We start from the raw sequence: 418,713 nt of genomic DNA on the forward strand, positions 1-418,713 counted from the left end.
CCTGGGCAACAAAAGCAAAAAAAACTCCGTCTCAAAAAAAAAAAAAAAATAGAATATGGCAACAGCAGAGCATTGTACACCTGCCCCACTTCTCCCCACTCTCCATTGCTTTTTCCTAGGCAACCACCTTCAAACTTAACACTGTTAGCTTTTTCTTGTATTTATTTTCCTATTTCCAAAAAGCATTGCTAGACTCTCATTTATTGATTTTCCAGTTTAGATATTATCTGGAAGGTTGGGATTTAGCACCCTTGCATCACTTCCTGTATGTGCATTTGTCCCCTCACCTTTCATCCCAATTTTGTGTTAACATATTTGGATTAAGTCCACATTCCACGTTTTCATTATTATGGCTGTAAATCTTGATGGCTGAACTAAGTGTTGTAATAAGATGGCATTTCTGTTTTTTGTTTGTTTTTTGAGAGTCTCATTCTGTTGCCCCAGCTGGAGTACAGTGGTGCAGTCTCAGCTCACTGCAGCCTCCGCCTCCTGGGTTCAAGTGATTCTCATGCCTCAGCCTCCCAAGTAGCTGGGATTACAGGCACCTGCCGCCCCCACTCAGCTAATTTTGTATTTTTAGTAGAGACGGGGTTTCCATGTTGGCCAGGCTGGTCTCGAACTCCTGACCTCGAGTGATTTGCCACCTTGGCCTCCAAAAGTGCTGGGATTATAGGCATGAGCTACCGTGCCCCATCTAGATGGCATTTCTTTTTAAGAACAGTTTTTTTTGTGCTTTGTTTTCCTTGCTTCTCCAGGCCTTCCAGATCCTTTAATAGTTTTATAAGATGTCTCTTAATCCAGTTTTCCCAAAGGTAATCCCTACCAGATAATCCAGCAGTTCCCTTCTTTCCTGGACCCTCCTCCCAACTTCCCTCGGTCCTCTAGTTTAGACTAGATGCTTTCTAGGCCTGCCCCAAAATATTTATGGAGGGTCTTCCTGTTTCTTGGATCCCATGCTACTTTTTTTATGGGGAGGTACCTTTTTTTTTTTTTAATTTGTTTTGGTGGAGCACATCCTCAAGTAGCTTTCTGAGAAAGAGTGCATGGAGGTAAATGGTTTGCCCATCTCAAAGTGTCTTTATTCTTTGCTCACATCTGATTGATATTTTGATTTGATATCAACCTCTGAGTTGAAAGTGACTCTTCTTCAGAATGTTGAAGGCATTTTTCTGTTGTCTTCTAGCTTCCAACATTGCTCTGAAGAGGTCCCATACCATTCTGATTTGAATGTGACCTTTTACAAAATCTGGAAGCTTTTAGGACTCTCTCTCTTTCTCTCTTTTTGGTGATTTTAAATTTTACAATATATGCCTTGGCCTATTTTAATTTGAGGGAGCACTCATTGGACTGTTTTAATCTAGAAACTTGTGCCCTTCGGTTCTTGAACTGTTGTTGTATTATTTATTTGATAACTTTCTTACATTTTCTCTTTTTGGAACCCTTAATATTCACCTATTTTCTCACTTTCTTATTTTTAAATGTTTTATATTTTTCATCTTTGTTTTCCTTTCTCCTTCCTTCCTTCCTTCTTTCTTCTTTCTTTCCTTTCCTTTCCTTTCCTTTTCTTTTCTTTGTTTCCTTTCTTTCTTTCTTTTGAGACAGGGTCTTGCTTTGTTGCCCAGGCTGGAGTGCAGTGCCACAATCATGGCTCACTGCAGCTCGAGCTGCCAGGCACAAGAGATCCTCCTGCCTCAGCATCCCAAGTAGCTGGGGCTACAGGTGTGTGCCACCACACCCAGCTAATTTTTTCAATTTTTTGTAGAGATGGGGTTTTGCCATGTTGCTCAGGCTGGGCTTGAACTCCTGGACTCCTCCCTCATCCTCCCAAAGTTCTGGGATTACGGGCGTGAGCCAGCATGCCCAGCCATCTCTTTCTGTCTTCTAGGAGGTATCTGATTCATCTTTACTTTACAATCCTATTAAATTTTTGAATTTTTTCATCGTACTTTTAATTTCTTAAACTTTCTCATTCACTAAATACACATTGAGTTCACATCTGAAATACTTGGGACCAGAAGTGTTTTAGATTTTGGATTTTTTTTTTTATTTTGGAGTATTTGCATTATACTTAGCAGTTCAGAATCCCCAGTCTGAAAGTCCAAAATCTGAAGTGCTCCAAAGAGCATTTCCTCTGAGCATCATGTTAGTGCTCAAAAGTTTTGGATTTTGGAGCATTTGGATTTTGGGATTGGAGATGCTCAATCTGTGCACCTTTTGATCCTATTCTTGTTTCATGGGTACAGTATGTTCTCTTATCTCTGTGAGGTTATTACTTACATGGATTTGACTTTTTTCTTCTGTTCCCTGAAATGTTTTTCTTTCCTTTGGGTTATTTTAAAAATACATATTTGTTTCATGTTAACAGTTTTCTTGTCCAGGTGCAGTGGCTCATGCCTGTAATCCCAGCACTTAGGGAGGCCGAGGCAGGCTAGCCCGGCCAACATGGTGAAACCCTATCTCTACTAAACAAAAATACAAAAAAAATTAGCCAAGCACGGTTGCTGGTGCCTGTAATCGCAGCTACTCAGGAGGCTGAGGCAGGAGAATCGCTTGAACCCGGGAGGCAGAGGCTGCAGTGAACCGAGATTGCGCCACTGTACTCCAGCCTGGGCAAAAGAGAGAAACTGTCTCAAAAAAAAGTTTTCTTAAAATGCATTGGCTGTATTTCATATATAGCAAGGAGATGCAGAGACACTAATTGGGCAGTTTGTGGACTTGGGCAGGACTTTTCCAAGTCTCTGCTGAAAGACTGGTTCAGATGGGGCTATTTTGGGAAGATCCTCTAATGTCAGTCACTGAGGTCATTTTTCTGAGTGAACCAGTTTCCCCAGAGAACAATCCTCTCGACTTTTCCTGGGAGAGTGTATGTCTGGCTGCAGCATCCAAGTGGGGAAGGGGCTTGGCATGTTTCTTACCCTTCAATGTATAGACTTTTGCTTGTCCCCTTTTCTCTGTAGGTCCTTCTGCCTTGGGCCTTCATGTATGTCTACCATTCCTGGGCCAGAGCCTCCTGGTTCACCCTCCCCAGGGAGTGATCCCCGGCCCTCTGCTGGGTGGCAGGTGGCCATCACTTGGCTACTCAGGGTTGGGGAGGGGATCTAGGGTCTGATCGGTTCTTACAGACTTTCAGCCCTACTGTCTTCAGCCCTCCTGGCACTAAGGCCCTGAGGGGTCCCTGGAAACTCCATTCCTGAGCCTTTCCGGGCTTCTCCTTCTGGGTGGTTCCTCCCTGCAGGCAATTGGCTCTCAGCTTTTATCACTCTACCAAGTCAGCTACTACCTGGCCATCTGCTTCCCAGCTTCCAGAATCTTGTTGACATCCTTCATTACCCATCATCACCCCTTATGGATTTATGCCTTGTTTATTTCCTCCACTGTCATCATAGTGGAGTTTTGGAAGGGAGCAGCAATAAATCTGTCTGCTCAACGTGCCATGTTTTTCTAGAAGTCCACTCACTATGGGGCTTAAGCAGGGATGTGACTAGGTCCATTAGCGATGTAAGAGCAAGGATGCTGGCCTCCAGTGGAAGAGGGAGTACTGGGGTGGGGGGATTGGAAGCAGAGAAGAGTTTTGTTTGGTGGTTAGACTGGCCATGCATGGTGGCTCATGCCTGTAATCCCAGCACCTTGGGAGACTGAGGCAGGCGGATCCCTTGAGGTCAGGAGTTCGAGACCAGCCTGGCCAACATGGTGAAACCCCGTCTCTACTAAAAATACAAAAATCACCTGGGTGTGGTGGTGCATGCCTATAATCCCAGCTACTCGGGAGGCTGAGGCAGGAGAATTGCTTGAACCTGGGAGGCAGAGGTTGCAGTGAGCCAAGATCATGCCACTGCAGTTCAGCTTGGACGACAGAGCAAGACTGTCTTGGGGAAAAAAAAGAACCTAGACTGTGGCCCAGGCTTCTACCTGTGTTGGCAGACAAGTTATATTAGCTCTTAAGCCTCAAAAAATGGACATGATGATGGGCCTGCCTTGTGCATGTGATATGAGGAATAAGTGAGAAAACGCATGCAGTGCTTAGCACAGTGCCTGCCACACAGTAAGCATTTCACGCACACTCATTACTATTCCTTCCACTGTTACCAAGTGATAGATAGGATGGACTTGAACCAGGGAAGTGGCCTGAAGGTGGGGAGGAGGGTGTGTCTCCTTCCCCAGAGAGAGGCAGAGAATGAGAGAATGGCTTCAGAAAATCAGAATAGTAGCTGCCCCCACAGCACCCCCAGGGCTTGTTCCCAGCTGCCCCGACCCAGGGTGCCGCCCAACAGCCTGGTTCTAGGACAGACAGACAGACAAGTCTGTCCTCATTCAGCTGCTGGAATGCTTGAGGGACTTGGCTCGGGGCCTGGGGTGAGGGTGAGAGGACAGGGTGAGAGTCAGAGCCAGCCGGGGCCTCCCAGAGCCTTGGCACCAGGGAGAGCCAGACAGAAGCAGAGCAATACGTGCCTCCCCAGGGGAGCGGGCCCCTCCCCAATGGAGGGGCGTTTGGGAGGAAGAATAACCCCTTCTTCCCAAGGTCCTTTTGCACTTTCACCTTTGCATCCTGGGAGTCAGGTAGCAGGGCCCTCCCAAGGCCCAGGAGGTGGAAGGAAGAGGGTGTGCGGAGGTGGGGAGGGTGGCAGCAGCCTGTCTTCCAGCCTGCAGCCTTTGGTCTCCTTGATGGGGGTGGGACAGGAGAGACAGGATGGGCCCCACCCAAGCAGGTTGGGGGACAGAATGAGTGAGATTCACCGAAAGTGCCAAACAGTCAGGCAGTGTTTCTAGGACTTGGGGGCGTCGCAGAGGCACTCACAGACCACCCTCTCATCCTAGCTGGTCCTGAAGCCCTTTGGCTTCCTGCATATAGATGCTTATCCAGCCAGGTAGACCCACAGGGCTGAATCCAAACTCGTTCTTGCTGTGTCCACAGACTCCATGTCCATCAGGCCCTGTGTGTGGGGACCGTGGTAAAGGAGACAGACCTCCAGGTGCCTGTCCTCCAGGCCCTCACACCATGGGGAGATGGACAGATGACAGTTGGGGATGATTGGCACTGAGGCATGCAGTCCTCGTGGGTCTGTAGGAATGGGGAGAGGGGCACCAAGCCCTCCTGGGTTCAGGAACAGTGACTCGGAGAAGGAGCCTGCCTTCTAAAGGCCAGCTTCCACGCCGAGGAAGAAGGGTGCTGCTGTAAGTGGAGGGCAGGCTGGGCAGAGGCCAGGGCCATGCGAGTATAGGGTGGGGCAGAAGAACCCTCAGGAGGTGGTGGGGGGGCACTGGAGGGTAGCTTCTGGAGCTTGTCCAAGAGGGTTGACCTGAAGAACTCTAAGAACCTTTCCGGACTGACAGGTGCTTTAAGGGACCCTGGGGAGAGGTCACAGCATTTCACCAGTGTCAACTTGGACCTGGGTGGGGAGGAGGGGAGGCCCTGGTCCCTGCTTTCCTCAAAGCCAGCATTTCTACAGGGAGAGAGGCAGGCTGGGTCACATGTGGGGTCCTTCACTTCACCCCGTGGACCCCCCATTCAGTGACTTCATGACCAGATCCCAGGGGTGGCCAGGGGAGCGGGCCCCCAGGTCTCTCCTGTCAGTGGCAGGCAGCTCTTTGCAGTCTCAAAGTGAGAGTGAGGCTTCTGACCGGAGTCACCTACTGTCTCCTTTGACCTCTTGTGGGACTGCCCAGCCCCGCTATAATTAGCTTAAGGAGGGGCGTGGAGGGGAAGGGCTGACGGGTTTGGGGATCCGGGTGTGTCGGCAGCGCAGAGGACCTGGCAGTGAGCCTGCCAGAGGAAGGAAGGGCTGGCTGCCGGCCGCCTGTGTGATTTTTCCCAAGAAGACACTGCTATTTATACCCCTGTAGCTTGGGATCAGCCTCTTGTAGATGAGGACGTGAAGGCCCAAGGCCACACAGCATCTATAGCCAGGCAAAGAGTAGAACTTGGGTTTCTGACTCCCAAGACAGCACCTCGGCCTGATTCTCACAGTGGATTCTGTGAGGGTCGCCTCATGCTCCCGACTTCTCCCACACACCCAGGGTGGGCTGAGAGGTTGTTGTGGCTTCAGCTGCCCAACAGCAGGCCCGCAGGAGCCACATGTGCAGCGAGTCAGCACTGGGGCAGCCAGGAAGCAGAAGGGCTGGGCTGCAGCCCAGGGACTGTTGGTGCCGGGATGAGGTGCATTGGACCCCTCAGCCCCTGGGTCAGAGGACCCCCTGGCTGGGATGGGTGAGCCCCCAGTCTACCTCCTCGAGCCACGGAATGCTAGCGGGAAGGAGGGAGCCCAGGGCCAGCTGACCCCACCACCCGCTGCTGACACTCTGCCCCGGGTGCAGGCCCAGGAAGGCTCAAGGAGCCCCAAGCCCCAGGAGCACTTGGGGACACTCCTTTCTCCCCGCCAGGCCTCACTGCCATGGTTTTGAACTTGTATCTGGGGTGAAGTATTTGAGGCCAGGCTCGCGGTTGAATGGGAGGAGCCTGGCACTGCAGGCAGCCCAGTGAGTAGACACAGCCTGGTGCAGGCAGCCTGGGCATGGCTCCAGATCCTGGCCATCACATCTCTCTTGCGCGACCCAGGGCAAGTGACATATGGGCCCTGAGTGCATGAGGGGAGATGATGGTAGAGTCTGCCCAGGATGTTGTGAGGAGCAAATGAGAGGGTATGCACCCGGGACCAGCCTGGCACGTGGTCATCTTGGGCACTAGGACTGCATCCAGCAGCTGCTCATCTGCCAACGCCCATGTTAGAGGATCTGTTTCCAGCCAGCATGGGCAGTCTGAGTGATTCCAGGAGGATTCCAGGGTTCTCAGTAGAAGTCTGGTCACCTTGGCTTTCTTCTCCGCAGCTCTGGGCAGGGCCAGGGGCCTGTCACTGGTCGGGGGACTTAGGAGACCACGCAAACACCCACTCCACCCTGGGTCTCCAAGCTGCCAGGCCCCCTCTGAAATCTGGGCTTCGGGATTCCATGGTCTGATCCACCCTCCCAGCCCCTCTCCACACCTGCCTTCAGTAGTCTTGGCCCTGTTTCCTGAACCTTTTGTGTTCTCCCAGCCTCTCTACATCTCAGAGTGTCTCTTTCTCTCCCTGCTGGACTCCAGAATCCATCACCTTTGCCCTTCTTCCCTGTGCAACCCCCCCACCCCCATCCCAATCAGGACTGTATGCTCATCCTGGCCCTCTGGCCTGGCGCCACCTGCCCTAAGGCCACCCAGACTGGAGAACTGGAGGGTTGGTGCCTCCCCATCTCCCCTGCCTGGCTAGAGGCCCCAGGTCCCACGGGTCCTGCCTCCCTCCATTGCTTCTGCCCAAGTCGTGGCTGCCTGGGTCATCCCCAGCCCTGCAAGTCTGCGTGGCTCAATTCTCCCCAGCCACTGCTGCCCCCAGAGGGCCCCAAACCTTCCTCCAGTTCCTCCAGGACAGCAATGAGCCGTGGGTGGGGTGGTCAGCATGCCAGGGCACTCCTACTAAGCTGTAGTGGTACCCACCTAAGGTCCAGCAGGGGCAGCAGGCTGGTCACTGGTCCCAGAAGCAACAGCATGCCCGAGGGCTGTAAAGAGTGAGGCAGGGGCAGAAGCATGTGCCAGCCGGGCCTGGGCCGCCCTCCCCAGGGCCCCCGCCTCCATGCTCACTGCCTCGTGGTGTTGGGGCTGGGCAGCCTTGTCTTCGCCACACCGCAGCAGCAGGAGTATGTGGTGGATACAGATGGCACCTGCTCATGTCTGCCAGTTTCCCCGCCATCGCTGCCAGGGAATGCCAGCTGGAAGAAGGCAGGAGTAGATAGGGTATGACAGAGGCCGGAGGCCAGCCCTGTTGGGGAGTGGGGGAAACAGGACAGGCATGCCTGCCCTGGGCTCTCTCCCAGGGGAGGGGCTGCTTTCCAGACCTCGCCTTTCCACAGATGACCTGAGGTCTTCTGCCTGGGTGGGGCCGTCGGAGGCTCTGTTGTGTCAACTGTGATGTGATGTTCTCCAGATCCTTGTCGGGCCTGGCTTCCAGGATCTGGGCTCAGACACGGAGGTTGCAGGGTCGGAGAGCAGGGCCACATGACGGCTTGGCGGTCCTTCCGAGGGAAGGGCCCTGACAACGTGTGCAGAGGCCTGGGGTTGGGGTTGGGGTTGTTTAGCCAGCTGGAGTGCCCAGGAGGTGAGATGACAGAGGCCGGGAGGGCCTGTGCTGCTGGCTGCGGGTGGAGGATCGGCTGAGCCGAGCAGGGAGGCTGGAGTTTCCTACAGTTGCAGGGCTCTGTGCCCCCTCCCGCCTCTCCTCCTCTCCCGGCCCCACCAAGCCTTCTCCGATGGGTCTCACAGGCTGCGCCCCCTGCATCCTCCCATCCCATCTCTAGCCATGGATGGGGCCTGTGCCTGGACGACCCTCCTGCCAAGGACATCATCGACTTCCCCTTGGTGCTGCCTGGCATCCCCTATGCTGTGAGCCACCAGTGCCGCCTCCAGTACGGGGCCTACTCTGCCTTCTGCGAGGACATGGATGTGAGTGGGGCCGGTGTGGGTGTGGGGGTGTGGGGACCTGGCAGGAGGGCTCAGGGGGCAGCTCTCACCAGCCCGTGGATGCCAGCCTGGGAGCAACCTCTCCTGGCCTGGGCTGCGCCCCCGAGTGACACTGTGAGACGTCAAGTGGCCTGTGGGAGAGGCCAGGGATAGGTGGCCACAGACCCAGCTCTGAATTCTGGGTCAACCATGGACCGACTGTGACCCTTCGGACAAGTCCCTTCGCCTCTCTGGAGCTGGCTCATAAGAGGGAAAAGGAACCCCTGTGGAGAGGGTCTATTTATCCTGGCGAAGATCGCCTGAAGTGATCTTCTAACAGGAGTGTTTCCAGAGGAGGCGCTGGGCCGGGAGAGGTGTGGACAGCTGGGGACCGCTCTGAGCAGCGCAGCCCCGGGCGCCCCACACCACCACATGGTCCGGGGAGGAAGGTGGGAGCAGGCACACAAGAAGGAACCTCTGGGGGTCTGTGGGCCCCTGCCATGTGGAGGGGTGCCCAGGGGACCCTTGGGGACAGGGAGGGGGGCAGGGTGGGTGGCAGCACTGGGTAGGGTGTGAGGGTATGGCCCATGCCCTCCTTCTCGCGGAATGTCTGCCACACACTCTGGTGCTCTGTGGGGACCACCTGTCACTCCAAGCTGGATGCAGCCATGGACGGCACCCGGTTGGGGGTGTCCCCAGTCCCGGCGGTGGGTGTGTGAGAGACTAGACCTCCTGCTGTGGCCGGGCCCTGGGGTCAGCCTCGGCTCACAGTCTTGCCTGTGCTTGTAGCAGAGCCCCAAGCTCTCTGCAGCCCAAGCCCCCGTCTGCAAAGTGGAGGCATTGGGGCCAGGGTTTGATTCCATGATTCCCCAGGGTGTCTTCAGCTGAGTCAGCATGTGGGCTGTTTTACTCCCCGCTCAGCTCCTCCATGTGGCCTGGGTCACAAATGATTGTGATGATTGTGAGGAGGCCTCTCTCACCTTCCATCCTTCCCCTCTGTGCCTTTCGCAGCCTTCCCACCCACCTTGTTCTCACTAGGGTGAGGATGACTGATAGGCTTGGGGGTGGGGTGGCTCTACCTCCGTCTGTCTCGGTAGTGGTGTCTCAATGGGGAGTGCGTACCCGTGGGCTTCCGGCCCGAGGCCGTGGATGGTGGCTGGTCCAGCTGGAGCGCCTGGTCCATCTGCTCATGGAGCTGTGGCATGGGCGTACAGAGCGCCGAGCGGCAGTGCACGCAGCCTACGTGAGTGTGGGGCCCAGGGTGCCCTTGGGCAGTGGGACAGAGGGACCCAAACAGTCAGCCGATTGCAGGAGCTTGGCTCTGTCCCAGCCCCTGGCTCTTAGAAGTGTCCTCATAATGGTCAGTCCGAGTGTCCAGGCCACCTTGAGTCACTTTCAAGGAGTGTTCTGGGGGCTGACAGGGTCCCCACTGCTGACCCCTTTGCAGAGACTGCTGACCCCTTTGCAGAGAGGGGACACTGAGGCCCAGAGACTGGAGAGACTCATCAGAGGCCACATGGCAAAGCAGTTGCTGGCTGGAAGGAGGCAGGAGAGGGCAGTGGGGAAGAGCATGGGCCCTGGACCTTAGATGGCTCAGGATTTGAATCCCCTCTTCACCCCTTCTCTGGGCCTTCGTTTCCCCATCTGTATAATAGCAGTGCCCATCCAGTAAAGTTGTAGTCAGGGGCAAATGCGGTTTACGCAGGCCAGGTCCTCAGCCCTGCAGCTCATCTGTAGTGGGCACTCAGCGGGAGGGGCTTCTTGGCCTCAGGGACACAGCGAGAGTCTGAGATGAGACTGGGGGCAGCTGGGAGGATGGGACAGCACTGAAGGGGTGGCCTGAGGTGAGTGACTTCACTTCTCTGGGCCTCTGTTTCCCCATCTAAACGGGGGTGCGCAGGGGGTGTGAAGATCTGGTGAGACGTACAGGCCAGTGGTACTGTAGACCGAGGCACTACCCGGCTGATCTTCACTTCAGGAGGCCACCCGGGGCAGGCATGGGGTTCACAGCCAGCCCCACCCAGGGCCCTGCGCTTACCCAAGACTGGCCTGTGCCCCTCCCTGCCTCCTGGCCTCCAGGTCTGAGCTGGGTGGGGGCCAGCGACCCTGGCCTAGATGCAGAGGATTTTAGGAGCTGTGCTAGGTCAGACCTTTCAGCTGGCTGGGGCGCTGGGCGCTTCCTTTAGACCCGGGCTGGGGGTACTGCCACCAGGAGGAAGGCTGAGGACTCAAGGGCTCGTTAGGATGCTGGTATCATGGGCTGAAGACTCAGAGCAGTCCCTCCAGCCAGTGCCAGTCATGCCTGCAGCTTGTCCCAGCTTCTCAACAGCCCTCTGCAGAAGCAGCCCCAAACCCCACTTTATACATGAGGAAACTGAGGCCCAGAGGGTGGCCGAAGACTTGCCCACGGTCACACAGCAGGTTGGGGGCAGAGCTCAGGCTTCCTGCTGCCACCTCCCCGCAGGTCCTTACAAACAGGGAGGGTGTGTCTGGGCCAGAGGGTGGGCAACCCAAGGGAGGGGAGCAGCGTGCACAAAGCTGGGTGGCAGGGATCTCACGGTGTGGATGCAGGAGGAAGCTGCTTGCTCTGGGCTGTGGCCATGCAGTAGCACTCACTGGGCCCTCACTGGGGCCCACCCCGGTTCTCCCCACAGGCCCAAATACAAAGGCAGATACTGTGTGGGTGAGCGGAAGCGCTTCCGCCTCTGCAACCTGCAGGCCTGCTCCGCTGGCCGCCCCTCCTTCCGCCACGTCCAGTGCAGCCACTTTGACGCTATGCTCTACAAGGGCCAGCTGCACACATGGGTGCCCGTGGTCAATGACGGTGAGTGCTGCCTCCCATGGAGACACTGAGGCTCAGAGGGCTGGTGGGGGTGTGTGGGTCCAAGGTTACCCTGTGATGCGAGCAGGAAGGCCCAGTCTCCACCCCAAGCCTGGGCCGCTCCCACTGTCCCCTGGGGCTGCTGCTCGCCCCTAGCTCCCCAGTCTGCAGCCTTGCAGATAGCTATCAGCCCAGCCGGAGCCTCCAGCATGTTGGTGCTACTTGGGAGCCTCCAGCCTGCCATGGATGTGTGTCACTCCTGGCACTGGGGACCCTCCCAGTCAGGCCTCGCCCCCCTGCGTCTCCTTGGATGCCTCCACCAGTACCGCCCCAGCCAGGAAACCAGAGCCCAGGCAGTGGCTTGACCTCTTGCTGGCTGGCTGACCCCAGGCAGTGGTTTGCTCCCTGATAGAAGGGATTAAATGAGGTGGCACAGATGACACAGAGGGCTCTGAGCCGCGAAGAGTAGCCCTCAGTGTGTGGTAACAATTTCTATTCTTATTTTTAATAACAATGACGGCCTCTCCTCTTTGCCCATGTCCCCAGCGACCTACTTGTCCCTGCTTCTTGCCCTCTAAGCCTCTGGGGTATCAAGGCCTGGGCTCCGAGGAGGACCAGGAGGGAGGTGCCAATCCCCAGTGCCTTTGACGTTGAAATTCCCTGCACGCGCTGCTCAGGAGCCCGTGGCGTGTCAGATCCCCTGCCTGCCCGCAGCCTCTGCAGAACTCTTCCCTTCTCTTGTCTCATGTGATGCTCATGACATGCCTTTAAGGGAGGGGTGGGTCTCCTCGTCTCACATCTGAGGAAACTGAGGCTTAGGGAAGTAGAGAGGTTCACCTGGGTCAGAGGCACAGCTGAGGTGGGGCAGGGCCAGAGAGAGGCCTCCCGACCCCAACTCCCAGCTTTCTCCTCCTGACCCTGGCTGGCCCCCGGGGCTGGGGCCACAGAGGGCTGGCCGCCAGCACCAGGGCCCTCCCCTCCTCGTGTGTTGCAGAACGTGGGCTGTGACTTCGAGATTGACTCCGGTGCTATGGAGGACCGCTGTGGTGTGTGCCACGGCAACGGCTCCACCTGCCACACCGTGAGCGGGACCTTCGAGGAGGCCGAGGGCCTGGGTATGGGGTGGGACCGCTGTGGGGAGGGGTGTGCTCTTCATCTGGTGGCCCCTTCCCCATCTCCCCTGGGCCCATGTCCTTGGCCCATGTCCTTGGCCTCGTGGTCCCCACCCAGCCTAGAGACGGCTAAGCAGGGAAGCCTTGCTGGGGTGGATTCTTGCAGGAGTCAGGGGACCCCTGGCCCACGTGCAGAGACCTGCCCCCATGGGGAGTCCTCCTGTCCCAGAGACCCAGCTTGTGTGTGGCCCCTGGGCCTTTCCAGTCATGGTAGTCTCCTCCTGAAGCTTCTGAGACCCCAGCTCTGTGCCCTCACCTCCGGTCTATTTTGCACACGTTGATCAAGTACTGACTGTGTGCTAGGTGATGGGGATATGCAGGTGAAGCACTTAGTCCTGCAGGGGGACAGAACCTTCTGGTGTGACCATTACAGTGGAGGGAGGCCCAGAGGGCTGTGGGAGCACTGAGGAAGAAGGTCCTGGCCTGGGGAAGTCAGGGAAGGTTTCCTGTAGGAGGCGGAAGTCGAGCTGAATCATAAAACTCAGAAGAGATGGAAAGGGCATTCCAAATGGAGGAAAGAGCTTGTGCCAGAGCCTGGAGGCAAGAAGGGAAGGCAGGGCCAGCTATGGGGCCTTGAGTGCCAGGCTGAGAAGCTTAGATTTCATCCCAGAGATGCAGTGCAGTGTGGTGGATAAAGCACTGGCCGTGGAGGCTGCTCATACCGCAGCAGGATGTTCATGTACGTTACTATCCCCTTCTGCCTCACTTTGCTCATCTGTAAAATGGGGATAACAATAGTACCTATGCTATAGGGCCATTACCCATGAGCTTACACATGTGAGGTGCTGAGAGTAGTGCCTGGCACGTGATGGGTGTGATGGAAGTGAATGAATAAAAGCAGGCCGCATGGGGATGAGGAGGGTGTCCCAGGAGAAAGGCCTGGGCACTTTGGCCTTTTTAGAAAGAAGATGCCAGCCGGCCCTTAGAGTAGGGGATGGATCCAGCCTTGTGATGAGACCAGTTTAGGTCCCCAAGAGAGGGGTGATGGGGCATGGCCACGGGGTCAGGATTTTGTGGCACCTCTGCGAGGTTTTGGTGACCCATGACAGATCCGAGCAATTTAGGGAGCTCAGACTTTAAAGCTAATGGCGAAATCTTTGGCATCAGCAGGCGGAGGCAAGTGGGGAGAGACATGAGGGGAGCAGGTAGGGATAAGCAACCTTCTCACCCTGGGCACAACCTATGCACAACCCTTGGCTGACAGGGTATGTGGACGTGGGGCTGATCCCAGCCGGCGCACGCGAGATCCGCCTCCAGGAGGTTGCCGAAGCTGCCAACTTCCTGGCACTGCGGAGCGAGGACCCGGAGAAGTACTTCCTCAATGATGGCTGGACCATCCAGTGGAACGGGGGCTACCAGGTGGCAGGGACCACCTTCACATACGCACGCAGGGGCAACTGGGAGAACCTCACGTCCCCGGGTCCCACCAAGGAGCCTGTCTGGATCCAGGTGCCTGCCTCCCGTGGCCCAGGCTGGGGGAGCAGAGGCGGAGTCCCTAGGCCCAGCACCCTCCATGGCAGGTCTCGTCCTGGAGGAGTGAGCCCTGGTTCAGTCACAGAGCTTGGCTCTGAGCCCAGCCCTCCTGCTGCGGCCTCTACCTCGGTTTCCCCATCTTTAAAATGGCCCAGTCGTGTAGCTGCAGTTCACAGAGGTGGCTGGCATCGGCTCCTTTAGGACTGGGTGGATGGAGAAGACACCTCATGCTAGTGGGCCCCCGCCTGCCAACCCAGCTGCTGTTCTAGGAAAGCAACCCCGGGGTACACTACGAGCACACCATCCACAGGGAGGCAGGTGGCCACAGCGAGGTCCCGCTGCCCAAGTTCTCCTGGCACTGTGGGCCCTGGACCAAGTGCACAGTCACCTGCGGCAGAGGTGAGAAGTGGGGCAGGCACAGCCCCACCAGCACGGGCTTTGTCTCTAGACAGGGACACTGGCTTCAGCTCCCAGCTCACTGCTGGGCTACCATGGGTTTGGAAGTTTGCTTCTCTGAGCCTCAGTTCCCCATCTGTGAGATGAGGCTAGCGATTGCCCTGTGTCCCAGGCCCGCTGGGAGGGTACATGGATGAGGCAGGTGGGTGCTGGCTTGCGGTGCGTGCTCAGTGTGCTCCAGCTCTTGGTGTTCTCCTTCCAGGGGACACAGCTCCCCCTCGATTTTGTCCTTGCTCAGTTCTGGCAGGTCTTGTACCTGCATTTCTGCAGCGTCCCGGAGACCAGCCCAGGCCCCTCACCACACTGACTTATTTCCCTGAACTGTTTATAAAAAGTAGGGCAATTTCATTAACTCCGACTCTTCCTTCCCGTATTTCCCGTCTCCCCCCATGCTCCTCAGTCTCCCCTCTCTCTGTCTCTTTGTCTCCTCTCCACTGTTCCTCAGTCTCTCCTCTGCCCCTCCGTCTACCCCCATGCCTCTCAGTCTCCCCCCCGCCCCCCAGTACCCCCCCGCCCCTTGGTCTTCCTCCCCCAACTCAGTCTCCCCTGCCGTTCCTTGGTCTCCCCACATCTCAGTCTCCCCCTTTGTCTCTTAGTCTTCCCCTTTTCCCCTCAGTCTTCCCATGGTTGACACTCAGTGTCCTCAGGGTCTCAGAATCGGGAATCTGAGATACATTTCAGCATTCCTTCAAATGCTATTATGATGACAAAGTGAAACTGGAGAACTGGGCAGTTACCTTCCAAAGCTAGGAAACCCATTTTATCTAATACAGCTGTCTTTATTTATTTATTTGATTTTATTTGAGATGGAGTCTTGCTCTGTTGCCCAGGCTGCAGTGCAATGGCGTGATCTCAGCTCACTGCAGCCTCCGCCTCCCAGGTTCCAGCAGTTCTCCTGCCTCAGCCTCCCGAGTAGCTGGGATTTACAGGCACACGCCACCATGCCTGGCTTATTTTTTATTATTAGTAGAGACAGGGTTTCACCATGTTGGCCGGGCTGGTCTCGAACTCCTGATGTCAGGTGATTCGCCAGCCTTGGCCTCCCATAGTGTTGGGATTACAGGCGTGAGCCACTGCGCCTGGCCTAATACGGGTGTCTTTAAATGGACAAACTTGAAAACCAACAAATAGACTTGCAGCACTAGACATTTGGGGAATTGTCTTTCAGCAAATTGGCTGCTTCGCAGGTGGACCACTTGGGAGCCTCTGCAGAGGCAAGTGCCCTGTGGTGGCTGGAACAGACAGGGGTTCTTTGTCTCAGGCAGGAAGTTCCAGGTGCACAGTCCAAGCTGGCGGGACCTGGAACTGACTGGACCTCAGCCACATCGTCCTTGCCACAGCAGCCTCCCCTTCACTCCTGCTTGCCACAGATGGTGTCCTCCCTTCCAGGGCTCTTGCAGTGTTCTGGGCAGGAAGAAGGAGAGGGGAAAGGGCTGAATCCCAGCAAGGGACTTGTGCCTTTTTCTCCCAAGCCAGGACTGTCCCAGACCCCCCTAGTTGCAAGGGAGCGTCAGTGGGGTGTGTTTTCAGCAGGTCCCATTGCTGCCTTGAGCAAAATTGGAATCTGTTGGTGAGGAAAGAGGGGAATGAGTGTGGGACTGGCAGCTCGGGGGAGGGACAACTTACTCTCGGGACCACGGGGCAGGGGGTGGAGCAGAGAAGGCAGAGCCACCAGCAGAGGGGGTCCTGCAGCTGGGCTTCAACAGGCAGTATGGAAGTGAGTGTCCAAGGTGAGGAGCGTGGCTGTGCAAAGTCCCCAGGGTGGGCGGTGGCAGAGGGTGTGAAGGACAGGAGCAGTGCCAAGGCTGGTGTGGGGGTGGGGAGCAGGGGCTGTCCCTTCATGCCCCATTTCTTGTCCAGACGTTCTCTGAGCCATTGGGAAGGGTGTGGATGGTGGGACGGCCTTGACGCCACGGCTGGGTTTGCATGCTAGCAGCAGCTGGCATGGATCGAGCTCTTAGGATGTGCCGGGCAAGGGCCGAGCCTACACATGCAAGAACACATGCAGTCCTCCCTCCAGGGCTTGGAGGAGGCAGGATTGTTGCTCCCACTTCACAGAGGAGGACACTGAGGTTCAGAGAGGCCAAATGAGCTGCCCATGGTTTCAGCTAGGAAGCAGAGGGTCTGGGCACCCAACCCACTAAAACTCCACACTCTGCCACCCCTCCAGGCACAGCCAGAGGGGAGGCTACATAGGAGAAAAGGGGGTGTATGAGAACCAGGAGGACAGCGAGGAGGTGACGGTGGAGGTCTGCCTTCATCCTGACACAGGCAGTAAGGTGCTGTTCTGGCAGAGAGAGTGTCTTTGGGTCTTGGGCGGTGGGCACCTGGGTGCCAGTCCCAGGCTGAGCCCCATGGCCCCTAGGTGTGCAGAGGCAGAGTGTGTACTGCTCAGAGCGGCAGGCAGGACCTGTGGACGAGGAGCACTGTCATCCCCTGGGCCGGCCTGATGACCGCCAGAGGAAGTGCAGCGAGCAGCCCTGCCCTGCCAGGTGAGCCCACCCCCATCGCCTGCCAACTCCCCACCCCCAGGTGTCCTGGGTCTGCCACAGGCCCCTACATCTGGGTCCCTGGAGACCCCGGGGGGGAGCAGAGGGAGCTGGGCTTTCATTCTCTTCCCAAGGCTGAAGCCCTAACCCCAGGTCACCCCTCACCCCAGGTCACCCCTCACCCCAGCCTAGGCCAGCCTGGGCCAGCCTGGACACCTGTGGTCCTCTTCTTTGGATCCCTGGATGTGGAAATAGGCCTCAGGTCATGCTCAGTTTCCCTGAGGGGAGGGTGGCAGGAGCAGAGGGGCTGTGCTATGTCACCAGGCTTTGAGGTCAAGAAACTTACCTGGGCTTGGATCTCTGGAGAATCAACCACTGGCCTCAGTCCCAGCTCTACCCAAACCCTGAAGGCCTGGAAGCCCATTCCCTGCTGGTGAGCCTGCTGAAGAGCCTGCTGATGCCACCCGTCTGATGCCATGCTGATGCCACCCATGTGCCCCCGCCAGGTGGTGGGCAGGTGAGTGGCAGCCGTGCTCCAGCTCCTGCGGGGCCTGGGGGCCTCTCCTGCCGGGCCATGCTCTGCATCCGCAGCATGGGGCTGGATGAGCAGAGTGCCTTGGGGCCACCCGCCTGTGAACACTTCCCTGGCCCCCTACTGAAACCCCTTGCAACTGCCATGTGCCCTGTCTGGCTACCTGGGCTGTGGGGAACTGGTTTCAGTTGAGCGTGGGATGGGAGAGGGCCCACCTCCAGCTCCACCCTTGGTCTTCGGCTATCGGGAGGCAGACAGCCTTCCTGGAGCCCTCGTGGGTGGGAGGGAGTCTGGGCATTCCAGGGTCCAGCCCCTGACTAAAGCCTCAGGGATCAGGAAGCCCCTGGCAAGCATGGCCATAGTCATGGCCTTGAGCTGGGCAGGGCCAGAGAGGGCTGGCTGGGGTCTCTGCCACTCCTAAGCCCCCTCACCCTGGCTTCCCCTGCAGTGCTCAGTGACATGTGGGGAGGGCACTCAGCGCCGAAATGTCCTCTGCACCAATGACATCGGTGTCCCCTGTGACGAGGCCCAGCAGCCAGCTAGCAAAGTCACCTGCTCTCTGCCACTCTGTTAATGGCCCCTGGGCACACTGGGCCCTGAAGGCTCAGGCAGCGGCTCCTCCAGCCACGAGCTCTTCAATGAGGCTGACTTCATCCCGCGCCACCTGGCCCCACGCCCTTCACCTGCCTCATCACCCAAGCCAGGCACCATGGGCAACGCCATTGAGGAGGAGGCTCCAGAGCTGGACCTGCCGGGGCCCATGTTGGTGGACGACTTCTACTATGACTACAATTGCATCAACTTCCACGAGGATCTGTCCTATGGGCCCTCTGAGGAACCCGATCTAGACCTGGTGGGGACAGGGGACCGGACACCCCCACCACACAGCCATCCTGCACCCTCCACGGGTAGCCCCGTGCCTGCCACAGAGCCTCCTGCAGCCAAGGAGGAGGGGGCACCGGGACCTTGGTCCCTTAGCCCTTGGCCCAGCCAGGCCGGCTGCTTCCCATCCCCGCCCTCAGAGCAGACCCCTGGGAACCCTTTGATCAATTTCCTGCCTGAGGAAGATGCCCCCATAGGGGCCCCAGATCTTGGGCTCTCCAGCCTGCCCTGGCCCAGGGTTTCTACCGATGGCCTGCAGACACTTGCTGCCCCTGATAGCCAAAATGATTTCCCAGTTAGCAAGGACAGCCAGAGCCAGCTGCCCCCTCCATGGCGGGGCAGGACCAATGAGGTTTTCAAGGATGATGAACCCGAGGGCCGTGGAGCACCCCACCTGCCCCCGAGACCCAGCCCCACGCTGCCCCCTTTGTCCTGTCGGCAGCACCCACTCCTCTCCTAGTCCCGACGCGGCGGAGCTGTGGACAGGAGGGATAGTGGCCTGGGAGCCAGCTCTGGAGGGTGGTCTGGGGCCTGTGGACAGTGAACTGTGGCCCACTGTTGGGGTGGCTTCTCTCCTTCCTCCTCCCATAGCCCCTCTGCCAGAGATGAAGGTCAGGGACAGTTCCCTGGAGCCGGGGACTCCCTCCTTCCCAACCCCAGGACCAGGCTCATGGGACCTGCAGACTGTGGCAGTGTGGGGGACCTTCCTCCCCACAACCCTGACTGGCCTCGGGCACATGCCTGAGCCTGCCCTGAACCCAGGACCCAAGGGTCAGCCTGAGTCCCTCAGCCCTGAGGTGCCCCTGAGCTCTAGGCTGCTGTCCACACCAGCTTGGGACAGCCCCGCCAACAGCCACAGAGCCCCTGAGACCCAGCCACTGCCTCCCAGCCTGGCTGAAGCGGGGCCCCCCGCGGACCCGTTGGTTGTCAGGAACGCCAGCTGGCAAGCGGGAAACTGGAGCGAGGCAAGTGGTGTGGGCTGGGCGGGCAGGGAGTTTGCGGGGGACCTTGGTGACTGTTTCTTCACTGAAAATGAGCAGAGTGGGACACGGGCCGTCTGTCTCGCCTCCCTCGGGGAAGGGGTTCCCAGGATTTAGGGGGGTGAGGGGACCCCGGGGCCCATTCCTGGGCAGCACAGCGGGCCTCAGGGAAGGCAGGGGCAGGCACACTCTGGCAGCACAGCACGCCCCAGGATGGAGCTGGCTCAGACAGCTGTGCAGTGGGGAGGGTCCCCGCGTGGCCGCCGGCCCCGCAGCTTCCCTGAGGTTCTGCCTGGCTCCTCCAGGCTGGGCTCAGCCCACTGCCACCTGGCTCCGCCCTCCTCTAGCAGTGACCTGCAGGGGTCTGAGCTGCAAGAAAGAAGCTGGCTAGTGCCCCTCCCTGGGTCCCCAGATGGTCACTGCAGGAGAAGAAGCTTCTGTTCAGATCCCTAATTTGGAGGTGGGATGGGGTAGGCTGAAGCTTTACTCAGCGATTTGGCTGCTGGCACCAGGACCCAGCCTTCCTTCCCTGGTGCCTCTGGGAAGCCATGAGGATGGTCAGGATAGCTGGTCAGGGGTGCCCACAGGGTCCCCTCCCCCCACCTCTGCACCAATGACGCTGGAACACAGGCCCTTTGTCCCATGTGAGCAGGGATGGTTGGTTGCTGGGGGGATTTGACTTCTCATCCTCACAGTCTTCCTGGGAGGTGGGTGGAGGAGCCTATTTTGCAAATAAGGAAACTGAGGCCCAGAAGAGGGCCCCTGTCCTGCTGAGGTCTCCTGTCTTGCTGAGGTCTCGCTAGCCTAGGTGGGTAGTTTCCTGGCTGTGGAGGCCTGGTGGGGATGGGATCTGCCTGGCTTTCACGGGTCTGTTCCCCGCAGTGCTCTACCACCTGCGGCCTGGGTGTGGTCTGGAGGCCGGTGCGCTGTAGCTCTGGCCGGGATGAGGACTGTACCCCCGCTGGCCGGCCCCAGCCTGCCCGCCACTGCCACCTGCAGCCCTGTGCCACCTGGCACTCAGGCAACTGGAGTAAGGTGCGTGAGGATGGAGCCAGGACAGGCATTCCCAGGGCATGGGGTGGAGCCCTGGTTCCCCACGGCCTGTGTTCCGAGAGCGGCAGGGAAGGGGAGGGCTCCAGGCTGCACGTCTGTGTGCCCGATCTCACTGGATTCTGAATCTCTTGGGAGTCTTCTCATCTTTGTCTGGCTTGGCCTGTCTCCTTTTCTCTGTATCTTTGACCCCATCTGGACTTGTCTTTCACTAGCTTGCCTTTGTTCTTCCCTTTCTCTGTCTGTCCCAGCCCATGGCAGTCTCTGGCCATGCCACCTTTTGCCTGGGGCCTGCCAGCCTTGGCCTCTCGCTGGGGTTCTTCAGATATTTCCCCGGGCTGGGGCGTGGGTCTGATGCCTTTCCCGCCACATGCCTCACAGGGTCACACCCGTGGGCCTGCACGTGGGTGTCTTGGTCCCCAGTGCTCGCGCAGCTGCGGTGGAGGTTCCTCAGTGCAGGACGTGCAGTGTGTGGATACACGGGACCTCTGGACACTGCAGCCCTTCCATTGTCAGCCCGGGCCTGCCAAACCGCCTGCACACCGGCCCTGCGGGGCCCAGCCCTGCCTCAGCTGTTACACATCTTCCTGGAGGGAGGTGAGGCCTGGGGGTTCAGATCGGGGGAGGGGATGCCCTCAGACCCTGGCTGTGCCCTGACTCCTTCCCTGCCCACCCAGTGCTCCGAGGCCTGTGGCGGTGGTGAGCAGCAGCATCTGGTGACTTGCCCGGAGCCAGGCCTCTGCGAGGAGGCGCTGAGACCCAACACCACCTGGCCCTGCAACACCCACCCCTGCACGCAGTGGGTGGTGGGGCCCTGGGGCCAGGTGAGCCGGGCTGTGGCGGGGAGCAGGGAGCAAGTGCTTGGTAGCACCTGGTCAGTCCTGGGTTGGGTGAAGGAGCTGTGGAGTGTGTGCTGTGAGCCAGGCTCTCTGTGGCCCCTGCACATGCAGCAGTGACTGGACAGCCCTGCCATGCTGGCGCTCACACCTGCCAGGGAAAAACGGACAAGGAAAGGGCACATGTGTTATGATGTCAGGGAAGGCCTTCTGAGGAGGGGCCTGGGGTTGAGACCCGAGGGGAGGAGTCAGTGATGCCAAGGACACGGAATCGAGGGGACAGCAGGTGTGAAGTCTGAGGCAGGAATGTCGAGCTTGGGGCGATCAGGGAGCCCAGCAAAGGCCAGCGGCAGAAGGGGGCGTTAAGAGGGGCCTCGGATGGGCAGGATACCTTCTGCTGGGCCTGTTTGGAACTGAGGGGTTCAGAAATCTCAGGTTTGGGCCCTGAGCTGGGTCCTGGAGTCAGCTGGGCCAGCGTTTGAGTCTTTGTCCCACTGGCTGCTGAGTGACTGGGCAGGTTGCTTTGCTTTGCTGGGTCACTGTTTTCTCATCTGTAAAATTGGAACAGCTTAGGAGAGGAGGGTCAGAAGGATTAAATGAAGGAACGTAATGAAGCACAGGGCTGGGCACAGCACGACACTGGCAGAGACTCAGCGCATGTTCAGGGCTGATAACAACGAAGCCTGGCGGGCTGGGCCCCGGCTGTGAAACTGTCTCCTGCCCTCCTGCCCATGGGCTGCGGCAGGTCCTCTGCCCTGTCCCTCGGGCACAGTGGTGTCTCGCCCACATCTCTGCCCACTGCTGCATCAGGGCTCCATCCCGGGGCCCCTGCCCAGGCTTCTCAGGCATGTCCTGTGTGAGGGGCTCACTGCCCTGCAGCCCCGAGGGCTGTCCCACGGTTCTCATGCCCCTTCCCTCTGCAGGAGCCAATCCCACAAGTGAGAGTGGGGTTCCGGCACCAAGTGGGCTCTAGGAATGGGACCAGGTCCTCCAGGAAGCACTGAGAGGGCGGCTGGGAGCAAGGCCAGGCCAGTCAGGCACAGGGCACAGGGACGGCTTCCCAGAGGAGGTGTCCCTGCCCCCACTGCTAGGGCTGGCCCTGGAGACAGTCATTCCTCCCCTGCTCCCCCCAGTGCTCAGCCCCCTGTGGCAGTGGCGTCCAGCGGCGCCTAGTCAAGTGTGTCAACACCCAGACAGGGCTGCCCGAGGAAGACAGTGACCAGTGTGGCCATGAGGCCTGGCCTGAGAGCTCCCGGCCGTGTGGCACCGAGGATTGTGAGCCCATCGAGTCTCCCCGTGAGTCCCCTGACCCCAGGCTCCCTGCTGAAGTGAGGTAGGGTGGGGAGGGTGATGGGGAAATGGTGTCGTCAAACCATTGTGCCCACGGCACTGGCTGGTTCCATCTGTAGTCTGGGCTCAGGAGCCACATGGCCACTGAAAATCCTGATGCCACAGGATGCCTTGCCGGAGGCTGGGCTGTGCTGGGAGTCAGTCAAGGGGTGTCCCAGCCACACAACATCCTGCAGGCAGCTGTCTGGCCTCAGGGGAGAAGAGGGAGTGGCCCTGGCCCCTGAGTTGCTGTGTGAACCTGGGTAAGCTCTTTCTCCTCTAGGTCTCAGTCTTCCCACAGTGAAGCCAGGGATGGCCCTGAGGCTGTGTGAAAACAGCCTGGGTGAGACCCTGTCCTTAACCCTGATCTTAACCCTGACCTATCTATTCCCTGGCTAGAGGACTGCCTAGAGTGAGCAATAGAACCACATGAAGGGCCTCCCTCCCCTGCCCCCAACATGCGCGCGCACACACACACACACACACACACACACACACACACTTCCTCCAGCTGCAGCTGCTCCCAGCAGTGCTGAGGGCAGGAAACGGGGTGGCCCTGGAGTGTCACCTGGGATCCCCTCACCAGCTGTGTGGCCTTGGGCTCCCATTTCCCTCTCAGGGCCTTCATGTGCTGAATAAAGGGGCTGCCAAGCCCCATCCTTGCATAAATGAGGTCTGGGCATGAAGGGCACAGCACTGCGTGGGCATCCAGGTGGTGCTCAGGGAAGGCAGCTTTCTCCCCTCCCCCACAGCCACTGTCATCCCCAATTGCAAGGTCAGGGAGAGGGCCTGGGGCTGACCCTGCCAGTCCAAGGAATCCAGAAACTGTGGCATGAACAGCTGCGTCCCCTGTGCTATTGGCTGGCTGCTCCCTGACCCTAGAAAAGAGTCCTCAGCCAGGGCACTCACGCTGACATTCGGGGCCTCCTGCGATCTCCCCGGTCTGCCTTCTCCGCTTGTCCAACGCAGCCTTCTTTACCTGCACCGGCTCCTGGGCAGCCCTCATTCGGGCTCAGAGTGGCCCCTGCCATGCCTCGCTGCCCTGCCTCTGGCAGGGGTGGCCTTCCTGCCTCAAACCCCATTACCTCAAGGTCCAGTGGCAGTGCCCCCACCCTGTCCTGCCTGCCCTCAGCACGCACCCAGCCAGCATCTCAGAGCACTCCTATGTGCTGCCTGAGCTGGGTGCTGGCACCACGTCTCTCACCTTTATGGCTAGGGCTGGCCACAGGGAGCGGGGTGGTTATGATCCCAGTGGGGGAGGACCAGATGGGGCAGAGAACAGAAACTGAGGCCCCTGGGGGCCTAGAACCAAGGACGGATGGCCCAGGAGGCTCTGGGCTTGCAAGGTCTCCCAGGGGCGGGTGTGAGTGGGCTGCAGGGAGTGGGCTATGGGGGCTGGTTAGGTGGCTGAACTAGAAGCTGTCCTAAGTGAGTTTTCTGCCATCAGTGAACAGTGGAGGGGGGCTGGGAAGGTGTCCTGGACTTTGAGATCTGGAATTCCCAGATGTTCTGCTGGTCTGTGGGACAGTTGGTGGGACATGTGGAAAGCTGGGAAACGCGTGTGTGTGTGCTCACTGCAGTGACACAGCATGGCCATATCCGTTTGCTGTGGAGGTGGGGTTGACAGAGGAGAGAACCGAGGCCCAAGAGGTGAAGCAGCTTGTCTGAGGTCACCCCGGGCGACCAGGATGCAGGCCTGCAGATGTGCACTTTGGAGCTCTGCCTGGAGCTGGGGTGGAGGAGCCTGCCTGCTGCCTCGTGCCCTCTGCCGGGCCTGGGGGATGTCCCAGGCCCAGGGCTGGCTGCTGTCCTCCTGCTCCTCTTGCTGGAGTAAGCAGGGCCTGGGGTTTGTTAGCAGCAGCGGCAGCAGCAGGAGCAAGGCTAGGAGGCTGGAAACAAGCCACATCCCAAAATAGCTCTGATAACCATGGGGCAGGAGGGCCCAGCCAAGCCTCAGCCCTGACAAGCACAGCCTGCAGCTGGCCTCCCTCCCCACTGGGCCTGGGCTCAGTCCCTGGTTTCCACTGATGGCCTGTAAGGCCCACTCACTCTAGGCTTTGTGGCCCACCTGAGAAGTGGGAGGCTGGCCTGGGAGATGGGACCCTGTGACTCAGAACCCGAGGCTGTGTACAGCCCCCGTGGCTGGAGGTGGTCACAGAGGCCTGGCAGGATAGGTGCACTGGAGCAGGGGGAGGTGGCGGGAGTGGACGGCAGAGGTTGCTGCAGGCTGGCAGGAGGCCCCTGGGACCTCAGTTCTGTGCCAGGATCTGTCGGGGAATACCAGGGGTGAGCAAGTATGGAGATGGGGTGGCAGGGTGTCACCCTGGGCAGGCTCTTTTATGGGCATGTGAGGGGGTCAGGGTGGGGTCTCAAGACCTTTCCTCCAGAAACTTCAGCCCAGCAGCGCCCGTTCTTGAATCCTGGGGTTGGCCATGAGCAGGTGGGACAGAAATAGCAACAGCTGGAGACGTGTGACCTTGAAACCGGGGCACTCTGCTTGGTGGGGAGCTGCTGGAGCCTCCTTAAGGTGGTTGGGGTGGGGAGCCAGGTTCTGATGCCCCCCCCGCCCCCCCACCCCCCCCAATCCCCCGCCCCCCCACTCCCCCCACTCCCCCCCACTCCCCCCCCACTCCACTCCCCCCCACTCCCCCCCCACTCCCCCCCACTCCCCCCACTCCCCCCACTCCCCCCACTCCAGGCTATAAGCGGGACCACCTGTCCTTCAGGTTCTGCGAGACGCTGCACCTAGTGGGCTGCTGCCAGCTGCCCACTGTCCGCACCCACTGCTGCCGCTCGTGCTCTCCGCCCAGCCACGGCGCCCGCTCCCGAGGCCATCAGCGGGTTGCCTGCCACTGACCGTGCCAGGATGCACAGACCGACCAACAGACCTCAGTGCCCACCATGGGCTGTGGCGGAGCTCCTGCCCCCTACGCCCTACGCCCTACGCCCTAATGGTGCTAACCCCCTCTCACTATCCAGCGGCAGGCTGGGGACCTCCTCCCCCCTCAAAAAAAGTATTTTTTTATTCTAACAGTTTGTGTAACATTTATTATGATTTTACATAAATGAGCATCTACCATTCCAAAGCACAGCATGACTTCATCTTGGATTTGGAGAATCTTAAAAGTGAGAAACTCTTCCCCCCACTCCTCTGCCCAAAACTCCACCGCCACAGCACCTCGGCAGGCGCGGCTTTTCACCTGCTCCTCTGGGGCAGATCTGCAGGGTACAGAGCAGCAAACAAGTCCGTGAGAGCATGGCGTCTGGTGAGGCACGGGCCTTGGAAGCTGGGGGGCTGCTGCCCAGGGAGGGCTATCTGCGGAGGGTCGGGTTCTGGGGGCAGGAAGGTCTTCCGGGCAGGGGCACAGCTTGGCCCTTACTTGCTGCCTGCCTCTAGCTCGGCTCCCAGCTTTCCCTGGGGCCCCACTCTGTGGTCCTCAGAGACCTGTTCCACAGGGATTGGGCCCACCTTGTCACTTGCAGGACTGCCCCTTGGAGTGATGGGGACTGGGGCCCCCAGGGGCACCTCCCTGGGCCTGTTGTATCTGTTGACTCTTCTGCAAAAAGTAGACAGAGAAGAGAGCAGGCTGGCCCGCTGTGCTCTACTGTGTCTGTCCCAGGACTCGGAAGGTAGGGAGGGAGCGTGGCCAGGGCGGCTGCCTGCAGGTGCGTGTCCTGCTGCTCCCCAACTCAACATGCTCACCTCATTTCACACCAACAAGCCCCATCCTCAGAGGAGGAGCCCAAGGCTCTGAGAGGAAGTAACTGGCCCAAGGGCACATGCCCTGGTGACACAGGCCCATCCTAGGCCCTGACTGCCCACCTCCAAGTTCCAGGCCACCCTGAGCAGGCCCCAGTGGCAGCTTTGCACAGAGAGGGCAGCCTGCCAGAGTTCACACAGGAAAGCAAGTTGCTGGGCAAGCTAGAGTGAGTCCCAGCCCCGCTGTGCTGCCCGAGGGTAGAGGAGCGTCAGGCGTGCTTCCTGTCTGTCTGCAGCAGCCCGGCTGGCCCAAAGAGACTCTAGGGACCCAAGCTCTGAGTCATGGCTTCCCAGGCCTTAGTCAGAACGGCCCCTGGTGGCACTCCCTTCCAAGGGGTGGGGAGCAGGGCCTGTCGACTTGCTCCTGACCCACACACGGAGCCAGTCCCTGTCCCAGCTCTGCCCCAGCTCTGCCGCCGCCGCTCTGCTGCGTGACTCCAGGAACCCCCAGCCTCGCTGAATCCATGTCCGCAGAAGAGAAAAGCCTGCCAGGCCTTGGCCTGCCCTGTCTGGGAATCCTTGCTGGAGCCACCCCGAAACACCCCTATGGGAACCCCTTTGGTCTTTATCATTCTTGGGTGTTTTCCACTGATGACTGCGGGTGTGCCCAGTGGCAGCTGGGCCTGAGCTGTCAGCCCAGGCAGGAGACAAACAAGCCTGTGACTCAGGCAGGGCATGGCACAGCTGGCGGAAGGAGGCATGCCTGTTCTTTGTGGCTGGGCGGGGGGTTATCCGGACACAGGGAGTCTCCAGCTTCCGGCTTTCCCACCTCGGTGCCCCCAGCCCACACCTGCAGCTTGGCCATGGTTCTTGGGGCCTCCCAAGGCTGCCCCTGCTGGCAAAGGCATCCTGATGCACCCGCCCCAGGGTGAGCCAAGGGCAGAGACACCCAGAAACGCCAGGCTGGAAGGTTGGAGAGCCCCTCCTCGCCCCCCGCAACACCAATAAGCCCTGCCCCACCCTCCAAGCCCTTGGGGTGAGCCCCATCACCAGTGACTATAACTGAATTTCAATGCAGAATATTATACAAATTAGTAGTTTATTTCTTCCTTTAGTATTACAGTTCCAAAACGTAACTTGAAGGTCAGCACAGGAGCTGCTGTGATATAAAAGGAGAGAGTCACCTGGCGCCCCCTGCAGTCCTCCAGTTGCCCAGCAGCAGTGGGACGTTCAGTGGCACACAGTGGGTCTCTGTATGGCCTCCCACCTGCAAGGACTTCCCCGGGCAGGCCCAGCTGCCCAGAAGCCCCGGAACACACAGGAAGACAACACTATAGGATGGCAGGTGGGGATCTGTGCAATACAAACATGTAGCTAGAAAACCCAACCGAGGATCTGTCTAGAATACTTCCGATATCAATATACCGTAGTTGAAACCAGAACCGTCTCCAGCTGTCAGCAGTCTTGGCGGCTACTGTACAGCTGTCAGCATGACTACAGGCAGCGCCCGAGGCTATCTGGGGTAAGAAGTGGGCCTGCACATCACATCGGTGAGTCAGTGAGAGTCAGGGCCAGAGGGAAAAGCAACTCGGAGGCTGAGGCTGGCACAGATACACACAAGGGAGTCACACACATAACATAATAACTTGTTATATAAAATAGATATGTGGAATCTAGAAACACCTTGAGAAAATAGCCTATAAAAATATAAACTGTAGTGAGAGTGTACAAAAGTATTAACAGAGGTTCAACCCATAAAAAACCCCATCCATTTAAAAGTTGGCAATTCCTAGCAGGTGTTGGGAGGGAGCTCCCCTCGGTCCTGGTGCGCACGTTTGGACAGGCCTTTGGGTTTCCCAGCTGGCAGGGTCCCCCTTGCAGGGGCCACGGGCTGGGTGTTGGGGTGAAGGTTCAGAGGAGGAACAGCAGCTTGGGGCAGCCCCTGTCAGAAGGGCCCCCTGCCATGGCAGCCAGTGGAGGCCAGGGACCTTCAGGGCACTGGAGGGGACAGAGCAGCTCTTTCCTCAGTGACCCGAGGGAGGGGAAGTGTTAGCGCAAAAGAGTGGGGCCCACAGTCCTGGAAGGAGGAGTTGGCTCCGTCCCGTTCCCAAACTTTAACCAGGCGGAGCCGCCCTCTCTTGCCTTCTGGACACGCATCACTTGATTCCAGGCAGGAGAACCTCTGAGAAAGTGTCCCCAGTCCCTTTCCTCCAGGAACTCTCCTGCTGTCGCACACACACACTGCCCGGCAGCTGCTGACAACTGCCTGGAAACACTAACATACCACCGTGGGTTGCAGCCACGACGGGCCCCTGGTCAGGTGCATCTCTCAGGGCAAACTGGACAACACGAGCCTGTCCCTAAAGGCAGCTCTTAGCCCCAGGACATGGCAGTGTGTGCTGGCATGTTCCAGGGGCCATTGGCTCGGAAAGTAAAACCTCAGGGCCCAGCCCCATTCCTGCTGCACCTCCTCAGCAGCCGCCCCCCAGGCTGACAGCTGTCGTTTCACGATGGGCTGAGGGGTGGGGGGGGTTCCAACACTTGATTCGAGCAGACTGCAACGCCCAGCTCACAGGACAACTGAAGGAGTCAGACCTCAAACTGCTGCTCTCAAAGACAAAGACAATGACAAAACCCATTTTTGATGCCTGAAAAGAGGCAAAGGCTTCTGGCTAAATATAGAGGCCAGCTCCGTCTACCCAGTGAAACATTAGTGGAGTTGGTTAAAGACACGAAGCCGGAGCTCACTCTAGCATGTGCTGAAACACCAACTTTGCCGTGGCATTGCCAAAAAGTTGACAGCAAAAAATAGGAAAAATACTTCTTAAAACTGCATTGCTTCAATTCTTAGTCTCAGTGTGTTCACAACAAAGGATGATTTCCAGTTTTTTTCGGGTAATATGAAACATTCCACTGAGATCATTTATCTTGTATTTTCATAACACTGTGCCAGAAAACATCCTCTCACATCTACGCATCAGGGATGGTCTAGAGCGATTAAGCAAAAACAAGCTCCTTGCTCAAAGCCTCTCCCCAGCCTTCAGAAAGGCAGTCCTCTGAGTTCCCAGAAACTGCTGTGTCAGAGGCAACAGTGCCCCTGCATCCTGGCAGAGAACAAGGATGTTCCAGGCAGTGGTGGGGTGGGCACACATCTGGGAGAGCTCACCCAAGCCTGCCCCAAGCAAAAAAGTTTCCCAGCCCCAGGCACTGGCAGCCGGCCTCCTGCACAACCCAGGCAGGTGGAGACACCAGGAGCACTGGCCATCCCCAAGGAGGCCATGGTTTTCAGCTGTCCAAGAGCGTTCACGCTGCGGCTGCACCACTGCCCTGCAAAGCACCCCCGAAAACATTCCTCCATCCCCTCAACCAAGGCCAGCCCAGGCGTGGGCCTGCTTTGCAATATGACGGTCCACTGTTTACTTGGAATCCCATCCCATCGTACTTGGTGAATGATTTCCACAAGTCAAGAAGGGCATTCCACAGAATCTCACAGAGCCATGCCTGGCACGGGGCAAGCTGGGGACAGAGCAGCCCAGTGATCTGCAAACACAGGCTGGCCATGAGAAGTGAGGGTGGGTGTCTGGGCAGCCAGGCCCTCCCCATGCAGGCTGGAAGACACTGATGGAAGGGTTGCGTGTGGAAGAGCAAAGGCTATTCTAGAAATGGGGCATGGCTGGCAGCTTAAAGCCACTGGTGGGAGGTTCACAGGCTTTCCTACAGTGGCCATTTCTGAACAAGGGATGTGCCTGCTTTTCTAAGGCAGCCCCTTTTCATACCAACCTTATGCCTGAGGCAGCAACCCTCTGGCCTACAGGTGCCTAAAGCACAGCTGGCATCCTTTATAGCACTGCCATTCAAAACCACACACCACTGCCCACTATGTACAGGAGAGAGAATATGGGGAGATGCCCAGCAAAGCAAGGTTTCAGAGGGTCAGAGCACCGACAGGCTGACGGAGGCTGGAAACAGGCTCTTGCAAATAGCCACTGGTAAGCCTGAGGATCCACCAACCAGGCAGAAAGCGTGACTGAGATACGTGTAACCAAAAGCATGGCACGGAAATGGTTGTAAACAGATTAGACCTCCCACCCCTGCCCCCCGCACAGTGGGAAATGAGGAAGGGCAGCCTGGCTTGGGACATCTGCCCAGCAGATCCCCAGAGGACACACACGTTACATTCTGGCTTTTAAGTGCACTTTCACCCTTTGGGCACACTTTGGTTGTGAAGGAAGGAAGAGCAGCATCCCGAGCCCACTCAGGTATCCTCCTCCTCGTCACTGACCAGCTCACCCTTGTCAGGGCTGGTGTCCCGCTCACGCAGGAAGTCCTCACGGATGGCCTCCAGCTCGGTCAGCTCCAGCCGGACTTTCTCCAAGTGGTAGGCGCGTCGGTTCCGGATCTGGCGTAGGGGGAAAGGGTTCAGGTCCCCAAAGGAGATACTGATCAGCTTCCTGGCAGGACGCAGGGGAGAGACAAGAGAATCAGCGGCGCTCCAGAGAGTGCTCACACACAGCCCTCACAGGCATAGCAGGTGGCCTGGGGCAGGGTGGGAAGAGCGCTGGCCAGGCTTGGGGCCTGATGTAGGGGATGAGGCCCACCTTCTGTAGAGAGGTGACAAAGCACAATGGCCCAGCCAGGGGCAGGCTCAGAATGACGACCTGGACTCCAGCTCTGCCACATGCTTGCTGTGTGACTGAAGTCACCCCCCTTTTCTGGCCTCTGATCTTCATCTGCACACTGGGGTAAGAGTAGTGCCACCTCCTAGGGTGTGGGATTACTCGTGTTCCCACACATAAGCCCTGAGAAGAGCTCCCGGCACTTGCATGGTGATGGCAGGTATGTCTTCATCCTTGGGCGGGCATGAGGCCTGGCACCGGGCACGAGTCCGGGACGTCTGTGTCCCAGGACTCATTGACTGGGAATGAACACAGGCCCAGGCAGTCCTGGCGATGACTGTCAGACCCAGTTGGCAATGTGACAAGTGTCCAGATGCAGTCTACAGAGAAATGTGCAGCTTGTGGGTTTCACATCCCCAGGTCAAGGCTCCAATTTTCAATAAAAATGTTAAGGTTATGATCCACTTGCTCCTAACCACTGGTCAGTGGCTTAATAAAAACAAGACCAAAAGCTGTCCTGAGGCCTGGCTATGGATTTGTAGCACTAATGGGTCAGCCACACTGGTCTCTGGGGATCACAAAATAGGCCAGTTCCTAGGGCCACCTTCTTCCCCTCTCTGGATTCTGCCAGGCCCCAAATGCTTTGTATCCACCAACATGGGCTCATGCGCTTCCCTGTCAACCAAAGGCCCAACAGACTCACCAGCCCCAGGAAAAGCTGTGATGAAACAGAAATGCCCCGAAGGACTTCCTGCCTGTCCCCATCAGAGCAGGCCATTTGCTCCTGCTGCCGTCGGCTGCGTGGGCTCCTTTTAACACAAGGCACACACGAGGGTGCAACCTTTTATGTTTCAAAACACCCACTACTACCTGGACATGCTTAACTCTCGTCCAGAGGCTTAAGGTCAGAAAGGCCAGCTTTATTTAAATTCTGAATTCCCCAGTGTGTGTTCTGGAACACGGGAGCACCAGAGAACAGAGAACGCCCAAGCACAGGGGTCCCCGCGTGTGGATTTCTCGGGTTCCGCCTCCTGCCTGGCTCTGCAGACCAGGCTGCCAGCCCCAGCAGGCGGGAGGAGGCTCCGTGTGAATGGGGCACAGGGTCCCCACCACCAGTCCTTTCTCCCCAACAGCTGTCAGCTCACAGCCCCCACAAACCCCAAACCTACGGCGCCCAACCCTCCTGTGCTGCAGAACACGAGCCCGAAGTATAATTCTTCATTTGTTCCTCAGTCAGGAGCTGACAGAGGCCCCTCGGCCCAGGCTGGCACCCGGGACGCCAGACCCCACCTCTGCCTCAGGCCTGGAAGGTTCCTCTGGGAAATGAGAAGGTGCCCCATGGTCAGCTAAATTTGGGAGACGATGCTCAGCGCCTTAAAAGGCTCCTAGAAGTCCTGCTGCAGAACATGGTTCAATCCTGTGTAACTCCCGTCTCCTGAATGCAGCTGACCACACAACTCCCTCCCTGTGTTTCTGAAGGCCGATCGCTGTGCTGCAGGACTGGCCTCCTTGCAACCACTAGTCTGGGGAGCTCATTAAAACACTGAGGCTCTAGCCCAGAGGCGGATTATGGGCCCTTGCAGTCTTGATAACAGCGGGGAGCCTGCCGCCGCCTTGGCACTCCTTAAAGCACCTGTTGGTGTGGCGACCCTGCTTTCTAAAGCAAGCTGCAGGGGAGACCGTACCGCGAGCCACTCAGAAGGAGGCGCTGCAGGACCATGCAAGGCCCAGCAGTGTGGGAGGGGCCAGGTTGGCCTGCGGTGCCAGGGAAGGGCGGGCACTCACCAGAGCCACGCCCACTCACCTCCGCTCCTCCTGGCAGCGCCTGGGACCCAGTACAGAACTGAGGGCAGCGGCGCTCCCAACACAGCCCTAGCTGTTGGCATGGGCGAGCTCACTCCCTGTCACTCTCGGCAATCCTGACCCAACACGAGATGAACAGAAACCCTCCAGGCTCACCGCAGGACTCAGAATCAAACTTTCCCCAGCAAATATGATTCCCATATCCCTCCTCATTTGGCAGAAATCAGGGCACTGTTGTTGGTGCTATTAGTAAGCCTGAAACTATTACAAACCCACTCCCCAATAAAAGACTCTAAAAATAGCGACGACCTCCAGGAAGCCTGGCATGGCCTCAGCCAGCACCTCAGCTCCCATTGTCCAAATCGGCTCTCAGGGTCAGAGCAGCCAACAGCTGCAGTCCAGGGGACATACAGACGAGGATGGCCCAGAACAGGCAATGACTGTGTGGTCAGGGAGGGTTCCCGAACACCTGGCCTCCCAGGCCAGAAACTCAGGGGTCCTCCAAGTCAAATTCCTCCCTCCCTCTCTTCAATCTACCCCCCTTCTCCATCTGTGGGACCACCTACCTCCAGGCCACCACCTCTCCCCCTAGAGCCCTCTAACAGCCACCAGTCCTGCCCCAATCTGACCTGTCTGTCTCTTGCCTAACCCTGCAGGACTTCCCAGCACTCAGGATGAAGCCTCAAGTCCTGAGAGAAGTCTGCAATCACCCTGACAGCCCAGCTCTGCTATGGCCCAGCCACACTGGCACCAGCCGGGCTGAGCTGCCTCCACACTTCCCCAAACACACGTGCCCCACAGCTCTGCGCCACCACTCCTGAAGGACCCCCTGTCCCCATACTGTTTCCTTGCTGCCCCTTGCCCAGCTTATTTGGCCTTTCTCCGGCCTGGGATCCCTCTACCACAGCATGGATCAAACGATGCGCAACAGTGTCCCCAGCAAGGTCTTCCAGGACAGGCCTTACTCTCCATCTGTCATCCTCAGTGCCCAGCACAGACCCTACCACAAAGCAGGTACTCAGTAAATGCTTTCTAGACAAATGAAACTATTGCTGTTCGTTGTTGGGATTTATGTTTGTAGGATAAAGGACAGAATCCTCATCTCAGTTCCTCCTAGGTAAGGCTACTTGGGGCTCACACCCCTTGCTCTCTTTTCCCTGGAAAGCAATGCCCTCTCCAACACTGTACACCGGGGATGGCTCTGAGTTGGAAGACAGCAAGGACAGGCTGCTCTCAAGGAGGCAGGGGTCAGGCTTCCTGCTCTCCTTGACATCTGAGAACTCCCCAGGACTCACCTAGCATCAAGGATAGTGCGAGTGAAGTAGCGGAGATACTTAAATATAGACATCGAATCTTGCAATTTCAAAATCTCCTCTTCCTTGTACTTAAAAAGTGCCAGAGCAAAACGGAAAATAACCTGTGGAATAAACAGGGAAATCTGTTAGTGGAAAAACCCTGTGGGTCCAGGCACAAGGCTGGACTCCAGGGGGGTGCTGGCCCTACTGGGGACAGGGGGACATGGCTTGCACGGTCCCCGCCCTGGGGAAAGACTATTGACCTGAGGGGCAATTTTCACTGGCTAGGCCAAGACTCCTTTATTACAGGAAAATAAACCCTGCTGGTTTTCAACAACACATCAGCCCAAACCAAAAATCTCCTTATAGGAGATCTTTGTGGAATCCTTTCATACTCAGAAAACACTTCTAGTCAATAAAGCATAAAGAACAAACATAAGGAATCATTTTAAAATAAAACCAAAATCAAGGTTTTCTGATTCTGAAACTCTTAGAAAGTCCCACCTACAGAGGCTGTTTCCATCTCAACTGGTGCACTTTTGAAGATAGCGAAGGAGTTTTTTTTAAATTTTATTTTTATTTTTGAGATACAGTCTTGCTCTGCCACCCAGGCTGGAATGCAGCAGTGCAATCTTGGCTCACTGCAACCTCTGCCTCCCAGGTTCAAGTGATTCTCCTGCCTCAGCCTCCTGAGTAGCTGGGACTACAGGCGCCCGCCACCACACCCAGCTATTTGTGTATTTTGAGTACAGATGGGGTTTCACCATGTTAGCCACGATGGTCTCCATCTCCTGACCTCATGATCCACCCACCTCGGCCTCCCAAAGTGCTAGGATTACAAGTGTCAGCCACTGTGCCTGGCCTTTCTTTTTTTTTTTTTTAATTTGTGTTTGGGGTACATTAGAGGTTAGAGGGAATGGACTCCTGGTAGTCTTGCAAGTTCAAGCAGCTTTGGAACAAACTGCTTTCCCCATATCTAAGGGCCTGTACTTTCTCTAATTTAGTTTGTTTTCTGGGTCTTGCTGTGTTGCCCAGGCTATATTTTAACTCCTCAGCTCAAATGATCCTCCTACCTCAGCCTCCCAAGTAGCTGAGACAATTGGCACATGCCACTGTGCCCGGCTAAGGTAAAGAATAAATTGAGAAGAGTAACTAGAAGACTAGGGAGGGGCCTCCACTCCATTACAAACACCTGTTTATACAATTAGGGTTTAATATGTAAATATATTCCTTATTCAAAAACTGATTTTTAAAAAACATACAACAGAGCGGGTGGGAGGCTCATGGGCAGTAAGGCTCTGAAGTTGGCTCCCCCAAGTTAGTCCCCCTCATTAGCCCCCCTAATCCCCTGCTTATTAGATCTCTGGGCCTCCATCTCCTCCTCCATATGATGGGGTAACACCACCAGCCATTTGACAGATGGTGAGGCTCAGGCTCAAACTGTAAGCCATAGCTCCCAGCGCCTATCACAGGGCTTGATGTGGGTTGAATGTTTCTGATACATGAACAAATGACTGTGGTTTCCTGATACCCTGGACCCAGATCTAGTGCAGGCCGTGCTGAGATCCCTTGGGCACCATGGTAACCCTCATAAGTTCCAGGTGAGCCAGCCGCTCTACCGCCACCAACGCTGCTGACGGTTGTCAAGTGTGTATATCTGAAAATAGCTGAGCTGAGCTAACTCACCTTTGGTCCTTCATAAAGGAAAGAGTCCCATATTTTAAAGAGGATGTCACTAACGACACTATCCACAAATACCACCAGAAACCAGTTGAAAGTGATGAGAGTGTAGTCGACTTTGTACTGTTCAAAGTGGCCATGCAACCGAGGCAGCTTCTCACTCATAAGGTCTCTGAACACCCGCTGGTCCACCTGGAGAGGGAACAAAGGGGAGAAGTGTATCAGGCCTGCCAGGTCACCGGGTAAGCAGACGAGCAGACGCGCAACCTGAGAGCCTGGGGGTGGAGCCCAAGTGACAGCAGCACAACTGTTCCAAATGCACCGTGGGGCCCATCACGGAGCCAGACTACTATGTTCCAGCAGCGCTGACCTCGTGCACTGCAGGTACACACCGAGTGTCCGCTGAACAGCATGCTTTCCACAGGGCATGGGAGTAGGGGAGTCTGTAACCTGAAACCAACTCCTGCACTCAAAATGCCCTGGGAAATAGGCCACTGCAAGCAGCAGGTAGGACAGTCAGCCTTGCCAATCCACAAGTAAATACGTGAGATGTTGACACAAAGGGCCACAAACTAGAATCCTGGGCAGATGGGGATTCTGCTTCCAAAAAGGAAGCAGCATCACCACATCCATTCAACAAACATTTGCTGGGCTGCATGTGCAGTGGGGGTGGCGAGGACTCCGGCGTCACATGAACCTGAGTCTGAATCTCAGCTCTACCACTTACTAGCTGGGTGGCTTTTAGCAAATTATGCTCTAAACGGCTCTGTGCCTCATCTGGAAAATAGTTAATTACCTCTCTCTTACTGGACTACTGTGAGGATTAAATGAGGCTTATATAAACTACCTGCGCACGACAGACGAGCAATACCTGGTTACTGCCACTCTGTGTCAGGCACGGGGCCAGTGCTGGGCAGAGCGTTGAATAAAGTTCAACCCTGACCTCAAGGAGTTAAAAGATGAGAAGGGAAGGCCAGACACGTGGACCATCCTAACCATGGCCAGGCCCTGGTAACGATGTGTTCATACAGCCCTGTGGAACCATGGACAGGTCCCCGCCAAGCACTGAGGAGAAACCGCTCCTACAGCTAGAGCTCAGGCTTCCAGGCAGGAGGGCTGGGAGGTGAGGCAGCACAGCCAGGCAGAAGCTGGCCACAGACACCCCTGCGTCACACTGAGGAGTCAAGACGCTATCCTGTCAGCCAGGGGCTTTCCTAGCCAGGGGCTTTCCTCACAAAAAAACATGCATCTTCAACCATCACCCACTCCACGTGAACCGGTATGCACGTGTACAAAACAGAAACAAATGTTTCACAAAACAATACTTAATCTCACACAGTGGACTACACTTTGATGCTTTTAATTCTAATCAATTGGACAATTGGATTTTATGGGAAAAAAATAAAAATAAAAACCTAGTACCAACCTACTAAACCAATTTCTCTATCCATAGTGTAAAAAACAACTATAGTCATCCCTTGGTGTATACACAAAAAGCTGGCCCTCCGTATAAGAGGGTTTCACATCCTGTGAATACTGTATTTTCAATCTGTGTGTAGTTGAAAAAATCCACATGTAAGTGGACCCATGCAGTTCAAACCCACGTTGTTCAAGGGTTAACTGTACATATTTTCCTATACTTCATGCCCAGCCAGGAGCTGCCTTTCAGGAGCTGTAAAGTGGCAAGGGAGATGGACGGCTCACTGTAAGACCAGCTAATGATGATGTAATTCATTCAGCCTGGAGTATCCAGCTGCAGACGTCCAAGAGGGAGGGGCATATCAGCTGGCCCTGACATGGGAGAAGATCCTTGTACACATCTCTTCTCCCAACTAGGAGGCAGACTGTGCCTCACTCTTAAGGCTGCTCGGGTGCTTGGCGGAGGGCTGGTGTGGAGCAGGCTGCCAGGAAACGCTTGCTCTGGCCTCTGTTCAAGCTCCCTCCTCCACTGAGCTCTGGAGGACATGGAATGACTGTGTCATTCATCTCTGTGTCCTCAGCACCTAGCAAGGTCCTGGCACAGAACATGCACTCAAAGCATGGAATGAATGGAAAAGCTGACAAGCATGTGGACTGCAGTAGCAGTGGGCACGGGGCTCGGGCACTTGGTTCTGGCAGGAGGCAGTTTGACAGTGATTGGCAAAGCCCAGTGCTCAGGGTTGACAGCACACTCAAAGCTATCCGCATTTTAAGAGCCACCTTACGCAATGGCCATCGATAAGTGGGAGGATAATTAAACACATTCTAGCACCCACCTGATGGAATATTAGGCCACCAAATAGGATGGGTACACAGTATAAAATGACATGGGAAAATGCTCATGCTATAATGTGAACAAGCCAGGATACACTGTGCTCTCAATTTGGATACCTATGTGAACTAGGGGGAGAAAAGCAAAAGGAAATACATCAAAATGCTAACCACGGTTCTCCAGTTGGTAGAATAACAGGCAATTTTCATTTTCTTCTTAACATCTTTCTATACTGCCTGACTTCTGTTTAGTGATCATCTATTACTTGTATAGTCAGGGGGGAAAAAGTCTCCTTAGATTTTACATTTATGTTTATGTGACAATGTGATGCAAATTTTATCTTAAATCCAGACATTTAAAATAGGTCTTCCCCTATAACAATACTACCAACTTTTATTGAGTTTTTACAATGTTCTAAGCATTACATTCAACTTTTTTTAATGCATCATCTCAATTCAACCTCAAAAGTCTATGTGAGGGGGGTATTACTCTCATCTTACATATGGGGAAACTGAGGCACAGAGATGTTAAATGATGTGTCCAAGCTCCACAGCTCACAGGAGGTAGGGCCTGGGTTGTGATCTACTACATGTGACCCTCCCCCCAAGTTCCTAACCAATGTGCTTGACCACACCTCAATGGAATTAAGAAAGATCAATGCTTCATTTTTCTTATTCTGAAACATTGAGTCATTTGATATTTTAAATTTGAGTCTTTGAAAGCTATTAGCTTTCAGGTGCCCATGAACACACAAAACTTTCTTTACTGACCCTCTAATCCCACCCGACTGACTGCTGCCTCTTCCTGTTGCTGTTCATTTCCTACACACCAACGCAACAGAACAATACATTTCTTGGGTAATTAGCAAGTGAAGCAATCACAGGGAGACCAGATGAGCTTCTCCTGGGATCCACTGACATCTGAGAAACTGGGACAGGGACCTGAAGGGGGCAGCTGTGGCGAAAGCCCACCCTCTGGGAAGGTGAGAGCTCCAGCTCTCTTGCCATCCTCCTGTGATGTTCTAGGAGGCCGTGGGCACAGACAGGCAAGTTTAGGCCCAGAGTTGCAGAGGCCTGAGTTCAAACCCCAGCTCAGCCCCTCATCGGTGGCACCTCAGGCAAATTGCTTATTAGTGTCTTCGGCTCCCAGTTTTCTCCCAAGTCAAATAGGGATACTGATGGCTCAAGCGTGCAGGCTCTGTGCAGTTGTACAGCTGCTGGCACGGGGCCAGGGCTCAGTAAATGCCAACTCTCTTTCCCTGGTCAAAGAGTAGCTCATGTAAGTTCAAACATTTACTGTGTGGGGTGCCAGGCATACAGGAAAAGGAAAAAGAAAGAAAAAGGAAAGACAGGGCCGTGGCCCTCAGGTACCACTGACTAGCTGGAGGACAAGCAGGCACACAAGGATGATCCAATCAGGTGGCCACTGTCCTGGAGGCCTGCACCCGAGCAGCGGGAACAGCAGCAGGGGCCCGTGCCTGCCTTGGGGCGGGAAGGACCACTCACAAAGGAGATGGCCTGTGTGCTAAGGCTGCACAGGAGCTTCCCAGGGAGATGAGCGATGGGATGTTGTTCCAGTAGAGGGATTATGTAGGAGAGTACCCAGAGGATGGGCATGCCCAGAGAACACACGCCCCATCAGCGGGCAGGAAGGAGGGCCCTGGCAGCGTTCGAAGGCATCTTTACCCTGAGGAGCCCCAGACAACAGCAGCAGAGGGATGAGACTGAATACCTGAGTGAGACAGAGGTTAAACTGGAGCTGTGGGTGAGTGGCAGCAGGAAGAAAGGAGAGAGGCAACTGCAGTGATGGAGACAGGCCGGTGGCCCCACTGTGGTGAAAGGGACAAAAAGGGGACACAGATGTAAGCTTCCAGGCAGGCGGCAGCACTAGAAATGGTGACGACAGGGATACAGGGGAAGGAGGCAGGAGTCCAGGATGGCTTGAGTTTCCAGCCTGGGGAGCTAGAGATGTGAGGAGCACAGGCGGGAACAGGAGGCAATAATGAGGACCCTCCCTCCAAAGGCAGAAATGCGAATGCAAAGAACACTTGCTCAGGGTCCAGCCAGGAAAACAGAAATCCCTCTAAATATGTGTCACAGAGTGAATGTCATCCAGGGGCTGGCCACACTGGTGAGAGAAAAGCTGAGAAGCCAAACAGCTGACAGTGAGGCAGCCCAGAGTTATAGCAAGGGCAGAAAGCCACCCTGCAGGGGAGCAATGAAGGGAGCCGGTGGGGTCAGCTGTTGGCACAGAGGACCCACCGGACAGGAGCTGGGCACAGAGGAGACAAAGCCACCTTCAGAGGCAGTGCCCGAGATGGGGAGAGGGAAAACCCCTTCAGTCCCTCCTGTCACCCTTCAGTCTCCTGCCAGCACCTCCCGCTGGCCTGCAGGGCCAGGCCTTGCAACACCAAGTGGTGCAGGAGAAGGGCAAGGAGAGGCTGTGAGCAGGCAGGCCAGGCGGGGGCACAGACCTGGAGAAGAGACACGAGACAGGGCAGGCACACACGGGGACAGCTGTGGCTAAGAGAGAAGCTGCCTGAGTCTGGGCCACATGCGAAGGGCCGGCTTACGGGGAAGCCAGTGCTGGCAGCAGCCCCAGCCCAGCCTAGGGATGATTCAAGGGCCAAGGATCTGGTCCAGGGCCAGGACTGTCCCAAGCAAAGGCAGAAACACTGGGCTCTCCCAGCCCTTATCACTCTGCCCTGGCCCCTGGCGTCAGACTCCAGGTGTGGATGGCATGAAATGCGCCACTCAGACTCCCACTGCAGGAGGTGACTGCAGGCCCCACTGCTGCCCCTCTGGTGCATCACCACGTTCATTCCCAGCAGCAGGGCATGGGTGCGGCAGCGGCAGGAATGCAGCCCATCTGTGGAGGCAGGTGCCTTGGTCACTGCCCTTGGCTTGAGGGCTCCCCACTGGCCCTGCCCAGACTTCCTCAGGACTGCATGGTGGTCACTGCACAGGGTCTGGGACTCTCCTCCCCATCCTCCTCCCTTCCTGGGGCTGGAACTTCTCTGTCCCTTGTCCTCCACAGGGGCTTCCCCCCGCCGAAGTCTCTGGTTTGTCTCATTCCAGCCTGACATTGCTTCTTGAGAGCCTGAGCTAACACACCAGTCACCCAAGCACACCTGGATTATGACTCAGCCCACTGGTAGGCCTGTGTCCGGGGAAGACAGTGCAGAGCAGTGAACACAATGTTAGGCCTGCAGGACGGGTCTGTCTCTGCTGGTTCGCAGGGGGCTGAATGAGCCCAACTCGGCCTCAGTCACAAACAGCAGGCCATGACTGGGGACAGCCTCTGAGATGTGGCCTGCTGTCTTCAGGAATCAGTCTCTGAAGTCACATACACAAAGCAACCCCTCACCCTGACCGCAGGTTTAATTCAGGTCACATTTCAGCTGCAATTCTAAAAGTGGTGACTAAAACACAGAATTTTCAGAACTACCTGGGATCCTAAAAGAGTCTTTGTATAATAGTCTCGAGGCATGAAAACTTCCACTATGGTAACGAGACACCAGAAAGCATCTTCTTGTTCCAGGTACAGGAGGGCCACTGCCACCAACCTACAAGCAAAGGGAGGACAAGATGAGAGCCCAGGCACAGACAGCTGCTACTACAGTCTCCACAGAGACCATCTGCTTTAAGCCACTTTTTCTCTCATGGCCAAAATTATTTCTAGTTCTCCAATAAAGAATAATAAGGACCTGGCTTAATGGCTCACGCCTATTATACTAGCACTCTGGGAGGCCAAGACAGGAAGATCACTTGAGGCTAGGAGTTTAAGACCAGCCTGGGCAACATAGCAAGACTCCATCTCTAAAAAAACAAAAAACCAAAAATCAGCCAGGAGTAGCGACGCACACCTGTAGTCCTAGCTACCCAGTAGGCTGAGGCAGGAGGATCACTTGAGCCCAGGAGGTGGAGGCTACAGTGAATGATAATCGCACTACTGCACTCCAGCCTGTGCAACAGAACAAGACCTTGTCTCATTAAAAAAAAAAAAGGAGGGGGTGCATTTCCTAAAATTTGAGAAGCAAAGCTACTTTTCCCCACTTTCATTTGGTTTTTGTTCAAAGATGAAATTGTTTCCCAATGATCAGCCAGCCTCATTAAAAAAAAGTTTTCATTATAAGATTTTTGCGGCTGGGCGCAATGGCTCACGCCTGTAATCCCAGCACTTTGGGAGGCCGAGGCGGGCAGATCACGAGGTCAGGAGATTGAGACCATCCTGGCTGACACGGTGAAACCCTGTCTCTACTAAAGATACAAAAAAATTAGCCAGGCGCGGTGGCGGGCGCCTGTAGTCCAAGCTACCTGGGAGGCTGAGGCAGGAGAATGGCGTGAACCCGGGAGGCAGAGCTTGCAGTGAGCCGAGATAGCTCCACTGCACTCCGGCCTGGGCGAGAGAGCCAGACTCCGTCTCAAAAAAAAAAAAAAAAAAAGATTTTTGCAAATGCAGCTGATTCTTTGAGTTCATCAAGAAGTTCCAAATAACCCTTTTATGCACAAAAATTCCAGATGTGAATGTAAGTAACAAAGAATACAGAATGGTTTAAAACAGCTTTCCCAACACCATCCTGCTTCCAGGCTGAAGGAATAAAATGGGCTGCAGATGAGGGCACCCCAAAGGAGCTAACAGCGCTGTGCCCACTGCATGCACAGCAGGGGAAGAGGACCATGTGTCTCACTTGCTTTGTTGTTCATAACGGAAACTGGGGTCAGCTATTTACATGCTGTCACTAATCAATAGCCCTGGTATGGCTCCAAGCGGGAATCTGGAGCAGCAGGATGGAAAGGAAGAGGTGAGAGAAAGGCCTCCCTCTACTCAGCTGAAATCCAAAACTTCTGCCCATCACACGAAGCTTATAAGCAACACTCATGGGAAAATCCCTGAAGCCATTTCTCAGAATATTTTTCTTAGATAAAACTATAATGAACTCATCTCAAATTAAATGGAAAAAAAGTCCAGGAAGGGGATGTCTCAAGTATGCAGGGATGGGATGGAAAGGAGAATGGTGACCACTGGCAGAGACAGAGGAGAGAAAAACAAGACACGCAAGCAGAGACACCAAATTGAGAGACAGGACTCGATGGCGCCAGGAGAAGGGGTAGAGAGTCTGAAAGCGACAGAGCCTTTGAGGACATCACTTAAATTCACCAATATTCCAGATGACAGGTCTGAATCACCATCATCTAGACAAGGCTACAGTTGTCCTTCTAAAGTTCTGGGTGCTCAGAAGCCATGAACATGTACCAAATACTGTGAAGAAAAAAATCCCAAAGAATTACAATTCAGAGGTTTTAACGGTGGTGAGGGCGGAAGTGTAGACAGAAAGCTTCAATTATCTGGAAGTGTCATTTATGTAGGAAAAAACTGATTCCATGACAATGCCAGATAAATGGAGCATTACTGTACCCCAAACAGGCATACTCAAGTCCTCACCAGGACCCTGAGTTTCACGGGTTTCCAGCTTCCAGGAATTTTTAGATTGAGTATGCAATGTGAATGGTGGCTTTAAGCAAAACAAAACTGCTTTATTAGGCAGGATCCTACTTACAGGCTTTTTAAAAGTGGAGACTGTCTAGGAGTAGCTATAGTCCCTTTCACCTTCTGAGGGCACATAGAGAGGCTGCCCTATCCTCACCACCACAGAGACAATGACTTACTGAAAACCATTTGGTTTCAGGTCTTAACCAAATAACATTCCAGCTTAAAATCCTTTCTTCCTGCAGTACTCTCATTTCAGACACAAATAGAAAACCCTTACCTGGAGGTCAATACCTGGCATGGAGCAGGAGCAAAAAAGGCCTGTGGGCAGCCATAACAAACGTCAGCACTCAGAACTCCAGCTCATGCATGGCTTACAGAATTCCTAAGGTACACATGCAGAACTTTTTCATTCTTACTTTATCCATATCTTTTTTTTTTTTTTTTTTGAGACAGGGTCTCACTGTGTTGCCCAGGCTGGAGTGTAGTGGTGTGATCACAGCTCACCGCAGCCTCAACCTCCTGGGCTCAAGCGATCCTCCCACCTCAACCTCCCAAGTAGCTGGGATTAGAGGCACATGCCACCATGCCCAGCTAATTTTTTGGTTTTTTTTTTTTTTTTTTTTTTAGACAGAGTCTCGCTCTGTTGTTCAGGCTGGAGTGCAGTGGTGCAATGCTGGCTCACTGCAACATCTGCCTCCCGGGTTCAAGTGATTCTCTTACCTCAGCCTCCCGAGTAGCTGGGATTACAGGCATGTGCCACCGTCTGGCAAATTTTTGTATTTTTAGTAGAGACAGGGTCTCACCATATTGGCCAGGCTGGTCTTGAACTCCTGACCTCAGGTGATCCGCCTGCCTCGACCTCCCAAAGTGCCAGGATTACAGGTGTGACCCACCGCACACAGCCAATTTTTTTGTAGGGACGGGGTTTCACCATGTTGCCCAGGCTGGTTTCAAACTCCCGGGCTCAAGCGATCCTTCCACCTTGGCCTCCCAAAGTGTTGGGATTACAGGTGTGAGCCACTGCACTGGACCTTTATCCATATTTTTAACAAGCCTGCTTACCTACTTTCATTACACAGAAATATAAATGGACAACTGCAAGGACAGCAGTAAGCAGAAAGCGCGCCAGCCAGGTAAGAAGCAGTCACAGCAAAGTCCAGTGACAGGAAGAGCTTTGTGGGGAGCAAACCTCAGTCCTCCTGAGGTCTTGTCCCATCCCTGCACAGCTCAGGAGGATGAGCCTACATCACCCAGAAAACATGAGAGGCTTTTCGGCATCCTCTGCCTATGGAAGTAGGGAAGTAGGCAAGACCTGTTAAAAGTTCTAGTTTAAAAGGAAACAAGTTTAAGTCCATGAAGGGCTAAGTTTCAGTCAGCTGAATAATTGTTTGGGGCAACCTCTTGATTCACAAAAAGATCCTGTATACTGCATAAACAACGGGTGACCACCAATTTCCACTCCATGCATTACAAACTAATAAAATCAAACTTCTGATCAAAACCCGAGTGCGATGAGAACAAACAGGAAAAAATGAGACTCCAAGTAGTTTCAAATGAATTTAACTCTTGTGTTCTTAATACTTTCTAAAAGCATGCTTTTTCTCTCAGTTCTTCTAGAACTGGGGATATTGTGTAATGAAAACTGGCTTGCTGCAACTACTTTTTTCTCTTAAAATATTGACTTTTCTTGGCCAACCAGGAAGGGAGGGAGCTGCCAGGCAGCACCGGTGCCTACAAGTTGCCTAATGGCAAATGGGAACATTTTGTGCTGTGCACCCACCTGTTTAGGCCTTGACAGTAGCCGATATCTGGATTCCGCCAGGAGAAGGCGAGGAGGACATTGCGTAACTTCTGTATGCCTTCTGAGGTGGGGCAGGAGTAATGTTTGTTGTTGGGCAGAGTTCGCAGCAAGTCCAGCTCAATCTGCTTGGAGGCTGGGTTCTGTTTCTCCAGCGCCTTCTGCAGCAAGGTCTGGAAGTGGCCAGGCTCAGTGTTGTCCTTGAACTTCCTGGTGTGACGGTCCACACACCACTTCCACACCTTGGAACGGTGCTCGTGGGGAATGCCCGCACGGATGAGGTTTTTTAACTCTGGAGAGCACATCATCTCCCTGTTCACTGTACTTGCAAAATAGTTTTCCCACTTGACCCCAGTGGAGACTTCCTGGTTTTCTGTGAGGTAGAGAGTCTTCAGATCCAACGCGCGGACCTTGGCAACCAATTTCTCTTCCTCATCATCCTCAGGTACAGTCCTGAACCCATAAATATCATATTCACTGTTGATAAAAACAAAAGGAAAAATTAAAATGACAAAGTTTTAGCAACAAAGACCAATGCAACAGAAATAGAGAGTCTAGAAACCAAATCAGGCACACGTGGTACTTTGAACTATGAGAAGCATTTCAAATCAGTGAGGATATAATCGACTTCTCAGTATATAAAGCTAGGAGGACTGGCTATCTATATGCAAAAATTAAATTAGATATCTACTTGACACTATACAGGGAAAAAAAACAATCCCAAACAGTTTAACACTGAAAATATGAAACGCATGGAAGAAAACGCAGGCAACAGCACAAAAACAAGATTGATAAATTTGGCTACATTAATATATGTGTATGTTTCTTTATCATATATATACACTACATATGTATAACTTTATGCTTAAAAATATCATTTTAAAAGATTAAAAAAAAACAAAGAATGTATTTATAAGCTATTAGGGATAAGGATGTTCACGTCCCAGTTATTGGAACCTGTGGCTGTTTTACATTACATGGCAATAGGAATGTTGTTAATGGAACGTTAATGCAGTTAAGACTACAGAACTTAAAACAAGGAGATTATTTGGGATATCTGGGTGGGCCCAAATATCCTCATGAGCCCTTCAAAGTGGAAGAGTCAGTCAGAGAAATGTCAGGCAGGAGAGACGGGAGGTGTGAGAGGGGCTGGACCTGCTGCTGCTGCCCCGAAGATGGGAAAAGGGGCCACAGGCCAAAGAATGCAGGGGGCTCTAGAAGACGCCAACCACAGCTGACAGCCAGCAAGGAAATAGCGACCTAGTCCTACGAATGACTGCAAGGAACTATATTCCACCAACAACTTAAATTATCCCAGAACCTTCAGAAAAAAATGCAGCCCTTAATTAAACTTGGATTTTAATCCAATGAGACCCATGTTGGGCTACTGACCTACAGAACTATTAAGTGACAAATTTGTGTTGTTTTAAGCCACTATGTTTATGATAATTTGTTGTACCAGTAAAAGAAAACTACTACAAAGGCCTTTCACACACTGCTGCTGAGCGTAAACTTACTCAAGCACTTTGGAAATCAGATCTAGCAAGCAGAGTTAAAGGTATGTATTTTCTATACACTAGGAATTCCACTTCCAGTCTGCACCCTAGAGAAACTCTCTCACGTGGGCACATGGGAATATGGACCATGATGGTCCTTGCATCACTGTAACAAGGAAAAATGGAAAGAACCTAAATGTCCTCCATGAGGGGAAGGAATAAAGACACCATGGTAGATTCATACAATGATGTTCTACAAAGAAGGTAAACATGCTCAGTCGTGTGCATTTGTAGTACCAGCTATTTGGGAGGCTGATGTAGGAGAACTGCTTGAGCCCACCAGGAGGTCGAGGCCAGCCAGGGCAACAGACTGAGAGACCTCATCTCTTAAAAAAAATAGCTCAGGAGTAACTTGTATCAACCTGGATAATTTCAGAAAATAATGTTGAAGGAAATAAGTTCAAAATGATATGTATCTGGGATTAGTATGTAAAAAGGTATCATCAGTCAGAAATACACACTGAAGTATTTTACAGGTGGAATGACGTGACGTCTGGCATTTGCTTTAAAATATTCCAGAAAAGGCTGGGTGCGGTGGCTGACACCGGTAATCCCAGCACTTTGGGAGGCCGAGGCAGGCAGATCACAAGGTCAGGAGATCGAGACCATCCTGGCTAACACGGTGAAACCCTGTCTCTGCTAAAAATACAAAAAATTAGCCGGGCGTGGTGGTGGGCGCCTGTAGTCCCAGCCACTCAGGAGGCTGAGGCAGGAGAATGGCGTGAACCCGGGAGGCGGAGCTTGCAGTGAGCTAAGATTGTGCCACTGTACTCCAGCCTGGGCAACAGCGCGAGACTCTGTCTCAAAAAAACAAAATAAAACAAAACAAAACAATAAAATAAAATAAAATATTCCAGAAAAAAACTGTGGGGAGTGAGGAGGTAAAATGAAACTATATTGGCAAAACATTAACAATTGCTCAAGTTAGTTGCACACAGGGGTATATGTTACATAATTCTGTCTACTTCTTTGTATGTTTTAAATTTTCCATAAGAAAAAGTTGAAAATAAACCAATATATATGGTTATTTCACTTATATATAAAATTTGAACACACAATATAAATAGTAAGAGCACAAAACGCTTTTGCATGGGAAGAACACACAGCACGTTTAGAAGCGCTCCAAGAGCTCACAGAAGTTAACAGCCACCACGATGAGCAAAGCAGCAATGCCCAGCGTACTGGTGGAGCTACTGCACCTGGGAACCCGACTATCCAGGCTGAGGGCCTGTCCTCACCACTCACAGGCTGGGTGACTCTGGGCAAGTTATATCACTTCCATACTCCGCTTCTTCACTTGTAAAGTGAGGATAAAAACACTCACCTCACTGAACATTAAGTACAACTCTGCACATAAAACCCTTAGCACAGCTCCTGGCACATGGCAAACATCCATAAAAGTGTTTAGTAAAGATGGTGTTGGGTACTTTCTGAGCATATTTCTGTCATCTGAGTAGCCCAAACAATGCAGGCTGGTGCTGTAAGCTCAGAGAAGGGAAAGGTCATGTCAAACTGAAGCAAGGCTTCACCTGGGCCTACAGGGGTGGGGCAGGAGAAGCAAGGAGACTGCAGTAAGCAAGGCCTAGACACAGGGCTGGTCCTGAGTCGTGGAAACAAGAGGCTGAACTGCGTGAATCTGTAGATTTCTCCTGGTTCAAGTATTTCATGAGTCTCATATTTTTTAGAAGACAGGTTATGAGAGGGTTCTTAATCCAAGATCCATCATTGGCTTCCAGATTTAGTGCTTTCCCCAAAAATATATGGGGGGTGTGTGTGTGTGTAAGCTCAGTTCCCCACTTAAGGGTCCCTTTGTTTTGAACCACCTGTGGGTAGGGCTATGTTTTAGGAGAAGGTTCCTATTCCTTGGAAGACTGGCTCCTCCTGAAGTAAGGAAGGATCAGAAGGAAGGCTCCCTTACTTACACGAAAAATAGGTCTTGCAATCAGAAGACCTGTGGTAAGTCCCCGCTCTATGACTTGATTACTAGGGGAGAATGAAGACATTACCGTTCTGCTGACCTGACAGCATTTGTCATGAGCACCAAATGAGACACACAGTTGTGTACGGCTCTCTGCGAATGGTTCCTGCTGTTGAAAAAGGGACTTCAGAAATGGGGTGCACTACCCTCAACAGTCACTAGCACATTTACCTGACAAGATGAGGTTTAACAAATGCTTGCTCCGGCTGCTCTTGGCTCTCAACCTGCAGAGCATCCTCCAGCAACTGGGCTATGACCTCCCGGGTGGGCCCCTGGTCTTCTGAGCACACTGGTGTCTTCATTTCTTGGAGCAATATCAGGTATTTACTTTCTATCTGGCAGAGCTTGGCTTCCAGGCTAGAATACTGCAGAGAATGTGGTGGTTACCTCCATTCAGACAGAGACACAGGAAGAGCAATCTTTAGGTACGCAAATGACCAGTGAACAACAAACCCAAAACTATTAGGAAGTGAGCCAGAGACAGACTGTAGCAAAGACAAGAAATTAATTTATGCCACAGACCACCTTTCATGTTTAAAATGGCCTGCAGTGGGTTCCTCTCTTCCTTATAGAAGGAGTGCTGATAATCAGACCTCTGGATGCCAACAAATGCATCACCTCTGGACAGAGGTGGAGAGAGCAGCAGGAACCAGGCTACATGCCAATTACTGAGGTCCAGCTCGGTGCCATCTGGCACATGGCCCATGAGTGGCCACTCCATGCTATACCCATTCTTTCTTAGGACACTGTGGTCCAGGACTAGCTCCCATCTGCCACCTTATCAGACAAATCAAATATACCCTAGAAAACATGCAGGAATAAGGTCTGGGAAGATGCTTCAAGTTCTGTTCAAAAAAGTATATCAGGTATATAACAGCTGTTGACAAGTATCATTTGATTACAGCTCATTTGATGACAGCTGAAATGTTTGTGGTCCCATTACACTTTGTGCAAAGCCCCTTCCAGCCATAATCATATCTGACTTTCACACCAACCCTATTGGGTTCACAGAGGAGGCATTTACCTCACCATCTCCATAAATACAAAACTGAACAGCATAAATCAAAACCCAAATAATCTTAATTTAGGTGACCTTATAATTATGTACTTACTTTGTTTTCTTCAAAATCTATTAAAAATGCTTATGAACAAAGGTACACAAAGAAAGCAATACCTTATGTTCTTTTTTTAACTAGAGAAACTGAACACATTTTCTGTAGCTTCTCATTCTTACTTATCCAGTTTATGTGAAAAACTCACATCTCACGGCATTTATCTGTCTTCATCAGAGATAATAAAATGAGACTAACTATACAGCTCTATGTATTATATGTATTTTAAATATATTTTGTTATCAGTAACCACATCTCTCCAAGCCTGGGAGTTGAACCGCTTTGTAAAGCATGCTTATTTTTAATGGTTTCCTAACCTTACCTCCCACCAGGTAATAGAATCCACCTATCCTGACCCACCTTTGCCATCAGATCCCTCTCTCTCCTTTCTGCATTTCTTCGTAGAGCTGAGAGTTCCAAAATCTCCTTATTTAGAAATTTGTTTTGGGTTTTGTACCCCTGTAGATTATCCTGTTAGAAAAAAAAAAAATCCCTGAATTCACATTGGTTGAATATTGACTAATTAATTACCCTATGTAGTCAGTAGCTTGCTGCTTCACCAATCAAATAGCCCTGCTAAGTTAGAGTAAGTTCTAAAGAACTAGAAGTTGTTAAAAGGCACTTCCTAATTAATCTTTTTGGCCATTTACAGTAGTAGAAGGCAGGCAGGCATGACTGCCGTAACGGAGATGGAGAAGATATTTTTATTTAATTGTGGTAGTTTTTCTCAACTGATGACAGGAGAAATAAATATGACATATTCCTAAATCTATGCAAATATTTTATCTATCCATATTCCATATTCATTGAGGTGGTTAAAAAAAAGCAATACCTTACTTTTTTTTAAACTAGAGAAACTGAACATATTTTCTGAAGGTTCTCATCTTCACTTATCCAGTTTACGTAAAAAAAGTCTACATACATATACAGCCCATAACTAAAAATCACTCTTAATAACAAATCCTATGACCTAAAACGTATAAGGCACGTAAGAGAACATATTCTTCAACACTGAAAAATTTCAAACTTACAGAAAAGTTGAAAGAAAAGTACAATGAACACAATATAGCCTTCACCTAAATTAGCCAATTGTTAACCTTTGCCTATTTGCTTTCTGTCTATAAAAGAACATAACAAGCTGGTGACAAGTTCTGCCGAGTCCAACTTTGAGAGCAGGTCGGGGCAGGACACATGTCATATTGGCTTCAGCCCTTGAAACTCCAAGCAAGAAAGCTGAAAGGATCCAACAGCAACAAAAAGCAAACCAAAAAGGGGGTGAAGTGTTTTCATGTAAAACACTGAAAATGAAGCTCAGAAAACTTCCTTAGACTTTCCTAATAATAAAAACAATGAACTGAAGAAGCTGCTAAGGATACTAAACCGAATCACCTCTGAGCAGTGACTTCTAAATGTTCTTTACAAATTTAGTCTTTTATAAATGTGTCTCTTCTCCCCCAGCTTCTGTTTCTCTTTTATAATCTGACAGGCTGGTGTGTGAGGTTCCTAATCTCCCAGTCACAGAAGAAATTATGTTCAAGACAGCTCAAACGGCAGGCCAGGGTAGTCAAGACAGACTCTGGTGATATCACAAGCAGGAGACTGCTGCCGCTCCCCAGAGATGCGGCTACAGAAACTCCCCATCGCCAAACAAGAAACCACCACGGGATTATACCACTTCCCCCATAAAATGCAGAAGAACTGAAAATGGTTCAATGTTCCCTTTAATCACTAACATTTACGGAGCACTTGCGATGGGTTACAGGTGCCCCGTGCTAGGCATGTGAGATTCCTAATCTTGTTTAAAACTCCAACTCTTAGGCAGCCATTCTCACCATCTTTATTTTTGAGGTGAAGAATTGAGCCATAGAAAGCTGCCCAGTTACTGTCTAGCCTGCAAATCAGACTTCTGAGAGCCAGACCAGTGGGCTCTTAGCTCCATGGTCTCAGGCCCGACTCCCACTAGAACTTCGATAGGCATCATACTCAGCCTGAGCACATTCAAGTACTTGTCACGTCATGACAAGTACTTGAAATGTTGAATGTTGGACTTCCTTTTCTCACCTGAATCTCCTTTCTACTGGTGTCTTAAAAGCTTTTTTTTTTTTAAAGAAACAAGGTTGGCTGGGAATGGTGACTCATGCCTGTAATCCCAGCACTTTGGGAGGCCAAGGCAAGAGGATCACTTGAGGCCAGGAGTTTGAGACCAGCCTGGCTAACATGGCGAAACCCTGTCTCTACTAAAAATACAAAAAAAATTTAGCCAGACGTGATAGCGCACACCTATAGTCCCAGCTACCCTTTCTGAGGCATGAGAATCACTTGACCCCAGGAGGTGGAGGCTGCAGTGAGCCAAGATCATGCCACTGCACTCCAAACTGGGTGAAATAGTGAGACTCTGTATCAAAAAAAAAAAAAGGGGGGGGGAGACAGGGTCTCACTCTTGCCCAGGCTGGAGTGCAGTAGCATGGTCATAGCTCACTGCAGCCTCGAACTCCTGGGCATAAGTGATCCTCCCACCTCAACCTCCTGAGTAGCTAGGACCAAAGGCATGGCCACCACACCCAGCTAATGTTTTTTGTAGAGATGAGATCTCACTATGTTGCCCAGGCTGGTCTCAAACTCTTGGCCTTAAGTGATCCTCTTGCCTCGGCCTCCCAAAGCACTGGGATTACAGGTATGAGCTATTGCACCTGGCCAAAGGTCTCATATTTGGAAACATTAAGCAAACATATTACTAAAAGGCAGGTCAGCCAAAGGAAAGCTGGCTGGAGGGCAACTGAAGAAAGCACTCAACAGTGATGGATAGAGACTGAGTGATACAAGGTGGGGTCAGTGAAAGCAAGTAACATCAGCCGCCATGTATGTCTTTAACTTAAAACTTGTGTTACAGTCTAAGTAAGTCCTGATCATTTATATTACAGATACTTTCTCTAGAACGATGATGATCACAGCAACAACACCTAACAGTGAAGACCTTATGAGGAGCCAGGCACTGTGTGAGGGAGGGCTTTACATGGATTACCGCCTGTAACCCTCACAATACCTATGAGGAAAATAAGCACTATTTCACAGACAAATACACTGAGGCAGAGACATGAATTCACCTGGCCAAGTCAGAGGTCCTAAGTGGTGATCTGGGTTTGAATCCAACCTGGGCTGGCTCCAGAGGCCATGCTCAATGTAAAGCATCACCCCACGCTGTTCCACATCCCCTTCCCTCCTGGTGCTTGCTCCAGTTGTCATTTTGCTTTTCTGTTTGTGCCTCTAAACTAAACTGTGAGGCCCAGGAGTGCAGTGCCTGTGTACCCGTGCAGAGTAAAAGGGTGGGCACACAGCTGGATGCATAGATGAGCTGGAAGAAGGAGAAGCTGTAGGCACGGAGGTATTCATGGAACAGCAAACGCAGGAAGAAAGACAAGGATGAAGTAAATGATAACACAAAGGATGGACAACACTGAAATCGCTAATGAAAGCAATATGGAAGTGCTGGGGCCACAGTGTTGAATGGAACAATCCGAAAGTCCATACACTTCAAAAATGGAAGAATTACGGAAACACAGAAAAGGATTGGAAGGAAACATGGAGAAATAATGACTTAAATCACTAGGGTGGCAAAATCCTAGGACCAATGTTTATTCCTGCCTCGGAATACTATAGAAACAAAAAGCATTAGACCACACCAAAAAAAGTTAACAAATTCCAAATGGCAGAAATCTTTACAGGCAGCATCCACTGACAATAAAGCATGAAAACTGGTCAAGAACAGCAATAGCAAAAAAGATATATAAACATATCTTTAAAATTAAAAATATATAAAATATACTTTAAATAAATATATCTTAAATATATATATTTTTCCACTTAGACATTTAAATTTGGAATCAGAAGTAGGAATCAATATTTCTTCCTCAACCATACCCTGTCTAGAGCTGAAGGGCTATGAGGGAACACACACGAGAACACCCACTTCTGTCAGTGCGCTCCCTCTTTCTCCCTGGAGCCTTTCCAGTTCTCCCAGTGCCACTGCAGAGGAGACCTGCATGAGGTGTGAACACCTTCTGCATTGCAGAGGGACCCCCAGCACTGGCAATAACAGAGCAATGTCAGAAAGCATGAGGTCATGGACCCAGGCAGGCCTCAACTGTCTCACCTGGAATCCACCTAACAACCACTTTGCCTCTTCATCGTCTGTCGCCACATCACCTCACAATTGTGATATGTTGGGGCCACAGGCTTGTTAAGTTGTTAAAAATTGCTAAACTTGTTAAGTTGAGAAATGTTGGAGGAAAAAAACTTCATGGCTCAAAACCACTCCACCCATTATGCTGCAAAAAGAAAAGAGGAGGGAATGTCCTGTTCTGACAGCGCTGTATCCCGATCAGCTCCGTTAGCTGTCTACAGAAGGAGCTGCATAGTCGCCACAGCCACGAAGCATAACCTCCACGCACACCCTGGCTCGCTCCCCGGGAAAACCTGCTCCACACGTCTCCCCCACTGCCAAGTGTCACGCACGCCCTGGAAACCCACCACTATAGTATTGTTCTACGCACTACAGAAATAGACACACTTGCAAAATAAAAATTTCACCTGTCTGCTGGATGCAATGGCTCATGCCTGTAATCTCAGCATTCTGAGGCCAAGGCAGGCAGATCACTTGAGCTCAGGAGTTCAAGACTAGCCCAGGCAACACGGCGAAACTCTGTCTCTACTAAAAATATAAAAATGAGCTGGGTGTGGTGACATATGCCTCTAGTCCCAGCTACTCAGGAGGCTGAGGCTGGAGGATTTCTTGAGCCAGGGAGGTTAAGGCTGCAGTGAGCTGAGATTGCACTACTGCATTCCAGCCTGGGCAAAAGAGCAAGACACTGTCTCAAAAAAAATAAATACATAAAAATAAAAATTTCTGTTTTCATTAAGTAATCCCAAAATGTGTATTATTGATGGGTATATATTTAGGGTCATGTATATTCAATGTTGTGTACATTAAAAAACCCAACTTCCATTGGCAATGCTAACCAAGACCTCTTATTAAAAAAACAAACAAACAAAAACCACAAAGCCTATTTTTTTTTTCTTGCAACGGGGTCTCACTTTGTCATCCAGGCTGGAGTGTGGTGTGAGGATCTCCGCTCACTGCAGCCTTGCTCTGCTTTCCAGGGCTCAAGCAATCCTCCCACTTCAGCCTCTTGAGTAGTTGGGACCACAAGTGCAAGCCACCATGCCTGGCCATTTTTTTTTTTGTATAGAGACGGGGGTTTCACTATGTTGCCTACACTGGTCTCAAATTCCTGGGCTCAAGCAATGTGCCCACCTCAGTCACCCAAAGTGCTGCTATCACAGGCGTGAGCCACTATGCACAGCCAACTTTTTTTTTTTTAAATAGTAGATATAAGTGTAAAGTATTGAGACCAGAGGTTTTCTTGTTGTTTTGGATTTTCTCATTCATAAATCCTCTGGGCCTCACATATCCAATGGGTGTTGTCAGTGAGAAGTGGTCACTATGGGGACCATGTACATATTCCAGCCATGCTGCCATGATTCCGGTGTTTTTACTTCTGTTTTGGAATTATCTTCAGGGTCCCTAGCATGCCTATCATTCCCTCACTCAATGCATCGCCTGAAAGGTACTGCTAGGCATGAAGCAAATACTCAGTAACAACCTGGACAGCAGCAAACCTCTGCCCTCCAAGGACAAGCTCCATCCAGAGCCAAACACCCTCGGAGACACATTATTTGCAAGATGAGGGTGGCCAGGTGAGGGACGCCTTGGGGCTAGGTGAGACCAGTAGCTACAGACATGTCTGGGGTCTGCTGGGGTCAAACAGGCTATACTTGATGCCCCATGTCCTGGGGGCCACTTGTCCACCTAAAACCTCTCCCACAAAGTCTCAAGAACCGGTGGCAGCAAGAATGTTATGATCCTCCCTGTGGCCTCCCCTCTGAATCATTAGGCTTCTCTACAGGCAAGAAGAGAAATGCAGGCTGCCCCCACCTCTCACAAATGCTGTGTGTTCCTCCTACCGCATCAGCTGGTCACCACCCCAGGCATGACTAGGAGGGTCACTTCTGTTCAGGCAATAGCCTCCCAGCCTAAGGGCTAGCCCAGAGAAGGACACGGGGAGGAAAGCTGTCCTTCCTACTGAGTGTCAGGACCCTCCCATCTTGGGTGCTGGGGGCACTGACTCTGAACAGGCCCTCTTCCCAGGCCTACTTGGAAGCTGGAGTCCGCTTCCCCAGCTAACCCCATACTAGCTGTTAGGAGCAATGCTCCCAAACCAGGCATCCACTAGGTCCTGCAGCAAGCTGTGCAAATTAAGTTTGTGTGTGATTTCATGCACACAGGAGAGGCAAGAAACAGCCTCCATATGATACAAGGGATAATGAAGTACTAAGGGTGGTATATATAGAAAGAGAAGTCTTAGTTGCCTGAAAACAAGGGAGGGGAAGGATTTGAAACTGTTCAAAGCAACAGCAAGAGTTTCCTTTTCCAAGGAAGCTCCACAGAAGATTAATGATTATTTGATGGTAAGTCCTGTTACACTTGTGGGGAAAAAAAATAAGTGTGCAGCTGTTCTGCCGTCACACCAAATCAGCTCACGGAGGCCAGGCCTCTGGGGTGACATCGGTGGTCTCTCATGCCAATCACCAGAGCCCCTGCCCCACTCTTACTTTCAGCCTGTCCAGTTCCAGCTGGTCCCTGGCAACAGGCACAACCGAAGGGGAGCTGGGCGCCACGGTGGGAGGAGGCCCGTTGCCCTCGCCCTCGCTGAGCTTGATGATGACCTCGTCCTTGGCTTGGATGGTCTCCATGAGCATTCCCAGCTGCTCGTTGAGCTCGCCCACTTTGCTCTTCAGCGTCCTTACTTCCTGCTGAAGACTCTCCTTCTCCAAGCTGAACCTCTCCAGCTGGCTGGTAAGGCCCAGAATCTGATCATCCTTTTGGTGCAGAAGCTCGAGCGTGTCCTTTGGGACCCCCTCACAGAGCCGGCTGCTTGTGAAATACTTGTCATACTGGGATGACCGGACTGTCTGCTGGAGCAGTCGAACAAGCTCCTGGGAGCCAAAAGGAGAATGGAGTGAAGGGTGAAAAGAGCAAGGAGAGGAGGAAAAGCAGAAATCATGACATTACATGGAGTAATCGACAGAGTTTGAGGAAATGTAGAAACTTTACTGGAAACATTTTAATACTGAACTTCCTCTTGAAGGATCTCAAAAATAGAGGAAAAAAATATTTACTCCATAAAGACTGTCTGTAGAGAACAGTAATAGGAAACAGGAAATAATGGACATGTCCACTATAATTAGCAATGGTATCCAGTAAATGTCATGGGTATTAAAAAACCTGTGCTCTAAGAGTCACTGAACTGCTGAACAATTAAATGTAATTAGATCTGATTAGTTCAAGAAACCATTGTTGAATAGGATGCAGAAACTCTTTTTAATGACTGTTAAAGAACTCTGGGCTGAAACTGTGTTTAGGGAGATTCAACCTCAGGGGCAGGACTGGGCTGTGGTGCAGACAGCAACCTCCTCTGTCCTCCTTTGAGAGATCTTCACTCTCCTTGCAAATGCAAACACCTCTGAACCAATGATCAAGCACAGCAGCTGTGCCTAGATGACCGCCATGGCAATATGAAACCTCCAGGGGAAAAGCAACTCCTGGGAAACAAAGCTGTCCCCAGAAAGACTCAGGGAAACATAAATTGGGCTTTACTCCTCCCGTCCTTGGCCTGCTGAGGTGGGGTAAGACAGAAGCCAGAAGAAGAAGTTACCTTCTGACTGGACAGGTCTTTCTTTAACTGTTCCAGCTCTTCCTGCTGGCTCTGGACCTGCAGTTGCATTTCGGAGGCCGGCTTCCTGATGCTGACGCTGCCACTGCCTGATGTGCCTTCACTTGAAGGGTCACCACTGCTGTGACGATTTTTGTACGACCCAATTATGTCTTTCAAAGGGCGCTTTCCTTTGTAGGGGTTACGTCCAAAATCAAAGGGGAATCCTGAGCCAGTTACTCCTACATAAAAATAAAACTTGTATTTTATTATTATTATTATTATTTTTGAGACGGAGTGTCGGTCTGTCGCCCAGGCTGGAGTGCAGTGGCGCAATGTCGGCTCACTGTAAGCTCCGCCTCCCAGGTTCATGCCATTCTCCTGCCTCAGCCTCCCGAGTAGCTGGGACTACAAGCACCCGCCACCATGCCTGGCTAATTTTTTGTATTTTCAGTAGAGATGAGGTTTCACTGTGTTAGCCAGGATGGTCTTGATCTCCTGACGTTGTGATCCTTCCTCCTCGGCCTCCCGAAGTGTTGGGATTACAGGCGTGAGCCACCGTGCCCGGCCAAAACTTGTATTTTAAACAAAAACCACATCTTCCTTTTGGAAACTATAACAAAATAAAGCATCCCCACAAATCATCCTCCAGGGAGTTTGGCATTCACCACCTTAAGAACTACAGGAGATTGATGACTCTGCCCCCACTGCATTCTAGATAGTAACCAACATGCTTCAGCCAGAGATGATTGATTCCCCCCACTGGATCCTTCCTTGGAAGACTGTATCACAGGATCATTTTTCATGGAAAACTAAGACATACTAAGCATCCTATTTTTGCTAATTTGTCCTTAGCAAAAAAGCAAAAACACTCAAATGTATGTTGGTTTTTGTTGTTTTTTTTTTTTTAACATACAAACATTGCTATACTTTGAATGTGTCCCCCAAAGTTTATGTGTTAGAAATTTAATCCTCAATGTAACAGTATTGGCAAGTGAGGCCTAATAACAGGTGATTAGGTCATGAGGACTCTGCCCCTGTGAATGGATTAATGTTGTTATCACCAGGGTGGGTTAGTTATCACCAGAGCAGGTTTGCAATAAAAACAAGTTTGGTCCCCTGGCTCTCCCTCACCCTTGCCCTCTCTTGCTCTCTTTCTCTCTTGCCTTCCACCAAGGGACTATACAAAACAAAGGCTCTCCCCAGATGCCAGTGCCATGCTTTTGGACTTCTAGCCCCAGAACCATGAGCCAAATAAATTTCTGTTCATTATAAATTACTCAGCCTATGGTATTCTGTTTTAACAGTATAAAACAAACTAAGACATGCATGTTTTAAAGCATAACTAGATTCCCCTTCTTAAAAAATGGGTATTTGGGGACAGGCATGGTGGCTCACGCCTGTAATCCCAGCACTTTGCGAGGCCGAGGCAGGTGGATCACCTGAGGTCGGGAGTTCGAGACCAGCCTGACCAACATGGAGAAACCCTGTCTCTACTAAATATGCGTGGTGGTGCATGCCTGTAATCCCAGCTACTCAGGAGGCTGAGGCAGGAGAATCACTTGAACCCGGGAGGCAAAGTTTGCAGTGAGCCAAGATCACGTCATTGCACTCCAGCCTAGGCAACAAGAGCGAATCTCCATCTCAAAAAAAAAAAAAAAAGAGTATTCGGGAATACCGTCAGGCCAGGCACAGTGGTATGTACCTGTGGTCCCAGCTATTGGAGGCTAAGGCAGGAGGATAGCTTAGGCCTAGAAGTTCAAGGCCAGCCTAGGCAACACAGATACTCCATCACTAAAAAAGAAAAAAAAAATACTATGGGATCTAAATAAATTTTAGTGTAGATAGATTGAAATATATATACTCACATTATAAAGAGGAGACACAAGGGAGCATATAAGTGTGATTTATATAAAGTTAGGAAACAGGCAGAACCAACCTGCACTGTTAGGAATCAGTACAGTGGTTCCCTGGGGCGGGGTAGTGACTGGAAAGGGCACGGGGATGGCAGCTGGTTCCTAGGGTGCTGGCATCGTCCTCCTTCTTGAAGTGAGTGCTGGTTTCATGGGTGTATTCAATTTGTGACAATTCACTGAGCTATACATTTCTGATTTGGGGACTTTTCTGTATGTTATACATCAATAAAAAGTTTACTTAAAGATACGGGAAAATACAAGGAAGGGTAGTTCACTTTCTGTGAATAACATGGACAAGTTGGAGGGCTGATTATCGGAGCCATTTCAGGAAATACCCATGAAGAGAGTAAGATCAAAGTCTAGTGACATCTTTGTCTCTCCCTCTCTATCACATAAACTCCCCTCAAAGGGGATGAAGGGTTAGGCAGAGGGCTAAGAAGGCTGTCATCCGTCAAGAAAACAGTCTCCAAGGTGCAGGGAGTTTCTCCTCCCGTCCCAACTCACTAAGCACTCCCGATTCTTCCTCCCCAGTCCTGCTCACATTCATCCTTCTATTTCACCCTCAGTCTCTACTGGAAGTCACAGCCAACAGTACTTATTTTCAATAACCCAAATCCCCAGTTTTAATCTCTTTTTTTCCAGGTAGCATTATCAGCTCGTACTGAGCCCCTCTTCTGGGCACTCTCACTGGCCTTGCCATGCATTAGGTAATTCAGCACATTCAGTGTGGCCACATTCTACACCATGTCACACTGGGCCAGTGGGTTCTACACCAGGATCCTATGGAGCACAGGTAAGCTCCCTCTCACAGCAAATCATGACAGTCCTTTTCCAGGAGACAGAAAAAATATTTCCTTTCCTAAGTGCTTACTCTCGCAATAAAGGTTTCCTCAAATCCTGCACCCTATTCCTGCTGGCCCATGCTAGAATCAGGCATAAGGTGGAATTTCAAAATTACTTATTGTTATTTTATGTTTAAAACATCAATATTCTCCTAATGAATTAATAAATCTAGGACTGTGGCCAGGCACGGTGGCTCATGGCTGTAATCTCAGTACTTTGGGAGACCGAGGTGGACAAATCACCTGAGGTCAAGAGTTCAAGACCAGCCTGGCCAACATGATGAAACCCTGTCTCTACTAAAAATAAAAAAATTAGCCAGGCATTGTGGTGGGCACCTGTAATACCAGTTACTCAGGAGGCTGAGGCAGAATCGCTTAACCCGGAAGGCGGAGGTTGCAATGAGCCGAGATCGCGCCACTGCACTCCACCCTGGGTGACAGAGCGAGACTCCGTCTCAATAAATAAAATAAATAAATCTAGGATTGTAAATGAATGTTAAAAGCATCAGGCAAAAAGGCTGATGGAGAATTTTATGAATGAATCAAGATGACAACGCTAAATCCTGATCAATCTTAATATCAAAAGAGAGAAACCAGACATGATGTGGCTTCAGATGCGATACGATAGGAAGCACGCAGCATCTCCCCACCAAAACAGCATTCCTGTCGAATCAGAAGTCAACCCTGAATCTGGGCAGGCCTCCGGCTCTAACTGCCCGTATACAGGAATTACATGGGACAGAGAAGCATGTTAAATGACCCCACAGAAATACAATCAGCAAACCCAGATGTGGGAGACTCCTCAGCACGAAGACCTGGTTTCTTCAACAAATGTGGCAAAGGAGGGGGAAGGGAAAAAAAGCCAGGGAGCTGTTTAGATTAAAAGAGACCTAAGAAGACATCAATTAAATACAATGTGTGGGTCTTGTTTGAATCCTCATTTGAACAAACTGGCTGTAAACAGACACTTAGGGAACAATTAAGGAATTAAATAATACTAAGGATTTATTGTAACTGTAAATATAATAAAGAAGTTGTGGTTATAATTTTTTTTTTTTTTTGAGACAGAGTCTCGGTCTGTCACCCAGGCTAGAGTGCAGTGGCGCGATCTCCACTCACTGCAAGCTCTACCTCCCAGGTTCACGCCATTCTCCTGCCTCAGCCTCCCAAGTAGCTGGGACTACAGGCGCCCCCCACCACGCCCAGCTAATTTTTTTGTATTTTTAGTAGAGATGGAGTTTCACCATGTTAGCCAGGATGGTCTCGATCTCCTGACCTCGTGATCTGCCCACCCTCAGCCTCCCAAAGTGCTGGGATTACAGGCGTAAGCCACCACGCCTGGCCAGTTATAATTTTTCTAAAAGAGTCATTATCTCTTAGAGGTACATACTATAGCATTTGCAGATGCAGTTGCAGATTGCAATTAAATAATATTAAGGATTTATTGTAACTATAAATATAATAAAGAAGTTGTAGTTATAATTTTTTTAAAGAGTCATTATCTCTTAGAGATACATACTGAAGTATTTGCAGATGCAATGGATTAATGCCTACAATAATAATCCAGCTGACAGTGGGTGCAGGGAGGTGCAGGAGCTTAGAGACGGAGAAGGAAGAAGAGAGACCATAGTTCACATTGTAGAAGCTGGATGATGTGTGTACACCAGAATTCATGAGACTATATTCTCTTTTGTGTACATTTCAAATTTCTATAAAGTTTTTTAAAATCAGTATTTCCATAAAGAGGATCATGACTTCCAAGTCTGCTATCTCCCTCAAAAAACTGAGCCATTGGACTAGACAGTCATTTATTTCTTATAACGTTTATTAAATAATTTTTTAAGCCTTTATGTTTTAAGTCCGACAAAGAGAATGCAAGCCCCCATTGGTCCTTATGCTTCTCGAAATACCTGCTAATAATGTGTCTCCACATCACTGGTGGTTAACAGATGGCAGTACAGAGAATGACAGACAACAGGAAGTACATTGATACCTTTGTTTCCTTCAGGGGTCAGCTTCTTCTTTTCTTCCTGTACTATGGACTCCTCTAGGTCCTTAGGGGTTGGGTCTAAAAGTTCCCACTCTTCATTGGTATAAAACACAGTCCTCCGACTATCATTATGTCCTCTCCCAGGACGGAAAGAAGACATCGAATTCCTGTTGGGAAAAACAATATGTGTTATTAACAAAAACAAAAGTAAAACAAAACGTAATCTCATGTATATAGGATTGGCAAAAATTTAAATATCTAATGATACCAAATGTTGGTGAGGATACGGAGAAATGGGGATTCCCTTTTTTTTTTTGAAATGGAGTCCCCCTCTGTCACCCAGGCTGGAGTACAGTGGTGCAATCTTGGCTCACTGCAACCTCTGCCTCCTGGGTTCAAGCAATTCGCCTGCCTCAGCCTCCCTGAGTAGCTGGGATTACAGGCTGCACCACCATGCCCAGCTAATTTTTTTTTTAATTATTTTTAGTAGAGATGGGGTTTCACCATGTTGGCCAGGCTGGGCTCGAACTCTTGACCTCAAGGTGATCTGCCCACCTCGGCCTCCCAAAGTGCTGGGATTACAGGCGTGAGCCACCTCACCCAATCGAAATGGGGATTCTTATACACTGCTGGTGGGATTATAAATTGATACTATTACCATGCAGAGGAACTCAGCAAGGTACTGTTAAGTTGAAGAGGTGCCTACCCCTAACACCCAGTATTTGCTAAAAGAAATTCTTACATATGTGCACAAGGAGACACAAGCAAAAACATTCACTGCAGCATTGTTCATATTAGAAAAAAATAAAAAGGTACAACAACCTAAACATTCATGAACAGGAGAATAAACTGTGGCATATTCATATAGTCAAGTACTATACAGCACTTAAAATTAACTCATTCATCCACCAATTATTGATTGAGCCTACAACATGCCAGGCAATATTCTAGATGCTTGGAATATCCCAGTGAACAAAACACAGCAAGATTATTATTCTTGTGGAATGTACATTTCAGCCAAAGCTATACGTATCATAGGGATAAACATTTTTTAAACACTGAAAGAAAAAGAAAATGGAAGAATTATAGGTACAGCATGATACTGTTTTACACCTTCAGATTATACTATTAACAGAGACTACTTATGGATACATATATATGTAGCAAAACTATTTTTTTAAGTCCACACATAAATTACAATTATCAAATACAGAATATTGGCCACCTCTGTAAAGGTAAAGAAGAATAGGATCAAGAAGAGAGGATTTAGCCAGGTGCCATGGCTAATGCCTGTAATCCCAGTACTTTGGGAGACTGAGGTGGGCATATCACCTGAGGTCAGGAGTTTAAGACCAGCCTGGCCAACATGGCGAAACTCTGTCTCTACTAAAAACACAAAAATTAGCTGGGTGTGGTGGTGCACACCTGTAGTCCCAGCTACTCGGGAGGCTGAGGCACAAGAATCACTTGAACCTGGGAGGCGGAGGTTACAGTGAGAAGAGATCACCCCACTGCACTCCAGCCTGGGCGATAGAGCAAGACTCTGTCTCCAAAAAAAAAAAAAAAAAAAAAGAGAGAGAGAGAGGATTTTAGTAAAGTTCTGTTTTTAAAAATGCAGTGGAAATATGACAAAACTATAAAAATGAGTCATGGCTATCTGAGTAATCAATATACTTGTCTGTGTGCTAAAAATATTTCATTAAAAGTTTTAAAAAGTAGGTTAAGATTTCTGCTTCCAGTGAAGATGGAATAACAAGGACTAGATTTACCCTCCCCGGTGAAAACTAAAGAACTGAAAAAAAAATTAAAAATACAGGAAACCATGGTTTTTGGATATTGGCCATCAGGCAGCACAGGACACTGATCCTGAGAGAGGGAAAGCCAATGAGGTAAGCCCACCTTACTGCCTGGAGACAGTTTCCAGGCCAGGCTGCAGGCAGGGAAAACCCAGGAGGAGCCCAGCATCTCTCTGAGATGAGAAGATAGAGTGGAGACTCTCAAGGCAGTTGCAGCTCATAGAGCAGAGTACTAGAGAGAAGAGAGCTGCACAGAGGGAGTGTCACAGAGATCTTAGATGGTATCCCCAAGTCTTCAACCGAGTACTGATTGTGGCTTCGATGTAAGAAAGCTATCCGAGGACAGGGAGAGAACCAACTGAGAGAAGCAAAGGAAACCATCCCTGAGCCTCACACGGGACCGGGAATAGTGCCTAGTCTCACCAGTCAGAGTGGAAAACCTCATAATTCACAGGGCATCAGAAAGATTACTGAGAAAGGCTACTGATGGTATCCCTAAAGCCTGTGCTCATCCTACCAAGCAAAGCTTAAAAGCAAACTTCAAAAGGATCAAACTGTTCCAGAGTCATTTAATACATCCGAGAACAAAGCCCAATAATATTTATAGCAATAAAAAAAATATATATATATATATCCAGCACACAAAAAGGTAAAATTCACAACATCTGGTATTCAATTTTAAAAATGACCAGGCATGCACGAAGTGGGAAGTACAAGTCACAATGAGGAAAAAAAATCAATCAACAGAAACAGACCAGAAACAACAAAAGATAAAATTAGCAGACAGGGACTCTAAAAGTTATAACTGTATTCTTTATGTTCTAAAAGCTAGAAAAAAAAGAATAAACATCTTAGAGACATAGAAAATTAAAAAAAAAAGATTTAAATAAAATTTCCAAAGATAAAACTACAATGCCTACGATGAAAAACATGCTAAATGGGAACAAGAGCAGAGTAGGTATTGTGGAAGGAAAGACTAGAAAATTGGATGACCCTGCAATAGAAACAACCTAAAACGAAACAGAAATATGACCTAAAATGAAACAGAAAAACAACAAATGAAAAAAAGGAAGGATGGATGGACCAATGAGTCGGTCACTGAAGGGGACGAGAAGGGGAAGAGATGGAATAAAAGTATGTGAAGAAATAATGACCAAAAATTTTTCTAAATCTGATGTAAACCATCAATCCACAGACAAAAGAAGCTCAACAAACTTCAAGCACAAAAATCATGAAGAAAACTGTATCAAGGCATATCATAATCAAATTGCCTAATACAAATAATATTTAAAGTTTTAAGTATAACCCTAATTTGCAAAAGAAATAAAGGAAGTCAAATTTTTATAGTTAAACTGTCAAAAGGTAAGAGGCATGTGTTCATTATGAAGAGACATCTTAATTCATTTGAGCAGTCGGTAAGTGGAGTGCTGAGGAGAGGACATGCTCACATGAACCACCTTACTTATACGCACACACATACATACTTATATTCTCTTACTTAATAGACCCATCCTTATCCCTAAAGCAATAAAAGGAATAAAATACGAAAACACCAAACAATATAGGTAAGTCTCCAAAAACGTTAAGTGAAAGAAGACACACAGGAGACTATAAGGAGTATGATTCCATTTATATAAAAATTTTTAAAACTCAAAGCTATAGTGACGGAAAGCGGATCAGAGGTTGCCCAGGGCCGGGTATTAAGGGAAGGGATCAACCGCAAAGGAACGTGAAGGAATTTTTAAAGGTGTAGAAATGTTCTATTTTTCTTTATTATGGAGGTGTTTACATCGCTGTGTATAATTTCTTAAATTCATCAGCCTATTCACCTAAAATAGGTGAACTTATTGGAGGTAAATTATAACTCAATGAAGTTATTAAAATAAACATGCAAATAAATAAGGAAGAGGAAGAAATGTATCATTTGGTGTTTTCTGAGGTGGATTAAAGGAAAGGGGGGAAAAGGTGGCTTTACCTCTAGTTTGAATCAGACAGATGATATTCTCATGTAAAACAGTCATTTCTCAATGTGTTTTTTAAAGCATATCATTTTTCCTTTTTACTTGTACTTTAAACATTCAGAAGAATACAGAGAAATTATATAACACGCTTATGTTCTCATCACGCTATCACAGTATATGGATGTATGGCCTTTGGCTAACTGCTTTAACAAAGAGTCACCAGAAACCAGCAATTATGCCTGTTTAGAACTGACACTCACTTTCTCATAGTTTATTTACTTAGGACCAACACGGAGCTGGTAAACGACGTATAGCATCTTGCACGTGCTATTTATTTCCTGTCTCTTCTAGAGCCTGGCACTGTGCCACACATCTTCACAGACAACTGCATAGAAGGATTCTAGTCAATTCCCCATGGTAACCCAATGAGCAAGATACTGTATAAAGTCTGATTTTATAAAAATTATAAAATTGTAGAGAAAACTATTTCAAAATAGCTGCTCAAAAAGAAAACTCTCACAAATGCTGGCTATACTTCTGTTCATTTTTTTGACATGACTGGTTCATCACTTCACAGGGCACTGGGACACCGCTGGACCCACTGCACCATGACTTTTCAGTGGCCCTGCCTACAGCAAGGATCTCACAGGAGCCTTCCCTCAGGTGGCATGTGACTACCACCACCGTCAATTTTAGGAGTTAAATTCTCCTTACCATTTGCCCTAGCTGTCAAACTGTGCTCCTCAGCTCTGGTTCCTAAAGGGTGAATGCAGGAAAGAGAAATAAGAGCAGGGACACCCCCACACGGCCTGGGGAGAGAGAACAGTAATTTCAGTGACTTAGAACTGCCACACACCCTCCTTCCTCCCACCGCGGTTTTGGGTTTCCAGCCTGTTGCAAGCCTGAGTCGTACGCTGCCGTGCTCTCACCTGCAGCTGAGGGACAGCCTTGCTGGAGGTGCGGTGCTACTTGTCAAGTCCTGGATAAGAGAGAAATGGAATCAGGCTCAAAGTGAAAGCCTCTTGAAGCTGAAACAGTATATAGCCAATTCCTGTTTTTGCTCTTATGTGGCAAAACCCAATTCTAGGACTGTGCAACAAGGGGGTCATTACAGTGCAGACTTCTCAGACACACTCACCCTGTCTGCTCTGGCCCACAGAGGCCTCGGTGGCAACTACGTGTCCTGCCTGTGTACTCCATGAGGAGTTCACAGCTGGTTTAAATGGAGGCGTTTTTTTAGCTGGTGTTAGAGGCTGTTCTATGACAGTATTTGCTGTTTAAAGACCGCAGTCTCATTTGACAGATCTTTGAGAGGCCTACTGTGTTCTCCCAGGCAGCGTGCCAGGTGCCCACCTATAAACACTCAGCTGCTCTGATCTGAAATAGAAAGTGAGGCACCACGAAGCAGCAAAACAGCACCTTGTCAGGGGCAGTGGTCAGCCTGAGCTTTTTAAAACAAACACCAGCAATCTGTATCATCGTTAAGAAAACCTCTTTCCGGTGGAGGTCTGCACAGTTTAAAATGTCTAACTAAAACAGTAATAACTCGTTCGACATTCGTTTGGATTCTGATAACAAGCTAGAATTTACAAGTTGACAGAATTGTTGGGAAATGTTCCATCAAATTTCTTCCAAGTTAACCCCTCCACAAACCGCCTGCACAGCCAGGTTTCAGGCAAAACCACAACCTCTTCAGCAGGTGGACGACACTGCCAAGGCAGAGGTTTGCACTTGCCAGGACTTTGTGCACAGGAGGGAAGCAGGCTACCACTGCTTCCAGCTCCTTCCCTCCCTCCAGACTACAGGCCCTGTTAAGGGAAACAAAGGTGGCGGGGCAGGGAGGAGGTTGTGTGGGGGGGTTTCCTCTGACTGGCAACAGCCATCTCAATAAAGCTGACTCAGTATTTCCTCCTCTACAAATTAATTCCTCAAATATATTCTCACAAGGGCACAGAGACGTATGTACAAGAATATCAGAACAATGCTATTTGAAATGACAGAAAAGTAGAAACAAGCAGATGTCCATGGCTAGGAAACTGCTTAAATAACTTAGGGCACATTCCTATAACCGAATTCTGTTAGAACAAGAGCTCTAGTAAGGGCTAACAAGTTTGGACATTCCAGATAAGTGCCTATATAATGTGTCAGCTCAAAGGGGCATGGCAGGTGGCCCTACACTCTCCACCACTGCTGACCCCTCCTGACCCATCTGCTGGTGAGAGCACAGCTTTGGTGCAAGTGGGCCTCATGACATGGTAAATACAGATAAGCCATGTCTGAGCGAAGAGTGAGCATTCTAAGTCCCTGAAGTAGCTATGCACTGACATAGTGGATACTGTACAATCCCTCTAAGTCACATACACACAGAGCGAAGTTCAGGGTGCAGACATAAGTACCTTCAGTTCTAGTGGTGACTTCTGGGAAGTGGACTTAAAAGGACTTTCATTTTTAACTGTGTACCCCTCAGCAATGATTGATTTTTCTTTTTATACGCATGCACGCTTATTGCAATGAAGTACAAACACACAACTAAGAAGGCAGGCCAAATGGGGAAGCTGTCAGGTGGCAGGCCTGCAAGCCAGGTCACTTGCTATGGTTTGAATATCTCCTCCAAAACTCATGTTGAAATGTAATAATCATTGTGACGGTATTAAGAGGTGGGACCATTAAGAGGTGATTAGGCCATGAAGGCTCAGTCTTCACGAATGGATTAACACCGTTATCTGGGGAGTGGGCCTAGATTCAACTACAGAAGAGGAGACAGCAATGTGGCCAAGGAAGCAGTGATTTAGAGCAAGGCAGCCACAGGCCAAGGAATACCAGCAGCCACCAGAAGCTGAAGGAGGCCAGGAACTAACTCTGCCCTGGAGCCTCTGAAGAAAGCAGTCCTGCCAACACCTTAACTTAGGCCTAGTGAAGCTGAGTTTGAATTTCTGGCCTCCCAAACTATCAAACAATAAATAGGTGCTGTTTTAAGCCACCAGTGTTATGGTCACTTGTTATAGCAGCCAGAGCAAATTAACACAATTACTCTCTAGTAAGCTATCGTCCTTCAAACCAAGGACTTCGAGAGGCTGCTTTCTGTTGTGGTCCAGGCTTCAGCTGGCATTCAAGTTTGGAGCATTAACGTCCAAAGTCAGAATATATTTACTTCTGATATGATGTCTTTTGGTCTTGAGGACCTGGAAAGGTGTCATCAGAAAGACAGTTTCCAAAATACTCTAGACATTTACCTGGACAGATGAGTACATCACCCTTCCAATTTTAAGACATCAGAGCAAACACCTAATAAACATGCACAGCCTCAAAGAAACCAAACATCTAAGAAACAATATTCTTACTGTAGAACTTTCAGACAGGTACAGCTCCACAGGTTCCCTACTGTCCAAAGGGCAGACACCCCCACCCCTTCACCCTGGGAGTCCCTGGCCTCCTCAGCTCCTCTTCTATCCTCACCCCCTTAGCACCCTACGCACCTGGCACCAGAACCCATGCCACTCTTGAGACACACCCTGTTCTGACTTCCTTGCCTCTGCATGGGTGTCCTTGCACTTGCATTCCCCTTTGGACAGTCCCTCTCCATCTCTCAAGCCCTTTAAGCCAAAACTCATCTTCACAGCAAAACCATCACCGGCCTCTCCCACAACCCACACTGCAAAGAATAAGCACTTCTTCCTGGTGTGCCCAGGTAGGCCGTGACATACTGGGTTCAGCCTTGAACCGCACCCTACAGCCCCTGTGGCAGGACTCACGGGCTCGCCTGCCTGTCTTCCTGAAGAACCTTAAACAGCTGACAGCGGGGAGGGACAGCCTCTTACCCAAGGGAACATCCTCAGCCCCATCCCATAGTGGAGGGGAGAGGAAGATGCAGCAGGGTGGGAGGGAGGGCCAGCTGCCCAGCCAGGCAGTCCTGCAGAACGGGCTTCTCAAATGCAGGTGATGACCCACTGGGGGCCAGGACATCAATTAAGGAGTGAGGAAATCAATTTTGAGGGTCATGACAAGCATTTTTTTAGTATTAGAAGAGAAAATACTACTTAGCTTTACTACATGTAGCAGTGGAATTTTTCTTTCAGTTTTATTTACATAACAACAGTATACATTTACATACAAAGATGTGTATTTTCTGCTGTCAGTTCCCAGTCAAAAAAGTGAACAATGCTGTGTCAGAAGGTAACATCCTGCCCAGGAAGCCAAACAGAAAGAAAAGTGCTGAGAGGAACTGTCGTCCTGCTAGGGAAGGGAGTGTGGCACAAGGGCAGGTGGGTGTGGGCAGACCCCCCCACGAGTATAAAGGGCAGAGGATGAGAAGCCCCCAAGCAGCGGGAGCAAGAGCAGCAGAGCAACTCTGCCCCTGGAAGGGTCTGGAGCCTTCCCTCATCACTCTTCCTCAAGTCGGTGCTGGACACCCACCATGAGCCAGGCAGTGTGAGGTGCTGGGGTAAACCAGAGACAAGACAGATAGGGTCCCTGCCCCATGGAGCTCCCAGCCTTGCAAGAGAGCTGGACCACAGACAAGTACACAAAGAAATACAGAAACTACAGGGCTATGAAGGAGAAGCACGGCAGTGAGGAGTGGGAGGAACAGAGAAGGCTTCTCTGAAGAATGAGCAGAAGTAACCAGAGAAGACAGAGCCCTCCCTGCAATGGGACAGCCTGAGGCAGGGCCTGTTGGGAAGACATACACCTGAAGAACTGAAAGAAGTCAAGTGGGCCTGCAACAGAGGAAATGACAGGGGTCAGACCCCACGGGACCCTGAAGGCCATGTTCAGCAGCACAGCCTTCAGCCTAAGGCAATGAGAAGCCTCTGAAAGGCTGAGGCAGTCGATTGAATTGATTCAGGTCCCTTAGAATTGGGTCCCTGCAACAGGTGGACCCAGCACAGGCACAGGATGCAGACAGGTGCCCTTCCTCAGCCCCCAACTCTAAATACAACCGGAGACATGGCCCAATTGCTCCCTTGGTGGCCCTGGACAAGACATTAAAGTTCTCTGAGCCTCAGCTTGCCATGCTGAGTCATGGTGAAAGGTCTCCGAGTCTACAGGCCAAAGCCACTGGTCCTCTCATGACCGCAGTGATTTCCATGGAACAGTGTCATACACCGATGGCCCTTCTGATATGTGGGCCCCTGGGAGCATGTGAATGGATCAAGACCAAGAGGACTACTGGGACATAATTGCTAAGCACGACTTCATGCTCCTGGGGGCTATCAGAAAAGACCAGGTGCCATTGCACCACTGCAGAAACACACACACACCCCAGCCAACTTCCTGCAACTGCTGAAACTCCATGGGCCAAAGAGCAAGTTGCCTTCCTTTCTGCTTCCTTCTCCAGAAGTCCTGGCTTAAAAAATGTCTGTGTGAGGCAGCAGCATGGTGACTACATGCCTTGTCTTTCTTGGCAGACATAGCTGTGCCTTCCAACAAGGAAAATCACAAGTACCACATTACGGCTCCGGGACAGGAAAAACTTCCCCTAATTCACCAAACATCCGGGTGCCTGCTTTGGGCTGCGCCGGGCCCTCTGCTACGAACTGGGGCTGAAGAGAGGAGTCACTGTCATGACTTTACGGTCCTAGACACTAAAACCATAATAGATTCTTGGGAACCCCCGCCATGCTCACAAATAACTCTTTCTACCAGGCCTGAGGGAGTCAAGAGAGAAGCAAAAACAAAGGATCAGAGCGGGGCCAACTGCAGGGCCCGCAGAAGACCTATGGGAGGCAGGCCTGGAAGGATGAGCACACCTTCCCGGCTAGCTCAGCCCTTACACCTGCATTGAGAAAGGCACCCCATCCACCTGACTCAAGGAAGTGGAGACTCACTTCACCTACTGGCTCAAAAGAGACAGGGTAACAACAGTGGCAGCAATACCAGCAGGCCTGGGTTGTGTAGCCACCATTTACTGAGCACTTACAATGACACTGTGCTAGGCAGTTCTTATTTATAACCTTAACACTCACTCCCACCCATCCAGTAGAGAGGCTTACTACACACACACACACACACACACACACACACACACGCAATTTACTGATGGAGAAAATAAAGCTCAGAGAAGTTAAGTCACTAGCTCAACATCACACACCCAATAAGTAGCAGGACTGGGATTCCAAAACCTGGGCTGACTACAATATCCACAATGTGACCCCACTCTTGAACAGAACTAGAGCTGGACCCCAGGAGCCAGAGGTCCACATCAGGCCCAGCCTAGCACCCAGAGATGGGCGCACAGTCCAGGCCACAAAGCCACAGAACTTTGCTGACTGCTGTCAGCGCTGCTGCAGCCTAAGCACACCTCCTACATACACTGAAAATACACGCTCAACCGCCACACAGGCTTCCAATGCACGCTCACACGTGTGCTCAGGCATGCGCTTTCTCACTCTTGCTTGCGCACTCCCACCCCTGAGTATGCACATACACACATGGACTGGCCAGAATTTCAGCAGAGACCTAGTTCCTTCACCTGGTGTGATTTGGACTGTTGAAAAGTTAAATGAAAAATGTGGTTAAAGCAGGAATCCATATAAAAGGAACTTAAAACAAACACATGCACCTGTAAAGGTGTATGTAAATGTGCACTCATCTGCCAGTCTACTGATACACACCAGCCAAAGCCTCTTCTTGGAATCTGGGGATACTGGGCATGGTGACACGTGCCTAAATTTCCAGCTACTCGGGGGGCTGAGGTGTGAGGATCACTTGAGCCCAGAAGTTCAAGGGTTCAGTAAGCCAAGATCATGCCACTACACTCCAGCCTGGGTGACAAAGTAGAGACCCTGTCTCAAAAAATGAAAAAAGAAAAGAAAGGAAAGGAAAGGGGAGAAAGAAAGAGAGAAAGTGAGAGAGAAAGAAAGAGAGAGAGAAAGAAAAAGAAAGAAAGGAAGAGAAAGAAAGAAAGAGAAAGAAAAAGAAAAGAAAGAAAGAAAGGGGGGGAGGGAGGGAGGAAGGAAGGAGAGAGAAAAGGAAGGAAGGAAGGAAAGAAGGGAGGGAGGGAGAGAGGAAGAGAGAAAGAAAGAAAGAAGGAAGGAAGGAAAGAAAGAAAGAAAAAGCAAGAAAGAAGGAAAGAAAGAAAAAAGAAAGAAAGAAAGGAAGAAAGAAAGAAAGAAAGAAAGAAAGAGAGAGAGAGAGAAAGAAAGAAAGAAAGAAAAGGGAGGCAGGGAGGGAGGAAGGAAGAGATCAATCTGGGGATACTAACTGCAGTTCTCTGTTATCTTTCTTGGGCAAATCACATCCATTAAGACATCAGCTAACTTTCCCAATTTTGTTTGTTTCTTATTAAAAAGTGGAACAAGGCCTAACAGTTGTGAAACAATCTAAGCATAAAATCTTACAGGGTTTTAAGTTTTTTTTCTTTGATTTTTCACGATCATGTCACCCACATCCTCACAGCAATTTTTTCAGTGACTCACCTTTATCAAATTTTCCCTAAGCATTCAACTTATTTTTCCTAGAAACAACAATTCCTTTTTTATATTTCACGGGTTTAGTAAATATCTCATTGAATTACATAATTACAATAATAAGTACAACGGGCATTAACCAGTGAGGAACAAACCCAGCTGATTCTTGGTAGGTCTGTAGCTCAGCTGGTGGGGGCAGCAGGGACACAGGTGCCCTGAAGTGGCCCATTTGGTCTCATGCAGTCAGTCAGTGAGGACCATGGCTCTACTGAGGAACCTTAAAATGTCAGTTCATCAGGGGAGCTAGTTAAGAGAGTTTCAACTATACTGATAAATAGAATAAAAGAATAAACCTTCATTTATCTTTTAAGCCTTGACCATAATGTTGACAGCATTTTGAGTGCATTAAAAAATACAATTTTTGAGCCATTCATTTATAATACAGTAATCTATTTTAGGGTCACTAAAGTCTGTCTGTGCACCTAAGGCATTTTATTTAAAACTTCATAAAGCATGCCATAAGTAAAAACAAACAAAAGAAAAACAAAAAACCATAAACACTTAAGATTCATATGCCAGTCAATAAGCATTAGTGTCTACAGAAAGTGGTCCCAAAAACCTCTGTGAAGAATGGCTTTGTCATGAGCTGTGCCTCCACCAGCAACAGCAACAACTAACACTCGCCTAGTACTTCCTAAGTGCCAGGGACTGTTCTAAGCAGTTTACACATATGAATTCATCATCATGCTATCAATCTCATGATGTATGATTATTATCTTCATATTACAAATGAGAAACGGAGGCACAGAATATTAAGTAACTTGCCCAAGTTATCCAGCTACTAAGTGGCATAGCTGGGAGTTGAACTCAGGCAGCCTGGTTCTTAATCACTGTGTTACACGGCAAAGGCACAGCTGATAGAAGATAACTCCTACACTAGATTTTTCACCCTGAATGTGATCTGTCAGCTGTGACAGGCAGAAGTGACAGGCGTTCACTTTCCTAGGCAGGAGGCACTCAATCATCATCCATGTTCCTATGCTCAAGGACATGGAAAACACCCAGCATTACAGGTCTATTTCCACCTCATTCCATTATCTCACTTTGAGGGCAGATGACACAGCTTAGGTATGAAAATCTGGCAAATCAATAGTCCCCCAAATGTGTTCTTATGATGAAAGGGGGAAGGAGCACTGGGTCCCCAATTAGGAGACCTGGGTGTGTGTTCAGCTCGGCCACACACTTGCTATGTGATCTTGAGCAAGTCACTTTACCTCTCTAAGCCTCAACCTTTTAACATGTGGAATGAAGGGAGGCTCTCAGTGGTTTTCTGACACTTTTAGGAGCACAGATCCCTTTCTTTACTGAGAAGCCCAATACTTTGAAACAGAGGAAATCAGTGGTTCTCAAGCTGCAGGTACCTAGGGAAGGCAGCCCCACTGTGCCTCCCGGATGACCCCTCCCCATCCCCTGGGTGCTGGGAGATGACTGGACTTAATCAGATGGCACAGGGCAGACAGGCACATGGTGAGCAGAGGTTCTGGGATGAAGAGGAAGGCACAGAATGGCCGGAACACAGAGGCTCACAAAGTGCTAATACTGGGAACAGCTGCCCAAGGAAGAGACTAATGTCGTATCGTTGAGAACCTCAAATATCAGACCAAAGAGTTTGGAGCTGCACTTGCAGGCTGAGGGCTATCAGCGTAGGGAGATGACATGATCAGAGCTGACTCAAGAGAGAAAACAGCAAAAAGCCGATGAATGGGAGCAGAGCAGGACCAAGAAGGTGGGACTGCAGCCACAAGCCAGGATGAGGAAGGAAGGCAGGGCCCACTACAGTGATCACCCTCACAAGTGCTGGTCTTCTGAGGTCTGAGTACCCCTGACATTCAGCTCCAATATAACCTATATATATCCTATATATCCCACTCAGCTTCAATATAAACCTATGCCTTAAAAACTAAAAACACACAGAAAATAACTTTATCATACTGAATTCAACCACGAAGGTACAAAAAAGAAAGCAGTTACAGCAAAGAGGCTACTTTTTAAAACAGTGTGTCCTTGGATGGTAGCTTCTAAGAACACCCCAGCCCCATCCTGAAAAACCAGTGGGACCCCTTATGGAGCTCAGCTGGCCAACTGCATAGTGACCACTGGCTTGGACTCTACAGGACAGCAAGAAACTTCCAAGTCTCCCACAACGCACTGCCACTACAACCTTTCTCTTTTTTCATTTTTTCTTTTTTTTGAGACAGGGTTTCACCACGTTGCCCAGGCTGGAGTGCAGTGATGCGAACTCAGCTCACTGCAGCCTCGACCTCTTGGCCTCAAGTGATTTTCCCACCTCAGCCTCCAAGTAATTGGGACCGCAGGCATGCATCACCACCCCCAGCTAATGGATAAACAAAATATGGCACATTCATATATGGGAATATTATTTGGCCATAAAAGGAAATGAAGCACTGATAGTTGCTACAGCATGGATGAATCTTGAAAATATTATGCTAACGGAAAGAAGCCAGACACAAAGGTATGCACGGTGCCATTTATATGAAATGTCCACAATAAACAAATTCATAAGCCAGGGGCAGTGGCTCATGTAATCCCAGCACTTTGGGAGGCCAAGGTAGGATTGCTTGAGCCCAGAAGTTGAGACCAGCCCGTGCAAGATAGAGGGAACCCTGTCTCTACAAAATAAATAAATAAATAAAATATTAGCCGGGCATGGTGGTGCACACCTGTAGTCCCAGCTACTCTGGAAGCTGAGGTAGGAGGATTGCTTCGTTCAAGGCTGCAGTCAGCCATGAACCACGCAACTGCATGCCAGCCTGGGTAACAGAACAAGACCTTATCTTAAAAAAAAAAAAAAAACCCACCAAAAAACAAATTCATAGAGATAGAAAGTTGATTAGGAGTTGCCTACGGCTGAGGGTTGACAGAGGAGAAGGGGTTGGGGGAAATGAGAAGGAACTGCTAATGTAATGAGTTTCTTTTTGGATCGATGAAAACATTTAAAAATTGATTGTGGTGATGGAAGCACAACTCTGTGAATATACCAAAAATCATTGAATTGTACATTTTAAATGGGTGAATTGTACAGTGTGTGAATTGTATATCAATAAAGTTCTTCTTTAAAAAACAAGTCAACCATAGTGGCACATGCCTGTAGTCCCAACTACTCAAGAGGCTGAGGCAGGAGGATCACTTGAGCCCAGGACTTGAGACCAGCCTGGGCAACACAGCAAGACCTCATCTCATAAAAACCAACCAAACGAACAAAAACCAACCCACCTCTACTCTCACTAGCCCATGCACAAACAGAGAATGGAAATCCAGAGCACAGGACGTGGCCAGCCTAGTGTCTTGGAGAGGGGACTAGGCCCTAGGCACAAGAAGCCCCAGCTCTGCAGCCTGGAAGAATTGTGACCTCAGACACATACTCTCCTTCAGCCAGTTTCAGTCTCTGTAAAATGTCAGCCATATGACCTACTTCACAGAGTTGAGCAATTAAATTAAACCGTTTAAGTGTGAAACTGTTTGGCATAGTGTCAGACACAGAATAAGCATGTAATACAAGCTAAAACCACAATGATCTATGGGAAAGTATGATGTAAACAACAAAGGCCTTTGTAAGTGTAAGATAGTTTTATAACTTCATTTATAAAATTATAACATACATTATCAGAAACAACCCATTTTCAATTTCATATGCTGCTTTCTAAAGACTCACTTGAGCTCATTGCCCCACTGTTTCAAAGAGTAAAAATTAATGGAATTTGGATGCCCTGGGGCGGGCTGATTTGCAGCTTGTTCTCCCACCAGCTCTCCAGGCACAGTCTCCACAGCTAGGACATTTCTGGCTTTTTCTGCAGAAGCATTTGGGTGTGGGTAAATTAAATCTGAAAAAAAAGGTAAACAAATGTCAGTTACTCAAAGCTTCCACACGAAACTTGACATCCCACATAAAACACTGACTTGACATACTATATAAAAATCTAAACTATGTAATAGTATATTTTTAATGTATACTACATAAAAACATAATCTGTGGGTAACTCTGATGTTCTGAAACCATCTTCATCTAAACAGATCCATGTTTCTCAAAGGAAGGTTGTGACATGCCTCAAACCACCAAGTATTAACAGTGTTGGCCCAGAGAAAGCAAAGGCTAGAATTTTCCTCCAGTACTGCAGACCAATAACCCTCACCATAAACCCGTCATCAAAGTCCAATCACCTGTACTGATAAGAAACAATTTCCAGGATAAACTGTTATATAAGAAAAGCAAGGTGCAGATCAGATTATACAAGGGTCCCTTTTCTCTAAGAAAGTGGGAGAAATACAAATATAAATGTATTTGCTTGTAAAGAGTGACAGTGAAAAAATAAAGTTTGCACATCACAGAATAGCAGTTCAGTAAATTCACAAGCAAACATACTGATGCTAAAGCATGATGAAACTTCACAACACATCTTTAAAATGTAAACTTTTGAAATAGTTAAGGTGGAAATGATATGATGGTCAGGATTTACTTCAAAATAGCAACATTTTGTTACTTAACAAATACATAGTAATATTTGCTTCAGGTAACATGTTATTTGCTTGAAAATAACAAAGCAGGGTATCAATGAAACGAGGGGTAATTACTGTTCCAACTACCTAATAAACCTAGAGGTAATATTATGTTATTCTTCGTATATGTTTAAAATTTCCCATAATAAAAAGTTACTTAAAATTTTTTTGTTTTTGATAAAAACATTTTTCTTTTTTTTTCCCCCATAGACGGAGTTTTGCTCTTGTTGCCCAGGACAGAATGCAATGGCGCGGTCTCGGCTCACTGCAACCTCCTCCTCCTGGGTTCAAGCGATTCTTCTGCCTCAGCCTCCCAAGTAGCTGGGATTACAGGCACCCAGCACCACACCTGGCTAATTTTTGTATTTTTAGTACAGACGAGGTTTCACCATGTTGGCCAGGCTGGTCGCGAACTCCTGACCTCAGGTGATCCACCCGTCTCGGCCTCCCAAAGTGCTGGGATTACAGGCATGAGCCACTGTGCCCGGCTGATAAAAACATTTCTAACTACAAATACTTTGTATTCTTCCAAATAACATAATCTGCACTGGTATTTCAGTGGTAGAATTATCCCATGCCGAATGGCATAATCTCTCTGAGAATAGGACATGCTTATAAACAGAATTCAATATTACTTTACAATAATCAATTTGATCTACACTTCTTTTTAAAATATCTCTATATCAACAAAATCAACCATCTCTTTCTGTGAAATCAGAATTGACTGCTGACCACTGATATTCAAGAAAAATTATTTTCTCTTTTTTTTTTTGAGATAGGGTCTCAGTGAACACGACTCACTGCAGCCTCAACCTCCCAGGCTCATGCAATCCTCTTGCTTCAGCCTACCAAGTAGCTGGGACTACAGGCACGCACGATGCCCAGCTAATTTTTGTATTTTTTTTTTCTTTTGTAGAGACAGGGTTTGCCATATTGCCCAAACTAGTCTTGAATGCCTGGGTTCAAGCAATTCTTCCACCTTGGCGTCCCAAAGTGCTGGGAATACAGGCATAAGCCACTGTACCCAGCCAAGAAAAATTCGTTTCTAATCAGAGAAGCACACAATCAGAGTCAGCAAGAACAGGTCTCTGGTAAAGGTCACTGAGCACTGGTAAAGGAAACAGAGAGCAGGCATTCCTGTGCTGCGCAGGCTTGGAGAGCAACGTCCTGAATGCCACATGATGGGCCTGCACTGTGTAGGCAGGTTCTGACTTGACCACAATCAGTGTAGGAAGGGCTTCAAGAACACACTGGGGAAGTATCTTGGGCATGGCATGAGTAAACAAGTGCTGTGTATCTATCAGGGTAATTTGGCTCTGGCCAGGAGAGTCAATGCATGGCTTACAGTAGGGTTCTGACTAAGAAAAGCAAGACGGTGTGCTGGGAACAGAAGAATTACAGACTTGGTAACAGAGTATACACTTTTTTTTTTTTTTTTTTGAGACTGGGTCTCACTCTGTCACTAAGGCCTGGAGTGCAGTGGTGTGATCACGGCTCACTGCAGCCTCTTGAGTCAAGAGGCAAGAAGTTACAAATAACCACAGATTGCCAGTTCTTGGTTTTACTATCATGTATTAAGCACTAGGCACCGAGGGCACAACAACCAATGAGACAGAGCTTTCCCCGTAAAGGAGAACACATCCAGGAGAGAGACATAAGTAAAACAGTAACATGTCAAGCTCCAAGTCACTACAGAATAAATACATTGAGTCGTTGGGATCCAGACCCTTCCTGTGAGTCTTAGGGTTCCAGGAGATGCCTGGGGGACTTCTAGAGGGAAAAGAGGATGGGGGCCCCATGCTCAGCTTCATCCTCAGCAGTTCCTCCTTCACTCTTTTATATACTAGGGTTGCCTTTAAGATTTCATTTGGAAAAGAGGTTCCAGTAAACAAAAGAAAAAAAAGTTCAAACACCACTAATCCAGTCCAGTCTCCCTACCTACTTTCTCCATCAGGACACTAGAGTCCAGAGCCAGGGCCAGAACCCAGACACCTGCCCCTGCAGTATACAAATATTGCAAGGCAGGTAGAGATGAGTGTACCTACTAGAGAGCACAGTGTCTGGAGTGGGGGGCAGGGGGTGCTCAATGTTGGTGACACCATGTGTCAGTCTACAGGCACATGGGGTAAAGGTGCAGCTCAAACTCCTTTACTTCAAAGGCTGGTCTTACAATCATCATCACAATTCTAAGCCAAGTCAGGAAATAAACACAACAAACTGTACAGATTTCTGTTACAGGCTGAGTCCAGCCTCTTCTTCCTGTGTGGGCTAGTAGCAAGGTGATGAACGGCCCCTCTGCGAGACTGGACTGTCAAATGCTCATGTGGCAAAGTGCCTATTACCAAGAAAACCCCAGGCCTTGCAGCAACCCACAGCCCATACTGGAAATACTTCCTGAGGAACTCAGAGGCCCCAAGGAGGGGTGGAGAAAAGGGACCAGAGACCAGGGAGGAACACGTTGGAGGAAAATTTCTAAAAGTAATTATCTGACTTGAAAAAGAAGCTCTTTTCCAGCTTAATACATTTTTGCTGTTACTGTTATTTTTGTCTGGTTTTTGGTTTTTAAGAGACCACGTGAGATTTACTTAATGAAAAGCAGAGCTGCTGGCTTCTCCTCAATACATGTCCTAACATTAGCATGCAGGAAACCGCCTCAAGGAGGACACTAAGGGAAAACACAAACTAGGACATGGCAACATTTCCTCGAAGATTTTAAGAGGCTGGACTAGTGTTCATGAACATGTCTTTTGTCTTACAGCTTCAGTGGGGAAAGAAAGTCTGTGCCTGACGGTTTTTGGTGTTTAGACCTCTGTCTTTTTTAAACATTTTCAAATGCCTAAATGAAAACTCTGAGGGAGTTTCCGACTGCATTGTTCCCATTTCCTAGGTTCTGATTCCAGCACTGCCTCTAAATCCAGTGTGAACCCGGGCAGTCTCAGCCTCCCTGGTCTCCAAGAGCCCTTCCCACTTACTGCATTCTAACACATGATGCTCAAAGTCTCCTCCTAATGGGACTCCCCGCACAGGGGCGGCTCCTGCCTACAACCGGACTGCCTCAGTGAGTCTTCCCTCTCCTCTCCTGCTGTCTCAGTCAGGCCTAGGTGCTCCGCCAGCAACCTCTGCAGAGCACAGAACTGTGTACAGTGGGAGAATTCTCATAAAACTCAACCCAGGCTTGCAGCTGCATCCAAGAAAGGAGAAAAGAACACTGGGAAAGGGTTGTACCCATATGCATCAAAGCACACAGCAAACGAAAGTCTGGGTGTCAACACTGGGAGTTGGAGGAAGACAGGGTGGGTTTAATCTGAAAAAAATTTTTTTATTTATCAATGTGAGTTTTAATACAGATTGTGAAGGACCCAGTCAGGAGGAATAGAAATATCTTCCAAGTGAGGACATAGCATACATCTAAGTACCAGAAAAAAGGGGCAGCCAACCACCAGGTCCTGAGAGGCCCCAGGATGGGCCAGTCCATATGTCTGGTTAATTGCTCATTTGCCTGTCCCCTACCCCCATCAAGGACACAACTCTGTGAGAACTGAACCTCTATCTGATTTGCTAACAGCTGCATATCCAACACCTAGCATAGAGGAGTGACTTAATAAATATTGGTTAAATGACCAAATTAATCCATAAAAGACAAGAACTTGCTAACATGGCATGGGACAAAAGGCCAATTGGGCAGAAGGCAGCAAAGGCCCCTGCAGTTCTTGAGTGGGTTTATACTCATCATACTTCCTGACTTTCCTCTCTCCTGCCACCTTGCCTCTGACAGATGCCCTGAATTGGGGTGGGGGTTTCCCTGGGGTGGGGGTTTCCCTCTTTTCCTTTCCCATTCCTCCCTGTTCTCCTGCAATCTGGCTCAGCCACCACCCCACCCCCATTCACAGCCACATCAATCCCTGTATTCACCTGCACCAAGTCCCACCAAATCTAGGCTGAGGATGTCTCTGCTGACACCAAATTGCAAGCCTGTTCCACATAGACTCCTTTCCAACCCTCTCTAGCAGGCTCCTCCGAGACAGAACTGCAATCTAACCCCACTCAGCATCTCCCTCACATCCTCCCTCCCACAGTCACATTCTTTCACAACCTGACTTTCACAGACTGGTTCAGAGAGCATCTTGCTTTACAGATGGGGAAATTATGATGTGCTCAAGGTCCCATAAGCTCTCCCCATGCTGCCTCTCAGATACAACACTGGTAACTACCATGACTGATACTTCACAAGAACGCATGGTATTTTGCAGCATTTTACAAGGATTACACAAAAGCACAGCTTCCTTGATCTCTGTATGGAATCACGACATTAAAGGATGATGTGTAATTCCTGTGGCACTGCCAACGCGGGGCCTGCATTCCACCTGATGGCTTTCCTTCTGGCAGCTCTCTACACCCTGCATCCTGCACCGAGAGCACTGCTCAGGCTGCCTGAGGACTGAAAGTTACAGCTACTCCTCCCACGCCATCCCCTTGCACACAAGCTGTTAAAAGTGTAACAGTTCAACTAACCAATGCAGCTGCTTCAGGGGAGGAAATGTGTGGTCATCCTTCAAACTGTCTTCACAATACAATTTTCTGCAAGAAATACCATCCATATTCAAACAGGCACTTGGGCATTTGAGCCTGCTATGACCATGAGTGCTTTAGTACTCATGAACTTTCAAGAAGTTTTTTAAAAAAGCAGGGTGTTGTTATCCCTGGCTTGTTTTCTTATTAGTTTATGTGGGGAATGAAGTAAACGGAATGTGCTAGACATACATCCTGTAATGAGGCTATTAGCCATTTATGGGCACCTCCTTTGGGTTCTAGCTACCTCATTCTCAACAGCTATAAAGGTTTATAGACACCTGATTGTATCTTTATGCAAATTACTCTTTTATGTTGAAACTAGGTCTTTATCTATCCAGACACAGAAGACAATGTAGAATGGTATTTGAGGCATGGCATGCCTTCAGAGGGCAGGCTACAAAATAGAGGGCAGACAGAACAGATACTGACTAATAATAAAGCTGCAAGTTCCAATCACACAGGAAAGTCTCTTACTCAACACAGATTCTAGAAAAAAAATTAATGTAAGCAACTATGTGACAGTGCTGGCTCCTTAATGAATATTCAATCCAGCTTTTCCTTACTTATAGACCTTGGTTTTGATCGTGGCCATATGCTCAGCTAAAATACTTGGCTTCCCAGACTCCTTCCAGCTAGGAATGGCCATATGACAGTTCCAGCCAATGATGCATAAGCCACAGGTTTCTGGGAAAGCATTCTCCTTTTGATGTAAGTGCCACCCCCAGGGGCAGCTAGCATGAGCAGGAAAGCTAATACACTCTAGCAATGGAAAATACAGAGTCAGAGACAGCTTGGGCCCTTCAGTGGCACTAGTGAGTAGCTATGCCAGCCACAAACTGCTTATCATGTGAGACAAATTACTCCCTATGTGTAAGTCCTTATTAGTAAGGTTTCCTGTTAATTACAACTAAACATAATGCTAACCCTTTCAAAATGATATCATCTCATATATATGTATACAATATATATGTGTATATACACATACATATGGCTCTTTACACTTAACAATGCAGTTTCCCATTTGATCTTTATAACAACTATGAAGAGGGGTGAACAAACTTCAATTCCCAGAGCCACAGTTTCCTAACCCTGTACTACAGGATACGTGACTTACTTAGAGTCTGACAACTAGTAAATATCCCCAAGACTCACAGGCCCACAGGGCTTCTTCCACCAGGTAGAGCTGCCTTCTAAGATATACAACTAGCTATCAGTGCAAAACGTTAATCCCCTATATCTTTCTCCATATTGACTTTAGGTGCTAGGAGGGTCCTGATGGGTGATGCCCACTAGACTACAAATCAAAATGTTCCAAACAACTGGGTGACTACGAGACAATACTAGGAAAAGTTTTATTTTTAATGCAAATCAGTTATAAAAACATTCTTCTTTAATTCTTACTAGAGTAGGCTAAGCTGAGCAGATAACAACAAGCATGGCTTTAGAAACTTCACAGAGCACTGCCATATAACACATCACAATTTATCTTTGAACCAGATTTTATCTCTGACGATAAAACAAAAGGGGCTAAAATACAGCCTTTTCTTCTTGACTTCCTGCTTTAGATTTTTTGACTTCCTGAACCATTATAGCCTCACATACTGCTCTGGGGCCCAAAGTTTCATTCCTTGTTCTTCGAAGCTATCTAAAAATTAATAGAAGTCTAATGTTACAGTCATTTCTATCTATAAAATCTTCAAAGGCACTCCACTGCTCTTAGGTTAAAGTCCAAAATCCCAAGACCAGCAGTCTAGGCTCTCCCCCAGCTCTGGCTCTGGGTCCCAGGTGTGCCCCCAGGTTCAGCTCACTCCCCACAACTGCTTCCAGCCAGTAGCCATCCTGACTGCAGCTCTGGGAAGGCACTGCAGTTCAGCCCTGTCATCTGACTCCCCTCCTCTCTACCTAGCTAGTTCCTGGCCATCCTCCAGGCCTTGGCTTAGATGCACTTCCTCAGAGAGGCCCTAACTGCCAGAAACTATGCACAGCCCACTTACAGCCCATGGTACCAGCATGCACCCTTCCCTCACATTTCTCTCATTTTTTCTCTGCACAACCACCCTGCTTGACTAGAAATTCTGTGAGGAGAGGGACAAAGCTCATCTTGAGTGCCGACTTTGCTGAATGAATGAGTAAATGTCAGGTGGCATTTACTCAAATGCTAAATTCCATACCTGGAGTCCCCATATCAAAGGAGGAGAAACAAATATGGGCTTCAGATGTTTTCTCTGGCTCTCCAATCACAGCATTTTGGCTTAGAAGGAGGAAGGACAGCTGTTATAAAGAGACTATAGGGCTAGGCACTACTTCTTTGTCCTCCTTTCGGTTTAATATCCCTGAGTCTTTGCTAGAAAGAAGCACTTGGTGCCCTCAGAACAAAGGAACTGAGGCAAATCAAGCACCTCCTGTGCCAAAGGCACTGGCTATGCTCATGAACCCTGCCTGTTCCCACAGGGTTTCCAAATGTTCCAAGTGACTGAGACACTCAGTTAGGAGCTCCTTTTGAGTGAAAAGCACTATAAGAGTGGCTTTCAAAACAACTCAGTTAACAGTGACTCGACTCTGAACGAAACATAAGGGCGCATAAAGTTGAAAATAAAGGCATGATCTCAGAACCTGGAATAGTCAGAGCGCTAAGACAGTCGTGAAAGTGACTCAAAAACTCTCACAGAAAACATATTAATAGGTACAAAGCATATATAGTAATTTATCACTGATAAGAGGGTTAACCTGCTGAAAAATACTGGGACAAGTAAAAACAAGACTGACAAATTTGGAGACGAAAAATTCATCTAAGAATGCCTTTGTTTCTGGAGTAAATCAGCCACACGTGCCAACACCATCCTTGGTGGGACAGGCAACTCGGATGCAGCCCTGTGTTCTGCTGAGCAGAGGGTCCCACGGGTTTTAGGAAGTGAAGAAATCTCTTTATGAAACTGTTAGAACTAGTCCTTACTGTTGTCTACTCCTTTTAATGTACGCTCCGTGTGTCTTCCAAAAATACTAATACAATGGCCTGGGCTTTTTAGACCTTACTTCAGAGCTCAGGAGGCTGTTTTGTTTGTTTGTTTGTTTTTCTGGATGTGTTATTTTCCCTGTATGAAGAGTGGGGGCCAAAAAACAGTCCCATCTCCACAGTCTTTGCAATGGGGTAGGATGGGCAGCAAATAATTGTTGTTCTGTTCTTTCTAGAGGTTATCTCCATGCTGCAAATGGCCAGGGATTACCCTGAGTTACAGAAATGCCATGAATCCAGGATAGAATGAAATCAATGTTTGAAGGTTAAAGTCTTCCTAAGAAACACTAGAGAATTACAAGTGGAATGATCTGAGAATACCTTCCTAGTGTATACAAACACCTGTCAATCTTGGCAAGTCTGCCCAAGCATGACTATCTAGGCATGAGTGCTTCATCATTAGGTGTAGTAGAAAGGCTGGCCCTGCAGTCAGAACTAGACTTACAGCACCACAACTTACCACATGCTGACCTTAGTCGTATCTTCCATATGCTTGGCACTGGCCTTGCCTGATTCCAAGGCTGTCACTGGGCTTGCATAAGCTTTGTACATGGAGGCGCTGGGTAACTGTGGAATGCTGTCCACTCATAAGGTAGCATCATTATTATTTTCTTTCTAAATTCATTTTCATTCACTGCTAAGTTCATATGTGGTATCGAATGGCTTACACAAAGAACTGACCCAGCTCCCCTTTATTTCTGCCTTACCAGTGTTATCTCTGGCTACAAGACCCTTAGGAAAATCCCCGGGAGTTGGAGAGGTCCTGCTGTCCCACTTGACCATGTCAAGACTGTTACAATATTCCCATCTCTTCTGCTGAAGCTCCTGTAACCAGTAAGTCATGAGTTGACGATTGGGAGCCTAGAAAGAGGGAGGGGAAAAACATGTTATGGCCACCAGTAATATGAAGAGCTTAAAAAATATTATGTCTCATGAGTAGACTGTTCAGCTTGCCATGTGAGAGTTAAGATGAACAGATCAAGGAAACTTCAGTTACAAGATTAGTAGCTTTTGCTCATGATGAGTTGGTCAAGCAAATAGCAATTGTAACATGAAGAACTGAACCCAATTAACAAGAAGTCTTTTTAAATTCTGAAATTAAAGAATAATGCAGTATAACATTTTCCTCAAAACCGTTTAGGAAGATGTGATAATACTGCTGCTCTTTTACTCTGAGCAACTACAAATTCCATCTTCAAAAATAAAATCTGACATAGGTATGAAAGACGGCCTTGCCAAATCACATCAAATAATGATATTTAAACTCCATCAGCATCTGAGAGTATACAAAGAAAACTGCAGATTAAAAACGAGCTGGCACTCCTATTAAAATGGCTAATATTTCAAAAAGTTGACAATGCCAAGTGCTGACAAGGGTGCAGGGCAGCTAGTACTTTCATAAGCTGCAGGTGGAATGCAACATGGTGCAGCTACTTTAGAAAACAGTTTAGCAATTCCTTATAAAGTTAAACATACACTTACCAAGTAACCTGGCAAGCCCATCCCTACATATCCACCCAAGAGGAATGAAAACATATTCACACAAAGACCTGTATGTGAATGTTTATAGAGGTTTTATTCATAATTGCCAAAAAAAATGAGAACTTTGTCTGGAGAAAGGATTAAAAAAAACTGGTACATCTATACAATAATATACTATTTAGCAATAAAAAGGAGCACACTATTGATTCCTACTACATGGATAAATATTAAATGCATATTGCCAAGTGAAAGAAGCCTGACCCAAATGGTTATATACTGTATGATGCCACTTATGTAACACCCTGAGAAGGCAAAATTGTCAGGACAGAAAACAAATATGTGGTTGCCAGGGCTTGGCAGGGAGGGGAGCAGCTGACTACAAAGCGGCAGCACAAGAATTTGTGGGTGACAGAACTGCTATGTATCATGGTTCTGGGTAAAGTCATGATTCTACACATTTGTCCAAAATCACAGAATTATATACACAAAGAGTGAATATCATTAAAAAAAAAATCAACCAAGATGGGGGAGAGGACCCAGAACAATGAACCTAAATATAAATAAACTAGACTGCAGGTATGGGTCAAGGTCTCCAGGCTGCCCCCAGCAAAGGAGTCCCAAGAAGAAGGAAAGCTGCCATGACACGATTATGGGAACTTCATCAACACTGGCATCCAGTGACATGTGCAGACATCAGACACAGTGGTTGCCAAGATCAGAGGCAGTGAAGAAAATGGCTCTGCAGGCCTGACAGCAAGAGATAGCCCTAGACCAAACTACTACTACCTCCAAGCAAAGGATAACCTGTGGGTGCTGTGACCACAACCTGGGTCTTTTTAGTGATACTTGCACACCTGGCCCCAGTTAAAGAAAAGGATCTTTGGGTATTTTCATTACAGGATCTTTGGGTATTTTACAGAAAGTTCTTCCAACTATACCAGCCAAGTTGCCATTTCATCCATTCATTTAACCAACATTTGCTGAGCACCTATCAGGTACCCAGACCTGGGGCCTGGCCTAGTGAGAAAGACAGGAAAAAACAACCAGTAGTTTCCATGTTGCATTAAGTGCTATGACAGAAAGCAGAGCAGGCGACGCGGGGCTGGCGTGACTGGAGAGCACTGGGGAAGGACACATAGCCAAAGAGGGGAGGTGCAGCAAAGGACAAGGTACTCAAAGTTCAGGACACCTGCCATAGGCAGGTTCAAAAGCTTCAAAGTATAGGTTTAATGTCTATCTTCTCCAAGAAACAAACTCCAAGTTGTCTCCATTTCTCTAGCATCTAGCTCAGTGTCAGGCACATAGTAGGTCAGTATTTACTGAATACATATATGAAGGAATAAGTGAATGAATGAATAATCAGAAAATGATACAGGAGAACTTGGTCTTAAAGGGGAAGCAGGCAGTGGCCAGAGGAAAAGAGATTCCAGGGAGAGAGAGAAGTGTCTACAAAAGAACAAAGGTCAGAGAGCAGGAGTGAGGTGAGGTCAGTGAGTGGCAAGGACCTGGCCCTGAAGGGACTTGTGTGCCTTCCTAAAGAGATGGAATGGGGAACTTAGCAGGGCACTGACATTATTAGACAAAGGTACTGCTGGTGAAAATGGTGGTGAGGGAAAGGCAGGTGCACAGTTTGCATAGGAGGAGATTAGTTCAGGCCAGAGGCCGTGAGCCCACTTGGGAGATCCATGAATTGCAGCCTGGAGTTTGGGAGGCAGGCTGGTTGCAGTGCAGACACAGGAGCTCAGCCTGGCCCTGGGGCGGGGCAAAGAGCACACAAGCATTTCCACAGGAAGGGAGAGAAGAGTCACTAGGCAAGTCAGGAACTGAGAGACACAACCAGAGCCAAATTCAGAGCCCAAAGCCCACCCAGTCCTCCTCTTTTTTTTTTTTTTTTTTTTTTTTTTTTTTTGCAGATGAGGGGACAGAGGCCCAGAAAGGGAAGTGACTTGTCTAGGTCATACAGGGAGTCAATACTGTGAGCCCAGTCTGCCAAACCCCCAACCCTTAGAGGCAAGTGTGTGTTTGGGTGGGGGAATGTGCGTGTGTGGTCCTCCCACCAGCTCCCTGACTACCTGGCCCCTCCATCCCCATGCCACAGGTGAGCTAAGCACCCTGGGAGCCTTCTGCTCCAGCCAGGGAGGTGCCCAGACACTTCCTCTTGTTCAGCCTGCATATGCAGCTGTGTTTCTATTTATGCTCGGGAGCCACAGGCTGCTAGAGAAGCTGGCACATACTCACTAGGGCATATCTGAACCAACCTCTCCAGCTGCCTCTGACAATGCAGGCACCATGAAAAATCTGCTTTTTACAAGAAATCCTTTTCACTTTAAATCTTTGAGTATTAAATGTAACTGGGAAACAATCAGTAACCTCTGAGTCATCTCTCACTAAATTCCTGAGGCAAAACTTTTAGATCACATGCTTTCAATGACTGATATTTTATCATATTGTAGAAATTTGGTCAATAAGATGGGCAAAATCTGGTTAACAAGTCAGTTAATCAAGACACTGATTAACTGGGTTTGTTTCCTTTCAAAAAAAAAACCTAAACAGGCTGCTATGGCGGCTCACACCTGTAATCTCAGCACTTTGGGAGGCCGAGGCAGGCGGATCACCTGAGGTCAGGAGTTCGAGACCAGCCTAGCCAACATGGTGAAACCCCGTCTCTACTAAAAGTATTTTTAAAAATTAGCCAGGCGTGGTGGTGGGTGCCCGTAATCCCAGCTACTTGGGAGGCTGAGGCAGGAGAACTGCTTGAACCCAGGAAACGGAGGTTGCAGTGAGCCGACACGGTGCCACTGCACTCCAGCCTGGGCGACAGTGAGACTCTGTCTCAAAGAAAAAAAAAAATCTAGAGATCACTAGAAGACTTTTGACTTCAATCCCCAATTAGCTAGTAAAAGGCTGGGGGCCAGACTGTCTGAAATGGCTCTGGGGCATGTGCTTTGACAGAAAAGCCCCAAAGGGCCTTTTCTGAAGACAGCTGAAACCCAAAGACAGAAACACACACAGGTTCTAAGACTGAGCACCACTAAAAGTACAACACAGCAAAATCAGCAGAAATCCAAAAAGCCTCTGCGTTTTTTATCTGGTATCTTTTAGCAAAGGACTAAATGGAGATTCGGCTCAGGCCTAATTAAATGTATAATCACAAACCAGCCTCTTTATCGCCCCAGTCCCAGGAAATTGGTTCAGATCTGCCCTGTACCAACACAGTAGCCCTAGCCAGACGTGACTACTGAGCACATGAGAGATGGCCAGTGCCACATAAAATCTTTTGGATACACTGAATAAATACGATAGTATTAAAATTAATTTTACTGGTTTAATGTGGCTCATTGAAAATTTAAAAGTATATTATGTGGCTCACATCTTATCTTTACTGAACAGTGCTGGTCTACACTACAATGGCAAATATATTCCATTTTGAGAGCCAAGGTTGGTGGGAGATCTGGCTTGGCAGGAAACAGTACCTCAGGATTATAACATAAGCCAAGGGCATGGGGTCCACGGGGGTGTGGGGCAGCCAACACCATTGCCCTTCTACAGCACTTTACAACTCAAGATAACTTCTCTCTTTAAACAGGCGCCTCCATATCTCCAACCACCCCATGGTCCATTAATGTCCAAGGAGAGGCCAACATTCTTTAGGAACCCAGGCATCTGCTGGTCTGGCCCCAGCTATAGTGCCTTTATTCAGTGCTCCAAAAGTGGGGCGAGTAGGACCTTTGAGTGATCTGGCTGCACAGACAACGCCTTGCTAGGTCTATCACCAGGAGTTCCCTCCGCTGAGCCTCAGCTCAGCTGGTGACAATGAGCCAGTCAGCGCAGAAGCTAACGGCCAGGACCACACAGCATTCACCAAAGACACGCCCGCCGGAGGAGTGAGGACCGGGAAGGATCACCATCTGCCCCCCACCCCTCAGAATGACCAAAATGCTGTGGTCCCAAGTTCTGGAGAGCCAGACAGGCATTCCACTCATGCTAGAAGAAACAGTGACAAGGCAGAGCTCCACAGATCAGCAGAGAATTGGGAGCCGATGCCAGGCAAGCACCCAGCAAGAAGCCAGGTGCTGGTGTGTGCTGTCTGATGCCTTACCTAGGCCAGCTCCTGAGTCTCCCCTAACACCCGTCTCTCCAGCTCCTTCCTCCTCACCCTTCAAGGTCCAATGCAAAGGCCACCTCTTCAGAGCAGGTTTCCCTGACCTGGGTGTGCATTTTGTCTCCCCTAACACCAGTCTCCTCAGCTCCTTCCTACTCACCCTTCAAGATCCAATGCAAAGGCCACCTCTTCAGAGCAGGTTTCCCTGATCTGGGTGTACATTTTGTCTCCATTCTCTGAATAGGGAGCTCAGAGAATCTTGTAGCCCAGGTAACCCTCCCATGGAGGTGAGGGCACTCCCTGTGTGTTCCTCACTAACCCAAGTTCCTTAAAGGCAGAGACCAGACCTGCTGGTCTCAATACGATCCAAGATGTCTTGCACAGTGTCCTGAATATAAACACTCAAATATCTGACTCATCCTCTCATGTTCAATTGTTGCTACTTCCTCAATACTGCTGAAATCCCAGGTCAAATATGGCACCAATCCCAATATGAGACCAAGCTGAACATCTTGGAAAGCCATTGTAGTTGTCTCCTACATGGCTGCATGAACGTCCTGGGTGAGGGAGAGGGGCAGACAAGGATTGGGTGGGCACAATTCTACAGGACAGCCATCTGCTGCCTTTGGGGGCCAAGACATGAGGCACCAGCTCGGAGAATAAAAGCAAGCCATCCACATTCTGCTTGAGGTGGGAATGCAGTCCTTGACAGCTGGCTGAGAAGTACCATGTGATGCCCCAGCTGCTCCCACAAGCTGCTGTCCCCAGGTCTCCAGTAGCTCAAAACCCAGAAGCCCACTCTTGTGTGAGACAGGCCCTGGCCACCTGTTCCTCCTCTTGGGCCCCAGAGACTCCCCTCAGCCTCCCACCAGCTCTCAACTTGATGCTTAGACAAGTCCCACAATAAAGTTGTTTGATTACAAGTTAACTGATTTCAATACACGTATATTATGGGCCCACTCTCAGCAGGAAGTACATGATTGTGAGGACAGGGGCTGGAGTAGCAACCCAGCAGCATCTACAGGGAGTCGGGCCTCATCATCTCCACTAAACAACAAGTTTATCTAAGCTTTTATTCCCTTTAGTAAACAATGTCCACCTATCAAAATTTACCACATTTTAGAAGCTATACTAATGTTCACATTCTTTGACCCACAATTCTATTCCTGGGAATGTAGCTAAAGTAGTCCAAAAGAGGAAAAAGGGACAACACCATGTACATAAAGTGTTCATTTGCTTAACAAATGTTTATTAAGAGCCTAACTTGGGCCAAGTCCAGTAGTTAGCACTAAGAATACAGAACTGGATGAGATCTGGTTAATTCCTACCTCTGAGATATTCACCGCAAGCAAACATTTTCCTTTATGCCAACAATAAACAGTGGGAAACAAGTTTATAATTACAATCAACATAAAATGCCTAGGTATCCAATTAAGAAATCCAGAGGCCAGGCGCAGTGGCTCATGCCAGTAATCTTAGCCCTTTGGGAGGCCCAGGTGGGTGAATCACTTGGGCTCAGGAGTTTGAGACCAGCCTGAGCAACATGGTGAAACCACATCACTACAAAAAAAAAAAAAAAAAATTAGCCAGGCATGGTGGCGTGTGCTTGTAGTACCAGCTACTCAGGAGGCTGAAGTTAGATGATCCCTTGAGCCCAGGAGACAGAGTTTGCAGTGAGCCGAGATCTGTACCCAGCCTGGGCGACAGAGCAAGACCTATCTCTTGGTTGGGCACTGTGGCTCACTCCTGTAATCCCAGCACTTTGGGAGGCCGAGACAGGCAGATCACCTGAAGTCAGAAGTTCGAGACCAGCCTGGCCAACATGGTGAAACCTCGTCTCTATTAAAAATACCAAAATTAGCCAGGTGTGGTGGCACACTCCTGTAATCCCAGCTACTCGGGAGGCCGAGACAGGAGAATCGTTTACACCCAGGAAGCGGAGGTTGCAGTGAGCCGAGATCGCGCCACTGCACTCCAGCCTGGGCAACAACAGTGAAACTCTGTCTCAAAATGAAATCAGAAGACCCTGTCTCTTTAAAATATAATAATAATAGGCCAGGCACAGTGGCTCATGCCTGTAATCCCAGCACTACGGGAGACAGAGGCAGGCAGATTGCTTGAGCCCCGGAGTTCAAGATCAGCCTGGGCAATATGGTAAAACCTCGTCTCTATTAGAAATATAAATTTACCAGGTGTGGTGGCACACTCCTGTAATCCCAGCTACTTGGGAGGCTGAGGCAGGAGAATCATTTAAACCTGGGAGGCAGAGATTACAGTGAGCCAAGATTGTGCCATTGCACTCCAACCTAGGCAACAAGAGCAAAACTCCATATCAAAAACAAAACAAAAGACCCTGTCTCTTAAAAATATAATAATAATAGGCCAGGCACAGTGGCTGACACCTATAATCCCAGCACTTTGGGAGGCAGAGGCAGGCAGATCGCTTGAACCGAGGAGTTCAAGACCAGCCTGGCCAACATGGTGAAATCCCCTCTCTACAAAAAGTACAAAAATTAGCCAGGTGTGGTGGTGCATGCCTGTAGTCCCAGCTACTCAGAAGGCTGACGTGGGAGAATTTCTTGAGCCCAGGAGGTTGAAGCTGCAGTGAGCCATAACTGTACCACTGTACTCCAGGCTGGGTGACAGAGCGAGACCCTGTCTCCAAAAATATATATATAATTTATATATATATTATATATAATAGCATTAGGACAACTGGTCAAATACCTGGAAAAAAAATAAGTGATGCCCTGGGTGAGAAACCTATCATCAGAGAAAATAATTTCAAATTCAATTCATGATTTAATAAACTAATGAATTTAATAAAAACCATTAAATGAATGAATTTAATAAATTTAATAAAAACCATTAAATTAGAAAAAAAAAGCCTGTATAATTAAAATTAAGTTCCTGTCTCTTTCTGCCTCTTACAACAACAGTTGTATAGATTTCCACCAAATTATAAAGGTATGGAAGGGATGACAGGACTTAAATCAAGCAATGTGGCACAGCAGAAATTCACACGGGAAGGTTTAGCTAAAACTGAAGTATAAACAGCAGCCACAAGACTCTATGCAGAAAATGAATGCCATGTGCACCATGATGCACTAGACGAGGAAAACAAAACACTCTGTCAAGACCGAGCCCAAAACTGAAAGCTAGAAGGACAGACACTTCAAACTGTAAGCCCCGGAGCTGCTTCTCCCACGGGCAACCCTGCAAGCCGTCTCCAGGCAGCAGGGAGTCACTGATTATAAGAGGGCTGATTAGTCTCCCCAGCAGCACAAGAAACTGCTGTCCTAACATTTCTATTCTCTTGGAAGGTAAAGGGCTTTCTAAACCCACAAAGAAAGCAAAGCAAAGAAAATATGTGTCTAAAACACTACAAATAAATTAATAGACAATGACGAACTGAAAAAAGACCAAACAACTTCAAAGTCACTAAGCATGGTGTAGAGTTTCACACCACTATAGCTTTGCAGGGCTCTTCACTCTTCCTGGACTGTGGGAAGTCCTGTTTGTCTGGTGAGATCCCATTAATCTTTAGTTTTAAAAAACAACAACATATTTTAGACTTATATTTCAAATAATAACAATCTACATCTGCTGAGGAGAATTTGGAAAACACAGGAAAGCAAAGAAGAAAATAAAATGAACATAGCTGCATCACCAGAAATAACCTCCATCAATACTTTGGTATTTCCAAACATCTTTCTACCCATAAATGTATAGAAAATTCTCTACCCATATATTTTCTACCAATTTTCTAGCCAATTGGTAGAAAACCAATTTTCTTTATAAAACTGTATTAAAATTATATAGACTCTTCCATAATATATATTTGCATATTATATTAGACACCATCAATTAAACAATTACTGTGTGCCAGACACTATGCTTTCGCTTTATACACACTGTCATTTAACCCTCGTAACTAACTCTCCCCAAACAGTATCATCTGCTTGCCCATGGACCCTGGAGCCTAACTACCAAGGTTCAAATCCCAGCTCTGCTACTGGCTGGCTATGTTAGGTATGTTACATAAATTGTCTGGGCCTCGGATTCCTTGCTGGTAAAATTGAAATAATAATAATAGGAACCTACTTCATGGTATTGAAAATTAATTAGTTAACATGTGTTAAGCTCAAAAGGGTGTTTGGCACAAAGTACTCATTAGGTATCAACTATCTATATTATCATGTTTACCGATAACCCACTTAACATGTGTTAAGCTCAGAAGAGTATTTGGCACAAAGTACTCGTGTATCAACTGTCTATATTATCATGTTTACCCATGATAACCCACTTAACATCTGTTAAGCTCAGAAGAGTATTTGGCACAAAGTACTCACTGTGTATCAACTACCTATATTATCATGTTTACCCAAAATCTCATAGCCACTTGGCACAGTCAAAACTCAAACCTGAGTCTGCATTACTTGCTATCAAGGGGAAGGATGAGAGAGCATGTCCAAGACAAAATCAATCCTCTCAGCATTTTAGCAGAAATCACAAGTTCCTCTATGGTTTTTCTCAAATATTGAAATGCTGATGGCCTCAATCAATAGCAAAGTTCAAATAAAAGCCTCTAGGTTGGCTTCAGGGACAAATAAAACTATATCAGATGCTGGTCCCCACATCAGTAGAGAAGGTCCTCTGGACATTAAATCTAGAGGGGTCAGCATAGTGTCACTGGGAGAGGGCATGACCATCAGTCTATGATGGCCAACATGGTTCCACTCTTAATCACAACTCTGCTCTAAGGGTGTTTCTCAAAAATAGACTGCTGTGAGCAATAACAACACCACACACAAGCAAATATGGAGAGGACAGAAACTTCTCCAGTCTGATATAATAGAATCGCCAGGTCTCCTATTCCTAAGGACTCCCTTGTCAGTCTCTCAGATTCATGCATCCTGACAGTCTCAGAGTCATCTACCCCTGGGCCTCTGGGTCTCCAGATTCATCTACCCCTGGGCCTCTGGGTCTCCAGATTCATCTACCCCTGGGCCTCTGCAACAGCTTCCTAACTGGACTTGCTGTCTCAGTCTCTCCTCTCCAAACTCTCTTCTGACACCAAGCCAATGAAGTCATATATGTCGCATGCTTAAAACTCTCTCATGGCTTCCAAGTGTCAAGAAATCTGGCCCACACTGCCCCACACTCCACAGAACTATAACCTTTCTCCCACACAAAAGGCCCACAAAAGCCTTCACAATCTCTGCTCCTACTGCACTAACACCTCCCTAACAAATTCCCACTCACTCAAGACCCAGTTCAAACATCTCATCTGTAAGGCCAGCCAACATCCCTTATACAACCAAACGATCATTCCTCCAACACGCTCTATGTGACGCACACCATCTCAATCACCCACTTAGGGTTATGAACTCTGGGTTCCTTCCCAAAGGGTCAGGTCCTACCATGTTTATTAGCCAAAAGAACAACATAACCAACAATCACGAAGGAGCCACAGGAAGGAAAATATATATACAGAATAGGTCAAGTCTGCATACCTTCTAGAAAGCAATTTAAATTACATGGATAATTTTGGGTATCCATTTCTGAAAAGAATGCGATGGCTGCTCATAATGAAGGAATTTTTGTTTCTTAAACTCAAGGAAGATATTTGGATCTCTAAGAAATGTCTAAAGTAATTTCTTCCATAAGCAATAAAAAGCACAAGAATATTGTAAGCAGCCTGGTAATACAAAACAAAATTCAAATGGAAAACAGACTCTAACCCCGAATCTGATAAATAACTCTAGGTTCCAAATTTTTTCCTGAGTGTTTCAAAATCATGAGCCTGGAAACAATCTCAAGGGATCTGGCCCAGCACCAATGGAAAAAAAAAATGTATTTTTTTCCCCAGGAAGGTTTTGAAATCTTCTGTTTCAGCCCAGCAACAGAGACTAAGAAGGCAAATACTGGATCTCCTGGCTCCTTGGAAAATGGAATACAAGGTCACAAACCTCCATTCCTCTACTGAACATAACAAATTCTCCTTTCGTATCTTTTAAAATTGCTATCTTAAAATTAGCATTCATATGTCTTACAAAATAATTGTATCTTATTAAAATAGTTCTAATCTAGCCCCTTTCAAAGGCTGAGCACACACCTAGAACCCATAATCAATTTCCCGGAAGAGTCTGTGTTGAGGTGGGCAGTCATTCCCTGGGAAGATGCCACATTCATCATCCATTCTGGTAGGTGGTGGTCTGAGGAGTTCTGCCATCTCTAACACTCAAGCACCCCTTTTAAAAAGCAAACACCTTGAGAGAAAAGCCATTTCTTAAACCCATATTCAGCAAATACATTTTTAAGCAAATACCATTTAACAGAGATTAGCAACTAAGGGTAATGGACTAGAAGAATAGGGCCTACAACTAGAACAAAGAAGAGCAAATGTGAGTTCACTGGAAAGTGGGCAATGAAAACAACTGGGCTTGTGAGGGATCTGGCCACATCAAAGCCTCTCACAGCCCAGGCCACCCAGCTGGGCTGAGCCACAGATTTCATCAAGACAAGGGCAAGGACAAGGCCACTCTCCGGACATGCTCGTCCCTACAGGAAATGTAGAAGCCTGTCAAAATACTTTCTGTTTCAGAGAGAAAGGGAGCACGAGGCCTCCAAGTGACCACAGGGCTACATTCCTATGGTTCCCTCTCAGCTCTGCCATTGCACAATGTGAGAGAGCCAAGGATGAGCTCAGGATAAATAACAACTCCTGCAGCCACAGCCTGTAGCCTATTGGATGGTCTTGCTCCACCTCTGCCCACATTGGCTTCCACACACTATGCAATACCACATTATTCTGCTTGATGTTTTTCAACTAAAACTAGGGCAAAAGAATGACTGACTTAACATGAAGTTTTAGGAAACGGAGTTGGGACAGGTTCCCAGGCTCCACCCACCAGAGATTTGGGAGGCAGTGGAGCCAGGTACCAGGAACCCGCCTAGTCTTTCAGTGAATTTACAGGAATGTTTGGGAACCACGGTGATTTCTAACAGTGTTTTAAGGTGGAGTTGGTGTCTCAGGAGTATCAGATGGTCGTCCTATATCATTGTTACCCACTTCTCTCTGGTGAAAAGCTGAGGGATCTGAAAGTACTTACCAGCTCTTTGGTGGTGGTGATCATTGCAATTCACCCTCCCAGAAATACCGAAAGATGCCAAGTGAACACTGTTCCCTCCTGGAGCCTCCCTCTGAATGCTCAGGAAGGAACCCTAGCACGTAGGGTCTGCCAGCCACCATGATCAGCAAAGGGGACAGAAACCTTGGGGCCAATGGAGAATTGGGCCAAAAGCCACTCCTCTGCAGCATAGAAACTCAGAATGCAAAGAAGATATGCAGCTATAAACCACAGAGAGTCAACCCGAGGATGGAGGGCTCACACTTCACTGGTCTTCACCCAAGCAGTTTAGTTATTTCTAGTCCACTTAGAAAGCCACCATCATACAGGGTCAGTCTTTTCTTCACAGCCAAAGAGAACATTCATCATCGGGAGGAGAGCAGTGTTTCACAGGGAAGCCACAGAGATCTGCAGCAGAAGGGCTGGGATGCTGGAAAGAAAGGCAGATTCCTGAGGCCCACTCTGGCCTGCCAACTAAAGCAGAATCTCCAGGGGACGAACCCCACAATCTGCATTTTAACAGAACCCAGGAGGAGTCTTTTCCACACAAAATTTAAGAACTGCGGTTCTGAGGGAGATATTTTCCTTTAAAAGACAGAAACAAAAAAAGTCTTATCAGCATGTTACCTCTACAACAGTATATACAAGAGAGCTGTGTAAACAGTATAAAAAGTGGTTCACTTCTAAGGCCAGAGGGTATGCCTTACAGAGCAGAATGAAAAGATACAGCCATCTGCCAACTGCCTGTTTTCCTTTGACGAACCAAAGAGAAAACCAAAGCCACCTCCAAAGAGAAGCCCTCTCAAAAGGGATGCACCAGGCCTCAATCTCTGCCAGGGAAACATCACTGATGCCTCCTATCAAGTCAACCCCCACTGGAAGTTTATAACCTATGCTGTTAATTTCCAACCTCCATGTGACTAAACTTCTTAAATCTGTGCCCCAACACAAAATGGTTAAAGGTACAATTTGAGTCTCCATATACAACTACTAAAAAAAGAATAAGCCCAATTTTCTACTAATGGATTACGACAGATATATAAAGCAAGTATCATCAAACTGCTGGGTTTAAAATGGTAAAATATCGTTCATGTGTTTGGAGAAGGAGAAGGTTTCAGTGGTAGGGTAGCTAGCTGTGGGACTCAGTTTCCTCTCTGTATCACACATGGGAAGGGGGCTGATCTCTGAGGGCCTCTCCAGTTCTAACTTTGGGATAATGACCCTTGAGCAAAAATAATGAATGCCTTCCTCCAGCTCCCAGAGCCACCTATTGACAATGCCCTAATCACACCCAAAACAGACACAGAAGCTCCCTGAGGCCAGAGGCAAAGCTTGACTCCTGCTCAACAAAGTCTGTTTGGTGAATGGCCAGTTGGCTGCATCCATTTAGAAAGCTGGCCACCTTCTCTGCAAGCACAGCCTCTCCTGAACACCAGAGAGCTGGAGAGGAAAATGAATACTGGGCTTGCTGCCTAGAAATAATTCCTATAATCCAAGATCAACATCTCTGATAACATTAGCCTGCCCACCTCCAGGCCACGGCCAGGCCTGCCATCTGACACTCAGCAACACAAGTCCCAGCCCAGGGGCAGTCTGCTCAAGGAAAGTCTGCTGGTACAGTAGCACTGGCCTAGGAAAGGGGCAGAAAGAAGAAGCACACAGGATCTCAGCTACCAAATCCCCACTTCTCACACTGGATTCTAGTTCTCCCAGGCAATCTCTGCAAAGGCTAAGAAAATGGCCAAGCATGCAAACTCATTAGAAGATGGTGATTCCCAGCTTACAGGGAACACATGTTGCTGATCAAACAGGAACTAAGTCTTTGAGCAGCTACACAATTATACCAACATTTACTAACTCCCTTGTCCCATCTTCTTCAGGGAGCTTTCTTGATAATCAGTTATACAGAACTCTCCAATTCTGCAGTGTTCACCAAAATTATTACACAAATCACAGATTTCTGGCCCTGGGCCATATCCAGATTAGTATTTTACATATGGATGCCCCCTCCCCTTCCTTTACTATGGAGAAGTGCCAGACTTCTCAGAATCAAAAAACTTGCAGACATGTGATATTTATCTCAGTGCTGAATACTACAGACAAACATGGGCCTCTTCAATGTTTTTTTCAAAACTCTTACAATTCTTTGATTATATCAGATGCTAAGCTATTTTTAAAGTTAACACTACAGTTTCTTAAATCAATGGAAAATTTTCACTGCTGTATTTGCAGCAAGCAGCATAGTGCTTAGAATATGATAGATGCTCAAAAATATTTGCTGAGTAAATGGACACTACAAACGTCCGTTTCACCATGAAATGAAAGCACACACACCACACCCACACACACACACACACACACACACACACACACACACAGAGGATATGAGGGCTTAAAGCATGCATTTAGCCAACAAGCATCTAACAGGTGCTGGGATCCTCTAAGTATGAAAGGCACAGTAGTGAAATACACTGACAAAATATCCTAGGAGGTGATGCTCTGGTAGGACACAACAGCAGACACTCAAAGACTAGACCAGGAGCAAAACCATCCTGAATCTGTAGCCGACTGAGGGCCTCCTGTGCTGGCTGGTGAGCTACTGCCTGCTGGACAATCACGAAAGCCACAGTCTCCCCAGGGATCCTCTCAGCTTCTTGCCCCTCACATGGCCTCACATATCTGAATGCCAAGATGTTTACTGAACTGAGCACTCCAGGCAAAGTACTTCACAGAACACTAGTTACAAGCCACTAACTAGTCACCACTACCCAGTTTACCATTTCCACATTGCATTCACTCTGTGAAAGCAAACAAAACCCAGCTGAGGGCTGGCCTGACAGGATATGGGTGAACACCCGATCACATGTCATTAAGATCCCACTACATAAATACCAGAACCGAAAATTGCTAATGAAAATGCCTCTCCCTCTCCCAAACTGACAGTCACTTCTACAATGGTGGGGGTCTTTTTCTTTCTTTAGAGGAAGGGGGTGTTACTGTTTGTATTTTGTTCTGACTGGAGGTGGGAAGTCTGCACCCCAGTGGCTCAAAGGTAAAAGCAACTGATCGAGGAGACTGGTCCACCCCCCTCAGACGTGAGGTGGGAGCTGGTACATCTGAATACTCCTTCCATTTCTCAAGAAATCGTCATCTCCACAGAGGAAGGAAACTGGTAATGTGCATATGAGCAAAGCAAGTGCAGCAGGAGAGAAGTCAATGCCGGGGGCCATTAGGAATGCTTCAGGAAAGGAAGTCCACCAGGGCGGGCCGGCCCTAGCCACACACACACCTGCCAAAGCGAGCTTCACCCATCACAACACCCACCACTCAGAAACAAAATTAAGAAGCAACTGCTCAAGATAGGTTCAGCTTTGCATTTATCTACTTTTAAATCTGTTTGCCAGTACATAACATATAAATACATCAACCCTTTGTACCCAACACGATAATCCTCTAACTTAGTTACATAAAAATACTAGGCATGACCAAACCATCAGTGCCACAGTCCAAACGTGTGTCCCCGCAAAATTCACGTGTTGAGACCCAGTCCCCAAGATGATAGTACTAAGAGGGAAGCCTTGTGGGAAGTGATTTAAGTCATGAGGGCAGAGCCCTCTGGAATGAGATCAGGGTCCTTATGAAAGAGGCCAGAGTGGTAAAAGGAATTTGAGGAGAAAAATACATTTAGATAGATAGATACATACATACATATATACAAACATACATAGATGGAGGCCCCAGAAGGAACTTGTCTGTCCCCTTCTGCTATGAGGACACCACTAGAAGGCACCACCTCTAAAGCAGAGTGAGCCCTCACCAGACACCAAATCTGCTGGTGCCTTCATCTTGGGCTTCCCAGCCTCCAGAACTATGAGAAATAAATTTCTGTTGTTTATAAGCTACCCTGTCTACGGTATTTTTTCACAGCAGCACAAATGGCCTAAAACAATCTATCTGGGAGCAGAAGAAAGAAAACAAAAACCTATTTGTCAAACCCTGCTTAAAACTCTTTACTGACTCTAGCTCTTAAGATGAAGACCAAAATCCTGCCCTGGCCCAAGGCCTGCCTCTTCCAAAGGCTATGTCCCCTTCACTCCTAGTTGCCACCAGGCACTCCTTGAGTCCCACATGCAACCAGCACCCCCACCTAAGGGCCTCTGCTTATGCCATTTCCTCTCCCTACAACACTTGACTTCCTCCTCTCCACCCCCACCCCCGCTCCAGTCAACACCAACTCATCCTTTGAGTCTCAGCTCAAATGTCGCTTCTTCAGGAAAGTCTTTCCTAGCCCTCCACCAACCATAAACCAGATCAAGATCCTGAACTATACATGCATTGCATATCTTTCCTTTCAAACTTCCTAGCACTGGTTGGTGTTTGTTATATTTTATTAACGTCTGTCCCCCCCACCTACTGAAAGCTCCAGGAGGACAGGGACTGTTTGTCTTGTCCAGTCATATCCCCAGTGCCTAAGCACACACAGTGAGTGAATGAGTGGGAAGCTCCTGAGGCCTTCCTAGAACACAAGTCAGTGAACTACAGCCTGCGGTCATTTCCAGTCTCTGCCTATTTCTGTACAATCTACAAGGCAAGGGCAGTTTTAACATTTTTATTTTGCTATTTTATTTTTTTGAAACAGGGTCTCCCTCTGTCACCCAGGCTGGAGTACAGTGGAGCAAACACAGCTCACTGCAATGTCCACCTCCTGGGATCAAGCAGTCCTCCTGCCTCAGCCTCCCAAGTAGCTGGGACTAAAGACATGTGCCATCATGCCTGGCTAGTTTGTTTTTTGTTTTGAGACAGAGTTTCGCTCTTGTCGCCCAGGCTGGAGTGCAATGGCGCCACCTCAGCTTGCTGCAACCTCTGTTTCCTGGGTTCAAGCAATTCTCCTGCCTCAGCCTCCCAAGCAGCTGGGATTACAGGCATCCGCCACCACACCCAGCTAATTTTGTATTTTTAGTAGAGACAGGGTCTCACCATGCTGGTCAGGCTGGTCTCAAACTCCTGACCTCAAGTGATCCACCCACCTCGGCTTCCCAAAGTGCTGGGATTACAGGCGTGAGCCACCACATCCAGCCACACCTGGCTAGTTTTTTTTAATTTTTGTAGGGATAGGGTCTCACTTTGTTGCCTAGGCTGGTCTCGAACTATTGGTATCAAGTGATCCTCCCATTTCGGCCTCCCAAAGTGCTGGGATTACAGGAGTGAGCCACTGTGCCCAGCTAACATTTTTAAATGGTTGAAAAAAATCAAAAGAATATTTTGCGAAATGTGAAAATTATATGAAATCCAAATTTCAGAGTCCATAACTAAAAGTTAAAACACAGCTATACTCATTCTGTGGTTGTTTCTGTACTACAACAGCATAGTGACAGATATGGCAGAGTGCGCAAAACCTAAAATAGTATGTGGCCCTTTACATAAAAAGTTTGCCTCTGCTATAACAGTGTCCTTGGAGTCCTGACCATGGGCATGAAATATATGAGACCCGAAAATATGGAACTGACTGTAAGCTCTCTCCTCTGGGGAAGGGTGAGTCATAACCCCCTTTTGGATTCCTGATGTCTGTTAAATTCAGTGGGCATTCACTGAATGGCTGCCACCTCCATGACATGAGGCAAGAATGGCATGTAATACACCTGTATATTTGGGAGTTCTGGCTGATCACTTCTAAAGGGTCAGGGCTCACACCAAAACCAGTGCTTACTGGGTGACCATTTTCTATTCATTCATGCAACAAATGTCTACCTGGGCACCTTACCTTAGTCGGTTCAGGCTGTTATAACAAAAACACCACAGACTAAGTGGCTTAAACAACAGAAATTTACTCAGTTCTGAAGGCTGGAATGTCCAAAATCAAGGTGCTGGTCAATTTGGTTCCTGGCGGGGGCCCTCTTCCTGGTTTGCAAAGGAATGCCTTTTTGCTGTATCCTCATAGGTGGAAGGGGAGATCATCTCTCCAGGGTCTCTTTTTATAAAGGCACTAATCCCATTCGTGAAGGCTCCACCCTCATGAGTTAATTACCTCCCAAAGGCCCCACCTCTAAATATCATCACACTGGGAGCTGGCACTTCAACATACGAATTTTTCAGGAACACAAACACTAGTTTATAGCATGTCTCCTTTGTGCCAGATACTGTTGCAGGAGCTGAGGATACACACAGTCCTTAGGGAGCTTACCCTCTGGTTAGCAGGAAATAGGATGGAGACTCCCCTGCAATGAGGACTGTGTGAGGCAGTGGGAGAGGGAGACGGAATGCCACTGTGATATCACAAGCACAATACTGGACTTGCCTTGAAGGAACTTACTAATTGGAAAGCCATGAAAAGTTAAATTCCCATAACTTAAAGAGTTAAATAATGCTTCAAGACTGAGCAGATGCCCTAGGGCAGAACAGCTTAGAAGAACCAAACAGCAAAGGAGGCTGGTTCACCACATCTATTTTGCACTGAAAACAATATGATTACCCAAGCCGACAAATGTTTGTCATTAAGAGAAATTTCAACACCAGGGAATGTGCATTCCCACAAAAGTGGTTAAGAATAGGGGTACACAGCTATTCAGTTACGTGTGGCTCAGAAACCAGTACACATGTCTATTTAGCACCAAGCACCTACGGAGGGAGGAATTCATTTGCTGACGGTCTGATGACGCTCTCTTGCTCCAAAGTCTGCAGAGATCTGGAAGATCAAGGCTGTTTAAGCTTCACCCTCGGTCAGTCACATGCTCTCCTTCCCCTAAGTGCCTCAGATTCCAGTAAAGCTCTGTGAGAAGCCTCCAGCACCCCTACACACAGAGAGAGACGCACACAGGAAGCATCAGCCTCTGCTAGACCCTTGCAGCAGTTTCCAGACATGTCCAGCAAAAGGTACTAGGCATCCTGGTAAAGAACTGGGCAGTAAAATGTTCCCTTGTGATACCCACTATCCAAAAAGGACAGATATTAAATGCAATAGAAGGAAAGACTACTACTACGCCTTATCCGATCCCCAACAAAGTCAAAAAAAAGCAGACTTGTCAGAACAGACAATACAATTAGATACTACACATTTTAGACATTCACTATTCCTGGAGCCTCTACTTTCAGAGAGGGTCTGAGTCTAGCTTCATGATGTTGGCAAAATCACATCCCCTCTCTAGCCTCTATTACCTCATAAGGCACCAGATCAAATCCCTAAGTTTGGGAATAGAGGAGTTTCCCAAGAAATTCCTATATCAGCTTTCATTAAGACTTACATAGAAAAACATTTTGAAAAAGCCCAACAAAACCACAGCTTCTCCAGAGAGAGCTGAAAGACACTTTTAAATAAGAAAAACATATGATAATAGAATAAGAAAAGTGCTGATTTTTCTTTACTTTTTAACCCTCTGTGATAAGAAATGGTATTTGTAAAATTATATACCACTAGCTGAAGTCTGAGCAGGGCTAAATCCTAACTTAAAATCCTTAGAAATCAGGGTCTCCTCTATGGCTGGGCAGCCCTAAAGTGAAACATTAAGGCTTAAGGGAATCAGTTCTTGCATTTGAAAGACGAAAAGGAAGATAAATTGGTAATTTCCATACTTACACCATAAAGATTTTACTCCTACAGCTCAAAAGAAATAACTGTACAATGAAATTTAATTTTCTTAAAACACACGCCTGGCTGGGTGCGGTGGCTCATATCTGTAACCCCAGCACTTTGAGAGGCAGAGGCAGGTGGATCACGAGGTCAGGAGTTCGAGACCAGCCTGGCCAATATGGTGAAACCCCGTCTCTACTAAAAATACAAAAATTAGCTGGGAGCGGTGGCACGCGCCTATAGTCCCTCAGCTCGGAAGGCTGAGGCAGGAGAATTGCTTGAACCCGGGAGCCAGAGGTTGCAGTTAGCAGAGACTGTGCCACTGCACTCCAGCCTGGGCGACACAGCAAGACTCTGTTTCAAAAAAAAAAAGGGAGCAGGGTTTTAGAGTCGGGGTGTTTTTTGCTTGTTTGTTTGTTTGTTTGTTTGTTTTTAAGGTGGAGTCTCACTCTGTCGCTCAGGCTGGAGTGCAGTGGTGTGATCTCGGCTCACTGCAACCTCCGCCTCCCGGGTTCATGCAATTCTCCTGCCTCAGCCTCGCGAGCAGCTGGGACTACAGCGTGCGCCACCATGCCCAGCCAATTTTTGTATTTTTAGTAGAGATGGGGTTTCACCATATTGGCCAGGCTGGTCTCGAACTCCTGACCTCAAGTGATCCACTCGCCTCGGCCTCCCAAAGTGCTGGGATTACAGGCATGAGCCACCACGCCCGGCCTTCTCCTCCCTTCTTCCAGAAAGCCTTGCCTGATTTCCATTCCCATTGTTGTATACAGCCAACACTCGGTACTATCTTATTCTGTGACCAATTTAATTTTACATGTCAAAATATTCCTCCATTGTCAGTAACCCAAAGGAAAATGTATTTCCTTTCTTTAAAAAAAGAAATATTCTGAACCTACAAAAAGATGGATAGCATAATAGGACAAACACTGATATACCTATGACCCAGTCCAAGAAATAAAACACTGCAAAACAGGAGAAGCCCTGAGGCACCCATTCCCAATCACATCCTCCCTCTTCCCATCACAGGCAACCACTACCTGGAAACCAGAGCTCATCAGCCCCATAAAGCTCTTCCCCTCGCGAAAGAGCATACATCCTTATGATCTGTAGTACTGTTTCACATGATCTTCCTAACCTTTCTATAAGTGGTATCATTCTGAACACAATCAGTGTGTAACTTACTTCTTGTTCAATTTTATTGTTTGTGAGAGTAATCCACGTTGACACCTATAGCTCTAGTACCTTTGTTTACTACTGCATAATATTCCACTATATGAATACACTACATATTTGGCCAAAGACACTGCTTGATGTTTCATATGCCATGTAGTGCCTACTATTTTCCATACCACTATGGAAAATGCGCCAGCCATTTTCCATAACATTCTCCAGAATCCTCACAGCCACCTAATGAGGAAGGTATGATTCCCACTAGACCAAAGAGGAAACTGGAGCAGGGAACTGGTGTAATTTGTCCAATATGTGTGAGCAGCAGACTCCTGCTTCAAGTTCAAGTCCATCGAAGTTTAAAGCCACACTTCTGACAATGCGCCTTGTAACCCTGCTTATGTAGATTCTTATTTATTATTTTTTTTTTAATTTTTTTTGAGATGGAGTCTCACTCTGTCACCCAGGCTGAGTGCAGTGGCGCGATCTCTGCTCACTGCAAGCTCTTCCTCCCGGGTTCACGCCATTCTCCTGCCTCAGCCTCCCGAATAACTGGGACTACAGGCACCCGCCACCATGCCTGGCTAATTTTTTGTATATTTAATAGACATGGGGTGTCACCGTGTTAGCCAGGATGGTCTCGAGCTCCTGACCTCGTGATCCACCCGTCTCGGCCTCCCAAAGTGCTGGGATTACAGGAGATTCAGATTATTTTAATGAAAAAAACTGATAGAGTTCTACAGTCATCTGGGAAAAATGTGAAACACGATGCTCTATTTTCTTTAACAAACATCCCACAGGAAATTCGTCCGACACAGGGACAGCCCGTATGTACACTGAGGAAGAGCCTCTGCCTTTGGCAAAGGTCTCCCACTAGGGTCATTACCAAGTTTATACAGGCACTCTCTAAGTAAGCCTGTGTAGGACTGCAACCCGAGTTGGTTTTCTTTGGGGAAACAGGCTGTCTGCACCCACTTACAGACAGGACAGGGGAGCCCAAGAGAACATGGGAATCAGATCCTGCTTGAACTGGCAAAAGCTGAGTCAGCAAAGCTCTAAGAACATCTCCAGGGAGCAGCTCCAGCTGTTAGCAGCTCTGGGGGTCTGAGGAACAGTCCTCAGCTCACAAGGCCAGGAGTTTGCCTAGTCTGCTCTCCGTGTGGCCAGCTTTGAGAGCACTTTCATACATCCCAGCCCAACCCTGTTGCTCTGGAGAAAGCCCAACCTGGAATACGGAAGAGGAGTGAGAGTGAGGGTGGAGACTCACAGAAACCAGGCAGGGAGCAAAGCCTGGAAAAAGGATACCCAGCTCCAGGCCTGGGCCCAGATCCCTCCAGATGCTCAAAGCAGGTGGGCCCCTAGGAGGTGACAGTCTAGTCCCCCAGAACTCCCAAGGACAGGGGAGGCCTTTCAGCACCAGGACTCCTGACTCTACTCTCCTGCTTCTACACTGTATCTCTCATTTTGTCTGTCCACTGGAGGATTAAGGGAGCCTCAAAGGAGCAAGGCATAACTGGCTGAAAAGACCCCCTCCCACCCATCCTGGACAAAGCAAGGAGGAAGAACACAGGATCTGCCACCTACTGGCTGTGTGACCTTAGCTGGAGCATCCCCGTCCACTCTGGAGGAAAATGTAGTGGACTGTCTCTAAGGGCCCTGCCATCTGACTCTTTCTGTCTACAGTGCTAAATGCACTCTGGCTCACGCCTGGCATCCCAGCACTTTGGGAAGCTGGATGGGGAGGATGGTTTCGGCCCAGGAGTTCGAGACTAGCCTGGGCAACATAGTGAGACCCCCGTTTCTTTAAAAAAAAAAAAAAATTTAATTAGCCAGGCGTGGTGGCCCGCACCTGTGGTCCCAGCTACTTGGGAGGCTGAGGTGGGAGGATCTCTTGAGCCCAGGCATGGAGGCTGCAGTGAGCCGAGATCGCACCCCTGCACTCCAGCCTGGACAACAGAACAAGATCCTGTCTCAAAAAGAATAAATAAACAAATAAATAAAAGCACTGACATTTACTGAGCAGTTTAAAGTATAATTCATTTAATCCCAACACCCCATGAGGTAGATACTACTGTTATCCCATTTTACAGAGGAGGCCGCTGCAGCCCAGAGCGGTTCACTGAGGTACCAAGGCCATAGGCAAAGTTCTAAAGGAGGCCCCAGGGGTAGAAGCCTACGCTCACGGATGCCTGGGAAGGCTGCACAGGACATCCACGGGATGGTGGGGGTCGGGAGACACCAGAGACTGGCCCGAGGTTAGGCGCAGAGGGAGATAATGGGTCAAGGTGTCTGAGAAAGGAGACGGGGCTTGGTAGCCCCAGCGAGACTGGCCTAAGCCCAGATAGTGGGGAGGAGATAGGAACGAGGGCGGGATGTGGAGAAGCAGGGAAAGGCAGGCCGACGTGGGCAGGGGCGAGGAGGCCTTGGAGGAAGGAGGGTGGATGGCGCAAGCCAGTGGCGGAGGCAGGGGACGCCGGCGGAAGCGCGCGGGCGGCTTTGGGGCGAGCGGTCCCACCTTGAGCACCGTGACGGCTCCCGCGCTGTGCACCTGGAAGTGCGCGGGCGGCTCCGTGCCCGGCTCCGCCGCCTCGTCGGGGCCCTGGTAGCTGAAGCAGGCGTCCGCGATGTCCAAGTGGCCGAGGGGCAGCGCGTCCTGCGGACTCTTGAAATAGTAAAGGTAGCAGCGGCGCGCGTCGAACACGAACCAGCGGCTGCGGTAGCCACGCAGGGGGCCCTTGCCCGACAGCTTCTGCAGATAGCCACACAGCCGCGCTGGCTCCCGCGCCGGACCCGCCCCGGGCTCCGCGGCCGCCCCCTGCGCCGCGCCCTCGCCGCCGCCGCCGCCCTCCTCCGCCCGGGCTCCGGCCCCCGGCATCGCTACCGCGCGCCAACCGTAGGCGCCCGCGCCCTGCGCCTCCGCGCCGCGGCCGCTGCGCCCCCTACCCCCTCCGCACCGCCCCTTCGCTCCGCACGGCCCGCGGGCGCGCAAAGCACCCTGGGACTTGTAGTCTCGCCCCCGCCCGCCCGCCGGCCGTTGCCCCCTCAGCCCCCGGAGGCAGGGTCCTGCGACCAGCACCCCGCGGGTCAGTTGCCTTCGTGCCACCTGGGCTCCAAGTCCTCGCCCTGCCGGATGAAGCAATGGTCTATTTCTTTATGGCAGTGTAGGTACATGGGAGTGTGCATCTCTCAAAACCCAGCGGAGTGTCCGCTTAAAACTGCATTTCACACTGTGTATCTTATTCTAAAAACTTGATATTTAAATCTCCCTCCTGCCAGAGTCTCAAGCTAATATTGTAAAAATGAGACAGCCTATTGCCTGGTGCTGAGTGGGTGCTCAGTAAATATTTGCAGAATTCATGAAAGCCAAAGCGTTTCCTGCCTCTCCAGACCTCAGTTCATTTATTGAATTCAACATATATTTATTGAGCGCCTTCTGAATGCCGGGTACGGTTCTGTATGCCAGGCCCTGGCGGATACAGCAGTGAACAAACCAATCATTCTCCTGCCCTCGTGGAGGTTATATTCTAGTAAGGCAGGGAGGTGACACACAAGAAAGCAGATAAAAGTAATGTGTGCTATGTTGTATAAATGCCGTGATGACATGTAAATGATTACCGCTTAAAATAGCACCTAGTATTTATCAGTGCTTTATAGACTAACTTATTTGAACACTCACAACCTGAGAAGGCAAATCTATTGCTTTGTAATAAAGCAAAGAGAAAGAATGAATAAGACCAAGTATTTGCTAGCACAACAGGGTGACTACAGTCAAAAATAATATAATTGTACGTTTAAAAATAACCAAAAGAGTATAATACAGACGCGGTGGTTCACGCCTGTAATCCCAGCAGTTTGGGAGGCCGAGGTGGGTGGATCACCTGAGGTCGGGAGTTCGAGACCAGCCTGACCAACATGAAGAAACCCTGTCTCTACTAAAAATACAAAATTAGCTGGGCGTGGTGGTGCATGCCTGTAATCCCAGCTACTCGGGAGGCTGAAGCAAGAGAATCTCTTGAACCCCGGAGGTGGAGGTTGCAGTGAGCCGAGGTTGCGCCATTGCACTCCAGCCTGGGCAACAAGAGCAAAACTCTGTCTAAAAAGAAAAAAAAAAGTATAATAGGATTGTTTGTAACACAAAGGATAAATGCTTGAGGTGATGGATACCTTACTTACCCTGATTTGATTATTATGCATTGCATGCCTGTATTAAAATATCTCATGTAACCCATAAATATATACACCTACTATGTTCCCACAAGAATAAAAAATAAGTAAAAAGCAAAGTGAGAGGATGAAGTGATGGGGGGCAGATAGCAGGCTGCTGCCCCAGGACAGGCAAGGAGGCTGGTCTGATCCTGTGACATGGAGCACAAACCCAGATGATGGGAGGGACAGGGGCAACCAGAAATGTGGGTGAAGCATTCCAGGGAGAGGGAATAGTGAGTACAAGAGCTCACTTTATTCAAAGGAAAAAGGAAGTGTATAGCTACATAGCTACATTTGTGAAAGCCCAAACCAAATATCTCACCCTCATAGATTTGCATGTTTTATACAGACACACTGAAAGACCCAGGTGGAAAACTGACCTTTCTGAGCTGGACAGGGACACAAATTAGACTGCCTGTTTGGAGCCACCCAGGTAGGAAGGGCAGGTTCTGGGTCCTCACCCAGCCTGCCGACTCTCTGCAGGCCCTAAAGTGGCACCACGCAAGCATTCCTTTCCTGGGGCCCATCAGAGGTGTGGCTGACCTCTCCACCTGTCTTTGAGCACAATCAGCACAGTGTTAAGGACTGGGCTCTGACTTCACACTGACCAGATGTGTCTCCTAGCTCTGCCACTTACCAGAGGCATGACCTTGGGCAAGTGATTTAACCTCTCTGGGCCTCAGTCTCTTCATTTATAAAACAGGGTTGATAAATACAAGTAGCTATCTCGTGCTGTTGTTATTGAAAGGGTTACGTGAGAAATGCATATGAAAGTGCTTAGCACGGTGCCTCACACATAGTAAGCACTCAGCACATATCAGCTGTTATTATTATCATCTTGCAGTTAACACCGATGTCTTCCTCATCAGTCAGCAGATTCGGAGAGGGGGAATCCAACAGTCAGACCGGGCCCAGACAAGGGAGGCCAGACACTGCGGTGCTGCGGGAGTGGAGTGGGCTGCTCTCGGGAGCAAGGGGTCCCAAGTTCAATTTGGGCCTCACCATGTATGTAAAAGGGGCTGTGACTAATTGGCTTGTGGGGTAGGCAGTCAGGGTGAGGTCTGACCTTGAAATACTGTGGGAAAGGGAAGAGCTGGGAGAACCCGGTCTGTATTGCCATGGTACAGGGAGGCAACAGGACAGGGGAGGGTGTAGCCCATCTCTCCTAGATCTATCAGTAAGTTATAAGGAAGTGGGGGTGGCCATGACCTGTGGTCCCAGTGGACAGGACCAAGCCCCATGAGGTGTCTCACGGGGGCCGATGTCTGCTAGGCCCGAGGAAGGCATCCTTCACAGGCACAAGCCACGAGCCCCCCTCCTGGACTAAGAGTCTGGGCTGGCTGGCCAGGGCTAGGCAGATGGGACGGGACAGGGGTGCTGTTTTAAGCGGTAATCATCTACATGTCATCACGGCATTTATACAACATAGCACACATTACTTTTATCTGCTTTCTTGTGTGTCACCTCCCTGCCTTACTAGAATATAATCTCCACGAGGGTAGGAGAATGATTGGTTTGTTCACTGCTGTATCCGCCAGGGCCTGGCATGCAGAACCGTACCTGCTGTCTGTGCCCCTCAGTGGGCAAGCTGGACTTCAGCCTGACTCCCCTACACCTGAGCCTCCAATCCTTCCCTGGTCACCCAGCACAGATGAGCTGGGGCCATTTTAAAATGCTTGCAGGGCTGAGTGTGGTGGCTCACGCCTGTAATCCCAGCACTTTGGGAGGCCAAGGAGGGCAGATCACAAGGTCAGGAGTTTGAGACCTGCCTGGGCAACATGGTGAAAACCAATCTCTACTAAAAATACAAAAATGAGCCAGGCACGGTGGCACGTGCCTGTAATCCCAGCTACTCAGGAGGCCGAGGCAGGAGAATCGCTTGAGTCTGGGAGGAGGAGGTTGCAGTGAACCAAGATCGTGCCACTGCACTCCAGCCTGGGTAACAGAGCAAGGCTCTGTCTCAAAATAATAATAATAATAAAAATAAATAAAATGCTTGTAAGCCACTGCCCTCTTCCTTCTGGAGGCCACACCTGACATCATATCAAACATATTAAAATGCTCTACATCCCGTAGTAAACATATACATAATTTTTGCTATGAAAATGTTTTCAGGAATATCCATAATTGTGCTCTTGATATTATCTAATTATGAGTTTTCATTTTCATTTTTAATTGGCTGATTTCTTGGCAATCATCGTGTCTGTGTGGGAATTTTGGCCAAGTGAGAGAAACCTAACCTAGAAATTGTTCTCAAATGTAATGACCTTTTTTTTTTTTTTTTTTTTGGAGATGGGTCTCATTGTGTCACCCAGGCTGGAGTGCGGTGACGCTACCTCAACTCACTGCAACCTCCCCCTCCTGGGCTCAGGCAATCCTCCCACCTCAGCCTCCTGAGTAGCTGGAACCACAGGTGTGCGCAGCACCACGCTCAGCTAATTTTTGTATTTTTTGTAGAGATAGGTCTCTGCTATGTTGCCCAGGCTGGTCTCAAACTCCTGGTCTCAAGTGATCCTCCCACCTTGGCCTCCCAGAGTGCTGGGATTAAGGCATGAGCCAAGGTGCCCAGCTCTGTTATGACATTTTTATGATGACTATAAAGGTGACATGTTACATTTGTAGACATTTAATTAGATGTTCATTAATTCTAATTTTGCTGTTTTTCTTGGGTTTTAGAGCCAATACATTTTTCTTAGGCCACAAACATTTCACAGGCCTCTCAAGCAGGCAGGCCCAGGCACTGAGCTTTTTAGTATATTAGGGGATAAACTGGCCTGGCCCCTGCCTCGGTCTGGCCGGGTCCAGAATATGGCCCTCTGAGGAGGCTGCACAGACACAGGCCTGAGTCCCCAGTGAGAGTGGTAAAGTATGGAGGCCTCAAAGCCAACAGCAATGTCTCAGGAGGGTCCCCTGGAGGGCCCTGAGTCTCTGTCTACCCGACCAGGCTTAGGAAGTGGCCCAAGCCTTCCAAGGATCCCTAGAGCCTCCAGAATCAACCCTAAAACCCTCTTGACTCTCTAGACCTCCCCCAGGCCCCTCTTCCCCACTGACTCTCTCAAGACCCTGCTGAAATGCTTTTTATTTCGTGAACAAACCCTTCTCCCCTCATTCCTAGGGCCATGAGCTGAGGAGAACTAGGCAATGGGGCTTTATCTCATCTCTCTTAGTACCTCCATCTTCAGTCTGGACAATGTTTATAGTTTATGTAAATAGATATAGCTTCAGTTCTTCCCAAGGGCCTCCTACATGGAAATGTTGGGGCTGTCTCTGGTGGCTCCTAATTCCCTGAAACCCTTCGTAAATGGTTTGTTGACATCTGCAGTTCCTGAGGTCTCTTAGATTAAACAGTGATGTCCTGTGGTCAGGGCCAGCTTTATACAGCCTGTGTACCTTCCCTGCATCTAGTACAGGCATGAGAGGTGTTGAGGGGTCTGCCCTGCATGCCCATGTAAGCCCCTGCTTCCTCGAGCCGTCCAGGAACCCAGTGACCAGAAGGAAGTAACCACCCAGGAGGAAGTAGCTGGTGTTTACTGAAAAGGGGAAATTTGGGCAGTAAACTTGCTCCTACATGGCCAGCCTCTGGGAAAACCCTAGGGGAACACAGAGCCAGTGACTCATCCTAGGTCAGTCTCCCCAGAGTTGGTAGCATGTGCCCAGAGGCCTCTGAAGAAGCACTCACTGCACACTGCCTTTGTAGCTGTCAGACTCCAGGGAGACAGAGCTGGCCGAGATGCTGACCTCCCGTTGGAGGAGTGCACAGATCTGCAGGAGGCCCAGAGAGGAAAACAGCCTTATCACCTGTATGCTGTATGCCCCAGGGCATGTCCCTGCCCTCTCTGGGCTGCAGTTTTCCACCTGCACAACAAGGAGACGGATGGCTAAGTGATGTCCAAAGGCCTGCCCCTGCCTGCTCAGAAACACAACAGTGGCCTGAGACACAGCTGTGAGGGCCTGCAGTCATTCTTCCCACAGCTCTGCAGGCCAGTGGAGGCTATGCTCTTTTCAGTCCCACTGCTCAAAGCCCTCTGGACTGTTGCAGCCATCACAACCAAGCTGCCCCATCCCCTCAGGGCTCCACTCCATCTACAGGCTTGGCTGCCCACTGCAGTTGGTGCAAACATGACCCCTTTGAGGTGACACTTTTGCATCCTATGACCCTGGGCCCTGAAGGAGAAGCAGCCCTAATCGTCACCCCCATCCGGGGCACAAATGAAGGCCTTGTGTCCCTGAGGCAGACAGAAGCAGAGATAGCTGTGTTACTTGGGGGTTGGACAATGCTATCCTCGTAGGTCCTTGTGAAGGAAGTTGGCCTGATGAGGAGGGGATGGGGTGGGTGAAGAAGGTTGGGGGACTGGAGCTGTGAATGGGCCGAGCGCTGGAGGGCTAGGGGCAGGGCAGAGAAGAGCAAGCCCATCCTCAGAGCAGAGGATGCTTTGACCAGAGCACACAGCTGCCACAGGGAGACCCCAGACCAGAGAGAGGGCTTTCCAGGTATGTCCGCAAAGCTCTGAAAGGGGGCACCCTGCACCAAGCCTACTGCCCTGGTGGGAGGTTGTTGGGGGTACTGGGGCAGGGGTAGGGTGGTGGGGGAGTGGTTTCAAAATAAAGAAGGGGGCTGGGCCTGATGGCTCACACCTGTAATCCTAGCACTTTGAGAGGCTGAGGCGAGTGGATCACTTGAGCTCAGGAGTTTGAGACCAGTCTGGGCAACATGGCAAAACCCCATCTCTACAAAAAATTAGCTGGGCATGGTGGTGCATGCCTATAGTCCCAGCTACTTGGGGGTCTGAGGCAGGAGGATTGCTTGAGCCCAGGAAGTCAAGGTTGCAGCGAGCTGAGATTGCGCCACTGCACTCCAGCCTGGGTGACAAAGTGAGACCCTGTCTCTAAGTAAATAAATAAGGAACTATGGGCGCTTGGGCCAATCTCCCAGCCTCTCTGTGCCTCAGATTCCTCATCTGTACAATGGGGCATAATAACATTTACCCCTTAGAGCTGCTAGGGGCTTAAATGAGCCAGTAAATGCAAAACACTGGACACAGTCGCTGACGTACAACAAGTCTCAGTTTGGTAACTAATTCATTTAACAAACATCCCTGGCTCCTGCTCTTTGCCTCTGGCTGGTGATGGGTGGTGCTGAAAACTCACCACAAGACTAGGCCTGGCCCCACTGCAGGAAGCTCTCAGTTTTGTCAGGTGGGACAGCCTCAGAGAGAACAGCCCCAGCAAGGGAGCCCAGGGCTCTCAGACCATCTTGGACTGTGGACTCTGGCTTCCAGTAGGCCTCATTTCCCTACCAAATTGGCAGTCAAATTTGCATACCTCCTGGCTCTTTTTCTGAGAGGGAACAAATCTGAGGTGCTGGCCAATCTCCCAGCCCTGGGGCCAGGGGACCGAGGCTCAGACAGATGGAGGTCTGGGTGTCTCTGGGAGCTGATAGAGGGTAGAGGGTTGGCAGGGGCTTGGTACCAGGCAGTCAAGCCCAGCATGGGAGACAGGGAGAGTCACACTGCCCCAGGAGCAGGGGAGCACTAGACCCTGAGGAGGCAATGGGCCGCAGCTGCAGAGGCCTTGTGTCCTTCCTGTTACCACCCTGTTCCCAGGGCCTGGCGCCCGGCCCAGCACAGCGTAGTCCCCTCTGCCTTCACCTTTCTGCTTCCTAGAGGCCCTCATGCTGTCCCCTTCCCAGTGCCCCCATCACTCAGCCAAATCTGATCTCGGACACTTCCACCCTTCCCACACAAGCAGCAGGGACTAAAACCTACTTTGAGGCCAAGTCTGGAAGGTGGGGCATTTTAACTGACAGCTTAAAGAGATGCTGTTCTGATGGTGGAAGTTCAGGCATTCTTCTGGTTGGGCGAAGGGGTCTACGAAAGGAGTTTACGGCGTACTTATGTGAGCAAAGCAATGAAGAGGGAAGCGGGAAGAAGGCAGTCAGGATACATGAAGACAGGCACAGAAAAGACCCAGAAGAAGTAGATTCTGGAGTGGGAGGAATGTTTTTAAATGTGTTTCTTATTTGGAAGTTTGACTACATTGACTATTAATTTTGAATTAATGCATTTTTAAAGTATTTAAAGAATTTGGGTAGCAGGGAAAATGGCTGGAGCAATGGCATGGGAGGAGGATGCAGCATGTATAGGGGAGGAGGATGGGGTACGAGATTCTCGACTTGGCCCTGCCATGGACTTACTCCTTGTCTTGGACAGGCCATTTCCATTCTTGAGTTTCAGTGTCCCTGTCTTTATAATGGGAAAAAATGGGGACAGTAATGCTACCTTGTATACCTGCTATAAAGATGAAAGGAAATCATGTATGTGTGTATGTGAAGTACTTGGCACCTGGTAAGGGCTCAAAATCATTAGGAATCTACGGAGGACCTCTGTTTTCCCAGCTGTAAAGTGAGGGGAAGGGAGACAGGGATAGGACTAAATTGAGGAGCAAGCCCAGGGGCCCCAGCTGCCCAAGTTGCTAGGTGTACCAGGTCTCTGCAGCTGGGCCCCACGGTGGCCATCTGGCCTCCAAAAGGCTGTAGAATGAGGGTTCTCAAAATTATGGTCCTTGGCCCCTTGTCTTCCCTATGGTCCCTAAACTGATCCCAAAATCTCGTCCCTTCTCCAGCTGTCATGAGCAAACAGCAAGCAACTCTGAAGAATTTCACTTTTACATGGGACTCAGAAATACTCACTAGTGAGTCTGGATTATCTATAGCAAAATTAACTTGCGTCTTGTTCTTGCTGCTGAAACTGAGAGGTACACTGACAAGGGAGCCTCTCTGATCTAAGGGGTGGTTTTCCGCTCTGGGCTGTCAGGAGCAGAGACTACAGGCCCAGAGCCCCCCAGATGGGTGCTTTATGGCGCAGATGAGGTTGGCAATGTTTTTAAGACCGTGGTAGGTCCAGGGCACTCTCACCTTTGGAGTCTCCATCTCACTACTATCAAATATATGTAATTTTTAAATGGCATGGCCATATTTTACAATAAAAATATATATGTCTTTTGCTTTAAGCTTTTTGGAAAGGATTATTCTTATGATTTTGCTTTTGAAATGATTTGGCCTTGAGGAATTCATTTCACTTGCAATTGGTAATGATTTCTTGGCAGTCTTCTTGCACACTTGAGGATTTTTGTGAGCTAAGATAATCTGGCCTCCAAACCATTTTCAGATGTGATGAAACTTTTATGAATACGAAATGAAGCTGATGCAATATTACATAGTATAGACATTTACTTATACATTTATTCATTGTGATTTTGCATTTTTCTCCTTTTGAATTTTGGAGCCAATACTGGTTGTTTGTTTGTTTGTTTCTTCCAGGTCTCAGATCTTTTTATAGGCCCTTGGAAAGTTCCCAGCCCAGTACCTGGCCATTGTCCTAAGGATAAAATAGAACCACCTGTGTTTGGTGGGAGAAGGGCTGAGGGGGACCTCTCTGGACACTGCCCTCCCCAACCAGCAGCCATGTAGAAAGATGGCAAGACGAAGTCACTCAGTGGCCTTGAGGGACCAAAAGGATCACGATAACATTGGTGACTTCTCTGGACCAGCCATAGCCCTCTCCGCTGGTTTTTCCTGCATGCTGGGGGCCTCAAAATGACTGAAATTGAAAATATTATTCATTCATTTATTCAGTATTTACTGAGCCATAAATCAATACAACGCTTAACGAAAGCAATTTGGCATCATCTGCTAAAATGACAACTGCAAATACCCTTTGATTCAGCGATTCCACTTTCGAGAATGTGTTTCATGGATGTATTTATTCTTACACTTAATCAAATCCATATAAGGTTATCCATTGCTGCATTTTCAGGAATTAAAAAAAATTGGAAACAACTCAAATGACCATCAATAGAGGACTGGTTACAAAAATTATTATGTATTCATACAATGGAATAATATGCAGCTGTGAAAATAAGAATGGCACCCCTCTCTTTAGTCTTGTGGAAGGAGTGCCAAGATACACTGTTGAATTTTTTTTACAAGGCAAGGTGCAGAATGCTGTATAGTACTCTATCTTTTATGTAAGAAGGTGAGGAAAATAATATACACACTTGGCTGGGCGCAGTAGCTCATGCCTATAATCCCAACACCTTTAGTCCCAGCTACTCAAGAGGCTGAGGTGTGGGAGGATTGCTTGAGCCCAGGAGGTTGAGGGTGCAGTGAGCTGTGGTTGCACCACTGCACTCCAGCCTGGCCAACAGAGCAAGGCTTTGTCTCAAAAAAAGAAAAGAAGAGAAGAGAAGAGAAGGGAAAAAGAAAAGAAAAGAAAAAATATACATACTTATTTGGATGTACATAAACCCAGGAAGGACATTCAAGGAACAACTAACAGTGGTTATCTATGGGAATGAAATGTGGTTAGTAACTGGGTGGATGGGGTTAAATGCCTGGAGGAAAAATATTTTTACTGGTATCTTTTTATATTTGTCTTTTTAAATATTATGTTGATTTATCGTCTACTTGAATAATGAATTAAAATATATTTACTGAAGGCCAGGTACGGTGGTTCACGCCTGTAATCCCAGCACTTTGGGAGGCCAAAGCAGGTGGATCACCTGGGGTCAGGAGTTTGAGACCAGCTTGGCCAATGTGACAAAACCCCATCTCTATTAAAAATACAAAAATTAGCCAGGTGTGGTGGTGCATGCCTGTAGTCCCACCTACTTGGGTGGCTGAGGCAGGAAAATCGCTTTCACCTGGGAGTTGGAGGTTGCAATGAGTCAAGATCATGTCCACTATACTCCATCCTGGGCAACAGAGTGATACTCTCTCTCAAAAATAACATAAAATAACAGCATAAAACAAACCTACTGAGCATCTACCTGTGCCAAGCACTATTCTAGGTAAGGAATACAGTGGAAAATGAGATAGACAAATTGAGAAAAAAGAAATAGGATCATCCATTCTTCACTCCCCAGTGTTATAGAACTAATTCAGGCCTATTAACGAAACAACTTAGCGCTATGAAAATGTAATGTGCATAGACTAACACAGGCACATGACAAGCATTTACGGAAAAGTCCACTTAGGTGTTCCATCACCAGGCTCTGCCGGCAGCACTTGGCAATGAACGTAGCTTCTGCACAGGCTCAGAAAGAGAAGTGAAAGAGTCAGTGCTTGGTTAGGGCACATTCAGTGGGCCTTCATCGAAACGGCTGGAGAGACACTACCTCTGAGCAGCTTTCTGGAGAAACCTCAACCTGCTTCCTGAAAGGGCAAGCCAGGCTGAACACCTTCAGTAGATAGTCATTTGTGGGATAATCCATTACCATCTATTTGCGCTATAGGAAAAGCAGCCTTTTGAGAGAGGAGAACTTAGGACAGGGAAGTTTTGCTAGGGATAGGGACTTCGAATTCTGGGGACTTCCCAGTCCCGGGGATGACTTGCAGCTGTGGGTGAATCATGATGGCCACTGATATCTATTGCATATGCGCTGAGCCTCCCAGCCACTTCACTGCATAGATTAGCTCTGAGAATTCCTGAAACCTACCAGGTAGGTACTTTTTCTCCCTTCTATTTTTATAGATGAAGAAACAGACACAGTGAAGTCACAGAGCCAACAAGTAAGGGAGCTGGGATGCTAAGCCAATAAGTCTGACTCCAGAGCCTGAAGTCTTCTACTCCCTCTCCCTGTACCTCTGGGCCCCAGGTGGAGAAGGAGAGCAGGACTACTGCAGTGTTCTTTCTATGCCCAGGCCTCAGCACCCAGTAGGTGACCACACGTATTGAAATGAACAATGACACAAAGAGCACCGTCAAGAACAACCTTTTCCTACCCCGACCCTTCTTCATGGAGCTCACCTGGGCCTTGCCCCTCCCCAGCCCCACATTTCCACTGAGTATAGAGACCCGCCTTATTTGCCTGACTTTGGAATCTGACCTCTGGCCCGTAGCCATCCTGGGCTCTGCCTCCTTTTGTACATAAAGCCTTTGTCTTCTTAGGAAAATGACCAGGTTCTGCCCATAAAAGTATCCAGCCTGAAAGGAAGGTGGAGAGAGAGTGCATCATGGAAAATTATAGAAATGCATTTCTTTGCATTTGAATACTTATAGGATCTCACTTTTGGCAGCAAACCGACTCTGGGTTAGACCCCAGCATCCTTAGCCTTTTTGTGCCATGGACCTCTTTGTATGTGACGAAGCCTATGGACTTCTCAGAATAGACTCTTTTAAGTGCACAAAATAAAATACAGAGAGCAATGGAAATAAATTATATCGAAATAGGGTTTATAAAAATATTTGTGATATTACATGATATGTTTTATTGGCACATTAAATAACAAGATCCAGAGTTGGGTCTAATTACTGTAATTTTGAGGTAATGATGAGCAAAAATGATATCCCAAGAGTCCACAACAGCTGTAGTGTAATATGAAAATATCTGTTATTTCTGTTGGTAACAAAGTAACAGGTGCTGCTAACCCAGTGAGGTTTGTTCCCAGCATCATTCACCATGGAAGGAAATGCTGAATTCAATGAAAGGTTAGGGAAAATCAAGATGTAATCTTCCTCCTCCCTGTCTTGCCCAGTTTTTTTTTTTTTTTTTTTTTTTGCCATGGTCTTGCTCTGTTGCCCAGGCTGGAGTGCAGTGGTGCAATCATTGCTCACCGCAGCCTCAACCTCCTGGGCTCAAGCGATCCTTCCACCCCAGCCTCCTAAGTAGCTGGAACCACAGGTGTACACCACCACACCTGGCTAATTTATTTTTATTTTTATTTTTTTTAGTAGAGACGGGGCCTTGCTATGTTTCCCAGGGTAGTCTTGAACTCCTGAGCTCAAGCAATCCTCCTGCCTTGGTGTCCCAAAGTGCTGGGATTATAGGTGTGAGCCATCATGCCCAGCCCCCTTTCTCATTTTAAAGAGTTCCAGTCCTTGTCAGCCCAGGCCTGGGATTTCCGTTCTGATGCCATTATATCCCTGGCTTATGTTTGTGACAGGGAAGACCAATTAGCAAGCATGCGAATGATGGTTCCCTTAGGATGTCCCCTGGCAAGAGTTGACTCCTCCAGTGTCAAGGCTGGGAATTAATGGTTTATAAAAGTGATGTTCCTAGTAGTAGACCCTCCAAGAACACTTACTATGTGCCTATGTGCTTGTCCTTGTGAGAAAAGCACTATCTGTAGTAATTCACCCCATCCCCAGGTGAGCTAAGTATGGTTACCCTTTTCACAGATGGGGAAAATGTGGCTGAGAGATGAGAAAGAGCTCAGGAGATCAAGACCATCCTGGCTAACACGGTAAAACCCCGTCTCTACTAAAAATACAAAAAATTAGCCAGGCATGGTGGCACGCGCCTGTAGTCCCAGCTACTCAGGAGGCTGAGGCAGGAAAATCGCTTGAACCCAGGAGGCAGAGGTTGCAGTGAACGGAGATCGTGCCACTGCATTCCAGCCTGGGCGACAGAGCGAGGCTCTGTCTCTAAATAAATAAATAAATAAGATGAGAAAGAGCTGCCCAGATTGAGATCACAGGTTTGCCTCATGTCCTTGCGTGTTCTCTACACTATAAGCCTCACACACACCCTCACAGGCATTTTTATCTTGATTTCAGATAACCCATGATGATGTTGTAATAATAACAATAATTATAATTATCAACAGGAGCAGACCTTCTGTATTTCAGAATCTTGCATCACCATCATCATCATCATCATCATCATCATCATCATCATCATCAAATTAATAGCTAATCCTAGTCACTATGTTATTCCACACACTGTTCTAAGGATTTAACTAATCTAACCTTCCTAACAGCAGGACAAGTTAGATCATTTGGTTAAGGTCATATAGCTAGTATGCTGGAATTTGAACCAAGGAAATCTGGCTGTAACACCCTCATTTTTTTAAACTTTTTCACTGAAGTAGAACATAGACATAGAAAAATGCATGAACCATGAATCTTCACACAGTGAGCACTCTCACTCAACTCACTCAATCCACACTCACTCAACCCACCAACCAGATCAAGAAACAGAACACTGTCAGCACCAGCAGCTTTTCGCTCCCCACCCAGTCCCCAAGGTAACCACTATCTTAACTTCTATCGCCATTGATTAGTTCTGCCTTTTTCTTTTTAGATACAGGGGCTCACTATGTTGCCCAGGCTGGCCATGAACTCCTGGCCTCAAGTGATCCTCCCACCTTGTGCTCCCAAAGTACTGGGATTACAGGTCTGGCCTCAAGGAAAAATGAAACCAAGCATCTCTGTCTTACTTCAGAATGAGTTAGACAGAGATAGTTATATATCAAGGGCTTTAAGCAGGGGAAATGACAACAAATCACTTCAGTCATATTGTAACAGTACCTGCATCCTATTTTTGAACTTATATAAATGCCCCTTCATTATCAACCATTATGCCCTCTCACTTAGTCCTCATAATGACCCTAGAGTCTAGAAAATAGCTTTGCCTCATGCCCATTTTACAGATGAGGAAATTGAGTTCTCTGCAACAATTTAGTAAGTTTCTTGAGACCCCACGTCAGTCCCAGCTACTTGCCCAGGGTGGTCTCACATCAGTGTGTGGTGGAAGTGGGAGTATCACCAAGATCCTTGAGGCTGACTGCACCATCTGCTGCCTTACCATCCACCCGGCCTGGATTTCTGCTAGGAAACTCAGAAACACATTAGATACTCAGGGATGTTTGTGTGAACAAATGGTCCCATTGCCCTAACTGCTCCAAAGCTTCCTACCACAGGCCTATCCCTGCCTTTCCAGGGGACCCATCTACTCCAAAGTCCCCTCTCTGTTAAAACGACATGAGCTTCTGTTTTTTCTTCAAAATCTGCAACAAAGTCCCACCTCTTCGTCTTTGCACATGCTTTCCCCCTGCTGACAAGAGTCTACTCCCCTAGGTACATGCTTGGCTTCCTCCTTCACTGTTCAGTGTCACCTCCTGGACAAGGCTGACCCCGACCCCTGACTCTGTGTCTGCATAATGCAGCCCATGTGCTCTCTTGTTCTTCTGCCTTTGTCTTGGAGTGCTTATTCCATTTGACTCTATATTCTACACATATATTTGTTTGTCTCCCTCTAGAATGTATGTGCCATGAGGGCAAAGTGCTGTTTTATTCACTGCTTTATTCCCAGGGCCCAGATTTACATGGCACACAGTAAGGACTCAATAAATCTTGAGTGGATGGAAGACTTGGTTAGCACAGAACTTCTCCATCAAAATAAAAATAGCCTCCACGAAGGAAGGATACCTAGAATTTAAATCCACTGCTTTGCTCCCAGGGGCAGTGCTGTGGACTTTTGCCAGGGTCTGATCTTTAGTTGTGACAAAGACAGGAGGTTGTGGGGAACAGGGCCAAACCCAGTGAGGTAGCTTATCTGCTGGCCAGGAAGCCACGGAGGGCCTTCCCTACCCCTCTCAGGCTGCTACGGTGATTGTTCCCCCATGTCTGCAGCCAGCCAAGGTGCCCCACCCCAAAGCATCAGAGGAGAGAACCAGCCACCAGCCCAGAGGTGACAATGGGGCTGCTGTGTGCTATGGGCCCTTGGGTAGGGCACGGGCTCAGGCAAATGAGCCAGAGCACACGCAGATATAGAGGCATGTGCACTGGCTGCGCTCTGCTTCCACTCTGGTGCCTGCCAGCATGGAGGACAGCCTAAAGCAGCTCAGCCTGGGGAGAGATCCTGAGGGGGCAGGGGACAGCCAGGCCCTGGCTGAGCTCCAGGAGCTTGCCCTGAAGTGGTTCATGGAGACACAGGCCCCCTTCATTCTGCAGAACGGTGCCCTGCCTCCCTGGTTTCATGGATTCATCACCCGCAAGTAAGGCTGCTTCTACCCACAGGTCCCTCATAGCCCACAGCCCCTTGGGGCTGAGAAAATGGTCTGGGAACTCTGGATCAGACTGGTTCCCATCCTTTCCCTGGGCTAGGCAGGGGCCCTTGGAGGCGGGGGGCAGGGGAACAGACTGAGGAGCGCCACATCCTCTGGTGGTGGCTTCTGTAGGCAGAGTCGGGGAGGGCAACGGCCTCTACTTTAGTACAAGTTGAGGATGGCTGGGGCTGCCAGGCTGCCAGAGGACAGAAAGAGGGCCAGGCCCTGACTTGATGAGTAACTAGGGGACCATATCTTTTATCGTCCAAACCGGAACACTATTAGTAACTAAGCTAGGAGAACCGTCATAAATGGGGCCATCCCAGGCAAACCTGGATGCATGGTTATCCTAGGTATAAAGGCCAAGATACAGGTTTGGCTTTCTATTTGGGCTGGGTCTCCAAGCAGCCAAAACACCTGATGAAGGAATGGCAAATCCAGCCAGTCCTTAGGTCCTGGCACAGCACCTGCACAGAGCCAGGGCCAGCTTTATGGTCACTGACTCGTGCAGCAGCACAGGGTCAAAAGGGCTCCACATTTGGTTTAATGCTCTGCTGTCACTGTCTGGAAACTCTAAATCGTTTTGAACCAGGGGCCCCATGTTTTCATTTAGCACCTGGTCCTGCAAATGATTTAGCTGCGTAGAACAGGCGCTCGGTATTTGGTGAGTAAGTGAGTGAGGGAATACATATCTGGTCTGTGTACTGCCAAACCACAAGACAGCTGGAACTTTTCTTCATGCCTCCAAAGTATTTGGCACCATGTGGAAAATCTCTGTAACTGCCTGGGATTGAAGGGGACAGGAAGAGGAATGAGTCCCTTTTAGCTGCTTCAGACACAGCAGCATCTTCTCCCTGCAGAAGCTTGTGTGTAGTGCACATCCTGCAGCACTGTACACAGTGGTTCTGAGGGAGGGACTCCCCACTAAACCTCAACATCTCCAGCTGTGTGGATTTATTCTTGCTACACAACCATCCAGGTGGAGAGTGGGTGGCCAGGGTCAGCAACCAATGTGCCTGCTAGTGAGGCTGCAGTGGGGAGTTGGGGGGGTTGCATATGGCTTCAGACCCTGACCCAGCCCCAGACAGTCTTGAACTTAATCATTTGGGCTCAGATAGGCCACATGCTGAACCCTGACAGGCCACAGACCCATCCACAGGTCTGAGTGGCTCCTCTATAAAGGGTTGGAGGTCTGGAACCCAAAGGCATGGCCAGCAGGGATTCCAAGAGAGGCCTAAGTCAGGCTGCACCTGCTGCCATTAGGGCACAGACCCCAGCTAATGGCATGTCTTCTGCCCAGGCAGACGGAGCAGCTACTCAGGGACAAAGCTCTTGGTTCCTTCCTTATCCGCCTCAGTGACCGAGCCACTGGCTACATCTTGTCCTACAGGTAAGAGGGGAAGCCCTCTGGGCAAGCAAGCTCATCCTACCATAACCTAGCCTTGCAGATTAGTGCAGAGGCCCCACTGGCCCAAATTGCCTAGATTTCCCTGGGTCCTGACTCCTGAATCCCTCAATCATCCATCACATGCTCAGCAGACACTTCCTGAGCAGCACTGGCCATATACTAGGGATGAAGACACGGCCTTCAAAGGAGGTGAGTGGGGTTCGGGGAGGCTTCACAGAGGTGAACTTTGAGCCTAGGATAGAAGGAAGAATACAAGTTGCTAGGCAGAAAGGAGGGTGTGGTTGGGGTTTAGGAGGGTATCTCTGGTAGATGGAACGCCATGTGCAAAAATACAGAGGCATGAAAGACAAGGGTGCTGGGGGAGCTGCAGGGTGCTGGGGGAGCTGCAGGTTGCTGGGTGCAGCAGAACACTTGGTTCCTTTGGAGGAATGCCTGGAAGGGAGGGTGGAAAAAGCTTAGAATGGCCTTGGATGCCTGGCTAAGTCTGTAGACCATGAAGGATGATCTGGTTCAATGTATTTGCATAGGTCCTTTAGGCAGCCTATGGAGAGAGGACTGGAAGTCAGAGCTGGAGGTGTGGGGGCACTGGGGACTCCTGCAATTGCCTGGATGTGAGATAATGAGGTCTAGGCTAGGGTAAGACAGTGGGGATAGAGAGAAGGAGACAAGGTAGCGAGGACAAAGGCAAAGATGGTGATGTCAGATCTTGTCCCAAGAGTAGGTTGGTCAGGACGGGGAATTCAGAGGAGGTAAGAAGGCTTCCCTAAGTAGGGAGGGAGGCCAGGGCTCCAGAGTAAACTTAAAAGGCTTCAGATTCTGATTCAAAATTGTCACATATTCAGACTGCCCCAGTTCAAACCCTTACCTTGAGCAAGTTACTTTGCTTCTCTGTTCCCCCGTTTCCTCATCTGTAAAATGGGAATATGATAGTACCTGCTTCATAGGCTTGATGAAAGTGTGCAATCAGTTGATACGTTTAAAACTGTTTAACACAATGCATAAAATGTAGTAAGGACTTTAAATAAATGTTAATCATTGTTAAAATATTTTTATTCTGTGTGCCAGACACTGTGCTAGGCATTTTGAAATATACTAACTCAGTAGTTTTCAAATGTCTTTTGAGCTTTGGGGATTTTTTTATTTTCTTTTGTTTTGTTTCTTCCCAGGTGAGATCTTAGGGAGAATACTAACTTATAAAAGAGACCAAAGTGGGACCGCCCAAAGGTATACAAATAGAAAAATTAACAGAATAGAGTCCCAAAATAGTCCCAAATGTTTGGTTACCAGATTTACAACAGAGGCATCACTGCAATTCCGTGGGGGAAAGGCTTGTTTTTTCAATAATTGGTGCAGGAGCAATTGGATATCTAAATGGAAAACAATTACTGCTACCTCATACCATACATGAAAATTAATTAATTCTAGATGGATCGTAGATCCAAGAAAGAAAAGCAAAACAATACCATTTCTAGAAGAAAACAGGAAAACATTGTCATAGGTAAATGAAAATGCCTTTGAAAATGAGAGGCCAAGTTTTTTTAAACAGGACACAAAAAGCGCTAATCTTAAAAGAGTGATTAACTTGATTTCCTTAAAATTAAGAATTTTTTAAAATTTATTTATTTATTTATTTATTTTTTGGAGACAGAGTCTCGCTCTCTCGCTCTGGCTGGAGTGCAGTGGCGCGATCTCTGCTCACTGCCACCTTTGCCTCCCGGGTTCAAGCAATTCTCCTGTCTCAGCCTCCCAACTAGCTGGGACTACAGGCACACGCCACCACACCCAGCTAATTTTTGTATTTTTAGTAGAGATGGGGTTTCACCATATTGGTCAGGCTGGTCTCAATCTCCTGACCTTGGGTGATCCACCTGCCTCAGCCTCCCAAAGTGCTGGGATTACAGGCGTGAGCCACTGCACCTAGCCAAAATTAAGAATTTTTATAATTCTTATAAAGAGATATTATTAAGAGAAGAAAAAGGTCAGGGTGCAGTCTTGAAGAAGTTATCTATTAGAATACAAATATCTAACAAAGGACTCAAATCCAGAATATATAAAGAACTCCTACAAATAAATAAGCAAAAATAGATAATTCAATAAGTAAAAGCAAAAGAACTGAGCAGGCACTTTACCAAAAAGAAAAACCCAGAAGGCCCATAAGCATATGAAAACATGTTCAGCATCATTAGCTATCAGGGAAACACAAATTAAAGCCACAATGGATGGCTATAATGGAAAGACAGAATATGTGGAACAACTGGAGCTCTCATACATTGCAATAATTTTATTTTATTTTTGAGATGGAGTTTCACTCTTGTCACCTAGCTGGAGTGCAATGGCACAATCTCAGCCCACTGCAACCTCCGCCTCCAGGGTTCAAGCAATTTTCCTACCTCAGCCTCCAGAGTAGCTGGGATTACAGGCAACCACCACGACACCGGCTATTTTTTTTTTTTTAATTTTTAGTAGAGATGGGGTTTCACTATATTGATCAAGCTGGTCTTGAACTCCTGACCTCAAGTGATTTGCCTGCCTCGGCCCCTCAAAGTGCTGGGATTACAGGCATGAGCCACTGCACCTGGCGCATTGCAATAATTTTAGAAAGCAATTTGGCATGATTTACTAAAGCCAAACACGGGTGTACCCTTGACCCATCAACTCTACTCCTTGGTATATTCACATCAGAAATGAGTACATATTCACCAAAAGATATGCACAAGAATGCTCACAGCAGCTTTATTTATAACAGCCCAAATCCGGAAACTACCTAAATGTCTATCATCAGAATAGGTACATGGTGGATTTTTCATTAACTAGAATACTACATATAAATGAGAAAAAAAAGAAACTAATTCTACTTGGACATGAATCAATCTCCAAGATATAATGTTGAGTGAAATGTGCTAGACACAAAAGAGAAGTATTATAGAAGTTCTCTAATGGGCAAGACTAATCTATGCTGATAGGCGTCGGAATGGTGGCTACCTTTAGGGGGCATTGACTGGATGGGAGCGCAAGTAGGTCTTCTGGGGGCTGGAAGGGTTTTGTATCTTGACCTGAGTGGCAGTTACATGGGAGGGTTCCTATATGGAAATTCATCAAGCTGCACATTTATAATGTACACACATCACTGTGTAGAGGTTATTCTTCTAGGAAAAAGGGAGATGAAGAGGGTAGGATTTTAGGGTGGGACTTTACAGGCCGAAGAGGGGGTGGGAGCTGGAACTCCATCATTGCAGCAGGGTGGGGAGTAGGGTGAGGTTGAGTTGTACAGGTGCAGGGTTGGATCCTGTCTTTATTTAAAACTTTGGTGTTTTGTTCATTGTGGATTTTTTTCATATATTTTGATTTTCTAAAATACTGCGTTATTAGTTTTCTTTATTGAGTTTTTTGGTGCCCCTTTAAATTTCGCACCTAAGATGAGTGCCTCACTTGCCTCACTCCAGTCACAGCCGTGCTCTCCCTGACTCCACCAGAGCAGGCTTAGGTACTTCCCAGGATCCCAGGGCTCCACGGTTTGAAAACCTCTCCGTAGCTTCCTGATGAACACACCATGGCTCCAAGTGGGGTACAGTGGCCCCAGGTCAGGCAGGTCTGTTCTGGATCAAGAGCTGGGACCCCTCACCTGCACCCAGGCACAGAGCTCAGACCCTGGGCCAAGGCTGGGCTGCCTGTGACCAGCAGCCCCAGACCACAAGCACTTGTGTTGCAGGGGCAGTGATCGCTGCCGACATTTTGTCATCAACCAGCTTCGAAACCGGCGTTACATCATCTCAGGAGACACCCAGAGCCACAGCACCCTGGCTGAGCTTGTGCACCATTACCAGGAGGCACAGCTCGAGCCCTTCAAAGAGATGCTGACTGCTGCCTGCCCCCGGGTAGGCGCCCCACTTCCCCAGGGTGAGGGTGGCAGGGCAGAGAGCCCAGGCCTGGGGTATCCATCACTCAGACATACTCCTTTTCAAGCCCTCCCTATTTACTATCACCCAGGGGCACTTGGTGTGGGGTCATGATCCCTATTGGAAAAAGGGAGACTGTGGCAATGTCTTACCTGAGGTCAGAGACCTGGTGGGAATGTTGCAGTCTCTTACCAGCAGTCTCAGGCAGGCAGCTGGAGACTGGCTGGGCATGTGTGACCACATACCTGCCGTATCCGCATGCTCCCAGCCAGAGGACAATGATCTGTATGATGCCATCACCCGGGGCCTCCACCAGACCATCGTGGACCCAGAAAACCCACCTGCCACGGCATTCCTCACAGTGGTCCCCGACAAGGCCGCCAGCCCCCGCTCTTCTCCAAAGCCCCAGGTCTCCTTCCTCCATGCACAGAAAAGCCTGGATGTGAGTCCCCGGAACCTCTCCCAGGAGGAAAGCATGGAGGTGAGGAGCATTATGGGCCACCTAGAGTCAGGGTTGCCAGACCAGGGATGTGGGTGCCATGCTCCCAGTCAGACCCTGAGGCCAGGCCAGCCACTCCCTCCGGCTGTGGAGGGTGAGCCAGGCCCAGAGGTGCGGACCCAGCTTGGAATCACCCAGGGTTCACCCGTGCCATGGCCTGCCTGTGGCCAGTTAGATTTGGTTCAAGCCTTGGCTTGGCCATTTTCTAGCGATGTGGCTTTAGGCGAGTCACATAATTTCTCTGAGCCTCAGTTTACCATGCCTGAGGTTCTTGTGAAGCTTGAATGAGAAAATGGATATGAAATGCCTGAATATCCCTTAGTAAGCTGTAGCATGGGGTGCCTGTGAGTCAATATTTTATTCTTCTCCATAGCACCCCATGGACTCAGAAAGATTTTTCTTTTCTTTTTTTTTTTTGAGACAGAGTCTCGCTGCAATGCCCAGGCTGGAGTGCAATGGTGCAATCTCAGCTCACTGCAATCTCCGCCGTCTCCTGGGTTCAAGTGATTCTCCTGCCTCAGCCACCCGAGGAGCTGGGATTACAGGCACCTGCCACCACACCCGTCTAATTTTTGTATTTTTGGTAGTAACAGGGTTTCAACATATTGGCCAGGCTGGTCTTGAACTCTTGACCTCAAGTGATCCGCCCGCCTTGGCTAAAGTGCTGGGATTACAGGCATGAGCCACTGTGCCCAGCCATTTTTATTTTTATTTTTGAGACAGAGTCTCGCTCTGTTACCCAGACTAGAGGGCAGTGGCACCATCTCGGCTCACTGCAATCTCTGCATCCTGGATCCAAGTGATTTCCCCTGCCTGCGCCTCCTGAGTAGCTGGGATTACAGGTGCACGCCACCATGCCTGGCTAATTTTTTTTTTTTTTTTTTGTATTTTTAGTAGAGACGGGTTTTCGCCATGTTGGCCAGGCTGGACTTGAACTCTTGACTTCAGGTGATCCGCCTACCTCGGCCTCCCAAAGTGCTAGGATTACAAGCGTGAGCCACAGCGCTTGGCCGAAGGATTTTTCTTTATATCAGATCACAGCATGCCAACAGCTTCTCCTCATATTTAGAATAAAACCTAAACACTTCACTGGGGCCCACAAGAGCCTCACCAGATGCCCTGCTACCCTCTGCTTCTTCACTGGAGGCTTCAGTGAGGCCTTTTCATTGGCTTCTTTGGCCTTCTAGATCATCCTTGAACATACCAACCTTGCTCCCACCTCAGGGCCTCTGCACTGGCTCTACCATCTGCCTGCAATGCTCTTCCTACAAGATATCTGCATGGTTTACACTCTAACTGCATTCCATTCTCTTCTTAAATATCACCTCCTCAGAAAGGCCCACCTACATGACAGAAAATGTTGCCTTCCCCACCTGCCGTTCTCTCTATCCCATGACCCTGCTTCGTTCTTTGTAGCACTGATCATGCCCCCACACTCCATTGTCTTGTGATATATTCACCCATCATATAGCACATCAAACCATATTGTGCTACACAGCGCAGCAGTAGGCTGCCCATCTCCCAGATTAGAATATAAACTCCCAAGAGTTAGTCTTGCTCACCAGAGTCCTTGGCACCTAGGACACTGTCTGGCACATAGTTGGTGCTCACTAAATATTTGTCAAATGAGTGATGGACTTGGAGATGGGCCATTCTGAAGGGAAATGCAGCAGTGAGTGGGTTTGGGGCCACTGAGGGACCAGTGGACCACAATGGAGGTGGGAGGAGCACGGGAAGGGAAAGTTGGGTGGGAGTGCTGGTGACCCAAGGCCTTGAATGCCAAGGTAAAGTACGAGTCCTAGGCCGGGTGTGGTGGCTCACACCTGTAATCCCAGCACTTTGGGAGGCTGAGACGGGTGGATCACCTGAGGTCAGGAGTTCGAGACCAGCCTGGCCAACTTGGGGAAAACCTGTCTCTACAAAAATACAAAAATTACCTGGGCATGATGGTGGGAGCCTGTAATCCCAGCTACTCAGGAGGCTGAGGCAGGAGAATAGCTTGAACCCAAGAGGCTGAGGTTGTAATGAGCTGAGATTGCGCCACTGCACTATAGCCTGGGCAACACAGCAAGACTCCATCTCAAAAAACAAACAAAAAAAAGAACAAGTTCTAGAGCATGAGCGCTGGAAGGGACCCTGAGTGTCATGTATCCAACCCTTGCATGTACGGGCAGGAGGACTATAGCCAAGACAGGGGGCCTCGGCTTATCTGAGAGAGTTTTTACTGGAGGGCATCTTAGTGATGGGCTGCCCCTTAAGAGTTTCTCTGTCCCTGTCTCCCCAGGCTCCCATCAGAGTGTCTCCACTCCCTGAGAAGAGTTCCTCCCTCCTGGAAGAGTCTTTTGGAGGCCCCAGTGACATCATCTATGCAGACCTGAGGAGGATGAACCAGGCACGGCTAGGCTTGGGCACAGAGGGGTCCGGCAGGCATGGGCCAGTTCCAGCTGGCAGCCAGGCCTACTCCCCAGGCAGGGAGGCCCAAAGGAGACTCTCAGATGGAGAACAGAACAGGCCTGATGGCCTGGGGCCTGTCCTTTCTGGGGTGAGCCCAGACCAGGGTCCCACAGAGTCTCCCACTTCCTGGGGATGTTCTGATGCCATGGGATCCCTGGGGGCTACCTGGAGGCAGGAGTTTCCAAAGCTGAGCCAAGAGGCTCAGCCCTGCTCCCAGGGCAGCTCTGCAGATATCTATGAGTTCATCGGGACAGAAGGCCTCCTGCAAGAGGCCAGGGACACACCAGACCAAGAAGGCAGCACCTATGAGCAGATCCCAGCTTGCTGGGGTGGCCCAGCCAGGGCCCCACATCCTGGGGCCAGTCCCACATATAGCCCATGGGTCCATGGCTACAAGAGGATCTCAGGGACCCCAGAGCTCTCAGAGCCTGGGAACACCTATGAACAGATCCCAGCAACCAAGAGCAAGGAGACTGGACGGACACACAAGGTGAGCTCCATGATGGGGTGGGGCGGCTCCCAGCCCTTAGAGAGCACCTGGTGGTAGGAGACAACCTGAAGCCCCCAGGCATAGGCAGGTCAGGTCACCGCCACTGCCTGGAAGTACACAGAATTTTCCAGCCCTAATATCTGCCTAGAAGTGGTGGTGGTGGTGGTGGTGGGAGAGGCAGCTGCTAGATTTGGATGTAAGATGGGGGCTTCCAGGCCCTTCTAAGGGCATTCTCTACAGCAGATCAGGGTTCCCATCCCCTCCGTCTCAGCCTCTGCAGGGGTCTTAGCGCCTCTGGGAGCAGGAGAATGGCCCCTTTGCTCCTACTCCCTCACCTTGTAGCTTTGGGCAAGACAAATTCCAGGACAACCAGTTAAACCTGAATTACAGATAAACAACAAATATTTTTGAGGCCAGGCATGGTGGCTCATGTCTGTAATCCTAGCCCTTTGGGAGGCTGAGGCAGGTGGATTGCTTGAGCTTGGGAGTTTGAGACCAGCCTGGGCAACATGGCAAAATCCCATCTCTATGAAAAAATACAAAAAATTGCCAGGCGTGGTGGCCTGTAGTCTCAGCTACCTGGGGGGCAGAAGCAGGAGGATGGCTTGAACCTGGGAGGTTAAAGTTGCAATGGGTCAAGATTGCACCACTGCACTCCAGCCTGGGAGACAAAGTGAGACCCTGTTTAAAAAAACAAACAAAAAACCAAACCAAAACAAAACAAAAACCATTTTAAAGTATGTCTTAAATACCACAATTATTCCTTTGTTTATCCGAAATTTAAATTTAACTGGCATCTATATTCTTGTTTAGCAACCCCACCCAGGACCTCCATTTCCTCATCTGTAAAATGGGCTGATCCTCTGCTTGTATCCAGGGGTAGGTGCCCAGAGGATAATGCTAGACACCCTCTCCTGCTCAGAACACAGCCCAGAGAGGGCTCTTGATGAACAGAGCTATTATTCTGAGGATCTCTGGGGTGGTGGTGGTGGTAGTGGTGGTGGTGGTATTGGTGGCAGAGGCAGCTGCTAGATTTGGGTGTAAGCTGGGGGCTTCCAGGACCTTCTAAGGGCTTTCTGTGCAGCAGACCAGGGGTCCTTTCCCCTCCCTCTCAGTTTCTGCAGGGGTCTGATAAGTAAGGAAGAGAGGGGACCAGGAGTGTGGAGAGCGGTGGCCAGGAGTGGGGCTGGTTCAGGGTTCTCAGGGAGGCAGATGAACTCTCTGGAGCCCTCGGTCCCAACTACACTCTGCCTATACCCAGAGACAATAAAACCTGAGAGTCCCTTCCCCATGGGCAAGTCCTCTGATCTCAGTCAGGCACACGCGGATCTTCCTGCCTGGGCTCCTGGTGGAAAGATCTTCCTGGGAAGTGCTGACGGCTCCTCCCTCAGGGCAGGGCTGTGCCCACACACCCCATGGATAGCAGCCTTTGAGATCCTCACTCTCTGGGGACCACAGACCTGGCAGTGGAGACCCTCAGAAGCCACATCCCATGTCTGCTCTTTCCCTGCGGCTGCCCCATGTCCTCTCCCATCTCTGTGGGCCTGGGTACAGCTTCACCCCACCCTACCTCGGACACCAGTGCATCCTGAGGCCCCCAGCTGTGGGTCAGGGGAGACCAGGGCACTCCAGGGAGGTAAGGTGAGGCTCGCCACCCTTTCTACCCTCCTTCTTCCCCTTCTCTCCTTAGCCAGAAGAGGGTGAACCCTGCATCTGAAATTGGGGAGCTAAAGGTGGGATTTCGGGCACTGGGAGAGGCTTGTGGAATCAACTATCAGAATTCCAACCTGGCCTCATGTCCTAGGCTTGGGCCCCCAACCCAAGGTCAATGAGGGGTCCTCGGAGCCTGGGTCTTTCCCTCCCTGTCCAGCGACCCCAGGCCCCAGTATCTCCTCCTTCCTTGCAGCCTGACAAGCTTCGGAGGCTCTTCTTCACGTACAGGAAGCACAAATTCTGAGGGCCTGGCATCCGGCAGCCCACCAGTGGGTTTCCTGGTACCCAGGCCATGCCAGGGGTTATCGCAAAGGCCTCAGCTCACTTGAAGGCACCCTTTGGATCTTGAGACTCATCCAGCCTGCTACAGAACTAGGCTCCGAGACAGCCGAGGTGCCTGCCTGAGAGCAGGTGGAAGAGGACCTTGCAGGTGCCTGCAGCTCCTGGCTATGTCCTGCTTTCCTTGTGCCTCCCATCCATGCACAGGAGGGACTGGAGAGGAATGAGATTGGCCAAAGGCAGGGGTCACCACCCCCATTTCCCAGATAAGCATGCTGAGGCCCAGGCAGACTGACTGAACCTGCCTCCCACTACTGAGCACTTACCGAATGTGTGGCAGGCTGTGTGCTAGCACAGACACCTTTCTAACTGGCCAAGTGACATCATGCAATTGCTACCGAGAACAAAACCAGTTCCCCTCCTTGCGGCCCCATCAGCGAAAAGGAGGGGAGGGCCAGAAGCCACATCCTCTGCTTCAGGCCTCTTCGCTCCAGCTGTACCCTCAGGTCAGGCTGGCTCTTCCTGGAACTCTGTCCCTCAGGAAACTTCCTGTTTTGTGTGTCACTTCCCTTCCTATCCACATGTCCCCTTCTCTATAAGGGTGGACAGCTGGCTTGCTACCCCACTCCCAACAACCCCCAGGCCTGGGATGCAGAAAACAGGACTGATCATCTCCAGAGAGAACACCATACGTGCCCCTCCTCCCTGCCCTGACCCTGGGCAGAGCGGGCTCAGGTTGCATTTGTGGGAAATCTACTCTTAGTGACCACTTGGCTATGCAGCTTTTCCTGAAATATAGGCCTGTAAGAGTCCCTCCCTCCTTGGGGGTTTAAGGATTGAGACTGAAGCAACTGTCCCTGTGCCTGAGTGGTTAGCACTCCCAAATGTTAACCAGAGATACTGTCAGGGAATTCACGGAAGGTTCGGGGCATGAATGTGTTTTCCTCCCGATGGCACACGCACTGAAATCAAAGTTAGTGCCTAAAGCAGGAGGCACTGCCTAATGCCGAGAGGTGAGACACCAATGGTGGGATTTCAAGGATCAGAAGCAAAGGTACCCTCAAACATTTCCTAACATTAGCATACATGGAGAGCAAAGGGATGCAAAAGTGTTTTACTACCAGGAGTTCACAAATCTGTGGACAGCACACCAGTGAGGATTCCACGGTGTTGGGGAGGCAGGCAGGGTGGTACTCATGACCCAGAGGCAGAGACAGGAGCAAGAGCCCTTGGGCCCACTGCACCCACAGCTTCACATTGTGAAGGAGGCCGGGAGAAGGGGAACAGGCAGGGGTGGGAAGCAGCCCAACCTTGGGTTTTGGAAAAAGATTGCATAGCTCGTTAAAACCCTGACCTCTTTTTTTTTTTTCCGCTCTGTCCTGGGTGACCAGGGTGTCTGCCAGCACTTGGACACGTCAGACCCCACCACCTCCTGTTGGGTTATCTGCTTTTCCCTCTTTGGGGGGGTGGGGAGCATTTCTGGAGTAGGAAAGGACTGGGGCATGGGGCGGGGTGCGGAGGGCCTGGAGAGAGGCCATGGGTCCCGGGGCTGGACCACAGCGGGGCTGTGGGAAGGGTCCTAACCTTCACAGGCCCCCTTCCTGGTTAAGGTTTTTTTTTTGCTGAAAGGGCCACAGGATATATTTGTGGTGTAAACCCCAGAGGCTGCCACTGCTTTCCTGGGGAGCTTGGAGGCCACACCCATGTGACTGCAGGGCAGGATGGTGGACTTCTAGGCCCCTACAGCCTCGGCAGTGTCCTCAGATCCGGATGTGGAAAGTGCTAGAAAGAGAGAAAGGGCAAGAGAGGGTGAGAGGCCCTGGGTCGGGCAGGTAAAGGCTCCTCAGGGAAAAGCACAGCAGGCCCCAGCCCCATGCTGGACAGTGCCTCATTAGGGAACCCTGCATAGTGGATGCAGGTAATCAACACTGGGGGAAGACGGAGGAACAGCGGTGCCCAGGGAGTTCTGCCCCCACTTATCACTGAAGGGGCCCCCAGGTCTTCAACCTTCCCCCTGCAGGGGACAAAGGCCAGTCACACGTCTAGGGCAAGGGTGGCTTGAACGTGACCTCCTGCTTCCTGGCCGCACACCACTGCTCACAAATAGCGAGTGATAGGGGCCTCAGCCCCAACATCCCGGCCTGCCCTGCTCTGCCCTGCCCAAGCCCGGCCCCTGTAGTGGCAGCACCTGAGGAAGTCAGGGGCCTTGGCAATCATGTCCTCGAAGTCAGCAAAGCCCAGCTTGCCGTCACCGTCCAAGTCAGCCTCCTCAATGACCTTGTCGCACACAAGCACCACCTCCTCCTCATCCAGCTCTGACTTAGTGAGCCGGGCCAGCGTCAGCTCCAGGTCCTCCTTGCAGATGAAGTTGTCAGTGTTGAAGTCTGTAGGGCAGGGGTTGGACATGTTCAAGTCCAGGCTGCGTGCACCCAGGGACCCCTACACTATAGCTCTTCCTCCTAGCTGGCCCCACTACCTCCACCAGCTTCTGATGTCCCCAGAGCATCTCCATGCACACTCTTGGGATACTGGATCCCTGCCCCCAAGAGGGCTTACCCACCAGGCATCGCTTAAACACCCACATCCACCACCAACAACAACCCCACAATGACTAAACCACATCCTGAAGCAGGTCAAAAGTCCAAATCTGAGGTTTCCTGAGAACTTCAGGCTTAGGCCAGATAGCCCTTCCTGGCCTTAGCCCACAGTGGACCCAGTGTTCCCTTTAGACTTCTAGAGCTAAGGAAACTAAGGCCCAAAAAGGCCATGCGATTGAATCAAGGTGGGAGAGCCACTCGGAGATGGAGCAGGGATTCTGACTAGGGCCTATGGGACTCTAAGACCCATGTTTTCTAAACTGCACCCCGTTGCCTCAGTGGTGTGTGACCAGAAGACACGGTGGGTCAGGAGACTCAAAATCAAAAGACCCTTAGAGAGGGGCCTGTGCCTGGCCTTTGTGCACACAGAGCAGGGAACATGGTTTGATTCTACCCAGCAAAAGGCACTACCACTGCCCCAAAGCACAGCAAAATGGTTCAGAGGACCGAGCCATGCCTGGCCACATCAAAGTGAACTCTCTCTTCTTACATTTTGAGCCCAACTACCAGATCTGCGCATGTGCTGTTTCTTCTGCCTGGGGTCCCTTCCCAGCAAACTCCTGGTCATCCTTCAAATTTTGGCTCACACATCACCTCCCAGTGGCGGGGCTTTCTAGCGATAAGGGTCCTCTTCCCCGCAAATGAGCTTCTGTTGCCCATTGGCAAACTCTGACATTAATGGTAGTGACAAAGACCCATCATGTGAGCATTATATGCTCTTTCTCATTTAATTTTCAAAACAAAACTATGAGGCAGGCACAATTGAATCTCCACTATACACATGAAGAAACAGAGAGGTGGCCAGGCGCGGTGGTTCACGCCTGTAATCCCAGCACTTTGCGAGTCCGAGGTGGGTGGATCACGAGGCCAGGAGATTGAGACCATCCTGGCTAACACGGTGAAACCCCGTCTCTACTAAAAATACAAAAAAAAAAAAATTAGCCGGGCGTGGTGGTGGACGCCTGTAGTCCCAGCTACTCAGGAGGCTGAAGCAGGAGAATGGCGTGAACCCAGGAGGCGGAGCTTGCAGTGAGCTGAGATCGCACCACTGCACTCCAGCCTCGTTGACAGAGCGAGACTCTATCTCAAAAATAAAAAAAGAAACAGGGAGGTGAAAAGGAGAGGTACCTGCCTGAGGTCACATCCCGGTCATTGTTGGACCCTAGAGCCCAAGCTCTTGGGGTGACTCTGCCCTGTCTATCTCTGCAGAGGCCTGGGCACAACTCTAGGGTATGCGTCAGGGAGTATTCATCTCTGCCCATGGCATGGGACATAGCAAATCTCTGGAAAGATTTGCTGGCTGGCTGGCTGAATTCCTGTGGCCATTTAACCTGAGTAAACTGAGGCTCAGAAGTGAGATGATCATTGTTGCAAATGAGGCCCCAGGCCTCCCCAGCGCCAGACTAGGAGGGCCCTGGCTGCCTCTCCCCACTCCACCCCCAGCCTAGAGCAGCAAGGAAGCCACAGTTCTTCCATGTATTCCTGTGCCCACCCGGTCCATGCGATCTGCACGCCCCTGTCTTGGGCAGACAGCAGCCCGTCCCAGGAGCAATGCTATGGGGTCCAAGACCGGGCGGATGTTGGGTGGAATCTGAGAAGCTTTTTACATGAGCCATGTGGGCATAGTTTGTGGAGGGCAGACTGGCAGGTATTTTCTTTCTAATATGCAAGCAAAACGTGGGTGCACAGACAGAAACCAAAGTCCTCTGAAATAAACATGATAACTAGAAAGTGAAACGTCAGTCTGGGCGTGGTGGCTCACACCTGTAATCACAGCACTTTGGGAGGCCAAGGCAGGCAGATCACCTGAGGTCGGGAGTTCGAGACCAGCCTGACCAACATGGTGAAACCCCATCTCTACTAAAATTACAAAAATTAGCCAGGTGTAGTGGCGGGCACCTGTAATCTCAGCTACTCAGGAGGCTGAGGCAGGAGAATCGTTTGAACTTGGGAGGCTGAGGCAAGAGAATCGCTTGAACCCGGGAGGCAGAGGTTGCAGTGAGCCGAGATCACACGATTGCACTCCAGCCTGGGCGACAGTGGGACTCTGTCTCAAAAAAAAAAAAAAAAAAGAAAAGAAAAGAAAAAAGAAAGCAAAATGTCAGCCCCTGATAGGCCCTGCTGCCTTTGGGATCCAGTGTCTGATCAAACGTGCTGAGGACAGGAGCTTTGACCTTGACTCTTCAGGTCCAAGTTGGGTCCCAGCCCCTTCCTAGGCCTTAGGCATCTCAACTGAGGTCTATCTGAGGATTTGACACCAGTCCCCATGGGTCTGTCAGGCCAGCAGAGGGGGTGAGCTCGTGGGTATGAAGTTTTCTCCCTGTGGCTGTGGGAGAAGCATGAGTCCTTGGCTCATGAGTGCCCGCCGCCCTCTGGTGGCTGGTGAGACAGCCAGCCTGAGGGCAGAGCTGGGCGGGGTGAATCCAGGTGGCCCTACCTCAGGCAGTATTCGGGGGGGCTCCAGAGGCCCCCCTGCAGGCCTGGCCTTACCACCATGGCCTAGGCAGCCTCTCTGGCTCCTCCATTTTACACCTCAAAGCTGCTGAGTGATCCTTCTAGAAAACAGAGCTGCCCTTCCTCACTGGAAACCTTGCAGTGGCCCTGGTGTCTGGATCACTAGGTCCAAACTCTGTGGCTGGCTCCCACAGCCTGGCCCCAGATTCTCTCCAGACTCATACCGCCCCCTGTCCCACCACCTTCCAAGTTCCTCCCATCTCCTTATCAAGCTCTGCGCTTCCCTGTGTCTGCATGGGCTGCGCCCTCTGTCAGGTCTGCCAGCCCCCTCTTCTCCAGTCCAAGCCTCTGCTAGTCCCTGCTTAAAGGTCATGCCTGGGACCCCTCTCACACTAACCACCCGACCTGGGATGGGTGAGTCCCTCCCTCCTTCGTTCTCAGGACCCTCACAGATGTCTCTCAGGGACTGATCGTCTCCCTTGGCCACCCCACTGGACAGGCACTCTTCAGAGGACAGATCAGCTTCACTGTTCTTGGTGTCCCTAGGGCAGGAGCCAGTAGTAACCAGACAGCCTAAGGGCCCCACATGTTCCCCCACCGCATATTCAGGCCCCCTCCTCTAGCCCTGGTTACCATAGATCTTGAAGGCATAGTTTGCCTTGAGCTCTCGGGGAGCCGACTCGCAGAGCACGGAAAACATGTCCACAAAGTCGTTGAAAGTGAGGTTCCCCTCACCATCCTCGGAAAACGCCGCCACGATCCTTTCTTTGAAGGGATTCTCCTGAAGAAAACACACACAGCAATCACTGTGGGTGCAGGATAAGCAGGAGGGCCCCGGAGCCAGACTGTGGACAGCCTGTGTGACCCTGGAGGAGTGACCAAATCCCTCTGAGCCTCGGTTTCCCCATCTGTAAAAAGGGAATAATAATAACACCTTCTTAATTGGGTTGTGATGGGATTAAATGAGCTAAAGTATGTAAGGTGTTGGTACCAGGCCCGGCACATGTAAGAGCTCAGGAAGCATTCTACTGGGTCATGTCACATCATTAAGATGGGCACAGCCAGGGACAGTGGTGCACGCCTGTAGTCCCGCTATTTGGGAGACTGAGGTGGAGGAATCACTTGAGCCCAGGAGTTTGAGGCTTCAGTGAGCCATGATCGTCCCACTGCACTCCAGCCTGGGCGACAGAGCAAGACCATGTCTCCAAAAAAAAAAAAAAAAAAAAATGCTGAGCACAGCCAGTGTGTTATCACTGGAGGCACTGCCTCATCTGAAGCAGAAGCAGAAGCACAGATTCGTCCTGTTACCCAGAAGAGCACACAGAGGCTCTGCCTGGATGTGTAGGGCTCTGTCCCCAGCAGAAGAAGATGACAGCCCAGGGCACTGGTGGCCCTCAGCTCAGGCCGTGTCAGGCCAGGATCGTGGGAGGTGGATGTGGGGTCAGATAACTGGACCAGTCAAGCAGCAAGAGCCATACAGCCAGTTCAGGCCCAGGTCTGCTGTCACTCTGCTCCTGTGAATTCTCCCCTAGACCACCTTGGATGCTGCCTCTCCCAGGGAGCTGTACACGGATGCCTTCCTAGATCCCCAAATCACTCATCCTGCAGCCCTTCCATCCCAACTGAGCTAGCGCTTGGCTAGCGCCATTCCGTGCCCAGCCCAGGCCAGTGCGGGAGGCTCAGAGACAGACCACTTGGGTCCTACCCATGAGTGTCTCACCTGCTCCAGCAACCCTCTGAGCTTGCTCTTGAGCCCCTTGCTGGGCCAGACGGGGTGCTGGTCCAGGGCTGAGCCTGGGGCCCATTGTCTCTCAGGACTGAGGTCACAACCAGAGTGCAGGCCCCAAGTGGATGCCATATAGCACTCTGACTCCACCTTCAAGCCACACATCCCAGGCCTGGCAAGGGGCTACTGACGAAGTCCCACTGCAATGGGGAGTTGTGCCCCAAATGCCTTCTTAATGCTGAATGCACTTTACATATTATGGATAAGGAACTCATGAAACGAAACATTCAGATATATATGGTCTGAGGATCAGCAGCATCAGTCTCACCTGGGAACTTGCTCGAAAAGCAGAATCCTGACTCTACTCCACATGTACTGAGCCTGAATTGGCATTTGGACAAGATCCCTGGGGAGTTTAAAATTAAATTTTAACAGGTACGTTAAAGTCTGAGAAATGATGCTATGGATGACCACCATGCTGACCTCAGTGAGAAGCCACAGCCAGACAACGGGGAGACAGAAAAGTTATCTAACAAAGCAGACACAGGTCTGCCAACTACAGCAGGCTTGGGGCCACTTAACAAAGGGACAAGCAAATGAGCACAAGCCCATGGCCTGCAGTTGGGTGGCCACTGATGTACAGCACCCTTACAGAGCCCACATAGCTTATTTATTCAGAGTACAGATGAGGAAACTGAGGCACAGAGAGGTTCTGTGATCTGCTCAGAGCCACGCAGACACAAAGGGTGGAGCTGGGTTCAGCCTAGACCTGGGGGCCTCTGCTGCTGGTCCAGAGGCACAGATCCCCTGCTCGCCAGCAAGAGGTCCTGCACATACCCGGAGCTCTGGCATCTGGATGATGAGGCTCATGGGCACGTGGACGATGGGGCTCTTCCTGTAGTCCATTGGGACGAGGTTGGGGGCCAGCTCATAGAATCGCGAATGCAGCCTTGGAGGAAAGCAGAGAAAAAGCGCTGGAGGGGGTGCCATCCCTAAGCCCCAGCAGCCCGGTGCTGTCCTGCCTAGGCCTCTGCCTCTGCAGAACATCCTCAGCCAGGACCAGGTAAGGGGCCAATGGGAGGCTCTCTGCTCTGCCCACAGGGTGTGAAGTTGGGAGGGAGGTGAGTTCTGCCCAGACCTCTGTGCTGATAACCAGGTTGTGTCCAGGCCTCCCTATTTCCACCACACCCACCCCATCAGCACCACCACCATCACTCCTTGGGCCTGGGTCCAAATCTTTTAATTTTTTCTCCTTTGGGCTCTCATAAGGGTTTTCTATGCTCAGGATACTGTGCTAAGCACTTAACACATCACCTAATTTAATCCTCCTCCACATCACTGTGCAGACAGATGCATCCTGACCCCAGCTTACTGCTCAGCAAACAGGGCTGAAGAGGTTAAGAGTGATTTGTCTAAGGCCACATAACTAGGGAGCATCAAGGGCCATGGGTTGAGCCCAAGATGGGAAATCCAAGCAGAAACTCTTAGCCACTCTTCCCCCTTACACTCCTGAGGGTCCATCAAAGCCTGGGCCCACTTCGTGGCCCCACCACCCCAACTTAAGCCCTGAGGGTTGGGTCTCTCTGGGAGAGCTCTCAGCAGTCCTCACACCCTCAGGAAGCCCCTATGAATGGGTCACCCATAAACTCTCTAACTGGGGGCCATCGGGACCCAGGCTGCTACCCTGGTGGGCCTGGCCCTCCCTCCTCACTGATGGGTCAGGTCCCTAGCTCCTGTCCCAGCCTCCAGGAAATCAAGCCCACCTCAACAAGCTGCATGGACCCTCAAAGGTGTAAGGCATCCTGGCACTGTCTCACTTGGAAGCTCCCTTCCTCCCCGCCCCCTGCCCATTATTCAGTCTTTCTTTGCCCTATGTCCACTTGTCCAGGTCCCTGTCATCCCAGAGAATAGCCCCCCATCCCAAGACAGGTACAAATTGTATTTAGATGACATTGTGAGCTGCATGTGGTGGCCTATGCCTGTAAACCCAGTGTTTTGGGAGGCTGAGGTGGGAGGACCACTTGAGGCCCAGAGTTTGAGACCAGCCTAGGCAACACAGCAAGACCCTGTCTCTACAAAAATGAAAAAAAAATTAGCTGGATATCGTGGCTCAGTCATAGCTACTTGGGAGGCTGAGGCTGGAGGATCACTTGAGCTTGAGCCCAGGAGTTGGAGGCTGCAGTGAGCTATGATTGCCCCACTGCATTCCAGCCTGGGCAACAGAGCGAGACCCTGCCTCTAAAAACAAAAATTGTGTCCATTAAGTGCTGCCATGGGTGGGACAAGTGTAAGGGGCATTGACTGTGGGCTGAGGTAGGTAACCTGCCTAAAGTGATGTCCTAGGCTGCTGGTGAATGGATTAGGTATGACCCTGTATCTCCCAGGCTTGGGCCGGCCCTGCCACCCCCAAAGCCAGATCAGCCCAGGTCTCCTTTTAAGTGGCTTGACCCTGTGACACACCCCAGGCCCACCTTTATCAAGCCATTCAGCACAGCCACCCAACCTTCCTTGGGTTCTACCAGTTCTTGTGGTCCTGCTGCCTACTGTCCTTAGCAAGGCACCTGACTACTTACCCAGCTCAAACAGATAATAACACCAGCTATCGTTTAGCAAGTGCTTACTCTGTGCCAGGCCCTGAACTAATCTTCTCTGTGGATTGCTTTACTTATTTTAATCCCCAAATCACCCTGAGAGGTAGATATTAGTCTCCCATTTTCAGGTAGGGAAAACTGAGGCTCAAGAATCAAGTGTCTTCCCCATCCTACACAGCCAATGAGCAGTGGGAACAGGACTTGAACCCAGGACCTCTGGACACCAACCACTTGGCTCCTCCCTGCAAGTCAAGCCCTGGTAAGCACATCATCTGCTGGTTCAGAGCCTGTCCAGGGCAAATGAACAGTAAAATGCCACATGCCCACTTTGCCAGTCGCACATTCCTATAAAAGGGTCTGAAATTACAAGGATGTGCCATGACTTGGAGACAGAGCAGGAGGGGAAAACCCCTAAACTTGTACTTTGGGTGGGAGGAGGCTCAGCAAATGCCAGGGCGGTGGGATCAAGCTGAGACTCTCCACAAGAGGGCACTCAAGGACTTTCTTTGCTCCTATTTCTTGCATAGAGGAAAACTACTTTTTTTTTTTTACACTGTCCCCAAATAAGGAACAACCACTTGTTTCAAAATTCATGCATCTTCTTTCTTTCTTTCTTTCTTTTTTTTTTTTGAGACGGAGTCTCGCTCTGTCGCCCAGGCTAGAGTACAGTGGCGCGATCTCGGCTCACTGCAAGCTCCGCCTCCCGGGTTCAGGCCATTCTCCTGCCTCAGCCTCCTGAGTAGCTGGGACTACAGGCGCCTGCCACAATGCCCGGCACATTTTTTGTACTTTTAGTAGAGATGGGGTTTCACCGTGTTAGCCAGGATGGTCTCAATCTCCTGACCTCATGATCCGCCCACCTCGGCCTCCCAAAGTGCTGGGATTACAAGGCATCTTCTTTCATAATTCATGCATCTGGTACTTTGACATATCCATTGTGCTTCCAACTGCTACATTTCCCACTTGACCTTGACCCCACCTCATATGTGGCAGTGTGATGTTGGAGTGTTTCTAGGGGTTGGCCTACACCTCTGAAGTTTTGTGGGATGGCTGCAGCAGGAGCATGAAGTCAGGCTGAGGTTGGAGCCCTGCCTACACCTCTCATTAGCAGTGTGGGTAAGTGGGTTAATCCACTGAAGGATAAGTTTCTCTATCAGTAAAGCAGGGGCTATTCTACTGTTCTCACCCCTGGATGTTCATAAAACCACTGGCCTTCAACTGGCAGCTTTTAGCATGCTGCCTGCCACGTCAGAGGCTCCCTGGAAGGGGTGGACTAGGGAGAGAGGCTATGGGTGCTTGGCAGGGTTGAGGAGGTATCCTCTGGGGTGGGAAGGCCAGCTTCTACCCTGGGACACAGATCTGTTCTAAAACAGTAACTAAAATCACATTGGAATTTTTCTTTAAAGAAAAATCCAAGGAGAATTTGAAAACCCAAATCACTGTGAAAGAAACTCTAAGCATTGTCAAAGAACCACATCTCTGTCACCTCTCCCCCAATAAAGGGCACTGAATTCAAGAAGAGTTATATATTAGTCCTACTGTAACATCCAGGACCAGAAACCATACTTACGCTACTTGAACTGCCCCCGAGTATGAGGCAAGAAATGTGAAAACTCTCACTTTATTTTACAAAGTTAACAAGAACCCTGATACAAGAACCTAATATGTAGCATCCAGAATGGACCAATGGCACTTGCATAGATAGATGAAAAAGTCTTATAAAATAACATACTGGGGGCCAGGCACAGTGGCTCATGACTGTAATCTAAATGTGCTTTGGGAGGCCAAAGTGAGAGAATTGCATGAGGCCAGGAGCTTGAGACCAGCCTGAGCAATGTAGTGAGACCATGTCTCTACAAAAAAAAAAAAAAAATTAAAAATTAGGTGGATGTGGTGATATGCATCAGTAGTCCTAGCTACTCAGGAGGCTAAAGTAGGAGGATCTCTAGCCTGGGCAACAGAGTGAGACCCTGTCTCTAAAAAAAAAAAAGATAAGTAAAGAAAGAAAAAAATAGCATACTGGTAAATCAAATCTAAGACTTTAAAAGAATAATATGTTAGGATCATGTAGGATTTATTCCAGAATGCAAAGATAGTTCAATATTTGGAAATCTGTGGCTACAAATCATATTAAGCAAAAAACATTTTGACCAATTTGATAGATGCATTTATGACTGTATATGTGAATACAGAAAAATATCTGAGAAGTTATATACTACATGTTTACACTGATAGTCCCTGGGAGGTGGGAGTAGAGAAATGTGAAAAGAAGGAGGCTAACTTTTACTTGTTATTTCACCTACTTCTCAATTATTTGAAATTTTAGAAGTAATTATTTATTTATTTATTTATTTTTTGAGACAGAGTCTCGCTCTTTCGCCCAGGCTGGAGTGCAGTGGCGCAATCTTGGCTCACTGCAACCTCTGCCTCCAGGGTTCAAGTGATTTTCTCATGCCTCGGCCTCCCAAGTAGCTGGAATTACAGGGGCATGCGACCACACTCGGCTGATTTTTTTATATTTTTAGTAGAGATGGGGTTTCGTCATGCTGGCCAGGCTGGTCTCGAACTCCTGACCTCAAGTGATCCACCACATCATCCTCTCAAAGTGCTGAGATTACAAGCATGAGCCACCGCACCTGGTCAAAAGTATTTTAAAGTATATGTTGTTTTGTCAATTAAAAAAACTTAAAATTCTTAGTAAAACAGAAACAAAAGGAGTTTCTGCTTAGGAGCAGAAACAAAAGGGTATCTCCTTCTCTTTTTTTTTTTTTTTTTTTTTTTTTGAGTCTTGCACTGTCACCCAGGCTGGAGTGCAGTGGCTCAATCTCAGCTCACTGCAGCCTCCGCCTCCTGGGTTCAAGCAATTTTCCTGCCTCAACCTCCTGAGTAGCTGGGACTACAGGCGCCCGCCACCACACCCGGCTAATTTTTGTATATACTGGGGATATACCCATCAATGTGGGATGCCTATAATCACCATTATTATATAACATTTCTCCCCAGGAGCACTAATCAATGTACTATTCGCCATCCAGGTCCATGAGTTCTGCATATGTGAGTCAACTGAAGACAGAAAATATTTGGAAAAAAAAAATTGCATCTACGCTAAACATGTATAGATTTTTTTTCTTGTCATTATTCCTTAAACAATACAGTATAGCAACTCTTTACACAGCATTTACATTGTATTAGGTGTTATAAGTAATGTAGTAATGATTTAAAGTATACAGGAGGTGCCGATTTAAAGTATATAGGAGGGGCTGGGCACGGTGGCTTACACCTGCAATCTCAGCACTTTGGGAGGCCGAGGCGAGCCAATCACTTGAGCCTAGGAGTTTTGAGACCAGCGTGGGCAAAACAGTGTCACCCTTGTCTCTACAAAAAATATATATATATAAATTAGTCAGGCATGGTGGTATGTGCCTATAGTCCCAGCTACTTGGGAGGCAGAGGTGGGAGGACCACTTGAGCCCAGGAGTTTGAGGCTGCAGTGAGCCATGATCGCACCACTGCACTCCAGACTGGGCGACAGAGATCCTGCCTGACAAAAAAAAAAAAAAATTATACAGAAGGATGTGCAAAGTGGATAAGGTTATATGCAAATAATATGCCATTTTATATAGGGACTTAAGCATTTGCAGTTTTTGGTATCCTTGGGAGGTCCTAGAACCTATCCCCCACAGATACTGAGAGAGGAATGTAATTAGTTAAGACAGTAAAATAGTACACTTAAATACTGGAGAGGAGGCAAGTTACCATTTACTGGAAAACCAAAAATAATTAGCTTAAAGACTATTTGAAATAGAAAGAGTTCAGAAGCCTTTCTACACAATAGTTTTTCTATTATGTATTAACATTAGCCTTTTCAAAAGTAGGATTTGGCTGAGTGCAGTGGCTCATGCCTGTAATCCCAGTGCTTTGGGAGGCCAAGGGGAAAGGATTGCTTGAGGCCAGGAGTTTGAGACCAGCCTGGGCAACACAGTGAGACTGTTTCTATAATTTTTTTTAATTAAAAAAAATGAATTCACAATTTAAAAGAACCAAAAAAAAAAACACAACTAAGTATAAAATTGGTATAAAATGTACTAATTTTGAAGTATCAAAAAAACCATGAAAGTTTAACAAAAGATATAAAAATATTTTAGGTACTTAGATAACTATTGTGCATTCCTGATCGGAAAGACTTAATGCTGTAATGATGACGATGATCTGTTCATTTTTCTATAAAATGAATATGACCCTAATCAAAACCTGCAAATGATCTATTTGGGATCTAGCCAGCCCAATTCAAAAGTGTGTTTGGTTAAGTGTTTCTTCAAGCTACTGGCAAAAAAAAAAAAAAAAAAAAAAAAAAAAAGTTTGTTTAAAAGAATAAATGTAGGAGTGTTGCAGGGGAACCCTGAAAAAAAAGAGAAACTGGGGAAACATTTTTCCCTATCAGGTATTAAAACAGTTTAAAGCTATAATAAGGACAATGTATGAAACAGACATTGGCATTTACAAGGCAGACTAGTAGAAGTGGTAGATCCCAATGTAAATGAGAATGAGCCCATGACACAGCATTTGAAATCAATGGGGAAAAGATTAATTCCTCTGAAAGTCACAAACCAGCAATCCACCATTCATGCCTAGTTTCCATATAGCATTTTAAAATAATTAAATTACGTCGAAATAATAAATTTAGAATTTTGCTGCCACCATATACAGATTGAAAGATCTTACACTATAAACCTGGGTTTCTTAATCAAGATGGTCTGAATTCCCCCAAGGCAACAACTAGCTGGGGCTAAGGAGCAGCTATTTCTGCAGGTGTCCGTTCTAAAGAGTTCCCACCCGACTAGACAGCTTCATTTATTTACAGTGCATGCTGGCCCCCCTGACAGGCAGCTGAGCTTCAGACTCTTGGGTTATTCACTGAATGATCTGGGGTCAGAAGACAAAAAGCATATAACAGCAGTGGGAGGAAAAAGCAAAAGTCTTAAAAATATCCATTATCTTTGATCAGGAAATTTGTTGGAAATACCCATATATGTGCAGTTATGTGAATGGTACCACAAGAATATTCACTGAAGTACAAATTAAAATCGTGAAAAGCTGGAAATCTAAATGTTCAACTATACAAATTAAGAAATATCCATTAAATGCAGCCATTTAAAATATTGTATCAGAATATCTAATGATATTGAAAGTTGTTCGCAAGATGTTAAATGAAAAAAGCAGAAGGTACAGTATAATCCCATTTTTTTTAAAAAAGCTTGTATATATTTATATACTCACAAAAAGAAAGACTAAGAGGAAGGCTGGTCACTAAAATGTTAGTGATTATCTTGGGTAGTAGGGGGACAGTAAGATCTTTTTTCTTATCTTTTTTTAACTTTAAAAATTGTGATAAATGGCTGGGCAGTGGCTCACGCCTGTAATCCCAGCACTTTGGAAGCCCAAGGCGGGCAGATCATGAGGTCAGGAGTTTGAGACCAGCCTGACCAACATGGTGAAACCCGTCTCTACTAAAATACAAAAAACAGCCTGGCCTGGTGGCGCGTGCCTATAACCCCAGCTACTCAGGAGGCTGAGGCAGGAGAATTGCTTGAACCCAGGAGGCAGAGGTTGCAGTGAGCCGAGATCGCGCCATTGCACTCCAGCCTGGGTGACAGAGCCAGACTCCGTCTCAAAAAAAAAAAAAAAAAAATTGTGATAAAATAACAGAAAATTTACCATCTTAATTATTAGTTTTTCTAAATTGTGGTAAAATGCACATGCCATAAAGTGTACCATCTTAACCATTTTGATGGGTACAGTTCAGTGGCATATTAAATATGTTCACATTATTATGCAACCATCACCACCACTGATCCACCTCCAGAACTCTCTCCATCTTCCAAAACTGAAACTCTGTACTAATCAATAAGTTCCCATTCCCCCTCCTCCCAGCCCCTGGCAACCACTATTCTACTTTCTGTTTCTAAGAATTTGACTACTTGGCTAGGCCTGGTGGCTCATGCCTGTAATCCTAGCACTTTGGGAGGCAGAAGCGGGTGGATCATTTGAGGTCAGGAGTTCGAGATCAGCTTGGCCAACAAGGTGAACCCCATCTCTACTAAAAATACAAAAATTAGCCGAGCGTGTTGGTACACGCCTGTAATCCCAGCTAATTGGGTGGCTGAGGCAGGAGAATTGCTTGAACCTGGGAGGCAGAGATTGCAGCGAGACACAGACTTTAAAAAAAAAAAAAAAAGAATTTGACTACTCTAGGTACCTCATGTAAGTGGAATCGTATATGTCATTTTGTGACTGCTTATTTCACTGTGCATAATGTCCTTAAGGTCCATCCATGTTGTAGCATGGGTCAGACTCTCCTTCCTTTTGCAGGTTGAATAGTGTTTTATTGTCTGTCTATACCGTGTTTGGTTCATCTATTCATTTGCTGATGGATTGCTTCCACCTTTTGTGAATAATGCTGCTATGATTGTGGGTGTACAAACATCTCAAGACTCTGCTTTCAATTCTTTTGGGTATATACCCAGAAGTAGAATTGCTGGATCATGTGGTGATTTTATTTGTAAGTGTTTGAGGATCCATCATACTGTTTTCTTTAGCTTTCTTATCTACTTTTACAATTTGCCTAAGGAAAAGCAATTTTAAGCATATATATACTTTTTTTTTTTTGAGATGGAGTCTCGCTTTGTAGCCCAGGCTGGAGTGAAGTGGCATGATCTCGGCTCACTGCAACCTCCGCCTCCTGGGTCCCGGTTCAAGCAATTCTCCTGCCTCAGCCTCCTGAGTAGCTGGGACTACAGGAACACACCACCATGCCCAGCTAATTTTTGTATTTTCAGTAGAGTTGGGGTTTCACCATGTTGGCCAGGCTGGTCTTGAACTCCTGACCTCATGATCCACCCGCCTCAGCCTCCCAAAGTGCTGAGATTAAAGGAGTGAGCCACTGCGCCTGGCCAATTTTAAGCATATTACAAAACAATACCATCTGCCTTTTTTTTTTTTTGAGTCAGAGTCTTGCTCTGTTGCCCAGGCTGGTGTGCAGTGGTGCAATCTCAACTCACTGCGGTCTCAACCTCCTGGGCTCCAGCACTTCTCCCACCTCAGCCTCCCAAGGAGCTGGGACTACAGGCACACACCACCAGACCTGGCTAATTTCTGTATTTTTTTTTTAGAGACAGGGGTCTCACCATGTTGGCCAGACTGGTCACAAACCCCTGAGTTCATGTAATCCACCGGCCTCGGCCTCTCAAAGTGCTAGGATTACAGGTGTGAGCCAACGTACCCGACCACAATCTGACTTTTTGATAAACACATACAAAAGAAAAACACTGGCATAATATATACCAAAAGATTAACAGCCTTATTTCTGGGTCATAGGCTTACAGGTAATTTTTTTTGTCTTCTCTTGACTGGCTTCATTTTCTAATTTTTCTACAATCATTATGTATATGTGTAGTAAGTAATTAAAATAGGTTACACAAAGTTTTTAAAAGGTTGAGAAAATAAACAATAAAATAACAAGTAGGCAAATACCTTGGAGTGCTGGCTGGGTGGGCCTCTCTGTGTACCAAGGGGACAAGGACTACTGTCCCGCTGATTAAAGAGCACAGCCTAATTAGGGCACAAGGGAAGTTGAAGTGCTAAGCTCTTACCTATAAAAAGCAAGGTGACTGAATAGGGTGGGCTGCCCACTCGGCCTCAATGTGGGAATGCAGGAGCTGTGTCCTGGGGAGCAATCGGATCTACCTGGGTGGGGGCAGGGCAGAGGGAAGGAGAATTGGAGGCGGGCTATCTGTGACTCGGTATCACTGCCCCAAAGTTGCCACAGAGCTGGGCCCCAACCTGCAAAGAAAAACCTCCTGCTCAAGTTTCCTCCTAGCCATCTGGTCAGTACGCAGGGAGCAGCTTACCAAGAAAACCATCCTGGTGGGGGTGGGGAGTAGCATCCCTGAAAGGCCCTTGGGAGCAGGGAAGATGAGCATGGCCTGGGGCTGGATAGCCTGGCTCTGCAGCTGACTTTGCCCTCTCTGGGCTCCAGGCCTCAGTTTTGTCACCCGGACCTGAGATGTGAACAGTGGAGAGGGCTCTCCTGGAGGGGCAGTCAGTCATGCTGGCCTCTCCACAGAGAAGGCTGGAGAAAAGCGAAGGGGGGTGAAACTGGAATTGAGCCATCATGGCCATGCCTGTTCCCTCTAGGGACAGGCAATCCCGAATCTGTCTTGTCTTAACTACCCTTCCCTGAGGGTGGACAGGTGGGCAGCAAACTCCAGGTAGCTCTTTTCATGTTTAATAACACCATCACCCAGCCCTCCCAGACACAGGGGCCTGTGAGAAAACAGCTCCTGCAAGCAATGTCATCCCCATGCTGCAGACGGGGCCTCAGGCTTGGGTTTTGCTCTGGTGTTGAATTACAGAGCCTAGGGTCCTGATGCGTGCAGAGGGGTGCAGGCCAGGGCTGTGGGGAGCCAGGACGCCTCTCCTCAAGCCCTCTCACCTGCCTGGAGCCCCTCATTTTCCAAGGGGCCAGGGATACCCCTGATATGGTTTGGCTGTGTCCCTACCCAAATCTCATCTTGAATTGTAGTTCCCATAATCCCTACGTGTCATGGGAGGGACCTGGTGGGAGGTAATTGAATCATGGGGGCAGTTACCCCGAGGCTGTTCTCATGATAGTGAGTTCTCACGAGATCTGATGGTTTTATAAGGGGCTTCTCCCCCTTTGCCCAGCACTTCTCTTTCCTGCCGCCATGTGAGGAAGGATGTGTTTGCCTCCCCTTCTGCCATGATTGTAAGTTTCCTGAGGCCTCCCCAGCCATGTGGAGCCATGAATCAATTAAACCTCTTTCCTTTATAAATTACCCAGTCTCAGGCAGTTCTTTATAGCAGCATGAGAATGGACTAAAACAACCACCAAAGGCCCATCATATTGGATCGGATTCCCGGACTGGCCTTCAAGCTCCTCTCTCCTCTTCCCCACACAGGCAATCTTGCTGCTGTCAATGAGACCACGGGAGGATGGGGGTGGGAGTGGGAGCAGGAGAAGCTGGCCTGTGTCTCACCTCTGCTGCTCCCCAGCCTGGAATGTTCTCCCTCAGCCAATCCTACCTGTCTTTCACCCACACACTCTTCATATGGTCACTGGTGGCTAACAGGTGCCATGCTCCCTGTTAGTCCTGCCTGATCACAAGTCTGGTGGGGAGCTGGGCCCCTGGGTCCAGGAACCCAAGGAGCCCCTAACAGGCTGTTAGAGCAGCTGGGATAGCACTAGGGTGGCAGGGTGTTGGGGGTGCTTATAAAGGAGATGATTCTGGAGTTGGGTCTGGAAGGATGCATAGCAATGCTGTGGGCAGAGGAGAGGCGAAGGACACTCCAGGGAGTGGAGATAGCCAGTGCAAAGGCCGAGGCAAGGGGCTTTTGTTGCCAGAATGAAAATGGCCGTGGGCCTCAGAAGACAGGCAGCTTGGGCTTGGCATCTACAAAGGTAGGGAACCCGAAGCTCCCTGTGAGGCTCAAATGAGGCTCCATGCCAAGAACTCTGAAAGGTAAAAGGTGCCACAAGAATGCCAGGGGTGACAGCTTTGTTATTCCAATACCGAGAGCCATCCTGTCGAAATGGGGACCTCACCCCTGACATCTCTCAAGCTACAGGGCAAATCCCACTTATCAAACACTATACCCCAGTGTTGCTGCCTCTCGGCAATGCTATGAGGGTAGGTTTCACTATCCCTATTATACAGAAGAAAACTGAGGCTCAGGGAAGGTCAAATGGTTGCCCAAGGCCACAGATGCCAGGTCTACTGATGCCAGGCCTGGAGGCTTTGCCCCTTGCTCAGACTCTCTAAGGTGGTGGAAGTGGGGTATCCCCTGCCCATGCAGGTGACAGGTTGGAATAGCAGCCTGGGTAGAGAGGAAAGCCGAGAGGCACTGCCTGAATGAGCAGAATGGTTAGGGCAGTGACAAGCTGCAGCACAGCTCTCTTGGGAAGCTGCAATGGGCTCTGGTCCCAGCCTGACCATCGATCTCCAGGGCAAGTGATCCTGGGACTTTGCTGGCTTTTAGTGCCACCCAGGCAGAGGGGCCTAGTGAGGCCCGTGGGGCAGTTTTCTTGGTATTCAGTGATTCCTGCTCACCCACTGGTCCTGGGGTTCTGAGGCTGCCGATCCCCTTTATCTTTCCCATCCAGGTCCACCCCCACCCCCATCAACACCAAGGAGAAGGGCTGTCCTGGGAAGAAGCAGAGCCCTGATGAATAGCTCAGGGGTGGTGGCCATGCCCTCAACTTTTAGACGTCCTAGGAGTGGAAGAACATCAAAGCTAGAGCCAAAGGGCCCTTAGGGACCCCTGGTCTAACAGACAGGGACTCCCTGCTATACCAGGACCCAGGATGCAGTGAAATAGCAAGGGACCTGGAGTCAGAGGCTGGGTCTTGAGTCCCTGGCTCTGTGACTTTAGCCAAGTTGCTAAGCTCCATCTGTCAAATGGGGATAAATGGATTCTCTTGTTACAAGGTCACAATGAGGATTAAATAAGAATGTGCCGGAAACTACCCACCTGAAAGCTCATAGTAAGTAGATGTTCATTCCCCAGCAGGAGGATCTGGGCCCTGGGAGGAGTGGGAAGCTCTAACTCCATCCTAGCCCAGTGGCCGAGTGGGGACCTGAATGTGGCTCCTGATACATGCTGATGCTCTGCCTCAGCCCCAGGAGCACAGCCAGCCCATGTGGGGTGCCCCAGCCTCACCCCGGCCCCAGTCCCAGTCCCAACAGGGTGAACGAGAAGCCACACTTACTTGAGGATGTCCTTCTTATTGAAGAAGGTGCAGTCCTGTTGAGGGAAAACACACAACACACAGTCAGTGTGCGGCTCCCAGACTTTCTTCCTCAGAGGCCTCGATGCCACAGGGCTCACAGGGGATAGCTCCGGACTGGGGACAGAAGAGTCACTACTATCCCTTTCCACCTTGCCCTCACCCACTGGGGACAGCTGGCTCTAGTAGGTATAGAAAATGCCTCCCAAAACCTTTATCCATCCTGGGCTAGGCCTAAGGAGCTTAGTGCATGGTGGGGGGCTGTAGCATGCTTTAGGGTACACATGTAGGAGGAAGATGAATGCTCACAGGTATGCGTGGCTGATTTGAGTGCCAGTGGGATACACTGGGGGATGACAGGGAGGTGGCTGGGAGACAACTCCGAATGAGGACCCACAGGGCCACCTCGTGTAGCTGCATGGGGTGCCATCCTCACTGTAGCCCTGAGCATGGTGCTAGGGGGGTTGTGCAGTCCCAGGCTCAGAGACTGAGAGTTCCAGGCACATAGACTGGGGAAGCATCAGTATATACTTGGTGTCTGAAGCCAGAAAGGGATGAGGTCACCCAGAGAAGGGAGTGAAGAGGCCAGGGAGATATGGGAGGGAGAAACGTGGGCAGGGGGAACCAGGTAGCATCTGGGGTAGAGGTGAGGGTAGGGGCTGCTGGGGATCCCCAGGTAAGCATTACTCCAGGTGGGGGGCAGCACTTGGCTCCTAGGGCCATCCAGATGACAAACTCATCTCGGAGGGGTCCTGTCTTTGTTTAGATGAACTGCCTCTATCCACAGCTTGGCCTGCCCAAGGTGAGTATCAACCACTGGGAGTCAGTGACAATGGCCACTATGCCAGCCCTTGGTGAAAAGTATAGAGGTGAAGAGGACCCAGCACTTTGTAAAATGCCCAACCGTAAAGGGCTTTTGTGCACCTCCCCTGCTGTTTAGCTCCTCCGCCTTTGTCCACTGTTACAGCATGAAGCAAGAAGGCCTCCTAGGTCTGCAGAGCCCAGAGCCCATAGGGCCTCCTGGGGCCATAAGCTGACCAGAGCCAGCTCTGATGAGGAGTGAATGGCTGAAACTCAGGCCTGCAAACAGCCAGGCTTGCCCTGAATGAGACCTGAAGCCGCTGGACATCAGGGCAATTGGATTGCGTGTTAAGAGGCCCAAAGAGAGGACGCCTGCAGGATGCACACAACATCTGGGGTTTCCACTGGGTGCCTTCGGGAGAGCTGAAAAGGGGAGAGCTGGTGGGAATTTCCAGGCCCCATTTGGCCCAACAAGTCTGTCCTTCTAAGCTGCTGCTCCCTGGGAGTTAGACTAAGGATCCATGCTGGCTTCTTGGAAACACGAGGGGTTCTCCTGGGGGTCTCAGCTTTGCTTTTGACAGTGGTTCCTCTGTAGGAGCCCAGAAAGGCTCAGGCTGGGGAAGCAGTGCCCCCTGCTCCTCACCCAACACAGACAGAAAACTCCCTACTTAGCAGGCCTCAGGCACAGACAGGCTGGAGACACAGTGGGCTGATTTATCAGCAAACTCCAGAAACATGGTGCAGAATGTGGACTTCCCTCCACCCCAGGGCCGTTTCCATGGTCTAAGGTGCCCAGTGAGAAGGGCCAGGGCTCTCCCACCTAGCCTGGAGGAGGCAGTCAGCAGAACTGGAAATGGGGAGAGGTCCCAACTCCTGCTCTCTTCCCCCCGATCTGTCCTCCTTCCCCTCCCCTCTTCTCTCTCCTATCCCATGTGTTGGAAAGGAACTATCCAGGTCCTGATTCAAGGGTTCTCCTGACAAAAGATGCAAACACTTCCCCTATAACCCTGCTCCCTGTCACAATTACTTACACCTCCCTACATCAATGGTCCTCACGCTGTGGCTCCTGGACCAGCAGCATCAGCCTCACTGGGAACTTGGTGAAAATGTAGATTCTTAGGCTCCACTCCAGATCTCTTGAATCAGAAACTCTGTGGGTGGGGTCCAGGGATCTGCACTTTAAAAAACCCTCCCAATGATGCTGATGCATGTTGAAGTGTGAGGAAGTCTGCTCTAGAGCAGAATCACTTGGGGGACTGTTTAGGATACCTGTGTCCCCCATCCCTCAGCAGACCCCAGACAAATTGTAGAGAAATCCCCAAGGATGGATCCAGGCATTGGCTGTTTTCAAAGCCACTCAGGTGGTCCCAACGTGCAACCCAGGCTGAAAACCACATCACAACCAGTACATGATGTACCATGCACCTGGCACCTGGGGCTCTAAATATCCAATTTTTCTTAATCCTTATCATTAGCCAATGGGGGTGGGCATTATCTCTCTATCTTAAAGATGGGCAACTTGAGACTCAGCAAAGTTGAGTAGCTTGCCTTAAGTTGCACACACAGCCCAGGAGGGCTGGGAATGGAACTTAGGCCTCTGTGCTTCCCTTTCCCCTGCCCCCCCCCCTTTTTTTTTTGAGACGGAGTCTTGCTCTGTCACCCAGGCTGGAGTACAGTGGCATGATCTCAGCTCACTGCAACCTCCGCCTCCTGGGTTCAAGTGATTCTCCTGTCTCAGCCTTCCAAGTAGCTGGGATTACAGGCATGCGCCACCATGCCTGGCTAATTTTTGTATTCTTAGTATAGAGATGGGGTTTCACCATATTGGTCAGGCTGGTCTCGAACTCCTGACCTCAGGTGTTCACCCAACTAGGCTTCCCAAAGTGCCGGGATTATAGGCATGAGCTACCACGCATAGCCTTCTTTTTTTCTTTTTAATGGGAGTAGACCTTGGGGCCCTCACTGGCAAGGAAGCAGAGGCAAGAAAAGATCCTCTGTGCTTCTTGGCCACTGCCTATGACTACAAACAGAGCCATGACCACTGTACACCAGCCACTCCATGTCCTGCGTCTGCTGTGTATTCCTATACTTATACACAGCAGGTGCTTAATACAGGCTTGTGGGATGAGTGACCAGACTTTTCCATCTATGCCTTCCACAGCAGTTACGTTATTTCAGTGGCTGCAGAGTCCCTGCCTAGTCTTAATCTTTCTTCTCTTTCTGAACATTTAGTAACACCTATTTCTTGGTTTTAACATCACTGACAAAACTGCCATGAACCTGCTCATCAACTGATGTTTCACTTTTTCTTCTGTTCACTTGTTTCCCTGGGACTCACCCCAAGGAGGCAGTGCACAGGTAGTGAATATGGCAGGTGTTCTTAAAAGCTTCTCAGGGCTCAGGGTGGCCTAGAAGTGTGGCAGGGGAAAAGGTTTGGTAGTCAGGGTCAAATTCTAGTCTAGCTTCAGACCCTTAGGCAAGTCATTCTCCTTTCTGAGCCTCAGTTTCTGCATCTGTAAAGTGGAAATAGGCCTCTCTGAAGGGGACAGTGTGAAGAGCAAATGAGATAAGGTACAGGAAGTCTATAGGCCCCAGCTGATAGGAAAGAGTACAACAGCTCCATCCACCACCCAGGTCCCAAAGGCATCTCCCCAGAGTCGGTAGCTCTGCTGTCTTTCCCTTCTCTGGAGTCACCAAACACCCTGCCCACCACTACACCCTCAGCTGCCCTGGGAGCTACAGCCCTATGTCTGAAGGAACCCTTTCTTACACTTTTGGAGAGCAAGTGCCCCATCACTGCTTGGTTCCTGACAGTACACAGGGACACAGGGACAGGTCTTCCGGCAAAGGTCAGGTCTGGGTCATGAGGAGTGGAAGGGAGGGAAGGAGAGAGGGGGCCTAACCCAGGAGTGATGGGCTCTCAGAACATTGGCAGCAGAAAACAGGACAGGCTGGGCTTTTACAGTAGAAGCCCAGACGTTTTCCCAGTTAAGGCTTGAGTTCTGCCTCCGAGCCTATATTCACCCTATTCCCCAACTGGAGTGCCCTCTCCTCTTTCTCCAGGTTGTCCAAACCCTTTCTCCAAAGCTCAACTCAAGGGTGACTTGTTCCAGGTAACCCACCTGCCTCCCATCTCCTACATGCCTGGTCTGCCTGTGCCAGCTGTCAGGAGCCGAGCCATGGGCCCTCCCAGCTCTAATGGAAATGGCTCTCCATCCAGCTCTGCCAGCTCAGGCCTCAGCACTGCCCAGGGGACCATCACACGGCTCAAGGTCAGTCTCCAGTGATCTTAGTTGATCCCCACAAGAACCCTGTGACATGAGCACAGCTGGGTTAGTAGTTCCCATTTTAGAGGTGGAGACACTTAGGCCCAGAAGGGAACAGTGGCTTGCTAAGGCCCACAGCATCAACTACCCAGCTGACTTGAATCTAGGGCTTCAGAATCTTTGTCTAGAGTTCTTTGCTCTCCTGGAGCCACGCCTTAACAAATATTTGTTCATTCATTTGACAACATCCTCCAAACATCTCTTTTGTGCCTGGACAGAGGCCATACAAGAAGGAAGCTGGAGTGTAAACAGTGAGGTGCCCAGTATAAACCATTCTGTGGCCACACAAGGGACTGGGGATGTATATGTGTCAGGCTCCCTGAGTACTCCCAGCTGAATGGATTGGTGGAGAGAGAGTCAGGGAGCCCGTCCCAAAGAGGTGAGGCCTGGCCTGGACAGAAAGATGGGCCAGACTAGGTTAGCAAAGGAGCAGGGAGAGCAGCAGGAGAACAAGGGCCAGAGGTGAGGGAGGGCTTGGCTAGAAGCCCTTCAGTGTGCCTAAAACTTTGGGTGCAAAGGGAAAGGGAGTAAGAAATGAGGCTGGAGGCCCGGCGCGGTGGCTCACACCTGTAATCCCAACACTCTGGGAGGCCAAGGCAGGTGGATCACCTGAGGTCAGGAGTTTGAGACCAGCCTGGCCAACATGGCAAAACCCTGTTTTTACTAAAAATACAAAAATTAGATGGGCATGGTGGTGGGTGCCTGTAATCCCAGCTACTTGGGAGGCTGAGGCAGGGAAAATTGCTTGAACCTGGGAGGCGGAGCTGGGATGCGGAGGTTGCAGTGAGCCGAGATCACACCACTGCACTCCAGCCTGGGTGACAGGGCGAGCGAGACTCCGTCTCAAAAAAAAAAAAAAGGAAGAGAAAGAAAGAGATGAAGGAAGAGTGAGAGAACTAAGAGGGCGGGTGGCTGGAGGGGGATGGGCAGGAGGGGCGCAGGAGGGAGCAGTCAGACCTCCAGTTTGCAGGAGACTGAGCAGGCCTAGCCCAGGGCCCTGGCTGTCGTGATGGAGGAGGGGACCTCCAGGTGACCCACAAAAGAGGCTGAGTCACAGGCCTTGTTCTTAACTGAAAACATGGGCTGAGGGAGAGCAGAGAGTTGAAATGGCTGGAGGAGCAGCAGTGGGTGTTGGAGAGGCTGTGACCCCTGTTTTGGAGTTTGAGGGGTCTGGGGGATGGCCGTACAATGCAGAGGAGTGTTCTGGACAGAAGCTTAAATGTTGGGAATCACCGGCACCGGGAACCAAGAGGGTGCACCCTGCCCAGGAAAGGTTAGACTACCAGGCTGGGAGGTCCCAAGAAACCCTAGGTGTCACTTAGGGGAGAGGGTGCTGTAACTCAGGCTCACCCCCACTCAGCCCGGGCTGGCAATGGCTGGCTGGAGAGCCAGAGGGTAGGAGATGTGGGGCTCTCAGGTTTCACAGCTCTCATTTCTCCCACCCCGCCTGGCAGGGTCTAGCTAGGCTCTGGCAAAGAATCAGAACATAACACTGGGACTGGCTCCGATGAGTAACCCAATGCCAGGCTGGTTGGAGTGGGAACCTGGGCTCCCCACCCCCATGAAGCTACTCCTCACTTCTGAGCATGGCTTGCCTGCTTGCCCCTGCCCACTCCCAAGCCTTTATCCACGCTGTCCCCTCCACCTGGAATGCCTCCTCTGGGCCCCACTGGGCAAAACCCGACCTATCTTCCCAAGGCCTGCTCAAGTGCTGTATCGTTTCTGGACTTTGTCCCCCTTCCCTGCTGGCCTCCCACTGCCCACTAGTGCCCTTCCCTAGAACACACTCCACCACCTGCCTCTATCACAAGGGCCACACACTGGAGGTGAGAGTCTGTCTCTGAGTGTCTGAGACTGAGTGCCTTGGGAACAAAAAGCACACATGGCCCAGCCCAGCCCACTCCCAACTAAAGAAGTGAGCCTAGGAGTCAAGATTCGAAATCCTGTGTGAGCCCTGAATGGCTCCTCAGCCTCTGTTTACACGTCTGTAAAATGGGCTAATAATCCACCTCACTGTGATGATCAAGTGAGTTGATGCGTAGAGGGCATCAATTACTGTGCCTGGTACACAGCAGGTGCTCCATAAATGCGTCTCCCCTCTTCCTTCCCAGGGCCTCACCTGGGGAGCTGAGAAATCCATTACTGACAACTAGGGCTTCTAGGAGGAGAAGGGGCCTTTGTTTTACCTTCACCCACATCAGAGGACCCACACTTCACACCTGCTTTCCTTCACAGCCAAAGTAAGCACTGATGAAGGCAACAAGTGCCTATGGAGACCCTGTTGGTGTTCCTCCTGCCCAGTTACACAGGCCACAACACAATCCTGCCCCCTCCGCCTGGGGAGTCAGGGGAGAGGCATCAGATGTGGGACTTGAAGGGTGAAAGAGATCCTCTGGAGGGGGGAAAGGCATCCAGGCCCAGGAAATGGCATGGGCAGAGGGAGAGAGGGAGGGAGGAATGAGCCTGGTGAGCTGGAGCAACTGCAAATGGTTTTAAGGCGGCTGCCATGCAGAGGGCAGGGAAGGGACCTGGGGAGACTGAGGCTGCAGAGATAAGCTGAGCAATTGGCCAGGGCTCCGGGTAAGCCAAGGGGTTGGGCTTCATCCTGCAACCACAGCGAAGTTTTTACCTGGGTGGGACGGTATTGGGATTCCAGATCTGGAAAGCTGGCTCTGGAGGCAGGAAAACCTAGAAAGGTCTAAGGAGGTGGCTACTGAGGGCCTAAGGGAGCTGGGAGAGGTGGCCCTGGAAGGCTGCTACCGGGCTTGCGTTCTTGCTCCAGTTATCTCCATGCTGGGGTCAGAAGGAGCGAACCCCAGCCGATAAACAAGACAGTCCCAAGGGAAGACTGCATGTGGGGACTGATGCACCCCACTCCTAGACCAGACAGGACGCCAGCTCTCATTTCTGCTTTACAGAGACTCGCTCTCCTGGGCTCCTTCCTGGGGCTGGGGGGCAGGGAGCGGGGAGGGCGGTCCTCCGTCCAGCCTAGTTTACTGACTCCCTCTCCGGGCCAGATGGGCGCTGGAATGGGTGGCTGGAGAGGGGTTCGGGTCCTGCCTAGGGCGAGAGTAGCTGGAGAGAGGCGCGCCTGAGAGGTTCTTCCAACTGGAAAGAGCTCTTATTCCACCGGTGGGGAAACTGAGGCACGGCGAGGGGAAGTCACCGGCCCAAGGTCACGCGTCGAGCTGAAGGCAGAGGCAGGGTTTGAACCTGGGAGAGCTGGCTCTCGGGAGGCCTCGGCCAGCGACCGAGAAAAGGGAGGGGCGGCGGGGCGGCGGGGCCTGTGTTGGGGGCCGGGCGCGCCGAGCTCACCTGGTAGTTGTCTAGCTGCTCTTCGGTGAAGATGGTCTGCTTGTTCCCCATGGTGGCCGCCGCGCCGCCGCTCGCCCGCCCGGGCTCCGACTCCCATCAGCGGCCGCCAGACCCGGAGCCAGCGCCCCGTGCCCGCGGCCCTCGGCAGCCCCGCGGCTGGCAGCGGCCCACGGTGGCCGGACCCTTCCCGCCCCGCAGCTCGCCTGGAGGAGGCGCGCGGGGGTCTCGGAGGCGGGGACGGGAACCCGGAGCGGCAGCGACTCCGCCGCCGGCGGGAAGAGGGCGGGGCACCCGGCTCCGCGGCTGCAGCGCGCCCGGGTCCCGGCAGGAGGCGACCTGGCCCCGGGAGACGCTGCCCGGCACGAACCCTTGGCTCCCGCGGCCGGAAGTGCTGGGGGCGCGCGGGGGTCTCGGAGGCGGGGACAAAGACCCGGAGCGGCGGCGACTCCGCCCCGCAGCAGGAAGAGGTGTGAGCCCGGGTCCCGCCGTGGGAGTCCAGGTCGCACGGCGTGAGGGTGCGGGGCCTGGGAAAAAACCCTCTCGAGGCGGGCAGTGGGGCGAGTGGCGCCCCTTGACCTGGGGCGGGGGCGGCAGCGAGGACTGTGAGTGCGTGGATCTAGCTGGGGCCGGGCTCCGCCACCGTCTCGCGTCGCGACCTTGGTCAAGCCCTTACCCGGGCCCTGTCCCTCTGGGGAGAAGGAGGGGGTCAGTCAAGCTGACATCTGAGGCCCTCCCGGCCAGGCCTCGGGAAGCCCATCTGGCCTTTGGGCGCGGCCTAGGCAGGGCATCTCAGACCTTCTGTGTTCCTTAGGGAGCAGGACAGGATTTACTTGGCTTGGTTACAAACGTGAGACTTGAGAGGATTTAAAGGACTTGACTGTGTCCACAGAAGTGTGACAAAGGCCAAGACATTTTTTGGAGCTTTTAAGCAGATGCCATTGTAAGGGAAGCAGGACTTTACCTCTGCCCTCCTAGGGTCTTTGGCTGGGCTTGAGAATTAATTTGGCATAAGACAGATTAAGGGGAGAAAAACAGATTTAATACAAGTTTTACATGACGTGGAAGCCCTCATAAGGAAATGAAGACCCTGAGAACTGGCAAAATCTAAATACTTTTTTTTTTTTTTGAGATGGAGTCTCCCTCTGTCGCCCAGGCTGGAGTGCAGTAGCGCGATCTTGGCTCGCTACAACCTCCGCCTCCTGGGTTCAAGCGATTCTTCTGCCTCAGCCTCCCCTAGTAGGTGGGACTACAGGGGCATGCCACCACACCCAGCTAATTTTTTTTTGTATTTTTAGTAGAGAGAGGTTTCACCATGTTGGCTGGGCTGGTCTCGAAATCTTGACCTCAGGTGATCCACCTGCCTCAGCCTCCCGAAGTGCTAGGATTAGAGGCCTGAGTCACCACGCCCGGCCAATTATTGTATTTTTTTTGTAGAGATGGGGTTTTGCCGTGTTGCCCAGGCTGGTTTTGAATTCCCAGGCTCGAGCAATCCACCCACTTTGGCTTCTCACCCAAAGTGCTGGGATTATAGGATGTGAGCCATCATGCCCGGCCTCATCTCCTGTTTTTTAGAAAAAGAAGGATGATCAAGAGTGCCCTTCTTGCATCTGCTATTTTTCAAGTGCCTTTAACTCAAATACTCAATATGCCAGAGCAGCATATGTTGTGGTGGCATGTTCTGAACTCCTTCCCCATCCACCAAATGGAGTCACCGCTATCTTTTTGGGGTCCAGCCCATACAACTGTTATTTCTAAACTCAGGACAACTGAATCAGTAGGTATTATCTCCATATTATAGGCAAAGAGTTGGGCTGAGAGAGGTTCAGTAACTTGCCCAGGGTCCCACAGCTGGGAATTAGTAGAACCTGGACTGGACCCAGGCACTGGCTCAACATACCATTCCACAACTGCCAGTGGACTTTGAAGAGATCAGGATTTTTTTTTATTTATATATATAAAAAAAAATAGAGATGGAGTCTCACTATGTTGTCCAGGCTGGTCTCCAACTCCCAGGTTCAAGTGATCCTTCTGCCTTGGCCTCCCAAAGTACTAGGATTACAGGCGTGAGCCACCATGCCTGGGCGAGATCAAGACTTTATGCTTTAAAATGCGTGGTTTGTTACTTTAGGATAGTGGTTCTGAAACCACCTGGGAGCATGTATCAAAATTACTTGGGAGGCTGCACCCCTAGATTTTCTGATTTAGAAGGTCTGGGGTGGCTAAGAATGTGGGTATCGAAAGGGTTCCTGGGTGACACTGATGCAGCTGGTCTTGGAACCATACTTTGAGAGTGCTTAGGCTGCTGAAGCTTGTGGGTTCTGATGGGAACAGGGCTTCAAGTTTGGCAGATGATCCCTCATGCTTTTAGTTTTCTTTTATATCTGAGGCTACTGGTTGGGGTTTTCCAACCTTATTTTGCCACTCCCTGGTGAGAACAGCAGCCATCAGCTAAACAGACATGTCACCCTGTTAAAATCACAAGAGTCTTCAGAGGCACCATCAATTGCTATCAGAGGGGTAAGAAGCAATTCATTAGCCTGGGGATTGGTGACCAGCCTTCAGGGGTCACCTCACCATCTTTTCATCATTGTGGACACATGCAATAGGGGCCTAACCCATGGGAAAGAAGGCAGGATGTGTCCCCAGAGATTTGGAGCATGTGGAATTTTAGAGCAGAGAAGGCACATTTAAAAGATTCTCTCTTCTGTACCTCCCCTTTTTCCTGTGTTGGAGTTGGGGAAAAGGAAACCCTTTTGAAACCACATAACCACTATTACACAAGTTTTCCTTCTTCCCATCTTATTAGATTCCACACTGTGCATGAACAAGCCAGAATTCTGTGTGTTCAGATCCTGCTCTGGCGCATTCTTGTACAATTGCTAACATGCTGCTTATTTGCATACCAGGTGTTCCAGGTAGAAAATCTGGAACCTATACAAAGAGGACTGTGTTTTCAGTCCCGGGAGCCCTTCCTCTCATAGGAGAGAAATAGAGGTAACCAACTGAACTAGAAAATTCCTCTCAAAAATCCTTTTAGGCCAGGTGCGGTGGCTCACACCTGTAATCCCAACACTTTGGGAGGCCGACACAGACGGATCACCTGAGGTCAGGAGTTTGAGACCAGCCTGGTCAACATGGCGAAACCCTGTCTCTGCTAAAAATACAAAAAATTGGCCTGGCGTGGTGGCGTGCCTGTAGTCCCAGCTACTCAGGAGGCTGAGGCAGGAGGATCACTTGAACCCGAGAGGCAGAGGTTGCTGTGAGCCAAGATCGTGCCATTGCACTCCAGCCGGGGCGACAAGAGCGAAACTCCATCTCAAAAAAAAAAAAAAATCTTTTTGGATCATTATTACCATGGCCTATCTGAAGCTCTCTCTCTTGAGCAATGCTGTGAGGAGGGGCAAGGAACACAATTCCCATGTTACAGATAAGAAACCTGGGGCTCAGAGAGGCCAAATGACTTGCCTGATGCCCCCCAGCTGGGAAGTGGCAAAGCAAAGCTCTAACGTCGTTCTCTGATTCCAAATCCTGTGCTTTAGCTGCTCCCTGATGTTGAGTGTGGTCCCTGAGGAGCAGAGTGTGTGTGTTTGCTGGGAGGGAGGATGGGCCGAGGGAGAAGAATAAAACATTACTGATTACTTATCTAGTGCCCAGAATTGTACTGGATGTGCTATATTTACTGAATTTGATTATTCCACAATAGCCTCCTCAGTCTGTGGAGTTTCATATTATTATCCCATTTCACAGGTGAAGAAATAGTTTCAGAGAAGGTGACTTGCCCAAGGTCACATAGCTGGTAACAGGTAGATTTAAATCTGGGCCCTGACTCTTTTCTTTTCTTTTTTCTTTTTTTTTTTTTTTTTTTTTGAGACAGTCTTACTCTGTCGCCCAGGGGCATGATCTCAGCTCACTGCAACCTCTGCCTCCCGGGTTTAAGTGATTCTTCTGCCTCAGCCTCCTGAGTAGCTGGGACTACAGGTGGGAGCCACCACACCCAGCTAATTTTTGTATTTTTAATAGAGACGGTGTTTCACCATGTTGGCCAGGCTGGTCTCGAACTCCTGACCTCCTCAGCCTCCCAAAGTTGGGATTACAGGCATGAGCCACCGTGCCCTGCCGGACTCTTCTCTTGATCACACAGTCTAGGACAGGGAAACGTGGTTACCAGTGTTTAAAGGGGGCTGACTCCTTGTCAATTGCAGTCTTGTAAATAATGTAAAAGGAAAAGGCAGCAGGGGTGCCAGATACTCATTAAATGTTAGCTTATTTTTTTTCATTTCTGATTCACACAATGAAGTTTATTTTAAAATTTGGAAGGAAAACAGGAATAAATGCTACCAAGTGCTTCTTTGGGATGAGAGGTCATCTTGACCTGCTGCCCAAGTGCTCGTTTGTGATGATGATGCACTTTGTGATCAAGATGACCTCTCATCCCAGAGAAGCCTTGTAGCATTTACTGCAGAACAACTCAATCTGCAAGTTGTTCTTCTAAGACTTAGAATCTAGATAGATCTTTTTGTTTGTTTGTTTTTGTTTTGTTTTGTTTTTTTGAGACGGAGTCTCGCTCTGTCGCCCAGGCTGGAGTGCAGTGGCGCGATCTTGGCTCACTGCAAGCTCCGCCTCCTGGGTTCCTGCCATTCTCCTGCCTCAGCCTCTTAAGTAGCTGGGACTGCAGGCGCCTGCCACCATGCCCAGCTATTTTTTTGTATTTTTAGTAGAGACGGGGTTTCACTGTGTTAGCCAGGATGGTCTTGATCTCCTGACCCTGTGATCCGCCCGTCTCAGCCTGAATCTAGGTAGATCTTAATGACAGAGATGGAAGATCCCTGGGCCCAAGGTCTGGGTGGGACCATCTCTTAAAGTAAACGAAGCCTGCAGCCTGTCTTCTAGCAGCTCTGTGGGCCCTGTGAGTCATTCCCCAGTCCTCCACTCAAATCCTTTACTATCCCACCTCTACTTTTTATCAGCTCAGGACCCCACCTGCTATCTTGGCTCATGGGAATCTTCTCTATCTTAGGGGCAATTCAAATCTTACTCTTATCTTTACCTATAAAGCATTGTCATCTTGGCGTCTTCCCTGACATGGCTGTGATTTATAGTGTGTGAGCAGTTACTAGGTCTGCCTCAGTCTCTCTCTCTTTCTCTCTCTCTCCCTCTCTCTCTCACACACACATACCCTGCAACCCCTTGTTTAACCTGGCCTATATCCTAGCACTGAACAGCTTGTCTCTGTTTCTCTAGCATTTTGCACATAGTAGGTTCTTAATGAGTATTTGGTGGATAAATAAATACACACCCTGGGACTGTTTTTTTTTTTGTCCTGAGGAGGGTTATTTTTCCCTCTCAAACACTAAGAAACAGGAGGGCTGGGACCAGGGCTGGGACCACATGTTCGTCTGTATCCCCAGACACAGAGGAATCTCCCAGGGTCTAGCACATGGTCTTAGCAAATGTAAAATCAACACCCTTTAAAAGAGTACATTTTCCTGGACCTGTTCATACATTTAATCAACTAGATCCCCAAATATTCTGACTTGAAAAAGATTTTCTTACTGGAGGATTTAGTGACCAGTCGTTTAGCGCAGAGCCAACAGAATGAAACCCCTTTCTCTCTTCCGGGAGACTGACCTGCCCTAGAGCCTTCCCCAGAAGCTACTCTGGATGTGAGAAGTTACTGGATGGCTCAAATGGGACCCCAGCTGGATGGCGACTGTCCTGTTGTTGAGGGAGGAGGGGGTCAATTTCCTCCACAAATCTGCTTCTTCTGGATCGTGTCCCACCCACCTCTTGGATGCCTTTGACATCTTTGGAGGCACCCTTGATTTCTCTCCTTCCCTCAGACCCCTCAGTCCATTAGCACAGCCAGTCATATCTAGAAGCCAGCCACTTCTTAGCACTCCATTGCTATCACTGTGGTCCACGCCCCCCTCACCTCTCTCCTGTTATGGCCGTATCTATCATGAAATGACCTAAACCAATTCATCCACAACTAGGTTCATTTTACTGCAGATCTCAGTAATCTCCAGTAATGAGTGGTAGGTAGGGGTGTTGTGTTTCCTTCCACAAACCTTGCTATGAGGGGGTCTGAGGCAAGCAAGTCTCAGACTGAAGTCCACACCTTGTACCATCACTTATCAGCAAGCAGGTCCCCAACAGTCATATAACCTTCTCTATGAGCTCAATGAAGGCCTAGCTCCCTGACCTTTTGCATATTTCAATAAACTTTCCTCTTGAAAGATTTAGTTCAGGCTGGGTGCAGTGCTCATGCCTATAATCCCAGTACCTTGGGAGGCTGAGGCAGGAGGATCACTTGAGCTCAGGAGTTTGAGACCAGCCTGGGCAACATAGTGAGAACCCCATCTCTAAAAAAAATACAAAAAATAGCTGGACGTGGTGGCACACGCCTGTAGTCCCAACTACTCAGGAGGCTGAGGTGGGAAGATCACTTGAGCCTGAGGGGTTGAGGCCGCAGTGAGCTGAGATTGCACCACTGCACTCCAGCCTGAGCAACAGAGTGAGACTCTGTCTCAGAAAATAGGGGGGAGGGATTTCATTCAAGGAAGTTGCAAACAATATTTAAGGAGCAAGATTTGAACAACCTTCAATTTGGGATCAGGCAACTGCATTCTTACTCAGAAGCTTGAACCTGACCAGACGGACTCCTAAGACCTAGACCCCATCAAAACTCCCTAGGTTTTTGTGTCCTGTCTGTCTGTGTAAGGGCAGAGGTACTTGGACAACCCTTCACATATCTAAAATACCACTCATTTGATCAATGGACAATTATTTCAGCCATCCATTTTGCTAATGAACAGACCCTCTGCTGCTGGAATGGCATCAAGACAGCTGAAGCCCTTGTGGAAGGGTCTCTGGAGTGTGGGCTTCTGGGTAAAGTCCCAACTGCTTCTAGAATGGCCTCTCTCAAAGTGTGATCGTGGGTCTCCTGGGGTCTCTGGGATCTTTTCAGAGAGTCTGCAAGGGCAACAATATCTCATAATAATACTGAGACATTATTTGCCTTTTTCATTCTCATTTTCTCACAAGTGTAGAGTGAAGATTTCCAGAAGTTATATGGGTATGTGATATTGCAACAGGTTGAATGAAGAAGCAAATGTGAGAATCCAGCAGTTTTCTATTTTGTTTTTGTTTTTTTGAGACAGAGTCTCGCTCTGTCACCCAGGCTGGAGTGCAGTGGTGTGATCTCTGCTCCCTGCAAGCTCTGCCTCCCGGGTTCATGCCATTCTCCTGCCTCAGACTCCCGCCCGGCTAATTTTTTTGTATTTTTAGTAGACACAGGGTTTCACCATGTTAGCCAGGATGGTCTCGATCTCCTGACCTCGTGATCCGCCTGCCTCAGCCTCCCAAAGTGCTGGGATTACAGGTGTGAGCCACTGTGCCCAGCCCGAGCAGTTTTCTATTAAGCCAAGCTCTAAAGACATTTGCAAGCATGTAAAACAATGCCACTCTTCTCAATAAATATTTTTGTCTTCAAATATATGATTATTTTTCATAAAAGTCTGTTAACTAAGCCAACATATAATGGTTTTGTCTTTGCAGTGGGTAGGAAGAACCCATCGGGTGATTACACTTGCCAAGCTTTCAGTATCAGAGAGGAAGGTGGGGGTGTCCGTAGGGTGAAAATAGCACCCCAAATGTCTTAGATCCTCATACTTTTTTTTTGAGATGGAGTCTCACTCTGCCACCCAGGCTGGAGTGTAGTGATGTAATCTCGGCTCACTGCAACCTTGGCCTCTCAGGTTCAAGCAATTCTTATGCCTCAGCCTCCTGAGTAGCTAGGACTACAGGCGCCCACCACCATGCCCAGCTAATTTTTTTTTTTTTTTGTATTTTTTTTGTATTTTTTTTTTTTGTAGAGCTAGGGTTTCACCATGTTGGCCAAGCTGGTCTTGAACTCCTTACCTCAGGTGATCCGCCCACCTCGGCCTCCCAAAGTGCTGGGATTACAGGCGTGAGCCACCGCAACTGGCCAGATCCTCATACTTTTTAAGAACAGGCTGCTTTCATCATCAAGAGGAGCTCTTCATCACACTTAAGGTGGTTCTGCAAGACCTCTGGGAGAATCCCAGTGAGCTGGGGTCCCTGTGTCTGTAGAGGCCTGGCATCATGGTTTACACAAAAGGAACAAAAGAAACTACCTGGGAATCCCTTAACCCTTCCCAAGCTCTATCAACTCAGGTCACATTGATGTCTCTGAAGCATCTTGTCATAATATGAACTGTCTTCCAGAGCTATCTTTGTGGCTCTCCCAGGCTACTATGGGTTCCTCAGAGGCAGGCCCTGAATGATTAGATGTTCATTTCTGTGTTTGGAGGATTGTTGGGAAGTTTGTGTAGGGAGGGTTCTCATTTAATCAGTTTCCCTGCATCTTCTGATCTGATCAGCCCAGGAGAATGGGAGCTTCAGCAGGTCTGTGTGACCGCAACCATTCTTGTGTTGCTATAAAGAAATACCTGAGACTGGGTAATTTATAAAGAGGTTTAATTGGTTCATGGTTCTGCAGGCTGTGCAGGAAACATGGCTTCTGATGAGGCCTCAGGAAGCTTTTATTCTCGGCAGAAGGTGAAACAGCAGCTTGCGTAACACAGGTGGAAAGCAGGAGCAAGGGGGAGGTGCCATACACTTTTAAATGACCAGATCGCACTATAACTCACTATCACAAAGACAGCACCAAGCCATGGGGGACCTGGCCCCAAACACCTTCCACCAGGCCCCACCTCTAGCATTGGGGATTACACTTCAACATGAGATTTGGGCGGGGACAAATATCCAAAGTATATCAAAGTCTTTTGTCATTCTATTAGCTTCAGCTTACTCAAACATCTTTAAAGATGTTATAAGGTGTCACATTAATCAGAGAGTCTTCTGAATTCTCCGTGGGAGTGTTAATAACTCCATTTTACAGGTGAGAGAATGGAAGGTCAAATTCACACATCTGGAGAGTGTCAATGTGAGAACTGGGACCCAGGTTTGCCTGGAGGATCTTCCACTATTGCCCTGGCACCTATACTGAGAATAAATGTTGTCCCTTTGAAAGGGGCAGCTAGTTCCTTTGTTCACCCCAGAGACTATGAGAATAGGCTTTCAAGTATTTACTCCATTAACCTTGCAGCCCAAGGCTCAGCTACTCCAGGAAGAGAGAGGGACTGGGAGTCAGTATCTGCTTTGAGGGAAGTTTTATCACTTTTTATAGCAACCTCTGAACTTGACCCATGGACTTAGGCAGATAGAGCAAAGCCAGTCCCTGCAGTATAAACAGATGGGAGATAAGTCAGGTCAATTTGATTTGATCAACACCCCTGATTGCATTTATTTCCTTATTTCTAGGCTGGCTCCAGAGATGCTATCCCCAAATGGGCCTCTGGAGGACAAATCTTTTGGTGAACATTCATTAAGCAAAATAATGCACTTATGAGTAAAGCACATGGTGACTTGGATGGTGTGCCATTACCTCCCCAGGACAGAGTCCAAACTGCTTGCCATGATAGGTGCATGTGGTCTGGATCCTGCCTTTCCCCACTTCTTCCCACCTGGCCCTTTGTTCCTGGTATCCTTTCTGCCTGGCACTCCTTTTCCTTCCCTTCTTTCTGTTTGGAAAATTGGCCTCCCTTAAGTCTTGTCTGCTTGTAACAATCTCTGCTTTAACCCCCATGACACTCTCATCTCCCCTAGTTCTTGAGGTACCCCAGGCTTAGAGGACCCACAGACCCTGGAATCCATATTACAGCATTTGTTTCAGTGGATTGGGATCAACTGTTTGAATATTTACCCTCTAGATCAGTGTTCGTATGGGAGGGATACTGCTCCCTAAGGAATGTTTTGAGCTGTATGGGTGTTTTGTGGATGCAATGACAAGAGGGTACTATTTCCACTTAGTGCCTGGGTTTTGGGGATGCTGATGTTCTGTAATGCCGGGACAATCCTGCCCACTGGAGAATGTCTCATGTCCTGCAGGACCTTGAGGAGATCAACCAGATACTCCTGTAGGAAACAAACCTGTTTATAATGACCTGAGCTTGGAACCCAACTCTGTTTTATAAATAAACTCCTTTTTGTGTGATCTTAACATATGTTCAGTTATCCAGGAATGCAAATCAAGGGAAGACTAAAATTTACTTTGTTCAAAACTTTAACAAGACTCGATCACCATTTTGGAGGTAACATCGGAGATGGCAACGTGACTTGTGATTGAGAAAGAAGAAATTAACCCAGATGCCTGTGGCAACTAAGAATTTTGCTTGATGTGGCCTGGTGCAGCAGCTCATGCCTGTAATCCCAACACTTTAGGAGGCTGAGGCGGGAGGATTGCTTGAGCCCAGGAGTTCCAGACTAGCCTGAGCAACATAGCAAGACCCTATCTCTACAAAAAATTAAAAAGTTAGCTGGGAGTGGTGGCTCATGACTGCATTCCCAGCTACTTGGGAGGCTGAAGTAGGAGGATTGCTTGACCCTGTCTCAAAAAAAAGAAAGAAAAAGAATTTTGCTTGACCCCATACAACACACCTGTATTCATCTGCATTTGTGAACGTCACCATCACTGTGATTCATGGTCTATTAACATCTACTTTTTTAGCTCTTATTTTTAAATGTCAAAGATAAAAACTGTGGCCTGAATATTATCATACCTCTCTCAAATCCAAACTTACTTGTTATAAGTAGGTGCAAGCATGTGACTGCTTCATAATGTCTTTTAGAGTTTAGGCCTGAGCATTTATGTATTGAAACCCATTATTTTATTACAGTATTCCTTTTATTTCTCTTTCATATTACAGTAGCAGCATTATATTGATTTTGTTTTTTCATTATGTGTATAAGTGGTTTAGATTATCCATGAATTTCGTTTCAGTATGGTAAAGAGGATATTCAAAATATTTGTTATAAAAAGGGAGCATCTGGCAGCATTGAGAACCACTCTAAGGTTCAGGAGGCAGGGACTTCGCCTCCCCTGGGTTACTCCATTCTTCTTTGTGCCTAGCATAGGGCCTGGAATATCACAGATGCACAAAGAATCTTTTCTGAATGAGTGATGAAGGAATTGAGGCTGATACTCTGGTTTGGTAACCACCTAGGTATGTGATGAGGCCCTCTGCTGAGATGGGAACACAGGAGAGAGGGCAGGTTTTGGGGAGAGTAATGAGTTCAGTTTTCATTGTGAAAGTTTGGAGAGCCCTGGAATTTCTAGGTGGAGAGGCCTGAGGCCCAGGGCTGTGTGGGCCTTGATTTCTCTCAAGGCCACAGAAGAGTGGAAAGTGCAAAGTCGTAGTAACAGTTCATCTCTTTAGTCAGTAATCATTGCTGAGTCTCTCCATGCAGGATGAATAGACCAGTGAGAGCTGCCCATGAGGTGTCTCCCTCCTCCTGTGGTGATCTGTGTACCTGCCCAGGCCCTCAGAGGCTAGGAGCTCCTCCAAGGTAGGGGATAGAAATCCTTCATCTCTAGCCCCTCTGACTTCCTGCCCCATCCTGACATAGTAGGTGGCTCGGCAATGATAGCTGGAGGGACCACGCAGTAAAACCCATCTGTGGAAACACATGTATTCAGAGCAACTTTTTTTGGCCTGAAGTCACTGCAGTGGAACATTTGGGAGCAAGTTTCCCCAGGGCCCAGCTCCTTCCCGCTAGGCTCTGCCATGCCTCCTGTTTATTAACAGGGAGGCGTGACAAAGGGAAAAATCTCCTGATTGAAGACTCATCTCAGACATCTTTTCACTCCTCTAGGGAAGGGTGCAATTCTGGGCTTTAATGACATATGACGGGGCAGGCAGTAGAGGTGTTGCGCATTTTAGGCAATACATGTGCTGCTAGAAAGTTGAGGTATAGGGACTTTTTAGGAACACAATTTTTATTGACAAGTAACCTTTCAAGAACAATAAAGAAAATCAGAAAGAAAACCTATGTTCATAGCAGCATCATTCATAATAGCGAAAACAACTCAAATGGCCATCAACTGACGAACGTATGAATAAAATGTGGTCTATTCATGTGATGGAATATAACTTGACCGTCATGAGGAATGAAGGACTGATGCATGCTATGATATGGATAAGTCTTGAAAACATCATGCTAAATGAAAGAAGCCAGACACAAGAGACCAGATATTTTATGACTCCGTTTATATGAAATGCCCAGAGTAGGTGAATACATTGGGATGTAAAAGAGATTGGTGGTTGCCAGGGTCTGGGAGAGGGGAGATGGGGAGTGGCTGATGGAACAAGCCATATGGAAAAGCATTCCAGGCATTGGGAGCAGTAAGTGCAAAGGCCCTGCAGTGGGAGGAAGCATGGCCGATTAAAGAACAGCAAGGAGGTAGGTCGGCTTCAAGGGAGACAGTGGTGGGGGAGAAGCTCAGAGAGGGGCTAGCAGGACTAGACCCTTTAGGGCTTTATGGGGCACTGCCAGGGCATTGCCTTTTACTTGGAGAGAGACAGGATGTCGCTGGCAGCTTTGGGCAGAGAAGGATGTATCTGTCTTATGTTTGAACACAATCCCTCTGGCAGGAGATGGATTTTAAGGGGTAGAAGTAGGGAAGCCAGTTTGGGGGCCACTGTGTTGGTTCAGGCAAGAGGTAACTCTGACTTGGACCCTGGTGGCAGCAGCTGCCAAGGGGAAAAGTGTCCAAAACTGAACCTATTTTGAAAACAGCTCATCTTCAGGCTTTTGGCCTCAGCAACTAGAAGGCTGGAGTTGAATTTTATTGGGTGGGGGAATTCTGTGGGAGGGAGCAGGTTTCCTTCTACTCTTTGTTCACATATAAAAAGAAGTTATAAGAGAACATAGATAATAGTTTAAATTTTTATTTTTTTCTGAACATTCAACCATAAACATTTATCAAGATGCTAAAGTCTTCATAATACTCACTTTAAAAATGTTTTTTTTGGCCAGGCGCGGTCGCTCATGCCTGTAATCCCAGCACTTGGGAGGCCGAGGCAGGCGGATCACGAGGTCAGGAGATCAAGACCACCCTGGCTAACATGGTGAAACCCTGTCTCTACTAAAAATACAAAAAATTAGCTGAGCATGGTGGCGGGCGCCTGTAGTTCCAGCTACTTGGGAGGCTGAGGCAGGAGAATGGCATGAACGCAGGAGAATGGCGTGAACCCAGGAGGCGGAGCTTGCAGTGAGCCAAGACAGCGCCACTGCACTCCAGCCTGGGCGACAGAGCCAGACTCCATCTCAAAAAAAAAAATTATTTTTTAATTTTATTTTTAGAGATAAGGTCTTCCTCTGTCATCCAGGCTGGAGTGCAGTGGTGCAATCATGGCTCACTGTAGCCTCTAACTCCTGGGCTCAAGTGAGCCTTCCACCTCAGCCTCCCAAGTGGCTGGGACTACAGGTACATGCCACCATGCCTGGCTAAATTTTTATATTTTGTAGAGACTATGTCTTGCTATGTTGCCCAGGCTGGTCTTCAACTCCTGGCCTCAAGTGATCACCTCGGCCTCCCAAAGTGCTGGGATTGCAGATGTGAACCACCATGCCAGGCCATTGATCACTTTTGAAGGCTGCATGATGGTCCACTTCATTCATTTCCCCTAAATTACATAACCATTTCTTCTGTTAATCATTTAGACTGCTTTTTTCTCTTTTTAGTTTTCAAAATTAAGGATAATTGTATAATGAATATCTTTGTGTTGATGGCTTTTTCTTTCTGGATTTTTTTCCCCAAGAGTTTAATTCTCAGGAATGGATTTACTAGGTGAAAGAGTAAGAACAGTTAATGTCTCTCTTAAGACACATTGCTAAACTGTTTTCCAAAGAGATTGTGGAAATGTATAAGGCCAGCCAAGCAGTGCGCCATAAATTGGATGGTATAAGGCATTGCATTTTATTAATATTTTTAAATAAAAATAATTTTTTTTAGAAATTTGCATGCATTTGACTATTGTTAAGATTGAACATTTATTTAAAAGTTTATTTGGCTGTGAATTGATTATTCAGGTCCTTTTCCCGTTTTGTTTTGTTTTTTTTTTTCCCGAGACGGAGTCTTACTCAGTCACCCAGGCTGGAGTGCAGTGGTGTGATCTCGCCTCACTGCAACTTCCACCTCCCAGGTTCAAGTGATTCTCCTGCCTCAGCCTCCCCAGTAGCTGGGACTACAGGTGTGCACCACCATGCCTCCCTAAGTTTTGTATTTTTAGTAGAGAGGGGGTTTTACTATGTTAACCAGGCTGGTCTTGACCTCCTGACCTTGTGATCTGCCCGCCTCGGCCTCCAAAAGTGCTGGGATTACAGGAATGAGCCACCATGCCCGGCCTATGTTTTTTGTTTTGTTTTGTTTGAGACAGAGTCTTACTCTGTCGCCCAGGCTGGAGTGCAGTGGCACGATCTCGGCTCACTGCAACCTCGGCCTCCCAGGTTCAAGCAGTTCTCTGCCTCAGCCTCCTTTGTAGCTGGGATTACAGGTACCCGCCACCACGCCCAGCTAATTTTTTGTATTTTTAGTAGAGACAGGCTTTCACCATCTTGGCCAGGCTGGTCTTGAACTCCGGACCTCGTGATCCACCCACCTCTGCCTCCCAAAGTGCTGGGATTACAGGCGTGAGCCACCGCGCCCAGTCCCCTTTTCCCATTTATTTACTAAAGTCCTAATACCTTCTTTACCAATTTGTTGGATCTTTTCCTAACTTAGAGATAGGGATGAACCCTTTGCCAATCATATCTTTAATGAAAATAATATTTTAAATAAAGTAGGAAAACTGTTGAAATGAATTTCTTTTGTAACAAAAAATAAACATTTGGTATGTGAATAATGTATATTCTGTTTTGCTGATTTATTCACTTAAAAATTGCTATCTTGATTTTATTATTTATTTATTTGACACAGAGTCTCGCTCTGTCACCCAGGTTGGAGTGCAGTGGTGCGATCTTGGATCACTGCAATCTCCGCCTCCCAGGTTCAAGTGATTCTCCTGCCTCAGCGTCCTGAGTAGCTGGGACTACAGATGCACACCACCACCCCTGGCTAATTTTTGTTACTTTTAGGAGAGATGGGGTTTCACCATATTGGCCAGGCTGGTCTCAAACTCCTGACCTCAGGCGATCCACCCACCTCTGCCTCCCAAAGTGCTGCGATTACAGGAGTGAGCCACCGCACCTGGCCTCTTGATTTTAAAATCTTTTTTTTTTTCCTTAGAGTGAAGCACACCTGGATTGGATAGTGCTTGTTATTACAGATAAGGGTGCACTTTCTAGATTCTTCTCCTGAGTGGCAAAGTTTTCCCACCGTCTTGTCCAAACATACTTTGCTGATGGTATCTCTGGGCACTACACAGTGCAAGGGACAAGGAAAAAGGGCTTTTCCAGAGGAGAGTGACCTGCATCTTGGAGGAACTCTAGAACATGTTCGAGGAATGGTGACTGGGGCTTCTGGAGCCAAGGGCTGACTCAGGGAACAGATCTCAGCTCAAGGTGAGGTCATTTCTGTTTCCTGCATGTCCCTCCAGCTGCTGACATTTTACCTCTTCAAGGACTGATTCAAATGCCATCTCCATTGTGCAATCTTCCTTGATCACCCCCCAACTTCCATCTGAGACTTCTGAGTTTCTCCCTCACTAGATCTGGAGGGTAGGAGTGGGTCTTGTTCATTTTTTGTTCTCACAGTGCACTTGCTAGAGAATGGCTTGGGAAGCCTTTGTAGGATTGGACTGGCCCTCAGCGAAAGTTCAGCAGTTAGGAGAACTGCCTTAGTACTTAGGAAGCTTCCTAGTGTGAATGCCAGCATCATCACTTACTAGCTGTACTTCAGTTTTCTCATAGGGTTGTTGTGAAGATTAAATGAAGACTGGACAAAGTCAGTCAATGTTTATTTCACAATCACTGAGCAGCAAGTATTCCTTGTGTACCAGTCTCTGTTCCAGAAACAACGTCATAAGAGATCATCAAGATTATCTCTGGACTTAAGGCATATCTTCTCTCTATCTCTTTTGAGACAGAGTCTCGCTCTGTCACCCAGACTGGAGTGCAGTGGCATGATCTCGGCTCACTGCAACCTCTGCCTCGTGGGTTCAAGCGATTCTGATGCCTCAGTCTCCTGAGTCACTGGGATTATAGGCATGTGCCAACACGCCCAACTAATTTTTGTATTTTTAGTAGAGACAGGGTTTTGCCATGTTGGCCAGGCTGGTCTCCAACTCCTGACTTCAAGTGATCCACCTGCGTCGGCCACCCAAAGTGTTGGGATTACAGGCGTGAGTCACCACGCCTGGCCCAAAGCTTATCTTCTCAATGGCACACAGCAGAAGAGAATGTGATGTTTCCCAGGAGAGGTGGGAGCCAAGTGCTAGAGGGCTCTGAGTAAGGAGAGGGGGACACATTCGTGGGTCTTGGGGGCTTTTACAACTTTTACTACTTCCCAACATGTAAGCTGAGTCTTGACAAGGAGCTAGAATTTCAGCCAGTAGAAGTGGGGCAAGAGGGCATTGAGGCTGAGGGAATGGCACGACCATAGGCACGGAGAGGTAAAATATGGGAAGCATTTGGGGGCTGGCCAGCAGTCCTAGTTGGCAGGCGCTCCAGGTCTTTGGGGCTGGAAGGAGTGGTGGGAAATCAGGCTGAAAAAAGACAGTGGTGTGAGAGGAGAGTGCAAGGGAGAGCCAGGAGGTTTCAGAGCCGGGGCGAGCCCTGGTCAGAGCTGTGCCTGAAGGGGAGGGCAGGTTGGCAGGTGAAGAGGCTGTTGTAAGAGCCTGGGCCTGAGGTGGTCTGGCCCGAAGGAGGGCAGGGGTGACATTGGGGATGGAGGAACTGTGGGAGAACACTTCAGGATGGGACTGCCAGGGCCTGATGAGGGGAAGGGGCCCAATGGAAAGGGGTTGATAAAAGCCCTCCTTCCTGACAAGGCCACAGACTTAGCTGCAGTTTATTATTTAGGTCATAAAAGCTCTTGGGATCACTTCTCTACTGCACTCATCACCTCTCTGGGTGGGTAGGCAGCTCCTCTCTGGATAGAACTCTTCCCAGGGTAGGGTAGCAGAGACCTGGTTTAAACACCTGACCTCCCCTGGCACCCAGCTAGAGGCCTGGCCATCAGCAGGAACTCAGGAGTTTGTGATGGACAGGGAGAGGACAAGGGGAAAGGTGAGTATGGATGTTATTTCTTCAGAGAAGCATTCCCTGACCTCCAGGTTAGGTTTGAATCAGGTTGCCTGATTTTGCCTTGCCATAGCTCCTTGCTCTTTTGCTTCTTGGCGCAACAGTTTTAATGACATGTGTGTGACACTTGATTGAAGCCTGTCTTTCCTACTGGACACTAAGCCCCAGCACTTAAAACAGTGCCTGGTGTCTAGTTGACCCTCAGAAATATTTGTTGAGCTAAATAGACAGATTAGTAGTTGCCTGGGATTGAGGACAGGAGCGGGATTGACTATAAACGGACACAAGGAACATTTTCATATGCTCAAAAACTGGATTGTGGTGATGGTTGTGCAACTGTTTACATTTACTAAAAATCATCAAACTGTACACTTACAGTGAGTAAATGTTACTATATATACATTATACCTCAATAAAGCTGGTAAAAAATAAAATTCGGCCAGTCGCAGTGGCTCACTTTGTGAGCCTGGGGCAAGCAGATCGCTTGAACTCTGGAGTTCCAGACCAGCCTGAGCAACATAGCGAGGCCCCATCTCTACGGAGAAAAAAAAAAAAAAAAAAAAAGAAAAAGAAAAGAAAAAACAAAGTTGGGCTGGGCTTAGTAATTACTTGATCCCAGGAGGTCGAGGCTTTGTAGTGAACCTGTTCGCGCTACTGCACTCCAGCCTGGGCGACAGAGTGAGACCCGGTCTCAAAAAAAAAAAAAAAATCAAAATTTGTGGAATAAGAAAATTATGTGTCTTTCTCCACGGGATTGTAAATTCTATGAGGAGCGCTATATCCCCAAGATCCTAGAACATTAATCAGCACCTAGTAGGTGTGGAACAAACGTCTTACCTTAACAGCGAGTCAATGAACCAGGGAGGGGAGGAAGAAGCTTTCCCGGAGATGCCGGCCCCTCAGTTTCCGGGTTCGCCTGGCGCTCAGCCAGGCCAGTCACAGAGAGACGAGCCCGGCGATTCGCCAGCGGAATGTCCAGGGGCGGGGCAGCGAGCGAGCGCGAAGCAATCCTGAGGCGGTCTAGGGGGCGGGGCGTTCAGGGGGCGTGGCCGTGCAGGGGCGGGCTCCGAGCGTGGGGTGGGCGCTTGCGCACTGCCGCTGCGGCTGTTGCTGCGGAGCCAGGAGGGGAAGCGATGGCTGGGCCCGCGTGGATCTCTAAGGTGAGCGCTGGCAGGCCGGCGTGTGGCAGGCAGGCAGGCCGCGAGGGCTGGCAGGAGAGCCGGTCGCGTGCCGGGTGTGGGCGGGCGCGTGGGCCAGACAGGGAGGCGGTGGCTGCCCGCGGGGACAGCTTGGGAGCCGGTCCTGGTCGCCCGTGCCCCGCGCTCCGTGGCCGGCTCGCAGTGTATGGGCCGCCCCGGGCCGGGTCAGCAGCGCAGAGGCGGGGACGGCGTCAAGGTCAAGGCGGGGGGGCGCCGGCCCTGCTCCTGCCGAGACCCGGCTGCCGTCACCCGCATCCGCCCAGGCCAGAGCCCAGGCTTCGCGCCGAGCCCGGGAAGGTCACGGGAGCCTCTGTCCCGGCTCCGCCATCCGGGCCGCTTCCCCGGCTGCGGCCCTGCTGCGGGACTGATCCCCTCAGCACTGCCCACACCTCTCATCCGCTGTCTGCGCGGCCCTTGGCCGGGGAACCGCAGGTGCCACGGGCACTGGCGTTGAGCTTGGGAGGTTTTCCCAGGTGAGAGAATCCGGGGGCCCTTTTCCCTATCAGATTGTTTTCCCTTTGGCGCTCTTCCCAGTCAGACCTCTAGTGCTCTTGTAGCTATTTCCCCTTCATAGGATAGGGCATCTTACACCTCGGAATTACCGTCTGAACCTTCGGAGAGAGAGACCAGCAGAGCCTTCCTTTTACCTTTCATTGGTGGGAATCCTGCAATCTGGAGCGCTTTAGCTCTCCTTGACAGCTCAGATGCCAGAGCTGGAAAGGGTTTCAGATCATCTATGCAGTTCCGTAGCTTCTCAGTGGAACTAACCTGTGCCTGAAGAAGAATTTGCTCAAGGTCACACAGGAGGTCGGTGTCAGAGCAGGGAGAGGAACCTAGGTGTCTTGGTTCCCATTTCCCAAGGTCACATAGCAAATGATGGTACAGGCCATCAGGCCTCAAGTCTCCTGTTGCTATGAAAGGGTGGTCCCCTAGAAATCTATAAACAATTTAACGTTTTTCTGTAAGTTTGATACTACTTTTCTCCCATTTTTTCGGTTTAAAGAGAGGTCCAGAGATGCACTGTTATTTAAGGAAAAGATCTCTGTACTGGAATTTAGGAGTCTCAGATTTAAATCCTAGCAATGCCACTGATTGGCTGTGTGACCCTAAGCAAATTACTAAACATCTCTAAGCCTTAATATGCCCATCTGTGAATATCTATACTTACATCACAGAATTGTTTGAGTATTAAATAAAATAATGTATGTGAAAGCACTTGGTATGTACAGAAGGAAAACAAAAATCTGAAGCTTTCTTATCAATATGTTTATCTGTCTCCAACAGACAGTGGTTTTCATGGGCATCATTAACTGGTTTTTTTGTTCAATAACTAGATTCTACTTTGTCACCCTCTTCAGACCCAGATTTGCTTGTGATGATAACTCTTATGTCACATTTGCTCCTAAAAGTAAAGCAACTTCTGTGTCACTGTGAAAACTGAACTCAGTCCTTTAATCTCTGAACTTACATTTAACACCCAATTCATCTTTGGTAGGTACATTTGCCTTCACAGTGAGGCACTAAAGCAACACTTGATAATGATTGTGCTGGTAAATCTGTTTTGCCTTTAGTGTGATCTGCATGAAAAAACCCTCATAGTAGGTATTCAGAAAGTGTTGGGTTGTGGAGTCAGAAGATGAGGTTCTCTGACATGCACTCCCTGTGTGACCTTTGGCAGAGTCATTTGACTTCTGGGCCAGCTTCTCACTTTAGGGATTGGAGCAGAAGGTGGCTCAGAGGCTGACCCCAGGATGGTGGAGGTGCTGAGCTGGATGCCGGTTTCAATCAGGACAGTTCCTCTGTTGAGTTTCCATTTCAGGTTGTGGCCAGGCATGGTGGCTCATGCCTGTAATTCTAGCACTTTGGGAGGCCAAAGTGGGCGGATCACTTGAGGTCGGGAGTTCAAGACCAGCCTGGCCAACATGGCGAAACCCCATCTCTACTAAAAATACAAAAATTTGCTGGGCGTGGTGGCGCACGCCTGTAATCCCAGCTACTCGGGAGGCTGAGGCAGGAGAGTCACTTGAACCCAGGAGGTGGAGGCTGCGGTGAGAGGAGATCATGCTCCTACCTGGGTAACAGCAAGACTCTGTCTCAAAAAAAAAAAAGATTTTTTTTTTAAAACCCATCTCAGAACCCATGTACAACACTATTTACATGTTTTTAAGTTAAAAAGGAAATGAGTTGTGGATTAAGATGGCCCACGACCTGAAGTCCAAAGTTCAGGGTTTTGGTCCAGGCTTCATGAACCTGGCCTCAGTTTCCTCATCTGAAAAGTGCCAATAATGCCTATCTCTACAGGTTTTATATAAATAAAATGATGTGAGATATATATATATATATGCATATGAGTATTCTATAAAGTAGAAGTCCTGCCATCTCAGCCTTCCATGAAGCTGGGACTACTGGTGTGTGCCACCATACCTGGCTAACATTTAAAATTTTTTTTGTAGAGGTAGGGTCTCACTCTGTTGTCTAGGCTGATTGGTCAGGTCTTCTGTCACAGAGACATAAGCTAGTTTTGTGTGAATGTCTTTTCCCTCTTTTTTGGGCTGGGAGAGGAGAAAGGACTCATGTCAATTTTTTTTTTTTTTTTTTTTTTTTTTGAGACAGAGTTTTGCTCCTGTTGCCCAGGCTGGAGTGGAATGGTGAGATCTTGGCTCACTGCAACCTCCACCTCCTGGGTTCAAGCGATTCTCCTGCCTGAGCCTCCCAAGTAGCTGGGATTACAGGCACCCACCATCACACCCAGCTGATTTTTGTATTTTTATTAGAGACAGGGTTTCACCATGTTGGCCAGGCTGGTCTTGAACCCTGACCTCAGGTGATCCACCGGCCTCAGCCTCCCAAAGTGCTGGGATTACAAGCGTGAGGCACTGCGCCCGGCCTTTTTTTTTTTTTTTTTTTTGAGATGGAGTTTTGCTCTTGTCACCCAGGCTAGAGTGCAATGGCGCGATCTTGGCTCACCGCAACCTCTGCCTCCTGGGTTCAAGTGATTCTCCTCCCTCAGCCTCCTGAATAGCTGGGATTACAGGCATGTGCCACCACGCCTGGCTAATTTTGTATTTTTAGTAGAGACAGGGTTTCTCCATGTTAGTCAGGCTGGTCTTGAACTCCTGACCTCAGGTGATTTGCCTGCCTCAGCCTCCCAAAGTGCTGGGATTACAGGCGTGAGCCACCGCATCCGGCCTCATGTCACTTTTATGCTCTGCTTGTCACGAAGTAACCTTTAAATGGTGCTTTGGAAAATTTTATTTTACTTAAAGTTCTGGGTCATTGTGATGACTTAGGTGCAGTACTGCTTTATTCTAAGATCATGCAAGAGAGATGACAAACATGGAAAAGACTGGTCCTTAAAGAAGATCATTGCAAGTATTAAGGCTACTTGTTGGCTTGGAAACTCTTCAGATAGAGATGTGACTGAGGCTGGACTCAGTTTTGTTTGATTGTTGTTTTGTTTTTTTTTAAATTATTGAATACCTTCTATGAGCCAGGGACTGTTCTAGACACTAGATACAACAGTGAACAAAACACAAATCCTTACACTCCTGGGTTTACATTGCTGCCCCCAGCATATGCAGGTAGGATGGGTTTACATTTTAAAATCAGTTGTTTGAGTCGGGTCTTTTTCATTCTTTCTTTCTTTTTTTCTTTTTTTTGTCCATTACCTAGGCTGGAGTGCAGTGGCATAATCATAGCTCACAGAAGCCTCAAGCTCCTGGGCTCAAGCAGTCCTGAGCTCAAGCCGACTTAGCCTCCCATGTAGCTGAGACCATTGGTGTGCACCACCATACCTGGCTAATTTTGTAGAGACAGGGTCTCACTTTGTTGCACAGCCTGGTTGGTTGGGTCTTCTGTCACAAGGACATGAGTTTTGTGTGAATGTCTTTTCCTTCTTTTTTGTTCAGGGAGAGGAGAAAGGACACATGTCAATTTTCTTGTCACAAAGTAGCCTTTAAATGGCCTCCCTTCCAATAGCCCACTCGCTGGTGGATGAATCATGCCCTAGGATTAACATTTTGGCCAATGGTTTTGGCATTCTTTTGGATTTGGCCCAGTCTTATTTTCAATGCAGAGTCATGACTATAGATACCAGAAGATTAGAGAATAAAATTCATTCATACCTTTCTTGGCTGTTGGTTGTTACCAATAAATATTTCAGCAAAGGTTCAGACCCCAGAAAAAAACATCAAGATAGGATATAACAAATGTGTCTTTGCTCATGTATCTAGCAGGAGAAAAAGTTACTTTTTAAAAAATTTAATGCAGCCGGGTGTGGTGGCTCATGCCTGTAATCCCAGCACTTTGGGTGTCCAAGGCAGGTGGATCACCTGAGGTCAGGAGTTTGAGACCAGCCGGGCCAACATGGAGAAACCCTGTCTCTACTAAAAATACAACAAGATTAGCCGGGCATGGTGGTGCATCCCTGTAATCCCAGCTACTTTCAGGAGGCTGAGGCAAACCCAGGAGGTGGTGGTTGCAGTGAGCCGAGATTGCACCATTGCACTCCAGCCTGGGCAACAAGAGTGAAACTCTGTCTCAAAAAAAAAAAAATTTAATGCATTTTAATACCTTTGGTCTATGTACCCAGTTTCTTTTTTTATATTGTTTATAATAATGTAGTATGACTTTGTACCAGTTCTCAAGGACTAAGTTATTAAAGTTTATAATAAACCTTTAAAATTTATATTTCTGGCATATGATGTTAATTGGAGAGAGAAAAAAAAAAAAAAACACGTACCAGTGGTAATATCTTGGTGTGGTGGGATTACTGGGTAACTTTTATTTTATATTTTGTATCTTTTCCTAGTCCCAGCAAACTGACAGTAATGACCACATTACCTATATTATCAGAAGAAGCAGTAATTTATTTAAAATCTTTATTCTGTATGGCATGGGCATCAGATGGTATTAAATAAACTTTCTTAGATTTTACTATAAAGTGTAATTTCTTAATATTCACAGAATAGATATAATGTATAATTGAAGGAGCACTGGACCAGGAGTCAGAAGACCTGTATGTGGGTTTCCATTTTGCCAATTATTCGCTGTGTGACCTTAGGCAAATGCTTTTCTTTGGGACCAGCATCTCCGCTTATGAAATAAGCAAGTTGCCAGGTGTCGTGGTGCACACCTGTAATCCCACCTACTCAGGAGGCTGAGGCAAGAGGGTCACTTGAGCCCAGGAGTTGGAGACTGCAGTGAGTTATGATTGTGCCTTTGAATAGTCACTGCACTCCATCCTGGGCAACCTAGGGAGACCCCATCTCAAAAAGCCTAAAACAACAACAAGAAATAAGTGAGTTGTGCTCTGGATTTCATGAGGAACATCCTGGCTCTAAAATTAATGGTAATTTTCTTAGAATATATGTTACCCCTAAATTGACCGAATGGTCAAGAATGTTGGCACAAAATGATCCACTCATCTGAGAAGAATCTGTATGTTGAGCTGAAAAAGTAGTTTTATTCTACCTTCAACATCTTTTATTTGACAACTTATATTCGTTAAATTGACTTTGAAAATATACAGTACTCAATCTAAAGTAAAAATCTGAGTATTTAGGCTTTCAAATCTGAGATAGCTTGCCACATTGAGCTAATACATGAGATTTGTATTCCTGGGAAGCTACTGAATATATCTGTGCCAAGTTGCAGCATTACCATCCATCAGGACTTCCTCGCTCTTGTTTACTGTATGTGGTTTAATTCTGTGTGTGATATTTCTCTGTTGATATTAATATAGGTCTCTCGGCTGCTGGGGGCATTCCACAACCCAAAACAGGTGACCAGAGGTTTTACTGGTGGTGTGAGTATAATTATGTCTTTTATTTTTTCCTTTTAGAAGTTTCTCAAGAAAGATGCTCTAACATATTTATTATATAGCATTTTATCTCCATTCATTTAGAATTTGGGAAAATTGGCCATATTTATAATGTATGTTGAAATTACTGGCTGACATGCACAAATCTGTTAGGTTACTTGCGCATTTGAAAGAATTATCTTACAGCTGGCTATGTAAGTTTGTCACATTAATATCTTGAGGGAGCCTTGTTAAAAATAGAAAGTACCCTTGAGCCTGTTATTTTATTTCACAATCTCATTTTGGTGAGACAGCTTTTTTCAAAACTAGTACAAGTTGAGAGAAAATTGTTGAGAAGCTTCAAAACCTGCTTTGCATTTTTATTTTATGGGCTTCCCTAAACCCAGTAGATTGAGTGCCAATTAGGAATGCCTCGAACATCTATAAGCCTTGTAGGCTTATACTTGCCTTATATAGGCTTTGTAGACTATCACAGTAGTAGATCATCTATTGTTCATTAAATCTGCTGCTTTTAGAATTCCCAGCATCAGAATTCTGTGCTTTAAAAGCTGATACCACATTTTTGGAACATTCTAAGACTGTGGGTCAGTGACTTCCTATTTGTTTTGATCCCCGCCCCGCCTTTTATGGAATCTGATTTGGATTTCATAATTCCTATACTCCCATATAACATCTATGCCGTGAAAGATTTATAAGACCATAGTACATTTTTTCCTCCATTTACTTTCTGTATTGTGGAAGAAAAGCAGATTTTCTGGTGACTGGATGACATTTATTATTACATGTTGGGAGAACAGGAAGAAGTAGCCAAAGCGTTCTTTTGGCTCTGCTTATGCCAAAAATGCAGGATGGGGCTTGCACTTCAAGCTCAAGGATAGCCATGCTAGCATTTCAAACGCATTCTGAAAGCTAATAAGATGATCATTGCTCTCTGCTATTATTTAATTTTCAGGCTATTTATTTGAAAAAAAAATTAGCTTGATGGAGGAGGTTATTTTTGAAGAAATAAGAGGATGTATTAATTTTTTTAAAGACTTCTTCAACCCGAGAAAACTGGTATGAGCCTTAGCCCTGGCTAAGACTGAGGTGGGAGATTTGCTTAAGGCCAGGAGTTCGAGGCTGCAGTGAGCTGTGATCACACCTGTGAGTAGCCACTGTGCTCCTGCCTGGCAATGTAGTGAGTCCTCATCTCTAAAAAATAAAAATTGAAAATTAGAAAAATGAAAAAAATAAAAATGTTTCTTCAGTTGTACAGAAACTAATCAGAAATAATTAGTCCACGTATCTGGGCAGACATCATTGGAAGGCAAAGGACCAAGGAAACTTGAATTAGTGACTTTTTAAAAATGCAGTTCAAGCAACTAGAACTGAAAAAAAGCCAAGCCCCTAGGTGGGGTAAAGTCCCAAGATAATAAAATATGTGGTTCCCAAATGGAAAAAGAGGTGCTGATCTTCTCCCTTACATATTTTTATTTCTGCATTTGAAATGCTGGCTTCGTTTTGCCTGAAGCCTTAGAATAAATCATTGCTGTTACATTATAAAAACAATAATTGTCATTCTAAGTGTGACTCAGGCTTTGCAGGTATGATGACATATACTATTCTTTTTGGTTGCAGATCAACTTTGCCAAGCTTATGTAGATTACTCTTAGATTTAAGCAGACAGTTTTATAGAGGAACTAAGAAAAAAATGGAAGCTCTCTTGATAAAAAGTCTGATTTTCCCTGAGTACCAAAACAGACCTCAGTAATATTTTGGAAATGTGTCTGAAAATGTTTTGCAAGACTGAAGAAGTTGCATGAGAAGCTTTCCAGGATCACAATGGAAAGGAAAGGAAAACACTTGCCTTCATGAGAAACCGTCTAAATTTTAGTGAGAGAACATTGTTAATTTTTTGTTGTTGTTGTCTTTGGTTTAAAAGATTTGAATTAATTGGTCTCTTTGCAGCTTGTCTGAAAAGAAATATCAATTAGGAAATCTACTTGGTAGTTTAATTTATTTTCGTTTTATGTAAAGAGTATCATTTGGTTCTTTTTAAAACCTCTGAACTCAGGTAAAGAGTAGGATTGCAGAGTCTCTCCTCTGTTGATTCCTGCCTCCCCTTTGATGACCCCCGGGGAGGTATGTTTGTTTTCTTAACAGCATTTGAATCTTCCTGAGACATCTCATAAAGTGGATTTCTCTGTCAAAATATTCTTTTTTAAGCCTTCAAAAACAAAAATTCTTACTGTCTTCTTTGATGATTTCTTATGTTCAGGTTCAGACAGTAACTTTAATTCCAGGAGATGGTATTGGCCCAGAAATTTCAGCTGCAGTTATGAAGATTTTTGATGCTGCCAAAGTAAGTGGGCTTAAAAAATACATTTAATGATGACTCACTGAAAAGTTTTCTTAGCCAGTTGGATTCTGTGAACTTTTAGGATGCATTGTACCCATTTCTATGAAATTTAGTCAGGTCTGTTGTTAATCTCCACCGATTGTCACTTTAACAGTGTGTGTCTCAGTGTTTGCTACTGCCATTATTTCTTTCTTTCTTTTTTTTTTTTTTTTAAATTTAGAGATGAGGTCTCGCTCTATTCCCAGGCTGGTCTTGAACTCTGGGGCTCAAGCGATCCTCCCACCTTCACCTCCCAAAGTGCTTGGATTATAGGCGTGAGCCACCGCACCTGGCTGGCTGCTCCTGTTGTTGATAGTTTAAACTCCTGCATTGGCATCAGTTATATGTAAAGTAATCAAAGTAGTACTGCAGTATTTGTGGATCTTTAAGTCCTGCTTGGGTTTAAGATCTTTTAAGCCCTGCCAAATCACCCACCTTTTTGCAAAAAATAAAATAAAATAAGACTAGAATTGCTGTTTCCAAAATCTATACAGGCGCTTTTGAAATAATCTCTTTAAAATAAAATTTCTGATGTGTTATCAAGAATGGAATGTTATTACTTCTAACAGCTGAGCCTTTGATACAGGTAGATAATTTAAAAATTCTGTAAGTGGATTCAGCTGTAAGCTGCTTGTGAACAGCACCGTGTCTGTCTGAGCTCGTGTCCTAGGACATGTTCAGTGTGCTAGCTGTATACACATGAAGGATGTAGGTAGAGAGAAAGGGATGCTTGTTTATACCTCCAACTGGTACATTCATAGGTTATGCAATACATACATACATATATATATATATATTTTTTTTTTTTTTTTTTTTTTTTTTTTTTGAGACAGAGTTTTGCTCTTGTTGCCCAGGCTGAAGTGCGATGGAGCAATCTCGGCTCACTGCAACCTCTGCCTCCCGGGTTCAAGCGATTCTCCTGTCTCAGCCTCCCAAGTAGCTGGGATTACAGGCACATGCCACCACGCCTGGCTAATTTTTTTATTTTTAGTAGAGACAGGGTTTCATCATATTGGTCAGGCTGGTCTCGAACTCCTGACCTCAGGTGATCTGCCCACCTTGGCCTCTGCACCGGGCCTGGCCTATATATATATTTTAAACAATGTAATATTGTTTTTTAAAAACAGCTTTATGGAGATATCATTCATCCTTTATTTTTTATTTTTATGTTTCATTTGTTTTGAGACATTGTTTCGCTCTTGTTGCACAGGCTGGAGTGCAATGGCATGATCTTGGCTCACTGCAACCTCCGTCTCCCAGGTTCAAGCTATTCTTCTGCCTCAGCTTCCCGAGCAGCTGGGATTACAGGTGCCTGCCACCACGCCCAGCTGATTTTTGTATTTTTAGTAGAGGCGGGGTTTCACCATGTTGGCTAGGCTGGGCTGGAACTCCTGACCTCAGGTGATCCACCCACCTTGGCTTCCCAAAGTGCAGGGATTACAGGCGTGAGCCACCACACTGGGCCTAATTCATCCTTTTAAAATGTACCTTTCAATCCAGTGGTTTTTAGTACATTCACAGAGTTATGCAACCATCACCACAATCTAATTTTGGACCATTTTCCTCACCGAAAAAGAAACCCCATACCCTATGCAGTCGCTCCCCATTTCGTCTCTCTCCCTCCCTACCCCCTCCTCCTTTTTCTTCCCCCACCCTAGGCAGCCAACCACTCATCTACTTTCTGTATCTGTAGATTTGCCTATTTGGGACATTTCATATAAATAGAATCTTATAATATATGGTCTTTTATGATTGGCTTCTTTCACTTAGCATGATGTTTTTAAGTTTCATCCATGTATCAGTACTATATGATGTTTCTGTGAACCATATTCCTCTGCTACTTATGATATTCTAACTATAGCCACTGTTAAGAGCCCTTGTGAAAAGAAATAAGTGGGCAGGTGGTAGCTGGGAGTGATGACTGGGCACAGATAATGTAGAGAATCCCTCTGGGCCTGCTAGAGAATGACATCTCTTCTTGCATGCCAGGAACCTTCTGGACCTTTACTGTTTTTAGCAGTCACATCCAAAGTTGAAAAAGGGCTGGGCCCGGTAGCTCACGTCTGTAATCCCAGCACTTTGGGAGGCCGAAGTGGGCAGATCACCTGAGGTCAGTAGTTTGAGACCAGCCTGGCCAATATGGTGAGACCCTGTCTCTACAAAAAAAATACAAAAAAATTAGCTGGGTGTGGTGGTGGGCGCCTGTAATCCCAGCTACTCAGGAGGCTGAGGCATGAGAATCGCTGGAACCTGGGAGGCGGAGGTTATAGTGAGCCAAGATTGTGCCGCTGCACTCTAGCCTAGGCGACAGAGCGGGACTCTATCTCAAAAACGAAGTTGAAAAAGTTTGTTCATCATTGCAGTATGAATGCCAGTTTCCTTTAAGTCTCTCCAGCTCACTGTGCTCTGTGATGTGGCATCTAGGCACCTATTCAGTGGGAGGAGCGGAACGTCACTGCCATTCAAGGACCTGGAGGAAAGTGGATGATCCCTTCAGAGGCTAAAGAGTCCATGGATAAGAACAAGATGGGCTTGAAAGGTAGCACTGAAGTAGAGACGGGGGTTTTTACAGATTTCCGCTACAGGGGTTACTTAGTTTTGAAAATTTATGCATTTAAACTGAATAAGGCCTGGCCATCTGTGAAGGTAACGCCATTCTTTTATGAAGTAACTACTCATAGTAAGATGTTTTATTCATTTGGGACATTTTTTTCCCCCAGTAAAAAACATTAAAGTATTACTGGATGATGCCAAATAACAGTATCTCTATTTAATCTTCAACTATATATATCTTTTGCTTAATTTTTACATTTGTATATTTATTTATTTACTTAATTTTTTTGTGACAGAGTCTCGCTCTGTTGCCCAGGCTGGAGTGCAGTGGTGTGATCACAGCTCACTGCAGCCTTGACCTCCTGAGCTCAAGCAGTCCTCCCACCTCAGCCGCCCGAGTGGCTAGGACTACAGGTGTGCCACCATGCCCAACTAATTTTTTAAAAAGTTTTTTGTAGAGATGGGGTCTCACTATGTTTCCCAGGCTGATCTGGAATACCTAAGCTCAAGCAATCCTTCTGCCTCTGCCTCCCAAAGTGCTGGGATTACAGGCCTGACTTAGCCACTGTGCCTGGCCTACATTTTTATTATTATTTTAATTAATACATGTTTAAGGCCATAATTCAAAAATACTAGCATGTGGTAGATTTAAATTCAGCATAGGCTTTATTTTTATATTTTTTGAGAGTCTCGCTCTGTTGCCCAGGCTGGAGTGCAGTGCCGTGATCTCGGCTCACTACAACCTCCGCCTTCTGGATTCAAGCTATTCTCCTGCCTCAGCCTCCTAAGTAGCTGGGATTACAGGCACACACCACAACGCCCAGCTAATTTTTGTATTTTTAGTAGAGACAGGGTTTCCCCATGTTGGCCAGGCTGGTCTTGGACTCCTGACCTCAAGCGATCCGCCTGCCTTGGCCTCCCAAAGTGTTGGGATTACAGGCCTGAGACTGTAGGCCAGAGCAAGCATAGGCTTTAAAGCCACAGACAGAACCAACATTGAATCTCATCTCTGCTACTTACTGGCTAGAAGGCTTGGGCAAATTTTTTATTCTTATTTTTTCTTTTTTCGTCATTTTTAAATGACAGTAACAGAGTTGCTGTTGTACGGGGTGATGATAAGGATTATATCATGTCAAGCACATGATTACAATGCTTGATCCTCAGGAAGTTCTGAAGATAAGAAACGCAGTTAATGTTCCAGAAAGCTCCCGTGAGGAAGTGTTCCTCCTTCATTTGAATCTCAGGTAGAGAGTGAACTAGAGGCAGAACACATTTCACAAGGTAGCCGAGGTGGGTTAGTAGGTCACACGTGAGACCAGAATTCCTTCTAGTGTCATCTGGGTTTTCTTCTGTATAACAGGCCCTTTGAAGACCCCAATAGCAGCCGGTCACCCATCTATGAATTTACTGCTGCGCAAAACATTTGACCTTTACGCGAATGTCCGACCATGTGTCTCTATCGAAGGCTATAAAACCCCTTACACCGATGTAAATATTGTGACCATTCGAGAGAACACAGAAGGAGAATACAGTGGAATTGAGCATGTGGTATGTTCACTCCAGATTCTTTTTTATTCCTGCTTGGACTGCTTTCTGTGCATCTGGGACCCCAGAGACAGATCTGCTTTATCTCTGTGAGGAGTTGTGGGTGTTTGTCTTGGTGCTGGGTGTCTGGCTGACAGTACTCAAACAAATGTAAGGCATGGTGGTTCGCGTCACAAGCTTGGGAATATGCCCTCTGAATTTTGAATCCCCCACTTCACAGGTGCGCTCTTCCGCAGATGACTGTCTCTGCATCTCAGTTTTCTTCATCTGTGCAGTGGGGCTCATAATACTTACCTCTTAGGGCTGGAGTTAACATGAACCCCATTGTCGTAGCAGTGTGTGTGATTAGTCATGCTAGCTGGCACTGTGCAGGCCTGCCACAAATGTTACTGTCTACTCCCCACCCTCTGTCTCCCACTGCGTTGCTGTCACACTCTTTCCAGCAAGGTGGGACTTCCTGTCTTGCAGATTGTTGATGGAGTCGTGCAGAGTATCAAGCTCATCACCGAGGGGGCGAGCAAGCGCATTGCTGAGTTTGCCTTTGAGTATGCCCGGAACAACCACCGGAGCAACGTCACGGCGGTGCACAAAGCCAACATCATGTGAGCTCCTTGCGGGGGCCGGCACCCCATCTTGCTTTGTTGTGGGAGAGCAGTGACAGGGCTTCCCTTTCTCCTCTTCAGCTTGTTCCTTGATTCCTAATATCTTTGAAAAAGAACTTTGTAACAATCCAAAGATACGGCATCTCTCTTCTGTCGGAGTCTCCTCTTTTCTCCTCTGTTTTTTTTTTTTTTTTTTGAGACGGAGTCTCTTTCTGTTGCCCAGGCTGGAGTGCAGTGGCGCGATCTTGGCTCACTGCAACCTCCGCCTCCCGGGTTCCAGCAATTCTCTTGCCTCAGCTTCCCGAGTCACTGGGACTACAGGCACATGCCACCATGACCGGCTAATTTTTGTATTTTCAGTGGAGATGGGGTTTCACCATGTTGGCCAGGCTGGTCTCAAACTCCTGACCTTAAGTGATCCGCTCGCCTTGGGCTCCCAAAGTGCTAGGATTACAGGCATGAGCCTCTGCGCCCGGCCTGGAGTCTCCTGTTTACTGCGCCTCCCTGGGCGAATGACAGGAGCAAATGAGGAGGGGATGGTGATTCAGGTCCTGGAAGCTCAAGGAAGGACTGAGGGTTATCAGGAAAGGAAATTGGAGCCTCGGGGTCCCCAGATGCTGTGGCCATCAGCAGAGGCCACATAGCGTACGTTTTAGAAGTGGAATAGTGGGAGGCTTAAAGTAGTGCTAACAATACCTGATGTGTTACTCCAGCAACTTAAATTCTCATCCAGAGGCTGTTAAAGTCCTCTGAATATATTAACAGTTTTCCTAACCTAAGAAAAGCATTGAACATGCAAAATAGTAAAACTATTTAAATTACTATGTTAACCTTTTAAAGCAATTTTAATAATATTAGTGGGTATTTCTTCATTCTTGTTAGATAACACTATAAAAATATAGTCTTCTCTGTTATGATCAAACTATTTTACATTTTTACTCTTTTATACTTTCAGAAGGATCCTAAAACATTTTCAGCTTATATTTTATTAACTACCTAAGAAATAATTTTATTGTAATTGGGATCAGGTAGCTTGGCTTCTGGAACTTAAATGTCTTGAACTTACTTTACTTCTTTGATTTGATTCTTTTCTTTCTGTAAGACTTTTTTTTCAGCAGTTTTTATTTGATTAAATACAGGCGGATGTCAGATGGGCTTTTTCTACAAAAATGCAGGGAAGTTGCAGAAAGCTGTAAAGATATTAAATTTAATGAGATGTACCTTGATACAGTATGTTTGAATGTAAGTATATATTCACACTTACCTGCTACTTTTTATGGTGAATGGTGTCTGTGTGTTGTGGGGATGCAGATTTTGATTACTAAATGCACAAATGTATTCCTTGTAGATGGTACAAGATCCTTCCCAATTTGATGTTCTTGTTATGCCAAATTTGTATGGAGACATCCTTAGGTGAGTCTGGCTGCAACCTATTTATTTTAGCCTATGATTTACTTATAAACATCCTAAAATAATTATGGCTTAACATTTTCAATTGAGTATTGTGAAATAGAGTATTTGTTGTAACATATGAATTGAATTCTAACAGTTCAGGTTGTGATATGAATGATTACATGTTGGGTGGCTTGTTCCTTCATTGATTTGCCAAATCATTGCTGGGCTCTTTCTCCCTAATCATTATTAGGTCACTCTTCCCAGTTTTTAAATGTTTGATTGATTGATTGATTTTAAGGTTTTGTTATGTATAGCTAGGTAGGTGGGTGGTCATTGTTACTATTTTTTGGTAACTTTTGACATAATTTCAGACTTACAGAAAAGTTGTAAGAATAGTACAAAGAATTCCCTTGTACTCAGCACCCTGATTCCACATTCTCCAGATGTCAGCATTTTATCACATTTACTTTATTACTCCTTCCCACTTTCCCTCCCTTCCTCTTCCTCCTCTCCTTTGTCTGTGCTTCTCTCTCTCTCTCTCTCCCCCCCCGACACACACAGACATAAGATGTTGGCCAAATGGTGATTTTCATTTTTTTTTTTTTTTTGAGGCAGAGTCTTGCTCTGTCGCCTAGGCTGGAGTGCAGTGGCACAATCTCGGCTCACTGCAACCTCTACCTCCCAGGTTCGAGTGATTCTCCTGCCTCCCCTGAGTAGTTGGTATTATTACAGGTGCACACCACCACACCTGGCTAATTTTTGTATTTTTAGTAGGGACGGGGTTTCGCCATGTTGGCCAGGCTGGTCTGGAACTCCTGACCTCAAGTGATCTGCCCACCTTGGCCTCCCAAAGTGCTGGGATTACAGGCATGAGCCACTGAGCCCAGCTGTGGACATGGTTTTCTGTTTTATTCAGTGATATATCCATCATCATAATCATGAATATTGATGCATAGGTTGTCCTAACTTGGCTGATGGGGGTCCCTTCACCATGTCTTCTGTGTCCTTTAGACACGGCCCTTTGTTCTTTGAGCCTTGCCTTGCTTTCTGACACAGTAAGATGCTCGAGGCTCATCTGTATTTTCCTAACCTTTGCCCTGGAATCAGCCATTTATCCAAGGAATGCTACTTCCTTTTAGTGGAGAATGATAATTAAAAACTAAAATCTGGGTGCTAGGTGAGATGTTTTATTTTTAAAAACATTCTTTGAAATGCTTTTCTTCCGCTAGTGACTTGTGTGCAGGATTGATCGGAGGTCTCGGTGTGACACCAAGTGGCAACATTGGAGCCAATGGGGTTGCAATTTTTGAGTCGGTAAGGACCCTGACACCTGAAACAGAACTCAGGTCAGAACAGCGTGTGAACTCAGGAGGAGTTATCTGTATAAGTATGCTTTAACTCCAGTTTTTCAAATTGTCAAAACAAAATGATGCTTTTTTTTTTTCTCGAGACGGAGTCTCGCTCTGTCACCCACGCTGGAGTACAGTGGTGCGATCTTGGCTCACTGCAACCTCTGCCTCCCAGGTTCAAGTGATTCTCCTGCCTCAGCCTCTCAAGTAGCTGGGATTACAGGTGTGAGCCACCACACCTGGCTAATTTTTGTATTTTAGTAGAGATGGGGTTTCACCATGTTGGCCAGGCTGTTCTTGAACTCCTGATCTCAGATGATCCATCCGCCTTGGCCTCCCAAAGTTGCTGGGATTACAGGTGTGAGCCATTGCACCCAGCCTATGTTTGTTTTTATATACACCCATATATAAACATATATATATGTTTGGTTTATCTCTTCATTTCCCTCCAGGTATTTATTATGTATCCTTCCTTCCTTAAAATATTTTACCAAAAATTGACTGAAAAAGATTGTTGGTCCATATTTTTATACTTAAAAAAATTACTTTAGCTCTTTATTTCTCCAAGTCTTTATTTATTTATTTATTTATTTTTGAGCTAGGGCCTTGTTCTGTCACCCAGGCTGGAGTACACTGGTGTGATCATAGCTCACTGCAGGCTTGAACTGCTAGGCTTAAGCAATCCTCCTGCCTCAGCCTCCCAAGTAGCTGGCACTGTAGTCAGGCACCACCATGCCTGGCTAATTGCTAATTTTTTTGTAGAAATGGGGTCTCACTATGTTGCCCAGGCTGGTCTTGAACTCCTGGCCTCAAGTGATCTTCTTGCCTTGGCCTATCAACGTGTTGCGATTACAGGTGTGAGCTATCACGCCCAACCCAGACTTTATTTCTTCAGTCCATATCAGATGAATTGCACGCAGTAGCTTTCAGTGCATATTTTGTATTGCTGAGGAAAGATGGTTAAGACTCCAGCTTCCCCAGAAGAGGACTGTTAGTTTTTGTCTCTCCCTTGATGATGCTACTTTTCCCGATGTGTAGGTTCATGGGACGGCTCCAGACATTGCAGGCAAGGACATGGCGAATCCCACAGCCCTCCTGCTCAGTGCCGTGATGATGCTGCGCCACATGGGACTTTTTGACCATGCTGCAAGAATTGAGGCTGCGTGTTTTGCTACAATTAAGGACGGAAAGGTAACAGGAATCTTGATTTACTTGTGCTGGGTAAAATGCATTGCTTCCATGTGTTTTATCTGAGTGAAAGGGACAGTGACAGATAATAGTTCTCAGGCGGGCCCAAGCATTTGATGTTGAACAAGGATTCTTAACGTGGGTCCCAGATTGAACAGGGTATGTGTGCACATGTGTGCATTTTCTGAGGTGAGGATCTAGATATTTCATCCAAAAAAAGTTAAGCAGCACTGATGTATAGACATCAGTGTACAGTGGAAAGGTCAGTGGTTTGGGAGGCAGCATCAGGTGCACGCCCAATTATCCTATTGTTAGCTGTGTGACCTTGGCCAAGTTCATTGATTTTTTTTGAGACAGAGTCTTGCTCTGTCACCCAGGCTGGGGTGCAGTGTCATAATCTTGGCTCACTGCAACCTGCACCTCCCGGGTTCAAGCAGTTCTCCTGCCTCAGCCTCCCTAGTAGCTGGGATTACAGGCGTGTGCCACCACACCCAGCTAATTTTTGTATTTTTAGTAGAGATGGGGTTTCACCATGCTGGCCAGGTTGGTCTCGAACTCCTGAGCTCAAGTGATCCTCCCGCCCCAGCCTCCCAAAGTGCTGGGATTACAGGCATGAGCCACCACACCCGGCCAAGTTCATTGATTTTTATAGACAACTTTTTACTCTTCACAACAAACGTCTGTTGAGTGTACCTTATAAGGTGTGAAGAGTAAAATGATGAATAGGGTAAGATGCTGAGCCTCAAGGAGCTGGGAATCTAGTGGCAGATACAGATGCAGATGTACCTCTAATACAATAGTCTTATATGTTACACTGTGTGCATCTATAATACAAAAGCAATACAGAAGTTTTATAAAAGTAATAACTAATATTAATTGAATACTTATGCAACTTTTAAGTTCTTTATATATCATCTCAGCAAAGTTTTTCTATAACTCTTTGAAGTAGATGCTATAATTCCATTTTATAGATGAGGAAACTGAGGTACAGAGAGAATAAATAATATGTCCAAGGTTTTACAGCTCCTAAATGACCCAAGTTGGTATTAACACGCAGTCTGGGCCTTACCCAACAAGCTCCACCGCCTCGGTAAGCAATTGTGGCCTGTGGAAGAAGTGTCGCGGGCTATTCCGAAGTTAGAGGAAATAATGCACTTGAAGACTCATCCCTAATTTGAGGTCCTTTTTAACAAAAATTGTGAAAAATATGCATAACATAAAATTTGCCATTTTAGCCGTATTTAGGTATACAGTTCAATAATGTTAAGTACATTCACATTGTAATGTAACCATCACCATCAGTCATCTCCAGACCAGTTTCATTTTCTCAAACTGAGACTCTGCACCCGTTAAACAGTAACTTTCCCTTCCCCCTCCCATCCTCTGACACCTGCCATTCTGCTTCCTGTCTCTATGAATTTGACTACTCTAGGTACCTCATGTAAGTGGAATCATACAGTATTTGTCCTTTGAGTCTGGCTTATTTCACTTAGCGTAATATCTTCAAAGTTGGTCCCTTCTTTTAAAAAAATTCTGTAATTTGAAATTATATCGTGTGGCCAAAATACAAGAAATTCAGGCTTGTTTTTAACAGCCTGATAGTCACATTGGAGGTCATATGATTTTCTTATTCTTTAAAGTTATATTTGGGAAGTTATAATCTACAGCCCAGTAGAGAGGTGCCTGAATTACATAGTGGGCCCTTTTATTGTGTAGGATGGAAAGATAAAGAGAATTAAATATATTGGGGTCTGTATGCAGGAAAGAAAGGATAAGCTGGTAGAACAGATCAGTTGTATGGGAGGCTTTCTTTCCTAAAGAGGGAGGTTTAAGAGTTAATGATTTAGGCAGGTGTGGTGGTGCATGCCTGTAGTTGCAGCTATAGGCTGAGGCAGGAGGATCACCTTAGCCTCTGAGTTCAAGACCAGCCTGGGCCACATAGTGAGACCCCGTCTCTTAAAAAAAAAAAAAAGAGTTAATGATTTAAATATTTCTTTCGTATTTGTGTCCCAGCCTCCAAAAATAGATCAGATACAAAAATTAGTTGGGTATGGTGGCATGCACTTGTAATTCCAGCTATTCAGGACGCTGAGGCAGGAGAATCGCTTGAACCCAGGAGGCAGAGGTTGTGGTGAGCTGGGATCGTGCCACTGCACTCCAGCCTGGGCAACAGAGTGAGACTCCATCTAAAAAAAAAATAATAATAAAAACAAAAATAGATCAAAATATGTCTCAGGTCTATTCCTGAGACATATTTCCCAAGGATTTTTATGAAACTTCTTATTTAGATTCGCTTTTATTTAAATATCCATGACCAACTAATCTGGGTTAGGGTCTATTGTGTGAACAAAGGGAAAATTTTGGTAAAGCTCCCTGCCTCCCTTTGCATCAAGAGCACCTTATTCTTTGCAGAGTGCTGTTGTATACACTATGAGATTGGATCCCGATCCTCCTGGGCTGGGTAGATGGTGGTGGAGTGGTTCCTCACTTTGAAATGAGGAACTAAATGAAAGAGCAGCCGAGTAACTTGCCCAGGTGGCATCTCACTGAGGGCTTTAAAATCTCCTTGGTTTAGTTTAGTTTGCGGATACATCTTTTATTTTTGCTTTTTCCTTTTCTCAGAGCTTGACAAAAGATTTGGGAGGCAATGCAAAATGCTCAGACTTCACAGAGGAAATCTGTCGCCGAGTAAAAGATTTAGATTAACACTTCTACAACTGGCATTTACATCAGTCACTCTAAATGGACACCACATGAACCTCTGTTTAGAATACCTACGTATGTATGCATTGGTTTGCTTGTTTCTTGACAGTACATTTTTAGATCTGGCCTTTTCTTAACAAAATCTGTGCAAAAGATGCAGGTGGATGTCCCTAGGTCTGTTTTCAAAGAACTTTTTCCAAGTGCTTGTTTTATTTATTAAGTGTCTACCTGGTAAATGTTTTTTTTGTAAACTCTGAGTGGACTGTATCATTTGCTATTCTAAACCATTTTACACTTAAGTTAAAATAGTTTCTCTTCAGCTGTAAATAACAGGATACAGAATTAACAAGAGAAAATGTCTAACTTTTTAAGAAAAACCTTATTTTCTTCGGTTTTTGAAAAACATAATGGAAATAAAACAGGATATTGACATAATAGCACAAAATGACACTCTTCTAAAACTAAATGGGCACAAGAGAATTTTCCTGGGAAAGTTCACATCAAAAAGAGTGAATGTGGTATATTTCTAAATGATATGGAAAATAGAGACAGATTTGTCCTTTACAGAAATTACTGAGTGTGAATAAAAACTTCAGATCCAAGAAATATATAATGAGAGATATAATTTTTGTTAATAAGACAAAGGTAATATATTGGATACAAAGACACAAATGTATTGTGTGTTCAATTATTTTGTTGTCTTGAGATTTAATATTCTTTCCAAGAGCTTTTAATGAAGCAGAGAGCTAGTACTTCATTTTCACTGGATACATTTTCAGCATCATGAGTTGTCACAGCCTCTGAGCCCCTGATCTGAAGCCAGAAGGGCTGAGTGTATTGTAAACTTATTCTTGCATGTTGCTGTCTGGGAATGGACCACACTACAGCAGGTAGTTCTGGGGGCGATACTGCCGAAAGGCCCGAACACATGTATTTTGGCTGCAATTGAGGAACTTGGGATGCTATTAATTTTGTATTTCAGCAACTGCCCCTTCTCCTATCCCAAAGCACCAATTACTGCCCTCTGCCTCAGCAGTACCAGTATAAGATGACATTCCAAAGACTGGAGGCAACTCAGCCTGAGTTAATTCACAAAATTATGCCATGCTGGGGCTTGAGCTTGAGCTTGGGCTTAGGCTTGGGCTCAGCTTTTGACCCTCAGGCATCTCCTTTCCCTTCCTGTCTTCCTCTCCCTTCTCCTCTGCTGCAGCATGATTTTCTTAATCTTCAGACACTCACTATTTTCATGAACAGTTACCCTCTGTCCCCACAACCAAAGACAACTCATGGCCTCCTTTGGCCCTTGTGTAACATTGCAAACCTGTGGCTTTGCAAAATGTACCCAGGTCACAAGGGGATTTTTTTTTTTTTAGCAATGATATCCCTGTCTGGGTCACTTTTTAAGCTTGTAACCGCCCCCCCAGACTTATAATCTTAAATGTATTTTCCTTTGTTTAAGCTGCTGCTTCCTCTGTTTCATTGGATTGTGCCAGTTATCAGTGGCTCTTGGGTTCAAAGTAATAAAGAATTCCAAAACTGAGATGTTTGCTTTCTCTACCTGTTTCCTGTTCAGATGCCTTCGGTCATTTTGGCTCAGCTTGCTACTGAGAATGGCTGCTTCCCGTATTCAGAATGGAAGTGGGGTGGTCTGGTGGCGACAGGCTAACGTAGAGCTGGCTGCTTTTATGAGAATGCGCCACTTGACCCCATCCTGCACCTTTGTTTATTCCAGGGCACTAATGGTCACTCGCATGCCCGCTGTGCACAGTCCTGTGAGTTAAATGCCCACTACTCTCTGCACTGGTCCCACCTGCTCAATTGACAAAAAAAATCAGGTCCTTGTTGACAGTTCTGTTAAAAGGTTTAATATTCAAATTATACATTAAATAGAATCAAACAGGCAGCAGCAGTTTTATTAAGCATCAAGTCAGTTGGCATGTGGGTGGCGGAGTGCCTGGTAATGGAATAATAGGGTCGGCGATGCCCGCCAAGATTCCAGAGTAAGTCAGGTCGCTAGGTGAGTTGTGACTGATTGCTTTTCCTGCAGCGCACGTGAGCAGTATCAGCCATCTCTCTCCTACCCGCTCCACAGCCTACTGCTGGCTGTCCTGTATGTGAGCTAGCAGCTTTTTAATCTACCTGGAACTAAGGCCAAAAATTATCAGCCCTTTCGTTCTGGAAGGAGAGCTGATCTCATTTGTCACCTGAACAAAAAGCAATACTTAAACTGAATTAAAACTACCCACACGTGAAGCTTCTTGGAATTGTCAGCTATTGTTGGCGTAAGACCTGGTAAATGTAGAGCCAGTGCTGTGCCCTGACCTGGAGATCTAACAGACTTGGCAGAAATGCCTGTGCCCAGACTGAAGAGACCTGGGGCTCAGGAAGAGGCTCGGAACGCCTGCCCTCTATTCTATAGAAACTGCAGGCATAGGCCCTGATTACATTTTTTGCTCTTGGTAAAAGGAGTCAATGATACCTTTGTACTTCTCCAAAACTGTGAGCCGTTTCAGTTTCATCGTGGGACCTAAAAGGGAAATGAGAAGAAATGAGTGAGGCCCAGGCTCTGAGAACTCTGAGAATGTGTGTGGTAAAGACTCACACTCAGTCCTATATATAACTCAGGAATTAAGCCAGATAATCAGGACCGTCAGTAGCCAGCCTCCAAGACAGTGATCGCTCCTGGTATTCATATGGCTTGTGTGTAGTCTCCTGTGTTATACCACTGGTTGTGGCCAGTGGAGTATAGATGAAGGGTTGGTATGTCACCTCTGAGAATAGGTTATAAAAGATCAGTTTCTTTTATACACATAGGAAAGTAGTGTAAGCTACATCTGCCTTTTCCTTGACCTGTACCCAGTTTTGACCCTCAGTCCATTTTCTCTGAAATGGATTTATTTGTTCCATCTCTTGAATGAATAAATTGTTGAAGCAATTAAAAAATAGACTAGGTTTCTGTCTTGGGCTTTCTCTTGGACCATTCTTCCTGGGCAAGCCGGCTGCCATGTTGTGAGGATACACAGCCCATGAGAGGCCCACTGGCCACACACGGATGTTTCTGGCCAGCAGACAGCAAGGAGCTGAGGCCTGCCGACAGCCACGTAAGTGAGCGCGGAGGTGAGCCTCAGCTGCAAGTGACTGCACCCAGCTCACATTGACTGTAATCCCGTGAGACCCAAGCCAGAACCACTCAGCTAAGCTGTTCCTGGATTCTTGACCCATAGAAATGTGGATAATAAATGTTTACTGCTTTAGGCTGCTACATTTTTGGGGTCATTTGTTACACAGCAATGTATTAGATAGCTAGTACACATCATCTCTGCATTTTTGTGAACGTTTATACAACGTTGGACATTATGCTTTGATGGTTGTGATGGGGGTAGGGGAAGCCCAGGTTATGGGGAGCCTCTGCCATGGTCTTTATGAGAGGTCTTCCCCTAATTACTTTTCTTAACCTTGATTTATCCCCCAAAAGCAAGTTTGAAAGAGCTCTGATTTGAGGTCCTGGGTAGCTTAAAGTGCCTAACTCACTCTTGACTGTGTAACTGGAAACTTTCTGTGTTAAAGTCATTATATTAACTGCTTAGTGAAGACATCTTCTGTCTCTCTGACCTTGCGTTCAATATGCTGGCAGCAGACAGCCAGATAAGCTCAAGGTCTCTGATTGCAGCTCAGCTTTGCTGTAGACAATTGCATCTGGGTTCAGCCGTGATGGATTTGAGGGAATCACACTGGCATAACCATTTCTACCTCTCCTGTTCTATGAACATCCCATGAACATCTCTTGGCTACAGCCAAGAGTGACTTCAGCTGAGGCTGCACCAGAGCCCTCTCCTGGTTCTGTGGGCAGTGGTCCGGAACAGCCTTATCCCTTTGTCACACAAGCTGACTTTCCGGAAGATCACAGTACTCTCACCCCTAGAACCACGTGACTCCAGGCTGAACACTAGCAGGGCCTTGGTGTTGGCCTGGTAGTTCCATTGTGATTTTCGGAGAAAACAGTCCCATAGTCAAGGCCAAGTTAAATGTCATGTTCAGATTAGAAAGTTCTAGCACATATCAGCTGGGCGCAGTGGCTCACGCCTGTAATCCCAGCACTTTGGGAGGCCGAGGCGGGCGGATCACCTGAGGTCGGGAGTTCGAGACCAGCCTGACCAACATGGAGAAACCATGTCTCTACTAAAAATACAAAATTAGCCGGGCATGGTGGCCCATGCCTGTAATCCCAGCTACTCGGGAGGCTGAGGCAGGAGAATCACTTGAACCCGCGAGGTGCAGGTTGCAGTGAGCCAAGGTCGTGCCATTGCTCTCTAGCCTGGGTGACACAGCGAGACTCCATCTCAAAAAAAAAAAAAAAAAAAAAAAAAGGAAGTTCTAGCACATATCTTATACATTCAACAGACTCCACATAACCACAAGCCCATGCATGGAGCCATCAATGTCCTCTAACAGGAAGTAGATGGGTGTCACCCAGATTCCTGCCATGACCTTCTCTTTGCCGTGGCTGCTTCCTAACAGGCACCTCCTAGGCACTGCCATGGCCTCTGCCTTCCCACACAGCCCTTGCAATGGTGAAAAGGAAAAACCTACCCAACTCTCCACCCGAAATGGAGAAGTCTCTCTCGAGAATGGCCCACTTCTGGATGTGGTAGGGCCGGGCCGCCGCGTTCATGTTGACCCTCCGGATCCCCTCTTCGATGGCCTGGTACACGGCCTCATCCTTCTTCTCTATGATCTCGGACACTGTGGTGGCTCTGCTGCCCACCCTCTGGCAGAACTCCATAGCTTGTTCAGTCAGATTATCAGTCTGGTCAGAGGTGTCTGGGTCCAGAGTGCACTGAAAAGCCAGAGATCAGATGAGGACCAAGCCTTACCCAACAAGACGTAAGCCCTGGTCCTGGAGGAGGTCTTACTGCTGTCGGCAAGGGTGTGAATCATGTGAGCTCTGTTTCAAAGAGACGGTTCTAGAATGAGTAGCTGCTACTGTGTTGAGCCTCGTGTTATTGTGGAAGGAGCAGTGATCTGAGAATTAGAAGAGCTCGGTCAGTGACGTCATTGTCTGTAAAGCAGGGACGGTAACTCCTGCCTGTCTACCACCCTGGGGTCCAAGTACCTGCAGAGAGCAATGAGGGAGGGCAGCAGCACTTTGTAGACGGGAAAGTGCCAGTAACATGTAAAGGATCATCACGGTGGCTTATGTGGGACAGAAGGAATTTCCACGTGCCACAGTTTTTCCTACAGTGCAGGCAGCACGGACTTGAGTCATTCCAGAATGAAGCCATGAGATCTGGATGTGCCCTGTGCTGAATGTGGCTTCTGCCAGCCAGACCCACAGACCCCCTCACTGGCTGCTCCTTCTGAGCTGGAGCCCCCCAGACACACCTTCAAGGTGAGCAGCATGGACAGGAACTTCCTCTGGTCCCCAATGAGCATGGCGTTGCTGATGATGGGCAGCTCCATCTTCACGGCCTCCTCGATGGGCACAGGGGGCACATTCTCCCCACCAGCTGTGATGATTAATTCTGGGGAGGCAAGGCCAGGCCCCCGGCACAGAATGTAGTCCAGGTGCCCCAGCTGAACCACAACCCAAGCCTCAACCACAACCCGGAAGCCTCAGCACAGCTGGAGATGCCCCCTTTCTGGGAGCCAAGAAGCAGTGGCAGGCCCTCCAAAGCAACTCACACCTGCTTGGGGGCTGGTGGCAGCACCCCGACGACAAATGCTCACCCAAGTTTCCCTCTCCTCGGCTTGTCATCCACGACTCAGCCTGCTCAGACATCTCATCCATGGCCCCCTTCTGCCAGTCCCAGTTCCTGCCCCCAAATAGCCCGTGTCATTTCCCTTCCCTGCCTTTGCTTAATAACTACCATCCCTGTCACTCACACAGCACTCACCACCATGCTAAGCACTTCACATGCAGTAATTCATTTAACTGTCACAATAAACCAATAATGAAGCAGACACTCTTATTGTTTTGCAGATGAGGAAACTGAGGCACAGAGACGTTCAGTAACTTGTCCAAGCTCACATGCTAATAAGTGGCAGAGCTAAGGTTTTAAATCCAGTCCATTTCCAGAGCCCATGCTCTCACCTGCCCTGCTAGGATGGCTCTCCCCTTGCTTGTACCCTTCTCCCTGGAAGGTCCTCTCCCCTTCTTTCCTTCTGTCCAACAGACTGCCAGGCACTCAGTGCCCTAGCCTGCTGTTGTCTGATAGTACTGATGGCTTACTTCTAGGCTAGATGGCAATAAATTCAATAAAATAAATTTAACGAATGTACATTGACTAATTTTAGTGAGACTGTACTCCTGTCCCTCATTTCTATCTAATTCAAAAAAGATTAATTGGTCACATTCTGTGCACAGGTCCTGTGCTGACATCAGGCACAGAATAGAACAAGGCTGCCCATGGCTGCAAGGAGCCCACAGTGCAGCGGGGCAGTGAGACAGAGGGAGGCACAGGGGCTGCAGGGCCAGGGCAGGGAGGCACCAGGCCCAGCTGCATGCTAAACATGAACGGGAGTTGGCAGGCAGAGGGCAGGACAGAAGCTGAAGCTCACAGGCCTTAAGGGAACTGCAGGTAGCAAGTGAGACAGAGGCTGGAGAGGAGCAGGGAAGATCTTAGAGGCCTCCAGTGCTGGCTCAGGAGCTGGATTGTGTGCAGGCAGCTGGGAATTACTGAATGGTGTGAGATCAAAGTTTTAGGGTACTCTGGTAGCTGGGGTGAAGAGTGGTTATTCAGGGACAGGCTGGCTAGAGAGGAATCCATGGCAAGTGTCTATATGATCAGGGTTTGTCTAGGACAGCAGAAGTCAGGTGAAGAGGAGAAGACAGACTCTGGAAATGTGGGAAGACAAAAACCCAGCCTCCCCAAAATATGCCTCATCATTGCTACCTCATTCCTGCCCTTTTCTCCTCACTACGGCCCTCTGCATTCTTACCAGCATCTTTTACCATTAGTAAATGATTAAAAAAAACCCTTAGCAAACTAAGGCTAGAAAGGAACTTCTTTAATCAGATAAGGAACATCTAAAAATTTTTACAGCAAACATACTTTTTTTAAGATTTAATAATTTTTTTTTAAATAAATAGAGACAGGATCTCACTATGTTGCCCAGGCTGGTCTCGAATTCCTGAGCTCAAGCAATCCTCCTGCCTCAGCCTCCCAAAGTACTGGGATTGCAGGTGTAGGCCACTGTGCTCAGCCAAACATACTTAATGATAAGTTAGTGAATGCTTCTCCCCTGAGATCAGGAACAAAACAAGGATGACCACTATCACCACTTCTATTCAACACTGTCCTGGAGGTCCTAACCTGTGCAACATGGGAAGAAAAAAATTCATCTGCTATTTGCAGATGATATAGTTGTGTCCATAGGAAATTCAAAAGAATATACACATTACTGGATTGAATATGTGGTCTGATCAAATGATCCACAAAAGGTCATTTGATACAAAGCCAATATGCAAAAAGCAGTTGTATTTCTATATACCAGCAGCAAACAAATAGGAGAAAAAAAATTTTGCGGCAACATCTGAGCTGAAAAAAAAATTTTAAGTGATATTATTTAAAATACCTTAAAAAATTCTTAGAAGTAAATATAAGGAAAGATGTGCAAAAATCTCTACACTAGAAAACATAGGCTGGATGCAGTGGCTCACACCTATAATCCCAGCACTTTAGGAAGCTGAGGCAGGAGGATGGCTTGAGCTCAGGAGCTCAAGACCAGCCTGGGCAACATGGCAAAACCCTGTCTCTACAAAAATAAAAAATTAGCCAGTTGTGGTGGCTTGCACCTGTGGTCCCAGCTACTTGAGAGGCTGAGGCTGGACCGGAGGATCACTTGAGCCCAGGAGGTAGAAGTTGCAGTGATCCGAGATCACGCCAGTGCACTCCAGCCTGGGCAACAAAGCGAGACCCTGTTTCAAAAATAAATAAATAAATAAATAGGTAAATAAATAAATAGCACATTATTGAGAGAAACTTAAAAAGACCTAAGTAAATGGAGAGATTTATCATATTTGTGAATTGGAAGAGACAATACTATAAACATGTATTTTTCTCACCAAATTGATCTATAGATTCAATGAAATCAAAATCAAAATTCCACCCAGTTTTTGAGGAAACATATAATGATTCTAAAATTCATATGGAAATGAAAATGGCCAAGAATAGCCAAGGTCATCTTGAAGAAGAAGAAGACCAAGGCTGTAGGACTTAGCCGGATATCTATCCCTGTCATAAAGCTATAGAAATTAAGACACTGGGTATTGGTGCACGGATAGGCGAATAGACCAAGGGAACAGAATAGAGTCCACACATAGACCTCTCATAGACAGTCACTTCATAAAGGACAAAGGTATCACTGCAAGGCCATGGGGAAAGGATGCTGTGTCCGTTGGATATGTATTTGGAGAAAAGCTATTTGGACCCTTACCTCTCACTATACTAGTTCTAAAAGGAGGGCCGGCTCTGGTTGAATTTGGTTTTCTGGCTACTATCCTCCCCCATGCAGGGATGTGGGTCCCCTCATCGGCCATTACAAAGAGGCACACTAGGCGGCGCCCATGGCACATCCAAGCAGTCACCTGTTGCTCCCGGGGTCTCACTGGAGGGTACCTCCAGGGCTCATCAGCCTGCACATCCCAGGGCCCAAACGCCACCGCGACCTTTTGTCCCTCCCTGGGGTGGCCGAGCCTCCATGGCCATCAGTTGGGTCCTGGGCATGGTCGCACACTGCCTGCATGATGTCCACAAAGTAGTTTACCCACTCAACTTAGCTTCAGTTTCCCCCATGAAGCCCTGGTGCAGGATTCCCACGTGGATGCTGCGGGCATGACACCAACTTGGGTGAAGCAGGCAGAACATTCTTCCACAGAGGCATCCCCAACTATTTCTGTCTCTGTGGGAAGTTTGTCTTATTTTAAATTTTATATCCAATTTGCATTCTATTCCCCATCATATCCATGTTTGCATATAAAAATACATAATACTTACGCTCCTGAATCTTCTGGAAAGACTTGCCTTGTTTCTCTAGGGGTCTGATTTCCAGCTCTGCCATTTACTAGCTGGGTGACCTTAGGCAAGTTACTTAACCTCTCTGGATGTCCTCATTAGCAAGTTAAGGTTAATAAGTACCTGCCCCATAGGAGAGTGGAGTAAATAAAACGATGTCACTAAAGGTGCCATCTTAATAAAGGCTCAAGACCAGCAGCTGGTGTAAACAGTGCTGGCAGTGGAATTCCTGCTCCCACCCCACTGCAGCTGTCCAGGGCGCTTGCCTTTTTTTGTTTGTTTGTTTTGGTTTTGTTTTTGGAGACAGAGTCTAGCTCTGTCTCCCAGGCTGGTGTGCAAAGAGGCAATCTCAGCTCACTGCAACCTCTGCCTCCCGGGTTCAAGTAATTCTCGTGCCTCAGCCTCCCGAATAGCTGGGATTACAGGTGCATGCCACCACGCCCAGCTAATTTTTCGTGTGTTTTTAGTAGAGATGGGGTTTCGCTGTGCTGCCCAGGGTGGTCTTGAACTCCTGAGCTCAGACAATCTGCCCGCCTTGGCCTCCCAAAGTGCTGGGATTACAGGCATGAGCCACCGTGCCTGGCCTGGGGTGCTCACCTTTGAGGCGCCCAGTGATGTAGAGGAAGCCATCGGCGTCCAGGCGGCCAGCATCACCCGTGTGCAGCCAGCCTTCCTCGTCGATGGCCTCACAAGTCTTGTCCTCCATGTTCAGGTAGCCCATGAATATGGTGCGGCCCCACAGGCAGATCTCGCCAATGCCCTCTGCGTCCTGGTTCACCAGCTTCACCCGACAGCCGGGCACCAACTTGCCTGAGCTGGCGAGGGAGGGGCCGGGAGACTGGTCAGAGGGAGCCGTCTCCTCCAAGCCCCCACTGGGGAGCCGGGGTCCCAACTGCTCGGTCTTCACTGATTGCTAGAAGGTATCCCCTCACAGGGCTTTTGTATTTTTACAGGGGACTTACAGCTGAAAGGTAGAGCCAAGTAAAGGGTTTTAGGGAATGAAGGAAGGAAGGAACAAATGAAATGGTAATGGTAGAACTTGGAGCACTGTGATAGGCTGGCAGGGAGAGGAGATATTTAATCATAATAGATGATCCTGCAAATCACTCCCCAGAACTGACCGCCCTCACCGTCCATTAGGAGGCTGGCCTGGTCCCCCCAACTCCTACCCCAGCTGGCCCCTGGGCCATCTGCTCTCCTAGAACACACTGGAGCACACCCCACTCCAAAAGAGGGAGGGGCCAGAGGAAAACTGCTCCATAGGTTCAGGGGGCACCTGGGCTATGCAGGCTGTTTTCAACCACAGACTCACGACACGGTGGCAGAGGCCACTCCTACTAGACTGAGGATAAGCTAGGGACTTGGCCCAAGATGGCATTGTTGGCTCTCAGGGGCTCCATAGCCCAGTGGCCAGGTCTCTGGGACCCAACTGGCATGCAAAGAGAAGGGGATCCCCAGGGCACTCAGCAGGCGGGCACAAAGTACCAGCAAGGGCGCATGGGTGTGCATGTGTGTGGCAGCCTCGAGCCTCACCTGTACAGCCGGTAGTTGTAGGGACTGGACATGAAGTGGGGGCCTGAGGTCTCACTGAGGCCGTAGCCCGCATACAAGCGGATGTTGAGACCCAGGAAGAAGTGCTGTGTCTCTGCCATCATGGGGGCCGCTCCATAGAAGTTCTTTTGACACTTGGCAAATCCCAGTGCCTGGCGAACCTTGGCTAGCACCAGGTAATCTGCCAGTCTGGTTGTGAAGGGCTTCAGGTCGCTGGTGGGAGAGGGAGAATGGTTCACAGAAGAAATCACACACACACACACACACACACACACATACACACATTAAAAGGGTGGTATGGTGGTATTCAGTGAGAACACCCTGGCTCGGCCATTCCAGTTGTCTGTTCCAGTTGGTTGGTTTGAATATTGAACCTGCCCGTGAACATGCATGCAGATGTAGGTATGCAGGCACATGGTTGTGTGCAAATATGTCTTGACCCAGGAAGTCAAACAGATTCAGCTGTGTACAGGTGTACGGGCAACAACACAGACACATGCCATTTTGCACACACAATACACATGCACAGAAACTTGAAGTATGTATTCATGTATACACATGTACAAACGTGGGACCCCAGTGAAGCCCACAAATGCTTTGTTCGTGCATGTTCATGTTTCGTGTCTGTGCAAATGAAGCTGTGGATGCACAGATATGTGCACACATCTCATGAAACATACCATTTCACAGGCACATGGGGAATGGAAACTACTTCTAAATTGAAACCAAGCCAGCTTTACGTCACTGACCCTCCATAGAACTATGTGGGAATTTTGAAAGCTATAGAAAGATAGAAAGGGCAAAATATCTGAGGGGTCACTTGGGATGCTGAAAAGGCCGGAAAGGCTAAGTCCTGATCACTGTGGCCCCTTCTCCAGCCACTTACTGAGGTCAGGAGACCTCAGGAGATTGTGCCAGAAGCTGCTCCTAGGGAGGTGAATTTCACTTCAGAGAAAGCAAGTTACTCCTCCCAGTCAGAATCCAAAGGTGGAGCGACTGTCCCCAGCAGGCCCTGGGAAACGCACAGGAGCTCAAGCCCAGTCATTGATGGGGCCTCTGCACGGGGTCTCCAGAGCTGCCCGGCCACTGGAACCGGGACAGGCATGGCGTATCAGACCCTCACTGTGTTTTGGGTTATGACCCAGCCCACTCTCTCCCCAGGCCTCCCGCCCGTGGGCCCTCTGTACCTGCCGGGGCAGGTGAGGTTCTGCTCCAAGGTCACCGACATGGCCCACAGCAGCATCTTTCGCCGGATGAAGCCAGACTGAGCCGCCACCTCCTGGATGCGCTCCATGATCTTCTCCCATACCCGGGGCACCCCCATGTGTGATGTGGGCTCCACCTCCCGCAGCGTGTTCACCAGGCTCCCCTGTTCACACCAGAAGAGGCAGGCCTGTTGGGTCAGGGGCATCTGGGGCCCAGGGGTCCCCTCTTACCAGCCAGGCATGCCGGTGGCACACACATGCTCCAACGGGCACCCACACACACCTGCACGCAAGGGTGGCACATACTGTTTCCTCAATGGCTGTCGCCTTGCTTTTTGCTCACAGAACCCTGGTGGCAGGCAGCAGTCAGGCAGCCAGTGCTGACCTCAGTCTCATCCCAGCCCTGAGCATGGCAACTCTCCATGAGTCTAACTTAGACACAAGAATCCCATTCCCCTCGGCAGCATATGGTTTGAGAACAGACAGGTGACACTTTGGGACACTGAGATGCTGGTGGAGGGAAACTTGCTGGGGGGTTTCTGGGAAAGTTTTCCTCACAGTTAAAATAAGGGTCCAAAGAACAGGTATATCCTGTGAAGCTGGGATTCAGGGAAGGGCTGTAGCCTTCTGGTGATACTCTGAGGATGCCCGTCCTTGATCGTGTCACAAGTCCCGCGAACCACTCTGACTCGACCTTATGTAATGGCATCAGGTTTCTTTTTTTTTTTTTTTTTTTTTTTTGAGACTGGGCCATGCTGTTGCCCAGGCTGGAGTACAGTGGCGTGATCTCGGCTCACTGCAAGCTCCACCTCCTGGGTTCACGCCATTCTCCTGCCTCAGCCTCCCTAGTAGCTGGGACTACAGGCACCTGCCACCACTCCCATCTAATTTTTTGTATTTTCAGTAGAGATGGGGTTTCACCGTGTTAGCCAGGATGGTCTTGATCTCCTGACCTCGTGATGTGCCTGCCTCGGCCTCCCAAAGTGCTGGGATTACAGGCGTGAGCCACCGTGCCCGGCCTAGTTTCCCTTCTTGTTTGGTCATTCGAGTCAGGCTGTGCCCACTGCAGCTGACAGAATTCTGACTGATACATGCACAGGAACAGCACACACACAAATGCACTCAGGGCCCACAGACACATGTGGACGTGGCCTGGCACACGGGCTCAGACGGACACACGGTAAAGGCAGACTGACCTTCAGGGCGTCGGGTTCGGCAAAGCAAACCTGGGCCCCCCACTGGATGCCTGTCCACAGGTCGTAGATCTGGGCGGCAATATGGCTGAGGGGCAGGTAGCTGACTACCACCTCCTGCTGGACTTCTGCCGGCCGGATGTCACCGGCCTGGCTGCCGTACCGTGCCGTCCACGTGATCTGGAGGACAAGTAGATGGATCCCAGCAGTGTCCACAAGCCAGCCCTGGCGGTGCTCACAACTGTGGCCACCCTGGGGGCCAGCCCCAGTGTGGTGCCCCCTGTGGCGATTCTGCAGGCTCTGAAAACCCCAGGACAGGCCTCCCCTCCCCCTTGCTGAGCTCAGTCTGGGCCACAGATTGATGGGCTGTTCTACCTATCCCAGCTCCTAGAGCAGAGGGGCCCAAGGAGCTTTCCCAGGGGCTACTGGGGCAGAGCCATGGCCCAGATCCACCCATAACCCCCTTGCACCCCCCCCACCCCACCGGGCATCTGTCCTACATTGTCTTGACTCAGCATCACGCCCTTGGGGTTCCCAGTGGTGCCGGAAGTGTAGACTAGCACACAGCACTGGTTGGGCTGCTGGGTGTCAATGATGGCGTCCAGGGCTTCCTCAGGCACTTCATTCCCCAGCTCCATGAATTCCTCCATCTGTAGCCAGATGCAGGGAGCAGGCAGGCTAGGTCAGCTGGGTGGGCCCAATAGGCCCCACCTGGCGCCCAGGGCCCCACTGCCCATACCGTGTACACATTGGCCATCTTGTTTGGAGGAGGTTCTTTATATATCACGACTGCCTTTAGATGTGGCAACTGTTTCCAGATCTGCATTGACAGGAAAAATAGATCAGGTTTCAGTAAGAGAAATGTCACCTTCTAAAAAGTACCCCATCTCCCTGTGTGAGTCGGCTTAGTAAAGGTCTCTGGGTGCCCCGTCTCTGACCTTCGACCCCAGCAGGACAACTGCCACCCTTCACCCATAGTTTCCCTCCTGAGAACTTGGGAGCAGTAAAGGTGGGGATAGCCAGGGGACTGGGGATGACTCCCCATTGAAGGAAAACCACCAAACAAGCTGGGGCTTGGTTGAACAAACCATGATCCAGCCACACAATGGAGTAGTGCTATGTGACTGTAGGAGAAAGAGGGAGAGGAGCAGAGGGCAGAGGAGAGAGGGAGAGAATTCTATGTGCAGAGAGTGAGTGGTTTCTAGGATATATTATTAAGTGAAAAAAGGAAGTTTACAATATGCGCATAGTATGCTATATTTGTGTAAGAAAGGGGTGCAATGTAAATATATGTATGCAAACAAGTATTTACTTATGTTTACAAAAAGAGGCCGGGTGTGGTGGCTCACGCCTGTAATCCCAGCACTTTGGGAGGCCAAGGTGGGAGGGTCATTTGAGGTCAGGAGTTCGAGACCAGCCTGGTCAACATGGTGAAACCCTGTTTCTACTAAAAATACAAAAATTAGCCGGGTGTGGTGGTGCATGCCTGTAATCCCAGCTACTCGGGAGACTGAGGCACGAGACTCGCTTGAGCCCGGGAGGCAGAGGTTGCAGTGAGCCGAGATTGCTCCTCGGCACTCCAGAGAGAGACTCTGTCTCAAAACAAACAAACAAAAAGAAACTCGAAGGTTAAACCAAAACCTGATTGAATTCACTGTGTATAGGAAGAGCGGGAATAAAGGGAAGAAGAAAGGGATGGAAGCAAAAATTCTTTGAGTGTTATCTCACATGATTTTGACTTTGGAATCATGTAAATGTCTTAACCATTTGAAAAATAAAGTTATATGTAAAAGGAAGTCAGGTGTGGTGGCTCATGCCTGTGATCCCAGCTACTTGGGAGGCTGAGGCAGAAGGATTGCTTGAGGCCAGGAGTTTGAGACCAGCCTGGGCAATATAGTGAGGCCGTATCTTTGGGGCGGGGCGGGTGGGGCGGGGAACACTACAAAATTTTTAGAAAGGGAAAAAATGAGTTCCTAAAACTTGAAAACACTCTGAAAGAAATAAGTTAGCCCAAGATCAAGGAACCAGAAGAAAAAAAAAGAAAGAAATGAATTAGACTACATACTAAGTTAGTAACATAACCACACACACACAGAATTACATCAAGATCAAGGAATTTTATAATAGTACACTTTGATTCCTCTTTTTCAGTGGCACTCTAAAGGCAAAAAGGAATTTCAAATTCTATGCAATAGTCTTATTGGTTTCTGGGGTTTTGTTTTGTTGGTTTTGTTTGTTTTGTTTTGGAGACAGGTTCTTGCTCTATGGTATGATCATGGCCCACTGCAGCCTCAAACCCCTGGGCTCCCATGATCCTGCCTCAGCCTCCCGAGTAGCTGGGACTACATGTTCACACCACCACATGTCGCTAATTAAATTTTTCCTTTTTTTTTTTGTAGAGACAGGGGGGTCTCACTATGTTGCCCAGGCTGATCTTGAACTCCTGGGCTCAAGAGATCCTTCTGCCTTGGCCTCCCAAAGTGCTGGGATTATACGAATGAGCTGCTGCACCTGGCCTTATTGTTGGTAATAATACTGATAATACTATTTCAAAATTATTTGATATATACTGTAGGATTATGTTAATCCTATAAGGAACTAAGATTTTAAGGTAAAATAAAAGAAATACAAGAATAAATAAAGTAAGCTAAAACCTCACAATATAACATTTGAAAAGTTATAGAAATAACAGAAATATCAGTGTGAACTCCTGATTTTTTGCTAAAATATATATTCCTGAGACTTCTGATTCTGATCACAAGGGAGTAACATCCATCGTTGCACTGTAAATACTAGGAAACTGGACAAATAGAATAGCTGGGTGGGCCCAGCAGGCCCCAGCTGGCGCCCAGGGCCCCAGTGCCCATACGGTGTACACATTGGCCATCTTGTTTGGAGAGAAAGCAATTGTTTTCAGATACTGGACTACAGACAGCTCAGGACTGATATCCCTGAGAGAGGGAAACAGATGGGGTGAGCCTCTAAGTGTGCCCCAGCTTTCTGCCCAGGGGCAATTTTTGAGCTATGGGAGAGACAGACAGAGGGAGAGAGAGGGAGAGAGAGGGAGAGAAAGGGGCGGAGGGGAGGGAGAGAGAGAGAGAGAGAGAGAGAGAGAGGAATACAGAACCCAGTTGTCTTACTGAGTTGAGGTGACCAAGATCAGAACTCAGGAAAGCTGAGGCGGCTAGAATTTGTGAGATAGAATACCAGCAGACAGGAGAGAACTATATAGAGAAAGAGTTCTAGAAATTCTTTTAGGGTCTTTGATTGACTCCCCATCTGCTCATGCATAGGGTGAAACTCCATGAAGCTGGAGGAAGACCAATGACCAGGGCTGGAAGTCAAACAGCAGCTGATGTAGGAATTGCTCATGTTTCCCCCCACCAGCATGGAGGGACCCCATCAGGCATTAAGCAGAGCCCAGAAGGGTCATGTCTTAGTGATGAGGCTAAATTAGCCTTAGAGTAAAGACTACCTAAAGGCCTGGCCTAAAAAGCCTTAAACATAGCCTCAAAATAAAGTTCAGAAAGAAAAAAAAATGGAAAAAAATTACTTGTGGGACAATATCAAAAAATCAAATATACATGTAATTGGAGTCCCAGAAAATTTTTTTAATTGAAAAACAGTCTGAGAAATTTTCAAATATAAATTGGTGGATTAAAACTATAAATCTACCAATTTCAGAAGGTGAATGACTCCTAAGCAGAATAAACACAAAGAAAACCACCTTAGGATACAACATAACCAAATTGCTGAAAATCAGCAAAAAAGGAAAAAAATCTTAAAAGCAGCCAGAAAAACAAAACACTATGTGGAGAGGAACGAAAATAAGATATCGTAGACGTCTTGTTAGAAATGATGCAAATAGAAAACATTGAAATGAAATATTTAAAGTGCTGAAAGAAAAAAAAACCCACCCTGTGAACCCATAAATCTAAATCAGATAAAATGACTTTTAAAAAATGAACAGAAAAACAAGCACCTTTTCAGACAAAGACAAGCTGAAAGAATGTATTGCCATCAGACCTGTATTATAAGAAATGTTAAAGAAAAGTTCTTAGTCTCTTTGTAGGTCACTCAGGACTTGCTTTATGAATCTGGGTGCTCCTGTATTGGGTGCATATATGTTTAGGATAGTTAGCTCTTCTTGTTGAATTGACCCCTTTACCATTATGTAATGGCCTTCTTTGTCTCTTTTGATCTTTGTTGGTTTAAAGTCTGTTTTATCAGAGACTAGGCTTAGACTCCCACACAATAATAATGGGAGACTTTAACACCCCATTGTCAACATTAGATCAACGAGACAGAAAGTTAACAAGGATACCCAGGAATTGAACTCAGCTCTGCACCAAGCGGACCTAATAGACATCTACAGAACTCTCCACCCCAAATCAACAGAATATACATTTTTTTCAGCACCACACCACACCTATTCCAAAACTGACCACGTAGTTGGAAGTAAAGCTCTCCTCAGCAAATGTAAAAGATCAGAAATTATAGAAACTGTCTCTCAGACCACAGTGCAATCAAACTAGAACTCAGAATTAAGAAACTCACTCAAAACTGCTCAACTACATGGAAACTGAACAACCTGCTCCTGAATGACTACTGGGTACATAACGAAACAAAGGCAGAAATAAAGATGTTCTTTGAAACCAACGAGAACAAAGACACAACATACCAGAATCTCTGGGACACATTCAAAGCAGTGTGTAGAGGGAAATTTATAGCACTAAATGCCCACAAGAGAAAGCAGGAAAGATCCAGAATTGACACCCTAACATCACAATTAAAAGAACTAGAAAAGCAAGAGCAAACACATTCAAAAGCTAGCAGAAGGCAAGAAATAACTAAAATCAAAGCAGAACTGAATGAAATAGAGACACAAAAAACCCTTCAAAAAATTAATGAATCCAGGAGCTGGTTTTTTGAAAGGATCAACAAAATTGATAGACCGCTAGCAAGACTAATAAAGAAGAAAAGAGAGAAGAATCAAATAGACACAATAAAAAATGATAAAGGGGATATCACCACCAATCCCACAGAAATACAAACTACCATCAGAGAATACTACAAACACCTCTACTCAAATAAACTAGAAAATCTACAAGAAATGGATACTTTCCTTGACACATACACCCTCCCAAGACTAAACCAGGAAGAAGTTGACTCTCTGAATAGACCAATAACAGGCTCTGAAATTGTGGCAATAATCAATAGCTTACCAACCAAAAAGAGTCCAGGACCAGATGGATTCACAGCCGAATTCTATCAGAGGTACAAGGAGGAGCTGATACCATTCCTTCTGAAACTATTCCAATCAACAGAAAAAGAGGGAATCCTCCCTAACTCATTTTATGAGGCCAGCATCATCCTGATACCAAAGCCTGGCAGAGACACAACCAAAAAAGAGAATTTTAGACCAATATCCTTGATGAACATTGATGCAAAAATCCTCAATAAAATACTGGCAAACCAAATCCAGCAGCACATCAAAAAGCTTATCCACCATGATCAAGTGGGCTTCATCCCTGGAATGCAAGGCTGGTTCAATATATGCAAATCAATAAATGTAATCCAGCATATAAACAGAACCAAAGACAAAAACCACATGATTATCTCAATAGATGCAGAAAAGGCCTTTGACAAAATTCAACAACCCTTCATGATAAAAACTCTCAATAAATTAGGTATTGATGGGATGTATCTCAAAATAATAAGAGCTATCTATGACAAACCCACAGCCAATATCATGCTGAATGGGCAAAAACTGGAAGCATTCCCTTTGAAAACTGGCACAAGACAGGGATGCCCTCTCTCACCACTCCTATTCAACATTGTGTTGGAAGTTCTGGCCAGGGCAATTAGGCAGGAGAAGGAAATAAAGGGTATTCAATTAGGGAAAGAGGAAGTCAAATTGTCCCTGTTTGCAGATGACATGATTGTATATCTAGAAAACCCCATTGTCTCAGCCCAAAATCTCCTTAAGCTGATAAGCAACTTCAGCAAAGTCTCAGGATACAAAATCAATGTACAAAAATCACAAGCATTCTTATACCCCAATAACAGACAAACAGAGAGTCAAATCATGCGTGAACTCCCATTCACAATTGCTTCAAAGAGAATAAAATACCTAGGAATTCAACTTACAAGGGACGTGAAGGACCTCTTCAAGGAGAAGTACAAACCACTGCTCAAGGAAATAAAAGAGGATACAAACAAATGGAAGAACATTCCATGCTCATGGGTAGGAAGAATCAATATCATGAAAATGGCCATACTGCCCAAGGTAATTTACAGATTCAATGCCATCCCATCAAGCTACCAATGACTTTCTTCACAGAATTGGAAAAAACTACTTTAAAGTTCATATGGAACCAAAAAAGAGCCTGCATCGCCAAGTCAATCCTAAGCCAAAAGAACAAAGCTGGAGGCATCACACTACCTGACTTCAAACTACACTACAAGGCTACAGTAACCAAAACAGCATGGTACTGGTACCAAAACAGAGATATAGATCAATGGAACAGAACAGAGCCCTCAGAAATAACACCGCATATCTACAACTATCTGATCTTTGACAAACCTGAGAAAAACAAGCAATGGGGAAAGGATTCCCTATTTAATAAATGGTGCTGGGAAAACTGGCTAGCCATATGTAGAAAGCTGAAACTGGATCCCTTCCTTACACCTTATACAAAAATTAATTCAAGATGGATTAAAGACTTAAACGTTAGACCTAAAACCATAAAAACCCTAGAAGAAAACCTAGGCATTACCATTCAGGACATAGGCATGGGCAAGGACTTCATGTCTAAAACACCAAAAGCAATGGCAACAAAAGCCAAAATTGACAAATGGGATCTAATTAAAGAGCTTCTGCACAGCAAAAGAAACTACCATCAGAGTGAACAGGCAACCTACAAAATGGGAGAAAATTTTCGCAACCTACTCATCTGACAAAGGGCTAATATCCAGAATCTACAATGAACTCAAACAAATTTACAAGAAAAAAACAAACAACCCCATCAAAAAGTGGGCGAAGGACATGAACAGACACTTCTCAAAAGAAGACATCTATGCAGCCAAAAAACACATGAAAAAATGCTCACCATCACTGGCCATCAGAGAAATGCAAATCAAAACCACAATGAGATACCATCTCACACCAGTTAGAATGGCAATCATTAAAAAGTCAGGAAACAGCAGGTGCTGGAGAGGACGTGGAGAAATAGGAACACTTTTACACTGTTGGTGGGACTGTAAACTAGTTCAACCCTTGTGGAAGTCAGTGTGCCGATTCCTCAGGGATCTAGAACTAGAAATACCATTTGACCCAGCCATCCCATTACTGGGTATATACCCAAAGGACTATAAATCATACTGCTATAAAGACACATGCACACGTATGTTTATTGCGGCACTATTCACAATAGCAAAGACTTGGAACCAACCCAAATGTCCAACAATGATAGACTGGATTAAGAAAATGTGGCACATATACACCATGGAATACTATGCAGCCATAAAAAATGATGAGTTCATGTCCTTTGTAGGGACATGGGTGAAATGGGAAATCATCATTCTCAGTAAACTATCGCAAGAACAAAAAAACCAAACACCACATACTCTCACTCATAGGTGGGAACTGAACAATGGGAACACATGGACACAGGAAGGGGAACATCACACTCTGGGGACTGTTGTGGGGTGGGGTGAGGGGGGAGGGATAGCTTTAGGAGATAGACCTAATGCTAAATGACGAGTTAATGGGTGCAGCACACCAGCATGGCACATGTATACATATGTAACTAACCTGCACATTGTGCACATGTACCCTAAAACTTAAAGTATAATAATAATAAAATAAAATAAATAAAAATAAATTTAAAAAAGTAATTGGCAATAATAAGTTTTGGTCTGTACATTTCATACATAAATGTGGGATGTTGAATATAAAAGAACAAACAGAATAGTTGTAATAAAATACTAATACAAATCTTTAAAAAAAAAGAAAAGTTCTTAAGGCTGAAAAGATGATATCAGATAAAAACTTGGATCTACATAAAGGAAGACAGAGTATCAGAAATGGCAAAAATGTGGGTAAATATGAAACATATTATTTCCTTCTTTAAAATTTTCTCTGAAAGATACTCAGCTGGACTGGGTGCAGTGGCTCACGCCTGTAATCTTAGTACTTTGGGAAGCCGAGGTGGGCAAATTGCTTGAGCCCAGGAATTTGAGATGAGCCTGGGCAACATAGCAAGACTCTTGTCTCTACAAAAAATACAAAAATTCAGCTGTTGTCATCCATTTTACTTCTATAGAGGTTATAAACCCCACAAACATTGTTATTACTCTTGATTTCAACAGTTGAGTATCTTTCCTTCTTTCTTTTTGTTTTTTTAAGACAGGGTCTAACTCTGTCACCCAGGCCAGAGTGTAGTGTTGCAATCATGGCTCACTGCAGCCTCACATGCCTGTAGTCCCAGCTACTTGGGAGGCTGAGGTGGGAGGATTGCTTGAGCCCAGGAGGTTGAGGCTGCAGTGAGCCATGATTGCACCACTGCACTCCAGTCTGGGTGACAAAGTGAGACCCTGTCTTAAAAAAAAAAAAGAAAAAAGAAAGAAAGATACTCAACTGTTGAAAGCAAGAGTAATAACAATGTTTGTGGGGTTTATAACCTCTATAGAAGTAAAATGGATGACGACAGCTGAAAGGATGGGAGGGGAAGTGGAAGTATACTGTTGTATGGTTCCACATTTCATGGGAACTGGTATCTTGGAGAGTACACTGTGATAAGTTAAAGATGCATATTGTAAAATCAGAGCAAACACTGATATAGTAACAAAGGATAGCTAATAAGCCACTGAAGATCAAATGGAAGACCAAAAGAAAACAAGATAAAAAAGACAAAAAAGTCAGGAAAGAGGAGAAAAGGAACAAAGAATAGATGGGACAAATAAAAAAATAGCCAAATGGTGGCTATTTATACAAATTTCATCAGATTGGATAAAAGGGCAAGACTCAACTATGTGCTGTCTACAAGAAACTCACTTTAAATATAAAGACACAGCTAGGTTAAAATTAAAAGAACACAAAAATACATAATGCAAACATTAATTATCAGAAACCTGGAGTGGCTATATTAATTTGAGGCAAAATACTTTTGGAACAAGAATTATTACCAGGGATAAGGAGGAACATTTCTTAATGATCAAGGGTTAATTTATCAAGAAAACATAATAATCTAAACACGTATATGCCTAATAACAGAGCTCCAAAATACATAAAGCAAAACCTAATAGAACCGGAAGGAAAAATAGATGTCTACCATAATAATTGGAGATTTCCACATTCCCTTTCTTAGTATTTGATAGAGCAAGAAGACAGAAAATCAATAGAGATACAGAAGACAACATTAAAATACTACCAACCAACTTGATTTAATTAACATTTATAGAACCTTCTAGCCAACAACTGCAGAGTACACATTCTTTCAAATATGCATGGAACATTCACCAAAATTGATCATTATTCTATCACACCTACTCTGTACAAACAGAGTGTCTCAGGTACCAAAGAGCCCCAGGTAATGAGGGAAAGTTCTTTCTTTGGAGAATTCCAGCCAATGAATTAGAAATTCAACATTTTGCTACACCTAATAAAATAATTAATTTCAGGCAAACATCATCAAGGGATGCTAAAACCATCAGGAGAAAGGTTGATGGGGAATTTCACAGTGGAAGAAGAGAAGGTGGTCATGAAGAAGCCCAACATAACTGAAAGTAGTACCACCTGCCATCATGTGCCTCTTGAGGCGGTGCATTATGAAGGACATGGTATCACCTATGGGGTGACATAATGATTTAAAAGCACTTATATGGTGCTGCCATGGGTTGAATTGTCTCCCCCTCCACAACCCGCCGCAAAGAGATATGCCAAAGCCCTCATAGCTGGTACCTCCAAGTGTGACCTTATGTGGAAATAGGGTCTTTATGGAGGTAATGAAGTTAAAACAAAGTCATTAGGGTGGGCTTGGATCCAATATTCCTGGTGTCCTTATAGAAATGGGAAATTTGGACACAGACAGACACAGAAGGACGACGACGTGAAGACACTGTGAGAACGCCAGCTGAGGATGAAGGCAGAGGCCTGGGTGATGCGTCTACAAGCCAAGGAACACAAAAATGGCCAGCCAACCCCAGAAGCCACCCTTTTCCAGCAGCCTTGGCAAATGAATACAAGTGCCCACCAAGAGTCAGACACTGGTCTAAGAGTTACCCTCATACCAGCCCTTCCAGGTGACCTCTGCGGCTGTCACCATCCTCCCCAAGGCCACACTGCATTTGAGCTCTGGCAGGTCCAGCCCAAGTGTGTGTGTTCACCCACTTCTCTACACCACCTCTGAGTTTAAACCCTGCTCAGAGGCCTTTGTACGTCTATCCAGGCAGCTCTGAGGTCTTCCCGGGGCTTCATTTTATTTTGCCGTGAGCCAGAAGTTCTTGGCCTGGGCTGCCCACAGCCTCACCTGAGGCTATTTTCAAACTCACTCTGATTTGGGGATGCCCTCCAAGAGGTTCTGCCTCAAGGGTCTGGGCTGCAGCCTGGGTCTCCCCCAAGGATTCTGGCGCTGCCCTGCTGGTATCCCCCAAGGATACTGGCCCCACTTGCTTTTCTCTTTCAGGCTTCAGGAAACTTCTCCACTAGAAATGAGGATAGGCACCTGCTCTGGCTCCTCTGGGGATCCAGATCGCATAGTCTTGGAAGGTTGGAGACCATTTGTCCCACCCTCGGGCACAGATGGAAGGTGTGGCCCAGGTGACATCTCCAGAATCACAGGCAAGCCAACAAGTCAGTCTCTGAGGACTCCCTTGGGATGCAGGGAGCCCTTGAATGCCTTAAAGGCTGTTGGGTTCAGCTGGGACAGAGAGGTGTCCCCAGGCCACCACACCCCAGTATGGTGCATGCAGGGACAGAGCCAGTTAGGGGTGTGCCTTAGATCAGGAGGCATCATCAATGCTCCAGAAAAGCCCCCGCTGGCTCTAGAGGCACTCTGAGCTCCTGCTCTGCCCAAACTGTGTCTGACTTGGCTCAACCCCCACCCTGTGGCAGCCCTCACCACCCCCCATCACCCTGTTCCTCACCTAGACTTGAGTGCTCAAGATGTCACAGCCCTAAGCCACTCACCTGCACATAACCCTTCCACTGCCAGAGGACCCCGGCCCCCACAGCTCTTGCTTCCCTTTAGGGGAGACCCTGTCCCAAAGAGAAAGCCATGGAAGGCAGTGGCTGGACAGGAGTCCTACCCAAGGCCTTATCACCACTTCTGGGGCATGTCCCTTGAGCCTCCATTTCCTTGCCTGTCAAATGGGTAAGTAGCCGTTGCCCTGCCTTGCTTGCTGTGTATGCATTAGAGGGTTGCCGTTGAGGATGAGGACACTCTGGATGGAGGGCGGGAAGGTTCCGTGTGAGTTGGAGTGGAGGTGCATGGGGATACCCAGCATCTGACCCCATGCCCACTGCCTCTTCCCCAAACCTTCAGGATCTTTTCCAGCTGCTTCTGCGTGTCGACCATGATGACATTGGCGCAGCAGTCATAAGCGATGTACTGGCAGGCCTCTGGGGAGCTGGTGGTGTAGATGCCAGTGACGATGCCACTGTAGGAGACCCAGGAAGATTCACCTTAGGGGAGGTGCAGAGGGGCCACCCCCTTCCCCCACCCCCACATCTGTAGCCCCCAGACCCAGAGAGCTCCCATAGCCTGGCAGGAGGGGCTCCCAAGGCACCTGAGCACCTCCTCCCCTGCAGAGAGGGCGCCAGATGCAGGTCCACCAGAAGGCCCCAGGGAGGAGGCAGGATGGTGGGGAGTGGGTGGGGGCTGCTAAAAAGAGATAAGGACCCTCCCCTACCCTCTGCCCACTGCCAACCCCCTGGAGACCCCGTCCCTGCCCCCGCCACTCACCCTGCAAATACTGTGCCCACTGCCGAGAAGAACCACTCCGGGGAGTTGAAGCCGAGGATGGCCACACTGTGGGCCTGCTTCAGGCCGAGCTCCAGGTCAAAGGCAGACAGGCCAGGTCAGCCGGGCAGGGACTGGGACCCTCATGCCCCTCTCAGAGCCCCCACCCAGACTGCAGGGGACCTGCAGGCTCCACCCTCCCAGGGTCCCCTCAGTCAGAGAATCCCCTTGGAGGAGAAGGGGTTGGTCACTCAACAGCCCTCACTGCCCCTCCCAGGGCCTTCCCAGCGAGTCTGTCCGGCCCCTCAGCCCAGCACACTGGGCTTCCAGCCCACCCTGAATGTGATCACAAATGAAAAGTGAGTAACAAGTGCTTGGCACATGGTAGGGGCTCAGCAAATAAAAGCTCAGTACGGGGCCCAGCATGGAGTATCAGCCCCACGCACAATGACAGCTTTTACAGTTATTGTTCCTAAGAGCCTTGCCCAGTGGGCAGTTGGAGAGGAGGCCTGTGAGGCCCAGAGCTGGGAGGCACATCTGGGGAGGGGCAAGGCCTTGCCATGAGGGGCCCCCTTACCTTCAGGAAGCCCTTGGCGGCTCTGCGGGCGAGCAGGTAGTATTGGGAGTAGGAGATGTGTTCCCACTTGTCCTGGCGCTTGAAGCCCAAAGCGATGAGGTCCCCATACTTATCCAGGGCCTCGTAGAACATCCGATGCACAGTGTAGGGAAGCTGTGGGCAGCTGGGGTCTATGCGCAGGCGCACCCGCCCATCGGCCCGAGTCGTCCACAGCGCCTCCTCTGTGGGGTGGGGGAGACCACAGCTTGGATCATGCCAGCCTGGGGACACTTGTCCTGCCCTGGGCAGAGCTCGCAGCCCGTCTGGTGCTGACAATGCCTTGGGTCCTCGGCCTTGAGGCTGGCAGGCCAGGGTAGACTGGGGTAGACTGGGGTAGGCTGGGAGACCGCCTAGAGGAGGAGGTCTGACTCAGCCTTGAAGGAAGAGCAAAGTTTAGGGATGCAGCAAGGAAGAGGAGAGGAAATAACTGGAGGACAGACGGAAGTCCTAGACACTCTGTTCCTTCTTTTATCCCAATTGGAATTTGCCTCCCAAGGTTGGGCAGTGGAACTGTCAGATCTCCAGGTGCCTTCAGGGTATCTGTCTTTCCCTGCCCTCCTGTGAACAGGTTGGGGACAGATCCAGCTAGACAGAAGGTCAAAGCACCAAAGAGAACGACCCTCCCGAGGGTCTGGAGGAGACTGAAAACCATCAGCCCTGCTCTCCAGCCTGAAGTCTCCCAGTCTCAGAAAATAACAACAGTCTTTGCTCATTCTCCTCCTACAAATGAGGTGTCTCATTTAGTCTTCACAGCATGGGTTTGGAGAGCTCCACTGCACAGACGGGGCAGCTGCAGCTCAGAGAGGTTCAGTCATTTATCGAAGATCACACATCAAGGAAGTGCAGGGTCAGGATTTGAACTCAGGTGTACCTGATTCCACAGCTCACACTTAGGACATTGTCTGGGGTGCCACCCTGCCTTTAAGAGTCAGAGGCTTACTCTGTGTATGGTGGGTGGGAACAGAGGTCTACCACTTAGTATGCAAGACTTGGACAAGCCACTGAACCACTGAGTCAATTTCAGGGGAAAGATGAGGACTCAGTTCTCAGGGTGGACATGAGGATCAAGAGAAAGGGTGTATATGAAGAAGCTTTGACCTATGGCTGGTGCTCCATAAATGCACATTTTCCTTCTTCCTCTTTTTTCCAAATTTGCAAAGGAAGCTTGGATGGGTGGTCTGGACCCTTTGGTCCCGTGAGACGTCCTTTCCTTGGGGCAAGGGTGGTGGTTCCATGATGATGGTGGGAAGGGATGAGGGCTGGCCAGGACAGGTGGGGCTGCCCTGCCACCTGCTGGCCAGACCCACCTCGCCTATTCTCCTGTCACCGGTCCTTCCCTGAGGCAGACAAATGAACTAGATGAGCTTGTTCCTCCTCTTTGACACTCTTAGGTTGCATGCAGACTCAGGTTGGCAGAAAGAGGTAAAGATCTGGGGGCTGGGACAGGAGAGCCCATTCCTCCTCCTGTGGAGGGCCGGAAGTAGGGATGACAAGGACATATCCAGACCCAAACGGGATACATGGCAGCCTGCAGGAAATGCAGGCGGGACAGGGGAGGGTGCCAGAGAGGTGCTTGGCACCTCTGTATGGCAGAGGTTAAGACCTTCTGGGATGGATGCCCATGCCACTGGCCATGAGGGAGCCCTGAGCCTTCAGGTAGTGGCGTGAGTCAAGGGCCACTAGGCCCCGTCCAATCACTCCTCAGACCTCTCCAAGCCTTGCCCCATATCCCGGGATGCTAGCCTGGTGGACCCCGCTGATCTGCCTCTTCAGAGCCTCTAACTGTTGCATTTTGCTAAAGTCCATGCCCAGACCAGAAAGTCAGGTACACCTGGGTTCAAAAACCTCAATTCTGCCTCTGTGTGCTGTTTGACCTAACAAACCATTCTCTCAGCTGCATCTTCATCACCTGCAAATGTGAGGGGTTGATGAGGACATGGGGACACAGAAGCCCTCATACAGTGCTGGTGGGAATGAGATGGGACAGCCATGTGGGAAAACAGGTTAGCAGTTTCTTAAAGAGTTAAACATAAAACTACAGTACGACCCAACAACTCCACTCTTAGGTATCTACCCAAGAGAAATAAAAACACATGTCCCCACGAAGACTTACACACAGATGTTCTTCACAGCATTGTTTATGAGTCAAAAAATTGAAACAACCCAAATGTCCACTGACTGGTAAATGAAAAACAAAATGTGGTCAGAGAGTAGAATGCTATTCAGCTCTGAAAAGGAACAAAGTGGCCTGGTGCAGTGGCTCGCACCTGTAAACATGTGAGGAGACTGAGGCGGGGTATCACTTGAGCCCAGGAGTTCAAGACCAGCCTGGGCAACATAGTGAGACCCTATCTCTAAAAAAAAAAAAAATTAGCAGGGCATGGTGTTGTGTGCCTGTATTCCCAGCTACTTGGGAGGCTGAGGTGGGAGGATTGTTTGAGTATGGGAGGTCAAGGCTGCAGTGAGCCATGATTGCACCACTGCACTCCAGCCTGGACAACGGAGTGAGACCCAGCCTCAGAAAAAAAATTAAATCAAATTAAATAATAAATTAAAAAAATATAAAAAGGAATAAAGTATTGATAGAGGCTACAACATGGATGAAACTCAAAAACATGTTCAGTGAAAGAAGCCAGGTGCGAAAAAGGAAAGGCAGAAAAGATAGAAAGCAGATTCGTGTTTGCCCCGGGCTGGAGGTGGGAGTGGGGAGTGACCGTGGAATAGGCACAAGAGATCTTTTTGGGGTGAAGGAAATGTCCCAACATTGGATTGTGGGGATGTTTTGCAACTCTGTAAATTTGCTAAAAATAATCAAATTGTGCACTTAAAATGGGTAAATTTCATGGCATATAAATTATAGCTCAATAAAGCTACTTAAGAAAAACAGAGAGAGGGCCCGCATGGTGGCTTACGCCTGTAATCCTAGCACTTTGGGAGGCCAAAGTGGGCGGATCACTTGAGGCCGGGAGTTAAAGACCAGCCTGAGCAACATGGTGAAACCCTGTCTCTACTAAAAATACAAAAATTTGCTGGTGGTGGTGGTGCACATCTGTAATCCCAACTACTTGGGAAGCTGAGGCATGAGAATTGCTTGAACCCGGGAGGTGGAGGTTGCAGTGAGCTGAGATCGCACCACTGCCCTCCAGCCTGGGCGATAGAGCAAGACTCTGTCTTTAAAAAAAAAAAAAAAAAAAAAAAATAGAATGTTGACCCCCCACAAAGTGGTGCAAGAATCTTGTGCAATGGCCCTCAGAGCATGCCCAGGGCCTGGCATCCAGTTGCCTCTCAGTGGTTATTAGTTCTCTTCCCTCCCCTGGCACAGATTCCTCCTACGCCTGGACTACAGAAAAGGTGACTTTCTCCCGTGGGCACATCTAGAAGCTCACGCTCCTCTGTATTCACCTGTTCACCCAGGTTGCCAAGAAGAGCAGAGGTGAGTCTTGGGATCTCCAAGCCAAACGTTTTAACTTGAGCATTTATAATCTCTTTTTTCTTTCCTTTTTTTTGACATGGAGTCTCACTCACTATATTGCCCAGGCTGGAGTGCAGTGGTGCGATCTGGGCTCCTTGCAACCTCCACCTCCTGGGTTCAAGCAATTCTTCTGTCTCAGCCTCCCGAGTAGCTGGGACTACAGGCATGCACCACCATGTCTGGCTAATTTTTTTTGTATTTTTTGGTGGAGACAGGGTTTCACTGTGTTGGCCAGGCTGGTCTCGAACTCCTGGCCTCAAGTGATTGACCTGCCTTGGCCTCCCAAAGTGCTGGGATTACAGGCGTGAGCCACCGTGCCCAGCCACTATAATCTCTTTTTTTGTTTTTGAGACAAAGTCTCACTCTGTCGCCCAGGCTGGAATGCAGTGGCACGATCTTGGCTCACTGCAACCTCTGCCTCCTGGGTTCAAGTGATTCTCCTGCCTCAGCCTCCCAAGTAGCTGGGATTACAGGTGCCCGCCACCATGCCTGGCTAATTTTTGCATTTTTTAGTAGAGATGGCGTTTCGCCATGTTGGCCAGGCTGGTCTTGAACTCCTGACCTCAGGTGATCTGCCTGCCTCGGCCTCCCAAAGTGCTGGGATTACAGGCATGAGCCACCGTGCCTGGCCTATAATCTCTTTTTAATGACAAAAATATGCATACTTGTTCCAAGAAATATGAAACAATTTAGCAGTCTATGACAGAAAAAGTGATAGGCCCTCTTTCTACAAATATTCATACAAGGACTTAGGTTTTATTTTGTTGTTGCAATTGCTTTTTATGAAAAATAAGGTGGCAGGGGAGAGAGATCATCTTATTAATGTATTAATCACAGGTAGCAAACCCAAAATGCTCATGGGACCAGGCGGGTAGTGTATCAGCATCATAGTAAATAATGTATAGTAATACATAATAAATGAATGAAGTGGCCCAGGATTTGCAAATGAAACCAGAGGCAGTCTTCTTTTCCAGGAAGAAATGAGCTCCCTCTCATTTTCCTTTAGACACATGGCCCTTGGAGTCCACCTTTTGTTTCTCTGCTTTTTATAGAGACATGGAACAGCGCAATATTTTTCTTTTCTTTTCTTTTCTTTCTTTCTTTTTCCTTCCTTCCTTCCTTCTTTTTTTGAGACAGGGTCTCATTCTGTCACCCAGGGCTCAAAAGATCCTCCAGTCTTAGCCTCCTGAGTAGCTGAGACCACAGATGCACAGCACTAAGCCCAGCTAATTTTTTTTGTATTTTTGGTAGAGACGTGGGGGTTAGCCATGTTGCCCAGGCTGGTATCGAACTCCTGAGTTCAAACGATCCTCCAGCCTTGGCCTCCCAAAGTGCTAGGATTACAGGCATGAGCCACTGTGCCTGGCCATATTTTTCTATTACGCAAAAAACTACAGGCCAAGTGCAGTGGCTCACGCTTGTAATCACAGCACTTTGGGAGGCCAAGGCAGGATTGCTTGAGGCCAAAAGTTGCAGACAGCTTGAACAATAGAGAGACCTTGTCTCTACAAAAAGTAGATCTTATCTCTACAAAAATTTATCCAGGTGTGTGAAGTATGTAAAGTAACGCATATGCTAATTAGATCAATTTAGCCATTCCACAAAGTAACGGGGACCACAGGTGCATGCCACCATTCCCAGCTTTTTTTTTTTTTTTTCTAGTAGAGACAAGGTCTTGCTATGTTGCCCAGGCTGGTCTTGAACTCCTGGTCTCAAGCAATCCTCCTACCTTGACCTCCCAAAGTGCTGGGATTACAGGTGTGAGCCACTGCGTCCAGCCAAATATATGTTTTAAATCATATGAATCAAATCAAACCTAGCCATTAGCCAAATCATCCATCTTTAACGTTGGTGATATTAACATGCCTGCCTCATTGTGTGCATGCTGTGTGGCTGCGTTGTACTCCACGGTTGGGCCCTCTCATAATTTACTCCGCCACTCTCCACTGAAGGACGCTCAAGTGGTATCCAGCCTCCAGCCCTCCTTCTCGGTTTAGATTATTAGAAGGAGGTTTACCGGATCAAGAGAAAAGAGTGTTTAAAATCTTGATGGACATTTTGGACAGAATTCTTCACCTAATTTCTCCTCTCCCATCAGCTACATGGTTCTGTCTTTTTCCTGTTTCCTCTTCCATGGAGCCTGTGCTTTTGTGTCAGGTCATCTCATATCCTTCCTGGAAGGAGGGAATGAGGCATGGGAAGGGAAGGAAGGTTCATAGGTCTGCAATGTCAGTCTCCTATTAGTCCAGCTGTTTCATGACAGGGACAAGAGCCCTAGCTCTGGAGGACCCCTTGTCACCCTTGGGAAGGGTGACAAGGCCTCCTGGCCAGCTGCATGACCCAGCCCTTTCTCTGCACAAGCTCAGCTGAGCCAGCAGGACCTGTCTGAGCCCCTAGACCAGCTGGAAGAGGAGATTCTGGTGGGAAGGAGGCTGCCCCTGCCCTCGCTGAGGCCCCGATCATCTCTTGCTTACTGCTTACTGAGCCCCTGCCATGCGCCATGCCATTCTTTGCCCATCACCACTGTCACCTCCCAACTAAAGAGTTGAGTGGCAGAGCTGGCATCCAAACCCCCACAGTTCCATACCCAAGTCTGCTGTTCCCACAGGGGTGCTGCCTCTCACGGTGAACTTCAAGGAAGACCCCGGCACCACATCTCCCATCTCCTCTGGGAAAGGACTATCATGCCTCCCGCCAAGTCCTGTGACAGGTTCAGGCTGGGTGACCTTGGGCAGCCATGACCTCCAGCCACCGGCCTTTTCCCACACTCCTGAGACTCCCAGAGTGACCTTGCTAAATCCAGGTCTGACCTGCTCAAAAGCCCCCGATGGCTCTCATTGACCACAGGGAGACGTCTATACCAGGGCTTCTAAGGCAGGCCCTCCCCAAGGGGCTCGCTTACCTTTCCCAGCCTCAACATACACCTTTCCTTACAGCCAACCTGAACTGCTCCCAGTTCCCTTTGGTTCCCCGTCTCTGTGCCTTTGCCTGTGCTGCGACTCTGCCTGCAATGCCCTTCCCTCCATCACATGCCCACACTTTACCGCTCTTCAAGGACCACGTGTTGCCTCCTCACTAAAGACTCCCATCCTGAGCCTAATGGAGGATGGGGTCATGGTCGGGGCTGCCTCTCCCACCACCCTGGAGCTCTGGAAGTCAGATTCCCTCCTCTCTGGGTCCTGGCTACCAGCAGCAACCCGGCCTCCAGCAGAGGCCAGGGGCCTCTTCTTTGGGGAAGAATGAGCTGAACTCTGCCCCACCCTAGTCCCAGGAGGGCTGGAGACCCAGTGACTGTGTGTCTAGAGGACTCAGGCCTTCATCTCTCCCCCACCTCACCCTTGCCCCCCAGGGAGGCCAATGAGGACACAGGACACATTGTGCTTAAGCACAGAGACAGGCTCACAGAGCGGGTATCTACCCAAGCAGGACACGCCAGCCTCCTTTCCCATCTTGCACCCCTGAGAGACTTAGGTAGGGCCTGCCCTGCTCATTGTCCTTCTGACCTGGGCCCACCACAGCTCAGTGGCCTCAGCCTTGGGTGCCAGCTGCCAAGCTCACTCCTGCCCTTCAGAGCTGAAAGAAGGGAAGACAGATGCATCTTCTAGCCTGGGGTGTGCAATCCTCCCCCTTCTTCTCATGTCCATGTGTTCCCACCCGTGGGCTCTGCTCACACCGTGTCCTCTGCCAATCTCCCTCTCTATAGAAGAAGAAGTCTCTGGACAATGAGTTAGAAGGGCTGGGCCTGGGTTTTAGCTACTGGCAAGGTACGCCAAATGCAAGGCAGAACGGTCAGAAGGGGTTGCCCACAGCTGTTGAGCCTTGGACATTGGCCCTGCGACCCCGACAACATGCATGAGACCGGAGCTGCAAGCCCTGGCCAGAGGCTCATGAAGTTGCTGTGCAGGAGCACTGCTCAGTGGGAGTGCTCCCTGTAGGTGGTGACAGAAAATTAGAGTCTCTCCTGCAGAGTTTGGAAGCCACTTGCAGAGATCAGGATGGCTGAGCTGAGACAATGGGGTGGTGGAAGTCACAGCATAGTGAGTGGAGTGCACAGAAGCAGGTGGCGGCAGTAGGGCAGGGAGAAACTGAATTGCAGCAATGCTGGTTGTCACCTGAGCAGGGAGCCAGGAAGGTCCATTCTTCCCATTCCCTGCTAGGCTTTTTCTTTTTACTTTTATGTTCTTTCCTATTATTATTATTATTATTACTATTTGAGACAGAGTCTTGCTCTGTCACCAGGCTGGAGTGCTGTGGCACTATCTCGGCTCACTGCAACCCCTGCCTCCTGGGTTCAAGCGATTCCCCCGCCTCAGCCTCCCGAGTAGCTGGGACTACAGGTGCGTGACACCACGCCCAGCTAATTTTTTGTATTTTAGTAGAGACGGGGTATCACTATGTTGGCCAGGCTGGTCTCGATCTCCTGACCTCATGATCTGCCCACCTCAGCCTCCCAAAGTGGTAGGATTACAGGCGTGAGCCACCACTCCCGGCCTCCTCCTAGCCTCTTTCTAAGCTTCTTTTCTTCCCTGCCTTTCCTCACAATAACCCACATCTCCTGAAGCCATCTGAACTCATCTCCTAACCTCCCTCTCTCCCTAGGTTTCTCCTAAAAGGAAAGAACTTGAAGCAGCAAAAATACAATCAGGCAAACAGACAATATCCACTGTCTGGAAGGTGCAGTGCAGTGCAGAACATGAACTGGTACAGCTTTGTTGGGGGCAACTGGCAATATATATCCAAAGGCTTGAAACAGAAACATCCTTGCACTTAGCAATCATACTTTCTGGAAGTTACTCAAGGGAAGCAATCAGAGACATGTACAGCGAGAATGTGGAGATGGATATCCATACAGCAACGTGTCTATTAGCAAAGCCATTGGAAACAACCCGAATGTCCAACAGGGGACTGGTCTCTTATTCAGTTCATTATGGTAGAGCCGTATCATGGATTCCCATGCAGCCATTAAAATAAAGTACAAAAAGAATATTTAATGACATATGGAAATGTTCACAGTATAACATCAAGTGAAAAGGGGAGCAAAAAAGGGCATACAGAAATGCATAGACCACACTGAAAAGATCTGTATCGAGAGACTTAGGAAATCAGGATGACTGCCAGTCCTTAAAGTAGTCCTCATCTCCCCTTTGTGCTCCACCAACAGGGCACAACCATCAGCTCTGTCCCATGCCCAAACTAAGATCAGTGCAACCATCAGCTCTGTCCCATGCCCAAACTAAGATCACTGCTGTAGTAACAGCCAAGAACGGGGCCAGGACACAATCAAGGTCTCTGTTGCCCAGCAAGGCACCCAGATCCCAACAGGAGCTGACTCCAAAAGGCAACCAACGACTAGATCTACAGCGCAGTGGAGAACCCAGAAAGCTCGCTGCCTGCTGCCAATGCAGCACCACCAGCACACTGCCCGCCCACCAAGTGCCAAGTCAGCTGAGAGCTGGGGGGTAGGCTTTCCCAGGCAAGGTTGGCACTCTCTGCCGCCTCCCTCTCCCTCTGCCGCTTCCTCCCTCTGCCACTTGTCTTGGCCTGACCCTGGCTTGTATCTTATCAATCCACCCTTTATGCTGGGGGCCACTGGGCAGGCAGGGAGCTGTGTTCTCTGGGGTTCTGGAATAAAGGCGTCTAAAGAGCAAAGGCAGTCACTCAATTAGCCGGGAAGGAAAACAACACAAGAGCAGAGAGCGGGAGGCTGGGGCTGTTTTCCGTGGTCTGTGGGAAAGGCTGCAGGAAAGTAGCTTCTTGTGCAGATGGAGGAATAACTGGTGTTGAGGAAGAGGTGGGTCTCAGGCCTAGGACAGATCTCTCTCCGAGAACGGTCCTGCAGGGCACTGACCCCAGAGGCCCTCCTCCAAAGGCCAGGCAGGAACCAGCCCCAGGAGGGCCCCTCTCTCCAACACGGGACCCTGTGCTGAGGGCCAGCCCAATGCAAGGCACTCTCAGGGATACAGAAGAGGAAGAGGCCACATTGGCCCCAGGACATGAAGAGAGATAAGGACAAGACCTAGCACAGAAGGGTCTGTCAGCTGTTCAGTAGTTCCTCTGTGTCTGAGGGGAGAGGGCCCCTGCAGCTGCCACTCCCGGCCTTCTCAATGGGGACTGAAGAGCTCTGAGTTCTGGCCACCACAGCAGAATGACCCTGGGCCTCAGTTTCCCCATCTGAATTACAATTGGGGTAGACAAGATGTTCTCTATACGCTTCTCCACAGTCATTGTTTTAGCTTTTTAAAATTGCCTCTAGGATTCCACTTGTCCAGGCCTGGACCACCGGGGTAAGGGACCTGAGATGGGCTTTACCTGCCCCTGTAAAGGTGAGCATGCTCAGGAGATGTGCAGGAGACCTCAGGCTGGGTCTCCATCCACTGGAGAGAAGCCGGGTCTGAGCAAGAACCCGGGCATCCCAGCCAGAAGCCCTGGGCTGGCCTGCCCCAGACCTGCCCCACATGGCAGGGTCCTAGGAGGGGACACCCAGGCAGTGTCTGAGGCTGTCCAGGCAGGGGCTGGGTGGGTGCCTTGACCCCTGCGGAAAATGTTTCTCTGAGGACCCCCAGAGGTTCCACTCATTTTGGCTGGCAGGGCCGGGATTACCTGTTTCCATATCATGGAGAAGGAATCACTGGCACTCATTTCCTCTGACCCTTGGAAAGCCTTTCCTGCCGGCCCCCATCGGAGGCTGCGGGGACAGGCAGGTCCTCTTGCCTTCCACTGTCCCAACGGCCTCCTCCTGCTACCCGGCCTCAAACTGTGAGCTTCTTGAGGACAAGCATTGTATCAGGCCTCTTTCTGGCTCCCTAGCGCATAGCTCCAGCCTGAAACACCACCCCTTGCAACATTTGGGAAGGGTGGGAGTGACGAACCGAGGGAGGCCCAGCAAATCCCTTGACCCACAAAGGGCTTCACTGGACTGGAGACAAGTGGGGCTGAGCACCTAGCTTCCCAATTGCAAAAGCTCCTTAGTGGGTGTGGGAGTTTCCTAGGGAGAAAGCGGGTGGGGAGCCAGCCCTGGCCAGCACCTCCAGCAGTTTCATCCCCAGCAGCTGCTCACCCCGGGTGCCCTCCCCTCTCTGTGGTCTCGATGCTGCCCTTCTCCTGCTGGGCTTCAAGCTCTATCTAGAAAGGCCTAGAAAGTAAAAAGTAATGTGTCTCCAGGGCCCAGTACAAGGCTGCCTTTGTGTGAAGGTCAGATTCCAGTGTCTCGGTGGCCTGACTTCGCACAGCTGCTTCCTGGGAGTACAGCCATCTGGAGAGCTCAGAGCTCAGCCTGGGGACCAGAGCTCAGGACCTCAAACTTTTTGGGACCTCAAAGAGATCTGGGAGCCTCCGAGGGCTCCAGAGTGAACCCTGATTCCTGTGTACAAGACTCAAAGAGCTCCCCAGAGGGGCTGCCAGTGTCTGCAGTTAGATGAAAGGGAGGCAGGGGCTGGCCAGACTTGTGGGGGCCAGACCTGGAAGACCAGACTGCATGATGCTATCTAGGTCCCAAAGAGGCAGTGTGGCCAGTTAAGAGTTCCACCTCTTACCAGCTGTGTGACTCTGAGAAAATCACTAACCCTCTCTGAGCTCCATTTCCTCTACCAAATAGGAGTGATAGATTTGTTTTCCCTGCTACTGATATGAAGATAAAAGGAAAGAATACAAGAAAGTCCCTTAGCACAGGGCTTGATTCTTCTTATTCAGGGCACAACTGTGTGAGGAAGGAGGACTTTCAGCTCTCCTAATCCCACGAATCCCTCCTCCCCAGCAGTCTTTGATAGGGATAGTTGGCTTTTCCCAATCTTATCAAAAATGCTTTGTGAAAGGGCAGCTTCAAGACCCCTCCCAATCTGTGCCAGCCCCAATCCCCCTTCTTGTACAGAGACTAGAGCCCAGGGCTCCCAAGCTTCTAGGGAGTCAATGAGAAAGAGTCCAAGCTCCGCTCCAGGCCTGGCACGCGGTGGACACGCCATCCATGAGAATCTGGAACTCACCCACGCTGTAGCGCAGAGGCTCCCCCTCCACCCCCAAGGACACCAGGGCTGCAGGACAGGGTGCTGGGCAGAGCATGGCCCCCGAGCCAGGTCTGTGGGAGCCCATGATGCCTGCTTAGCACTGCCCTGGGAAGCACCTGGGGTCCCTCGGTGGCCTCCGCTCTGGGCGCCTGCTGACAACCATGGTGCCTCCTTAGCCCCTCCCAAACCTCCCCTTTCTCTTTGTCACCAGCCCTGGAAGCTGAACTCCCAAGGGCAGAGCACTCAGTCCAGACCTCTAGGCCTAGAGGGAGCTTGAGGTTCTGAGGACAGCCACAGGTCCTTCTAATGCAAGAGGCCCACCTTGCCCCCACAGCTCCCAGAGGGAGCCCTCCTTCCTCAGCCTGTCCCTGCCCTTTACAGAGGACCTGTCTGCCCTCAGACTGGGGGTTCTTTGAGGGCAGGAAAGAAGATTGTCCGTCTCAGTCTCCTTCACAGCCCAGTGCACAGGGTGGAGGATCCTGGGGCACGCCCACCTTGGCCGTCCCTGCCAGTTTCCCAAAGTCCTGATACACTAGATCGTGATGGCCTTGTCACCTCCCTTACAGTTGCCCACCCAGGCCCTGCCTCGCCATTAAACTCAGGGCCTTCTCCCTGTCCCTCATCTGGCCCCTGGCTGCTCAGATGCCTCTACTCCAGCCCTGTCTGAAGGGACCCTCTCTGGGACTCCCTACCCTGCTTGTTTAAAACCTGCCCATGCTGCGTGTCTACTGCTGCACGGCTGCCAGACGACAGCCATTCAGATGAAGCCATTGAGGCCCGCAGGGCTGGGGATTATGTGTTTCTCCCTCGGGATGCCAGATGCTTTTCTGGGGCTCCAAGGGACACGGAGCCTCCCCCACAAATGGCTCCCTTCCTGCCCCTTGAATTGCAGGAATGCCTGTGCCATCACTCATACTCAGGACTTGCTGAGCTCCACGGTTTTGCTGTGGCCCAGGCCCCTGGTGCCAACACCTGCTCTTTGAGCACCCCAGAGAAGGGATTATAAAGTCTGGGGTGTCTGAGCCTAAGCCAGTTGGTGGGACCTGCCCTAGGTGGCTCAGCAAGTCAGCAAGATGCCTTGGAATCCTGGGAGGATGAACGTGGGAGGCTCCCGGGACCAAGCTGTCCCTGTTCCTGGCCTCTCTCCGGTGTCTTTCAAACCATTCTCAGAAACCAGTTGGTCCTCTTCTTGGCCCAGTCCCTTCTCCTTTATCTCTGAGGTGAGGGCAGGGGGCATGAGAGGAAACACCCACCCCCACAGCTCAGGCCAGATCCCTGCCAAAGCCACCCAAGACACTCGGCCTGGGAGAGCGGCAGCTGGTCTGGCAGCAGTGACCCTCTGTGCTGGGTATCTATTGTTTTCTTTTTGTTTTTAAATTTCTGTTGTTGCTACAATGTTGTTGTGCAGCCAATAAAAGTGCACAAAAGATGTATTATTATTATTATTATCATTTTGATGACTCTTCAGAGTCAGAGTAAATAACTCTGCCTTCCTTAAGGCACAATTATTTGATGGTGGAGATCAAGAAGATAACATGTAATGTTTCAAGCCTCCAAAACAAACCTTTCTAGCCTGCACCCGTCTGCCTGCCCCTTGCCCCAGTTAACCAGGCCAAAAATCCCAAGGCATTGCTTATCTGGGCTTTCTCCTGTCCCTCAGCAACCCTTTGCTGGAGCCCCAAGTTCCCAAGGCCTGGGCCCAGATGATGTCCTACCTGTCTCTCTATCTCTGGCCTCTCTTCTTCCCAGCTTTCTTGAAGAAGAAATCTCCCCATCCCTCATTCCTTTCCATCACGCCTGGCCCTGATGGCAGCCATGAAGGAAGGGGCTTGGTGGGGTCCCTGGGAGCGTGGAACCAGCAAGATCCCCAGCTGCTCCTTCCCGCAGTTCTGTGTGGTGGTCCCCCACACCACCCACCCCTCCAGCACACCCAGCACAGCACAGTTTCCCGCCCTGCCCCACCCTACCACCCCCAGCTGGCTTACCTGGAGCATCCCACTGGGCATTATTCACCTTCTCTGGCACTGAGAGCTCGAGAGCATGGTTCAGGGACTCTTTGGAGAGTGGCTGCCTGTCAGTCAGTGAGCTGGGGTGGTGAGGGGACCAGGAAAAACATTCATTAGAACGTGGGGGACCGGCCTGGGCTTAGGGACTCCGGCCTGGCACACATCTCAGCACCCCCAGGGGGACACTGGCACCTCTGTCTCCTGCAAATGCTGGGGCCATCCACAGAGGAGAACCCAGTGGGAGTCAGGGGACAAGACCTCAGTGGTTGTAGGGGCTGACCCTGCCCCCACCCAGCCTCCCTCCAGGCTCTAAGGGCTCAGGAGAAAGGGAATTCAAGGCCTTCTGTGCTCTACTTTGTGGTGTGACCCTGGGCAAGTTCATGCCTCTCTCGGGGTCTCAGCACCCCACCTGGATGAGGACGGGGCTAAGGTCCGCACTGGAGGATTCTGAATGCCACTCCTGGAGAGGGCAGACTTTTGGGGCGGGGGTTCCCCCATCTGTCACTCCCTGTACCCACCAGTCCCCAGCCATGCCCAGAAACTGAGTGGAGCTGCAGGTACTCATAGGGCTCTCAGGGGTCCTATTCCGGCCCCCCAGTGAGGGCCTCCCCTCTTCCATGTGCTTGTGGGTGCACCATGCACCCCATGTCTGTTCACTCCATGGAGAAGACAGACATAGACGGGTCCAGGGAGACCTGAGGCCCAGGGCCTGACCCAGATCCCCCTCGCCTCCCAGGCTCGGTGACCCTGGCTAAAGGGTCTCCCCTTCTGGCCAACCCAAGTTTCATGGGTTTCTGGGCTTTCATTATCCTTTCAGCCTGACTGCCCTTCAGCACCATTTTTCCTCAGAGTTCACCTGGCCAGACCTCAACCTCCTAGATGGCTGAGCAGCTGGATTTCAGTACACACTTTAGGACTGCAACAGGATTATAGAACTCCAGAGACACATTTCACAGTCAACAACTACGTAAACAGAATCCACTGGAGTTGTGCAGCATGCAACCTGTGCAGCTGGTCATGGTGTCCCTGAGGGTAGGACCCTGGCTCCAGGGAGCCCTGTCTGTCAGTTAGGGTGGGGCTAGCCCCATCCCTGCCCAGTTCCCAGGAAGCCGGGCCAATTACCTGCTTCTCACATTCAGCCTCACTCCTTGTCGGCACTGCAGGTTCCGAACAAAACTAAGTTTGTGAACACACCTAGGCCCACCTGGCAGCCATCTGCTTAAGAACCTGAGATAGGTTTTAAAGCGAAAGATATCAGAAGGTTATGAAGGGAGGGGGACGGGGAGAAGGGGGATGACTGGGGAACCAAGGTGGCGCCGTTCTTGCGAAATTTGTGAGCAAGGCCTGGGCCACAGGCCTGGAGCAGCCCTTCCATTGCTATGGCGACCCACTCCAGGGAGGTTGTGGAAAAACTGAAGAGATGGCAACGTGTGCTTCCGGGGCGAGGCCTCCTGTGCCGGGCAGACAGAGGCGTGTGAATGCTGCAGAACTCGTCCTACTGACTTTGGATCCTTGGTTACAGCTCTCTGGGATAGCCAGGTAGAAGCTGCCTCCACTTTGGGCCGCAATGTTACCAAATGGCCCCTGAGCTCTGGGTTCAGGCAGCGACGGCAAACGAGGGACACGTACACTGCTAGGCTCAGAGGCCTGCACTGTGATCATCTGGGGAAGACTGTGAACTTGGTTGATGTCCCTGCCCCATCTCAGCCTGTGTTCTCAGAGGACGGTGGACAGCACCCCAGGTTAGAGTTAGCAGCTCTAATCAGCCTCTGAGATCACCAGCTGGGCGGCCACCTCCACATTAGCCAGGCAGGAGGCTGTCCTTGGCTGTAATGTCCCACCATCTGAACTGCTTCCTCACAAACAAACCTGTTTTTAAATCCTCCTAATCAAAAGGTATGGGCAGCACTTCTCTCCCCACAGAAAATTAGTGTAAACTGGTTCTGGTTTTAAAATAGCTACACAAAGACTAAATGAAAAGACAGCCACCAAAGGAAGCCAAGGGTCAAGCGTACTTATCGTGATTAGAACCTTCTGTTTATAGGGACGATGAGGCTGTTGGCAGCACCTTCTTGCTGCGGGTGGGTGCCTTTTCCTGGAGGGGCAGCACCCAGTGCAGTGTCAAATTTCTTGTTGCTCAGACACTGATCTTGTCCAGCAACCATGGTCAATGAGAGGGTGGACCGTGGCCCTCTGCCAGCATCAGTTTAACAAGAACACCTTCCTTATCCCTGTGGCTGGCTCAAGGCACTGATTCAACTCTCTATGCCCTATGCTTACAGAATTTGGGGCGCATGATTAAAAGAATGTCAAAACCTAATTCTCCAAATGAATTAAGCCTGATCTTTTCCTCACTAGGGGCTTTGAGAGGTGGTCCCTTTGAAGAGATGTCATCCGAAATAGAATGTGCTAAACCTCCAGTAACTTCCTGCTCACACAGAGTTATAACCAGTAACAGGCTTTCCTGACCTGACTTGTCACACAGAAACAAGTGAAACTGCTCGGGCCATCTGCCTCTCCTCATTGTGAGTGCTGTCTCACACTCGTTGTTGTTCGTAATGGTCGTCTTTCAGTTTTTATTTTGTATGTATGTATTTATTTATATTTTGCAGACAGGGCCTTGCTCTGTTACCCAGGCTGGAGTGCAGGGGCACAATCACCACTCACTGCAACCTCAAACTCCTAGGCTCAAGCAATCCTCTCATCTCAGCTTCCTGAGTAGCTGGGACTACAGGACAGCACCACAAAACCTGGCTAATTTTTGTATTTTTTGTAGAGACAGGGTCTTGCTATGTTGCCAGGCCTGGTCTCCAACTCCTGGGCTCAAGCGATCCTCTAGCCTTGGCCTCCTAAAGTACTGGGATTATAGGCGCAAGTCACCATGCTCGGCCATTTTTTAGTTTTTAATCCTCTCCTCTGTGACTAGCAGTCACTTCTTGCTACTTTCAGTGTGCTGGCTTCTAGCAATTCATCTCACTCCTACATTGCCATTTCTTTTTGTAGCAGAATAGAAAACAAAACAGCCAAGCTCGTTAGAACTTAGGTTACATTGGGGGACAAGTTCCACAATGGAACCTATCATGTTTTCTTTGAAGAAAAGAAGCTAAGGTTTGGGAAGCTGCCCCTACTCTGTCTTAACTCCTCAAAAGCATTTTGGGCCCTTCTCCTGATTCTTGCTGCTATTCCAGGAAGGACAGGTGGCTGTAAATGATCCTACAGGTGAGTTGATATTACTGTCATTGTGATCATCATGAGCACGCCGAAGGCGATTAACATATTATTCCTGTCATTCTGGAAAATTATGCTCCTTCTGGAAGGCAATACTCCAGAGGTTGGCGGAAGTCACCTAACATGATTAATGACAATAATGGTGGAAGAACGGCCTGAGGAGGCTGACTGGCTTCTGTCTGCATTTTGAATTCCCAGGAGGAAGAAGAGCTTACAAGGTTGGCCCTTTTCACTCGTCTTTGAGGACGAGAACAAGGATTCATTCTCTGACCTCAGCTCACATAAGCACACTTTAAGCTCATCGCCTTGCTCTCCTTTCACAGAAAACAAAAACACTTTATCAGCAGCTACCCAGCAGCATGGGAACAAGAAAACAAAGGGCGTGTTTGAGCAAATATGATGTAAGATGTGTGGGGGGCAGAGGAGCCTGGGAGCGTCTGCACTGCGCCTTTCTCTTAACCATCTCTTGGTGGATTGGTGTCTCCTTACTCCTTCTACCTTGCCAGAGGAGCTGATGGGAACCATTTGCACACAGAGCCTCCCAAGCCTCCTTCAACTCCTCCTGCAGGAAGCCCTCCTAGATTTCCCCAACACCCTCTCACCCCTGTGGCCCTTGGATACTCAGGTTTGGGCTTTGATGGTCACACATGGCTTGACAGCTGGGGCCGCTTCTGATTCAGCTCTGTCCTCTGGCCATGAGTACTTACTGTTGGAGCTCAGTACATGTTGGTTGGACCTAAACCTTCTCAAGTTGTCACTATGTGTGTGACACATAAGTTGAGGAGGACCCTCATTTCCCATGTGAACGCTTCACGGATGAGGATCCGTTTCCCATTTATTTCTGTTACCCTTTCTTCTCACTCAGCCTTCAGCAGCCAGGCCACTGTTGTGTATGAAGTAGGTGCTCAATGAACGCTTTCTTGAAACAGGATAGCATCAAAGTTCACCAGTCTGTCTGCCTGCTTGGGCACAACTCACTTTACTAGCTATGTGGCCGAGTCACGGTTCCTCTCTGGCCCTCGGTTTTCTGCCCGTATCCTGTGGCTACTGCAAGGAGAAGGTGATATATAAGAAGTGCTTAGTACGTAGTCAGCTCTCATCATTATTACGCATGAGCTCTCATGGATCTTTGGGGGCTCAAGAAGAAAAGGATAACTTGGCAAGATTGAGAGGGTGACCAGCAGAATGAAAAAAACCCTAAACCCAAGTCTGGGGGTCCAGGTTGCGTGCCAACTACTTTCCCTGGGAGACTGGCTGCGGGGCAGGAGGCGGGGGAAGGTGGGCTCCTTGTTCCTTACGCAGTCCTCAGGATGGAGCTGGCAGACCTGAGCAGGAGCACCTCTGGCATGGTGCCTGGGGGGTGGCTGCAATCTGTGAGCTTGCCCAGGAGAGAGCCAGAACCTCAGAGAACATGTCACGGAGTCCCCCCGGGAGAGCCACAGCAGCCCCAGAGAGGCCCGGCTCCACCGGACCGCCCTGCAACAGAGATACAGCGTGAGTCACCGCTGGCAGCCTGGCTGGGCGAGGGGACAGCTGCCCTCTTTCCTGGCTATGACTCATCTGCTCCTGGGGTGGGACACCCTGCTGTAATTTATGGCCTCATAAGCCCAAACACCCTCAGAATCAATGGAGAATGCCTCGCAGGAGGTGGCTGCCTTGGGGCTGTGGTCTCCATTCCCCACAGCCAACTGATGAGCAAATAAAATCTCCAGGACTCCTGCTTTGCAGAGACTTCTGGCTACCATTCACCAGCCTCCCCATCACTTCTGGTAGTTCCCATCTCTCTCTGCTCAGCGGGCAAAGCAGAACTGACTCCCCAATGGCTGGAGAATGTTCTCCATGGAAGGTGTTGCCTAACTAGTTCCCCATATCCTAAAAACCCCAAACAGGGAGAGCAATGCCTCCTCCAAACCCCACAGTGCTAGTCACACAGGCCTGTGCACAGCCTGATGCTCCCAATAGCAACAATATAGTCTGCAATGGCGATTCACGCTAGCTTCCCCATCACCCTGCGTGGCGGACCCCACGCCCCCTGCTTCTCTTTAGTCTGCATGGACTGCCTCACTTCAAAGATTGGGCCTCTGGCAGCTCTCTCCTAATTGCCAATTCCCAGCCTGAAGACCCCCATAGAGGACTCACGGTAGAGGGTGTGCCTGGGGGTCTGGCTGCCCCAGGGTGCTCACCTTCCTCCTTCTTGCACCTGGCAGGCACAGGGCTCAGCAACCCCTCTGCTCCCTCAGCTAAGGCATGCTGAGTATGGGAGCCAGTCGCTGTGGATGCCCCAGGTTCCGGGTGATGAGGCAGTGGGGTTGGGCATGAGTGGGGACCCGCCCCAGCCTGCCCTAGGGCTGCTGTTGAGGTGTAGCCCCAGATACCTCTGACCTATATGGCACGGGACCCAGTTGCCCACCTGTGTGGCTCTTACATAAGAAGGGTGGGCGGCAGGAGAGGCAGTTTTTTGGCCGTCATCCTTGGCAGAGCCTTGGGAGACAGTTCCTGCCACTGGGTCCCCCAGGGCTGGGCGAGAAGCTCGTCTTTTTGTTTGGTTTGGTTCCTTACTAAGCACATGTACTATGCCGAGTGCCTTGTGTTGGCTTCTCCCATTCTCTCCACGGCCCTGCAATGTAGGTTTTATTAGTAGTCGCATTTTCCAAAAGAGGTGATAGAACGCTAGACTTGCTCAGTGTTGCCCAGGCAGCAAAAGACAGAGCCAGCATTGTGAACAGGGGTCTCCACGGCCTGCTCTGAAGCCAGGATGCTACGTACACAAGGTTTACCCAGTATGTGCATGTCATAAAACTTAGCCAACCATCCCAGCTCCCCCCATTCCCACAGGAGAGCCCCTGTTCCATGGTAACAAATATCCCTGCACCTTGCGCTGTGCCTTCTAATACCCCCTCCACCCTCTACCTCCTCCTTCACTACAGGGACTAGCCGGTCTGTGGCAGCAGCCAGCCCCCACCAGCATTTTCCTGCTTCCTGGAGTTTCCTGGGGGCTGTCCCTGGTGATCTGCCCACCTCTCAGCCCCCTCTCCCACTTAGGGAGCTCACACACTCCCTCATCTTTAATTATTACCTGCAAGCTACAACTCCCAAATTCCAAATTGCCTCTGGCGTGAGTGAGGTTTGGATGAGGTGAAAAAATGGAGGCAGCCCTAGCTAGTGTTAGGTGGAAATTTTAAGCCCTAATTATTATTATTATCTTTTGAGACAAAGTCTCACTCTGTTGCCCAGGCTGGAGTGCAGTGGCCCGATTTTGGCTTATTTCAAACTCCACCTCCCAGGTTTAAGTGATTCTCCTGCCTCAGCCTCCTGAGTAGCTGGGATTATAGGTGTGCACCACCGTACTTGGCTAATTTTTGTATTTTTAGTAGAGATGGGGTTTTGGCCATGGTGGCTAGGCTGGTCTTGAACTCCTGACCTCAAGAAATCTGCCTGCCTCAGCTTCCCAAAGTGCTGGGATTATAGGAGTGAGTCACTGCGCCCAGCCTCAGCCCTAATTTTAAGGCCAAGGAGCAGGGCACAGAGGCAGCAATTGGGACAGGGGTTGTTCAAGGTCCTCCACCTAGTCAGATGGCAAACGACTGTCAGATTGTTACCCTAAACTGGTAGGTCAATGCCAGCACTCTTAACTTCAAAAGAATTCTACCCTTCACCAAATTTCAATTACATCTCAGCAATTCTTGCCTATTGCCACTTCAGGACACCCTAACAGTTTGACTCGAATACTGGTCCTGAGCCTCTGATGCGTTAGGACCCCTTTTGAGAAGCTGCTGGGAGCCCCCCCATAGACCCCCATCAATGCACTTTGCACCCCAATGCTCTCTTGCTGTTTTTTGTTGTCACAGGACTTCGGAAGCCCATGCTATATTAACGACCCCAATCCTAGTGAATCCCAGAAAGGAATTCAGACCTCTCCTTTGTCCTGAAGAGCTAAAGATGAACTTGTTTCTCTTCTCCTCCTCCCTCTTCTGGTGAGGGCTGAGTCATGATGTTAATGAATGGAATTGTCACTGATACTTGACGTTGGTAGAGAATGACAAAAGAAATGTCCTCAAATGTCCTTCAAGGCTAGCTCTGGATGCACAGTGTCCAAACTGATGAGGTTTGAAAACCTCAACAGTGGCCAGGCATGGTGGCTCATGCCTGTAATCCCAACACTTTGGGAGGCCGAGGCGGGTGGATCACCTGAGGTCAAGAGTTCAAGACCAGCCTGGCCAACATGGTGAAACCCCGTCTCTACTAAAAATGCAAAATTAGCTGGGCGTGGTGGTGCATGCCTGTAATCCCAGCTACTTGGGAGGCTGAGGCAGGAGAATTGCTTGAACCTGGGAGGCAGAGGTTCCAGTGAGCCGAGATTGTGCCATTGCACTCCAGCCTGGGCAACAAGAGCAAAACTTCGAAAAAGAAAGAAAAGAAAAAAGAAGAGAAGGGAAGGGAAAAGAAAAAGAAGGAAAGAGAGAAAGAAAGAAAGAGAAAGAAAGAAAGAAAGAAAGAAAGAAAGAAAGAAAGAAAGAAAGAAAGAAAGAAAGAAAGAGAAAGAAAGAGAGAAAGGAAGGATGGAAGGAAGGAAACTTCAACAGTTATAATGCCAGCACATGGCTCATTCCAAGATCAGGAAGGCTTGGGAAATGTGTAATCTACCCTTTCGTCTCCTTACAAAACCCACTAGCTGACCTGCTGTGGTAGAGCCGCCTATGACACTTTTCAAAGCTCGCCTTCTCTGGGAGGGACCTCAGCCCTCATGCTTCTTCCTGGAGCTGCCCTGGCTGATCTCCTCCCAAGGCACTCAGCATTTAGAAACTGGGTATTGCTTTTTTAAAAAACATAATGGACTGTCATGAAATAAAAATATGAATTAAGTCCTCATTCCCAAAGTTGGAATTGATTTCTTCCTGCCCCAGTGACTGACAGTTCCCTGAGGATCCTCCTTCCTTCTATGAGTATTGATTTAGCACCTCCTCTGTGCCGGATGTTGCATGGGACGAGGGGGTATAAAGTGACAAAAATGGACACAGTCCCTGCCTCGAAGATTTAGAGATGATGGGATCGATGAACAAAGATGCATTCTTTGCAGGGTTGCTGGGCCCAGGCTTGGGGAGGGGGTATAATGATGTTAAAGGAAGAAAGCTGGCAAGGAGTAAAGGTCTGATTATTTCATGCGAGACAGCATGGGAGGCTAGCGCAGAGGAGAGGACTCAAGGCCAAGGTGATAGGCATGGACTGTGGACCATCCCCAGTCTCGGTTTTCCAGCTCACACGGGTGGGGTTTTGGGCTGAGCAGAGATCTGCTAGGGACCTATAATCTTTCAGAAAGGGTGAGGGCAGGGGTGGTTTAAGACATATCCCCCTAGAATCCACTAGGAAGAACATATTTGGAGCAGGCACCCTGGAGCCCTTGACTGACTGAAGCCCCCAGCCCAAGACCCCAAAGGAAGTGTGTTTGCTGAGAGGCCTCAACCCCCAAGGCTCATCTCAGCTCCACCTTGGCTCCTGCCTGGGTGGGTGGGGCAGCCCAGCCAGCTCACTTCTTACCCAGTTGGCAGTGCTCATAGTGTCCAACTCTGTCATGCCAAATCCCACAGCCTGCTGTATACAAATAAATGTGTCAGACATCAAGTTCCACTCCAAAGCCCTAAAGGAGTTGGCAAGCAGCCTGGCCGTACCCAAGACAAAGTTCTCTGGGCACCAGAACATCTGGCTTCTAGCCCAGGCTCTGTTTCAGTTTTGTGACCTTGGGCAAGTCCCTGGTTCATTCTGGGACTCTGTTTCCTCAGATATCACAGATAAAGGGCCTTCTCATTTTCTATCTGTGACTGGTCATCTAGGGCTCTGGGCTGGAATTCTGCTGCATCAGGTAGGGACAAGGCTGCAAAGTTGGGTGCTGCCAGGCCCCCCAGGCCCAAGGATGCAAAAGAAAACCAGACAGGAATAATCACAGTACTAGCTTGTAACTAACACATAACCAGCACTGCGTCTCAGACAATGTTTTATGCACCTTACACATGCAATCTTCGTAACAGCCCAATGAGGTACTATTAGCACCCTCACTTTACAGATGAGGAAACTGAGATACAGAGAAATTAGGGAAATTGACAAGGTCCTTTGGTTAGCAGAGTCACAATATATACTTGGGCAAGTGGGTTCCAGAGTTTATGCTCCTAACAAGCCAGCCATACCGAATAGTCTCAGGCCTGTTGGGTGACTGGGGTGGAGCAGGATAGGGACAAAGAATAGGGAGGTACAGAGAGTGAGGCACTTCAGGGTCCTCTAAACCCCTGCATCCACCATTCATCATCAGACCCTTTTGGAAAAATTTTTTTTTTTTTTTTTGAGATGGAGTCTTCACTCTGTCGCCCAGGCTGGAGTGCAGTGGTGCGATCTCGGCTCACTGCAACCACTGCCTCCTGGGTTCAAGCGATTCTCCTGCCTCAGCTCCCCGAGTAGCTGGGATTACAGGCACACGCCACCACACCCGGCTAATTTTTGTATTTTTAGTAGAGACGGGGTTTCACTACGTTGGTCAGGCTGGTCTCGTACTCCTGACCTCGTGATCCGCCTGCCTCGGCCTCCCAAAAGTGCTGGGATTACAGGCGTGAGCCACCGCACCCGGCCTGGAAAATGTTTTATATAAACCATGCGCATATATTAAATCGTAATCCAGGTGTTTTCATATGTTGTATTGATGACAGACACAGAGAACGGCCAGCTGGTGGTTTTGGTTACCACAGGAAGGGCAGTGCGATGCTCAAAGCTGACATAATTTCAGCCCAAAGCAAAGGCTACTAGAAAATCACCATCTCCCCATTGCTTGCCATTTTTATCCTAAGTACCGCAAGCGTGACTTTAGGTACTCCTCTCCTAGGAGGGCCTTACTTAACCCATTTGTAAAATGGGGAAAGGGTGGATGGGACGGCCTGTAAGTCCCAGCTCTCAAGATAGGTAATTCTCTACCTTTCTTCCAGGGAGATGAGAAGAAAGAACACTGCCTATTCCTCAGACTCCAGAGGAACTTTATGGGGGTGGGAGTGGGGGTAGGGGTGAAGCTGGGGTGAGGCTTCTGCCAGTGGAGGCATTGTGGGGGCATTGTGCTCTGCAGTGGGCTGGTTCTGGCTCACAGACTTGGTCCCTGCCGTGGAGGAGCCCAGGGTTTAAAGAGGAAGATAAAGACACACATACACAGCCTGTACACGTGAGAGGCAGCTCTGAATGTGGCAGGCAAAGGGGTCAGGCAGTGGGGACACAGAGCAGAAGGAGCCTGGCCTTTTAGGGGAATATTATTTCACTTTTTAAAAAGTGACAACTAACATTTGCTGAGCACTTAGTATGTGCCAGGCACTGTTCCAATTGCTTTACACAAATTAATTCATTTGATTATCTCCTATCAAGTGGGTACTGAATTACAATCCCTATTTTATGGGGAAATGGAAGCATAGAGAGATGAAGTAACTTGCTAAAGGTTATACAGATAGTAATGGGGATGATTGAGTTTCAAATCGAGGCAATCTGACTTCAGATTGCATCTCCCTTTTTTTTTTTGAGACGGAGTATCGCTCTCCTTTTTTTTTTTTTTTTTTTTTTGACGGAGTATCGCTGTGTTGCCTAGGCTGGAGTGCAGTGGCGCGATCTTGGCTCACTGCAACCTCTGCCTGCCGGGTTCAAGAAATTCTCCTGTCTCAGCCTCCCGAATAGCTGGGATCACAGGCGCCCACCACCATGCCTGGCTAATTTTTGTATTTTTAGTAGAGATGGGGTTCCACCACGTTGGCCAGGCTGGTCTCAAACTCCTGACCTCAGGTGATCTGCCCACCTCGGCCTCCCAAAGTGCTGGGATTACAGGCGTGAGCCACTGCACCCAGCTGCATCTTCTTAACCACTACTATATGCACTGCCTGAATTTAGGTGAAGCTCTATGAGGTCCTTGGCACCTCTCCATACAGCTCAGCAACACAGGATTTCCTAGGAAGCAATCGACTGGAATTGCTTAGCACAGTGGCTAAGATACTTGGTTATTGTGCATGGTGGTGCACACCTGTGATCCCAGCTACTTGGGAGGCTAAGGCAGGAGAATCGCTTGAACCTGGGAGGGGAGGTTGCAGTGAGCCGAGATTGTGCCACTGCATTCCAGCCTGGGTGACAGAGTAAGGCTTTGTCTCAAAAAAAAAAAAAAAAAAAGTGAACTTGAAGACAAAATAGTAGAAACTATTCAATCCAAAGGGTAGAGAGAGAACTATTTTTAACTTGAACAGCACAAAACATTATTGAATGAAATTAAGGAAGACCTAAATAAATGGAAAGATATCTCATGATCGAGAGACTTAATATTGTTAAGATGGTAATGCTCTCCAAATTTAACCACAGGTCAACACAATTTTAATCAAAATCTTAGCTGGCTTCTTTGCAGAAATTGACAAGCTAGTCCTAAAATTTGTATAAAAATTCAAGAAGACCTGGCCGGGCGCGGTGGCTAATGCCTGTAATCCCAGCACTTTGGGAGGCTGAGGCAGGCGGATCACAAGGTCAGGAGATCAAGACCATCCTGGCTAACATGGTGAAACCCCGTCTCTATTAAAAATACAAAAAATTAGCTGGGCGTGGGGGCGGGCACCTGTAGTCCCAGCTACTCAGAAGGCTGAGGCAGGAGAATGGCATGAACCTGGAGGCGGAGCTTGCAGTGAGCTGAGATCACACCACTGCACTCCAGAATCTGGGCAACAGAGTGAGACTCCGTCTCAAAAAACAAACAAACAAACAAAAAATTCAAGAGACCTAAAATAGTCAAAACATTCTTGAAAAAGAACAAAGTTGAAGGATTTGCACTTCCTGATTTCAAAACATTGAAAACCTACAGTAATTAAGACAATGAGGTACTGGCATAAGGACAGATATATAGGTGAATGAAATAGAATTAAGAATTCAGAAATCAACTCACATTTAAAGTGAACAGATTTTCAAGAAGGCTACCAAGACAATCCAATGGGAAAATATTTGTCTTTTCAACAAATAATGCTGGGACATGTGCCAAAAATAAATAAATAAAGTTAGATTCTTTCCTCATATCACACACAAAATTAACTCAAATGTATAAAAGATCTAAACCTAAATGCTAGAACTGTAAAAATATTAAAAGAAAATATTAATAAATCTTTGTGACCTTGTGTTAGGCAAGTTTTTTTTTAGATAAGGTTAAAAAGCGCACAAACAATAACAAATAAATTGGACTTCATCAAAATTAAAACCTGATGTGCTTCAAGGGACATCATCAAGAAAGTGAAAAATTAACCCACAGAATGGGAGAAAACATTTGCAAATCATACATGTGATAAGGAAATTATATCTAGAATATATAAGGAACTCTTACAACTCAATAATAAGAAGACAAATAATCCAGTTAAAACTGAGCAAAGGATTTGAATAGACATTTCTCCAAAGAAGATATGCAAATGGACAACAAGCACATTAAAAAATGCCTGGCATCATCAGCCACCAGGAAATGCAAATCAAAGTCACAATTAGATAGCACTTCATGCCTGGTAGGATGGCTATAAATAAGAAAATAAGAACAGTGTTGGCAAGGATGTGGAGAAATTAGAAACCTCCTATACTGCTGGTGGGAATGCAGATACTTTGGAATACCATCTGGCAGTTCCTCAAAAGGTTATACATAGAGTTACCATATGATCCAGCAATTCCACTCCTTTGTATATACCCAGGAAAATGAAAACAGATGTTCACACAAAGACTTGTACATAAATGTTCACAGCAGCACTTTTCATAATAGCCTAAATATTAAAACAACCCTGAAGGGGGCCCTGCCCCTCCACACCTCTGGGTATTTCTCATGAGGAGGGACGAGAGACTGAGAAAAGAAATAAGACACAGAGACAAAGATATAGAGAAAGAACAGTGGGCCCAGGGGACCGGTACACTCAGCATGTGAGGACCTGCACCGGCGCCGGTCTCTGAGTTCCCTCAGTATTGATTACTATTTTCACTATCTCGGTAAGGGGAGTGCAGCAGAATGGGGTGAACAGGGTGATGGTGGGGAGAAGATCAGCAAGGAAACATGCGAGTAACAGAATCCGTGTCATAAATAAGTTCAAGGGAAGGTACTGTGCCCAGACGTGCACGTAGGCTAGATTTATGTTTCTCTTTACCCAAACATCTCAGTGTAGCAAAGAGTAACAGAGCAGTATTTCTGCCAGCACATCTCACCTCCAGCCACAGGGCAGTTTTCTCCTATCTCAGAACAGAACGAATAGTTAGCTTTACACGAGACATTCCATTCCCAGGGACATACGGGAAACAGAGGCCTCAACTGCAAAGGGGCCTTCCTCTTTTACTAAACCTCCTCAGCACAGACCCCTTACAGGTGTCGGGCTGGGGGACAGTTAGGTCTTTCCCTTCCCATGAGGCCATATCTCAGGCTGTCTCAGTGGGGGGAAACTTTGGACAATACCCAGGCTTTCTTGGGCAGAGGTCCCTGCGGCTTTCTGCAGTACATCGTGTCCCTGGTTAATAGAGAATGTAAAATGGCGATGACTTTTACCAAGCATACTGCCTGCAAACATATTGTTAACAAGGCACATCCTGCACAGCCCTAAATCCCTTAAACCTTGATTCAATAAAGCACATGTTTCTGTGAGCACAGGGTTGGGGCTAAAGTCACAGATTAACAGCATCTCAAAGCAGAAACAATTTTTTCTTTGTACAGATCAAAATGGAGTTTCTTATGTCTTCCTTTTCTACATAGACACAGTAACAATCTGATCTCTCTCTTTTCCCCACACAACCCAAATGTCCATCAACTGAGGAATGGGTAAACAAAATGTGGTATGTTCACATAATGGAATATTATTTGGCCATAAAAAAATGAAGTACTGATACATGCTACAACATGGATGAATCTTGAAAACATTATGTTAAGAGAAAGAAGCCAGTCACAGTAGATCATATATTGTATTAGTCCACTTAAATGAAATGTCCAGAATAAGCAAATCTATAGAGACAAACAGTAGTAGATTTGTGGTTTCTTAGGGCTAGGGGGATTGAGGAGAAATAGGAAGTGACTACTAATGGGTATAGGGTTCCTTTTTAAGATAATGAAAATATTCTAAAATTAAGGTTGTAAGGCTGGATGTGGTGGCTGACGCCTGTAATTCCAGCACTTTGGGAGGCTGAAGTGGGAGGATCACTTGAGGGCAGGAGTTCAAGACCAGCTGGGCAACATGGTGAAACCCTGTCTCCACAAATAATAAAAAAATTAGCCAGACATGGTGACAGGTGCCTGCGGTCACAGCTACTTGGGAGGCTGAGGCAGGAAGATCACTTGAGCCCAGCCAGTGAGCCAGGTTTATGCAACTTCACTCCAGCCCAGGTGACCAAGCGAGATCCTGTCGCAAAATAATAACTAGAAAAAGATAATATTTTAAAAGCAACCAAAGCAGACGTGAGGTGGGATGGGGTGGGGAGGACATATTACATAAAAGGAAACTGATAGAAATGATAACTGACTTTTCCTAAGAAACAATGAAGATCAAAAGATACTGTAACAGTACATTTTAAAGTACTGAAATAAGTAAATGATCAAGCAAGAATTCTTTTCCAGTAAATATATCCTTGAAAAATAAGGTGAAAGAATGACATTTTTATTTAAATAGAAGATGGGAGGATTTGTCACCAGGAAACTGCTGAGGTGGCTTGAAATCTTACCTGCAAATTCTTTAACACTTGCCCCATCAATAGGTAGAATCTAATTTCCCTCTCTCAGAATCTGGGCTGGCCTTAGGACTGCCTTCTAACTAACACAACATATGGGAAGTAACCTATATGGCTTCTAAGGCTAAGTCAAAAAAGCAATGCAGTTGCCACCTGACTCTCTCAGGGCACATGCTTTTTGGATCCCTGACCCACCATGTCAGAAGTCTGGCTATCTTGAACGCGCGATGTTGGAGAGCATGTGAAGAAGCCACACAGAAATAGAGGCGCTGAACAATGAGAGCACATGGACATAGGGAGGGGCCTGTTGGGGGGTGGGGTGGGGGGAGAAAAACCATCAGGAAAAATAGCTAATGCACGCTGGGCTTAATACCTAGGTGATGGTTTGATAGGTACAGCAAACCACCATGGCACACATTTACCTATGTAACAAACCTGCACATCCTGCACATGTACCACAAAACCAAAAATGAAAATAAATTAAAAAAATAGAGACACGAAGGGCCCAGCTATTCCAAATCCTAGCTTAATGAGTCTATTTCAGGCACCAGATGTGATAAAGAAGACTTTGACAAGTCCCTAGCCTCAGCCACCAGCTGCCACGTCACAGACACTCAAATAGCTTATGGAGAGGCCCACTGGTAAAGAACTAAGGTCTCTGGCCAACAGCCAGTGTGGTAAGTTGAAAATGTCCCTCACAAGTTATCCACGTAGTGTTACCATGTGACCCAGCAAATGGAAAGCTGTTAAAATTAGCTTATATGGCAAAAACTTGGAAGAGATTTGAAGATATAATTAAATGAAGGATCTTGAGACTGAAAGATTATCTTGTATTATCCAGTTGGGCTCTAAATTCAATCACATGTATTCTTACAAGTGGGAGCAGAGAGAGATTTGACATGCACAGAAGAGAAACAACGTGACCACAGAGGCAGAGATGGGAGTGATGCAACTACAAGACAAGGGTGGAATGCTGGAGCACCAGGAGCTGGAAGAGGCAGGGAACAGATTCTGTCCTAGAGCCCCTGGAGGAAGAGCAGTCCTCCTGACACCTTGACTTTAGCCCACCGAAACCAATTTTGAACTTCTGTCTTCCAGAACTGGGGAAGAATAAATATCTGTTGTCTTAAGCCACCAAGTTTGTGGTAATTGTTACAGTGCAATGGAAAACTCACACATCCGGTGAGAAACAGGCTTGTCAACAACTTCATGAGTGAGGTTGAAAGCAGGTCTTCCCACTCCAGATGGCTGTTACCCTGGCTGACATCTGGACTGAAACATCATGAGAAACCCTGAGCCAGAACCACTCAGCTAAGTTGCTCCTGAATAACTGACCAATGGAAACCATGAGCAACAATAAGTGACTGTTATTGATTTAATGCACTACATTTTTGAATGATTTGTTAAGCAGCAATAGATAACTAGAACACCTTCACTACAAAAAATGCTGTAGAAATTTATTCAAGCTGGGCCGGGCGTGGTGGCTCACTCCTGTAATCCCAGCACTTTGGGAGGCCAAGGCAGGCAGATCACAAGATCAGGAGATCGAGGCCACCCTGGCTAACACGGTGAAACCCTGTCTCTACTAAAAATACAAAAAAAATTAGCCAGGCGTGGTGGCAGATACCTGTAGTCTCAGCTACTCAAGAGGCTGAGGCAGGAGAATGGCATGAACCCAGGAGGTGGAGGTTGCAGTGAGCCGAGATCGCGCCACTGCACTCCAGCCTGGGCGACAGAGCGAGACTCCGCCTCAAAAAAAAAAGAAATTTATTCAGGCTAAAGACACTTGTCCCTGATGGAAACATGAATATACAGAAAGGAATGGAGAGCACTATAAATGCTAAATATATTGGGAATAAAATAAGGATTTCCACTCTTATTATCTCTATTCAACATTACATTTGGAGATCCTAAAAGATGCAATAAGGCAAGAATTAAAAGGGAAAATGACTGGAAAGGAAGAAGTAAAACTTTTTATTAATAGCTACCAAAATTTTGAACATAAAAGTCTTAGGGGATCTACAAAAAAAAGTGTTGGAATTAATAAATAAATTTAGTAAGGTTGCAGGATATATGGTCAATATTAAAAAATCAATTATATTTATACTAACAGCAACTGACTAGAAAATTAAATTTAAAATACAGTTTTAGCTAGGCACAGTGGCTCACACCTGTAATCCCAGCACTTTGGGAGGCCAAGGCAGGTGGATCACCTGAGGTCAGGAGTTTGAGACCAACCTGGCCAACATGGTGAAACCCCATCTCTACTAAAATTACAAAAAATTAGCCAGGCATGTTGGTGGGCACCTGTAATTTCAGCTGCTTGGGAGGTTGAGGCAGGAGAATTGCTTGAACCTGGGAGGCAGAGATTGCAGTGAGCCGAGATCACGGCATTGCACTACAACCTGAGCAACAAGAGTGAAACTCTGTCTCAATAAATAAATAAATAAATAAATAAATAAATAAAAATAAATTAAAAAATAAAATAAATTACAGTTTTCATAGCAACAAAAACATAAAATTTCTAGAAATGTTTAAGAAAAAATGTGCAAGATACCTACACTGAAAGGTATAAAACATGGTTGAGACAAATCAAAGACCTCAATTAATGGAAATGCATACCATGTTCATGGATCAGATGATTCACCCAATTTGAAATATAGAGTCAATTTACTCCCAGTCAAATTTCAAACAGTCTTTTTTTAATCAACTGACAAGATGATTCTACATTTTACATAGAAGTACAAAGGATCTAGTATATTAGGAATCTATTATTATGTAACAAATATCCCAAAATGTAGTGGCTTAAAAAAAACAAACACTATCTCACAATTTCTATGGGTTAGGAATCTAGGCATGGGCTAGCTCTGGCTCAAAGTGTCTCATAGGGTTACTGTCAAACTGTCAACCAGGGCTGCAGTCTTCATATGAAGGCTCAGTGGAGGAGAATGAGCTTCCAAAAGCTGACTCATGTGATTGTTGGCAGGATTCAGTTCTTTGTAGGTTGTTGTCAATTCCTCCCTGAATGTTAGCTAGAGGTGTCCCTCAGGTCCTTACCACATGGGTCTGTCTTAGTGTGAGCAAGAAAGAAAATGAAAGAGAGCAATCAAAATGAAAGACACGGTATTTTTGTCGTCTAATCTCTGAAGTGAAATCCCATCACTTTTTGTAATTATACACTTTTAGTTATTTCAAAATGTACAATTAAATTGTTATTGACTACAGGGTTATTTTTATGGTCATAATAAAACTTATATAGAAATAAAAAAAAGAAATCCCACCACTTTTGCCATATTCTATGTTAGAAATGAATCACTAGATCCAGCCCACGTTCTAGGGTAGATGATTACACAAGAATCCAAAAGGCAAGAATATCAGAGGGCAAGAATCACTGAGCAATATCTTAGAGGCTGCATACTGCACCTAGCATAGACAAAACAATCTTGTAGGGGGAAATAATTCATGAAGTTAAAGGACCAACACTACCTGATTTCAAGATTTAGTATAAGGCTGTAGTAGTGGGCCAGGTGTAGTGGCTCCAGCCTGTTCATCCCAGCACTTTGGAAGGCCAAGGTGGGAAGATCGCTTCAGGCCAGGAGTTCAAGGCCAGCCTGGGCAATGTAGCAAGACTCCATCTCTACAAAAAAAAAAAAAACTTTTAAAAAGCTATAGAATGAAGACAGCATGATATTATATAAAGAAAGAGAAATAATTGCTCAATGGAAGAAAATCAAGAAATAGGCTGACACAAATGTGGTAAATTTTTGATAAAGGAGCCAAGCAATTTAATGTAGGAAATAGTAGAACACATAGAAAAATATATATATATATATAATATATATATATGACCTTGAAATAGCAAAGATTTCTTAGAGAGGGCACAATAGCACTAACCATAGAAGAAAAAAACTAGGTAAATTGGGCTTCATTAAATAAAAAAAAAATTTGCTCATCAAAAGACACACCATTGGCCAGGGGTGGTGGCTCACACCTGTAATCCCAGCACTCTGGGAGGCCGAGGAGGGCAGATCACTTGAGATCAGGAGTTCAAGACCAGACTGGGCAACATGGTGAAACCTGGTCTCTACTAAAAATACAAAACTTAGCTGGGCATGGTGCCACACGCCTGTAGTCCCAGCTACTTGAAGGCTGAGCCACGAGAATTGCTTGAACCTGGGAGGCAGAGGCTGCAGTGAGCCGATATCATGCCATTGCACTCCAGCCTGGGTGACAGAGCGAGACCCTGTCTCAAAAAAAAAAAAAAAAAAAAAAAAAAGATACACAATTAATAAAATGAAGATAAGCCACAAACTGGGAAAAAATATTTCCAATACATATATCTGACAAAATATAACCAGAATATATAAAGAATGCCTACAAATCAATAATAAAAGGATTAAGAACCCAATTACAAAATGAGCTAAAGATTTGAAAAGATAATTTACAAAAGAAGACATGGAAATAACCAATAAGCACATGAAAATATGCTCAATATCATTGATCATCAGGGAAATTTAAATTAAAATCACAGCAAGATATCACTATTCACCCACCAGAATGAAACTAAAAAGAGTAACAATACCCACTGTTGACAAAGATGTGGGAACTTCTGGCAGCTTCTTTAAGCACACACCTATCTTCTGATCCAGTAATTCTATTCCTAGGGATTTACCCAAGAAAATGAGAACATATGTCCACAAAAACACCTTATACAAGAATTTCATAGCAGCTTTACTCATAAAATCCTCAAACTGGAAACAACTCAAATGCCCATCAATAGATTAATGGATAAAAAAAATTGTAGTATAGCCACACAATGGAATTCTACTGAAACGTACAGACGAATGAACTACTGAGACACTTGGCAATACTGATCAATCTCACAAACATTTCGATGAGTGCAAGGAGCCAGACAAGTAACATTCTGTGTGATCCCAAGCATGCCATCCTCAAGAACACCTGGAACATTGGCTGTTCAGAACAGTGGTTACTTATGGGAAAGTGAGGGTGGAGATTGATTAATTGACTAATCTCTTGCCTTAGCCTCCTGAGTAGCTGGGATTATAGATGCATGCACCTCCACACCCAGCTGACATCTAAATTCTTATTTTACAGCTGCTCGGGGCCAGAGTCTGAGCTAGGCCCTAGATGTCCTTCACATGGTCACAACCTTTACAGTTTCCAAAGCACCTTCCCAGCCCTGTTCTAAAGTGTTCCTCACAGGCTCCTTTCCAAGGAGCCAGAATTGTCTGGGTAGGAGGCCAGAGCTGGGATCCAGGGGTCTCTCACAGGACCCAGTGTGAGATAGGGTTTTTTTCTACCACCACTGGCCCTAGATGAAACTGTGCTTTTGCGGAGCTGAAGAGGTAAGTAGTGAGTTCCCCTTCCCTAGAGGTAATCAGGTCAGAGTAGATTGATAATATGTGAATGTTGTAATACAGTGGGTTGGACTTAGTGACCTAAAAAACCTGCTTGCCTTGTACTCTGCCATTCAGGGGCTTGCCTGGAGACAGTGGGTTAGCTTTGGGCCCAGATCCTGACTTCAGGTCAGTTTGAGCTCTGCTGCCCCTGGCTAAAATCTCTGCAGCTCCTGAGAGGACTACCGCTGGCTTGGGCGGACTTGCATTCGGAAGTTATCCAGATCCGTACTCAGAAGTCTAGGACCAGGGTTGGTTTGCCCTAGAGACTCACGCTTTCCATGGATGTGCCTGACCCCTTTGATCTTGGGCTCTTGACACCAGCACCTTGATTTCCTGTGGCTTTTACATGATAGTCCCAAATCTGCCCTGTTCCCACTGGCTTTTAGTCTCTTGAACACTACAAGCTCCATCCCACCTCGGGGCCTTTGCACATGCTGTGCCCATTTCCTAGAAAGTTCTTCCCCTAGCCAACTCCTACTCCTGTTTCATGTCTCAGTTTAAATGTTGCTTTACCAGGAGAGCCTGCACCAACCCTCAAGACCAAGTCAGATCTTCGTTATATTCTATTTTTTTTAATTACCGACATTTTAAAAAAATGTTTGTATTGTGGTAAAATACACATAACATAAAATTTTCCATTTGAAATGTTTTTAAGTGTATAATTCAGTGGCATTGATTATATTCCCTTTTTTTTTTTTTATTCATTCATGGCACCTGTCACAATTACAGTTTAATTGTATAATTATTTGTTAATGTCTGTCTCCCCTGCAAGCATGCAAACTCCTTAAGGTAGAGACTTGTTTTTGTTTTGTTATATTCTTCAGTGCTTAGCGCAATGCCTGATTATTCTACAATAAACAATTTTGAATAAATGAATGCATTCTTAACAAAAACAAAGAAAAACAGTAAAGAAACAAAAACATGAAACAACTGTGTTTTTTACATAATGGGAAGTGGGCAGTGGGAGTGGGAAGAATTTCAGCACTAGAAAGCCCAGATAGTCCATGTTTAAGGACACTTGTGTTCTTTCAGTGACATTCGCCTTACGATTGCCCCTCGTAGGCTAGCACACCCCAGAGAGGCAGAGCGCACTCTCTGTCATCCTGGGAAAGCTCTGTCAGTGGGAACAGCCTTGCTCATGGGGCTTGTAGCAGCCTCCTGCGACCGTTCCACATCCCTGGCTCTTAGGGGGCTCCTCTCTGCACCCAGTCTTTGGGTAGGCAGCGCCGGGAGAGTCAGCTAGGAGCCCAGAGTGAGTGTGGTCACTTCAGAGCCTGACAGCCCTCCCTGGGCCAGATGGGACCCTTGGAGCTCCCAAGTCCTGGCCTCCTGCCTCCACCTCACCCCTAGTCCAGCCTGTACTCACTGCTGCTAGATTCACAAACCCCAAACCAGGCTCTCCCCAGGCTTCTGCTGCTTGCACCCCTCCCAGGGTTCCTGTCTGCCTCCTTCTTTGAGCCTGGCTGCCCTTAGTCTGGCCACGTCAGCCTCTCTAGGCCCAGGAGTTAGCCGGTCCCCAACCTGACCAGTCTCATGGCCACCCGTAACATCTTCACAATCATGCCTTTGGTCAGCACAGCGCCCTGCTTGCCATCCGGGCATCCACAGCCTTTCAAACACAGGATGGACTGTCCTCTTCTGAGGTTCCTTCCAAGCCCTTCCTCCACAATGGGCTTCCTTAGGCTCAGGGAGACCGGTGTCTCCACTGGACAGAGGGCTTCCCAGGGTCAGGACCCAGGCCCTGGGCAGGCTCAAGGGGTGTCCCTGATGGAGGGCATGGTCTACAGCCACAGCCTCAAGGGCACAGAACACAAGCTGCCAGAGCAGGGCCAGTGTTAGCTCAGACCCCACGGGTTTTGCCTCTCCTGGCCCTGGCCTGGCTGTTTCCTCCGGACACCTGCCCCAGTCACTGGGATCCAGCCCTGCAACTTGTGTGGCAGGGAAGGGAACTCTCGTGGGTCAGGCCAGGGTGCAAGCCCTCCTCGGGCTCTCAGCCTCCCCTTTCTTCCACCTCCTGTCTTCCCCTCTGCAACACTGGGAAGCAGGGGGAAGATAAGCCCCTCTCAGGCTATGGAGGAATGCAGACCCGCCTTTCCCCAGGAGCAGCCACCATGGCCACAAGGTCAGGGCAAACGGGCAGGACTGAGATAGAGCCCTTCTGATATGGTCTGGCTGTGTCCCCACCCAAATCTCATCTGGAATTCCCATGTGTTGTGAGACAGACCAGGTGGGAGGTAATTGCATCATGGGGGCAGGTCCTTCCCGTGCTGTTCTCGTTACAGTAAGTCGCACAAGATCTGAGGATTATTATAAGGGGGAGTTTTTCTGCTCAAGCTCTCGTCTTGTCTGCTGCCATGTGAGATGTGCCTTTCGTCTTCTGCCATGATTGTAAGGCCACCTCAGCCACATGGAACTGTAAGTCCAATAAACTTCTTTCTTTTGTAAACTTCCCCGTCTCAGGTATGTCTTTATCAGCAGCGGGAAAACAGACTAATACACCTTCCCTCCTGGAGTTGGCCCAGAGGAGCAGAGAAGCAGAAAGGGGCATCACAATGGTCACAACAATGATCTCTCTGCCTTATTTATCTAGTTTTTGAGACAGGGTCTTGCTGTGTCACCCAGGTGGAGTGCAGTGGTGCCATCATGGCTTGACCTCCCGGGCTCAATTGATTTTCCCACGTCAGCCTTCTGAGTAGCTGGGACCACAGGTATGTGCCACCACATCTGGCTAATTTTTTTTTCTTTTTTTGAGACGGAGTTTTATTCTTGTTGCCCAGGCTGGAGTGCAATGGCACGATCTCAGCTCACGGCAACCTCTGCCTCCCAGATTCAAGCAGTTCTCCTGCCTCAGCCTCTCAAGTAGCTGGGATTATAGGCATGCGCCACCACGCCTGGCTAATTTTTTTTTTTTTGTATTTTTTTAGTAGAGACGGGGTTTCTCCATGTGGGTCAGGCTGGTCTCGAACTCCTGACCTCAGGTGATCTGCCCACCTCGGCCTCCCAAAGTACGGGGATTACAGGTGTGAGCCACTGTGCTCAGCTTTTTTGTATTTTTTTAAGCAAATTTTTGTATTTTTTGTACAGACAGGGTTTCAACATGTTACCCAGGCTGGTCTCGAACTCCTGGGCTTAAACAATCCACCCATTTTGTCCTACCAAAGTGCCAGGATTACAGGTGTGAGCCACTGTGCCTAGCCTATTTTTTATTTTTATTATTTTTTTGAGACAGAGTCTTGCCCTGTAGTCCAGGCTAGAGTACAGTGGTTAATAGCTCATTGCAGCCTCACACTCCTGGGCTCAAGCGATCCTCCCACCTCAGCCTCCTGAGTAGGTGGGACTACAGGTGCACACTATCATGCCTGGCCAATTTTTAAATTTTTAGCAGAGACAAGGTCTTGCTTTGTTGCCCAGACTGGTCTTGAACTCCTGCACTCAAGCAATCTTCCTTCCTTGGCCTCCTAAAGTGCTAGAATTACAGGCATGAGCCACTGCACCTGGCTCTCTCTGACTTTAGAACAATGTTTTACAAGAATTAAGTTCTTTTCTCACAGCTGCTCTGCAAGAATGTCAGAGCAGGTTTAGCTTCCCTGTTTGACAGATGGGGAAACTGAGGCTCAGAGAAGGTATCTTGCCAAGGGTCACAGAATGGGTTAGGAGCAGAGCTGGACTGGAACCCAAGGCATGTGACCTCCAGCCTGCTGCTAAGAGTGTTGCTATGAGAGTTACTATGCCTGTGATGGGTAACTCTTATGCTTTGAAAACATTTTCATACACATTAGCTGATGGAATCCACCCAATTTTTCTGCAATGTCAATGAAGTTCAGGCGTTGTATATTTATTTGTACAGAGGATGCTATTGAGGCTCAGAAAGGTTAAACAATGTATCCAAAGTCACTCAGCAAGAAAGTAGTAGAACTGACACTCCAACTCTTGGGTTTTTAGCCTTTCTCTTTCCCTACGGGGTCCCAAGACCCATTTACCCTTTCAGGAGGGAGTCCTTCTCTGCACAAGCCTAGGGTTCTGCCTCAAGTTTGCCTACTTTCCTTCAGTGATGTCTGCAAAACAAGCCCAGTCCTCTGTGAGCTTTGCAGGGCACACAGGACCCTCTGCCACCCCTTTTCACCACAGGCCTGAGACACAGGCTCCTGTGGCCCTGAGCCCCACTTGGCCCCTCACTCACAGGGAGCAGAAGACCCTGAGATCCTGCAGACCTTGATTTTGTTTTCAAAGACTCCCCTGGCCCTGGCTGTCCTCATGCCTGTCTACCCCTGCTCTGGGCACATTTATTTCTTTTTCTTCTTTTTTTTTTTTTTGAGAAGGACTTTTGCTCTCGTGGCCCAGGCTGGAGTGCAGTGGCACGATCTTGACTCACTGCAATTTCCACCTCCCGGGTTCAAGCAATTCTCCTGCCTCAGCCTCCTGAGTAGCTGGGATTACAGGCACGTACCACCACCTGGCTGTTTGTATTTTTAGTAGAGACAGAGTTTCATCACATTGGGCAGGCTGGTCTCAGAACTCCTGACCTTGGGTGATCCACCCGACTCAGCCTCCCAAAGTGCTGGGATTACAGGCATGAGCCATCATGCATGGCCTCTGGACATATTTCGATGTGCTCCTCTGAGCATCTCGCCTGGCCTTCCTGCTCTCTGAGCCCACAGACCCCAGGGAGGAGGGGAGGTGCCAGGACACCGGGGCCCAGAGGAGATCCTGAATCTGCCCTTGGGTGAGGAAGTCAGTCCAGCTTTCTTCCAGGGGCCCTTGACCCTCTGTGCACCTGACCTATGCCCAGGGAGGGGCTTGCCCTCATGCTCTTGGAGGCTTTGCAGGGAAGAGTCCCTGCTTCTGGAAGAACAGGAGTCCACTTTGGATTAGCAGGGTTCTCTGGAGACCCAGGGCAGGGCCCAGATGCCAGCCCTCGGAGGGGCCTCTGCATCTCTGAGGCGCATTAACATCTGTTCCCATTTCCCTCTATCTTCCTTCCCCATAACCTTCCATCAGGACAGGGGCTGTAGTCTTGGTAGCTCAGACACTGGCAATTCCTCCCCATTACTACAGAGGACTTGGACCCTGGTATTTAGCCCCTGTCCTCCCCAGTTCTATGCTTCCGCCACCCAGACCTCTCCCATCCCCAAACTTCCTGTCTTGCTTTGTTAGGTCGTTCTCTCTGCCCACTGCTCTTGGCTCCACTCTGACCGTCAAGGTCCATCTCAGGCGCCCCAGTTAGAAACCTCCTTCTCTCTGCCCCTTCGCCTGCGCCCCTCCTGGACACAAATCACAGATGTTGGGGTCCTGGAGTTCCGTGTGTGTGCGTGTGCGCGTGCGCCTGCCTTCTTCCTGCCTTCTGGCCAGGGCATCCCAGGGCTGGGACTGAGTCTCATCTTCTCAGGATCCCCTACTCCCTGGATGGACAGGGCCTGGGCCAGGGTGGGCATTGGTGAATGCCTGATACGTTGAATCCACTTCCTCTAAATCACAGATTACTGGAATATATACAGTGGAAGGGCTTTAGGGAAACCTCAGCCACTGCACTCATATTCAGACAGGGAAGCTACAGCCCACGGAGGGCAAAGGCACTTGCCAAGGTCACGCAGCAAACTGGAGCGGGAACCTCTGGGTCCCCACCAAAACTTATCTGTCTTTGACCCCCGCAGGCAAAAGTCCCCCTTGAGGAGACAGGGAAACATTCTTGACTGAAAAATTCCTCCTCCATCCAACTGAGATCCAACTGGTCTCCAACTGCAGCCCCAGCTCATACCCCTGGGATGTGCCTCATTCTTTGATGAGCCTTTCTTAGCCATGCTAAGTAGCCCTCCAAATGACCAGTTCTTCCATCTTACGGATCGCCCAGATCCTTCCCTTCATTTCCCAGGTGAAGAAACTGAGGCTCAGAGAGAGAAGCAGCTTGCCCAAGTTCACACAGCAGAGCAAAGTCTAGAACTCGGCCCACAGGTGCAGTGTGCAGAAACCCAACCAATGACTTACCTGGTTTTCAATTTTTCTTGGGTGGTCCTCACAATCATGTCCTGCCGGCTCTCCTGTGGGGTCTCTCTGCTGTCCAGCATGCTGGGGTCCCCGTGTGGGCAGCCGTATCCAGCTCCAGAATTGCGTGGCATCTGCCTCGGGCTTCCACTGAAGACAGCTCAGTCACCCACTGAGAGAGGCTAGCCTTGAGTGAGCAGTGGGGGTGGGCATGGGGCAGGGGAGGCGGCAACTAGAGTGACCCAAAGAGGCTCATTTCCTCTCTATTTTTAGAAGCTCAAAAAAAATTGCTCCTCAGTGAAGTTTCTCAGAATTAAAACTTTCCTTTTCTTTGTGGTTTTGTTTCTCTCAAGATGAGGAGAATTTCAATGAAGCCAGTGTTCTTTTTGATGCAAATCCGCTCCGCTTCTCCCAGGAGGTCTGGCCAATGGGCTCAGGGCTTCTGGGCCCCCAGAAAACCTCCTCACTGGCTTTAAAAGGTCATAGTGGTTCTCAGCACAAATCCAGACCCAGATCCTGAAGTGGCTGCTACCCCTGGCTGCATACACTCTGCAACCTTGACTTGCGGTCTGCCGAATGCTGCCCTGGGAGGGATCTCACCCACTCAGTCCCCCTCCCCCAGGTCCTGCATGGAGGCTGGAGACCCAAGGAGGGAGCCCACCCCGGGGGAAGGAAGGAGACATTTCCAACACTGAGACCACGCCACATGGTCTATAGAAGCAGTTGCACTGAAGACATGATAGAGGCAACCGAGGAATGTGACTTTCCAGGGACACATGAATAGAAGCCTGGATCTGTCCCTTCTTCTAAAGGAAAGAAGCATGTTAAGGGGGGCGGGGGGGTTTCAGGCAGCCATAAAGAGATGGGAAATTCACACAGGACAAGGCCTTTTTCTGAATACCAAAAGTCTCCCCTCTAAGACCATGTATTCATTCCCCAGGGCTGCTGTAACAAAGTTCCACAAACTGGATAGCTTCAAACAACAGAAATGTATTCTCCCACGGCTCTGGAGGCCAGAAGTTGGAAATGAAGATGTGCGCAGGGCCACACTCCCTCTGGGGGCTGTGGGCAGACTCTTTCTTTGCTTCTCTCCCAGCTGCTGGGGGTCACTGGCCATCCTGGGTGTTCCTTGGCTTGCATGTGCATCTCTCCAGCCTCTGCCTCTGTCCTCACGTGGCTGTCTTTCCTCTGTGTCTATGCCTTAGTACATTTTCTGTTGCTATCACTGAATACCTCAGACTGGGTAATTCATAACGAAAATAGGTCGGGTGCGGAGGCTCATGCCTTTAATCCCAGCACTTTGGGAAGCCAAGGTGGGAGGATTGCTTGAGCGTAGGAGTTCAAGACCATCCTGGGCAACATAGTAAGACTTTGTCTCTTCAAAAAATAAAACAGAATTAGCTGGGTGCCACGCCGTGGTGTGCACCTGTGGTCCCAGCCACTTGGGAGGCTGAGGTGGGATGATCACTCAAGCCTGGGAGGTTGAGACTGTAGTGAGCCATGATTGCACCACTGCACTCCAGCCTGGGCAACCAGAGTGAGACCCTGCCTCAAAAATAAAACAAACAAACAAATTTAAAAAAACACCAAAACACACACACACACACACACACACACACACACACACAAAGAAATTGATTTCTTAAAGCTCTAGAGGCTGGAAGTCCAATATTAAGGTGCCAGCATCTGGTGAGGGCTTTCTTGCTACATCATAACGTGGAGGGCATCACATGGTGAGAGGGCAAGAGCGTGGTGCCAGCTCAGGTCTTTCTTCTCTTATAAAGTTTCCAGTTTCAACATGGGACCCCGCCCTGATGACCTTGCCTAACCCTAATTACCTCCCAAGGGCTCAACTTCCAATCAACATATGAATTTTGAGGTTAAGTTTCCAACATATGAAATTTGTTGGGAATTTTCCCACCATAGCAGTCTATGTTCCTATTTTCTCTTCTTACATGGACACCAGTCATTGGAGTAGGGCCTTCCCTGATGCCAAAGAACCTCATCTTAACTATATCTGCAGAGACCCTATTTTCAAACAAGATCACATTCTGAGGCTCTGGGTAGACATGAATTTGCTGGGGGACGCAATTAAAATCCATATACATTGTGTACAGGAGGTGTTAGTGGGGATACCTATGAGATGTCCCCAAGAAGAAATAGGTCCAGTTGGGCCACAGGTGATGCTGTCTGGTGAAGGCAGGTGACTGAGAAAAAGCTGGGCTGCCTTCTAACAAACTCAGGGCACAGGCCACAGGCCCCCAAATGCTGCCTTCCTAATGCTGTTGAAGGTACACTGAGCAGGTCGTCTGGGGTCTAGCTGCAAGGCCTGAATCTCCCACTGACACGCCCTCAACCACGATCTTGGGCAGATCTCGGCCCTCTCCTGGCCTCAGTTTTAACTGCTTGAATCATGAGGGTGATGGCCTGAGGTGGGCCAAAGTGGCCACCAGCTCCAACTGGACGTGAGAAGGTGATGGGGAGTCCTTTGCCCATGGGCTGATTGGAGGGATCGAATGAGTCACCACTGTAAGTGACAAGTCAGTGTCTCCCCACCCGAGGAGAATCATAATCAGAGAAAAAGACATAGAATGCTCAGCTCTGAAGTTCAAAAGCCTTGGTCAATATGAAAGCCTGGGAAGGTTCGGAAAAATGTGTAAGTTGTTCATTCCCAACTCCCCTTCCTTCCCCATCCCTCAGATTCTTATAGATCCAGGGAACCAGGAAGGGGAAGAGAGTCCAAACAGAAGCAAGGCCCTGGGGAGGGCCTTAAGAAGACCTCCCTTGGGCAGATCTTCCAGGTCTGAGCATATCAGGGACCTGAGGTGGCCCAAGAAAGCGACAGGGCCCCAGAGTGCTCAGCGCGGGCCACAGAGAAAAGATGGCTTCAAGGAACCAAAAGCAAAAAGGCCCGGCACACCCTCTCGCCAGGGCAGGCAGTGAACTGAGGGTCAGGTGGCTGCTGGAGGAGAAAGTTGGTGGGCTGGCAACAGAGGCTGATAGGAACAAGGTCATTCTGCAGTCACTGCGAGGAGGGCTGACCCCACCTGGGAACCAGGACAAAGGCAATATATCAACAGAAGCTCAAGGCTGGGACATGGTGCTGAAAAGGTCAGGCTGTAGTGGAGTCTGATTTGGCTGAACTTTTTAAATGGTTCATTTCATTTTGAAAAATAAATACAAGCAATATGCCAGTTATGTCCAGATTCCCTCTCTACTCTCTCCCCTGGTTCTGTCCCCAGAGCTGCCCTGTGTGAGCCTCCCTTGGGCTCCCGGCCTCTGGCCTCTGGTTGTCAGGCCAATGCCAGGTGGTGGCAGGACAGCAGAAGGTAGAGAGAAAGAAAGGTTGGAGTTTTTATTCCTCTCCTTCCCTCCCGGCTGGCCACACTTTTGGCAGCAGCAGCCCCTCCAGCCAGCTCTGGCCTCAGGGGGAACAGTTCCTCCCCAGCTCCTTCAGGTCAGAAGTGTCTACCTCCCTGCAGCTGCCTCACCATCCCCTGTGGCTCCCTTAACACTGTCCTCACCTGTCCCTTCATTTTCTTCACCTACCACTTTTAAGGGGCCATCTCTTGCAGAAAGAACCCTGATTGATACAGTGGAACATGAAAATGTACAAAGGGGACTAACTGCTTGATGGGTATGGGGTCTCCTTTTGGGGTGATGAACATGTTTTGAATCTAGATAGAGATGATGGTTGCACAGCACCGTGAATGTACTAAATGCCACTGAATTGTACACTTTTTTTTTTTGAGACAGGATCTCATTCTGTTGCTTAGGCTGGAACGCAGTGGTGCGACCGTAGCTCGCTGCAGCCTCAAACTCCCAGGCTCCAGTGATCCTCCCACCTCAGCCTCCTGAGTGGCTGGGGCTACAGGCATGTATCACCATGCCTGGCTAATTTTTAAATTTTTTTTGGAGAGACAAGGTCTTGCTATGTTTCCCAGGCTAGTCTTGAACTCCTAGCCTCAAAGGATCCTCCTGTCTCAGCCTCCCAAGGTACTGGGATTATAGGTGTGAGCCACCATGCCCAGCCATGAATCCTACACTTTAAAATGGTGAATTTAATGTTATGTGAATTTCACCTCAATACAATGTTTTAAAAAGTACAAAGGGCTTCATAGTAAAAATTAAATTTTCCTCCCACTTTTCTGTCCCTCTCCCCACCATCCTTCACTCATTTCTTTTCTCCAGAGCCACCACTGTTAAAAATTTCTTTTTTGCATCATTCTAGAAATATCTTGGATATATACAAATGCTAACATATGGCATACACAGTTTCGTGTCTTCTTATACTTGACAACATTTGCTGGAGAACTTTTCATATTTTTGCCTGGAGAACTTCCTGGTTCTCTTTTTGTGGGGTAGGTACAGCATTCCATGGAAGGGCTGGCCCGAGATGCATTTCAACAGCTCTGTAGGATGAACATTTAGGTTGTTTTCAGTCTTTTGCTGTTACAGATGAAGCTGTGATGAATAATCTTATCCTTGCGTGGTTCGTACTTGAGCTAGTCTATCTCTAGGATAAATTCCTAGAAATGGGACGCTAGGACTTGACTAAGTTTAAACTTGAAAATGACCGAGTTTTTGCGAAACTCTTATTGGGTCGGGGGGTCCTTGCTCCCAGAGCTCCCAAGATGGTGGCGGGCCGCTTCCAAGATGGTGGCAAGCCTTGTGTTCTCTGACCTGGGGTTCTTGGCCTCATGGATTCCAAGGAATGGAATCTTGGGCCATGTGGTGAGTGTTATCGCTCTATTAGAAGCCGTGGATCACGGAAGAGAACCGTGGAACCCAGTGACTAGCGTTCAGCTGGATTAGGACAAACCTGGGCACCTAGCTGTGCAGGAACAATGGCAAGCCTTTAGCCGGATCGGGAGCGGCAATGGGTGCCTCATTGGATCAGGAGCACAGTGGACACCCTGCCGGATCCAGACGGATGGCAGTCAGCAGCGGGTCTGCGACAGCGGCAAACAGCAGTGGTGGACGGCGAGCAAAAGCTCAGCTCGAGCGGTAACAAACATGGACCAGAAGAGAATTGCAAGATTTTTTTTTTTTTTTTTTGAGATGGAGTCTTGCTCTGTCGCCCAGGCTGGAGTGCAGTGGTGTGACCTAGGCTCACTGCAAGCTCCACCTCCTCAGGTTCACACCATTCTCCAACTCAGCCTCCCGAGTAGCTGGGACTACAGGAGCCCGCCACCATGCCCAGCTAATTTTTTTGTATTTTTATTAGTGACTGGGTTTCACCATGTCAGCCAGGATGGTCTCGATCTCCTGACCTCGTGATCTGCCCGCCTCAGGCTCCCAAAGTGCTGGGATTACAGGCGTAAGCCACCGTGCCCCACCAGTTGCAAGATTTAGTAGAGTGAAAACAGAGCTCCCATACAAAGGGAGGAGACCCAAAGTGGGTAGCCAGTTGCCAGCTGGAATGCCTGGGTTTATATCCCGATTGTCGTTCCTCCTGCTGTGCTCTCAGGCAATAGATGATTGGCTATTTCTTTACCTCCTGTTTTTGCCTAATTAGCATTTTAATGAGCTCTCTTTATTACCTGATTGGTCAGGTATGAGCTAAGTTGCAAGCCCCGTGTTTAAAGGTGGATGTGGCCATCTTCCCAGCTAGGCTTAGGGATTCTCAGTCGGCCTAGGAAATCCAGCTGGTCCTGTCTCTCAAAACCAACAGATTAAATGTCCTGCCATTAGGAGGAAGGGTGGAGAGCTGTAAAAAAAATTTTTTTTCCATTGAGTTACAGAAAATAAAACTGCAGTTTTGCCCACCTGAGTTTGTCGATTGAGGAAGTTTGTGCCTGCTATGCGTGTAAGGCCAAATGCCTCTGCACCAGCCTCTACTGTCATCGAAGTGATTGCTGCCCTCACTGGTTTTCAACTTCAAGAATTGGCTGGGTGTGGTGGCTCATGCCTAGCACTTTGGGAAGCTGAGGCAGGTTGACTGCCTGAGCTCAGGAGTTCGAGACCAGCCTGGGCAACACAGTGAAACCCCATCTCTACTAAAATACAAAAAATTAGCTGGCGTGGTGCTGTGCACCTGTAATCCCAGCTACTCAGGAGGCTGAGGCAGGAGAATTGCTAGAAGCCGGGAGGCGGAAGTTGCAGTGAGCCAAGATCACGCCACTGCACTCCAGCCTGGGCAACAGAGTGAGACTCCATCTCTTAAAAAAAAAAAAAAAAAAAATCAAGACCACTATTTTCCAATCAATTTCTTTACCACCTTCATTAGTTTTGCCATATTTGGTTTCCCCAGGGGTATAGTACATTATTTACTATTTTTCAACTCCATTTTATAATTTAAAAATGAAATAGCTTTATTCTAAGCAATTGAAGAACTTGTTATATAAATATATACAGATATTTCCCAATGCATGTTGAAATTAACATGAAACTACCTTTTCTTCTTTCTTTTTGAGAGATTGAGGGGGGGGTCTCATCATGTTGCTCGGGCTGGTCTTGAACTCCTGGGGTCAAGCAATCAGCCTGCCTCCCACAACAAAGAGATATTAAGTGTTTTGTTTTTGTTTTTAAAAGCCTTTAAAAAGGCTTGGGTGGGAGGGTCATTGCTGTATGTTTTCAGCATTAGCTTTTCTGGGCCACTTTTTTGTTATCATGCGTATGTATTACCAGGAGACGATTTTTTTTTTCTTTTTAAATTTCAAAATACTGCACCTGGGGCTCTGGATTGAGGCCTCGCAGTCGTCTCTGGGTGCAGGACGAGCAGGAGAACAATGGGCCTCTGCTGACCCCTGCTGGCCAGAGCGCCTCCCACCCACCCAGGTCTCCACAGGACTGGGATCTTGCGCCACTGCCTCCATCCCCAGAAACAGCCGTCCTTCCTCCCCTGCCCCCAGAAGGCCTCCGGCAGCCACCACAGTGTGCTCTGGACATCGAGTCTGGGGCCCGGCTGGGAGACCCTTGTGCTCCAGAGGGCGCTGAGGCTCTGGGCTGCATTTGTGTCCCCTCTGGCCCTGTCTACATCGAGTGGGTGGGGTGTGAGTCCTGGGATCAGAGTATCCTCCAGCTCTAGATAAAACCCGACTTTGGAAGGCCAAGGTGGGTGGATGACCTGAGGTCAGGAGTTCGAGACCGGTCTGACCAACATGGTAAAGCCCTGTCTCTACTAAAAATACAAAAATAAGCCAGGCGTGGTGGTGGGTGCCTGTAGTCCAAGCTACTCGGGAGGCTGAGGCAGGAGAATTGCTTGAACCCAGGCGGTGGAGGTTGCAGTGAGCCAAGGTTGCACCACTGCACTCCAGCCTGGGTGACAGAGACTCTGTCTCAAAAATAAATAAAATAAAATAGATAAAACCCAGAGATTTTTGGAGATTCAAACTCCTCTCCCAGGGACTCACATTCTCTGAGCTATGGGTCACCAGGGCAGAGCTTTCCTGAGAGGAGGGGCAGAAGAACGTAGCACATAGAGGATTCTAACCTGCCAGGACTGAGCTGGGAGTGGGCAATGGAGACCACGGAGGATGGAGGCCTTTGGAGGATTAGGGAAGGAGGAGGAAGGGAGGGAACCCAGATGTCTGGGCAACCTCTGCAGAGGAGGCACCTTCTTTTCTCACCTGGAAAGACCTGGATCAAGGGCCACGTGACCCGTATTCTCCAGATCTGCACCATATAGGGCAGGGGTGGAACACACTGGTTTTTGGATTTGCACCATGACCCAAGCCAAGTCACCTCTCTGAGTCTCAGTTTCCTCCTCTGTAAAATGGAGAGTCCTGATTACCAGGGGCAGAACCCCTAACTGAAACCAGCAGAGACAAAAAGGACCACGAGATGATGGGTGCAATGCAGGACAGGGTGAATAACTAAACACAAAGGGGCGAGGGGTGCTCTGCCACTGGGAAGGATCCCCCTTCTCCACCTCCCTTATGAGGGAGTGAATCTCATGGCTCACTCTGCACTGGCTCCCTCCTGTGGAGAGACCGGGGATAGGAAGACAGCCGTAAGTTCCCCGGCTTTCTCCCCTCAACAGAATGGTCCAAAGTGCAGCACACACAACCTGTCTGGGTCACCTACATGACATAGCAAAGAGCTATGTTTCCTTGTGCAATGAAGAACAGCTCAGAAATGCAACTACCTTCTATTTATTTGCTTTCCTTCCTTTTCTGCCTCATGTCTTTTTTTTTTCCCTGATTCTTGTGCCCTAGAATTCCACTTCCAATAAAGCCTTAGGACATAAACTTTGCCTTGGGCTCTGTTTTCTAGAGCATCTGGGATGAGATAGATGCTTATAAGCTGTTTGACCTTGGATACATGACTTAACCTCTCTGTGCTTCAGTTTTCTTATTTGTAAAATGGAGTCATGATTCCTAGTTCATGAGGTTGCAGTGAGTTAAGTCTACTGAAGGCACTTAGAGTGGTATGTAAACATCCAGTTAGAATTCATTGCCAGGTGCAGGGGCCTACACTTGTAATCCTGGCACTTTGAGAGGCTGAGGGGGGATTGCTTGAGTCCAGGAGCTTGAGACCAGCCTAGAGACCTTGTCTCTACAAAAAAAAAAAAAAAAAAATTAGTTGGGCATGGTGGCACATGCCAATAATCCCAGCTACTCAGGAGGCTGAAGCGGGGAGGACTGCTTGAGCCTGGGAGTTTTAGGCTGCAGTGGGCCAAGATTGTGGCACTGCACTCAGCCTGAATGACAGAGCAAGACCCCGTCTCAAAAAAAAAAAAAAAAGAAAACAGAAAAAAAAAGTTTTCGCTGTTTTTAGTATCCTCGGGCCTGAGAATGCTCTGGACATTGGGACAGAGGCAGCTCATTGGCAAAAAAAATGGAGATTTGAATGACTCTCCAGGGATCTCATCACGACAGAGCCACGCAGCTGAGGATGTCTGTTGCTACCCAGGCTGCACCTTCCACGCTGGCTGCCCCTGACCTTAGGCAGTGGCCTGAGGCTGGGGAAGGAACACTGGATTGAGAGTCAACAGGACTTGGTTCCAGCTTGCATGACCCTGGGGGAAGCCTCCACATCGCAGAAGCCCAGTTTCCTCACCTGTAAATGACTACATTGATTGAACAGAAACCCAGTGAGCACTTAGCCCAGATGGGGTCTGTGAATGTCACACCTGGAAGGGCTTAGAAACACTTCTAGCATTCTGCCTTCCTTTTAGATGAGAAAACTGGGGCCCTGAGAGAGGAAATAACCTGGCCAGGGCGAGGGAGAGGACTTGTGGATTAGACAGGGACAGAGGAGGTGTGGCAGGGGGAGGGGATATGCAAATTCCTTTCTCAGCGCCTGAGCACTAGCCTGGGAATACCTGGGAATAACTTCCTCTGGCACAGACCCCCAACATCAGGGACCTCAGAAAGCGGTATCTTTTCTGAATCTGGGGACCCCTCCAGGTTCGGCTTGGGCCAGCGGATGTGGCTGGGAATGGGAAGCCAAGGCCCAGGAGTCCTGGCAAACGGCCCAGACAGCCAGAAGCCAGGGCCAGCACAGGCTGGGGCAGATCAGTGCTGCTCACCAAGGGGCTGGACAGCCAAGCATGAAGAACTTGCTCCCCTGCTCAAACCCCATGTCCTACTTAATGACAAACTTCTAAGGCCAGGAAATGGGGGGCTGGGGGAACATCTTCAGCTGAGCCAGGCTGGGGCCCTCTGAGATTCCAGCTGAGTGTTGCCCCCACCCTCCTTGTTGATGTCCAGAGGGCAATTGCTGGGAAGAAAAGAGTGCCCAGATGAGTTTGCACTCAGGTGTGAGAGGTGCTTCCTGGACTTCCAGAACAAGGGAGGAGAGGGGAAGGAGGAGACACTGGTGTCCAGAGCCATGCCAGACATTCACCTCCAAGGCTTCATGTGTGCTTCATGACAGTCCTGCCAGAAGGCATTATTATAACCCTCCATTGTGCAAATAGGGACCTGAGAGGGCTGCGGCATGCCAACGTGCCATAGTAAGCCAGTTTCAGAACATACACAGGGTGACCTCTGACCCAGGCCTCTTATCTCCAGGGCCAAGGGTGGGGCAAGAGCTCAGAGGAGGGCTCTGCAGCTATAGGGTGATGAGTGCGTGGTGGTTGCATTGACCGTGGGAATGGGCCTTTCTCTGCTTGTTCTCAAGGAGACCAGAGGAACTCATCGTGCAGGGCAGTTACAGCTGAATGAATTCGTGCTCTTTTCTGTCATGTTACCCAAGGCTCTAAAAAAGTTTTTTTTTCCTTCTCCCCAAACAGGAATTTGATCACCCCAATAGACCACTCTTGCCTGGTAGGACTTTGGGAGCTTCATTATTTATGAGGGTCTCTCTCAGGCAGAACCCAACCAGACCTTGCCCCCACTCCAAGATAGAGCAAAGCCCCTATCACAGCCTGGAGAAGAGCTGCCATCCTGGATGCTTGGGAACAGCTGGAGTCAGCCTTGATCAGCCCTCTCTGAGGACTCAGGAGGGTCCTTGGCAAGAAGAGTCGTCCCATCCCCAGGAACCATCAGCATCTCTGATGTCCTTCAGAGCCTGAACATCTCGGTAAAGAACATTCACACTGCAGGGCCATGAAGGCCAAAGAGAGTGACACAAAGAGACACAAAGCCCTTTAGTTGCTACTTGAGGGCTGGGCCCAGGTAGAGATTGCAGACACCCCACCGCCTCCTCCCACTCCAGCTTCCCACATTTATCTCCTCTGGGAAGCCTTTCTAGACACCCCCACATTCCCCAACTTCCTCATATAGTCCATGGAGACTCCCCCACCGCCTGCTACTCTCAGCTAAACTGCCACTTCTGCTCAGCTTGGAGCCACAGGAGCCTGGCTTCTCTGCTGGCCTCGTGGTCTGACCACACTCAGACAGATGCGCATGAATAAATGTGACCATGTATCCATCCCTCCAACACAAATTAACAAGCACCTATCATTTGCAGGGAACACTTCGGGGGCACAGGGATGAATAATACTGGCGTACCTATGTGTCCCGAATTGGTGGGTTCTTGGTCTCACTGACTTCAAGACTGACGCCGCAGACCCTCGCGGTGAGTGTTACAGCTCTTAAGGGGGCGCGTCTGGAGTTTGTTCCTTCTGACGTTCGGATGTGTTCGGAGTTTCTTCCTTCTGGTGGGTTCGTGGTCTCGCTGGCTCAGGAGTGAAGCTGCAGACCTTCACGGTGAGTGTTACAGCTCTTAAAGTGGCGTCTCTGGAGTTGTTCATTCCTCCCCCGGGGGGCTCGCGGTCTTGCTGGCTTCAGGAATGAAGCTGCAGACTTTCCAGTGAGTGTTACAGCTCATAAAAGCAGCGTGGACCCAAAGACTGAGCAGTAGCAAGATTTATTGCAAAGAGCAAAAGAATAAAGCTTTCACAGCGTGGAAGGTGACCGGAGCGGGTTGCCACTGCTAGCTCGGGCAGCCTGCTTTTATTCTCTTATCTGGCCCCACCCACATCCTGCTGATTGGTAGAGCCCAGTGGTCTGTTTTGACAGGGCGCTGATTGGTGCGTTTACAATCCCTGAGCTAGACACAAAGGTTCTCCACATCCCCACCAGATTAGCTAGATACAGAGTGTGGACATAAAGGTTCTCCAAGGCCCCACCAGAGTAGCTAGATACAGAGTGTCGATTGGTGCATTCACAAACCCTGAGCTAGACACAGGGTGCTGATTGGTGTGTTTACAAACCTTGAGCTAGATACAGAGTGCTGATTGGTGTACTTACAATCCCTGAGCTAGACATAAAGGTTCTCCAAGGCCCCACCAGACTTAGGAGCCCAGCTGAGTTCACCCAGTGGATCCCGCACCCGGGCTGCAGGTGGAGCTGCCTGCCAGTCCCGCGCTGTGCGCCTGCACTCCTCAGCCCTTGGGTGTTCGATGGGACTGGGCGCTGTGGAGCAGGGGGTGGCGCTCGTCGAAGAGCCTCGGGCCGCACAGAAGCTCACGGAGGGGGTGGGAGGCTCAGGCATGGCGGGCTGCAGGTCCCGAGCCCTGCCCCACGGGAAGGCAGCTAAGGCCCAGCGAGAAATCGAGCGCAGCGCCGGTGGGCTGGCACTGCTGGGGGACCCAGTACACCCTCTGCAGCTGCTGGCCCGGGTGCTAAGCCCCTCATTGCCCGGGGCCGGCAGGGCCGGCCGGCTGCTCTGAGTGCAGGGCCCGCCAAGCCCACGCCCACCCGGAACTACAGCTGGCCTGCAAGCGCCTCGCCGTAGCCCCGGTTCCCGCTGGCGCCTCTCCTTCCACACCTCCCGACAAGCTGAGGGAGCCGGCTCCGGCCTTGGCCAGCCCAGAAAGGGGCTCCCACAGTGCAGCGGTGGGCTGAAGGGCTCCTCAAGTCCCGCCGGAGTGGTAGCCCAGCCAGAGGAGGCGCCGAGAGCGAGCAAGGGCTGTGAGGACTGCCAGCACGCTGTCACCTCTCGTAAGAAGTTACTAGAACTCCAGCTAGGAAGTGAGCCTTAGACATAACCAGCGAATGAAACAATACTGTTTTGTAAATCAAGTTTTTCTTGTGTCCCAGGCTCTGTGCTAAAGCATTTTATGCACATTCTCTCATTCAGTCCTCATGCAACCTTATCAAAACCACTATTATCGTTTTTTATAGACCAGGACACTAAGACACACAGATATTAACTTGCCTAAGGTGGCCAAAGGGGCAGCAAATGACAGAGCCAGGCTTTGCACCCAAGCAACACCACCTGTCAGAGCCACCAGCCGTGTATGGGACTGAGGAGAGACGGCCACTCTCACTGGCAGGATCAGGAGTGGCTTCCTGGTGAAGGTGACTTGTCAGTGGCGCCAGGATTGAAGGCACTGAGTTTTGGGCCATGAGAATTCTAGGAACAAAGGTAGAAAAGTGCAAGGCACATGGAGTGACTGAGGAGGACGGTGCCAGGCCAGGAGAGGAGGGTGTAGACCTGGATTGAGTGGAAGGAAATGCAGTTTCATAGGCTAGAGGCCTTGCTGCCAGGCTAAAGTTTGGGGGCTTGTGCTAGGCAGAATTATGGCCCCAAAGATGTCCATGTTTGGCTGGGTGCAGTGGCTCACACCTGTAATCCCAGCACTTTGGGAGGCCAGGGTGGGAAGATTGATTGAGCCCAGGAATTAAAGACCAGCCTGGGCAACATAGCGAGACCCTGTCTTTACAAAAAATTTTAAAAAGAAAATTAGCCAGGTGTGGTAGCGTGCACCTGTAGTCCCAGGTATTTGGAAGGGTGAGGTGGGAGGATCGCTTGAGCCATGGTTGTGCCACTGCACTCCAGCCTGGGTGACAGAGTGAGACTCCATCTCAAAGGAAGGGAGGGAGGGAGGGAGGGAAAGAAAGAAAGAGAGGAGGCCGTAAGCCAAGGAATGCAGGTGGCTTCTAGAAGCTGAAAAAGCAAGGAGACAGATTATCTATCCCCTAGAGCCTCCGGGAGGAATACAGCCCTGTGAACACCTTGATTTTTAGCTCAGTGAGACTTGCTTTGGATTTCTGACCTGTGTGATAAGTGTATGTTGTTTCAAACCACTAAGTGTGGTCATTTGCTAGAGCAGTTACAGGAAATTAATACAGCACCCTTACCTGAGCACCACATGGGCACTGGGGCTTCCAGCAACATTGTCCGATTGGCATTTTAGAAAGCTGGATTCAAATATTTACCAAGCTTTCTGCATGCCAGGACCATGCTAGGCCAAGGGGAGATAGTGCAAAAGAGAGGTGCAGCCCCTGCCTTGGGTGGGGCTGTAGCATCATTGGAGGCCACTCCAGCTGCCACACTGGATTAGAAGACAGTGCAGGATGAGCAGATTATCACTAACTGGCAGCCCAAACAGAAGCAGTTCCTAACTGGCAGCTGCAGAGCTTTTGTTTAATTGAGAAAAGACTTATCTGAAGGGCTCAGAGGAGAGCACTTTTCAACAGCTGTGCCAGAGCCAGCCCAGCAGCCACGTGGCTACAGCAAATTTATGCCATGGCTGTCCACTGCCCTTTCTCAGCAGGGCAGCCTAAGGGTCTCATAGGAATGAGGGGTGGGGTGGGGTGGGGGTCACCTGAGGTTTCTCAAAGCACCAAGCAGGAGTCTCCACTGGTGGGAGTAGTGTGCTGGAAGAAGGTAAGAGGGGCATTGAGGTGCCACCCCCAGCCCATACCCCAGTTCCACTCCCAAGGGTATATCCAAGAGAAGTGTGAACATACATGTGCTAAAATATACACCCCAGAATGTTTGTGGCAGAGTCATAATAGCCTCAAACTAGAAGCAACCCCAATGTCCACCAAGAGTAGAATGGGTGGCTAAACTGTGGTATGTTCCTACAACAGAACACTGAACAGCAATGAGAATGAATGAGCCATCATGAAACCCAGCAACATTGATAATTCTCACCAACTTGATATTGAGCAAATGAAGCCAGATACAAAAGATCTATTACATGGCTCTGTGTACTTAATGTTCACAAAGAGGCAAAATGAATCTGCATGCTGGAAGTCAGGATAGGGTTCCCCTGGGGCAACCTGGAGGGCATAGTGATTGGGAGATGGCACAGGGGCTTCTGGAGTGCTGGCAATGTTTTCTTTCTGATTCAGGGCGGGGGTTAAATAGGCGTGTCTGCTTTGTAACAATTTATTGTACTACACACTTATGGATTGTGCATTTTCTTTGTGTACCTTATATTATGGTAAGTTTATTTTTTAAATTATTAATGAATGTACTACAGTGCTGGGGGTTATTCTGGTGGCTGTGTGATGTAGGAGGCATTGGCTTAGAGTTAGAAGGCCCAGGTTCCAGCCTTAACGTGCCTAGATTATGATGCTGTGCACACTGGGCAAGTTGTGGCCCCTTTTTGGGTCTCAGTTTCCTCTATCCATGAATTGGGAGGGTGTATATGTGGGTTATATGATTTTTGCAGAAATTCAGCAGAATGCTGGAACTGTAGCTAACCTGAGTCCTTATTTTAAAGAGAGAGAGAGAGAGAGAGAAAGAGAGAGAGAGAGAGAGAGCCCAAGACTTTGTTGGAACTGGAGATGTTTTCCTGCTTCCTTGTTACAGTGGTCATGCGATGATTTGGCTCCATTACTAACGGCCCAATTATTTGACCTTGGCCTCAGAGACAGGTGTGTGGTGGACTGGAAAGAACATGGTGGGTTTTGGCAGGGTCCCCACTTTAGCTGTTCCTGAACTTGGGCAAATTACTGCACCTCCCGCACTCTTCCTTCTGTTACTAGTAAAGTGCAGGCGCCCATGCCCACCCTACTGGACGGATGGGAAGATGAAGTGAAAAATGCCCCCAGCTGTTGGAAGCTGGGAGCCCTGGGAAAGCAGACCCCACCTTTACAGATCACAGGGACCTTATCCTGAGAGCCTCACCTCACCAAGGGGGGCCTCAGGCCTGCCCCTGCCCATGAGGCCCAGAGAGTGGGGGTTGGGGAGGGATCGCAGGGTGAGGCGGCTGCTCTATGGCCCTCTGGCGAGGGGCCTGGGCTAATGCCTTGGGGGTCTGTCATCCCTTCCATGTGGTTTCCCACTGCCTTGTGTGAACAGCAGATGCCAGGAGAGCCTTGATAAGCTGAATGGAGGTCCAGCCTTTCATACTGCGCACAGCTCAGTATGAGAGGACATGAGAAATGGGTAAGGATCTTGACGTGTGAGAAACAGCTGGAGAAACTGCTGGAGTTGAAGCCAAGTCGCTCAGAGAAGACCCCAAGAGCCATGGGCCACTGCTTTTGCAAATCCAATGGACTCTCCGGATTCTCTGGCCTTTTGTGTGGAGGCTAGTGTTTCTCTGTCTCTGATTCGTTCTCAGAGAATCCAAATCTGCTTATTTTAAATGGTTTTCTTTTCTAACTACATAAGGCACATATGTTCCCGTAAAAAAACTGAAATGCATAGAAAAGCAAAATAAGAAAACAAGGCTGGGTGTGGTGGCTCATGCCTGTAATCCCAGCAGTTTTCGAGGTCGAGGTGGGTGGATCACCTGAGGTCAGGAGTTCGAGACCAGCCTGGCCAACATGGTGAAACCCCACTTCTACTAAAAATACAAAAATTAGCCAGGTGTGGTGGCGTGTGCCTGTAATCCCAGCTACTTGGGAGGCTGAGGCAGGAGAATCACTTGAACTGGGGAAACAGAGGTTGCAGTGAGCCGAGATTGTGCCATTGCACTCCAGACAGGGCGACAGAGCGAGACCCCGTCTCATTAAAAAAAAAAAAAAAAAGAAAAGAAAAAGAAAGTAAGACTCAGCCAGATGCAATGGTTCATGCTTGTAATCTCAATACTTTGGGAGGCCGAGGTGGGAGGATAGTATGAATCCAGGAGTTCGAGACCAGCCTGGGCAACATGGCAAGATGCTGTCTCTACAAAAAAATTTTTTTTAAAATTAGCTGGGTAGGGTGAAGCAAGACTTCAGTCCCAGCTACTAGGGAAGCTGAGGCGAGAGGATCACTTGAGTTTAGGAGGTTGAGGCTGCAGTGAGCCATGACTGGACCACTGCACTCCAGCCTGGGTGACAGACCAAGACCTGTTTCAAAAGAAAAGAAGACTCACTCATCATTTCATCATCTGGAGATTGCTATTGTTAACATTTTTGTGTATGTACTTCAGATTTATATATGTGATCACCAGGTATATTTGATCAGCCAGGATGTTTGGTTGCAGGCAACAGAAACTGGCTCTGGCTAGCTACATTAGTTAAGGCACAGTTGGCTGCTGTACTAGGAAAATCCCCAAATAACAGTTGCTTTATACAACACAAATGTATTTCTTGCCCACATAAAGCCCGACACAGTGGTTCCTGCTGGATAGAGGGGAGTGGAGGCAGCTCTGGATCACAGTCACTCAGTACAGGACCCAGGCCAAGGGTGGCCCCACCCATTCAATGCCTGGCTTCCTAGGTGACCAGCCAACATGTAGCTAGCAGGCGGGCGAAGAGAGCATGCAGAGGATTCTGCGGACCTGAAGGGGTGTCCATACTGTTCCTTCTCTTTCCGTTGGCCAGAATTCAGTCACATAGCCATACCTAACAAAAGGCTGTTGGAGGACTCGCAGAATTGACAGGAGGCTGGGGCACCAGGCTTGAGATTGAGCAGTTTCCAGGGAGCTCCAGGGAGTCAGGAAGCAGGAAGCAATACACATGGCGACCACCTCGTCAGCCAGGCAGAGCCCACCTGTCACCCCCAGCCCCATCACAGCTGTCAAGAATCGCCTCCAATTCCTCTTGGCTCCTCCAATTCCTCTTGATGTCACTCTCTCAGGATCCAGTGTCCTAGAAGAACGCATCTATCTTGTTAGGAATCCCCAGATCATGCCCTCATCCCTGGCCGCACCAGGGCCAGGAGAGGCCGGATCTTGTCCCTGAACCTTGTCATGGGAGGCAGGCATTTCCTATGGCTGGGCTCACCCCTCTCCCTCCCCAGGAGAGATAATTTCTTTTTTCTTCCGGTTTTATTGCAGTAGAATTGACCAAAAAATGTATACATATTTAAGGTGTACAATGTGATAATGTGATATATGTATACATTGTAAAGTGATTACCACAATCAAGCTAATGAACACATCCATCCGCTCATATAGTTACTTTTTGTGTGTGTGGTGAGGACACTTAAGATCTACTCTTAGAGAATTCCAAGTATGCAACACGCTATTATTAACTATAGTCACCATTCTGTTCATTAGATCCCCAAAACTTATTCCTCTTACAACTGAAGCTTTGTACCCTTTGACCAACATCTCCCCTTTCCTGTCCTCCACCCCTCACCCCTGGCAACCACCATTCTACTCTCTGCTATGAGTTTGATTTTTCAAGATTCCACATATAAGTGAGTTAAAGCAGTGTTTGTCAATACTGACAAATAGACAATTTTCTGAGGGCCTGTTGAGAAAGAGGATTGGTGCTGGACAGTCAAAAATAACAATGTTTTCTATTATCTCACTATACTGTGTTATTGGGTCTGGGATCCTGCCCATTCTGCCAGTGCCCCCACCCACCCACGCACCTGCTGAGTGGCCATAGCTGTCCTGGGTTTCTACAGCCACAGAGAGAAGTCAGAGCACCTGGGAAATGGAATTGCCCAGAAGCCTCATGGAAAGGAGCCATGTAGAGTCCAGGGTGGCTCAAAGCTGTAATGTCCCACAAGGTTCCCATGTTAAGCCCCCAAATACACCAAGACAACTTCCCCAGCCCTCTCCATCACCAACGCAACCCATGGCTGACAAAAAGCAGTGAGAGGAATAGGAAGAGAAAGGCTACAAATGCAAATTTCAGTTTGGAGGTGTTTTGTCTTTTATTTTATTTTATTTTTTGGTAGAGACAGGGTCTTACTATGTTGTCCAGGCTGGTCTTGAAGTCCTGGCCTCAAGCAATCCTCCTGCCTTGGCCTCCCAAAGTGCTGAGATTATAGGTGTGAGCCATTATGCCTGGCCTGACGTGTTTTGTCTTTAGGGAACCTCATTCCATGATTAACCAGGTCCTTGACACACTCCGAATCACTGTTTGAAACAGTAAGTGCACAAAAAAATGCTCAACATTGTTGGTTTCTAGGAAAATGCAAATTTAAAAACATGAGCTATGACTGCACATTCACCAGAAATGGCCAGAGTTAAAGACAGATGACCTGGTCCAGTGGCTCACACCTGTAATCCCAGCATTTTGGGAGGCTGAGGCAGGAGGATTGCACAAGCCCAGGAGTTCAAGACCAGCCTGGGCAACACAGTGAGACCCTATCTGTAAAAAAAAAAAAAAAAAAAAAAAAAAAAAAGGCCAGGTGCGATGGGTCAGGCCTGTAATTCCAGCACTTTGGGAGGCTGAGGCAGGCAGGTCACTTGAGGTCAGGAGTTCGAGACCAGCCTGGCCAACATGGTGAAACCCCGTCTCCACTAAAAATACAAAAATCAGCCAGGCTTAGTGGTGTGCGCCTGTAATCTCAACTACTCAGGAGGCTGAGGCACAAGAATTGCTTGAACCTGGGCAGAAGTTGCAGTGAGCCAAGATCGCACCATCGCACTCCAGCCTGGGTGACAGAGCGAAACTCAGTCTCAAAAAAAAAAATTATCCAGGCATGGTGGCATGCACCTGTGGTCCCAGTTACTTGAGAGGCTGAGGCAGGGGGATCACACTAGCCCAGTAGTTCGAGACCAGCCTGGGCAACATAGCAAGATCCCATCTCTAAAAAAGAAATTATCCAGGCATGGTGGCATGCACCTGTGTTCCCAGTTACTTGAGAGGCTGAGGTGGGAGGATAACTTAAGCCTGGGAGATAGAGGCTGCAGTGATCCATGATGATGCCACAGCATCCCAGCCTGGGTGACAGAGTGAGGCCTTGTCTCAATAAAAAATCTTGATAAATAAATAAAAGATACTCTGTAGTGCTGCCAAATATTCAGAGCAACTGGAACTCATCTACATGGCATACATATTCCATTGTATACAATGCAATAACCATTTTGAAAAACTGCTTAGCAGTTGTGAAATAATAAGAAATATACATGTTGGTTTCTGCCCCCAGTTCCTGGCCCAGAGCTACTAAAACTCTTGTAATTTCCTTAGGAAAATAGGAGTGCCAGGAGGATCTTTTGTTCTAATATTTAGTCTTTGATCCAGATTCCTAACACAGAGCTCCTACATCCCAGGGAATGTCCTGGGTGATAGGACCGTCTTTTGTTCTAACAAAGTGACTCTTCATGGGCTCCTGAATTGCCTCAAGATGACAGCTGGTTGCCAGGAGAACCAACCGTGCGATTAAAGAATGGAACTCGGCCAGTGTGGTGGCCCATTCCTATAATCCCAGCATTTTAGGAGGCTGAGGTGGGAGGATTGCTTGAGCACAGGAGTTCAAGACCAGCCTGGGCAACATAGTGAGTGAGACTTTATCTCTACTAAAAATAAAAAATTGGCTGCGTATGGTGGCATGAACTTGTAGTCCCAGCTACTCAGGAGGCTGAGGCAGGAGGATCACTTGAACCCGGGAGTTTGAGGTTGCAGTAAACTATGATTGAGCCACTGCACTCAAGTCTGGACAATATAGCAAGACTCTGTCTCTCTCAAAAAAAAAAAAAAAAAAAAAAAAAAAAGGAACTCCCAGCCCTGCCTCCCTGACCACCCTGGTGGAGGGCAGAAGGGCTGGAGATTGAGTTAATCACTGAGGCCAATGATGTAATCCATCATACCTATGTAATGAAGCCTCCATAACAGTTCAAATGGACAGGGTTCGGAAGAGCTTCCAGACAGCTGAACATGTGGAGGTTCCTGGAGGGTGGTGCATGCAGGGAGGGCATGGAAGCTCTGCTCCCCTCCCCACAGGCCTCGCTCCGTGCATCTTTTCCACGAATGCTGTTCATCTGCATTCTTCGTAACAGCCTGTATAATAAACTGGTAAACATAACTAAAGTGTTTCCGGAGTTCTATGAACTGCTCTAGCAAATTAATTGAACCCAAGGAGGGGGTTGTGGAAACCCCAATTCATAGCTGGCCAGAGGCACAGGTTGTGATTGGCATCTAAAGTGGGAGGGCATCTAAAGTCTTGCGATACTGACCTGTGGGGTCTGAGGCTATCTCCAGGTAGACAGTGTCAGAATTGAGTTAGAGGACACCCAGCTGATGTCCACTGCAGAACAGCTTGCTTGGTTGTCAGTGAGGCAAGACCTCACACAGCAGTAACACAGACACCTATTCTGTGACCCGGTAAATCCACTCTCAGGTATGAGAGTGGATGAGAAATGAAACCACACATTCACACAAAGATTCATGCAAGCAGCTTTATACATGGTAGACTGAAACAGTAAGCAACCCAAATGCCCATCATCAGGATAATGAATAAACACATCGTGGTATATCCATGCAATAGAATATTTCTCATCAGGACAAATGGACTAATGAGACAGACATGTAGGGCCATGGACAAATCTCAAAAAGGTGTAATGAATAAAAGAAACCAGACTAAAAACATCTCCTACCATATGGTTCCATTTATACGGAACTCAAGAATAGACAAATATAGTCTGTGGTGACAGAACTCAAAAGAATGCGGAAACTTTCAGGGGTGACAGAAGTACCTATATCTTGATCCAGGTGGTCACATAGGTCTACACATGTGAGCAGCCCACTTAAGCTTTGTGCATTTTACTGTATGTGATTTATATATAAAGTATTATGAAAATTTAAAAATTAATATAGGTGGTCCCCTTTCAGGTTACAATGGTCCCTTTCTGTGAATGCTTACCTGTCCCAGGCCTGGCTCCCCAGGTCTGCCCTCTGGTTCCTGGGTGTGTAGGAGGATTGACTGTTTCTTCCTGGATGCTGGACCACCCAAGGTGGGGACACCTGTCACCCAGTCCCAGCTGGTCCTGATGGCCTGCTCTGTGAGGCCTGCAGCAGGTGAACATGGGGCATTCTTTCTCTCCACTGTACAGGGACCCATGATTCCCTTATTGATTCAGCTGTTCCTCGGTCCTCATTGGCAAAGAATGGTATCATGTATTATTGTCTTAATTGGCATTTCTTGGATTAGTAGTGATAGTAGTGAGGCTGAGCTTCTAAAATATGGTTACTGGACATCTTTATCTATTTATTCAGAGCCTGACTTTATTTATTTATTTATTTATTTATTTATTTATTTATTTTTTGAGACAAGTTCTCACTCTGTTGCTCAGGCTGGAGTGCAGTGGTACATTCAGGGCTCACTGCAGCCTCAACCTCCCCAGCTCACTCAAGCAATCCTCCCACCTCAGCCTCCCAAGTAGCTGAAACTGCAGGTGCACACCACCACATCTGGGTAATTTTTTTCTATTTTTGTAGAGATAGGGTGTCACTATGCTGCCCGGGCTGGTCTCAAACTCCTGGACTCAAGCAATCCTCCTGCCTTGACCTCCCAAAGTGCTGGGATTATAGGTGACAGCCACCATGCCTGGCCAGAGCCTGACATTTTCTAGGGCCTGGTTCCACATAATGGTTAACAGCGAAAAAGAAAGGAAAGATGTATTTTTGCCAAGCAAGCATTTCTGAAGGATATATATATTTTTTGCAACAAGATTCTGTTCTTCTTTCTTCTGTGCCTTTCCCAGGAGGGAGTATCTTTTTGAGGGGTAATTTTTTGTGACAACAACGACAGTAACAATAAAAAATGGAACCATCTGCTCATCCAGACTCAGTAAAATTGGCTTGAATGCCTCAAATTTGACAGCCCACAGCACTCCAAAGCTTTCCTCACAATCCTGTGCATTCTCTGGGGCAGAGGGTTCCATGGCCCCCTCTGCAGGTGTTCACCCCCTCCTTCCACGTTCACTCTACCCTGCACACACACCCACACACACAAGCACCAAATATTTGTGAGTTTAGCAGACTGAAGATGGGCTGGGGTGGTGAGGAGACAGGAGGGCCTAGCAGGCTCACCTGATTCAAACCTATCTTCATCCTGCAGGCTCTTCTCTCTTCCCTCTCCCTCCTTTTCTTTTCTTTTTTTTTTTTTTTTTTTGAGACGGGGTCTTGCTCTGTGGCCCAGGTTGGAGTGCAATGGTGCTATCTCGGCTCACTGCAACCTCTGCCTCCCGGGTTCAAGTGATTCTTCTACCTCAGCCTCCTGAGTAGCTGGGATTACAGGTGTGCACCACCACACCCAGCTAATTTTTGTATTTTTAGTGGAGACAGGGTTTCGCCAGGTTGGCCAAGCTGGTCTCGAACTCCTGACCTCAGGTGATCTGCCTGACTTGGGCTCCCAAAGTGCTGGAATTACAGGCATGAGCTACCACGCCCAGCCCCCTCTCCCTCCTTGCTTCTTATTTTTCTCCCTCTTGAGAGCCTAACAAATTCCTTTCCCATGTCATGCCAGGAAGTTTTGCCATTATCTTTTAAGACCCTGGCCTTAGAATCTCAAATACCTTATCAATGTATTTTTTCCAAAGATAGTTCCCATTCTAAGAACAATTGAATGCCAGCTACTTAGAAGCACATTTAAAAATGTGACTCCACCATCATCATAATAGAATTGCAGTGTTTTTCTGCTTCTGAACAGATTTCAGGCTACTTCTCTCAACCTTCCAAGCTGGTGAACAGCACCACACTACTCTGACAGTGCAAACAGCGCTCTGAGGACTTGGAGCCAAGAAGGGTAAACTGAGTTCAGACCATGGAAAAACTTCAATGCCAGGGGAAGGATTTGGATTTCATTATTCTACTCAGTGATCCATCAAAGCTTCCAGAGTAGGTCTATGACTTCTGGAATGCAAGGAGAGTGACTGGAGAGGGCTAGGCAGAGGATGATGAGGGCTCACCTTAAAGCCAAGACAGGTCTGGGAGACTCTAAGGAACATCCACAAACTTTAATAATGGGGAAGGAGTGACAGAGGAGAGATGAGATGTCTCCAGGCTGGAGCCTGAGTATCTGAAGATGAAGTCAACTTTCCTTCCTGGTCTGGAATAGTCTGTAATTTTCTAGGCACCATACTTAACACCGGCCACTACTGCTGAGATAGGACTGGCCGAGGCTGAGGAAAGATCTGAAAAAAATCATTAAGTGTAGCTTTTACTGGACACACACACAAGGCACCCTATAACAAGGCACCCTATAACAGTGGCACTATTATGGTAAGTGTCTCAGCCAAGTTCCCCTGAAGGGTTTTCAGCCTCCCACCCTATTGGGCTTTTTGTATTTCCAAATAGAATCCTTCTAGGCAGATGCATGTATGGAGCTCTTTGTATCAAATAACAACAATGGCCAGTATTTATTGAACACTGTGCCAAGCACTGTCCAAGAGCTTTTCATCCTATAATTTATATACACACGTGTGGGTGTGTATACACACACACACACACACATAACCTTTTATATTCCTCACAACCCCCTGAGGTAGGTATTTTTTTACAGATAAGAAATTGAGGCAGAGAAGTTAAGTAACTTGCCCAAGGTCACGCAGCTAAGAAGTGATGGAGCCAGTATCACAACTGAAGCGCTGATGGGTTTATTTTCTGGAAAAAAACAAACTAGGAGACAGCAGAACAGGCCTGTGGCCCCAGCTTAACTGCAGACCAATACAAGCTTGAGCAGGCTTTTAAATATATACTCTTTCATGAGGATATTTTTGGGAGCAATAGATACGCTCACGTCTCGATTAAGATGGTGGTTTCATGGGTATATACATATATCGAAACTGATCAAGCAGTACACTTTAAATAGGTGCAATTCATTGTGTGTCAGCTGTTTTTATAAACTTTTTTTTTAAAAAAACTGATAGCTATTATATGATGGAATTAAAATATTTGTAATATTTCTACAGTAACTCTCAATTATCTTATGAGACTCCATTACGACATTCAAGCATATAAAATCCATGGTTCATTTCTGAATCTAAGGACTGCTTTGAGGATTTTGCTATGCCTCAGAGGAGCAAAATGTCTCCAAATTGAAACTGAGAGCTACAATGACTCAAGAAATGTTTTATAATCTGGCATTACTGAAAATAGAACACAAAGTATGCAAAGATGTTGTCTGTAACAACATAGAGATATTGCTGAAATAAAGTTAAAAAAATAAAATTTATGAAATAAATATACAACAAAAATTTTAAAGTACACCCCCCACCTTTGCTGCCCTAAGGATAAAATCCCACTCTGCCCTGAAGGCCATGCCCCCTCTCCATCACTGTTCCAGAAACACTGGTTCCTTTCTGGTTCTTCACACCTTGCGGCCTTCACACGTGCTGTTGCCTGTGCCTAGAACTCCCTAACCCGAGTCCTGCACGCCTGGCTCCTTCTCAACCTCCAGGATTCATGCGAAGGTCATCTCCTCCTTCTGACCACCCAGAATTCAAAAGGACACTTTTCCTTTGCTCCTACAGTTAGAGCTTTATTTCTAGATTTTTTCTTGTCCTCTGTGTGGGGGAGACAGGATCTGTTCCCCGGTGTGCTCCAAAGCCTCTTGCAACACTGGACACAAAAGGCACTTTACATATCTGTTGGAAGGATGGAGGGATGTCTTCTCTCTGGACTCTGGGACCTCAAAAGATGGGTGCCCTGATGAGAAAACCTCAGAATTTTGTCTCTAAAGCCCAAATATGTGGCAGGATGACCACTCCCTCACTTTCTTAGTTTTTTTCTCCCCAAACAGAGGCAGCCCCAACCTCTGGTGACAGCAACTCTGGGTAAAGGCCAAGTTCCAGGAAGAAGTGACTTCTCAGAGACCAGGCCCTAACCCACAGGAATGTAGCCAGGGGCTCAGGTTTTATTGTTCAAGCAAGGTGGCAACGGTTAACTACTTCAGTGTGAGTTCTTAGAAAATTCTATGGGTTGGAATGCTAGCAAAATCAGCCCGTGCTAGGGGTCACCCAAAGTGGTTGGAGTCAGATGTTGAGGTGCAGCTAGTCTCTGAGCTCCTCGAGGACAGGCATAACCTTAATCTAGTGCTGTATTGTTGGTTCCCAGCACAGAGCCAGACACATAGCTGCTGTGCACAAATCCTGTTGTGATGAAATCAATAAATTTCATCGTGAGAACACGTGCTTTCTGCACATGGTAAGCCCTTTACACATTGTCTCCATTCATCTGTACAATAATTCTGTGAAGCAGATGTTCTTATCCCCATTTTGCAAAGGAGGAAATGGATGTTCAGAGAAAGCTAATTTGCCCAGGGTCACACAGCCAGTGAGGGGCAAGGCCTCTCCAAGTGGAAATCCCTCCCAATATTAAAACAATGGCCTGAAATGACAACTGCTGTTTCGGGGGCCAATAAATTAATGTCCTCCCCTTGAAGTACTGGTCCCCCCCATTCCCAGCCTCTCTGCCACCCAGGCACTGTCTCCTCTACCCCTCGCTGCTCTGGCCTTGCATGATTTTGGTCCTCTCTGCTTTCTGGGTTCTCCTCTTGCTTCTCCGATGGCTGTTGCTCCTTCCACTTCCTAAAGACAGGCGCTCCCCAACGCTTTTCCTTGGAGCTCTCTTTCTCCTTCTATGCCCTCTCTCTGGGCTTGCCTCTACAAACCGGCATGCCCAGCTTGGGCCTCTCCCAGGAGGTCCAGATCCACCCAGCCCCCGGGGTCTGCTGCTAGTTACACCTCTCAGAACGCAGGTCCTGCTCTGAAACCTTCAATGGCTCCCCAGGGCCCAGGAGAGCAGCAAACTGCTCCTCAAGGCATTCAAGGCTCTAGCACACCTGTCCCTGCTTCCCTTCCAATTCAGAGCCTTCATCCATCTGTGCTCTCTGCCTTTATCCTGCTGTCCGTTCAGCATGGCTGCCCTCCCTTTCCCTGCTGCTAAAGGGAGCTCTAACTTCCTGGTCTATGGCACATGTCCCTCGTCCATGAAGTCCTTCCTGACCCCCCTCCCCAGGTAGGTGTGGCTTCTCCCTCTCAGAAGACTCCTTGAAGACCCCATCCCAGCATTCCTTGGGTAAAACCTACTTCCGTGCTTGCTTTGACTCTCCTTCTACACTGGGTCAGAAAGGAAGCCCCACACTGCATCAAGGGACAATGGCTGTTCTGTATAATGTGGCTTCTTTGTCTAAAAGTCTCCCCAACTGTAGAATGAGATGGTAGAACTGGATCAGCATTTCCCAAATTTCTGTCATTCAAGTATCACCACTGTTGCTTTATTCTTGTACTACAGGTACTATCATACACTTACTATTTATCTACTCTTTTTTAAAAGAATATAAAAAGGAAACCATACATTGCTTACTGTGAGTGGAAAGTCAGTGTCACTTTTAATAAAAGTTGCAGTAATGAAAAGGTCATCATGAAAATAAACACATAACTGACAAAATAAGAAATGTCTGTGTAATGCCTCCAATCCTCCCAAGCATAATTCTGGGAAATAATCTACTAGATTGTCAGAGGCTTTGTCTAAGATAAACAAAGCTGAACAGTAGTTAAAATTGTAAGGACAGAATTTAATCAGTCATAACTATTGCAATAGGGAAAACAATCTAGTATGAACTGAGCTCAATATCGATTTGTACGAAAAGTAATTGGGCATTTTGAAAAGAACATGAGGGAATAGGGAGAAGGACAAGCAGCAGTTTAACAGAATCAGGGAAGTGAAAAATGACAAAGGGTTGGTCAGTGTAAGTGACATTAGGCCAGCTGTGTCTGCTAGCTGCCAATTGCCAAAGTTAGGATGCCGTTCTCCCAAAGAGACTGGGAGACAGAAGCTCTATCCTCAGGTGTTGGATGAAACAAAAACACAGTAAATATTTTGGCAGCCTTGAGTTTTCTCAGGCAGGCACTTTAAGAGGGGGTAGTGGGGCCAGGGTCACCTTAGGTAGGGGCCCCCAACTCCTAGGCTGCGGACCAGTACTGGTCTGTGGCCTGTCAGGAACCAAGCAGTGGCATTAGATTCTCACAGGAGCTTGAAATCTGCTGTGAACTGTGCATGCGGGGGATCTAGGTTGCATGCTCCTTATAAGAATCTAACGCCTGATGATCTAAGGTGGAACAGTTTCATCCTCCATTTTTTTTTCTTTTTTGAGATAGAGTCTTTCTCTGTTGCCCAGGCTGGCATGCAGTAGCACAGTCTCAGCTCACTGCAACCTCTGCCTCCCGGGTTTAAGTGATTCTCCTATTTCAGCCTCCTGAGTAGCTGGGATTACAGGCACGTGCCACCACACCTGGCTAATTTTTGTATTTTTAGTAGAGACGGGGTTTCACCATGTTGGCCAGGCTGGTCTCAAACTCTTGAGCTCAAGTGATCTGCCCACTTCGACCTCCCAAAGTGCTGGGATTACAGGCCTGAGCCACCACACCTGGCCAAAAATATCTGATTTTACTAGACAATCCTATTGTTATTTATTTTTTATTTTTTGAGACAGAGTCTTGCTCTGTCACCCAGGCTGGAGTGCAGTGGTGTGATCTCAGCTCACTGCAGCCTCTGCCTCCCGGGTTCAAGCGATTCTTGTGCCTCAGCCTCCTGAGTAGCTGGGATTACAGGCGAGCACCACCATCCCTGGCTAATTTTTGTATTTTTAGTAGAGATGGAGTTTCACCAAGTTGGCCAGACTGGTCTTGAACTCGTGGCCTCAAGTGATCTGCCCACCTCGGCGTCCCAAAGTGCTGGGATTACAGGTGTGAGCCACCACGCCAGGCCTTCATCATAGAATTATTGCCCACCCCCACCACCCTGTCCGTGACAAAATCGTCTTCCATGAAACTGGTCTCTGGTGCCAAAAAGCCTGGGAACTGGTGATCTTAAGGATGTGACGTTGAATTATTAGAAACTGTGTTGCTGTCTGTTCAGTCTTTATAGGCCAAGACTGAAGCCTAGTTGAGAAGAGGGCTCATAGGAGCCTGGCTAAGTTCCATCAAGAAGAGAATCACTATCAGCTTCTATACCTTAGCCCCTGCCCGCACCCCCCCACCCCCAAAAAGCATCAATATTGTGACTATATACCAGGTGTTTCACAAAGTTATGAAGTAGTTATAATTAATATCCTCATTAAAAGGTTAAGAAAACTGAGGCTCAGAAAGGTTAAGTTGTCTGCCCAAGGTTCCACAGCCAGAAGTAGCAGTGCTGGGATTTGAACCTAGGTCTAAGTCTCACTGGTTCCAGAATTCACTGTCGTCCAAAGTGCATAGCTCCATTCTATGTTTCTAGGCTCTGTCTTTAAGCCATCCCTCTCCTGCACATGCCCATTTTACGAATGCCTATGGTCCCGAGTACTAAATCTGGACAAGTATGTGACCCTGGGCAGTGGATCTCGGCTCTGGCTGTACCACCTGGGGAGCTTGAAAAACACTGATGCCTGGGCCTCACCCCTAGAAGCTCTAAGGTAACAGGTGTGGAGTGCAACCCAGAGGGATTTTTAGAAGATTCCAGGTGATCTCTGTCAGGAGCCAGGTTTGAGACCCACTGCGCTAGGAGTCTTCACAGTTATCATCCCATTTGATGCTTATAAGAGCCCTGTGAGAAAGGCAGGCAAGTGGCAATCCCCATGTCCTGCTGACGAAGAAAAGTGTTGAGATGCTAAGGCTCAGACAGTAAGATCTGGATAGAAAACAAAGTTTCTGACCTCTAGCTCTGAGTTCTCTGCCTAAAGGTTCTGCTCTACAAGGCATAATTTAAAAAAAAAAAAAGCAACATCTCCAAGAAGAGCAGCTTAATTTCTCTTGTACAGTACAAGTCACTTCTCACCCCCATGGAACACATGGAGGAGAGGTAGTACCTGCTTCAGCCACAGTACCCAAAACAAGGCCAGGGCATCCCAGGGAGGTGAGCAGTGACCCCCCTTTCTGACAAACTGTTCCCCTGGCAGAAGCCAAGGGAGGGCTAGGGGACAGGGGCCTGCAATTCTGTGATAGCGTTGGGGCCTGCTTTCCACGCCCACTTTTCTGCAACGGTTTGTGATCTGGACTCCCTGAGCACCCGTTGGGAGCTGGGGGCAGCCTAGGGAAGTCGGGACCTACTCCTGTACCCTTCCAAGGCAAGCATCCTGGGCCACCTAGCCGTTTCAGGGTCCAGGCCATGGGACCCCCTGTGCATAACACTGGGCCCAACAGCCTGGTCGGGCCCTGATGTTTGCTCACTGATGATGTGCAGAGGAGAGGGGGCAGTTTCCCACTTCTGGGAGAAGAGAGGGCACTGTCGGCCCTTGGCAGACTTGGGGGGCGTCACTGCCCATATGTGGGGGACGTCACTGCTCACCTTGAGGGACTTAAGGGTTCCCAGTGGTGGGCATTCGAGAGGATACTGTCCACATCTGGGGCCAGCAAAGGACCCCTGTACCTCAACTGGAAGGCCAGAGGTTCACCTCAGCCTTGCAGTCATGAGGCAGCAGAGGGCCCCTACCCACTCCAACCCCCTAAAAAATGCAACAATCCCAGGCACACCTTAGGCCGCAGCCTGGCTGTGACCGAACAGACGGCGGCCACACCCCCGGGGAGAGGCCGGGTGGGGACCGCAGGGCGCAGCTCTCCCAGTCCCACCCTTCGGCGCAGGGCTCCGGCCAACACAGCCCTCCAGGCCGCCTACTCTCCAGCCAGCCGGCTCCACGGACCCACGGAAGGGCAAGGGGGCGGCCTCGGGGCGGCGGGACAGTTGTCGGAGGGCGCCCTCCAGGCCCAAGCCGCCTTCTCCGGCCCCCGCCATGGCCCGGGGCGGCAGTCAGAGCTGGAGCTCCGGGGAATCAGACGGGCAGCCAAAGGAGCAGACGCCCGAGAAGCCCAGGTGAGCGGCTGGGCCGCGCCGGACGGGCGTCGGGGGTCTGGGCCGCGAACCCGCCGCGGGGCCGCCGGAACCTCCGCGAAGGTTCTAGGCCTTTGTGGCGTCACCGTCTCCTTGCGGAAGCTTCCGCCGGCGCCGAATAAAACCCGCCGCGGAGGAGCCGGTGGCTCTAGTGCGGTGGAGCCAGGCGTGGAAGTCGGTCCGGCGCGGGGCGGGGGGCGGGCGGGAGCTACAAGCGGCGGCGGCGGCGGCGACCGTGACCGTGACGCGCGAGCGGGCGGCGGGGGCGCGGGCCAGGGGCGCGGGCCAGGGTGCCGGCAGGGGCGTCCGGGGCGCTCTGACCGGCCTCGCCCGCCCCCCCCGCAGACACAAGATGGTGAAGGAGACCCAGTACTATGACATCCTGGGCGTGAAGCCCAGCGCGTCCCCGGAGGAGATCAAGAAGGCCTATCGGAAGCTGGCGCTCAAGTACCACCCGGACAAGAACCCGGATGAGGGCGAGAAGGTGCGGGGCGGCGCGGGGCACGGGCCGGGCTCCCGAGGGGCCAAGGGTTATTAAGCCAGGAGCATTGAAGGCGACGGGAAACCTGAGCCGCGTTTGTTGGGGAGGCTGTCGCCAGGCGCCTCGGGGCCAGGCCGGGCAGAGGTGGCGGGAGACCCTGGGCGCCGTGCGGCGCGGTCGGTGGAGGGCGCTTCGCCCGCGGAGGAGGCATGTGGTGCGGCACTTGGGTCCCTCGCGAGTCCCTGCCGAGCCCATTCATTCCTCCATTCGCTCCACAAGTGTTTGGGTAGCCCCTGCCGTGCGCGCCGGACTAGTTCTCATAGGGTGTGTTGGTTCCCTGTGGGAGAGGCGGCCTGGGAATCGGGAAACTGAGGCACACACAAACAGTTGTTTACTTGCTGGGAACGACTGGCTCATATTCTCTGTTGATGCATAAACCCTAGGGATGAGTGTCTTTAATCTGAGCTGGTACCTTGGACAAACGCCGTGCCTCTCTTGAGAATGACTAGCTGGATTTGTTCTGTGCACCTACTGCCTACCTGATAAAAGCGTCAGATAGTGAATAATCCCATTTTCTTTATTAAACAGGGACACGGACATCTGCAACCTGACATCAGCTTGTACTCATATTCTGGGTTTTCGGTGACAAGTGACACACAGTTGATCATAAGTACCAATCATAGACTGAAAATGCTCTGCATTTTAGAGACAGAAGTTAAAAGCTTTTCCATCCTGTTTACAGAAAGTTTGCTTTTTATCTCTAAAGAGGCTCATGACCCACCTGAATAGGTGAATTGAAGGATGAGGCATTGCAAGGAAAGGCTGCTAACCCTCCCGTTCCTCCTTTCACTTCTTGCCATTTTCTTACAAAACTTTGGTTGTTCCGCATGGGTCTTGAGAGGTGGGGCCGTTATAGTAGCTGATAGCAGTGTCACTTGGGCCACGTTTGAAACCACACCAATCACCCATGTAGCATTTAAGACCTGTGGAAACGACGCTGGAATCAAAATACCTGTCTGTGTTAGTTGTTCCAAGCTGGAGAAAGCTACTTCAGGACGGTTGGCTGAATGGCAACAGTGATGGAATATTTATATTTAGCCACATGTGCTGAATGTGGCTGTCACAAGTTTAAAATGCTTTCCTGTAAGACCATTTGTCTGTTACTCACTTGCGTTCTTTCTCATCTATATTTAGATGGCTTACTGTAGCTTTTAAAGGCACTGGCGTTTTACATGGTGCTGGTGATTCATCCACCTGCTCCCTACATTCATTGTGGTCCGCTTCTGACAGTCTCCTTTAAGGAGAGCTTGTAGGCTTCTAATTTCACATTTCAGCAAGCTGGCTAAAGACATGTGGGAAAGCCTGACCCTGGATTCAGGTCAAATCTCAGCACTCACAAGAGTAAGTTCATGCCTCTGTGTATACAGTTAGAGCTGAATATGCTTTTGTTCTGAAGCTTTTATTTTTAAAAAATTAGACTTGACCTGTACTACATATGTGTAGGTTTCACCCTGTCTATACCTGTCTGGGCAGGTTGTTTGGTTTGTTTTAAACTAATATTTATTCATAGCCAGGCACTGAGTTAGTGTCACATAAATGAGGCCCTTGGCAGTGAGGTCTGGCAGGCCCATCAGCTTGGAGGGAAGGGTTCTGTGATGTGCCCATTGCCAGGAATACTTTCCTTCCTCTACCTTCATGGAAGGGGATAAAACTCTTTAGTTCTCAGCTAAAACATCTTCCAGGAGGCTGCCTCTGCCTCATAGACTGAACCACAGGCCCAACGTGCATCCTACTTTAATGGTGATTACTTGTTTGATTAACTGTATTCCTTTAATGGTGATTACTTGTTTGATAACTGTATTACCTGCCATAATGTAAGCAGGGCAGTGACTGTGCCCCCATGGCCACTTATGGGGTGAGTATCTAGCTGTGCAGGGTAGGTGCTAAAATGTTTGTTAGCTGGCTGAGTAAATGCACTTTAAAAAATTGTGTGTAGGAGGAGAGGGCCCTATAAAGGCACAAATTGGAAGGGAAATTGCAGTGAAAGGGATATTGGGAGGAGAGTGGCAATTTAGATCGGAAATCAAAGAGGATGAGGAGACTGGGGACACAATTTATAGAAACGGCTGTAGAGTTCCCCAGAGAGAGCTCATTCATTCATTCATTCATTCATTCAACAAATACCTCCTCTTCTGGTCCCCACTGTGTGCTGGGTGCACTGTGCAGGCCTTTTGTGAGTGTGTATGTGAGTGTGTGTGTGAGTGTGTATGTGAGTGTGTGAGTGTGTGAGTGTGTGTGTGAGTGTGTATGTGAGTGTGTATGTGTGTGTAGTTCTTTTCCACTTTATCACAGGTAGAACCTTTAAATTTTTTTTTCCTCCTAAGTTCGTCACTGTATTATTAACGTCTCTTCAAAAATAGACTACACCAGTTCTTTACCCCTTGCTGGGAAAACTGAGAAGGCCGTTGAAATGTTGGTCTTTGTTTTTTGCCCTGTTGTCCCCTGTTGCTAAGCATTGGGGCACCTTGTGTTTTTTGGGCACTCTGTATGGAGTCTGTACTTCTCTGCGGGTGTTTTTTTTTTGTTTTTTGTTTTTTTTGCAAGATGCATGGGTGGTAGGTAGTGGGTCACCAAGATAGTCCCTTTTAGGGGCAATGATGTGGGGTATATTCTTGGCTATTACCCTGTTGAGATGAGTTTGGTCTTTTGGTCAATTTCATTGTAACTTTTAGTTTGAATAATAGACTTTCAAGTTCAAAAATCAGAACATAGCAAACCATGCAGAAAATTTTAGAACACAGAGGGAAACCTACCAAGTACACATTATCCTAACCACTCTGTGCTTCTTTCCAAGCTTTCCCCAGTATGATCATACATGGCCATCCTGATACATAGACATTTTGTTTTCTTGTTTCCACTTAATATTTTATTATAAGTACTTTTCCCAAGTTGTTACGTAGTCTTCAAAGCCATTTTCCCCTCAGCTGTATAGTAATCCTGTTAAGGTTCTGTGGCAAATGATCATGGTCTGAAAGGCAAGCTCATCATAGCACTCGTCTCCCACTGGGAGAAGGGGGTCCGGGCCGGGAGCTGAATTAGACTTTGGAGTGCTGGGACCCTAGAGGATGGACTCCCTACTGGTAGTTGGAACCCCCATCCCATGTGAGATCTGGCCTCTGACTGAATGTCCCAAGCAACTGGGTACTCCTTTTCCATTCTTAGATCATTCTATTAAGTCTAAATGACATGTGAGTATCCAGGGTATTTGGTGAGTGTTTCCGGTGGACGTTCCCATGAAGTTATTTACCTAGTCCTGACCTGCAGATAGACGCAGAAACTGTCTAGGGGCAGCCTGGCCTAGTTGCTTTCTGATCTGTACCAGGCACCCAATCCTTACACTCTACCTCATGTTTTCTGCTGAGGAAAGGGATAGTAGTGAATGGTACTTACTTCTTCGCAGAAATGGTATGAGAATTAACATATCAAAAGATCTAGCTGCCTTATATATGATGCTGATGTCTTTTTAAGACTTTTCTAAATTGTAGTTTTTTAGCTATTTATTAGCTATTATTATTGGTTACTTATTAGATTTCAATCAGGGATCTGTAGAACAAGGGAATTAATGCCTCAAATTCCCTTGTTCTCTCTCTCAAATTCCTTATTTCATGGCACTTTTTTTCCCTGAATATTTTTTGGAGCCAGCTGCATTATAGGATCTGTTTATCTATATATCCATATTTGTCTCTCCGACTAAACTGTAGCCTCTGGAGGGCCAAGATCCTACCTCATTTATTTATTTCTGAGTTCCCAGAATCGAGCCATTCATCTAACAGGTATTTACCAAGTGCCTTCTACATGCCAGGCATGGTTCCAGGCTCAGTTAGACAGCAGTGGACAAAACCCCCCATCTTCATGGAGCTTATGTTGCAGTGGGGGCTACAGCATAAGCAGTAGATGATGCAGCTTGTTAGAAGGTGGTTCATGATATGGAGAAATATGCAGCAGTTGTGGGGGCTGGGAGGGTCTGAGGTGGGTTTGCAGTGTTAAAGCTGGATCACCAGGAGGCATCCCTGAGAAGGTGGTCTGTGAGCTAAGGCTGGAAAGAGATGAGTCGGGAGGCCGCACCAGGCTGAGGTGCCTCTGAGGCCCAGACTGCAGAGTTGAGGAACAGCAGGGAGCCTGCTGAAACTGGCATAGAATTGGGGTGGGGACACACAGGAGGAGAGGAAAGTACAGGTGCCAAGTTGGGCTTATAGATGAAAGTTAGGACTGGCTTTTACTCCCAGTGACGTGGGCCACCTTGTAGAGGTTTGAGCAGAGGATCGACCCAATTAGTGGGCTCGAGTGGAGAACACACTGAAAGCTGGGGTGAGGAGGGCACATGGAAGACCACGGAGGAGGCCACTGCAGTGGTCCAGGCCTGAGATGGTGCCTTCAGCCAGAGTGGATGTGGTGTGGTAAGAAGGAACAGATCTTGCATGTTTTCGCATTCTGATTTTATTTTAAAAATGTCCATATACCTGCAGAAAACATGAGTGATACAATGAACACCTATGTATTCTTCACCTAGCTTTACCAGTTATAAATAAGTTGTCACATTTGTTTTATCTATTATTATTATTACTGTTGGCTAAAGATTTTGGGAGGAAGCTACCTATAGCATAACCTTTCAGCCCTAAGTGCTGCGTGTTTCTCTTGGGCACAAGGACATCCTTGTACATAACCATAGTAAAGTTATCAAATTCAAGAAGTTTAACATTGGGAACAAAGATTCACATTTCTCCCATTGTTCCAATAATGTCCTTTGTAGCCATTTTTTTTTTTCTCCCCTGTGCAGGATCTGATCCAGGATCACACATTGTATTCGTTTTTTTCTATCTTTTAATTTTAGAGTATCTCTCAATTTGGGTTTTCTGATTCTTTTCGTACAATTGGGTTCCAGTGGTAACTTTTTGGCAGGAATGCTACACATGGGATATTGTGTCTGTCTTAGGGTACTGGAGATGCAAATGTGAAGGTAGCATCAGTGGGATTTGTTGACAGGTGAGATTGGCATTGCCAATAACTGTGATATGGGGAAGACTATGGGTGGGGCGGGGCTTTTGGGGGAGGATCAGGAGTATAGGTTTGTATCCAATGTCTGGCACGTGGTTAGATGCTCACAGATGCCTGTAGTTGAATTTCATTCTAGTAAACTAGTGAAATGATTCCCATGAGGAGGTGAGCCAGTGGTAATGCCCAGAGTCCTGGCTCTATCTGGTTAGAGGTTCACCCCTGGCACTGTCTCATGGTATCCTAGCTGGTCTCGACTTCCTGTCTGGTGCAGCCGGATTAGTGAGAAACTTTCCCTCTCTACTGGCTTCTCTCCCTTATTCTTATCGTGTCCCTACCACCAGTCCCTTAATATGTTTGCCCTGTGTTTCCCACTTTACCAAAGGAGTAGGTAGACAGGCAAGTCAGATTCCAGGTAGAGGATGTATAGACTGGCTAGTTCAAGGGTTTGGGGGCAGAATACCTCTATTACTTTGTATGTTTATATGGCAGGTTTGCTTAACAAAACAACTGAAACTTCTCTAAAAATCTCTCTCTCTCTCTCTTTTAAAGTTTAAACTCATATCCCAGGCATATGAAGTGCTTTCAGATCCAAAGAAAAGGGATGTTTATGACCAAGGCGGAGAGCAGGCAATTAAAGAAGGAGGCTCAGGCAGCCCCAGCTTCTCTTCACCCATGGACATCTTTGACATGTTCTTTGGTGGTGGTGGACGGATGGCTAGAGAGAGAAGAGGTAAATGCTTTTAAAGAAACATAAATAAGTTGTATGGTTTCCACAATTATACGTGTTGTTGGAATCAGGATAGATCATGCTTTAAAAGGATATGATTGGGCCAGGCGCGGTGGTTCATGTCTGTAATTTCAGCACTTTGGGAGGCCAAGGTGGGAGAATTGTTTTAGGCCAGGATTTCAAGACCAACCGGGGCAACATAGTGATACTCCCCATCTCAAAAAAAATAAAAATAAAAAACTTAGCCAGGCATGGTGACTCATGCCTGTAGTCTCCGCTACTTCTTGAGATGCTGAGGCTGGAGGAAAACTTGAGCCCAGGAAGTCGAGGCTGCAGTGAGCTCTCCAGCCTGCACGGCAGGGTGAGACCCTGTCTCAAACAAACAAACAAACAAACAAAAAACCCCACCAGGTACAATTGCCATGTTTTGAGATCATTAACTTTAAAGAGTTTATCACTTGTCTAGTGCTCAGGCTACCTGGAAACTCTTGGTAAATTTAGTAATTATCTGACACCCTCCAATACCATATGAAGTAGCGAATGGAGTGGTGGATAGAAAAGAGGAAGGTGAAGTTCATCGTGCCTTCTTTTCCTCTGTTGTTGGGGTCAGGCACCAGAGTGTGCTGAGGGATGTAGATGACGCCGCCTGTGGTTGTCAGTGATCCTTTACCGAGAGTGTTCCTCTCTCCTCTTGCCCACCCTCCCTTTGTGGCCCTCCATGTTCCCTGACCTGGGCGTGGGCTGCAGGCTCTCTAATTCTAGGTGGGTACTCTTGCCATGTTCAGTATGGCCTCATTTCCCAGCCTGCTCAGGGGATTTTCTAGGCAACAAAATTCATCTCTTTATGTTTTGAAATCTTTATAAATGACCTGCCTTTCTTTTCAGAATGCATTATGAGTAGTAGCAACTTCATCCCCAGGAGGTGAATGAGGAACTTCTTAGCCCTTAGCTCAATGGCCCCAGGCCACTGTTTTGACTTTCTCGGGATTTGTTCTTCCTAATTTTTCTGCATCTCACCTCTGCCAGGCTACGGGCTGTCACCTCTGTTGTTAGTAGTTGCTAATAGACTAGTTCCCATTCCCCCTGTTTAGTTTACTGTTGTCAGGCTGCTTTGGATCTTGAAACCAGAAAGATAACCAAGCGTATTACAATTCTGGATAAAGTCAGAAGAAATGAGCTCTGCCTTGGGGTTTAAGAAGTGTGGCTTTGGTCAGTGAGAGGCCCCTAGATAAATGAAGCTGCACTTGTTATCACATTGTAATTGACTTTGAGCTTGAAAAAGCTTGGGTGTCAATTCTGTGAACATAGAGTGCTGAAAATCACAAAGTGTTTATTAGGGAAAAATCCTTCCTCTGTCCTTTGAGCATATCGCCTGCTCCTATAATTGATGGTGTGGACATGATAAAACCTTGGGTACTTTGGGAGGCCGAGGTGGGTGGATCACGAGGTCAGGAGATCGAGACCATCCTGGCTAACATGGTGAAACCCCGTCTCTACTAAAAAATACAAAAACTTAGGTGGGCGCGGTGGCAGGCGCCTGTAGTCCCAGCTACTCGGGAGGCTGAGGCAGGAGAATGGCGTGAACCCAGGAGGCGGAGCTTGCAGTGAGCCAAGATCGCACCACTGCACTCCAGCCTGGGGACAGAGCAAGACTCTGTCTCAAAAACAAAACAAAACAAAAAAAACCTTGGGTATTCTCTTGTCCAGCTCCCTCACTGTCTTGAGATGAAAAACTTCATGCCCTTAATTAAGTCATCTCTCAAAGTTGGCAGCCAGTAAACCAGGACAGCTCATCTCAGTGACTGCAGGAGCTCCACGGGCAGCAGGGAGGGTCTTGATGCTGTCAGTCTTGACAGGCTGGCAGGTGCTGGAGCACACCCCCACCCTGTGGACTGAACACCCACTGTCCTGAGTTGCAGAAGCAAGATTTTGGCAGAGGAAAGAATTCCCATTTGGCCACCGGTTACAGAAGGGCTCAGAAAGTAAAGTGCTTTATGCCCAAGGAAGTGAAAGATCCAGAGACTTTGGCTGCCAAACATTTATGTATAGAAAGGACTCCTTTCATGGGGAAACTTAACCAATTTCGTGGGTTAATACTGCCTTTGGTTTCTCAATTAGTACTCTCCTTGTCCTCAGATTTGTTCTCAGAAAATAAAGGTGGAAAGTCTTTTTGTTGGCCTCTATAAATGATTGAATAATTAGCTCATAGCTAGAGAGGGTATTAGCTCTTGTTATTGGCTGAGGGCCAGAAGGATGGGCTGGGGTAATAGAAGCATTGCTTCCTGCAGGGAAGGGAGCGCATGACCCAGCCACAGTCTTGAGTCTCTGGAGACTTCATACAACTAAGGGTCATATGGGTGGTATTTAATACAATGGTATATTTCATTCAACGCCACTAATTTTTTTTCTCCCTTGCTAAGGCAAGAATGTTGTACACCAGTTATCTGTAACTCTTGAAGATCTATATAATGGAGTCACGAAGAAATTGGCCCTCCAGAAAAATGTAATTTGTGAGAAATGTGAAGGTAAAAATTAATTTTTGACTGAACCGCACAGTTCTGATCCCTTAGATTCAGAAACAATGCTTGTTTTATAGTTCAGGGAAAATAAGTTATCTTTTTTCAAATGCAAGGGTCAAGCAGAGATTACAAACAGGTGGCCTGAGGGCCACACTTCTTTGCCTGAATGAATGTTTTCTTTGGGCTGCACCTCTATTTGACATGTTGACAATTATTTCTTTTTATGTTTTTGTATTTTTTATTTTTATTATACTCTAAGTTTTAGGGTGCATGTGCACAACGTGCAGGTTTGTTACATATGTATACAGACAATTATTTTTAAAAATTAAAAATCAGACACTTGACCTCATCTAGGGGTTGGCAGACTTTTTCTGTAAAGAGCCAGATTTTAGGCTTTCCAGGCCATGGAGTCTTTTGTAGCTAGTTCACTCTGCCGTCATAGTACATAAATGAATGGACATGCCTATGTTCCAGTAAAGCTTTATTTACAAAACCAAGCAGTCTGGCCATGGTTTCTTGACCCCTGACTTAAATGTATATATAATTATTGTAATTTTTAAAAAACCTGAGTTTTCAAGAAAAGCCATGTCTGGTGACCCCAGCCTCACATTGTCCCACAGAGAGAATTGGCTGAGCTGGGTAGCTGCCACTATTGACAGAGCTTGTGTTGTCTAGATCGCCACAGCCCCAGCCTCCTCATTCATCTGTGGGCCTATGCGAGTTCCACCTGGGGTGGAAGAAAACACATTTGATGAAGCTAAAGTAATAAATTTGGATTGGTGCAGCCAAAATCACAAACGTTTGAGGTCAGATGTTAACATCTGGATGTTGTCTGCTTGGCTGGACTCCTCCAGACTCTTCTGCATTGTTTTTTATTATTGTAAATAGAATTCTAAGCCCATTGTCCAATGTGAGGGTTCCCTACCCTTCTGCCATGGCGCCCAGCAGGGACACTGGTAAGGGAAGAGCATGGCCCTCATTCCTGCCTCCCCTGACCCTGCAGGTGTTGGTGGGAAGAAGGGATCGGTGGAGAAGTGCCCGCTGTGCAAGGGGCGGGGGATGCAGATCCACATCCAGCAGATCGGGCCGGGCATGGTACAGCAGATCCAGACCGTGTGCATCGAGTGCAAGGGCCAGGGTGAGCGCATCAACCCCAAGGACCGCTGCGAGAGCTGCAGCGGGGCCAAGGTGATCCGTGAGAAGAAGATTATCGAGGTACATGTTGAAAAAGGTGAGGCTGCGCAGAGCTGGTGCTCCACACGGGCTGGAAATGCTGTCTGGGTGCTAATCGTGAGATACACAGACTAGATGTCAGGGAAGTGAGCTGTATCACAACATGTATTGGGTGTGCCATGAATTCCTCTTGTTTCCCAGTCTTCTCTTCACCCTTCCTGGCCTTATTTCCATTCCATGTCACCTGCCAAAGTGTTCTTGCTGAGGTTTACTTCCTTGAGATCACAGACAGCCTCTTTATGAGGTTTTCTAACGCTCTGAAAGTCTTACCTGGCCTTGGTTTGGGTTAGTTGCCATCTCCTGACATTCTCAAGCCATTCCTCTAGAATCTTTCGGAGTGTCTTCCTGGTCGCTTCTGATGCTCATTGGCCATAAGGGCTTGTGTAAGTGTTTGTGGCTGCATGTTCCCTTTCTCCACATTTCCCCATGTGCTGCATCAGATTCCCCCAAATACAGCACCTTCTCCTGCTATTCATTTTGCCTGATGCCATCATTTTAAGGCCTTTTTCCATTTTAGCTGTCCTCCAAGTATTCCGATGATTCTGTGGCTTTCCAATCCAGTAAATATATCCTAGATCAGAGATGAGACCAAAAGTAAAAGAATCAACAGCCAAACCGACACAGGTGTTATTAAAGGACTTACTGTTTAAACATGCCTAAACCCTGTGCCTTGAGTGTGCAAGCTGACTTATTAGAAAAGGACAGGGCTGGCTGACCTGTCCCTATCAGTCCCAAGTCATGCACCCTGTGCCCCGGGAAGTGGGCGGTGACCCTATGCTGGTGGTGTGGCATCACAGGCCCTGGGCAGGGAGTGCTGTGTAAACCTGGGATGTAGAGCCGCATTCCCCCACTCCCTGTGCATGCTGGGCTTGGCCCCACATTATGCCAAGGGAAGCGGGACCTCTTCTGTCATTGGCCATCCTAGCCACCCCTCCCTGCCTTGTGCCTGCATGAGGTTGGGAGACTTGATGAATAAAGAATCCCTGAAGGACTCTGTTCCTTCTTCAAAAGCTTTAAGGAAGCATGGTTTGTATGAGAAATGGCTAATCAGAAAGGGATGATGTTTCATAGGTATGAAAGATGGGCAAAAGATACTATTTCATGGAGAAGGAGATCAGGAGCCTGAGCTGGAGCCTGGTGATGTCATAATTGTGCTTGATCAGAAGGATCATAGTGTCTTTCAGAGACGAGGCCATGACTTGATCATGAAAATGAAAATTCAGCTTTCTGAAGCTCTTTGTGGCTTCAAGAAGACGATAAAAACATTGGACAATCGAATTCTTGTTATTACATCCAAAGCAGGTAATGTTTCAAAGTGTGTTTCCATTGATGTTCTGTATGTTTGGCATAATAATTCTGGCAAGTTAGCCTGATTTTTTTATTGCTACATAATATTTTACATATTGATGGGGTGCATGTGATACTTTGTCCCTTGCATAAAATGGGTAATGATCAAGCCACGTGTTTAGGGCATCTGTCGCCTTGAGTATTTATTTCTTTGTGTTGGGAATAGTTCCCCTGATTTCACATTTAAGGTCAAATTCTGTTACACAAATTAGTATGATGTGATTTTCTCTAAATTTAAAACTGTCCCTAATAACTCTGGATAATTTATAAAGTTCTTGTATATTCTCCTAGAAAAAATATTCAGTTGGGGGGAAAGTCTCAAATAAGAATCTTGGGGCTCTGAATTTTAGATGAATTCTGGCAATTAAACTTAAGTTTTTAAAAATTTATTTTTGTATAAGAAAACAGCTTAATAGGTGGTGTTTTTCTATCAAGTGGTGATTTGTGCTGATTCATCCACATGTTCCTGTAGCCTCTGTTGTTCATTACATGAGTTACATTTTAAAATAGAATTTTCCTGTAAGAAAGACTTTGCCTATCAGTTTATCCTTGGAGGTTTCCACAGGAATTGCTGGTCTGCACACACCCATGGGAGCCAGAGGGAGATGCCTCTAGGCCGAAAGGGTTCCTGAGGCCTGAGCTCAGCCCCCAACCCCCCTGTAGACACCAGGGCACTCATCTCCCAGGAGGGTTGGTGTGTTCACTGTAGTTGAGGGTTTGTGTGGGCACCAGAGCACCTGCCTAGAAGGGGCTGAGAAGGGAGAGAGGCCAGGCCAGGGACCTTGACTTGAAGCTGCTTCTGAATAGCACTAAGGTCAGCTGTGCATAGCAAAGAATGTCTGGATGGGTGTGGTGGCGGCTACGCCACCGAAGCAGCCTGGGCCCCAGCACCAGCCATTTGCAGTGTTGCTGTAGTCCCCTCACTGGCCGTGGGGCTGGGATTACCTTTTTCTATGGCCATTTGAGGTTTGGTGCAAAAGGGGTAGGTTCAGGGCAGGCAGGGAGGTAACCACCAATAAGCCTGCCCCCAGGGCAGTGGCAGCTGGAGATAAGACTCAAGTCTGGTGGGGTGACTGAGGCCTGGACTTCTGTTCCCTCCGTGTCCCTCTCCCCCTTCCCCTCCTTGTCTGCTTTTCTCTTCCCAGCCTTGTGCTCTTTTTCTCTTTCCTCTCTTGGATTCTTTCAGGTTCCTCCTTTCCTGGGGATAGTAGGAAGCAGAATTATATATCCAAGCCTTGATCGGTTTGTGGAGTTTTAAAATAAACTTATTTGGAAACAATTTCAAGCTTACAAGAAGTTGTAAATATAAAAATAGTCCGAGGCCCATCCATATATGATTTGTCTGATGTTAACATTTTACCCCATTTGGTTTGTCATTTGATCTGTGTCTGTTTTTATTTATTTTTAAAATTTGTTCATTTATTTTTTGAGACAGGGGTCTTGCTCTGTCGCCCAGGCTGGAGTGCAGTGGCGTGATCTCAGCTCGCTGTAACCTCCACCTCAGCCTCCCGAGTAGCTGGGACAGCCACATGCCACCACGCCCATCTAATGTTTGTACTTTTTGTAGAGACGGGGTTTCGCCATGTTGCCCAGACTTGTGTGTGTTTTTATACATATACTTAATCCAGGATTGGGGGAAGCACTGCAGTATAATGCAAAATTTGCATGAAAATTTAAAATAAAACACCTTCCCTTAGGCTTCCATAGACCTCCCAAGGCACCCATTTCCTCCCTCAAGGAGGAGTTTGAGGATCACAGTTTACACGAAGCTCCAGACCACTGGTTGTGAGCTCAACACCCTGGCATTGTGTCCAAGATGCCCTTACGTGGTCACAGCCCAGATCCTAGCCCTCCTGAGCCGGGGCTGGGAAGCATCTGTGTGTAACTTCTTTGGGAAAGCCTGTCCTGTCCAGGGGTGGACTATTTGAGGTCCTGGGCCCCACCAAGAGCCAGCGTTCCTTGCTGTCTCAGCTGACCCCAGCCTAGGGAGCCGGGAGCCAAATGGAGTGAGGGTGGTGGAGAAAGAGCCCCAGAGGGAAGGAAGTGGCAAATCCCAAGAAATCCATTTCCTTCTTTATTATAAGGAAGGGTGGAGCATCCAGGAAACCTGCCGTTGGAGAGTTCTTTGGGGATTTGTTTGTCCTTTTTGTTTTGTTTTTGTTTTTACTTTGTTCTCTTTTGCACCCTCTCTTTTCTTCACCCCTCTTTTGTGTTGGCTTATTTCTTGTTTCTCCATTTTCTCTTCTCCCTCTTCTTCCTCTTTTCTGCTGTTGAAATGCCTTCTTCCCCAGAGCCTTTTAGCCTGTTATGAGCATTGCTGAGGATTGGATTAATTAAAAAAGTGATTTTGGAGCCACACAAGGGTGTGATGGCCCTGCCTGCAGGCAGGTATTTACCTGCCGGGAGAGCCTAACTCGTGGTCTTCTTCTCTTACCTGTAGTTTTCCATGCTTGGTCAGTTTCCCAGCTCCCAGCAAGCTAGAAGCAGAAGCATGGGGAGTAGGGCTTGAGAGCAGCAAGAAGCGACACCTGATAGGAATGGGGAGACAGAAAAACCAGTCATATGTAACTTAACGAAGGGGATATGTTCTGAGAGATGCATTGTTTGGCGATGTCGTTGTGGTGTGAACACCATAGAATGTACTCACACAGACCTAGATAGCATAGCCTGCTACACCCTAGGCTGTGTGGCATAGCCTGTTGCTCCTGGGCTAAAACCTGCACAGCAGGTTGCTGTACTGAATACTGTGGGCAGTTGTAGTACGATGCTGAGTATGTGAGTATCTGAACATAGGAAAGGTGCAGTAAAAGTTTGGTGTAATCTTTGCAACCATCTTCATAAATGTTGTTGACTGAAAGGTCACTATGCTGTGCATGACTGTATTTCTTTTTTTTTTGAGACGGAGTCTCGCTCTGTCGCCCAGGCTGGAGTGCAATGGCGTGATCTTGGCTCACTGTACACTCTGCTTCCCGGGTTCACGCCATTCTCCTGCCTCAGCCTCCCAAGTAGCTGGGATTACAGGCACACACCACCATTCCTGGCTAGTTTTTCTATTTTTTTTTTTTTTTTTTTTTTTTAGTAGAGACGGGGTTTCACTATGTTGATCAACCTGGTCTCGAACTCCTGACCTCGTGATCCGCCCGCCTCGGCCTCCCAAAGTGCTGGGATTACAGGCGTGAGCCACCGTGCCTGGCCATGACTGTATTTCAAAAAAAAAGAATAAACAGGAACACAAAAAGCCAGCAGCCTGGAGCAGTTTAGCTAAGGGGTTGCTGTCCTGCACAGTCAGTAGGCTCTGAAGGCCATGTCTGAACCACAGCCCTGCCTGCGAATGAATCTCAAGGATAGTCATTGGCTTACTTTATTTTTAAAACCTCCTCTTTAAAGATTTCCTCTTGAAGAGACAGCTCACTTTCTACATAGTCCCGTATGGAAGTGGACTGCTGAAGAAATTAGTGTTTCCATTCCCCTCCACCGTCTCCCCCATTTTTTCCGAACATTTCTTTCTGTCTTTGTCCATTTTCATCGCTGAGCTGAAGAGCATGCTTTATCAGAAACCCTTTTGTCCCTTTCCTTTTCCATGCTTAGAGGGAAGTTTCTGACTTGGGAGAACGCCTTAGAGTTCTTGGGGTCTGAACTCCTCTGATGCCTTCCAAAGTCACGTAGCTGTAAGACCCAGCGGGTGCCAGCCGGGAGGGTGACTCCAGCTCAGCAGCATGTATGGAAGTGCATTGTGACCATGAAGGAGTCTGCCAGTGGCCAAGCCACCTAGTGAGCTCCCTACCAAGGAACCTGGGTGTCACCTGCAGGTGGCCAAGAGCCAGTTTTTATGCCAGGCAGGGGACTGGTTGGACTCTATTGAGGCTTCTTCCTGTCTGTGGGGAGCACTCCTGTCCCCCTCGTGGTAGGGATACCTGTCACCCCACAAAGAGGCAGGGTGACAGGTGTTGGCCCCATTTTAGGCAGACTTGGGTGTCATGACTTCTAGTTCACTTGTTTTAAACCTACCTGTGATGGCAGCTGCACCATGCTGCCCTCTTGACACACTGCTGGAGCCCAGAGCACAGGCCAGAGTCTCAGCCTGAGCCCCTTCCCCAGGCAGTACCTGACAAGGATACCTGGGATTGGGGCCAGCTTTCCAGTCAGATGCCACGTTTCCTTTGCCCACTGCCACGGGGCACTAGGGCCTGCCGCAGGCTCTCCCATGAGGGAGAACGACCTCTGCAGGCCCCTCTGCCTTCCTCCTTCCTAATTGACCCTTTCTCTGGCAGGTGAGGTGATAAAGCACGGGGACCTGAGATGCGTGCGCGATGAAGGAATGCCCATCTACAAAGCACCCCTGGAAAAAGGGATTCTGATCATACAGTTTTTAGTAAGTTCACTATGTTTCATTGTCATGGACATATTATTAAATGCCTTAATTGGAAGGGGAAAAAACAGCCACCTTTCTTTCCCACCTCACCCTTTACAGGTAATCTTTCCTGAAAAACACTGGCTTTCTCTGGAAAAGCTTCCTCAGCTGGAAGCTTTACTCCCTCCTCGACAGAAAGTGAGGATTACAGATGACATGGATCAGGTGGAGCTGAAGGAGTTTTGTCCCAATGAGCAGAACTGGCGTCAGCACAGGGAGGCCTACGAGGAGGACGAAGACGGGCCCCAGGCTGGAGTGCAGTGCCAGACGGCATGACGTGGTGCGGGGCAGCGTGGCCCCACCGGACTAGCACATGATGAATGTAAAGTTGGCACAATGAAAATGACATCGCTTTAATGGCCTTGTGTTTGGGATGTCCTGTGTATGTGTTCAGCATTCTTAATTGCTGAGTGTCTTTTTGGCTTTTCTTTTGGTTGTAACTTAAGTTATAGCTTAATTTATATTTAAATGTTTTAAGTATAAATCACCTCTAGTCTGCATATGGAATCTGTTCATTTCTATTTTCAGGATATACTTTTGAGATGTCAGTGATTGCACCAATACTTTGTGCTTCTAGTGGCTTTGCCATAATTCAGTGTCACCAATAAGGCACAGCCCAGTTAGCAGCTTAGCCCCCCTAGCAAACCCCAAGGCACAAAGTGGGCATCCTGACTCATCTCTAGGTCTGTGGTTTCTCCCCTCTTCCCTTGGCAGAGTTATTGAGGGCATGATCTCAGGGCTGCTAAGATAACATTTCTGAGGATTCTAGATGATCCTCTTAAAGAATAAAAGCACATCCGTGGATCGGACATGGCTGCATGTGCCTGCTTAACAGGGCCAACTTAGTTCCTACTGTTCTGTGCCCTTCAGTGGATGGAACGTGAGTGTCTGATCATCTCTCTTGGAAGTTTTCTGAACCTTCCAAGCTCTGTGGTGAGGACAAACCAGTGTTTGAATCATATGCTGATAACTGTTTGCCTGTGACCCTCACACCTTGTTCTTCAGGGTTTTAATGATTTTCTGTTGACAACTTTTGCAATGCTTTCCCACCAAAGTGCTTACTTGTAAAGAAAACTAAATCCTTCTGTGTCCCCGGCAGCCTCAGTGCAGCAACAGAAGCCAAGGGAGAATGCTGCTGGTTTGGCCCATGGCACAGCCAGCTTCTCTGACCAGTAATCCGGGGTGACTTGAGGGTCTGCAAAGGCATAGAACTCCCCAGTGTTTTCCACCTCATTCTCCCAGATTGAGCTCCCTTCCAAAGGATCGTTCCTCTCATTGCACAGCCATATTACAAAGGGTTTCCTGCTCAAGTGATGTTTTGGTAAGAACTTCGCTGAGTTCCACTGTGGATTACAGTTTGTATGGACTACTACTGTAAATTATAGCTTGTTTGGAGGGATATTAGTCATTATTTTATTCATGACAGGTAGACTACAATTCGAACTTAGGGTTACCTCAGTCTTTAGCCATTACTGCTTATTTCTTTTCCCCAAGTCACAAAAAACTTGTAAGCTGCTGGGTTAAAGCAGAGGCCACCTGTCAGATCTACCCTACCCTTATTTGGTTACATGGCACCTGAGAGTTTCACTCAGACCAGGGATCTTCCTTAGGAGGGTCAAAGTGCAGATCAGACCATGCAGGTAAGGTGAACCAGCTGCACGGACCAGGTTCCCGCAAAACATTGCCAGCTAGTGAGGCATAATTTGCTCAAAGTATAGAAACAGCCCACCTGTGCCCACTTTGACCATTGGTGAGGATAGATATAAAATCACTTCTTCCAACGAAGCCTAGGTGAAAATCTATTTATAAATGGACCACAACTCTGGGGTGTCGTTTTTGTGCTGTGACTTCCTAATTATTGCTAAAGAACTACTGTTTAGTTGGTAATGGTGTAAAATTACATTCAGCTCCTTCTTGTCATATAAAAGGAATTTGGAGGGTGTCGCTTAAAATTTTATTCCACCTGTACATTTGTCACTTTAAAATTAAAATTGAGCTGGTATGAGAGATAAGTGGCTTTGCTTTTTCCTTTTTTTGAGAGCTCACATAAACAGTGTTAGGTGCCTGCCAGCTTGCCTCTCATTGGTTGACATAATGGAATGAAGTTTCCACCCTCATGGAGCTTTATTTTGGGGGTGGGGGTGAATGCAAACAAAAAGTGGTAACTGCTATGAAGAACAAGAGGAATGGGAATGAGTAGAAGGGAATGGGAAGAAGGCCTCTACCAGGAGCTGGCATCTGGGCAGAATCCTGGATGCAGCTGGGGAGCAGATGTCCGAAGGTCTGGAGGGAAAACATTCCAGGCAGAGGAATGGCAAGGATGATGTGGTTACAGGAGGGTGAGCAAGGCAAGCAGGAGGGAGAAGTGGGGGGCTATGATAAAGAGTGTGAGCTTTATTCTGAGGGCAGTGAGTGGTTTGAGGAAAAGCACATGACCTGACTCATAAGCATATGAAGTAATGATCAATAAAAAACACGCTTCCAAGTGTTCAGCTACTTACATCTTTCTCATTAACATGAGTCTCAAGGGGGCTGATGAAGAGGAAACTCTGAGGTACAGATACTCTGAAATAACTAAGGCAGGGCTACAGTTCTACAGCATGAGGCACAGGCTTCAGCCTAGGCATTGTTAAGGCAGCAAGAATAGCAGCCTGCCTTCCGATACCCACCTAGCGAGTTAGAGACCTCTCTGAAATTAATAAGGGGAAGGAGGGCTTGGCAGGGGACATCTTTAATACATCAAGTGGAAGGATGCCCAGATAGACAGGAGTACATAATGTTCCTATGCAGTCAAATATACTCTTTCCTTCAGGACTCCATTCTAAAATAGATTAGCTTCTTTATCACAGCTCCGGGGAGCTCGCTGCTGTATCTCACTGCATAAGTCAACTCCCTGGAAGAGTCAGCCTGTATTTCTAAGCTGGAAAGTTAAAGAAATACCTGGATCTCTTGATGGCTAAGGCAGAGATTTGCTCTTAATGCCAATCCCTCTCACTGTTTCACTGGTAATAGGGTAACTGAAAAAAGAAGCATGTTCAAGGACACCAGTGTTTGCATTAAGAAAGCTTTATGTTAAAGTATGAACAGCATTTCCAATAAAACATGAAAAGATTCATATTGTATCTACAAAATTTAAGTCTTTGCTACAATAAATGCTATATTTCTTTTAAACAAGCCTAAGAAGGTAAGGAATGTCATGATCAATCCGTACATTCTCTTTGCAGCATAAGCCTGGAGACTTTGATGTTTAAATTGGACAATCATAGATGTGAATTTCCTGGTCATCTCCAACAGACACAATTTTTGAACCATTTCCATTGTATTTTACTCCCCAGACCTGTAAATTTAAAAAAAGATAGTTCTACAAATGCCTTTATTCTTTATAATATTTATGAAATGAACATCCTTATTTTCTCGTTATTCTGAATCTACCAAAACTGAGATGAGGATGTTCTTGTACTTTCTAAATCAGTGAGAATGGAGGCTTTAACCGAGCACCTTCCATTATTGCTATTTAATTAGAATTCCTGCCCCTTCCCATACTCCAAAAAAAAAAAAAAAAATCATTTTTAAATACAGTACTAATCAAGACTATCTACAACCCTTTCAAAGAGTCAGAATCCTGAAGTGTAACCTAATGCCAGGAAGACGGAAGCCATAAGAGACCAACATTTATGCTTCCAGGAAGAAAGAGCCCCACAACTACCCCGAGGTCACTGCCTATAGGGAAAGTCACAAACTGCGCTCCTCAGCTGACCCCTTGTGTCCGCCCCCCACAGTCAGTAATTCTCACTCTGTTATTAGTGGCCTATGGAGCCTGCCTGTCCCCAGGAGCTAGACAACATGATATTGTGGACCATAGATTTTTATTTGCTATGTGTTAAATTAACTGATTCACACCTCCTTCCCAGACAGAATTGATGTGGTTGGAGTTTCTCTAATCATAAATAACTTCCTGATTATTAGGAGGTGATTCTGGGTGGTAAGCCTGTCACCCTACTCTGATTTTAGTGTTGGGATTGGGCTGCATGATGGCCTTTCACTCCAGCCTCTGACACAGCACCGCAATGATCCATACATACAAGGAAACACAGCTAGCCAGGACTTACTCCCTGAGTAAGATGCTTAAATCCAGAAGTGGAATATCAAGATAGAACCCCCTCAATTTTGTTGGGACAATTTAAGTTGAAAAATAAGCATGAACAATGTTAGTTAACTTTAAGTTCCATTTCAAAGAGGAGAAATCTATAGGACCATCTAAAAATATTTAAAATATATTAAAAGCCAATATTATATTGCCATGGACATTTTATTTTTTATGCTCAGTTCCCCAAGACCTTACAGTGTGGTTAGGACCAGCAGCCTTGGCCTCACCTGGAAGCCTGTTAGAAATGCAGAATCCCAGGCCCTCTGCCAGACCTAGTGAAGCAGCATCTGCATTTTCACCAGGTTCCCAGGGGATACGAGCACACATGAAAGACTCAGCAGTATTGCACTAGAACACCTTTGCTATTTCACATATTCACCTTGGCAAAGATAAAGTTGCTTGTGAGAACAGTTTCCTTTTAAAGACTGAAAAGTTATCAATAACACTAAAGCCAAAAAACTTGTATGAATTTCCAGCTTCTACTATATTAAAAAAAAAAAAATCACATCTCTTCTTTGGACAGTCCCAAAAATGACAAGCGATGATTGTGTTTAAGCAATGGAATCTCCTGAAGAGGAAGGTCCTTGGTGAGCCTGCCATGGCGCAGCAGCCCCCAGGAGAGGGCCCCAGACACCAGCTGCAGCAATTTCCAAAGACGGCATTTAAAGGCTGTGGGGCTAACACCATGTTTTCCAGCCTATGTGGGGATATGCCTCGTGAGTTGCTAGGCTGACAGCACATCCCAGCCTCTGCACCCCAGACTCTGCACAGGAACTCTGGCTACATGGATGACTGAGCAGATAGAGCAGCTCAGGCCCAGGCATCTACTGGTATCCACAGCTCAAGCAACAAGGTCAGGAAAAGAAAATCTCTTTGGTACAATGGTCAAACAACCCCGACTATCTAAAGATGAAATAATAATGCCATACCTGATCCTGGTGATCAAAGAAGGTGTGAACACAAGTCCTCGTTCCAACATCCCAAACTTTTACACTTTTGTCAGACGAACTATTTTAAAAAGTGAACATTAGTATCGGTTTGAAGTTGGAAGGACTTCGACCAAAAATCCTTTGATGACTTACATTCTTCTAACTTCAGACCCCCCAACCCCATGCCTCGGTACAGGAAATGGCCAGGTATCAGCATCATTGGGTGGCTTTCTCTCCTCACAGGGTAGCCATTTTCCTGAAATTGTGATCTGCCTGGCCCTCATATTAATTGTTCTCCAGGAGTCTCAGACACAGCTACCTATTTCCAGATGGGAGGGAGGCCTGTTAAAGCTTCAAAACCAAGGCTCGCAGGAGGCCTCTAAAGCACTGTGCAATGCCTTCAAGTTGTCCATCTCCTGCTTTCCAACTGTCTTGGCCATCCCAGGCCTGACCAACACTGGGATCTATAAACAACATTTTACAAACATTTACATATTTTAAGTTACCATTGGAACACAAGTCTACCTTAGAGTCACTTTGGTAGAAGCCTCAATTTATAATGAAAAAACTAAGAGTTTTACTGTTTAAAAGGATTACTTGTTGACTTTTGTTCCAGCTAAGGTCAACTAACATCACTAAATAAAAATTTTAAGAACTGCAGAAAAGAAAGGCTAACTGAATAAAAAAGGGTCAAACATCTTTAAATGTTAAGGCAATCTATACAAGAAGACTGCTCTCATCTCCCCAGCATTTTAGAAACTGCTAAGAATCATTAAGTACCTGGAAACAAAGTGAGTGTCATCAGGACAGAATGCAACGTTCAGCACCCAGGAGGCATGGCCGCTCAGCGTGCCAGCCAAATTGGCATGTTGTCTGAAATGGGAAAGTTTCAAACAAAATTGAGATGTTAATTTCTACAGTATAATCACTGAAGTGGAAAGTATATTATTAACTCTGCCAATAAGCTGGACCAAATCTGCTATCCTTATAATGACCATGAATACTATATCAAAAATTCCTCTTTCAATGAAGTAGCTTCATGCATTAGAGACAAATTTTAATAGTAGCATTAACCCATAATGTGTTGACACCACCAAAAGCCAAGAATAAAATCCTTCACAAGCAAAGAGCTGAAGCTCAAAATGAACAAAGAACCACACTACAGAGGCTTCGCAAGCCAACCCCTCAGATGAGGAAATTGAGAACCAACGGGGCAAGGAAGCCATCTGAGGAGAAGGGCAGGTTCAGACTCCTGCCTGCACCAGCAGCCTTTCCGTATGGGGCCAGTGCTCCCAGTCCAAGGAAAGTGTCAAGATGTATTCATTATGACAGATGCAGCTTGGAGAGACCAGTTTAAACCTAATCAAGAACAAGACAGGTCTAATTACAACAGCTATTTTCACTTTTTTAATAAAAATGAAACCCAACCACCTCTGGCAGGAGAACCACCATAAGACCTAACTGAGGTCAGCAATTTTACCCCTAAACACAGACCTCAGCAGAGTGGAGCAGACCTCAGTTAGGGGCTAGGGGGCAGGTGGGATACAGTGGGACCATGGGAGGGTAAAAAGTCCTGGGCCTTAGTAAAAAGATCAGTAGTTGATAGGGGCTCAAGGCAGGAGGAAGGGATGATTTGGTAGAGCAGGGGATTTTTAGGGCAGTGAAACTATTCTGCGTGACACTGTAGTTAGGGGTGGCTACACATAATTTTGTCAAAACTCATAGAATGTACAACACAAAGAGTAAACCCTAATGTAAACTACAGACTTTAATTAATAATAATGCATCAATATTGGGTGAAAAAAACATTCTTGGGTCTTCATTCAGTACCACCTCCTTGGGCAAATCAACCACCTCAGCTTGGGTTTCTCATGTGCAAAATGGGGACACTAATCTGTGCTGCTACCTCATTGGTTGCTGGGAGGATCAATAAAACAGTGGCAATAGAAATCATAAAGTCACAAATGTAAGGAACTGCTGCATTTATACTGCCTCTGCCACTAACAGGCAAGTATAACTCTATAGAGACATCTTCCCCTCTGGGCTACAGCACCCTCACTCAGTTACAGTTAAAAACTGCAGTTAGAATTCTATGTCTAGCTGATAACCTTTTGCCAGAAAAAACTGCATTTTAACCAGAAGTGGGCTAGAAGGAGCAGTGTTTCTACTGTGAGGTTTAAACTCCCAAGCAACTATCACAGGCCCCTGAAAGGACACACATGGATGGTCAGGGTTGCAGTACATGCAGGTGGAGGAGGTCTTGGCACCCATGGCTAAGGTTGGAGTGTGATATGTACATGCAGTGGATTAGAATGCCATGTTCGGGAGCAATGAGCCAGAGGCATGCCTGGCAGTGAGAGCTGACCATAGCACCGAGTCATAGTATCAAGAACACAGATCCAACACATTACAGGGGATACCTCAGTGGGGAATAGGAGTCAGGACTAAAAATGATGGGGGAAAAGAAGAAGACATAGGGGTCCGCACAGATTTACAATGACGGCTGTGAATGAAAGAGGATGATTAACTTGCTTCTATACTCGCAGTCAAGGGCCAAAACCAAAAACGCTCCCATCTAGGCCTGTAGCAGGGCGGCTTATAAACTGACTGCTCCCTAACTAGGGCAGAGGCATGTCTGCTAGAACAGCCCTACCCTTGAAAATGGATGCTCTAATTTCTTCCTGTCCCCAGGGGCCAGCTACAGCCCATGGCTCCATTTCCTCATCTGTATATTACTTACCTATCCCAAAGAATTTGAAATCAGTAAGCTCACAAAAATCAGGCTGCCTGAGAAAAAGTAGCAAGTATCTGATCCTACCAGGGAACCCATGCACATCCTCCTCCAAGCAGCCCTTGAGGACACACACTAAAAATGGGCGCTGAACGGGGGAGGACCGCCTGGGGAGTCAAGGTGTCTGATGTGACTTGAGCACAGGTCTTTACTAGGGCTCCTCCCTAGGGCTCCTTGTAACAATAAAGGGACAAGATGGGCATCAGTAGTAAGGGAGATGCCTTTAAGGTAACTTACACATCATAGATCTTGATGTAGCCATCATCTGAAGCAGTGACAAGGAGCTGGGAGTCCGGGGAAAAGGTCAAGGAGCGAATGGGCATGGCATGGCCTGAAATTCATAAAGGCCCTTGTTAATCTGGTGAACCACTGCCTCCTCACTCAGCTTCCCACTGACAATGCCCCTTTTAATGATTATGAGCCACTGAGTTGAAATGCTCAGGTGCTTCAGGCAGAAAAGCAAGAGTTCTGATTGGGCCTTTCCTCTTAATGTTCTCAAAACATCCACATAACCCCAGTATCTCCTCCCAGAGCCATTTCTCCTTAGTTCCCTTCCCTGCCCTCAGCATACATTGCTTTAAATAACTTTTCTACTACAAATATGGCCACACAAGGATATATACATTGCTCCTGATTTGTAAGGTTGAACAAATTAAGGTATTATTTCCCTATCAAATCCTTTATTATAGTATAAAGGATAAACTATAGCAATGTGAGGACGTAATAAATTCACTTGATTAGAATTCAAAACAGCACAACAGTACGCATAATAAAGTCTCCCTCCAACCTACCCCTGTTCTTTAGCTACCCAGTCCTCCTTTCCAGAGGCCACCGGTGTGGACAGTGGGCACAATACTTTCATCCACCTTCAAATTATCAACAAAAAGTTGTTTCCAATCACAAAGTTCATCAGAATCCAAAATAACAGAAATGAGACATTCATATAGCAAATATATATTAACACACACATACATAATGTGATAGATTACGATATAATAAATAAAAAGTAAGTCTGTTCACCCAAACAAGCACTTAACACTGTTACAAGAACTAGTATGTCTAGGTTAAATCTATAGTGACAGGCCAGGTATGGTGGCTCATGTCTGTAATCCCAGCACTTTGGGAGGCCAAAGCAGGAAGAAATCTTGAAGCCAGGAGTTAGAGACCAGTCTGGGAAACAGCAAGACCCCATCTCCTCAAAAATTTTAAAAACTAGCCAGACATCGTGGTGTGCACCTGTAGTCCCAGCTACCCAGGAGGCTGAGGTGGGACGATCCCTTGAGCCCAGGAGTTCAAGGTTACAGTGAGCTATGATCACACCACTGCACTCCAGCCTGGGAGCGAGACCCTGTCTCTAAAAGAAAACAAACAAACAAACAAAAAAACAAAAAAACAAAAAAAACTATAGTGACAAGACTAAAACCTGGAGGCATTTCAGTTTTCCAATTGAGATTGATATTTTGTAAATCTAATGCCCATTTGCCATTTAATGGCATTTCAATGAAAGAATAATTCTTCCTTTGTGATTTGATAACCCAGTTTGTCAAAATAAGATGATGATATATACCTTCCAGGGTATGCAGAAGTTTTCCAGTTGCAATATCAAAAATATTGATGATTCCATCTATGGCTCCACTGGCTAGGTATTTCCCATCAGGACTCTGTTCAGAGAACATATGGAGAAATTAGCACTTTCAGACTCCGTGTTGTTAAGCTGTCCCTACCAAACACAAGCAAACCTCCTGCTATCTACAGGTCTAACTGGCTACTTGGCAAACCACACCAGTGAGACAGCAGCTGCCTGACCAGACCAAGACAGAATCTGTGGCAAGGACTGCAACAGGCTGGAAGGGTAAACTGAAAGAATCAGAAGGAGAACAGAGAGCAATGTTTCCTTACATATGCAATACTAAGAATGAATTTTCCTCTCGTGTCCAAAGAATATTCCTTTTTCCCACTTTCCACACCAAAAATGTTCACTTTCCCGACATGAGTTCCTGTGGCCAGATACTGGGAATCAGGAGAAAAGGCCAAAGTCCAGGCATCCACTGAACAGAAAAAAGAAGGACAAAAATACAGTGTGAAAAGACTTGGCCTTAATTTTAAAAACTAAAGTTTTACCAAAGGATACATCTTTTTAAATCGGAGTAGCAGTGTCCTGATTCAGAAAATTATGTTGTAAAGATGCTAATTCTTTATCAAGTTTAAATTTAGTTTAAGGGTTTCTTAAATTTTTAATTAAAATAGGACAATATCAAGTGTTAGCAAGGATGTGGAGAAACCAGAGCCTTCATACACTGGTGGGAATGTAAAACGGCACAGCCACTTTGAAAACCAGTTTGACAGTTTCTTAAGTGAAAACAAACACTTACCATGATACTCAGCAATTCTACTCCTAATGAAAACATATGTCCACACAAAGACTGGTACACTCATGGTCTTCGCTTCCTCCTACTTCCTTACTTCTCCACGACTGGGGATTGTCTCTCTTCTCTTTTTCTCTTCCTGTGTGGTGGTTCAGATTCTCCATGCATATTTTCAAGATAGGTAGAAACTAAGTGTCTATTTTCCCTACATTCATTAGACCCAAATTCATCCAAGGAGTTTTACCTTCAGATGAATTTAGCTGCTCTTTAGCTGTCAATAGCAATGCTTGCTTTTGTTACTGGACCAAATAACTGTTGGCTGTTTAATGGCCTGGTCTAGTTTTATGCAGAGTCCTATCCAAAAAGAAAATAAATCCAACTCTCAGACCCCATTCTTCCTTTTTTTTTTTGAGATTGAGTCTTGCTCTGTCACCTAGGCTGGAGTACGGTGGCATAATCTCGAGTTCAAGCTATTCTCTTGCCTCAGCTTCCTGAGTAGCTGGGACTACAGGTGCACACAACCATGTCCAGCTAATTTTTTGTATTTTTTAGTAGAGACAGGGTTTCACCATATTGGTCAGGCTGATCTTGAATTCCTGACCTCAAGTAATCCACCCGCCTCAGCCCCACAAAGTGTTGGGATTACAGGTGTGAGCCACCACACCTGGCCTCTTCTTTTTCTTTCATAACAGTAACCTTTAAAACTTTGCCACACTTGGAGAATATCCAGTAAAAGGTACTGTTTATCAGAGAAAGTGAGCTAGATACATACGCCATCCTTTTACTTGGAACCAATCCAGCACTGATTTCTTCAGCTGCCTTGTGCCCAGGGCTACAACCAGCATGGAATAACACCAGCATTATGAGCCCAGGGAAAGCTTAGGCGCCCAAGATGAAAAGGTAGAAACAGTTCTGTCTCTTCCTCTTTTCTTAAGACCATGCTTATATATTGGAGTCTTAATAGACTTTGCAGGATAGTTTGGGGACCCAAGTCCTCTGTAAGTAATGTAAGCAGGGTAAGGGTACATGTAAAGACAACCATCAGGGGAGTCAGGGTGCGTCTGGGTAGCTTTTTCCAAATACATATCCCACCCCACGTACTCTGAACACTATGATTCAGTGGATCCAAAATATGGACTGGGCAGGCATATTCTTAAAAGAGCTCCAGTGGTAAGAATTACAGACAAGAAATATTGCTTCTGAGGGAAAATGCACTCAGTTTCCAGACAACCCAGCCTCTTTAAAAACTCTGGGACCATCATTCTTTCCAATACAGGAACAGCCTAGAGTGGCTACTGAGCATAACTGGCGGGAGGCGAATCCATCCAGGGCACCAATCAAGGGAACTGTGTTCATGGAACACCTAAGCAGCTCTTCTATCATCAACCCAAAAAGGGGTGTGCCAGAGAAATGCCAGGCTATCTGCACCCTCTAGCAGTTACCACCCATTCTGGCAGAGCAGGTTCTGCTGGGGAATGTTGTGCAGCCATTTATAAGTAAATGTGAAGTTCAAAAGAATCCTGAAATGTCCTCTGCTGCTCCACATTAGTCAGCCTATGACATCATTAATTTCTGTCATCTCAGATGATGTTTACTGAGGCTGATGGACAAGATTATGCTGTTCTACAGTACTTAAAACAAAAAAAATTGATGTTTCTTAAAAGTTTCATATGTATCACATACCAAGAATCACACCCTTTAATCAAAATTAGTAGAGATGACCATGATACAGATCTATAAGGACCCCATGCTTTACATTCTAGGTTTCCGTAAGGCAGTGAATGAATCAGTTCAGAATATGGCAAATAAAGAACCTCTGGAAAATGCAAAATACAGGTCAACGCCAAACCAGCAGTTTTGAAATCCAAAAAGCTCTGGAAACTACAAGCTTTTTCTACAGGTTTACTACCAAAATTCATTTGGCAGCAAAATCTAACCTGAATTGACATAAGGCTATTTATAGCCTTTATTTATCTCCCTTAGTGTAAACATTCATGTTTACTTGCAGAGGTATTAGTCTTTCATTACAGTGCTGTTTCCAGCCCCACTGAGGGTATTATGTGAAATACAGTTCATGCACACATTATCACCCCTCTCAAATCCAAAAAATTCTGAGCTGTAAAACACATTCTATCCCTAAAGATTTTGGAAAAGAAATCATGAACCTCTATTATCTCCCCTACAAGTAAAACTCTTACCAGGTCCTGCATCTATGGACTTTATCTGTTTGCCATTTTCCAAGTCCCAAAGACGAATATGAGCATCAAGAGAGCTGGATGCAGCAATGGGCAGGGTGTGGCTGATGTCCACAGACACCACTCCCAGCTGATGTCCCTCCAGACTCCACTGTAGGTCCAGCCTCTCATCACGCCTTCAACAGGGGACAGAGAAATGGATTTCTTCACAAAGAACACACTTTACCTGGCATCTGAAATTCTGGGTCCCTGTGACTATGCAATACCAATGGTCTATGAAATACAGAATCAGAGAAGAGTTAATGAGCTACAGAACACCAAATGCTGCCAGGTTTTAAATGTAGGACTTTAAGATTTTTTTTTTTTAACTTTAGGGCTTTAATACAGAGTAACAGGAAAACAAGTGGGAAAAATAAGCTGCTGTTTTATACCACCATATTGCTATTGCTTTCTTGCCTAGAAAAAAGTATTTCCCGGACTGCAACTGGAGAGTTCAGAAGCAAAACCTCAGCCCCCAATTTTCCAAGGCTGTATGTTAGGGGAGAGGCACTCACCATTTCCAGACCTTCACCAGGTCATCTAGGGAGCCTGTGACCACTGTCTCAGAGTTTTCCTTCTTGTTTGTCCCCCAAGCAACTGACCAAATGGCATCATCATGGGCTAGAATGGAAAGTGCTTCATTTATAAAGTCTTCTTGCATACGACTTAATGAAGCCGAGATACTGTTCAACAATTGTGAGGTAACATTTATTTGTATTTGCTTTACTATTTTACAAAGTGCTTTCCTATACAGCTTTTATTGAAATTTTGGGGCCACATATGAAAATTGGAGGTTCTGAAGAAGCTACTTGCCCTAAATCTCATGTTTACCAGGCGACAAGGTAGTACTTCGGACTCTAAATCCAGTGTCCTTTCTTTTAGCATGCTATCTGGTATATAGGAGTCTACAATGGCTATCACTTGGCTAAAAACAAGTAAAACCAGTGGGGAAGACCCCCTCCTACCAAGAAAAGGCCTAAACCCGGTAACAGATACTCCGAAAAGATCTTTCGAAACAAGCAGGCAGTTCAATTCTAAACAGTATAGATCTAAAAGAAAATACCTACTATAGCCTCCATATATTAAGTTGCCTTTCCCCACAAGTATCTTTATTATGGTTAATGGGCCAATTATTACATTACAACAATCCTATGAAGTGGGTACTATTAATATCCTCATTTTATAGACAAGGAATGAGAGGTGCTAGGATTCAAATCCAATCTCTATTAATTAAAGTCTACCTTAAGTCTAAGTCTGTAAGCTGCATATTTGGTAGGCCATGCTGTTGTATGTGCAGACCCAGTGTGGATGTAAAAACGTGACAAGTGCACATGGAGGCTTTACCCCTGCCTGGCAACAATTCTCCAGCGATACCTTCCCAAAATATGAATATAAAGGCATTAAACTTAAAACAGCTGTGCACCACAGACAGCGTTGTGGCTTCCATTTCAAACCTCACCTAACTCAAGCCTGCTAACTTGCCACCTGGATGACAATAGCTACATATAAGGTAGTTGACTGGCATGCCCAATTAGCCTACTAGTTACTTACACTAGCTAACCTGAATGATGCTTTTGGCTTAAACGTCAAACTACCTCCATGTCACCTACTTAGAGAGCAAGAGCTTTTATTAGGCATTCCACAAATTCCTTAGGCCTTCTCAAACTCATCGAGGCTATAGTGAAGAAATGAGATGGGTGAGTAGCCCATGCACAAACATGGCTCCTTTTTGGGTACAAAGCTCTGTACCACTGGTCAGTTACAATCCCAGCCCACTCTGACCTGCCACCTGCTCTCCCATCCCTGCCACTGCCACTGCTGCACAGCTCCCAGCCCTCCCCATGCACTCGGTGGCCTCAAGAGAAACTCATTTCACTATTATAGGCTTCACTTTCATTAAGGGCCAAAGCAAGTTCTGAGTTCAGAAAAAGGCTCACGTTCACCTCCCCAGATGAGCCGGCATTAACAGAGTTTTGAGCCTCAAAGCATTTCCTTCTTCCACCTCAGCAGCTGGGAAGCTCCATCATGTCTTCCTCAGGTGGAAAAATTTTCCTCAGCCTAGAATTCCCCAACCTATCATGATGACTGCTTTTTTTTTTTAGCTGGTTGTTCAGGTTTTTGTTGTTGTTGTTGTTGTTGTCTGTTTTTTAAGAGTATTTGTTTTCAGCTGCCAATTCTTCTGCAAAGTGAGTATACTTGAAAACTGCATGTCTGGTCAGCATGACAAAAGTCTTAAACCAGGGACAACACAGTTTTTTTCACAGATGAATTGCTTAAACAGGCAGGCTACTTACCTTGCTCTTGTTTGAAGAGAATACCGTACTAAAAAAGAACAGAAGCCACATTAAACCCATGGTCAGATTTCAGATGTCTCACATTGCCTCCAGAAAGCACTCCTCCCCGAGTAGACAGAGTCACCACAGTGTTAGTTACTTCCTCTGCTGTCAACCTGGCCATCCCGCAAGCTCCTTGATTCCCATTCATGCAAGATTTGTACAGTCATATCAGAAAAAAATTCTTAAAGAAACTGACATTCTCCCCTCCTTCCTACTACCCAAACTCACTCAACAAGAGACCAATAAATTATGTTTTCTTTTTCTGTTCTGATCACCAAGGAAGCTCAAAGTCCAGTTTGTAGCTTAAATTTTGCAGCTGCAATAAGAACACACAGCCTGCCTAACCGTCTATTAACTTTGTCCCTAATCTTATTACAAAGATATGTTTCTCCTGTTCTATCTCCTATTCTGATCTTTTTTTTTTTTTTTTTGTACAACATCTTTTAAGCTTCTTCTATTACTCACTAAATTGTGGTAAAGACTTGGATGAACCAATCCTCCTCTCAGTATTTGCATTTCACTAGTCCCACCTAACACTGTGGTGACTAGGTACCCAGGGTCACCCAGCTCTTTAGGAGCCAGGCAAGAATGAGATGCTAGTTTCTTGACTACACATCCAGAAAACCTACTGGACTTGAACTTGGCAAAGAGACCAATTGATGTTTTTCCCTTCAACACAGGTCTTACCTGGTTGGTCATTTCCTTAACCAAGGATCAAGGACAAAAGGCCAGACAGCTCTGTGGAAACAACACCAGGATTTCAGTGAGGGGGTGTCATCAGGATAGAAGGCACACAGGAAGTTCCCCTTGACCAAGAAAATAAGGCAACTCTTTATTATGAAGTTGTTCTGACACCCTTCTATGGATCAGTCCCTGGAACCTCCTTCGCACTCCCTACCAGGTGGTATGGTCTTCTTTCTTCCTCTGAACCTAGGGACTCAACTAACAGCTAATTCTATCCCATGGTTTCTTCACCTCAAGTGTGACTGCAGAGAGCGACCAGTCTCTGTCCTTTCCTGCTCTTTAGAGAGAAAAAAACCACAGCTCCTTTTAATATTAAATATTATTTATTAAAAACAAACAAACAAACATGGGGGAATCCAAAGATGGCAAAGTTCTTATTTTACATGCAAAAGTCTCAACCAAAAATGCCTTTAAGAGCCAACAGGCAGGTAAATAAGGGCAGAAGCTGGAGGGAGACACGTGTCAAGAGATTGAGAACATCCTGGCTGACATGGTGAAACCACGTCTCTAATAAAAATACAAAAATTAGCTGGGTGTAGTGGCGCACACCTGTAATCCCAGCTACTCAGGAGGCTGAGGCAGGAGAATCACTTGAACCTAGGCAGCGGAGGTTGCAGTGAGCTGAAATTGTGCCACTGAACTCCAGCCTGGGTGACAGAGCGAGACTCCATCTTAAAAAATAAAAATAAAAAATAAAAAAAAAAGGATAGATCTAATTTCTCAGGCTACATTAAGGGCTAATGGTTCTTATTTCTTTGTGTGTGCCAAAGACCCCCTTTGGCGGACTTTTTTTTTTCGAGATAGGGTCTTGCTCCATCACCCAGACTGGAGTGCAGTGGCACAATCATGGTCAATGCAGCTTCAACCTCCCAGGCCAAGTCTTGCTCCCACCTCAGCCCGAGTGGCTGGGACTACAGGTGCGTGCCAACATGTCTGGATATTTTAATTTTTTGTAGAGATGGGGTCTCCCTATGTTGCCTAGGCTGGTCTTGAACTCCTGGGCTCAAGCAATCCTCCTGTCTTGGCCTCCCAAAGTGCTGGGATTACAGGTATGAGCCACCAGACTCAGGCTCAGGATGTCTTTACAGAAAATACACAGGTTTAGAAATGAAACCAATTACAGTAGGTTCTCATTATTCACAACAATTATGTTCTATGAAGTCGCTACAGACACTAAATTATCCAACACAGAACCACTGTTCCTTGGGGAAACAGGTTCCTGAAAGCCTCTGGGCACATTCTTGTCAACCAATCAATACATAATCATGTTTTATGTGTGTTTATGTTTAAAGGCACTTACTGAATATACATTAGTAATTCATTAATACTGAACTCATGCCTAAACAAAGCTTATCTAACACACATATTTTCTCCATAAGACAAATCACAATCTTCTTGCATTTAGAAGCACCTCAGCACTATGCTTGGGGGCTATCTCAAACAGTGGAATCACCGACAAAAAGCACAAAGATGAGAAAAATGTAGCACCAAAGACTGCAAAAATGACATTTGCTTACAATATGAGAGTTGACAAGAAGGCAGTGTCACCTTGTTTGACTTCAGTTGAGAACATGTGCATCAGGCAACTAAAATTTTTCACGTGAAAAAATGTCATGTCTTCCAAAGACCACAAAAGCATTGTAAGTATTAATTTGAGGGCTACAGACAAATTTTAGTAAGTAGGTGAATTCATAAATACAGAATCCACAAATAATGAGGATAGACTGTATGCTAAAATTTTATCAAAATACAAAAACATATGTGCTTCTTTACTGACACATTATATATGTGATCTAGAAGCAAATTTAATAACTACCATAATTTCGAAGTTGCAATGAGCTTACACAATATCATGATATGAAAATATCTATAATTTATATTCATAACAAAGTCACACTGCTAATAATGTGATTTGTTGCCTACATTCACAGTGGAAGAAAATGCTAAATTTCAGTTGGAGGTTAGGAAACATAAAGATGCAATTTTTCCTCTCAGCCAAGTTCACGGCCCTCGCAATTCTACCCATTGGCAGTTTAAGGGACCACACAGTTAAGGCATCCAGGTTCAGGTTACTTTCTTTAAATCTGCCAGCCTAAAAAGCTGCCGAAGGTTTTCCAATAACAGGAAATCAAACAAACAAACAATTTATAACTAATCCTTGCCTATGAAGATCTCAAATTGGTAGTGTTTTGTTTTGGTTTTGTAAAGACAAGTTCTCATTATGTTGCCCAGGCTGGTATCAAACTCCTGGCCTCAAACGATCCTCTTGTCTTGGCCTTCCAAAGTGCTGGGATTACAGACAGGTTGGTAGTGTTTTATTCATTTGTGACCCATGAACAGGGTTCTTTCTGCCCAGGGTAGGAAAGACAGGAAAGTGCTCAAGCCAGTTTGGCTAATGGGAATGGTATTCAACCTCTGCTTCAGCACAGCCTTCTGCCTGCTGAAGCACAGGCTTGTCCTCTTCCCTGTCATTCTGGGCCTCACATTTGGCAATGGATAGAAACAAAAAAAGGAGGAAGGCTTGCGGTAAGCCAGCTTCCAAAAACCCGGGCTCCAAAAGACAAGGGTGTGATTCTATCAATGAGTGCACATTTGAGGATGTACAATGAATCCGGTCCTATTTTAAGTAATACACAAAGATTTAGCTCACTGAAACCTCATAACCCCGCTTACTAGGTACAGTAGTTCTTTAGCTGAGGTTTTGATTTCCACAGTTCCAGAGGTCAACCGTAGTCCAAAAATAGGTGAGTAGAGTGCAGTAAGATATTTTGAGAGAGACCACATTCACATACATTTTATTACACTGTTATAATTCTATTTTATTATTATTGTTGTTATTCTCTTATTGTGCCTAATTTACGAATTAAACTAAGTAATCACAGGTATGTATGTGTAATCTGTATGAGAAAAAACACAGTATAGATGCTCCTCAACTTACAATGGGGTTACTTCCCAATAAACCTATGTAAAGTTGAAAAATTGTAAGTCAAACCACGGTAAGTCAGTCAGGGTCCTTCACTATCCAAGATTTCAGACATCCACTGGAACGTACACCCCGCAGATAAGGGGGGAACTACTATTTTTTTATTATCAGTTCCACTTTTCTAGTAAGAAAAGGGAGGCTTAGAAGCGGTTAAGGAAGCTTCCCCAAGGGACACTAAAAGGTGGATACAAGCTATAGTATAGGCTACCAAGATACACTACCTCTTACTTCAGGGTCTTATGAAGGTCAGAGCTAAGAGACTTTAGACCTTAGCCCTCTCTTGCCATCTTCTCTCTTTGGGAAACTTTTCCCTAAATTTCCTAGGCAGAATTCATCACTGACTCAGTGTTTCCAAGGAACACTACAGATGCCTCTATGAAACTACTCAGGCAAGTCAACAGCCCACAGTATTGCACGGTACTTGGCGTAAAGCGAACCCAGCCTCTGTCTGTACCCGTCCAGTGATGTCTGTATCTGTCCAGCACGCTACCTAAGACAGCGTGGCCCACTACTGGAAAACTTCGGTTAATACAGCCCTCCCAGCTACGGATAAATGATCTCCTCCGCAGAGAAACCAGCCCTAATCTCGATACTGCCCAGAACATTCTCAGGACGCAAAAGGAGGCCACCCACGGGCCTCCCCCACTCCCCTCAGGCCCCGTACACCGAGGAACAGCCAGGGCAAATGGAGCCATGGAAGCCACCCTCAGGCCCCAGGGCCTGGAGCATCCCTGAACGGACCTGCTTACAGGCAGCCTCGGGCCCAACCTCGCTCACTCGCCCTCTGGCCTGGACTGTCAACGGCCCTAATGACCCCAATCCCCAACGGCCCTGCGCTCCAACTCACCACTGCACTGCCAGGCTGCACGTCGGAAGCCGGGCTCCGCGCGACTGCGACGCGCAAAGATGAGCTATCGAAGGGGCGGGGCATCGCGCCGGCCCCGCCCTCACGGCTCGGAGCACTCCGCAGCGCCCGTTGCCGTCGCTATGGCGGGCGCGGGGCAGACGCCGACGAGGGTGGGCGGAGAGAGGAGGGAGGAAGCCAGGTCCTGCTTCCAGAGGAGTGGTAGTTGGAAATTTGCTTCCGGAAGCGCAGACGTTTAGCTTCCGGCAACTGCAGGTTTAGAGGTTTGTGTTGCAATTTCATTTTGTACTTTTGAGATTGGACTAAAGCTAATAACTTCTGTTGCTGAAATAAATTCAGTGAAATCGAGCTTTGTCTTTCAAACTGCTAGTCATGACCCATTAACGTGACAGATATCAGTTTAATAGGTTGTCAACTGACTTTTTTTTTTTTTTTTTTTGAGGGCCAGGCAGAGTAGCTCACGTCTGTAATCCCAGGACTTTGGGAGCCGAGGTGAGAGGCTTGCTTGAGCTCTGGGTTTCCAGACCAGCCTGGGCAACATAGCGAGAGACCTCGTGTCTACTAAAAATAAAAACAATTAGCACATGCCTGTAGTTCCAGTTACTTGGGAGGCTGAGGCAGGAGGATCGCTTAAGCCCTGGAGGTTGAGGCTACATTGAGCCGTGATGACGCCACTGCACTCCAGCCTGGGGAACAGAACTAGACCCCGTCTCAAAAAAAAAAAAAGAGATGGGGCTGGGTGTGGTGGCTCATGCCTGTAATCCCAGCATTTTGGGAGTCGGAGTGGGTGGATCACTTGAGGTTAGGAGTTTTGAAATCAACCTGGCCAATATGGTGAAACCCCGTCTCAAGTAAAAAAAAAAAAAACAGAAACAAAAACAAAATTAGCCGGGTGTGGTGGCATGTGCCCGTAATCCCAGCTACTTGGGAGGCTGAGGCAGGAGAATCGCTTGAACCCTGGAGGCAGAAGTTGCAGTGAGCACAGATCACACCACTGCACTCCAGCCTGGGCAACAGAGTGAGACTGTCTCGAATAACAACAACAAAAAAAGATGGGAAGAGGCTCATGCCCCATTATGGAGGCCGCCCTGTGGCTCAGATGTGGTGGCTCACTCCTGTAATCCCAGCACTTTGGGAGGCCAAGGGGGGAGGATTGCTTCTGGCCGTGATTTCAAGACCAGTATGGGCAACATGGCGAGACCCAATCTCTACAAAAAATTTTAAAGTTACAGACGCAGTGGTGTGCACGTGTAGACCCAGCTGCTCAGGAGGCAGAAGTGAGGATCACTTGAGCCCAGGAGTTTGAGGCTGCAGTGAGCTATGATTGGGCCACTGCACTGTAGCCTGGGTGACAGAGTGAGACCCTGGCTCTAAAAAATATTTTTCGAAAAAACTAGTTTTGAAGTTCAAATATATATATAGAGAGAGAGACGGAGGACTATTAGACCACTTACAACTAGGTGAAGTTCATCTTTGGGGGCTTTTTTTTCTTTTGAGACTGAGTCTTGCTGTGTCACCCAGGCTGGAGTGCAGTGGCGCAATCTCGGCTCACTACAACTTCTGCCTCCTGGGTTCAAGTGATTCTCCTGCCTCAGCCTCCCCAGTAGCTGGGACTACAGGCACCCACCACCACACCCGGCTAATTTTTTTTTGTATTTTTTTTTTTAGTAGAGACGGGGTTTCACCATGTTGGCCAGGCTGGTCTCAAACTCCTGACCTCAGGTGCTCCACCCACCTCTGCCTCCCAAGTTGCTGGGATTACAGGCATGAGCCACTGCACCTGGCCATCTTTGGGGGCTTTTTGAGGAGGCTATGTGTGGTGAGAAATTGGCAAATACACCCACATCTCCCAGGACCTATTCTCTTGTCCTCAGTAATCTCACATTAACACAAAAGAGAAGACATCCTGCAGCTCTTCTGCTGCACACATGACTTCCCTGCATGCCAGCATCCTTAACCCTCAAGTTCACATGTTTCAGAGTGATATGACTAATTTTTCTCAGTCACATTGACTGGAGAGCTATTTCTCTCCTTCCCAGCTCTGTGACATCTCTGTCCATAGAAATTTCATCCAGCCCCAGTGGACCCTCTGCATGTCACTGGCTTAAAAAGTTTGGGTCAAAGTGAGCAGACTTCAAGACTGAATTGTCAAAATTCTTATGTGGCATCTCTTATAAGTCAAGATATCCTTGTAACCATTCTGGATCTATTGGACCAGGGTCAGGCATGTGCCCCTGAAGCTAAGGAAGAATGTACAAATTATATCATGAAGCCAGTGAGCTGATTTTCAAACTTAGATTGACTTAAGTGCTGACTGGTGTTCGGGCACATTCCACAGAGCTAAATACACAGAAACTGACCCTGCAATGGCTGGGATGTGGGTTCCTGAAGTGTGGAAAGGAATTAACATTAGTACTACAAAGCAATGGCTTTTAGCAGTTAAATGAGTGACCTGCTGCCTTCCTGTATAACCAGTTGCCTTAGTTTTGGCCAATCTGCTGCTTTGTTTTTGTTGGTGACATTTACGGGTTTTTGTGGGTTTTGGAAATAGATTATTATGTAACCTCTCCCACACCGAGATAATTGGGCCATCTTCACTCTAACTTTTAGCTTTTGAATATGAAGAAGTATTTTTGAAAGACTCCTACTTTAAGAAGGGTGAAATTTTGGCTGTCAAAAGTGCTCACAACTGTATGACTAAGTGAATTTTAATTTGTGTGATCTGGGGTTATGTAAGGTTTTTTTTCTTTTCTACACATTAACTTTAAATACCCCACCTTCAAATTATTCTAAAAGCACACTGATCACATTTATGCCTTTTAACTTAAAATTTAATTAAAATTTAAAATTAAAAAAGCATAAATGTGATCAGTGTGCTTTTAGAATAATTAAGCCAAATACTAAGGCTTTCCATTTCTGTTTACTTGCTCCCAAATCTGCTACTAATAATTTTCAATTGAAGCCAGTTGTTTTGGATAAAAATTCAATTAATCATCTCAAAAAAGAGAAATGGAATACATTAAGAAAGAAGTAGAATAGAAGATATAAGAGTGCATCATACATAGTAAAGTTACATCATGTTTTATAAAAACTGTTTCACCCATGCGGTTACTGGGTCACAAGTGAAAATCCATTTCTTGCTATGAGTCATGGCCAAACACTTTGAAAATCATTGTAATAAAGACTTTCTAAAGACTTTCCAGCTTTATAATTCTATAATTATGACAAGAACTCCAAACCATTCATTCAAAAAGGATGTATTAAGTACCTACTTTCACCACATTCCCCCAGAGGGCCAGACATATGGGATCATTGGCATGACCTTAGCATTGGGACTATAAAGCTAGAATAATTGGCCTTTTTTACACTGTGGACGTCTCAGGCATCTGATGAAACCAATGAATCCTGTCCCAGAACAATGGGGTTTTTTGGAAGAAAAAATTTTAATTGCTGTTGCAAAAAAACATCAGTATGGAGTAGAAATTGGTTTCTATGGCATTATTAGAGAATATGTTCTAGAAAGTGGAGGTAACTGGATGTAAGATTCTGGCAGCAGTTTAATAGATAACAGTCCCAGATGTTTAGGTTGAGGCCAACGCCTAATTAGGGTGAACGGTTTGTGCGTGTGTAATTTTGGACAATATCTGGAGAAAGGTTACACTGTGCACAAACCAAATTTAATTTTTTTCACAAGTGTTGTAAAGTTTCTTATAATAAAAGGTTTTTGCTACATGCACTTCATTTTCACATTAAGAGTGTTTAGAATACCTAGACACAAAAGAGAGCATTCATGCAAGATATGCTACTCCTTGATATAATAATGCATACAGTTCAAAATGTTTACCCTTTTTTTTTTTTTTTTTTTGAGACAGAGTCTCGCTCTGTCGCCCAGGCTGGAGTGCAGTGACGCGATCCCGGCACACTGCAAGCTCCGCCTCCTGGGTTCACGCCATTCTCCTGCCTCAGCCTCCTGAGTAGCTGGGACTGCAGGCCCCCGCGACCACGCCCGGCTAATTTTCTTTTGTGTTTTTTTTAGTAGAGACGGGGTTTCACTGTGTTAGCCAGGATGGTCTCGATCTCCTGACCTCGTGATCCACCTGCCTTGGCCTCCCGAAGTGCTGGGATTACAGGCGTGAGCCACCGCGCCCGGCCACTGTTTACACTATTGTTGCAGTAGCTGCTGCCATCACCGGGCTGCGGCAGGGAGGCACAGCTGGGGCTGCATGCTGGTGGATGCCTCCCCCTTCTGAGTTGGGGAGAGCTCCCCAGGTGCTGCTGCAGCCGCCCAAACAGCAGTTGCAGATCCAGGCCTCCTGCTTTACGGAGCAGGCAGGGTCGCCACCCTCCTGGGCGGGGCTACAACTGCCCAAACAGCGGCTGTGGATCCGAGCCTCCCGGTGCTCTTGGAGGGGGCTGGGAGCAGGCAAGATCTGCCCTCCTAGGTGCAGGACCCAGAGGGTCTCTGCAGCCTGCACCCTCGTGGACCCCAGAAAGGACCCCACCGCACCCCGTCGCTAGGGGGTGTCTGTTCCTGCTGCCTGGCCTCTCTCTGCTGCCGCCCCTGCTCTGATCATGGAGCAGGGCTTGGGGCCAAGCCCCAGGGGCCATGAATGACAGTAGGAGGCAGATCGATTCCTGGGCAGAAGGGGGTAGGTCTCCAGTAAGGCCCCACCTTCAGGTCAGGGAGGGACTGAAGACTGGGGACCAGGCTGCCAGTCCCACAGACCTGAGTGGGAGCTTGTGGTGCCTCCTCCAGGCTCACCCATGGCCGCCCATGGGCCAGTCAGCACACACTTCCTCCCTTCTGAGGTCCATAAAAGCCCTGGGCTCAGCCAAACTGCAGGAGAGGATGGAGAGACAGCGGGAAGAGTAGCTGTAGAAAGGAGCTACCCTCTCTGCCAGAGCTGCAGAGACCTGCAGAGCCTTTCAAAGGACCTGCGGAGAGGAGGCCCCCCTCCTCCTGTAGAGACTTCCAAATGACCTGAGGAGAGGATCCCCCAGAACAGCCTCCTTCTCCAGGAGCACCCCCCGCCAGGATCCCCTAGAGCAGTCCCCCTCTCCAGGGTTGGGTCTTCTCTCTGCTGAGAGCAGCCCCCCTCTACAGGGTGAGGTCTTCTTTTTGCTGAGAGCAGCTCCCCTCTCCAGGGTTGGGTCTTCTTTCTGCTGAGAGCAGCAGGTGGCAGGATAACCAGTGGGCAGAGGGGGAGCTACCCTCTCCAGGCCTCCTGTCTGCTGAGAGCTGAACACTCCATGGGATGACTTGCTCAGAGGAGCTACCCACTGCGGGTCTTCTCTGAGCTGCTTAACACTCAGTAAGTTCTTCGAGTACCTCATTATTCCTGGACACAGGACAAGAACTCAGGCAAAGGCGCTCCCAGGAAGAAAATCAATACCTCCCACACCCGTCCAAAGATCCCGTAACACTACCATTACATCTGAGGCTTTCTGCAACTACAAGGGGGTGGTGGAAAGCTTGGCCCTCAGTATCAACATCAAGAAAGCAGCTACCACCGTCTCTGCCTGTTCTCTTTTTGCATTTTTTTCTTTCATTTTTCTTAATCACCTCTGCTATTGCTGCTGCTTAGCAAAACTGGTAAAAACAAAATTGTAATCACTGATGCATCACCCAGATAATCCTCAAATTCCTGCCAGGGAATCCTCTCAGATTCTCTCCAGCGTGCTGTAAAAACCACCGAAGTCATTTGGGCCAGTGCTGGCAGCAGCCCTCCTGAGTCTGAGTTCCCACTCAAAGGTCATGAGATCACAGAACAGCCAGGTGGGGCAGAATAATGTTTTCAAGTACATAAGAACAAGCCACATAGGATTACAAAGGAAACCAATTATATCAAAGTAGTTATCAAAATATTTGTGAAACAGTAGTATATGTGCTTTATTAATGCAGCATGTCTAATATCTTCTGTTATTTTATTTTTGAGACAGGGTCTCGCTCTGTCACCCAGGCTGGAGTGCAGTGGCGCAATCACTGCTCACTGCAGCCTCAATCTTCCAGGCTTAAGCGATCCTCCCGCTTCAGCCTCCCAAGTAGCTGGGACTACAGGCATGTGCCACCATGCCCGGCTAATTTTTGTAATTTTTTTTTTTTTGGTAGAGAAGAGGTTTTGCCATGTTGCCCAGGCTAGTCTCAAACTCCTGGGCTCAGGTGATCTGCCCACTTCAGCCTCCCAAAGTACTGGGATTACAGGCATGAGCCATGGCTCCCAGCCTGTTCTGTAATTTTAAAGTAGCAGTGAGCATAAACAATATTTAGAATTACTTGCAACAGCTGCAATGTGATACGAAAATATTTGTGATTTGTATTGGTGACAAAGTCACAGGTACTACTAATACTCCTAGATTTATTGCATACATTTATAATTAAAGAAGATATTAAATTCCAGTTACAGTTTAAGGGAAATAAAGATATAATTATTTTCCTATCAAAGTTCACAGATCCACGGAATGCCCATTGTAAAGCAAATCTGGAGAGACTTGCCATTGTATGTGACATTTAAACATCTGTAATTAGAGTTCTGGTCTTCCAGGTCAGGAGGAAATGAAAAGATTTTAGAATAAGATAGGTAAACATCCAGGCTAATGATGAAGTAGCTCCAAGATGTAAGGGCTGCCCTGAAAAGCTCTACAATTCATAAAGAGGCCAAGGTTGGGAGGCCCCCTCTAAGGCTGCAGCCCCACAGGGACATAATTGTTCCCTGAGTCATTCACTGCCTTTCCAACTAGCCCTGCATAGAGCAGACCCACAGAGAGGCTCAAGCAGGAAGAATGATACTAGGCCACAGTGTCCCAGGACTTACCCCTATACTTCTCCTCTCCACTCAGTCACAGGTCCAAGCATTTCTGAATGAAGAAGAACCTCACAGATCTATCTCATACCTCTCTCCCTCTATACAACCCCACCATGGGATCATCCAGCCTCTGTTTGAATACCTCCAAGGACAGGGAGCTCACTACCTCCTTGGGAGGAAGAGCTGCCTCCGCCCCAGTTCCGGGAAGGCTTACTTGACTTCCCGGGAAAGACATGAATCAGCAGGTCTGGAGAGGGGTGCAGGCAAAAGTCCTGCTCTCTGCTCAGCACAGGGAGAAGGAGAGGGAGGTCCATGGGCCACATCTGCCCTGTGTAGAGCTCTCAAGGCTCTCCTCAGAACCCCAGCTGGCAGAGTCTGATGTCAGGGACCCCACCTGCCCTTTCTGATGTTTATCCCAGGTTTCCTCTCTGGACCCCACAGCTGACACCCGACTCTCCTTCTTCCTAGTCCCCCTCTTCCCTCCCCTCCTGCGGGCCACAGTGTCTCATGTGGTGCCCCTCTCCTTCTACAGATGCCACCCTCACTCTGCCCCACAAGCTTCCCCGCTTTCATCAAGCAGCACCTCCTTCTCTCCTCCATGCCCCACCAGATAGGCCCCAGGCGCTTTTTGTTTCCAGTTTTGGCACAAAGGGGTTAAACAACTTGGCCTCTAGAGCACAATGCCTGGGCTCAATCTTGGCTGCTCCACCCAAGGCTCTGGTAAATTATGTAACCCCACTGGGATATCACTAAAATGGGGATAATACTAGAACTTTCCTTTTAGGGCTGATATGAGGATTAATAGAGTTAAAATATGTAAAATGCTTAGAACAGTGCCTGGCACAAGGAAAACACTCAATAAATGCCAGCTAGGATTACTCTTACAATTGCCATTCTGGGACGTCTCAAACATACAGCCCACTGTTAGGGAAGGCCCTGAAAGCCCCCAGGTCTCTTTTCCTCACTAGCTTGCCAGATGGCTAAGGGTATTTACATCTCTGAAGTTTATAGCCAGGGCAACTTCCAGACTTCACCCAGCAATCAGCCACTCTGAGCATTTCCTCACAAGGAAACTTCTAGAAAGTTATGCCTCCTCTTTTCTAAAGCAGTGACCACATGTACCTATTATTAAAAATTTATTACTGGCTGGGCACGGTGGCTCATGCCTGTAATGCCAGCACTTTGGGAGGCCGAAGCAGGTGGATCACTTGAGCTCATAAGTCTGAGACTAGCCTGGGCAACATGATGAAACCCCTCCCTGCAAAAATGTAAAAAAGGTTAGCTAGGTGTGGTGGCACATGCCTGTGGTCCCAGCCACTCAGCAGGCTAAGGTAGGAGGATCTATTAAGCCCGGAGGCAGAGGCTGCAGTGAGCTGAGATGGTGCCACTGCACTCCAGCCTGGGTGACAGAGCAAGACCCTCTCTCACGAAAAAAATAAATTAATTAATTAAAAACAAAAAATTATCACCATGCATTCTCCTGTGTGTACATTATTTATAAATATATATGTATTTATACTACTATAATATTTATGTACATTATAAAACAAATATAAAAATAGAAGAGGGACAAGATAAAAATAAATATCAGAAGATCTAATATTTTCTTCCTATACTCCAGACGGTCTTGCTCACTGTCTGGGGTATACACATTCCACTTTGGAGACACTAATGTCTTCAAATTTTAATTTTGGTTTCAAACACTGGGAGAGCTGTGATGGTGGATGTATGGACTGGGCCACGCCCTGAGAAATAACTCTCGCTAGTGCTACGGAGGAGGGAGTCACCCTGTTTCACACAGAGAAGGAAACTGACCCTGAGAAAGGCGAAGTGGCTTCTGCAGGGTCATTCAGCCAGCAAGGCAGAGTAAGGATGGAAACCCATGCTGAATTGGGTGTAGCTGATTTTTTTGTTCATAATTCCACAGTATTAGGGAGGGAAAGCGGGGAAACAGGAGCTCACAGGAAAGAAAGGGGTATGGAGAGGGTGAGGGCAGGACAATTATGGGGCCAGAGGCGGGAGTCTGGATTCAAATCCAAACCCACAAGGACACATCACTCCTTTCTTCAGCTGGTCCATGGATACTGAATCAGGGAACCTCTTGGAACTGGCTTCCTACCCTGCAATCAGGGTCCTTGACAGTCCCCAGTCGGGAACACAGACCACCACAGTGGAGCCACTAGCCAGGGGCTTTACCACGGCTGGCCAGAGGATGGCAGTCACTGCCTACGCATGCCCACTTGGCTGGCGCCGCTGATGGAGTAGCAAGTACCTGCCCTCCTGGGCTCCTCCAGACTCCGGAGGCAGTGAATTCCTGCTCTTGAATCATTATGGGACCCCTCGTAAAGGCATCTTAGACCTCAACTTCCTCATCTTGAAAACAAAATTGTTAACACCATGGTCTCAATCCCTAGTGGTTTTCAAAAGTGTGGTTCCCAGACCACAGTTGTAGATTCTGGAAGTGAGATCCCCAAGGGAGTTACAGCAGAAGGAAGAAGCCAGGGAGAGAGCATCCTGCCCAGAAGCAGCTGAGGCCTCCCATCCTCTGCACATACCTGACTGAGGGGCTGCATCCTGCGAGCATGGCCTGGGGGACTAAGTTCTTTGCACCCAGCAACTGTTCAGGGTGGGGTTTCAATTCGCTTCACCAGCTGCTGACCAGCGGTTGGTGGTCACCTTCAGTACTTGGCTATTCTGCCAGGATCCACCAACTGGACCTTTTTGGGGCCAGGCTGGGGATACTCAAAGGAGTTAGATGAAATCCCTGCCCTCAAGGAGCTCACAATGACTCTTTCTCACCAGGACTCTAAGCCATCTTCAACCAAGATCGACTTTCCAGCGGAAAAGCCCTAGCTCCTCTGATTCTCCCTACATAAGAGGTGTAGGAATTATGTATCCCCATTTTATAGAAAAGTTGGCACAGGGAGAGCACGTGGTTAATCCAGAGCACCTGGTAAAGCTGTGGTGGAGTAGGGAGCAGAACTCAGACCCCTTGAGTCCTCATGCAGCCTGACTCTCTGCTCTGAGCAGGCTGTGGGCATGGCCCAGAGACCGGATGGGCCAATCCAGGGCCTGAGTCCCTCCGCTGTGCCCACATCCTTCAAAACTGGGCAGGAACCAGGAGTAGACTCACCCCACACTGGGGGACTGAGTCATACCTCTCGGGGACCCAAAGTGCAACCGAAGGGAATCAGGTCCTATGTGTGGAGAGGGGACAGGGACCGTGAAGCCCAGCTGTGTATGAAATTCTGCTGTAGTTGGGGATCATGCCATCACTTTCTGGACATCGTTGGCATTTACCTATTCACATAGGAGGCAGCAAAGTCAGGCCAAAAAAGATGGCTGCCAAGGCACTTGAGAGTGTAGGAGGGTGAGCCAAGGAGGCCAGGGTGGTGGGCCTGCCAGGAGGAGGCTGTAAGCCTCTGAAGGGTGGCAGGAATTGGGTATGGAAGCTGTGAGCTAGTGCCACTGTCTGCAATGAATGAGATAGAAGAGATTGGTAGGTGAGCATGATGACGAAGGAAAAGGAGGTGGGGTCTTAGTCTGTTTTGTGCTGCTATAACAGAATACCTGAGACTGGGTAATTTATTATTATCATTATTTATTATTATTCTCTCTCCTAGGCTGGAGTGCAGTGGTATGATCTCAGCTCACCGCAACCTCCGCCTCCCGGGTTCAAGCGATTCTCCTGCCTCAGCTTCCCCAGTAGCTGGAATTACAGGTGTGGGCCATCATACCCAGCTAATTTTTGTATTTTTAGTAGAGATGGGGTTTCACCATGTTGGCCAGGCTGGTCTTGAACTCCTGACCTCAGATGATCCGCCCACCTTGGCTTCCCAAAGTGCTGGGATTACAGGCCTGAGCCACCGTGCCTGGCCAAGACTGGGTAATTTAGAAAGAAAAGAAATTTCTTTTCTCACAGTTCTGAAGGCTGGGAAGTCCAAGATCAAGTTACTGGTGTCTTATAAGGCCCTTCTTACTGTGTCATTCCATGGCAGAAGGCAGAAGGGCAAGGAAGGGAGAGGGAGAGACAGGGTGATGGGGGAAGGCGAGGAGAGACAGAGACAGAGAGAGAGAGAGAGAGTGCAAGAGGGGCTGAACTTGTCCTTTTATAAGGAACCCACTCCCACTATAACAGCATGAATCCATTCATGAGGGTGGCATCCTCACGGCCTAATCAGCTCTTAAAAGTTCCACCTCTAACACTGTCACTTTGGGGATTAAGTTTCCAACACACGAACTTTGGGGGACACATTCAAACATAGCCAGGGGTCTGCCTGGATGGTGAGAGTCTCAAAGGGGCAGAAGGAGGAGAATCAGGGGTTCATGGTGTGCTGGTAGGTGTTTAACAACAGGCTCTTCAGAGAAAAACCCTAAACCTGGCTTATAGCATTTGCTGATTTCCATAGTGTAAATACAGCTCCCATGGGCTATTTCTTTTATTTTTGAAATGGAGTCTCACTCTGTTGCCCAGGCCCAGGCTGGAGTGCAGTGGAGCTATCTTGACTCACTGCAACCTCTGCCTCCTGGGTTCAAGTGATTCTCCTGCCTCCCGAGTAGCTGGGATTACAGGCACCTGCCACCATGCCCCATGGGCTATTTCACGCCACGGACAGGAAGTTGCTGACCAATATGTACAATCTGCTCTGGTAAGCTGGTATGTACCAGCTCCAGCATCCCCTTGAGTGGTTCTGTTATGTTGCTGGGGGTGTCAGTCTCAATCCAGGTGTGCACACCTGCAGTGTCCCCTCCAGAGGCTGCCAGGAACCGCTGTCCTCTACAGAGAGCCAGCTGTGGTGACAGCAAGGTTGGAATAAGGGACCGTGAAAGAGCTGAAAATATAGGGATTTTTATTTACAAAGTTGGTGGTGGGGTTGGGGGGAGGTCAAAGGATTGAGAGCCAGGTGGGAAAGGCAGGACTGCAGGGAAGTGCTGACCCAGAGGGGCCTGCACTTGGGAGGCAAGGGGGCAAAAGGAGCTCTAGGAAGAGAACTCACCGCCGTGAGGTTTCCAAAAGAACCTGGAAATCCCTTCCTGCCACAGGTTAAGCCCAGGATCTCTTGCCAGGGTGAACAGGTGCTGGCCCCAAGCTGGTAAGCTTGGGAAAGTCCCAGGACTCCTGTATCGAATGCACTTCTGAAGGACAAAGGGAATTCAAGAAGCCAAAGGTAGCTTTAGAACAGCCTCACCACAAAGCTCCTTCCACACACTGCCCTTAACTCAGAGAGAGAGCTGAGGTCCAGGCCCCCCATTAGATGTGAGTCTCCAGTGCATCCTGGTGCCAGAGCTGGCATATCCAGGTGAAAGCACTGCTTTTACTCCTTGACTGCCATTGCACTAAAATTAATAGCAGAAGAATGAAAGCATGTGGAGACCTTGCTGTGCAGTTACGCCCAAAGTGCCCCTGGAGGCCGAGGGGCTTAGCAGCCAGAACACGGAACCTCACATCAGGAGCCATTACTGTTATTGTCACTGTTGATATCATTCCTAGTTTTGATCATTAAGTGTGTGCCAGGCATGAAGCTGGCAAGTCACCCAGATGGCCTCAGGAACCATCTCTGGCTCTGAAAGGGAGACTCTCTAGCCTGCCTCTGCCTGAACCCTCTCTGGACCTCAGTTTCCCTAGCTGTCTGTCCCGTGAGTCCATTGGCTCTGGGACTCCTTCAGTTTTTGTTTTGAGACAGAGTCTTGCTCTGTCACCCAGGCTGGAGTGCAGTGGCGTGATCACTGTCACTGCAGCTCAAACTCCAGGGCTCAAGCGACCCTCCCACCTCAGCCTCCTGAGTAGCTGAGACTACAGGTGTGCACCACCATGCCTGGCTAATTTATTTTATTTTTATTTTTGTAGAGATAGGGTCTCCCTGTGTTGCCCGGGCTTGTCTCAAACACCTGACCTCAAGTGAGCCTCCCGCCTCGGCCTCCCAAAGTGCTGGGATTACAGGCGTGAGACACCACGCCCAGCCTCCTTCCAGTTTTGACCTTCTGATCCACTTCAGCTGTTCTTGACCATGGTGTCCTTCCCACTGACTTGTCACATTAGCTGTGAGCTGCCTGTGTCACACGCGATGAAGCTGACTACTGCATAGGACAGCTTATGTGCATCACGTCACATCTTCTCAGCCTCTTCTCTCTTAGTACAGCCACTACCCTGGGGTCCGTTCTGCACAAGTTTCAACCAGCTCTGCCCAAGCGTGAGCTGACAGCACCTCCCCTCCCCCAGTCTCCACCTCTATCTTCCTGCCCTGGGAATCACTCCACATTCACCCAGAAGAATTGTTGCCTGTGGGACAGCCTTGACCAATGGGAGATTGAAGCTGATGAGTAAATATTTCCCCCTTTGGCCCCTGAGGGACAGTTCTGAGATGCTTGACACAGGCCCTTCAGCGCTGGTGGCCAACTCAGCAGTGCATCCTTGATCTGGCTTTTGCTTCTTCCTTTGTTCCGCCCCTGCCCCTCACTCCTGCTCTCTGGGATTGAATTCCTAAGACAGCTCCCTGCTTGGGGTCTTTGTCTCAGGCTCTGCTTTAGGGGGAATCCAGGCTAAGACAGTTTCCAAGCACCCATGATTGCAAATAATCCACTGTTTTGATAAATTCGGCCAATTTTTTTTTTTTGGTGTGCAAATAAAGTTCTCATTCCCTTGCCTTCAGAGATGATTTCTTGAGGGGTGAGAAGGGGTGTGGAATAGGGACACTCCAAAGAGCCTTTTGCAGCCGTCGGGAGAAGGCCAGGAACCAGGGGACCTGTTGGAGGCTGGGAGGTCAGTGAGGGGCCTGTGCTGGGTGGGCTGGGGTGTCTGTGGGAACTCATCACATTGGTGTAGGGGGTAACTGCTATTGGGGGTGTCTTGTGCCTGAAGAACTGAGTTATTCTCTGAGCAAAGCTCTAGATGTAAAGAAACTGACCCAGATCCTCCACGGACTTCAATTCCAGGCTCCTGCCAAATCAGTGGGGAACGGGAAACCAAGTAATAGAGGCCCCTAGACTGCAGAATATCCGCTCTGAGCACTCAGTCAGGAGGACAGGGATCCTGCCGAGCTGAGGTCCTAGAGGAGAGGCAGTGTTTCGGGGGGATGAGGAGGTCATACTCCACGGAATGGCTAAAAAATAGCAGCATCCTTGGCCTGCAGAGACCGGGGAGGCAGAGGCGGGGTGGGTGCTGGGCCTGCTGGGCAGACCTCAGTCAGGCTATGCTGGTCCGAGGGAATGCATATAGTCTCTGACCTCGAACGGGGCCAGGCTCTAGGGACAGGCCACAGAGAAGCACCTGGACTCATAGGAAGAAGGGTCTTTCTCACAGGTTGAACCATGCCACAGGAGTAGGGGCTGCCTTGGAGGTATAAGCCTCCAGTCCCAGGGGATGTACAAGCCACAGCTGGACAGCCAAATGCAGGGCAGGCAGAGTGGGCCCCAGCAGCACAGTGTGGTGCCCCAGCCGCCCCTCAACACCAGCCTGCTCCTGTTGCTGAGCTGTGGTCGGGAGGACTGCAGAAGACTGAAGGAATCTTCGAACCAGGACAGCTCCAATGCTGGACTCCTTCACCCTCCGATATCTACCCAACCCACAACAGGATCTCCGCCCTGTACCTCCCCACTCTCAGCAACCAGATCTTGGGGGCTTCTGCTGTGCACAACTCTAAGATCCAGGCAGCATCCTATGGGCTTTTCAGGGCTGTGGGCTGGCGTGAGGCCCTCCTCTCTGGCCTCAATGCTCACACTCCTTATGATCTGCCTCCTCTCCCATCAAACAATGTCCCTCCTTTGTGAATCTCCAAATCCAGGTGGCCATCCAATGCCCTGGGAATCCTTCTCCGAGGCCCCAGCCCTCAGCCATCTCAGTCCGGGGTTCTTCACGGGCTCTTTCTATGCTCCTCCTGTCGGGTCCTGGAGTGGAGATGGACAAAGCCACTCTGAGAGGAAGGAGGGGGAGCCTCAGGATTAGATGCACTCGGGTGACAGACTAGCGGGGTCTCTAGATGCTGAAGGGAGGTGACCCAGCCCCATGACCTAGCTCCAGGACATGTAACTAGAAAGGGGCTCTGGGGAGCAGGGCAGAGCAGGCTGGGCTCCGGGCCCAGGGCTGTTGAAATTTCCATGACCACCAGATTAAGGCCACCTGGGTGAGGCTACTCCTACAGGAGGAGCCAAAGGGACCCAGTTGTGGGAGGGGCTGGAGGTAGAGATTCAGAAGGGGAATGGAGGGTCTTCAGCAAGACCTGCGGGGAGGTGGGCTGTTTCCCTCTGCGCTGTGCCTCTCTCCAGGGGCCAAGGGGCCTGGTGGCTAATGGGCCTCCCCACTCGGGACCCACTTTGACCTGCGCTTCCTGGCTGAACCTGGGCCTCTGGAATTCTCTGTCTGTTCTCTGGTCCCCTCTTATCCTTGTCCCTAAGCCAGGAGCATGCCCCGAGGTTGGGTTCTAACCTGGGCTCAGCCACTTGTAAGAAAAGTAACTTTAGCTATTGAAACTCTGTTTTCTTATCTGTATTTTTAAAAATTTTAGTTTTTATTTATTTTGTAGAGACAGGGTCTCACTGTGTTGCCCAGGCTGGTCTTGGACTTCTGGCCTAAAGCGATCCTCCCACCTTGACTTTCCAAAGTGCTAGGGTTACAGGTGTGAGCCACGTGCCCAGCCTCACCTGTAAAATGAAGACAATTTCTTCTTGGGTCTGTTACGAAGATTAATAAGACAAGGACTCAGCAGCACTTAGCGCAGTGCTTGGCTTACAGAGAGTGCTTGATAAACGGGAGCGAATAGTGATAGGATCATTGCTTCCTGTTTTGAGTCTTTCATTCTGCTGAAAGGTAAGGTCTCAGGGAAGGACATGGCTGACCTAAGATCCCCAAGAGGGCCAGGGCAGAGTGGGGATGTGAGCCTAGTCCCCAGATGCCCACTCCCATCCACAGCCTTCTGTGTCTCTAGTACTGTGCTCTGGCTTTCCGTGAGTGGCCAGCTATGGCTTCCTGGCTGCTGGCACTCCTTCCATCCTTTCTGCCACTCTTCCTGCTCTGTGTCTGCATTTTAAAGGGGGCTTTAGGCTGGCTCAGTGGCTCATGTCTGTAATCCCAGAACTTTGGGAGACTGAGGCAGAAGGATTGCTTGAGGTCAGGAGTTCAACACCAGCCTGGGCAACATAGCAAGACCCTGTCTCTATAAAAAATAAGAAAATTAGCCAGGCATGGTGGTATGCACCTGTGGTCCCAGCTATTTGGGAGGCTGAGGCAGGAGTTTGAGGCTGCTGTGAGCCATGATTTTGCCACTGCTCTCCAGCCTGGGTGACAAGGCAAGATCCTGTTTCTAAAAAAATAAAAAAGGAGGGGGGTCATCAGTGTTTTCACCAGGGCCAGGCTCAGGCTCTGTGGGAGAACAGGGGCTGAGGACTCTCCCCCTGACCCCTAGAAGCCCTGCCACGAGGGTGGGGAGGACCTACGACTAGGCAGTCAGAGCCCTCTGCAGCACTCAGGGGCTTGGCCACAAGAGGGAGGGAAAGGGCTTGGCAGAGTAGTCAGGAGACCTAGGTTCCAGCCTTACCTCCACCACCTATGTGCTGTGTGCTTACAGCACATCACTGCTCTCTCTGGGACCCAATTTCCTTGATCACACATACATGCGACCCTCTGCAGTGGCCAGGGTCTCACTCAGCCCAGAAGGGTACTGAGCTCTGGCCAGACAGGGCACAATTCTTTCCTCTCAGAAAACGACAGCTTCTTGGGCCGGGCCTCTGGGGACAGGGGTTCCTGCTCTCTAGGAGCTGCCTGTAAAGGTCCCTTGTCAATTAATTTGGCAGCTCAGTGTTCAGGGGCAAGTGCTCTTTGAGAGGCCTAATGTATCCCCATCAGAAATGACTTATGGGATTCTCCGTGGGGCTGTGATCATGCCCTGCCCCCCGCCATGCCCCCTCAAGGCTTGCTTTGTCATCCAGTCCCTGTGTTTGCATGTGTCATTGCCCAGCCACCCCCTGGTCAGAGGGTGGCCACGGGAGACTCATTGGAGGCACATTATCGGACACTGGTTGTGAGGGATGATGGAGGGGCAGGCCCATCTGCACACACATTAAGCCCTTTGTCTCTGGACTCAGTGGGAAGATGAATGAGGCCTGTCGCTAGGCCTCTGCTGCCTGGGGGACAAAAGGGGCCTGGAACAGGCCTTGGGATGGGTGTTGGGTGGAAAGCAGCCTGTGCGCATCTCTTCAGACAGAACCAGATCTAACAGGCTTAACCAGAGACAGCTGAGAGGAGGCAGGCGGTCAGGAAGGAGTCCCAGAAAGCCCCGGGAGTCAGGCGGGGTTTCTGCTTGACGGAGCCCGGTGTTTCCCCTATAAAAGCTGATGCTTGGTCTTAGGGGCTGGGGCTCCATTTGCATTGTGTAAATACAGGCTGGCAGCGCTCTCAGATGAGCTGATTCAAACTCCTCACTCTACCGTGGGGAACCTCAGGCCTGAAAAAGCAAGGACTCACTCACCTAAGGTCGTTTCAGGAATCAGCAGCGGGGGCAGGACAAGAACCGATGTGATAAAATTCCATAGCCACCACCGCCCTATTTGGTGCAGATCCAACTAAACACACCCTCAATGACTCTGAGACAAGGTACAGTTTCCTGAGGGCAAGAGAAGGGCGAAACGGGACTTTTGCTCATTCCTGGACTTTTAGGGGTTGACAGATTGGCTCTAAAGTTTATATGGATGAATAAATATACAAGGATAACCGGGAGGCCTCTGGGTATAGGAGGCTTTGTTGCTTCAGAGGGTCAGGCAGGGCTGGCAGCACAACAGAGCTGTGAAGTGCAGGGCCAGCAATGGCAGGAGCTGTGCCGAGGTTGCCCCCGTGAGCCTCCTACAACGCAGGTGAACACATCACTCCGCAGCTCATCAACCTTTTGTGGCTCCCCATGGCCACAGGGCACAGTCCCAACTTCTCAGCCTGGCATCTGAGGCCCTCTGTGATCTGCCTCTGCTTCTTCTCACACCCATCTCCAGAAGGCAGCCCAGTCTAAATGTCAGCACCCTGGGGAGCCCTCTTCTGGACACTCACAGCGTGCTGCTCCGAGCACTGCCATGCCAGGTGACTTCACTCTCCTGATTTTGAAGATCCCTGTTTCCATGCCTCTCCTTCGGTGAATCATATGTTCTGGGCCTGACCTGGATCCCCAGTCCTGACACCCAGCCCAGCACGGGAGCTCAGTGAATGAATGAATGAATGAAATGAATGAATGAAATGAATGAATGAATGAATGAATGAAATGAATGAATGAATGAATGAATGAAATGAATGAATGAATGAAATGAAATAACTATGCACCCTGGACCTCTTCTCCCTGACCCCACAGTAGCTCTTTGGGAAAGCAATGTGGGCATACCCTACCCTGTGCTTCAGCAATTCCACTCCTAGAACAGCTCTTTAAGGAAAGAATCCAAAAACAAAGAAAAACTGCTTCAGAGACACAGATGCTCATTGCAGTGCCCCTCATATTGTTAAAAAAAAAAAGTGGGCAAATCCTAAATGTCCAATAGAAAGGGACTGTGTTGAGTAAATTAGTGTACATCCATGTGATGGGATTGTTCACACCGAAGACCTGAAGCTGGCTGGAAAGGGGAGGAGGAGACTTAGGTATTTAATTAATTCTGGAACGTTTGAATATTATACACAAGGATTTACATTTGAAGTGCCCCTTTTTTATGTCCTGCATTTCTATATATGCACAGGTGATATGTCCCTGGACTCTTAATTCTATTCTATCAATCTGTTTTTTTACTCTTGTGCCAATTTCCATGGTTTTAAAACACTAAAGCTTTAGGATAATTTTTATATCTGGTGGAAAAATTTCCTCCTCTTTATTCTTCCTTTTCATAACTCTCTTGGTTATCCTTGTATATTTATTCATTCATATAAATTTTAGAGCCAATCTGTCAAATATGAAAAATCTTGTTAGCATGTTGCTTGGCCTTGAATTTTATAGAGTATTTTGGGGGTGAATGGAAAACTTGATGATATTGACTCATTCCATTGCATTATTTTCAAACATTAAAAAAATGAATATCAGATATCAGACTGGAAATGGCTTGGGCTATAAAACCAAGACAAAATAACACGGTTTATAATTGTATGCTGTGTGATCACCCCTTAACAGATGTGGAGGAGGAAATTGAAAGGAAATGCAAAGCTGCAAACAGTGGATTTCTTTGTTCCATTTTTCTATACAATATTTTAATTTTTAAAATATATGCATGTCTTTAAAAAGAGGGATATTGGTTAACATGAACATTCCCCGAAGGGAGACTAGCATGAGGATGGGACTCAAATGTGTCCCATCAGGAAAGGCTGGAGGCCCCAGAGGCAGGAACCTTGGGGAGGGGGAGGCATGGGCCATTCATAGTTTCTCTCTCATTTCTGTATTGGAACCCTGGGTCCAGGCCAGAGGCCCCCGAAAGGCAGAGTTGAGCAGGAGAAGGCAGTTGAGGAGGGGCTTCCTCACAGACTGAGACCCCGGCCTTCAGTGGCTTGGGCTGCCTGGGGGATCCCTGGGGGTGCAGGCAGAGTGCATGCATAATGGGGAGTGTCTCCCCTAGGTGCCCAGGTCCAGTCCAGCCTAGGAACCTGTGACTCTCTCTCCAGACACTGAGCTGAGAAACTCCTCTGCATCCACATGACTTGCTACTTGGGAGTGGATTTGACCATTAGAAGGCCTGTGGTGAGCACTGCTGTGGGGTAGAGGAGAAGAGGTCCAGGACAGATCAACTCAACAAACAGCTCAACAGTCCACAGCCACATCTACCCAAGAGCAAGCAAAACCCCATCCAGGCAGACCACAGGCAACTGGGCAATAGGAAACAGCCCCCTAATGACTGATCTCTTCTGTCCCTGTCCAGAAAGTTGGCAATGCCTAGTTTGGCTTCCAAAGGCCCTTCACAAATCATACGTGGGGACTTGTAGCCTAGGACGTGAACCTGTCAGGTCAGGCTAGACTGGCCTGCTTTTGAAAGTGAGCCCAGTGTGTGTGCATCAGGGAGGCGGCCATTTTCAGGTTAAGAGTCCTGGTGTCTTGAAAGTGGGCAGTGCTGGCAGTCCCCATCCATTGTATTCTAATGGACCAAGAGACAGATCGGTCTCTCCGTTGTATAGAGGGGGTTGCTGAGGATCCACGAGAGGGGAAGGGACTTGCCCAAAGCTACATGGCAGGGCAGTGATGCAGCCCACATCAAACCCCGGTCTGTTCACACAATTCCACCAACAGACTTCCCCTTCACACATGCACACGTTGTGGCTTCAAAGTGGTTGAAACAATAAGGACATTTCCCAAACAGACGCTTCCTTCTCCCATCGGCCAAGCCCACCCCTCATCCCCACACAGAGGGTAATGCCTCCAGGAGGGCAGTGTCTGCTGTCAGGGGCGACGGCTGTGTCAGTGCAGACAGACAAGATGGATGGGCCAGTCGTTAATGAGTTAGGGATTCTGACCCGCTTCATGGGCTGGGGGCGAATGGCTGTAATGACCGCTGGGCCAGCCATCCCTGACGACAGGCAGCCCAACCACTGCTGTTCTTCATTTGTGCCCCCCCAAAATGACTGTGGCAGGGGAGCCCCCACTGCCCTTAGAAGACCCACTCTCTGCATCCCTGAGGCCCCCATGCCAGGCAGGAGCAGAGGCTTCATCAGGAAAAGGCCAAAGGCAGAATCAATAATCGCAGCGTTTCGAGATGGGGAAGGGACAGGAGGTAGGCAAAGGCCTCGGGCTGGGTATGAGGTCACCTGGGACCAGAAGAGCCTCCTGTTTGGGTGAAGGCAGGAACTCTACCCTCAACACCTGGCAAAGCCAGCTGCTTCCCAGGATCTTATTTTTGCTTTTCTCCACCTGGGGGAAGGTAGGACACAGAGTCTGATCAAAGGCCTCAGACAAAGGGTCCCGCCCCATCCCCAGTGGAAGAGGATGGATAAGGAACCTGCTAAGCTGTTCAGATCCCAGGGCCTCCCACCTGACTCCGAGAAGCTGCATGGAGGGGGACCAGGCTCCACATGCATGGCGCCTCCAGCCACCACCGCGCCCTTCTCCTCCCCATTCCTTCCACTCCATCTGCCAGGGTCCCTGGCTCCTGGCCTGGATGAGTAGAGCAGACAAAGGCCTGGGGAGGGAGGGAAGAGTATGGCTCCTAGACCAGCTGCTGTGTGGACAACAAGCTTGTGAACCTGAGACTGTGCATACAGAGAACCTGCCTGGAAAACCCTCTCATTCATTGACATCACTGATGCCCACTCTGTGCCATGCCCTGGGCTAGGCCCTGGGCACAGAGAGGAGCAGGACTTGGTCTCCGACTCAGTGCTGCTCTCAGACTGGAGGAAGACAGGTTTAGAAATCCTGAGGCTGAGCACTCCGAGGATGGTATGTCAGGGGGTGGGGGCGGGGGCAGAGGCGAGGGTCTGGAGCATCAGGGATGTTTCCAGAGTTGGGGACATGAGCTGGGTTTTGAATTGTGAGAGGGAATTTTTGCCAGGCAGACAGAGGGGAGGGCAGTGCAAAGCAAAAGAAGTATACAAGGGCCTGTGGTTTCGGGGGGCAAATAGGGATGAGGGGTGGGAGGGAGGGAATGAGACAAAGTGGGATGGAGGGACCCAAATCACAAAGGCCTTTGAGGCCAGGGAGAGGACTCATTTCTGAAGCTGGGGCCACTGCAGAAGGGTTTTAGGCAGAAAAGACTGTAGACCGGAAGACCGGGAGCAGGGGTGGAGAGGACTGTGGAGATGGCCCTGGAGAGCCGCAGCAGCTGATGGGGCGAAGAGGTGTGGGTCCCGTGAGGACAGTGAAGGCCCAGCTCCTGCAGTGGTCTCAGGGCCGTTTGTGTGCGTCGTGCGGGTGCCCCACAAGATCAGCCCTGCTGGGGCGCTGAGGGAGGTGCAGAGGCAGCTTGCGACAGTCCTCCACGGTAGATCCCTGAGACCGAGGGTGTGCCCAGACAGCCCCACTGCCTTTGTTCCCCACCACACGACCTCCAACAGCTGCAGCACCACGCGGGGAACCCACTACATTCCCGGCCTGCACTCTGTCTTAGGGAGAAGTGCCCTGCCTTCATTCCCTATAGTAATAACTACCAAGCAAATGCAGGAACACAGCTGGAAGAATAAAATAGTTTTGTTTCTAAACTCTGTTGCAGAAAAATCCCCCAGCTGGGAGTCAGCAGCCCTACAGTCTGCCCCTGCTCTGACTGTACTTCTAGGCAAGTTCCTTTTCCTCTTGGGGCCTCAGTTTCTCCATCTGTATATGAGAGATGTAAGCCCTCCCAGCTCTGAGTTCCATTTCTTTTTTCTTTTTTCTTTCTTTATTTATTTTTTGTTGTTTTGTGAGATGGCATCCTGTCGCCCAGGCTGTAGTGCAGGGGCACAATCACAGCTCACTGCAGCCCTGACATCCCCAGGCTCAGGCAATCCTCCCACCTCAGCCTCCTGAGTAGCTCCATTTCTTAAATGTGCATAGAACTCTGTGGCTTCCCCAGCACCCCCATCACCCTGTGAGCCTAAAAGAATAGGTGTTACCGGGCCTGTGTGTAGATGTTAAAATTGAAGCCTGATGACCTACTCAAGGTCAGGAAGCATGCTGGCAGCAGCGACCAGACCAAGACCCCAGGTCCTGCTCCCTGGCCCCAGGCCTTTCCCTCAGAGCCAAGGTGGGTCCCTGGTTTGCGCTGGTGGGAAGGTGCTCAGTGATTGGTTTGCTTGTGTGTATTTGATCTAAGTGAGGGTGGGGTGAAGTCGTGCCTTCCCTTGGGGTCATTCCCTGCTCCCTGTGAACAACTGACCTGAATCAGGCCTCTTGTCTTGGGGGGCCTTCCTCAAAGGCCTGTTAGGTAACTGCTGGGCCTGCAGTCCAAACGCAAGGTGAAAACGTGGTTTGATTCTCCACCCTGGGTGCTGTAGAAGGGAAGTGATCCGTGTCCGGGCCCAACAGCAATCCTGGATGTGCACACTGGGTGGGACTTGGGGGGTTAAGCTGCCAGGCGGCTGTCTCTGCCCGAGATGCTGTCACGCAGAGGGGGGCAGGGACTGCTCAGCTGAGGTAACAATACAGCCCATGAATCATATTTACAAACACCCCAGAGAGCAGGAAAGGGACGCTAATTAAATATTCACATCCTGCAGGCCTCGGGGAGCCATGAAGATGACGACATGATCGCAGCTCAGCAGGAAGCTCGGTGCTGCCGGAATGTGGGGAGGCCATCCGTCTCATTCAGCGGCCCGGCAGGCCTTATTATGATGATGAATTTTCAAGTTATCAGCACAAATGCAATCACCATCATAGGCCAAGATAACCCTCTTCATCACTCACAGCCCAGTCTGGGACAGCCTCAGGAGGAAAAGGGGGGCACGGAGCTTGTCACTGGGGGGCAGAGGGAGAAGCAAGCCCCTGCCCCCAGCTCTCAAGCTCAAAGGCCTTCCTGAGCTGAGGCCATTTGGCCTGACAACCCGGCCTGGTGGAGGCCTGAGGCTTGGGGCCCCTCAGGTGGGGCTCTTGGGGCTCACCCAGCTGCCACATTGATCGGGAGAGAGAATGGGTTCCCCTGGACATCTGGGAAGGCTGAGGCAGCTGTCCTGCCCATCCATCCCCAGGAGGAGTTGTCTCTGGCTCCTGCAGAAGCCCGGGGCTTCTATGGACCACACGCCCCACATCCGTCAATCTCGATTAAGGAGGGCCTCAGGGAGCTGGGGGCTTCTCCAGCCACTGCAGCATTGTCCTGGAGATGCCTGGCCTGGGGATGAGGGGGAAGGAGGTGGGCGTGACTCCCATCTGAAAAACCATTAATCCCGAAATGGTGATTGAGCACCCGTGACGAGCTGGCATTGTGCTGTGTCCTGCACGTGCCGCACAAAGGGCAGCAAGAGGTGATTGATCAGGGATGAATGAGTGTCTCTTTCTTTATGGACTTTCAAAGGCACCATTTGGCATCCTGAGCAGGATGATCGATGAGAGGCAGCTGACCCCCCTGTGGCCACCTCCAGGCAGCAGGTGGATAGGAGAGCCCACGTGGGGGACGGTTGGAGGGCCTCCCAGTCATGTGCCTGCTCTGTTAGCAAGAATCGGGGTATCCACCATCGAAGGCCCTTCCCGTTGCAGGGCTGTTGGCCATCAATTTACTTCCTCCTTTTGCACTGAAAGAGAAGCTGGAACAATTGCCACGTTTTCTGATAAATTATAGCCACCCGTTCCCCAGCCTTGCAGCCCAGAAGATCCCAGCACATGTATAAATCACACTAATGAAAGCTGAGGTTGTCATTTTCGAGAGCAGGCGTTTATTCAGTAAACCTTTATGGAGTGCCTGCTAGGTACCCGGGCCCACGCTGAGGGCTGGGCACACGGAGACAAATCAAACCTGCTCTCAGCATGAAAACGCTCACAGGACAGTGGGGACAGGCAGAGGTCCACACCAGGCAGAGCCCCACACCAGGCAGACCCCCACAAAAGGGTGTCATGAGGTAGCCTGGTGCCAGGAGTCTGGACTTTGGAACCAGCTGCACTACCTCCTAGCTGTGTGGCCTTGGGCCAGTGCCTCAACCTCTCTGAGCTTTAGTTCCCTCATCCGAAAAGCAGCCATGAGGACAAGTATCTCACTGGATGGTTGTAAAGATTAAATGACAATGCAGCCCCGTGCTTGGCACCTTCTGGAGGGGGCTCAATAAATGGAGAGTCCTGGCCTAGAGATGACCCCCCCCACCCCGCAACCCCACTGTGGAGATAAGCCACTGGGGCTGTAGGAGGGCAGAGGCAGAAATGCTCACTCTGCCAAGGGGCGAGAGGGGAAGGCTTCCCAGAGCAGGTGATGCTGACGGGAGTCTTCAAGAATTAGCGAAAAGTGAGGGGTGCTGGGGAGAGAAAGGGATACTGGGAAAGGCAGACAGACTGAGAAAGAATGTATGGAAGATGGAGAGTGCTGAGAGGGAAGAGCTGGGAAGTAGGGAGGAGCCAGGTGTGCCTGCAAGGCAGAGCACTGAGATACAGCAGCAGGGGCAGGCGGGAGTTTCCAACCACATTGCACTAACTACATGGAGAATGAACTCCTCTTTTGCAATGGTTCTGGCTGGGGCTGGGAGTGAGGGTAGAGAGGGGCTGGATTCAGAAAGAAGCATCCTTGGGCACTGGGATGGAGAGGAGAGGGCGGCTGAGCCATGGGAAGGGCCAGCTTGACCACAGCGGAACGAACCAGACATGGCCACGCAGAGAGGCCCAGTGTCTGTTCCAGAGAACACATGTGCCCTTAGATACAAGCTCACAGGCAGAGAGATTCACAGACATACACAGAGACATTCGGATCATTCCAGAGCATGCAGAGACAAACACATGGAGACTGATGCACATAGGCATACATGGACACAACATAGAGGACACATGTGCAAGGAGCTGGCTACAGAGAGACACGCAGGAGAGGCACATGACCAATGTGCAAAGCTGATACACGACACACACTCTGAGGAAATGCATGCAGAACACACACCCACAGTGTGCAGACATATGCGAGAACACACAGAAGAGGTGCACACAAAGAGAACCACAGAGCGTGACTACCCTGGGAAGATGGGGACCAACTTTCCCAGTTTCTCATTTTACCACTGAAAAGTCCCATGTCCTGGGAACACTTCTCAGTCCCAGGCAAACTGGGACAGTTGGTCACCCTAACTCAGAGACACACAGCCACACAGATAGCACCAACACCCAGGGGTCTGCGCACACAATGTTATCAGCACAAATGCGGTCACCATCATAGGCCAGGATAACCCTCTTCATCACTCACAGCCCAGGCGGGGGCACACTCTTCATGTATCCAAGGCCTTAGACACCTGGAGAGACACACCGAGGAACACACAGAACAGAGGCATAGACACAAGGCAGGCAGACACACCCACTGCATTCCATCCCAGAGCCCAAGCTCTCACACACACACACACACACACAAGCCCAGACACAGACACACAAAGGCTGCCACACACATCCACAGAGCAAAAAAACGCCAAAATTCAAACCACTAAAACAAACAAAAGGCAAACCAATTTTAGAAAGGGTAAAAGCAGCCTTTTGAATCAGTGGGCTCACGGGATATGGTCTTGTTTAGATGTTAAAGATCTAAACAAGATGTTAAAGTGGAGGAATGGGAGTGAGCAGACTATGGCAAGGGCACAGGGTACACTGGCAGGGGTCCCATGGCTGGGATGTCTGCTAGCAAGGGCACATTCTCCAGCTTGACTCTGCTGGTTAATGTCACTATTCACAGCCATGTCTGCAGGGGAATGTCCTGAACAACTCACTCCCATGAAGCTGAAAACACCTTCCATTTCACAGGGCCATGGAGGGGGCTGAGTGAGTAAAATGTGGGAAGCACCAGGCATGATGCCAGGCACACAGGACATTATGCTCAAGGCGCCGGAGCTATTAAGACATAGGTCTACAACCCCTTTTCTGAAATTCTGAACATTCTGAAAACAAAACATTTCTTCCTATTGGGGGCAAAACCAGAGCAGAACTGACATGAGGCCATTTCTTTATTATACAATTTCACATGAAGATTCACATGTTTTTCTGAGATAATAGTAAGGTGTTTAATTATGGAGTATCACATTAGTTTTGAAAATCTGCAAACCAGGCTGGGTGCAGTGGCTCATGCCTGTAATCCCAGCACTTTGGGAGGCTTAGGCAGGTGAATCACTTGAGGTCAGGAGTTCAAGACCAGCCCGGCCAACATAGCAAAACCCTGTCTCTGCCAAAAATGCAAAAGTTAGCCAGGCATGGTGGTGTGCACCTATGGTCCTAGCTACTTGGGAGGCTGAGGTGGGAGGATCACTTGAACCCAAGAGGCGCAATTTGCAGTGAGCTTAGATGGTGCCACCGCACTTCAGCCTGGGTGACAGAGCTAAACTCTGTCTCAAAAAACAAAACAAAACAAAACAAACAAAAAACAAAAACAAAGAAAAGAAAATCTGCAAACCCAGAATTCTGAAACACATCTGGCCCCAAAGGATTCGAATTAGGAACTGTGGACCTGTGAGTACGTGGACACATTTGCATTCAGGTAGATAGTATGCAGTTGCGTGTGCATGCATGGACGGTATAACATAGGCATCACCCTCCACAGTACACAAAGCAAGAACATCTGTCCAACCTAGGCATGGCCCTTAACAGTATACTTCAACATACATTATTTCATGTTATCCTTCCAGGTTTGTAGTAGGCCAGTAGGTGTTAATATTTCCTCCAATTCAGGCCAGGCATGGTGGGTAACACCTGTAATTTCAGCACTTTGGGAGGCCAAGGCGAGAGGATCACTTGACGTTAGGGGTTCAAGACCAGCCTGGCCAACATGGTGAAACCCTGTTTCTACTAAAAATACAAAAATTAGCCAGGCATGGTGGTGTGCGCCTGGAGTCCCAGCTACTCGGGAGGCTGAGGTGGGAGAATCGCTTGAATCCAGGAGATGGGGGTTGTAAGTGAGCTGAGATTGCACCACTGCACTCCAGCCTGGGCAACAGAGTGAGACCCTGTCTCAAAAAAATTTTTTTTTGCCTGGGCGCGGTGGCTCATGCCTGTAATCCCAGCACTTTAGGAGCTGAGGCGGGCAAGATTACGAGGTCAGGAGATCGAGACCATCCTGGCTAACATGGTGAAACCTGTCTCTACTAAAAATACAAAAAATTAGCCGGGCATGGTGGCGGGCACCTGTAGTCCCAGCTACTCGGGAGGCTGAGGCAGGAGAATGGTGTGAACCCGGGAGGCAGAGCTTGTAGTGAGCTGAGATTGCGCCACTGCACTCCAGCCTGGGCAACAGACCGAGACTTTGACTCAAAAAAAAAAAAAAAAAAAAAAAAAATTCCCCCAAGTCATAGATGTGGAACCAAGGCTCAGAGAAGTTGAGTGTCTGGTCCAAGGTCACACAACTAGTTAATGTGGAGCTGGTCCCAAACCTTAGTCCCCGGGACTCCAGGGGCATCCTCTCCCTTACATCCCCTTACTCTATACTCTCTCAACTACTTAGTGAAAAAGATGGAAGTAAATAGAAAGCAACTTCAACCTCAAGTCCAACATTTGAGCCCTAAAAGCACCAGCTAATCATCAGTGACTAATGACCCCAGCACAGGGGGAGGGTTATTACATCTGGGAGCAGGGTCCTACCTCTGTTTCCTCTGCCAGTCCCTTCCTGGTTCCCAAGAAGGAATAGTTTCCCTTCAGCCTTCATTAGAACCATCTGGGTCTCAGAGTCAGCTGCAGCCTGTCTGCCTTTTCTAAAGTTCATCCGAATTGGGTACATCCTGAATTTCACAATAGGGACTCAAAGTCAGCCCAGGGCTTTCAAGCCATGACTCTTTTAATGACACATGAGGACACATGCTCCAAGGGACAGACTATACCACTGACTTTGATCAACAAAGTGCTCCAAAGTGGGACTCAAACACCCACTCACAAGTCCCAGCTCTGCCAAGAAGAACCATGGGACCTTGGGTAAGTCACTTAACATCTTTGGGCATTGGGTACAATTTCAAGTACCTCCCAGAACCTACAGAACACTTAAGAACTTAAATACTACTAAGGACTAGAAGCATTCTTAATCATCCACACAGGGCTCTGACCATGGTTTTCACTGGTCAGGGTCATCTGTACAGGCCCTTCCCCAGACAGCCTGAGTTATTTGGGTGGTGGGGGGTGGATGTGGGCAGTTCTTTCTGGACCCATAGCTCTAGTTTTGCTATTTGCTATAAAGGTTTTCTGGTGGGAAGGGGAGTTGGTGTAAATACCCACAGTAGACCAGCAGTCCCCAAATGTGGTTGTGCATTACAATCACCTGGGAAGCTTTTCGAACTGTGATGTCCAAGCTCCACCCTAGAATAATCACATCATCGTCTCTGAAGGTACCCAGGCATTAGCATCACTAGAATCCCCAGGTGCTTCCAGTGTGCAGCGACGTTTAAGATCCAGTGCATCTCAAACTTGAATGTAGTATGAATCACCTGGGGACCTTGTTAGAATGCAGATTCTGATTCAGCAAGTCAGCTTGGGGCCTGGGGTTCTGCATTTTAACAAGCTCCCAGGTGATTCTGATGCTGCTGGTCCACAGACCATAGGGCCCAGACAATCAGGAAGTCTGTTCCAGCTCAGACCCTCCACAGAGCTTACTCCCTCCCAAGGACTGACTGGTACTCCCAGGTTCAAACCTCCCCAACAAGATGAAGGGCCAGCTGCCAGCTCCCAACCAGGCTCACATGGGTTCTTCTGTTCCTCCTGCAGCTGGAGTGAACCAGGTTATGCTGGGGCTAGTCACAGAGCCCCTCACAGTAGGACAGACAGGCAGAGTGAAATGGCAGAGGCTCTACCTCCATGGCCCAAGGGGGAAGCAGGGCACAGGCAAGGGTGGTAAATGGGGCAGGGGCAAGGGGAACTTGGAGGAGGGGTAGGGAAGAAGCCTAGAGGAGGGCACCCTCAATTGGCATTTCCTCCTGGCTTGCCAGGGATTGCATATTGGTTTGCTATCAAATCACCACAACCTGGGCGGCTTAAACAATAGAAAATTATTGTCTCACAGTTCTGGAGGCCAGAAGTTCAAAGTCAAGGTGTCAGCAGGATTGATTCCTTCTGAGGGCTGTGAGGGAAGGCTCTTGTTCCAGGCCTCTCTCCTTGGCTTGCAGATGGCCGTGTTCTCCCTGCCTCTTTTCACATCATCTTTCTTCCAAGTGTCTCTGGGACCAGATTTCCCCTTATAAGGACAGCAATCATATTGGATTAGAGTCTATCTACCCTGACGACCTCATTTTGATTTGATTACCTCTATAGAGACCCTATCTCAAATAAGGTCCCAGTCTGAGGTACTGGGGATTAGGAGTCCAACATGTGAATTTGCAGGGGGAAACCATCCAATTCATAACAGATTGTGATATAGGAGGTCAGCCCCAAGTTAGCAGATCATTTGTTTTTCAAGAGAAGCCAGAAATCTGGATTGACACGAAATCTGATTTTTGACATTGGTGGGGTGTATCGTTTTAGAGAAACACTGTGGACCTCACAAAACTCTTTTGCACTCAACGTCTGCACCTGGGCTGCTCACCTTTCCTGCCTTGCAGCAGTAATGCCCTGTGACAGGCTGCAGCACCCTCTGGCAGGTGTGGCAGTCTCCCTGGCTTCCTCCTTGCTGCCCTTACAGGTCAGTTCCCAGCTCCCCGCTTGCCCCACTGCACCCTAGGATCCAGGCTCCCTCCATCTCTTGCACTTCCCTGCCTTTCCCACTGCCAGGTCTATGCTCTTGCTGTTTCCTCTGTCCGAAGCACTTGCCTGGCAAACTCTAAATCTTTGAGCTTTAGCTCTAAAGCACTTGCCTGGCAAACTCTAAATCTTTGAGCTTTAGCTCAAGGGCCACCCCTTCTCTGGGTGGAAGGCCACCCCTTCCTGGACTGCCCCTGGCATAGTCATTCCTTCCTTCCTGCTCTTAAGCATCTCAGATTACTCCTTCATCGTTGTGCCTGCCACAGGGTGATGATGTGGCACTGTGGACGTTCGAACCAGCCTCACTTATCAGCTTCTAGGAGGCTCAGACTCTCAACTGAGACAATCATGGATTCAAATCCTGGCTCTGACTATTACTTCTCTGTGACCTTGGGTAGGTCAGTTCACCTCTGACCCTCATTTTCTAAGTCTATAAAATGGATATAATAACAAAACCCATAGAGTTATTTGATTACAGGGCCTGGAACGTAGTAAGTGCTCAATAAATGTTTGATGAATGAGTGTAACAGTCACTTAAAGGAGAAGCCAGAGTTCCCATTTAAGGGTAGGTGGGCAGGCCAGGACTGAGTTGAGCCTAGATTCTAAAAAACAGCTGTTTGGTCTTTTGTTTTCACATCTATTAATTCATTTTACCTTTTGAAGCAGGCATGGTTGGTATTTTCACTTCCATTTTATTAATACACAGGAAGAAACCGAGGTTCACAGTAGTTGTGACCTGCTCCAAGTTGTACAGCCACTCAGTGGCAATCCAGGACTACAGCCCAGGTGGACAGAGCAATAGATCTGCCACAAGCCTTTCTCCTGGCCCTGCTTTTAAGCAGAGTTGTTCTCATTAGCCTTCAGGTGGTCAGACGTCCCAGGCCCTGGTAAGCCCAGGCACCCCTTCTCTGGGCCTCCAGGTCCCCTTCTGTACAATAAACGAACAGCATAAATCTGGGGCCAGCCTACCTGGGCCCACCTCCCAGCTCTGACTCCCATTAGCTGAGTGAGCTTGGCATGGTACCTCACGCCTTGTGCTTCAGTCTCCTCATCTAGAAATGAGTACCCACTTCACAGGACAGTGGTAAGGAATAAATGAATGAATACTCATGGAGCACTTGCCACAGTGCCTGGCACATAGTGAAAGCTCGATAAATGCTAGCTATTTGTTTTTATTCTACTAAGAGACTCCATGATCCACAGGACTCCTTCAATCCTGGTGCTGTCTCCCTCTGACTCCCAGTCCAGTGCTCCTTCCACTCCATTAACCTAAAAGAAACCCACCTGGCTCACGCCTGTAATCCCTGCACTTTGGGAGGCCAAGGCGGGCGGATCACGAGGTCAGGGGATCGAGACCATCCTGGCTAACATGGTGAAACCCCATCTCTACTAAAAATACAAAAAATTAGCCAGGCGCGGTGGCGGGCACCTGTAGATCCAGCTACTCGGGAGGCTGAGGCAGGAGAATGGCATGAACCCAGGAGGCGGAGCTTGCAGTGAGCCGAGATCACGCCACTGCACTCCAGCCTGGGTGACAGACCGAGACTCTGACTCAAAAAAAAAAAAAAAAAAAAAAAAAAAGAAACCTACCAAGCAGGGCAAGTGTGCAGCCCAAATGCCATTCTTCCCCAGGAGCCCTGCTATGCTTTGTCCTGTTTTGCTGACTCCCAGATTGTCCTGGGCATGGTGGCCCCAGCCCCCACTACAAACAGCTGCCCTGAAGACCCCCACTGGGACCCTCTTCAGAGCCCCCAGCTTTCGGGGACTGAACTCTGACCCCCATTCTTCCAGCATGAATTCAGGCTGCCTAAGGGCGTGGGGCCCCGGGCCAGCGGGCCCCTGGGGGCTGAGGCTCTGGCGTGCCTCTAGGCAAAAGTAGCTACACTCAGCAGAAATGTCCCAGGCAGGGATGCAGGTCAGTGGCCTGGGAGGGGCTGGCAACATGGGGTCTGCAAAGGCGGGAGCCAGACTCTAGGCTGCCAGCCAGAGAACAAAGGGGTCTTGGAGAGAGGGCCCAGGCCTGAGCAATCCACATCAGGAGAGGAAATACCAGGAACTGGCCACACACCATAGGCAACTGCAGCCAGCTGAGAAGACCCTTTTGGGTGGGTGCTGGGGGAGAGGAAGGAGTGGTCCAGACTGAGGTCCCTGGATTCCAAGGTGAGGTTACCTGATTGCCAAGGAAGTCCCTTCTCCAGAAGGCTCCTTACAGACTGTCCCTCACTGGAGCTGCAAGAGGCCTCAGAGCCCTGCTCAGCTTCCCTTCTGAGCCCCCGCTGTTTCCTCTGCTCAGAATGCCCTTTCCCCTTTGTCTGCCTGTTAAATTCTTGTTCATCCTTCAGGGCCCTGCTTAGGCTTAATGTCATATTCTCTGGGAAGTCCAAACTTGCCAGGGTTAGATGCCCTCTCCTGAGTTCCCCAAATGCTTCCACTTTCCCCCTTCGTGGCAACTACCACATTGTCCCAGACTTTATCTTGGTGCATCTCTCTTCCCTACCGGCCTGTGAGTTCCCATTCTTGGGCCATGTCCTTTCTCCTCTAAACCCCATGCCTGACACATAGCATTCCCTCCAAACATGGTGAGTGGGTGAGTAAGTGCATCTACTCACAGATCTTCATTCCAAGAAGTCTTGCCAGGTGCAGTGGCTCACACCTGTAATCCCAGCACTTTGGGAGGCCGAGGCGGGTGGATCACCTGAGGTCAGGAGTTTGAGACCAGCCTGGCCAAATGGTGAAACCCTGTCTCTACTAAAAATACAAAATTAGCTGGGTGTGGTGGCACGCGCCTGTAGTCCCAGCTACTTGGGAGGCTGAGGCAGGAGAATCGCTTGAACCCTGGAGGCAGAGGTTACAGTGAGCTGAGATCGCACCATTGCACTCCAGCCTGGGTGACAAGAGTGAAAGTCCATCTCAAAAAAAAAAAAAGTCTTTTCTGCCTCCTGAGTTCAAACGATTCTCGTGCCTCCCGACTAGCTGGGACTACAGGCTTAAGCCACCACACCCAACTAATTTTTGTATTTTTTTTTTTGAGACAGAGTCTCGCTCTGTCACCCAGGCTGGAGTACAGTGGAGCGATCTCAGCTCACTGCAAGCTCCGCCTCGTGGGTTCACTGCAAGCTCTGCCTCGTGGGTTCACTGCAAGCTCTGCCTCGCAGGTTCACGCCATTCTCCTGCCTCAGCCTCCGGAGTAGCTGGGACTATAGGCACCCGCCACCACACCTGGCTAAATTTTGTATTTTTAGTAGAGACTGGGTTTCGCCATGTTGGCCAGGTTGGTCTCAAACCCCTGGCCTCAAGTTCCAGAGATTCAAAGATCAGCTTTTCCAGCCAAAACAATAAGGGGATCCTGAATGTAAGCACATGTGTGCCTGAGCATGCACCATACACACAAAACACCCTGCAATGTGCTAGAATCCCACAGTCATGGAATTAACTGACAGTTGTGCAGCTGTGTTCAGCCAATAAGTCACCTTTGCCTACTGGCCAGTGCCAGTCAAGTCTCCTTGGGCTGAGCAGTAAGGGCCCAAAGTCTGATCCCTGTCCTTAGCTGTCCAGGCAGGCACTGCCAAGCTCCCAGACCATGTACCACAGAATTCCATTTGGCACTCCACGCTCTTGTCCCCAGTCCTCCCACTCTGCTATCAGTGCTCTACTCTGAAGCCCAGGTATTTCCAAATTCAAATGTCATGGTGATTCACATTACCCTATACCTTCATTCCATGGGTTCTTTCTCTAGGGTTCCTATACTGTGGCAAACTGACTCCCTCATCCTCGAGGCCTTCCAGAACACTCCCTCCTGTTGCTTCACTGAAGTTCATGCTCTGAACGCTTCCATCTGTTTGTCCCCATGAGCCTCAAAGCTATTATATCCAAGCTGGCAGTCAGCATCCTCCTTACAAAATTGTCTACCACCATCTGGGTTGGTCTCACTTTCCATGTCAAATCCAAGCTAGAAACTCAGCACCTATCTCTCCTTATCCTTCACTTCCAACCTCTAATCTGTCCTACTTGTCCTACTTTAAATATTTCTAGAAATAAATATTTTACTTTCTAAATATTTCTCAGATCTTGTACCTCCTCAAGCTTTAACCTACTATATTTCTTGCCTGGACCACTGCAGTAGACTCCTCATTCCTTTCCATGTAACAGCTCTCACTCTCCTTCAATCCATCCTCCATGCAGGCCACCAGCAAGATCTGTCTAAGATGCAATCTGACCAAGGCATTTTCTCCTTAAAAACCTTCCATGGCTCCCATTACCTTTTTTTCTGGTTTTTTTTTTTTTTTTTTTTTGAGACAGAGTCTCACTCTATTATGCAGGCTGGAGTGCAGTGGTGCAATCTCAGCTCACCAGAAACTGTGCCTCCTGAGTTCAAGCGATTCTCCTGCCTCAACCTCCCGAGTAGCTGAGACTACAGGCATGCACCACCACACCTGGCTAATTTTTGTGTTTTTAGTATAAATGGGGTTTCGCCATGTTGGCCAGGCTGGTCTCAAACCCCTGGCCTCAGGTGATCTGCCCACCCTGTCCTCCCAGTGTTGGGATTACAGGCATGAGCCACTGTGCCTGGCAGCTCCCATTATCTTTTATCGGAGTTGATTGAAGTGGGTTCTATGAAACACCAGTCCTACAAGATTCTCCAGATTTAAGACTCAATATGTTTAGGAAATGGTGCACACCAATGGCCCTCTTCAAGACTAATAATGTACACTCACATCTTAAAGACGGCTTTATCGTTTTCCTAAATTGCAGTATCTTAATCTCTGACCATGCCCACCTTCCTGCCCCAGCGCACCAATCGTTCGCCCTCACAGGACTTCCAGGCCTTTGAGTTCCTCCATTTTCTCCCTGCCTAGCAAGCCCTGTCATGGCTCAACTTCCATCCCTCTTCTGCCCAGAACTCCTGTCCTACACCTCAACCCCTTCCGTCATCACTCTCAGTTGCTCTGCTCTTCTCTGTCTCTGCTTCAGTTCACATGCCCACTATTCCATCACCTATATGTTGGAGTCCCAGATCTGCTGGAGAAAAGCACATTCCACTGTGAAATCTGGAGCCAGCCCCTGTCCTGCTCTCCAACCTTCCTGGAGCCGTTCCTGGTGAGGCAGGTGGGAGCATCATTTCTGTGCACCCTGAGTCACCTTTCCTATTTTTAGAAGGGGCTCTTCCAAGCTTTCTCCAAGAGCCCCATCTTGCAACTTTTCCCTCCTTCTTTGCAGAAGACCCCTCTCTTACCTAACAGAGAAAGGTAAGGACACAGACGGGAACACCTTAACTTCTGGTTCCTTTACCTGGAAGGCAGACACCTCCACTTGCACTCTGGGTCTCCTCCTCTCCCATCTCTACCACTTGTGTCCATCTTCTATTTCTCCTGCACCTTCTGTCTTTTCTTTAGTCTCTGCCTTCACCTTGTACATATGTTCAAATCCCTCCCATCTGAAATGCAAACAACAAAACTCTGAATAGTCCTTTGGTGCTACCTCCTCTCATAACTTTCAATTCATCTCTCCCCTCCCCTACAGTCATGCTTTTCAAAAGAGTTGTCTACATTTTCTGATTCCAATTTCACGCTTTCCTTTCCAAACTCAACCTGTTGATCCTGCCTTCAGACCCCACCACCTCCTAAAACTGCTCTGACTGCAGTCACGAAGACCGTCCTGCTGCTCATCCAGAGGACACGTGGTGGCCCTTGCCTCCATGAACCTCTTTGGAGCAGTTGTTACTGTTGGTCCATCCCTCCTTTTTTTTTTTTTAGATGGAGTCTCATTCTGTCATCCAGGCTGGAGTGCAGTTGTGCAATCTTGGCTCACTGCAACCTCCACCCACTAGGCTTAAGTGATTCTCCTCCCTCAGCCTCCCAAGTAGCTGGGATTACAGGTGCCTGCCACCACACCTGGCTATTTTTGTATTTTTAGTAGAGATGGGGTTGCACCATGTTGGCCAGGCTGGTCTTGAACTCCTGAACTCAGGTGATCGACCCACCTCGGCCTTCCAAACTGCTGGGATTACATGCATGAGCCACTGCACCCAGCCAATCCCTCCTTTTAAAAAATGCTGGGCTCCTTGACTGGGAGGACATCACCCTCTGGTTTTCTTCCTTCTCCCCTCCTGCTTCCTTCAGCACTCACCTGCTCCATCTGACCCCTAAACGCTGAGATTCTCCAAGCTCTACCCTTTGCCTTTTGCTCTTCTCTTTCTGTGTCCTGTCTCTGCGCATCTCATCCACACTCATGTCTTCAACTGCTTGCTGGAAACAGGTGACCCCCATCCCTGTCTTCAGCTAAGACCTCTCTCTCGAACTCCAAAACCACACTTCCCACTGGATCCTGGATACTCAGACAACTCAAACCCAGCGCTTCCCAGATAAAACTCATCTGCCATCCATGTCTTACCTATAGCAGCAAATGAGACCACCAAGCACACCACCCAGGAATCTAGGAGTCATTCTGGCCTCTTGCTCCCACTTCCCTCACCCCTACCAGTCATGACATATTGTAAAGTCAATCTGGCTGTGCAAGGAGAATCACTTGGAAAACTTGCCGAACACAGTTTCCTGGGCCCTATCCACGACTTACAGGATCCAAATCTCCTGGGCTGGGGCCAAGGAATCTGAATTTCTAGAAAGCTCCCCAGGCTGCTGTAATGCCTGACTCAAATCACAGACTAGCCTTAGGGAACCACTGTGGTCTAACCCACTGCCGACATCACCGCTGGTTGCCTAGTTCAGGGCAAAATCCTCCTCCCTGCATCCCTGGTAATATACTTGTCTCCTCTCATTCATTCTCCACGCTGTGGTGGTGGCAACTTTCCAAATATGCAGTAGGACCATGGCTCATCTCTGCTTAAATCCTTCTATGTGGCCACCTGGGAACGCTGCATTCATGACCCTTTGTCCTTAGGAGAGTGCCTTCAGCTCATCTCTTGTCTTACCTCCTACCTTGCTCCCTTCAAGGTATGCACTCCAGCCAGGCCAAAAGATATGTGGTTCCCAAACACATAACCCTGTCCCTGCACGTGTTGTTCTTCTGACTGTACTCCCTCACTCTCACAGCCCCTCTGGATCCACTCCTAAGGTTCAACCCAGGCTGGGCTCAGTACCTGCCCCTCAGGCACTATTAGCCCGTGTGGTGATCACAGAGTTTCTAGGTTATTTCCTCCTGTGTAAACAGTGAACCTTCAAGACAGGACCTGGATCTTGAGTGGTCACTATCCTCAGAGGTGCACCCAGTTCCTGGCTCACAGAGATGGTCAGCAAAGGTTAGCGAATGGAAGGGTAAAAGAAGAGAAGGAGAGAAGACAGGGAGGTCAGAGCATTTCAGGTGGTTCTGCCCATCTGTTTGAAGACCCGGGCCAAGAGCCGGGTCTCTGCCCAGCAGGGGGCCTGCTCTGGATCCACAGAAACACCACGATGGTGGTGGCTTTCTTTGTTTGTTTATTTGTTGGTTTGTTTGTTTCTTTTTGAGACGGAATCTCACTCTGTTGCCCAGGCTGGAGTGCAGTGGTGCGATCTCTGCTCACTACAACCTGGGACTCCTGGGTTCAAGTGATCCTCCTCACTCAGCTTCCTGAGTAGCTGGGACTACAGGGGCGCACCACCATGTTCGACTAATTTTGTATTTTTAGTAGAGATGGGTTTTCACCATGTTGGCCAGGCTGATCTCGAACTCCTGACCTCAGGTGATTCGCCTGCCTCAGCCTCCCTAAGTGCTGGGATTACAGGTGTGAGCCACCGTGCCCAGCCATGGTGGTGGTGTTTTTGTGGCCCTCTTGACTCTGGGGTTTCCCCAGTAGCCAGGAAGGTGATAGCAGCCTGCCCTCCCATTTCCATGTGCCACCTGATGAGATTTGGGTCTTCTGAGAAGTCCTGGCCCCTCCTGTCTGCTCTGGTCACCTCTAAACTTCCATTAACAAGGACAGCAGGCTGGGTGCTCATGCCTGTAATCCTAGCACTTTGGGAGGCTGAGGTGGACAAACTGGTTGAGCTCAGGAGTTCGAGACCATCCTGGGCAACATGGCAAACCCCTGTCTCTACTAAAAATACAAAAATTAGCCAGGCACGGTGGTGCATGCCTGTAATCCCAGCTACTTGGGAGGCTGAGGCAGGAGGATTGCTTGAGCCCGGGAGGCAAGGTTACAGTGACCCAAGATGGCACCAGGGCACTCCAGCACTGGCGACAGAGCCAGACCCTGTCTTAAAAACAAGGAGAGTGGGCTCACAAGGACTCTGGGATCATCTTCCACTCTATGGCTGAACTGGCTGTGCCCTCCTCACTCCTGGACCCTGCTCCCGCCCTTGTTTTGTGCCTGCAGAACGACACCACTGTCCTGTCCCAGTATGGCCAACTTTTGGAGTGGACACCTTCATCTGGCCCCTCTTGCCCCATTCTCTCTCTGACTCCCTCCCTCACCTTCTTCTTTCCCTCTTCCCTCTTTGTCCATCCAATGCCTTTGCTGCAAGAGCTCTCTGTCACCTTTGTGCCTCATCCACGGCCCTCTGACTATCCTCACAAGGTCTCTCTGGGCTGTAAACTAGGATGCTGCTCCAACATTGCTGCCCTCCTCCAGCCTCCTGCCCCAGTCCCTCCCCAGCCCTGCCCTTTAGATGGCTGAAGCCTTCTTAGGGAAGAGTGTTGGATGGGGGCAGAGGCCTGCATTAGCTGGATGGCACTCCTGTTTTGCCCCTTCACTGGAGAGGCACTCAACCCTCTGTGAAGTGGGTTTGATTCTATGGCAGCTCCATCCCTTGCCTCCCACATCCAGGACCTGCTACTTAATTTGCAGATCCCAGTGCAAAATAAAAATTCAGGACTCCTTGTTCAAAAAGTATTATGGGGCCAGGCACGGTGGCTCATGCCTGTAATCCCAGCACTTTGGGAGGCCGAGGAGGGCGGATCACGAGGTCAGGAGATCGAGACTATCCTGGCTAACACAGTGAAACCCTGTCTCTACTAAAAATACAAAAAATTAGCTGGGCATAGTAGCACACACCTGTAGTCCCAGCTACTTGGGAGGCTGAGCCAGGAGAATCATTTAAACCCAGGAGGCAGAGGTTGCAGTGAGCCAAGATTGCGCCACTGCACTCCAGCTCGGGCAACAGAGCGAGACTCTGTCTCAAAACAAACAAACAAACAAAAAGTATTCTGACGTTCAAGCTGGCAATAGCAGAGCATTCCTGCTTTTCCATTTTCCAATCTAACTATCAGGCCCTTCTAAGTGCATGGCCCTGTGTGACTGCACAGACGGCACGTCCAGAATGCCGGCCCTGCCCATGCCCCTTTCCAGCTGGTGATGGCCCCACTCCCCTCTCCTGTCCTCAGCTGCTTTCTTAGACAGATCCTCGGAGCCTCCTGGCAGCAACCCAGCCCCAGCCACCTCCAGAAGTTTCCAGGGCCCTGTTCAGTAGGCACTCAGCACAGATTCCCCAAGGTCCTGGGGGAATCTTCACCCCAGGCCACCACTCACATCCTCCTCAAATCAATGCACAGTTATCGAGCCCCACCTGGCTAAGCCTTAGGAAGGGAGGACAAGTGGATAAACGATCACTGCCCTCCAGGAGTTCAGTTTATAGCAGAGCGAAGACTTGAACAAGAGCAGGACCGGACAAGAATCCTGTCAATTCAGAGAAAAATAATCACAGTTTATTAGGAAACTGAATTTCACAAAAGAGAGAGCATAAAGATGGGCTTTCGTGAATGGGCAAGATTTGATTAACCCGATGAGGAAAGGGGCATTCAAGGAAGAAGCCATGGCATGGGCAAAAACTTAGAGATAATAAAATGCATGGCACGTTCTAGAATCCTGAATTGTACAGTTTGGCTGAGGTGTGCAGATGGTAAAATAGTGGGAAAAAGCTGGAAGGAAAATGTACAGAGAAGAGCTACAAGGGTAATAGTGAAGTGTTTGTACTCCCTTAGTGGAAACACCGAGGGGACTTTAGGTCGTGATGTTTAGGTTATTTGGGAGCAAAGGGAGAAGACTTCCTCCCCTTGGCCCTCACAGCCTGCCCGAAGAGTGCAAAGCCTCACGCTTTTGCAAAACAGGCCGCACCTAGCCCAGATTCTGGAGCTGATTCAGTCCATGCCTCTCGACCCACAGTTTGTCCTGAGCCCTGACAAAGGTCTGGCCCCCTCCTGCACTCGGAACGCGGAGGACCCGCAGCTCGTGGATTCGCGCCTCAGTGCCCAAGCTGGTGTTGATGGGGGTTGCGGTTTCCTGCCACTCACTCCCCATGGGTCCTGTGGGGGGCGTGGGGATGCGGGGAGAGGGTTTCAGAATAGGATCCCGGACTGGGAGGGAAGGGACACCATCTGGGCACACCCAGTAGGTACGACCGGAGGTGAAAAAAGAGTGGGTCCCATCCCCTGATGGCCCCGCTCGCTATCCACTTTAAGTTTATGTTATGGATATTTTCAAACATATTCAAAAGTAGAGAGAAAAGTAGAATCATAACCCAAGTCCACACCGCCCAGCTTCAACAGTTATCCCCTCCAAGCCCATCTTGTTTCAGCTAACCCTCTCCCACCACCCATTTTAAAGCGGGATGTGGGTGTCCTGAGGGAGGTGGAGGCTCCCCAGTTGGAGAGCGGGTGCCCGCACCTCTGGAGGCTGAGGCACAACTGGGCTGGGAGTTGAGCGCATACCGAGTAGGGGCTGCGGGGGAGCGGGGGCAGGGCCGGCGGGGCGGGGCCAGAAGCCCGGCGGGGTTGGGGGCGCTCTCCTAGTGACTCAAGGCGCGCAGCGCTGGGCGCAAAGCGCCAGTCTCCGCCTTGCGAGCTCAGAGTGTGCCCGCTGCGCCGCCGCTGTCCGTACCTGCCGCCGCCGCCACCGCCACCATGCCCAACTTCGCCGGCACCTGGAAGATGCGCAGCAGCGAGAATTTCGACGAGCTGCTCAAGGCACTGGGTAAGCTGGTGCAGAGGGCGCGCCCCGACGGGGAGATGCGGCCCGGAGGTGCCCTGGTCCCGGAAGTGCCCCGGTCCTGGAGGGGGTGGAAGTTGGGGAGCCCAGGCAGGAGGGAGTCCCCGGGGCAATAGATCGCCTTGTCTCCCAGGCGCACCGGGTCTCGGAGAAGCTGGTAGAGATCCCGGAACCCACGCGTTCAGCGAACGTTTGCTGAATGTTTGGCGCCCTCCTCGATGGTGCGGACTTTATCTCGTGCTAGATCATAGCGAGGAGAGATTACTGGAGAGCAAGGAGGATCAGGGACTTAAATTTGGAGACTCAAATTTGGGACCAGGCTCTGCCACGAATTCACTGTGCAACTCGAGGAAAGTCACTTACCCTCTCTGTGCCTCAGTCTCTCATCTCGAAAACAAGGGCGAGGGCAGGGAAACGAGTGGATCAATTTTAAGGCCCCTTTCTAAAGTTAGGGTATGACCAGTGCCCGACCGGTCCCGAGACTGGCGGCGAGGCCCCGTGACCCAAGCCTGTGGTGCACCCTGCGCAGGTGTGAACGCCATGCTGAGGAAAGTGGCCGTAGCGGCTGCGTCCAAGCCGCACGTGGAGATCCGCCAGGACGGGGATCAGTTCTACATCAAGACATCCACCACGGTGCGCACCACTGAGATCAACTTCAAGGTCGGAGAAGGCTTTGAGGAGGAGACCGTGGACGGACGCAAGTGCAGGGTGAGGCCCCAGAGCCACTACAGCGTCCCCGTGTCCCCGCTCGGTGCCCATGGCCCACTGCTGCTGGAGGAACCTGTGTCTCCCTTTGCAGCCTGTGGCGCGCCTTCCTTGCAGGGTGTGTACACTGGCTGTTTGCAGAGGGGGTTTGTGCATCCTAGTTGCCCCTGGCTCAAGACAAAGTATTACCTTCATTCCATCTCAACCCCATCCCTACGCTGCCTCCCGGGGTGCTAACAGCCGCGCTTAAAGAGCGGGCTCTGGGTTGCGCCGCGTTCCCAGCAGTGGCTTTTGCAGCGGTTTGCAGCGCCAAGCGCAGGCGGCGCAGGAGGAGGAGGAGGTTGCAGGAGCCGCCAGGTTCTCTGTCGCAGGTGAAGCCGCAGCTCTTGCATTCCTTTCCCGCCGTATCCCCCGCGCCCGCCCGGGTCCCTGGGCCGCCTGGGTACGCTCTGGATACAGTTTTAGCAGTCCCGATGGCCCCGTCACCTCTCCCTTCCCGCCTTCGGCCTGGTTCCTTAAAGGAACGGCGGAGTCTTTCCAAAAGCAAGGCAGGTTCTGGCTGGGAAAATGGACTAGTTGCCCTCTCTTAGTCCTCAAGGGCAAGAGTTTTTTTTTATTTCTCCATGCATCGGCCCAGGGATGAACCGGTGGATTGAAGCAAGGGGTTGTACATTCGTTTTTTGCATGGGCAAAAATTGCATTTGGTTAACCAGATGGAAAAATAATCACCGGTGCTACCACTTATTTAAAAAGTGACAGAATGTCTCCCTCCCCTTCTCCAATTTTTTTTTTTTAAAGAAAAAAGTCGTAACATTCCAGAGAGTGGGAAATTGTTTCTTTCACCTTTCCTGAGCAGTGCCTGGTCTGATCTCGGAATGGGACTCTCTGAGCACCGGGCTTGGAAGGACAAAGAAACAAAGCCCCCCAGAAGCAGGCTGATCTAGGAGGCAATCTTTGGCTCCAGAATTGTCATAGCCTGGAAATGATCTCCACGCTTGGAGGGGGTGGGATCTGAAGCCTAAACTGCACTGCAGAAACAAAGAGCAGGACAGCATAGAGTGAAGGGCTGGGAGTCTAAGAGAGGAGGCTTGGCAATAGGCAGGGCTCAGTCTGGGGACATCCAATGTTGGCTACTGCCAGGAAGGGTAATTCTGATTTAAAAAAAAAAAATTAAAGGTTCACACAACAGCCGGGAGAGTGGGGCTTTATGCACCCCCCATCCCCCCACACCTTGCCTAATGAATGTGTCCCATGTGTTAGTTAAAAACTGATTATGTGCACATTCAGCTCTGGCCCACCCCCCAGCCCAGCTGTACCACACTTAGCTTTGTGCAGACACTGGGGAAAAACTTCAGGAAATCCCTCCTTTTGCCTCCCACCTCCAAAAGCATGAAGAGCCTTCAGATTGATTTGCTTTTTAAATTTTTTCTAAAGGGATGTAACCGGGAAAGTGGCAGCATTTTAACCCTCAGAGCCAAAGACACCGAGGTTTATCAGTGCAGGGGTGCACTAAATCTGATGAGGAGTGAACAGAAAGGACGTTCCTATCCCAAAATCCATGCAGGGAATCGTGCTCCTGATAGGCTGATGACAGATGTGGTTACAAACTTGGTGTCTTAACTGTTGTCAAATCTTGTGGTTCTGATGTGAAGGTTCTTGCTTTTAAAATCCAAATTATGTTCACCTGAGGTCAGGAGTTCGAGACCAGCCTGGTGAAACCCCATCTGTACTAAATATACCAAAAAAATTAGCTGGGCGTGGTGGCAGGCACCTGTCATCCCAGCTACTCAGGAGGCTGAGACAGGAGAATTGCTTGAACCTGGGAGGTGGAGGTTGTAAGGAGCCAAGATTGTGCCACTGCACTCCAGCCTGGGCAACAGAGCGAGACTCCATCTCAAAAAAAAAATGAATAAAAATAAATAAAATCCAAATTGTTTGAAGGGTTAGCTAATTTTTATATAAATGAATCATTTCATGCTCTAAATTTTATTCCTAGAGATGTAAAGCATGCCTAAGGCCTCGCTGCTTCAGTAAGAGATTGTTTGTGTGTGCTTGTGAGTGTGTGTGTGTGTTATACAAGGTGTATTTATACCCCATAAAATCTGTGACCAGCACTCTGAATTTGGACTTTATAAGGCTCAGCGGAGAAGAATCTGTGGCCTGCTGACAGGGACCATGTGTTGATTCTCTGCAGAGCAATTATTTTTCAATGCTCATTGTTGTCCCTGCTCCCGCTGCTGAGACTCTAATTAATGTCACTAATGGTTTTCCCGCCTGCAGAGTTTAGCCACTTGGGAGAATGAGAACAAGATCCACTGCACGCAAACTCTTCTTGAAGGGGACGGCCCCAAAACCTACTGGACCCGTGAGCTGGCCAACGATGAACTTATCCTGGTAGGGAACCCTTGACCCTGAAATAATCCTGAAGTTCCCCCAGAGGGGGCCCCAGATGGGCCCCACAAATATGTCCTCCTCACTCGGCCGTTCAGAGAAAGACACCATTTGCCCTGGATTAAAATTAGAGCAGAAAACCCGAGATGACAGTTCAGGTCAGAGGAAATCATTGTTAAATGGTTGGCAGGAAAGAGGAGTGGCTCAGAGGATGGAATAGGGGCTGGAGACAGGCTGGAGTGCCTGCCACTATCCACACTAATACATCCCAGTGGCGGTGACATGCTTTAAGCCAAGCTCCCCTCTCATCAGGCTTGGAATGCTTAGGCTCTATGAGGTCCCCACGCTCACATGGCAGAAGGGATTTTTTTTCATTCTCATTCCCCCTTTTGCTGGCTGGAAAAGGTTTCAGTAATTTTTATCACATCAGCACTCAGAACCTTAGAGAACATTTTTAGCTGTGATTTGCAAACTCCAATGGCCTTTGGGAGCCAGGCAATGAATGCTAATTTGGGAAGTGTCTGAGTATAACACAGTGTGGAGAGATGAGCCCCTGTAGAACTAAAAAAGATAGGCTTTTCCTTAAAAGTATTCAGATCCCAGCATTCTGGGGGGCCAAAGCGGGTGGATCACCTGAGGTTGCAAGTTTGAGACCAGCCTGATCAATATGGAGAAACCCCGTCTCTACTAAAAATACAAAATTAGCCGGGCGTGGTGGCATATGCCTGTAATCCCAGCTACTCGGGAAGCTGAGGCAGGAGATTCACTTGAACCCAGGAGGCGGAGGTTGCAGTGAGCTGAGATGGCACCACTGCACTCCAGCCTGGGCGACAGAGACTCTGTCTCTAAAAAAAAAAAAGTATTCAGACGAAAACATTTTAAACACCTGCTCCTAGCCAAACAAAACTTACCTAGTGAGGCCAAATTAGAAACCTCTATAATTTAAGCACACACTTCCTCCCCTTTTTTTAGGTAGAGAACAAAGGAAGGCTGAGGGCAGAACAATCCCCCTCGCTCTCCCTTTGTGTTACAAAACTGGGCTGGGATTGGTGGCTCACACCTGTAATCCCAGCACTTTGGGAGGCTGAGCCCAGGAGTTTGAGAACAGCCTGGGCAACATAGTGAGACCCCTATCTCTACAAAAAAAAAAAAAAAAAATTAGCTGAGTGTGGTGGCACATGCTTGTAGTCTCAGCTACTCGGAGGCTGAAGTGGGAGGATCACTTGAGCCCAGGAGTTTGAGGCTGCAGTGAACTGTGATCATGCCACTGCACTCTAGCCTGGGCAACAGAGCTGAGACCCTGTCTCAAAATTAAAAACAAAAAAAAAAACAAAAAAACTAATTAAGGGTTTTGCAACCACCCTTTTCTTCCAGACCAGAAAAGGGAAAGCTGTTTTGGGTAACCAGGAAATTATATCCTTTGTTCTCCATTAGGTATTTTGTTAATCTCTGCTCCATCTTAGTGAATGTCACCTTGAAATGTTGTGAATAGGAGACTGCCTGCTGAAGGGTGCTAGGAAAGGACTTGCAGTGTGACCTGAGCATAGGCCTTCCCTTCCCAAGCTCTTCCCCTTGCTATACAATGAGGGGTTAAGCTGAAGTCTGATCCCTGAGGTCCCTCTCAGCCTTGAAATTACATGTTTATTCTGCAAGAAGACCCTAAATTGAGCTATTACTTGAAATGAGACTGCTTGATCTTTCTCTCTCTCCTCTTGTCCTTCCCTGGTATGATTTAACATGCTTTCTCCTTTCACAGAGAAAGGACTGGCTTAATTTGCAACCTGGTTAATATTGTTTCCAGGGAAAGGATACTTGCTGGGCTTGGGGGAGCAATTTGAGGCTGAGACATGGAAATTTAGGAGAAAAGGCGTATATGGTTTACTGGTACCAGAGACAGCAGAGGGAGATGATTTTAGAGTTTTAGAATGTAGCTGAGGGTTCAGTAGGATCGGTTTGCTCTGAGAAAGAGTGATTTTATTAACCTCTGTAGTATACGAGCAGCTGGAGTCACAGGCCAAATTCTGCTAGATGGACCCCATCACTTTCAAATCCTCCCTCCTCCCAACTTCAGTTCTATCCCTGCATTCTTCCCTGGCACAGCAAACATATATACAAGACTCAAAGGGAAAGGGAGTATTAACTCTTGGCATTTTGGATCTGAAATGTGGGCTTTTGTTTCAAGGGTTATTATCATTAATAAATCTAAAACGCAGAGAGATGCAGTCTCTATATAACAAGAGGCAATTATTCTAGTTAAGTTGAAATAAGCTCTCCCAGCGCCAACAGTAAATTGCCCCCAGGCTATAAGTTGCCTTCCTTTGAAAACTGAGTATACTCCCACAAACCACTCTGGAATATTCTACAGAGAGTTTCTGTCGGGAACCTCTAAGCATAGTTTGCAGGCTGAGAAGGGCGCTTCAAATGTGGTTGGAAATGCGGCGATTTCTTCTCATGTCATGAAGCTATTTGTTAGCTGGGGAGAGCTGTCAGCTAGTGAGAATAGTTTCTCCAGGGTACAGCGTTCAATACCCAAATGCTGGCAGCCATTTGACAATCCATGGCTGTAGAACTCAAAGAATTATGGAAAATTAACATGGTTCTGAGGCGTCCAGACATCTGCGAGGTAGACTTACGGTGGGAAAGTCAAGCCCCACACCCCCTAGCATGCAGAATCACCTGCATTTCTTCCCAATAGAGAAGAGGCTAGGACAAAGGTGTCCAGGAGTGGGTATAACTGCCAGTCTGGTCAGGAGATCCCTAGCATGAAAAGCTAGTGGCTGGGTGCAGTGGCTCACGCTTGTAATCCCAACACTTTGGGAGGCTGAGGCAGGTGGATCACTTGAAGTCAGGAGTTCGAGACCAGCCTGGCCAACAAGGTAAAACCCCATCTCTACTAAAAATACCCAAAAATTAGCTGGGCATGGTGGTGTATGCCTGTAATCCCAGCTACTTGGGAGGCTGAGGCAGGAGAATCACTTGAACCTGGGAGGCAGAGGTTGCAGTGAGCTGACATCACACCATTGCACTCCAGCCTGGGTGACAGAGTAAGGCCGTCTCAAAAAGAAAAGAAGCTAGTGATGGGCATCTGCTTCCTCAGTCACTAAGGACTTGAACTATTTCCCTGAAGCACACGTGTCAGGATAATGTTTTAGCATATGTTCTCTGAGAGCATCTCGTGACCAACTAAGATGGCAGGGTAAGAATATAAAGATCCTAGGATAGCTAAATGCCTCGTTTAGTGGTTTTAACATCTCTGTAATTTCAGGCCACTTTAAGAATCTGAAAGATAAGGACCTTCTGGCACATAAATGTACATTTGCAAACAAACATACTCACATCAGGTTTACAGACTGGGGAATTTCTGTTTCTTGGTTTTTGTTTTTGTTTTTTTTTTTTTTAACATACATATTGCTTTCCCTGTTCTAACTGCCTGTGAGAGGTCCAGGAGAGCAGGCCTGTGAGTAATTGCTAGTTTTGGGGGAAAGTTGAGACAGTTTACTTGTGGGCAATATCATTTCAGGGGCCAGCAGAAAAATGTCCTCCTCCATCTGTGCAATGATTCGTGTCCTCCCTACAGCAAACAAACTAAGAGCCATAGAATTTTAGCTGGAAGAGCCTTTGCGATGATCATCTTGTCAACTCCACCCCTCTCCTCAACACCAGCCCCTGCCTGCCCCTTTCCCAAACAGGCCACGAGAGGAAAACATTTGCCCCCAAGCTTAGCCAGCTGTGAGCTGCAGGGGCTAGGTTTGGATGCCAATGCTGTGCTTTTGCAGCTGAGACCAATTTTCTAGCTTGCAGGTGACTTGAGTATTACATATACAGCATCTCAGCCTGTCTCCCAGGTTAGATGACTGCTTCCTGGAAAGCAGTTCTATTCCTTCTCCAAAGCAAGGAACAGAACTGGCTGGTGAGTGCTGGGCCTCATGACCCCAGCTGCCTGAGCTTCTTTCTATCTTGAAGTCATTTGAAAAGAGACAGAGCCACTTCAGAAATGTCCATTGTGACATTCTTTCCCTTTCAGTTTAATTTTAAAACCAAAACTCCTGGCATTTCTTATGTCAGCATTTTACAGGTTCCATAAGCAAAGGAAAATGGTATATAACATAATTCTATACTCTGGTTACCTCTTTACCAATAGCGCTTAAGGGGGAAAAAATATCCCTTAATGCTTAGCCTGAGCACACACACAGGAAATTGAATGTCTGTTACAAAGAGTTTTTAACAGGGCAATAAGTGGCCTTATTAGTGATATGCTTTAAACATTTTTGCACAGGCATCTGCACTGATTGGTTTTCCTTTTCTTCTTCTCTGCAGACGTTTGGCGCCGATGACGTGGTCTGCACCAGAATTTATGTCCGAGAGTGAAGGCAGCTGGCTTGCTCCTACTTTCAGGAAGGGATGCAGGCTCCCCTGAGGAATATGTCATAGTTCTGAGCTGCCAGTGGACCGCCCTTTTCCCCTACCAATATTAGGTGATCCCGTTTTCCCCATGACAATGTTGTAGTGTCCCCCACCCCCACCCCCCAGGCCTTGGTGCCTCTTGTATCCCTAGTGCTCCATAGTTTGGCATTTGCACGGTTTCGAAGTCATTAAACTGGTTAGACGTGTCTCAACCTTTTCCCTTTTTTGGTTTGCCTCTTCAGTTTCAACGTGGGAGTTATTGTGTACCTACTGTCCTTAGCACTGTGTTGGTCTGTGCGGTACTCTCAGCTTTGGCCTGCTGGCCTCGGTGTGGGGCTTTGAGCATACGTCAGCAGTTGCAAGCTGGGCTCCCGCAGACTGGCTGGATCCAGACTGCAGATCCAGGTGTGATTGCACCTCCCAGTGTGGCTGTTCAATTGAATTACTTGGTATCAGTAGTTCCCAGCAGGAAACGGCACATTTAAAAGGGGTTAACAGGGAAGAGCTCATAATGAAGGGACTGTTTATACTGGCAGGATGAATAGAGCCAGCAAAGGATGGGGAGGCACCCAAAGACAAGCAGTGGAGGGATTCACCCCCAGGCCTGAAGATAGAAGGGAAAGAGGGGTCACCAGACCATGAGAGCTATAACCTAGGAGAGGAGCCACTGCCAAAACCATGGCCCCAGTGTTTATGGGGTCAGGGGAGACTTGGCTTGGAACAAGGGGGATAAACATCCTAATCTCCCACCTTTCAGTCTCTACCTATTTTGTCCATTGGCCAAATCCAATAGGAATGGAGAGGGCAGGGAAGAGGGTGCTGTTTACAAGGGTCACCCTCCCAGGATGTGGCCAGGGGGAGAATGGATCTGAACATGCGCATGGACAACAACCCACACAGTTGCTGACTTTTAAACTTGAAAATCAGTAGATTTCACATAATCTGAATCTCTATTTCCTTAAATGAAAAACTGGGAAAATCTGGCATCCCCAGACCTACATTCCCACAGGGTAACAACTGGCCAGGAAGCTTCCCGCTTTTTAAATGGAACTCATACCCTCTGCTTCCCCTTAGACCCCATCCTGGCCCCAGCTTCATTTACATTGCCTGCCTGGCTTCTGTCCTTGCCATCCTAAGTGCCAAGACCAGCTTGGTTGGGGAGACCCTCACCCAGCAGTGCTAGAGGAATTAAGACACATACACAGAAATATAGAGGTGTGAAGTGGGAAATCAGGGGTCTCACAGCCTTCAGAGCTGAGAACCCCGAACAGAGATTTACCCACATATCTATTAATAGCAAGCCAGTCATTAGCATTGTTTCTATAGATATTAAATTAACTAAAAGTATCCCTTATGGGAAACGAAGGGATGGGCCGAATTAAAGGAATAGATTGGGCTAGTTAACTGCAGCAGGAGCATGTCCTTAAGGCACAGATCGCTCACCCTATTGTTTGTGGCTTAAGAATGCCTTTAAGCGATTTTCCGCCCTGGGCGGGCCACGTGTTCCTTGCCTTATTCCCATAAACCCACAACCTTACAGCATGGGCATTATGGCCATCATGAACATGTCACAGTGCTGCAGAGATTTTGTTTATGGCCAGTTTTGGGGCCAGTTTATGGCCAGATTTTGGGAGGCCTGTTCCCAACACCAAGCATGCAGATTCTCAGCAAAGCTGGGTCAGAGTGGGCCATCCAACAGTGTATGGGCAAGAGTGAGGCCAGGAGACCCTCAAAGAGCTTACACTCTGGCAGGGCAGACACCCAAGGCCCAGGTGCTATCACCTGAGTGTGAATGGGGACACAGTTTACCTGAGGCGTCACCCTTCCCCCCTCCCCCAGCCCAGAACCCTAGGCCGAAAGGATGAAAACACACACAGGATGAAAACCTACACAAATCTACATTTGCTTATGGAGGACCTCAGCCCTCCACTCAAACTCTACCTACCTACATGTGGAACTCACAGGGGACAAATCTATTGCAGAATAGAACACATCTCACATCCTGAGCCTGCTTGTTGGGGCTCTATGCACTGCCTCTGCTGTGATGCCCCCCCATGAAAGTGCCAGTGGCTCTGCCAACAGACTGCTTCCCACGGTCCCAAAGCCACCAGGCCCCGATGCATCAGAATGGGGCTGGATTCTGGGTCAGAGTCAGGAGAAAACCTGACACTGGGCTATCCTTTGTCCTCAGGTCCCTGAGGCACCTTGGATTGTGTCCAGAACCTCTCAGAGTCCCTTATGAAAACAGCTTCTTCAACTTCTAGCTCTAACCCACTGCCTCTGGGGCCAGTGAATGCAAGCACCATGCCATTCCCTCCTCTATGCTTGCTTCTCCTCTCTGGGGCTGCACTGCTCACCAGAAACAGCCAAGTCCACTCTCAGTACCCTACAAAACACAGAGTTCCTTGTGGCAGAGAGTGGCGTGCCGGAGGAGTTGCCCCACAGCTTCTTAGAGGAAGGGGCTGGCCCAGGGCCTCTAAGGATAGGGAGGACATGGATTAGTATGCAGTGGAGAGAAATGCAACTGGAAGGCCCATCTGAGTGTGAATGTGCTAATTTAATTTCTAATTCAATTAGAAACTGTGGGGACATGACCGGGCATGGTGGCTCACACCTATAATCCCAGCACTTTGGGAGGCCAAGGTGGGTGGGTCACCTGAGGTCAGGAGTTCGAGACCAGCCTGGCCAACATAGCGAAATCCCACCTCTACTAAAAGTACAAAAATTAACAGGATGTGGTGGCGGGCGCCTGTAATCCCAGCTACTCAGGAGGCTGAGGCAGGAGAATCACTTGAACTCAGGAGGTAGAGGTTTCAGTGAGCCAAGATCGCGCCCTTGCACTCCAGCCTGGGCAACAAGAGTGGAACTCCATCTCAAAAAAAAAAAAGAAAGAAAGAAAGTGTCCTGAGCTGGCCACACAGGGCAAGGCAAGTAGTCATGCTGGATGGATGAAGCTGGGATATCTGGACTCTGCCCGTAGGTATTGGGTACTCATTGCCACTGTGGATGGATTGGGTGAGGCCTCAGACATCTCGGTCTGCACCCTTTCCCAGTTCCCACTGCTTCATTGCCTTCTCCATATCTAGATTTGCTCCATAAAAGCACTGCCCTGCCATTCCACGATGGTTCTATATAAAAGACCTTGTCCGATTGAAGGGAGGATGAAGGCCTTTCTTTCCCTCACGAGTTTTCTTCAGATCAGCTTTCACAAAGGTTGAGGAACAGAGCAGAGTAAAGGAGGCTACCAGCTGTAACTCTCATCCTGCCTGACAGCCAACAGGCATGGGTGGGGGTATCTGGATGACTAGATGAAGTCACAGCAAGTGCCAGTAGTTCACTTAGACTCAGAACTCCGGCTGCATCCTGGTTCTCTTGAATCTTGTTCCTTCTGCATTTTCCAGATAAAAGGCACAGTATTTCTCATTACCTCATGGAACACCTCCAATGAGACCGCAGTGTTCCGTGGAACCCAGTTTGAGAACTGCTGCTATAATCATCAGCCCTAAGACATTTGTGTGTATACACATTGCATATGATATGTAATATATACACACACATAGGTTGAAACCTACACTGTCATCAGGATACTCTCACTAAAACACTGCTGTAAACTTGTCACTCCCCTGCTCAGTAGTCCCCACAGCCTATAGCAGGAAAGTCAAACCCTTTGGCCTGGCATTCAAAGCCCTCCATGATTTGGCCTCGCCAGGTAAAACAGAAAGAACAAGGGCTTTGGTGCCTGTCAGATCTAGCGTCAAATCCTGACCACACTTTTAGTTTGCAAGTGCTAGAAACCCAACCACAACCAGTCCCAGCAAAAAGAAATGTACTCTGTTACAACATGGATGAACCGTGGAAACATTATGTCAAGTGAAAGAAGCCAGCCACAAAGGACTGCCTGTTGTATTATTTGATTTATATGCAATCTCTAGAATAGGTAAATTCATAGAGACAGAAAGTAGACTGGTGGTTGTCTAAGGCTGGGGGTTTTGAGGGGAAATGGGGAATGATTGGATGCACAGTTTATTTTTAGGGTGATGAGAATGTTTTAAGATCGACGTGGTAATGGTTGCACAACCCTATGAATACAATAAAAGCCATGGAATTGTATACTTTCAATGGGTGAATTGTAGGCTATGTGAATTATATCTCAGTAAAACTGGCCGGGTGTGGCGACCCACTCCTATAATCCCAGCACTTTGGGAGACCAAGGTAGGACAATTGCTTGAAGCCAGGAGTTTGAGATGGGAAACATAGTGAGACCCCCCCAATCTCTACAAAAAATACAAAAATTTGGGCAGATGCGGTGGCTCACACCTGTAATCCCAGCACTTTGGGAGGCTGAGGTGCGCAGATCACTTGATGTCAGGAGTGTAAGACTAGCCTGGCCGGCATGGTGGAATCCCGTCTCTATAAAAAATACAAAAATTAGCCAGGCGTGGTGGTGCATGCCTGTAACCCCAGCTACTCGGGAGGCTCAGGCAGGAGAATCGTTTGAACCCAGGAGGTGGAGGTTGCAGTGAGTGAGACTCCGTATCAAACAAAAGCAAAAATTAGCCAGGCATCTACAGTCCTGGCTACTTGGGAGGCTGAGGCAGGAGAATCACTTGAGCCTAGGGAGAGGCTGCAGTGAGCTATGATCACACCACTGCGCTCCAGCCTGGGTGATGCAGTAAGACCTTGTAAGAACAAAAAAGAAACTAAAAAGAAAGAAAGAAAAGTAGCGATTTTTTTTTTAAAGAAATGTATTGGGCCAGGCCCAGTGGCTGACGCCTGTAATCCCAGGTCTTTGGGAGGCATAGGCGGGCAGATCACTTAAGTCCAAGAGTTGGGAGATCAGCCTGGCCAACATGGTGAAACCCCACCTCTACCAAAAATACAAAAAATTAGCCTGGTGTGGTATGCCTGTAGTCCCAGCTACTCGGGAGGCTGAGGCAGGAGAATCACTTGAACCTGGGAGGCGGAGGTTACAGTGAGCCAGGATCAGGCCACTGCACTTCATATCCAGCCCTAAGTGACAGAGCTAGACTCCATCTCAAGAAAAAAAAGAAATGTATTGACTTTTTTGGTTGTAAGGAATGTTGGGGAAGCTCTCAGGAGGAAGCCCTCTGAAGGAGGAGCTGCAAGAACTGAGCTTTGGGGCCAAAAATCTGAACCTGCAGGCCCCTAAAGTCCCTGTTTCTATCTGTGTCTCACTCCATCTTGATTTCCTTATGCAGCTGGTTTGAGTCACATGATAAACCCTGGACCAATCACAATTAGGGAGGAATATAGTACAATGATTGGTCTTCGTGAGTCACGTGATTTCCCCCCCTTACCCCCCCGACCCCAAGCGAGAAATAGAGCCTGGGAAGCAGATGAAGAGGAATAGGGGAAAACAGACTGGGTAGGTGTGAACTGTGGTTAACACCATCCACCAAGCTGGCTAGAAGAACTTGGGTAACTTATGTTAAGTGCTGGGAGCTTTATAGATTCCCACCTAAACCTTGCCCTCCAGCCACATGGGTCCAAACCCTGAACCCACTCCTCTGGACCTCTCTGATCTTTTACATGTTCAAGGCGAGCACCCTCCATTAGGGCACCTTCTCTGCCTGTCCCTATCCCCAGAAGTGGGAGGGTATTTTTGTTTTTGTTTTATTTTTAGTTTTTGTTTTTTGAGACAGGGTCTTGCCCTGTAACCCAGGCTGGAGTGCAGTGGAGTAATCATGGTGTGATCATGGCTCACTGCAGCCTTGAACTCCTGGGTTCAAGCAATCCTCCTGCCTCAGCCTCCCAAGTAGCAAGGACCACAGGTGTGTGCCACCATGCTTGGCTAATTTTTGTATTTTTTGTAGAGACTGGGTCTCACTATGTTGCCCAGGCTGGTCTTAAACTCCTGACCTCCTCCTGCCTTGGCTTCCCAAAGTGCTGAGATCACAGGTGTGAACCACTGTGCCTGGCCCAAAAGTACACTGCTCAGGTGACAGGTGCACCAAAATCTCAGAAATTACCACTAAAGTACTTATCCATAGGCCGGGTGCAGTGGCTCATGCCTGTATTCCCAGCACTTTGGGAGGCCGAGGCGGCAGATCACTTGAGGTCAAGAGTTTGAGATCAGCCTGGCCAACATGGTGAAACCCCATCTCTACAAAACATACAAAACTTAGGCATCGTTGTGTGCACCTGAAATCCCAGTTACTCGGGAGGCTGAGGCAGGAGAATCGCTTGAACCCTGGGAGGCGAAGGTTGCAGTGAGCTGAGATGGTGGCGCTGCATTCCAGCCTGGGCAACAGAGTGAGACTCTGTCTCAAAAAACAAAACAAAACAAAAAACTTATCCATGTAACCAAAAACTACCTGTTACCCCAAAACTACTGAAATAAAATAATTTTAAAAAAAAAAAGGAGCAGAAGGGAGAGGAGGAGGGCAGGTAGCCCCTGTTTGTTTAAGCCAGTTATTCAGTGGTTTCTGTACTTGCACTGAAAAGTATTTCTAAATGATACACCGAGGTAACCTAAAGAAGGACAGAGGCTTGTAGATTTGACTAACTGGCAGATTTCTAGTCATCTGTCTTGATAATGACTACCAGTGCCATGGAACTAGACAATGTGCCATCTTGCTCAAAAGAAACAATGAAGTTAACATATTTTATGGATGGTAAGACCCCATTCCTATTGTAACATCTCTCTCAATCCCCTCTTCAGTCTCTTCTCATCGCCATAAGAGCCAGAGTTTCATAGTACACAGCAAGGATATTATCAGTGAAAATAATATGGGGCAGCAAGTCTACAAATGCAGCCTTCACACTCCAACCCAACCCCATCCACTCCTTTCAGAGGCACCCCCTCCTCTGGGAGCACCCTCCAGGGATCTTCCCTCCTTCCAGCACTTTACTGTAACTATCCATTAGTGTCAGAAAGTCCCCAGATCTTGTCAAAAACATCACTTACATCTATATCTGCCCTCCCGAATGTCCAGCAAAGTGTCCTATAAAATAAATGTGGGATGTCACTGGGTGAAAAATTAATCTTCACAAAGTCCCCAAAGGGTCAAATAAACACATCTCAGAGTAGATTTGAAATTACAAACCCTTACACTGGGTGGGCAGTTGTGCTTAAACCAACCCATCAGAGCCTCTCTCCCGTTTTAAGCAATTCCAACTGCTAGGAGATGGAACTCAGAAACAGGAAATGACTTGGCCAAGACCATCATTTCAGGTGCTTGTCAAGATCAAGAGGATGGCCAGTGTGGTGGCCCGTGGCTGTAATCTCAGCACTTTGGGAGGCTGAGATGGGCAGATCACTTGAGCCCAGGAGTTCGAGACCAGCCTGGGCAACATGGTGAAACTCCATCTCTAAGAAAAAAAAAACAAAAACAAAAATCAGCCAGGCGTGGTGGCGCATGCGTGTAGTCCCAGCTGCTCCAGAGGCTGAGGTGGGAGGATGGCGTGAGCACAGGAGGCGAAAGTTACAGTGAGCCGAGATGGCACCACTGCACCCCAGCCTGGGCAACAGGGGGAAACTCTGTCTAAAACAACAATAATAATAATAAAATAAAAAATAAAAAAATCTACCTATATCTCTAAATGTTAATAATTCCCTTAAAATTACAATAAAAATGTTATCACACCTTAAAATTAACAAATCCTAATATCATCAAAGATCCTACCAGTGTTCAGATTTTCCTGATTGTCTTTTTTACCTCCTTGCTCAAATCAAGATTGAAATAACTATAAATCTCTTTGAATCTATAAATTTTCCTCTGCCTCATTTTATTTTTTGTATTGTATTTTGTGGAGAAACTCGTTGTTTGTCCTGCAGAGCTTCACACAGTCTAGATTTTGATGATTGTATTTCTGCGGTGTTACTTAACATGTTCTTTGTCTTCTGTATTTTTCTGTAGATTGGTAGCTCTAGAAGCTCAGCCAGACTCAAGGGTGATGTTTTGGCAAGAATACTTCATAGGTGATATGCTCTGCTCCCTTAGGAAGACTGAAATCACCTGGTTGTCTCTTTCGTTCTTTCTTTTTCTTTTCTTTTTTTTTTTTTTTTGAGACAGAGTCTCACTCTGCCGCCAGGCTGGAATGCAGTGGCATGATCTTGACTCACTGCAACCTCCGGCTCCTGGGTTCAAGCGATTCTCCTGCCTCAGCCTCCCGAGTAGCTGGAACTACAGGCACGTGCCACCACACCCAGCTATTTTTTTGTATTTTTAGTAGAGACGGGGTTTCATCATGTTGGCCAGGATGGTCTTGATCTCTTGACCTTGTGATCTGTCCGCTCGGCCTCCCAAAGTGCTGGGATTACAGGCATGAGCTGCCGTGTCTGGCCCTGGTTGTCTCTTTCTATGACGTTAACAGCCATTGGTGATCACTGGCTACATTTATAGTTCTCATTAGAGGTTGAAACATGGGGATATTCTAATTCTACCTCCTTCGTTTATGAGCTGGAATACTTCCATAAAAAGATACTTGATCGGTGAGTTCAAGACCAGCCTGGCCAACATGGAGAAACTCTGTCTCTACTAAAAATACAAAAAATTAGCTGGGTGTGGTGGCGGGTGCCTGTAATCCCAGCTACTTGGGAGGCTGAGGCAGAGAATTGCTTGAACCCGGGAGGCGGAGGTTGCAGCGAGCCGAGATCGCACCACTGCACTCCAGCTTCAGCAACAGAGCGAGGCTTCATCTCAGAAAAAAAAAAAGAAATACTTGCTCTCATCTACTATGTGGTTATCCTGAGGTACAGTATGCATAGGAAAGACAGAATAAATACTTGATTCTTTCCCTGTATTTACCAGTTTTTAGAGCAATGAATTGGTTTTCCTGGCATCCTTCAAAAGTGACCAATGCATTTTTCTGTTTTCTATTTTCTTCTTTTTTAAGACAAGGTCTCATTCTGTTGCCCAGGCTGGATTGTAGTGGTATGATCATGGCTCACTGTAGCCTTGACCTCCTGGGCTCATGCAGTCCTCCCACCTCAGCCTCCTGAGTAGCTTGGGACTACAGGCACACACCACCATGCCTGGCTAATTTAAAACAAATTTACTGTTTTTTAGAAATAGGGGTCTTGCTATGTTGCCTAGGCTCATCTCGAACTCCTGGGCTCAAGCGATCCTCCTGCCTCAGCCTCCCAAAGTGCTGGGATTACAGGCATGAGACACTGTGCCCCAGCCATTGTTTTCCTTTTTTAATATCATTATTAATTTATGGATTGAAACACATTTGATATGTTTAATGGGAAAATAAAAGCTATATGCTTAGCTCTTTTCAGGGAAAAGAAAAAAAAAAACCAGAACCCTAGAGGACACACACCAAACCATTAAGAGTGGTTACATCTGAGAGACCGTTTTACTCTCATTATTTCTGTATTGTTGACATTCACTTATAATGCACATGTATGACTTTTGTAATTTAAAACATATTTGATATGTTTCAATTCAACGTAGTTATTATCCTCATTGATGCTGAAAGTGACCCATCTTTGGCCACTGGGAGCTTCTTTATATTGGCTCTTGAGTCTTGGTAGGACCCTAGTATCTCTGATAACTTCTTTGCTATTTATTCTAATAAGATACTCTAGCTCATTTCCTGTTCCAGACCTGGAATCAGCCATTTTTCCGAGGAGCCTAGTTGTTTTAGGAGACAATGGCATTTAGAAACCACAATCTGGGGGCCAAGAGATGGGCCTACTTTTGATTCTAAGAGAGAAGCCAGAGTTTTAGTTCCCAAGAGGCAGGTCACAGACAAAAAACTTACTCTGGGGCGGGTTCTGTGGCTCACACGTATAATCCCAGCACTTTGGGAGGCCGAGGTGGGTGGATTGCTTGAGCCCATGAGTTCGAGACCAGCCTGGGCAACATAGCAAGACCTCATCTCTACAAATAATTTTAAAAATTAGCTGGATGTGGTGGCATGTACCTGTGGTCCCAGCTACTTGGGAGACTGAGGTAAGAGGATTGCTAGAGCCTGGGAAGTAGAGGCTGCAGTGAGCTGTGACTGCGCCACTGCACTCCAGCCTGGGTGATGCCATAAGACCGCAACTCAAAAACGCAACAACAAAAAAAAGTTACTCTGTACTCCTTTGTTCCCATTATCTTCTGCCCAAGACAATGCTAAACAGTATTCAGATGTTGCCAGCACTGTGTTCAGCTATCTGAGGATGACATCTCTTCCTTTTTACTCAGAAATCGGAGTGGATTTTGACCAATCCATTTGTGGCAGGGGATGGAGGTCGGGGCAGTAGACTTGGAAATATTTGTCTGTAACTCAGCACCAGGCTGTGAGGACAACTGCTTCAAAGAGAACGGGACTTGATGGGCAGTGGTCACTTCCAATCAAATCTCCATTAGCTTATTGGAGGCAGGATTAACATTCCATTCTGTAGTAGGAAGATTAAGCATAATTTCTGGGCAAAGAGCAAATTCTCACAAGGATTCTGCAAACATGTTATATTTGTTACAAGTGGGTAATTCATCTTTCTGGGAAAATTACCTGCAGGACTTCGAGGAATTTACTTAATAAAAAAAATAGATGACAGTCACAATTTTATAATTCCGTTTGTTTTCACAAGCCAGGAAAACTCATCAATTATGGTGAGTGAAGGGGGAGCTGGGTTCGTAAAGTGGAATTTGACCAAGGTCTCTCAGAATAGCCATGCTCCAGGGAAGTGGGATTTGGAGATACTAACATAAAAAAAAAAATTGGCTTCAGAAACAATGTGTAGGAAAAAATTATTGAGTTATGAACTCTTACAAAGAACATAATGAGAAGTGAAAACCCTGAGAAAGTTTGGGAAAACATCCAATCCTCAGAATACATGAAATAAAATTGAGGATTTTTTTTCTCTTTCCTACTATTAGGAATAGGTTCAGAAAAATGTTATTGAGTTCCTTTTATCGCCATTCAAAAAAATTGTTGCTGTTATGTTTGTTTTTGCTGAATGTGGTAGTATAGTTCAATGCAGAGAGCATGCCAGGAAACCAGGGTTGTAAGTCCTGGCTCTGCCACTAATTTGCTCCGTGAAGCTACCTGCTCTTTCTTGTACCTTCCCTGGGCCTCCATTTGCCCATCTGTAGAAAGCAGAGGTTGCTAAACATGGGCAGTGGCTGGGAGGGCTGCATGTGAATCACCAGGGACAGCCCAAATATCCACCAACAGGGAAAGGGTTAAGTCATCCACAACAAGCTACACAATGGAATTCTCTGCAGCTGTAGAACAGAGTGAGGTAGACATATGTGTACTGATGTGGAAAGATGTCTAAGCTATATTCGGTTTTTTGTTTTTTTAAGTGAGTGGGGATCTAGTTTAATGGGAAAAATAAAAGCTATATGCTTAGCTCTTTCCAGGGGAAAGAAAAAAAAAGCCAAAACCCTAGAGGACACACACCAAACCACTAAGAGTGGTTACCTCTGAGAGACCGTTTTACTCTCATTATTTCTGTATGGTTGGGATTCATTTATAATGAGCATGTACGACTTTTGTAAATTAAAACAAGTTTTCACTTAAAAAGAGATTCTGATTCTCTTTGTCTGGGTTGGAGCCCAGGAATCTTAATTTCTTTGCATTCCCCAGGTGATTTCTGATAGAATCACTGAACCAATGGTCACAGAGGTCTTTTCCAGCTTTAACACTCTATGACTCCACAAAGTTTATTTGACTCATGACTGGAAAAAGGGAAAGAAGAACCAAACAGGAGAAAAGGAGACAGCAAGAAGGAAAGCACAACATTAGAAGCATAAATAATAATTACCAAGGTGTATGTCTCTGCATGGTTTCTGGTGCCCCTTTGCAAATGTATCCTATATGTGATGCATAGCAACCCGGGGGTCTAAGCAGGGCAGGTATCAGGACTGTCCCCATTTTACAGACGGGGACACTGAAGTTCAAAGAAGTTAAGTGCTTTGAGTAAATTATCCAGTTTGTAAATGGCAGAGCTGGGATTACAACCTCAGGATGTCTGACTCCAGGGCCAATGCTCTTGCCATCCCATCAGCCATTAGGGACACAAAATATTTTCCTTACTATGGTCATCAAGTATTATGTTTATGGCTTAATAAAAAAAAGTTATTTCATAGAAAAGTTATTTCTATGAAATAACTTTTTCATAGAAAAGGAGGGAGGGAGAAAGCATAATGATCACTGACATTTAATAAGGGCTTACTATGTTCCAGGCCCTGTGCTAAGCACTTTGCATTTTCACCTTTCATCCTACAGTAAGCCAACTAGGTAGCTACTGTTTTCACTCCCACTTTACAGATGATCAAACTGAGGCTCAGAGAGGTTAAATAATTCACCCAAAGTGAATAAAAATTAGTACTGGGATTGAATCCAGGTCTTCTATCTGAATAAATGAAACAGAGAAAGAGAAGGGAAGAGGGAGGAAAGTGACGGAGAAGTGGGTGTGCTTTTCCCGTCTCCATGGGGCTCCTGTTTCTTAGGGCTGTCATCACCCCACATGGCAAGGGCTCCTCGGGGCCTTTCAGAAGGAAAGCCCAACCTTACTGCCCAGCCTAGCACTGCCGGCTGCCAGCCAGCCTCTCTCCCACAGTGTATTTCCTTTGCCTACGTTGACAGGTATCCAGTTTCACCAAAGGCTCCAAGCTCCCAGATCTGGTTTTCATCAGGAGCTAGAGCTGAGCCCTAGAGCAATTGCCTGGCAGCCTCAGTGAAGCCAGATGGAGCCCAGCCACCTTCTCTTCCCCTGAGGCCTCCTGAAGAAGGGCTCTTGATGTCTGGAGCCCAGCCTTGGATGGTGGCCCTGCGGGTGCATCTTTCAAGACCCCTTCCTTTCAGCTTTGTCTCTAGCAGCTAGTAGAAGTGACACAGGGGGTGCATAGATCAGGCCAATAGCCTCTCATTGAGGATGTGCAGGGAACAGCCGGGAGAGGGTCTGGGGCAGCAATGAGAACAATGCTGTTTCCTTCCCACCCACCAAGCAGATCCTACCTGTGCATCTCCTCCACCTGGCCTGGGAGGGCTCGGATACACTCCCTGGCTTTGATACACCCCCTGTCCCTGTGGAACCTGTCTGAGGCCAGACAGGGAGATAGACAAAGAACCACAGCTGGACAACCATGACCAAAGCAGAAGTTGTAATTCTGTGGGCACATGGGGAACTTGAGATTCATCCTGGCCAATGCACGGGGCAGTAGGCACTGGAACTAGGACTTGGAGGAAGCGGGTGGAGTATTCCAGGCAGTGCTGGAGCACAGGGAAAAGGAAAGTGGGGTAGGCCTTGCAAAGCTGGGCATGCATCCATGGGGCTGCTTTTGTGTGAATTAGAAAAGGAGACCTTTTCTGGGCAGACAAGGAGGGTACTCTATCCTTGCTTTATGCAGTGCACAAATTGTGCAACTATACTAGTGGCCCTGGGGCTGTGGCCACTAAATTTCATCTGCCTTTTACATTTTCCCTTCCTCTTCAGGTTACAGAGCCCCTATTTCTAGAAAGGAAGTGATTCTATGTGGTTACTGTGGGGCTAATCCATAAGCCTAACAGGGGTCAGCCCTTGATTCAGTCATAGCCAATTACAGCACTGCAGCTTCATGGCCATGGTGATCAGTTCTGAGACAGGCATGTGATCCAAGCTAAGCCAATCAGAGCCCTCTCTGGGACCGCAGCCGGAGCATTTAGGCAGAAGGTGCTCTCTTTCGTCTGGGTTTGCTGGCTACGGGGATCAGGTAAGCCTAGAACTGTGGGGTCATCACTGGTACTTTGCGGGAGACTCTGCCTGAAAACGAAGCCAACACACAAAAATGAGCAGATGAGAAACAAAGAGAATTCTGATGTTTAAACTCCAGGATTTGCTCCTGGAATATTCCATTCACAAGAATGAATAAATTCCCTTTTTTGCTTAATCTAGTCTGAGTTTTTATGCTTCCCTCAAAAGGACTAAGCATTATGGAAAGAATTGCTAGGATTCAAGCCAATGGACACAGAGTACCTTGAAAAACCAAACCAAGAAAGCTTTGGCTGGGCCTCGGGTTTCTAAGTCAAGAGCTGGAGATGAGAACACAGGCATGGAGTCTGACTGAACTTCATTCAAAGCTGTTCCCAGGTGGCATCTCCCTGCGTGCTCACCACAGCCTCAGGAGCCAGGTGAGGCCAGGCCACTGGGATGTGGACTTGCCACTCAACCTGTGATCTGGGTGAGCCTTCGGCTGACGGGCCCTGGGGCACAGCAGGCTCTTAGCACTCGGGGAAGGACCAGCCAGCAATGGCTGTCTGAGTTGGCAGGAAGGGTCTGTGTGCTGAGCTCCTGGGAAGTCTTGTGGGACTTATGACATGTCATGCAGTCAGTCCACTCTTGTGCCCCTGGGCCTTTGCATATCCTGATCCCTCAGCCTAGGACACCCTCACCATGTTGTCTATCCAGAAAACTTCTACTCTGCCTTCAAAATTCAGCTCAAGGGTTACCTCTTCTGCAGAAACTTCTGTGGCAGTTTTAAAACATGGCTGCAAGATTTTGGTCTCAAGAGATGAATTCTGTGTCCCTGTCGCTTGAATCTGGTTGGTCTTATGACTGCTATGCCCAATAGAGTATGTTGGAGGTGATGCTATGTGTCATCTTAGGCTGAGTCATAAAAGGCCATGCAACTTCTGCCTTGTTCGTTGGGAACACTCACACTTGAACCCCCGATACCATGTAAAAAGTCCAACTGTCCTGAGACCACCAGGCTGGAGAGGCCACAAGTAGGCACTTTGGTCGACAGTCCCAGCTGAGCCCACTCTTCAGCCAGCCCAGCCAACCCAGCCCAACTCTTCAAGTCACCTCTAGCCATTAGAGTCACCCCAGCTGAGGCCCAGGCCTCACGGAGCAGGGAAGACACACCCTGCAGTGTCCTATCCAAATTCCTGAGCCATGGAATCTGGAAGCATAGATGGTCGTTTTATGCCACTATGTTTTGGAGCAGGAGATAACTAGAACACTGTCTTTGACTCATCTGGGAAAACTTCAGTGCTTCTTCCTTTATTTGTTTCTTCCCTGAGTTCCTCCTGCATTGCTCCTGCAGAGCCCTGGCTACACTGGGCTGTGATCATCTCACGACATGCCTATCGCCCCAATAGACTATGAAGCCCTGGGGAAACGGGGCCAGAGGCTGTTTCTCACGAGACAGAGGGGCTCCTCTAGGCTGGAGGTCACACAGAAGCCCACAGCAAGGCTGACCTGAATGAAGTCACTGAGGTAAATGACAGCTGCAGGCTCCTCCCATCAGTATCAACCATGGACAGCATCAGCCCAGAGACTGGAGAGGGACTGAGCCCACACGAGGACCAAATGGCCTCCACCAGGCAGAGAGAAGAGCTCTGGGGCCAGGAGACAGGCCCGGAACACTTGCCTGGGAGACTCAGAAAGAGAGGTGCAACCTGCACCACTGGGTAGTGGATCTGGCTACTTACTGAGACCACCTTGTTCTGCGGGGAGAGGAATCAGGGAGCTGAGCGGAGTCCCAGATGAGCAAACAGAAGTTCATCTGCCAGAGAACCCAGAGGAGCAGGAGGCTGAAGCTGAGAGGGCGTTTCCCTTTCTTCTTAAGAAAATTGTTCAGAATTGATGAAAATAGCTGGGAAAGCATTTGTGGAAATGTTAATAGCAGGGAAAGTTAACCCAACTTGAATTCTCTGCCTTGAGTTAGGAGGGAAGACGGCATGCCAAGCAAACATGGATCTGGATTTCAGGGCAGAAGGATCCACAGATGCACAGCCCAGCTCCCAGGCCCAACAGTGGGACTCCGGTACAGCCCGAGGCTTTTGTAGAGAGGTCAGTGTTCTTGTCTGAGCCTCTAGTAACCCTGCGAGGTTTCAGTACGAGGAGCAGGAATTAAGATACTGAAACAAAAGGAAGAAATGGACTCGCATTTGTTGAGCCCACTATGTGCTAAATGCTTTATAGTCATTGACAAATTTAAACCTCATAACAATATTTTAAATATGTAGTAAAGTCCCACTTGATAGCAGAGAAGACTGAGGCTCTGAGAGTTGTAGTAGAGTTGGGGCAGTCTGATTTGAGACCCCCTAAGGGACAAGGGAGATGACATGGAAGGTCAGAGCCCCTCGGGCTGGTGCCTCTGTGACCCTCAGTGGCCGGGTATCCCTGTCTGCACAGTGAGAGGGCTGGGCTCATGATCTCACCCAGATCTGGGCTGAATCCCACCTCTGTCATTGTAGGGCAGCGTGACCTTGGGCAAGTTAGTTATACTTCCCGTGCCTCCTACAGTTTACCAGGGTTGATTGTCAACGACAAGAGCTGGCCTTTCTACTTCTTCCACCATCCATCTTCTATATGGAGTTACAGAACTTGTCAGTCCAGGGCAGAGCCCAGGAGCCCGCATCTTCCTCCCTTGTAGGCTTTGGCCAGTGGCACCCAGTGTGTGCTGTTCCCCGGAGGGTGAAGCAGCAGCCCTTTCAGACACACGCTGGCAGGCACCACGGCTCCGGGATGCCAGCTGAGGCCTTCCAGCCGGCAGCTTCCTAAGTGGCCACAGATGTGGTGTGAGATCACACAGCAAGCCAGCTGCTGATGAGAGGAAAACATCCTCCCCACTCCAGTGGCCTCTGCCTTCTCTCAGAGCTGCGCTTCATCCAAGGAGGATTTGAAGAGGACACTTGTGAAAAGCATGCACAGAAAAAATTGGTATGCTGTCTTCGGGGGTATAATTACAGGAAATGTGTGGGGAGATTTTGCTGGCATTTCGTTTCCAGGAGGATGTTTTCCAGTGAAAAAATATAATGGCGTTGCCTTTACCAATATACTAAATATGAATGTCAGGCAAGTGTCTTGTTTCAAATAGGCAACATACACTCATGCCAAAGGGCACCCTATATAATCTAGATCTCCTTCCCAGTCTCCAACTCCTAGAGACAAGCACCATGACTATTTCTTATGTGGCCTCTGGGACGTACTCTATGCATTTATTAAACATATTATCCTGGACACTATTATGGTCACCTGCAATTCACTCCTCAGCCTCTTCCTTCTCTTCTCTGTATTCCGGGAGGCTAAGCCCTTACAGGCTATTATTTCCCAAGGTCTTGGGTCAGCTGATAGGTGTATTTGGTTTCTCAGCTCTTGTATCACTTACTGAACCAATTTCCTGAATTATGAATTGATTATGAATGATCTCTGTGTGAAAAACCTTGAGTGGTTTCTGTTTTTCTATTTGGACTGAGTGTTTCCCTCTTTGTTAAAGCTCTTGGTTCACTGAAAATCTTAACAAATTCACATGTATCTTTCCTTTTTTTTCACCCAAATGGTGGCATGTTACAATTGGTATTATCTGTATCTTCCTTTTTTTGCTCACCGATATGCCTTGGGAGTTTTGTTTTTGTTTTTTTTTGGGGTTTTTTTTTTTCATATCAGTGTATAGAAAGGTACCTCTTTTATTTTTAGTGTTTACCCAGGATATGGTTTATTCAACCAGAACCCCATTGATCAACCTCTAGGGTATTTCCAGGTTTTTGCTATTATAAAGAATTTCTGGTGAATATGTGAATATTCTTGTACGTACGTCACTTCACTCACATGGAGGTTTAGCTGTAGGATAAATACCTAGGAGTGGAAATGCTGAGTAGATACATTTATGGCGTTGATAGAGATTGCCAACTCACAGTCCCATGAGCAGTGTTTGAGTGGATGCAGGCCCAGCTGAGAGAATTTTGGGGCGCAGGACTGTGAGTATCACGAGGGCAGGGACTGTGTTCTTTTGCTCACTAGTGCATCCCCAGTGCCTCACGTGGTGGTGGGAGATTCTCAATAAATATCTGTTGAATGAAATTTAAAAGTGGAGCGAGGCCATGGCCAAGGTCAGGTCAGCACCCTCCTGGCTCTGCCACTGACCGGCTGAATAGCCTCGAACCAAGTCCCTCAGACTCCATGATCTCAGAGCCCTCTCGAGCTCTGACTACCTGAAATTGAGGGCTTCCAAACCAGGCAGACCATCCGAATCATTGACAGAACTTTAAAAATGACAGACTCTGGACCGCATTCAGGAATTTAGCTACAATAATTCTGCAGTAGAAGCCTTCAGTGGACTCTGTGAGCCACCACCCAGACCCTCCCGTAGGAATGAATGACTTCCTCCCCAGCTACTGGGCGTGCTGCTGGCAGGAAGCCCTCAGCTAGCTGGCAGTCCTCTTTGAGAGGCGCCTCAGCTGGAGACAGCGGCCTTGCCCAAAGTCAGATCCCTTCCCTGAGGTAACTGCATCTAACGACTGATGAACATGGGGCATAAAGGCCTGGCCCCCTCACCCCAACTTAGAGCAACTCTGAAGGAGCATCCCATCTTCAGAGCTCCCCGTAGGGTCAGCTGAGGCCACTCTTGAGACTGTCCAATCCTGCTTTCCATCCCGCCCTTCCACAAGTGTAGATCCTCACAACACTGACAAACCCTCGGAACTCTGAACTCTAAACTCCATCTCGGGGTCTGCTTCCCAGAGAGCCTGGCCTGTGACAGGGCCCTAGAATCTGTAATTTTAAAAAATGTTTTTCTTTTTTGTTTTTGAGACAGGTTCTCACTCTTACTCAGACTGGAGTGCAGTGGCGTGGTCATAGCTCACCTCAAACTCCTGGTATCAAGAGATCCTCCCACCTCAGCCTCCTGAGTAGCTGGGACTATTGGCATGTACCACCACGCCCTGCTAATTTAAAGAAAAAAGAAATTGTAGAGATGGGGGTAGAGGCGTGTCTCTCTATGTTGCCCAGGCTGGTCCCATATTCCTGGGCTCAAATAATCTTCCCATCTCAGCCTCCCAAAGTGCTGGGATTACAGGCATGGGCCACCGTGCCCTACCTAAAAAGTGTATTTTCTTTTATTTTTCTTTTCTTTTCTTTCTTTCTTTCTTCTTTTTTTTTTTTTTTTTTTTTTTTTGAAGTGCAGTGGCATGATCTCGGCTCACTGCAACCTCTGCCTCCTGGGTTCCAGCAATTCTCCTGCCTCAGCCTACCAAGTAGTTGGAATTACAGGCACCTGCCACCACACCTGGCTAATTTCTGTATTTTTAGTAGAGACGGGATTCCACCATGTTGGCCAGGCTGGTCTCGAACTCCTGACCTCAGGTGATCTGCCTTCCTCGGCCTCCCAAAATGCTGGGATTACAGGCATGAGCCACTGTGCCCAGCTGAAAGTGTATTTTCAACCAGACATTCTCCTCCTAAGTGATGTAACCTCTAGCCTCCCGCCTTCTGTAAAGTTACTTTGTACGCATGAGTTCTTCACATTTTTACTTTCTTGGTGCCATGGACCCCTGCTCAGAATAATGTTTTTAAATGCATTTTTAAAAACACATACTGAGGCTGGGCATGGTGGCTCACACCTATAGTCCCAACAACTTGGGAGGCTGAGGCAGGAGGATCGTTAAGCACAGGAGTTCCAGACCAGCCTGGGCAACATAGTGAGACCCAGTCTCTAAAAAATAATTTAAAAATTAGCTGGGCATGGTAGCACATAACCATGGTCCTAGCTACTTGGGAGGCTGAGGTGGGAGGATCACCTGGGCCTGGGAGGTCAAGGCTCCAGTGAACCAAGATTGTACCACTGCACTCCAGCCTGGGTGACAGAATGAGACCCTTTCTCAAAAACAAAAAACAAAAAACAAAAACAGAATTACAAAGGCAACCAATTATATTGAGATTTGGTTATCAAAATATTTTTTAATTGGAAATAGAAATATATTTTTTTATTAACCCATCAATTAAGATCCAGCAGTGGGCCAGGCACAGTGGCTCATGCCTGTAATCCCAGCACTTTGGGAATCTGAGACAGGCACATCACTTGAGGTCAGGAGTTTGAGACCAGCCTGGCCAACATGGTGAAACTCCATCTCTACTAAAAATACAAAAAATTAGCCGGACCTGGTGGCACATGCCTGTAATCCCAGTTACTCAGGAGGCTGAGGCAGGAGAATCGCTTGAACCCGGGAGGCAGAGGTTGCAGCGAGCTGAGGTCACGCCACTGCACTCCAGCTTGGGTGACAGAGTGAGTCCATCTCAAAAAAAAAAAAAAAAATCCAGCAGGGCAGTGTGTCTAATAAGTACTATAATTTTGAAGTAGTGAAGAGCGTAAACCATATCTCAAGACACCTGTAGCCATTGTGATGTGGTGTGAAAATATCAGTGAATTCTGTGGGACAGAATGCCAAGTGCTGCTAAAACTGCTGGGATTTGTTGTCTGCATTCATAATGGAAGGAAATGCTGATCTTCAGTTAGAGGGTAGGGAAAATAGAGATGTCCTTTTTTATTATGACTCATCCCAGTCCACAGACCTTCTGAATTCCATCTGTGACCCCCTACTCCACTGCATGCCCTCTCCAGTGGGTTCCTTGGTCTGGTGAGTGTTTTCATCGTAAATCTCCAGGTGGGCTTTATCTCTTGCCAGCAAGGGAGTAGAAGATTTTCCAACAAAGGATGGGTGAGATGTCTGGGGCCCTTCGGTGGGAAAAGGCAGGGAACGCTGAGCCTAGGTCATTGCTGAGCTGCGCAGCAGAACCCACGTGCCTGCCTTGGCCAACCCTAGGCTCCCAGTTAGAGCACCTTTTCAGTTACACCAAAACAAGGTGCCAAATTGTTTTCCAGGTCCTCCAAGGAGGTTGTCTCTTCCTCCTGTCAGTGTGGGTTGAGCTTTCTCTGCCTTTGATCCTGATGCTTCATGAAAAGCCAGAAGGCTTGTGTCCTGGTGTGACATCCCTCAGTCAGGACCCACAGCAAGGTTACACGCCTGTTCAATTAGGGATAAAATCCATTCAAAGTACGTTAACTCCCTCACTTCTTTGAATAAGTAAATGTGGATCATCTGCCCCACAGCCTGCACTGTGGAAGCAGAAGCAGTCGTGCTGAGGGGGCGTGGCATCTGCTGAGTGTCTCAGAGGCAGGATTAGAAGAACGTGAGAACCCTGAGGAGGGCAGGCAGAGGTATGGGAAGTGGGTAGCTTTCTTAAAGAGGATCTTCCTGAAGTCTGGGCTGCTGACAGCCCAGATGAAAGCCTTGCCCACTAAAATGCATGCCCCATTCCCCACCCCAGGCCCACCTTGCACTGAGTGATGTCAAGAAAGGGACACTTCTGCATCCAACTGCATCACCCACTAGCCAGGTGATGGCAAATCATTCATGTCTTTAACTTCAGTTTTCTCATCTCTAAAATGGGACAGTGATACCAAGTTGGCCAGCCTCATGGGGTTGTTGAGGTCATATTGGGGATGCTTTGAGAGTTTGTAAACCCTAAGATCTGGTGAAATGAGTTCACATATAGAGGGGAGGATGTGGATGCAGATGGGAAAAGAGGGCTGCTGTGTTCAGATGCGCAGGTTGTTCACTGTTCAAGGGAGTCTGGCTTTCCTACTCCACTTGCCAGATATCCCAGCTCCTACCCCACTTGCCAAGCCATTCACCCTGGCACGGGGCTGTGGAAGGCAGGCCTTTTTCCACTGCACATAGTGTCCCTGTTTGCCCTTGCAAACCCAGGCCACATTCAGATGCAGGGAGGAAAATGAACTTTCTGCCTGTTCTCTGACGGGCTTTTGTGGAGCTCTTAGATCATAATTACTTAATGGAGACATAATGCAGCAATCTTAACTAGTTTCTATTATCTAGGAAAATAAACAGTAGATAGGTGGGGCTTTTTTTCATTTTAATAACTTAATACAACCGTAAATAAAGCTGCAGCCTAGAAGGCAGGCTGCTACTGAAGAGAGGTGGCGGTGACCTGATTGTGTGACAGGCAGACATTCATGTTGGCTTTACGGACCACCCACAGGCAGCTGCCTCTAAATTCTTCCTCTTGTCTCCTGGAATTCCAACTTTATTACTGTTTTCAGTATAGGACCCCTAGTTTTGGAGGTTTGCAAAACCTCCACTTGCTCTATCTGATCCCCTACACTGAGAACACAGTGGGTCCTCCATGGCTCCAGGTGATATAGGGTGGTGGGGGAGTGGTCAGCTCTCAGCAGTGGGTGATGCCTTGGATCTTGAGGCTGCAGAGAAGGATAACTCTGGTAGGCTGAATAATGCCTCCCCAAATGTCCACCCGTTAATCCCCGGAAAGTGTGACTGTTACCTTAGGTGGCAAAAGGGACTTTGAAGCTGCGATTAGATTAAGGATCTTGAGATGAAGAGATTATCTTGGTTTATCTGGGTGAGCCCAATGTGATCACAGGGTCCTTATAAGAAGGAGAGGGAGGAGATCAAAGTGGGTGGTTGGAGAAGGCCATGTGACCACGGAAGCAGAGACTGGAGTGATGTAGCCGTGAGCCAAAGAACACTGGCAGCCACCGGGAGCTGGAAGAGGCAAGGAACAGACTCTCCCTTGGATCCTACAGAAAAAAACAGCTTTATCCACACCCTGATTTTAGCCTGGTAAGGCTTATTTCAGACTTCTGAACTCCAGAACTGTAAGATAATACATCCGTGTTGCAAGCTACTAAGTATATGGCCATTTGTTACAGCAGCCAAGGAAACTAATACAATGATACACCTGGTATTGTATACCATGGCCTCTCATGATCCAAAAGGCCCAATGTGAAGCTGGTATGATTTCAGGAACACCCAGAGTACCAGTACACCAAATCTTCATCCCTGTGTCTGAAGTTCCATCACCAGAGCTAACAATAACAAAGGCTTTTTTTTTTTTTTTTTTTTTGAGATGGAGTATCACCATGTTGCCCGGGCTAGAGTGCAGTGGCTATTCTCAAACACAATCATATTGTACCACAGACTTGAACTCCTGGCTCAAGTAATCATCCCGCTGCAGCCTCCCAGGTAACTAGGATTAGAGGTGCATGCACTGTGCCAGGCAATAATGGCAAACATTTAACGAGTGCTTGTTTGTGGTAACAAAAAAGCCTAGTAAAGGCTGTTGCCCTTCAGTAGAGAGGTTCTCAGCTCTGATTATTAATTAGAATTCTCTGAGAGTACTAAAAATACAGGCAGCAAAGTCCCATCCAGAAGTTTCTGGGTCAAAATCCCAGAGGTAGAACCTGGGTTTCTGTATCTTTCTTCGTTTTTGTTTTTGAGAAAGGGTCTTCTTCTGTCACCCAGGCTGTAGTGCAGTGGCATGATCGTGGCTCACTGCGGCCTTAACCTCCCAGGCTCAAGCAATCCTCCTGCTTTGGCCTCCTGAGTACCTGGGACCACAGGTGTGTGCCACCATGCCTGGCTAATTTTTTTATTTTTATTTTCTGTAGAGACAGGTTTTTCCATGTTGCCCACGCTGATCTCGAACTCCTGGGCTCAAGTGATCTGCCTGCTTTGGCCTCCCAAATTGCTGGTATTCTATATCTTTTAAGTGCTTCACAGATGATTTTAATGTGCCCAAAGTTGTGTCAAAGCATAATTTTCAAAAATTTAAAAGACATAACTCTTACACAAACATATAGTGAACACAAGTGAAAGATTTTTTTAACTCATGAATGAGGGAACCCAGCAGAATGGCAAAGCTGGTTCAAAGGAAGATATTAGAAATTGAAGTAAGGTCAGTGAAAAAAGAATGCTGGCTACTTAAGATGGCAAGTAAGAATGCTGGTTACTTAAGATAGCTAAGTAACATACAAAACTGGTTAATGTCCTGCAGGACAACCAAATCACAACCTTCAGGGTTATTTTTTTGAAGTATATAGAAATTAATTGCAACATCAATTTTCTACAGTTAACATCAGTTTTTACAAAGTCTGGCCACTAATCAACAGTAAATAGTAAGTCAGACATACTCTAAGGAGACTTTTAAAGGGCACATAATACTCCTTTTGCTTTATTTCCTAGTTTTGGATAATTTCTCTGCGTTAGGGCAAGTGGTGGTCCCTGTTAAAATGCAGGTTCCCTTGGATCAGAAATGCTTCCCACTGATTTTAGGAGTCCATTCATGCCTTTATTAGTCTGATAGACATTCCTAGAGCACCTACTGAGCACAGGGCCCTCGGGGGGCTATGGTGATGAATAGGACACTGCTGCTGCCCTCACTTGTGGTATCTAGGAGAAGGGCACAGACACAGATAATCCACACATGAGCCAGCAGGTCTGTACAAAGTGAAGTGCCCTGGGATTTAAGAGAGAAAAAAAAAAAATCTATGGAAGGGGAAAAGGGGAAGGTGCCAGTGGACCTGGGCTTAAAAGAATGGTAATATTTCTTTCCTTTTTTTTTGTTGTTTTTTTTTGTTTTGTTTTTTTGAGACAGCCTCTCACTCTGTTGCCCAGGCTGGAGTGCAGTGGCGCGATCTCAGTTCACTACAACCTCCACCTCCTGGGTTCAAGCAATTCTTCTGATTCAGCCTCCTGAGTAGTTGGGATTACAGGTGCGTGCCACCAAACACAGCTAATTTTTGTATTTTTAGTAGAGACAGTTTCGCCATGTTGGCCAGGCTGGTCTCAAACTCCTGACCTCAAGTCATCTGCCCACCTCAGCCCCCCAAAGTGCTGGGATTACAGGCGTGAGCCACTGTGCATGTCCAGTATGGTAAGATTTCAATAGGAGAACATGGGAATGAAAAGCACTCTAGGGGGGAAGGCATGGGCAAAGCCTTAGAGGCAGGAAAGCAGCAAACATGTTTAGAGGAATGGTGAGCAGCCTAACTTGATGATGCAAAGAGCTTGCTTAGTGAGAGAATGAGGTAGGACAAATAGTCAAAAATGGGATCCCAGAGTAGCTTGAATGCCAAGCTAAGGGATCTGGACTTTATCCAGTTGAAAACCAACAACTCTTGCTGGTTTGGGGACACAGATGGGCATGTTTAGCTTGTGGAGAAGGGACTGGATGGGCCTACAGGGCATGGAGGGAAGAGTCCCCATGCCCCATGACAAGAGCTTTGAACATCTCTGGGTGCAACCTGACTTTCATTTGGATCCTGCCTTTCTCTCACCTGAATAGAAGCCCTTCAGGTTTATCCCCTTTGAAATGCACTGCAAGTTTTGAGACCAGCAGAGGCAGGGGTGGAGAAGGGCCTGTGGCATGTTGCCATAGGGTGTTTGGGAAGAGAGACCCCCTTCCTCTCAGGCTTCCAAGTGCTGGACCAGGTCCCAGAGAGGCCATCACCCTATCAGGTCTTCTCCCTCTCCCTCATATAGGAGGCACTGCTTTGCCAGCCCCGCCCCTCAGACACTCCTAGCCAAGCCATCCAGGGGCGGAGCATGGGATCTGAGAATGCCAATCTTGGAGTCAGGTCAGAGTTCAATTTTTTCTTTTTTTGAGACAGAATCTTGGTATGTTGCCCAGGCTGGAGGGCAGTGGTGCGATCTCGGCTCACTGCACCCTCTGCCTCCCAGGTTCAAGCAATTCTCCTGCCTCAGCCACCCGAGTAGCTGGGATTACAGGCATGCACCACCACATCCAGCTAATGTTTGTATTTTTAGTGGAGACGGGGTTTCACCATATTGGCCAGGCTGGTCTCGAACTCCTGACCTCAAGTGATCCCCCCACCTCGGGGTCCCAAAGTGCTGGGATTACAGGCATGAGCCACCATGCCCGGCCCAGAATTCAAATTTTGTCTCCAGCACTTTATTTTATTTTTTATTTTTTGGAGAAAGGGTCTTGCTCTCTCACCCAGGCTGGAGTGCAGTGGTGCACACTCCTGGGCTCAAGCAATCCTCCTGCCTCAGCCTCCTATAGCTGGGACTATAGGCAGATGCCATCACACCTGCCTCTCTCTCTCTCTCTCTCTCTCTCTATATATATATATATATATATATTTTAGAGATGGGATCTCTAAATAAAAAAAATATATATATATATTTTAGAGATGGGATCTCTAAATAAAATATATATATATATATATATATTTTAGAGATGGGATCTCTCTCTATATGTAATAATATATACATATATATATATATGTGTGTGTGTGTATATATAGAGATGGGATCCCACTATGTTGCCCAGGCTAGTCTGAAACTCCTGGGCTCAAGCGATCTTCCCACCTCAGTCTCCCAAAATGTTGGAATTACAGATGTGAGCCACCATGCCCGGCCTCTGCACTTTCTTGCCATGTAACTTCAGCAGCATGAGCCTCCAATTTCTCAGATGTAAAACAGAAATAATAATAGTACCTCCCTCCTCATGTTGACACAGGAGCACATGCAGTAATGCCTGAGAACACCAACACTAAGCCTGGCCCACAGTATGTGCTCAGGCATGGGGCTGGGGGTGTCAGCAATAAGCCCCACCTGCTCTTTGGAATCTTTTTTGCCTTGGTAGATTTTGGAGAGGAAGAAATCTTGGGAAGAAGGACACCTGGGTTTTGGTCTTTTGTCAGGGAAGGAATCCAGTGTTTCACCTTGGGCAAGTCCCTGCCCTTGGGGGGACTTCAACTTCCTCCTTTGTGAAATATTGAGACATAGGTGGGTGATGTGGGCTAGGCTGAAGATCTGTGGGCTTTTTCAGCCCCCGGATTCATTTTATTCATGTCTGCATGCTGAGGGTTTACTGAGCCCCTACTATTGTCAGCCCTTGTGCTGGGCAATGGGACACAGCCAAGAACAAGGCGGACACAGCCAAGAACAAGGAGGACACCATCTTTACCCACGAGGGCCAAGGCTACCTCCCAGGTCCCACTATGCTCTCATTTTCAGAGCCACTGAGAAGGCCTGGTGTGGGCACCTTATGCGGGTTCTCAGGGAATGAGCACTCAACTCGGTGCCAGGCCAGCACCAGGTGCTGAGGCTGCACAGGGCCCTGCCCTTGAGGGCACACAGTCCGGTGGTGAGGGGGGTACAGAGTTGTATGGGAATGTGGAGGAGAGAACCACACCTCCATTTGGATGGGTCAGGAAAGACTTCACAGAACAGAGCCCTGTAATGGGTGGTTTTCCAGTATAAGAGGGAGAGGGTGTTCCAGGCAGACGTAACAGCAGACACAGGGCCTGGAGGTGTTCCCTGCACGGGAGGAGCTGGAGACTGGTAAATAGAGAGGCAGGCAGAAAACCCTGAATGGCCCATGCTGTGGAATTTGGACTTTATCCTGCAGACTATGAGGATAGAGATATTTAAGAAAGGGTGTCAGGTGACCCTATTTACTCTGGAGGACGGTCACTCTGGCTGAAGTGTGGAGGATGGGTTGGCTGAGGCAGGAATAGAGGCAGGGCAGCTGGTGCCCACACAGGAGAAACCAGAGGACCACGGGGATCAGTGGTGGCAGCCGGGATGGGAGGAGGGATCATGTGAGGTGGAAGGCCAGGGCTTGGTTGTGGGTTGGATATGGGCCAGGGGAGTCTAAGAGGCCTCCAGGATGCTGGCTAGAGCACAGGGAGGTTGGTGGGGTTGGTCGCTGAGGTAGGGAAGAGGAAGTGGAGCAGGGCGGGGCAGAGGCCTGGAGATGACGCATATGTTTGCAACAGGGGATCTCAGGAGGAGAGGCCCTGCAGGCACCTGGCTACCTGGGCCTGAAGAGGAGCAGGGGAGATGAGTTTTGTGGGAGTTGACAGCGGCCAGGTGAGAAGGGAACACAGGCATAAAGGACTGAGTGCAGGGAGGCCATTTGAATGAGAAAACAGAGGACTGAGGCAGAACTCCAAGGGCCACCACCACTTTAAAAATCTGTTTTCTTGGCTGGGTGCAGTGGCTCATGCCTGTAATCGCAGCACTTTGGGAGGCCAAGGCGGGCTGATCTCTTGAGGTCAGGAGTTTGAGACCAGCCTGGCCAACATGGTGAAACCCCATCTCTACTAAAAATACAAAAATTAGCTGGGGATGGTGGCGCTCACCTGTAATTCCAGCTACTCAAGAGCTGGGAGTGGTGGCACTCACCTGTAATTCCAGCTACTCAAGAGGATGAGGTGGGAGGATCGCTTGAACCCAGGAGGCAGAAGCTGAATTGAGCCAAGATCCTGCCACTGCCCTCAAGCCTGGGCAACAGAGCAAGACTCCATAAAAAATAATAATAATAATAATGTTTTCTTCTGATTGTAAGAGTAATATATGCTCATTGCAAAAAATTGTGTCCAGCTTTTTGGCATCACTCCTTGTTGGCAAAGATATTGTTTATTCATTCAATACACTCATTTTTTAATTTTTATTATACTTTAAGTTCTAGGGTACATGTGCACAACGTGCAGGTTTGTTGCCCATGTATACATGTGCCATGTTGGTTTGCTGCACCCATTAACTCATCATTTACATTAGGTATATCTCCTAATGCTATCCCTCCGCCTCCCCCCACCCCACGACAGGCCCCAGTGTGTGATGTTCCCCACCCTGTGTCCATGTGTTCTCATTGTTCAATTCCCACCTATGAGTGAGAACATGCGGTGTTTGGTTTTCTCTCCTTGCGATAGTTTGCTCAGAATAATGGTTTCCAGCTTCATCCATGTCCCTACAAAGGACAAGAACTCATCCTTTTTTATGGCTGCATCGTATTCCATGATGTATATGTGCCACATTTTCTTAATCCAGTCATCATTGATGGACATTTGGGTTGGTTCCAAGTCTTTGCTATTGTGAATAGTGCCGCAGTAAACATACGTGTGCATGTGTCTTTATAGCAGCATGATTTATAATCCTTTGGGTATATACCCAGTAATGGAATGACTGGGTCAAATGGTATTTCTAGTTCTAGATCCTTGAGGAATCGCCACACTGTCTTCCACAATGGTTGAACTAGTTTACAGTCCCACCAACAGTGTAAAAATGTTCCTATTTCTGCACATCTTCTCCAGCACCTGTTGTTTCCTGACTTTTTAATGATCGCCATTCTAACTGGTGTGAGATGGTATCTCATTGTGGTTTTGATTTGCATTTCTCTGATGGCCAGTGGTGATGAGCATTTTTTCATGTGTCTGTTGGCTGCATAAATGTCTTCTTTTGAGAAGTGTCTGTTCATATCCTTTGCCCACTTTTTGATGGGGTTCTTTGGTTTTTTCTTGTAAATTTGTTTAAGTTCTTTGTGGATTCTGGATATTAGCACTTTGTCAGATGGGTAGATTGTAAAAATTTTCTCCCATTCTGTAGGTTGTCTGTTCACTCCGATGGTAGTTTCTTTTGCTGTAAAGAAGCTCTTTAGTTTAACTAGATCCCATTTGTCAATTTTGGCTTTTGTTGCCATTGCTTTTGGTGTTTTAGTCATGAAGTCCTTGCCCATGTCTATGTCCTGAATGGTATTGCCTAGGTTTTCTTCTAGGGTTTTTATGATTTTAGGTCTAACATTTAAGTCTTTAATCCATCTTGAATTAATTTTTGTATAAGGTGTAAGGAAAGGATCCAGTTTCAGCTTTCTCCATATGGCTAGCCAGTTTTCCCAGCACCATTTATTAAATAGGGAATCCTTTCCCCATTGCTTGTTTTTGTCAGGTTTGTCAAAGATCAGATGGTTGTAGATGTGTGGTATTATTTCTGAGGGCTCTGTTCTGTTCCATTGATCTATATCTCTGTTTTGGTAGCAGTACCATGCTGCTTTGGTTACTGTAGCCTTGTAGTATAGTTTGAAGTCAGGTAGCGTGATGCCTCCAGCTTTGTTCTTTTGGCTTAGGATTGTCTTGGCAATGCAGACTCTTTTTTGGTTCCATATGAACTTTAAAGTAGTTTTTTCCAATTCTGTGAAGAAAGTCATTGGTGGCTTGATGGGGATGGCATTGAATCTATAAATTACCTTGGGCAGTATGGCCATTTTCATGATATTGATTCTTCCTATCCATGAGCATGGAATGTTCTTCCATTTGTTTGTGTCCTCTTTTATTTCGTTGAGCAGTGCTTTGTAGTTCTCCTTGAAGAGGTCCTTCACATCCTTTGTAAGTTGGATTCCTAGGTATTTTATTCTCTTTAAAGCAATTGTGAATAGGAGTTCACTCATGACTTGGCTCTCTGTTTGTCTGTTATTGGTGTATAGGAATGCTTGTGATTTTTACACATTGATTTTGTATCCTGAGACTTTGCTGAAGTTGCTTATCAGCTTCAGGAGATTTTGGGCTGAGATGATGGGGTTTTCTAGATATACAGTCATGTCATCTGCAAGTAGGGACAATTTGACTTCCTCTTTTCCTAATTGAATACCCTTTATTTCTTTCTCCTGCTTGATTGCCCTGGCCAGAACTTCCAACGCTATGTTGAATAGGAGTGGTGAGAGAGGGCATCCCTGTCTTGTGCCAGTTTTCAAAGGGAATGCTTCCAGTTTGTGCCCATTCAGTATGATATTGGCTGTGGGTTTGTCATAAATAGCTCTTATTATTTTGAGATATGTCCCATCAATACCTAGTTTTTTGAGAGTTTTTAGCATGAAGGGCTGTTGAATTTTGTCAAAGGCCTTTTCTGCATCTATTGAGATAATCATGTAGTTTTTGTCTTTGGTTCTGTTTATATGCTGGATTACTTTCATTGATTTGTGTATGTTGAACCAGCCTTGCATCCCAGGGATGAAGCTAACTTGATTGTGGTGGATAAGCTTTTTGATGTGCTGCTGGATTCGGTTTGCCAGTATTTTATTGAGGATTTTTGCATCGATGTTCATTAGGGATATTGGTCTAAAATTCTCTTTTTTTGTTGTGTCTCTTCCAGGCTTTGGTATCAGGATGATGCTGGCTTCATAAAATGAGTTAGAGAGGATTCCCTCTTTTTCTATTGATTGGAATAGTTTCAGAAGGAATGGTACCAGCTCCTCGTTATACCTCTGGTAGAATTCAGCTGTGAATCCGTCTGGTCCTGGACTTTTTTTGGTTGGTAGGCTCTTAATTATTGCCTCAATTTCAGAGCCTGTTATTGGTCTATTTAGGGATTCAACTTCTTCCTGGTTTAGTCTTGGGAGGGTGTATGTGTCCAGGAATTTATCCATTACTTCTAGATTTTCTAGTTTATTTGTGTCGAGGTGTTTATAGTATTCTCTGATTTCTGTGGGATCAATGGTGATATCCCCTTTATCATTTTTTATTACATCTATTTGATTCTTCGCTCTTCTTTTTTATTAGTCTTGCTAGCAGTCTATCAATTTTGTTGATCTTTTCAAAAAACCAGCTCCTGGATCCATTGATTGTTTGAAGGGTTTTTTGTCTCTATCTCCTTCAGTTCTGCTCTGATCTTAGATATTTCTTGCCTTCTGCTAGCTTTTGAATGTGTTTGCTCTTGCTTCTCTAGTTCTATTAATTGTGATGTTAGGGTGTCAATTTTAGATCTTTCCTGCTTTCTCTTGTGGGCATTTAGTGCTATAAATTTCCCTCTACACACTGCTTTAAATGTGTCCCAGAGATTCTGGTATGTTGTGTCTTTGTTCTCATTGGTTTCAAAGAACATCTTTATTTCTGCCTTCATTTTGTTATGTACCCAGTAGTCATTCAGGAGCAGGTTGTTCAGTTTCCATGTAGTTGAGCAGTTTTGAGTGAGTTTCTTAATCCTGAGCTCTAGTTTGATTGCACTGTGGTCTGAGAGACTGTTTGTTATAATTTCTGTTTTTTTATATTTGCTGAGGAGTGCTTTACTTCCAATTATGTGGTCAATTTGGAATAAGTGCGATGTAGTGCTGAGAAGAAAGTATATTCTGTTGATTTGGGGTGGAGAGTTCTGTAGATGTCTATTAGGTCCACTTGGTGCAGAGCTGAGTTCAATTCCTGGATATCCTTGTTAACTTTCTCTCTTGTTGATCTGTCTAATGTTGACAGTGGGGTGTTAAAGTCTCCCATTATTATTGTGTGGGAGTCTAAGTCTCTTTGTAGGTCTCTAAGGGCTTGCTTTATGAATCTGGGTGCTCCTGTATTGGGTGCATATATATTTAGGATAGTTAGCTCTTCTTGTTGAATTGATCCCTTTACCATTATGTAATGGCCTTCTTTGTCTCTTTTGATCTTTGTTGGTTTAAAGTCTGTTTTATCAGAGACTAGGATTGCAACCCCTGCTTTTTGTTTTGTTTTGTTTTCCATTTGCTTGGTAGATCTTCCTCCATCCCTTTATTTTGAGCCTATGTGTGTCCCTGCGTGTGAGATGGGTCTCCTGAATACAGCACACTGATGGGTCTTGACTGTTTATCCAATTTGCCAGTCTGTGTCTTTTAATTGGAGCATTTAGCCCATTTACATTTAAGGTTAATATTGTTATGTGTGAATTTCATCCTGTCATTATGATGTTAGCTGGTTATTTTGCTCATTAGTTGATGCAGTTTCTTCCTAGCATCGATGGTCTTTACAATTTGGCATGTTTTTACAGTGGCTGGTACCAGTTATTCCTTTCCATGTTTAGTGCTTCCTTCAGGAGCTCTTGTAAGGCAGGCCTGCTGGTGACAAAATCTCTCAGCATTTGTTTGTCTGTAAAGGATTTTATTTCTCCACTTATGAAGCTTAGTTTGGCTGGATATGAAATTCTGGGTTGAAAATTCTTTTCTTTAAGAATGTTGAATATTGGCTCCCACTCTCTTCTGGCTTGTAGAGTTTCTGCCAAGATATCTGCTGTTAGTCTGACGGGCTTCCCTTTGTGGGTAACCTGACCTTTCTCTCTGGCTGCCCTTAACATTTTTTCCTTCATTTCAACTCTGGTGAATCTGACAATTATGTGTGTTGGAGTTGCTCTTATCTTTGTGGCATTCTCTGTATTTCCTGAATTTGAATGGTGGCCTGCCTTGCTAGGTTGGGGAAGTTCTCCTGGATAATATCCTGAAGAATGTTTTCCAACTTGGTTCCATTCTCCCCTTCACTTTCAGGTACACCAATCAGATGTAGATTTGGTTTTTTCACATAGTCCCATATTTCTTGGAGGCTTTGTTCATTTCTTTTTACTCTTTTTTCTCTAAACTTCTCTTCTCACTTCATTTCATTCATTTGATCTTCAATCACTGATACCCTTTCTTCCACTTGATCAAATCGGCTACTGAAGTTTGTGCATGCGTCATGTAGTTCTCATGCCATGGTTTTCAGCTCCATCAGGTCATTTAAAGTCTTCTCTATGCTGTTCACTCTAGTTAGCCATTCATCTAATCTTTTTTCAAGGTTTTTAGCTTCTTTGCGATGGGTTCGAACATCCTCCTTTAGCTCGGAGAAGTTTGTTATTACCGATCATCTGAAGTCTTTTTCTCTCTACCCATCGAAATCATTCTCCATCCAGCTTTGTTCTGTTGCTGGCAAGGAGCTGTGTTCCTTTGGAGGAGAAGAGGCACTCTGATTTTTAGAATTTTCAGCTTTTCTGCTCTGGTTTCTCCCCATCTTTGTGGTTTTATCTACCTTTGGTCTTTGATGGTGGTGACGTACAGATGGGGTTTTGGTGTGGATGTCCTTTCTGTTTGTTAGTTTTCCTTCTAACAGACAGGACCCTCAGCTGCAGGTCTGTTGGAGTTTGCTGGAGGTCCACTCCAGACCCTGTTTGCTGGGTATCACCAGCGGAGGCTGCAGAACAGCAAATATTGCAGAACGGCAAATGTTGCTGCCTGATCCTTCCTCTGGAAGCCTCGTCTCAGAGGGGCTCCCAGCTGTATGAGGTGTCAGTCGGGCCCTACTGGGAGGTGTCTCCCAGTTAGGCTACTCGGGGGTCAGGGACCCACTTGGGGAGGCAGTCTGTCCGTTTTCAGATCTCAAACTGCATGCTGGGAGAATCACTACTCTCTTCAAAGTTGTCAGACAGGGACGTTTAAGTCTGCAGTAGTTTCTGCTGCCTTTTGTTCAGCTATGCCGTGCCCCAAGAGGTGGAGTCTACAGAGGCAGGCAGGCCTCTTTGAGCTGTGGTGGGCTCCAACCAGTTCGAGCTTCCTGGCCACTTTGTTTACCTACTCAAGCCTCAGCAATGGTGGACGCCCCTCCCCCAGCCTCACTGCCGCCTTGCATTTCGATCTCAGACTGCTGTGCTAGCAGTGAGCGAGGTTCCATGGGCGTGGGACCCTCTGAGCCAAGCACGGGATATGATCTCCTGGTGTGCCGTTTGCTAAGACTGTTGGAAAAGTGCAGTATTAGGGTGGGAGTGTCCTGATTTTCCAGGTACCGTCTGTCACAGCTTCCCTTGGCTAGGAAAGGGAATTCCCCGATCCCTTGCACTTCCCGGGTGAGGCGATGCCCTGCCCTGCTTCGGCTCACGATCGGTGCGCTGCATCCACTGTCCTGCACACACTGTCCTGCACCCACTGTCCGACAAGCCCTAGTGAGATGAACCCAGTACCTCAGTTGGAAATGCAGAAATCACCCGTCTTCTGCGTCGCTCACACTGGGAGCTGTAGACTGGAGCTGTTCCTATTCAGCCATCCTATTTTTTTTTTTTTTTAATTTTTATTTTATCTTTAGAGATGAGGTCTCGCTTTGTTGCCCAGGCTAGTGTCAAACTCCTGGGCTCAAGCGACCCTCCCACCCTGGACTCCCAAAGTGCTGGGACTACAGGAGTGAGCCACCACACCCAGGTTACACTCAGCTGAAGGCCTACTATGTGCTGGGTATAGTGCTGTTGAGGGCAGCGGCTGCCATCATGCGGGCTGCAGCAGGGAGGCTTGGCTGGGGCTGCACACTCCGTGGAGCTGGTGGGAGCTCCCCAGGTGCCACTGCTGCCGCCTGCCCAAACCGGGGCACCTGTAGAATCAGCTAGCTACTCAGGAGGCTGAGGTGGCAGGATGGCTTGAACCCAGGAGGTAGAGGCTGCAGTAAGCTGTGATTTTGCCACTACACTCCAGCCTGGGCAACAGAGTGAGATTTTGTCTCAAAAAAAAAAAAGTAAAGAAAAAAAGAGAAAATCCAGCCAGCTTCACCATTACTGTGACATCTGAGGCTGGAGAAAATGATGAAACTGTCCAGACTACCCTCAAGTTTACAGACAAGGAGAAATACCCAGATAAAGCTTGCCTTTATGAAGTATTCTCAGAAAATCTAGAAGATAATGTCTCAGACATTTAAAAAATCTTAGCATTACAGGCTGAAGAAAATCTTGGTATGGTGATTATCTTTAGTGACAGTTGTGCAAGAAAAATTAAATGAAATAGATCAGATAAAAAAACTAGAAGAGAAGAAAAAAAAAGAAACAAAAAATCCAAATAAGCTGAAAAGCAATTATTCTATGGTATTCCTGTTATAATTGAGAATGTCTTAAACTGGAAGGCTGAGTTTGCTGCAGAAGGCTTGGAAATTAAAAAGAAATGGATGGAAGAGGAACAAGCAGGAAAAAATAAATTAAGTGGGAAACAGCTACTTGAAACAGATCCAAATCTTGACACATCTGATATCCAGTTCTTGGAGGATGCTGGAAACAATGTGCAGGTAATTGAGTCTTTGTTCCAGGAAATGGATGACCTGGAGCCGGGGGATTGAGGAGGATGATCCAGACTCCAAACCTGCTGACCCAGAGAGAGACTCCACTGACCAGAGGACTGTCCCCATCTGCAGAGAAGCTCAACTGCCACAGCATCCTGGCTATGCTCAGAGGGTTTTGATTTTCCTTTCCTTTTCTCCAAGAAGAAATAATTATAAGGAGAATTTTTTTTTTTTTTTTGAGACAGGGTCTCGCTCTGTCACCCAGGCTGGAGTGCAGTGGTGTGATCATAGTTCATTGCAGCCTCAACTTCCCGGGCTCATGTGAGCCTTCCAAGTAGCTGGGACTACAAGTGTGCACCACCACTTCTGGTTAATATCTAAAATTCCTTATAGAGACAAGGTCTCTCTATGGCTGGTCTCAAACTCCTGGTCTCAAACAATCCTCTGACCTCAGCCTCCCAAAATGCTGTTATTACAGGCATGAGCCACCATGCCAAGCTGGGAATATTCTTCTGATAGCTTTCATTGTTGAACTTAATAAACTGACTTAAAATTTCAAATCAGAGAAGAAGAAACAATGTATGAAATGATCACTCTAGGGAATGGTAAGATTTCCTAAAGCAGTTTGAGGTTCGTTTGGCAGTGTTGAGTGCCTAGTTGAGGTTTAGGGTCATAAACTTGAAGTGCGATAGTTGGGGGTGGAGCGTCTCTGGGAAGAAAAAGGTGGAAATACTTCCCTTCTAGTTGGCTAGTTGGGTTCCTCTGCATTTGGAGGCCTGCCTTGATTCTTCTTTGGCTGAGAGGATCTTCAGCTGTGGTCCTTTGGCTCCTTAGATGCTTCTTGGTGGTGAGGGGCCACCAGGGAGTAGGGTAGCATGAGAATACAGGAATGGACAGAGCTGGGACTACCAGGAATTCAGAAGAGCAGCTGGTAGCAACACACCAGATAGCTTTAGGGAGAGATATTGATGATGGGACAAGGGGCTGGGTGAATTTGAGGTGTTGGCCTTGGATATTGGCATTGGGTTGGTGATGATGGAGTGGAGACAATATGATATTGGTATTGGACTGTTGTTGGCTTTAGGGTATTGAGGAGCCAAGGATTGTCATGGATGCTCAGAGCATGGTGCAAACCTGAGGGAGCCCAAGAAGGGCTGCCACCATGAGGGACAACTAAAATAAAGTTGTTGGAAAGATCAGTAGAATGAAGCTCAGCCAAATCTGTAGAGACAGAACAGATCAGTGGCCAGCTAATTTTTTAAAAAAATTTTTTTGTAGAGGCAAGGATCTCACCCCATTGCCCAGGCTGCTCTCAAACTCCTAGGCTTGAGCAATCCTCCTACCTCGGCTTTCCAAAGTGCTGGGATTACAGGCGTGAGGTATTGCACCTGGCCAGGGTGGATTTTCTGATAACACTTAGCACAACCTCGTCAAGTGAAGCACTACTGAAGGAGAATGTGGTATGATGAGAGTCCATTTGTACTTGGGGAGACTAGTTGTTAGCAGAGTTGGATCAAGGTGCAATCAAGCCAGTTAATGACACTTTCAGACTCCTCTTCACTCATCCCCTGAACATCCTTACAGCACAGATGTACTGCTGGTGAGAGAACGTGAGCAGGACTGGAGCTATGCAGTGGTAGCTGAGAGACACCTGTCTGTGAAGGAGGAAAGGTAGACGGACTCCCTATCCTCCAGCTAACTGCTCTGCTCTTTGCCGTAATCTGTCAATGTAGCCCTCACTGCTGTCCATGGATCGCCCAGACCCCAGGCATCCTGCAGCAGCCGAGACTGTGGCTGCGCCAGGAGAGTGGGTAGTGGCCAGGCCAGGCCTCCATTCTCTTTTCTTGAAACTTCAATACCTTCTCCCTGCCCCAACACAGACACCCTTAACTGATGACCTCAGCATCTCCCCTGCCTATTCCACCATCGCACTGTATTTAAACCTACAGCCCCACCTTCCTTCCTGCCACATGAGATGAAATGTCTGTCCTGACTTCCATCTCAGGTCAGCCCCACCTGGGCCTCTTTAAGGATCTCGCTTCTGCAGTTATCGCCTCTCTTCCCACACTGTCCATCTCCCTTTCTCTGCAGGACCACTCTCATCCGTGCCTAAACATCCTCTTAGGAAACCTTAGCGTGGCCCCACATTAACCCATTTCTCTTTTCCTTTTCCCGGCACATCTCCAAGGAGTTGTCTATATTTGGTGTCCCCACTCTTCTGTTTTACTGCCCATTCTTTCCTCACCCCATTGTGGCATTTTGAATAGGTGCTTGTAACATAGTACAAAAGAAGCACATGATGAAAAGTAAGCTTATCTCCACTCCTGGTCCCAGCCACCTGGTTTCCCTCCCCAGAGCCAACTGATGTTACTCATTTCTTGGTGTCCTTGGTATATAAGTAAACGCCTCTGTCCACTCTAATGGGGCTCTTCTATCCATGCTGACTCTAAAAAGGCCCTTCTCAGAGTCACAAGTGACCTCTACCAGCCCAGAGCTACAGATCACTTCTCTGTCTTCATCTTACTCAAATTCCCAGCAGCATTTGACATGGTGACTAATTCCACCAGCTTCTCCTTCGTCTCCAGCCGTTTTTCCTAGTCTCATCTGCTGGCTTCTCCTCCTCCATCAGTTCTCTAAAGGGTAGCATGCCCAGGGCTCAGTCTTCTCTCTTATCCATTCCTAACTGTTCTCTGTTCTCAGTCCTGTAGCTTCAACACTTTCTATGTGCTGACGACCCTCACATTTAAATAAATCTCCAATCCGTCTCTAAACTCACATCCAACTTCCTAAATATTATTCCTCATGGATAGTTAATGGCATCTCAAACCTAAAGAAATACTAGCTTTTTCAGCCAGTCGCAGTGGCTCACACCTGTAATCCCAGCACTTTGGGAGGCCGAGGTGGGTGAATAGCCTGAGGTCAGGAGTTCAAGACCAGCTTGGCCAACGTGGTGAAACCCCGTCTCTACTAAAAATACAAAAATTAGCCTGGCTGATGGTACACTCTGTAATCTGTAATTAATCTGTAATCTCAGCTACTCGGGAGGCTGAGGCACGAGAATCACTTGAACGCAGAAGGCAGAGATTGCAGTGAGCTGAGATTGTGCCACTGCACTCCAGCCTGGGTGACAGAGCGAGACTCTGTCTCAAAAAGAAAAAAAAAAAAGAAAGACATACTAGTTTTCTCCTCCAAATGATGCCACCATTCACCCACTTGCTCAGACAACTGAGCTCAACCCTTGCACGAGCATCCAATTCATCAGAAGGACTCATCAGCTCCCTTTGCAGGATATATCCTAAATCTAGCCTCTTCTTACACCTCCACAACTGCCCCCAGTCAAGCCAC

The 418,713-nt window shown here is 48.2% G+C and overlaps 8 protein-coding genes, 4 long non-coding RNA genes and 2 pseudogenes across 70 annotated transcripts, besides 39 other annotated features; 6 read left to right on the forward strand and 8 right to left on the reverse strand.

Moving 5' to 3' along the window:
• On the forward strand, positions 8,286–25,518 carry ADAMTS7P3 (ADAMTS7 pseudogene 3; annotated as a pseudogene).
• Positions 23,071–23,160: a silencer, noted in NCBI's record as "silent region_6700". NCBI's record gives its function as "represses an Ori minimal core promoter by ATAC-STARR-seq in GM12878 lymphoblastoid cells {active_cell/tissue: GM12878}" and the evidence as "EXISTENCE:reporter gene assay evidence [ECO:0000049][PMID:35858748]".
• LOC91450 (uncharacterized) lies at positions 25,510–26,502 on the reverse strand. Its single transcript, NR_026998.1, has one exon. It is a non-coding gene; the product is annotated as an uncharacterized LOC91450 (long non-coding RNA).
• A 759-nt stretch (positions 26,503–27,261) lies between these two features.
• On the reverse strand, positions 27,262–109,988 carry TBC1D2B (TBC1 domain family member 2B). Of its 16 annotated transcripts, none has more exons than NM_001387142.1 (14): positions 109,570–109,988; positions 86,311–86,464; positions 77,177–77,345; positions 62,284–62,447; positions 57,536–57,774; positions 56,433–56,816; positions 50,124–50,234; positions 48,823–49,016; positions 45,100–45,594; positions 41,274–41,391; positions 35,582–35,767; positions 33,896–34,017; positions 30,472–30,632; positions 27,262–27,340 (listed from the first exon to the last, which is right to left on the reverse strand). In NM_001387142.1, exons 1-14 carry the CDS (start codon positions 109,927–109,929, stop codon positions 27,273–27,275), a joined length of 2,925 nt encoding a protein of 974 aa, NP_001374071.1. In that variant the 5' UTR covers positions 109,930–109,988; the 3' UTR covers positions 27,262–27,272. The 16 variants fall into 16 exon arrangements, with proteins under 16 accessions (NP_001374071.1, NP_001374073.1, NP_001374075.1 ...); NM_001387144.1 differs by having other exon boundaries at positions 30,464–30,632; NM_001387146.1 differs by lacking the exon at positions 109,570–109,988 and adding an exon at positions 98,303–98,458 and having other exon boundaries at positions 27,262–27,337.
• Positions 66,697–66,756: an enhancer, noted in NCBI's record as "active region_9900". NCBI's record gives its function as "activates an Ori minimal core promoter by ATAC-STARR-seq in GM12878 lymphoblastoid cells {active_cell/tissue: GM12878}" and the evidence as "EXISTENCE:reporter gene assay evidence [ECO:0000049][PMID:35858748]".
• Positions 79,598–79,677: a silencer, noted in NCBI's record as "silent region_6701". NCBI's record gives its function as "represses an Ori minimal core promoter by ATAC-STARR-seq in GM12878 lymphoblastoid cells {active_cell/tissue: GM12878}" and the evidence as "EXISTENCE:reporter gene assay evidence [ECO:0000049][PMID:35858748]".
• Positions 89,162–89,281: an enhancer, noted in NCBI's record as "active region_9901". NCBI's record gives its function as "activates an Ori minimal core promoter by ATAC-STARR-seq in GM12878 lymphoblastoid cells {active_cell/tissue: GM12878}" and the evidence as "EXISTENCE:reporter gene assay evidence [ECO:0000049][PMID:35858748]".
• Positions 94,346–94,455: an enhancer, noted in NCBI's record as "active region_9902". NCBI's record gives its function as "activates an Ori minimal core promoter by ATAC-STARR-seq in GM12878 lymphoblastoid cells {active_cell/tissue: GM12878}" and the evidence as "EXISTENCE:reporter gene assay evidence [ECO:0000049][PMID:35858748]".
• Positions 97,847–97,986: an enhancer, noted in NCBI's record as "active region_9903". NCBI's record gives its function as "activates an Ori minimal core promoter by ATAC-STARR-seq in GM12878 lymphoblastoid cells {active_cell/tissue: GM12878}" and the evidence as "EXISTENCE:reporter gene assay evidence [ECO:0000049][PMID:35858748]".
• Positions 98,412–98,461: an enhancer, noted in NCBI's record as "active region_9904". NCBI's record gives its function as "activates an Ori minimal core promoter by ATAC-STARR-seq in GM12878 lymphoblastoid cells {active_cell/tissue: GM12878}" and the evidence as "EXISTENCE:reporter gene assay evidence [ECO:0000049][PMID:35858748]".
• Positions 98,742–98,791: an enhancer, noted in NCBI's record as "active region_9905". NCBI's record gives its function as "activates an Ori minimal core promoter by ATAC-STARR-seq in GM12878 lymphoblastoid cells {active_cell/tissue: GM12878}" and the evidence as "EXISTENCE:reporter gene assay evidence [ECO:0000049][PMID:35858748]".
• Positions 101,265–101,344: an enhancer, noted in NCBI's record as "active region_9906". NCBI's record gives its function as "activates an Ori minimal core promoter by ATAC-STARR-seq in GM12878 lymphoblastoid cells {active_cell/tissue: GM12878}" and the evidence as "EXISTENCE:reporter gene assay evidence [ECO:0000049][PMID:35858748]".
• Positions 101,375–101,424: an enhancer, noted in NCBI's record as "active region_9907". NCBI's record gives its function as "activates an Ori minimal core promoter by ATAC-STARR-seq in GM12878 lymphoblastoid cells {active_cell/tissue: GM12878}" and the evidence as "EXISTENCE:reporter gene assay evidence [ECO:0000049][PMID:35858748]".
• Positions 109,464–109,663: a silencer, noted in NCBI's record as "silent region_6702". NCBI's record gives its function as "represses an Ori minimal core promoter by ATAC-STARR-seq in GM12878 lymphoblastoid cells {active_cell/tissue: GM12878}" and the evidence as "EXISTENCE:reporter gene assay evidence [ECO:0000049][PMID:35858748]".
• Positions 109,864–110,073: a silencer, noted in NCBI's record as "silent region_6703". NCBI's record gives its function as "represses an Ori minimal core promoter by ATAC-STARR-seq in GM12878 lymphoblastoid cells {active_cell/tissue: GM12878}" and the evidence as "EXISTENCE:reporter gene assay evidence [ECO:0000049][PMID:35858748]".
• Positions 110,224–110,273: a silencer, noted in NCBI's record as "silent region_6704". NCBI's record gives its function as "represses an Ori minimal core promoter by ATAC-STARR-seq in GM12878 lymphoblastoid cells {active_cell/tissue: GM12878}" and the evidence as "EXISTENCE:reporter gene assay evidence [ECO:0000049][PMID:35858748]".
• Positions 116,289–116,789: an enhancer, noted in NCBI's record as "H3K4me1 hESC enhancer chr15:78376354-78376854 (GRCh37/hg19 assembly coordinates)". NCBI's record gives its function as "activates a minimal SCP1, AML or CMV promoter by ChIP-STARR-seq in primed H9 embryonic stem cells {active_cell/tissue: H9 hESC(primed)}" and the evidence as "EXISTENCE:reporter gene assay evidence [ECO:0000049][PMID:30033119]".
• Positions 116,313–116,372: an enhancer, noted in NCBI's record as "active region_9908". NCBI's record gives its function as "activates an Ori minimal core promoter by ATAC-STARR-seq in GM12878 lymphoblastoid cells {active_cell/tissue: GM12878}" and the evidence as "EXISTENCE:reporter gene assay evidence [ECO:0000049][PMID:35858748]".
• SH2D7 (SH2 domain containing 7) lies at positions 122,399–136,639 on the forward strand. 5 transcript variants are annotated; one of them, XM_017022487.2, is made up of 7 exons: positions 122,399–122,502; positions 126,393–126,478; positions 127,663–127,720; positions 130,206–130,371; positions 130,661–130,873; positions 133,176–133,835; positions 135,742–136,639. In XM_017022487.2, exons 1-7 carry the CDS (start codon positions 122,438–122,440, stop codon positions 135,790–135,792), a joined length of 1,299 nt encoding a protein of 432 aa, XP_016877976.2. In that variant the 5' UTR covers positions 122,399–122,437; the 3' UTR covers positions 135,793–136,639. The 5 variants fall into 5 exon arrangements, with proteins under 5 accessions (XP_016877976.2, XP_047288898.1, NP_001094874.1 ...); XM_047432942.1 differs by lacking the exon at positions 122,399–122,502 and adding an exon at positions 124,838–125,037 and having other exon boundaries at positions 126,389–126,478; NM_001101404.2 differs by lacking the exons at positions 122,399–122,502; positions 127,663–127,720 and adding an exon at positions 124,838–125,037 and having other exon boundaries at positions 126,389–126,478.
• Positions 136,305–136,374: an enhancer, noted in NCBI's record as "active region_9909". NCBI's record gives its function as "activates an Ori minimal core promoter by ATAC-STARR-seq in GM12878 lymphoblastoid cells {active_cell/tissue: GM12878}" and the evidence as "EXISTENCE:reporter gene assay evidence [ECO:0000049][PMID:35858748]".
• On the reverse strand, positions 136,883–163,812 carry CIB2 (calcium and integrin binding family member 2). Of its 8 annotated transcripts, NM_006383.4 has the most exons (6): positions 163,442–163,722; positions 155,982–156,016; positions 143,442–143,553; positions 141,512–141,659; positions 138,016–138,211; positions 136,883–137,609 (listed from the first exon to the last, which is right to left on the reverse strand). In NM_006383.4, the coding sequence occupies exons 1-6, from the start codon at positions 163,490–163,492 to the stop codon at positions 137,588–137,590; spliced, it is 564 nt and encodes a 187-aa protein (NP_006374.1). In that variant the 5' UTR covers positions 163,493–163,722; the 3' UTR covers positions 136,883–137,587. The 8 variants fall into 8 exon arrangements, 7 of the variants coding, with proteins under 7 accessions (NP_006374.1, NP_001258817.1, NP_001288153.1 ...); NR_125435.2 differs by lacking the exon at positions 143,442–143,553 and having other exon boundaries at positions 163,442–163,812; NM_001271888.2 differs by lacking the exon at positions 155,982–156,016.
• Positions 145,735–145,824: an enhancer, noted in NCBI's record as "active region_9910". NCBI's record gives its function as "activates an Ori minimal core promoter by ATAC-STARR-seq in GM12878 lymphoblastoid cells {active_cell/tissue: GM12878}" and the evidence as "EXISTENCE:reporter gene assay evidence [ECO:0000049][PMID:35858748]".
• Positions 163,427–163,946: a silencer, noted in NCBI's record as "silent region_6705". NCBI's record gives its function as "represses an Ori minimal core promoter by ATAC-STARR-seq in GM12878 lymphoblastoid cells {active_cell/tissue: GM12878}" and the evidence as "EXISTENCE:reporter gene assay evidence [ECO:0000049][PMID:35858748]".
• LOC124903534 (uncharacterized) lies at positions 175,556–181,496 on the reverse strand. Its single transcript, XR_007064725.1, has 2 exons — positions 181,385–181,496; positions 175,556–180,009 (listed from the first exon to the last, which is right to left on the reverse strand). It is a non-coding gene; the product is annotated as an uncharacterized LOC124903534 (long non-coding RNA).
• Positions 181,599–182,178: a silencer, noted in NCBI's record as "silent region_6706". NCBI's record gives its function as "represses an Ori minimal core promoter by ATAC-STARR-seq in GM12878 lymphoblastoid cells {active_cell/tissue: GM12878}" and the evidence as "EXISTENCE:reporter gene assay evidence [ECO:0000049][PMID:35858748]".
• IDH3A (isocitrate dehydrogenase (NAD(+)) 3 catalytic subunit alpha) lies at positions 181,639–204,222 on the forward strand. Of its 5 annotated transcripts, none has more exons than XM_047432429.1 (12): positions 181,639–182,219; positions 187,490–187,552; positions 189,185–189,439; positions 189,825–189,908; positions 192,369–192,483; positions 193,858–194,045; positions 194,511–194,644; positions 195,784–195,886; positions 195,993–196,057; positions 197,269–197,353; positions 198,427–198,579; positions 201,199–204,222. In XM_047432429.1, the coding sequence occupies exons 4-12, from the start codon at positions 189,885–189,887 to the stop codon at positions 201,280–201,282; spliced, it is 951 nt and encodes a 316-aa protein (XP_047288385.1). In that variant the 5' UTR covers positions 181,639–182,219; positions 187,490–187,552; positions 189,185–189,439; positions 189,825–189,884; the 3' UTR covers positions 201,283–204,222. The 5 variants fall into 5 exon arrangements, with proteins under 5 accessions (XP_047288385.1, XP_024305679.1, XP_047288384.1 ...); XM_024449911.2 differs by having other exon boundaries at positions 181,639–181,707; XM_047432428.1 differs by lacking the exon at positions 189,185–189,439.
• ACSBG1 (acyl-CoA synthetase bubblegum family member 1) lies at positions 199,745–266,842 on the reverse strand. 6 transcript variants are annotated; one of them, XM_047432273.1, is made up of 17 exons: positions 258,732–258,748; positions 245,711–246,144; positions 244,826–245,003; positions 241,422–241,526; positions 240,279–240,379; positions 226,783–227,003; positions 226,209–226,297; positions 225,783–225,903; positions 214,982–215,062; positions 214,743–214,892; positions 214,246–214,422; positions 213,032–213,213; positions 211,827–212,057; positions 210,891–211,108; positions 206,662–206,801; positions 205,870–206,116; positions 199,745–203,806 (listed from the first exon to the last, which is right to left on the reverse strand). In XM_047432273.1, the coding sequence occupies exons 3-17, from the start codon at positions 244,873–244,875 to the stop codon at positions 203,721–203,723; spliced, it is 2,199 nt and encodes a 732-aa protein (XP_047288229.1). In that variant the 5' UTR covers positions 244,876–245,003; positions 245,711–246,144; positions 258,732–258,748; the 3' UTR covers positions 199,745–203,720. The 6 variants fall into 6 exon arrangements, with proteins under 6 accessions (XP_047288229.1, XP_016877514.1, NP_001186306.1 ...); XM_017022025.3 differs by lacking the exons at positions 241,422–241,526; positions 244,826–245,003; positions 245,711–246,144; positions 258,732–258,748 and adding an exon at positions 266,648–266,842 and having other exon boundaries at positions 199,745–200,762; positions 203,759–203,806; NM_001199377.2 differs by lacking the exons at positions 241,422–241,526; positions 244,826–245,003; positions 245,711–246,144; positions 258,732–258,748 and adding an exon at positions 266,648–266,842 and having other exon boundaries at positions 226,209–226,285.
• Positions 199,809–200,108: an enhancer, noted in NCBI's record as "active region_9911". NCBI's record gives its function as "activates an Ori minimal core promoter by ATAC-STARR-seq in GM12878 lymphoblastoid cells {active_cell/tissue: GM12878}" and the evidence as "EXISTENCE:reporter gene assay evidence [ECO:0000049][PMID:35858748]".
• Positions 227,960–228,009: an enhancer, noted in NCBI's record as "active region_9912". NCBI's record gives its function as "activates an Ori minimal core promoter by ATAC-STARR-seq in GM12878 lymphoblastoid cells {active_cell/tissue: GM12878}" and the evidence as "EXISTENCE:reporter gene assay evidence [ECO:0000049][PMID:35858748]".
• Positions 228,170–228,229: a silencer, noted in NCBI's record as "silent region_6707". NCBI's record gives its function as "represses an Ori minimal core promoter by ATAC-STARR-seq in GM12878 lymphoblastoid cells {active_cell/tissue: GM12878}" and the evidence as "EXISTENCE:reporter gene assay evidence [ECO:0000049][PMID:35858748]".
• Positions 240,218–240,729: an enhancer, noted in NCBI's record as "H3K4me1 hESC enhancer chr15:78500283-78500794 (GRCh37/hg19 assembly coordinates)". NCBI's record gives its function as "activates a minimal SCP1, AML or CMV promoter by ChIP-STARR-seq in naive H9 embryonic stem cells {active_cell/tissue: H9 hESC(naive)}" and the evidence as "EXISTENCE:reporter gene assay evidence [ECO:0000049][PMID:30033119]".
• Positions 258,164–258,243: an enhancer, noted in NCBI's record as "active region_9913". NCBI's record gives its function as "activates an Ori minimal core promoter by ATAC-STARR-seq in GM12878 lymphoblastoid cells {active_cell/tissue: GM12878}" and the evidence as "EXISTENCE:reporter gene assay evidence [ECO:0000049][PMID:35858748]".
• Positions 266,843–286,719: 19,877 nt separating the features above from the next.
• DNAJA4-DT (DNAJA4 divergent transcript) lies at positions 286,720–296,421 on the reverse strand. Of its 3 annotated transcripts, none has more exons than XR_001751621.1 (4): positions 296,334–296,421; positions 296,149–296,234; positions 289,794–290,018; positions 286,720–286,884 (listed from the first exon to the last, which is right to left on the reverse strand). It is a non-coding gene; the product is annotated as a DNAJA4 divergent transcript (long non-coding RNA). The 3 variants fall into 3 exon arrangements; XR_001751622.3 differs by adding an exon at positions 292,914–293,029 and having other exon boundaries at positions 296,149–296,339; XR_001751620.3 differs by having other exon boundaries at positions 296,149–296,339.
• DNAJA4 (DnaJ heat shock protein family (Hsp40) member A4) lies at positions 296,422–314,468 on the forward strand. 18 transcript variants are annotated; one of them, NR_170657.1, is made up of 9 exons: positions 296,422–296,670; positions 297,034–297,172; positions 302,774–302,954; positions 305,372–305,476; positions 306,474–306,701; positions 307,265–307,377; positions 307,775–308,005; positions 312,322–312,422; positions 312,522–314,468. NR_170657.1 is itself a non-coding variant. In XM_047432836.1 (9 exons), the coding sequence occupies exons 1-9, from the start codon at positions 296,591–296,593 to the stop codon at positions 312,735–312,737; spliced, it is 1,335 nt and encodes a 444-aa protein (XP_047288792.1). In that variant the 5' UTR covers positions 296,422–296,590; the 3' UTR covers positions 312,738–314,468. The 18 variants fall into 18 exon arrangements, 11 of the variants coding, with proteins under 11 accessions (XP_047288792.1, NP_061072.3, XP_047288790.1 ...); XM_047432836.1 differs by lacking the exon at positions 307,265–307,377 and adding an exon at positions 297,758–297,811; NM_001387384.1 differs by lacking the exons at positions 296,422–296,670; positions 307,265–307,377 and adding exons at positions 296,839–296,862; positions 297,758–297,811.
• Positions 296,693–296,772: a silencer, noted in NCBI's record as "silent region_6708". NCBI's record gives its function as "represses an Ori minimal core promoter by ATAC-STARR-seq in GM12878 lymphoblastoid cells {active_cell/tissue: GM12878}" and the evidence as "EXISTENCE:reporter gene assay evidence [ECO:0000049][PMID:35858748]".
• Positions 297,083–297,372: a silencer, noted in NCBI's record as "silent region_6709". NCBI's record gives its function as "represses an Ori minimal core promoter by ATAC-STARR-seq in GM12878 lymphoblastoid cells {active_cell/tissue: GM12878}" and the evidence as "EXISTENCE:reporter gene assay evidence [ECO:0000049][PMID:35858748]".
• LOC105370910 (uncharacterized) lies at positions 305,935–311,077 on the reverse strand. Its single transcript, XR_932500.3, has 2 exons — positions 310,485–311,077; positions 305,935–307,274 (listed from the first exon to the last, which is right to left on the reverse strand). It is a non-coding gene; the product is annotated as an uncharacterized LOC105370910 (long non-coding RNA).
• Positions 308,904–309,198: an enhancer, noted in NCBI's record as "tiled region #12554; K562 Activating DNase matched - State 5:Enh". NCBI's record gives its function as "activates a minimal TATA promoter and a strong SV40 promoter by Sharpr-MPRA in K562 cells {active_cell/tissue: K562}" and the evidence as "EXISTENCE:reporter gene assay evidence [ECO:0000049][PMID:27701403]".
• Positions 314,469–315,511: 1,043 nt separating the features above from the next.
• On the reverse strand, positions 315,512–331,886 carry SKIC8 (SKI8 subunit of superkiller complex). 5 transcript variants are annotated; one of them, NM_025234.3, is made up of 11 exons: positions 331,839–331,886; positions 327,952–328,002; positions 327,223–327,250; positions 325,444–325,549; positions 324,893–325,065; positions 322,228–322,376; positions 321,896–321,989; positions 320,566–320,659; positions 318,318–318,410; positions 317,538–317,616; positions 315,512–315,798 (listed from the first exon to the last, which is right to left on the reverse strand). In NM_025234.3, exons 2-11 carry the CDS (start codon positions 327,961–327,963, stop codon positions 315,709–315,711), a joined length of 918 nt encoding a protein of 305 aa, NP_079510.1. In that variant the 5' UTR covers positions 327,964–328,002; positions 331,839–331,886; the 3' UTR covers positions 315,512–315,708. The 5 variants fall into 5 exon arrangements, with proteins under 5 accessions (NP_079510.1, XP_011520396.1, NP_001290176.1 ...); XM_011522094.3 differs by having other exon boundaries at positions 327,952–328,070; NM_001303247.2 differs by having other exon boundaries at positions 331,733–331,886.
• Positions 320,401–320,645: a silencer, noted in NCBI's record as "fragment chr15:78580466-78580710 (GRCh37/hg19 assembly coordinates)". NCBI's record gives its function as "represses an EF-1alpha promoter that drives an FKBP-Casp9 reporter gene in an ReSE screen in HepG2 liver carcinoma cells {active_cell/tissue: HepG2}" and the evidence as "EXISTENCE:reporter gene assay evidence [ECO:0000049][PMID:32094911]".
• Positions 331,084–332,051: an enhancer, noted in NCBI's record as "H3K27ac hESC enhancer chr15:78591149-78592116 (GRCh37/hg19 assembly coordinates)". NCBI's record gives its function as "activates a minimal SCP1, AML or CMV promoter by ChIP-STARR-seq in primed H9 embryonic stem cells {active_cell/tissue: H9 hESC(primed)}" and the evidence as "EXISTENCE:reporter gene assay evidence [ECO:0000049][PMID:30033119]".
• Positions 331,604–331,953: an enhancer, noted in NCBI's record as "active region_9914". NCBI's record gives its function as "activates an Ori minimal core promoter by ATAC-STARR-seq in GM12878 lymphoblastoid cells {active_cell/tissue: GM12878}" and the evidence as "EXISTENCE:reporter gene assay evidence [ECO:0000049][PMID:35858748]".
• Positions 332,052–333,018: an enhancer, noted in NCBI's record as "H3K27ac hESC enhancer chr15:78592117-78593083 (GRCh37/hg19 assembly coordinates)". NCBI's record gives its function as "activates a minimal SCP1, AML or CMV promoter by ChIP-STARR-seq in primed H9 embryonic stem cells {active_cell/tissue: H9 hESC(primed)}" and the evidence as "EXISTENCE:reporter gene assay evidence [ECO:0000049][PMID:30033119]".
• Positions 332,194–332,283: an enhancer, noted in NCBI's record as "active region_9915". NCBI's record gives its function as "activates an Ori minimal core promoter by ATAC-STARR-seq in GM12878 lymphoblastoid cells {active_cell/tissue: GM12878}" and the evidence as "EXISTENCE:reporter gene assay evidence [ECO:0000049][PMID:35858748]".
• Positions 348,025–348,074: an enhancer, noted in NCBI's record as "active region_9916". NCBI's record gives its function as "activates an Ori minimal core promoter by ATAC-STARR-seq in GM12878 lymphoblastoid cells {active_cell/tissue: GM12878}" and the evidence as "EXISTENCE:reporter gene assay evidence [ECO:0000049][PMID:35858748]".
• Positions 348,944–349,053: a silencer, noted in NCBI's record as "silent region_6710". NCBI's record gives its function as "represses an Ori minimal core promoter by ATAC-STARR-seq in GM12878 lymphoblastoid cells {active_cell/tissue: GM12878}" and the evidence as "EXISTENCE:reporter gene assay evidence [ECO:0000049][PMID:35858748]".
• Positions 351,644–352,229: an enhancer, noted in NCBI's record as "H3K4me1 hESC enhancer chr15:78611709-78612294 (GRCh37/hg19 assembly coordinates)". NCBI's record gives its function as "activates a minimal SCP1, AML or CMV promoter by ChIP-STARR-seq in naive H9 embryonic stem cells {active_cell/tissue: H9 hESC(naive)}" and the evidence as "EXISTENCE:reporter gene assay evidence [ECO:0000049][PMID:30033119]".
• Positions 354,572–355,155: an enhancer, noted in NCBI's record as "H3K27ac-H3K4me1 hESC enhancer chr15:78614637-78615220 (GRCh37/hg19 assembly coordinates)". NCBI's record gives its function as "activates a minimal SCP1, AML or CMV promoter by ChIP-STARR-seq in primed H9 embryonic stem cells {active_cell/tissue: H9 hESC(primed)}" and the evidence as "EXISTENCE:reporter gene assay evidence [ECO:0000049][PMID:30033119]".
• Positions 363,930–364,744: an enhancer, noted in NCBI's record as "H3K27ac-H3K4me1 hESC enhancer chr15:78623995-78624809 (GRCh37/hg19 assembly coordinates)". NCBI's record gives its function as "activates a minimal SCP1, AML or CMV promoter by ChIP-STARR-seq in naive H9 embryonic stem cells {active_cell/tissue: H9 hESC(naive)}" and the evidence as "EXISTENCE:reporter gene assay evidence [ECO:0000049][PMID:30033119]".
• Positions 372,180–372,808: an enhancer, noted in NCBI's record as "H3K4me1 hESC enhancer chr15:78632245-78632873 (GRCh37/hg19 assembly coordinates)". NCBI's record gives its function as "activates a minimal SCP1, AML or CMV promoter by ChIP-STARR-seq in naive H9 embryonic stem cells {active_cell/tissue: H9 hESC(naive)}" and the evidence as "EXISTENCE:reporter gene assay evidence [ECO:0000049][PMID:30033119]".
• Positions 372,630–380,502, forward strand: CRABP1 (cellular retinoic acid binding protein 1). Its single transcript, NM_004378.3, has 4 exons — positions 372,630–372,775; positions 373,320–373,498; positions 375,776–375,889; positions 380,204–380,502. The coding sequence occupies exons 1-4, from the start codon at positions 372,706–372,708 to the stop codon at positions 380,252–380,254; spliced, it is 414 nt and encodes a 137-aa protein (NP_004369.1). The 5' UTR covers positions 372,630–372,705; the 3' UTR covers positions 380,255–380,502.
• Positions 406,356–407,149: an enhancer, noted in NCBI's record as "H3K4me1 hESC enhancer chr15:78666421-78667214 (GRCh37/hg19 assembly coordinates)". NCBI's record gives its function as "activates a minimal SCP1, AML or CMV promoter by ChIP-STARR-seq in primed H9 embryonic stem cells {active_cell/tissue: H9 hESC(primed)}" and the evidence as "EXISTENCE:reporter gene assay evidence [ECO:0000049][PMID:30033119]".
• Positions 414,849–415,597, forward strand: RWDD1P1 (RWD domain containing 1 pseudogene 1; annotated as a pseudogene).

Source organism: Homo sapiens, chromosome 15 (genome assembly GCF_000001405.40).
Source record: "Homo sapiens chromosome 15, GRCh38.p14 Primary Assembly".
Lineage (NCBI taxonomy): Eukaryota > Metazoa > Chordata > Mammalia > Primates > Hominidae > Homo > Homo sapiens.

What these genes read in the sequence shown, in the direction of transcription:
- CIB2 (XM_005254126.4), bottom strand. Translation starts at nt 163,492, where the DNA reads ATGGGGAACAAGCAGACCATCTTCACCGAAGAGCAGCTAGACAACTAC. An exon ending in AGCAGCTAGACAACTACCAG is followed by an intron (nt 156,017 to 163,441) that starts GTGAGCTCGGCG and finishes TTCCCTCAACAG; the next exon opens with GACTGCACCTTCTTCAATAA. An exon ending in AATAAGAAGGACATCCTCAA is followed by an intron (nt 143,554 to 155,981) that starts GTAAGTGTGGCT and finishes CTTTCCTCCAAG; the next exon opens with GCTGCATTCGCGATTCTATG.
- CRABP1 (NM_004378.3), top strand. Translation starts at nt 372,706, where the DNA reads ATGCCCAACTTCGCCGGCACCTGGAAGATGCGCAGCAGCGAGAATTTC. An exon ending in TGGACGGACGCAAGTGCAGG is followed by an intron (nt 373,499 to 375,775) that starts GTGAGGCCCCAG and finishes TCCCGCCTGCAG; the next exon opens with AGTTTAGCCACTTGGGAGAA. An exon ending in CCAACGATGAACTTATCCTG is followed by an intron (nt 375,890 to 380,203) that starts GTAGGGAACCCT and finishes TCTTCTCTGCAG; the next exon opens with ACGTTTGGCGCCGATGACGT.
- IDH3A (NM_005530.3), top strand. Translation starts at nt 181,681, where the DNA reads ATGGCTGGGCCCGCGTGGATCTCTAAG. An exon ending in GTGCACAAAGCCAACATCAT is followed by an intron (nt 194,645 to 195,783) that starts GTGAGCTCCTTG and finishes GATTAAATACAG; the next exon opens with GCGGATGTCAGATGGGCTTT. An exon ending in CTACAATTAAGGACGGAAAG is followed by an intron (nt 198,580 to 201,198) that starts GTAACAGGAATC and finishes TCCTTTTCTCAG; the next exon opens with AGCTTGACAAAAGATTTGGG.
- SKIC8 (NM_025234.3), bottom strand. An exon ending in ACTTCTGCATACCCTGGAAG is followed by an intron (nt 320,660 to 321,895) that starts GTATATATCATC and finishes TATGAATTTCAG; the next exon opens with GCCATGCCATGCCCATTCGC. An exon ending in TACATCAAGATCTATGATGT is followed by an intron (nt 318,411 to 320,565) that starts GTAAGTTACCTT and finishes TTCCCATTTCAG; the next exon opens with ACAACATGCCAATTTGGCTG.
- SH2D7 (NM_001101404.2), top strand. Translation starts at nt 124,862, where the DNA reads ATGGAGGACAGCCTAAAGCAGCTCAGCCTGGGGAGAGATCCTGAGGGG. An exon ending in CATGGATTCATCACCCGCAA is followed by an intron (nt 125,038 to 126,388) that starts GTAAGGCTGCTT and finishes TCTTCTGCCCAG; the next exon opens with GCAGACGGAGCAGCTACTCA. An exon ending in AGACTGGACGGACACACAAG is followed by an intron (nt 133,836 to 135,741) that starts GTGAGCTCCATG and finishes CCTTCCTTGCAG; the next exon opens with CCTGACAAGCTTCGGAGGCT.
- TBC1D2B (NM_001387142.1), bottom strand. Translation starts at nt 109,929, where the DNA reads ATGCCGGGGGCCGGAGCCCGGGCGGAGGAGGGCGGCGGCGGCGGCGAG. An exon ending in TGTAGCCAGAGATAACACTG is followed by an intron (nt 77,346 to 86,310) that starts GTAAGGCAGAAA and finishes CTTTTTTTTCAG; the next exon opens with ATTTAATTTACCCACACCCA. An exon ending in AAGACCTGTCCAGTCAGAAG is followed by an intron (nt 56,817 to 57,535) that starts GTAACTTCTTCT and finishes TTTGGCTCCCAG; the next exon opens with GAGCTTGTTCGACTGCTCCA.
- ACSBG1 (XM_017022025.3), bottom strand. Translation starts at nt 266,778, where the DNA reads ATGCCACGCAATTCTGGAGCTGGATACGGCTGCCCACACGGGGACCCC. An exon ending in GTGGGCACAGTATTTGCAGG is followed by an intron (nt 225,904 to 226,208) that starts GTGAGTGGCGGG and finishes GGTCTCCTACAG; the next exon opens with TGGCATCGTCACTGGCATCT. An exon ending in CATTTCGGGTGGAGAGTTGG is followed by an intron (nt 203,807 to 205,869) that starts GTAGGTTTTTCC and finishes TTTCCCTTTTAG; the next exon opens with GTCCCACGATGAAACTGAAA.
- DNAJA4 (XM_047432836.1), top strand. Translation starts at nt 296,591, where the DNA reads ATGGCCCGGGGCGGCAGTCAGAGCTGGAGCTCCGGGGAATCAGACGGG. An exon ending in AATTTGTGAGAAATGTGAAG is followed by an intron (nt 305,477 to 306,473) that starts GTAAAAATTAAT and finishes CTGACCCTGCAG; the next exon opens with GTGTTGGTGGGAAGAAGGGA. An exon ending in TTCTGATCATACAGTTTTTA is followed by an intron (nt 312,423 to 312,521) that starts GTAAGTTCACTA and finishes CACCCTTTACAG; the next exon opens with GTAATCTTTCCTGAAAAACA.